The 557914-nt window shown below is 39.7% G+C and overlaps 1 protein-coding gene and 1 long non-coding RNA gene across 6 annotated transcripts; one reads left to right on the top strand and one right to left on the bottom strand.

Moving 5' to 3' along the window:
- The first annotated feature begins 140340 nt into the window (after positions 1–140340).
- On the top strand, positions 140341–496599 carry DTNA (dystrobrevin alpha). Of its 5 annotated transcripts, XM_032595372.1 has the most exons (25): positions 238789–239080; positions 240557–240622; positions 307882–308012; positions 369046–369113; positions 378800–378880; positions 399315–399528; positions 411476–411561; positions 418978–419132; positions 424415–424520; positions 425769–425935; positions 428332–428456; positions 431100–431108; positions 433226–433309; positions 435030–435119; positions 442767–442844; positions 443406–443498; positions 455609–455696; positions 457719–457816; positions 462243–462356; positions 470328–470424; positions 480157–480316; positions 482998–483087; positions 484603–484771; positions 487528–487660; positions 492841–493735. In XM_032595372.1, exons 4-25 carry the CDS (start codon positions 369047–369049, stop codon positions 492982–492984), a joined length of 2448 nt encoding a protein of 815 aa, XP_032451263.1. In that variant the 5' UTR covers positions 238789–239080; positions 240557–240622; positions 307882–308012; position 369046; the 3' UTR covers positions 492985–493735. The 5 variants fall into 5 exon arrangements, with proteins under 5 accessions (XP_032451260.1, XP_032451263.1, XP_032451262.1 ...); XM_032595369.1 differs by lacking the exons at positions 238789–239080; positions 240557–240622; positions 442767–442844; positions 443406–443498; positions 492841–493735 and adding exons at positions 140341–140546; positions 495495–496599; XM_032595370.1 differs by lacking the exons at positions 238789–239080; positions 240557–240622; positions 307882–308012; ... (1 more) ...; positions 443406–443498; positions 492841–493735 and adding exons at positions 332450–332595; positions 495495–496599.
- LOC115528330 lies at positions 472398–476121 on the bottom strand. Its single transcript, XR_003973220.1, has 2 exons — positions 475925–476121; positions 472398–474437 (listed from the first exon to the last, which is right to left on the bottom strand). It is a non-coding gene; the product is annotated as an uncharacterized LOC115528330 (long non-coding RNA).
- Positions 496600–557914: the final 61315 nt, after the last annotated feature.

Genomic DNA, 557914 nt, shown 5'->3' with positions numbered 1-557914 from the left:
TCAGAATAGAACAAACTTAAAAGAAGAGAGAAAGAGAGAGAATGGAACAAATGCCAGGGGATCCACTGTCACACCGACTCCGCCCAGGTGAGTGGATTTTAGCCATGTCATTTCACCTTATTAAGCCTCAGTTTCCACATCTGTGATTGAAGAGTTTAGTGAGATGATCCCTCCAGCTCCAACACGCTCGAGCTTCAGCAACATCACGACTCCCTGCATGACCTCATATACACCCACCAGAAATGTAGTTCTAGGAGCTTAACAGTGTGACTCAGGTCCCCACACAATTCAGGGCAACCGTCACTCTGATAGGAGACCTGAAGTCCGATCTCCCTGAGTCCTCTCTCCCGTTTTCCTGCTTGCTTGAACCTGAACAGTCTTATTCCCATTTTCCCTGAATGTTCTATTCCCTCCCAGGCTCCCTATTTATAATTCACCTCTAACTATACATCAACACCCACTTAAGGAATATTTCATCCAGCCTGGGCTGCCATGAATTGCCCACAGATTTGTTGATGGTCAATAATTTTCAATGACTCATTCCACCCCTGCCTTTGTGCTAGCTTCCTTACTGTGAAAGTCAGTCACACCAGCTTGTAGTCCTTTGATTACCTTTTTGAAGTTGAACTTGCTCCTCTCTTCATGCTTGCCTACACAAAAGTTCCCTACACCATTTTCTGCAAAAGCTTCTTCTGACCATCAGAGCCCTCTTGACCTCGACTCTTCCCTCTACCTCTCAGCTAGGCCCTCGGTGAGATTCTAATGGCCTATTCATCGGAGCCCCTTGTCCTCAAGCACATGCTGCCACTCTCCAGCTCTGTCCTGGTTGGCCCAGATACTTCTGTGCTGCACACCGAGTTAATCTTTAATACCCGTGTATTGTGGACTTCGCCAGGGACAAATTGTAGCTGTTAGTACCCCGGGGGTGCAGAGATATTTCGCATCTCTCCCTTTTCCAGTGCATTGATTTTTACCACGGTATAGGGTACATGCTCCAAGACTCGAAGCTACTTTAAATGTGCCCCATGGCAAAGGTTGAGTGAATGCAGGAGGCGCTTGGTACTCTTTCTGATTAGCGGGTTCTTGGAGTTACCGATTAATTAGCTAAGAGAGGCACTTCTTACCCCAAAAGCTGGATCACTCCACGGCAGCCACTGCCACAGCCTGGGCCTGTGTGCAGTTGCCGTGGGGCTTCGGGAAGGCTCGTCGCAGCTGTATATACAAAAGATGGCCTTCCGAGAACCAGAGGGGTTTCAAAAACCAGACATTCAAAGCTTGGTAATTTCTGACTTCAGATTTACAGTGAGCATTTTTGTTTTTAATCAGGTGGAAATGAAGGATGAGAGGCACTGCTTGCTTTGCAATACAACATCACATTAATCGGCGCAGATGAAAATAAACTCTTAATCTTAACAAACAAATACGTTGCATTCTAGGTCTGGAATTGCACAATTATCAAACCAGCCACGGAAATACAACATTTTGGTTTTGGATGAAAGAGAAAGGACTAAAATCGGCTTCAGAAGTAAATATAAAATCCACGTTTTAGCAGAAGCCCACTGAATAGAAATCATACACCACAGAGAAAGACAACAGATCCTTACAGCTCTATGTGTATAACGAACACAAATAGTCATAATTATCCCTGCCCCAGGGACTTAACCCCTTCGGGGAAAGGCCAGGCTTCCAGCCTCCTTAGCAAACTAAAATCATTTTGAAATCTATTTATCATGTCCTCCAGCTCTGTTTAAAAATGTTTGTAGATGGATACTGTTTGTGGTCGTGGTTTTTTTTTTTTTCTCCCTTCATTTTGTTTTCACTATTCATAAAGAGAATTAAAACCCTGGCTGTAATAAGGCATCTGTTGTAAACAAGTTCAGACAAAGGAAGCAATTTCTCTGGCAAGTAGGGGGCAGGAAGAGGTGCAGAAGACTGCATTATAGGAAAGCATAGATAATAACAGAAAATAAACCCCTTTTTATCTCCACACCACACCTTCATATACCTTGCCGATCTTGGGGTCGATAAGCTTCGTAAGTTGTTTGGGGAATTATTAGACATCAAGAATATCGTGAATCTAAAAAATTCACACTGCTTCTAATCTTATGGGTTCTAGCCACATCTATTCATAGATTTTCCACATCTATGTGGAAAATAGCCACATCTATCCATTCTCGACTGAAAGCAAACAGGCATCTGCCTGTAGCATCAATGGAAATATATCCCGCTCAATTCCTTTCCAGGGTGCATGTGCACCCACTCAAAATCACACGTGTGCACAGGCACGCGCACACAACACACATGAACACAGTGTACAAATGTGCATGGAGATATATGTACACAGACATGCGTGCCTTCTCACACATGCAAACATACACATATAAGTCACACCTGCATAAACACGCACATGTACACAGACATGCACACGGAGAGACACGCTCACACCTGTGCATGCACACACACACACACACACACACACATCCCTGGCTGGTCCCTGAGAAACAGTATCTGTCTTGCCCTGCTCTGATTTAGGCCTCTGGGTTTCTGAGCTGCTCGTTTTCATCACTGAAAATAATCATCTTCAGCCAAACTCTCCTCAGTGCCTCGGGGAAAGTTCTTTCCTATTGCTTGCTCTATATCCCCTTCCCATATTAGGCCCCAAAGCTAAATCCTTCCATTTCGAAGAAAAATCACTGTCCCCAAACTAGGCAGCATTTACACGGAGCCCAGTTTCAGGACCCTGCTTTGCACATTTTTCACTGGGATACAGGAAAGGGACACAGAGCTCTCAGAGCTTCCTTTTCAGGAGACTGCTACGTGGTAACCCCCGCCTTTGTCCCACTCACCCCCAAGCCTGTGGAGCAGCTATTGCAAAACTAGGTTGGTTTCCTCCCTGCCTCTGGGCAGGGGCTGTGCCTTATTCACCCTTACATCTACAGTGCCTAACACAGTGCCTGTCACAGAACAATCCAATAAAGATCTGAATAAATGAACCCCCAGTATAAGATCCTTTTCCCTCACTATACATACTCAGAAGTATGCACCTGTGTGCCCGGGGAGCATAAGTCACAGGACAAACATAGCACATCTTCCTGGAAAGTCCATTTTATTTCTATTAAGTCGTGTTTAAAAGATTAGTTTTCTATTAAAGCAAACACCGGATAAGGAGAATCTAATAAACGTCATGTCCGTAGTTGTGATAAAGATCTTGGATTTTGAAGACAGTTTTAAAATATTTTTTTTTCAACGTTTATTTTTATTTTTGGGACAGAGAGAGACAGAGCATGAATGGGGGAGGGGCAGAGAGAGAGGGAGACACAGAATCGGAAACAGGCTCCAGGCTCCGAGCCATCAGCCCAGAGCCTGACGCGGGGCTCGAACTCACGGACCGCGAGATCGTGACCTGGCTGAAGTCGGACGCTTAACCGACTGCGCCACCCAGGCGCCCCTGAAGACAGTTTTAAATGTTATGCCTACCATAGATTAGTAAGGCGACCTCTAATAAAGTTTTTATATTTCTCCAAACATTTTAATTCTCAGTTGTAAAATGGAGGTACTAATAACCGTCTCATAGAGATTTCAGAATTCAAGGAGGAGAATGTGTGCAATGGAAGTTAGCAGTCGCTATAGCAGTATAGTCATGCTGCTCAGAGGCACCCTCATGCTGAAATTAGCAGGGGCAGTTGAAACAGACACAGAAATAAACAGCAGAAGCCCAGAGGGAGGGAGGAAGTCACTGAAGAAACAAACAAATGAAGACAAGTTAACCCAAATGTAAAGGGGTCCGCCATTCAGGGCAGCAGCCACCGGTGGGAATCACTTGATCCTGTCACTTTGTCTTACAGACAAGGAAACTGAGGCTCAAAGCAGTTAACGAAGTCTAAACCCCATTCCCAATTCCAGAGCTAGGGCTCCTAGGCTGCGGTATAATCTCTCATCTCTGAAAATAATCATTATTCTTAGGTCCTGGTCAAAAGATATACCCGTGCTCAGGAGTGCTTTGACGGTCACACCTGCCAGAGCAGAGTGAACCTTGACTACGGAGTCCTAAATTCGAATTACATCTCTACCATTTCCCAGATTTCTGGCTGTGGCCAAGTTACTTCATCTCTCTGAATTGCTATCCACATGCGGAGTGGAGAGGATTATATCTACCTTGCAGGTTGATGAGTGAATGAGAGAAAACGTATCAGAGTGTTTGGGGCACATACTAGCAGTCACTAAATGATAGCTTTTATGTATTTATACATTTTCTTTATCCTGTTACTAATTCGTAATAACGCCTACAAATACACTTACCGATCCAGTAGGAAAAATAATTATCATGCCTATAATATATTCTGAACATGTCAGAAAGTAGGATGATCGAATAGATTAGAATTTCAGGGGCTTTGTGGCTTCATCCTGACAGTCACTGGAATATCAATGACCATAATAATGATAATTGATTCTTCTATGCCTACATCTCTTCACCACGGCAGGGTATGTTGTATGCTTGTAATATGACTGGAACATTTAAAAGGCAATGAACTTTCTAAAGAACAACAGCAAATAATAGCTGAAGGGCAGACTAAGTGCTTGAAACGTTGGGCCATAGTATTTTCATTTTTGATGTGGTTTTCTTTTTTCTCCTTTTAAAGGATCTGTCTGACACTCTGAAGAGCATGATGTCAGTTTTATGTCCTGATCTAGAAATCAAAAGCCTTATACTGTATTCGTGGCTAAAAAGTGAATTACGGAAGAACCATAAAAATAATTTCTCTGCACGTCAACTAGCTCACCCCTCAACACCACTAAAAAAAGAAAAAGGAAAAATATGCAGTATAATCTCATAATAAAGGATAGCTATTTAAATTTAAAAAAAAAATATTTATAAAAATATTTAGTATTATTAAAAACTTACTAAATTGTTATTTTCCTCACCTCTCTCAGCCAGGGGGAAACCCCACCATGGAGCGGCACTGGCTGGTTGGAGGAAGCTACAGGTGAGGACTGGAAATTAGAAGGCATTGGGCTGAGCCAGATTGGCTACCCTCTGGGTGACCCTGGGTGGTTTCTGACTATATCTCTCCTGGTTTCGGGTCGACTGGACTCCATCTCTAACGTCTTTTCCAGCTCTAACTTTTATATCTCTGACTCAGCCCAGGAGGGTGCAGAAGGATTAAAACTGTAAGTCTTCCTCAGGCAGAGGACATTAGGGAGAACCCCCCAAGCCTTGCTGTATGCTGATATCAAGACAGGGAGCGGAGTTATGAGATAGATTGAGACAGTACACCAACCCCTGGTATACACATCGTTCCCAGATAGCCAAACACTAATCTAGATCCTGCTGTGAAAATATTTTGCAGATGTCACATCAGTCAATCTTAAGAAAAGCAGATGAACTGGGTGGGTGTGAGCTAATCAATCACATGAGCCCTTTAAAAATAGAGTTTTTTGTTTTTTTCCTTCTGGTTAGTCTTAGCGGAAGAAGTCAGAAAGACATGTTGTTCTTCCTGGCCTGGAAGAAGCAAAAAGCATGTTGTGAATTGCCCCTGGGGGCCGTATAGCAAGGAGTTAAGAGTGGCCCTGGCTGACAGCTAACAGGAGAATGTGGACCTCAGTCATACAATGAACCACTAGGAAATGGGTCCTGCCAGCAATCACTGAGCTTGGAAATAGATTTCTTTCTCCTGAGTCTCCAGAAGAGAACCCAATCCGGTCAGTGTACTGATTTCAACTTTGTGATACTCTTGAGCACAGAACCCAGCCCTGCCATGGCCAGATTTTTGACCTACAGAATTGTGGACTGATAAATGGGTGCTTTTTAAGCCACTTGGTTCATAGAAGTTCGTCACACAGCAATGGAAATCTAATATACCTGTACGACTAGAGAAAATAACATGCAATTTAATAGCTTTTTCTTTTATCAAAAATTACTTCTGGGGCGCCTGGGTGGCGCAGTCAGTTAAGCGTCCGACTTCAGCCAGGTCACGATCTTGCGGTCCGTGAGTTCGAGCCCCGCGTCGGGCTCTGGGCTGATGGCTCGGAGCCTGGAGCCTGTTTCCGATTCTGTGTCTCCCTCTCTCTCTGCCCCTCCCCCGTTCATGCTCTGTCTCTCTCTGTCCCAAAAATAAATAAAAAACGTTGAAAAAAAAATTAAAAAAAAAATTACTTCTAACAATCAACCTATAATTTCCTTTTCACATAGCTCAGCTGAAATGCTATTCTGCTTCTTGTGAATTTTCTATCAGGAATCACCTGCGACAGGCTTTCTTCAGGTGTGCAGAACTGGACCTTCCTCTCCCTTAAGGCAACTTTCTTTCAGGAAGAAAACGCAGGCTCCAGGGAGGCAAAAGATACTGCTATTCCAGAGCATCCCCTACCCTAGGAAAATGCTCTTTGGGCACATTTGAAGTTTAAATTTGAGTGACTTCATCCCGGGACTCCATCCATTAGACCTTGTTTTTCGTTATCTCATTAGTGCATTTTATTTCTGGTCGGCTAGAACGAATGAGCAAGCGGTTGGTCAGGAAGCTGGGATGTGCTGGAAATTTCCCGGTGATTCATTTATGGAGAGGATGGCAGGGGCTCTGAATGGGCCGAGAGGAACAGACATGAGGAAGGATTAAGGGTATCTTTAAGCCAGCCTCCTATTGTTTACAATCAGGCAGCTTCCGCCAGGTCCTCACTTTTGGGTCCCAGGTGGCTGCAATTGCAGGAGAAAAGTCAAGGGCACGTGCGATCCTCTACAACAGCAGGATGACCCAGGGAGGATGTAGAGAAAACACCAAAAAGAACATTTTTTTCCTAAGACAATCGGAAGCTGCGGCGTGGATAGGTTTTATTTGTTTTGTTTTGTTTTACTTCATGTTTTGATCAAACCTTTCCCTAAAAAGAAAACGCCAGCAATTTCACTAAAGGCACAACCAGAGCGCCACCATGTGGTAGAGCCTTTTTGAACTGACAAGGTCTTGTCGTGCGTTTGCAGACTGAGGGAGAACCTCAAGAGAAGAAAACTTGTGACAAAGTTTGGTCTTCGAAAGCTTGGTGATTGGCTTGCGTTTTTAAATCATCATGTTCCTAGAAGGCGTGACAACGACTCTTTCATAGCTAACACTGCAAACTTATCATCGATGCGATTGCAAAGTGAAGTTTTATTTCACTGCCTCGATTACTTTCTAAAAGAAAGAATGAGACTAGCACTCGTGTCCATCACTGGACAGAACAGCATTTGTTCTGGTTCAAGAATAATCACATTTATGCAAATTCCTCATGACTATCAGCTGACACTTGAGTGCTGTCGATGATGGCGGAATTGGTGAATTGTGAGTTATTTGTCTGGTTGGGGGGTGGTGGTTCTTGCTGAGCAGATAGAAAAAACATCACCCACCTCAATCTGAATGATCAGTTCCAATTATTTTGTGTCCTTATATCACCCTGCCCTAGATTTAAATTCTGGAAGAGAGTGTCTGATTAGCTTTGCTTGATCACCTGATCAATTTTATCTGGGGATCTTGACTTATGGTCTGACCAGGACTATGTGCAATGAAGGAGCAGTTCCCAAAAGGAAAACTGGGCTCACAGTAGCAAGGGAACAGGCCAAAAAACAGCAGATGACAAACACAGTTGGTGTCATTTCAAGTGCTAGTCTACCACTGGACATTGACACAGACTAAAGGCGTGGCGTGTGCTCCACTAAGTCCAGTGTGTACCTACTGCCCTCATTGCTGAAGAGTTCAGAGCTCCTTGTCGTCTGTCTGAGGTCTTCTGGCCAATGAGCATTCTGCCAGTACGGCCTCTCCGGTCCAGTCTCATCATCCAAGTCCCTGAGGTCACCTGCCGCTTGATTATAATCCCCCCAGGGAAGACGACATACCTGAGGGCTATCGCTGACCTGAAGGCATTTCTGTTTTGTTTTTCAATGCATATGGACTAAGTCTCAATTTTCTCCTACTTCAACGGGAAACATCAGGAAAATACTCGAGAAGGACCTGAGAGACCCACTTGACACCTCCAAGAGATGATCTTTTCCCTTCTATGAGAAGAGTAAGGCACCAATAATACTGTTATTATTGTTTTTGTGTAAAGGGTGCTGATGTCTTTGTGCCCCTTCCGAGAAAGAACTTGCTCGTGATGACAGAGACTCATGTCGGATCCTTTATTACAAGTTTTTCTTTGATATTTATACTATGTTTAAATGCACTTTGCTAAAATCTCTCCCTTTCTTTGAGGACTCATGATGCTTACTCTTCAGATATGTAATCTATATATAGATTAGGGAGCACTCTTAGGATCAGTGTCCCAAATCAAGAGGGAGAAGGTTGTTATAAATTGTCACTTTGGTCCCTTTATTTATCACCGGGATGCAATTATGGAAGCAGTCAGAACATTCCTGCCCTCATCTCTCTGCTTCCCTCCCCGAGTCAGTCAGTTGTACCTGGACAGGTTCATTGACAGGCCTCTGCAATCCCGGATGCTTTGACCTCCATGGGAGTTTCTTGGTATTTCATGATTCCTAGTTCATTGCAATCAAAGAATCAGTATGTTCTGTTCTCAGAGAGATGGCTCAGACTTGCAGGCCCTCAGCCAGAACCAGACTTTTCATCTTCTGACTCGGGCCACAGCCCTCTCCCTAGACACTCTGTTTCCCTGTGATCTCTTCTCTTACTGATGTCTGCATGGCATTACTTTCATATTAGAAAATCATGGAAATAAAGATTATTAAAATCATGGAATAAAAAATTTTTTAAGCAAGTTAATATTGTAGAATATAGTTATTAAATATTATTTATCAAAATAATATTAAAACATTAAGAGTAAAGGACATATTTAAGCATCCTTATATACACACACAGTTGACCTTTGAACAACACAGGTTTGAACTGTGTGGATCCACTTCTACACGGATTTTCTTCCTCTTTTTTTTTTTTTAATTTTTTTTTCAACGTTTTATTTATTTATTTTTGGGACAGAGAGAGACAGAGCATGAACGGGGGAGGGGCAGAGAGAGAGGGAGACACAGAATCGGAAACAGGCTCCAGGCTCTGAGCCATCAGCCCAGAGCCTGACGCGGGGCTCGAACTCCCGGACCGCGAGATCATGACCTGGCTGAAGTCGGACGCTTAACCGACTGCGCCACCCAGGCGCCCCCTTTTTTTTTTTTTTTTTTTAATAAAAAACAGTACAGTGCTGCGAATGTATTTTCCTTATGATTTTCTTAGTAAAGTTTTGGGGGAATTGAAAGTCATATGTGGGTTTTTGATAGCACAGGGGTTCAATACCCCTAACCCCTGAAATTTTCAAGGGTCAACTGTCTATATATATATATATATATATATATATATATATATATATATAGTTTGTTTTATTTATATATTATATATTTATTTCTTCATGCTATCAAATAGGTTTAAAATTGCTTTACAAACTGTTGCTGTTAAGTTCAGCCAATGTCTGGGCAGAAAGAGATTCCAAGGTTCCCTCAGTAACACAAATTTGAATAGTTGATTTCAGGGATATTCCTTGTCTTGGAGAATTATTTTTTAAACAAGACAAATCATCGTATTGTAAAGTCCCTAGGCTACTGAGCAGTTGTCCATCCCCGTAGTTGACTCATGGTAGCATTTCATCTCAATGCTGCTCTCTTTGGTGACTTTTTTTCTAATTTCTATAGGAAAGTCATTAGAGGGAGCAATTTTCTCCAAATGTCCCATCATGTCTAAGTGAAGAGCAAAAACAAGTTGCTGGTTGAAGACAGAACTGGTTGAGGGGATATATCATTGGCATGGATGTGTGCTGCCTCTGTTAAATTCTTGGTAATTGCTGTGTAGGAAAAATAGGACACAATTGAAGAGAAAAGATTATGATAGGCCTAATAATCCAGCCACTGCTAATGATAAAAATGTTAAAAGCAAGAATTTGTACTCAGCTTGTGCTTTTCCTTCTACAAGACTTTGCATCCCTGACTTCAGAAAATGAACAAGTTGATTTATACCAGTTTTACAGGAAGAGAAGCTCATTTTGTGACTCCCCTCAGGGTAAAATCCAACTCTTTAAATTGATATGTGATGCATTTGGCAACATAGCCTTAGCCACTCTTGCTCAGCTTATTCCCAGCAGTTTTTTATTCTGCCTATCTTCATGTTGCTATCACCTAGGGATACATGGGCTTTCTTGCTTCGGATCTTTTATCATGCTGTTTTCAGTACCCAAAACATCTTTGCCTTACTCATCCCTGATAACCTAGATCAGAGGTCAATTAACCATGGCTCGTGGGCCACATTTTGTCTGCTGTTCTGCCTGGTTTTGTAAATAAAGCTTTATCAGAACACAGCCGTTTACACATGGTCTATGACTGCTTTCACACTACAACTGCCTAATAAAGTAGTTAGAACAAAGGTCGTCTGGCCACAAAGCCGACGATATTTACTATCTAGACCTTTACAGAAAACAACTTGCCAACCACTGACCTAGATCGGTGCCACTTTTCTTGTGAAGTAATCACTCCACCTTAGTCACCTAGTCAGTAGATCATTTCTATAATTTTAGAGCATTCTTGACAAGACGCTAAAGAGAACCGACCACTACTTGCAAATTTATTTATGTGTCCATCCTTCTCAGAGCAACTATTTCTTCCTAGTACCCAGGGATTATTTCATTGCTTTGTGGCCGGTTCCTAGCACAGCGCCTGAAATAGAGAAAGTGCTCGGGCAAGGTTGGTGACATAATGAATAAAGTATTTGAGGAAACGACTAAAACCTAGAAAGCAGAAAATGAGAAGGAAAGTAAGATGTTTTCTACTTCATTTCTTTGAGTATGTTACTCAAAATTGCTTTATGAGGGTTTGAGATTTCTGGGGGTGAGGAGGAGGGTGGGAATTGTTTTCCAGCTTAGATGTCTTCCCTAAATTAAATCAAATGGTGCCATAAGCAACATAGACCTAAGACCACACTATTTCCAAAAAGTTCAATGTAAAAAGGGTGGTTATAAACTATTGTCACTGATTTTTAAAAACATCATCAAACATATCAACTACATGTCAACATAATCCCTTTTAAACCATTCATCATAGGAGAACATATACTTCCTCTAAAAATCCCACCATTAATTGAAACTTGTTCAAACTACCCATTTGAGAAATTCTTTCCCAGGCTATAGCATGTGCATTTAACAATATCCAATGGTGGTCAGTCCTGTGCCTTGGGGTAAAGGTGTACTTATTTTTTTTAATGTTCCATTGTTATCTAGTGACATGTGTTATGAACAAAGTAGCTTCTAAAAGTTAGGGAATGCTTTTTTGAATCTAAGAAGAAGTATTTTTATAGATCAACAAGATTGAGTTTCCTATACATATTTGTAATTGACTCATTCAACAAACACCAACGGAGTTCTTGCTGTATAAGGCATTGTGGTCAGAAGGCAATTTGAAATGCTTCAAAAGTGTTCCAACAATGGCAGCATCATAAGAATATATGTGAGGCCCTGAAAACATATAATGAATATTTACAAAAGAAATCTAGCCACACAGACTCAGATATGACTGGAGGAAGGATGTAAACTCTTACTTAGACCATCAGCCAAAACTGGGCTGGAAAGCATCAACCCTTAGCACTGGTGGGGGAGGGGAGGGTGTCTTCCTCCTTTTCAAGTCATAAGAGCACAGTGAACACTAGGCTGGTATGGGGGAGCCAGAAACAGAGCAGAGAGGATGAGAGGGGGCAAAACTGAGGCTAAGAGCAGACTTCAGGGTCAAGTTGGAAAAGCTAAGTCTAGAATTAGAGCTCAGGGCCAAGTGTTAGCTTATCAACAGGAAAGCCATCGGTCAGGAGCTGAGTGAGCAGAGAAGCAAGACAGGGATCAAGAATGGGTATGAAGGAGGCGCCTGGGTGGCTCAGTCGGTTAAGCGTCCAACTTCGGCTCAGGGCATGATCTCACGGTCCGTGAGTTCGAGCCCCACATCGGGCTCTGTGCTGACAGCTCAGAGCCTGGAGCCTGCTTCAGATTCTGTGTCTCCCTCTCTCTCTGACCCTCCCCCGTTCATGCTCTGTCTCTGTCTCAAAAATAAAGAAACATTTAAAAAATTAAAAAAAAAAAAAAGAATGGGTATGAAGGAAGATGGTCTAAAACTTCATGAACAGTTGGGCTCCTAGGATCCCCCTTTACTGGATGTTGACAAGGCGGAAGGTACGTGGGTCAGCATGGGCTAAAGGCACAAGGTCAGAGCAGAAATTAGACTCCTGTTCAGATAGGAGGAAACAAGTAATAGAAAATATTAAAGCAGTCACTCTTAGTAGCAACCCCCTACTTCCATCTTTTCATGGGAAAAAAAGTACTTAGAAATATAAATTTAGGCCCCTCCCTAGGCTATAGTCTTTAAAAACTAGTAAACATAAAATGCGTCCACAAGGAAACTTCCTGTCTGATATTTTCTTCTCTGCCGTCCTCCCTCTTCCCAGCCCTCAGAAAAGCTGTGTATGGCAGATACAGATGAGAAGTCTGTCAGGAGGCACTCTCTTTATGACCCATATATTTATAGTCTCAAGCACTGTAAGACATATAATTCCTCCAATAACCCACAGAAGGATTTATAGTGAGGCCTCTCTCAAAAAGAAAATGCCTCAGAGGCACAAATCATTATCCCATTTTTATTTTGTAGTACGAATGGAGGTTATATTCACCTGCAAGTCAAGTGCAAAGAACATTGCAATTCAGAATCAAAGATCTGTGCTTACTAGTTACTTTTTACACTGACAAGGAGCTTCACACAAAAAGAACTGTAGTAATGTTTATTTTCCTGGCAGCCAAAATTGTAATGCTCTTACTGATATTCAACTGTCTGTAGCGTACTTGAAGATAAATTGAGAGAGAGGAAGAAAAAAAAAAAAAAAGACTAAAGCCACCAACAAAGCAAGAAAAACATTCTGGACTTTATATAAAAGGAGACACTGTAAGTACCTGGTTTTTTAAGCACCAGGGGCCATCTTGAACTCAGACTGACTTAAAAGCAAGGAGGAATATGCCACGTGAGTTAACTGTTAGAAGGCATGCCCACTTTGGAAACTGGAAACCTTTTCTATCTAAGCGGGGACTTCCAGTCTCTCTGTGGGAAACGATTACACTCTACTCCTATACCAAACTAATTAATCTTTAAAAAATAATCGGGAAGAAGGAAACCTGAGAGGCCATCTGGAGGTAGATTTCCAAGCTAGGCTAATTACCAGACTCCCCTGGGAGCTATCAAAGGCTATGGAAATAAAGGGAACAGGTCTCTGGGCTCCACCAGCAAAGAATATGGTTCATAAACCTAAGGTGTGGCTCACACTTTTGTCTATCGAAGGACTGCCCAGGTGATCCTGAAGATCAGCCAGGTTTAGGAACTACTAATCCATTCCATTCTCCCCACACAGGAAAGGTCACCGTGAAACACTCCAAAGGAGATTGAAAAAACATTTTTTAAAGAAAGAGGAAATTCCACGGGGCGCCTGGGTGGCGCAGTCGGTTAAGCGTCCGACTTCAGCCAGGTCACGATCTCGCGGTCCGTGAGTTCGAGCCCCGCCTCGGGCTCTGGGCTGATGGCTCAGAGCCTGGAGCCTGTTTCCGATTCTGTGTCTCCCTCTCTCTCTGCCCCTCCCCCGTTCATGCTCTGTCTCTCTCTGTCCCAAAAATAAATAAACGTTGAAAAAAAAAATTTTTTTTTAAAAAAAAAAGAAAGAGGAAATTCCTTACTTTTTTTCAGCATAATACATATTTACACTTCAAAGCCCACCTAGAGATAACCTACATATCTAGATTCTATTCAAATAGTTACATTTGGATTAAGATTTTACTTTGCAAAGTAATTCATCAGTAAAATTACACACACGTTTTCTTCTACTGTTACTCATTTTTAAGAAAGTACAAAAGTGAAAAACCTATTATCCCCCAAACAGTTATGTTGGTTTATTTTAATTCTTTTTAAGATTTATTCATTTTTAAGAGACAGAGAGAGACAGAGCATGAGGTGGGGAGGGGCAGAGAGAGAGGGAGACACAGAATCTGAAGCAGCACAGAGCCTGACTCGGGGCTCAAACCCATGAACTTGAGATCATGACCTTGAGCCAAAGTCGGATGCTTAACTGACTGAGCCATCCGGGTTCCCCTCTGTTGATTTCTTTTTATGTTTGCCTCAGATCTTTTTTGTGATTGTCAGTTTGTTTTGAGAAATAAACCTTGGGAGAAAAAGTTAAGTTTCCTCTATTTCTCTCACTGCTTCTGCTGTTTATGCCATCTTTCCTTCTCTCCAGCAAGGCAACCACCGTGGCAAATTTGCAATATACACAGTTAATGATTTTACACTTTCTCCTCACATCTGAATCCATTAACAATATATGTGTTGATTTTTTTTAATTTACATAGATGATGCCACACCGTATTTAACATTCTGAAACTTGCGTTTTTCTTTCAACATTTTTTTCCAGATCTACATTGATATATATTGAATTTATTCATTTGAAATACTATATGAACATTCTGTCATACAAATATACCACCATAATATATCTACCCATTCTCTTACTGGTAGATACTTGAACTTTTAAATATATTTTTTTTCAACGTTTATTTATTTTTGGGGGGACAGAGAGAGACAGAGCATGAACGGGGGAGGGGCAGAGAGAGAGGGAGACACAGAATCGGAAACAGGCTCCAGGCTCCGAGCCATCAGCCCAGAGCCCGACGCGGGGCTCGAACTCACGGACCGCGAGATCGTGACCTGGCTGAAGTCGGACGCTTAACCGACTGCGCCACCCAGGCGCCCCGATACTTGAACTTTTAAAGAATTGTTGCCTTCACAAAAGATGCTGCTGGAGCATCCACATTTTCCCCTCTTAACGTAATTGTACAGGAACTTCTCTAGGTATTTGAGTTTAACTGCAAAGTTGTAGGGTATATGCATTTTCACAGGTATTAGTGTCAAATTGTTCTCCAAAGTACTGATTAAAACTTTAATCAGCACTGTATGATGGTATCCAATTTCCCACATCTTTACCAACATTGACATTATCAGTTCTTTACCAATTGGGCAGATCTCTACTTATCTCAGTGTTCTTTTAATGGGCATCTCCCCATTACTTGTGACATTGAGCATATTTTTATAATTTTTATTGTACATTCAACATTCCTTAACACATGTATCTCTTGAGCAAAGCATTCCTTTAGATAAATGTCTTGACTTAAACATTTCTCTACCTCTCTTCCCCTTTTGACTACCCATTCACCCCGTTGTTTACACTTAATAATAATGGGTCCACTCAGGGTAGGAATTTATCAAATGAGAGGATTCTAAAAACAACTCAATGAAAGTAGCAAATCACCTCAAAATATCCGGTAACACTCTTACTAAGCACCCCCTAAACGACCACGTAGCATCATGGAACAGTGTGACATCTTTGGTGACAGACTATGGGGTTTGAATCCTGCCTCTGCCACTTGACAACTAGTGGCCAAGGAAAACTTCTTAACCCCTCTGAGCCACACTAACCACATATACAACATGGAGGTGATAATAATAGCTCAGTGTTGAAAGTTCAATTCGATGATAAACATAAAGCATTTAGCACAGTGTTTGGCACATGCGAAATATTAAAATACTCGTCATTACTACTATTGTTATTGGTGGGAGGACAGCAGTGGTGACTGTAATGTGTCGCATTCCCCGGCATGTAGACTGGATGGAGACGACATGCAGGAGACTCATTAGAGAGTGCTCTTGGGATTACCACACGGAACGGAGGGGAGGCAAGGAGGGAGGGCCCAACACATGACACCAGTACCAATGCACGTTTTGCAGTGATTCAAGATCCATCCTTACAACTTACCAGAAATAGCCAAGTGACGCCCTTGAACCACACTAATTGCAAGAAGGAGGAGAAGGAAGGGAAAGAGAAGGGGGAAAGAATGAGAAAGAGGCAGAAGAGAATAGTCTCTGGAACTATTCTAAACATTCTACACGGGTTAACTAATGTAAATCTCAGAACAGAATCTATAGAACAATCTCGGGCTAATAAATGACCCACATGAGAGAATTTAAATAACTAGCCCATGGTCCCATAGCTAGGAAGTAGGATAGCTAGGACTCGAACGCGGGCAAGGCTGTTTCAGAACTGATGTTCTTAACCACTGTGCAATACTCAAAATTGCATTCTGCCAGAATGCATGTCATTCCCATACATTAGAGTGTATGTCAATGCCAGAATGCTGTATTGATTTATTATCATTTCCATTATAGCTCTCAACTAGACACTTTTCTAGGTGCTTTACTTACATCATATAATTTAATCTAATCATTATAATAACTAATCAAGGATTGCATTTTTATCCACATTTCCAGCTGAAGAAAGTAGAGGATGTTCGGTTACTCTCCAAAGTCACACAAATTAATAGTAGAGCCAGGATTATACTCCAGGCTTATTTGGCGCTGAAATTCAGGGATCTTTCCCATTATAATGTGGTTTTATTTTTGACAAAGGACCTCCTTTTCCAGCAAATTGATGACTATATCATACCTCTTATGTCATGTCTTGCCTCAGATAAATAATATCAATTTGTCAACTTCCTTCTTGTTTACATTGTCTTGCATTGGCATCCTTTGAATATTCTCCACGTACATTGTCTTATTTAATTACAGAATCAGAATTGAGCAGGTAGAGGCTTTGACAATTTTGAGTACCTAATGGGAAAGGTGCCAAGTGTTTCCTACATTCTGAATTCTTATTTAGCATTTCAATGCCATAATTACCTTTTCAAGAACAGAACCGCTGTACTGACTCATGTTTAATATGCTTTCTGAAGTGACCAATAGACCCCTTTATATAGTGCTCTTAGTTCAGACTTCCTACATGTTCTATTTATATAACTTGCTTTCAAAGTATCCTAAGAATAGTTTGTGCAGCCATTACCTATACCTAATTATCCTATTTTAGATTTAAAGCATTTAACTGATATGCGATTAAGAAAAAATTTTAAAATCTTTCCTTACTAGATTTATCCAAGATAATTTTTAATATAGATAAAATATAAAATAAGGGGATTTTTACATAAATTCTAATATTATTTCTCTATCCCTGCCAATGGGTACAACTTAAAAGTTGCACTCTTTTTTCTATCTTGGTTGCAATCTTAATTCTGATGAGGTACCTTAAATACTTCTTAGAAGTACATGTGCGTATCTATGTTTATTTACTCTCATGTGTACAAATTAATGTAGTGAAACTCTAAGAAGCTGGAACAGTCTACACAACTTGCCAACTTCAGCCTCCTATGAATATCTTTAATGTATCTATTTGATAAACTGTCTTATTTTGTTGGAAAACAGCCTCCATGGGCTTTTTAGTTTTGGAACAATGAAGCAAGAGCTACACATTTTTCTTGAGGAAGATCCTCAATGTGGTGTAATCTAAACGTGATTGTTTTAGTCTGAGACAATATTCTGGGTAGTCCTACAAATTAGGTCTCTACAGGCATTGATACCATGTTAGAAAAAGGCTGTTTTTCTCTCTATGGATTTAGACTGTCCTCTACTTGTACTTAGATGCTATTTTTATTCAAATAGTGAGCATCACAGAAATCATAAGCAGAGACTTAAGGTTCTACATAGACCTATAGGTATATTCCTGGGCTTTCACTGGAAGAAGTATGGAACAAGCCAGAGGACAGATCTATGCTTAATGCAGCTCCACACTGACAGATCTGCTGGTGACCTGCAATTCCCATGGGATTATGGGAAAGAGTCCAAGGCCAGATCAGTTTATTCTGATAAGTTTTGGAGATTCCAGAGCAAGGCCATACTTATGTGGGTAGGGGTAAAATTTACTTTTAAGGGGATGAATTTACCTATCAACCTACCAATCATGTCTTTTCCATCTACATCCACCCCCACCGATGCCATCCAGTCTCATGGTATTAAGTAAAATACACACTGAAAACTTCTAAGTTTTTATCTTCGGTTCCAATCCCTTCCTTAAACTCTAGGTTCATAAATCCAATTGCCTACTCAAGATATCCACTTGGATATTCAGCATATCTCACATTCAACCTATGTTCAAAACCAAGCTCTTTGTTTACCCAAGCACACTTATTCCTTCTTCAGTTTTATACTTCTCAGTTCCAGATAATTCTGTTCCTCCAGTTGTAAGTCAAAACTCTTGGACACACCTTCGATTCCTCTTTGTCTCATCCTTCACATCTGACACATCTCTCAATGCTAGGTTCAAAATATATCTTTCATCTGACGAATACTTAACACCCTGAATGCTACCACCCAAACCAATATACCAAAATCTCTCCTCTGGCTTATCACCATGGCCTCCTAACTGATCTCTCTGTTCTTTTGCCCTACTTCCCTGCAGGCAGTTCTCAACCCTGAAGCCTGATGAACCCCATTCAGATCGTGTTATTCTGTTCCATGCCCTTCGCTCTCACTCAGAGCACCTTACAATTGCCTACAAGGTCCCTTATGATCTGATTCCCCTCACATCCCCGATGCCTGCCTCCAACCTGATCCAGCTGCATTTCTGACTCCATCCCCTACTATTTCCCCATGCTTCATGTCACAGTAGACATACTGGCTTCCTTGCTGTTCCTCACACATAGCAGAAATTCTCCCAGCTCGGGGCCTTTGCACCTGTTGGTCTTTGCACCAGGAATGCTCTTCCTCCTGACACCCACCTAGCTTGTTCTCTCAGATCTTTTTCCAGATCTTCCATCAACACCTCCTTCTCAGTGAGGCCTTCTCCAACCACCCTACTTTAAATCCTAATTTAAAATAAATTACATCAAAGGCTTCATCCCTTTCCAAAGGGCATATTACCATATAATAGCATCTGTATCTTTCCTTAAATATTTGTTCATTGTCCAACTTTTCCCACCAGAATATATAAGCACTATAAGGGCAGGAATTTGTAATTTTCCTTTTTCAACCACTGGCTTCCTTCAGACATAGTACATAATTGTTCAACACATATTTGTTGAACAGATCATTGAAGAGAAACAGATTTGTTGAACAGATCATTGAAAAGAAAAATCTGGGATAGGAGATAGGTATTTCCTAGGTCATTTGGGGTGGGGGTGTGTGTGGGGCTGGTACCACTTTCATTGGTATTCCCACAGCAGTCCCAGTGTAGTGATAGGGCTGGGTGTGGGAGTGGGGTAAGGTAAGTCCTGAGAACATGCCAAGGGACACTTAGTGCTTTGAAGGGTGACCAGCTCTCTATGTGAAATTTCTGATCACACTGAGATGGAAAAGGAAAAGGCCTCTGTGCATCTGTTCTAACCAAAGAGTCTTCTGCCACAAACCATTGCAGAGAATTGGAAATTTTAGGCTTAGGTGAAACAACTTACTATGGGCACATTTTATTGGGGAAGCACTCACTTCAGAGAGACTCAGAGGGCCTCCAGATTTTTTTTTATTGGTGAGAAGAGATTCTGAGAAATCAAGTGCGTGCAGGGGCTGGGCTTGGTCTCTGAGCACCGGGGAAAGGGAATAGCACAAGCAGGCATGGGATAGATGTCAGTGGTCACCAAAGCTAAGTTACTCATACTTCACAGGAACCGCAAAGTTTCCCCAAACTCTGGGCTCTGGAGAGAGAAACCAGGAGAGAGAAAGAAAGATGGAGATAAAAGGTAAATAAACACTTTCTGACCTTTCATCCCCAGCCTTTCCCCAAGCAGGTGTTGTCTTCCTTACCTCCTGCCACACAATGTCGGCTCTGGGAGCAATGGAAGGTCCTAAAAAGCTACATAGAGACTCCTCGTCCCATTACATCCTCAAAGGCCTGCCCCCTGAGGTCCTCTCTCTTTCGATGCTTGTCACCACTTCTCTACCCTTCCTCCCAGCTGATTCATCTTCAATCTAAGCAACTTCTCACCTAAACATCCCATTAAGTAATTTTGAACTTTTACAAAATAGAGCTGACAACACCAATCTGAGAGAATCAGACTCAGCTGGTTTGGGAAGTGCTCAGACATGGGTGATTTTTAAAAGCCCTGAGGATGATTAATGTAGGCAGGTGAGAATCATCACCCTCCAGCCTCCTCACCTCCTAGCCTTACCTTAAACTTGATTTCCCCCTCCAAATACTGCTATCCTTTGAACTTCAAGTTCAGACTCTTTCTCAGAAATCCCAAATGCCTCAAGACAAGGGGTGTTACTTGCCTTATAACTGCTATATGTTGGATGAACTGTCTGCCATAACCCCTCCTCTGTGGAGATCCGGTTTCCGAGCCACTACAGCCTTTGCACTTCCTCATTAATATAATGTACCCATCCTTCCACTTATTTTTCATGCCACCTTCTGCCATCATCATGGGTACTTCTGTGAACGTGTAAACCATTCATCCGTCACCCTGGCTTCTTGATTCTTTGACCTTCACAAATTCCAGATAACCCCTCCTTCCCTTCTCTTCAGCATGACTACACCTTGGGCTTTGTCATTATCTGCAAATGCTCCAACTCAGAAAGCATATGCACCAGTTCTCAACCTGGTCAGCATAATCTTCTGTCCTCCCAGCTCTCACCTACCATACTTCCAATCTCCACCTCATTTCGGAGCCAGCCCTTGAACTTCTCCAATTTTTCCTGTATTTCACCCTTGTAAATGTTTCACTTCCTTCCACATTCAGCCTAGTCTACTAGGCACATTATTAGTGACTTCACCATCCTTCTGAATCCCTTTCTGCTTGTTTGTGTTGCAGATTTTTTACCTCAATACCCTGGATTCATTGTCTTGCCACTTGAAAGAATGAAGGGGTAGACACAGAATGAGTAGCAAACACAAGTTTGTTAAAGATTATAAAATAAGGAGGGAAGCTCTCTTTACAGAGAGGAGGCATTTGACGGTGAATACCCACCAACTATAGGCATGGGCCCTTGTTTTATAAAGTTCTGGTCACCCTCCCCTTCCTTCCTTCCCCCCCTTGTTCTTTCTCAGGTTTTACCCTCATTGGTTGGGTACTGGGTTGTCCGTTCCTGATTGGTTCATTTCCATTGTATGAGGGGTGGTCTGTGGCCATACCATTCCTTGTGGGTCATATGTTTTATGGTCTACCACCTATTTTTAGTCAGGTCTTTTGTGACATTCCTGAGGGAAACCAGAGGGGGAGTAGGTGTCGTCTGTCACATTCTTAAGAGGAACCTTAAGCCTAAGGGGGTTTGTTGTGGTCAGCCGCTCCCTGCATTGTTCCAAAATATGTGTTTTTCCCTACCCAGGGACCTCAGGTCCTAATCTTTCTGTCTCTGCCTACTGAAGCCTATATTTTCCTATCCTATTTGGATGCAACTGCCAACTCCCAAACATGAATCAAGCCACCCATATGACTACTCCATTCCCACCTCCAATGACATACACATAGAATAGGATGTATCTGATTTTGTCACAAAAAGAATAAATATATCCCCAATACTTGCCAGTAGTATGTTCCATTAACTACACAATGTGAATATAATGTAATAAAAGCTAAAATAGAATGTGGACTGTCATTCAATTTTCGCGTCAACTTTGAGAAGAAGTTGCAGTTGTTATTCCCATTTTACACATGAGGAAAATGAAGCTTAGAGAGTTGAATAACGCCTGGGGTTACATAGGTGTCAAATGATGGAGCCTACATTCAAACCACCATCCGTTTGACTTTTGAGTCTTAGTTCCTAAGCTATTTCACAATGTCTTTCTCTATGCTATAGAGAGTTCTCAAAGAAGTCCAAATGAGACTGACATTTAAATGTCTTTTCCTAATTCAAGCATTTGTTTAAAACTATGAATTGGTTAGATGTTATATTTCTCATGAGGTAAGCTAATCAATATTTTCTATTTAAATGAAATCTACAATATTAGTAAAGGTAACTTATACTCTTCTAGCTTTGTGCCTTTCCCTATCTGATTGATCTCTGTCTGTAGACTCTAACTCGCCTACCTGAAGATCTCTCATTTAAATGCTTGCTTTTTTCAGAACTAGATAACAGTGTTTTGGAGTCTAAAGAAACCAGCCTTCCACAGCAAAGCCACATAGGTAGTAAATTCAGGTACAAGTAAAGAACAGAGAATGGCTTACATGTTTACAAAATGAGTTCAGTGACCACTGCAATGAGTTCTATTCCCATGAGAATAGAAACATGTCTCTAGAATTACTCACGTATTAGAATGGACAACTCCCCTTCTATGGGCTCCATCCATTTCTCAATGAGCTTCCCCACCATCTACCCTTACTCTTATGTCCATAGTCACTCTTTTCTGTACCTCTGAAGTGGCAGATGTGACAGTAATCACTGTGTCAGGCTGTGAGAAACTAGGAAACAAAGACAAGCTATGTAAAAAAGTATTTTGCTATTCTCCCCCTTTCCTTAGTGTTTAAAGCGTGGGGATGTGTGGAAAGAATCTGGATTCTCAGCCCCATCCCATCATATCGGTGACTTATGGCCTTGCCATTTCAGCTCTCTGAATTTTAATAGTCTTTCCTCTTCAAAATGGAAATAGAAGTATTCTACCTATGAGACTTTGGCCAGATTTTTTCCCTGAAATATCTTTAAGAGGTATGATTAGGTATAAGTAACAGAATACCATTCATACCTCAGAAAGAAGCCAATAAAAGTCCTGTAAACATTTCCACCTACAAAAAATAGTATTTTTTATAGCCTAACTACCATCTAATCCAAGTTGGTTTATTTATGAATTTTTGAGAAATTGAATTGGATTCAAAACTTCCAACTCACTCTCACCATATTCATTTACTTCTTCCTACTTTGACATAATTTTAAAATATTTTCTAAGGCAGTGAAAGATAAATGGTGATAACTCCTTTGGAGGTTAAATAATTGGTAAGAAAAACCAAGAGGACATAAAACAAAACCTTCAACCTTCAAATGAAGTGTTCTTTATAGTTACACGAGCTTGATTGTGCAGACGTATTCCTCAGATTTTACGTGTTATCAGTGCCAGCGACATATGGGTAGTCAGTAATTTCTGCCCACACCTTGTGAGCAGCTTCCTTCATAAATCCCCAAAGTTAATCATGACAAAAAGCAGTCTTGTCTATTCCCTTTAAAAGCCTGAAGCAATTTGTTCAGCAACCACACTGCTAATGTAGTGATAAAGGAAAGGAGCATTGAGGGCAACAAAAAAGGATCAAAAATGTGGAAGCATGTGTACAGAATTAAAGAGACTATGGTAAGGAATGACTGCTCATGGGTCATTTTATCTTATTACTCTGGAAATACGTTGCTAGTTACAAGGAACTGAGATTTTAGGGGAACAAATCCTGATTCATTCCACTGTGATGAGTAATTTCTGACTCCAAATTCCCTCTTCGTTATTCACTCAATAATTGCAAAATGAATGAATTTAAGGCCTATATTCAGCAAAGTGCACACTGAATGAATGGTTAAAAACAATCAAGAAAAAGTGTCCGGGGTTCCTACATTCCAGACATATTTCTCCTTACCCCTGTTGTATAGGAGCAACCAATTTTCCCTCGATAGTCAGGAAAATTTGCCCCACCCAGGTCAGGAATCCCCTTCTTTATCTGTTGGTTCAATGTCATGAGATGCCCAAAGTAGTCAGATGACCATCTCAATTTCTAATTCAATGGAATTAAATCCCCTGGTGGAAGTTCCTCCCTTTGGAATTATAAACTCTAGCAAGCAGAGCCCAAAGTTCTATTGCATGGTTTCTGGATCCTGGCTATGGGAATCCCATATGGGAGAAATAATACCAAATCCTGGATGCTGATTTAGAACAGATGCCACATCCTGGAGGAGACTGCCACAGCCCCACAAGATATTGTGCCCTAGCCGGTGCCATAATTAAATCCTTAAAAGGCCATCCCACCATTCTACCAAGTTAGTTGTTCCAGGGCAATGATGGATATGGTGAATTCCATGAGCAGGAATCATTGCTGCATTTCATTTGCGGTAAAGTGATTTCCCTGGCATAAGAAATGATGTGTGAATGCCATGATGATGGATAAAGTGTCCTGTAAGTTCATACATGGTAGTTTTGGCAGAAGCATGGCCAGCAGCGAAAGCAATTTGGGAGGCAGTTTGAGTACTCAGCAAGGGTGATAATCAGGTTGGCCTTGGGGATAACCTCCCTTCCTGCCACCATGGCCTCTTTTCCCTGAGCTCAGTGGTAAGTGACAGGAATGGCTAGGAAAGGAAGTTCACCAACAACCCCCAAATCATGTTATCCTATCTACCTGGTAATTAAAAGCCCCTTCTGCTGGAATCGCCCTTTGGTGAGCATAACGGGGCACAAATATCTTCATGCTGGATCTGTCTAGATACCTTTTCCCCTGAGCTCCTTGTCACCAATTTTCTAAACATGCACTTCCTCAGTCCCTGACTATCTAGCCACAGTCTTGAGGACTGTGACATTAGCTACAGTCCAGAAATAGGTGTATACCCATAACGGTGACCATCTCTCCTTTTTTGAAAAATGAATAATTTTAATGTCTGCCCTTTATTGCTGTCTTTCAGGGCCATCCTGGAGTAGGACTCGCATGCTGCAGCTATACTGATGATACCTGCGTTTTTGCAAAACACACTCATAAAATCAGATCGAATTTTTTTCTTTAACAGTCAATTGGTCAACGAGAATGCCCTACAAGACCATACGTTGGAAAGGTTAAGAGAGAGGAAGGCAACGCACTCTGAATAGAGTCCACGGACATCTTTCCCACTTCCTTATGCACCTTAAGCTTTCAGGAACTACGTGAGCCTAATCTAGGACATGTCCCTACCATTTGATAAAGAGTGCTGCTGTATGTCTCCTAATTTATAGGTCGGTGGGTCAAATAACACCAGTTCGTGATGGGCACCTCAAGTTACTTGGTAACTTGGTGGCCTGTGGTCCAGTGTTCAGTCTCTGCGAAAGCCTGGTAGCAAAGCAAAAGATGTTTCATGATAGGAGAGACTTTTCTCTCACGGAAAATGGCAACGCTTTGTTCCCACATTATAATCATCTCTGTAATTCCCTGAAGGATCCTGCCACAGATTCCACAGAGCATTCCTACCTACCACTGGCATTTTGAGTTGCATCTAATCTGCTGGAGGGCCTGCTGAGCTGGAGGATTCCCTTGTAAGACAGCTCACTCACTTCCGTTCTTCACCGATTGGACCTCTGGAGACGGCTGCTTGAGAGGCTTCCCTGAGAGCAAATAAATCAAGAGAGCGAGCAAGGATGAAACAGTGATGCATTTTAATTTTTCTTAATGTTTATTTTTAAGAGAAAGAGAGACAGAGCGTGACAGGGGAGGGGCAGAGAGAGAGGGAGACACAGAATCCAAAGCAGGCTCCAGGCTCCCAGCCATCAGCACCGAGGCCAACGCGGGATTCGAAGTCACAAACCTGGAGATCATGACCTGAATCGAAGTTGGACGCTCACCCGACTGAGCCACCCAGGAGCCCCAGCAGTGATGCATTTTATGACTTAGTTGTGTAGTTACACAACATCATTTCCAGCATTGTCTACTCAGCACCAAGGCACTAAGACTTGCCCTCACTCAAGGGAAGGTGAATTGGGCTTCACCTTTTGTCGGGAGGAGTTGAAAAGTGCGTGAACTTGTTTTAAAACCACCACCACACCTTATTTATAATATTGAAAAATAAAAATCAGCAACCTTATACAGAAATCTTTCTATATTGTCTCTCATAATTTGCTTAGATAAAATTCCTGGAAATTAATTATGGATCAAATCATAACAATTTCTTTGAAGGTTCCTAATACACATTACCAAACATTCCTCCAATGAGTCTTCATTAAGCTGGATTTGTCCACACGAAATGAATGTGTCTGATTACTTCAATGCACATCAGCCAATGTCAACTTGGTAGTAAAAAAACAAACAAACAAACAAACAAAAACTCGGGGCGCCTGGGTGGCTCTGTCGGTTAAGCGTCAGACTTCAGCTCCGGTCATGATCTCCCAGTCTGTGAGTTGGAGCTCCGTGTCGGGCTCTGTGCTGACTGGTCAGAGCCTGGAGCCTGCTTCGGATTCTGGGTCTCCCTCTCTCTCTCTCTACCCCTCCTCCGCTCATGCTCTGTCTGTCTCTGTCTCAAAAGTAAATAAACATTAAAAAAAATTATTTAAAAAACCTAATTTAAACGTTTTTTTACTCTTTTATTATCCGTAAAAGTGTATTTTTTCCTATGGTGATTCATATTTTATATTCTTCTTGTATAAATTTTGTGTTGATAAGTGTTGCCAATTTGTCTATTAGGATGCTTTATATGTTGATTTGGAAAGTCTTGTTATATATAAGTTATTAATTCCTTACCTGTCATTTTTACAAGTAATTTACCAACTTATCATTAATTTTATATTTTTCTTTAGGTACAGAAGTTTTTGATTTTGAATTATCAAATAAATCTATCACAGTCTTTGTAATTTCTTGCACAGCTTCTCTGTTGCCAAATAAAGTCATAATTTCAGCAAATGTTTTAAGGAAATCACCATTTCAATACAACTAACTTCTTTGTTGTTTATATTTAATACCTTTTCTTCAAGAGTTCAGATCTGGTTACATCATTTGCAGGGCCGTGTGCAAAATAAAAATGTGGAGCCCTTGGATAAAAAGAAGAAACGCATGTGATTAAAGGTACTAAAATATAAAGCCAAAGCCTTTTCCTTTCTTTCATGGTGTTGCTCTTGTTAAGGTGCTTTCTATTTCCTGGCTAGTGTTATGCTAATTAAAGAACATTTAAAAATTATAAATATTAACACAAATTTGTCTTTATATGGTTCAATAGCAGTTTTAAATGCAAACATAAGGGCATTTAATTTGCACATTAAGTCACTTAAATTGCACAATTCATATCTATAGCTCACACAAGTATGTGTCTTTTATTCTTATCAAAATGTCAGAGGTGATGATACCCAAGGCTAACTTAACTGTTTTTATTTTGCTTCTTTAATATATACACATTCCACAGACATTCTCTACCTTTGGCTTATTGATGAGTTAAAGAAGGACCGAAAGGTAAAGGAACAATGGTTTGCCCGGTGCTTGCCTTTTCCTCTGTGTTATCATTTCTTTTTAAGTGGTTGGCTCATACAAGGGATAACACGAGTAAGAAAAGTTATGATGGGTGGGTGGGGGGGGGTTCTTGATTATTTGTTTTTAAAATACCACTGCATTCTTTCTATTTGAAGTAAGATCCTGTTCCAAAGGAAAACATGGCCTTCCTGGCCCATTGTTATCCCTGCCTACTCTATGTAACATGCTTAACTTGTATTCCCTTCCAGTCTTGCTAAAACTCTGCACATTGTGGTGCTACCAAGATGCTGTGCTCGCAGGGCATCCTGAAGGCTGCAGGCAATGAAGTAGCAGGGAAAGGCAGATGTGCATATGGTACCTGCCTCCCCTACTCATGAACATGCTTCATTGTCCTGGGTGACTTCACTTACAAATCACAAGTTCAGAGATAAAATTATTACGAATTTAAAGACAGGACCAATGAGTGTTAAACCAAATATGAAGCCTTCAGAACATGGGACACAGAATACCAAAACTCATACAAGGAGAAATAGATAATCTTGACAGACCTATAGAGACTAAGAAAATAAAAATCAAACCAATAAGTAACAAACTTCCAAAACAGAAAACAGGTCCAGATGGTTTCACTGGCAAATTCTATCAAATATTTAAGGGGAAAATGAGACCACTACTCCAAAATTTCTTCCAGAAAACAGAAGAGGAAATACTTGCAAACTCATTCTATGAGGCCAGCATTAGCTTAATACCAAAATCAGTCAAAGACATTACAAGAAAGGAAAACCAGAGACCCACATCTCTCTTAAACATAGATGCCAACATTCTCAAAAAAAGTATTAGCAAATCAACCCAACAGTGTATAAAAAGAATTAAACAACAAAACCAAGTGGTATTTCTTCTAGCATGCGAGGCTTATTCAACATTCAGGGTGAAAAAAAAAATCAATTATTAATGTAATCAAGGCACTGAAGAAAAAAAATGTCATATGATCATATCAATAGCTTTTTTTAAAGCATTTGGAAAAATCCAACACCCATTCATAATAAAAACTCAGCAGAGTAGGAATAGAAAGGAACTTCCTCAACTTGACAAAGAACCTCTACAAAAAACCTGCAGGTAACATCAAACTTAGTGAGAAACTAGATGATTTTCCCCTAAGATTGGGAACCAGGCGAGGATATTCCTTCTTACCACTCATATTTAACATTGTATGGAATTCCTAGCTAATGATATACAACAAGAAAAATAATAAATGACATACAGATTGGGCAAAAGGAAATAAAGTTTTGTTCACAGATGAAATGATGGTTTTTCTAGGAAATACCCAAAAATCAACAACAAAAAATCCTGGGACTAATCAGAGATTATAGCCAGGTTGCAGGACAGAAGATAATATACCAAAGCCAATCTATTTGCCCTAAATCAAAAATGAACAAATGGAATTGGAATTACAAACACCCCACCATTTACCTTAATACACAAAAATAAAATACTTAGGTATAAATCTAACATAATATGCATAAGAAGACTCTAAAACACTGATGAAACAAATTAAAAATAGAGAGATTTCATATTCATATATAAGAATACTCAATATTGTTAAGATGTCGGTTTTCCCCAACTTTATCTATAGATTCAATGCAATCTAAATCAAAATCCCATCAAGTTATTTTGTGGATATCAATAAAATAATTCTAAAATATATATGGAAAGGGAAAAGACACAGAAAGCCAACACAACTCTAAACTGGAACAAAGTCAGAGAACTGACAACTTCAAGACTTCTATAGTAAACAAGAGAGTATAGTATTAGCAAAAGAATAAGCAAATAGATCAATGGAAAAAAACAGAGAACCCAGAACTAAGTCCACATGAATATAGTTGAATCATTTTGACAAAAGAGCCAAGGCAATTCAATGGAGAAAGAATAGTCTTTTCAAAAACTGATGCTCAAATAACTAGACATCTACATGCCAAAAAGGTTTCTTTTTCATATAAACAGACTTTATACCCTTCACAAAAATTAACTCAATGTGTATCATAGATGTAAATGTAAATGCAAAACTGTAAAACTTCTAGATGATAACACAGGACACAGAAGAAAATCTAGATGACCTTGGGCATGGACATGATTTTTTTAAGGCTCAATCCATAAAATAAATAATTAATAAGTTGAACATCATTAAAATTTAAGACTTCTGCTTTGTGAAAGACACTGTTAACAGAATGAAAAGACAAGCCATAAGCTGGGAGAAAATATTTGCAAACCACATATCTGATACAAGAATCTGTCCAAAATATATAGAGAACGTTTAAAGCTCAATAATAAGAAAACAAGCCACCCAATTAAAAAATAGCAAAAGGTCTGAACACAAACTTCAGCAAAGAAGTTCTAGAAGTGGGAAATAAGCATATGAAAAGATGTTCCACAGAATATGTCATCAAAACAACTTATTGAATGCTGTTCTACATACTTATTAGAATGGCTGAAATCCAAAACACTAATACCAAGTGCTGGTGAGAATATGAAGCCACAGGAGCTCTCATTCACTGCTGGAGGGAATGCAAAATGGTAGAGCCACTTTGAAAGATAATTTGGCAGTTTCCTACAAAGCTAAACATAGGTTTACCACATAATCTAGCAATCATGCTCCTAGGTATTTACCCCAGTGAGTTGAAAGCTTATGTAACACAAAACCCTGCACAGTTATGTTTATAAAAGCCCTATTCTATTCATAATTGCCAAGATATTTCAAGTAACCAAGAAATCATTCAAAAGGTGAATGGATTAACTGTGGGACTCCATACAATGGAATATTATTCAGTGATAAGAAGATGAGGGAAACCTGGGTGGCTCAGTTGGTTGAGCCTCTGACTCTTGATTTTGGCTCAGGTCATTATCCCGAGGTCATGGGATTAAGCCCTGCATCAGGCTCCATGCTAAGCATGGATTACGATTCTCTCTCTCTCTCTCTCTCTCTCTCTCTCTCTGTCTCTCTCTCTCCCTCTGCCCCTCCCCCCACTCACAGTCTCTCTCTAACAAAAATTAAAAAATAAAAAATAAATAAAAGAAGATAAAAGAAGAAACAACCTTAAATACATATTGCTAAGTAAAAGGTGCCAGTTCCTAAAGGCTAGTACTGTACAATTCCAACTACGTGACATTCTAGAAAAGGCAAAACTATAGTCGGTTAAAAGATCAACAGTTACCAGGGACTTTGAAGGAAGAAGGAAGGGAGGGATGAATAAGTGGAGCATAGAAAATTTTTAGGGCAGCAAAAGTACTCTGCACAAGGTTGTAATGGTGAATATATGGCATTATACATTTGTCAAAATCTATAGAACTATTCAAGATAAAGAGTGAGCCTTTGGTATATGCACACAATGGAATATTACTCAGCCATCAAAAAGAATGAAACCATGCCATTTGCCACGACATGGATGCAACTAGAGTGTATTATGCTAAGCAAAATAACTCAATCAGAGAAAGATTTCATATGATTTAACTCATGTGGAATTTAAGAAACAAAACAGATGAACATATGGGAAGGGAGGAAAAAAGAGGAGAGAAGGAAGCAAACCACAAGAGACTCTTAACTATAGACAACAAACTGAGGGTTGAAGAAGGGAGGTGCTAAGAGGTCATTTGTTGTGATGAGCACTGGGTGTTGTATGTAAGTGATGAAATGTTGAATTCTACTCCCAAAACCAATATTGCACTGTATATTAACTAAAATTTAAATTAAAAAAAAAGAGTGAACCTTAACGTACCCTATGGACCTTAATTGATAATAACCTGCCAATATTAGTTAATCACTATACCAAATGTACCACACCAACGTGTGTTCTAATAGGGGAAACTGTAGATGCAAAAGGCCTATAGGGGGCACATGGGAAATCTCTGCATACTTTTTCAGTAAACTTAAAAGTACTATAACAATAAAATCTATTAATAAAAAATAAAAAATACTCTATAAAGATGGTTCCTACTACTTATTTAGAACCCACAGAATTGCCAGGAGTATTATAGTTCATAATCATTGAAAGTTATCATTTAATCATTGTGTCTGAGAATTGGAATGTGTTTTCAGAGATCATCTTGTTTAGCCTCCTTACTCAGTAAATGTCTTCTCCCAGAACATATTACAAAATATAGAGAAAAATGCAATGCATAATAATAACAAAAAACCCTAAACAACAAAACAATGCAACAGATAAGTCAGTGTAAACAGACCAGCATTGACATATAAATCAGAAACATATTTGGGTAGGTGTGCCTACGTTTGTATGGGGAAAAGGCAGAAATCATTTAGCTGAGGGCTAATGAGAAGTATTTGAGAATTTTGGTACCAATCCTTCTAACCTATTTTCATGACTCTGAGAGCAGTCCACAGAACTTCATAAACAAAAAGATCGCTAACGGTAGTAATCCTGGCCCTGGAATAAAAACTTGGCTCAAATTTCTCGGAGGCTTTCATTAAAGGAAGAATTCTACATAGCACTCCCAATCACTTTTTTTTTTTTTTTTTAACACAGGCAGATCTTACATTGCGTATGCTCACATGGGATTCATATCTGGTATTTGTCCAAGGAGCCACGAGAAGAATCTAGGAAATTTGCCACCGTCTACAATATGGGATCAAATGAATTTTCTTTACCATCAAAGTTCCAAGAGACAATACAATTGAAAATATATACTGAAAATATAACAAAAATTGCTTCGCCAAGATCCGTGTCTGCCTAAACATCATCTAAAGATGTTAAAATGGAGATTCCGCTGTTGATCCCAGAGTTTCACATTCAATAAATTTAGAAGAAATCCTGATCATGTGAAATAAAACCTAAAACAAAACTACTCTATCCTATCTGGAAAGCAATAAAAATCCTTCGGGGCCAGAGGGGACAACAGTAGTCACTGGCTGATATTCAAATTAGATCCCTCTCTGATCTCCCTCAACCTTTCCTTACCTCCCCAGCTTCAGATCCGCCTTGACAAGACTGAGATGTAGGCAGAACGAGGTTATTTCCCACTTGACTTCTTGGTAAATATTCTCCCACAAACATGTCAGGTGAAAGGACTCCTAGGGAATTTGAAAATTTCCATTCCTTTGTCACCATTAAGGTAGCTCACTGCTTCTTCTGATTTCAAAAGAAGCAAGCCAGGGGTGCTTGGGTGGCTCAGTTGGTTAAGCGTCCGACCTCAGCTCAGGTCATGATCTCACGGTTTGTGAGTTCGAGCCTCGTGTTGGGCTCTGTGCTGACAGCTCAGAGCCTGGAGCCTGCTTCAGATTCTGTGTCTCCCTCTCTGTCTGCCCCTCCCCCACTCAAGCTTTCTCTCTCTCTCTCTCTCTCTCTCTCTCTCTCTCTCTCAAAAATAAATAAGCATTAAAGAAAATTAAAAAAAGAAGCGAGCCAAACAGAAATATTAATACTTTGTATTTTATTTTGCTCTCACTTTGTAAATCATCTACAGATCTTTAACCACGGGATTTGATTCTCACGTCGATGGTTTGCAGATCACACATCCTTATATGCTCTGACAGCAATGTAACACGGGCAAGATGATGCAGGTGGTGTTATCTACACCCCTCTCCACCAGCCCAACATGTTTCCTCTTCTCTCCCAGCATGTGTGCACACTCGATGATGATGGTTTAAAATGTTCTTGTTCCCTGGAACCTTTGAGAATATATACGGACCTCAACCCTACCTATATTGAGCTTCATGATTCACAGTTTTGGTTCATAATAAAGTGCCTAAAACAGGGATGGTAGTATTTCTCTTCAATTGTTTATTTATAACCCTTATCCTCTGTTGGCATTCATTTCATATTAACTCTTCCCACTTAAGAGAAAGGGAAGCCAAGAATTCAGATGAGCTGGTTCTGCCTCAGCAAAATCCTCGTTCAAACAAATTTCAACTAGAGATAATATTTGCTCATCGGACGACAAACACCTAAAAGAATATTTTATCTCCTGTGGAGGCGTACAGACAGGGCAGCCTCTATCTTGTTTTCATTTTCCTCTGGGCAGTTCACAATATTCAGTAAACAAAATGTCTGCCAGGGGGCAGCAGAATGTAATACTTTCATTCCCTGGAGATTGTAGAGGGTTTTCATGAATGCTACAAGCATATTATGATAATTAACTTGAAATTAAAGCCTCATGATTACCATGTTACACTACATTTAGAAGTAAAGGTCTGCCTGTGGATTTCTTATTAAATCATATTAAGGACTTGAGTAAACTAAAACTATATGTTCAGTCATAAGAATGAAAGGGAAATCCTAAGAGATGGATGTTGCTTAAATCATTTGCTGCCTAATTCTGTCCTTCATAACTTCCCCAAGCTTCCTTGCTCTCTTGAGCCATTTGTGGACAGTCATATTGCTTTTTATAAGCAAAGTATGATAGTTCTAAAATTTAAAAGTACCTGGCTATGCTCTCAAAAAAATGTGACTCATCTTGAAAGAAGTTCGGAGTTATTATTTTTGTTACTTATGACAGGAAAAGGAAATATTTCCATAATGAGCTGTAACAAAATTATTATCGCAAATTACTTCTGAGTATGACTTATATATGAATTACAGAACTATACTGCAGAAGAACAGTTCAGGGGAAGAGAGAGGCATTGAGGGAAAGAGGGGCCATATTGAATCCCTCTGAAATCTTACTATAATTTCAAGTAATAGTTATTCAAAGTCCCTAGCAGGATGCTTTTAAGCCTGTCTGTGTATTGTCTCTTTTAAGAATGGACTTAAAGAAGGTACCTGGGCTAGTCCTTCAGGGAGCCCCAGTAGTTGAAGGTGATGTCCCAAATTTTATAAAGTGGGCCTTCAAACTTACCTCTTTTTAAGTAATTAGTGTTAATCTGTTTGAAATCCCTATTCATTTTGTTTACAGTGTTCTGCTTTGAGTAATGCCCTTTAGTAAAGTGGCTTCTAGGGACTTTTGATTAGAGAGCCTCCATCAAAATAAAGTAATCTTTAAAAGCCATAAAACCACAAAGACAGAAAGAAAAGGAGAACAACCTAAACAGAACTCTGGAGGCACAAAAGCAGACAGATATGGGGTAGCTGCTTAGAAAACTTGAGAAACATGAATTCTAAGCTTCCGTGGTAGAAACTGTGCAGTAATTTACCTGAAATAACTACAGAACGTCCAAACGGTTCAGAAATTGATGGCTGTGAAGGTAATGGTGTGGTAGAGAAGCAGGAGATCGTTCATTCAGTGAATAGATTCAAATACCATTTTAAGGAGCAGCTAGACTCTCAGGTCCCCACCCTTATGCTGCATATCTAGGTGACCTGCTCTGCCTCACCTCAACAGAAAATTGGAGACGGAATCTTTGGAGAGACATGACACAGAGGTCCCATTAAACGAGAGATGTTTCTGTATTCTATTGGCACATAACAAATCTCTTCCCCAAATGTAGTGACGTGAAATAATCATCTAGTATTATACCTATCATTCTACATATGGGCTGACTAGCCTCAGTTGGACAATTCTCACTGGGGCTCCCCAATATAGTTATGGACAGATGGTGGCTGGGCTGGAGTCTCCAAAGGCTTGAATGAGTTGGCTGTCCAAGATGAAGTGTTCATTCACATGCCTGGCTCTTCAGCTGGGATGACCGGAACAGCCAGCAAATGACCAGATGCTATTCTTTACACATAGCCTTTCCATGTAGCCAGCTTGTCTTCATCACAGCTTGGCAGTCTCCATTTAGTTGAAATTCATCCACGGAGGTTGGCTTCTTCTAAAACAAGCCTTATGAGAAACCCAAGGGGAGGTACAAAGACTCCATGACATAGAGTTGGAAGTCATGCAGCATCACTTCTGCCACATGATGTTGGTCATAATCACAAGGCCTGTCCAGAATCAGGACAAGTGTACTATCTAAAAATGTGAGTACCAGGGGGTATCGTTCACCGGGGGGCAGAGGCATCTTTAGGTACTAGATGACACAAGAGAACAGACACTAGATACAGCTGAGCTGTGCAAGACACTAAAACAGAGAAACGAAATGAAATCTTAAACTTCTGCTCCCTTTCTTCACTGAACCCTCAGAATGTCTCAGACCACCTGAGACTGAAGTGCACCAATTAACAAGCCCAGAACACACACACAGGGCATCAGTTCAGCTTTTTGGTCCCTAATCCTAAATATGAGGAAATGGTCAAGGAGTAACGAAAAGAGAATATACCAAGACAAAGAAAGAGCTGAAAAGAAAGTGAATAAACAAACAACGTGTGTAAAGTAAACTCCAAATCATATGTTTAATATTATCAGAGAGAATAGGAAATACATTACAATCTTGACAAAAAAGCAGTATAATATTAAAAAGTAATATTCAGAGAATTAAAAAGGACTCTTGGAAATCATACACAAAGAAGTAGACAATGCGGGGATGGACAGGGCATTGTGAGTATGTATATGATAGAAAAATATACACAAATAAAAAGGAAGATACGGACTAGGATACAGAAAAGAGGAGAAAAGTTAATATAATTAGAGGATCATTTCACAAGTTCTATGATCCAAATAACAAATATTCCAGAGAGAACAGAACAAAAGACAGATAGGAAAATTTTCCAAGAAAAAAACTCGAGAAAATTTCCTAGAACTGAAAGAATTGAATTTCTAGTTCAAAGGAGCTGTTATGGGCTGAATGGTGTCCCTCTAAAAAAACATCGAAGTCCTACCCCTCAGAATGTGACCTTATTTAGAAATCTAGTTTTGACAGATGTAATCACATTAAGATGACATCACTAGGGTGGGCCCTCGTCCATTGTGACTGGTGTCTTTACAGAAAGGAGAAATCTGGACACAAAAATAGATGCACACAGGGAGAAGGCCATTTCAAGATGAAGACAGAAATTTGGATGAATCATCTACAAGCCGAGGAATGCCAAAGACTGCCAATAAACCTCCAGACGCTGAGAGACATGGAAGAGATTCTCCCCCACAGCCCTCAGAAGGAACCCACCTTGCCAACATCTTGATCTCAGACTTTTAGCCTCCGAAGCTGTGAAACAACAAATTTCTGTTGTTTAAGCCCCACACTTTGTAGTGCTTTGTTATGGCAGACCTACAAAATGAATACAGGGCCCCACTGAGTATATAGATAAAGCTAGATCCACAGCAAAGCATATGGCTGGGTTCGTGGGAACTTGAGTGAGGACAGAAAGAAGATTCTAAAAGCTTCTGGGCAGAGGGACGTAGGAGACTAAACTGTCAATGAAGTGTTAGGGTAGAATAAAGACATGAAATTTCAAACATGCCAAGCATCTATCGGGTGACAAAGACCACCGAGATGATGGTGCAGAAAAATGAAAGGGAGATGTGGTGTTTGGGAAAAAAGAACCCAGGGTAAGAGACAAATGGAGGGTGTTCCTAAGATGGTTGTAAGAGGATTTTCAGGCTGAGGACGGTGTAGTGGCTTCAGAGAGCCACCAGATTGGTTTAGAGCATGTCAGGTGACGCTAAACAAGGAAAGAGACAGAGAATATCTGATTTCTTTGAGAAATTTTATATTTAGGACAGAGGGTAGTGAACGCATGAATAATCATTTGTGGAAAAACAAAACTCCGACGACATAGCAAAAAGTCGTGTAAGAAAGAAAATGAAATCATCCTAAATCATCATGGGATTTTCATAGTCAGGTCGATATAAACACCGAATATTAATTTAAATAAAAATTATAACTCTAATTAGAGAGGGGAATTTTTCATTGTGGGGTGAAAGGTAGAGGTGAAAGAATACTAAATATTCATCTTTTGTAGTGAAAAGTCGGTAGATAAAGCCTAACATGAAAAAATAGAACTATAAACATAGTATTCATAGGTATGAAGTAATTACCCTCCAAAAGTGGAAAACAGTTGCCTTTAGGGAATGAGAATGGAGGAGTAGGTGGGATACTGCTATTTTTTTTTTTTTTTTGAAGGAGAGAGAGAGACACACACAGCATGAGTGGGAGAGGGGCAGAGACAGAGAGGGAGACACAGAGTCCAACGCATGTGCAGATGTGCAGGCTCTGGGCTGTCAGCACAGAGCCTGAAGTGGGGCTTGAACTCATGGACCACGAGATCATGACCTGAGCTAAAGTCGGAAGCTTAACCGACTGAGCCACACAGGTGCCCCACCTTGCAGAACTATTCTACCATTTAAATATCTTGCATACACAACTTTGAAGGAACTAAAACTTAGTGAGAGAGAACCACTTCTGAACAATTCTATATGTGAAGCGTAAAAGTAAATCTATGGGCACTTACTCTAGATTCTCAAAGTGTAATGTGCCCAGGAATCATCTGGTATCTTGTTTAGAACACAGGGCTGGACATGAAAAAAGAGTGAGGTCATGCCATTTGCAACAACGTGGATGGAACTAGAAGGTATCATGCTAGGCGAAATGAGTCAGTCAGAGAAAGACAAATACCACATGATTTCCCTCATATACAGCATTTACGAAACAAAACAAATGAACGAAGTAAAAAGAGAGAGAAACCAAAAAACGAACTCTTAACGGTAGAAAACAGACGGTTACCAGAGGGGATATGGGTTGGGGGATGGGTAAATTAGGTGGAGGGGTTAACAGTTATACGAATAGTGATGAGCACTGAGTAATGTATAGAATTGTTGAATCACTATTCTGTACACCTGAAACTAACATAACACTGTACATGAATTACACTTGAATTGCAAACAACAACAGCCAACACAGGGCTGGAGTAGGACCTGCCGTGCACTGACCAGAAGCTCTCAGGCAGTTTCAATCCTGCTGGTCCACAGACCACATTTTGAGTAGCAGGGTTCTGAGGCAGTATTTCCAACGCGGGTTACGTATTCTATTCACCCAAATGGCTTTAAAAAGATATATATTTTTTTTAATGTTTGTTTTTGAGAGAGAGACAGGGCACGAGTAGGGGAGGGGCAAGGAGAGCGAGACACAGCATCCAATGCAGGCTCCCGGCTCTGAGCTCAGCACAGCGCTGGATGGGGCCTTGAACTCACAGACCTCGAGATGGCACCCGGAGCTGAAGTTTGACACTTCAGCTCCCTGACGGAGCCACCCAAGCGCTCCAATACACAAAGGGCTTTTTAAACAGTGCAGATGGCTAGAGACTATTAAATTATCTCACTGACCCCCAATTGCTTTCAGCCTAGAGTTCAGCTCTCTTAGAATGACACACTGGCTCCCTGGTACGTATGTCGTGCCCTGCTCTGCTGCCCTTGCCCCATCTCTACCCACAACCCCAGTGCCTGCGTCACCCAGGCAGCCCAGAGAGCCTGCTCTATAAATGAGCCGAAGGGGCCTCTGTGTGCTCCTAGGTTGTTTACTTTCTTCCCGGCAGACTGGGATCTGTTAGCTCAGAAGCCGGCTGGTGCCAAACTCGAATTTTTTATACATCCATTTATTTTAAAAATAGCCCAAACAAGCAGATTTTGAGCCATTTACAGCCTGCCTGCTTTGCATACCTCCAAACCTCACCTCAGGTCTGCTGGCAATAAATAAGATGCGCCCTGGGCCATCAAGATCCCCTGCTGCCAATGCGCTCTGGAGCTTTCTGCCCTGCTCTCCCTCTCCAGCCCCTCCCCCACAGCAAGTCGCCTTGCCCTTCTCTTGCCCATCGGCCTAGCGCCCCCCCCCTCCCCCCACTGCTGAAGCCTTCAGACAGACTTCTGCTGTGAAGGATTTTGTCCTGAATGTGACTCTGTCATTGTTTTGCCCATAAAGTTGTATGCACTACTGCGACCTCATGGTCATATCTTTTCCCTTAATGAGCCCCCAAATCTCTCACTCACCCAACCGTAAGACTTTAAACACCCTGTAATCCATTCGGTTTTAATTGGCTAATTCTTCTTCACCCTTTTAAACTCCTGTTAGGGGCCACATCTTCCAGGAAGCAGTCTTTGGCCTACAAGATGGAGAATGAATTCGTGCCCTGCCTTCCAACCCTCCACATGGAACCTGATCACAAGTCAGAAGTTCCAAGAGTTATATTTACCTTTGCTGACCTCTAAAATACGGGGAAAACCTCCCTTTCCCTACAGAAAAAAATGGGTTCTGGGTTTTTACTCAGTTGGCCAATGTTAATGGAACAACAAAGATGCACCAACTATACAGTCTTGGGAAGAGATTTTCAATGGTGAGAAAACGACGTGGTATCTCCTCTTGTGATGTTAAAAGTCTACTGAAGGAGGCAGGCATTCACGAGTCACATGAACAAGTGCAATCGGGAGAAACACTCTGGAAGGAGGTGCTCAGAAGAGATTATAGATCAGTTTCCGGCCAGCAGTACAAAACAACACAGCCAAAAAAATTCTAATTTCAGCCGTTCTTGAAGTTAGGATCCCCTCAGACTGCTCCTCTCTTTCCAGACTATGCCTTTGGCTGTCCAAGCAAAATCCTTACTCCTGGCCTGTGCCTTACAGGGAAGTGCTCCAGGGCTTTGAATTTCTTTATAAATTGTATCGAACTCAGAGGGACTTGGAAAGAGAGCTCTCACCACTGCAGGTGCTGTCTTGGTCAAACCCAGTAGGGGGATAAAGTTACCATGTATCAGGCACACATCCTGGTAAAGATTGCGAGCTTTCTTTCCTTCATTTCAATTTTTTTTTTCCTGCCTATAAATATTACACATTATAGAATATTTTGAAAATACCATTAAATTTCAAGAAAATAACATGACCATTGACACAGGAGCGTGACTGACATTTTGCTGTTATTTCCTCCCCTTCCTTGTTTCTATGCTCTGTGTCGGGAGAGAATATACAGCTGTTGTCCCAGCTCGAAGTCTATTCCAGCCATCATCTTCTCCCTGGACATCTAAATCCCCTACAGGTTTCCAGATTTCCCATCCGTTAGGGAACTCTCTGCAGGTAGCAGTTGTATGGAGGCAGATGCCCAGAGGCACGAAGCCGGTAGTGGTGAAATTCCTGAATTAGCAACAACAGGACTATTTGGCTTGGAGTCTGTGTCTACACTTGCCTGGTACTTGCAAACGAAAGCTCTATTTTCCTCCCCAGGGATGGAGGTCTTTCAGTTCCTTCCTCCCATCTGCTTGTTCTCTCAGGCTGCCTCTTCCTCTTTGCAGCTCGAAGTCTTTCAGGGAGTAGACAAACCTGGTCCTCAAACAAGCCTCTGAATATTTTTATGCAGCACGTCATTAGCTTGCAACTTCTGTCTTTGAGATTTACAGTCTTTAGAGCTGTTTCTGATGTGGGTGATCTATGCCTACCATGCAAACGGGCTCGGAGAAAGGCCTCCTGGCCTGAGAATGAGAGAATTCTAGGATCGAGGAAGGAGAGGAAGATGCAAAAGAATTACAGCCTAATGCAGATTAATAATCCCACCACACTCATACGCACCTTCTATCGTCTGTAATCATAAAGCATACGTAGTCAGTTTTGTGTCTTGATTTCTTTTGCTAAATACTACATTATAAACATTCTATCCAAGTCATGAAATATTCTTCGAGGACTCCGTGCTACAATATTCACCGTAGAATTGCCCATCTTCTGGTCTGCCAGCTGCTCAGCTGCTTGCCAGGTGGTAATTTCACGTAGTGATAGAAAGCTCTGGGTCTGGATCCACACTGCCTAGGCAGGAGCCCCAGGTCTCCCACCCACCACCTCTGTGACCTTGGAAAATTGACTTAACCCCTCAGGGTTTTCTCTATAAATTGGAATATCGATATTATCTATCTCCAAAAATTAGAAGGCAGTTTCAAAGTTAATATATGAGAATAGCTAAAAATAACAGACGACACATGTGGCTGTTGTTGCTGAAGTTATTTGACCTTTGAATTGTTTCTAATGTTTCATTTTTATAAACAACTATGACGGTGCATGTGTATATCTCTCCCTTTTTTTTTTTTTAACTTTTTAGACATAATTGTAGAAGTTGTATTAACAGACTATGAATTTTTAAAGGCTCTGGATTTATTTTGCCAAATCATTTATCGGTAAGATTATATAATTTCACACCCACAGAGCAGTTAAATGTTCTCCCTTCAATAAGTTCTCCCATCAAGGAGAGTAGTCTTTTTAAAAACAGAGTGGATCAAGTCACTCCCTGAATCTTTAGCCTGGCTTTGGTGGGGGGGGGGGTCTATATGGAGTTCCGCACCTCCCTCTCCCCTTCCCCTGCAGCTACTCTCCTGCTGGTCCACTGTAGGCCAGCCACACAGACTTCCTTTCCATTTCTAAACAAGCCAACTCTCTTCTAATTTCTAGACCACAGATCCTTTAAACATTCCATCCCCTCTGCCTGGAATGTCTTCCTGCCCCCGTTATTCTCCCAACCTTGTCTAGTTAACTGTTGGTCCTACATACACACTCCAACATCAGAACATGGTATTCCTCCATTTATATACTCTCATGGCATTGTCTTTTGCGTCAACGCACTTAATGCACTTAATGTACTTAGTTGACTGATTATGTAAGGATATCTAGAATGTTCTGGCTTGTCTCTAAGCTCATGAAACAGGAGTTGTGACTGGCTTCACGACGATCGATGGTCGCTGTATTCAGGTTGTCTCTTACAAGAACAAAGTAAATACCAAAAAAAATACTTGTTGAATGAATGAAAGAGGAGAGGGAAGGAGACCCATATGGCTGGATCCTGTTTTCCTTCTTGTAATACTTGTCTTTAAAATTTCCACGCACTTACTAAAGCGTATTTTGTACCTTTCTCCCCTACCTGAATACCCCATCAGAAACACCAGTTCTTCACTCATTAACTCGAGTCATATCCTCCCCACTGTCCAAGCTAAAGGCTCCTCTGAGAAGCTCTAGCCTGAGACCTAGAGGCAGACTTGAGGTGAGCTGTAACACCATGATAAAACAGTGGGGTTAACCTAGAGAGATTAACCTAGCCCTTTCCCCTGCTTCTTTCCCCCCTACTCAGCTCAGTGGTCACTGTGGCCAGCCCAGAAAGCATTTATCATGAGAGAGAACAAAACAAACAAACAGGAATGTGGATGAAACAAGAATGGCAACTTCTATAATAAAACAAAGTTAACATTATAAAATAAGTAAGAGAACAAGGAAGTAGTACCATTTTTTGAAGGAACATTTGAAAATCAAGAGAGGTGCATCTGGATGGCTCAGTCAGTTAAGTGTCTGACTCTTGATTTCAGCTCAGGTCATGATCTAACGGTTCGTGAGATGGAGCCTTGTGTGGGGCTATGAGCCAACAGCACAGACCCTATTTGGGATTCCCTCTCTCTCTCTCCTTCAAAATAAATAAACATTTTTTTTTAAAAAAAAGATAAGTTTAAGAAAATCTATTTGAAAACAGAAATACAGACAAAATGTAGAAAAATAGGAAACAAGAAAAATTGGGGATCAATCTAGAATGAGCAGCATTTAAATGATAAATGTTCCTTAAAAATATAAAGAATATTTTTTTAAAAAAGGCAACCCAGAGAAAATTACTACTGCTGCTAATAATAATAATAATAACTCTTATTATGATAAAGTCAGGCTAAAATATTTTCTAGGAATTCAGGAGCTGAAGAGTGAGCTCTCCCATATGGGGGAATAACCCAAGAAAGGAGATATGAGATCCCAGAAATAGGGAATTTAATACAGGAGAGAAGAAAGTTCCACAATAACAGCTGGGCAGAGAGATTCAGAGAACAACCAGACCAGACTAGAATGGGGAGAAATGCCAGTGTATACAACCTGATATTGTGCCCGGCAATACCAAAAGGAATCTCATATGTCCTTCAGAGAGACTTAGAATAAATAAATGGCAGTATATTTCATCAAATCTAAGATATCCCAGACTCTAAAATGTACCATCATTTCATATAGTACTAAGAAGGAAATGGTTGACCAATTAAGTATGACTGTGTTTTATTTTATATGTATCAAAATTTAGACTTAGGTAGACATGAATTTATAGCACACTGATTATATATAAAGAAGAAATACAAAGCAAATTGAGCAAGGTATTTCTAAACTTTCCTTTTTGGAGTTCTGATTTTAGATATGTAGATATATAAGACAAAAAGGGCAGGTCTTAGATTCTATAAACTATAGTAGGAGCAAAATAACAAAGCAAATGCAAGAACAATGAAAATAATATTTTCAAGATAGGAAATGCAATAATAGAACATCATGCAGCTCTAATGTAATATTTATATGGTGATTGTCATTTAGAATGACAATGAAACATGAGAAGTATATAAAATAAAACTGGGTGGGGTGAAATAGGTGAAGGGGATTAAGTGGTACAAAGTCCTCACAGGGATGAAAAGTACAGCATAGGGAATAGAGTCAATAATATTGTAAAAATGTTCTATGGTGACAGATGTGGTGGTGACTACGTTTATCGTGGTGAGCACTTGGCAATATACAGGATTATGGAATCACTATATTGCACACCTGAAACTACTATAACATTATATGTCAGCTATCCTTCACTAATCAAAATTAAAAGAAAAAAAAATAACTAAATAAAACTGGATGCTGTTTAAACATCTGTGATATTGTGTGATCTTACCAAACTTGAAGAATAATAAAATGACTTATAATATTATGCAACAGAATGACGCAATCAAGCAAATGAAATGACCTGAATGTAGGGGCATGGAGGGACAAGGATTCAGACCCAGATTAAACTTAAAAATTTAAGTAATGAGTTACAGGAATCCCGGCTCATGGACCAGAAAATCAACTCTTTTTTTTAAGGGCTTACTTAAAAAAAATACTAACTGTAGGCCATTGCCCTGGGTCACCATGATCCACTGAGATGGGAAAGAAGTAATTGTCTCCTTAGTGTAAACCAACTTTAACTCTTGGAAGCTTAGGGTAAAGTGTAAAATATTAAATTTAGCCCATAGCAATATGTCAGTACCTTTGGTTTAATTTGGTATTTAAGAATTTGACATTCCGAGATTAGTGAATCCAATGGATGAATACTAACATTCTGGAATATTTGATTGTGTCTTTTTTAGATGGAAAGTACAAGAAAATTTTAGAAAATATATCAGCCATGCTGAATGCTTATGATAACTGGGGAACCGCCATATTTATAAATTTTCTTTGCTAGATTTATTAGGATTAAATTCTTCATTTCGGGTATTAGTTGGCAAAATACAATACTTAAAAATATTAAATAGGAAATAAAGTTTGAAGCTCTTTACAGCATTTTATTGAACTAAATTTGTAAAAGGGACCAAACATTAATAAAAGTCTCCTTATAGGGGTGCCTGGGTGGCTCTGTCGGTTAAACATACCACTTTGGTTTAGGTCACAATCTCATGGTTGGAGCCCCGTGTAAGGCTCTGTGCTGACAACTCAGAGCCTGGAGCCTCCTTCAGATTCTGTCTCCCTCTCTCTCTGCCCCTCCCCTGCTTACACTCTTTCTCTCTTTCTGTCTCTCTCTCAAAAATAAATAAAACATTAAAAAAAATAAATAATAAATAAAAGTTCCCTTATAAATGACTACTAATACCAATAGGCTAATAAAAATGTATAAGTTTTATTTAAAAACTTAAAGTAAAAACATTAAAACATTATAACATTAGGGAGTTAGATCAGTGTTTGAAACCCCAGATAAATAAAAATATTGTTTTAAGTATACACAGAATGCCCACTCATAGTCTCGATAACGTAAACATTGCAATATTGACTTAACCTCAAATTGCAAAATGACTATATTTGGAAAATGGGAAAAAGCAAAGTTATGTGTAGGTGGGAACATGGTGTTAAGAGGGCTAATTGTTTCTTTTTCAGGCGGATTCAATAAAACGCCTGAGGTTGGAAAATAAATAACAACATGAGCATATTAATTAGAAATACAGCACAAAGAAGCAGTTCAAAGAGTCGGAAGTGGTAGCCTCCAGAAAGGCTGACTTCTGGGTGGGCAGAAACAAGGCAGGCAAACCACTGTTTTTCATAAACTTGTTTTTTTAAAAAGAACAACTATGAATATGTATTACTTTGGTAAAAATACAAGCTAAGTTTTACAAAGAAACACGAGAAAGTCACTTAGTTTTGAATTCTAAGTACATTGCAATTTTCATCTATTTTGGTCATCCTCTAACACCCAAATCCAGTTCTCTTGAAGTCTTCATTCTCTTTCCTATTGCCTCACCCAGGATTGTTCCTGCCCTCCCCCTTCTGTGTAACTCTAACCAAACGCCCAAAGCTCACACAGGCATCTATCAAGGGGACAAATACCAGGAAGGACTTCGCTAGTGAAGAGTCCATAAACATTTGATGCATCCCGAGGTGGTTTCTCCATCCACAGGGCTTCAGGATTCACCATCCAGCCATTCGTGCCCTGAAGCCTTCACATAATCGCAACTACACTTCCCAAGCTAACGCGAGATTTTGACAAATTAATAGAAAAGTTGATTTGCCTTGGTACTCAAATCAATACACCCTTGGGAATCAACATGCTTAAGCCTTCTGCTTGGGCTGCTTAACTCCTCTCTCAGAACCTATTTACCTGTTAATTCAAGTAAACATTTTTTTTTTTTAATTTAAAAAATCAGTACTTATTCACATCCCCATATGTTTTTGGTTTTTTTTTTTTTTTTCTCAATATAGTTACTAAAACATTCATTAAGCAGTTAGCTGGGATCATAGATTTAAGGTATTACCCAGTTATCATGGGTTGTGTTTTTCTTTAACATCAGTCAGTTCCGCAGGTGAAGGACAGTGGAGGCAAGACTGAATTTAACTGGAATTCGATTGAGCTAAGGAAGTAGGATACAGTGAGAGACAAGGAGGGCATGTGCAAGGAACAATGAACAGTAATAAGATCAATATCATTTTTCACCTTCTATCTGTGCAAAAACATGATTTGCTAAATGTAATAAATATAGAATTTCAGAAATAAAATTTTTTCAAAACATGTTTTTGTAACCAAATTCATTAGTCCTATAATTTGAGATATAAAATTGCTTATAATAAAAAGTGAAACGAAGGACAAATAAACAGATTTGTTTATTTCCTGCATTCAGTCCACAAATGTTTGCTAATTAACTCTCATGTGACAGACACTGCTACCTCTAAGGGTACAATGGAGGCCAACAGTAGACTGGTTCCTTCCTTCATGGATGTGACAGTCCAGTAGAAGATATACATATTAAAATAAATCACAAATTAAACAAAACAAACAAATTCATACTAATTAATTACAAACTACAATGAATTCTATGAAGGACAAAATTCAGTATTTTACTCGAGTACTTAACACAAAAATGCAATTAAATAATGGAAACAAGAGAGTACTGGAATCTTCCTAAAGAAGTGATACCTGTTCTAAGATCTGCATTAGAAGGAGTTAACCAGGAAACTGGAGGAAAGGAGGAGGAAAGAAAGGAAGACAGCATGCTAGGCAAAGGAACTTTCTAGAACAGAAGATTTTCAATGCCTTAGGTATCATTTTCAACCCCCTTCCACTGGTAAAAATACCCAGTTAGATGGAGTCTTGCAAAACAGTAAGTTTCATATACAGCCTGGCACAAGGTCATCTTTGTAAGGATTGTGGGGACACATTTTTGGCTTTGTTCTTTGAAGCAATGCTATTGATGGTAAAAGCACAGAGTTGAAGCCAGACTAGCTGGATTCAAATCCCAGATTGCTACTATTAACAAGGGGAGGTCAACTAGCCTCCTGTGCCTTAATTTCTTTTTTGGTGAAATGGGACTAGGAACAGAAGACCCTCGTACAGATTAAATCAGTTAAAGTATGTAAAGGCACTTAGAAGAGTGTTAGGTATATCAGAGATACAGTAAGTACTATAGGAATGTTAGGTTATTATCAGGAATAGTTGTCCTTCTGCTAAGAATTTAATGTTCTTGGGGTGCCTGGGTGGCTCAGTTGGTTCGGCTCAGGTCATGATCTCATTGTTTGTGGGTTCAAGCCCCACGTCAGGCTCTGTGCTGACAGCCCAGAGCCTGGAGCCTGCTTTGGATTCTCTCTCTCTCCCTCCCCCTTCCCCATTCACACTCTAACTCTCTCTCTCTCCCTCTCTCAAATAAAAATTTAAAAAAAGAATTTAATGTTCTTATCCTATATACACTACGGATTGTGTTATAGGTCAGATGTATCTTGTATTTAAAGACAGAGAGCTCAGAACTGGTGTGCTTTGACCTTTTGGCATAGCATGGGTGTGTACCCATATTTTTGCCAGCATTTAGACTTTTTTTGTTGTTATTATGTCGGGTATACCTACTGTCATGGAAATTTTTATCAAATGTAATGTTGTTCTGAGCAATTTTTTTAATAATGCGCAAAGTAGGATTCATCTGCTGCAATAAGATGAGAGCGGCATAAAGAAAAAGTAAGCTGGAACCAAAAGGAAGATATTCACAGAATAGGCAAGACCTGTGCCTCATGATTTCATGGGAGAATAAGGCATAAGCAGCAAGCAGCTCTATTTAAACAATGACTGTGCTTAAGGGCAGTCAAGTTCTCTATGATTGTTCTAATAAAAATGGGAGATACAATTATACTGGGGCAGTGTTTGTGATATAATTATTGGTGACATAATTAGTCTTGTTTTGATTCTTTTAATCCCCTCCAGAATGGCACCAAAGTTAGAGCATTCAAAAGTATGATTTAAACCCAGAATTTAAGAATCACTGACTTGGAACTCAAAGTATGGTGTATAGGACCTCATTAGCGTGCATTTTTCTGTTGGCTTAATTTCTCAATACACTTTATGCCCCTATCAATTTATGTCTTTCTTGTATTAGTCTCAGTTTCAGCTTAGTTATTTTGCTATTTTTATGTAGTTTTATAAATCATCTTGTGGTAGGTATAATAAGGGTCCCCAAAGATGCCCACGTTCTAATTCCTGGAATCCATGAATATGTTATGTTCCATGGCAAGGCGGGTTTAAGGTTGTAGATAGAATTAAGCAGCTTATTCCCCGAATAATTATCCCTGAGATACTCCTACTGCCCATCCAGGCACTGACATTTTCCTATTCCATTATTCAAACTAGAAATGATCTCTAACTTGGAACAATGAAAACCATATTTTGCTTTCATTGCTTCAGCGTATTCTTCTGTATGTACGTGCCTGAAGAACTCATTGCTTCCTTCAGTATTAATAGACACTTGCTTAACGCCTTTAACACACTCTGCCATCTGCGTGGCTTCCTGTTCATTGTCTTAAGAATGAGAAAAAAAAATTATGCCAAAACTAAGGAAAATATAAAGAAATCAGATTTGACCTTCAAACTGATGCACTTTCAAAGATGTTTTTATTCAGGAAGGTAAAGAGTATGCACAGGCATTTGCTTGGAGCCTACATTCTGGTATGGTTCTGGAGTGTGGGTGGCATTAGCTCTCATGAGCCAAACTTATTCTCTAGGAAACAGAGATCCTCTGATTTGAGAAGCCCTGAGCTGGCATATTTCACCGGCTTTAAATTCAGCATAAAAACGCAGCAAGAAAAATGTTAAAGGACACCTCTATGGAAAATGCTAGAATCAAACTCATGGGACAGAACACTATGTTCATCTGAGTCTCTGATAAGACGCATCCTCCTGGGTGTTTCAAACACTTTTAGGCATAAGAAGAGAGGTTTGCCACCTAGTTCAGGTCTGCTTAATATAGTTTGCCATGTCAAAGACAGATTTTGGAGACATTTTTCCATAATTTCAAGCAAATTTAAAAAAACCCAAAAAACACAGTAGGGCATTGTTCTTTGCACACCCTCACATACACAAATTAGTGCTGATCACATGCCCACGTCTACACAGCAACCAGGCCAAAAATAAAATTGGGCAGGTTGGAAAATACAGAGATAATCACATTCCCTTCGATCAGAATTTCAGATAACAGTAATAAGGTGAACATCTTTCATATAAATCTTTCATGAGCCATCATGTTTGGATAAACACATAACCATTCATCAGTTTGTTCACTTGCACATTGCCAGATATTTACTGGGCACCCATTACATCCAGCCTCTGCAATGAACCCTGAGGATGCTCAGCTGAACGTACGTGGTCCTGGATCTTGTGAGCCTACCCAAGGGACTAGTTAGACAAATACTACTTTACAGAGATATTAGTGTTATTACATAAACGTGCATAAAGAGCTGTTACTGAAGCAGAGAAATGCATGCTTCTATCACAAGGAGAGGCACATTTTGGTTTTGGTTTTGGTTTTTGGCCTTTTGGCTCTTTGGCATCTATCTTAGTTTGAGTTCCTTCAGAAGCTGACCCTGAGAAAAGATTCAAGTACAAGGTGATTATTTGGGAAATAAAGGAATCATTACTAGGGGAGAGGAGCTGGATCAGAAAAGGGAAGGCAGTCAATAATGGGTGTGTTATCAAGTCAACGGCCACCGTGAGAGATTAGAGGTTACTTTCACTTGGCAGTTTCAGGAAATGGTATAAAACACACATCTTATAGTTATCCTACCAAAGGAGGGAGGGAAGAGGATTGTAGCTCCTATCAGTCATTTGCTGAGGCCTTCTCCTTGGGTACTTCATCCCCACCCCACCCCACCCAGTACTTCTGGATAGCCCCATGAATGAGCAGAGCCTCCTTTCACTAGCTTTGGAAATAGCCTTTAAGGCACTGGCAACTGGATGTCAAAGTCATCCGGGGCATACCAAAAGTGGTAAGGTTCAAAGAATATGATTAAGGCACCTACAGTTTCTGCTATAGCATCTGAACTTCCTCCTAGGTTTAGACAAGTCCCAACTTTATGACCCAGAGTATGAAACAGAGACTTCATAACACTATGAAAACATAAACTGTGAAATGCATGCCCTCCCAGGCTCCCTTGCAGCTAAGGCACAGGCACATGAACTAGGTTCTCCCAGTCAGACACACCTGACTAACTTAAGCAAGAGGTTTGGCAAAACTCTCTCCTTTCATCAAAGGTGATGGCAGCTAACTTACCAAAATCAAATTTAGCACATCAAACACGTGCTTTCCCCAACTCTCCTCTGTCTCCAACTGTTCTCTCTGTGCTAAACATACACACACAAGGTCAGTGACAATATTTGCAGGACCCAGTACAAAATGAAAATACGGCCTTTTGTCCAAAGAGTAGAGGAGAAGTACACTTAAAGGTACATGTAAAGCACTTTTCATGTCTTCTGTGCTCTCAACTTATGCTGTTTTTTATTTGCTATTTAATGGCATTCTAAATATAGTAAAATTAAAATGTTAAATTTTTAGCATATATTTTCCCATTCATCTTTATATTGGGAATGCCAGTTTCAAATGCAAGTATTAGAGTATTTTAAGTTGTTTGTGATATCACCAAAATTATAAAATTCATATTTTCTGGCTCATCCCCAGAGGGAGACTTTAGCTGGCCAGAAGAGACAAAAAGAAGCCAGAACCAGGAAAGCTGAAGGAACCAGGAGAAAGAGAGGATCCCTCCAGCCACAGAGTCTTGCAGTGGAGACCATCACAGACACTCAGGTGCCCCACCTCACCACGTGGGGCGTTTGTGCTCCCTCCAGTCTCCTGACTGTCAAGATCCCCTTGTACCTGCCCCCCACCCAGGCTCTCTACTCCAGGGAGGGGCAGGGTCTGGGAGAGTCTTTCCAGCCATCCCCCTCTCCCTCTCCCACAGGTCTGTCACTCCAGGCCACACAAGTGGGTGAATAAAACCCTCCACACTGAGGAGCGCAAGATGTTGGATCTGAGGTGAACCATAGGCTAGTCCTCACTGACATATGGCCTCTGGTTGGCCACAGGAACCACTCCACGATGCTGCCAACCCCAGGGGGGACCTCTGTCACCATGCCCAGTCCCCAGTCATGGCAGGATGTACACACCCAACCCCGACCCTTCTTGTGCTCATGCCCAGGCTCCTAACAGAGGTGGAGGGCAACAGTGGTGGCAGGGTGGTGGCAGGAATGCTGAGGCCAAGTGGATCTGGAGCACCAGACGGTTGGGGAGCAAGTAGCAGAGAACATTTCTTCAGGAGAAGGGTCGCGGGGAGGCAGGCCTGCAGGAGAGCCAATGCCCCGGACACAGTGCATGTTTCACTGTCTGATCAGCCCTCACAAAACATCAATTAAAAGATAGGTTTCAAGAATCTCAAGACATCCATGGAAGAGCATTAAATCCCAAGTGTGGGGTCCTTCTGAGTGGGGGGCCTTGTGTTAATGTATTGGTCACACACCCATGAAGCCAGCGCTGTGTATGCACAACTCCACTGACCCCAGCCAAGTTTCTTGAAAGAATGGCTCATGCTCACCAGTTCATCGTCTCCTCTCTCAGTCACATCCCGACACTGTATCAGGATTCCATCTCTAAAATCAGGAATAGATCAGAGTTTGTAGGGCCTAAAACTTACACAATTTTGAAATCTATTTTAAGAAGACAGATTCGAAAATATGAACCTGAGATTAAGTATATGAAGGGGAACATGCATTTGAGTGGTCTCATGCTTAAACTCCATTAGCTTCACAGTAAGCCCTCCTCTGCCCACAATTTCTCTCTACTGCTCTCCCCATTTTCCCTTCAATTGTCAAATCTAATGGACAGATTTCAGTCTGAGTCTCACTTGATTTCCTCCCTGTAATTGGTAGGAAGATCATTGACCACTGGCTTCTTGAAATCTTCCAAGATGGCTTCTAATACATCATCCATCTTAGGGACTAATTCATTTCATCATCTTTCATTGGATTTCTCTTTTCATTGGCTTTTCTCTTCCACCTGTGCCACGTGGGTAACTTTTAGTATATGTATTTGTTTTTAAAGGAAAGATATTACTTAAAACCATGATAAATATCATATATGAAAGTGCTTTGTAAATTGTAAAGCACTGTATAAATATAAAATATTATTATTACTAGGTGATTGATTCTAATATTTGTTCAGCAAAGACTTTATCTTAATTTTCCAAATGCTCTTATTATATCCTAAAAGAGATATATATACAAGGGATTCATGCAAGGTACAGAAATGACTTTATGATTTATACAGTATTTTTATGTGTTTTACATATTTTGTATTCCCCATTACAAAATAAATAACACTGAAATATTAAAGAAATCATGTTTATTATGTGTATATCTCTGTTTCTCCCATTATATGAGTGAAATTTTGACTTTTATGGAAACTAGTTGCATGAAACTCAAGCAAAAATATCTAAATGTGGCATATATATTTCCCTAAACATAAATTAATCTGTCCAAAAGAAAAACCAACCAAAACACAGATTTCTTTTCCTTATCAGAGTCTCTCCACTTTTGCCACTCAAAATAATGACTTCATTTTGCTTGAAATTATTTTTCTGCTGAATTATTTGAGTAGTTTTGTCTCTGCTTTAATAGGAATCAACATATCTGAAGGCAGAGATAACATAAATTATTATTTCCTTGTTTCAAGGTTAATCACAGCTTCAAAAACTATCTCCACCACCACAAAAAAAAAAAAGTCCACTTAGGATTGTGAAAGACTTAGTATGCAATAAAAACATACTTCACGGCTAAGATATTAATTACCAAAAGGAAAATGATAGTTTCTTATTCATAACAGTGATTTATTTGTCCTCTAAAGAGTGGAATAGGCATCCATGATCTTCATATTTGTAAATCCATCATTATAATTGAGAAGACAAGTTTTCATGGCAAAACGCTCTTTTTTAAAAATTTATTTATTTAAATTCGAGTTAGTTAACATACAATGTAGTATTGGTTTCAGGAGTAGAACCCAGTGATTCATCACTTACATACAATACCCAGTGCTCAACCCAACAAGTGCTCTGCTTACCGCCCATCACCTTCTTAGCCTGTCCCCCCACCCTCAGTTTGTTCTCTGTATTTAAGTGTCTCTTATGGTTTGCTCCCTCTGTTTTTAACTTATTTTTCCTTCCATTTCCCTATGTTCATTTGTTGTGTTTCTTAAATTCCACATATGAGAGAAATCATATGATATCTGTCTTTCTCTGACTGACTTATTTCACTTAGCATAACACACTCTAGTTCCATCCACATTGTTGCAAATAGCAAGATTTTATTCTTTTTCATTGCTGAGTAGTATTCCTGTGTGTGTGTGTATGTATGTGCATATACACACATACATAGGTATGTATGTATGTATGTATATGCACACACACACACACACACACACCACATCTTCTTTATCCATTTATCATTTGATGGACATTTGGGCTATCCATAATTTGACTATTGTTGATAGCACTACTATAAACATTGGGGTACATGTGCCCCTTGGAATCAGCATTTTTGTATCCTATGAATAAATACCTAGTAGTGCAATTTCTGGGTTATAGGGTAGTTCTATTTTTAATTTTTTGAGGAATATTCATACTGTTCTCCACAGTGGCTGCATCAGTTTACATTCCCACCAACAGCACAAAACAGTTCCTCTTTCTCCACATACTTGCCACTATCTGTTGTTGCCTGAGTTGTTAATTTTAGCCATTCTGTCAGGTATGAGGTGGTATCTCATTGTGGTTTTCATTTGTATTCCTCTGATGATGAGTGATGTTGAGCATCCTTTCATGTGTCTGTTAGCCATCTGGATGTCATCTTTGGAAAAGTGTCTATTCGTGTCTTCTGCCCATCTGTTCACTGGATTATTTGTTTCTGAGTGTTGAGTTTGATAAATTCTTTATAGATGTTGGATACTAACCCTTTATCCAATATGTCATTTGCAAATATCTTCTCCCATTCTCTCAGTTGCCTTTTAGTTTTTTGGGTTTTTTAACAAAAAATTTTTTTAATGTTTATTTATCTTTGAGAGAGAAACACAGAACACAAGCAGGGGAGGGGCAGACAGAGAGGGAGACACAGAATCCAAAGCAGGCTTCTGGCTCTGAGCTGTCAGCACAGAGCCTGACACGGGACTTGAACCCACAAACTGTCACACACTCAACTGACTGAGCCACCCAGGTGCCCCGCTTGCCTTTTAGTTTTGATGATTGTTTCCTTCGCTGTGCAGAAGCTTTTTATCTTGATGAGGTCCCAATAGCTCATTTTTGCTTTTATATTCCTTGCCCCCAGAGACATGTCTAGTAAGAAGTTGCTGCAGCCAAGGTCAAAGAGGTTGCTGCTTGTTTTCTCCTATAGGATTTTTATGGTTTCCTGTCTCACATGTAGGTCTTTCATGATCAAATGGGATTTATTCCAGGACTGCAGGGCTAGTTCAATATTCACAAATCAATTAATGTGATATACCACATTAATAAAAGAAAGTATAAGAACCATATGATCCTTTCAATAGATGCAGAAAAAGCATTTGACAAAATACAGCATCCTTTCTTGATAAAAACCCTCAAGAAAGTAAGGATACAAGGAACCTATCTCAATATCATAAAAGCCATATATGAAAGGCCCACTGCTAATACCATCCTCAATGGGGAAAAACTTCAAGCTTTCCCCCTAAGGTCAGGAACACGACAGGGGTGTCCACTCTCACCACTGTTGTTCAACATAGTATTGGAAGTCTTAGCGTCAGCAATCAGACAACAAAAAGAAATAAAAGGCATTCAAAATGGCAAGGAAGAAGTCAAACGTTCACTCTTTGCAGATGACATGATACTCTATATGGAAAACCTGACAGACTCCACTAAAAATTGCTAGAACTGATATGTGAATTCACCAAAGTTGCAGGATATAAAATCAGCATACAGAAATCAGTTGCATTTCTATACATCAATAATAAAGTAGCAGAAAGAGAAATCAAAGAATCAATCCCATTTATAATTGCACCAAAAACCATACGATAACTGGGAATAAACTTAACCGAAGAGGTAAAAGACCTGTATGCTGAAAACTATAGACGTCTTATGAAAGAAATTGAAGACGCAAAGAAATTGAAGACTCAAACACTCCACGTTCATGGATCGGAAGAACAAATATTCTTAAAATGTCAATACTACCCAAAGAAATCTACATATTCAATTCAATCTCCATCAAAATAACACCAGCATTCTTCACAGAGCTAGAACAAACAATCCTAAAATTTATATGGAACCAGAAAAAAACCCTGAATAGCCAAAGTAATGCTGAAAAAGAAAACCAAAGCTGGAGGCATCACAATTCTGGACTTTAAGCTGTATTACAAAGCTGTTATCATTAAGACAATATGGTCTTGGCACAAAAACACACAGAGCAATGGAACAGAATAATGAACCCAGAAATGGACCCACAAATGTATGGTCAACTAATCTTTGACAAAGCAGGAAAAGAGTATCTAATGGAAAAAAGGCAAAACATTCTTTTTAAAATTATCAGTAGAGGGGCGCCTGGGTGGCTCAGTGGGTTAAGCGCCCGACTTCGGCTCAGGTCATGATCTCGCAGTTCACGAGTTCCAGCCCCGCAAGGGGCTCTGTGCTGACACCTGGGAGCCTGGAGTCTGCTTGGATTCTGTGACTCCCTCTCTCTGCCCCTTCCACTCATGCTCGCTCTCTCTCCTTCTCTCTCAGAAATAAAAAACATTAAAAAATAATAATAATAAAATAAAATTATCATCAACCTACTAAAAAAATCTTCATTTTAACCATTTTTTCAGATTTTGTTTCTGATTTTACATCAGGGAGGGAAAAAAGGCCATTGGTTTCCCCAACAATAAGTTTCCAGTCCTATTTGGCTTCACTGCCAGTCTTGTTTATCTCTTGCCCATAATATAATAAAGTTTCCTTAATGACCAGATTGGGATGATCACTTCCCTAATAAACTCAATGAGTTTGGAAACTCTATCTCAGAATAATAACAAAGAGACATTAATAGCTTAGTAGCTATTGAGATTTCGTAGTATGTTTCTGGACTTCTTAACAAGCCTAGTCTCGGTAAAGGCACCACGCCAACTGTATTGCATTGGATTCTAAGAAAGTCAGATTTTTCAAGCACAATTAATTTAACAAGTGTCAATCTGGTACCTTTTGATGGGCATGGACATCATTAAAAAATTGCAAAGATATAACTTTTTCCCATAAGGCGGGGATAATCTATGGAGTTTTACCAGAATAATTATGTGCATTTAGTGGTCCCTCAACTGTAAAGCTGCCAGCAGAACTGAGGTCATATCTGTAGCTATTATTAACAGTTATACCTCAAGAGGACGGTAGCTCTTAGTTTTCATGAGTTGCAGAATAACACCTTGGCTTCCAAACAAATACTGCAACCCTTTTTAAAAAGAGCATGAACTGACCTTGTAAATAAATACTCCTGTACTAGAGAGAAAGCTGACAAAATTATAGAGATTTTTGTTTTTTATGTCATCTGCTAGAAAAAGTAATATTTTATCTTGCTCAATCAATCAATTATTCAGCAAACATTCATTGACTAGAGAAATTCAGTTCTGAACAATGAACATTAAATATCCTGATAGCACAGAAACATATATCCTGATAGCACAGAAACATGCATTCTAGGGGTTTCAATTTGGCCCCTAAAATGCAAACAAAGTACTTCATTTGTTCCAAAGCTGTAGGAAAAACTAGCTGTGCCAGAATTATTGAAAGATGCTATATCTGCCTTCTGTTTTTTGTTAGTCGTATATTAAGAGCATTTCACAGGTTCAGTGTTTGCTTTATGTGCAAATTTGAGAACACAGACTCTCACACCCAACAGGTTGCCAACCCAGCTTTTACAATGAGATTTTGTTCTACTATGTTAGATATTTGGTTAAGAGAGGAAGGGATTTTTTTAAAAAAAATTTTTAATGTTTATTCATTTCTGAGAGACAGGGAGAGACAGAGCGTGAGCAGGGGAGGGGCAGACAGAAAGGGAGACACAGAATCTGAAGCAGGCGCCAGGCTCTGAGCTGTCAGCACAGAGCCCAATGTGGGGCTTGAACCCACGAACTATGAGATCGTGACCTGAGCGGAAGGTGGACCCTCAACTAACTGAGCCACCCAGGTGCCCCCAGGAGAAGGGATTTTAAAAAGACCCACCCTTTGCCCTCTAGGAACTTGTAAATTAGAAGGAGGAATACATTTTGTAGGTTAGTTCTCTATTTGAGGCAGTATCAATATGATGATACCTGCAACACAAAACAAAGTCACTGTGATCTTAATCCCCACCCTCAGCAGTTCCCACCCTCAGCCAAAATCCCTTTTCTAAAACCCTCTTCCGCTAAAATATTGGGGGTAAAAACACCTCTAATTATAAATAAGAAAATGTAACGATCACATCACACATGTAGTTAATAAAAAAATTTCTCAGATGTTTTGCCTGTCTATAAAGAATTTAATGGAGTTGACCCTCATTCATTCACGGCCCTCTGCTTGCTAGTGTAACAGGTATCCACCTTGAGCATCCATATTTTTACAAACAAACCATTGTGTAGCAGTCTGCCTGACAGGCTGCATTTCCATACATAATTACACATATTATACTCCAAATTATATACTGAGAAACATCTCCATTAAAAAGTAACATAGAAAGCCTCTGGACTTTTGTCTCCCTTGTCAACTTCTTGAAAATAAACTCTATTTATAAAATGAGAAATGACTTTTCTAAATTGTTAACATGAAAATTTACCTCTAGGCCAAAGGGGCTGAATTTACTTTCTTACTTCCATTTACTTATGTAAATTTCAAAAGCTGACCATGAGTTTTTGATGGAATATAAAATGCAAGAAAAGACACAAAAAGCCACAACCTGATTAATTTTGCACAATTGAAGAGAACTTTTGCTTTTATTTTAACTTCCAAAGAGTTTCTTCTGCTATCATTTAAAAGGAATGTACATTCTAATGCACATCCTAGTCAATTACATTTTAGATAACACTCACCCAGTCACTAAATTTATCTCTCGCTTGGATTATTTTCAATTCCCAACCACAACGCTTCTCTCACGGCACATATTGAAATTTTTCTGCTCATGGCATGATTTTCTGCAAAACAGGACTTTGTCTCTCAGCTTGATGACCCCATAGAACAAAAGTGCCAAGGGACCAGAAATCAAAAGATAGATGAAACATAAACCATTACCCTCAGTGAAAGGTGGAGACACATGATTAAAGAAACAGCTGCAATAAAGTATGCAAAGTACTGTAGTAGAAGGTACTTGGAGATCTTGTATCAAGATACTTGGAGATACTTGGAGAACATAAAAGGAGATACGATCAACCTTTTCCTGGTTGGGGGTATAAGAATTAGGGAACTCTTCACAGGAGATAATGATGAAGTTTAACTTCTATTTAAGCTCCTCTCAGGTTAAAGCTCTCTAGCCTAAACAACAGGGTCATGTCAGGCGAAAACAAAAACAAAAACCCAAAAAGCATGTGTGTGATACCTCACCACGTTTAGTCCTCTAAGAGTGGCTTAGTGCAAGGGTCAGCAAACCACAGCCCATGGCCCAAATCTGACTCACTGCCTGTTTTCATGCAGTCTGTGAGCCTAAAATGCTTTTTTTAGACTTTTAAATGGTTTGGGGGAAAATCAAAAGAATAGTGTTTGATAGCATGTGATGATTATATGAATTCAAATTTCAGTGTTCATAAAGTTTTATGGAAATACATCCATGCCCATTCCTTTATATTATTGTCTACAGCTGTTTTTGTGTCACAGTGGCAGAACTGAATGGTCGTGACAAAAACTTTTTGTCCACAAAGCCTAAATACTCACCATCTGGCTCTTTACAGAAAGTGTGTTGTGTTCTCTTTAGTGTAACTAGAGCAGAGAGTCTTGTAGTAATATACAAGGTGAGTAAAAAGAAATAAGGGGTAACAAATTAGCAGAAAGAGATTAAGGAAAACAATTCTATTTATAACAGCACCAAAAAGAATAAAATACCTAGAAATAAACAACCAAGGAGCCGAAAGACCTGTACTCTGAAAACTAAAAATAGTGATGAAAAGAGTTGACAGTGATACAAACAAATGTAAATCTATCCCAGGCTCATGGACTGGAAGAATTAATATTCCAAAACATTTTAAAATTTGCATACTATCGAAAGCAATCTACAAATTCAATGCAATCCCTACCAAAATACCAACAGCATTTTTCATAGGAGTAGAATAATTCTAAAATTTGTATGAAACTTGAAAAAAAAAAAACAAAATAGCCAAAGCAATCTTAAGAAAGAAAATCAAAGTTGGAGGTATCAATCCCAGGTTTCAAGATATACTATAAAATTTTGACAAAACTATAAAAATCAAAACAGCATGGTACTGGCACACACACACACACACACACACACACACACACACAAGACACACAGATCAATGAAACAGAATAGAGGACCCAGAAATAAACCCACACTTATATGATCAGTTAACCTACAGCAAAGGAGGCAGGAATATACAAGGGGGAAAGGACAGTCTCTTCAATAAATGGTGCTGGGAAAATTGGACAGCTACGTATAAAAGAATGAAACTGGAACACTTTCTTATACCATACACAAAAATAAACTCAATCTGGATAAAAGACCGAAATGTGAGACCTAAAACCATAAAAATCCTAGAAGAAAACACAGGCAGTAATCGCTTTAACATCAGCCTTAGCAACATTTTTCTGGATATGCCTCTTTGGGCAAGAAAAACAAAAGCAAAAATGAATGATTGGGACTACAGCAAAATAGAAAACTTTTGCACAGTGAAGGAAAACCATCAACAAAACAAAAAGGTCACCAACTGAGTAGGAGAAGATATTTACAAATGATATATCCAATAAGGGATTAATATCCAAAATATATAAGGAACTTATACAACACACACACACACACACACACAGAAAACAACAACAACAAAACGAATAATCCTTACACCAGGTCAGAATAGCTAGTATCAAAAAGATAAGAAATGACAAGTGTCAGCATGGATGTGGAGAAAAAAGTAACCTTTATCCACTATTGGTGGGAGTGTAGATAGGTGCAGCCATTGTGGAAAATAGTATGGAGTTTCCTCAAAAAAATTAAAAATAGAAATAGTATATGATCTAGTAATTCCACTACTGGCTATTTACCCCCCAAAAATGAAAACACCAAGTCAGAAAGATATATGCACTTTTATGTTTATTGAAGCATTATGTATAATAGGAAAGATGTGGAAGCAACCAACTGTCCATCAATAGATGGATAAAAAAAGCTATGGTATATAATACAATAGAGTATTGTTTAGCCATAAAAAAAAGGATGCAATCTTGCCATTTGTAACAACACGAATGGACCTAGAGGCTATTATGCTAAATGAAACAAGTCAGACAAAAAAAGACAAATACTATAGGATTTTGCTGCTAAACAGACCCATAAATACAGAGAACAAAGTGGTGGTTGCCAGAGGGAAGGATAGGGAAAATGGGCGATGAGAAGTAGGAGATACAGGCTTCCAGTCATGGAATAAACAATAACAGGGATAAAAGTCACACTGTAGGGAATGAAAGAAGAAGAAGGAGGAGGAGGAGGAGGAGGAGGAGAGGAAAAAAAGAAAGAAAGACAGACTTTCAACCTAGATGTCATGCGTGTAGACTATGGGTGATAAAGAACTAGTTAAGCAGGAAAGTTTTAAATAGTAGAGCATTAATGCTAGGTTTCCATTTTGGGTCATTTGAAGAGCAAAGCTAGAAACAAAGGAAACTTAAATGGTCAATGCTATGATAGGGTATTTCTGAGCTGCAACAGTGATAGTGGGATCAAAAGGGAATATTTGGGAAATGGAATTAATAAAACTTCATGATGAACTCAACATAAAGGGTAGAAGAAAAACAATACCTTAGTTTCTGATTCATTTGCAGGATGACTGGTGGTGCCATTAACCAAGACAAAGGCTAATCTTTTCCCCTTTTTTCTATCATTTAGGAAAATACATATATAAATATGTCCCAGACTCCATCCTGAGGATATTTTTTCCAACTGATGTGTGAAAATGAAGAAGGACAAAATGCAAAAATTAAGTGGAACAAAAAAAAATCATATGAAAAAGAAAAGAAAGGAAAAATCTGCACAAGATCATCAAACAAGACTCGGAGATGAGAATCTGCAGCACTTATTGTGAACATGGGGAAGGGTGGTCAGGGCAATGTTTCAGGTAATTTAAATAGCATGTGCAAAAAAAAAACAAAACCCCAACAACACAAGGGATTCTGGAACTAAAAGATATTAACACACGTAGAGCTAACAGTTTAATGGTGAGTAGTAAAATAAGAATGCAAAGTTAGCACCATATCACACACAGACTTGCTTATCAAGATAAAGAGTTTAAAGTCTGTCATGAGAAAAACGTTGTTGAAAATAGAAAATGTTTAAGTCACAAGTAACTTAATTAGAATTGAATTAAATTTGCAAAATACCATTCTGACTGTGTTTTAGGGAATATTGGGGGGAAAATCAAGGATTAAATCAAGAAAGCCAATTAGACTGTTTTGAATCTTACATCTGGTTTGAAATGAGTTAGTGGTAACAGGGATGGACAAGAGGGAAGCATTTGAGAGTGTTAAGAGTAGTAACTGCTTGGTTGACAATGGAGTGAGAGGATATAATGCAAGAGGTCTGAATACCTAGCTAGAACGCTATGTCATTCACTGAAATGAAGATATTTAGAGGCAAAGAAGAGTTCCTTTTGGACAAGTTACAGGTAACATGGGATTTAAATTTAAAGGAGCTGTCTTGTCTAGAGAGAGAGAGAGCTTGACGTCCTTACTGCAGGAATCGTGCCAGTGCAGGATAGAACCACCTGTGACCACCCAGGAGTTTATACGTAAGGAGACAAAGGTTGTTCTGAACCTGCTAAGTACCTTCTTTTAAGGAAAGTATCTTATGAAGGAGACTTTAGGTTTAAGAACGCTTCTAGAATTTTCAGCCATCACCTTTTTCTTTTTCTTGTCACCAGAGTGAAATATGGCTTCTTCAAATTTAGAAAGGAACATCTGGTCCCAGTGTCATCCTCTATTGCTAGCCTCTGCTGATGGGAGGATTGTCTCTCCTTGTCTTGGTGGTTGTCCTTAGCTTGCTCTGCTGATGATCTATCTACTCTAAGCACTTCATCCTCAGCTGTCTTCTGCACTCTCCTTGGGCACATTGGAACATTTTGATCTCCCTTATATCTCACAGGAGCTGAGAGACTTGAGAGGGCACTCTGTCTGTCATCCTCACCCCCTCCCTTCTATTGGTAATAGGGCAGGCTGCCATATTGCCTCTCCCTTGAATTAGATCTCCAAACCTATCTAGCACTTCCATTGCCCCTCCTCTCCAAGATTCCCCTTGGAAGAGGCCAGAGGATGGTAGCAGAATTTCTAAACTGATCTAAATGTTCTTCATATTCTGACCAGTGTTCTTCAGACTCCTCCCCAATTCAGAAGAATCTTAATCCACTCTCTGAATAATGGAAAACTATTTTTTGTCATTCTACATTTTTCTTTTTTCTGTGACTTAAAATATGGAACTCAACGCCCTGATACAGCCAGGCTTTATATTTGACATGCAAAAGAAAAGTCCTTAAAATTCCAAAGCATTTTTCCTTCTCAAGTGCTTGCTTCTTGTAATTCAGAATTGCTTTTAAGATACTTCATGCTATGGACTTATCAAAAAATACATAATGAAACTCAAACTTAAAAAATAATTGATTCTTCATTCTTTTTGAGATCTTTTCCTCCCTTTCCTAGGTAATAAACTTGAAAGTCTTTTCTAAGAATACATATTTGATTTATTCTAACTGTCTAAAGCACAATGCATTAGAATTCATTTTACAGTCCATATAATTTTAAGATTTACATACATACAAGCATAAGAACAAATGTTACTTTTTAGGTATAGATTTAATGAATTACAGATATGTATTGGTTTTGACACCCACATACTTATGGCAATAAATAATTATAACTTTAGACTTTCAGTAAGAACTTCTTTACAGTGATAGAAAATGTACAGAATATGGACAACATTTGGGGCACCTGGGTGGCTCAGTGGGTTAAGAGTCCGACTTCAACTCAGGTCATGATCTCGCAGTTCATGAGTTCGAGCCCCATGTCAGGCTTTGTGCTGACAGCTCAGAGCCTGGAGCCTGTGTCTCCCTCTCTCTCTGCCCCTCCTTTGCCCCTCCCCTGCCCTTCCCCTGCTCGTGCTGTCTCTCTCTCTGTGTCTCAACAATAAACAAATGTTAAAACAAACAAACAAACAAACAAAAAGAATTTAGAGAACATAGTAAAACAAATTTATCTTTCTTATACAATCACACCATGAATGATATGGCATAATAAATTGTATCACTGCCCAGCCTGGTCTGAAGTGATGAAATTAGCTGAATAATTCCTAAATCTTTCTTTATTTTGTACTTTATAAGCAAATGCTTATTTTTTCTTCCTTCTACATATCTTAAAAACAGAATAGGACACTAATGCTTTTCCTTAAAGTAATTCAACTTTGATCCTAATAAGTTAGCAAAGCCCATTTGTAACATGAATTTTATGAACATTAACACATGAAGATTTTAATTACTTTGAAATCTTATTTTAATGTTAGAAAGCCTTCAGGGGAAAATGAGTCACAGACGCCGAAACACATACTAGATAATATTTCAAACTCTTAACCCTGTATACTCTTTCACATGGAAAATATCTTATTCCTCTCATCCTCCAACCTGGTTAATTTTAATTGCTCCTTCTGTGCTCCACAAAGTAAAGACTTCATGAGGATATTCATCTTTACCTCCCCAGCTGTACCAGATGCTTTGTCTTTCCTACATGTACCTATGGCATCCAGTATATACTTCCAGTATGACATTGACCACCCTACATTATAATTGCTTCTTTATAGCTTTGTCTTCTCAGCAAGCGTGCAATCTCCTTGAGCATAGAAAGTGTCTTATTTCTTATTCTTGATCAACAATAACCAGCACGGTATCTAGTATAGTCGAAACTCAATACCTAGTTGCTAAATAATGAAGGAATGAGTGCTGTCACCACTTTACAGATAAATGAACTGATGGTAAAGATGTATTCTTATAAATCATGCCTGCTACAAATCCAAGCTCAGAACAATAAATATATAATCTGCAAATTTTACAAAAAATATTGTGTCACCAGAGTGGAAGCAAACATTCATTTTTCCTTTATTTGAACATTCACTAAAAACTATAGTCAAAGTCAAAAACTAACTTACTGATTATAACTAGATACTTCATTTAGACTGACATGAAACTTACTCAAAATAATTATGCTAATACAGTGTTAAACCTTTGGGCTTGTGCAGAAGTATAGGTTTAAATTCTAACTTTTTTGACTTGCATGATTTATCTTGGCTGAGCCTAGATCCTCTTTACTCTTGATTTCTTTAACTTGCCCTTCCCCTGAAAAATTGTAAGCAGTAAATTGGCCCTTACTTATAAAGGCCCTTAAAATTAATTTTTTTTAAATCCTTAAAAACATAAAATAAAATAAAAATAAATGTGTACCTAATTGGTGGCATAATCGCACAGAAAGAAACTATTCCAAGTGACATTAAAAACAGTAATTTTTTAATTACTGCCTATTGGAATATAATTTAAGGATGAAAACAACCGTTAAAAGTTGTTTTAAGATAAGATTTTATTTTAAGATAAGGTTTTGAAAACAAAATCTTAAACTCTTCATTAATCATGTTGTTGGCAGTTAGCAAGTTGGTGTTGTTATCCTGAAACACTTATATGTGGATTGTAGAATGAACTAATTGAGTAGTTCAGCAATATTTTAGTTATATTCCTGGTGTGGCTGTAAATCAGGATTCCTTATTCTTACCGTGGTGGGCGAAAGAGACGCAGACAGAAGATGTTAGGCAAAAACAACAACGACAAAACACTATTGCCCTGAATTTGAATTAAATGTAACAGATAGAATTCATGATGACATGTACATAGATTTTTCTATTAATATCTATTTATACCTATCTATTTTGGGGTGTACGTATTTCCCCACCTTATCCTCTGAAAGATACTTGAAAACAATGAGGAACCCAGCACCCAGATTGTGATCTCTAAGTACATTTCCCTCTAAACGGAAACAGAGATCCTTAGAGAAATTCCAGACCTGTAGTAGGCAATGTAGAAAATAAATCTAAAACATCTGGCCATATCAGATAGCAAGGAAGCTACCAGTGACTACTAAGAGCACGTCAATAGGACTTGAGCGTCAGCTTAAAGAGGCCCGAAGTGAGCTACGTTTAACTTCAAAAATGATTAAAATTACTGTGGATTGAGAAACCAAGTATGGTTAAATTCATGAGTTCGTAAGAGTAGTAAAAAAAATTTTAATTGATTAATTTAAAAAGGCTAGCTGGTCACCTCTGGAGAATGATGAAGAATCAATTCATTATCTGGAAGACTTGAAAGATAAAGGGAACATCCCAAGCATTTATCCGGTTTCCTACATGAACTATACCACTGGTAAAACAATATGAGATGAAGAGAACGCTTTTTAAAGTATCCCAGATAAAAAATGACGAGAATAAAAAGATAATTTGATAGTTTGGGAAGTCACCATTTTTGAAACCCCCAATTGGATTCAGCTATTAAGTATTAATGGTTACTGACACCACCAAAAGAGAAATAGCCCAACATTGACTGTCTCCTGATAGGAGAATCCACCATTTGCCAAGGCAATCAAACCTGAATCTGATCAGGTCTCTAGAGCTAACTTCAATTTACAGGAAATTTAGAACACAAAGTAACATGTTAAACGATTTCACAAAGATGCAGTCTGCACAATCCAGACAATGGGAAAGTCTAGAGAGGCATATCAGCCAATCACAAAATATGACTTATTTGAATCCTGATTCAAATAAATGGAAAGAGAAAAAATGTATGTTATTATGATGGTTATAAATAATTAAGTAATGGGTTAGGTCAATGACCTTGAAAATTTCTGTTTTCCTCGGTTAAAAAAAAATATATGCCCATCCAAGGAAAATTTGGTCAGGATAGTAATTAGCATGGTCAGTATGAACCACACTCCCATAGAAATACAAGTTTTTCTCTTATATTGCCTATAAAAGCATTTTATTAGTTATGATAATTTATGTTTTTAATCTTTTCGGTTAATATACCCAGAGGCAATGGAAATGGAGCAGTAAGAAGGCAGAAATGAATACAATATTATGCATAAATCCAAAAGCATTAAAAAGCAACTCTCTGCTTTGGTTTCCAAAATCAAGTAGGTTGAAATGTTTAAAGAAAGCTATAAACCCTTTATTTTCCTTTTTGGTCACTGATTTTTGTTGTAACAGTTATGAAAATTAAGAAAATCATTTTTTGATTATGAAAAATTATGATTTTAGTAAGCTAAATCTATTATTTATAAAAATGGGAATATTGAACATCAGATTAACAACTCTCACTTAAAACCAATTTATTTCAGTGTCAATTATCTATTTAGAAATAACGGTCTATTTTCTTACACTTCTGGAAAATTATTTTCCTGAATATGGTACTCACAAATCTTAAGACTTGGAACTTGAAAGTAGTTTTACTTTTCTTAATAAATATTTAATGAAATATAGATATTCCACACAATGTGTGACTTACACAGTTTCTTTCACCTGTCTGTAACAAGGAATGCCATTAGATGTCTCCCCTTGCATTAAGGCTCAGATGCCTCCAGGGTGACCACATAGTGCTGGCCCAGGAGTTTACAGGTTTCCAATTCTGAGGCTCTGGGTATTTCAGGCAAAGGTAATCCTTTTTTATTCTGAGTTACCAAACCAATTTTCACCTCTTTACTTTAAGTCTGTCCTTTCTCACTAGGAGAAAAAAAACAAAACAAAACATTATTTTCCTACCAGACCTCTCCTTTGATGCAATAAATAACTGTAGACATGAGAAAGATACCAGACTCCTTTTTATTTTGTTCTATAAGGAAATAACATAGACATACTTGTACACTATCTTCTCCATCTGATTTGAAGTCATCCTTAATTCTGTTTGTATCAAATATTTTCATGCAGAGAGCATGGTGAATCATAATCTTTATCAGTAAATGAAATAATGTAAACATTTCTCCTGGTACCAAACTAGCTAACTCTTCTAAAGTTCATTGCAATAATACCTGATTTAAACAAGTAAACCAGGTTTTTCACATTTCAAAGGATCCACATAGAACTAAAACCTTTTTCTTTTTCTAGGACTCATATGCAACGCTATTTCAGTCCCCTTTTAAAGAGTGGAACTGGGGGCGCCTGGGTGGCTTGGTCGGTTAAGCATCTGACTTCGGCTCAGGTCATGATCTCATGATCTGTGAGTTCGAGCCCCACGTTGGGCTCTGTGCTGACAGCTCAGAGCCTGGAGCCTGTTTCAGATTCTGTGTCTCCCTCTCTCTCTGCTCCTCCCCTGTTCATGCTCTGTCTCTGTCTCAAAAATAAATAAACGTTAAAAAAAAAAATTAAAAAAAAAAGAGAATTGAATAATCCTTCCAGGATACATTTTCTGCCTTACAGAATGTATGAAGAGCTAAAATTTCTCTTAATGAAATATTACTCATCGCTCAAACTCATTATTACTTATTTACTAAAACTTCATCATTTCAGTGAATTTTTTTTATTAATTTTGAAGCTATTAATAGGAAGGAATGAAGAGATTTAACAGAGATGACTAATCAAATATTTAAAAACCATATGACTTCTAAGAGTCACGGTTCATTAATATCACAACAGTGTCTGGCACATCACAGAAGCTCAAACAATATATTCTAAATGAATATGTGTATAAATACTGTGGCAACTATCATATAATAAGTTACACACACCCACACCCCACTTAGCCAACCACATTGTGAACTCCCAGAGGGCAAGAAAAGTGCTCGATTGCTAGAAAAACATTTGGAATGTAGCAGATAATAAGTAAATATTGAAGGAAGAAAAGTAGTGAGCAAGCCTCACTTAAGAGAAAATTATCCATTAGTGTTATTTAAACACCATCTTATAGTTTGACTTTATAACTAACTTGTATAGGATGACCTGTAGTGGTTATTTTGTAAAAAACACCCAATTCTTTATCGAAAAACACCGTGACTTTTAAGTTACCTTTGAATATTTCAAAACCTGGTGTGAATCTTCACTACCATTAGAAAGTAAAGAGAAATTATATAACCTTACATAGAATAGTCTCTGGACGCTTCAGGGGGATGCAAATGTCTGTTTATTTCAGAGTCCAGTAGTGACATTCAACTGGCCAGCTACCCTAAGGCCTTCAGTACTGGGGCTACTCTGCGACCATTAGAGAGAGCGTGCCCAGAAGAAATCGATACAAAAAACGCCCCTTCAGGTGAGCCTCTGCTACAGGTCTGGTAGTAGGCAATTGATGCATTAGTCTTAATTGAGCTAAATGAATATGATGATATAGAGAGTTAATAATATGATGATATAGAGAATCATCAGCAACAAGGCAAGCAAAGAAACACAGTTATTAGGGAGTTTGAGAAGGTAGTAGTCCATGTGTCCAAGAAGCAAAGATGGGAGGTAGGTTACAGGAGTATAGATATAAAATGTCACATGTGGGGGGCTACTTGGATATGTGACAAGAAAATACAAGTTACAGATGATGACATTAGGGAAACAGACATTCAATTCATATCTTCCAACATTCAAGACATATTGACTAAATGTCAATAAGGACATTGGGAATATAGGACCAATAAATGGTGGTCTAAATTGTCAAAAGGCTAGTGATCTAGAAGTCAAATTCTGAAACACGTAAATAAATAATCACCATGTTACAGGTGCTATGGTAGATTCATGTATGAAATAGAGGATACAGCAGAAAGGAGGGGATGTGAAAGATTTTTACGTTAGGGGGAGATTGAAAAGAAAGACTTCCTATGTAAAACCCAGTAGGATAAATGAATATGTAAGAAATTAAGATACAATGTCGGTAAGTGCTATGATAGAAGTATGCCCAGGATGCGTACTCTGATTACTATGATTACTAAATCCGCCTGGGAGATTAGGTTACAAAGCAGGAGGCAGAGATGCAATTATAAACGTCTAACGTCATAGGCATTTTATAATCTAAACTTTTTACATTAAATTTTTACCTTTTCAAAATTATCCAACAACATATGCCATTGACTCTTTCACCATATCCTTGAACTTCATCCTATGTCCAAATGTCACCCTATCCCTGAGCCCTAATCTGAGATATGGAAATATGAAAATAGATTGAATATGTGACTGATACAGATGAGGTACAATGCCTTGGATTATAGGATCTTTGGTGTCATTAAAAGAAGTTTAGTCTTTGTCCCTGGTTCCTGGCACAGAGCTCCTAAAACCTTTGGAATTTCCTGAATAAAGGTGATAAAAGCATCCTTTTTTTTCTGGCAGGCCCCTAGATAGCTCACTGGGTGGCCAGAAAGACCAAGTCCTGATTAGAAACTTGAAACCCTCAGCCCCAACCTCTGGGGAGGAGAAAGGTACTAGAGATTGGGGCGATCATCCGTCAATGGCCAATAAGTTAATCAATAATGCCTATGTAATGAAACCTTCATAAAAAGTCCTAAACAGTGGCGTTCAGAGAGCTTCAGATTTGGTGAACATATCAATGTGTAGGGAAGTTGGTGTCCCTCAACTCCACAGAGACAGAAGTGCCTGTGCTTCTTCCAGACATAGCCCTGTACACCTCTTCATCTAGTAGTTCATTTGCATCTTCTACAACAAGCCAGGAAACAGAAGTTCGGGGCCTTTGTGAGTTCTGTGGCTTGTTTTAGCAAATTATCAAAACTGATGAGTGAATTGTGGGAAGCCCCAATGTATAGCTGGTAGGTCAGGACAGGTTGCCCAGGATTTGTGATTGACACCTGAAGTGTGGGCAGTGTTGTGGAACCTGACTCCTTTAACTCACGGAATCTCATACTAACCCCAGCTAGTTAGGGTCAGAACACCCAACTGGCATCCAGAGAATCAGAGAATTGGTTGTTGGTGTTGGAAAACACCCCAAGGTCACAAGTACTTGGAATGTCCACAAGTCAACATAGCTGCAAAATCAACATGTTAGACACCAGGAAAGACTTTCGACGGGCATGGGCTGAGTCCTCAAGGGTGACTCACAGTTTGGCCAGTGGAGGAGGTCCAGAGAGGTGGAAGAAAGCTGTCAGAAGCAGAAGGACAGGAGAGGTAATGATGGAGGAATGCAAGAGAATGTGGCCTGTCCTGCTCTGGGAGGCTGGCTGGAATGTGGAAAATCAGGGCAGAAACCCACAAGAGCTGAGACTGGAAAGATAATCAGGGCTGGAATGGTCAGCTAAGGGCTTTCTGTTCCCAGTTAAGGATGATTATCATCTCAAACGTTCCTGGAGGACTGTGGGTGGAATGACTTAATTTTTTTTTTTATAAATATTGATAGAAGACCAAACATTCCTCCCATTTTTGGTGAGGTCTGTACTAATTGTCCACATTTATTGCAGACCACTGGCTACTAATGTCATCACAGTTTCCCAAGGTTTTACGGCAGCAACATTTCAAATGGAAACACGCTGCTGTGATTTGAGATCCCTGAAAGATTTGGCAGTGGTCTCTGGGAAAACCAGCATCCCTAAGTTTGCCAGTACGAGATCCTTGCTGAAGTCTCTCCCCCCATGGCGGATGCTGTGCTCTCTCTACATGGAATTTGGTCCACAAGAAAAAGGAGGTATACTTTCTCTTGTTCGGGCTTGGCCCAAGGCAAACACATCCCTCTCAGGCTTCTCTTGGTTCAGGATTTTGCTCAGAGCACTTGACTCTGCCCAGCTTTTGCAACTGAAGATGAAGAGCACAAACACACTCTTTTACCCTGACAAACTGTCAGATATTAGAGATGGAAGATTAGCTAAGATCCTGATTTCCCAGACTTCAAAACTTCCATCAGTTTCTGTAACACCATCATGCTAGGCTACCATGGGGGAGGTCATGCGGCTCAGAGACTATACTCACACAGAGGGTCTCAAAGGGTGGTGTGGCTCCTTGGGAGACCCTGAAACGTTTTCGGGGGGTCCTCGAGGTCAAAACCATTCTCACAATAATGCTGAAGTGTTGTGTGCCTTTCAGTGTGTTGATATTTGCACTGATGATAAGGGAAGCAATGGTTGGTAAAACTGATGCCTTAGAAGAAATCAAGGCAGTGGCCGCAACCTGTTGCAGTGGTCATAGTAAGTCTACTGCCATGCACTGACCATGAAAAAAAAAAAAGGCCAGGTTCACTTAAGAATGTCCTTGGTTGCCTAGTAAAATATATTACAATAGTATTCAACTCAACCTGTACAGCCTGCAAGTACATGCCTTTTATCATTCTCTATGACGAAACAGGAAGCACACATCGAGTACTCTTGCTACATCCCCAAGTATTATAGTTGTTGGCAAGGAAATGCCCTCTGGACTCCAGAGCTCAGTTGAGCTGGGAGAGAAAACGGAGCTGTTTGTCACGTGTCAGAACAGCTCGCTGAAGGAACAAGCCAAAAAGGAAAAGAGTTAAGCCTTTACTTACTGCGATGGGATAAGCAAGAGGCTAAACCAGGAGAAAATGCCGACTCCCGTTTCCTTCTTCCCCCCTGGATGGGCACACCAGTCGAGGGTCAGGTGGATCATCTCACCGTTGATGGAGCCGCCCAAACAAAAGGTTCTGGTGGTTTTGTGGACTCTGGGCTCAGGAGGAAGAGTTCAGGGTCAGGCTTGGAGTGCAAAAGTACTTGTGCTGGGTCAGAGTCGGGGAAAAGAGTTTCCCCTCCTCCCCCATAAGCAGAGGCACCTAAGGAAGACCTCTGCCCGAGGCTTCTAATCAAGAGACCTAGAAAGGAAGGTGCCCAGGTGAGGAAGGTAAGTATTATGCAAAGAGCATGACAGATCAGGGGAGTCTGAGTTCTCCAGGGAAACTCTACTCAGAGGCTGTGATAGGCCGGCTGTGTGCCAGGTATAGTGTGGGGAGGGCAGCTCTCCCCCGGAAGGCCTACCAGGTGAAGCTTTTGTAATGGCCGCAGGTCACACCTGAAAAATCACACGCAGGCTTTTTAACCAGCAGCCCGACTCCTCATTAAGAAAGTCACACGGAAAAAGTGAGTGCGTAGCATGCTGCCCTGGTAACATGTTTAGAGAGCACTGTTTTTATCTGAAGAAACAACCGACAAACTGTGGTTATTGAAACCTAGGCATTTGGCAGACATTTTCTTAAAAATGAACAAAGTGAGCCTGTCACTTCAAGGGAAACACCGGAAAGTTTGTTGCCAGTGATAAAATGCAAGCTGCCAAGCAAAAATTGGAATTTGGGGAGACTTGTATCCACCACTATAAGCTTCATAATAATTGCAGACTTTTTGGAATGAGTTCAGTGGTGACGTTAATGATTGCAAGTGTTGTAGCTTGAATTGTGTCCCTCAAAAAAAAAAAAAAAAAAAAAAGTTCAAGTCCTAACATCCAGGACCTCAGATTGTGGCTTTATTTGGAAATAGGGCCTTTACAAATATAGTTGAGTTAACATGAGGTCATTAAGTGTCAGCTCAAATCCAATATGACAGGTGTCCTTAAAAAGGGGGGACATTTGTACACGGAGACAGACATGCACAGAGGAAGACAATGTGACGACACATGGGGAGGGCACCATGTGATGATGGAGGACTCCGGTGATGTGCCACGAGGCAAGGAACACCAAAGATCGTTGGCAAACCTCCAGAGGTAGAAAGAGGCAAGAAGGGATTCCCCTACAGGTTTGAGGGAGTATGGCCCTGCCCACACCTTGGTTTCTGACTTCTAGCCTCCAGACCCAGAAGACAGGACATTTCTGTTTTCTCACCATCACCCAGGTTGTTGTATTTTTGCCAATACAGCAATGTTTTCCATATTGTAAAATGAAATGTGTCAGTATTTAGAAGATCTGTGGACTAAGGTGAACTGGTATTTTCTGAATATCAATGGGTAAAGGTATAAAATCCTACATGGGTACAATATCCATTCAAAGTTTTCATGGGTTTTCATGTAGCAGAGAACGAAGAGTTCATTGATAGGGTTGGATTGAACATACTACAACCAAGCTTTAAAAAACTACCAGTTATTGGGGCGCCTGGGTGGCGCAGTCGGTTAAGCGTCCGACTTCAGCCAGGTCACGATCTCGCGGTCCGGGAGTTCGAGCCCCGCGTCAGGCTCTGGGCTGATGGCTCAGAGCCTGGAGCCTGTTTCCGATTCTGTGTCTCCCTCTCTCTCTGCCCCTCCCCCGTTCATGCTCTGTCTCTCTCTGTCCCATAAATAAATAAACATTGAAAAAAAATTAAAAAAAAAAAACAAAAACAAAAACTACCAGTTATTAACTTTGGGCATCTCATCAAACAGGAATATCCACAATTATCTGAAAAGGCTACTGAAATACTCCTTCCATTTTGAACTACATGTCTATGTCTATATGAGACCACATTTTCTTCATATACCTCAAACAAGACAACATATTGCCACAAATCAATTGTAAAAGCAGATATAAGAACTGTCTTACATTAAGGCAGATATTAACAGTATTTGTAAAAGTATAAAATAATACCTCTCTTCGGGGCCCCTGGGTGGTTCAGTCGGTTAAGTGTCCGACTTCGACTCAGGTCATGATCTCACAGTTGGTGGGTTGGAGCCCCACACTGGAGTCTGCTGACAGCTCAGAGCCCACAGCCTGCTTGGGATTCTGTGTCTCCCTCTCTGTCTTCCCCTCCCCCTCTCGCACTCTGTCTTTCTCTCTCTCAAAAACAAACATTAAAAAAAATTTTTTTTAAATAATGTCTCTCTTCTCACTGTTTGATTTTGAGAAAATTAGAGTTTCTTCAAATAAAAACATGCAATTATGTTAACGTCTAATGAGTTTGTCATTTTTTAAAATACTTTTAATTTATTTTGCGGGAGGGATAGAGAGCAAATGGGGGAGGGGCAGAGAGAGGGAGAGACAGAATCCCAGGCAGGTTCCCCACTGTCAGCACAGAGTCTGATATGGGGTTTGAACTCCCAGAACCATGAGACCACGACATGAACCAAAATCAAGGGTTGGACGCTTAACCGATTGAGCCACCCAGGCACCCCATGAGTTTGTTATTTTTGAGGAATTAATGTTTTCAAGCATCTTCAGTTCTAATGGCTAACACAGCAAACGTTGACAGCTTGAACATAAGCAAAAGAATTCTGGGATCCTCAACTATTTTTTAAGACTGTAAGTGGTATGGAGATGAAAAGTTTGACAACTGCTTTTCTAGCAAATGCTCATTTCTGACTTGCTGAAGTTTAGAGCTCTATTCCCTAATTCCCACCCCTATGAATGGATTAGGCTGGTTGTAAACCCAGGGATTTCCATCTTTCCTGTTTCTTAGACCCACTTGTGTCTTCTGATTCTTCTGCTTGATGAGTGGGGAGGGACATGTGGGCGCATTTACTTGGGAGATGGATGTTTAGAGAGAGTGCCAAGCCTAGGTGGCAAGTGCACCGTGCTTACCTCACAAAAACCCCCATGCCCAGCACACAGTGGGCTCCCAGGGAGTTTCGTAGCTCCTGTTGGCCATAGATGGAGTGAAGGATCCTATGAGCCTTCCCATCACCACCGCCACCCACAGTGGATGCTATACAGATTCCTAGGGCCCATCCCAAGAGACTCAAAAGGTCTGAATTGAGTTGCAGAATCCATATTTTCAGTAAGCAGCTCAAATGATTCCGGAGCAAGTGGACCACATATGAGAAACGGTACCAATGGGTAGGGTGTGCTTGTAACCAGGACCACATATGAGAAAGGTGCTGGTCAGCTCCTGGCTAAAGTCTAGGTAATTATCAAGACTACCTGGTCCATTGACTACAGAACGAACACTTGCCTCATGATTTTACGTGGGTCAAGGGATACGTGTGCTATTGCCGGCAGGACACCATAATTGATCTGGTTAACTCTGAGAGGAGGAAGAAATGGATTTGTCAATCTGAGACCCTCGCTGGAAGAGTGGGCCCTTGACACAGACTCACCTGGGAAACAAAGCTGATACAAAATGAACGTCAGTTACCCAGTTCCAGGGGCTGGTATATCTTCACTTCTTTTTGATGTATCATTTGCTAAGTTATGCTTACATAAAGTGCCCAAGACAGTAATACCTGAGTGCCCTTTCGACTCCTAAGAAATGCACAATTTATTTAAGTGCTGAGTAAAACATAATCCTTGTTTGTCTTCACAGGGAGACAGAATGACAGTGCAATTGTGGGTAGAGCCTACGTGGGATGATCACTAACACTATAATGTATCTCCGTATCATTTGTGTGAATGATTTTTAGAAAAGGTTGAGACTATCAATATCACATGTATTGAACCTAAATATTATGCTTAGTTTATTCCAAATAAGCAAATAGCATTTTGCTTTATAAACCAGCCTTTCGTGTGAGGTTATTGGCCTAGACTTCCAGGGTCTATCAGAAAATTGTTTCTGCTTCTAGGATTTACCCTCTACCCCCAGCCTACCCTCTACTTTGTTTATCAGACTTACCTTTCTAAAATAAAAGCCTCTTTCGGGGGATGCCTGGGTGGCTCAGTTGGCTAAGAGGCCAACTTTGGCTCAGGTCACGATCTCACCGCTCGTGGGTTCGAGCCCTGCGTCCGGCTCTGTGCTGACAGCTCAGAACCTGGAGCCTGCTTCAGATTCGGTGTCTCCCTCTCTCTCTGCCCCTCCCCTGCTCATGCTCTGTCTGTCTGTCTGTCTCTCTCTCTCTCTCAAAAATAAATCAACATTTTAAAAAAATGTTAATAAAAGAAGTCTACTTCAGATCTCTTTACATTGTGTCATGCTACCACATCGTCCTTTATCCAGCACCTTCAATGTGGTGGACCTTCATTCAAATGGTTTTCACCTATTATCACTTTTTCTCACCCATAGTGTTCACCCTATCTTCTCTATGCCACACTTAGAAAACGAAACTCAAAGAGCTTAAGCACATTTATCTAAGTTAGGAAATTATTATCTGCCTAAGCTAGAACCCTTGCCCAGTTAGAAGACTCTGGTCCCCAAGCCATATTTTAGCCTGAGGATGCTTGGATACATTGACTGTATCAGGTTTCTAAACTTTAAAAACAATTTTTTTTTATTTTAGAGAGAGAGAACACAAGTGTGGGGAGAGGGGCAGAAAGAGATGGAGAATCTGAAGCAGGCTTCAAACTCAGCGCAGAACCCAAGGCGGGGCTCTATCCCACAACCCTGGGATCAGGACCTGAGCTGGAATCCAGAGTTAGATGTTCAACTAGCTAAGCCACCCAGACACTCCAGACAGTATCAGGTTTCTAAATCAAACAGGCTGAGGTCACTTCCCTGGTAAGCCCTAAAACCACAGTTGGCTGTGCCTACTTCATACAGTAATACAAAGGGATTCTGCTGGAAAGCAAACTATATAGCGGGACTAGTTAATTTGGCTTAGGGAGCATCCCATCAGACCACTGAGTAGAGTCAAAACTCTTCAAATGGTGCCAAAGATAGCTTTGTGTCAAGCCACTGAGTCACACAGCAGCACAATAAAAATAAGAATGACTCATACTTTTTGGTCTCTGTCACGTACTCTGCCAAATAGCAAAATATAGAAAGATGTTCCTCAAATGTCACATTAGGAATAGTTCAGGAATAATTCCCACACTGTACGTATAAATATTCCTTCAGAGCCCGGAGACTGCTGCTCACACCAGGTTGTACCTGAAAATCTTACTGTGTTCAAGTCTTTAAAATTCTGGACCCTTTTCAATAATCTAACGTGCTGTGTTTTTTGGAAACAAACGCAAGCATTAAGCTTGAGGAATTTAAATTATTAGAACAAAATGTATTTTCAATGTATTTTCTAGTGCTGCATTGGACTTTCAAAAAGAAATTGAAAATGCTGGTGTTTGTTTACTTGCTTCTTTTTTTTGAAGAATGCAGCAAAAGCAAATAAACAACCAAACAGAATACACATATCCTTTAGAGGCGGGCTCCTAGAATTTCTCAAAGTCTCTTCGGAATTGTCTCCTGTTAACATTCTCCAAATCAGAATACTCAAGAGTAATGAGTCTCTTTATATATACTACCTAATCAATAAGAAATAAAACTTCCAGCACAAACAAATTGCCATTTCAGCAAAAAGAGATTTATTCTGCTTGGCTTGTATTTCCTCGTTTGTAAAATAAATGCAAGAAAGTCTGATTTATCTGGATTTTTTCCCCACTGAACAAAAAGTAATTTGGTGAAACTAGAGTTTTATTTTTCACCGTATTGTATTTTTTAATTAAAACTGGCCAGTGGAACCTCTCTATCCCCAAATCATGGTGGGTATTAAATTTCAAGGAATCCTAAAGCAAGTCGAGAGAATTTCATTTTTAGCAAACTGCAAGGCATTAACATTAATAAATGGGCTGATGGTGCAATTAATACGCTAGAGGCCTTGAATAGAAAAAAAGGAAGATTTCGTGTTAGCAACCATTACTTCTCCCAGTGGAAGAAATTTCTAAGGCTGTGTTTTACTAAGTAAACTATATAATCAGGACCATTGAACAGTAGTTGTGTTTTCATTATAGTTACTGTAATTAGTCTGTTTATTTTTGGCGTGATTATCATTAATGTAGAGATTTGGATGCTGTACTCTGTATAGCTTCAATATATAATTCGTAACCAAGAATGCATACACTGGAGAGGCAAAGCACTCCAAGAAGAGTTTTCATTCACAGGATTTACTCGGTAGCTAATACTGGATCAGTTTATCCAGGATCTTGCCAGAGATCAGATTCCCCAGGATGACCCCCATTAACTCCTCTATTGCTTTTCCACACAAATGGTAAGTATAGAGGCCTTTGAAAAATACTTTAACATTTCTTTTGTATTCTAAAGACAGTCAGTTATTTTAATGATTACAAATCAAAATATACTAGGCTTAAAGCTACGTGTGAAACATTGTAAAGCCAGCTGGGGATGCTGAGCCTACTTCAACTTGAACCCTGCAATGAAGGAGTTTACAGGCACCTGGAGGTGATAAAATTTCTACCCAAATGCCCAGAGGTCATAGTGATTCTGAAATGAAACTCTGGAGTGGGAGCCGGCCTACATCTGTATACATCCCAAGTCAGAAACTCATAGTTAGAGGAATTTGGGCAAATTACTCTGTGTCTCGAAGTCTCAAATTCCCTATCTAAAGAATGGAAATAATAACTAACGTGCAACATTGTTTTGACAATTAAATGAGATAATGTACAAAAAAATCGAGTGTAGCACCTTATGTATAATAGGTGTTAGAGGAGAAACCTAGGCTCCCCTTCCTTACTAGGTTCACGTCACTGCAAAGTTCAAACACGTTCCACTGTAGAGCATGTGTTAGGGTCAGCTCCTTTATTCTCAAAGGAATTCCGTGAACTTGCATGTGACCAAAGCACTTTGCGTTTTCACTAATTAATTTCAATTGGAGAACCAAAATTCAGCATTTCCGTCAATGGGGACTGGTGGGCAACAAGCCATGCGTAGTGGTAGGTGTAGTGCCTATGACTTCATCATTAATATAAAAAAACATGTATTTTCTTATCACATTTTCCTGCTGCTAAGATCTTAAAATATCATTTATGTTTATCATTGCTTTGAAATTAGTTATTGGACTCAGCGTATAACTTTTTATTTAATGCATTAATCAAAAAACACATATGTAGGGGTGCATGGGTGGCTCAGTCAGTTAAGCCTCTGACTCTTGGTTTTGGTTCACATCATGATCTCATAGGTTTCATGAGTTCAAGCCCCAAGTCGGGCTCTGTGCAGGCAGTCGGGCTCTATGCCTGGGATTCTGTCTCTTTCCCTCTCACTCTCTCCCACTCCCCTGCTCATGCTCTGTCTCTCTCAAAATAAGTAAATAAACTAAACACACACACACACACACACACATACACACACACATATAACTACGGACACAAATTTTAAACATTTCTTGATGACTGTTTTTTAATATTATTTTTTTAAGCATATGTACTTTATTTTATGCATTTAAAAGCATTATTCTGAGATGAGACCCCTCCCCCGCCCCCAGCCTACACCAGACTTCACAAAAGGATCCACAGTGGAAAAATAGTTAAGACTTGCCTGCCACACAGGAGCCAATATCTGTAAACAGACACGTGCTCGCTGAGACCAAAATAGAGAATCCCCAGGGTAAGTAATTGGGAAATAACCTTTAAAGAAAGGAACTGATACACCAAGTGATGGATCTGGAGGATGAGAACAACAGGAGGGAGCTTGAAAGACTGACAGCATTCGTGGGGGTTGGGGGGGGGTGGTTAGGTGCTCCTTGTTGGTAGCCACTCCTCTCTTCCAGGGCTGAGGCCAAAAGCATCAGATTCTTTGTAACTGTTCCCGTTCCTTCCACACCACACGGGCAACCACTCATCAAATCCAGGCTGCTCTCCTTCAAAACACATCTACATTCCAGTCATCTCACTCACCTCCACCACTGACACCAGGATTCATGCCACTATCATCTCTCACTTGATAATAAATAGATGCCCTGCTACTCTTGCTATTTCAGGCGAGGCCTGAAACATTCATAAAATTTTAGAAGCACATGATAGAGGCGTGGGACTAAAAATACCCCTTGCGAAAGTCTGGAGAAGTCCTCTTAGCACATATCCCTGTGGCTCCCAGGAGAAATGGAAATTGAAGGGTCCTGAAGGTGATGCATAAAAAATACTCCTCAAAATACACCCCTGCCCAATGGCAGCCAAAATTGCAAAATTTTTTTTTATGTTGAAAAAAGTTACCATGTCTCAAATGCCACTTACATGTTGAGAGAGGACAACATGTATAGGTAAATTGCCAGCCCCCAGATACAATGAATCTCTCACACAGGGAGACTTCTAATTGTTTGTTTACAGTTCACGAACTCCAGACAGCTGGTTTAGACTGAGTGGGATTATGGAGAAGCAGAAATCAGGGTTTTTCCTGTCCACCCACCCTCCCTCCCTCAGGTATCACTGTATCTCTGCTTAGCCAATATAAAGTAATGAGTTCTGGCAACATATTTTCCCCACACTACCTCTTTAGGCCTTGGCAATGTGTGTTTCATTTCTAATGGCATGAATGAGAGTCAGCGTTGTGATAGGTGTGTGTAACCTGGAAACTCAGCCCCAGAAGTAGCAACCGAGTTCTGACTCGTCAGGAGGAAAACACAGCTGGACATAATTCGGGATGGGGAACAGAACAGGGAGTGAGGTTTCGGTTTTGGCTACAGAGTAGCCTTGGGATCTTTTAAGGTAACGAACTGTTTTGGCCTATTTCTGGGTCTTCTCAGAAAAAAATATTCACCCAACAGCATTCCCAAGGAGTCCATAAAGGTGTGAAATACAGGGAGCAGCCTGAGGAAGGGAGGAGCGGGACTTCCCAATAGGCTGCTAACACCTTTCCAAACACTTCTGGGTGACAAGAGGCTTAATGATGAAGCCCAAGGGGTTACAGAGCCAAAAATCTAAGCAGCATTAGGTATGTATTTAAATATACATCGTGTCGGTTTCGTGAGGTGGGACCGTCACTAAATACTCCTTGTCTCTTGCCTCATTCCCTAGCCTTTCCCGCAAAACTGAAATAAGTTACCTGACAGTTGAGTGTGAGAGAGAAAAGCCCAGTTCCTCCCCTACCCCTTGGAAGTCAGCTGCCTCCAGAAAGCCAGAACAATGTCTTCCTCTACGCCAGAAGTCTTACAGGGGCAGCGTTGTTGGTGACAAGGTGGTTAAGAAGTACCAGAAAGCACATTTTGGCTTTATAAATAAGGGGCTGTGTGATTCCCATCTACTGGATTCCTATTTCTCATTTGGCTCAAACCTCAGGTGAAAAGAAGGATTTGCTATGTACTAGGCCCCCTCAAACAGCACGCATTAGCCATTTGATAAATAGTTCCTTCAAATGATCCAAGAAAGAAAGTAACATGTGTCCTAAGAAAACTTGACATAGGTAAAGAGCTGGGATGGCTGAGAGAGAAAGAGGTCCTCCTGGTTGCTTGGTGGATGGAAAATTTCATGAGGTGGTCCTAGGGGCATCTGGGTGGCTCAGTCGGTCAAGCGTCCAACTTCAGCTCAGGTCATGATCTCATGGTTCGTGAGTTCAAGCCCTGCCTCGGGCTCTGTGCTGACAACTTGGAGCCTGGAGCCTGCCTCAGATTCTCTGTCTCCCCCCACCCTTCTCTCTCTCTCTCTCTCTCTGCCCCTCCCCTGCTCACACTCTGTCTTTCTGTCTCAAAAATAAGGAAACATTAAAAAAAAAAAAAAAAAGACATGAGGTGGTCCTCGAAGAGAGGAAAAATTTATACTTGAGGAATTGGAAAAAAAAAAAACAAAACCAAACATAAGCAGTCAGATCTAAGCACTTGAACAAAAACGTGAAGGCATGAGAATGTGGGGCATCCACTCACTGTTTCAGTCAGTCTTATGAACTGCCATAATCTGTTCCACAAGACCATCCCTCCCTGGCCACTGCAGATGAAACAGAATGATTACCTTACTCAAGATTCTCAAGATACTCAAGAACCCACAGATTCTACAATGGTTTATTATGTGGCCAGTACAAGAAATCTGCCCACTAAGGGTTAGGGTAATTAAAAATCAACCATAATACACAAAATTCTATCTTAAAAGTCTGATGATGAAATAGATATTAAAATACACCCTGGAAAAGCAGTGTCCAGATGCTGTAAATTTGTAAGCAGCAAGAAATCAGTAAGCAAAACCCATGCAACCATGGGGAAAATGATAGATATGAACTGATAATGCCAAAATCACCAGAAGGGAAAGAGAAAAGATCAGTGCTCTCCATGAAGTTTTTGTCACACAGACTGTCGTACTCCCCTAATTACAGATCAGATAGATAGTTGTCTCTAATCGTATAGTTTTGTGGTGATATCAACTAAGATCCAGACCAGATTGGGGATGAGTGGCGGTGGCAAGGAGAGGACAGAGAGCAGAGATTTTAACACGTTACCAAATGGTGCTAATTTCATTTTTCCCAAGCTACAGTTAGGAAAAAATGAAAAATGAATCCGATAATGAGATGTCATATTCCCATTACCAACGGTACTTTAAGAATTTCTCAGCTCCAGTGGATGTTCACATGGTGGACAACAATGACAACGTTGTAATACATTGCATGTGACCGTTGTTTGCTTTTACTTTCTCACAAACTGGGACAGATTGTTTAGGGCTGCATGTTAGGTGTCCTTTTGTCCCATCACAGTGAAAGTTCAAATAAACTTTTAACTGAAGTATACCCTTGGATATTATTAAAGATGGTTATTATGCCTATATTTTCTTTTTTTTTTTTTTTTTTCAACGTTTATTTATTCTTGGGACAGAGAGAGACAGAGCATGAACGGGGGAGGGGCAGAGAGAGAGGGAGACACAGAATCGGGAACAGGCTCCAGGCTCTGAGCCATCAGCCCAGAGCCCGACGCGGGGCTCGAACTCACGGACCGCGAGATCGTGACCTGGCTGAAGTCGGACGCCCAACCGACTGCGCCACCCAGGCGCCCCGCCTATATTTTCTATGGTATTAGTTGTAGAAGCAAAAGGTAATTGCCAATAAGATAGGCATGAAATTTACCTTTTGGTATATGTCTCCTTTATGATTCATTAAATGCAAAAGCCATTGTTATTCTGAGTTTTCTTTGTAGTTTGTGAAAATAAAAACCAACGGTTCTCAAATTTTTGTATTTTGTTATACCAGAAAGTATTTAAAGGATAAAAGAGACCATAGATTATTACTGTAACTTCATAAAAGAAATTTATTTTATTTTTTAAGTTTATTTATTTATTAAAGTTTATTTATTTTTGAGAGAGAGAGGGAGAACACGAGTGGGGGAGGGGCAGAGAAAGAGGAGACAATCCCAAGCAGACTCCCTGCTGTCAGAGTAGAGCCCGATGCTGGCCCAAACTCATGAACTGAGATAACGTGACTTGAACCTAAGTCAAGAGTTGGACACTTAACCAACTGAGCCACCAGGTGCCCCATAAAGTTTATTTATTTATCTTGAGACAGAAAAAGAGAAAGAGCATGAGCGCGCATTAGTGGGGGAGGGGCAGAGAGACGAGGAGACAGAATCCCAAGCAGGCTCTTCACTGACAGTGTAGAGCCCTGTGTGGACTCCAACTCATGAACCCTGAGATCATGACCAGAGCCAAAATCAAGGGTACCTAACCGATTGAGGCACCCAGGAGCCCCAAAGAAGTTGATTTTAAAAGTATAATTTGGAATTAGTAATTGAATTAATTCAGTTATTGGAGAAATTTCCTTAAGTATCCTTACTTCATCCATATCATTATGGATCAACAAAACATTTTCAACTTCTAATGGTCTGTGACAGTATTTGGGATCACCAATGACAGTCTTTCTTTTGAGATTCAGAGAGTAATTGTGAGGAAAATTAATAACTTTAAAAAATCCACCTAAAAGTGTCCTATAATAAACACTTTAAGTATTCATTGAGAAATTTTAGAAATTTGGTAAGCTGAGATAGGACGCTGATTTAGAAAACCTGTAAATGCCAACCTAAACATATGTGCCCTTTGCTCTGTGGTTAAAAGAAACATTCAAAATCTGAATCATTAAAATAAGAAGATACTATCTTTTAGATCCCTAAAAGATAGATACTATCTTTTTTATTGAAGGAACATAACTGGTTATAACCTTTGGAATTCCCATATGCATGTTTTAAGCAGATAGTAGTGATACATAGTCTTACAAAAAGTATTGTGTCCTATTGGATGTACCAATTAGTCTTTCTATCTCTAATTAAAAGGAAAAGATTTTATTTATGCCCAGACACCCCAAAGCTTAAAGGTAATTATATGATGCCAAACACTGAACTGAAAATTACAAAATTCAATTATCAAGATGCCTGCCAATATCCATAGTAGTTGTGCTAAACACCTGAATGTTTGATAGATTTTCTTTATTTTTTCCCTATTTTGTCTGAATCAGTACCAATAAAATTCAGTTTATTTATGATACGTTTTCATTAATAGTGCTCTAATATGTTATTTTCTGGTTTAAGAAAAAAAATTCAATACTCTTCATTTTTGAAAAATCACTATTATGGATATAAGTTTTGTGGTGATAGAAGTAGTTTTTACCTTCAGTGCTTTGACTGTCACCTGACTTCTTTCTGACATTTATTGTTTCTGATGAGGAAAGTAAGGAAAACTTAACGAGTTTCCTTAAATATGATGAGTTGTTTTTCTCCTACTACTTTCAAGGTTTTCTGTGTATTGTTGGCTTTTAACATTTTGTCTTCATTTTCCCATAGTAGAACACCCAGAGAAGAGAGTTTCCATTAAGATGGGGACAGAGGCAGAGGACCAGGTTGTGGCTTAAATGCCACACTCTGTTGTTAACAGTGATTTAGTATATTTTCTTGACTATTTTTCCATTTGCTGGATGTCCTTATGATAATTTCCAGAGATTTTAAATGACTCTTTACTTTAATAATTGTATCTAGTCTAAATGGCTGCCTTTGGGGGGAGGGAGGTGTGCCAAGCTCATCACTCTACCATTCTGTACGTCCTGCCTTCTATGATATGGCCTCCCACTTGTGAAGAAAAAACCAAACCATAAACTCTAGCTTATCATGTCATTGACTTTGCATTGAGTTTTTTCCAAGCCATGATGTGTTATCTCATTAGGCCTTGCTTTATTTTAATTAATGTTAATAGCTTTCATTCTTGGAAATTTTTTTTTTTCTATGAGGTATATCCAGAATCTATTACTGGCATAACTTCTGTTTTCCTTTTATCAGCATTGTAACCAATATGCGTCCCTAGGCAGTTTCTGCTAAACTGTTTCTGATAGAGACGTTAGGCTTCTCTCGGAGAGTATACAGTGGTGCTTAATCACACTTCAGGTCTTCAAAACTCTACCTTACTGCATAAAACAGTGTGGCTCTTGCAAGTCTGTTAGTCTCTCTAAAAACAAATGTCTCCATCTGTAAAATGGGGTTGATCTTGGTAACTATTTACAAGGACTATTACAAGGATTAAATGAGGTAAAGAAAGTGTTTAAACCAGTGTCTTGCATATAGGAAGTATCGATAAGTGTAAGCCCTTAGTAGATCAGGCTTGATTACTGAAGTGGGTACGAATACGATACGTCATTCACTCTTTGGGGTTTAATTTCCCATAAAAATAAGTAATTTAGTCACAGAAGTACTTATGCATCAAATACACCAATTAATATTCACAATTATATATGATGAGAAAAAGGTAAGACCAAGAAATAATACTTAAATTATCAAGATAGTAAATCAAATGGTTTTTAGACCGATATATATAAAACGTTGCTACTTTGGGCACTTGGGTGGGTCAGTCCTTAGGCATGTAACTTCAGCTCAGGTCATGATCTCACAGTTTGTGAGTTCGAGCCCTGCTTTGGGTAAACTTGAGCTCTGCCTCAGGTGAGCTCAAGCTCCACTTAGGGTGAGCCCCACTTCTCTCTCTCTCTTTCTCTCTGCCCCTTCTGGGATTCTCTCTCTCTCTGCCCCTTGCTCACTTGCTCTCTCTTTCTCTCAAAAATAAGTAAGTAAATAAATAAATAGTTGCTACTTTTTAATCTTCTCTCACCTTGAAATACCTCAAGTTTGTACACAAGTTTGCCCTCAATTTGTTAGCGGCCTATTCTTAACTGGTGTTAAACAATCTTGAATCTATTCCTTTCAGCATATATCAGAAGAATAAACTACTGATTTCTTCAAGAAAAGTTGTATTTACCCTTCCCAGGTCTGAACCCCTAGTATTACTGTCAACTACTTGATGTAAGTATACGATGTATTTGTTGGATTTGCCAGGCATTAAGTACTTGTACCTATGCCTAAAGAATGCACATATTCAATCTGGGTAGATAATTACTTCAAATAAATGGGGTTAGGTTCACTTTTCCCTCTATATACTCAAACGACTAACTCTTACGATATAGATAATGGCAGACATCTGTCCCTTGGGGATCCATTAGGATTGACAAGGTACGACTTTTGTCTGTTATCCTTAAGAATAGTAAAATTTTGGTGCCTCTCTCTAACAATAAAATGAATAACATGTAAGGTTTGCAAATTTCTTGCGATAAACAAGAAATTATTCTTTCTTGTTCCTTTAATGTGTCCATGAACAAAAATAGAAGAATATGACTCAGGGTCTGAGAGGGCTCAATAAATTTCATCCCTTAACCTTCCTCCCACATTCTGAACCAACTATGTAAGAAGAAAAAGAAGATGGAAAATAAACACATTTTGTTTAGTTTTGATAGGACTCATATGGAGCATATGACTTACATCCTTGAATAAGACATGTAGGACACATTTGAGCCTGCAAATACTAAATCTGAGTGTTGGACCAAAGTGGGTGTAGCCCTGGAAAATTGAAAGCTTCCTCATAGGGGAACCAACTCAGTACAACTCACTGAAGAGACAGACCAGAAGTAAGGCCTGGCCCAAAACCAGAATTATGCCTGATTCTCTCCTAGTTCCTAAAACAAACCCAGATTCATGTGAGCGAGACACGGATGTCTAGATCAGTTGAATTCACCCTGGTGATCAACACAGTGACTGATTCCTGAGCCAGGCCACTTTGTCATGGCCACCTATATTCCTCACAAAGATCTGTTTCTTTACCTCATTCATCTCCCTTCCATTTGCTAGCACTCTGTATTTCTTAAAGAGGTTAGCCTTTTTAAAAATAAAACATATACTGTATTTAAACACACAGATGACAATAGCAAATACTTTTATAGTGTTTACTCTATGCCAAAGACTTTTTAAAGCATTTTCCATATACAGTTGACCCTTGAACAACGTATCATTTAAAATTCAGATATAACTTTTGACTCCCCCCAAATTCAACTACTAATAGCCTACTGTTGACCAGAAATCTTATTGATAACACAACTAAAACATATTTGACATATTAAATGTATTATATACTCTATTCTTACAATAAAGTAGTCTAGAGAGAAGAAAATGTTATTAAGAAAATCATGAGGAAGAGAAAATACACTCCCAATACCATACTATAAAAAAATCTGCGTACAAGTGGAGTCTTGTAGTTCAAATCCTTGCTGTTCAAGGGTCAACTGTATTAATATAGTTAGTTAATCCCCAGGGGAAAAAAAGGCCTAGGCAAAAGTACAGTATTATCCCCATTTTATAGAGGAGGAAACTGAGGTACAGAATGGATAAGGACCTTGCACTAGGTTGCTCGGCTAGTAAGTGGGTGGGGCTCAAATTCAAACCATATTCTCAGAATTTATTTTCTTAACCATTATCTGCTACCACATCCCAAGAGACAGACTAATAGAAATAAATAGCCAATAGATGCAGATATAAAGATATTAATTTCTTTAGAGCATCAAATCACAGTACATACCTTTTTCTTTTGACATCTCAATGATAGTAGATAAATCATTGCATTGATAAAAAAAATAAAAGTCTGAAATAAATTGTGAAATATTCAGGTATAGAGGACTAAAATAGTAGGGAAGGGGGCGCTATTACTTGACAATTTGACACGAAGGGATCTTCCCAGGAATAGGCACTCCTGATCTTTTCTGTGATTTTATTTTCTGACTTAATAGGATATTTCTGATATCTGATAATAGGATATTTTACATTCCTACAGAACAAAACCACGATTTGTATTTTATAATTTGCATAGCTGTTTTCATGTAGTTTTAACAGTTATAATTTTTTTTTAATTTATAGCCCATGGAAAGGAAGAGTTTGAAGGGCGTAGAGGAAGTTCGTGGTGCTAAGCAACACTTCTACTCACGTACGCCCTCCTGTTCTAAGATTTTGCTCATGAACCTATTATATCTTGGTACTTATGTATAAATTTTAATAGCATAGTTAGAGAACAGCTTAATCTTATTTACACAGTCCTCTTTATTTCATTGCTTCTTTGCTATCTAAAAGTATAATACAATTCAGCAGAAAAATGTGTGCAGTCAGGAATAAATTTCTTGATTACTCAGGGTAACAAATGCAAAAAAAAAAAAAAGTAACAGTTTTACTTAAATCCTTTGACTTCATCCTGTCCCTTTTTTTTTTCATTGAAATCATCAGTAATCTTCAAAAAGTTACATTTATTTTCCCAACTTCCATATTTTTAAGCAGATTAGGCAGGTTTTCATCTGTTCCTTTTAAATGAATCTTGCAAAATGCAATCCTAAACAGCTCTGAGAAGTTGGTTTAGTTTTAGACCATTAATTAGAAACTAATAATAAACCTAGTTATTAGATTTTTTGAAAAGTTACTATAGCTACTTACTCTAATTTCAGTCTTCAGCATTTCTGAATTGTGTATTGTAAGAATTGATGAACTTAATTGCCTCCTAAAAGCTCCCACAGGCAGTATATATCTTTTATGAAGAATCAATAAATCACAGAGAACAAATAATTTACCATCTCTCTGTTTAGGAAAACATGAGCATGAAAAGTCTTTCCCTCTAGTGTATGAGTATTTTTAACAAGAATATTCTGTTAATAGATGAGGTTAATTGTTGTTGTTGTTGTTGTTGTTGTTGTTAGATCACAATGAATTCAGTCGTTCAGGTTTTTTACCATCAACGAACAAGCCCACTTAGGTCTTTCTTCACATTGGCAGAAACTGTATATTTGTGACTAAATGAAATTAGCTGTTAAGAATGGTTATACCCTCCTAATCACTAAATATAAAACACAATATTTACCTATCTGCTTTGGGGCCAAATAAAAATTCCAGATCCACCAAAGCTTCAGATAAATGAAGTCAGAGAAAAGATGGCAAGTTTCTCTGGCCACTTGTGAAAAAAAGTGTTCCTACCCAATCTGTAAACAAATAGAAATCCATTACTAGATAACTTGAAAAAGATAAATTACCCAGAATTTATGGGAGAGTAATTTCTTTCCTTTAGGTCATGATAATGAATCTCCATTAATCCCACATTTTTAGTTTACCCTCAGTTCTCAGAAATTGGAACAATGATTTTAGGCTGCAGTGAAAAACAGCTCCCATATTCTTCCTTTGATTCTCTTATATCCTAGGAAATGGGATTCTCTTTGCACTTACCTTTGCTGAGTACAGGTTTTTAGAATGTTAACATTTTGTCTCAAGGCTAGTTCCTGTTACTATATTATTACTAAATTCTGGAGTAAGAAATTAAAAAGATAAAGCAGTTCTCAACTTGAAAACACATTATGGTCCAAAACCTGTCCTTTAATGTAGTTTTGTTTAAAATTTCAGTTATTCTTTCCCATAAAAGTAATATTACAAATAGACACCTGGTTCTTGGGAAGATCAAGTTCCCATTGCCCGATGGAAACACTAAGAAGCACATCTTTCAAATTCACACACACAGGATGACACTGGTGGGTGATGTAACCAGAGGCGACTTGATCATGTCTAAAGATGACCTCTCTGGTGCCAACATCAGGGCAATCTGTGAAGAAAGATGGCCCTGAGAGAACACAGAATGGGAATAACAAATGAAGACTTCAAAACATCTGAAGACAATGTTCTTTATATTTATATATATATGTATATATATATATATATTAAAAAAAACCAACAACAAGAAGGCACCCCTGAGAGGTTAAGCTTTTCCAAACCACAGTTGCCTCCAAGAAAATGGCTGGTATTGTTTGGGTAGTTCAGAAGAATCCATATTTCAGTTGATCTTTATTAGCAAAAACATCTTGTCTATCTTCCTGCACATGAAGTGTATGAAGCCCACTGGGATGGCTTCGTCTGTTAGTCACATGCAATGCTCTCTCTTTTGCTCTTTCTCAAAAGCAAAAGACTAAAACCACAAAGCTTGCTCCATAACATAGCCAACCAGCAAATGTATAAACTTTAAAATATCAAAACTATAGGTTAAGTTCACCATCTTATCTTACATTCTCTTTGTAATCTGTGAATACAGCCCAGGACTTCTTTTCTCAAATCTGTACAAGAGGAGGTATGTATGTGAGCATTAAATTCAGCATACTTTGTGATACAAAAAACTTGGAAATCACACAAGTGTCTACTGATAGGTGAATGGAACTAGACACGTATTACACGTATATTTATTTATACACAGTCACAAATTAGAATATGTATATAATGGAATATTGTACAAACTTTAACATAAATGACATGTGCCAACACGGATAAACCTCAAGACATTGTTGACAGGAAAAAAGGAGGTTACATAAGGATATATATGATATCATAAATATAATTTAAGTAATGTTTGAAACCACTTTAAATGGCATATATTTGTTGGCCAATATGTGTATATATAGTAAAAGTAAGTAAGCACAATTGTAAGAATGTCACATCTGCTTGAGAATAATAGTCATCTCAAGAAAGAAAGAGTGGCAAGTAAGTTTTAGATCGGAAGAGATAGACTTTGAAATATATCTGCAATTTTTTAAAAATCTCACCCTTTCAGTTAGTTCACGAGGTCAAAGTTCTTTTCCTAATAAATTTTCTTGCAATTATATATTCATAAAAGCAATGAACTAAAAAAAGGTTGTACCAATTTATATGATCACCAAAAGTAGTATATGAGAGTCCCTATTCAACTGCAGCACCCCCAGTGATAGGTATTATTTTTCTTAATCTTTCCTCATTTGATCTGTGAAAAATAATATCTATTATGTAGTTATTTTTATTTGCATATTTTAGTTGGAATTGGGGCTTAATATTTTTTATGCATTTATTAGTCGTTGGATTTATTAATCTATGCATAATGTACTTAAGTCATTTGTCCATTTTCTTTGGGACGTTTCTTGCCAACTTATATGAATTTTTCATATATAAAAGATATTATTCAGGGCACCTGGGTGACTCAGTTGGTTAAGAGTTAGACTTCAAAAAACAAATAACCCAGTGAAGAAATGGGCAGAAAACATGAATAGACACTTCTCTAAAGAAGACATCCAGATGGCCAACAGGCACATGAAAAGATGTTCAGTGTCGCTCCTTATCAGGGAAATACAAATCAAAACCACACTCAGGTATCACCTCACGCCAGTCAGAGTGGCCAAAATGAACAAATCAGGAGACTATAGATGCTGGAGAGGATGTGGAGAAACGGGAACCCTCTTGCACTGTTGGTGGGAATGCAAATTGGTGCAGCCGCTCTGGAAAGCAGTGTGGAGGTTCCTCAGAAAATTAAAAATAGACCTACCCTATGACCCAGCAATAGCACTGCTAGGAATTTATCCAAGGGATACAGGAGTACTGATGCATAGGGGCACTTGTACCCCAATGTTCATAGCAGCACTCTCAACAATAGCCAAATTATGGAAAGAGCCTAAATGTCCATCAACTGATGAATGGATAAAGAAATTGTGGTTTATATACACAATGGAATACTATGTGGCAATGAGAAAAAATGAAATATGGCCCTTTGTAGCAACGTGGATGGAACTGGAGAGTGTAATGCTAAGTGAAATAAGCCATACAGAGAAAGACAGATACCATATGGTTTCACTCTTATGTGGATCCTGAGAAACTTAACAGGAACCCATGGGGGAGGGGAAGGAGAAAAAAAAAAAAAAAGAGGTTAGAGTGGGAGAGAGCCAAAGCATAAGAGACTGTTAAAAACTGAGAACAGACTGAGGGTTGATGGGGGGTGGGAGGGAGGGGAGGGTGGGTGATGGGTATTGAGGAGGGCACCTTTTGGGATGAGCACTGGGTGTTGTATGGAAACCAAGTTGTCAATAAATTTCATAAAAAAAAAAAAAAAAAAAGAGTTAGACTTCAGCTCAGGTCATGATCTCGCGGTTTGTGGGTTCAAGCCCCATGTCGGGCTCTGTGCTGACAGCTCAGAGACTGGAGCCTGCTTCGGATTCTGTGTCTCCCTCTCTCTCTGCCCCTCCCCTGTTCATGCTCTGTCTGTCTCTCTCTCAAAAGTAAATAAACATTAAAAAATTGTAACAAAAAGATATGGAAGCATCCTAAGTGTCCATTGATAGATAAATGGATAAAGATGTGGTATACATATGTGTATATATAATGCAATGTGACTCGGCCATAAGAAAGAATGAGATCTTGACATTTGTGACAGCATAGATGGATCTAGAGGGTATCATGGTAGGTGAAAGAAGTCAGGCAGAGAAAGACAAATACCATATGATTTCACTTACATGTGGAATCTAAAAAACAAAACAAGAGAATAAACAAGGAAGAAACAGACCCATAAATACAGAGAACAAACTGATGGCTGCCAGAGAGGTATGGACAAAATGGGTGAAGAGGAGTAGGAGACATAGGCTTCCAGTTATGGAATGAATACGTCACAGGGATGAAAGGCAAGCATAGGGAACGTAGTCAATGATACTGTAACAGTGTTGTATGGTGACAGATAGTAGCTACACTGTGGTGAGCACAGCATTATGTACAGACTTATCCAATCACTATATACCCTTGAAACTAACATTCTGTGTCAATTAAATAAAATAAAATATTATTCCCTGTTCTGTCATCCTTATTATAAATATATTACCTCAAATCAGTGTGTTTCAAAAGCAATTCTTGGGGTACCTGGGTGGTTCAGTCAGTTAAGCAACGGACTCTTGATTTCAGCTCAGATTGTGGTCTCACGGTTCTTGAATTCAAGCCCTGTATCAGGCTCTGCGCTGACAGGGCAGAGCCTGCTTGGGATTCTCTCTCTCCCTCTCTCTCTCCCTCCCCTGCTCACATGGTCTCTCTTTCTCTCTCAAAATAAATAAATAAACTTTTTTTTTAAAAAGCAATTCTTTAAATTATCAAACAACTAAACACATAGTAGTTGGATGTTCAGTATTTAAGTTCTAAGATAGTACTGTGCATGATCCATTTTGAAGTTCAGAGCTAGGTCAATTTAAGAATGATATACTTTCAGGGGTCCCTGGGTGGCTCAGGCGGTTGAGCACCTAAGTCTTAATTTCTGCTCAACTCATGGTCCCAGAGTCGTGGGACCAAGCCAATCATCCAGCTCTGTGCTGAGCATGGAGCCTGCTTAAGATTCTCTCTGTCTCCTTCTGTCCCTCTCCCCCATTTGCACGCTCTCTCTCTCTCTCTCTCTCTAAAATAAAAAAAAAAAAAATTTAATGATATACTTTTAAGCTATTTTTATTTACATCCAAGCCAATTGAACTTTATGCTGTATTTTTCCAATTCACCTAAATTCCAATATCCTTTTCTGATGTGAAGAAAAAAGAATGGAGCTAGTCGCCTTGATGATAATTGAACATAACCTTGACTATTGTCCAAATAAGGGGTGCCTCACTGGGGATATCAGCTGTCGGGGGCTAATGGCAGGAAAATACTTGAAAACTGCTGCTTTAACTAACAGAACTAACTAGTTGAAAGCCCACATGATACATGGTGAGCCTTCATCATACTTTGTGGTTATCAGTTATGTAATTGTCTGTCTTCTCTCTACTAGACTGTAAGCTCAATGAGAACAGATGTGGCTGTCTTGCTCATCCTTGTATTCTGGTACATAATTGTCAAATGAATGGATGGAGGAATAGTAAGAATAAAACAATCATGTGGTATATTCACTTCATGCTACCTTAATAGTTAAAATAAGAGTAGTAGAAATTTACATTTCTGTTTGCCTGTAAATGACTTTGGTCATGAAGCTTTACCATGACTGCTTAAAAAAATGAATCAAATATTAAGAATCAATCTCCCAAACTCCTAAAACAATATCATTTCTTTCTTTGCTATTTGTTTCTCTCCACCTAATTTGAAATACACATTGAGTAGAAGTAACCTTGCTGAACATGGTGGTGATTTTCCTCGTTGTCACAAAAAATGTGTATTTCTGTCAAATTAACACAAAATCTTGAGTTTAGACTTAAAATTAATTACATATACACCTTCCAGGGAAAGACCTATTATAAGTAAGGACCCTGATAAACGTGTTATAGTTACACTGTTTTTATTTACCCAGTTCTAGTGAAACGTCTTGACTAGGGATCCTGAAGACTGTCTGAACTTGTTTATGCCATGTTATTTCCTTCTTCGGTTTTCTTTACCGAGTGACAACTGTCTTTCCCCTCATGTTGCACTTCCTTACTTCAATGATCCCAGTCCATGCACCTAAAGGAGGCAGCAGGGGATTCAGATTATTCCTTTCGGGTGAGCCGCACCATGGAGCAGCCACCATGGTACCGTGTTCGGACCCACGTGGACTCCGCACCGGGAATGCAGTTTTGTCAGCTCTTCCCAAATGGATAAGATTCACATGTGTCAAACTTACAGGGCACTGTTTAGAAAACCAGAATGCCAGTTTATTAATTTAAATTAGAACGCACATCAATACTTTTGCCCGCTAGCCAAGACAAATATTTTCTGATAAATTAGACATTTAGAAAATTAATTAGGAAAGAAATCTACTGGGTGAACATAAAATAATAGATCATTGGATGTTCTTGAGAAGTATTTCACTCGGGTTAAAGGGCGATCTATCAATTCTTTACAACAGAGAAACCCTCTTTAGAGACAAGAGTGCTCAAGACTGCCACATAAACGGTTCTTCTAGAAGGTTCTGCGTTTGCATACGCATTCTGCCTGTTTACTTCTTTTTAACAGATATGAAAAGGGCAACTATATATAATAAAACATAAATCAATGCATGTTTCGGTAGCATACAGCATCCTGTGCACCACTGACATTCAAGTTATGTTTTTTGTGTTTGTACCTTGTACATATGTGTAAGTCATCAGTGATAGTCAGGGGCTATCATTGTACTCTTGCATATTGATGGTTCTAATGGATCAAGATAATGATCTACTGAAATCTTCATTTATTTATTTTTTTAATGTTTATTTATTTTTGAAGGAGAGAGAGACAGAACGTGAGCGGGGGAGGGGCAGAGAGAGAGGGAGACACAGAAGCCAAAGCAGGCTCCAGGCTCTGAGTTGTCAGCATAGAGCCAGACGCAGGGCTCGAACCCACGAGCGGTAAGATCATGATCTGAACCGGTCGGATGCTTAACCGACTGAGACACTGGGCACCCCTCTACTAATATCCTTATATAAACCAAAAATTTCCAAGGTTCAGACCTGGGTCAGATAATCTCTATTTAAAAAATAGTTTAAATTTCTTTTTAAAATATCACTATTATGTAGTTCATCGTCATGTATATACAGAACATGTAAACAATGTTTTACTTCTTAGTTTTATCAATATTTTTATACCCCCTTAACGCCAGGGCTTTTTTTAAAGTTCAATTTTGGTGACAAAATTATGTTTATGAATCATTTGAAGAATGTCTGTTAAAATTTGCGGCTGATTTCTATGATGACAATGACTATAACTATTAATAATTTATCTCCTGCTAGGTTCATGATTTAATGCTGGGTAGGCTAGGAGAGGCATATAAACATTAGGAACAAAAACCATGTTATCGTATTCTTCATATCATATGGGAAATACAATAGGAACATACAGTTTAATTCAGGCATTCTAAAACGAAGTCTAGAACACTGACTTCTGTCCAAATACTTTCATTCATTTTGAAGCCAATTCTGATAATCACCTAGTTGATTTTGTTACGCAAAATCTCTCATAATTAAAGCTAAATATTTTCAACCTTAGGAGATCTTATTGTGCTCAATGGCACAATAAACTGTTAGGAATAAACTGGTTGCCAGCCTGGCATCCATTGCTTCTCTTTTTCATCAACAGTACTCTGATTTTCCTTGGAGAGTTTATTCCTCGCAAATCCTTAGCCACGCGGCTGGGACGGGATTGACCCCTATGTCCAGCCTTTGAATTAAAGGCTGCAATTGGTTCACGAATGGAAATAAAGAGAACAAATCTCATGACGTGCGCAAGCTACAATAATCGATCTCTTTTTAGATGGTATGCTTTAAAGGGATGAGGCTTGCCTCGGGCATTTTGTAAGCAGAAGGGGAGCCATATAGAGCCTGCGGATAAAGCTATCCCAAGTAGAAGCAGAGCAGAGACAAAGAGAAGCCAGATCTTGGTGATATTGTTTAAACAGGTGGCTGGACCCGTCCTCACCCACAGCTAGCTGTACCACTGGACTTTGAAGATAAAGCCCGTGTATAACTCTTCTGTTCATTTGTTTCTTTTAGCTGTTTGAATTTTGTTTTCCGTTGCATGTAAGTAAAAGATTTTTAACTGACATAGAAACTGACAGACCTGACTTCAGAATTATATGGAGTTATGATATGTACACATTTAGAGGTAACACAACAGATCAGTTCATTTCTGATTAAGATTCTCTCTTAATATAATATATATATAAAATATATATAATATATAAAGTATATATATAAATATATATAAAAATATATATAATATATAAAAATATATATATATAAAATATTTATTGAGGGGCACCTGAGTGGCTCAGTTGGTTAAGCATCTGACTGAGGCTCAGGTCATGTTTTTGCGGTTCGTGGGTTTGAGCCCCTTGTTGGGATCTGTGCTGACTACTCAGAACCTGGAGCCTGCTTTGTATTCTGGGTCTCCCTCTCTGTCTGCCCCTCCCCCACTTGCACTCTGTGTCTCTCTTTCTCTCAAAAATAAATAAACATTAAACATTTTTTAAATATTTATTATCAATTTATTCCAGGCAATACAGCAGTGCTGAGGTTACAGGAATACATAGAATACCCATGGTCACTTCCCTCAGAATGCCCCGCTTTTTTAAAAAAAAAGAAAAATGTCCTGCTTATATTCTGGCAGGCGAGAATTTAAAACCAACTACACATTAATTCGTTCATTTAAATTGTGAAAGGGCTTTGAGGGGCGCCTGGGTGGCTCAGTCAGTTGGGTGTCCGACTTCGGATCAGGTCGTGATGACACGGCTCTTGGGTTCAAGCCCCACATCAGGCTCTGTGTTGACAGAGCCTGGAGCCTGCTTTGGGTTCTCTCTCTCCCTCTCTCTCTGCCACTCCCTTGTTCATGTTCTGTCCCTCTCCCTCAAAAGTAAATAAAATTAAAAAAAAAAAAAGGGCTTTGAGGAAGAAGAACAGAAGCTCAAGGAGGCTTCTCACGGGAATAGACCTACTCTGGGTGGTGTTAGTTCCCTAAAGCCGTCCTCCCTGATAACCACAAATTGGGTGACTCGAAACAAGACAGCTATTCTGTCACAGTTCTGAAGGCCAGAATTCTGAAACCAAGGTGTTGGCAGGGACCCTTGAAGGCTCTACGGAGGAATCTTTCACTGCCTCTTCCGAGCTGCTGGTAGTTGCCAGCAATGCCTGGCTTTCCTCGGCTGGCAGCCTTGTCATTCCGGTCTCTGCCTCCGGCGTCATATGGGCTTCTTCCCTGTGCCTCTGTGTCCCCAAATCTTTCTTTCCTTGGGGGATTAAGGCTCCAACACATCTTTTTGGCGGACACAGTTATCCACAACGGGGGGTTAGGGGAGACTTCCTTCTCTGAGGTGATCATCCTGGGCAGACATCCAAGAATGAGAAAGGAACGACAGGGCCGTGTATTCTGGTACACGTTCCATTTGCTGCTGTTCCATTATTTCTGCCTCCACCCACCGTCACTCTATATTTTCTTCCAGTCTTTCGCCTACAATCCCAACCTTTTAAAGAGAATGGAATGGTGGAAGGACAACCCCTAATGATCCTAATGATAACAGAACCTCTTGGGCAGTCACTGAGCCACATGATAAATGAATCCTGTTTGGGCATTTCCTCCTTAAAACATTTTTTTTTCTAAAGCTTTTTTTAGATTAGGTGGTACGGCAATGAATTTCTGTCTCTTTTCCCCGCCTTGAACATAACACTGTATTTCGTAGTTGTTTTTATCCTGGAAGAAATAAGCACATAATCTGTTTTTTACCTTTAATTTTCACTGCTAATGTTAAACTCTTAGCACATGAATTTTGTTAACTGCAGAAATCACTTGAAAATTTTCTCAACTAAATGTTCTCAAAATGAAAGTTAGACACATTGCTATTAACATTTCCAAGGAAACCCTAGGTTTAGTCATCTCAGATCAGTGAGTTCCCTCCCTAAGAGTTTTTCTTCAGAACATCAACAGCCGCATCCCATGTGAATTTCCCTCCTTGCCAATCCACTGGTGGTGGACTTTACGGTCTTTTCTTCTACAGATGACTGGTTCTTGAGCTTTATTCAATACTTTGTTACTTACTGGCCATAGGAACCAGAAGTTAAACTAAATTTGGGGGGAAAAACCGACAATTTGGTTGTATGTTACTTTGTAATCAGCTAAAAATACATCTATTTTTTTTTTCTATTATTTGAACAAATGTCACCATGAAGGTATAACATTTTGTTAAGGTTGTGAAATAAAAATATTTACTATTATGCATATACAGAATCTCACTATTATTTATTGCATCAGGTACTTTACTATATGCATTTTGCTGTCTACTTTTCAGAACCACTTTATGAATAAACTATTATTACCTTTGCTTCATAGATGAAGAGAGATGAGACCCAAGGCCTCATATAGCAAGTAGAAAATAAAAACTTAGGTCTGTCTAACTTTAAGGTCAGTGTTTTCCCCATTAAGGTCACCCTTATTCTTTCCCAAAGTCTCACAGAGAAAGTTACATGCCTGTTTTTTAAAGTATGTACTACATTCTCTTTTTCTTTTTCTTCTTCTTTCTTTTTTCTTTTTCCTTTTTTTCCAAGCAGGGATGAGAGGCAGACGTGGAGGGAGGGAGGGAGGGAGAGAGAGAGAGAGAGAGAGAGAAAATCCTAAGCAGGCTCCACAGTCAGTGTGGAACCAGATGCGGGGCTCCATCCCACAACCCTGAGATCATGACTTGAGCCAAAATCAAAAGTCCAATGCTCAATCAACTGAGCCACCAAGGTGCTCCCATTCCCTTTTAACCTAAAATCCAGTAGCTTTTAGGGGACTTTTAGTCATGTGTTCTCATGAAGCTAATTTTCTAGAAGCAAGTCTTCCTCATCATCATTAGTGAGCATATATTTTAGCACCTGCTTTGTGCACAGTTCTAGACAAAATGCTGGTATCATTCAAAGCATGGGAAAAATGGACCCTACCATCAAGAGATTTATAATCTATAAAGGAAATCAAGACACATAAGGTTTTTATCTGACCTAGATTTCTTAACTGATTGTTTTTCCTTAGAGAAGATCTAAATTCGTTAACAAAACTGCATGATCTAATTTAACCTCCACTCTTTAGCTTTAATCTTTTCCACTCTTGTCCCCACCCCAAATTCTAATGTATAGTCATACTGAAATTCAAGCTCCTAAACCCCTACTCCTACCCTTGCTAGTATCTCTCTACCTCTGGCAATCATTTGGCCAGGATTACTCTTATCATCCTTGACTAAACTATAAATCCATCTGAATAGTGCTTGGAACATAGAAATGCTCAACTGTCACAGACTTGCAAAGACATTAATAATGCCTTTCATTGTCTGACTATTGGTTGGTTAGTTGATTGGTTGATGTTTTAAAGGGATTAATTTACTGAGGAACAAATTTACTATAAGCAAGTACAATGAATCTTTGACCATGCCTACATCAAGGAGAAGTTCACAACGTCTCTTCATGGCGTAGCCTCTCACAGCAAACAAAAAAGGCTTTTGAATGTTTTTGTAGAGAATTGGTTTTTAAAATAATCTTATTTAATAAAAGAGAAATGCTTCTGTGCCATTAAAAAAATCTATGGACTGATCATACAACTTTAAACTGTACTACTGACTGAAGAAAATCATATTTATTCATCCCTTCTAATTCTGTCTCCATGCAAATATTCTTTCACAAACACACAAAAAATTTCACTGATCTACTAATTATACCCTCTCATAACTGTTAACAATGTTAGTAATAATATGATAGCATAATTAATGCAATGTAATTTCAAGTTTGGAATTTTTAAGTGAGACCAAAATTGTAAAATTTTAAATTATAGTTTAATGTTTTTTTTCCTCTTTTCTGGATGTTGGCATTGCATTTCTTTTAAGTAAAGAATGGTGCTCATAAAAATTAACTTTAAATGAATTAAAGCCTTACATGTAAGACCTGAAACCATGAGAGAAACCTAAAACCTAACAGAAGACATAGGAAAAAAGCTCCTTGACATGGGTCTTGGTGGTGTTTTGGAAATCACACCTAATGCACAAGCAACAAAATTAAAAATAAACAAGTGAGACTACATTAAGTTAAAGAGCAAAAGTAGACATCAATAAAATGAAAAGAACCTACAGAATGAGAAAAAACATTTGCAAACCATATATCTGATGAGGAGTTAATGTCCAAATGTTATGAAGACCTCCTACAACTCAAAGCAAAAAAAAAAAAAAAAGGAAAAAGAAAAAATCCAGTTTTAAAAATGGGCAAAGGACCTGAATAGACATTTTCCCAAAGAAGAAATACAAATGGCCAACAGATAAAGAAAAGATGCTCAATATCACTAGTCATTCAGGAAAGGCAAATTAAAACCACAATAAAATATCACCTCACATCTGTTACCATGGCCATCAACAAAAAGACAAGAGATGACCAAGGCTGGTGAGGAAGTGGAAAAAAAGGAGATGCCTGCGCACTGCTGGTGGAAACATAAATTGCTACAGCCACTGTGGAAAACAATATGGAGGCTCCTCAAAAAATTAAAAATAGAACAACCATAAGATCCAGTAATTCCACTTTGGGGAATATAGACAAAGGAAACAAAAATACTAATGTGAACATGTACCTGTACCACCACATTCATGTTCACAGCAGCTTTATTTACAATAGCCAAGACATGGAAATATCTAAGTGTCCATCAGTGGATGAATTGATAAATAGGTGAATTACACACACACACACACACACACACACACACACACAGGTACATACACACACTGGAATCTTATTCAGATAAATAATCATATGATCTCACTTATACGTGGAATCTTGACAACAACAACAAAAAATAAAAACCAAAGCCCCAAATATCAAACTCATAGAAAATAAGATCAGATGGGGGGAGGGGGTAGGAGGAGGAGGAATTGGAAAGTGTTCAATAGGTATAAATTTACTTCCACTTATAAATAAGTACTAGGGATGTGATGTACAACATGGTGCCTATAGGTAACACTGCTGTATGATGTACTAGAAAGTTGTTAAGAGAGTAGACCCCAAGAGTTCTCATCACAAGTTTTTTTTCTTCTTATTGTATCTACCTAAGATGATCCTGGAGATCAACTAAACCTCTTGTACAGTCATCTCACAATATGTGTAAATCAAATCATTATGCTGTACACCTTAAACTTATATAGTGATGTATGTCAATCATTTCTCAGTAAACCGGGGGCGGGGGGGGGGGGGATGGACAGTACTTGACTAGTAACCCAACTGTTAATTCTTCTTTTTCTCAATAAAATTAATCTAATTGTTCTTACAGCAGGAAAAAAGAAAAAAAAAAAAAAAGAATGGTGCTGTATCTGGGCATGAGGCAACCAACTTTAATTTGAGTTGCAATATTCAATATTTCTAACAAAATTCTAAAATGGAATTACTCTGTCTTAGGCTGAGCCTCAAAATCTGAGAACAATAGAATAGGCGCCAAATATTTTTCAGATCTTAAAGTGACTGACTATAAGCAAAACATGCTTCTGCTTTGTGAAACTGACTTTATTAACTTTAGATAGACTCCTTCCAATCCTGTATTAGAAGGAAGAAGAAAATTCTGAATATAGTCTTTGAAGTGTTAAAGGCTTCCCTCTCAAGGCAAGCTAAGGGAAGAATTGCAAATTAAAATGAGAAAGTGAGTTTGGGGGTAGTTGTTGATGGGCTACATGTATCTTCTACCCCCACGGATCCCCTGCAGGGGAGGATGAGTTTAGTTGCCCGAGGGCTTCCAAGGGGATCATTCTGAGAGTCTGCTGAGCACCATGGAATTTTAACTTGAAAAAGGAAGGGTGGAGGGGAGAGACAGTATTGGGAATGCACCGTGTTTCAACAAAATGTGGGGCAAGGAAGCATGGATTTTCCCTTGGGCCAAGGTAAACTTGGCTAATCTTTGGAAAAACACAAGCTTGAGGTCATTTTAGAAAGGATTCTTCTCAAGAGGATTACTTCTCTGAAGAACAGAGGAATCTCAAAGGAGATAATATGTGAAACTAGGTGGAAGCCAGAACACCAGCAGGTAAAGGGACAGTGGAAAATGGCCGGCCATAAGAAAGGCAATTATGTGAACAAGGGATGCCCTGGTGGGATCTCTAAAAAACACAGAAAGTGCATTCATGAGAGAAAGAATTAACAACTGTGTATCAGCCCCCAAAGAAACAGTCACGCAACCCAGGAATTTCTCCTAATGTCTTCTTCCCCTGGGCTCTATAAGCCTGGGCTACCTGACAGAGGACAGCTAATAATGCAGGAGGGATGGGGGAAGGAAAGGAAGCAGGAGGGGAACATCAGTCCTGCTCCTGTCCTCCTCTGTAGGCTTCCCACTCTGAACTGGGAAAAAGGGAGAAACTTTGAGTGATTTTAAAATTTTGCTTATTATCCCAGAGAGATATTTACATGGCTCAGATGAAATTTATTCTTCTGACTAAAAAGGATGAAAAAAGCTATGGGACATGTCCGAGATCCAATGCAGGAAAGAGAAAGAATGAATTCACTGATGGGCAGTGGTAATTTTAGAGGTATAATGCTCTCTTTCCTTACCAAATTCAGTAAAGCAATTACATGTTTATCAATCATTAACTATATGCCAGGCACAGGTATGTATTCCTTTCGACCCCCTAGGAAGATGGTATTGTTATCCACTTTGATAGGTGAGGAAGTAGAGGGCTAAACATATTCCTTGAAGTCATCCAGATATTAGTACGCTGCTCTGCAGAGGTGATATTCCTACAGATGCTGCCTCCATGCTCCATCTGAAGCTCAGAATATATGAAGTGATGAGATAGATATTCATCATGCTGTTTCTAGCTCTGCTATGTTCTCCTGAAGCACAGAGGAAAGAAGATTATGCATCTAAAAATAAGTGCACCTATATTAAGTATATATACTACAGAGTGGGTACATTATATATTAACTCTAACACCCAAAACGCCAAAAGAAGTTACTGATCATATGTTACAGATTAACTCAGAAGGGCTGAGTAAACTGCCTGAGATTTCACAGCTAGCAAATGGTGGAACTTGGATTCCAATGTAGGCCTGCCTGATTCTAAGGAAGGTGCTTTTTCCTCTATTCTCTACTTGCTCATGTTAAGATACAAATCCATGACAGGACAGAGAGGCTAAAGATTTCATCAAAGGTAAATGGCCCATTTAATGATATATTTACGTAGACTAAATAATTTTCACATGTTTAATATCTACGATATATGGGAGAATTATTATTATTTACATTTTACTGATAAAGTAAATGAGACCACCCCCCCCCCACCAAGATGAAATGTCCGTGGATACAAAATAAGTATGTGACACAGGCAAAACTAGTTTGTATGTCCTGACTTGCATGCCTTCTCTACTTCACAGAATTATCCACAAACATGGTGGCTATTGGTTGTAGGTGGACAGACACCCAAATGGTGGTTGTCAGGATTAAAATGCTGACAGAGAGAACACTTTCTTTATATTTACTTTCCTAAAATAATAGGAAACACAGCACAGGTGCAGTTTACCCACTCCTTAGAACATGTACAGTCAATTTCTGAATATGAAAAATTATAGTAAAACACTCCAGGCTATTCATTAGTTGTAAAGCAGGAATTAGGGCACAATTTCTTCATAGTGTTTAAGGCATAAAGTATTTAAAGCAATTGCACTTACCCCTTTGTCAAGCCAACATTTTCCTGACTGTTCACAATAAAATTCCAAGATAGAAAATGCTTGGTGTCAAAATATACAATGTGATATCCAAACTCACAACAATTACATTATTTCCATTAGAACTTGTTCGAACAGAATTTGTATGAAGCCAGTCTGAGAATTGAGGTTGAAAAGCCAGAAATCACCTCTGTGAGTGGTCACTACCTGTATCTACTCATTGTTCCACTGTAATTTTATGCAATCTATGTTTAAAACCTGAATTATGAGTCACACAGCCATGATTATGTTTATATTTCTTCTCTTTCTTGATAAAATAAATAAAATATAAAGAATATGGCAGTTATATTCTATCTTCTGGATTTTGAATCACTTATATACTAAAACTAATGCTTAAATTCTGTGGATAACTCTGAGGGAAGAAAATAAGTACCACACTCGTTCTTTCCAGATGTGCTTTTCCCCATACTTCATTGATCAGGCTATTTTCAAAGATTAGTTGTGGCACTTCCATGACTGTTTGACTTTGCATGATAATATGTTTTATATCCACTGTTACTGTGATGCTATTTGGTTTGTAAAGAATATGGTTCAAACATTTGTATTATTCTCTCCAATGAAATCAGTTCTCTCCGCACTGCAGTTTGTCTTTATAAACAAACAAACAAACAAACATTGTAGCTTCAACCCACTTATTAATAGCAAAATAGGTAGAAGTGGTAAAAATATGATATAATTCATTTCTACCCGCCACTCCCAAATTTTATTGGCTTTTTTAAGGTTATAAAAATAACACCATAACTGAAAATAAAGACAGCTTTACTTCTTTGACAATGCATTCTCCTTTTATATATTTTTCTCGCTGTATTTCACTGGCCAGGACCTCCAGTACAATGTTCAATAGAAATGGTGAGAACAGATAGCCATATATTGTTCTTGATCTTGGGAAGAAACATTCAGTTTTCCACCATCAACAATAGTTTTAGATATAGGTTTTTCATAGATGCCCTTTATCAGGTTGAGGAAGTTCTCTTGTAAGTTTTCCTAAGAGCTTCTATCATGAATGGATATTGAAGTTTGTCAAATGTTTTTTCTCTATGGAGATAATCATATGATCTGCAATACAGTGAATTGCATTGATCAATTGTTTAATGTTAAGCCAATCTGGCATTATCCTGGGATAAATATCACTTGATCAGTGATATTTATTGCTGTGTTCAATTAACTAAACTCAGATTAAAGGATTTTTTCATTTATTCTCATGAGGAATATTGATCTGGAGGTTCTTTTCCAGGGTAATGCTGGCCTCACAAAGTTAGTTGGAAATAATACCCATTTATTCTACTTCTTAGATAGAGTTTGTCAGTTTGTATTTTCTCCTAACAGTTTGGTAGAATTCACAGCAAAGCCATCTGGGTCTGGATTTCTTTGTGGGAAGGTTTTAGATAAGTAATTAAATTTCTTTAATAGATATGTACTTATTCAGGCTAAATATCTCTTCATGAGTGAGCTTTGGTAGCATATGTGTTTCAAGAATTGTTCCATTACATCATCTTGTTGACTTTATCAGCATACATCATTCAGATTATTTTCTTATTATCCTTTGAATGCTTCTCAGATTTGCAGTGATGCTTCCTTTTTCACTCCTGATACTGGTATCCTCTCTCTCTCTCTGTCTTTATTTTTTCTTGACTAGGTAGATTAAAAGTTGATCAAGTTTATTGATATTTTCAAAGCTTTTTGTTTTGTTGATTTGCTTTTATTGTTTTTTATGTTTTCTATTTCATTAGGTTTTGCTGCTTATTATTTCTTTCCTCTGAATACTTTGGGTTTCATTTGCATTTTGCCTAGTGTCTTTAAGTAGAATATTACATCATTGATTTTAGACCTGTCTTCTTTTATAACTTAAGTGTATAATGCGAAGATTTTCCCCTAAGCATGGCTTTATCTGCATACCACAAATTTTGATAAGTCATTGTATCACCTCAGGTTCCCCAAAAGCATATTTTAAAATTAAATTACATGTGCAAGAGATTTATCAAGGAAAGGGGAAAGTTCAGAGAAAACAGAAGACCTCAAGAACCTTCAGACTGAAATGCTATGATGATTCCTGAGAAAGGAGAGAAGAAAGGAGGAATATTGTAGAAAAAGAATGGGAGACTGAGGTAGAACTCTGAAAATCTTGGCAAGTCTGAAGGGAGCCTCAGTATAAAATATTGCCTGTTGGAGGAATCTTTCAATGAGCAAGATGGCTTGGCTCTGTATCCTCACCATGTTCAGTCATTGCCTAGGACCACCCCCAACAAGAGCAAGACAGTGGCAAGAGTTCTGCAGCAGATCCTGAAGGTATCAGCTAACTGTACTCCTCATGGGAGGTTTTCTCTCTTAGGAGAATCTGACTGGCAAGCTCCAAAGGGTGCCACAGCCCACCCCTTCTGCCACAAAAATCAATTTCTTCATTGATTTTTCAGAGAGCAGCTTCTCCACTATGTTTGTGACTCTCTCCATCTAAGAGGGACAAACTACAATTTCCATCACCATATTTGGTCTCTGGGACACCAGACGTCCATTATCTTTCCCCGCTATTCATTTAAAGTTCCCATCACCCTTAGTTATCACTCTGAAAATCTTGGTAGCTTCCCCAACCCAGCTTCTAAAGATTTTAGCAGCTAATGCAACATGGGACCCCAACTACCTGACAGTAACTTAACCCAACTCTCCATGCTGAGGGATGTGACTCACTGGGTAATTACACCCTTCTTTTGGTGGACTTATTGCAGTGTCCACTCACACTTAGAACTGGTCAGGAAGGACCAAGAGGTACTCAAGTTGATCACCTTGGTTCCACATATATTCATCCCTGCCTCCACTGTAAAAGCAGTCTTGCTTCCTCCTGTTGATCAGGGTCAATTACCTGTACCAGTATATTGACTCCTTGCCTTTTAGTTCCTAGGAACAAAAAGTCAAAAGATCCAAGGTAGTGTCTATAGCTTATAGTTCAGACATGCTCATTCCATGTCTCCTGTCAGGAATACAACCCTTTGAAGATCAGGACATTTCAACATGCCACTCTGAGAGTTACAAGAATGGGAGGTACAATGCCTTCTAGTGGATGCTTGGGATTGATAAGTGGGACCACTATTGCTTAATCCATTGGCTACTAGACCCAGGAACTCTTCCTGTTGGAAACAGAGCTATATAGAGGTCTCTGATTAGTACATATACAGTGACTTGAAGAATGGCACCCAATAATTACAGAGTGTTACCTTGAAATTGGTGCCTCAGTTGTGCCTCCCATAGGCCATTCTATGTTCTATCAGACTAGCTTCTTCTAGATGATGTTGTATGTTATACGAAAAACGGATCTGAATCTCACACTTCTTTCACTATAAAATGAATTCCCTATTTGGATGTTATGATATTTGGGATTCCTTGCATAGGGATCAAACATTCCATAAGTTACCAGATAGTGGTGTTTGTTGAGGCTCTGCAAATGGGGGAAGTTAAACCCTTCCCAGTATAAATATTAGATATTGTGAAGATGAACTACTCATCCTTCCTAGATGGTAGGAGCCTGATGTAGCTGACTATCAGCACTGGTCAGCTGAGAAGAGTCACCACTGAACTTAGAAATGCTGGCACCCCTCTCATCAGTGGGTTCTTGATGCCCTCAGTAAATAGAATGTCTCCTACACCCTCTTTTAGAACACAGTCTTCATGTGTGTCTTCTAAATTCACATAATATTCTAAATTCACACAATAAACATAATATTCACAACTCTTTGCTTTTCTATGTCATCCCCTAGGATCTACCATGACAACTCACCTATTTCCACTTCATTAAGCCCAGTGCTTTCTCCAGGATTTCAAGCAAGAACTTCTCTAGCAGTAAGTTTGCTCTATTCTCTGGTTCTCTGCCATGGTGCTAAAGTCCTATGCCTTGAGAAAGTGTTCAAAATCAAAGAATTATTGAATTTTCCAGTCTTATGTTAAGGCCCTCATGTTTTATCATTCAAAATCCAATCCTAAGCATATCCCTCCAGTTCCTGCTAATATTCCCCTGGCTCCTACCAATTTCGGCAGCTTCTTTGAAGTGGAATCACTTTTCCACCGTACCATTCCAGCTTCCCCCCAGCCAGGTTATGTTGGGCTTTCATCCTAGTTATCAGCCTAACAACCAGGAAAGTAGTTAGGAGTAGCTCCTGAAGGAGAATCTGTTGACTTAAGAGAAACTGTCTTCCCCTGGAAAGAAGTTTGAACACTTAAAAGGGTGTGGAGTGGGCCACCTCGGCAACTCTGGGAGTTCAAGATCATCTGCAGAGCCCTAATCCTTGAAAATATCCATTCCACACATTAGGGTAAAAATTTCTAAACTAGAGCAAGTACAGAAGTTACCTTAGCATTTCAATGTCTCTGGGGCTCCATGACTGTAATATTTAAGTCCTATGTTGTTCCTCCTTGTATCAGAGCTTCTACTACAAGAAGTAAGTGTCTGGTAGCTTACACAGAAGCACACTGTCTCTCACACCTGACTTTTAATTATTGTTTAACTGTCTTCAGTCTCTCATTATCCCTCTGCATGTCATCAATACAACTTATTAATAAGCAACCAACCCCACTGTCTTTGGAAGGATTATTCTCTCAATACGTTTCAAATCACACTGGGCAAGGCATTCCCCTGTACTGGAATATTTTCCAGGGTCACCACCAGCGAGTTCTTAAGCAAATAATTCATCATCTTGTTTCATCTTTTACCAGGGATTATTTATGTACCACATTCCAGCTAAAGAGTGAGTGATCCAATCCCAAACCCCAGTCTTACTGTCTTTTTTCTCAGGCCACCCTTAGTACCTACAATGTCAGTTCACATTCTCTAAGCAAATGTCAGTACACAATTAGATACACAAGCATTTTACTGGGGAAAACACCTGTGAAAGGAAAAAGGGAGGGGGAACAGGAATAGATGTGGAGAGCCTTCAGATTATGACGGGGATATGACACCTGTGAAAGAAGTGAAAGGAGGATTGGGTAGAAAAAGCCTCATACTGAATTACAATTTTGAGAAAATTACAACAAAGCTGAAGGGGAGCCTCAGAGTAAATATTAGTCATTAGAGTAATTGAAATTGAAAGTAATTGAAAGTAATATGGAAAGAGAGTTCCATTGAGTAGGAAAGGTCCAGTCTGCTCCCTGCTGTGCTTGCTAATTGGTGGGGAGCAGCTCAGGAAACCCAGGAAGAGCACAGCCTTGGTATGAATGGTGCAACAAATTTCAAAGGTGGGACAAATTAAAGGGTTTCATCTCACCACACTCCTCATGGTAGGTGAGGAGATGATTCTCCATGGGTCTCTCACATTTCTGCAAATCGAAGCAAGGCACTGATGGCATATTTTTGTGAAGAATAGCAAGCAATCTTGGAAACAGAGAAAATGTCTTCATCTAAAGCAAAGCAGTCATACTTACTACCTATCATAAAAGATTCTGGTTCCCTAAGCTCAGGCTTATTTTTCTGCCACGCAACCTCTGGCATTCATTTGGTTCCGCTCCTCCATTTTGACCCCCTGGGAATGGGGGTCAAGAGGAACTGATGCAAATATACTGATGCTCATGCTGCTTGAAGTGCCATGGGTAACGACGACCTCCATCTCTAACCCAGCATTTTAGAAACTGTACTGAAGCTAATTTGTTAACTTGCAAGCGGGATAAAAACTCAGATCCTTCATGCTTCTTGGTAGTTCTGTCTTGAAGGCTGTTCCATTTTTTTCTGCGATCCATTGATTATTAAGAAGTAAGTTGCTGGAAACAACTTAAGTGCCTATCAATGGATAATGGATTTTAAAAATGTGATACACACACACACACACACACACAATGAAGTAGTATTCATCCTTTTAAAAAAGGAGGAAATCCTGCTATTTGTGACAACATAAATAAAACTTAAGGATATTAGCACAGTCGTATAGCCATAACAGATATAACATGCACAGGTTTGCATACATACAGAACCACTAATACAATATGGTCCACTTAAAAAGTCAACTTCATGTGTGCTATCCAAATAACAAGTCAAAATAATTGTGAGTAGAAAAATTCAAGCATGTGATAAAGGAGAAATTGATTCCCATTCTTAAAAATCTTGTTTCTATAATGACATGTAACTGCTTCATATTTAGGTATGTGTTTCATAATATATTCCTTTCCTTTTGTAGAATATGTTATTTTACCAGATATATTCACCTTAATATATTCCTTTCATTTTAATAGTACTTGTGCTATATCTTCACTTTTTATCTTCGACTGCTATATATAAACCTGATTTCCCACCTTACATGCATAACTAATTCCTTCATTAAGCCAACCAGAGTTCAAGGCTTGAAGACTGAGCTGAATTAAAGCCATGCTAAATCAATTCTTACTAGTGTCCTAGTAATATTTGGAGAGAGACACAGAGAGAGAAAGAGAAAAAGTATGCCAACGTCTGGTATTTCAAGGTCAGAAAGAGAGAGTAAGAAGACAAAACATGACACTGGTGTTTCATGAAAGTTACTATGAATTGTCTCATTGTCAGCTAGGATACCTCTGCCTCATGCTCAAGGTGACCAAAGGGGAACATACTTAGAAAATTACCATCACAATGATCTCTTCTGATGTAAAAAAAATTGATTATGGAGTACTTACTATAAAAATAATCCACTTAGATATTAGAACTTCATTTCTGCAATCTCAAATGTTTTTCAAAATACCTTTAGGACTTATAAAAAGAATTAATATTTGTGTATCTGAAACATTCATTCACTTAAGATGTATTTATTGAATATCTGTGACATTATCCAGACACTATTCCAAGCACCAGTCAGATATAGCAGTCAACCAAACATGCAAAAATCCCAGTCCTCATTAAGCAATTAAGCTTTCCCTCTAATGGAGGGAGACTGACACCAAAATAATGATAATAATAATAATAAACAAGGATATTGCATGTTATTTGTGGTAGGCCGCATTGTAAGATATCCTCCAGTGACTCTTGTTCTTATGTAATCCCCTGGTGGTGGGTTGAGGTAGAAATGCGAAATCACTCCCGTGACTATGTTATCTTATAAGGCAAAAGTGATTTTGTAGATGTAGTTAAGGTCCCAAATTGGTTGAATTTAAGATAAGGAGATTATCTGGATGGGCCTGACTTAATAACATAAACCTTTTATCTGCATGCGGAGGTCAGACACAGGAAAGTCAGAGATTTCAAGTGTGGCAGAACTTGATGTGAGTAACATTCTCTGATGCTGATGATGAAGGAGGCCATGTGGCAAGGGCATGAGAGCGTCCTCCAGGAGCAGAGAGAAGCCTCTGGCTGACAGCCAGCCAAAACACTAAGACCCACTTCTACAACTGCAATGAACTGATTTCTGCCAAGAGCCTGAATGAGCCCAGATTTTCTCCAGAGTCTCCTGAAGAAAATTCAGCCCTGCTCATACCGTGATTTCAAACCTAAGCAGAGCATTCAACCACACCATGCTGAACTTGGGACCTACAAAATGTTTGCTAATAAATGAATACCCTTTTAAGTTGCTAAATTTGTGGTACATTGTTATGTAGCAATAGAAAACTAATGCAGTGTTTTAGGAGCCAATTGATGCTATGTAAGAAATAGGAGGAAGATGTGACAGTGCATGCTGGGAAAGGGAATGGGGTGGGTGGAATCAAAAGTCTAAGAGTTGCCGTACTGGAGTAGAATGTAGAATAAAGTGAGGGAGGCTGACTTGTGGATATCTAGGGGCTGGAGTTTCCATCAGTGAGAACCTCTACAAAGACTCTAAGTATGTCTTGGCTGTTATTATTCAATTAACATAAGAGTGTGTAACTCAAATGAAGTATAAGTTATCGATACTGCCTGCTTTAAAGACTTCATAGTTTAGATGAGAGAGCAATCTTTCCCTCCCTCTCCCACTTACCTTTCTTTCACCCTTTTCTCCATTCTTTCCATTTATTTATTTCCATTAATTTATTTCAATAATTATTTTCCATTAATTTATTTTTCCATTAATTTATTTCAATTTCCATTAATTTATGGAAATAAATTTCCCCTTTTTCCATTAATTTATTTCAATAATTATTTACTATATGTCTATCTTTTTTGCCTAGAACTGTGATGAGCAGTGGGAATATAATACTGGATAAGACAGACACAGCCATTACTTCTAATACATCTACTATCTGGTGGCAGTAAAGGAACAATGATAAGCAGTATGGTAAGTTGTATGAAAAGAATCATAAACTGTGATATAGAAGAATAAAACTGGGGTGACCAGCCCTAATTTGGTGATTCAGAAAATCTTTTTCTAAGTACGTGATATCTAGGCTGAGACTGGAAAGAACAGCATTAACCAGGAGAAGGGAGCCAGACGGGAAGCAGTGTTTCCTAGCAGAGGGAGACTAACAGGTCCAAAGCCCCTGGGCAAGGATAGAGTATGCTCGCAGAGGAACTACAAGGAGTTCAAAGTGCGTGGAGCATGCAGAACAAAGGACACGGGATGGGGTGGTGAAACCTTAAAAGTAAACTTGGGGAAGTAGGCTGAGGCCAGAATATACGGGTCTTTTGAGATAATTGAATGACTTCAGATTTTGCCCTAAGAGCAAAAGAAGGAGAATTTGCCTTTTAGAAAGATTGCTCTGGTGGTTACATGGAGTATAGGTGCTTATGAGTTAAGACTGAAGAGAGGAAGGCCAGTTAGGAGGGAGGTTCAGCTAATCAAGAGAGAAATGAGGAATACTTTAACAGGAGAAGAACACATAGAGAGAAAGAGATGAATTCAGGACAGATTTGGGGAGAACAACTGATAAGTATATGATATGGAAGGACTGGAGAAAGTTCTAGAATGACTGCCAGGTTTCTGATTGGGCTCTGCGGACATCATTAACTGAACTGTGTCTAATATATTTTAATTAGCTACATAATCAAGTACACTATCAAAGTAAGTGGTATTGTTTAAAAAGCTGTAGGAGTTGAGAAGAAAAGAAGAATCGAGACAGGGCAATGTTAGAGAAGACTTCTGAGAAAGATGGAACTTGATTGGGACTCAAGAAAAGGTGGTATTTGATTGCAGGAGGGGAGAACGGAAGACGCTTCCTCTGAGTGAAAGAGTCCAAGCAATGGCAGAACGAAAAGAAAGAATATAACTGGTTAAGAAGCTAGTGTAGACGAGCCTGAGGGAGTTCACCCTTCAGGGTGCATCTGGGAGTAAGATCATTTGTCTAAAGAGGGTCAGGTTACAGAGAAACTTCCAATACAGGCTTTGGAATATTGGACATCATCTAACAGGGAAGCATGGACCATCGGTGAGTAAGGAGTAAAAAGAATCAAGAGCTGTGTGCTTTGAAGGTTAGTCCAGCTTCAGTCAGCTGGATACTTTGAGAACAGCAAAGGATATCTGGGTACAAGGAGAGCAAATAAGTTGTTTCACAACTCCAAGGACAAGGTAATGATGTTACATAGCAGGGCACATCTTGCTAATTAGGAAGAAAGGACAGATGAAGACAGTCATATTTTTGAACCAGAGCTACATGTTTGGAAGGACCAGACACTGGGCAGATAAACCCAATGGCACATCTGGAGTGGATTCTTGACACGGCAAGCAGAAATTTCACAAGGCAGATAGCATCAAGGCAATCCAACATGGGCCAAATAGGGTTTGTAAATGAATTAGTGAGGAATCCAGGATTATGTGATACTTAGAGACCGGAGCATGCATATAATCAGCATTGGTGGTTCATATCAGGAAACCCTGCCGACGGCTGGCAAAGCAAGGATTGAGAAGACTCAGCCCTTAGAAGAGATACTGGCAAGAGCAAAGCAGGTATCTTAGTCAGGAAGGACAGGGTCAGTAAGCAGATTATTAAGGCAGGGACAGGAGGACAGACAGTAAAACCAAGATCCATTCATTGTAACCAGGGACAATTCGAAAAGCAGGGTTAGGGAAAGATATGAAAGATCACTTTGGATTTGGGGCACATAACCAAAGGAGAGAGGAGAGAGTGTGGAACGGACTACTTGGTGGCTAAATTTCTTTATATCCACCCTGAATAAGGGAAAATGGACACTCTGAGTTCTTGGAACCAGGTCATGCCTATTAGTTAAGTGCTAAGAGTTGTTAAAAGAGGAAAAAAAGAGTATTTACCTCCACATCTACTTCGTGTCAGGCACAGTGCTCTTGTCAGAACCTTTTATTATTGTTCGGTCTCACACCAGCCTCATGAGGAATTAATGTTACCTCGGTTTCTGATGAAGAAATGCAATGGCAGAGAGATTAATTCATTAATAAAATTATACCAATTATAGGTGGCAGAGCCAGAATTTGAACCAAGGCCTCTGCGGTTTCAAAACCTAGTCTATTCCAGGGATAAATACAACATGGCTTTGCTGTTAAAAATGCTGCATACTCCTGAGTATAGTGGGGAAAACTAGAGATTAAGGGGTGAATCCAAGAAGTCTTCCCAAGGGAGATATCACAGATTGAATATAGAAGACATAAGAAAGGGGAGAGAGGAATCACAGATGATGCCAAAGTTTTGGGCTGGTGGATTCTAAGAATGGACCAGATGGAACTGAGAAATGTGGAGGGGAATTGTTTTGGGCAATATTTTGGTATGTGTGTGGTTTGCTGATGAGAGAAGGAAGTGGTGAAGGAGGAAAGCTGGACTCAATTTGAGGTATAATTCATCTAAGCGAAAATATTTTAGAGGCATTTGTAAATAACGAACAACATTTAAGAGTGTATGTGTATATATATATATATATATATATATATATATATATATATATATGGAAGCACATTTTAATTTGATTATTAGCATAGTGTTTTTCTAATTTTATTTTTATTTTGAGAGAGAGGCCGGGAAAGCAAACAGGGGAGGGGCAGAGAGAGAGGGAGACAGAATCCCAAGCAGGCTCCACGCTATCAAAGCAGAGTCGATGCAGGGCTCAAACTCACAAACCATGAGATCATGACCTGAGCTGAAATCAAGAGTCAGATGCTTAACCAAATGAGCCACCTAGGTGCCCCCACTGTGTCTTTACTGGGAGAAATTAAAAATATGGTCTCTTTGGAACCTGTGACATTTCTATGATTGAGTCTGTGAGAAAACCACTATAGATGTGTGTGTGTGTGTGTACGTTCTGCCTTTAGGTGATACACCATTAGGAATGTACAGTCAATACATAAAAATAATTAGGTACTATATATGTGTGTATGTGTGTTTATGCATTTATAATTAGCCTATAAAACATTTTTTTCACTTAAGTTTATTATACTCAAATCTGAGTCTGTCTTCCCTCCTCACCTCTTCTCCTGTGAGCAACTCCTCACAACATACATATATGATATATACTGTTTTATATAGGACTGTAAATCACTAATTATACATACTATATGCTCTATATATTATAGACTTTGCATAAATTAAAATTTAGCCCTTTAAAATATACTTAAAAAATTTCAAGTTGATGTAAAAATTTACTAGATTTTAGTATTTTTGAGGACATGCGCAGAATTAAGGACATATATATGCAGGTTCAATGAGAATATAAGAAGACAGATGTGAGAATTAGAAAGAACTGCTACGACTCCTGCCAGGGAAGTCCCTGGTTAGCAAAATACAGCTTGTTAGCACGCATCAGGGATGTGCCATTTGTATACAGAAAGAGGCCATTTTCAGGGTTCTATTCTCTAAGGGGTACTGTTCAGTACTAAGGATTAGGATAAAATGCTAGATAATCACTTTTTACTATAAAAGTCATGAAGTTTTATGAACATCCAGGAATTTAAGAAATGAGGACTTTCCTGAGAAATCTATTAGAAAGTGAGCTTCAAGTAACCAAAAGCACTGAAGAGATAGCAACACAATTGTTAACTGCATTCTGGATTTGTTAAATATGCATTTTTGGGCTACAAAACAAATTTATATAACACTTTAATTCTTATTCCCAGTGAACTTCAGACCAATATTCTGCACAAAAGAAAAGTGATTCAAATGTAGATCTAAATTTGAATTGAAGGTAAAAGAATTCATAATACACTTTATTTTTCCCCCTGCATTCTGTCGTTGGAAAGGCCTGGAAACAAAGAGAAAACCAATGGCAAAAAACACGCCTAATGTTCAGATCCCTATCATGAAAAATCATTTCCCAATTAAAAAAAAAAAAAAAAAGTAAAGGAAAAAACAGGGATCCTGGGAGAAGGGGATGCTGATTCCAGATCTGGGGCCATAAATGTAAAAGATGAGTTTGGAATACTAGATAGTGAGAAAGCTATCAAAGACTACAAGGACTGTGTCAGTAAGACTTACAGCCAATTTAAAGAAGCTCCCATTGGCCAAAGATGGGACAATGTGATTCTCATTAAGGATAACTACTGAAAGAAATTAATGTATTTAAATTCATGAATTCATAATTATATTAAAATAAACTAGTACCACTGGAGGACACAGAAACCAACTATCAATATTTTAAAAATAACAAAAAATGTTTAAAAATTGAACACTTCTCCTGCCTTCCCTCTATAAACTACACCACTGGATGAACAAATAGCGGATGAGGGAACATTTTGCTTTTAGATAAAAATGTGTATTTATTTTTGAGAGAGAGAGAGCACAAGCAGGGAAGGGGCAGAGCGAGGCAGGGGGAGGATCCCAAACAGGCCTCGTGCTGCCAGCAGAGAGCCAGATGCAGGGCTTGAACTTGCAAATTGCTAGATCATGACCTGAGCCAAATTTGGAAGCTTGACTACTAAGACACCCAGGCGCCCCTGCTCTTGGAATTTGTTTTAACATAAATATTCCAGATAATAAATGAAGGAATAATAGAAGGTAGTTACTACCATTATGCCACTCCAAGTGGACCTAGGCTTGGAGAATCAATGGCTATTCCCATCGTTAAAAGAAAGGCAACTTGAGATTGGAAGTTTCTTGATGAAAGAATACAGTACCATTTTTTCAATGGGCTTTATTTTTTATTTTTTATTTTTTTATTTTTGGGACAGAGAGAGACAGAGCATGAATTGGGGAGGGGCAGAGAGAGAGGGAGACACAGAATCGGAAACAGGCTCCAGGCTCTGAGCCATCAGCCCAGAGCCTGACGCGGGGCTCGAACTCACGGACCGCGAGATCGTGACCTGGCTGAAGTCGGGCGCTTAACCGACTGCGCCACCCAGGCGCCCCTCAATGGGCTTTAAAAAGCACACACAACTAACTTGAATCTGATGAAACCCTACTCACTCTCCAACTACTAATTTACAGGAAAGACACAGTTCAGAGAGGTTACAAAACATTACAGGGTGCAAAGAGCAAATTTCAAATCATGGTAAATTCTCCAAGACAACTGACTCTGTGTCTTCAACAAACAAATTGCAAGGGAAAAAAAGAAATGGATGAGAAACCAATGGATTAAAGGAGAATTACAAGACATGATAATCAACTGAAATGTGGAATCTTAATTTAAACCATTAAAAATATAAGACAAATGGACATTTGAACATACATACTTGATATCAAGGATAGCAGGAGGAAGTGATACAATCTCTAAGATTTCTTCAAAATAATATGAGAAGAAATATGGATGCAGGTATGGATGAAATAAGATTGGGTATGTGATGATAGTTATTGAAATTGAGTTTGGGGCACATGTGGGTGCATTACATTATTCTATCTACTTCTATGTTTCTGAAATTTTCCAAAGTAAAAAAATACATATGTTATTTGGGGCCCAAGTTTAACCTGCACAAAACAATTGGTGATACTATCCAAACATCAGCTTGAACTTGAGATTTTACTCTTGCTGGAAAGCATCACGGCTATGACAAAAGCAAACACTCAGTACAGTGCTGATTGGCACGGATCTACTGGATGTGGAATAAATAAGTAGATTATGTGGAATCTGATTTTCTGAAGAAGAGGATTTGGACAAAAATCAGGAAAGAGATTTTCCTAGCTACTCTTAGATTAAGATGTCATTACACTCTAATTAGAAGTTGTGCCCAACAGTGTCCCGGCAAAAAACAAATGAGCTACGCAAGATCACACAGCCAAGATTTTACCAGAAGGACTACTTGCAGAACAGTGGGCAGAGTAACAGGGCCAGACAAGGGGTAGGGCATCCCGGGAGCAGAACAGTGGGAAGCTTAGACAAGCCCTGGGCAGTAAAGGGAAGGGGAGAAAATCTTACAACCTGAATCCCGTCAGATGTGGAGCGCTGTCCAATAAGAGCTGTGGCCCAGGCTAGGCGACTACAGTCGCCTCCACAGTGAGACCGCAGTGGAGACAGAGAAGAGTTGAATACCGAGCTTGTTTCCCCTGCTGCTCTCTGATCACCTACAGGCCCTTACGTGCGCCGAACACAACCAGAGGCCAAAGGGCACGGGAGCCAGTGTGATCCTTCCAGGCCAGGGCACGGAAAGAGTGAATCTACATGGGGACCAGCTAACAATGACTGGCACGCAATGTAACACCCATTAACGCCAAGGCCACCGTATAAGTCTATAAATCATTTGTATTATATGTGTGCAAATACTGTATGCAAATAGGTTAATATGTTACAGGTATTTATGTTTAAACATATAGAAACATGAATCAACTTTTCCGTGTGTGAGTGTGTATGAGGAACGAGAGCGATATCCACAGTATGGATTCATTTTACCTTTACACCTAAACCTTCAGTTTTCAGACACATATTTTAATGTTTTTTTAACCCTATGTGAGAGCTTGTTTGGAGGTTCTAGCACTGGGGCACAGCTACTGGTATACCCTTGATTGAAGAACAGTCCTCCCCTTTCGGGGATGGTTGCCCTCTTTGACCCAACAAACACACAGCTTCATGAGGGACTCCTAGGAAGTGGTGAAGGAGGACAGGGACACTGGCCCAGCCAGCCAGATCAGCGGAAGCATGAACCCTGGTGATCAGTGGGGTGACGGACGTCACAGCCAGATCGCTCTTACATCCCACCTTTCAGAGATATTAAAATAAATTTCAGAAAAGGAAATACAAATGACTGATAAACTATAAGAAGATGTTCAACATTGCCAGAAATCTGGGAAATGCAAATTAAAATAATAAAATACTATTTTTTTGCCATCAGATTGTCAAATATTGAAACACTTTGTAATATCAAGTATTGGTGAAGCTGAGGGGTAATGGGAACTCACACATACTACAGGGAGAGTGCAAATCTGTCTATTCAGTTACTTGCTCACTTTGGTGGTATATATTCTTTTTTTTTTTTTTTTTTTTTTTTTTTTTTTTAATTTTTTTTCAACGTTTATTTATTTTTGGGACAGAGAGAGACAGAGCATGAACGGGGGAGGGGCAGAGAGAGAGGGAGACACAGAATCGGAAACAGGCTCCAGGCTCCGAGCCATCAGCCCAGAGCCTGACGCGGGGCTCGAACTCACGGACCGCGAGATCGTGACCTGGCTGAAGTCGGACGCTTAACCGACTGCGCCACCCAGGCGCCCGTGGTGGTATATATTCTAGAGACAGAGTGGCAACATGGTGAAGAGCTCAGACATACTCTGGGTGCAGATCCCTAACTGCCACTTAATCCCCATTTTCTTATTAAAAATACTTACTCTCCTTAGGCCTCAGTTTCTTCATCCAGAAAATGGGGAAAGAGTTCCAGGCACATCAGTGCTCAATAAACGCAAAACATGTCCATACACCATAAATCAGTGATGTTACTCCTCCCCTATTCGCATGAAGAAGCTGATGCAAGGATATTTATTTCACTACTATGTGCGCTGTTTTTCGTAACAAATAAATGGAAACAATCGTTGGTATTCATTGCTAGCTATGGAAAAATCCCTGACCTATAATGTTGACTGAATAAAATATCAGTAAAACAGGGGCGCCTGGGTGGCTCAGTCGGTCGGGCGTCCGACTTCGGCTCAGGTCATGATCTCGCGGTCCGTGAGTTCGAGCCCCACATCGGGCTCTGGGCTGACAGCTCAGAGCCTGGAGCCTGTTTCGGATTCTGTGTCTCCCTCTCTCTCTGACCCTCCCCTGCTCATGCTCTGTCTCTCTCTGTCTCAAAAATAAATAAAACATTAAAAAAAATTTTTAAAAAAGTATCAGTAAAACACGTTTCCTATGGAGGTATTTTTATATCTGCTAACAACAATATATTTATATTTACAAATATATTTATATTTATATCTGCATACGTTTTAGAATATTTCTGGGGGGGAATATATCCAAACTGACAACAATAATTATTTCTCTAAAGGGACTACGATCAGGGGTGAGGAAAGATAGTCAAAGGAGCCTCATATTTATCTGCTGTGTTGGAATTCTTATCAGGAAAATTTATTCATGAGGCGCTTGTGTGATTAAAAATTAATACAGTTTTGAAAAATAATTCTAGTTCACCTGAATCGAAAACCAATGCATGAAGTTGCTACATAATAGGAAAACCTTTCGGTTTACTGGGAAACCCTTTTCTCTGTGGCTACTTCTTTATTCAAACCATAAAAACTGTATTCATGTCTAAAATTGCTTTTACTTGCTACCTGCTGCAGTTTTTATGTTAATCGTTTATTTCCCACTAAATGTGAGTCATATCAAAGTGCATGAATGGTAGCAATGATCTGTATCCCTTCTGATGATCTCTATTACTTCTATCCGCTACTTTCAAACATCATTTCTTCTTTGAAAAAAAGAAAGGAATGACAATAACTAACACTAGTAACACAACTACAGTTTATGGTTACCTAACATTTGCACATAAAAAATACGAGCTCGGGTAAGGCAACTTAACAATTTTTCCCTGAAGAGTTATAAATAAGTTTTAAAATATGAGCTATGGAGTTAAAAATCAGAGATGGAGACAGAATAATTTTGACTAATTCAAAGTTCAGAGTGAGTGATTATATAAACTTTCAGATGAAACCTGAAGAAAAAAAAAGAGCAAGATAGGGAACAGATGAAGTTTGGTGAGGAAAATACAAAACTGTACTTAGATGTTTGAATTTGTTTAACAAGTTTTCTGAATCATATAATTATTAAAATATGTATGCAAATGTGAGAAAGTAGAAAGTTGTTAACTATTATTATTTTAATAATGATATTTTTAAATGATATTTTAAGCCAAAAATAATTCAATTTCATATTTATCAACTTTTTCCCTCTGGGAGTCTACAAATCAGTGAAAGTGTAATTTTTGCAAACAACCCCAAGCTTAAATTTCATCTGGGGCAACAACTGGGTTCCTAGGGTTTACAAGGAAATTGCCTCATATACAATCAAGGAAGCCAAACAACAAACCCATAAATCAGATATCACCAAAATGTTCAATCAGTTCAATTCATCCCTTGGATATTGATGTGCTTGATAATCTATTATTAAAATAACTATCTGAAAAATATAAATAATATTATTTACTATCCATTGAACTTATCACTTTTATTCTACTATTCAATTATTTTTACACAACACAAATGCAATACTATTATTTTATAGAATTAATAATGATATGGAATAAAAATTCAAGCTCTATATAACTCCTTGATTCTGTTTTTTCATTCACTATAGTTCTTTTATATTTGTCAACAATAATACCATAAAAATTGCAGGTCTCCTATGGATTATCCTCCTGCCCCCGGATAGTTTTCCCCTACAAAAAAAAAAAGCATGGGTGTTAGGACTAATACTTTCAAATTGATTTTACTTTAAAAATATGGTGCCATCATTTAACTATATTTTAAAAACATAATTAGTGAATTTTAGTAGTTCATAAGCACCATATTCTTCAAAACAACTGATTTCATTAAGGATGAAATATATTAAAAGTAGATTTTTGACTTAGTTTAACATATGTTTAATCTGCTGAAAGGCATTGAACAAATTCCAAGTAGCTAATGTAAGTAAACTTCAAAAGAATTGATTCCATTTTGCTCTAAAACGTAAAAACCAGAGAAGCAGATTATATGGCAGTTTCCTTGGGAGAAGTCAAGAAGTGCCATCCTAGACTTATCATCTCCTTCTCTTCCTTTCTTCTACTCTACCTCTCAAATACAGCACTTCATTTTCTCTTTTGAGAGACAGAGAGAGCAGGAGAGGGGCAGAGAGAGGGAGAGAGAGAATTCCAAGCAGGCTCTGCACTGCCAGAGAGGAACCCAACACGGGGCTCAAACTCACAAACCCCAAGGTATGTCCTGAGCTGAAATCAAGAACCAGACACCAGGGGGCCTGGCGTCTTCTAAGCCATGTTGATAAGACGGATGTTTAAGGAGGCGGGAAAGCCTTCTCTGGGAACCTATGACTTAGAAATATTTCTGGAAGAATTTTGTTTTTAGTCAACCCATTCTGGTTTTCTGTTTCCCTCTCTCCATCTTTCTTTCTTATCTTCACTCCAGATATGACAATCCCTTTTTCCTATCGAAGCCCCAGATACTATTTAGTACCACTCATTATTAGCAACAGGTGATATTGAAAACATAGCACAAATTATTGAGACTAGCTGTACCATTTTGTTTTTTAAATTTCAAATAGATTATTTCTTTTTTAAATATGCAGATAACAAAATAATTCAAAGAAAGCAAAAATAACTTTTAATCTCATTGCTTCGAGGCACCCACAGTTAACATTTTGGTGCACGTCTTTCCAGAGAGTGTCCTCTACATGTTTACTTTTTAAACAGAGAAGCGTATTTTGTATAATCTTGTCATTTACTCAATATATTGCAATTTTCTTTACATGTGAGTAAACACTGATTTGCAAGTATCATTTTAATGGCATCATAGTATTACTTATATAATATATAATATGAAACACGTATAATATATAACATGCAATATATAATATATAAATAAAAATTTTTGATATACATAGGTTTTAAAATTTGTAAATATAACTTTAATTTAAAAAAATGTTTCCCAACCTTAATGTTAGCTATTATAGAACTCGTTAAGTTTTCCTTAAGTTTCCCCAGTTACTCAGATACGCAAATAGGCTTTCAAAGAATTATGCAGCTTCTGGTAACAGCTACCTTCTCCTGTTTCTGTTAGTTGAGGAACAGAATTTACTTTGGATTCTATTCCTACAAATTTATCCTCATCATTGAGAAAATGTAGTATTTCTCCCTTTGTTCATTCACTACAGCAAATATTTATTAATCCCCTAAAATACAATAGTATTGACATCATATTGCTTCTTGAAAATTGGTGTAACATTTACCTACTTACTCCAGTTCCTTTGGGAATACTCTGGTAAGCCTAAAAGCACATAAACACTGGTGGTGGTTTACAAAGAGGGATGAAAAGGCATACTGATAATGCCCAACAGGCTAAGGAAGAGTGAAAAAACTTAACCACTAGAAAACAGAAACCAATTAAGAGGAGGTAGAGAAATACACATTTATGTTGTCAACCGTCCAACCAATATCCCTTGACTATTTGGTATGTGCCTGGCCCTGTGCTAATTCTAGTGAGAAGAACCATTTCGAGTCAGATGATAAGTACTTAACAGAGGTAAACTCAGAGTCCTATGAAACTCTTAGGAAAGGCAACCTCCGATAATGGGGGTAAAAAGTGGTCAGAGAAGCAGTCCAACTAAGAACTAAGATTAGGCACTCGAAGTAATAAATTAAGTAAACACAGAGGTCACTGGACTGCCAGGCAGCCTACCTAAGCAAACTACAATCTAAGCCTTTAAATGTCTCAAGGTTACAAAATTGAACTCTAAGGACAACCAATCGCAAACAGCCAAGCGGGCTTCAAGCTGTAGCCGATCAATAGTTTCCTTATTTTGCTTCTGCCTTTTCTCTATAAAAGTCTCTCACTGAGCCTGTCAGGGGAGTGCTGGTAACCACTTCTGGTTTGGTGCTGCCCCATTCTAATCGATTTTTGCTCAAATAAACTCTTAAAATTTTTAATATGTCTCAGTTTATCTTTTAACAGGAGTTAGAGACTTTGGTATCTTCTATCGCCTTATCGGACCCACAGGTCTTAAACTGCAAATGCAGCCACTACAGAGATGATCCAGCTCAGAGTAAGGAAGTCCTACTACAGTGTGGTGCATGTCGTTAATAACGCGTAATGTCTGGGGGATTATCAAATGAAGTAAGCACCAGGAATGGGTGAGGACTTGAGTCCAGGCACTGCCATTCACCATCTCTGCTGGGTGGACACTCAGTTCAATCTACTTTGCAGGATTATCAGGGGGAAATAAATTAAAAACCATCACATATGTGCCAGTATCTCATAAACTGTTAAGGTTACCTGTGTAAAATCTGCTACGGTAAACATCCGGGGAGCAGCTTGAATGCCGACACCATCTAAGCAATGACAGTATGAAAACTACATTTAACACCATGTATTTTGTTCTGACAAAATAATGGGGAAGATATGACAGGCTAATCTGTTAATCCAATATTTTATAGCCCTTATCATTAATTAAAAATTCTCTGCTTCCTTATATTCTTCTGTTCTCCTCAGAGACTTGCCTTTAGACCTGTTAATATAAGCCTAGTCTTCTTTCCAACTTAGTTCATTTCTAGTTAAAAAAATAAATATGGTAGAATAACATGAGTTAGACAGCAATAAACAGACATAATACTTTATTGTTCGAAGATATATATATATATATAGCTATTCAATTAGTGAAGAGATGACATGTTGTTCTGCCCTGTGTTGGCACTTGCTGAGATAGACAATTTTCTAAAGATGTCTTTACATCATTTGTGCTCTTTCTTTCCTTTTTTAAAAAGTACGCTTCATGCCCAGTGTGGAACCCAACACTTCAACTCGCGACCCTGACTGAGATCAAGAGCTGAGATGATATCAAGAGTCGGACACTTAATTGACTGAGCCACCCAGGTGTCCCCAAGTTCTTTCTTTTTGAAAACGTACACACACTATTATACTTTGTCACCTGAAAATATTAACTGCATAAGCTATAGTAAGTTATTATCAAATATCTGCAATTATTTTGTATTTAAAATTCAAATCATAGTACACAGGTTATCTGGAAAATTGTATCCCTTATAGCCTCAGTTATAGCAAATCACCATGAATACCTACAGCTGATTCACGTTCTAGTTATGCCATGTGCCCAACAAAATATTGTACAACCAATAAAATCATCTGGGATAGATTATTTCAAGGTCACTACAGAATGTGTTTTAATTCTTAATCTTAAGAATGTTAACTTGTATGGGGCAGATTCCATTTATCCTCAGTACAGAGAATAATTCTCCTCTCTCACTGTCATCCCTTATTAAGGGCTATTCTCACTAAATATTAGTTGACTTACTTTTTATACTAAGCTAATCTGCCTCCACTCCATACACATACACGCTAATAAAACTTGAGAGATTTAAAAATGCTGCTTAAAGCCCAGCCGGGGAACTTTTACCAGATTCATCATGATATTAGCAAGGCATAAAGTGTGAATATTTCTTTCTGGGGCCAGAAAAATCTTAGATTCAATGAAAAGTCAGTTTAGAACTTGTCATTAGCCAGTCCGCACAAAATGTAGGAAACTGGGTTTCATTTGAACTTCCTTGATACAAGTTTTTGATGGTCAAATTTAGAAGATTTTTTATTTTTACAAAAATATATCATAAACCTTGTTAATATGGTGGATAGGAAATGAAACACATAATTTTCAAAATAACTAGCTTTAGGCAATGATTGGCATCCTGCTCATTAGATATTAGTAAGTGTGAAACTACACTTTTGTGGTTCTTAATTTCCTAAAAGGGTGGAAGAGGTGAGACGCTGAACTCCATTAACTCTTAACACTTCTTATCACTCAAAAATGCAGTTCTTACTTAAGTTTATGTCCATGGGAACAGAGAAGGAATGCCTACTAGCCTAGGGCAACAGCCAAAGACATTGGGCTACAAAGAACATGGCATGTTTGGGAGACAGAAAGTCAAGCAATTTGACCACAGTAGAGGGTTTGTGTTGGGATTAGTATAAAATAAAACCTGAAAGGTAGGTTGGGGCTGGATTTTAAAGAGCCTTGAATACTGGGTAAAGAGTTTGTATTTTACCCTATAGATAGGAGAGAGCAATTGTAAGGTTTCAGGTCAAGGTGAGCATAATAATGGTTACAAAAGGAATGGTCTGCTGTTAACAATTAGGTGTGGATTAAAGGGGAGGGAGGCTGGAAGAAGAAAAATCAATAGAGGGGATGTTTTCTTTTTTTTTTTTTTTTTTTTTTTTTTTAAATTTTTTTTTTCAACGTTTATTTATTTTTTGGGACAGAGAGAGACAGAGCATGAATGGGGGAGGGGCAGAGAGAGAGAGAGACACAGAATCGGAAACAGGCTCCAGGCTCTGAGCCATCAGCCCAGAGCCTGACGCGGGGCTCGAACTCACGGACCGCAAGATCGTGACCTGGCTGAAGTCGGACGCTTAACCGACTGCGCCACCCAGGCGCCCCAGAGGGGATGTTTTCTAAAATAGGTGTGAGTTAACGATGGCTTGAGCAAGGGTGATGTCAGCAAGATTTTGAACAAGGGTGATTCGTGGAGTAACAAAGGCATTTGGAAGAAAGAATTGGTAAACCTGGCTGATATGATATCAGGAGCTAACGAGAAGAAAGATGCAAAGACAATTCCAATTTAATGTTGGGAAAATTATATTTCCACTTAGTTCAACATGGAAAGCATTCAGAGAAAATAGAACATGTGAGTTCAGTTTTAGAGACTTAGGAAGCATAAGTAGATATATAAGAAGAAATGTGCTGTGCAGTGGAATCTGTAGGACTGGCTGAGACAGCAGGGATGCATCCATTTTAATTTTAAATAAAACTTCACTGAGAAAAATAGGCAGATGAAATAAAGTTTCCACTTGAACTTTGCATTTGAAAACTGAAGGGACCTAGTCCTTCATATTACCATCACATTTTAAATCTAGACTCAAACATACAGTTAGATTCTGCATTTAATCTTTTGTGTGTATGTTTTGCTAGAACATTACAGGCGATGACTTCTGATTTGGCAGGAATTAGCTTAATAAACTAAATGTTTATTATCAAAGGATAATTTTTACCATGTAAGTGAATGTTCCCATTTAATACCTCTAATAAAATGTGAACTTTTAGTTTTCCTGACAAAAGAGATCTCTGGATATACTAAGTCTATATATAACATCAAAGTAACTAAGTGGTTCAAGGTAGTGAAAAAATAATTCTAACTATTTTATGAAACTTATTGGTTAAATCACAATCAAAGCAGTTATTTAATAATTTTTGTAAGTAAAACCACAACACGGTCTGTTTCCAAATCAACAAACAGTAATTTTTTTGCATGTTAAAGAGATTCAAAAATGTCAGCAGTGACGTCACAATTAATCTAGCCAGTTTCCTCACCTGTGAAGTGAGAAACTGAAATGATAGCTAAGCTCCTTTCTAGTCACTACACTTTATTATATGTAAATACTAAGTCTTGAGAAAACAACACAACAAAATCTTATTATGGAACATGTCAGGTATACCAAAAAATACACCAGAAAGAACAATTAATTGCCAAGAAAATCTAAAATCATGGGATGTAGTGATCAATATTAAGTGAAACTCATTTTACACCAAGCTTTTTATCCAAGAAGCTTTCAAGAATTCTGTGACTGCAGTAATCACAATCTTAAGAAGGAGGAATAAAAGCAAATACTCTAAACCCCATTTCATTTGACATAGCCAGTCAGTGGTAAAATGTAGCAGGTCAAAGTGTGGTCCTCAGTTCAGCAGTACAGGCATCATCTGGGATCTTGTTAGAAATTCAGGATCTCAGGGGCGCCTTGGGGGCTCAGTTGGTTAAGTGTCCGACTTCAGCTCAGGTCATGATCTTGTGGTTTGTGAATTCAAGCCCCGCCTCAGGCTCTGTGCTGATAGCTTGGAGCCCGGCACCTGCTTTGGATTCTGTGTCCTCCCTCTTTCTCTCTGCCTCTCCCCTGCTCACACTCTGTCTCTCCGTCTCTCAAGAATAAATAAAACATTAAAAAAAATTTAAATTAAAAAAAAAAAAAAAAGAAATGTAGGATCTCAGACTCCACTCCAAACCTACTGAGCCAGAGTCCACATTTTAACAAGATCCCCGGGTGATTCCTACGCACATCACAGTAGAAGAAGCACTGATATACAACCCTACTGGATCTATATCTAGAGTGAGCAAATTCATACCATCCACCTATGGAGATCCCACCTCTGTCTTACTTGTCTTCAGTTAATCAGATTTTATGATGTCACGTGCCCTAATGTCAGACACTTAGTAAAAGATATGTGACCCTAAAGAGATTCTTCATGAAAGAAATAGCTTGAATTAAACTTCATATAAGAGTGGTACAGACCATTTATGGGAACTTCCTCTACTCTAGCCCAGGAGAGCCCAGAGACATTTCGTTTAAAATCTGAACGGAGGTCCTTCATTATCTGCTGCTTCATTCACCAGGGCAAGAACAAAGTGAATCTGGAGATCTGTACAGAAGAGAAGAACACATGTTCTTGCTTATTTTCCAATAGACGTTCCGTTCTTTCACAGGCTTGCTGTAGAAACTGCTTAAAGTCATACACAAGAGACTATTTCTTACCTAAGCTTCATTAAGCTTTTTTGTATTTTTTTTATTTAAAAAATTTTTCTTTTAATGTTTATGGTTTTTGAGAGAGAGAGAGAGAGAGAGAGCGCAGAGGAGGGGCAGAGAGAGAGGAGACACAGAATTGGAAGCAGGCTCCAGGCTCTGAGCTGTCAGCACAGAGCCCTACGCAGGGCATGAACTCACAGACCATGAGATCATGACCTGAGCTAAAGTTGGCTGCTTAATCAACTGTGTCACACAAAGGCCACTCATTAAGCTTTTTTAAAATATAGGCTTGCAACAATGCTTGGAAACCAGCAAACTCAACTGACTGAAAGGGATACTTGTTTTAGTTGCTCTAGAGAAGAAAAGGGTCAGGTAAAAGGAAAGTAAATAAAGTAACATTTCTTGAGCGTCTACTTTGTGCTAAGTACTACACTGGGTGTTTTATATAAAGAACCAGGGTCTCTAAAATGTTAAACTTGAGGCCCACTCTCTAACCATGTAAATGTGGTGTTATTGTGATCGGTCGCAACTATAATAACCATAAAAACACAGCTTTTAAAATAACTTATAAAAATCCAGGTGTCTAAAACTTTGCTTTATTCTAAACTATTAATACTTCCAGGCCTTTCCCCTCCCTCCAGTTACACATTGTTAAGAAAACAGCCTATAATAGTAGAAGTCAGATGATCTTGTTATTACAACGTTCAAAGTGCCTGTCTTAGATTCTAAACACACATAGAGACCTTATCTGATGATACTGTTTGTCTGATTGTGGCCCCTGAAAAGTATCTCGGGGCTATAATTGAAAGCATTTTGCAACTGGTTTCAGTTAACATGCTACTGTATACACAAGCACTGCCTGGGTAACAAAAGCGCCCTGTGAAGGTACCATAAGGTGAAAAGAAGGAGGTGGATATTGGGGGAGCTCAGTACCTGTGGTACCTGTATAAAGAGACTTTATCTTTTTTACAGCTTAGTCTAATCAATGTGTAGTCTAAAAGAAGTCACCACACACAGGGTAGACAAAATGTTCGCTGAAAATCTGCAGACTTTCTGACTCACAGAAACAGAAGACAGACCTCAAGGGAACCACAACTTCTGGAAAATGAGGCAACAACCCCCACAAAGAAGAGAGACAGAGAAAAAGACCCCCAAATCGGTACACTAACTGCTCTCAACTGTGCAGCAGAACCCTAAATCACACATGTGGGGAGCAGACCACAGAAGTCAGCTAAGTATGGAAGAACCAAAACGAGATTTGAGCCGTGGCAGAAGAGACGAGGTTTGGAGTTTGAGTCCCGTTAATTGCCAACTCAAACAAATGAAAAACATCAACACTCTTTGGAAGGATTTAAAAGAAAATATGTTCTTCAGACTCACATTCACAGTGTCCAGATACTCTAAAATTACTTCACATTTCAGAGAACAAAGAATATAGTGATGCATTCTCAAGAGAAAAGACATGGAAACCAACCCCAAAATGACCCAGGCATTGGGATTAGCAGACAAGAATGTTTAAGCAGCTTTTCTACCCATGCTCAACGACATAAGGAAAATATTCTCACAGTGAATAAAAGATAGGAAATCTCAGCAAAGAAGGAAAAAACTATCAAAAAGAACTGAAAATTCTAGAACTTAAAAAAATACAATACGTGAAATAAAAACTCACAGGATAAGTTTACCAGCAGAAGGGAGACGACAGGGGAGTGAGAAAGTAAACTGGAACGTGGACGAATATAAACAAACCAATCTGAAGAACAGGTTGCAAAAGTGACAAGTCTCAGGGTCCCATGGGAAAATATCAAAGGATTTAATATGCATGCAATCAAAGTTAAGAAGGAGAGGAGTAAGAGAATGGGGCAGGACTAATATTTGACTACATAATGGTTGACTATTTCCAAAATTTGATAAAACATATATTTACAGTTCCCAGATTCTCAGAAAACCAAAAATAGGAAAGACATGAAGGAAAATACTCATCTGTGCGTCATAGACAAACTGCCAAAAACCAAAGATTCAGAGAAGATTTTGAAGCCAACCAGAAACTCAGAGATAATAACTATGTGTTGTCATTTTAAGCCACTAAATATGGGGGTAAATTGCTATGGAGTAATAGACAACTAACACAACTATTATAGTTGGAGGTATTAATACCGCTCTCTCAATAATTGACAGAGCAAATAGATAGGAAATCAGGATATAGAAGACTCAAAATATCATCAACACATTTGCCCTAAGTGTAATTTATAGAACACGTTGGTCAATAACAGAAGAAAATGAATTATTTTCAAGCGAACACAGATTATTTATTAGGATGGATCATATTCTGGACCATAAAATAAACCTTAATAAATTTAATGGGATTGAAATCATTCCAAATATGTTTTCTGTCCACAATGGGATTGAATGAGAAATTAAACAGAACAATGTCTGGAAACACACATTATAGACATTAAAATCACACTGATAAATAAAATGGATCAAAAAAAGACAATACTGGGAAAATTAGGGGAAAAAGTTAACTAACTATAAATGAAAAGCAGGACATCAAACTATGTGAATGCACCTAAAGCAGTGCTTAGAGACAAAATTATTGCATTAAATTCTAACATAAGAAAAGGGTCTCAATTATTTAAGTTTCTATCATAAGAAACTAGAAAAAAGAAGAGTGTATTAAACCTGGGATAAACACAAAGAAAGAATAAAGAGTGAAATCAATAAAAAAAGAAAACAAAATAACCCCAAAGAGACACTGAATAAAACCAAAAGCTGAAGGACGCCTGGGCGGCTCAGTAGGTTGGGCATCCACCTTCGGCTCAGGTCATAATCTCCCAGTTCATGGGTTCGAGCCCCACATTGGGCTCTGTGCTGACAGCTCAGAGCCTGGAGCCTGCTTTGGATTCTCTGTCTCCTTCTCTCTCTGCCCCTCCTCTGCTCTCTCTCCCTCAAAAATAAATAAACATTAAAAAAAAACCCAAAAGCTGATTGTTTTGAATGGGTAAATTAAATGGATAACCTCTGTAAGACTTACCAAGTATTTACCAAACAGAAATGAAAATATAGATCCCCAAAATAAAACCAATCACGCATATTTACTCGAGAGATAAAAATATAGGCCCTCGAAAATTCTTGTGCAAAAATATTTATAAGTATCAAACACTATATACAACCCAGATGTCTATCAATAGGGGAATGGATAAACAAGTTGTGATATATTTATTCAATGGACTAGAACTATGCCATAAGAGAACCCACTCTGGATACAATGACATTGGTTCTGATGAACCTCACAGTCTCATGACGCTGAGGTAAAAGAGAGACACAAAAATGTATACACTCTATGATTCCATTTATTCAAAGTTCTAAAACAGACAAATCAAAAATATAGTGCTAGATATCAAAAGAGTGATTATCTCTGGGTGGAGGGGGCAGGCAAGTAAAGGTGCACAGGGGAGTATCCTTGGTGCCCTGTGTCTTGATCCCCGTGGGTGGGTTACAAAGTTGTATACATCTCTCTGAGTAGTCAGACTCTTCACTTAATGATCAGAGAGGGAGCAGACTGAGAGAGAGAGAGAGAGAGAATATGAAAGGATAAAACAAAGAAAAAAAAGAAAGAAAGAAAAAAGCTGGCCAGGACCTTGAGGGAAGAAATTAATCTGGACCACCTGTCGAAGCATAGAAGACTTGCAAGGCAAGACTGATTTGGAAAACACAGAAGCAAACACTAAGGTAAGAAGCAGCAGTCTCCAGAGAATGCACAAGGAGCCTCCAGGGATGAACAGTTTTAAAGTTATTTACTCTATGTCTCAACACTTGACCTTGTAATTGTTTGCCTACGTATAATGTCTATCTTATAAATAATCACACTGGCTTTAAGTATGTATGTGTGCAATGAGAGCCAAGTTAAGATTTGTAAAGCCCTTAAACACAGAAAATATTATGATATTCTGGCTTATCTACCCCCATGATGTAATTCTAAATTAAAATTGTATAACCACAGACTGAAATATTTATGGATGAATATATATGATATCTAGGATGTGCTTCAAAATAATCTGGGTGGAGGGATTCATGGGTATGTGGAACAGTTTTGTTATGAGTTAATAAATACTACTGCTGAGGGGTGCCTGGGTGGCCCAGTTGTTTAAGCATTCAACTCTTGGCACCAGACCCAGGTCCTGATCTCAAGGTTGTGAGATTGAGCCCTGCATTGGGCTCTGAGCACTGACAGGGAAGGGAGGTGCTTGCTTGGGATTCTCTCTCTCTGCCCCTCCCCAACTCACTTATGTACGCATGCTCTCTCTCTCTCTCAAAATAAATAAATGAACTTGAAAAAAATAATGACCATAGTTGGGTAATGGGTACCATCATGCATATTTAAAAGAAAGTTAAAGAAAACTGCAGTCACCGTAAAATTAGAGTGCTGAGGCCAGCAAAGTTTTTATTTTTTACGATAACTACTTTGAAGCTTGAAAAAAATCTTTCAACTCTTTCAGTGCCCCTGTTAAAAGCCCACACATACTTTGCCTACTGGGGATCCTGTTCTGGCTGGACTGAGGATTGCTGCTCGGGATTGTCTTATCTCAGGAGGGTTTCACAGGTTAAAGATGCCCCAGGGGCAGTGCAAATAAAAACTAAGAGAAGGAGCCAATCCTTTGTCACTGCCTAGTAAGAAGCATCCCAGCTGACAGGAAAAAGGACCAGCAATGTTTTCAACATCAAATGAGGGGGATATAGCAATGGATCAGGCCCTAGTGTATTTAGTTTTTCTATTTAGGATATGAAGAAAATTGTAATTGAGACTTATATTTTAAAACCTGAGGTAGTACATTTGAATTTCCTAAAAACTATTGATTGTACAGTGTAGCCCTTTGATCTATTGTGAAATGTGTTTGATATATATTAGGCATTTAATAAGTATTTTCAGTTGTTGAAATATTTGTTCATTTTCTTTGAACAAATGTGAGCCATTCTGCAGCATGATGAACATGAGTTGAAAAAATGAATTAGCTTAAATTTTTAGATTATCTAAAATCTACAACACTGGGAACACTGAACCTCCACATTCGTTTTTTTTATGGCTTCCTAAAGTAAGAAATAAAATTATAGTACCCTAAATAAATGACACTACCATAATCCTATCTGGCTAAAGTAGAAACTTAAGATATCATAGGTAGTAATTACTCTTCACAACTAAACAACAAATTGATTCAGATTTAATTGTTATTTATTTATGTATGCATATAGAAGGAAGATTTGTGTTATCAAACTCTAGGTCAATATCATTACAAAAAAAAATGAATGCTCTATTGGGACCATATATTTAACGATTTGGGAATGCACACAGATTAATAACAAATACAAAGAGAAGACATTAAATGTTTCATATTTGGGGCAACATCATGTCAAAACAGTAACCTATTTTCAGTTGATCAACAAAGCAATCAGCAAGTATTTTCCGAATAACCACAAGAGGATGTGAAACATACAAGAGATTGATATGAATTCACAATCCTGATGAAAGAGGAGACAATCCTAGTGTCTGATATACATGAGATGACTAGCTAACAACTTAACACATTATGTGAATAGGTTTCAAGGTGGTGTTTCCAAGAGTTAAGTCTTTCACAGGAGTTCAAGAAAGATGGGTAACACTGACCTGGAGAATGTACTTTAACGATGGTAACAAAAAGACAGAGAGCATGCAGAGAAGTACATACTTTACTTATGTACTACATACAGTCCTGGAAGGATTCACTCTACTTCTATTAAATAAGTTGTTTCAATTTTCTTTGAAATCAAACACAGAAGATCTGAAAATACCCACTTTCTCCTTTAATGCAAACTATAAAATATGTTTTGAATGCTCAGTCTCTTCTAGATATTTAAGACACAGATATAGACAGCCAAGTGGAGTTAAATTGAAAACATACTGTAACAGAGAGAAGTATACTGTACTGATAGTGATTACAAGGCTTAAACCAGTATCTTCACATATTTGCAATTCCGTAACCCCCCCCCCCCTTTTCTTTGGTTTGTTTTAAACACACAAAGAAAAAGTTCTATGTATCCCAGGAGTGAAAGCAAGCCATACAGGGTAGCCATTTCAACCTGTTCATGTAAAACGTACAAAAACATGCGCCGTCAAAGGTATTTACAAGCCTACAAGAATTATTTCTACATGCTGCATAATGCCAGAAATAAAACTGACTTTTCCTCACCATCATCCTTATCTTATTTTCCAAGCACTTCCTATATGAAAGAAGCATGTTTGATTCTCTAGAGAGGGGGAAAAAAGGGATGTTTTTACCATGGCCCTTGTCCTTGAGAACCTTAAAATGCTTTACAAGAAATGTACAAATAAAAAAGGGACAATTTCAAAATCAGACATTTTTCACGTACGTCTACTGGACATCACAGACAATGCTGACTACAGATTAGGAACTGGGTCCGAAATAAGACTTTGGTTATGATAAAACAGGTAAAACGTCCTCTATTCCTGTTTCTTTCAGTCTAGCTGATTGACATAAAAAAGAAGAAAGTAAGACCAATATGTAAACGAAAACACATCCACACCACGTAGGATGTTCAAGCTGATCCGATGATGCAGTTCAGGGACAAAGAAAGAGAAAGAAAAGCAGAATCAGACATGGTATTTATGACACAAATAAAAGATTAGCATCTAAATTAACAAAGACAATTTGTATATTAGGAGTATATATTATCACCTTATAGGAATGCACTTTGAACTATCTCAAAATGTATCCCTTAAGAGGCAAAATATCATTATTTCCAATAATAAATCTTAATTAGGGGTCTACCCAAATATTTCTTATACATTATTAAAGATTACAATTGGATTAGTTTACTTTCATCCTCCAACCCCTTTTTTTCATTTAGTTTTTCATAAAATACAAGGCTTTGCCGCATCAAATAAACTACATGGTATTTACCGTAGGGATTAACTTTTAAATTAAAACATGTGCTTGTTAACATGGTTCCTGATGGTCTACAGGAGATTTGGGCTGTGTCTAAATGATACATAAAGAATCATTTTAGTGGGAAATAATTAAGTTAGGCAAACTAATTTCACATAAATAAAATTGTTTTGATTAAGCTGTTCACTTTGTAACAGGCTTCTTTGGTATTATAAAAAACATTAGGCTTTATTTAGAAATCACCAAGGAAAAATTTGACATTTCCCTGAGATAATGTGGATAGCTATTCATATAGGTCATCTTCAATAAGCAGTTTTTTTCTCCTTAGTTATTTGGATTGATCATATACATTGACCAAATATATTTGCTATTGATGTTCTGATTTATTCAATATTACTCTTGGTTGCATGTATCAGGATATTTTGAATTCTTGAACAAAATAAAAACAAAAACATTCAGCTTCAAAGCAATTAAAAACAGGGAAAACATTTCCAGCAGCAAACTGAATAGATTATAAGCACCTTCTAAAAGGCTGAGCTCTCTGGCTGGCTTTTTTCCACTCTCTCCGCTGTGACAGTACACTTAAGTTTCATCTAAAATATTTGTGTTTTGTTTATGGTCCATTGAGAAAATAAATTCCCCCAGGAGTAAAGGGTGCACTAGTGTGGTGCCATTGGGAGACCTGAACAGCCATAATATGTGTTTAATGAATTGCCATTACAAACTGGAATCACAGCTACTTAAAATGGCAACAGATTTGTTCATTCTAACACGAGGAAATAAAATATACTTGACCACTTACACCTGGTCTTTAACACGAGGAAACAAAATACACTTGACCACTTACACCTGGTCTTTAGGCTACGTTCTCCCCTTCGGTCTGAGGAGCACATGGAAAATGCAAACAGCGTTTCACCTGAGGATGTTGGACCAGCAGAGGAGACACTGGCTGAGCACCAGAAGCAGCTGAGTTACCGGACACTGCCCTGGGTGCAGGAGGCTTCAGTATAGCTAAGCGGGCAGGGAGCAGAGGCATGATGGAAGGAAGAATACCTCTGCTTTCCTGGATTTGCAATTACTCCCTAACAGCTGACAGGACCATGCCTCAGTGCAGAATTTCTTAGGCAGATGGATACTAACTTTAACTATATAAATATGCATCTAGAAGTGATGCATAAGGAGACTGAATGAACATTCTTGGAGTGTATTAATACACATACTTACATCCCCTCAATTTTCATGAATGCTTAGGACACAATTGGCACATTTCAGTGGAGGTCAGAAGATGATGTTCTGTTTGAGGCTGGTTAGCTGCAAAATGGGACTATCTTGAAAAGTCAGAGAACAGCAAAGGGTTCTGACTATCTTTGTGAGCCAGAGAAAAAGCAGGGCTTCTAAAAGAAAGGGGGACATTGAAAACAAAATGGGCAGGAATGAAATTCACCTACTTCATAATTCTATCCAGGGTCCACCTTTACCTCAAAATTTGGTAACTCTCACACCAAAACAAAACAAAACAAAACAAAACACACATACACACAAACACAAAACAACAACAAACCCAAAAAGTATCAATTTCCCAAGTCACGGCTCAGTTGATCCATCTTCTTGACCTGTGCTGTACTGCTAATGTACTCTTCATTCTTGAAAGCTCATCAGTTCCTTAGAGGGAACATATTTTACGCATATTTCATGTTTTTCAAGCCCCCCTCCATATCATTCTACAGTCCACATCCCTATCAGTCCACACCCACGGGTATAAGAGTTTCTAATTGGTAAAACAGTGGCGTCTTTACTTCAATTATTTTCAATCCATCTTCTTTTATACTCTTGTCATTCACGTCCCTTAAATACTCCAAAATTATTAATTCCTCCTGCCCCCAAACTATTACCAGCTAATCATGCTGACTTGACCTATAACACATACACATTCTATATATCACTATTCCTATAGAACACATACATACACAGTTTTACCATAACATAGTGAACACTGTGATTTTTACCTATGGCCATTCTCACATTAACTATGATCTAGTTTAAAAATCAAGATTTCAAATTTAAGAAGGGGGGCACCTGGGTGGCTCATTCGGTTACGAGTCTGACTCTTGGTTTCGACTCAGGTCATGATCTCACTGTGGGTTTCACCCCCACGTCGAGCTCCGCACTGACAGCGTGGAGCCTGCTTGAGATTCTCTCTCTCCCTCTCTCTGCCCCTCCCCTGCTCATGTGCTCTGTCTCTCTCTCTCTCTCTCAGAATAAAATAAAATAAAAAATAAAATAAAAAATCAAGACATCATAAGGGCAAAATAAAAAATCTCAGAAATTTATTTTCCTAAGGACTGTAAATTGGTACGAACCACAAATCCACGTGTCCGGCCATATTAAAAATATTTTTCCCTAACTGGAGGTTCTCTGGAACAACCTGCTAGTGATTGTTGAGCCGAGCCGCTGAAGTTGTAATACATTTCTGAGACACGTGTTATAATCATCAAACCTAAATATATCTCTAATTAAAACAAATCCTGCCATGAGTATGAAGATCAAAAGGAAAGTGCTCTTGATATACTGCTGTTCAATTTAGGCCTCCACCTCTTGTGCAGAAATCTCCCAGAGATACTGCAAATCCATTAGAGTCTGTTACATGCTAAAGCTTCTAGTTTAACTCCAATCACCTGTGTAAAATCCTGGATTATAAATCACTGCTGAGGATCTATGCCCAGGAACCACCTAGCTGTGTTGTTTATGAGAGGGCTTGGAAGAGGGTGTACTGAGCAACATCTTGAGTGTTGACTGATCAGAAGATATAAATGACATTTCCCAAACAATGAGTGACTATTTTCAGCACTTCTCATTCGATGTGCAGAAAATGAGGGAGAATCATATTCCCTTTAAAATAAAGCCGACAAAATGCCTTTCTCTAATTATTGCTTTGCTCAGTAAAGACTGTATGAAAAGCTTTATGAAAAATCTGAAGTACTTTAAAAATATACTATTACTACTATTATTTTGCTTTAAATATTGCATGCATAACTTGTCATTGCCCACTTCAATATACCTGTGCCTTTGGTTTTCTATATAGCTCCCTGAATTTCAGTGTTAATTTCTTCTTAAAAAATGTCACATCCCACTGTCATTTTTCTTGTTACATTACACTGATCAGTCTATTTATTTCTTCTAGTGGATCCCGTAGTTAAATCCACTTTTTAAAAAATCCATTTTAAAATCCACTCAATTTTTAACATTGAGATCATTCGGGACAGCTTCTACAGGACTGACACCTGGTGTCTCTCCCATTGAATCCTGTAGGCTTATCAAAAGGTCATGTCTGGTAACAATAAGAAAGTCTATGATTTCCTAAATTTGATTTCCATGCAGCAAAATTTGGAAAATGTTAGCTTTCATTTGAAAGTTGATCCTCTGGGGCGCCTGGGTGGCTCAGTCAGTTAGGTGGCCGACTTCGGCTCAGGTCATGATCTCATGGTTTGTGGGTTCGAGCCCCGCGTCGGGCTCTGTGCTGACAGCTCGGAGCCTGGAGCCTGCTTCTGATTCTGTGTCTTCCTCTCTCTCTGCCCCTCCCCTGCTCGTGTTCTGTCTCTCAAAAATAAATAAATATTAAAAAAAAGATTTATGAAAGTTGATCTTCTGTTTCTTTTGTGTTTTTTCTTCTTCTCTCCTTCTTCTTGTAATTTCTTAATTCCCTTTACTCTTCCCTCTCCACCCACCTTCCCTGCTTACTCTTCTGCCTTCTCCTCGTCCCATTTTAGAAGGCTGCTTAGCTGCTGCATTTTCTTCCGAACAAAAGCTACCCAAGAGCGTTCTTGGTGAGAACTTTCACAATATTAAAAAAAAAATCCCCATTTAGTATTTATGTAGGATGCACATGAAAGAGAAGGGCAAAGTCAGCATATTACCTTGGCCATTTAGATTACTGTGGGGGTCAAAGACTGAACTATGGGGCACAGAGACAATGAAATCATTTAAACATGGAACACAAATTAAGTCAGTAAAAAGGAGTGTCTCTTATATTTTCTTTGTGGCAATTCACCAAATAACACCACAAATAATAGAGTGTTTCATCTGTAGATCATTTAGTGTAGCTGTCTATCTATCTGTCCATCCATCCATCCATCGATAGATGTATATATCTTGTCTGAACAACTAGATGTAAACTAATGAAGGATAGGTTCCGTGTCTCAAACTTCTCTATATCCTTCAAAACAGCACAGTTCTCATATACATCAGGCTCTTAGAAAGGGTGAGTGATATATAACAAATCATTATGAAATCGGTGACTACCCCAAAAACATTGACTATAATTGCTTCATATTACTATGAAACAATTAGTTGAAACAATACAAACGAATAGGAATTTACACATGAATACACAGACATATAACAAATACACATACCCCCCCAAAAGAAAGAAAATTATATGAAATCATAAAACTGAAAACATATGCAAATATACAAGAGAAAAATTATATTAAAACATATCCTTGTAGAAAAACCAATTAATTAATTAGCTTGCAAGGTAGTTGGTAACTTTAAAATAATCAAGAATATCTTCATATTTTCAGTAACCTTAAAGTTTCCAGCGATTGATGATAGTGAATTAGCAACTTGTGAGTAGCTGTACAATTAATATTTATACTGAGATTTTTGACTTACGTGTACTTGGGTAAGTCATGTTATCTGACTTATGCTTCATGCTTCGGTATCTCTGAGGTGAAAATACTATTTGCCTTCTCATCCACCTCCTCCTCTGCAAATAAATGAGGTAATGTTTGGGAAATGTTTGCAGCTTGGGAAGGAAACCCACTGCATACATCTCAGGTGTTAGCACTATTCCACATTCAAGCCTGGTATATTATCCCCTCTGTTTCAAATTGAAATTATACTGTTTGAGTTCTTGGGTTCTCACCAAAATCTGGGTCAACATAAGAAGATGATTATTTTTTATTTTAATTCTGAGGCTCTGTTCGCATCCCTTGCACGTGTGAGGGAAAACTGTAGCAAATAAACAAAGCACATAAATCAAGCTTTGAAAGAGAACAATCTCTATCCAGGAGGATTTTTTTTTTTTTTTTTCCAATAAAGAGCATGAACACTGTATTTCCCTGGAGGAATATTTCGGTCAAGGAAGGAGGATAGTGCATGCAGTGTGAGTGCGTGTGTGCGCGTGTGTGCATGTGTGTGTATGTGTGTGTGTGCTGTGCGTGCGCGCCCGCGGAGAGAGGGGCGGGGGAGGCGGATGAGGAGGATGAGATCATAGTTTCAGGATCCTCAGGAAACCCTGGTACTGGCAGCAGCCAGCCTCTGCTGTGCCCACATGACCCACAACTCTGGCAGCGGACCCGGCACTTCCAACATTATTAAATAATAAGAAAGCGGCTCCTACTCCATGCCCAAACCTCCCTACAGACCAATGGACACCTTCTAAGAGTTTGGCGAGTCGGTGACTGAGGCGCCCGTCCATTCCAAGGTGTGTGTAAGGCGTTTTCCTCCTTGACAGCTCCGGGATGGGGGAGGGCGCGGGGGTGGAGGGGGTCCGTGTGCCGGGCGGGGAGTGGGCGCCGGCCGGCCGGGCCGCCGAGCGCTGCCCCCCGGGCCGCCCGGTGCCGCGGAGCGAGCGGCGAGGCGGGAGATGCACATGACGCGCAGCCCGAGCTGCGCAGGGACCGCAGCCGCCCACGGCGCCGGGGCGCGGGCACAGGCGGCTCGGCTGCCGGAGCAAGGGCAGGCGCCGCGCACCGGCAAAGTCAAGAGTGGAAGCGGGCGGCGAGCGCCGGCTGGGGAAGGGAATCGCCCCAACGCCCACTCGCGGGGTTCCCACCTGTGCGCGGGCGCCGGCCGCCGCGAGCGCCAACCATGTGCCGGGCGCCGCAGCCAGGACTGCGGCGCGGCGCCTCCCCGGGCGGCGGGCGGCGCCTCGGGCCCGCGGGGCGGCGGTAGCGGCTGCTGCAGGATGGCCGGCCCGGGGGCGCGGGGCCGCGCAGGTAAATCTCGGCCGCCCGCGGAGGCCCGGCCGCGTGTGCCGCAGCCCCCGCTGTCGCCGCCGCGCCGCGCCGCTCCCGGGCTGGCGATGGCAGCCGGCCCCGTCGCGGCGCGGCTCGAGTTGTTTTTGTGGTCGGCGCTGCGCTCCCGGTCGTCCTCGCGGGCCGAGCCGTTGGGAGGTGGCGTGGCCACCTCCATTAGGGATGGCACTCGCGTTGGGGAGCGGTCTGGGGAGGGGGGGGGGATGCTTAGCGACCGGGAAGGCTGCGATGGGTCCCTTGCAGCCGGCGGCGTCTGCGCGTGTTGCAAGGCACTGCGGTTCCCCGGGCGGATGCCGTGTGGGAGTGGGCGCTCGGCGCTGGGGGGTGGCGGGCAGCGGATGTGGGTCCGGGGCGGCGGTGAGTGGCCCCAGCTGTTATAGCCTGTTGCCCATTTTGGAGTTTTCCGCTGGGCAGAGGGCGGACGGAGGGTTCTTCTTGACGCCTGGAGTGGGAGACAGAGAGGTGTCTGCCGAGAGACCAAAGCCAAGGAGAGGAGAGGGGTGGCCCGACGGCGGTGCCGGGCTCAACGGTACCATTCCTGGGACTCGGTAGTGAAACTTTCCTCTTCAGCAGGCTAGGGGCATGGCTTTGAGAAGATAAGTGTGGAGCCTGGAGGGGGTGGGGGGATCCTGGATGTACACTTGCAGTGAAGCTTACCACCATTAGGTTCATTCTTGCTTTGAAAAAAAATCGGTCTTTTGAGTTGATGTTTACGTTCGAGTGTTCTTGTTCTCTATTAGGATCACTTGGTATTAACGTGTTTGTGTTTACTTTTGAACATAACAGAAGCCTATATTGTTACTAATTTCTTTTACAAAAAAAAAATAGACTTCTCTTGATTATAACAAAGGTAGAAACTTTAGGAAAAAACACTCTCCATCCGTTCCAGGTACAGTTCTGTATGCTTTCATTCATTTAATCCCTACAGCAACATAAGGGGTAGTTAATAATATTATCCACCTTTTACAGTTGAGTCAATCTAGACACAGAGAGGAGAGATAACTTACCCAAAGTTGTACAGTTATTAAATGTTAGAGCCCAGTTGGGCTCTCAGTGCACTCTTAAGCATTATATACAGATATCTATCTATCTATCTATCTATCTATCTATCTAGGCATATATATGGTACCCCATTGTGCCTAACGTCGTCTCTGTTTCATATATTGACTACATTTCTCTACCAAGATGAACATCTTAACTATGCGCTAGACATTGGACACAATGTTTTCTGATTTTTAATACCATTATTAAAAGTGGATTATAAATGTAAATTATAGCAAATATCCTTTGAGTACTTTTGTCACAATTAACCAAATTACCTACAACAATTATAGACTAAAGTAGCATTTATCAGCAAAGTTAAGATGTTCAGTTAAGATTATCGGCCAAGTAAATTATTACAAAGCAGATGGCTGAATTGATACTTTTGTTTGCACTTAATTTTAAACTTCCTAAGGTATTAGTCTGTTCTTTGCTCAAAACACAGCCATCATTTTCTTCAGAGCACCGTTATCTTTGAACAAGTTAATCATCTTTAATCCAATCACTCTGACAAGAGGTTAGGCAGTTTTAAAAGAATTATGCAATTCTTTTTCAACTATCAGTGACTAAAAGCAGGTTATATTTTGAGGGTGTTCATGTATGTCTATACCTTTTAGCCAATTGTATGTGCTTTGTACAAAGTTATGTAGCAGTGAAGGTTGAAATCAAAATTTCTCATTAGTTCTAAGTTGAAATACTTTAAAAATCTCCACTTGTTTTACATGAACCATGATGTGAAGAAGGGTATCAACGGGGCAGACTCCCAACTGCACACATTTAGGCAATTACCTTCTTTGAGCTTATCATTGAGCTTTCATGATATTCATTTTATTGGACGGATGTCTCTCTTAAGTCTTCATCTATTATTTTTTTTCAAGTAAATGTAATTGCTCCTTCACATTACCAGTTTCAAATTATTTTGACATTCATCGCTTTCCTTAATTCTTGTCTCTCAGTTTAATTAAATTCAGTATACATATTTCAAACCCATAATTATTCAACATTATAAGTGAAAAGACTAGGATCCAACGGAACTACATGGAAACGTGTTCTTTGGACATGAAAAAAAAATCATCCCATCCTTCGGTGGTTAACATCCTCCACACCCCAAACTATGGCTTCCATTTTATTTTGGGATACCAGAGTGCAGAGCTGTGGTCAAAACAGTTGCCTGCCATCAGACACAGTGCTTTTGATATTGAAACTTGAATTTGAAGTTTTCAAGTCTATTTATACAAAATGTTATTGTTATTAAGGCATAAATATTATAATACATAAGTATAACCTTTCTTATCTGACTCAGAACTGTCCCGATTTTCTGGCCTCTGTTACTTATTTTAGAAAAAGCATTCCTTTGCTACTTGTACTTCGTCTGGTAGATTTGGCATGACTTTTTCCTTTCAAGTCCCATACCTTCAGTTTGGGGAAAGCTGTCTCTGCTTCCTGAGGGTCCCTCTGTTTTAGGTGCTTGATGGGGAACTGGGGACCAGCATTAAGCAGAAAGATGAGTGAGCCCTGCCAACATGGAGGGTGTGAGGCTTTAGTAAACTAATTCTACAAATAAATGTTTATTTGCAAATTGAGGTAAGTTCTCTGAAAGAAAGAATTCTATAGGAATTGTAATAGAGGATTCTGCACCAGACAGAACAAGATGTCCAAGCAGTCACAGGAATGTGGAGGAATGACACATGAGGAGCTGTTGACTAAGTCAATTGTCTTCTTAAATGCTTTCATAAATCTTTTCTGAATTATTTTCTGAATCAGAGACCTTTGTCCCACTCTGGTTATCACTAGACTTCTTTATTCACCAGGAGCAATACTATTTACCCTCGTTATCCATCTTGGGACATGGTGGGGTTTACAAAACTATCAATAACTTTTAAAGCATATAGAGCATGTGGTACCCTTACGTGGTTATTATTATATGTGTAGAAAGATATTTAAGTTTAGTGAAACATAATCCTTTTCTTTCTTTGCCTCAACAATTTATTTTGAATTTTAAAAAGTAGTTGTGTGTGCGTGTGTGTGTGTGTGTGTGTGTGTGTGTGTGTCGGGTAGTTGTTAAAGTGGCAGAATGTCTCAAAACAGAAATGCAATTGATTCTTCACACAGTCCCTAACATGCCCTAAAGTGTCCAAGAGAACAGAAGAGGCCCCAGAGTAAGGGAGGTGATATTAACTGATGAATATGCTGGGGACGTATGAACAATCAAAGTTTTATTTTATTTATTTGGAGAGAGAGAGAGGGAGAGGGAGAGATTAGGTGAGAGGGAGAGAGAGAGTCCCAAGCAGGCTCCACACTGTCAGCACGGAGCCGGATGTGGGGTTTCAACTCAGGAACTGTGAGATCATGACCTGACCCAAAATCAAGAGTCAGATGCTAAGTCAACTAAGCCACCCAGGCACCCCTGTATTACAATTTAAATCCATTTAAATGTATTGAATATTTACTATGTGCTGGTTATTCTATTGGCTATGTAAAAATTAACTTGTGTATGCTTCACAATGGCCTGGAGGTCTGCATGTATTACCCCACACACACACTTTACAGAATGGGAAATTGAAGCCCAAAGAGAACAATAATCATGACCACTGGCATAGAAGTAGAGATGAACCCTAAATTCAAGTATTCTAATACTGTACTTCACACTGTTAACTATCAATGTGTAACATCTAGTTCATAGTTTTACTAGTGCGTTAAATTCCCGTCGTCTTTGGAAATAACACCTCCCAACTTGATCTTTTGGTTACTTTTCCCTTAATGAAAATGAGTGGAAAAAAAAATAGAACTTCTTTTATGGCAGTGCTTTTGCCCCATATTTTATAGGCAAAATATACATAAACAAGAAGAGATACATGAATTCCTAGCCACCTGTGACTGCTAGATTATGAGAAATTTGTCATTATATGTTACATAATTTTAAATTCAAAAATAGTTATTTGAGCAGCACTTGAAACTATTGAAATTTAAAGAAAAAAATTTTAATGTTTATTTTTGAAAGAGACGCACACAGAGTGTGAGCAGGGGAGGGGCAGAGAGAGAGAGAGAGAGAGAGAGAGAGAGAATATGAAGCAGGCTCCAGGCTCTAAACTGTCAGCACCGAGCCCGGTGAGGGGCTCAAACTCACAAACCATGAGATCATGACCTGAGCCGAAGTCAGACGCTTAATTGACTGAGCCACCAGGCACCCCTAAACTAATGAAATTTTTAACATCGAGGAGATGTACTTAAGCATCTCAAATAATTTGGGGAATATCTTTAATAGCTGGAAGTTCTGGGACCATCAATACACTTAAGAATTTTAAGTTACCTGTTTCACCTACCCCCAATGTGTGTCCAGAGTATGCACTACAAAGAGGATATAAAGTATGACATAGAAACACCTGTTGAATTGTCTTGGTAAAATTTAGAAGCCCTGTTAATTTTTACATTGGGATCTTCTGACATGACTCATAGCAATTGTTATGATTAAAAAAAAAACTTAGTAATTTTAAATATTATCTGGGTAATGCTAACCTGAGACACATGGGATAGGTTATGAGCAAAGTGAAGTACTAATTAGTTAAATATGTGCTAATGCATATAAAGATCTTTGCACAGGGTCTGAAAATGTTGGTCAGTGTTTTCTCCCTGAAAATGATGGGTAACATGCAGATGATCATGATGAATGTTCATAGTAATCCCACTTTGTACATAGAGCACACATACAAGTTCATGATTCTTTCCTTTGAAACCATTGAAAATGCTTAAGGCAGTGCATGCATTTTCTGTGACTTAGGTATCCCTATCAAGAATGTGATGCATCACTTCTGTATATGCTCAGTTTCATACAAACCTTGATATCATGGAATCATTAGTCAACTATTGCTCTAATTCATACCAAAGTCTTGATCTGACTTTGTGGGGTGTGTGTGTGTGGGGAGGGGATTATCAGAGTGGGGGATGACATCAAGTATACTGATGAACAATTCATGAACTGGAGTTTACAATTTGATATCATTGTATATATAGGGTCCTACTGCAGAGGATTGTGTGTGTTTGATGTAAATATAAAATATGTTAATCAGTTATAATAGTTTAGGTTATGCAGTTAAACAACTTTCAAGTCTCAGTGACTGAAAAGTACAAAGGTGTATTTCTTGCTAATGCCATGTGCCCATGTCTATCAGTAAAAGACTCTATTCTATATCCTCTTCTCTTAGAGATTCATGCTAATAAGACCCCTATCATCCAAACATTCTCATCTCTCATCAGGCACATGGGAACATGTTGAATCACCCACAAGTTGTAAAAGGCTTCTACCAGTAATCAAGACTTGCCACTTTCACTCATATTTTATTGGCCAAAGCAAATTATATAACCATTCCTAACCAGAAGATAGAAAAGAAGGGCAATCCAATCCTATGCCCACGTGGAAGAACAGTACAATAGTAGTGAACAAATTAATGATTTCCACATAAAATTAGCCAGTTCCCTTCAATAGCTTTATTACCTAAAAATGGCTTATGATTTAATGTAAAAGTAGAATCAACAAGGGGCGACTGGATGGCTCGGTCGGTTGGGCATCCGACTTCAGCTCACGTCACCATCTCATGGCTCATGAGTTGGAGCCCCGCATCGGGCTCTGTGCTGACAGCTCACAGCCTGGAGCCTGCTTCCAATTATGTCTCTCTCTCTCTCTCTCTCTCTCTCTCTGTCTCTCTCTCTCTCTGCCCCTGCACTGCTCGTGCTCTGTCTCTCCCTCAAAATTCAATAAACATTTAAAAAATTTAGGAAACAAAAAGAATCAACAATAACCATGTTTTAGAACTTCAGCATGGGAAGGTAATCCCCACATAAAATCACCAGCAAAGTAGAGACTAAACTGAAAAAATGGATGATATCTCTCTTTTTCATTGGGGATGTATAGTCCAGGAATGAACATAAAGCTCTGGTTTATTTTAAGCGAATGCATGATGTAGCCTATTTGACAATACACACAAGCCAAGAACAGTGCCAAGACCTGCATATACCACGCAAGCTGTTTTCTGAACAGAGTTGATACTATTGACATGGTAGAGAAAAGAGCACAGCTTTGTTTGTATCTTCTTTTGTCACCTGTACCAACATGGGCAAAAGTAACATGTGTACTATTACATATTATTGTAAAAAGTAATACAGATAAACATAAAAGTCATACCATATGTTTATTTTAAATGGCCAAACATAATTTGAAAAGTTAGAATAGATCCAATCCACATTTGTTAAGTAAGCCTTTTATTTTGCAATAATTGGAGATTCACCTTCCATTGTAAGACATAATACGGGGAGATCCCATCGTCCCTTTTACCCAGTTCCCCCAACACAAACGAACAAACAATTAGAAAATGGGCAAAAGACATTAAAAAGACATTTCACTAAAGATATACAAATGGCAAATATTCACGTGAAAAGATGTTCCACATTATTAGCCATTAAGGAATGCAAATTAAAGCCACAGTGAGCTATATCACCACACCTATTGGAATATTCATCACAAGTATATAGGAATTTATTGTGTTTTTTTTTTTTTTATGTTTACCTGTATCCTGGGAACTTGCTGAATTCTTAGCTCTAAATGTCTTTTGTAGTTTCTTAGAGTGGTCTATGTAGGCCATCACGTCATCTCCAAGTAAGGACAGTTTTATTTTTTTCTTTCTAATCTGTATGCCTTTTGTTTTCTTGTCTTATTGCACTACTGGAGCTTCCGGTATTATGTTAGAGGGCTGAGAGTGGACATTCTTACCATGTTGCTGGTCGTCAGGGGAAAGGATTGTCTTTCACCGTAATGTATTATATCGGCAGTAAATTTTTTGTAGATGTTCTTTATTAAATTGAAAAATTTCACCTCAGGTCCAGTTTTTTCTGAGTGTGTTTATCACGAGTAGGTATTAATTTTTATCAAATGCTTTTTTTCCCACCAAATGAGATACTCATTTAATTTTCCTTCTCTAGCCTATTATTGTGGTAGAGTACATTGATTTTTGACTATTGAACCAGCTTTGCATCCCTGCAATAAACCACATTTAGCCATTGTGTATCATTTCTTGTATAATCTATTTGCCAATATTTTGTTAAAGATTTTTACATTTATATTCATAAGAGATATTGGTCTATAGTTTTCTTTTTTGGTACTGTCCTTGTTATTGGTATCAGAGTAATACGAGCTCCATAAAATGAGTTACAATTCCCTCCTCTCCTGTTTTCTGGAAGAGATTGTGTAGAATTGGTATTGAATTGGTATTAATTCTTCTTTAAATATTTGGTAGAATTCCTCAGTGAAAGCAACTAGTCTGGAAGATTTCTTTTTTAGTGTTTTTGTTTTGTTTTTTATTTTTTAGTGATGAACTCAATTTCTTCAATGCTTGTACTAGTTTCCTTGGGCGGGCATTACAAAATACCACAGACTAGTGGCTTAAACAACAGAAATGTATTTTCTCACAGTTCTGGAGGCTGGGAGTCCAAGATCAAGGTGTCAGCAGGTTTGTTTTCTTCTCACGCTCTTCCTTGGCTTGCAGATGGCTGACCTCTTGCTGTGTCCTCACATGGTCTCTCCTCTGTGTGTGCATCCTTGGTGTCTCTGTGTCCAGATTTCCACTTCCTATAAAGACACCAGTCAAATTGGATTAGGACCCATCCTAACTGTCACATTTAAACTTAATCATCCTTTTAAAGGCCCTATCTCCAAATGTGATCATATTCCGGACTAGGGAGTTAGGACTTCAACATATTAATTTTGGGAGGACACAGTTCAGCCCATAACAATATTTTATAGGCTTTTCAAATGATCTGTTTCATATTATGTGAGTTGTGGTAATTTAAGTTTATTGAGGAATCGGTTCATTTCATCTAAGTTGTCAAATCTATTTGTATAGAGTTGCACATATTTATTTTTGTTCTTTTGATGTCTGCAGTGTCTCTAGTGATATCCCCTGCTTCATTATTTTTTTTAAATGTTTATTTATTGTTGAGGGGGGAGGGCAGAGAGACAGAGTGGGAGGGAGAAAATCTCAAGCAGGCTTTGCACTTTCACCTCAGAGCTGGATGCGGAGTTTGATCCCACCAACATGAGATCATGACCTGAGCTGAAATCAAGAGTCAGACACTGAACCAGCTGGGCCTCCTAGGCGCCCCTCTGCCAATATCAATTAATTGATGTATTTAGACCATTTGTATTTTCTACAATTATTAATATGTTAGGCTTATTTCTGCCAGTACAGTTTTTGGTTTCTCTCTCTCTCTCTCTCTCTCTCTCTCTCTTTCTCTTTTTTTTTTTTTTTTTTACTTTCTCTATGGGTTTTCCCTTGCCTTTCTGTCAGTTACCTGAGCTTTTGTACAATTCTATTTTTATTTGTCTATACATATAATTTTTCACTATCTATTTCAGTTAACATTTTATCAATTCTAGTGAACCATAGAAACTTTACTTCTTTTGCATCCTTTTATTCTCTGCCATTTATAGTATAATTGTCAAATATTTCCTCTGCATACATCACACCGTGCTAACATTTTTGCTTCAAATGTCAAAGACCACGTAGAAAACTTGAGAGGAGCAAGAAAGTCCATTGTATTTATCCATATTTTTCTTCTTTCTTGATGTTCTGACATGCCTTCATTTATTGCTTCCTTTTTATTTTGAAAGTTCCTTAGCCATTCTTTTAGAGCAGACAGGTCTCCTGGTGAAAAATATCTTTGTTTTCCTTCACCTGAGAATGTCTTGATTTCCCCTTCATTCCTTAAGGATATTTTAACCGGATATGGAATTCTAGGTTGACAATTCTTTTCTTTCAGCACTTGAAAAAAACGTGCCACTTCCTTTTGGCCTTCATGGTTTCTGTTGAAACATCTATGAATCATCTTGGTTTTCTCTTATACGTAAGTGTCATTTCTTGTCCTTTTTAAGATTTTTTTTACCTTTAGTTTTCATAAATATAACTATGTTTTGTCTTAGCATGGATCTTTGAGTTTATTCTCTTTGGCATTCAAATTTATTCAGCTTCTTGAATCTGTAGATTTATGTCTTCTCTCCAACTTGGGAAGTTTTCAGGCATTATTTCTTTGAGTACTTTTTCAGCTTTCTCCATTTTCTCCTCTCCTCTCCTTCCAGGTCTCTAAGACATGAATGTTAGATCTTTTATTATAGTACCATAGTACCAATGTAAGATCTTTGTTATAGTATCATTTTCCTATGGCTGCTGTAACGAATTTCCATAAGTTTATTTTATAACACATATTTATTTGTTTACAGTTCTGGAGGCTGGAAGTCAGAAATGAGTTTCATTGGGTTAGTCAGGGTGTTGACAGGGCTGGTTTATTCTGAAGGTGTAACAGGACAATTCATTTTCTTGCCTTTTCTAGCTAGTGGAAGCTACCAATATTCTTTGACTCACAATTCCTTTTCACACCAATCTATTCTCTTCTGTATTCACATCTCCTCCTTTCTTCTCTGTGGTTAAATCTCCTTTTACTCCCTCTTTTAAGGGCACTGTGATTATATGTAAGGCCCCCCTGGATAGTCATTGTTTTTTCCATATCTCAAGCTCTTTAATCACATCTACAGTATCCCCTTTTGCCACATAAGCTTCCAGGAATTAGGACCAGGCTGAATATCTTTGGGAGCCATCATTCAGCCTACCACACACATGTCTCTGAGGCTCTGTTGTTATTTCAGTCTGTTCTCTCTGTTGTTCAGACTGGGTAATTTTTTTTTAGCATTTATTTATTTTTGAGACAGAGAGAGGCAGAGCATGAGCAGGGAAGGGGCAGAGAGAGAGGGAGACACAGAATGTGAAGCAGGCTCCAGGCTCTGAGCTGTCAGCACAGAGCCCAACGCGGGGCTCGAACTCACAAACTGTGAGATCATGACCTGAGCCGAAGTCGGACGCCCAACCGACTGAGCCACCCAGGTGCCCCTGGACTGGGTAATTTGCGCAAAGATTCTTTCTTCTGTCACTTCCATTCTGTTATTGGGCCTACCCACAATATTTTATATCTGATCATTGGGGTTTTTTTTAGTTCTAAAATTTCTATTTAGTTTTTTCTTGAATCTTTTTTTTTAATGTTTATTTATTTTTGAGAGAGACAGAGACAGAATGTGAGTGGGTTAGGGGCAGAGAGAGAGGGAGACACAGAAGCAGAAGCAGGCTCCAGGCTCTGAGCTGTCAGCACAGAGCCCGACGTGGGGCTTGAACTCACGAGCTGCAAGATCATGACCTGAGCCGAAGTCAGACGCTCAACTGACTGAGCCACCCAGGCGCCCCACTATTTAGTTTTTTCTCATGTATTATTTTTTTTTTTCTAGCTGATACTTTCTACTTTTTTCTTTCAAGTATATTCATAAATTGCTCATTGGAGTATTTTTTTTTATTATGGCTGCTTTAAAAACTTTGTTAGATAATTCTAACATTTCTCTGTTATCTCATTGTTAGCAGCTATAGATTGCCTTTTTTTTATTTAAAAATTTTGTTTTAATGTTTATTTTTGGGGGAGAGAGAGAGAGAGAGAGAGAAGGGCAGGGGCAGAAAGAGAAGGAGACACAGAATCCAAAGCAGGCTCCAGACCCTGAGCTGCCAGCATACAGCCCAATGCAGGGCTTCAACCCACAAAGTGTGAAATCATGACCTGAGCTGAAGTCAGATGCTCAACCGACGGAGCCACCCAGGTGCCCCTAGATTGTCTTTTTTCATTCAGTTTCTGATTTTCCTGGTTCTTGGTGCGATGAATAGTTTTCTATTGAAACCTGGCCATATTCTTATTATGTTAAGAGACTCTGGATCTTATTTAAACATTCTGTTTTAGTTGTCTTCCACTAATATCACCCCAGTGGGCAAAATGGGGATGGTGTCACCTCATCCCTGCAAGGTGGGGGGAGAAGTGCAGGCTCCTCACTCAGTCTCCCTTGTCACCCAAGGGGGCTCCGCATTACTGTGGGGATTATGAATTCAAGTTCCTCACTAGGTCTTCACTGATTCCTCCCTTGTTGAGAATGGTGGAAGTGCTACTTTCTGTTCCCCAAGTGGAATCCATACACAACATAGGGACAAGAAAGGGATCTGATTATTCCTGGGCCCTGATGACAGTCCTGACTCTCCAGTAGGCCTCCCATGACACCACTCAATAGAGATAGGGAGGGGAGACTTGATTTTGCCAGGTGGAGGGGTAAAAGTTCAGTCTCCCCACATAGTCTCCATTGACAACCTAGTAGGGGTGGATGATAGGAAGTCTCATTACCACTTGATGGGACTGAAAGTACCAGCTCTGTCCTTGGCCTTCTGGGCCATTACATTAGTGGGGATGAGGAAATATGGGGCTCCTTGGTACAGCCTTTTGAAGATGGAGGTCTTAGGGCTACGTTTTTTTTTCTGTCTCCTATAGCTGGAATAAAGCCATTATTGTCTAAATATTTTTTTTTATTTGTTATGTTGCTCCTTTCCTCGTCCTTTGGCTAGACAAAGCATGCTTTTTGTTGGCCTCCCTTTTCTCATCTGTGTCTATTGGCCTTTCTGGGTTTCCGGTTTCTTCAGTTCCACATCTGGGATATATGAAGCAATGCAAAAACCCAAGAAAGTCACCACTATGTCATTCCTTGGGCCCTAAGGCCCCTAGCTGGTTTGCCTTCTCTCCAACCTTCAGAGTCTTTTATGCTTATTTTATGTATAATGTCAAGGGTTTTAGTTGTACTTAGTGGAAGGAAGAGGGAAAATGACTTCTGCTTCATCTTCATAGAAGCCCAATCCACATTTTTCATGCAAGTGTAAACCGAAAAATAACACTCAACGTTGACTCTCAGAGGATGACAGGGGATTACTGCTGCTCTGTTTCTGAATAATAAACACTTTACAAGTCAGTGGGATGAGTGAGTACTTGGACAATGATGCGGAGGGGAACACAGAACGTTCCATCGGTGTTAAGGCTCAGGGACCACATGGAGGTGTTCTTATTCCTCCAAATCAATGCTTTTTCCTCTCCTGGGAAACCATTGCTGCAGGCCACGACAAGGTTGGAAACTTTTGCAATTCTCATAGACTGTCTTTTCTGGCAGCATTCTGAAACTTCACCATCCCAGCCCCTACCATATTCTCACTAAGTGTTCTTTATTCCCAGGAACATTATCCATCTGAAAAGCAGTTTTGAACCAGAACGTGTCTGGGAAAATGTTACTCAGCTAAAAAGGAAATAGTGAACACAAAATCCATGTTTAAATTCTGGGGGGTACTGAGGCGCCTGGGTGGCGCAGTCAGTTAAACATCCAACTGCGGCTCAGGTCATGATCTCACAGTTTGTGAGTTCAAGCCCCGCGTTGGGCTCTGTGCTGACAGCTCAGAGCCTGGAGCCTGCCTTGGATTCTGTGTCTTCCTCCCCTCCCCTGCTCGCTCTCTCTCAAAAATAAATAAACATAAAAATTAAAAAAAAAATTCTGGGGAGCATCTACCAGCAAGCATTCATGTTAATTTCTTTTGATGTGAAATTAGACATTAAAAATAAATGTATTAGTTTTGTCAAGCTGTTTGATCACTGCTCAGTAGGTTAAGTACAAGAGATGGGGATAAGAATTTTCTGCTTGAAACCAATATTCTGAAGAGTAACAGTTGACACAGAAGCAATCACAAAGAACAACAGTCCAGGGAGACTCTTCCAAAGAACAAATCAAGTTATTGACTCTGTAGTTAACCCTGAAGTTCTCACCGTACTAGAGCAATGTTCCTCAAAGTGTGGTCTTCAGACAGGAAGCATTAGCACACCCTTGGAACTCTTTGTGAAATCAAATTCCCAAGAAACTCTGGGGATGGAGCCCAACAATCTCTTGTAACAAGCCCTCCAGGTTCTTCTGATGCACGTGAAGCTAGAAGCCACTGCACTATGGTAACCATTGCAGAATCCACTAAAGTTATGCTTTCCGTGATTCTTGACTCAATAGTTGAGGTTTTTGGAAATTTTATTTATGATGTTTAACATTTTGTTGTACATTAACCATAAATGTTTTTAAAGTAAATATAGCAAAGAAACTAAAAATGTATTACCCAAAGCAGTCTCTTCAGTTAAATAGGCCTTAATGATTTCCAGATAATGATTATTTTGTATCCTTAACTCAAATAGTCAAAACTGCTCCATGCCTCATCTTTTTTGGTTGAAACCATAAACGAAGCCGTGCCTACACTTCCCTGCCTTTGTTCCTCATAGCGGCCAAGTCATACATTAATGCATTTTCCTGGCTGTCTTTATGTTCTTTTCTAGAGCTGACACAAGTCACGAAGATATTTGGAGGCAAGGGTGGGGGCGTCTCTGCATCATTTGAAGAAGATGCATTTTAGGAGATCTTGTCACACAGTATTGTTAGAGACAGATGCATATGCAGATGTCCAGACTCATCACTGTCATTACCACATCAGCTCTACCATGGGGGATTCACTGTGTACTCCAGGCTGGCATTTTTCTCTGGGGTCATGTGAGATTAAGGAAACTCTTGGCTACAGGGCCATCCTGAGGAAAGAGAAGCTGCATTTCTGATTAGAGATTTTATAATTGGGGTACAGTCACAAACCCCAGAATGGGGTAAGACAAAGTCAATAAGAAGTAAAAGATTAGAAGGTTTAAGAAATATCTTGTGATTGTAATAAAATACAGATAGATGCAGATTTGAGAGGTAGCCTGTGGCTTGTAGCCCTAAATATGGTTCAGTTCTATTTTACTGTAAGGACAGTATTATATTATTTTACGCTTTTAACTAGCAATTGCCTAAACTTGTAGAACATAGATTTGAGTTCATAGGTTTGAGTCCACTTAGTATCCACCACTTCTGGTTGCCAGTATTTCATTTTTTTTTCGATTAGTGACTACCTCTTACTCTGTGTAATTTTTAAGGTGAATTTTTAACTTCCATAAATCATGTAAGTTCAATACCATATACCCTTTACTCCATCCATCTTTTTAAAGGTGTCCTTGTTCTTGAGTAAACTAGGGACATGGCTCAGGAACAATTCATCTGCTTTTAGTGTACAATGAGACATGTTCTTGGTTCGGAAAAATATTGTTCTCCCATCCTTTTAGTAGCCCCACTACTAGTTCTATTATGTTTTGCATCCCTTCTGTTCCCTTTGTGCATTCAATCTGATGATATTTCTCATTTACTCATTTTGCTTGGGTGTTTAAATGGTTGTGCCTCTGCGGTATTTTGGGGATAAGGCTTCTCCAAACCTTCATTATGTCCTGTTTGTTAAATAACGCCATTTGGACAGGTTGGAGGAGCCACTCCTTTAAAAACACATTTTTAAATGATGCGGCAGATGTTCCCTCTCACACACTCATCCTTTACGAAACTAAGGGCCCCCAGCCCTGGAAATACCAGTCACATGTCTTGTTTCTTAAAGGAACCACTTGGGTGGCTTTTTTTAGATGTGGTAATTAAATCATCACCAAAATGCTTAGGTAAGGTTTAAATAGGAAGAAAAACAGCTCTTTCAGAATAAACGGGGGCAAAAAAGGGGGGTTCCGAAAGGTAAGAAGTGCACATCATGCCTTGTGTGGGCGGTAGTCCAGATTTTCCCCTACAGTGTTAGCTTCTATTTATAAACACAAAATGTGTCAGGTGATTTTTTTTTCCATATGCAGATAAATTCTGCCTCTTCCTTTTAACCTAAACACTGTATAATATTTACCATTAGAATGTATATCAAATACTACTTTCTGCATTATAGTATTTAAATCCCTTTTGTCTATTGTTGGTGGGTTTTTTCTTTTTCTTTTTTCTTTATTGGCTTAAGAATTTTTTTTCTCTTGTGCCTTATTTTCTGGGAGCATGTGACGTAACAGCTGGAAGTTAAAAGTTCTTTAATTATCTCTAACACTTTCAATATAATATTGAGAGTTGCTCCGTATTCATATAGTTTGAATCTTTGGGTTAGACCAGGAAGAAAAACAACTGAAGTGAACCCAAGGAAAGTGGGTTCACCACTTCTGCAGTGGACTGGTAATAAAGGCAAAATAATCCACTGTCACCAGCCACAGTAGTTTAAGGGAAAACAATGGCCCTGACAGGAGTGAGCATGTGGGATAGTTTGTGGCGTGGGTTTTAGGGTTGAGGTTGGTCATTAAGGTGGGAGAGAGTAACAGATACCAGTGTCCCTCCTCTTTCTCAGCTGTAATCCTTCTGCCTGGCTGTGTGGACAGATGATCATCTATGCCAACTGTCTTTTGTTTTCCCCACCACTTTATGCTCTTCATCTCTTTTGTTTTGCGTTCGTTTGTTTGTGTTGTTTTATTTTTTCTTAGCTTTCTTCTTTCCATACCCCCAGCCAGCATGTAGCACTGTTGAATGGTCATGCAAGGAGACTCGTCGCTGGAATCGTAAAACTGGAGACACGTTGGGCCCCGGACCATGCTTTTCAAAGCTCTCGCCAAGCCTGTGACAAGACTGCATTTGTTGGTTTCCACTCTCTGTTCCACCAGTCATTCCACATTACCTGTGACTCCCTCGGATTCAGTATTTTATGATAGTCTGTGAGAGAACTAGCCCTTGTCATAATTCATACTCAGCGTACCTTCGATTTGCCCCTCTGGCTCAACATGGTTAGGAAAGTGGCCATTCATTTTTTAAGAAGTGTTTCTCAAAATATGTTTCAAGGACCACCTGCATTAGAATCTTGTGGGGGTTTTGTTAAAAGGATAGGTATCAAAACTCCATCCTAGACCCACTGAATCTGAATCTCTTTTTCTGACCTTAGAAATCTGGGGGGTTAGTCCAGATCTGGACTAACAACCTAGGGTAGCCTTTGGAAAATCAGAATGAATGGATACCATCCCCAAGTTTGTAATTTGAACAGCCTGATGTGATTCTAACATGCAGCCTATGTGAGCAACCAGAAAATGAGCTGTAGAAATCGGAAGGATGGGACAGAGGTTGGTGTTGACAAAGAAGCATTACTTCAGTGCATTCATCAAAGTCCAAGGATTGATTCTCATTTATAAAGTCAGACACTGGATTTTTCTCTCAAGGACATAGTCACATTAACCAAGCTTATAGAGACTGAGCTATAAATAGGGATGCCATTTTTAGAATTATCATTGTCACTAGGGCCTGCATGACCAGAGCATTCTTGTCCTCTAGACAAGAGAGAGGGAAAAAATTATCATCATAAGTTCACTCCTTGAACCTGGAGTCAGGTTAAGGAAAATTAGTTGAATTAAAGTGGTAAAAATACTAAAAAATTACTGTGCTCAGGAAATCTCCTAAACATTTCATGTGTATGATCGGATATGATCTCTCTCAATATCCCTTTGCAGTAGGATTATTAGCTCTGTGCTCTGGGTGAAAAAAAAAATAGGGGAAAAGAGGCTACATAACTTGATCAATAGGATGGAATTCCCAAGTGCTAGAACTGAAACTGCCAGGCTCTGTGACTAAGATATGAGGGAAAGAGAAAGAAATTACCAGATACCTCTGGAGTTGCTTGGGGCCTTGCATCTAAGTAAGCCATCAAGTGGGGGCAGAATAGCTTCCAGTTGGTGGAGAAGAAAGGAACATGTGAACCACTGTTTGTATGGAGAGGATGCTTTCAAGCCACAAGTCATTAGGATGAGCAGCCCCTGGGTGGATGAAAAAGAATGCCTTTGTCAGACTTTGTGGTTTATTTAACCAACTTCTCTATAGTTGTGATTAAGTGACAGATCTACACAATCAGGTTCTGCTCTCAAATCGCCTTTTTTAAAAGATGTATCACAGCCATATAGAAATAGCTAGCCATAAATATTAATAAGTGGTAATATAGGCGTGTTTAAATATAGCAGACAAGTTTGCATATATCAGCCTCGTGGGTGTCCCCAAGTCCTGAGGTAAACTTGTCTCGGAAAAGATGAGTGAAATCGGCTTGCGTTTCTACTAGCTCCAACTCAAGCATATTTCCCGGCCTTTTGGGAGGTTTTCATGGAGCTTTACAGTTTCCCCGTGCCTCTGTGTCTGCACGTGTTGAATGCCTGATTACCGCTCCGAGTTTTGTCTCCGTAGCACGATGCCAGCTTGCATACAAGGTCACCCTGCTGCATACCACCCTTGGTCCTTTACTCCCCCAAATATCCCTGGCTCCAGGCTGTGTGTTTAGCAGACTCTGCTGCAGGATTTGGACAATAGAGTTGAGTAATGGGACAGAAATCTTAGATACCCCTCATATTAAAACTCCTTCAACCATTTTTGGGAAAAAAAAAAGTCATAGTTTGTGTTTTCAAGTTATGCTTCAGCATTTCACCAGGTGAGAAATGGGGTTATTTCTAAGTGTACGTACTCACTTCCAAGTGGCAGATACACTGTAGTAAATCATATTCCTGGCTCTCTGTTTTCTGCAGCTTATCTGCTAGGAACTATCTATCAGATCTTAGCTACTATTGAAATGTAACCCTGACTCACTCCGACAGGAAAAGCGGATGGCCCTCTCGTCTATGAAACAAATGTCGGCCACCAGCGGTCCCTGAAAACCCCTCAGCACATACAAACGTTCCGTTCCCCAGTGGTGAATCCCGCAAACAGCATAACCTCCACGTATGGTCTTGGGGCTAATACTTTGAGACCATTTTAAGTCACAGTGGAACCTTAACTCCACACTGGTGGTGGTCTTACCGTTCGCTGAGAGGTACCGGTGAGAAGTATCTCAGCTGCCGAGAGTGGAAAACTTTAGGGCTCTAGGGTAAGGAAAACACGGTCTCCTTGAATGGACACCTTTCAAAGACAAAACTAAGCTAGAACAATTCTTTCCACTCTTGGAGATGACTAGAACTGGTGCTTAACCATGATTTGCACTTGCAGGTTATGGTTACCTGGTTTTGCATAGATAGTGGGGAAAAAACAAATTTTCTTCTGTGATGAAAATTACGGGATATAATAACAACTGCATTATGGGATATAATCTAGAAAGCCAGCATAGGAGAAGGACACTTGTTTCACATGGGATGGGACCACTTCTATAATTAGGATGACTATGGTGAATGAGGTTTACTTTCATGATCTAATGATTCATGGAGAACTTCAGAAGTTGCTTAAGATTGGTGGCAAAAGTGACAGGCACCTGGTTTTAGATTGTCATGCCTTTGACAGACATAGCTTTCAGAGCTCAGTTTATTTCCAAGAAAGCTTTTGCCTCCTATCTCTTACAACTGCCAAGATGTATATTATTGTGGGCTAGATCTGATACACTAATCTCCTTGTGCACGACTCCAGAAAACACTGGTTGAGGCTGGTGTAAACTCATAAGATGAACACAAAGCCTCACAACAATATATGCTAATAGTACATTTGACATTGAATTGTTGCAAAACTTAAGCCTTTGTATGGTCAAAGCGTGTGTCAGTCTTTACCTAGTGATAGACTAGGAGGAAAATGTGGCAGATCTCAGATGCAAAAGTACTATTTTACTGCTCACATCCTTTTCTTTAGCAATACCTGAAATGCTACTGTGGGTCTGCCAGATGCTAAGCTGACAGCTGAATGATTTGCTCAAAGTTCTCATTAGAGAATCCGTCAGTCTGTTACAAGGACACATCCCGCTACGTAGGTAACTCAGCGTGGGACTGGAGGCTGGTGAAGCTGGGCCACACAGAACAGGTGCAGAAGCACCATCCCCTTGTCTTCAGGGAGCTTACACTCTTCCTGAGAGATGCAATTAAGAAGAAAAACAGGGGCTCAGGTCATGATCTCACGGCTCTTGAGTTCAAGTCCCGCATCAGGCTCTGTGCTGACAGCTCAGAGCCCAGAGCCTGCTTTGGATTCTGTGTCTCCCTCTCTCTCTGCCCCTCCCCTGCTCAATCTCTCTCTCTCTCTCTCTCTCTCTCTCTCTCTCTCTCTCTCTCTCTCTCTCTCTCTCAAAAATAAATAAGCATTAATAAAAATTAAAATAAGAGAAACAATCAGTGAAACAACATCAAGGTAACTTTGTTTTGTGTGAAATGAGAGATAGGAGAAAGCATGTAGACATTCTGAGAAGCAGGAAGTTATCAGGAAGTGTCTCGGTACCTTTCTGGGGTTGGAGATCAACAGCTGCATGAACAAGTGGGGATTGCCAATGACCACTGCCTGCAGCCCACCTCAAATCCCGGCAAGGCAAACCTAAACAGGCCTCCCAAGTCTCTGGACTCATGTGCAGTGAAAGGGAACAGCACGCAGCCATGGAAAAGTAGTAGACATAAGGTCCTGGGGCCTGGTGCAAGAGTTCACGTGTTGTGCTTACTTACCTCTGTTTCTGTAAAGGAACTAGTAAAGAGGAAGGAATACTATTTTTAACTTAATACATGTGCAGTGAAATCCAGCTTGCAAAGCAATTTTCCCTCATGGTTTCTCATTTCTTCCTCACACTAATGCTGTGAATTAGTGATTCCTTAACTCCAGATAATGCTCAGAATTGTGATTTGTCAAAGATCACACAGCTAGTAAATGGCCAAGCAGGGTGTTGAGTCCTACCTGGCTGCGCCCAAATTCTGAATTCTTTGTCCACACTGCAGTGTTTGAGTTACAACTGCCGACAGGAGAGATTCTTTTGCCTGTAGAGCACTGGGGGAATAGAACAAGAAAATGAAATCTGGCCCATGGCCCATATTATGCAAAGAGATTCTAATCGGTCAGAACTCCCTTCACCATGGATATTTAAGGGCCTTAAAGTTTGCTCTCAGCTTTCACAGGATTTTATCAGGATTTTATTAGAATAAAGGATCAGTTGCCATTTTCAAGGAAATCCGTGAGCCTGTGATCATTGTTCTATTCCGACATCAACTCAGAGAGGAGTTTGGGGACCAGAAATTATATATATACATATACATATATATGTGTATACATATATACATGTACATATATGCATACATATATACATACATATATACATATATATACATATATACATATACATATATACATACATACATACGTATATATGTATATACATATACATATATACACATATACCTATACATATATACATACATATATACATATACATATATACACATACATATATACATATACAACATATATACATATTCATCATATATAACGTATTAAACATATAACACGTATATATTCCTTATGTATGACAGCAGCTCAAGGTTTTAGCATGCATCACTTGAAGGGCTTTGGAAAACAGATTGCTAGACCCTACTCCTGGTTTCTGATTCAGTAGATCTGGGGTAGGAACAGAAAATTTGCATTTGAACAAGTTCCCAGTGTTGCTGCTGCTGCCGATCTAGGAACCCAACCACACTTTTGAGAGCCATCAACATAGCATGTAAGGTCCACCGTGAACCACACTGATTTTATTTAAAAAGTAATCATTTAAATATAATACCTAAGGTAGCCTTAAAAAAGAAAAGAGGTGCCAAAGTGTGGTCAAAGAGGATATGTTTTAGTAGCCCCTGGCATGTACCCTGTGTTGTGCATTGATAATGTGAAGTGTGGGGGTTAGGGGGTGGCAGTGGTGTTCATGGGTTGATTACCCTGGAGTACATACATATAAACTTTGGGGTGTTTGTTTAATAATTCTGCCAGTAGAGGGGCACCTGGGTGGCTCAGTTGGTTGTGTCCGACTTCAGCTCAGGTCATGATCTTGCAGTTTGTGGGTTCGAGACCCACGATGGGCTCTGTGCTGACAGTTCAGAGCCTGGAGCCTGCTTTAGATTCTGTCTCCCTCTCTCTCTACCCCTCCCCCGCTCAACCTCTGTCTGTCTCTGTCTGTCTGTCTCTCTCTCAAAAATAAACACTAAAATTTTTTTTAATTAAAAAATAAAAACAAAAGAAACCCAGCACAATTTCTTTGAGATTCATACAAGTTGTTGCACACATCAGTAAATTGCTCTTTGTTAGAGCTGAGTGCTAGTCCTTCGTATGGCTGTATCATTGTTAGTTTAACTATTAACCTATTGGAAGACATCTGAGGGCCTTGGTTTTTTTTTCAGTTTTGGGATGTTCCAGTTTTGAACTATGAGCATTCATGTAAAGATGTATGTGTACCTGTAAGCTTTCATTTCTCTAGAACAAATGTGCAAGAACGCAATTGTTAGATGTTTAGTTTTATACGAAACTGCCCAGCTGTTTTCTAGAATTGGATTTTACATTGTCACCTACATTTTGAGACAAATTTCTCTGTTTCCTCACTAGCATTTGACATTATCCCTATGTTTTATTTTAGCCATTCTGATAGGCTTGCAAGTGTTTTTATCTCATTGTGGTTTTAAATTGCATTTCCTGGATGACTAGTGATGCTGAACATCTTTCCATGGCTTATTTGCCATCTGTATACCCTCTTTGGTGACAAGTCTCTTCATGCCTTTTGCCCATTTTCTAATTGTACTGTCTTCTAATTTACTGTTAAGTTTTGAGAGTTCGTTATGTTTTCTGTATGTTGGATATGTAGCTTGCAAACATTTTCCTTTCGTCTGAATCTTGTCTTTTCGTCTTCTTAACTGGGTCTTTCATGGATGGGGAAAACAGCTTTAATTTTGATAAAGTCCAGTTTATCAATTTTCCTTTTTATGGATTGTCCTTTTGGTATCAAGTTTAAGAGATTTTTTTCCTATCCCAAGATCCTGAAGATTTTTTTCCTCTGTTTTTCTCCCAGAAGTTTTAGAATTTTACATTGTACTTTTAATACCATGATGCATTTTTGTATAACATGAGGCATATAGGAGTTAGAGTAAGTGTGAGCTACTGGTGTAGTTTAAAGAGAGAGAATGAAAGCAGGGATGTAAAGACCCAACAGAGAGAATGCATGTGAGAGGTATTTATTAGGGTTTATCAGAGCCCAGCAGAAAGGTGGTTTAGGGAGGAGAAGTCAGATATTGTCTGTGTGGATGGTGGTATGTACAAAAAGAGGGGAAAAGGAGCAGGTTTGGGTAGAAGAAATGAATCGGGCTTAAACTTCTTGAGTTTGAGATAGCCATTAAATGTTTGGGTGAAACTGGCCTGATTATTATGGTTTTCACATATGAAACTAGCATTTGTGGATGAATTTCATGGTGGGTAATTTTTGAAAATTGCCAAAAATTGTTTAGAGCTACGCTGCCATAAATTTAGGTTATGCCATTTTAAGTGAAACACAGAAATCATAGAATTATAAAAAGGAAACATTATACTTAATGTAAAGGCCAAGGGCTTTGGTGCGTTTTAGGCTAGAATCAGAAATAGAGTGGTTCTGACTACAGACTGTGTTAGCCAAAGAAGTTCTGTGGGGTTTTTTAAATTAATTAATTTATTTTAAAATTTACATCCAAGTTAATTAGCATATAGTGCAATGATTTCAGGAGTAAGATTCCAGTGATTCATCCCCTATGTATAACACCCAGTGCTCATCCCAACAAGTGTCTTTTTTAATGTTACTTACCCATTTAGCCCTTCCCCCCACCCACAACCCCTCCAGCAACCCTCAGTTCTCTGTATTTAAGAGGCTCTTATATTTTGTTCCCCTCCTTGTTTTTATACTATTTTTGTTCCCCTTCCCTTATGTTCATCTGTTTTGTGTCTTAGATTCCTCATATGAGTGAAGTCATATGATATTTGTCTTTCTCTGACTAATTTCGCTTAGCATAACACCCTCTAGTTCCATCCACGTAGCTGCAAATGGCAAGATTTCTTTCTTTTTGATTGCCAAGTAATACTCCATTGTATATATATACCACATCTTCTTTATCCATTCATCCATTGATGGACATTTGGGCTCTTTCCATACTTTGGCTATTGTCGATGGCATTGCTATAAACATTGGGGTGCATGTGCCCCTTTGAAACAGCAGTCCTGTATCCCTTGGATAAATACCTAGTAGTGCAATTGCTGGGTTGTAGGGTAGTTCTACTTTTAATTTTTGAGGAACCTCCATCCTGTATTCCAGAGTGGCTGCACCAGTTTGCATTCCAAGCAGCAGTCAAAAGAGATACTCTTTCTCCTCATCCTCGCCAACATCTGTTGTTCCCTGAGTTGTTAATGTTAGCCATTCTGACAGGTGTGAGGTGGTATCTCAGTGTGGTTTTGATTTGTATTTCCCTGATGATAAGTGATGTTGAGCATTTTTTCATGTGTCGGTTGGCCATCTGGATGTCTTCTTTGGAGAAGTGTCTATTCATGTCTTTTGCCCATTTCTTCACTGGATTATTTGTTTTTTGGGTGTTGAGTTTAATAAATTCTTTATAGATTTTAGATACTAACCCTTTATCTAATATGTCATTTGCAAATATCTTCTCCCTTTCCATCAGTTGCCTTTTAGTTTTGCTGATTGTTTCCTTTGCTTGTGTTTTTTTTTTTTTTTTAACGAGTCTGAGCCTCAGTCTTCTAATCTATGACATGGGTGTTTTCGTAAGTCTGAAGCTTACAGGATTGCAGTGAGGACCAAACAAGATGGCAAGCCTGACATGCTTTATCTATAATTAAAATTTAGCACATATTAGTTCTTTTTTTACTACAAGGTACTTTTCAGATCACTTAGAGTGTTTTCCAAATTATTTTTTAAGAAGGGGAGCTCTTTTTTCAAATGAAGTCTTATATAGACCTAGAAAACAGATCAAAGCAAAGATGTCGCCTCTTCATCCAAGTTCTCAATTGCAGCAACAATGTGGAAACTTAAGGCCCTTTGAAAATCACCGGTATAGTAAGATACTCGATTCAAAGATGAGAAACCTGGTCTGAAGAGGTAAAGAACGTTTACTCAAGTCACGTGATGAAAGCAGACCCCACTGTAGTCTCCAGTTACCAGCTTCCTATTTCATATGCTTCCCCAAATGCCATAGGGTCTGTGACTCAAATAGCATTGACTTACATGTGTGGCTATGGTTACAGTTCCAAAAGAAGATGGTGCCTTAAATGTTCTGTGAAGTACAGTGGCATTCCTGTCACTTGTGGCCTCCAAAGCACACTTCTGCAAAGCAAGCCTCTTTTTAAGAGGTATGTTTGGATGTATTTAAGACATGGGCTTTATGCACTCACTTTATATGAGACATGGCCACGATGCTCTTCTGTCCTTCTCTCTTAATTGCCAGTATTGGTAAACATTTCATATCATAGAGGACTTAGAAAATGTGTCCTTGAGCACTGGTTTCAAACATGGAGTAACCCAGGGAACATTTTTTTTTTTTTAGAGAGAGAATATGTTTGTGCATGTGCGCCAGTGGGGAAGAGGGGCAGAGGGTGAGAGAGAGAGAGAGAGAGAGAGAGAGAGAGAGAGAGAGGGAGAGAGGATCTTAAGCAGGCTCCATGCTCTGTGTGGAGCCCGACACGGGGTTTGACCCCAGGGGCTCGATTTCCCTGACCCAAAATCAAGAGTGGGATGCTCAGCCAACTGAGCCACCCAGGCGCCCACCCAGGGAACGTTTTTAAATGGTATATTCTGGGACTCAAGAATTCTGGAAGATTCTGAGTCAGAAGGCCTGAGGTAGATCTTTATAATCTCATTATTTGAAGCTTTCCAGGTGAGGCTGGAATTTGAGGACCACTGCTCTGTGGGTTAGCCCAGGACCCCTGGAGTTGCCCATGCTGTTCCCCTGACATTTCCTTTCTAGATAACGATTGCTTTTGAGCACTCAATAACATTGCTGAGATTTTCCCTCTAGTTCAGAACTAGAGCATGGTCTGCCCTACCTGAGTCAGCCTATTCCCATTCATCAAACCTTCTCCTTAAGTAACAGCTTAGAGGCAAAAATGGTGTCAGCTTGGCAGTGACAACAGTAACCACAATGTAAAAGCCATCACGTTTTGAGCATTCACTATGTGACAGATGAGTTTTTAGTGTTTTGTCTGTATTTTCTGATGACAGAAGTCTGAACTTTAGACTTTCATTTACAACTGCCTACTCAATATTTCAAACAGAACTCTTGAAGACTCCCTTCCCTGGTAGATGCTCCTATCCCAGTCTTCCCTCGGTACATTCCCAGCAGTCAGCCAGTGGCTCATGCCCAGATCTAGGTGTTATTCTTGCCTCCATTTCCCCTCAGAGACCACAACCAGTTCAGCAGGACATTCTGTCAGCCGTGCCCTCAAAATATACACCAGTCGAACTGCTCTGCTCCACCAAGAGCTGTTCAGTCCCAATCACTGTTATTTCTTTTTTTTAATTTTTTTTTCAACATTTATTTATTTTTGGGACAGAGAGAGACAGAGCATGAACGGGGGAGGGGCAGAGAGAGAGGGAGACACAGAATCGGAAACAGGCTCCAGGCTCTGAGCCATCAGCCCAGAGCCTGACGTGGGGCTCGAACTCCGGGACCGCGAGATCGTGACCTGGCTGAGGTCGGACGCTTAACCGACTGCGCCACCCAGGCGCCCCTCTTTTTTTTAATTTTTTAATGTTTATTTTTGAGAGAGAGACAGAGAGACAGAGCATGAGTGGGGGAGGGGCAGAGAGAAGAGGGAGACACAGAATCCGAAGCAGGCTCCAGGTTCTGAGCTGTCAGCACAGAGCCCTTCTGAGCTGTCAGCACAGAGCCCGACGCAGGGCTTGAACTCACAAACCGTGAGATCGTGACCTTAGCTGAAGTCAGACGCCCAACTAACTGAGCCACCCAGGCACCCCTCAATCACTATTATTTCTTGTCTGTATTATTATGGTACTTAAGTGACTGAACTACTTTTGCTTCCTATGGCTGGTCCTTCAGAGATGAAACAAGAATAATCATATAAAAGTGAAAGTCAGAGATGTCGTTCACTCATGAGCCTAAAACCTTCAGTTACTTCCTATAACACTTAGGTTAAAAGTCAACGTCCTTAACCAAGTATCACCTATAAGTCCTACATGGTCTGGCTTAGTCTGTCTCCCAAAATTCCTTTTGTATCACTCCATTCCTGGTCCTCCTCGCCTCTGCTTTCCTACTATTCCCTAAATAAGCCACATTTTTGCCCACCTCAGGACCTTTGCATTTGGTATTACCCCCACCTGGACCACTCTTGCCCTGGAGCTTCCCATGGCAGAGTCTATCATTTCATACAGGTCTCTGTTTAAATAACATCCTTGGTAAGTCCTTCCCTGCACATTCTTCCTAAAATAGCACTCCTACCTCTCTCTATTCCTTTTCCTGCTTCATTTTTTTTCGTAGCTTTCGTCACTACCTAATAAATAACATGGTGCCATAGATTTACTTGGTTAGTTGGTTGTTTGTCTCCCCAGCTAGAGTGTCAGCTCTGTGAGGGAAGGGATCCTGTCTGTGTCTTGTTCATCTTTGTATCCCTGGCACCTGGCACATAATCAGTGCTTGTACAGTATTTGTTGAATGAATGAATGAATAAATGAATGAATATAGAGAGTGTTACCCTCTGGGTTCTCGCATAGCAATGCCTTTGATTCTTATCCCTCAGATGGACATGGAATTTCTATAAACCTTAGATGACTTATGTCCTGATCTCTGTCAGTCATTTTAAAACTCATGGTCTTATTTGCCTTTTGTTACTACTCTTTAATATTTATAAAGAACAGAGACATTCCTAGAATAGTCCTTAAAATACTTCATTATTATTCCTGAAACTAAAGCCACTAGGCTTTGTCTCCTTTCCTTTGTTTCAGTACTTTCAGACTTAGGTTGAAAGAGAGCTATAAAGAGGGCATGCTGCATTGGGTCAGCAGTGTCCCCGCGGACAGGAAAATACTCCATGTACCCTTACTGTCTCTCCCGAACCTTTATAGAGCCGTATGAGTGAGGGAAACATACTTTTAGGTGGACGATAAAAATGCTCACTCTGAGACCCTCAGGCTAATATTCCTCCTTACTTCTCACACTAAAAACGTATAGATGGATGAGTTTCCTCCCCTTTCGTGCCAGGCTTCCTTGTCCACTATGAACCATTTGCTGCAGGAAGTTTTGCATGCGCGCTATGCTCAGTGATGCCTGAATTACTAGTGCAACTCTGCCTTCTTCTTATTCACACGAGGAGCATTTGTTTTATGACACATGAGAGCCAACAAGTGTGGTCAAGTGCAAACAGACCCATATGCAGGTTGGGTGGTAGGGTTCCTTGGGGAAAGCTAGCTCTCACCACAGTGCGCCCACACACAGAGCCTTGAAAGGCTGGCAGCTTTTCTGAAATAGAGTGAGTGGGCCAGCCTGCTAGTGGGCACCTTGCTATCGGAGCAGATGGGCCCAAGCAGGGGCAGGCAGCCGAGCACGCATGTCCGTTCCGGCTACATGTATATTTATCATTTGGGTCTTTTATTTACAGGAGACAGAAATTCTTGAACCAGAAAGGCCAGGCATACAAAATAAGAGTCAGGAGGGATGAGCTTTCAGCCTTAATTAAAATAGTCAAGGAAAGAAATCAACGTTGTGGTCTCCTTTTGTAAAGCTTATCCATTAACCTGGTACGCACCCTCCTGGATCCCAAATCAGTCCTCACAGAAGGGGACGCCCTGTCTTGCTTCAGCAGTTTTTCCCTTGGAAACTCACTAGGTCGCTTAATCTTTTTCAAAAAAGACCAGAGACGTAAGGAGACTGGCTCCACGCGGTGAAATTAATTTTACCAGCATACACTATCTGAGAATACTATTAGAATTATTTTCCCAAACTAGCTTTCTCTCTTTAGCTGTCCCATTTGCATGGAACATTCCTTTTCCTGCTAACTTCAGAAGATGACTGTAAGGTGTGAGGACTTAAACTGCAGCGTAAACAAAAATGTCTCCGTGTCGAAAGTCTTCTTTAATATTACCTGTGTAATTTCCCATTTGCCCAAGTGGAAAACTTGAAAGAGAGAAGAAGAATTATGACTACTAAAAAAAAAAAAAAAAAAAAAAGAAATCACCTTACATAATTTATAAACATTGTATCCATTCAAATAGAAGACAAAAACAAAAACAAAAAGAAAGAGACCTCTCACAGACCCCTACATATAATTCATGGGCATATTATAATAATATTTCACATGTATTTAGCTCCTTATACTTCCCAGATATTTTCACATATGTTATCTCGCTTGAGCCTCACAGTGACCTTGGGAGGTAAGTAAGGCCTGTTTGTCTCACTTTGCACTTGAGGAAACTGAGGACTGTGGAGGTACAATGATATAAGTTCCAATCTCGAGATCATTTGTCTTTTATGACTGCAACTTTAGTTTGGGGGCTGTTGCGTAATGAGAAGTTACCTAGTGATGGCCTCTCAGTTCTCATAGTCTTTATAATCTTGCTTTCAACTTTTGATTTTATTAATGAAATCTGGCAGTGGAGATAAAGAAAGAACACGGGTTTCAAGTATCTTGGCCACTGATGCACAATCAGCATTTGATGGCTGCTGGTTTACTTCTACTTATGTTTTTGACAACAGTCTAGGCTTCCTGAGCTTTGAGTAGACGACTGAGTTGCCTAGCGTGTGTTGAATTTTTGAATAATCATGCTGATGGTTGTGATCTTTGCTCTGCTGTGTTCTCTATCAGTTTCTCTTACAGACATTAAAACAATGTCACTGCTCTAGGGAACTGTGGGTTGTGCCATATGGTGCTCTTGTTTCACAGACTCAAATGGTGACCTTTATCCAAAATAACAGCAATAAGTAGAACTCTGGGGTAAATTGCTGTGCTCTGTGGATTCATTGTATGAAAATATGCTGGAAAAAAATATAAATTTTAATTTTGTACTACTGTACCTTACTTTGAGATTTCCTTCCTCTCCCAACTGGAAATTCCATGTTCTTATTTTGACGTGCTACAAACAACATGCCATGATTACTGTTTACACGTGCCATGAAAATTTACGGATGTTTGCTTTTGAACCTGAAGCCGATAATGTAATTTTCCAGTCTTGAGAACCAATCAAAAATCTTCTGAAAGGCAGCTCGCTTAAAGAAACCTGAAAACCACTCTCCTCATGAAGCTTGGAATATCATGTGACTCCTATTATAAATAGCCTGTTTGAAAGATAGCAGTAAGTTAAATTACTAACTGTTTCCCAGTAATTGATATCCATTGCTGGGTTTGGACAGAGCAGAATCCTTTTTTTTTTTTAAATTTTTTTTTTTTTATGGTGGCTGGTGTTCCGGTATGCAAAGATAGAGTGCCCTTTCTAGTGTCAGAGGCTTGCAGACAAATTATCATTTTTTAAAGAATTTCCAGAGACATGAAAGAATTTTTTCAAAGGTTTATGCATTTCTCAGGCTGTAAAAGAAAAAAATATTCCAGGAAGCTGTGACAGCCAGGCCGTTTGTGTTTGATAAAGAACTAAACTCAACCACTTGTGCCGAGAGCCTAGCACGCGAGAGCAAGTGAGTTCGGGGGGCACACAGGAGGTGTACACGCTAGATGAAGTACAGACTGGATTGTATGACGGCTAAATTTCTAAAACCCGCCAATTCCTTAGTTCAGCCTTGAGATCGTCAAATAAATCCAACACATAGCCAAGGTGACAAATTTTTAAAAGAAATCAGATTTCATACCAGCCTTGTAGTACCTGCGAAAGTAAAAATTCTCATGGGTACTCAGGTCGATCCTCAACGCCTGTGTGAATCCCCAAAGAACAAGCACTCCCTCATGAATCAGGTGCCCAGTGGTGCAAGAAGATCTATAGCATTTGCTTCCCCTCTCCCCGCCCCCAAACCCCAAATCTGCTGAACAACCAGGGCAGAAATGCCATAGCTCTGCTCTCAATCCTTTCTCTCCTGAGCTCTCTCTCTTTCTCTCCCATCTCTTCCTCCACCTCGTCTGGCTCTCTGTCATTTCTCCAGCTTCAGTTTTTCTCTTTGCCCTCTGTTGCTCTTGCGGCACTCCCATCTGACCCCCAGAGGTCATTAATACCTACCTTATGCTTTTCTGAGTATTACTCCCTTATTCACATTTGAAGGAGTGTTCAGACTCTTGGTTCATAAAAACCATAAAAGCATGGTGAGGCCGGAGGATCTTCTTCATCCTTCAGACCTTCTGTTAAAGGAAAACATAGTCCGCGATCACACTGTTCACTGGAGGCCGCTCCGCTATTCAAAGAACGCCACTCCTCTGACACACAGTGGTAGAACTAGAAAATAAATAATCCATCAACATACTTTCCATTGATCTAGAAAGAGCCGATAGGTTTTAGTAGAAACCAAAGAGAATGAGATATATGATCATTCCTATGGAATTATATTTGTACATAATGAAAGCCAAAAGGCAATAGATTGAGCAGGCAGGGTGCTTCCAAGAATCCTAAATGATCCATGCATCTGACTTCTCATTAATGTAGTGACCCTTCCTGTGATTAGGTTGATATCACTTCCACGTATAGTACTGAAGCTGGACTCCAGTCCCTATGGTGTAGCTCAGGGCTCTTTTGGGTAACTTTCTGGATGTTATGGGATTATAATGGTTGGCACTTCCTTGAACCCAGCACTCCTTTGGAACACTGAGCCATGCTCCTTAGAAGAATGTTTGCTAATACCAAAGTGTAGTTGGTGATAGATGATAAAAGAACATGGCCACACGTATTCTGGTTAAAAACCAAAGATCCCTCATTACCGGGGCTTGTTGTTGTTAGGATTCTTGAGAGATTGGCAACTTTTCATAAAATTTTGTTTCACACAAAAGAAGTGGGGGATTTAAAGAGAACTCATTGTGATTTAATGGCTCTTGTCTTTTGTCTTCTTGAATATGCTGTCCTTCTGCTCTTTAGGCTAAGACTGATTTATTAAAAAATACAGTGAACATAAAACTCTTAGCTGGTAGTACAGTGTCATGGTTAGGAGCAAGGACTATAGACCCACATAGACCGGGCTCAGTCCTAATATCTAACTCTTAACTGTTTGTGTGCTCTTGGGAGCTTTGCTTTGAAATTTTCACTTGGGGAAAATGAGGATAATAATGGTACCCACATCATAGGATTGTGGGGAGTACATGTATACTGAATGCAAAATACCGAAAACAGTGCCTGGCACGTATTAAGCATTCTACAAGTATTAACTGTTGTTATTACAATTAATCAATAAAAGAAGACTGCTGTATTCCTATATTCAAATCATCACAGAAATATTTAATATTGGAATAGGTATAATTATAATTTTGTGGCACTGGATTGCACAGAATTGACCCAATATTGTGCAAACAATATCTGACTATCCCCAGCATCTGAAGAGAGCCCTTCTATTTATTTCAGGATACACAATTTGTATTTTTACCCATTCTTGAAGTGTCAGTATTTTCTCAATGAACCAGAGAAGAGACTCCCGTTTCTGTAGAGGCTGATTCTTTTCCTTAGTCTACTTTTTAAATTTAAAGTTGAAATAGGTTGTCTTGCAAGTATATGTGGCTTTCATCTGCAAGGGGCACTGGGATGATCTATTGGTCCCACTACAAAGGAAGAGGCACTGAAATTAAGGGCAGGATTTCATGGAAGAGTCTGCATGCTTCTCCTGCTATTTTTCTCAGGCTTACTGCTTTTAAGGCATTTGACCACCATTTTTTTCCTTTCTCTTCCTTCTCTACACCTGGCCTATCTGTAACCCCTCCGCTAATTGTAAACACATGGATACACGCATACATGGAAATGTGGCGTGTATGTGTGGGTGCCTGTTGCCATACTTGGATGTAATAGGCTCTTTCTGTTAACGAGCAGCAGCAGTAAGACCCATCAGGCAGGAACTCAAAAGGTCATTTAGTCAGACTCTATTATGTCAAGTAGTACTTTCCACAAACCAGGGAGAATTGTCTACTCATCAAGAAATAGATTTCTTATCTTCCTTTAGTCTGGTACAAAAGAGTTTTTTAGGGGTTCACCCGATGCTGCCAACAGTTAATAAAGAATGGCATTTTAATAGTAGACATTCTAGATACAGACAGAAACCTCAGTGAAAAAAAGACAGTGTGTCATTTTCTTTTTATTCAAGGCCCTCTGCTTCCTACAAAAAAAGGTGAAATCATTTAAGTGGCAAAACAAGTCTATATTTAGAAGGAAGACACATTGTTACTAGTTTCATTTCTCCCATTTCATGACTTCTATATTTGATCTATCACTTTTTAGAGTTATTTTTACTCTACAAAACAAAAATAAGAGCCTGGAAAAGTAATTCTGTACAGTCAAATGCTTTGGCCAAGGTTAGAGAAAAACACCGGTAAGATAGAGATTGGAGCACCGAATCAAACTGTTATTTAAACTACTAAGCCATAATTTATAAATGAGTCCAGATACTTCAGTTAAACAAAATTCTAAACTTTGCTTGAGCTTGTGTCAAGCTCAAAACGTCATAAATTTGGAGAGTTTCAAATTTGTGAATTCCTTCTTGAAGTTATTTAGACAGCTGTTGCCCAGTGAAAGTGCTTTTATGCCCCCCTTTAGCAGAGGACTTATGAGTGTCTTCTCATTTTGAAGCACCCAAGAATGTTAATATACCAGCTATTGTGATGGATTTGTTATTTAATTATATTTTTATTTCCTCTGCTTAAAGTGTCTCCATGCTTATGTTTCTAATACATGGTTGCTCTGAAATCATGCCCTTGAAACTTGGATTTCCTATACAGCTAATATGTGTTGGAGAAGACCTTGAAATTAGACAATGGACTGAGTTCAGAGAACTTCTGCCAAATCCATTAGAATTGATTGTCAAAGCTACCTGGAACTGAAGAAGAATGGTAACTTCATAGCTTAGAGTCGGTTACATTTCAGATTTTATAATTGCCAACCCAGCTGTTAGTTCCTACTCCAAACAGATGAACACTCATGGCTTATTCATATCAACTTCTACAACAAGGTGCGGCTACAGGATAGAACGTGAGAGTTGTACTAAAAACATAAGGAACACCAAATACAGTCATATATCCTTAATGATTTAAATACAACTAATTAAACGATTATTTATACTCTAGGTAACTGAAAGAGTTTTAGGCTGAATGCTTTTCTGAGAGAAAAAGCAGTACCAGAACTAATGCATTGGTACCACGTTCCATAATGAGATCAGTCTTACAGGGTGCAGGGCCTGCTAAGTTGTCTGGAAAAATTCTTTCTCCATCATCAAGCTGTACTGTACCCCTTAACCACCAGTTATGTAAGTGCTTCTGTATTTTAAATATGAGTCTATATTTTCCTTGGAAAGTTAGAAAATAGAGAGCTGTTGGGACTCACACTCGAACTGATGTGGACCGTTTAGAGTCATTTTAATAAAGTGTTACATTTCCATGGTTATTGTCCGTGCAGAGATTATGTTGACACATCCAGGACCTAATCCCAACCCTACTCACTCTCCTTCTTCTGTTTTATGGGTTGAAAATGTGATAGGTTGTCTTTTCTAGTCTCCCTTGTAAGTGGAGGTGACCGTGTGATACGGTTCTATTCACTGAGATGCAGGTGGTTGTCCGCTGGCCTCACCTGCTCCTGTTCCTTTCATCCTGCTTTGATCAACAGAATGAGTGCAGTTGCAGCAGCCATCCTGTCACTATGAGGAAAACACCTAAAGAATCTGAAAGACATTAAGTCCAACATGTTTGAGCAATTGAACCCATGCTAGTGACTGTCTAGTTCTAGGTCCTTGCTACGTGAAATTTTAGAACTCTACATATTTGTATACATTGATATGCCCTTTGTTCTTTGACCTATTAAACATCATGGTATAACTTCATCGTCAGAAGTACCTATTGACTCATACATTCATTCATGATTTACCAAGTTACAACACGACTGAAGTCAGCATACAGTATGGCAAGGTAAAATAAAATGTTAAGGATGAGAAATGAAAGGCAAAGACGATATAATGGTAGAAAAGTGAAATAACTCCCAAAAGAACGCAAAAATATATCTAAAAGTTTTAGAGATTAAAGAAAAATTTGGTTCAGATGTCCCAGAATCCAGTGCAAAGGGGTACACGTGATGAATTATACAATTGAGTGTCCCTAAGAGAAAAACAAACCGGTTGCTTAGCAGAAGGCCTACTGCTACTGACTAGGAAATGATAGACATTTCCCCTGTGGATAGTCACAAAGTGGTCATTGTGTACTGTAAAGAACAAAATCTGCAACTATTTTCATACAGTTACATGTTTTAGAGATTTTTTTTTCCCCTTGGGCTCTCTCTTAATGTATGCTGATGTTATGGTGCCAACTTGCAGTTTAACAAAAACAACTTTATAAGTCACAAACAACTTTATACATTACCATAATGCAACATAAATTTATGATCCTCTCAGACTTGGGTTTAATCCAGGGAAGAGCTAAGAGTATTTAGAAAACTGGGATGGAAGACTGTGCTTCAGAAAGTCCTTCTTTGCTAGTTTCTCTCCACCAAGTTTTGGTAGCTAGTAAGAGACATCGAGTCACAAAATGTTTTTCATAAACATGACCGTGAGGGCTTTCCTTGATTCCCTGAGTAGGTAGGCATGAGAGCATGTTCCTTTCACTCTGTGAGATTCTGAATGGTGGCAGGAGCTGTGGAGATCCCTCTGAGCCATGTTAACCTTGAGAAAGTACTCGATGGTGCTGATTGGTACCCTTGCTCATGGAGAGTGGAGAGTCCACTGGTCTGCCAGCCCACAGTCTTCTAAGGCGGGACACACTCCCACAGTGGCCAAAGCCTGATGCTCAGAGTGAGGATGTACACATTTGCATCGAGACTAATCTGTGCTAATTCGGGATTTAAAGAATCCTGACACTTGAAGAAAAATGTTAAGTCTTGCAGATGGACCATGTACTCTTAGTACTCTGGTGTTCTTGGGCCAGCAGTCCTGCATACCTGTGACCTTCACTCCAGTTCTTTTTCTGTCTCCTTCAAGAAAAATGAAATGATTCTGAAATCATGAGGAAACTGTGGTGCATCTGTCATTTGGGACTCTGTCTCCAATGTCACTTGCAGTTTCTTCTCACCAGTACCCTTCCTTTTCTTCAGTCGTGCTATCTCCATTCCCACCCCACCCCCATCTCTGCTTTCTATTATGTTATCATACGTGGAAAAGCAAAATTCATGATTCTGTGCTACCACAAGTAATCATGGCAGCTAAATTACTGGGGAGTTTTTAAGTGTGGGATTTACAAAGTACTAAGTACTTTGGCACATGTCATGTCATTTAAACCGTGTAACAACACGAGGAAGAAGATGACTATTTTTACTCCCCATTTTACTGGTAGAGGAGATTGAAGTCACACTAAACAGTAGAGTCAGAGTTCAAACTCAAGCTATCTGATCCAGTGCCCCCACTCTTAACTACTCTGCTGTCCTCCTTCTAGAAACCCAGCTGACAGTGAAAGTATAGAACAAAAGATCTTTGTCCTGGTTACCCAGGAATCAGCAGGGAATGCCTTCTCCTCATCTACCAGCAGCCCCTGGTCTCCTCCGCTCTGCCCCCACCCCCACTTCCAGAACACAGTCTATAGCATGTTTCAAACGTCCAGTTAGACATTTCTGTGCCATCATTCAGTAGCTAGAACCTGGGGGATTTATTTTTCTAATGCTCTAAAATTATAGTGGCTTCTGGAAACCACTGATGTGAGGTAGAGGTGATTACACAGTCACTTAGGTCAAGAGATTAGTCTGAATGGGAACATGGTATTGAAAGTGAAGGACACATAAGAAACATGGTTTTGCTGGAAATCTCTTCCTCAGCTTATAAATTATGTGTTCAACTCGTGAGTGTAATTTATGATGCTTTATTAGAGGCATCCGTACCTAACACCAGTGAGACAAGCAGAGGACTGATGGCCAAGAGGTGAGGATTCTAGTCTAGCTCTCACTAGCTGTGTGAGTTTAAGTGGGGCTTTGGCAATTTACTCAGAAGCATTCACGACCCTCCTAGGACTCCCCGTTGCACTAGCATTACGAAGACATGATTAAATTAACTATTTTTTCCTTTGAAAATTTAAAACTATGCTATATGCAAGTGATAACAAACGTATTTCCCCTCCTTTTGCCTTTTATTTGTACCGCCATTATGTGGCGTATAACTTTCTGCTCTCGTTTTTATTATCACTTCATTCATTAGACTCTAAGTAAATTATTCAGCTCTGCAAATGCAAACAGAAAATGCTCAATAATTAAGATGTTGCATTCAGAAAGTACAAAGCGGTTTGAATACCTCAGTTAGTTTAAGTGCAGTTTTTCGAATTAATCTAAAATTCATTCATTGTTCTCTGTCCAATCAGGTAAGAAGTCTAAACCATTTCTGATTTCAGGTTTATAAAATTTTTCAAAAGCATCTGAAAAGCCCTGAAACAAAGTAAGATAGTGCTTTGCTTCCATGTGATTTTTAAATAGCCAAGTGAAAGGTTTTTTTTTTTTAATTTTTTTTAATGTTTATTTATTTTTGAGACAGAGAGAGAGCATGAATGGGGGAGGGTCAGAGAGAGAGAGAGAGAGGGAGACACAGAATCTGAAGTAGGCTCCAGGCTCCGAGCTGTCAGCACAGAGCCCGATGCGGGGCTTGAACTCACAAACCGGGAGATCATGACCTGAGCCGAAGTCAGACGTTTAACCGACTGAGCCACCCAGGCACCCCAGCCAAGTGAAAGTATTTCCTCTGACTGTTCAAGATCCTTTTCCTCAGGGTTGGAAAAGAAATATGAAAATCTTCAGCCAAAAGGTTAAATCCTTTGACTAGAGGGCCTTTCAGGGACGTGCCCGAAGATCACGAAGAATAAAAAGGCCTTCTCAACCGTTTAATTTAATTTAATTCAGCAAGCATTTACTGAGCAACTCCTAGGTGTCGGTTATTGTAAAAGCCCCTCTGGGGAGCGAAAGATGAATGAGACGCTTCTCCTGCCTTCTGTAGTGCACAGTCCAGGGGGAAGTAAATGGTGTGTGCATACTTGACTGGAAAACAGGGCAGACTGGGATAAGCCCTAAATGGAAGCGTGAAGCGATGTGAGGGCGGAGGGGGAAAAATAGGTTCATTCTGACTAGGGCTTCCCTTTAGCAGGCTTCACCGAGGAGGTGGGATCATTTAAGCTGTTCTTTGGAAAATTATAAAGGGAGAGAAGGCCACTCTAGGCGAAAAGAACTAAATAAAGAAATGAAAACAAAGGTGCTGGTAGTTGGGCTCCTTTGAGGAACTGAAAAAAGACAAGTTGGATTGTAGAGGGTGGGAAGCTGCTGGAAGGCTCACTTGAGGACGCTTTATGGAGGTCATGAGTGCCAGACTGTAACTGCAGAATTTGGGATCTGCTGTATACAATAGGAAGCAATTGAAGATGATGATGGTGGTGATGATGGTGATGGTTTTAGCATCTTAAAAGAAGCATTTTTCAAGTTTATCTATTTATTTTGAGAGAGAGATTGAGAGAGAACAAGCAGTTGAGGAGCAGAGAGAAGGAGAGACAGATCCCCAGAGGCTCCATGCGGGGCTCGAACTCACGAACCATGAGATCACGACCTGAGCTGAACCCAAGAGTTGAACACTTAACAACTGAGCCACCGGGGCGCCCCTGAAGCCTCTTTTTATACCTCTCTCCCTAGTCCACGTTACGCCCTTTCCCTAATGTCATAGAACCTTATGCATACTGACAAAAACATTGAGACGGTATCACACCGCATCAAAATTGCCTACTCACTTATCTGTTGCCCTGCTGGGTTGGAAGCCCTTTGAGAGCAGGATCCATCTGTTTGTGTACCATCAGCATGTAGCTAGTACAATAGGAAGCAAGTGAGTTTTACTTTATATATATTCACAGAATGAACACATGAGAAAAATAGGAGCCGTGCGGTCAGGGCTGTGTTTTAGAAAGAAAAGTTTGGCGATCGTGCATAAGATGGATTGGAAAAAGGAGAGTAGTTGGAGCTTTTGTAGCTCTCTTGGAAGGAAGAAAGAAGTTCCTGAAGCAGGATATTGCGGATGCAATTTGGACAAGGTGTGGCGACTTCTTGAGCTTGAGATTAAAGGAGAGGGAATAAAGTGAATGAAGGGGTCTTTGAGTTTTCTAGCTTGTATAACAAGGGATTGGCTATTCCATTAGCCGGATAGGAGGCAGAATAGAAGGAGCAGGTTTGGGGGACATACACAGGAGAGGGAGATGATGATATCTGTTTTAGATATGGTGAACCTGAGGGTTATCACATCAATGGTTACTGCAGTGTTAAGTCTCTGTCACTTATAGAAAGCGAAATCAGGGGTGCTTGGGTAGCTCAGTTGAGTGTCCAACTTTTGATTTCTGCTCAGGTCATGATCCCAGGGTCGTGGAATTGAACCCTGCGTCAGGCTCTGCGCTGAGTGTGGAGCCTGCTTAAGATTCTCTCTCTCTCCTTCTGCCCCTTTCCCCTGCTTGCTCGTTCTCTCTCTGTCTCTCTGTCTCTCTCTCTCAAGTAAATTTTAAAAAAAAAAAGAAAGTGAAATCAAAGATAAGCAATGGAATTCAATCATTAAAAGAATTGTTTATTTGCCTGTAATGTGCCAGATGCTGTTCTAGGTACTTTATACATGTATAAACTCATTAACACCTTAAATAATCCAATAAATAGAGTATTATTATTAACTAACTTACAGATGAGGAAATGGAGGCCAGTGCGTGTTTGAAGGTTATATAGTTTGCCCACGTTCATGCAGCAGCTAAATGTTAGAGCCAAGATTAAAGTCCATCCAGACTAACTCAAGTGGTTGAGCTCTTCACCACTCTGTAATACTGTAATGCAGGAATACAGGACATTTTTATTCATTAAATAATGCAGAAGACTTTGGGAGATGAGCAAAATAATAGGCTTTTGTTCTCCCCAAATCTGGCTTTTGAAAATCGACGTGCCTTCTCATTGATCAAATGGCACAGTGCAGACCGTGATGACGCCTGCCAAATAGAGTGGGCTCCGTGTCTACCATCTTCTACACTGATTAAGTGTCAGCACTTAACCTCTGCTGGGTCTCGATAGGAGCTCTCGAATGTGTGTAACTGGGTCAGAGGACAGCCACTCACTAATAAGAACGGCTACAACCACCTTTTAGTACACCCCTCCACAGGAAGATCTTCAAAGGCTTGAGTTGTGTTGTAATTTAGTGAGTCGCTTGCAGACCATGTTTTCTGAAAACTCAGTCCTTTTCTCAAGGGAAAAAGACACAAATCATTCTAGTGAGAGAGAAAGGGAAATCTGAAAAATGTATGTAGTGTATGCCTAAGCCATACAAGAAACAAAATATATGTTCAATATGTAAATATATGACACTCTGCTGGATATTATATTAAAAGATCTTGATGGAGGCACTTGATGCCGATGAAAATCTGCTGACAGTTGTTCTAAAAATAAGTCTGGGCTTTAACGGTTCCATGTTCCTTAAATTTGGTGAGATATTTTTGCTTGGATTCTGCAGGAGCAGTTTAAATGGCTTTAAGAAATGAATGAATTTTAAAGAGAATATAGATTTGCTTGGTTATCAGTCTTCTAAGACCTTACCCATTTGAAATTCTGTTTCCTTAGCTCAGAATGGGAACAAAAGGGACTTCAAAAGCACATCCTTATCAGAGAATTAATTAAATAGCGCATGAAGAGAATATTTTTGTTCTGGAGAAAAGCTTCAACTATAAGGCCTTGTGGTGTCACAACAATGTACGCCCTAGGTAAACAAGCAAACAAGGTGGAGACCACACCAGATCAACACTTTCCATGCCGTTAACAGCCAGAACACTAAGATCTGTTCAATAGTATCACACAGAAGTGCTGGAAAAAAATATATTATCCCTTCTAAAAGTATTTGAATATTAGAAGATGCCCAAGAATGGATTAATCCCTTCCCTCTTCCCACCTCCTTACACTCCCTCCTCCTTATGAGTATTTGAGTACCTCTTTGTCTGAAATATTGGGGTTGGTACTGGGGATACTGCAATGATCCAATCAGTGTTGTTGCAACCCCTTTATCTCTTTCCCCATTCCACTAAAATTTGCATTCTTGCTGGCATGCTCAGGAAGTAGAACCATACCCATTAAGAGCTGCTTTGATGGAGGTTTTCAGTAATAGCATTCACATTTTAACTGAAAATTAGCAGCAGATGTTTCATATTAGACATTATGCAAAACATTGGCCTTCTTTGTAATCTTATGTATCCAATAGGTGAAAACTCTCCCAAGATATGTTTCACGAATTGACCGTCTGTAATTAAAGGAGAAAATAACGGTAACTGATTCTCCTATCAGTTACAGCAAAATAATTTGTATGGTTGTATATGTCAGTGTTTCCAGAACTGACCTTTCCGTTTTTTTCTGATGTCCTTTTACTGTTAAACTTCCTTCATCACTTACCTCTTGGCTACAAGCAAACCTTAAAGGCTAAGAATTAAATATTACTGGTTAACAAATCAATCACCAAAAGAACTTCCAACTTCAGAATTGCTTGCTTGCCCGCCTGTTTTGTTTTCTCCATTACACTGACTCTGATTCCCTTTCTCTGTTACTGAGGACAGTGTAGTGCTCTAAAAGGACTGCCCAAAGATTTGTCACTGGTCTTGACCCACTAACTAGTAGTTGATATATGTCAGATCGCCTGGTTCTCAGTTTCTTCATGTGTTAAGTGAAGAAGTTGCATTACGTAACTCTGAATTTGTTTCCAGTTTTAAATTCCTCATTCTTTGTTTCTCTGGAGTAAGGCAAAAACTAATCCCACAGAACTATCCCTTGTCTTTACAGGTAAGTGGCTAGTCTGACCTCAGATGTGAGTCACTTCAATTCTTTGTCTTACCCAAAGCCTCTCTTTAAAACAAGTGTCTTTGTCATGCCTTACATTCTTCTGAAATGAAATTCACAGGTAATACGAACTTATTTACACATAACTAAAATAAAATATCAATTTAATCCTCTAAGTAAAACATGAAAGGGAAATTACAGGAAAATAATTTCGAATGAAATAAAATGTGTTTCAACATGTAAGTGCTCCAACCTCACTACGTAAAAAGCATGTTGAAATATTAAGATGCTTGCACCAGGTCATAAATTCACCATGGATGTGACAGGTACCAGTACAGATCGTGATACATCTGTATTGATACGGACATATTTGAATGATGACTCAAATAGTGTTAGTGGCATTATTGTTGGTAGGGTGATATGATTTTCCACCATGCTGAAGAAGACGTATTATATTTCCCCAAAAAGTACAATGTTCCCTCAAATCCTATGATGACTATATAAAAATAATTTGTGGGTTTTTTTTTAGCTAATAGGCCCAGGAAATGATAAACAGGTTTTTCACTTAGATGAGCGTCTAAGGTCTTGCAAGTTTCAAGGGAACTCTTGGGAAGTGAGCCAAGTGTATTGCAGGACGTCAAGCATCCTTGGCCTCTGCTTGCCACGTAATAAGAGGAGCCACCACCTTCTCTGGAGTAGATGAATAGACTTACCATTTCCCTCAGATGAGAGTAAAATCTCAGTGGTTGAAAGTACTTTTCATGACATCGAGCTGCATCATTACTCTACTTGAGCTTTGGCATTAGTTTGCATTGAGCCATCTAAGCTGACAGGAATCTGGTCTGTCTTTTGAGCTCTTATGTCCTCAGTGTCTAACATATTAGAAAATAAAAAATACTTGAGGATTAAAAAAAAAAGAAGAAGAAGGCGGGTTGCGCCTGAGTGGCTCCATCAGTTCAGCATCTGACTCTTGATTTCAGCTCAGGTCATGGTCTCAAAGTTCATGAGTTCGAGCCCCACATTGGGCCTCCTCGGCCTTCCCTCTCTCTCTCTCTGCCCCTCCCCACTTTCTCTCCCAAAATAAAGAAATAAACCTAAAAAAAAAAAAAGAGAAGGAAACAAGGGAATACATCTTCCAGCCTTTGTATATATGAAGACCAACACCAACAACAGCAAGAAAGTTTTTGAGTTACAGTTGAATGGATTGAAATGCTATCATTTATAAACAAAAGGGAATATAGAAAGGAAAATATGTGGTAATATAGAATTAAGAAAGACGTGTTGAGAATGGTTGAGCCAAAATGCACATTTTATGCAAAAGGAAAAGAAAACCTAATTTTTGTCTTAATGGAAGAGTAAAGTAGAATATTCTGCAGCTACGTGCCTTCAGCATTAACAAGAACTACTAGCACTCACATCTTGTTTATTATGTGCCAGACACTGTTCTAAGTGCTTTACACATGTTAAATCATTGCACCTTCAGAACAATTCCCATTTTACAGGTGAAAGGTCGTAGGTCATACGAGTAGAGTCAGATTTGAACCTAGGTGGTCTGTTTCCACACCTGTTCTGTGGTATGAAAGCCTATATGCCAATCACTTAAAATAGTATTTTATTTATTTATTTTTTAAACGTTTATTTATTTTTGAGACAGAGAGAGACAGCATGAACGGGGGAGGGTCAGAGAAAGAGGGAGACACAGAATCTGAAACAGGCTCCAGGCTCCAAGATGTCAGCACAGAGTCTGACGCGGGGCTCGAACTCACAGACCGCGAGATCATGACCTGAGCCGAAGTCGGACGCCTGCCCAACTGAGCCACCCAGGTGCCCCTAAAATAGTATTTTAAAATAACATTTTTGCTCAGTGAATTACTTTCACTAAGGTAATGCTATGGAAGGTTTATGAAAATAACGTGATTAAGAGCATGAAAGGTCAGAACAATTCTTAGTTGTTAGACAGTGTCCCACACACATGGGCAGGAAATCAGGCATTTCTAATTCCTGCCCATGAAAGACCAGAATTTTATATTCTAGTTATACAAACAGAACCCGGATACATTCTCATGATAAACATTTTAAATACAGGAGTTTACAGCATAAAATCATCTTCCTTTACTTCTCTAACAATTCCTCTCTCTTCCTCAAAACAACACACAGACACACACACACACACTTTTCTAACATAAAATGGATTGTGAAGTATGTACTTTTTTTATTTTTGCTTCATTTATCCTGGCAGTATTTTCATTCCTGAACATATGGACCTTTCTTTTTCTTTTTCTTTTCCTTTTCCTTTTCCTTTTCCTTTTCCTTTTCCTTTTCCTTTTCCTTTTCCTTTTTCTTTTCCTTTTTCTTTTTCTTTTTCTTTTCCTTTTTTTTTAAGTAGGCTCCACACCCAGTGTGAAGCCAAACGTCGGGCTTCAACTTTCCACCCTCAGATCAAGACTTGAGCTGAGATCAAGAGTTGGATGCTTAACCGACTGAGCCACACAGGCACCCCTGGACCTTTCTTATTTTTAAGAGTTGCCTAAACAAACAATAAATGGATTCTGACAATTTCTAAAACCATTCCCCTACTGATTGATGTATTACTTGAGTTTAACCTTTTAAACAAACGAAAATAAAAAAACATGAATTTGACTTCCGTGGACAACCTTCTTCAACGTTCACGGCCCACTTTTTTTTTTTAATGGATAATGGATTCCTGGAAGTGGAATTTTACTGATACTATTAACCATTCCTCTAAAACAGTTTCCCCAAGTAAAGTTACATTAAGTGATGAGTGTGCTATGTTCTTATCCCTCTGACCATCAATGCATATTATTGATTTTTTTTAATGTTTCACCAGTCTGATCTGTAAAAAGTGATAACTCATTGTTTGAAATTGCATTTACTAGTGACATTAATATCTTTTCATTTCTTTTTGGTATTTGTATTTCCTTTTTACAAGTATTCCTTTTGTGCAGTTGAATTTTTTTTTTCTCTCTGTGGTATTTATTTCTTTTCTTTAGTCTCTCTTTTGGTGCAGAAATTTAACTTTCTAAATAAGCAAATTTGTCAGTCTTTTCCTTTATGAACTCTGGGTTTGGTTTTTTTTAAGGAAGGTCTTCCCTACCCAAGACTATAATAATACAGTTATGTATTATCTTATGATGCTCATATTCTTAATGAGCAATTGAGTTCTCCAAACACACCTCTAGGAATAGTTCATCCTTTCTTAACTCATCTGAAATGCCACCACTCTCCGTGAGCCAATGTTCCACATGTATATGGATCTCTTTATCAATGCTCTTCTCCTGCTTTAATGCATTTGTCTATTTTTAAACCAGGACCACGCTGTCTTAATCACTGTATCTTTATAGTACATCAGTATTGATACCTGACGTGCCAACTCTGCTCTACAGATGGAGGTTATTCTAGTCTATTTTATCCTTCCGATAATCTAGAGAATTATCTTCTTGAATTCCATCATATGGGAATTTAATTGGGATTGCATCACATTCTCAAATGTGCACTGACATCTTTTCAATATGGTGTCTCCATGTATTCTGGTCTTCTTTTATTTCTGTCAAAAGAACTTGAGGGTCTACTTCATAGAAGTTTTTAACATTTCACGTATGGTTTGTTTGTAGGCGTTTTACACACTTCGTGAACTAATGAAGGGATTTATTTTATTTTTACATTTTAATTGGTTATTTCTGGTATAAAGCTATTGAATTGTTAAATACTGTTTTTTACTTTCTTATTAGTCCTAGTTGTTTCAGAGTTGATAATATCTTGGTTTTTATTATCAACTATTTTATCTGCAAACGTTTTTTTAAAATGTTTCCTCCCTTTTTCTAATTGTCTTATATAGAATTTCCACTTTAATTTTGAATAGTGGTAATAGTAATGGGCATCTTTTACATTGTCTTGATTTCAGTGGGAATTTTTCTAATATTTCATCAGTAAATATAATGTTTACTATTGATTTTTTATAGGTATACCTTTTCACAGGAAGTTTCTTCTGTTCGTAAGCTAAAGAAAGTTTATGTCGGAGATTAGTGTTATAGTTCATCAAATGGTTTTTCAACAGCTGAAAAATTATTACCATTATTACCATTGAGAGGTTTCTTCTTTTAATTTATTAATACCATTTCAGGGGTGCCTGGGTTGAGGCAGTCAGTCGGTTGAGTGTCTGACTTAAGCTCAGGTCATGATCTCACGGTTCATGGGGGGGTTCAAGCCCCGCATCGGGCTCTGTGCTGACAGCTCAGAGGCTGGAGCGTGCTTTGCATTCTGTGTCTCCCTCTCTCTCTCTGCCCCTCCCCTGTTCACACTTGTCTCTCTCTGCTTCTCAAAAGATAAAAATAAAACATTAAAAAATTTAAATATCAAAATTCAATATTCATTTCAATCTCCTACTGTATATACTGTTGTTAAACATTCTGTTAACTATACTGTTACGGTATTCTTGGAAAAAAATGTGCTTCACAGTATGTTTGCTCCCCTAATGTATAACTGAACTTTATAAACTAATATGGCATTTAGGATTCTTACAATTATTTATATAATTTATATTATGCTACTGTTTTCCTCACCGCTCTTCATCTGTTTTCAAAACTGCTGTCATGCTAAGACACTATCTTTTTCAGTGATTTGCAACAGTTTATGTCATATAGAGAGTGTTTGTTCCTAGATGAACCTCACCTTGAAAACTGTTTGGATTTGTAAATTTTTAGGTGTAGATTTTTGCCTGATTTCCAGCTGCTTCTGAGGGTATTGAACTCTTTTTTTTTTTTAATTTTTTTTTTAATTTTTTTTTTCAACGTTTATTTATTTTTGGGACAGAGAGAGACAGAGCATGAACGGGGGAGGGTCAGAGAGAGAGGGAGACACAGAATCGGAAACAGGCTCCAGGCTCTGAGCCATCAGCCCAGAGCCTGACGCGGGGCTCGAACTCCCGGACCGCGAGATCGTGACCTGGCTGAAGTCGGACGCTTAACCGACTGCGCCACCCAGGCGCCCCTAGGGTATTGAACTCTTAACGTTTTCCCCTTAAACACTGCTTTAATCCCATTCTGTAGATTTGAACAGGTACCCTTCCCATAATGATTAATCTCAACAGCTAATATAGTTACGTTTTTTCAACTGAGCAGCTTTGGGTACCAGGCACTTAAAATACAGCGTGAAGAAAAGTTATCAGGGCCGTTGGTCTGCTGGAGCTTACATTCTAGTAGGAGGAGGTAAGGTTAAAGAAGTGAACACATACGTAAATAGGATGATATCCGATGATGATGAATGCTCTGAGGGAAATGCGACAGGGATGTGATTGGGGACAAGTAATGGCAGTGGCTACTTTAGATCAGTGCTCCGAGAAGAGAATAATGAAACTATAAACTGAATGAGGAAAAGGAGCCTTTATACAAGGATCTAAGAGAACAGGGCTGCAGACAGATGGACCAACATGATGGTTGTTGATGGTGACGTAATCAAGAGAGAGAGAGGAAGACAGGAATAAGTATATTGATTGTGTTACTGAAGTCCACTCTATCCTTAATTAATAATAATTTATGTCCAAAGTGGAACATCTGAGTAGGAAAAGAGATGCTATTGATAATTACTTAGGAAGACAGTCCTAAAGTGGAACCATCAGACAAATCAGGACATACGAACATTCTCGTAATTATTTTCCTCTCAACCTGATCGGTCAGTTGTTGAAAGAAGAGTATAAAATCAAACATCCCATTTATGGTTACTCCATTTCTCCTTGCTTTTCTGTAAAACTGTTCAATTTGTTTGCTCTAATGGTCTTTCTCTTTTATTTGATTTAATTTGATCTTTAGGTTGCCAAAACTGCTTTCTTTTTATTAGCACTCACCTGGTGAACTTTATTTATCCCTTTGTTTTCAACTTTTATTTGCCATTTTGCTGAGCATAGCTCTTGCAGACAGTGTAGAGATACTTACCCAGACTGAGAAATTCATGTAACTTATTTTGTCTATTCACATGTATTGTGATTGTGGACACTTTGGATTCAATCCTTGCATTTATTATTTATATTTATCATACTTTTTGTTGCCTTTTTGCCTCTTTAATGCCTTTTAAAAAATTGAACAATTTATCTTTATTCTGGTTTCCCCCCCAATGATTCTGAAGTCATATATCTTACTTATAATCTTCTAATAGTTGCTTATAAATTTACAACACAACTTTTAAAGTTTGAAATCTTCCATCGAAGTCGAGAGTTAATCTCGCTTGCTCTCCCCTTGCCCATAAAAGTCTTAGCACACTTTCTTATCATTTTCCATTGCTGCCCCCTTTCCTGGATCTCAACAGCGTGCTGAAGGCATCTGCGTTATAGTTCCAGGTTATTGTTAATTTTACAGCAGACCTTCCTCTGTGTGCTATACTACCACCATTCTTATTTTAATGCATTAATCATATTTGAAGTGCCTAAAATTTCAGAATTTAAATATATCGAGGTAAATCTCTGAGAATTATAACTTGGATTGTAGGGGATATGATATCGAAACATGCTTAAGTTTTTTCTTTGCGTGTCATATTTTTAATAAGCATTGCATTCTAACATATTGATATAGTAGAACTTTCTTAGGTTTCTTTTTCTTAAAATACTTTTAAGTGGTGTTTATGAGACTTCATTGTGATACTCATATGCTTATCTTCAGCATTACAGATTTTCTCTCTATAGATTGTCATACCTGCTATGTTAGCAAGAAAGAATAAGATAGTTAACAGAAAATTACAAGTAGATGTCATTACCTTAAAAACACATCAGATATTCATCTTTTGAGTTAATAGTAACATTAGCATGATATGAAAATTTGTCTAGATCCCTTACCCATGGGGTTTAAGATCCAAAATTCAAAACTGTAAAAGGACATGGTTTTGCACTAATAGCAGTGTGGATTTAAGCAGGTGTAGCTGGGAATCAGCAAGTTGTTCTGATAGTTCATAGAACAGTTTGACTTAAGGGAGCAAAGGAGAGAATATCTTTTATTATCCCTGCATTTTTTTCTCCATTTGTCCATGTCAATCTGCTATTATACAAGCAGGTGGCTGACTTACATTATCTCTGTACCTGAGACTCAACAAAGGCACCTATACCCTCTTTCTTCCTTCGCCTCACATATCATTTGCTGTTCAACAAAAGAGAACGTTTTAGCTCTGACATATTTGAATGCTTTTATACAAGCATTAGAGATATCATTGTTGTAGTATAGAAAAGAGAGTAAATCGGTATATGGGTTTTTATTTATTTTAGTACATGGGTAGTGCATAGTTCCTTTATGCAATTGAAAACGAAACCCAAATTAGATAATAGCCATACTTTGTTATATGATAGAAAATTGAATTGTTTCCTGGATATAAGCTAAGAATACATACGGAGGATGTGTTACAGTAAAGACTTGGATCTGAGAGAAAATGGTTTCTTTTAGTATTATGAGTCCAAAGTAAATTTGAAGAAAATATGTACATAAAACTCCTTATTACTCAGGAATATTTTATTTGGTGATATTTATAACCACAATAAAAGTTCTCTCTGGATCAGTAATGGAAGGCATTTGACCAATCTTCTTGCTTGTGACTATGACAGACTTCACCCATGCCATTTTATAACCCTCTTGTGCGAGGATGCAACCTCAGAATCATTCTCAACATGCTATAACCACTATCAATTGAACAGATGCTATATAGGGTAAAAAGCTTTTTGCTCTTAATTGATGTTGATTGATATAATTAATGAGCAGCATTAGGAAAAGAGAATTTGATGGGACTAAGATTGAATGATGAAACTATTCAATACCTGAGATTGAATGAGGTAAAAAATGAAAATCATTAGCAGAATCAATGCCTGAAAATAATTTTCTATCACTGCAAGCTGTTTCTTAGGTTTTTTTGTTTGTTTGTTTGTTGTTTTTTTGTTTTTGTTTTTGTTTTTGTTTTTTTTTTTTAAAGTAGGCTTCATACTCAGCATGGAGCCCAATGCGGGGCATGAACTCACCACCCTGAGATTAAGACCTGAACTGAGATCAAGAGTTGGACGCTTAAGCAACTGAGCCACCCAGGTGCCCCTTGGGATTTTGTGATATAGAAGCAAGGGAAAGAGGTGAAATGGATAGGACTTACGATGAAAATATGAACAATTTGCGTTGGAAATATCCAGTTTTTACTTTAGAATAAGAACATGAGTGGAAAGAAAAGAAGTAAATGAGAGAGAAGAGCATGGGTTTGGTTTTTCAAGGAGAGCTCAGGCTGGAATAGAGAGAGAGAGAGGGTGTTCGGGGGGATTTGGGGAAGTAACTGCCCTCCATGTAAAGAAAATTGAGAGCGGCAGCTAAACTGTTTCCTGTGTGTTTTAAACCCGTAAAACATAATGCTGTATGACATTCTGTCCTTAAGAGATTGATAGGAATTATTCTTAATTACTTCTTTAATTGCCGGATTTTATTTATTTAGACTGAACTACAGGAAACCATAGTTATGTGTGGGTTTACCCTACGAGATTGCTCCTGACCCCAGTAGATCTTTTAATTTCCTTAGACATCCTCATTTTACTTATACGTCAGAGATTCAAAAGTAAAAAATTAGAAGTAGGTGCTTTGTTGACTGAAGTTAGGAGGTTAGCAGTGTATTTGCCACTAAAAGATGTGGGCGGAAACTTCAGCACAGGTGCCCCTCTCCTCCCCATGCATAGTTGGTACGGAAAACACTAGTGCGGAGAAGTCATGGATATTACTGTGTCATATAATTTCTTAGAGATTATACAAATAATAATTTTTCTTGTAAATTGGGAAGCACAGGACAAGTGTTAAAGATATAGAGGTAAAAGCACCTATGATCCTAATTCTAGAGATAACTCGAGGACTATTCTGGCATATTTCCCTCCAGGCACTTTTTCAAAGCACTTTCATATACCTCAGATCATTCCATGTCCTAAATAGTTGCACTAACCTGCTATGTAATTATTTTTGCCATTCCATTAAACTATGTATCAATGCAATGTTAAGTTAACATTTGGTATGACCTTAAATGAATATAGTGTATTCTGGTAATATATTCTATTGTTCTGTGTTCCTTCTGTGCGAAGTATTGATATCAAACTTTCCAAATTAGCCAACAGACTTAGCTACTGTAACAAAGAGACCCCAATGTTCAGTGAAGCAAATATGGTGTGTGTTTTTTTTCTCTGCCTCCTGTCACAGTCTCGTGGTAGCTAAACTCTCTTGGGCTGGTAGGTTGTCCTGCCATCCCCAACATGTGGTGTCCACTTGTGGGCTAAAGATGTTCTGGAAGTCTCTCAGCTTGGAGGAGGGAGAGGGGGCTAGAGAAGCCCTCACAATTATTTTAAGGGCAAGATTCAGAATGGCACACATCACTTCTGCCCACATCACATTAGTAGAACTTAGTGGGTCACAGTCGGCTCTAAGAAAAGCTGAATTTTGTGCTAAGCACCCATATGCTCACATAAGTTCTATTAGTGTGAAAGGAGGGAAGAAGGATGTTGAAATACAAGTAGCAGTTAATTGCATTTTCAAGTTGGCTGTTGTGGGAATATCAATAAATTCAGGAAATAGAAGCCAAATGTAAATTGATGTTGGGTTATTTTGAATATTCTCCTACAATGAAATCACTAAAATTACTGTAATTTCTAAAATGGATTCTATTTTATGCCTCGGTAAATTACTTAAAACTGGTATTGATTTTTGCCTTAATTAATTACAGGATTATTGCCTCTTTGGATTGACTTCCAAATTTGATTCTGTTTTCCTAAGTTAAACTGAAAAAAAAAATGACTACTCTTAGATGTCCATTGAAAATTTTATGAGCTATGAAGGCAATCGTGGTTCACTGACTTGTTAATTTAGAAAAATTGGGGGCAGTCTACATTTACAAGTTCCTTTCAAGTAATCTAATGAAAGGTCGAGAATAAGAGGCTCCAGACAGCCCAGTTCAGCGTGATTACTGCTGTCTTCATGCTTGGGATTTCACTTCTGTTAACATAGCTACTGTTGTTTTTGGCCCTTGGAAGCACTCTTATTTACCCAATCAATCTTGACTTGTTAGCTGTTAGCAATAGTTGTATCGTTGTCCATAAGCACATGCCTTTTTCTTTCAGGGCAGTCTCTTAAAGGTATAAACCTCTGACACAAGAGATTTAAGAATGCCATGAATTCGAATGTGCTGCCTTAACATGAAGTTAACAATATATCAATCACAAAAAAAAGTTACATCGTCTTTATGTTGCCTTCAAAAAACTTTTTTTTTCCATTTGAATTACTTTTTTGTCTAGTAAAATTAATTCTTGCGACATGCTTTCAGAACTCCTTACCAATATAGTCATCATATTTTATGAATCCTAAATCAAGTGACAAATCTGGTCAATATCACTCTGATTTTTGAATGGTTAATTGTGAAAGTCCTGTGTATTAATATTAAATCACTTTGACTTTACATTTAGTGAATCATCTTTGTTGGAAATAATAATACATAAAATTGAGGATATCCAAGAAAATGTGGAGTATCTAATTGCTATATTTTTACTTAGTTATTTCTCACTTTATAAACAAATTATATAACAGAATTCATATAATAAAAATAATTTTTAAAAAATAATGAACAGAAAAACATAAAAGTTGAGGAAAAGGAATAGAGCACAAAGATGCAAGCCATGAGATTCTAAATTTTTTTTTTCAATGTTTATTTATTTTTGGGACAGAGAGAGACAGAGCATGAACGGGGGAGGGGCAGAGAGAGAGAGGGAGACACAGAATCGGAAACAGGCTCCAGGCTCTGAGCCATCAGCCCAGAGCCTGACGCGGGGCTCGAACTCACGGACCATGAGATCGTGACCTGGCTGAAGTAGGACGCTTAACCGACTGTGCCACCCAGGCGCCCCAAGCCATGAGATTCTAGATTCCTATTGAGAAGGGTGAAAAAAATTATCATTTATATGATTTTCATTGTATAAAACATAAAAAATATACTGAATCTCCAAGAAAAGAGAATTTTTTTTCCTGGAAGATAGACTTAATGGGGACTTTGAACTCTCAGACATAGTGGATGGACAGCAATTTTATTAATAACCCTACAACATAGGCATTATCAAATCCCATAAAGCAATATCTGGTATTATCTTTCAATAACATTTAAGGTTATGCCACCAAAGTTTATAAACAAAAGAAGGTCTGTGGGAAGCCAAGATGATATGGCCCAAGGAGATCCCCTTCTGATAGGCTACTTAATCCGCAGAGAAAATCTAGATCATTTAGTCCAAAAATCTAAACTCTCCAGGAAACAAAAAATAGACTTCATATAAAAAAAAATATAGACTTCATATCCTTCCAATTACGCTCCATAAATACTACTTCTCTAAACCAGGCTTATGAACTGTTGGTCAACTAAGAGTCTGAGGTTTAATTACGGTCATTGTACATATTTGACATATTAGTTTAATTAGCCAGATTGTTCCTTGAAGGCAGGGTGTTCCATCTTGCACAGAAACTCGTCTGCTGAATACCTGCTAAGCCAGCTCAGGAGTATGACTGGATTCAATGAAATGAACATTCCTGTGTGTTGTGAAAAATAGATTATTCACTAAGACATAATGTCCACCGGTGCTGGTGCTGAGAACTGAATGAGACTTTAAAAGCATTATAAAACGGTAATCTTTTTTCTGTCCCCAGACACCATAAAAATACCTTTATAAAAAAGTTTAGTTTTTAAAACAAAATTTTATATATGTCAGACAACAGTTTTATAAGTCAAGTAATGATATCAGTGTGACAAACATTACTTTGACTTTACTTTAAGTGCTTTCATTTTATGACTTTTTATCATGCTACTCCAATTCAAATCCTATAAAGAAAAAGAACATATTTATAAGGACCATGTGTTATATTAACTAGCAAGATTTCATAGAGTATAATGACATCAGCATTCAGAATACAGATATTACAAAATATCTTTAAATACCTATTCATTTATTCACTCACCAAATGTATTCTGAGCAACTATCTATCATGATACCACAGTAAACAAAACAGATAAAGTCTGGTCTCACTTTGTCGTATTGGAGTCTTGGAAATTTTGTTCTAGTGAAGTCGAAATCAGACAAGTAAACAAAACATGTGAACACACACACACACACACACACACACACACACTTGGGAACTGATAGATTTTTTTAAAGGGGCAGGTGCAGATGCAGGTAATTGGGTGGAGTTTGACCACAGGCACCATCTAGGAAGTAGTTAGGAAGAACCTTGCAGAGCAGGGACCTGAATAAAAAGTGGGAACAAATCACCTGAATTTATGGGAAAAGGGAATTCACAAGGGATCCGTATTCGCAAGAGTTCTTAAAACAAGAAAATGCTTGAGAATTTTTCAAGAAACAGAAAGGCCTGTGTCAATAGAGGAGAGTGAACAAGGAGAAAAGGGTAAAAGGACATGAACAATGAGCAAAGACAGGGAGCAAGTTTAGGTGGACCTCACAGCCATGGTAAGACATTGGGATATTTTCCTGAAAGTGATGGGACACCATTGAAGAATTGGAGCAGATAATTGACATGATCTGATTTATATTTTTTAAAGTTCACTCAGGCTGTTGTGTGAGAATGGACTTTAGGTTAGGGACTTCAGGGGTGGGGGCAGGAGTTAGGGAAAGGGCAAAAGTAGAGACAAAGAGAACAATTAAAAGTCTTCTTAAAGGTTCAAGTGAAAGATGATAGTGGCATGGCCTAGAGTTGTAGTAGCAGAAGCTGTGAGAAGTGGTTAAATTCTAAGTACATTTTGCATATAAAACAACGTGATTTGCTGGTGGATAAGGCACAGGATATGTAAGAAAGAGAAAAGGTAAATGTTTCTTCAAGGTCTAAGCAACCAGGTGATTTTCTGAGCTGAAAAAAACTTTGGAATGAAGAAACTTAAATGCATATTACTAAGTGAACGAAGCCAGTCTTAAAAGACTACATATTATATGATTTCAACTATATGACATTTTGGAAAAGACAAAATTGTTGAGACAGAAAAAAAAGATCAGTGGTTGCCAGGGGTTGGGGGTGGGGAAGGACAAACAGGCAGAGCACAGAAAATGTTTGGGTCAGTGAAAATACTTGGTATAATATTATAATGAGGGGTATATGTCATTAGACCTTTGTCCAGTCCCACAGAATGCACACCACCAAGAGTGAACCATAGTTTAAATTGTAGACTTGGAGTAGCTATGTTGTGTCAATGTAGACTCATCAATGTAACAAATGTCCCACTCTGCTGGAGGGTGTTGACAACGGGGAGGCTATGCCTGTTCGGGGGGCAGGAGGTATGTGAGAAGTCCCTGTATGTCCCTTAATATTTGCTTTGAACCTAAAACTGCTATTAAAAAATAAAGTCTTAGTTAAAAATTCTTAAGTAAATATGGATTAACCAACAGACATCTCATTCAATAGATCTACCTCAAACTTAAAAAAGAAACAAACAGCAACAACAACAAAACTGTTGGAAAAGCTGGATGGCTAGGGAGTAGGGGGATGCTACTCTGAGTGTGCTCAGAGAAGGAAGCTGATCACAGGGTTCCTGAACATTCCACACATACCTATCATGACCAGGAGCTCCAGCAGAATCTGAGAAGCCAAGAAAAGTGAGGTGGGAGGATACTGAGCTGAAGCGTGTGTTTCAGCAATGAGGATGTGTGCCAAGTGCTATTGAAAGGTCGGGTATGGTGAAGACTGAAACTCGACCCTTGGATTTGGGACTATGGAGTTTACTGACAGGAGTTGTTTCAGTAGAGTGGTGGTGTGGAAGTATAATTACAGTGACTTAAATGGGAAAGGAAAAGGAAAGAGCAAATGTGAGGTTCTGCTATAAAGTGGAACTAGAAAAATGTCGGGGTAGCCGTGGGGGGATATACTGTTATGGATGTTTGCTTTTCTTTTTTTTTATCTTATAAGGTAGAAATATTATTTCTTTGTAAGCTGATAGGAGTGATCCTATAGAAGGAAATTAATGGGAAAGGTAATAATTGCAAGAACAAAATCCTAGAGGCAAGAAGGTATGAGAACCTGTGGCTGTGTGGATGGCTCCAGCTTGGGATAGCAATTCTGATAAGTTAGCCACTATAATGGGAAAGAAAGCAAATTTCATAGCTACAGATGCAGCTAGGTTGGTAGAGTTGGTGATGGAAGAATGAGAATGATCTTTTCTTCTGGTCTGTATTCTTTCAATGGAATGAAAAGCAAATCACTAACTGAGAGAGGACTGGGGAGAATGTGTAGATTTGAGGAGAAAGGAGGTGGTATTAAATAGCCTTCATACATGGAGGGACCAAGATTGCCAGGCAGTGTGGAAAGCCAACTCATAGTTATAACTATAGAGAGAGAATAAGACAAGACTAAAATCTTTAGCAAATGAGGGAAGCAGACCAGTAGATAATTATACCGGGAAAGGTGTTAAGTGCTATAATCTGATGGAAGGTGCTCCAAAGGAACTGGGTTTGTTTGCTTGTAAGTTTTTAAGGAGAGAAGTTAAAAGGCCTGGAAGAAATAGTAAATTGGATATTTACTAAAGACTGGGCGCAGGATGGAGAGATATTTTCTCATAGGATAAGCATTTTAGTTTAGGAAATGAACTAACTTTTAAGAAAGTGATCAGAATATTAATGAAAGAAGTTGATAATATAGAAGATTTTGCTGATGATGGACGCAAAGGAAAGGTCTAGGACTCATTGAGTACTAAGAGGTCAGACTAGAAGATGTCCAGAAAAATGGGGGGAAATTTGTCCTGGAGAAGAGAGGTGATGGGAGCTATGGACATCTGGTGGTGATGGAAGTAAAGAGCTGCAAAGTGTGGGGGACATAATCCTGGCAGCCAATTAGGGAAAAGGGGGTAAGCAATACTAATTAATGGCTCCTTCTTGGTAATAAGCAAATCATAGGAAGTTTGTGGCATGGGGATAAGGAGAATCCAGGGGCAGTGGTGAGGGAGCCGAGAAGGGTGTTGGTCTTATAGGAACACACAGAAATCTGTGGCCTTTCTTCGTTCCAGCTGTGAACAGTGTCTTGTTTAGGCTGGAGGACATGAAGGGGAAGAGAACTTACCAGGAATGTTGAGTAAATTATTCCATTTTTTGCTTCCATTGATTTCTACTCATTCCTCTGCCTTATATTTTAGAAAAGGTCTTTTGATCATACAAATCTAAAATGCTACAAATTCACTTTTATCATTGTAATCTACCATTGAGAACCCACCATATAGGACAACAGTCCAATTTCAAATTGCTTCAGTGATTTATTGTTAACGATTCCTAGCTCCCTGAATTGAATCTCATGAAATTCATGAACATTGGATAGACATGCATCTCTATAGTAGTGATACATTCCCTCCCATGGACTATTTTTCTTCCTTCTGACTGGAATGCTTCTTTGGTTTTATGCCCGCTCAGTAATGTCTGGGTAATAACACCCTTCCAATAATGTCCAATCTACATTGCAAAGATTTTGCAAAGTGTTTGTTTAACAGACCTACTCGTTGAGACAGAGGTAGAATCTAAGGTGTTCATAATATGAATCCTTACTTGATTCAAGTTACTGATTCATTCCTGTTGCTGAAGAAATGTTCAGAGACTCTGGAAATTCTGCTTCTCTTCTGTAAAAAGTGCAAACTTAAGAATTAAAGTTGGGGTGGGGCGCCTGGGTGGCGCAGTCGGTTAAGCGTCAGACTTCAGCCAGGTCACGATCTCGCGGTCCGTGAGTTCGAGCCCCGCGTCGGGCTCTGGGCTGATGGCTCAGAGCCTGGAGCCTGTTTCTAATTCTGTGTCTCCCTCTCTCTCTGCCCCTCCCCCGTTCATGCTCTGTCTCTCTCTGTCCCAAAAATAAATAAACGTTAAAAAAAATTATAAAAAAAAAAAAAAAGAATTAAAGTTGGGGAGATACTGTCACTGATATGAGTATTAGACTTTGGGGGTTCATATACTGTATCATTTTTAAAAATGAAAAATGAAAAATGGACACAGGATCACCAACTAACTAAAAGAAAAAAAAAACAACTAACATCTATCTTCATAAGCATTTCACTGAAGAATTGGTATTTTCACAATTTAAAAAATGAGTACAGGGGCGCCTGAGCCTGCATGGCTCAGTCGATTAAATCTCCGACTTCCGCTCAGGTCACGATCTCACAGTTCCTGAGTTCGAGCCCTGCATCAGGCTCCATGCTGACAGCGCAGAGCCTGGAGCCTGCCTTGGATTCTGTGTCTCCCTCTCTCTGCCCCTCCGCTGCTCATGCTCTGTCTCTGTCTCTGTCTCTGTCTCTCTCTCTCTCTCAAAAATAAATATTAAAAATTTTTTTTAATTTAAAAAATGACTACATTGCACATTATGAGAAACATAACACAGTGCCCTCATTTTCTTTCTTCTTTCAGTAATGTATTAATGAAAACCTTAGGATGAATCTACAATAAGCTGCAGACCAGAGTTAAAGAAACTGCCTTTGCTGACCTCTGAGCCCTTACAAACATGATATTCCATAATGATACTATTTAGTGGTATGCAAAATTGTGCATTGGTTCTCTATCACTCAGTCTGCTTCATTAAGCCTACTTAGAGCTTCAGTAAAATTTCAAGAAATGATATTAGGATTGATATCTCGATGTCTCTCTATATATGTGCTTGGCTGTCGTGTCTTCAGCTATTGCTACCAGATCTCATAGCTGAAGGCTGTTCAGACTTTTCAATATAAATATATATCTTTTAAATGTAATAATTTGGTTAAAAAAGCTGTAGTGATAATATTGAAAGAAAATGACAAAAAATCATGCATAATTTCTTACGTTAAGTTTAATATTTTCCCCTTAGCATATTTACTAGTGTTTTTGTGAATAGGTTTACATTTTTGTATGTTGTAACCTTAATTAATGCACATGAGCATACCTATTAGCATAAAGTATATGTATAATGAGATAGAAAGTATATGTATAATGAGATAGGAAATCTATGACCCGAGTCATAGATTCTCATGTCTATACAATATATAAAATGTCACCAATTTTAACCCCATCAGATGAACACTTGAGTTTTCTTCTAGTTTTTTTCCTTTTTTCTTTCTTTCTTTCTTTCTTTCTTTCTTTCTTTCTTTCTTTCTTTCTTTCTTTTTAACAGTAGTATTTTATTTTATTTTTGGGGTTTTTTTCAAATATATAACTACTCATACATTTTACACTGTTTTTTAAGTACACTTCTTATTCATTCACTTTTAAAAATTTATTTATTTAAATTAGGTTATGGGGGCACCTGGGTGGCTTAGTCGGTTAAGTGTCCAACTTTGGCTCGGTTCATGATCTCGCAGTTCGTGAGTTTGAGCCCCGCATTGGGCTCTGTGTTGACAGCTCAAAGCCTGGAGCCTGCTTGGGATTCTGTGTCTCCCTCTCTCTCTGCCCCTCCCACGCTCGTGCTCTGAGCTTGTGCTCTGTCATAAAAATACATACACATTAAAATTAAATAATTAATTAATTAATTGAGGAATCACTGGTTTCCTCTCCTGAAACCAATACTACACTTTATGTTAACCAACTTGAATTGAGTTTTCTTTATAGCCTTATCTCTAGAATGCCTAGTGATGAGAAATTCATTATTTCTCCATGAAACCCATTTTATCAACTACCATCTCTAAAATTAATTTTACTTTTCATAAATATAGCTTCCTATAATTTCCACACATTTATCCTTTTTCTGGACTTGCTCCGGATAGATAAACTCATTGCTTTTTCACATGATGGCTTTTCAACCTCTTACATCATTCCTCTTCCTCTTCCCAGGTTGTCTCCAGGCTCAGTATCTTCAGTTTTCACGCTTATCATTCCCGTAGGTTTTCAAGCCCACTCATTAGTCTGTGTTCTTTCCATGAAATGTCTTCCAACTTCTTGATTGACACTGACTCAACACTCCAGCACCGAACACAACAGAATTAACACTTTACTAATTCTCTTTCGTTTTTTCCCAAGCACATCACACTGTGGCTTATGTTGATTTTATGGTCAACTAATCTCTTCGTGTATTTTTCTATTTTTCTATTGTTCTGGATGGTGTATTTAAGGAAAACTTCACTTGGTTCAATTTCCCCTTTTCCAACCTGTAAATACTTTAGATTTCCCTTCTGTAGGTCTATAGTTCTCCCCGGTTTTTTTCCCTCTACTAATTGGGGGTAGTTGTCTTTCGTGTCCTACTCAGTCATGGATGAACTGACCATGACAGGGTTGAGACAGAAGGAATGTGGCATGCCACAAGTAGTAGTTCAGTTACCTCCACGTTGCCAGAGATTTGTTCATCAGTTCCGTCTAGATAAAAATCCTCCAAACTCTTTTCTTCCTTTCCACATTACTCTTGTTATTTTACAATTTTCTGTAATTAACTGTGTACGCAAAGAACTGTGTTAGGTGCTAGGGGCTATTAAAGTAATTTGTGATTAGATTATTAGAGCCCACTAAACACTATAGTAAACCCATTTTTCTACCAATAATCTATGCCACAGTTACACAAAACTACGGATTTTTATTTTCACTTATTTCATATATAAAGACTTAAGAGTCAAAATCCATTGTCCCTTTATTGACTATATTAATATTTATAAATAGTTCCCATTTAGATTTTACATATGTATGCACATACAAGGATGAAGAAAGTTCTATTTTTGCCTTGGAGCTCACAGAGGCTGTATCAGGCCTTGGCAAGTTCAAATTAATTTAATCCATTGTGTTTTCCCACCTAGTGACATTAAGAAATGAAGCCAGTTTGCATTGATTTTGTTTTCCTTAGACCACCCTCCCTGCTCCTCCTCCTCATCTCTTCCTTGATGAGGTCTCGTAAAATATCAACTTGATTATGAGATTGTAATATGTTTCCTATAGTCAAGAGTGATCTATTGACCACTTGTGTCTGACATAACAAAAATAATCATCTGTGTTATTGATTACATTGGCCACATTTATTGACTGCTTATGTTGTAAGCAGTTTTCATGCATTATCTCACTTGTACCATATGATACCACTTTATCATTACCCCCATGTTATAGATAATAAAAGTGAAACTCAGAATGGTCAAGTATGCCCAGGGCGATATAGCGTCTGAGTGACAGAGCTAGAATTCAAAGCCAGGTTGAATCCAAATTCTAAATATATAAAAGTATGTCTCCCTGCCAATGCAAAGTCCCATATATGGCCCAGGAGTAGCTCAAGAAGTCCAGAGCCACAAGTCATTTCATGGGCAATATATAATTGCCTTGCAACATTATAATGATAATAAAGGATTCTCTGAGAAAGTTGTCTTTGGAAAACAGTAGCCCCACTATGTGTAAGAGAGCATGAAGTTCTAATGGCAGCTGGAAGTCCATAGAGTATTGTTAGCACCTCACATCTGTTCTTGGCTAGGAAAGCTATCTTGAACCAAGTACAATATGCACTTGGTAGAATAATTATACCTGCACCTGTAACTAATTCTTAAGGAAGTTAAACAGCATGGCAAAATCATCCAAAAGAATAACCAGAACACTGCTTCTGTCCCATGCTATGCTACTGCTCACCACAGTAAAATACAGTATGTGAAAGCATGTAGCACAATGTCTGGAACTGAACAAGCCCTGAAGGGAAGTTTATTAATTCAGCCATAGTATTGGTGCATTGGACTTGGAAAGTACGGGCCATAGAGGACAACAGAATACCCCACAAAGTGGAAACACAGAAATACTCTGCATGCACACACATGCACACACCACAGAAACTTGGAAAGTAGTACTTGATTCACCGAAAATGTTCTTCAGCATTGTGGCAGAGCCAGTAGACATCTGGGAAACCAGAAAGGTGAGAAAAAGTAGCCTGAGCTACAATCATCAGGATGGATGGATGTGAGGGAAGCAGGGCTTTTTTTTGTACAGAATTTCAGGACCAGCTGTTAACTTCAAGAGGTGGTTGCAAAGAATGACAAGTGTGAAAGTGATAGATTCCCCGACATAAAAAGCCAGCTGGTTTTGTGAGTACAGGAAAATATTAACTGTGCAAAGTGGAAATGAGAATACTTCCTTAGATTGTATAGCTTGGTATTTTCTAGCCACTAAACCACATGGAAGCCATCATCAGGGACCTCATTTGTAGGTATAAGGAATAGCAGAAGTGGGGCAAGACTGGGAGTTTTTCATGTAAATGATACTATACTCCAGTTTCCATTAATTTAAAAATACATAGCATACTATAATGTTGTCATATATTTCCTGTTACAACTTTATGGTTAAATTGAAGTTTTGTTACATGACCACAGAAACCCTTGCTATAACCAAAGTCTATGGACCTAACTGAGTAGTACTAAGAGGGTTTCAACAGGCACTATCCCTTGAAAGGATATCACACAATTTTCAGCCAACTAAACAAAGTCCTATGTGGAAACTTCCTTTGGTCTTAGAACTAGAGAGGAAAGTCAAGGAATGCAGTCTCAATGAAATTTTCCATGTAATTGTGAACCTTTTATGGAGAGTTCAAAAGCTTAGTTAATATGTCAGAATTTTAAATTAGAAGATGTATATATTTCTAATCACATCAACATTAATGTTTTATTCTGGAAAATTAACAGCCATTTTTCATAGCATGTTCACAATGTAGTTGGGTGAAATTTTAGGTATCAACCAGTGCATTCATGAGGATGTGTCTTGTAGTTGAGTGATTGGCCACAGTAATTACTCTAACTCCACCAGGCAGAAAGAGTATTGGGTCTTCAGTGTTGAGAAGGATGCCCAAGACTTGAAGTGGGTAAAACATATTGGCAATAAATTCCCAATGCCTAAAAGAACCTTTAGGATAGTGTCAGAAGCACTCAGTACCTACTGGGTTATCCAGACTTACAGTTGATGCCTCAGGAAAATATGCTGTTATTGAGCACACTGATTCTGGCAGGTGGCAGGTACAGTTCAAGAAGAGCCATCCTTCTCCAGCAAGATTCCCTGCAAAGTAAGTGGAAGGCATAGGTGCAGAGTCCTTCCACAGGAAGGGAAAAGGTAAGTCCCTGGCAAGATACTAAATTGGTGATAGAGCTTGTTGAGGAGTAATAGAAAGGGAACACAGTTCACGGGACAGAGCGGCCAGTCAGGACAGGGTATCTGATTAGCAGTAGGGTGATGGTAGATGGAAATCCCAATGGATCTTGAGTCCCTTTTGTGTGGAAGAGAAGAACCACTGCACAACGTTGCAATGGAGGACAAGGATAGCTATGAACTCAAATTTGTATTCCTGCTAGAATATTTACTCCATAGATAATTGTTAGCTGTTTTGAATGTCTTAGTTATGTTTTTCTTATATATTTCCTAATGGATGATAAACTCAACCAGGTACCACAATAGTTAACAGCCCCTCCCCCCAAATTCGCCAGTTGACTTTAAAATGTAGAATATATACCCTAAAAATAGATCTAACAATTTAGTTTCACAGTAGCGTGTAAAACTTTGGCATGGCTAGGAGAGTGCCTTTATCCTAACCCCCTTGTTTAAGCAATGTCTGTAACAAAATGTCAGATACACCAGTTGAAATACCATAGCTTTCTGCTGTCTGGTAAACTCAGTCTCCAACCCAACTCTAAGATTTCCTGAATTACATTTAATAATATAAGGTTTTAAAAATATTCTTGTTTTAAGTGGCAATAAGTAGTGTTTAGTGCAGTTTATTTAAGTCAGTATCTGTTTTTTCTTTTGTATAGTAAGAAAGATAAAAAATAATCTTACTAATTTCTCATACAACAGGATGTAGAATAAGGTTAAGAGCTCATGGGGTCAGTTTCTTCTCTGTCAACACTATTAGCAAGACTTCAGGCTCCCAAATGTGCATAGCTTTCTCAAAGCAGTACATGCAATACATTTATTCAGAGATCATTAATTAAGAATTTACAGATGCTCAGCTATGTACTACATATTGTAGGAAAAATTTTCAAAGTACAACTTTACTGTAAATTGTCCACAAGAGCATAAGAAATGCCAAAATGCTTTCAAAAGTGATTGTGAATGACCAGTGAGCAATACGTGGGTCTCCTCTGTCGCCAGCAGTGGGAACGTATTTCGTCTCAGGTTCTCATGTTTCCTCCTTCTGGCCTCTGTCTAACCAAAGGCATGACATTCAGTTCATCCTAAGTGAAGATTTGGGCTTACTCTGTTAACCATGTATCAATGATACTAGCTAATTCACATGGAGATTTGCCCTATATTTAATTTATTTGGAGAGCTATCCTATAAACTGAGTCAAGTTAATCTAATAGTCTAACTATATTCACTCCAAACCATTCATGGTTTATTCCATCCAGCATTCTGCTTCAGTGATACCACAAGCAGTCTCCTAATATACCCTATTTCACTTAACCAGGGAATAGCCACCATTTTTCCCATTTTGAGACATCTCATGCCAGCCCTTATGTACCCATCTCAACATCCTACTAGATAAGGGTCACCCCTATGAAGCTTAAGATTTCAGTAAACATTATCAGTTAACTCTGTTTTGTAATTCTAAATTAATCATGCTCCCTTAATAGGTTAGAGGAAGAGTCTCAAAGACTATTCAGATGAGCAGAAAGATCTAGGATCCTGCATGACTTCTTGCCCCAACAATTCTATGCTAACAAATATGCTAGTGACACATTAGCTACATAGGCTCCATTTTCTAAGAAACTTCAAAACCCAAGACATAGTTGATGCATCCAACATCATCTCACAAACATCAAGTCAGCCCTGAACCTTTGAAGAAAGTTAAAGTGACTTTTTGAAGGCAAATTGAGTCATTTAGGGAAGGACAATGGAGGAAGGGAAGCTCAGTAATTACCCACCCTTTTTTCATTGTAATTTTCATAGGATTATAAATTGGCTATTATGATATTATCTAAAATGATATAGAAGGAATAATTATAACACAAATTACCATATACTGGCAAGTTACTACAAATATAGACAGTTTTACAAAGATTAGAGTTTTATAGTAATATTTTGAGAGACATTGCTTTCTGCCTTTTGATCATCAGGACTTGTCACTCATCAGCAAAAGAAAAAATATATATTTCAAAAACATAAGTGGACCTATTTTTATTTTATAATGACAATTTTTAAATTATTAAATTTCTAACACTTTATGCCAGGGTGCCTCGGTCAACCTGTCATCTTCTTTCCTTTACTTTCCCTATGTTCCTATCAAAAAGAGAGTTATAAGCAGCAAAAATTGATCTTGCTATGGATTTTGCTCTGAGATGCAACCAGCCAAGGAATTAGTCTATTGTATGTGTCACTGGAGTCATCCTGGGGGAGGTCTTACAGGAGGTGAGAATTACTCTGAGAGCTGAGCTGTATGCTTAAGGCCTGACTCCCATGAAAATTGCAGGCTGCCTTCATGCAGAGGAGTTTATGAAAGACATCTATTTGTTTTGCAAACTACATTGAGAGAGGGAGACACAGAATCAGAAGCAGGTTCCAGGCTCCGAGCTGTCAGCACAGAGCCCGACATGGGGCTCAAACTCATGAACCGTGAGATCATGACCTGAGCCGAAGTCAGAAACTTAACCGACTGAGCCACCCAGGCACTCCAAGAATATGAATTTTAATATATCCCAGGTACAATATGTGTTACATGTATCAGCTCAGTTGTGTTCACAGCAACCAAACTGTTAACCCAGCCAGAACCTTTCTGGGATGGTTTTGAGATAAATCTAAAAGAAATTAAACTAAATACAATTTGATGAAAGGTTAAAAGAGTATCGTATAAAAACAGTTGAATTTTAATGATGGAAGAGTGAATATTTTTGGACATTGGGGCAGCCTTTAACCTCCTTTTTCCTTGAGGCTTGAGGGATTGATGTTTGGGTTACAATTCCGTGGAGACTTTGATTTTCCTCTTTTAAAGAATGGTCTCCTTGCCTTCCACTCTGCCTTAGATGTATTTCTCTGCTATGAATTTATTGATTGGACATTTCATTGAGAGGGTATGGCCTACTTTGCCTGAACAAGCAGGGCTGTGACCTCTCTACCTGCAGGCTTGCCTGAGTTGGTGTGCTTTGGTTATCCATACATGTTAGACAAATTCCCCAGACAGGGAACCAGCCAGAGCTGTGAAGGGAAAGCATCACTGTGTTATTGACTTGGGTCCTTGGGGCTCTCAAAACAATAGAAATTGACTGGGGCCGAGAGGAAATTCCAGGCAAGACTTTTTTGAGGGTTTATGCTCCAGCACGGGGAGACAGCACAAAGGAAAGGGTTCTTCATGATGGCTTTCTGAACAAAAGCCAGGGAAAGTTTTTTTTTTTTAATTTTTTTTTCAACGTTTATTTATTTTTGGGACAGAGAGAGACAGAGCATGAACGGGGGAGGGGCAGAGAGAGAGGGAGACACAGAATCGGAAACAGGGTCCAGGCTCTGAGCCATCAGCCCAGAGCCCGACGCGGGGCTCAAACTCACGGACCGCGAGATCGTGACCTGGCTGAAGTCGGACGCTTAACCGACTGCGCCACCCAGGCGCCCCTGGGGAAAGTTTTTAAAGAGGCTAAGGCAGGAAAAGAGTGAAGTCTAAGCATATAGAGGTGGGGATAGAAACAGAAAGTTGGATTTGCAGGTGCAGTGGACAGAACATACTTTCTTGTCCATCGCTTGTCTCATTGGTGATGAGGGAGCATAAGGTAAGCTGAGGGCAAAGTACAAGCTATCATACCTCCTGCCCCCCCAAGTGGGATATGTGTGATATTCCTCAGGCACTCCTGGCCACCCAAGAACAAAGGAAAGGAACGGAAACAAATGGTTAACTGATAGAGATCACAGTCATACAGGACTTGAGTCTCTGTCAGTTTACAAATATTTTAGTAAATTACAAGAAAAAAGGCAATTTATCAACAGCCTAATCTCCAGAAAACCATAGACTCAGTTTCCTAGAGCCCCTAATATCACCTTCCCTTCCATAGTGATGCGGAGAACAAGGGCAAGAAGGAAATGGCAGGTAAAATAAAATTTCTTTGTAACCTGCAGCCCATTGATGAATACTTGAGGCAAATACAGAGTATAACATTTTTCCAGGAATCCCCCATCATCCTAATACCTTACTAGAGGAAAAACAACATTAGCTTGACAATAGCAAGGCCTCAGGTGTCTTAGGAGTCCTCATTAGCATATCAAAGTCCTTCAGGAGGCCTCCCTTTTGCCTTACCTCTCCCAACTCCATAATATATAACCAGTTATCCCAGTGCAGCTCTTTCTGCCCATGGGTCCTGTCCCCGTGCTTTAATAAAATCACCTTTTTGCACCAAAGACGTCTTCAAAAATTCTTTCTTGGCCTTCAGCTCTGAACCCCACCATCACCCCAAAACCTCATCACTAGAAACCGGTCACAGTGTACCTTGCTTATTAGAAGGAGTGACTTACACCTTCATTAACACTAGACCCTTTTAGGGTGTCATCCAACGAGTATTTGTCAATTTTTAATAATGTACAAGTTACTCTATGTGGTGTCTCTCCCCATCGGATGGTGGAAGCCAATGGCTGGGGAGGTGATAGGTTTCACCTGAAGCAGAACAAAGGCAATAGAAGTTTACTGAACATATTACAAGAGGGGCTGGGGTGCAGGCTGGCAGAGGAGAGACGGTCAGCAGAGAGGCAGTGGGTGCCAGCTGTTTTTAAAGGGGGAGGGGGAGGAGGTATGGGAGCACATGGAATTTTCCCTTTTTTTGGTAAACTGTGCCTGGTTGTAAGTGACTCATTGGTTAGTTAGGGCCTAGGGATATTTTGAGGAGGGTCCCCAGATGAGCCTGTCTATATTCAGCCAGGGGGTCACTATGGACCCTTTGTACATTCCATCCCTCAACTAAAAGTGACTAAAAGTGGCCTCTACTCTCTATTCTGTGTTTTTTGGGGTCTTTTTTTCTGGATTTTTTTTGTTTCTTTTCCTGTTAGCTTTCATTATCATTATTTCCTTGCCTTTTGCTGACTTCTCTTTACTTGCTTCTGTGGCGTTATTTTAGAACCAGATTAGATAAATCCTTTATTATCTGCTGCAGCCTTTTATTACTAGTGATAATGACTGTAGTTACTTTGAAAGTTAGTTCTTAAAAGGGGTCTCTCAAAGGGTAAGGTTGAAACTTGTTTGGTGATTGGTATATTTGGCAGATGAATCATAATTTGAAATTGAATGAATGAATTTGCCTCCATGGACTTTGGCCACTAAAAAAAATGATTTAGAGAAAGTATTATCTGATTTCAAATGCTGCTTTTTGCAACTTAGGTATGTTAAGAAAAGCAAAAAACAAGCCCAAATTGGAGTCATTTACCCCTCAGGACAGCAGACCAAGACTTAATTACAAATTTAACTTGTCCCAAGAATGTGACCTTGTAAAAGTCAATCTGAAATTTCAAATCAGTACCAGTGAGGTAATCTGCCTGATAAAAATCCTGACTTTCCCTTTCCGAAAAAGAAGAGGTCCTAGCCTGAAACAATTCTTTCCTTTCTTTTGCTAATAACTTCCTTGCCCCAAGCTCCTTTCTCTAAAATAAACCCTTCCATTTTGCACAGCTCCTCAGAGCTGTACTTGCTTTATAGATGGGATGCTGTCAGATTCGTGAATCACTTAATAAAGCCAATTAGATCTTCAGATTTACTCAATTAAATTTTTTAACAGGTGTGTTATTAAAGGATTGGTTCCACTTCAACCTCTCCTCCTTAAAAATCTAAGTGTTCTCTAGGAAGATGGGTGAACAACCAGAAACCTTTTAATAGTGTATTTCTGTTATACAAGAATGCCATCTTAGTTGATTGAGGCTTCTGTCTGAAATTCAAAAAAAAAAAAAAAAAGAAAGAAAGAAAGAAACTTGCTGCCTTCATTGCTATCAAAAATTACAAGGTTATATGAATAGGTGGGGTGAGGGTGGAGTTTCCTCAGAAATTCTGCAGCCAGCATTTCCCATATACTGTTTTCCAAGAGTCTAGTGAGCAGAGTGTTGCCGTAGCTATTGGAAGGGATATGGGGTTAGGGGGTTGCTTTAATGTTTTATGGCTTGGGGATCTTACACGCAGTGCTAACATGGATCTTTCTGACTCACCCACATAAAGTTACAACTCTATGTGAAAAGAGTCAGATGTCAATTTAGTATTTGTATCACAGAAGGACATATGATCCATCAGGAGAGCAGATGGATGAGCACATTTTGGAACAGATTTGCCAAAATTATCTAAATTCTTAGGTGCCCTTTAAGTCTGAGAATTGCCTTTGGGATCCGTATATGTTTTAATATTTAATCCAAATTGATTGCATTGCTGAAAGAATAAGCAAATGAGCTAGTTTTGTTCTAGTTGTGTTTACCTAACATTTATTAAAATGTCAAGTCGTTTCAGTTCTTTGGGTTCACTGCATTGTCCTCCAGGATCTTTAGATTTCTTTCGTTACTTTCAAGGTGCAGTAGCGGCCAGTGTAACTGTGAATGTGTCATTCCCAACCAAAAATAGATGCAACCCTCTAAACGAAAGTATTTCCATTTTGCTACTATGTTATGTTTTATCCTCACTTCACCAGGCCACCTGTATTTATTTTTACGACTTTTCAGTTAATTGCACAGCTTTCTTTGCTGACTTTGCTTGTATTCTGTATTATTCAATAGAGCCCCTTCTTGGGCACTTCTTTGAGTCCCCATATTAACTCAATTTTTTTTTAAATCCACACTGCAATGGATCTTTTATTTCCTTTGCTGTGAAATATAAGGCCATCTGTTGAGGCTGGGATGTTATTATTTTTATCATCGCTGAGACTAGACTGGACTCCATTCATGTCTCTTGATGGATCTAGCCTGTCAGCCCTCAGAACAAAAGAGTTTTGTTTTCACTCTCCTCTCTTAATGCACAGTGATTGATCATTGCTCACTCAAAATCTTACAGTTGTGAGTCTTTCATGTGAGGGCTCTCCCTCGCTCGCCGCCTCCCCCCCCCCCCGCCCATGTGTAGGCCAACAGCAAGCCAAGCAGTTCTGCCTCCAAACTGTATCCCACAGGTGTTCACCTCTGCACAGCCATATCCACAGCCTTCAGTCAAATGCAAGTCACTGTCTCTTACCTGAACTACTGCAGTATCTTCTCCACTGGTCTTACTGCTAAATGAGTACACTTTTCATACAGCAGCCGGAACACCTTCTTATTTTCGCTTTCATTGGAGCTTTTTTAGTCTGTGCTTGTTGGCCATCAGTGCCCAATCTTGGATGTTTGAGGTAGAAAGAAAACACAAGGAACTCTCTGCCATGTTGTTTCTCAGGCTCCAAGATCCCGACCCAGTCTGTCGTCTTCTCTCCAGCATCTTGTGTTTGTTTTGTATATAACACCTAGGATTTTAAGCCAGATTTAGCAGGAAGAAGAGGGAAAAGTGTATGCACCTCATCTGTTCCGGACCTGGAAAGTCCAGAATGCCATTTTAAAACCAAATCACGTTGTGTCACCGTCCCAAGTTTAAGCCTTTCGTTGGCTTTCATCGCTTTAGTGTGCAATGCAAAAACAGGTCCATCTATAATAACGTGATGTTGGCCTGTCTCTTCAATAGTTACCTTGTGGCAGCTGGCTCTCATTCCATTCAGTTGGCCTTCTGTTCCCTTGAATGTACAAAGGCTCTTTTTTCTCACTCAGAATCTTACGCCACTTGTTGTCTTTGTCTCAACCATTTGTCATCAGTGCTACTCTGCTTGGTTCCGTCTCAGCCTTCAGTTTAAATGCCTTTTCCTTTATATTGTCCTTTCCTAGCCACCTTACCTAATACTATTCTCTTACTCTCCTTATGTTCAAATGTTCTTCTGGAATTAATATAGATCAGATTTCTCAGTTCTTACTTTTCATAGTCTATGTGAGCAAGTTTCCAACACTGACCTTTTGAATAACATTTTAACAAACAGTTCATTTGGAGGATGTTAGTGTATTAGCATCAACCATTTTATAAACAAACACAAGACAACTCCCTAAGTTGTAGATCAATATGGCATCATAGGAACGGCTGGTAATTCTACTTTGCTTCTTTTTGATTCATTGATTAATATAACTAATATTTACTAACTGCCTATTATGTATTGGGCACTAGTCTAGCTCCAGTTCTTATGGAGCATACATTCTAATAGAGGGGGAAAACAATAAGTAAATATGAAAGAAATATATAATATACCATGGGATGAGTATAAAAAGTGAAACAGTGTAAGGGAAGAGAAAGTGGCTGAAGCATGCAAGGAACGGGAGAAGTATTTTACATAGAGTAGTCATGAAAGATCTCTTTGCAGTAGGTGACATTTGAGCAGGGAACTGAATGAAATTGGAGACCAACCCATACAGATGCCATACAGGAAGCAGAGGGAAGAGTAAGGACAAATTTTTTGAACCTAAAATTCATGTGCCATTATTGAAGGGTAGCAAGAGACAGGTGTGATAAGAGCTTAGCGAGGGAAGAGAAATACTAGATGAGGTCAGAGGAGTAAAAGACCATTGATGGAGGTCACTGACAGACCTTGACCATGAAAGACTGCATGTGCTTCTTACCCATGGCCACCCTTAGTGCTGGCTAAGTGTACCACCCATTGGAACATGGCAACTTGTCACCAATAGAAGCAAGCTGATGGTGAGATTTATTTCAAAGCATTATTTGATAGCTTAAAGTTCTAGTAAGAGTAATAGATACATGACACCTGTAAAGCCTGAGTTACCCAGTTGACTATGAAGGCAGAGAGAATGAAGAGAAAGTAAAGATAATTATGGCAAATTATAAAAAAGTAATTAGAAATAGTTCTAAAAGGAAATGAGCTAATTGTTTCAACGTTATTTAAGATTCCAAACTCACAGTTGTCTAATTGCTTTCCTATGTTGCAGGGTAACCAGTCTAAGCAACTAAGTCAAGTTCTCTGGATAAGTGTCGGGGTAGGGGTGCGGGGAGGGGGGAGAAGAAAATGAAAATATCCCAGAAATACCAAATGGAGATTAAATGTGTACACTCTTATATTTTTTTTAATTGAAGCTTAAAAACTGTTTTGGAAATATGGGATAAGAACTGAATGTCATACCTAATACCATGAAGACAGTAGGTTGGTGTCCTGTATAGGAGATGCAAAAGGAAAGATGTGGCCAGTTCCCTCTTTGGTGGATGGATGAATTTCACTCATCCATCCAGGCTCATATAATGAAGGCCTTTAAATCTTATCTTGACTATGTCTGACTGAAATAGAAAATAAAGATTTCATCCTCACTTTTCCTTATTGCACTTCCTCCTAAAATGAAAAGCTGCCTTCTAGAGGTCTTTATTCTATGCATAGTTGTTCTCAGAGCTGAACTACTTCCTTTTTCTCCTTTGCCATCTGTTTCTTCCCTAATAACTTGAGATTAATGTTGCATCATCTTTAGCATTACAAGCACCGACCCACAAAATGTGGACAGAGAAACACAAATTGTACAGTGCTTGAAAATATCACCTACCATTTTATAATTCTTATAATCGTGTACCGGACCATGCTCACGTTAATAAACCACAAGAGATTCTTTCATTTCACCCTGCTCTTTTTCACTCTTCAGCGTTTTGCAGAGATGGTTCCCTTTATTTGAACGCCTTCCTTCCCCACCCAAATGCCACTTTGCCTGACTGTCTCTGATTTATCTTTCTGGCCTGAGGTTTTAAGTGACCTCTTCCTGTAAACCTTCCTTAATCATCCCTTTGTTAGATACTCTTTGCACATTAGTGCTCTGTATGACTCTATTATAGAGGAATTTAATACACCAATGATTTTTGTCTTAGATATGTCTTCTTTAGGAGACAACAAACTCCTTGAGAGCAGGGATTAAATGCTAATTTTTCTTATATCCACAGTACATAACACCATGCCAGGAACATAGCTAGGCACTCCAAATATTTGTTGAGTGATTGAATGAACATAATCCCCAAACAAACATTATGCTATTTAACTAAACATAGTAATGAAAAAGTTATAGTAAGTTCTAAAGTCATGAAGATATTTACTACTTTGAATTCCTTTTAAATGAATGATAAATACATAAATGCACGATAATGTTACCATAAGCATTTGAAATAAGCCACATTTGTATTTTACTCAGTTATTTTCGTGGTCGTTTAGATGAGTCTTGATAACACTGAACATCTTGAATAGATAATTCATCTTACTCTTTCATGGTAGTCATTGAGAATCTATAGGAATTTAAAATGTGAGTAAAATTTCTTGACAATTTTTTTTCATTAAACATTGGCAGTGAATAAAAACACTATAAAATTATTTGGTTTAACGTATTAAGTTCTTCATTTTCAGTTTTTATCTATTTGAGTTGAATCCTAGTTAGAAACTTCATAATAACTTTGATAGTTACAAGATATATCATTTGATTTTGAAGAGGATGGTTATACCAGAAAAGCAAAAAATATATATATTTTTCTTCCTCTCTTCAAGATGTAGCAACAATTTCGCAAGCACATTCTACAGCACATATGACAATAATAACAGATTTTAGCATCACTTTCAGAGATAAAAAGGTGCTCCTAAGACTACTATTTTACTAACATCTTTAAAAAGAAATTGAAATAAAGTTTAAAATCCTATCATTGGGATCTTTAAGAACATTACACACAGACTTAGTTCTGGAACCACTGCCCTCTAAGGATATATTTGTATGTTGTTTAGAACATATACTATAGCAAAAGATTAAACTATTTAGTGTTTTGAAATATTGACAAAGGAACTTGTTTTCTCTTCTAAATTTGATATTTGCTGCCTTCCCAATATTATGGGTGAGGCTATCAGAGTAATGGCTTTCTTACAATGCTCCTGAAATCTGAAAATGCTTTGATTTCTTCACAAATCAGTAATTTAACTGCATAGAAAAGAATCCATTCTTGTTGTACCTCATAACTGATAGAAAAATATTAAAATTTTGCCACACATGCTTATTATGTTAGAGGAAAAGGTTGTAAATGAGTGCTTGTAGCAACATCATGACTTATTATCCTTGTATTGCAAATTTTGTGCATATTTTGATTTTTATTTAGCAATAAATTTTATTTTTGCAACTGCTTTTCTCTACTTATAGTTGTTCAGGAAAAATTTTTAAATGCTATATCATGGCAACTATTCACTTATAGCAAATTCAAATTAAAAGTTAATTGCATGTATTTTTTTCTTTCTATTCTCTAGATTATCATTATTTGTATTCTAAGTTGTTAATATTACTTCTTTATTTTCCCATACATTAGGGCTTATTGTAAAGCTATATGGCTATATTTATGGTGTTTTCTGTAAAATCAATTTGAAGCCATTAATTGCTGTGCCATAGCTATAGGACACTGATTTATTTAACAACCATTTCTTCAAATAAAACCTTTTACAGCAATAGTCTTGCTAAAAACTTCTTTAAAAGTGTACACACAAGTAAACACACACACACACACACACACACACACACACACACCCCAGACACCTATAATTGAATTAAAAAAAAATACCCATGTCCGTAATTTCACATTCATTACTCTCCACTGAAGTTGCCTTAAATCTCCCAAAATTTAGACACCCTAACCTACATTCAGAAAATATGAAGAAAAAAAAACACCTTGTAATTCTTCAGGAACCCCAAACTAGCCAAAGGTTGGTGTAATCATTCCACCTCATTCTATTCTTAAACTTTGTCATCAGTCAGAAGTTAATAATAGACATATTATGCCAGCATCTTCCTCCTTGTCTTTTTTTCACTATTGTACCCTATTTCTATTGACTTTTAGTAAAAATAATAGGAGGGAGCTGAATAATAAAGGAAAAGACTTCCTTCCTGAGAGTAATAGGGACTCTTACCTGATGATCAGTTAGGGCAGTGAATCTCAAAGTGTGGTCCCTGTGCGTCAGGATCAGTATCACCAGGGACTTGTTAAAAATACAAATGTCTAACTTGGAGGGTGGGGTCCAGCAAATCTGTATTTTAACAAGCCTCTGGGTGATAGTGAGGCACAGTTAACATTCAGAACCACTGATTGAGAGAAGAGTTACCATGACAATCATGCATGTGAGAGTATACAGATAATTCTACAGTATCTTTGAAGATCTCCCCCAGATTTATTGCTTAAATGCTGGAAAAATTGATAATAGTGAGATACTGTGGCCTTGGACGTATCGCACACTAAGAAACTGTATCATCAAACAATTGTGACCATGGGGCATTTACGTCATGAATTACAACATAAAGTATGAAAACTCCAAAGACTGAGGGGTTACACCGGATTGAACAGTACCCCCCCAAATTCACACGCTCCTGGAACTCAGAATGTGACCTTATTTAGAAATAGGGTCTTTGCAGATGTAATAATTAAGATGAGGTCACTGTGAATTACCGTGGGCCCTCCTGCACTTCCTGGTGTCACAATAATAAGGGCGTGTAGAGAGACACCAGGGAAGAAGACTCTAAAGATGAAGGCAGAGATTGGAGTTTTGCTGCCACAAACCAACGAACAGCAAGGATTGGTGGCGATACCTTTGCTAGGAGAGAGACATGGGTGGACGCCCCCAGAGCCTCCAGTAGGAGCCAACTCTGCTGACCTTGATTTAGGACTTTAGGCCTCCTGAGCTACGGTAGAATAAATGTCTGTTTCAAGCCGACCAGCTTTTGCTAAGTTGTCGTGGCAGCCGTGCAGGGACTAATGCAGTGGACCGCATGGAGTTTATATTTTGTGTGTATCCTTTGACTTGTTTTTGGTCCATAAAGATCTTCTCACAAATATGCTCTGTAAAGAAGGCTGTCCTGTCCCTCTTACCCCTCCTCCTCTACCCATCAACCCACCCTTTCAAAGGATCTTTAAAGAGTCTAGTTTTAGCTGTGAAAGTCATGTTCTTATTTACCATTGGAGAAAAAAAAAATTCCCCTAGAAGAATATTAAATGTAAAACCCTTTCATTTTGTGTATTTTTAGTTAGAAATTATGCTCATTATCTCTCATCCATCTGTCTTTCAGGAAAATTTTCGATTGACATGGATTATGCTTTTTAAGCTGCTTTATACTCATTTGTTCAGATACATACCAAGCCTTTTAATTGGACCATTTTATATGCAAATAACTAATACCATTAAGTGTATCTGAGCCTCCTTCTGTTGCTGTTTAGCTGTGTCATAAATGCACTGACCCTCGGCAAGCAGGGTTAATCAGAGTCGCGTGCGAGTGCAGTGTGCATGCGTGTGGTGACTGCCCGCTGTAGATCTGAGATAAAGAATAGAGATTTACCACGCAGAGCTCTTTTGTGTCTTAAAAACAAAACACACATAATTATGAATGATGTATTTAGGGAAGCCTGCCTTAAGGAAATGGATTTGCATTCACTGTACCTGATGTGAATAGCTGCGTATGAGCTCCTCTGGTGTGTTTTTTTCACCCAAATGACTTAGCAGAGCATCTATATTTTAACGTGCAAATATATATTTTAAAAAGTCATAAAAGTTAAAAGGAATATTTAACAACAAGACAAGGGGCACCTGGGTGGAGCAGTTGCTTAAGTGTCCGACTTGGGCCCAGGCCATGATCTCACAGTTCCCGAGTTCCAGCCCCACACAGGGCTCTGCGCTGCCAGCTCAGAGCCTGGAGCCTGCTTCGGATTCTGTCTCCTTCTCTCTCTGCCCCTCCCCCACTCGGCCTCTCTCTGTCTCTCAAAAATAAATAAACATTAAAAAATATTTTTTAACAACTTTGATGTAGTAACTTAAATGACTTAAAAGATCTATCTTAAAAAAAAAAACACACAACTTTACATGTAATATTTTTAAAACCACAAAATGCTTCAGAGCACGATTTTTCCTGGGCTTTCTTCCATGTTTTATTTCTACAGCTTTCATTTCTGAACCTGTTAATTTTCAAGTTTCCCCGAAAACTTTTAATATTCTTAGTCCATTTATCAACATGGTTTTCTAGTATTCTTAATTACAGTTTTTGAGCCAGCATAGAGATCTCAGAGATATTTATGAGACAGTTACTCTCCTCACAATAAGATTAATTCCACGTTTTAACACAACGGTGGTACTGCGGTTTGAATTCCACGCTAAGGAGCCTGGAATTTACTTTTAAAAATCAGTGTAGGTGAGGGGCGCCTGGGTGGCTTAGTTGGTTAAGAGTTCAACTCTTGGTTTGGGCTCAGGTAATGATCTCATGGTTTGTGAGTTCGAGCCCTCCATCGGGCTCTGCACTGGCACTATGGAGCCTGCTTGAGATTCTCAATCTCTCTCTCTCTCTCTCTCTCTCTCTCTCTCAATCTCTCTCTCTCTCTCAAAATAAACTTTAAAAAAATAAAAATTAGTGTAGGTGATAAATATTGTTGTGTAAAGGAATAGCATAATAAATGTTACACAGATCTGAAGGTATTCAGCAAGACTACTTAGAGAAAAAGATCTATCTTTTTTCTTTTTTAAGTTTCACTTATCTATTTGGAGGGAAAGAGAAAGAGAGAGCAAGAGCAGAGGAGGGGCAGAGAGAAGGAGAGAGAGAAAATCCCAAGCAGGCTCCACACTGTCAGCACAGAGCCTGATGCGGGGCTTGAACTCATGAACTGTGAAATCATGACCTGAGCCGAAATCAGGAGTCGGCTGCTTAACCGACTGAGCCACCCAGACGCCCCAAGATCTATCTTATCACGTGTAGATTGATGCTATTTCTATAGTAACTACTCAAACAAAAAATCCTTTGCTTCATTCTTGCAACATATCTACTATGTGTTAAGATAGAGGGATAGAGAAGAAATTCAGCCCTACTTTCAAGGAGTAGTAATCTAACAGGGAAGAGGGACAATAACCACGCAATTATAAATCAGCCTACATATACCGCATTGGGTCACTTGGGCTGGGGGGAATTAAGAAAGGTACTATATCGGTTTCCTAGGGCTGCTGTTACAAATTACCACAAACTTGGTGGCTTGAAACAAGAGAAATGTATTCTCTCATAGTTCTGGAGGCTAGAAGTCCAAAATCAAGGCCTCCTGCAGGGCCATACTCCCTCTGAAGGCTATAGGAGTGGATCTTTCCTTGCTTTTCCAGCTTCTGGTGGCTCCAGGCATTCCTTGGCTCATGGCTGTGTCACTGCAGTCTGCCTCCATCTTCTCATGTGTCTGTCCCCTCCTCTCTTGTCTCTTATAAGGACATGTGTCACTGGATTTCAGACCCTTCCTAATTCAGGATGATCTCGTCTCAAAATCCTTAACTGAATTACATCTACAAATACCCTATTTCCAAATAACATTACATTCACAGGTTCTAAGTAGACATATCTTTGCTGGGGGGGGGGGAGGGGGGCACCATTCAACTCACTGCAGCTACCCAGAGGCGGTGACACCTCCCTAGCAGAGCAGGTTTGAGGAGAGAGGAGAGAGGAGAGACACATGTGAGTTCTCTTTTAGGCATGGAGGTATGTCTTTTCTCCTTTAAGTTAGCACAATGCCTAGCATGTAGCAAGAACTCCATGACTGTGAGATTATTAGCGAAATACTCTCAGGAAACTGTTCATTGGCAAGTGGACATACACTTCTGGAGATCAGAAGAAAGGTCTGGGTTGGACAAAGGAATGGATAAGATTACCAAGAGAAGCTGTGCGAGAACAGAGAAGAATAAAGCAAGGACTAAGAGTCCATCGTCGAGAAACTGGGTTTGGAAAAGACTGAAAAGGAATTGCTGGAAAAACAAGAGGGAAGCCAGGATAGAGGGGTGGCATAGGAGACAAGAAAGGAAGGAATCTTGGAGGAGGAGGAGGAGGAGGAGGAGGAGGAGGAGGAGGAGGAGGAGGAAAGCAAAGGGTGTCAGGTGACACTAAGTTGATTAAGTAGTATAAAGCCTGAATTTGGGAACTTTGATTTAAGCGATTTCAGAAGTTAGGAAGCCAGTTTTCAGTGGATTAAAAATAGTAGAAGGTTTGACAGACATTTTGTTTTTAATTTCCTAATGGACAATGAAACTAAACCAATAGATAGGCTTCCCTCCACAACTCACTATGTACATATTTCAGAGAAAGCATTGTGAAAAACTTCTATGAGAGGACACATGTCTGTGACCTCTCTCCTTTGATCCCAGAGACAGACCATGCAAGTTGTTATGGATCATTAGAGCCGCTGTGCTGGTGTCTTCCATTCGTAACCTCTCTGCTCGTCGCTGGACATCTTATCACATTCACAGTGGGAGAATGCAGATTCCAAACTGCGATTCTGACTCTGATCTTCCATGTAAAAGAATGTTCTTCAGGCATCCCACTGAATCCACTATAAAACATCAGTCGGGCATACAGAACATCAACTTAGAGACCTTCCTGATGAGTAGTGTGAAATATATTTACAATAAAAGGACCCTGCAGTTTTATATGCTAGAGATTTAAAAACACCTTACCATCATCAGCTTTTTCCTTTACAACGACATCTGCTGTTAAATGAATTTAGTTTAGGTTTTTTTTTTAAGTTAGTAACTGAAATATCCTGATGGCTATCATCTCATCTATTGGAAGGAGACTGAGCAAGCCCTTCCATGGCATATTGTCAATATTCCACAAATTTGGCCTTTTCAGTTCCATTGAAAATTAAAATTATTCCGTTGAAATTAAGGAATAGTTGAACACTGTGGTTTCTCTGTGTAACTTAGCATCCCCACAACCCTCTTGAAGTAATAATGATAGAAACTATATTCCAGTTCATTTGTGTTAACTAATTAAAAACAATTTTTGGAAGGAGAGTAGGTTTGGACTTTTGGATATTGTTATTTTAGATGGTAACTGTCATTAGAAGGCCTTGAATCATTTTCTCTGCTTTATGAACTGAGATTATGTCAGGGGTGTTCACTTCAAAAACTAAAAATGAACTTGCCATTCCCTAGCTTCACAAACAGAACTTTAAAATCAGGCAAAATATGGGGCACCTGGGTGGCTCAGTCAGTTAAGTGTCCGACTTTGGCTCAGGTTATGATCTCATGGTTCGTGGGTTTGAGCCCCACATCGGGCTCCGTGCTGACAGCTCGGAGCCTGGAGCCTGCTTCACATTCTGTGTCTCCTTCTCTCTCTGACCTTCCCCCGCTAGCACTCTGCCTCCCTCTCTCTCAAAAAATAAATAAACATTAAAAAAATTTTTTGAATGAATAAAATCAGGCAAAACAAAAGAACTTAACTTAAAATGAACTATTTAACTGTTACATATTTTCAGATTGAATATATAAGAATTTGGATGTGATTCTTAAGGGAATTATTTAAAATTTTGTTTTATAAAGATTTCATGTTAGGCTTTGTAATACAGAATTACAAAGTATATAGGTCAATGAGAAATTATTAAGCTGGAATATGTGCAAAGTCTGCTTATGCTATTTTATTACACCATTCTGTAATAACTGATAGATATTAAAACCTTAAATTTGGGATTTATATCAACGGGTCAGTAGATAAACATAGCCTTAATCTTAGCCTTTATTATGCCTATCTGCTATTTCAATACAAAATTCAATTAAGATATGATTCTAAGGATTCTTCAGCATAGCATAGAAATATCCAGCAATATATTTTCTACTCCTTTAGAATTTATATTCACAAACTACATACATGTGTCTAATTAGAATTTAATAAGCTTTTCACCCAAGAGAGAATTCCGATCTCTATAAAGCTTTTATCCTTGCCCTACTTACAATGTCACTATCAAGTTCTTTATTCTGCAGGTTTATTTTTTGAGAAGATACAATTATATGTTATTTTCCTGCATGTTACAGTTATGCAGTTTTCTTTACATGAATGCTGCTTTCTGAAGAAAATGCTCTTTGAAATGTTAGGAAAGTAAAAACTATTGTTTCTATAGAAATAGGAATATTCTGTGTGAGTAATAGATTGCAAAGTGAGGTGCCTTCACCATGAGTCTCTCTTTGTTGTTCACGCTAAATGAAGGGTAATTTTACAAAAATAAGGCCAAGAAAAATGAAATATGGGATTTCATAGTTTACGAGAAGTCAAAGATTTTTACTGCCAATAATTCAGCACAGTGTAGCCTCAAGCCATACTCTACGCTGTGGTGTGTGTGCTCGTGTGCGTGCACGCACACGCGCACGCACGCACGCACGCACACAGTGCTACAATTTGTCGAGGCAATCTGTCATTACAAATTTGAGAAAGACAAGAGAATTCCTTTGGAATTTGGTTGTAAGTGATGTTGTTTTATGAAGAAAAGGACATTCCAGGTTTTAGGTTAAATAACCTTTTAGTGCTTCTGTTGAAGGCTCATTTCACTTCCCCACCCCCACCCAAGCTTCCTACGTGCCACTTGTCTTCCCTTTGTCTCCAGATCTTTCCTCTTCTCTTTTGTCCTTTCATTTTCCCTGCTTCTTTCTGTAACCCTACATTGCTCCATGCATGATCATAAAGGGTTCCATTTATTATTCCTTTTCAGAGTTCATCTCCAAAACAATGCTTTATCATTTATCAAATGCTGATTCATTACTCAAAGATGTCCGTAACTGTCAATCAAGCCTCCTGACAGGCCTGAGAAAACTCCTGTTACTATTCTGAGTCCACGTCCCCTCCACTACAAAACTTTGACCCTGAATATTAATTCCAGCCATGAAAAGCAACGTATGATGCACTGCCTTCTTGGGAAATAGCTTGGCAGGCTCTTAACCTCATCGGATCTAGCCTGCTGGGAGGTTATGCCACTACGTGAACGTTCACACACACACACCTTCATGTGTGTAGACATGTGTTAGTTTGTGAAGGTATGAGAACAACTCAAGAGAAAGCAGAGAAGAAGCTGCATCTGTGAGAGAGGAGATGATTATTGGACTACACTCCCATAGAATGCTCGTGAAGGAGCTGGAGCACAAGTGAAAGATTAGCCGTAGGAAGGAAATGGAATACTTGTCCTTTGAAAACGAAAAGGAGTGACCCAATAAAGAAAAGGGGAATCTTTTAGGCAACTGGAAAGAGAAGTTAAATCATGTTGGACCGCATCTATTTTTTAATGAAACAGTGAGAAGTCAAGGGTGGGACTTCAGTCTTGAGCAGAAGAGGAAAAAGTTTCATCTGTCTCAAGTGCATACCTTATTTGTCAGGGTTCTGCAGAGACACGGAACCAATATAGCATGTGTATATGTATATATAGAATTTTTTTTTTTAAGGAATCAGCTCACAGGGTTAGATGCTGGCAAATCCAGGGTAGGCTTGCAGGCTGGAGACTCGGGAAGAACTGATATTAAAGTTCAAGTCCAAAGGTTACCTACTGTTCATAGAAAGTCAGTCTTTATTCCATAAAGGCCTTCAACCGATTGACTGAGGTTCACCCACATTCTCAAGGACAATCTGCTGTATTCAAAGTCCACCAATTTAAATGTAAGTCTTGTTCACAAAAAGCACGCTCATAGAAACATCTAAAATGAAATTTCGCTAAATAGCTGCACACCCATGGCCCAGTCAAGTTGACAAATAAAATTAACCATCACACATATGTTACCTTTGCTGCCTGCCTAACTCCATGTTCTTCAAGAATCAGTTCTCCCGTCTCCTCAGAAAGCCTTCCCCATGTGCATCCTCAGGTGTTTGCAACCCCAAACTAAATTCCCAGACCACATCTGTTTGATTTCCCCCACTAGAATCTAGTCCCTGAGGATATGGATTTCTTTTTCACTTCTGTATCTTCAGCACCTCAGATATCCCTAGCTATATCCTAAGCACTCGATAAAAAGTCGACGAATGTCTTTCAGTTTTACTACATTGCATACTTATTGAAAACAGAGACAGTCTTAAAATACTTTTTTATAACAACACCTAGCACAAGTTAAGAGCCCAATAAATGGTTTCCTGGAAGGAATAAATGGATAAGTTACTTACCAAGTGCTTACTGTGTATGTTTCCTTATCCCTGATTACTTTGATTTTATTCCAATATTGAAAAAAAAGTTTTTCAAGGAATTTGCACAGATTTGCATTGCTGTACATGTGGAGAAATTATACTAGCAACTGTGGTTACAGGTCAAAAAATGCTGGTGGCAGGAATCAGACATCAGCAATTTTTAAAGTCCTGCAGGTGATCCTCGTGGTTGGGAATCCCTGTACCAGATACAGTTAAAGTAGGAAGGAAGTTCAGGAAGGTTAAGAATAGCGAGCATCTCTGTGGAGGGCAAGGCCATATGGGGACACCAGGAAAGAGGCTTTGAGCAGGCTCCAGAGGAAGAGTAAAGGACACCTATAGACAAGAGAGGAGTACTAAAGAGAAAGGTATGGTATGTTTCAGAACCCTCTTTGAGAGGCGCTGGTAGCTCAGTTGGATAAGCGTCTGACTCGATTTTGGCTCAGATCGTAATCTCACAGCTTGTGGGATCGAGCCCCGCATCGGGTTCTGTGCTCTCAGTGCAGAGGCTGCTGGGCTTCTCTCTCTCCCTCTCTCTCTGCCCCTCCCTATCTCTCTCAAAATAAATAAATAAAAACTTTTTTAAAAAACCAGTCTTCGAGTATTTACCAAGTACCAGGCACCGTGCGAAGTACTTTACGTGGATTGCCCCTTGTCTTCATAACAGCCCCGCAAGGATACTATGTTATGTTCTTTTTCCAGATGAGGAAATTGAGGTTTATATAGTTTAACTGAGTGCCCCAATACGCCATATCAAGTGAACAGAACAGCAACATTTCAAGCCTGTGACTGTCTGCAAAGTTTATGTTCTTTCCACCACACCAGTGGTTCTCAACCCTAACTGCACAGTAGAAGCACCCAAATTTATGCTCCACTTAAGATCTGTTATACGAGGATCTCTTGGTAAGAGGCCCCAGCACCTGTATTTTATATGAAATCCCACTATGTTTCTAAAGTACCGCCACGGTTGAAAACCACTACCACAAACACCATAGATTCTCCTTTGTTTTGCCAACCTTCACACTGTGGGCTCAAAAGTGCTTTCATCCAGAAGGAGACTTGACTCAATCAGTTTATAAATGGTCTGCCCCCAATTCAGATAAGGGAGCCTGAATGGTTACACATTTGCCAGGTAATTCGAGATGCTCTTAATAGGTGTCCACTTTGATGTTAGCAAGAGTTTTATCCCATTGTTACTTTGAATTAATAAAAGGATTACACCATGCCGAGGCTCTGACTTTCAACAAAGGTTCCTGCTCAGTGCCGCTCTGCCTTTGTGGGTTTTATAACACAGCTGATGCTTTATACATCCTACCTCATTCCAAAAATAGTTAGGTAATGCTGGGCCACACACACACACACACACACACACACACACACACCCCACAAATGAATCAGGCCATGGTAGATGTCACGAAGCAATTGTTGAGTTTAATATCAGATTTTCTTCTATTAATTTTGGATACACCCAACTCATTTTTCTTTTTATTATAAAAGCTTGCAGCTAATGTCCATGATCGCTAACTTCATGTGAAATGAAGTGCATTTGTGCAAACTCCTGAAGACATGTGAAAATTCAGTCAGGTACGCATTTAAAGACTAACCTGATAAATTTAATATCAATCCCAATAAGAAAGATTAGAGGAGAAAAACCAAAAATAGATAATATAGAGCAGGAGTTTTCCACCCTGGCTGCACATGAAAATCTGGGAGGACTTTTTAAGCAAATAGATGATCAGAACCCACCCCAGAGATTGATTAGACTGATAAAACTGGTCCACTTTGGCCTGGACCTTGTTACTATAAAAACTCTCTAGGTGATTCAAATCTACTGTTTTTCTTACCTTCCCCCAGACCTTCCACTGTTGTAAAAGATGAGTATAAAATGAGAATATTCTGATTCACATATTTACTGTCAAGGATGGTGATGATGGTGATGATGATGATTAAAGGAGCTCTAATTGAATTTGCTATGTGCTAGGCCACTTTTCCAAGTGTTTTACATATAACTCATTCAGTGCTCACAAGAGCTATTTTATGAGAGAAATATTATATTATTATCATCTTTTTGCAGATGAAAACCGGGTGTAGAGAGATTAAGTTAACTCAGTGCCGGACTTGGCAGGGGTGGAATGTGGGTCTAGAGTGTGCCCTGGCACCCCGTGGTCTTACAGCCTCAAGTGAGATTATGAAATAACTAGATTCTGTCACCCCAGCTCTCCCTCCCATCAGGTTCCCTTTCCTTCTTCTAGATGTTTTCAGGGTCTAACCTGGTACAGGCTCGCCCATTATTAGGTGACAAGGAAAAGGAGATTCCTCCTCTCTGCCATCTAGCTTCCATACCTATAGTATTTGCCTTGCAATACAACAGGTCCAAGTCTTCAAGATCCAAGGAAATACTTCTAGGTGGTCAATCTGTGTTGGAAAGGAAACCTCTTAATTTCTCAGTACAAGGGAAAAATTTAGGGCTTCACAATCAGGCAGATATTAAGATCAGATTTATGGACCCTTATTTATTAACCCCAATAATCTGAGTAATTTAATCTGACAGTTTCTTAATCTGTTAGTGGAAATAATAATGCCTAAACCATTATTATGGTTTATCTTTTTGTACACTTACTTTGAATAAATCTGTTTTTTTTTTATATTTAAAGCATATTTCTTTTAGAAAACATGTAGTTTGGTAGTGCTTTTTTATTAAGTTTGATAATCGAGTAGTTATTATATTACATTTAATATAATGTAGGTTAATGTTAGGTTAAGTCTTCCATCTTGTTATTTGTTTTCAGTTTGGTTCATCTGTTTCTTGTTCTTGTGTTCCTTATTTTTTGCCTTCTGAGTTAATTAAATATCTTAGTATTCCCTTTTATCCCCTCTATTGCTCGTTTTCACAGTACCTTAATGGAATGATTTTTCGTCCCAGTGATTGTATCTTGAGATCACACAATATACACCTTTAACTTATCATTGTCTCCTTCAAAAAAACATTACCAAAAGAACAATCTTAAGAAACTTAGAAAATTGTAATTCCATGTATTCACTTGCTCTTCTTTGTTTCCTTTTTGTCTTGCATTTTATTCACTCATAGGCAAATGAATAAGTACTCATAGGTAAATAAATTACAGTAAAACCTTGGATTGTGAGTAACTTGTTCTGCGAGTGTTCCACAAGACGAGCAAACATTTCTAATAAATTTTAACTTGATAAACAAGTGGTGTCTTGCAGTACGAGTAGTATATGATGCCGAATGTCACGTGATCACAAGTGAGCCAATGGTTCTTGAAATGCACTTTGATACACAAACACTTTGGATTACAAGCATGTTTCTGGAATGAATTATGCTTCCAAACCAAGGTTTTACTGCATTATTTTTGCTTTAAATAGTCATTAACTGGGGCGCCTGGGTGGCTCAGTCAGTTGAGTGTCAAACCGGCTCAGGTCGTGATCTCACAGTCTGTGAGTTCGAGCCCCGCATCGGGCTCTGTGCTGATGGCTCAGAGCCTGGAGCCTGCTTCCGATTCTGTGTCTCCCTCTCTCTCTGCCCCTTCCCTGCTCATGCTCTGTCTCTCTCTGTCTCAAAAATAAATAAAAACATTAAGAAAAAAATTTTTAAAAATAGTCATTAACTTTTGTATGTAGATAGATAGATAGATAGATAGATAGATAAAGTATTTAAAAAGTCTTTAATACGTATCCAAATGTTTATCCACTTATCCATTCTACTGCTTTTCATTCCTGTGTGTGGATCCAGGCTTTCATCAGGAATAATTTCCCTTCACCTTGAAAAAGCTCCTTTCTCATCTCTTTTAGTGCATATCTGCTGCAAATGAATTCTCTCAACTTTTGCCTGTCTTACTTCACTCTCACATTGAAAGATATTTTTACCGAATAGTGAAGGCCATGCTAACAGGCACTTTCCTTCAGCACTTTGCAGATAACTACACTGTCTTATGGCAATCCAGTGTTTTAGATGAAAAGTCAGACATTCTCAAAACTATTCTATCAAAATACAGTTATTCGCTGTATATGTCTTTTTTCTTCGGCTGCTTTCAAGTTTTACTCTTTATCTTTGTTTTTAAGCAGTTTAGTTATAAAATGCCTCACTATATTGTTGTTATGATTGGTTGTTTTGTTTGTTTCTTTCTTTGTTGTTACATTTTTCCTATTTGAGTTTCAGTTAGCTTTTCTCACACATGGATTGAAATCCTTCGATTCTGGAAAATACTCACCTCTTCAAATATTTCTTCTGCCCCGTTCTCTCTTTCATGGCCTTCTGGGGCTCCAATTACACATGTTAGACCATTGATACTGTGTTACAATCACAGATTATCTGTTCTATTTTCTTCACTCTTTTTTTCTCTTGTGCTTCAATTTGGATGATTTTATTGACCTAGCTTAAATTTTACTGATACTTTCTTCTGCTTGGTTCAGTCTGCTGTTCAGCCCACTGGATGAATCCTGTATTTGTGGTACCATAATTTTCATTTTTGTCATTTTCATTGGGTTCTTTCTGATTGTACCTATGTCTCTACTGAAATTCCCCAACTGTTACATGCTCCCTGCGTTTTCCATGACATATTTTCAACATATTTAGCATAGCTTTCTTTTTAATCTTTGTCTGCTAAGCTCAACATCTGTACCATCTGTAGGTCTGCTTCTGTTGTTTGCTTTTTTTTAAATTTTTTTTTAACGTTTATTTATTTTTGAGACAGAGAGAGACAGAGCAAGAACAGGGGAGGGGCAGAGAGAGAGGGAGACACAGAATCTGAAACAGGCTGCAGGCTGTGAGCTGTCAGCACAGAGCCCAACGCAGGGCTCGAACTTACAGACCGTGAGATCATGACCTGAGCCGAAGTCGGACACTTAACCGACCAAGCCACCCATGCGCCCCTGCTTTTTTATTTTTTCGGGGGGGGGCACATTTTCTGCCTCTTCACATGTTCTATAATTTTTTATTGTGTATCAGCCTTCATGGTTTACATAGCAGTAAACAGTAAACATTCTGAGAAAAGGGCCCACTTCTTCCTCAGTCAGACTGTTAATATGTGGAGAAGGAGGTGGAAAAGGGGATTGAAATAATCTAATATGTTCTAGATCTGAACCCAGCTTTGCTACTGCTCTAGTTAAATTCAGCTCACCATTGACTTTATTTATTTATTTAATTATTTAATTATTTACTTATTTATTATTTTTTAGAGTGAGAGAGCGGGAGCCAGGGAGAAGGGCAGAGGAGAAAGAGACAGAATCTTAAGCAGGCTCCACACTCAGCATGGAGCCCAATGCAGGGCTTGATCCCATGACCCTAGGATCATGTCTTGAGCCGAAATCAAGAGTTGGGCACTCAACAAACTGAGCCACCCAGGTGCCACTCACCATTGACTTTAGACGTATTGAGGGAGGAAATATAACTTTCCTTAGAGCTAGACTGAACTTGGCAATGCCATCGAGATGTCTTCATGCCTAGCCTAACAGCCAACATATATGAACCACAGGAAATCTCTCTCCCTCTTTCACACTCCAGTCCCCAGATGTCCAGGCCTAAAAACATCTCTCTCCACCATGTTACCCTGACCTCCAGCCATTGCAGAGCTGCTGCAGTGAATGGAATGAAGATCTTTTGCACCTTCAGGAGATTGTTGTCAGCTCTCCCGCCTTGTCCTGGCCTGTCTCAGCTACCCCCAAACAGTCAGCGAAAGCCCGCAGGAAAGAGTTGGCAGGCAAGTACAGATTCTGTCTATGGTTGGGTTGCCTCCAAATTCAAATCTATGATACTGGCCCACTTGCAGTGGTTAAAAGTTTGTTAACAGTTGGGATGGTTGTTCACACTATCCCCAGCTTCCCCCATGTGCTGAGGGGGCTCCTTTTCTCACTGTGGCCCTGGGAGTGATAAAAGCTATAGAATTCTTCTCTCTCCAAGGAATGGTTAATCCCATTTTTGATATCAATCTATCCAGGTTTCTGTGGGTCTTCAGCTCTGTAGTGGGTTATTTCAGATTCACTGCATCCGCCTCCCTACACAAAAGAATTATCCTTCACCCACTCCTAGTCTTCGAGGTGTGCATACCAGAGACTGTTCCACCTTGGGAAGGCAGACATGGAAGCAGTCTCAGGGCCTTGTGGCAGAGAACTCCAGGGCCCAAACCATGCTGTAGAGGGGGAATCACTCATTCTGCTTCTAACTCATAGATCTGTAGGGAAAGACACAGACAGAGGAGGACCTGAGCAGCAAGGCGCTCTGACGTGTGAGGCCCAGGGCAGGGCCTTCCCCCATCTCTTGGCTAAATCTAAAGGCAGTACTGATGATAACACAGTATTTTGGACATAGGTGGGAAAACTTCATAGAGAGAGGGCAAATGTGGAAGGAAATTAAAGGATGCTAAGGACGACCTTTGACTCTTTTCCCAGAGCCAACTCTTTTAGCTGTAGAGATAATAGAATGTATGCATCTCCTCTCCAAGAATAGAAGGTAGCTTCAATATTGATGGGATACTCTGGAAGCAATAGGGTAAAATATGTCTTCTAGAAAGCCGGTGTCTCTAGTGGACATAGTATAAGCAGAACAAGTACATAAAATGACTCAAGACAAAGGCGGCCTCAAGTAACAAAATACCCAAATTAGGCCCATATAAGAATAACTGTGACATCTTAACAGGGAAATGACATCACTGTCAGATTCTACATTGCCTTCCAACCAAAAGCAAACACACAATGACTGCTGAGATCATTTTAAGACAATTTTCTTGTCTTGGCTGAGTTATGGTTTAATGGATAGTTTAGGCAGAACTTCAGTTCCAAAAGAAATGCATTTTCACTTTTTAGGATGCATAGATTTTGCATACGGAGGAATTGTTTATAATTGTGTATGTTCCTGTATTTAATTTCACAGATATATAATGAAAGTATTAATGTAATGGACTACACCCTAGTTTAGACCCTATGAAAGAGATAACTTTATTTCAATTACATGTTACACTTCAGTGGATCTGATCTAGATACTTGTATACTTTGCTGGAATTTAGCTTTCATTTCAGCAATGTGTTCTTTCATTTAGCAATGTTCCCTACCCCCCCCCCCCCACATACACACACAAATGAAAATTTGTTACGATCATTTTGGAGAGGTTGGAGAATTTGATCCCTTTTTAAAGCAGTAAAGACATAATTACTGTTGAAATGCTGGGTGGAACACATACTTAATTTCACCCTCTCCCTCCCAAAGCTACCCGATACTGGCAGTAAACACAAAACACTAACTGGAATCAAGAAAATGGGAGAGCATAGAACAGCAGAGAGCTGCTGACCTATTTTTTTTTGGAAAATGGAAAGGGAATTGATTAAGTGGTGCTTGATTTAGCCGAGCAGAGGCGTGGAAACCCAGGTACCTGCAGAGATGCCAACAGGATGCAAATGGAGAGTCCCTAGAGAAGCCCGGAAAAGCATGAGGAGTGAAGGCAAAGGGGATCGCTGAAGCTAGGGGCGAGATGTGGAGCTGAAAATAGGAAGTGGTTGAGATTCTTAACAGTTGGACTCCCAAATCCTGTCTGCAACCTGTGCAGCTTGGCAACTGCCTGCCCCTCACCCTGCAGGAGACAGGAGGTCGCTTGCGTTATTCTCTGGAGTGACTTAACCAGAGAGGCTATAAACCCAGCAGGCTTGGAAACAGTGGCAGGTGGGCATCAGGTGTAATACTCAAATCTGTTGGATTAAGTGGAAATCCGCATGGTCAATAGTAATAAACTCACCTCTCTTTCAAACCTTCTTACCTAGCTTTGCTCCAGGACACTGGCAACAGAGCTTATCCCGCCTAGATAGCACATTGGAGGTGGGCTTCTCTGGAAGATCTGACTACCCTGGTGGGGAGAAACCTAGTTACCCTTGAGGGTATTTCAGTGAAGGTTCAGTTCTAATCACCTTTCAGTAACACCCTAACAACCATGATATACTGCGAAAACAGATAAGTAAGGAATACCAGATATGGCAGAAAGTCTCTGTAAAAGAAACCAAAGCAAACAAACAAGAAATTGAAGGAAACAATGACTGAAGGGAAGAGATGAAAACTTTAAAAAATGTTATCTTCTCATAGAGATTAGAAAAGAAATTATTTCCATGAAACAAAACATGGTACTTTTAAAAAGGAACGATTAGAGAAAATAGAAATCTTAGAAATTAAACTAAGAATTAAACTCTTCCAACAGAAGAGAGGTGAGGAACTACTCCAGAGAGGAAGTGACAGAAAGATGATTGGGAGAGAAAAGATAAAAAATTAGAGGCTTCACTTAAGGGGTCCGACATCCCACTAAAAGGAGTTTACTTTCAGAGTAAAATAACAGAGCGGGGCGCCCCGTGGCTCAGTTGGTTAAGCGTCTGACTCTTGATCTCAGGGTTGTGAGTTCAAGCCCTACATTGGGCTCTGCATTAGGCATGAAGCCTACTTTAAAAATAATAATAATAATAATAATAATAATAATTAATAGTAATAAATAAAATAACAGGGGAAATAGAACTCAGAAATTGTTTAAAAAATATAATAAAATTTGCCCAGAATTGGAATATATGAGCAAAAGTCCCTTGAGCTGCAAACAATCTGTAGGGAGAAAAGGGGGATCCACACCAGAGTGTACTGTCAGGAGATATTCTAACACCGGGGATAAAGAAGAAATAATAAGTGGAGCAGGAACAGAATGACCCCTCAAAAACAACACTAGAAACTAAAGACAGTGAAGACATTACTTGAAATTTCTGAGGGATAAGAATTTCTAAACAATGAATTATCTAGTCAAGTTAGCAAGTCCAAAACAAGGACAACTATATTTTCAAGCGTTCAAGTTCTCCAAAAGTTGGTTTGTTCTAAGTATCTTTCTCAGAAAGCCACAAAGCACAGTCCCAGGATGACAGCTCAGTAACACTATTGACACCCCAAGGACCTCGAGGTTGCGGGGGTGGGGCGTGCTGAAAAAATAGCTGACATGATTGTTTATTTTAAGAGGAACGCTACGTCTCTAATGAGTCTGAAAAAATGTAATGGTGGGCAAATAGAAGTTGAGCAAGCAAAAATGTGACACGATACTAGTGTCAGAGGAAAAAAACACAATTGTGTAAAAGAAAAGAAATAGAGTCATAAATCCCGTGTGGTTTACATGTGAACAATATATGCATAGCCAATATAACATAAACACTGATGAGTGCTTCACCTAAAATTGTTGTGTATCTAAACTGGGAGGATTAAGGGAAGGAAAGTGTGTGTGTGTGTGTGTGTGTGTGTGTGTGTGTGTGTGTGTGTGTCTGCGTGTAGATGAGAGAGAGAAGGAGATACTGAGAGCATACTTGCGGGAGATAGTGTCCATAAGAACTAAAGATAAGGATTTAGTAAGAGACCAATAGATAATAGCTACACTGGGAAAATAAAAAAGAAGAGGCATATAAGAGTATCATTTAGGAAGATGGAGTGAGTGTCATAATTAATAGTTAAGAGTTGAAAGCGGTTGCCTCTGGGATTTAAGGATGAGGAGGGGTAGGGTTGGGTTAGGACATTCTTTAAAGCTCTACATTCTGCATGGCTTTTAAAAATATGTGCATGATTTTGTTAAATATATGAAAGTTACATTTTAAAAAACTGAATGCAGCGAGTACCGGAGCTCAGTGACTTTCACGCTATGCTTCCCAGGTTTCTGGAAGTTTCCACAGAGACTGCCTTATAGAAGAGGGAGCTCCGTAGGCCTCCCACATGAGTTTCTGCGAAAGGAGCCATGCCTTGTCATTGTTAAGTTCCAGTGAACTAACTTCTTTGAACAAAGGGTTCTATAGAAAACACCACCACCACCAAAGAAGTTTGGAAAGCACTGATTAGCCCTGTGCGTATCTGGAGAAAAACTGCTCCCAATCGAATAAGCTGAATATGATAACTATCAGACTTGATCCAGTGCGGCTTTTACATGTTATTTTCTTTTACCCCACAAAACATATTGTCCCATTTCTAACTCAAGAAGCTTGGAGTAGAACCGGTTTGTTTGGGTTTCAAAAATGGATTGGATTTACGATTATGAAAATTTGCATAGATTTCAAATGATGACATTAAGTAATGCTAGTCTCGCTCCCAAACCAAACTGTACTCTCACTTCTTAAGAGGCATCAAGTGGGGCGCCTGGGTGGCTCAGTCGGTTGGGCGTCCGACTTCGGCTCAAGTCATGATCTCGCGGTCCGTGAGTTCGAGCCCCGCATCAGGCTCTGGGCTGACAGCTCAGAGCCTGGAGCCTGTTTTGGATTCTGTGTCTCCCTCTCTCTGACCCTCCCCTGCTCATGCTCTGTCTCTCTCTGTCTCAAAAATAAATAAATGTTAAAAAAAAAATAAAAAAAAAAGAGGCATCAAGTATGGCATGTGCCCCCAGCGTTCAAATAAATGGTACAGCAGGGGGTGGCTTTCTATCCCAAGGATGACTTTGGGCATTCTAGTTTTGTCTAGGGATGGATATGTTAATGATTTCATTCTAATTTGGGTTGATTTTGGTCCCACCATAGAAAAACGCTCCTACCCCAGGTGGAAGGAAAAGATACAGAATAAATCTTTATTTTTAACGCAGACGATTACCTGTATCTTTTGTCAACACGGAGTACTGATTGTTTCCTTGGCTATAGAGCCTCTCAAAAACAAAACATCCTTATCTTGGTGAGTTTAATCTAGGGAAAAATCATATGTTGAAACAGATGCTACTGAGAAAGCTCTTCCCTCAGTCCACCAATATCTATCTCTCCCTGCCCCACATACGCAGTAGGAAGTGGACTCATCTGTGGACTTCTATTATTTCTCAACCTAACATAACTAAAAGGTTCTCTGAAAAATAACTACATATAATTTTATATGAAATAAAATCTAAAATGTGGATTTATTCATTTTATGTCTTTTACATATTCTACATGTTTTACATGCGTATCTCATTTGAGGTTGACAACATCTCTGAAATATATACTATTATTCTCAGTATAAAGATGAAGACGTGGTCGCCCTTGGAGTTTGACCTGTCCCATGCTGCATGGCTGCCAGGGGTAAAGGCAAAAGAAATCTTTTTTTTTTTGGAATGTCTTTCTACTTGGGCCAAATACCTCAAAATTAAAAAAAAAAAAGACTAATTTTTATCAAAAGCATACATATAACATAAACAGTGCTGGATTACATATGGAGAATGATCTACTCATTCTGGTTTGCCTAGGACATTCCAGGTTTTAGGACTCAAAATCCTGCACACTGGGAAAACCCTCAGTTCCAGTAAAATTGGAATGGTTGGTCATTTTACATATACAGCTCGTCCCAAGAGACTGTAATAGATACCCATCTTGGGAACAGAGAGAGATACAGGAAACAAAATACAAGTGGAGGAAAGTGATCAAGAGAGTTTATTTAGACAAGGGTGTAGATGATTTCCTAGCCATACCAAAGAAAACCAATTTTAGCAACCACAATAACAAGACAAAGCAATTAGCATTGACTTTTCAAAAATGTTTCTGTAACCAAATGTATCTATTCGTTTAAGATCGATGTCAATATCATGCGGTATCCAAAAGACACAGAAAGGTGACACTACCAGATCTTGAAAAGTAAAGGCCTATCTTAAGTGTTTCATGAGAAGAGATAACAAACTACGCAGCCAGATATCCTAGGGCCAGACATCTTAAACTTCCCCTCTAAACTTTGCTCTCTTCCAAGTCTACTTCATCAAAGATTCTTCTCCCTAGTCTGGCTTACACCCTGGCGCCTGCTTCTCCTGCCACATTTTGTTCCCTGTTCTCTTCCTTCGTTCTCACTGGTTCCTTTAAGTCACTCCTGTTCTTGGGTATTTTCCCTCCATGACCTTCTGACAATTAACATAAGCCCCCTTTGGCTTCTGCCCTGTCTCTTTCCACATTGGAGAGCCTCCTCATGCCCCTCCCACTCCCCTGCCAACAATCCACCTACCATCTGACAGACCCAGAGAAGAGAAATAGAGATGCCTTTTCAAAGACCAGAAGGAGAATGAGGAAGGTCTGCAACCGTTCTTGTTTGAATATTTTTGGGGTATGAGTGTGTGTACTCATAAATCATTTTGATAGGATTCCTGCTAGCTTTTGCCTTTCCTCCTAATGCCCACAGAAGTTCCAGCATAGTGAAAAATCATGGTGCATGTGCATCTATATGCTTTGATTTTTAACCTAAGCATTAGCCCATGTCTTTCTGTTGTCGTCAAAAGTATCATTGTTCCCAGTTATTCTACCAAATATGATGTTATAATTAGTATATTTAACATATGGCCCTTTCCATAATTAGGGCTATTTTCACCCCCTAGACATTCAAAACGAGTGCCCATTTCATCCAATTTTTAAATTGTTTGGAATTTAATAAGATTATACATAACATGCTGCTGTTTTGAATGTCTTCCATATCTGCTGTTAGAGCCTCTATTTTTTAGTGGGTTTTTTAATGTATAGTTTTCTAAATTTTCTTGGGGAGTGTCTATTGTAATTACTTTCAAACAACTGCAGCTTGGATTTATTAATTTTTCCTTAGGAAAAAAATAACTACTCACCACTCACCCTCCCCAAAAAAACCCCCCATTTTTGTATAGTGTCTTAGTCCATTGAGGCTGCCATAACAATATACCATTCACTAGATGGCTAATAAACAACAGGAATTTATTTCTTACAGTCTGAAAGCTGGAAGTCCAAAATCAAGACGTTCAAAAATTCAGTGTCTGGTGAGGGCCTGCTTCCTGCTTCACAGACGGCCATCTTTTTGCTATGTTCTCACATGGTATAAGGGACAAAGAAGCTCTCTGGAGGTCTCTCTGGAAGGCACTAATCCCATTAATGAGGGCAGCACCCTCATGACCTAATCAACTTCCAAAGGCTCCAATTCCTAATGCCATCACATTGCAGATTGTGTTTCAATATGTGGGTTTTGGGAGAACACAAATATAATGTATTGCAAGTAGTATATATTAAAAAAATAAATTACATGCAAAAGACCAAAAAATCATCTGCAAAACCATTATCCTGAGAATATTACTTATGCTAGTCTTTTAAGGATACCAGCAAGAAAAAAATAATGGGGACCATTTGCTTTCCGTTAATCTGATTCTTTGTATGCCTGGATGCCTTACCGATCAACTGAGATCTGAGTTTGAACAGCTTACTCACCCCTGCAAAGAGCCTGCTACCAGCATTTGCCATCCACAGAAGTGTGCTGATATGTCTATTTCTGGAGAATGGAGCAGAGATTAACTGCTTGTTCATGATAAATCAAGGGTATTTGATTTGCCTGTTACATGCCCAGTTTTCTTTGGAAGCCAGCCCTGGAAGCTGTTTTTCTGATCAAATCCTAACTCTCACGTTAGTGCTTATGACAGAGAAAAATAACATTTACTCATGATAAAGACTAAATTCTAGCAATTATAAATCTTATCAATTGCCTTGTGAAGGTTAGGTGGAAAAAAAAGAAGAAAAAAAATTCCCATTGTGTTCACTCGACCTTGGAGTTGGACTAATGCAAAAGCTGTTCTAAAATTTCCATGATTTGGGGAGCCTGACTTCAGCTCACTCAGGCAATGATCTCACGGTTCACGAGTTCGAGCCCCACATCAGGCTCTGTGCTGACAGCTCGGAGCCTGGAGCCTGCTTCAGATTCTGTGCTTCCTTCTCTCTCTTCCCCTCCCCCACTTGCTCTCTGTCTCTCTGAAAACTAAATAAAAACATTAAAAAATTTTTTTAAATAAAATTTCCATGATTGGCATAGATGAAAATATAAGGGGAGATAAAGTTGGGAACCCAAGAAGATACCTGGTTGATAAATGTTGCACTGTAAGGAATAGCCAGTAGCGATTCAATAAAGAAAACTATTCCAATTCACTAGCTAATATGAAATATTTGAAGGACCTAACATTTCCTGTTCTCTCTATTTTTCTTAGAAGCCAGTAAGCTCAACAGAAATGATCTTAGCAATATTTGCCATGTTGGTTTTGAGAACTAATCACACAGATACAACATTTATGATTTTTTTTTCTTCAGTAAAGGTACTCAGTACCTAATATAGCTTTCATAAAATCTTTTGGTTAATGGCTTGAAAAGAGATATTTTTCCCCAGACCATTAAGATAAATGCAAAATATATAACTATATCTGCAGTGAGCCAACATGTAATCATTTTCCGTAAGTTAGAACATATACTTTCACAAAAGCAGTTAGTTCTTCAGTTTCAAAAAACATTTCTTGAGCGTCAGTTACAGCTAACGTTCAGTCAAGAGATACAGAAGCGAGTAGTGTGGCTGAATGTGAACCAGATGGCCTGCCTCCAACCCTGTCCTCTCATCCTAGTTCACATGTGTTTTGACACCATCCATTAGCCTTGAGGATGAGTGTTTTTGATAGAGGGAAGAAGACACACAGGAATGGGACATGTGCTCTCTGGGTGAGTGATTGTTCTTTCCTATTTATTTCTGAATGCGCCTATCAGCCTTGCACATAGCTTGAAATTTCCCTAAGACAATCAACTTTGGGAATAAAAAAAGGAAAGTTTCTTCCTCCTCTCCCAACATCTTATAGTTTTTTTTAATAAATTCTTTTTAAAGTTTATCTATTTATTTTTGAGACAGAGACAGAGTGTGAGCAGAGGAGGGGCAGAGAGTGAGGGAGACAGAATCCGAAGCAGGCTCCAGGCTCTGAGCTGTCAGCACAGAGCCTGACTCAGGGCTCAAACTCAACGACTGCAAGATCATGACCTGAGCCAAAGTCAGACACTTAAACGACTGAGCCACCCAGGTGCCCCTCTTATAGTTTTTTTTTTTTAAGAATATCTAGTAACAGGTTAAGGAGTGAACAATCTGGTAGGACACCCATCTATATGGGAATAAACTATCACCAGAGGAAACTGGTAACGTGATGCCAGTTAATCAGATTTCACTCATGGTTCCCTAACATGGTCTTGTTCAGATATGGTACCAGACCACCGAGATCAGAGACCAACCACAAACAAAGTGAAAGCTTTCTTTTTGGACGCAACCCTTTGCCGTTGAATATTTCTGAGAGGTCTGTACAAGTTACAAGGAGCAGCTGTAACCACACCACTACCCGTGAGTCCAGCCAGCTGACACTTGCCTGGACTTAGCAGCCACAGCCAGATGAGATTTGGAAAGGCAAAATGCATAGGTTGTGGTTTGTCTGATTGCTGAAATTATAAATCCTTTATCAGAGCTTTCAAGAAGCTGTCTCGTCCATAAAATGGCATACAATAAATTCACTGTTTTGAACATGAGAGGTAAGTTATTTCCAGCAGCAGCAGCAAATCTTTTGGCCCCGGTGACCAGTAAATAAGTATTAAACACAAGTTTATTAGTAGTTCTTTGAAGGGACTGTCCATTATTAATCCTTATCTGATTGTATTTGAGGAAACATATCTTTGTCTCATTTCCAGTCACTCAGTTTTTTTTGTTCACGTGTGTGTGTGTGTGTGTGTGCGCGCGTATAGTCCTCACCAGTCTTCACCAAAGTTTGCAAGACAGTCCTGGAAAAGAAGACTCAATGGGGAGAGTCTTTGGCGCTCTCTTCTCCCGCTGTTTGCGATATAAAATATAGGATAATTGAAATCAGTTTTTCCACAGTTCTTATGAGGAAGGTTTTCTCTCATGGAAAAGCCACAGAGTGAACAGCTGCGTTCCAGAATATTGTCAAGCAGGAAGCGTGACTGCTTCTTCTGCTGAAGGGTCCCAACCCATTTACTAATAAGGAAATTCAACTTTTAACACAACATTTGCCATTTTGCTTTGTTTTGTTTTGTTTTGTTTTTTCTGCATGCGTAGCCATTGTAGGTAAAATTATATGTGGATATTAAAACTTAAATGCTATATGACATCAAAAATATTTGTCATGCCCCCAAATACTCACTCCATTCTCCTCAAAGTGAAGAAAAAAAAAAAATCCAGGAAACTTACTTGTTTGTGTTATGTGTACCTGGGGAAGTTTTGCACACAGAGGGAGCCACAGAACAAAACTTGAGCTGCCTCCCTTTCTGCTTCCAGGAATGCCAATCAGAGAACATTCTTTTTCAGACAGCCAAGTTTGGAAGTCAGTTGGTTTCTGGCAGTAACAAGGGGGAGGGGATGGCAGGAGGGAAAGCACAGTGAGTCCTCGGGCTGCCTTAAGCTTCCAAGTGTTTCCGTGATAGCCATCAATGAAAGCGTCTCCTTTTACCCACGCAGAGACAGGTAAAAAGACAGCTGAGTAAATGGGCATTAGATGTATCAGCGGAAGCTCGGTCGGAGGAAGGAGGGGGTGGAGGGAGGGCATTTGAAAGCCTGCCATTGGTGAGCTTACCAAAGGCATCTGCCAGTGGGACTTCAATGGAATGTGAAACCAAATCATTTTCAAGTTAAAGATAGACACAGTATACACCAGGATCCAGAAGCTGGATTTCAAACTCCTATCTCTCCCTGGAATTTCAGAGAGTTCTGTTACGATCTCTGTAGTAATTAACAATTTGGTCGGGGCTTGTTTTTGAAGTCAGTGGGCTCAGAATTCACGTATGTTCTGGATGTCCTGGAATTAAAAGGATTTAGGAGCTCATGATGTGCATACTCTAGGGTAAGTGAAAAAGATTGGCTTTTAAGGTGCCTCGCTTCTCTGGGAAGGTTCACGTGGAATTTTTCTTTTTATTCGTGGAAATGAAAAAGTGATCATGAAGGCTTTCCGGGACTGGAACTCTCTTACCTTCCTTGAGCTATTTGGCCCTTTTTAAGTTATGCAGCAGAAATAACTAGAGCATTTCAGCTTGGTTTTGAAATGTACCTTGCATGTCTATAATTTTAGTTTTGCTTTATGACCCTTACTTACATTTTTCTCTGTTAACTCCTTAAACACCCTGCAGTTATTGAATTACAATGTCAGTGGTTGTGTGTCACAACACCCACTGAATGTTGCCGTGTTTATGATACCACTGGATGTAACTGTTTTTACTGTGCGATGGGGTTACTTCCCTCGCCTGGCGCAACGGTGCTTCCTAGTTTAAGAAGTGAAAAAGGAAAACTAAATAAAAGGAGGGAAAAAGAGGTGGTCTAAAGGTGGGATGAAGTGAATAGGAGCCTTAGAAGATAATCTAGCTTAAAAGAAAATTAGAAAAAAAGGCAGTTTTCCATTGAAGAGAACAATTTTTTAATAGAAGTTATTTTTTGATGTTGCCTCATTAATTCCAAGCAGCTTCTCTTCCTCCAAAAAAGCTGATATTTGCTAAGTGAATGGAGGCGTACTGATTATATGGAACTTGAGGGTGGAGGAGGGAGAGTTGTCTAATTTGCTATTACCACGCTGTGTTTTAAGGATTTCAGAACTTTCTTCTTTAAAAGAGAGAATGACAAACCTCAGTTCTCTTCATGTTTTGACCATGTATAGGTTTTGTTTCTTATTTTGTCGAATGACCTCTCGGCTCTGCTCTTGGAGACAGCTTTCCCAAACTTGCACAGCATTCCTTCTGAATAAATACTGTCCATAATAGTCACAGAGGACATGGTGTGAATTGGAAATTCTACTTTATATGGGGAAAATAAATCTGCTGACGTTCTTATTGCAGTGTGGGACTGAACAGTTGTTAGATGTAACTGGCTGAGTTTTGCTATGTCAAATAGACCCGACTCTAATGAACTAAGTTGGCTAAGCTAAGTACAAACAATGAATGACTTCACGTGGGTCTTTCAGTTTTGATAAGAATAACTAATATGCTGCGTAACTCTTCTAAAATGAAAAGTGAGCCATTTGTTGATAGAATCACTTGATTTTACAACTATCGAACAATCTAGCAAGACCAAAACAAAATGTGAAGTTAGCAGGGCTCAGTTTTGATGCCCCCACCCCCCTTTCTCTGCCCACTCTCCGTCTCCGCTTCCAGTCCTCCTTCTCTTTCTGGACCCCTGATGAGTATCACTGCAATACCCTCCTTTTCATGCTGTTAAGACCTATCTTCCAAGAAAGTTGCCGTGAATTTTCATTTCGCGTCTCCACAAGTGGATGGTACCTTTGTAAATTCTCCCTGGTGACATTGACTCCTATGCACCTTGATTTATCCAGCTTGGTCCTGACCTGTTGACAGTAGGAGTGAGCCTGGCAGAAATCAGAAGTGTTTCCAAGAAATCTGTGAGTGCAAGTATGTGTGTGCTTACCATATACACATGCACACACACAAACGCTTCCGGGTAGACTTACATTTTACTCAACTAAATATTTCTGATTGAATTATACATATAGCTAAAATTGTATCAGGCTTTTCAGTATGGGGCTTGGTTTTTGTTTTAAGTGTGTCAAAAGAAATCCAAAAAAAGAGCACAAAAAAATTTTAATTCTAAAATGTAAGAATTTTAAACCACGAGACCAAATAGTGTTGACAGGGAAGGGGGAGGACAAATATTTCTCTGCTATCAATGTCACTCAAGTTTCCCTGATGAAATTTGTCAAGCTTGCACTTTATCTCCTTGAATATGCTATGTGTAGCTTTATAATCTATGTCTGCTAATTCTAGTATCTCAAGTGTTACTGGATTCGTTTCTATTATTATTGTTCCTGCCAGTTCTCACTCATGGTGTCTTATTTTCTTGGTTGCTTGGATATCTTTGACTATCTGTTGGAACTGTATTTTAAAAATCACTTGTAAGAATAAATTGAGACCTAGTGGTGATGAGGTTTCTCCCCCAGAAAGGACTTTGCTTCTGCCAGGCACCCGGGGGCAATATCAGACCAGAATTATCTTTGTCAAAGTGCAGCAGCTAAGATCTCCTGAATCACCCCTGTGTGAGAAGCAAGGCTGCAAATCTGTGTGAAGAATCGTGTATTTGGGGTTCACTCCTACCATAAAGGAAGCTATGGCCTTTTGAGATCCCAAGTTGAAGTTGTGTTCATTTATTAATGCCCTCACCTGAGGACCACAGGCTTTGCCCTTCTCACAAAACCTGTGAGGTTGCTCAAAGCACGGCTGCTTTCACAGATCTTTTCTCCCCCATACTCCTATGCCCAAGGGCAAAAGCTGTCAAAGATAAGCTTCCTCTCTTGAGCTGTGGCCTTCCAAATTTCTGTGTGTGAAAACCTCGCCATCATATTAAGCTCTTTGCTGTTTTTATATTTTAAATATCTTCAGTTACCTCAGTGGGAGTGTCAGTCGAAATTATTTCACTACTGTTACCAGAAAGGGAAGTTCACTGTACTGCTTTTATAGTCATTTTATGTATTTATAAATATATACACATGCTAGAGAAGGTATCAAGCGGTCTGCTAACATCACTGATGATTTCGGGTAGTTTTTCTGATTTTTAGTTTCGCTGTGGGCTTTTGGAGAAATTTGCAAACGCACGGAGGATTCGTGTTTCCCAGCCTTACTGGAGCTGTCAACGATACTTAGCAGTCCTTTTATGTGTCCCTGGCTGGCCCCTTTCCTTAGTCATCTCTTCAGTCTCTCTAATCCACCCCACCACCATCGCTGTCAGCTGTTGACCTTGACTCCTCCTGCCTTCTCTTGGCCTTTATCCAGTATCACCACGTTTAAGACATTGTCTTAAATAAATTCCTTCCTTTCCGTTCCCTTTGCAGCCCCTCCACTTCAGTTCTTCAGCATCTCACTTGGGCATTACGATGGTCTCCCAGTTGTTCTCCTGCTCCTAGGGTCTGCACCCCAACACCTCTCCCATCCTGGGACCAACATACTTGTCTTCTCAAAATCATAGTCATGAGTGGATTGCTCCTTTACTTAAAAATCCCTAGTGACTCACCATTCCCCCCAAAATGAAGCCCTTAGTATGTCTTAAAGGCCTGTCACAAAGCCTCAACCTGTTTGTCCAACACCACGTCTACTACCTCACTGGCTTTTTCACTAACACTTGAATCGCGCATAATTTCTGCCTCCAGAATATTCCATAGGACATCATACCTCTGTGCTAGTCTACCTACATTTCCCCCCAGAATACCCACTGTTCATCTCCTTTGTGGTTAAATCCGACTTCTTCAAGGTTGACCTCGTAAGTCACCTACACTGTACATCCTTTACGTGTACAGCTCACCCACTATTCTTGTCTTGTGCATTTTTGAATTCTCAGTAATGGGCACATAGAAACCAAGTTACATTTAAGGAATGAACAAACAACTATTATGAGGAAGTTTTTTCACAACAATTCCTTTTTTGCTTTATTGTTTTTCATTCTAAACATCATTATTTTGACCTTAGACTCTTTGTCTAGAATAGTGATCATTAATTCTCCTCTATGTCAAGGAGAGTCAGTTAAAAATGAGTGTGTGTTTTTGGTTATTTTTTGGGGGAGAGGGGAGGCCATCCACTTCCATTTTTGCCAAGTGAGATTCTATAATATCATTGTGATAACAAGACAAATCATAGAAGTTTAAGTAGGATAAATTACCCGTATATTGTCAGAGACATTCACAATAAAAAGGAAAGTCATAGAATTGAAAAACTGACATGTTTCAACAGATCTAGCCCATAATCGTGGGTAACACCAATGGAAAAAAGTAATGGGGCACAACTAGATCAAAATAATCTCACTGCGTATAGCCTGAATCTGAACCATTGGAAAACACTGGATGGTTTTTCAGATCACAATGTGATGCTAGAAGGAAAGCAGTTGGTTGCTTATGTGATAGGACATTGTGATCGTAAATCTTAAAGGTGGCTGAAAATTTTCATTAGAAAACTTCAGCGATGTAAATGTTAGTCTCATTTTGCTATGCTGAATTAAAAAAAAAACAGCGCTGCCTTTAATTATTAAAAATTGAATATTGTTGGTGGGAACCAGAGAAAGAGGAAATATAGCTTATTAATTCTCAGAGTGTTTAACTAATGTCATATTCCTCAGATCATTTATAAATTTATCATACATTATGATATGCTGACACCTCATTTTTAGAAAAATAAGAAACATGGTTTGTATTTTTTCTCATATGGGGCTTTCCTACCTCATCCCTAATATGGATGAGGTCAAATTTATTTTAAATAAAAGTAAATAAATATTTTAAATAAAAATCTTTGAATCCAATCAAATGTTTAAAGTCGGTGTCTAGGGGCACCTGGGTGGCTCAGTCAGTTAAGCGTCCGACTTTGGCTCAGGTCATGATCTGGCAGTTCATGGGTTCAAGCCCCGCATCGGGCTCTGTGCTGACAGCTCAGAGCCTGGAGCTTGCTTCAGGTTCTGTGTCTCCCTCTCTCTCTGCCCCTCCCTTGCTCACACTCTGTCTCTCTCTCTCTCAAAAATGAGTAAGCTTAAATATAATTTTTTTAGGTCAGTGTCTAGATGAGAACCCAGATTTCTCTAACACAAAATATGAAAATAGTATTATAGGCCTTTTCTTTTTTACTTCATCTGTAAAAAAAAATAAGACTAATTCTTAAAAATTGGCTGATTTTAAATCATAGCTTTCAAGTAGCTGAGCTAATTTGTCTTATTAATTCAGTAAATCTCGATCAAGCTCCTACCTTGTATCTAGAGTAAGAAATTATTTATTCAGTCCCCTTCACTGGACACTGACACTGGAGCATGTCATGTTAAAACAATGGATGTAAGTAACAAATTGCTTTATTCTATTCTTTAATTTCTATTCTTAATTTATGTATGCTAATCTCCATACTTGTTACAAAAAATCACTTTACCTTTCTTTAGCAATTAGTATTTTCCTGTCAAAAAGCTAAGTTTTTTTTTTAATATGAAATTTATTGTCAAATTGGTTTCCATACAACACCTAGGGCTCATCCTAACAGGTGCCCTCCTCAATGCCCATCACCCACTTTCCCCTCCCTCCCACCCCCATCAACCCTCCGTTTATTCTGTCTTTAAGAGTCTCTTACCTTTTTTTCCCCCTTCCCCTCCCCCATGGTCTTCTGTCAAATTTCTCAGGATCCACATAAGAGTGAAAACATATGGTATCTGTCTTTTCTCTGTATGACTTATTTCACTTAGCATAACACTCTCCAGTTCCATCCACGTTGCTACGAAAGGCCATATTTCATTCTTTCTCATTGCCAAGTAGTATTCCATTGTATATATAAACCACAATTTCTTTATCCATTCATCAGTTGATGGACATTTAGGCTCTTCCATAATTTGGCTATTGTTGAGAGTGCTGCTATAAACATTGGGGTATAAGTGCCCCTGTGCATGAGCACTCCTGTATACCTTGGGTAAATTTTTAGAAGTTCAAAAAGCTAAGTTTTAGGGGTCTTGGGAATACTTTAATTTTTTTAATCTCTATTTAGCAGATTTTTTTATAGAATAGATTAAAGAGACCTAAACGGATTATTTTTTAAAAAGTTGAACATGTATTTTTATCACATAGGAAACTGTGTTGTATCTTAATATAAAATATAAACACATTTATTTTCATAAATAGAGTTGAACTTTGCAATCTTGCAAAATAAATATGGCATAAAGGTGACTCAGAGATGCCCTGAGTCATGAAAACTTTCTAAAGCTCTGTGTATTTTAAAGAGGGCAATAGTTATTTTTACTAATTTTATTTCTCAGTCTCACTTTACTTTTTGTACCCCATTCCTAGGTGATGTAGTAGCACACAGATTTATGAGTGCTGAAGGGATGAATTCACTGAATTAATCATAGTTCAAGACTATAGATGTCTTTACTAATTGTATTAAGAGATGTAGATTAATTGAACGAAATCTATCTTCTAATGCATGTGAACTTCCTAGTTTTAGACTGTTCATTGCCACACATTTGTAGCAACATATTTACTCATTTAAAGATGTTGTTTTTAACACTTCAGAGAAGTGTAACACTTCTGTTCTAAACCTCATCCAATGTTTTATACTATTTTGTAGGTAAGAGACATATGTTATTTTCTTTTATCCATGATCAAACCAAGATACAGACATAGGAAGTGCTCCAGATAGATATTACTATGCTTGATTTCCGGAGGTAACAACCCCCAAATCTCCATGGCTTATAAAAGCCAAGGTTTCCTTACCATTCATGCGAATTATCTATGGAGGGTTGGCCTGACCGCAGGCCCTTCCCCACGTTGTTACTTTCACCTGGAAGTGACCTGTGTTCCCTGTGCTCACATTTCCTTGGCCAAAGCATGCCATGCGATCACACCTAACTTCAGCTGGGTGAGGAATACAATCCTATCACATGCCTGAAAAGAGAAAGAGCTGGAATGTTCCTGAGGACCTCTAATAAATTCCACGCTAATGAATGATAGGTGGGCCCAAGAAGAACAAAGCCCCCAGAAGAACAGGGATCTGGACTTTGGTCTTATGCAGTATTCCCTCCTTATCCACGGCTTACTTTCCATGATTTTAATTACCGGTGGTCAACCGGGATCCAGAGCAGTTGGTCCTCCTTCTGACGAATGGTTAGAAGGTCAGCAGTAGCCTGTCTCTGTGTTTCTTACCTCCCTTCATCTCCTCATGCGGGCGTTTTATCCTCTCACATCATCACAAAAAGAAGCATGACTCCAGTGCAATAAATTACTTTGAGAGACAAAAAGAGACCACATTTATATAACTCTTATTACAGTAGATTATTATAATTGTTCTATTTTATTATTATTGTTAATCTCTTACTGTGCCTAATTTCTAAGCTAAACTTTATCATAGGTATGTACCTAAAGGAAAAATCCTAGTAGATAGAGGGTTCGGTACTGTCTGCAGTTCGAGCCTTCCAGTAAGGGTCTTAGACCGTATTTCCGTGGATAAGGGGCACTACTGGATAACTCTGAATATGTACCTGGGCAATATGTAGGCAATTATCTGTAATCAGATGCTATTGGGGTTTTTTTCTCTTTTTTCATCCTTCGATGCTGATCCCCGCTAAGGCTTTTGGATCTCTAAATCTTTGCTGTCTCCCAGGTGCCTGTGACCTTTCCCATCACTGCTTTTCCAACCCATTGGAATCCTAACATTTTACCTGTCTTTACGCTTTTTGTCTCAGGAAGTCCTGTCCATAAACAGCCTTGGGAAGAGAAAAGAGCCTCTGATAGGGCAATTCCTCTAGATTGTAGAGAGCAAAAGTGAAACATTACTTTCATACTTTCCCATCTGTAAGAGCTGATCATCTGTAGCAGAAAAATGGAGAAAAAGGCAATGGAGTATAATCCATTACAGTCCTAGCCCCCAGCATTTCCAAAAGGCAAAATAAAAGTACTACGCTTAGGGAAAATGCCTCCAGGGGAATGATGATGTATGTTACATGTTAGAAATGTATCATTTTGAGTAGGATTTATACCACTCCGATACTCTACTTTTTGTTTTGCGTTTACATTTAAGCACTAACAAGGCAAAACTGAAGAATTCAAAGATTAATGAGATGGTTGAAAATTGGAAAATTATTAAGCAAGTGTTCTAAGGCCTTCCAGATAATAATTTAAATCAGCAAATCCAATTTATGTTCTTAGAAAGGACAATTCCAGGAAATGCTATATACAAAAAGGAAAAAAAAGATGAATATCCTGAGTCAAATGAATTTGGAAAATGCTGGATACCATATCCCTCTCTCAGAGATTTAGGTGATCCTTAGCATTAAGTTTCTTTTATAAAATTTTCTTAATGTTTATTTGTTTTTGAGAGAGAATGCGAGAGAGGGTGGGGGAGGGGTAGAGAGAGAGGGAAGCAGAGGATCCAAAGCAGGCTCTTTGCTGACAGCAGAGAGCCTGACGTGAGTGTCACACTCACAAACCTGAGATCATGATCATAAGTCAGATGCTTAACCGACTGAGCCACCCAGATGCCTCAGCATTAAGGGTTCTTAAAGTTTGATTTTATTCAACCCAGTGTTTCTCAAACTAACTTGTAATACCAATATATACGTATATATATATAATATTTTAACATACTTTTTAATACACATTTTAACACCCTTGGTAAATTCTCGTTTAAGTCACCCATTGTTCACTGTATTAATAATTAAAAGTGATAATGTGGCAGCTCATGTAATATTTTGGGAATATAAAGCTAAGAATTTTAAAGGACTTCAAAAATTATCTTTGCTGTTGGCTACTTTCTATTCTCTTGATAAATGGCATTGGTTTTAAGCACCAACAGAAATTAATCGGGCATCCAGTAATATTTGTTTGGCTTCACTCGGGCATATAATTTGTGATGCAGCCGCAAATCAGAAGATTGACTACATTCATCAGAATCGAGAACTCCACAGGGATATGTACTATTTTACCCATTTCATTCAAACATCTAAAACTGTTATTCCACTTTAGAATATGATTACACATTATTCACTTATACGATTTAGTTATCATTTCTTTACGAAGACCTCACGAAGAGAACTCTTCAACATCTGTTTCTTGATTTTTTTTGTTCACCTCCTTTAAGTTCAAAAACTTTAAAGCTTAAAAAGGAAAAATAAGTTGTGGGTTTCAAAAGATTCTCTACTAAAGTTACCATCTATCGGAATTTTTCAGGGCAAGAAGAAGAGTAATAGACTAACATGAACAAAATGTCCACTTTTTTTTTTTTTTTTAGAGTGTGTGTTATATTCAGTTAAGTGCTGTGACCATGTAAAATCAACCAATTGCTCCATGAACTTTTATACCATCAGCAACTGTACTCACAGAAAATTCTAGATATTAGGTTCACCAATAAGTATCAGGATGCTCGGGTGTGACAGGGTGTGACAGGGAGCGTGTATCCTTTCGTCGGCTCATCCACTCTTGCAGTATTATTTTGCTTTTCATTTACCAACATTTCGGTGCTCCTCCTTCCATTTTATTTTATTTTTTTTTCAACGTTTATTTATTTTTGGGACAGAGAGAGACAGAGCATGAACAGGGGAGGGGCAGAGAGAGAGGGAGACACAGAATCGGAAACAGGCTCCAGGCTCTGAGCCATCAGCCCAGAGCCTGACGCGGGGCTCGAACTCACAGACCGCGAGATCGTGACCTGGCTGAAGTCGGACGCTTAACCGACTGCGCCACCCAGGCGCCCCGTCCTTCCATTTTAAAAGTAAGAGATGACTTCTTTGTCAGTACATTTTTTAAAAAAAGAAAATTATTTGGGAAATATACCTTTTTTCTGTATCATAGAGAAATCATTTGTTCCATCAAAAGTGTAGGTAGCATAAATTCTTAGCACAGATTTCTCCCCTGGTTTATTTTTGTTTATTTTTCCCCTGGGGTTCTAATAAGGTTCAGAAGCCGTAATGTCAGCAACACCTCTAAAACTCCATTGCAGGGGGCTGTGAAGGTCTCTTCTCAGCTCTGCTGGGCTGTCCCTTTGCAACTCTCTGAATAGCCACACAGAACACTCTATTGTTTGCCAAATTACAAAGTCAATTATATCTACATTCTGAAACTGCCTAGCACCTAAAACATTTGGAATGCTGAAAAATATCCTGTGTAACCATTTGCCAGACGCCAGAACATAAATCTAAATTACTTAGATTTACAGTATTATAATCTCTCCTTTAAAATGACATGAGGGAAGTGTTTAACTTAATGAGGCAAAGGATCCTGGTGTGCAAGTTACATTACATTTTTCATTGCACAAGGGTAAATTATTGCTTCAGTCTCCTAAATAGTACCCCAGTGGCTTCAAAGACACAATGTAGCTTCCAGAAATGCCCACTTTTGTCTTAGGCAATAACTTACTCCATGAGAGTATGCTTTCTGAGAATTGCTCATAACATTTCTTGCAGTAGGCTGAATTTCTTGAAGGTCATTCACAGATACTAGCTGAACTTGACTTTTTCTTTTAACTTAGGAACATTGAAGTGATAGGTCTTTAGACATTACCATACAAAAGGGAAACTGATGAACACTTGCTTTCCATCTGAAACATTTAAAAAACAAGCAAAAAAATCTGAGTAATAAATTAAAGGACGTAATATTTTCTTAGCATTTCTCCATTGATGTTGCTAACTTTTTGAAATAAATAAGCATAGGTCTATTGGGCCGGTGGTCCATAAAGATTTTGGAGTACAATAATTAAATATATTGTTCTATGTTTCCAAAAAATAAAAATCTTCATCCTATATCGAACACCATATATATGAATCTAAATGTGGGGCGGGGGGGAGGGAGTTTTTAAAGCAAGCTTTACTTTGTAATAAGGTAATATAGGAATTTAATTAAAACAAAACCAAACAAAATACCCTCACCAATCAGTGCTGCAGCATTTGGGTAAATGTTAGAGCTTGACAATTTTCAAGGCAGAGACGTTACTCCCGGCTTTCTGCCAAACCATTACTGGTAATCTGATGACAGGAGATGAAGCAAAGGAAAGTACTGCTGTCTGGCTTAGTTAGATATGCATTTGCTAAAAGAGAAGCCAACACATTTCTTATGTAAACCATCAAAATTACAATTTAGAAACACACACACACACACACTATGCTTTTACAAGTCTAGGAATATACACATTAAAATACAATTCTGTGCTTAAGGGGAGCATGGAACTGGCACACACAGAGAGGGTTGACTGCATCCTTTCTTTATCTTGAGTGGTTTTAATGTACAGCCACATTTCTCTCAATGGCTTCAATGGAAGGAATTGAATTACTCCTATCTGGACAAGATTCAGGATTGCCCTTACATGGTTGCATTCTAGCAACTACTCAAAATCTCTCATTGATAAGTGAGTGGATTGGGCCGCTATTTTCTGTGGTTTATTTAAATGATTCTGGATAAACATCTGTTTTCCTATACCGCTAAAAAGCAATTTAATGTAATAGTGATGTCAAAGTAATCAAAGCATGCATTTTTATAGCAGCAAGACTGTTGGAAATGTTTTAAGTTCTTTGGAAGGAGGGATGTTGAGTAAATGGTTGTATTTGCATGTATTATTTTGACCACTGGAGGGCTCTCAGATTTATTTTTACTTTAATTCCTTAGAAATCTTTTTGATATATAGCTAAAACTTCAGTAGAATGAATTTAAATCTTGGCATCAAAAAGTCTATACTGCCTCCTAGCCCCTAATTTGGTATATATTTGCATAGTACAAGGTGAAAGAAAAATCAGATTTAGTTTACCATATTCTTTCACTCTTTCACAACAATAAAAATTCACAACAAATAAGAGAGAAGAACAATGTCCTTTTTTATTATCATGTCATAACCAAGACTTATGTCAAAGTTATATGATCCACAACCTGTATATTAGAGTAAAACATTCCTAAATCTCAGCGTTAGACCCTGTATTTGACATTTTAAATGACCAAACCTTGCCAAGTCTTTGTCTTTGAAGAGTTCCCTGGGAAGACAGGTACATTTGGTGATAATTTACTCATAGTGCAGGAAATGATAATGTGTTAAGGTGCCCAGAGAGGTCCTGAAGTTGACAGCTATATTGGATCTAGACAGGTGAGTGGGAGTTACCTAGATAAAAAAAAAAAAAAAAGGGAGGGCATTCAAGATTGAAAAACCAGCATGGACCCACACAGGAAACAGCATGGTGTGTTTGGTGTTCTAGAATTTGAGGGTACAGTGAAAGGAGATAACTTTGGTCAGTAGGTACTGAGAAGGCCTTTTCTATCATCCCAAGGGTTTTTTTTTTCTCCATTCCTTAGAGCATTTAGTGTTTCTGAAATCCAAACCTCTTCCCCAAAGTAAACAAAACAAAAATAAATAAATAAACATGAAATATAAAAGAATAAATGCATATTCATAATAAATGCACAGAGAGCCAGGGTTCAAAATGGTCTGTCCTGTATGTCAAGCTCTTTGAATCCTCATGTATTTTCATCTTGCTCCATGCTGAACCTTTCTTTCCTTCAGCATCAAAGTCTTTTTCTCCAAGTTTCCAGAACGATGCACCATGTCCATCCAATAGTTTTGCATTGTCCCAACTCGTTGATGGCATCCTTTAGAGCTTTCGTTGACTACAAATCGCCTTTGAGAAGCACAACTGTAGGTACCAAGTGTTATAAGAAATTGATCACTCTGGATGATGATTTTCAATAAAGCAAGAATGGAGGCTGAGAAGAGAGAGAATATTACAATAGTCTGCTCATAAAACATTAGAAGATTTGACTGGTTCCGCAATGCCTAGTCAGATGGAAAATTGTTTTCACCACTGGGGAGGAGGGGTTTCCCATATTTTTTTTAGTTTAATTCTTTATAAGCTAAATACTCTTTAACCTAGTGCCAAAATGGACATTCTGAGCAAAGCTTGTATAAAAAGGAAACCACACTTCTTCATCTTCCCATAGTTTCAGCTCCTCTGAAATATAGTGAATGTCTGTTAAGAGAGATGGGAGGCATGTTTGCCATGGTGAGCAGCACTCTTAGCACAGAAGTGTTTGTCCTAAAGGGTCCGTCCTCTCTCTTCTCATGGCCTCATGGCATCTTGTGGCAATCTTCCGTAAGCATTCCAACTTTGGAGTTTTTTGGACATTTCTTCACCAACTCACACAATCCACCTTATCCAGCATCAGTAAGTCAGAAAATATAGAATTGCATAGATCAACGTGTAAAAAGGCAAAAGAGGTACCATTTTGATACTCAGTGAGGAAGATTATTTTCAGGTGGCCCTGTGTAATAAATAGTGAAATGCAAGATGGAGTATTACAGTAGTGTAAATCTGAAAGCGTCTACGGCTCTAGATTTGAATCATAAGTGGCTCTGAGCCAATTAGGGGGAACCCAGAAGGCATCCCTAATCTGTGATGAAGCTACCCAAGCGTGCTCTTTTGACAGATTCAATTACAACTTTCAGTCTTATAAAAAGAGCTGTGCCATGCCCTCCTCCATTGTTAGATCTAAATAACTGGATTGGTATTTAGGTGAACTGGAGACATGCTCATGTGCCCAACCCTACAGAAATATAGGCAGCCTGAGCTATGATGATGGTATGATTTTTTTCCTCTCACCATAAGGACTGGCCTTAGTAAGTAGCTACGCCTTTTACAAATTGCTGCGACTTTACATTAACAGTGCTAAAAATAAAACACACACCCTCTAATATTCAAATGAAGAATAATAAGTAACCCTACTAGGTCAGTTGAAACACTTACACCCTGGAGGACCCATCAGTACGTCTTTCTAGTCAAATATTCGGATATTTGACAAAAGTATTTCTTGTATTATTTTGTGGATTCAGGTAGTGTAATGGTGAGAACTCATAAAAATTTCTAGGCCCAAATTGTTACTTTCATGCTTTAAGGGACTTGTACAACCACAAGGTTGGATGCAGAACTTCTTTTTTCTTTTGTGAGAAAGAGTTTATCCATCTCATTGTGTATTACAATGACCCATCTCTGGGTGAGAATATGTCAGGCTTCTTAAATTTTCCAAGAGAATGTCAACTCTGCTGCCTTTTCACCTGCTGTTTAAACATATAGATCTTTCTTCAGTCTTCCACACAGAATATTGGCACTTTGAGCAGCTGCCCAAAGATTTAACCTTGAATTGACTGTATACAGTCAAGGGTATACACCAAGACGTTTCTAACTGCTAGTAAGTTGGATCACATACACGGAGCTCATTGTCTTAATTCCTTCCTTCCCCTGCCATACACGTACAACATTATTACTGAGTTCCTGTTTAATTTTGTGCCCTTGGCCACTACTAAAATTTAGCATAATACATGGCAGTTTGGGAAAGGAAGGAAAAAATGGCTTTGAACGACTGCAGTAATATTGTGCTAAATATTGCTTGATAGCTTCAGAATAAGGAGCTGTAACACACAGTTCTCACAAGAATTTGTGCCAGGAAAAAAGCTTATCTCTGAAGATAAACTTGTAAGCTTTCTTTTTCTGCAAGGAAAACTATACAAGCTCTCAATTTTCTTTGTGTGTGTGTGTGTGTGTGACCATCTAAATTCTTAGAGCTAAAGCGAATGCTCAGTTGTATTAATGATCTAATTTTCAGTGCTTGATGTAAGTATTGTCTAGAAAATTTGTTTCTAATTGTACCTTAGCAAAGCTCAGTTTACTTCGTCTTTCATAACAACATTCATCTCTGTCATTAGGGTATAATTCATGCTTTCCCCACTTGTGATCTCTGAGTTTCATGACACTGCCTAATGCTTCAATGTTTCTCATCATGGAGCAGACAATAGTGTTTGTTGAATTAGCATTACTTTGCACTGTTTTGTATGTTTTTAATAATGAAATACTTGGCAGTAAAATTTTAAACCAGCAGGAATGACTAACAAGACCATTGAGAATAATGAATAAATAAAAATAGTAACACTTCTTAGGGGTATTTGAAATCCATGTTCTCCAAAAAGCTTAGTGACAAACTTTTATCCCCATTCCAGTTTTGCACAGAGTCTATATTTATTGTTATCAGTCAGGTCACATTTTATTTTATTGAGTTTTATTTTCAGCGAGTTTTAACTTTCTTGGAGTCTTGCATCAGAGGGCTCTTGACAGAATAGTTAAGCAATAAGGTCATGCTTGATTACAATGTGTTTATGTCATCAGTTTGTCCCATTCTAGCAACCAAGGCTATTAGTCAAATACGTGAGGAGACTTCTATAGGCTGAGGAAATTCACATCAGTGAAGCTGTCTTTTAGAGAACTGCAATGAGTTGACTGACCATCACTCTTACTGGCTGGTGTTTCCATCATGGAAGTCTTTGACATCTAGGAGACTGAGCTGGAGTCAAGAAGTAAAAGACCAAAGACCAAAACCAATCCAGTCTAATTGGTAGTCTGAAACCCAGGTCTCCTCATTTATAATCCAGACCTCTTTTGGATACTTCTCAGATGTGCCTCATAAATTCTCGAAACAGTGTGTTGAGAAAAAAAGGGTAGCCCCAGCATTTCCTCATTGTCAAGATAACCACACAGAGCACTATTTGGGGGTGTGGGGTGTAGTCGTTTTTCTCTCTTGCACCAGTGGAATAGCGTGCTTTGAGGTACATGTAAAAAAGGGATAGATCCAAAGGACTGGACATGGTGGGAGGGCATCATGGATGGTAGTGCACACTCAAAAGGGAAATAGTTAAGAAACTATGGTAAATCTGCCCAATAAAATGTCATGTGGTCTTCTGTGCATTTAAGCTTGTACATTTCTTTCATGAGCTAAATCAAAGATCTTCCTGTAAAATGTGTGATGTTGGTTTAACTTCTTCAATTTTTTTATTCTCCTCTGTTAAATGAAGAGAATAACAGGACTAGGATTTTTGAGAGGATTCCATGAGATAATCTACGTAAAAAAAAAAAAAAAAAAACAATGGGCTCAGTGTATTGCACATAGTAGAATTATATCTATGAAAAGTATTAATGATTGGGAAAATGCTGATGTCATAATGTAACAATAAAAAAGAGGACACAAAATTGTGCAGTTAGCACAATTATGTAGATATATTGATAGAAAAAGCCTAGAAGAAAAAATTAATTGAAGATATTTTTAAATCTTGAGATATAGGAGATTATTTTCTTCTTTGTAATCTCCTGTATTATATAAATTTTCTACAAAGCACATACAAAATATGCTTAGGAAAATATAAAATTCACAGAAGTAAATGTCAGCCTGCTAAAATTCCTTCTTTTGGATCTTAACAGTTAGATTCTTGGAGGGAACTGGCATGTCTTTATTTGCTAACAAACATTTACTTACTAATGTACATCTCATATGCACTAAGGAAATAATACTGTTTGATTCTAGCCCAAATCCCTTCTAGCCTTATAAACCAATTCATTCACCTGTAATGAAAATTTAGCAGGTAGCCAGTGATGTGATCCTGTTCTCTGAAATCTCCTCCAGCCTCAGGTGTTGAGACCTATAAATCTTGATTCTTAGGTGCTCATTTCTTTCCCCAGAACCTGTGTCATTCTTTTAGCAGAGAAAAAGCTCAACAGAATCATATATTCTTGAGAGATGTGGGGGTGTGTAACTGTAGTAATGTGGCACTCCAGACTCCTACCATATTCTACAGCACCTTGTCACTATAGAAATAAAAAGAACCGGGGAGAATCTTCTTTGCTTGTGCTCTGATTAGCTATATCGAGGAGCAATAAACCAGGAAAGACTGTTGTCATTAATTTGCAGCGCTTACACTCATCAGCAAACGTTATTACACTTTGACATTTTCAGTGGTGCTCAGGTTACCGGTAAACATTTCCCCGCCAGTATGCCTTGCTCTTACCTTAAAATTATGAAACGCTATATGTATTAATCTGAATGAAGATATTATACCCAGGAGAATTAATCATGACTGGAAGAGTTCTCAGTGCATCAATCAATTATAATGAGTCAGCCTTCATGCTATATTCTTATTGCTTTTAAAAACAAATATGCATAATTTTATGAGAACTTACTCCTGTACATACTTCCCCTGCCTCTTTGATAATACAGTTTTCTAATATTATACTGGATTTGGAGAAGCTTATCTCTGGACTGAATCACCAAATTCTAGAGCTGGGAGAGGCTTAGACACCAGCTAGTGACTAGTTAAATCTTCTACTTTTATAGAAGAGAGTTTTATGGCCTAGAGAGATTAATTTTGTCCAAGAATGCAAGGGTCAAGAGTAGAACGCAGTCCAATTCTGTTCCATTACATCTTGGAGGCTTTGAAAAATCCATCGTAACCATGCTTTGGCCCTTATAATAATAATTTGCCAGCCTAAGCCACTTTCTTCTATGAAGTTCATCCTGTTTTGGCTTATTTGTAGGCAATATCATGAAAACATTTTTGATGAGGAAAAACCAGGGAAGAAGGATTAAAAACTAATTTGTAAAGCATTTTAAATCAATGGTGACTGTAAGTCACTGTTTTATTCAAACAGTATAATTCTCTGTACATAGAGCAGACAAATGGAAGCATGTCCTTCAAAGGCTGGAGCAGACAGATGATCATTCTGTGAGTAGCAGTAAAATCCTCTCAGTTTCTTAGTAACTTTTTTTATTATTTCTTTCTGCCTGTGCCACTTTTGGAGGCTTAGACCAAACCATTCATTGTTAGAAAGTTGTAGCTGTGATGTTTCAAGGGCTTTGTGCTGTGAATAAAGAGAGAACGTCAAACTAATGCCATGTTGAAACATAAAAAAATAATTACTTGCAATCTGTACTTATCATTTTTCATTTTCACAAAATCATTGGTAAAATGAATGATCCTTGATAATGAGGAAAATCTGTATTTTTTTCAAACCCCCTTTTGCATTCATTCACCATCTACTTTGGTCATCAGCCATATGACAATTACTGTATGAGGTCTGTGGATACAATCTCTGTCCTCAGGGAGCTCACAGAGTGTAGAGGAAAAACATACACACAAGCAAATTGTCATGATTTCATGTGACAGATGCCATAGCATAAGCCCCAAAGGCACAGTAGAGAGGGCAGAGGATTAATAAGGGGAAAGATAAATGAGCTGAAATTTGAAAGATGACTCCAAGTTTGACGGGCAGATTTGGGGAGAGGGGGCGCACAATATGAATGCAAAAATACTATTCCAGAAGGAGTAAACATCATTTAAAAAGTACTAGAGGAGCAAGAAAGTGTGATATTTGTAGGTAACTGAAAATGGTTTAGTATTGCTGAAACATAAAATGTGTTGTAATAAGTGGCACACTTATTACAGACAGGGAGATATATCATAAAAGGTCTTTCACTCTGTGTTAAAGAGGTTAAATTTTATACGGAGGCAATGAGAAACCATTAAAGAATTAAGATCAGGCAATGGCATAGTCGATCTGAATGTTAGAAAAATCACTAACCCTGGTCTGTAAGAAAGGTTGGAGGGCAAGCATCCCCTAACCAGGAAGAACAGCAAAGAGGCAATATACTCCAAATCCCAAGCAAGAAACATTGAAGCCCAATGATCTAAGGAAGTCACAGTGATAGTAGCAGTGAGAAAGAAAGGGAGGATAAATCCAAGAGATATTTCATAAATAGATTCACCATGATTTAGACATTGGGCAGGAGGCCAGGAGGAAAAGCAAGATATCAAGGGGAGAGGTTGACATATGGAAAGGATAAATACAGTGGCTTTGGACATTTTAATGGGAAGCTCTCATGGGATATCCATGTAAAGATTCCACTAGGCAGTTGGATAAATAGGAAATGTCTTGTGTAGAGACATTGATTTAAAAGTCATTTTTATATAGGCAGTTAAAGCTATGAAAAATGTGAGTTATCCCAAGGAGATGTATGCCAAAAGAAAAAGAAAGCTGAGGAAGAGCCCAGTGAACATGTTAGTTGGGTTGAGGAAGAGGAAGAGCATTTTCAAGAGACACTGGGAAGCATAAGCCAGAATGACATCAACAAAATGGTGGCCATCAATCCCCCCACAAAGAGCAACAATTACTCCGCAATCCCTAAAGAAAACCAGCCCTGGAAGACCTCTAGGGTCCACTTAAGAAACTTAAGCAACACAGTGGGACAGAAAACCTGAGAATAACCACACAGAAAGGGATATCTGCATCATCCCATCCCCAACCCAGCCTTGCTCAGCACCGAGAAGGAACATCCCCGCTGGAATGAGGCCCCTCACTGGGAATAGAAGCGTGGGTAAAGTAGCCACCTTTGTGAGAAGGTGGCCAGATGGGAACCCAAATTGAAGGTCATTTTTAAAAAATCACTTTTACATAGGACAGATTTGAAAATACTTGAACTGCTTATATGAAAAAAATGTTCATGGAAATGGGTAATTTGAAGACTCAGGAAAGAAAGGGGGAATTGATAAAGTAAGGTTCCAGAACAGACTTAAGAGGGGAAGCCATAGAACAGGTAGTTAGTTGTGTGCAATGCAAGTCACATATTATAAACCAAGATGAGCATTGTTGTGTGTTTGGCCTACGATTGTTTAAAAATTATGATTAAAAAGTAAAACTGATATGGAATGACTGAATTGCTTTGGGGACTATTTTCATGAAAGTATCATTTAAAAAACTTCACCTATGTATTATAAATTTTAGGTGCTGTTTTTTTTTTTTTCTTGATCAAGGAAAGATTGGTAGATACAATGCTAGCCTCTGGCCAGAAAAAGTTCCCGCTCTCACTTCTGCAAATGATCACATTGTGTTTGAAACAAGATTTCTTAAAGATCATTATGTATCATGACAAGATGTATTTAGTAGAAAACATTTTTAGGAAGAACTAAATTATATGGGAAATGGCATTGCATCCTTAATAAAGGAATTGAACTGGCCTACAAAAACATTGCAGCTAACTCATGTTTTCAAGGACTGTATTCTATCATCAAAAGAACAACTTGAATTATTATCAACAAGCCACGCTGGTTTAATCCAAAATGCCAGTTTGATATATATGACAGGGGTAACATCAGACTCTCTTGAAAATATGAAAGATTTTTCTTCTGAAAAACATACCATGGGATAAAAAACGTGGCCATGTGTTCAGACCCATGACAGGACCACCATGGGCCAGAACTCCTAGGGGCACCATTTATACAGAATACAATGGAGCTGTATAACACAATAACCCTGCTAGCATAGGGTCAGGCACGAAAAGATTCAGGCCTCACCCAAACAGGGAACAAAAATCTGCTTCAGACACCAGAATCTGAGCCTCAAGCAAGACCAGACAGACAGACAGACTTTGTAGGACTTTCATTTGGGCTTTGCAGAAGCTGCAATAACATCAGAAACAAATCAAAGGGAACTCCGTCCATACTGGATATTACTTAGTGTTGGATTTTTTTAGAGATGGAGGTGCCTTTTCTAACAAAACGTGTATTATCACTGTTTTTTCTTGTTGGCACAAAGGCCATTACTTTGTCTTTTTGGATCCTCTGCTTCTCTAGTTGTTACTAATTGGTCAAAGGAGTTGGAGGGCATCATCGTTTTAGGGTGACATTCCAGTCTAGAACAAGTTAACTACAGTTAGTACAGGTAAGAGAACACAAAGGGACTAAGGCAAGGTCTTTATATCCTTCATTTAGCTAATTCATTCATTTAATCAACAAACACTTTTGAGCCCCTGTTATGTGGCAAGCAGTGTGCTTACGTACTGGCCAGAGGCCGGGCCAGGAGACTAGGAGAAGGCTAACAGTTCAAGGGCTAAAGCGCATGCCGGGAGAAGGCATTATGTGTGGCAAGAAATGCAGGCACATCACTGAAGGAGGCATCAGTGTGTTTTCTGAAAGTTGCATTTTTAAAGCCATAATTCTTCCAAATGTGTTGAAAATTGTCCTCAGCAGCTATTTTAACTTTACACGGATGCAGCGCTTTTATAACAGGAAAATGTTCATATTTTCAGCTCAAGTTCTTAAGTGGGGAAAACATGACAGATGCTTTTGCTAAGCCTAAGAGATTGATTTGAACTGAATTTTAATTAAAATTATTCAAAGAGCTGGTGAAGAGTTTTCTCATGACCGCCTGAGTCCTTCAAAAGTTCTGCCCTCTCTCACGGAAGACAGTGTCATACCTAAATCAAGATAGCAAGAAAAAAAAAAAGAAACTAATCAGTTATTGATTGGTTAAGCCATGAGGTTTTACTGCATGTTGTAGTGGAGAGATAATTTTAATTTTACTTTTGCCAATTACAGAGATATTAACTTACAAAGATATTAAAGTCAAGAAATTAGCAATGGTGGAAAATCTTACGGCAAGAACAGCATTACCACATTGAACATTTCTATAAAAATTGCCTCCTGTGTTCAATATCTATTTTTGCATTTTTGATACAGCAAATGCCTCTTAAATAATGGTGGTCTGACAACACACTGATTAATTTATGTTTATATTTAGACCTTAACATTATTTTTGAATAAACGAGTTAGGAAAGCATCCAACTGTTACTTTCTTCTCACATGCCAGATGTCAATATAATTTCTTCAAGTATAATCATTTCCAACCATGGTCATGTTTGTTCCTCAAAAAGAGGGCTATAGGGAATGGTGCCATGTTAAACAAAGTTGAAATTTAATAGAAACTTAATTAGCAACGCTGGTAAATTCTTTTTATAAACAGTGCTGTCTTAGGTATTTGGAGAGATAAAAAGATGAATTGGGTTTGCAACTCATCCGCAGCTCACAATATACAGTGGGAAGCAGCTGCGATCAGTACTGTGATAACCGAAGCAACAACATCCAGGCCCAAGGTACTGCAGGGAGCAGAGAAATTAATCTCAGTTGGGGAAACCTTTTAAGAGATGTGCACCAAGTACAGCACTAGGTACAATGGGGACAAACAGCGCAAATATATGGCACGGCCCTTTACTCCTCTTGGGGAGATAAGACTTAGACATAAAATAGTTAGAGGGCTCTATAATAGAGACAATATAATGCAATGTGCAACTATGTACAAAAGAACAAAACGTCTCTGCTCTGCAAGTAAAGGCTGTGAGCATTCAGAAGCGGGAGAAATTGGTATTGCCAATCAAATGGTACCTTGGAGAAGATGGACCGTGAGATGGGCTGGAAAGTGCTGGAAGTATTTGCAGAAGCTGCAGAAGAAAAAAACCTTAAATGATGCAAACAGGGAACATGCAAGACTGACCACAGCCTGTTCCATGACCTGTAGAGGCCGACCAGGCTGAAGCAAGTGGCTCTCTTTGGGGAGCATTGGAAAAACAGGGTGGGTATCTAAGGGCCGGATGGGGTTACACCATGAATGCCGAGATGAAGAATCTGGGCTTGATCTGCTAGGAACAGGAAATTTTTGTAATTTGTCCAGCAGCTGAGTGACACATGGAAAGTGACACATGGAAAGCAGCTAGAAAGACACACTAGAAAGATTGGTCTGGTAGTTATTGCTTTTCTGAAGAATTGCTTTATATAAAGTTCCTCGAGTCAGTTTGAAATCTGTAAAACATTAGATAGATGTGCAAGATTATTATTACTTTAGATGCATACAGAAAACTAATGAGTGTGTATATAATCCTAACACTTGTAGAAAGCGTTCTCCAGAATCTTGTAACTGAAACTTAGAAGAAAGCATTTAGTCAACCTGCTCTACTGTAAAGGAGCAGATGAAAAACAGATATAATGGATTAGCATTTGTTAAAACAACACGAGAGAAAACAGAAGGGAAATGTTATATGAAAAGGAAGATTGATGTCCAAAAAGACCTATCTCATATTTCAGGGACCTGCAGAAGGTGTCCTGAGGTTGAAAACAAAACAAAACAAAACAAAACAAAAAAAACCAGAAACAAACAAAACAAACAAACAAAAAAAACACCTTCCTTTCATAAAAAAATTTTAAGGGAGAAATATCTTTGGGAATTATAAACTGGTTGTCTCAACTCTAATACCTGAGCATAGATAGGCTCCACAGGCTTCCAGCATTTACCGTAGGTAGTAATCAAGACCTTAGGGGGAGAAAATCAGGGCGGATCCATTCAATTTCCACTCAGGACACAGAAATAGATCTTAGTGATAAGGAGGTTATAATGTGGCCGATTTTCATAAGAGTTTGGCAACTGCTATACTTGGGATGATTTTTAGTAAGCTGCATAGATACAGTCTGGGGCTCTTGCATGTGGGCTTAGCTGATGAGGGTTCATATCCAGATATTACTTATTGATTAAGGATCTCACCATTAAAATGAAAACATTTTTCTGTGGCTGATAAAGTCAGTGGTCAAAAGTTGGTGCTGATGGCGTTGAAGTAACGGAATTGCCCCTCCAAGCGCTCTCGCTTTTTCCTGGAGTCACTTACCAGCTGGGCTCCCTGCTTCTCACTGAATCACAGTGCGTGTTGTCACTAGAGGAACGGGACATGAGTGGTGGAAGAAAATAAACCCATCATCATTTCTAGAAGAAAAAACTCCCCTTAAATCCTGCTTAGGCCCAAGTCTATAAAGCACAGTTGAGTCTAACAATCAAAAAACCTATTGGTTCACTTGAAATACCTAGTACGTTAAGCAAGCTGATTGGTTTTTCTTTTCCTTTTCCACTCAGTCAAAAATTAATTTACCGTTGAGACCAAGAATATTTGTGTGCCACATATGACAGCTGGGGAACCAACAATCATACCAGGTGGTACCTGAGCCAATCGTATTCGCTTTCTCTTACCCCGCTGCTGAAATTTTCACTGCTCTCTTCCATCCAGGAGAGCCCATTCTTCCCAGCTTCTGACAGCTCCTCCTTAATCCACTCCTCCCAGGTCCCTGGTTTCTAGAGCATATTATGCCCTGATGCCTCCTCCTAGCTAGTGCCCACGTACCATTCAAGATCCTAAATTTAGGTCTACAAACACCAATTTGGCGGAGAGGTCAGAAAGGGGCATGGCATCTGAACAAGACTCTTCAGTATCTGCAAATGACTCTCAGGCCTTGTGTCATGCCCTGTCCTGTGCTCTCTGCACCTTGTGTCTCGGGAACATGGTGCCTCACCTGGGCTTCCTGTGTCTGGGAAGGAAGGATGCTGAACTTGATCTGTACCGGCGCAGCTGTGCTTATTGAAAATTCCACCCACAGCCCAGCCTTTCTTTTAGATGTGTGCTCAGCCTGGGGGAAATATGAAAGGTTTTCCTTAAATTCTTCTTTCTGTTGCTGTATCACCAATGGCTTTCCAATGTTGCTAGTATTTCTTTTAACATTAGTTACTTTTAGGAATTTCTTTGTACATCTTCTGTCTGGCCATATCTTATTTCTAAAACCATGAATTGTAATATTTAAGAATAATCGAGTGTTCTAAGGTAGCTGTTAAATGCTCAGGTGTTTCTTTAGGTCATTTCTCCAGCTATAATAAAGGGCATATAAAATTTTTCTTATGTATTCCTTCTCTGCTAACCATAATCTTATTTTTCATAAAAAGGTAAGTTAAAAGATATAAAAGAGCTATGTGCCAAATGAATTCTGCTGAAATGTTTTCAGGTGTTTTGGTAAAGGATTCACATATTCCTGTGACACAGGGTGTTCTTTTGATCCTCTTTTGTCGTAAGGATCTTTAGACAGGACATCCAATTTTATAAAGCCAGCTAGCCATCAGGTTAGTGATCCATTTATGAAGAAAGGTTCGTTTCCCTTGGCCCCTACTTATAAAATGTTCAAATTGCATTATGTTCTTTGAGATTTTTTTTTCCCATTGATCCAGATAAATCTTGCTCGATGCCTTTCCAAAGAACAGCATATCAGAGAATTTCGAGTAACCTTCTGGCATTTCAAAATTGCATATTCCCTGGATAACAGTTTTATTTGTTGTAATTATAAAGCGTCCAAGTTCCTAAAGATGTAGCTAATGTAGAAAGACAGCTGTGTGAAGTACTTTTGGCTGCCTTGATTTCTTCCAGGCTCTGTACTTTTCCTTTTTTTTTCAATACATGAACCTGCTTGTCTCACTTGGTAAGTTTATATTTGTAAGCCGGGTTAAGACACTTTATACCTACTATATTCATAATCTATCAATTATTTAAAATGTATAATATTCATAATACAGTGTTTCTTCAGTGCAATAATGCTTATAATTCCATCTAACACCTTTCTTTTTAGTAGCATAAATAATTTCATGTTTTATTGCTAATACGATGTCTTATTAAGTTATGAAATGGCAGATCATATTTTAACAATGAAACAGTTCTTTCCTATGTTTCCACAAGCTTTTTTAGTTTCTCAATTAATAAAAAAGGAAGCAGTTCAGTTCTCTTTATAACTCAATTTCAGTTTCAACTAAAACTCAAAAATCTTACCACATTGTCTGTGTTAAGAAATAACTCCTATTTTCTCTGGTGCTTGGACAATTTTCTTATTGTAAATTGCTTCAGAAGCTCCTTCAACTAAAGCAATACTTCACACGTGTAATCTGTCGGACTTGATGGAATTTTCATAAGTACATGAGCTAAGTGTCAGGAAGTAGGTTTGGGACTTAGGAGTTCAGAACTGGTTTTATTTTGATGCCTTTATTCTACCCTTATTTTATCTTAATACTATTGTTTAGGTTCTTGATGAGTGTGACCCTGTCAGTTATAACTCAGAGGGTCTCTAGTGTTGGTCCTGGAAATCCTTTCAACGTGCTGCTTGTCCTCCTGGGCTAGGATTTCTTCAGAAAAATAGTAAAGTGAGGTCTCAGTGAAATAATTCCAAGGAAACCTATGATGCTCCATCCACCTGGGCTTCTGAGACCAGTGCCATTGAAAACCTGCCACCTTCTCAGTCTTCCATGTCACTGATCCTTGTTACCTTTGGTCAACCACAGTCCAGCCTATGAACCCCTTTAGCCCTTCTCTCTCCTGACTTCCGTCACCAGAGACAGCTATTTCCCTCCTAACTCTTTTCATTTTGGACTAACTCCTATTTCCTACAACCCTCACTTTCTTCACTGAGCATTCCTCCATCTCCTGGCCTTGAGAGAAGCCTGCCTGACTGTAAGGATTCCCCAGCAGCCCTCTCCGGGGAAAGCTGCTCATTCTACCTCACCCTCCGTGTCACGGGATTAAATGATTACATGCTGGGGCTGGCATTTTCCTCCCTTCTCAGTGTGGTTTCTTGATCTTTCTCTATGATGCTGGATAAAGACCTTCTTTCGGGTTTTGTGAAGTCCCACCTTTACTTCTCTCTCCTTCCATTGACCGCCGTACCTACATATTGAAGAGTTTAGAAGCTGTCCATGGTAACCTTTACAACCCATAAGCTGCCATCTTCTGAAGTCATTTCACGTCTAGGCTGGTGATTCGTGAAAACTATAGCCTCCTAGAACCTTGGCGTGCTTAACTCCTGCTGTCTTCTGTCCTTATTTCAGGTGCCCCAATGCCTCAGTTGCCAGCCATATGCAATATGTAATAATATTACCCTGTAATAACCATCTGTCACAGAACTGCTGTGTAGGTTAGTCACAGGTAAGAAAAGTGAGAGCTCACTGAAGTGGAATTCACATTAAAGAATTTAAGAGGAAGTGGTAGCAGCAAAGAAACTAGTGAAAAGTCCATTTCATTTGCAGCAAAGTTCCCAGGAACCTGGATTGAGGCAGTAGCGTAGGGGGTGAACAACGTCAGTTTTCAGAGACATTGAGTGAGATAAGAATGTGGTGTTGAGATGAGAAGTAGAATTTAGTAACCCCTTGGATTTGGAGAGAAGCAGGGAGTAGAGGCTAACTCCAGGGTATCTACCATGGGAGACTAATTCGATTGTAGCTCTTTTAATGGAGACTGACGATTGGAGCAGGAGATGGTTAATTTTAGGGATTTCCAAGTCAGTCAATCCGTAAAAAAATAAGGAGTATGTATGTGTTTGGAGTTCAGAAGAGGGTCAGAGTAAAAGATAAAGCTTGTGAAATCACCCACATACAAACATAATTGAAGTTATGAGAATAGATGAAACTACCCAGGGAGAATATATGGAATTGTGAAAACAATAGGGTCCTGAAGAATCCCATCATTGTATGAGTGGCTAGGTGACTGAGTCAATCACAGGGCCAGAGAAGAAAGGAATGGTTACAAATTAACAATGATGAAAACAGTAATAATTGCTAACCTGTACTGAGTACTGATTATTCCAGGCAATTTTGCCAAGTATTTTACGTACATTTATACCACGGTGGTTTAGAGCACAGACAGTGCTTGGGTTCAAATCATAACTCTATAACATAGTAGCTGTGGCCATTGACATGTCTCTTAAGCTCTCTGTGCCTCTGTAGCTTGAGGAAAGTAATAGCACAAACCTTATAGGGTTGGTATGAAGGCTAAAAGGGATAACACTATGTACAGCAGTCTCAGATTCAGAAAGCCCTAGTAAGGGTTAACAGTTACTTTTATTGTTACAATTTTTAAAAATTGTTTTTGATGTTTATTTATTTGAGAGACAGAGAGAGAGAGAGAGAGAGAGAGAGAGAGAGAGAGAGGGAGGGAGAGAGGGCATGAGCAGGGGAGGGACGGGAGGTGGGGACAGAGGATCCAAAGCGGGCTCTGCGCGGAGAGCAGAGAACCAGATGCGGGGCTCAAACTCACAAACGTGATATCATGACCTGAGCCAAAGTCCGACGTTTAACCAACTGAGCCACCCAGGCTCCCCTTACAATTTTATTTAGCCTTCAGGTTAATTTTATTTAACCTCCTCTATGAGGAGATATGATTATCCCCATTTTTTCAATATTGAGGAAATTGAGATTCAGAAGGTTACGTTAGTTACCGCAAGTTAGTATTGGAGCTGGTTTTTGAAGGAGGTTTGCCTGACGAGGGAGCCCATCCATTTAACTGACAAGATGAGATGTTGCAGAAAACAAAAAAAAAAGGAAACAATTTTAAGAAGCAGAGAATGACTAATGGTGTCAGATGCAACAGAGTTGTGATGAAGTGGATCCATAGGCCCGGTGTCTTTGACTCATCTGGGCATACGACAGCAACAGAGACTTTGATAAGGATGCCATGATTTCAAGGCTGGACACTAACATGCAACCCCTACCACCTGGGAGATGAGCTACCAGGAGCTAATTTATGTTCCTAACCTGAGCTCTGTACCAGAACCTCCCATGCGCCAACTTGGTCATCACCCAAGAGTGACTGTGCCTGGAAGGGCTCACAGGCACGACTTCCTATGACGTCAGTGCAGTGGGCACGTGGGCTATCCTCACATTTAGTCAGCCGTACTCCTACTGGGAGCTTCACAGTTCTGCACATGTTATTTCTTTTAACATCTGACTCATCTGAGTTTGAAATCCATCCTCTCTGACCACTGCATTGCCTTCTTTTTCATTGCATTTCATGGATCTATTGAATTGCAGTCTTCTGCTTACTGCTTTGTGTCATCATAACAAACTTTATTTAATCAACATCATCTTGTATGTCTCATAACATTTTCAATCTAGTATGCTTTTAATTAAAGAAAATAGAATTTATGTAAACTTCACAGTAAGGATTTATAAATCTCTTGGCATCAGAAGAGATTACTTGGCATTATGCATTTCCTTTTTGCTCATGTTGTGGCACAGACGTATATGGCTTCTACATTTGGGACATGGTGCATCAACTTTTCTTTACTGGTCCATGAATCTCACTTTCCCTTTGTTAATGATGATTTAAGGGGAGGATCATTTAGAAAGCAAGCCAAACGGTTCCTAATGTATCTTTGCTCTTTCTAGCAGGACAGCTACGAACTATAAGGCTATGCTTCATTGTAGATTTCCACATAACTCTGGGCATGGTGCCTTATTTAACAGTTCCCTACTGTTATTTTGGAAAAGTCCTCTGCAGAAAATGCCAGAACTCAGCTTGAACTCTTGTCCCCTGTCAGGGAGAATCTTTCTATCAGCGGGATTTCTCAGCTGTTTCAAAATCATTCAGCGCTTTACTAGTAAGTTTTGTTCCTGTGGAATATGCCAACTGTAGCTTACCCTAATTGTTCATCCTAAGAGCTTTATTTTTTTATTTATTTATTTTTAATTTTTTAAAAATGTTTTTATTTATTTTTGAGACAGAGAGAGACAGAGCATGAGCAGGGAAGGGGCAGAGAGAGAGGGAGACACAGCATCTGAAGCAGGCTCCAGGCTCTGCATCCTAAGAGCTTTAGAAGCAAAATGTGTTATCAGGGAATCTCAGCCTTTGCTACATTTTTACATAGAAATCTTAATATTAATTCATGCAAGATTTTCCATTGTTTTTCAACTCCTCAGTTCGAGCACGTGAATGCTTACTTTCAAGACGCAAGAAAAGTCTCGAGGACACAACCTAACCTTACAGCTAAAGGAACTGGAAAAGGAACAGCAAATAAAGCTTACTTTCATTTGAATCCATCAAATGAGACTTTCTTTTTCCTTTAAGATAGTCTCACCTGTAACTAATAACAATCTTCAAACCCAAATAGTTGCACTCCGGAGCCTGGCCGTGTAAGCACTGTGCCGTATTTGATGACTGAGGAATATCCAGAATATAGTCATGTACCACAATTGTGATAAAGCAGTAGTAACTATTCTGATATCTGGATTCAGACAATTCTCTACATGCTTGAGTTCAAGGTAACTTAAACTGCAAGCTGATTATTTAGAGTTCGGAACATAATGCTAGAAAGGGCTGGTGCTCTGACCAGCCTACAAAAATCCTATTTAAACTCTAAAATAGTTGAAATCCTGTGGACCTATATTAACCAATGTGGAAGATATAATATTGCAATACCAGAAACCCAGGAAACTATGAAACAGTAAGAAAAAAAGTTTTTTTGAAATCTTGAATACTAGTGCTTGGATAGATGTTAAATTTAATTAGAAAATGGAGAGGTATAAAGCTCTTTTGTAGAAAGAAAGGGACTGAATCAAGTACATTACAAGGCATAATATTTGATGAAGTGGAAAAATTGTAAACTGAGAAACAGTAAAGGAGGCAGGTGGGATGGGAGAGGCGAGAGATGATATGCAGAAACATTTTTGAATACGTGCAATAAACAGGTCATTAACTGAACGGGCTCCATAAATGCTAAACAGAACATGTTTTGTGGAGAAACACACACACACATTCTCTCTCCCCCCCCCCCTTTTTCTACTTCCCTCTCTCTCCCCACGTTTCTACTTCCCTGTCTGACTACCCATCATTATTTTAATAAAAGAATTGGACTGGCCCCAAAGACACACCTGAAGGTCAGTAGAGCACTACCAGTTTCCTGAGTTTCCAGCTTAGGAGAAAAAGAGAATAAATGGGAAAACAGAGCCTGCCTTTCTTTTTTTTTTTTTTCTTTTAAGCATTTTATTTTATTTTTTTAATATATGAAATTTATTGTCAAATTGGTTTCCGTACAACACCCAGTGCTCATCCCAAAAGATGCCCTCTTCAATGCCCATCACCTACCCTTCCTCCCCCCCCCCCCCCCCCCCCCCCATCAACCCTCAGTTTGTTCTCAGTTTTTAAGAGTCTCTTATGCTTTGGCTGTCTCCCACTCTAACCTCATTTTTTTTTCCTTCCCCTCCCCCATGGGTTTCTGTTAAGTTTCTCAGGATCCACCTAAGAGTGAACACATATGGTATCGGTCTTTCTCTGTATGGCTTATTTCACTTAGCATCACACTCTCCAGTTCCATCCACGTTGCTACAAAGGGCCATATTTCATTCTTTCTCATTGCCATGTAGTACTCCATTGTGTATATAAACCACAACTTCTTTATCCATTCATCAGTTGAAGGACATTTAGGCTGTTTCCATGATTTGGCTATTGTTCAAAGTGCCGCTATAAACATTGGTGTACAAATGCCCCTATGCATCAGGACTCCTGTATCCCTTGGGTAAATTCCTAGCAGTGCTACTGTTGGGTCATAAGGTAGGTCTATTTTTAATTTTTTGAGGAACCTCCACACTGCTTTCCAGAGTGAGCCTGCCTTTCTTAAAAACGCAACCAAATATGGGGCATCTGGATGGCTTAGTTGGTTATGTGTCCAACCCTTGGTTTTGGCTCAGGTCATGATCTCACGGTTCATACGTTCGAGCCCCAGGTCGGGCCCTGTGGTGACAGCACCAAACCCGCTTAGGATCCTCTCTCTCTCCCTCTCTCTCTGCCCCTCTCCTGCTCACGCTCGCTCTCTCTCTCTCTCTCTCTCTCAAAATAAATAAATAAACTTAAAAAAAAAATCGAGCAAATATTTGGGCACCACCAAAACTGGTTTTGTGAGCTTAAATGAAGAGTAGTGTTAATTCAATTGCTTGTGATAACTTACGCAAATGCCGTAATAGATTGTGCAGCACATAGCAGATGTCCAATAGATTGTAGTTGATAGTCTTACTGGGGAAAACTAACATCAAACGAAAAGGAAAAGAAAAGATAGTGCCTATCTATTTAGTGTATTTCAAACCACTTTTCAGATTTCAGGCTGAGATTTAAACAACCTACCCTCCAGAGATTTTACCTTTCATTCTTTGTGGTTGTTATTTTTCATCACCTTTTTCTAAAATATTTACTTCCTTTGCCCAGTTCATTTCAGTACATTAGCTATTCTTGAACTTTTGAGTCTCAGAGTCTCTTCATGCTCTTAAAAATTATTGAGAACTCCAAAGAGCTTTTGTTTGTGCAGGTAACATCTAATATTGTATGAATTTGAAATTAAAGCTAAGAAATTTTAAATGTCTTATTTATTAATTCAATCCAAAATAACAAACTATTTAATTAACATAAACAATATATTTTTAAAAAATGGCTAATTTATCAACAAAAATTAATAAGAAAAGTTGGATGGTTTTACATTTTTGCAAATCTCTTTAATGTCTGTCTTAATAAAGGACAGTTGAATTCTAATATCTGCCTTTGCGTTTAATCTATTATAATATATTGTTTCGGTTGAACTGTATGAAGAAAATCAAGACTCACTGAGATGGGTGGTTAGAAAAGGCAGGAGTATTTTCATAGCTTTTTCAGATAAATGTGGTGTGGATAGTCTTTGATATGACATCTAAACTCAACAACTAGTGAGTTGCAGTGTGGAGTCTTTTTTTAAAGTTTATTTATTTATTTTGAGAGAGAGAGATAGTGGAAGAACACATGGGAGGGGCAGAGAGAGAGAGAGAAAGAATTCCAAGCAGACCCTGCGATGTCAGTGCAGAGCCCAGTGTGGGTGGGGCTTGAACTCATGAACCACGAGATCATGACCTGAGCCGAAATCAAGAGTCAGACACTCAACTGACCGAGCCAGCTAGGTGCCCCTAAGTTGCAGTGTGGAATCTTAAATCATATCAATGAACTTTGCATAATCCATTACATTAAAATCCATTATCCATCTCATCCTTTATATAGACTTTTTGTGTTTATATCATATTACAACACGATGCATTGGTAATTTGGAAAATATTGGCTAGGTTACGCAGATCTTCCAAATATTGACATATTCACTTTACAATAACAAAAGGAAAATCACTTCTGTTAATATCACCATGGTTCCCATCAGAAAAATCTTCTAGGTGTTGGGAAGCCATCGTACTCCTGGTGGTAGATGTTAGCTTTCCAAAATTCTAACGCTTGCTTGAAAGTTCCAGTTTTATCATTCGAAACACATACTGTCATTTGTTTTACTTGAAGGGATGGCTCGCTTTGTTCATTTTTGAAAAGATATTTGTGAAATACCCAAGCCTGAATAACTGTCATTTGCCCATCAGTGTTTCTTTCACTTAAAATTGTGTTCCATGAAATAGCTGCTCGTCCAGCTGCTAGACAGTTGCACGAGTGCTTTACACACACACACACACACACACACACACACACACACACATACACCCTTTGGTGTGCAGCAGAAGCACTTTATATGTATTTCTTATTTCATCACACAAAATTTTCAAGACACATGTCGTTGAGGGTTGACATTTCATAAAATCAATAATTAATAATTTTCACTGTGGCATCAAAGACAAACGAAGCAAATGCTTTTTTTTTCACTGCATTTAAAACCTACTAGTGCAGTCTGATGTCACTCCCTTGATTCTTGCTGGGGTGAAGCAAGTTTTAAAGAGAGAGAGCAAGCAGGGGAGAGGAGCAGAGGGAGAAAGAGAGGGGGGGGAGAAAGAGAGAGAGAGAGAGAGAGAGAGAGAGAGAGAGAGAGAGAATATCTTAGCAGTGTCCACACTCCGTGCGGAGCCTGATGAAGGGCTCAGTCCCACAACCCTGGGATCATAACTTGAGCCAAAATCGAGAGTTGGACGCTCATCTGACCAAACCAGCCACACGCCCCGCCACAAGTTTTATTCATTGTTGCTCTTGTACCAACTCTGCAAATGACATGATGAGGAAGGCGTGTAACGTATTTGTATTATTACGAACATTATACTGATCTTGTGTATGCCCCAAAAAAGTCTTGCAACCCCCCCCCTCCCAGGGCCCGTGGACCACATTTAGAGGGATGCTGTTGTGCAAAACCTCTTTCTAAGCTTCTCTTGTGTTGTCTTATTTTAATTTTTTTTTATTTAAAAAAATTTTTTTTCAACGTTTATTCATTTTTGGGACAGAGAGAGACAGAGCATGAACGGGGGAGGGGCAGAGAGAGAGGGAGACACAGAATCGGAAACAGGCTCCAGGCTCTGAGCCATCAGCCCAGAGCCCGACGCGGGTCTCGAACTCGCGGACCGCGAGATCGTGACCTGGCTGAAGTCGGACGCCTAACCGACTGCGCCACCCAGGCGCCCCTTGTGTTGTCTTATTTTAAAGCATCTCCTCTTCTCCCACAGCTCTTAAGTCAAGTTACAGAATCCGAAGTCATGACTGTGTCGTCAGAATATGCAATTGTCAGCTAAACTGCAGAAGACTGGTATGGATAAAATGACTTTAGTAATCTGTTTGGTGATAGCTTTGAAATGCTGTAGAAGAGATTGATGTCCAATGGATACATAATAGGAGATGTTGCCGTTGATCCCAACTTCCAGATCACCTGTTCTGAATTCAGCCCAGAAAAGAGGGTTGAAAATGGTTGGCTCCTGCTGGCTACTTAGTAGCCTCCAAGAAGACTGGGGCTTCTAAATAAATAAATTCCATACTTACATATGCAATGCCCTGTTTACTTAATTACTGATATTCCCCCCTAAATTGTTCCAAAAGAAAGGGAATGGAGGGAATTGCATCCTAATATTGTGCCAAGAGTAAGGAAAGTAGGCATGTCTTCAACCCCAAGCCTACTTGTCTCTCAGCTTGTCACCATTGCTATCTTCTATTCTTCTATTTCCTTTTAACAACCAGGATTTCATCAAGTGCAGCTCACTGCCCCCCTTCAGCAGCTCTTATCAGGTCCGTCGGAAGTGTAAAGCCACCAGTTGCCTAAAAAATGCTGCCCGTTAAGGTTAAAATTAATAATAATAATAATACATTTCCACCCCAGAACTGGAAAGAAAAGAAAGTACCACCGAAGGAGAACATATACAAAGAGGTGAAATTCTTATATGTGTAAATATTGTAAATTAGTTCATGAAAATGGCATTCCATTTGGCTCGCAGATACCACTAGGCCAAAGATTTGTGTACATCGGGGTCTACGCTTCACAAAGCCTCTGTCCAGCAGCTGGTGTTGTCTCCTCTGAACATTACAGTGTGGGGGCTACACCACCCATTGTTTACAGGTGCCGACAGAGTTCTCCATGAGAGGTAGACTCCTATTATCCAGAATCACAGAGACGAACTTACGAAACCACAAAGCAGTGTATTACATTTTATACTGATAGATGTAAATGCTACAAGGATACGCGCGTGGGCTAAATGCCTGTTCCTTACCTGTAGGCACATATAGGAAGGGAAATAGAATCAGAGTGACCTAATAAGATTAAATCAGTTTAAGGGAAATTAGTTGGGTCATTCAAATATTTGAGAGCATTGAGCTAAGCATACATTTCCACGGCAAAGGTAAATTTGCCATTAGAATCTTCTCCACGTGGATTGGTCATTGTCATTTTTGACTGGGCAGCTCCTCATGATGCAGTGGAAAGAGCAGGGATGGCCCATTGTCAGACAGCTCCCAGACATCTCAACACCACTTGTCACTGCTATGTGTCCTTTGATTAGTGACTTAGCCTCCTTTAGCTAAGGATTAGCCCTGGAAATAAAATGAGGTAATGGATGTGGAACACAATAACATGTCTCGCATCTGATAGGACGGCCGTAAAAATAAATTCCCTCTCTGACTCTTGCTTTTCAATGCTTCCATTGCTGACTCCCCCTGCAGTTCTCTTTAACACTTTATTCCTTTCCATCTGTTCACATGCTAAGTGAAGTTATAGTTTGGTCATGTGAACAACAGCTCGTTGTTTACTGAGGGCTCATTATGTCCTAGGCATTGCATTTACTAAACCATTTTTAATGTATTATCTCATTTATTCCTATAGCAACTCTCTGAGAAGTGCTATAATTATTGCCGTGTTACAGATGAGGAAACAGAGACACAAGGCTCAGCTAATTTACCTGCCTGGATGTGGTGAAACTGAGATTGGGATGTAGGGAGTCTGACTCCATAAGTCATGTTTTTCAGTGCAATTCTACACTGATACTCAAGTTGGCTTTGCCTGGGCACTATTTTCTATCTCCACGAGGACATCACACACCCTGGCTCAGTTCATTGTGTTGATTTGTAGTTTAATTCTCAGAGGACATCTTCGTTCCTACCTTTCTGTTCTTGGTCGGGGTCTGCCACCATCACCTTAATTTGTAAGCTTTTTGTTCACTTAATTTGCGAGCATATGAAAATCTGGTACTTGTGCCCACAGTGAAGACAAAAAGTTTATCCTCCTATGAGAAATAATTGGTTTGAGCAATTTTCCCCGACACTCATATTTGTAGTAAGTATTTATCGATCACCTACCACTTTCCAGGCATTGTTCTAGGAACTGGAAATACAACCTAGACCAGAGATTCTCAACGGGGGCATACTGACATTTTTGACAAATACTTCCTCGTTGAGCAGCCTGTCCTGTGCATTGTAGGATGTTTAGCAGCAGGCCTATCATCTACCCCAAGACACCTGTAGCATCAACCCTACCCAGTGGTGACAACCAAAAATGGCTCCAGACATTGGCAAATGTCCCCTAGAGTAAGGCAGCAAAATCACTGCTGCTTAAGACTCACTGGCCTCATCCTTGCTTTCACGAAGCTTCAAAGATTGAGCTAAAACAAGCAGAAAAAGAGATAAAATAGTACAGTTTCAGAAAATATCAAAGTAGAGTGATAGAGAAGGATAGAGCAGGGGCCTATTTAAACAGGGTAGTCTGGGACCTCACCCTCAAGCTTTCCTCACGCCCTGAAGCTCTGCTAAAACAGAACTCCCTCTGATGTGTACATGACCTACTAGTGCGAAAACTCCTTCCAGCAGAGGCCTTTATGGGCCTACTTGGGTTGCAGTAATTCATGCTCAAGCTATAAACATGGGTCCCCTTGACCTACCCCAGCTTTCAGAAGTGAGGAAATACGAAGTCAGAATAGGTGGAGGCATTCGAGATCTCCTTGTTCCCACCTGGCTACCCTGTAGCCTTGACATTTCGCTCCACTTGGAGATGACCAAGGTGTGCTGACAGGCCAGCAAATACCAACAGAATAGCTTGTGACAGCGCCGGCCCCACTCCCCCAGCTTCTGAACCATGCTACCCTGTGCAGACTTGAAAACAAACTGCCTTTGGAGGTATATAAATGATGCTTTTTTTTTTTTTTTTTTAAAGTTCTACAATAAGCTTTTGGTGCAAATTTCTGCTGCTCTGAGTTTCAAAATCTTTCCGAAACTGCTGTTAACTGCAGTCGGGGGACAGTCAGAGATAAAAGACCTTTTTTATATTTTCAGATTATCGGCACCATTTTGTGAGCAGTTCCTTTCTATTTGCACCTTGCAGACCGTTTTGTTAGCTCCCAACAGCAACAGCTCCCTGCTTGCGTGTCCCTCAGCTTGGCGGTATCTACTGTTCCCAACACTGTCAGAAATACAAGCATATACAGATTTAGTACGCAGGCAATTGTCCTGGTTTTATTCTGTGTCAGTGTCCCAGATCCAGTAACTTCCCACCCTCTGTCTCTGTTCCCTTGGGGCCTGCAGTCTCACCCCGAGAGCCAGTCCCCATGATGAAGATCCCCTCTGCCGGTTTGCAGACGTTCATTCGTTTGCTCATTCATCCTATAAACATTTCTCAAGTGCTGCTATAATCCAGGTCACATGCTCAGTGCAAGCACCTATCCCTTCATACTCCTACCAGTCTTTCTAGACCTCTTGCTTATTGCCAGATTCCCTGGACACCATGCCTTGTCCAGCTGCCGAGAATATCTCCCTAAGCCCAGCCTGCCTGTCTGCTTCATCTATATACATCAGGACAGAGTTTAGATTTCCTTCCAGCCCTCACCTAGTCTCCCCCACAACTGACTACTATCTATTTTCATACTAACATTTCAGAATTGGGGTGCCTGGGTGGCTCAGTTGGTTAAACGTCTGACTTCGGCTCAGGTCATGATCTCACAGTTCGTGAGTTCGAGCCCCGCGTCGGGCTCTGTGCTGACAGCTCAGAGCCTGGAGCCTGCTTCACATTCTGTGTCTCCCTCTCTCTGCCCCTCCCCCACTCATGCTCTGTCTCTGTCTCTCAAAAATGAATAAATGTTAAAAAAGAATTTTAAATCAAATAACTGACGAGGTCATGTCTACTAAATGTTGCTGCTAGTTTAAATAAATATAAAAATCAAACCTCCTCGAAGATTTCCAGAACCCAGAGTAGATAATATGTGGGCCTAAGGCAGTGATTGGACTTTAACTGCCTATCAAATCAGAGGATCTCAGACATCTACAGAAACGTATTAGTTGTTTATCAATTCCATGCCTAAAAACAAATATAATTATTAACCATGTGGTAATTCACATTTATTGAATAATTTGTGTACCCTGCTATGAGTGAAGCATCTGATTAATGTAATTGAGTCCTGGAAAAATTATCCTCACCAAGGCTGGGAACTCGCCACTGACCTGGGCAGCCCCGGGTGTTTCATTGCAACTCGGGATGAGTTCTCCAGTTTGTTATGTCCAGATCTTCCTTCCACCCTCTGCCTTGCTGCTCCCTCATGTATCTCTTGAGTCTTCCTTTCTCCAGGTGGAACATTACCAATAATGCATTTAACCGGTCCAGCCTTTGATAGCATGAGACACAACTCTCTCCCTCCCATCAGATATCAGTGCTTCTAAAAGTGTGGCCCCAGAGGTGCCTGGGTGGTCCAGTCAGTTAAACGTCCAACTTCGACTCAGGTTCAGGGTTCAGGAGTTTGAGCTGCGAATCTGGCTTCGTGCTGACAGCTCAGAGCCTGGAGCCTGCTTCAGATTCTGTGTCTCCCTCCCTCCCTGCCCCTCCCTTCTCATGCCCTTTCTCTCTCTTAAATAAACAAACAGACAAACAAAAAATATACATTTAATAAATAAACATGCATTCAATAAATAAACAAATAAATAATAATAAATAAATAAATAAATAAATAAATAAATAAATGTGTGGCCCCAGATAACCAAATACTGTATTTCAGGTATGCGCAGAGCTGAGGAATTCTGTCTTTGGCTCTGTAGTTTGTTTTAATGTACATAAGTTGACATGAGGGCCTGTAGCTTAGAGTTGAGGGATGTAGAGAAGAGGCAGAAAGCCCGGACAGAAAGCATTGGGTACCCAGGAACTAAGTTGAATAAGTTACATGGCATAGTTTCAGGTATGCTGAGAGTTACTTAGTAATCCCTGAAAAGTCACACAGAGCAAAGTCCTGGCAAACCCACCAAGTAGGCATTAATACTGTCCCCAGCACCATTATTATAAAGGGGTTGTACTGTATCCAAAACCCTGATTTTATTACTTCATTACTCAATAGCTGCCTTTCAAATAATATATGTTGATTATCCACCCGGTATGAGGTACTACTACAGTGAACAGAAGCTTTCCAACGAAGGTCTCTCGACATTCTGTCCACAACCACAAAGTCTGTGAGGAGCTAATGAGGCATTCTGGGAATCCTCCGGGGCATTCTACAGCGGAATCAAAAATAGCTCCAGGACACAAAGGACAAAGCCACTCGGAGCAGCACTGAGGTCCCCTTCAGTGGTTGCCCAAGTAGAAGCTGGGTGTCTCTCAGCAAACCCACCCTCCCTGTTGATATCCCCTGGGGCTCTGAGAGAGCCTACTGATTTGAGAATGAGCACCTTTCTTCGCTATTTGAAACTCTTGAATGCCATTCAAGTACACAACCTTGCCACCTTAGAGGGAGTGCAGTCTCCTGACAGGAAAACAGCTTGCGCGTTCCACATTACTTGAGGTTCGGCTTTCCTGGGGAGTCATGTTGCCTTGGCTCCAGTGCGAGTCTTTCTGCTTCATACCCTCCCAGAAATGTCACAGCGGTGCTGTCCTGCCCCACGCCTGTTGAGCACTAACCTGGAATCCGTGCCAGTGACTAACATGCCATAACTCAGCAACAGGCTGTCACAAACATCTCTGGATATTAGGTTGGGCTGCAGCCTGTGACTAGGGGGAAAAAAGTGGTGGTGGTTGGGGGGGGGGGGAAGTTGGTGACTATTTCTGGTAACATTCTTTTAACCTGGAGGCATTGCCAGCATTTCGTGGGTAGAATGAATGTGTAACTTAAAAGCAGAGTGGCGAGATGTGTCATGCTGCTTAGCCTCTCTGGGCCTCTCTAATGTTTACCTCTGGTGTTTTTAACCACAATCAGAACTCATAGTTTCTCATCATGGTGGTAAACATGCGTCCCAAACATTTTGGAGTATCAGTATCAGAAGAATGCATGATGCTAGTTTTCATTTTCAAAATTAACACTGGGGATTAAGAGGTACAAAAAAAGTGTATGATTTGCATTAGCACCTTCTTATTTTGTGACAAGAATCATTCTTAAATGACAGGAGCCTATTCCCAGCTCCTGAGTTTGAATACAGTATGACAAAAGACCTATCAATAATTTGCTAATTAGCTCAGTTGTGATTTACTTTCATCTCCACACATTTCATGTCTTTAATGAGATCTATTTATTCTTTATTATTCTCTGCAGAAGTTTCAAGGATATATTCGCCGAGTGAAACAGACATGTGGGCAACAATGTCACCAAGAGCCTCTGTTTCCTTATCTAGACCGTTGGCCAGAAATAGCTGACCATTATCCCAAGTTTTTCCTTAAACATATTTTAGATTAAATGATAGAAGCAGTCCTTTTTAAAAACTTGAATTATATTTTCTGCTGCACATTTTAGGGTTAGTTGCCATTATGAAATCTTAATAAAATTATTATCATTACATGATTCCCAGCAATCAGATTGTGTCTTCCCAATGTACGCGATCTGTCATATCCCCAACATCATTATGCATCATCTTTATATACCTATAAAAATTGTGACCTTCTGTAACCCAAACCTAAATTTGTAGAACAAAACTCTACAATTCCCCAAATAGTACATCCTTTTTCCACTGCAGGTTGTTTTCTGTAAATTATCTATCACTCTTATAATGGCCAATATGATTATGGGGGTAGCAAGTAATAGGAATAACACAGATATCTGAAGTCCACAAATAAGCCAAACCCCATTTGAGTAAATTGCTTCTGCCTTTCCTTGATAGATCTTAGTCCACTTATATCCATTTATTGTCCTATTCACCCTCTAGTGGAGTTCTTAATAATCAGTGGAAATATAGAGAGAGAGAGTGAAACGATAGAAAAATAAAGGAGACAGAGGGTCCAAATAGCCACAGAGCTGAATGATTCATGGGGTATGTAGGAGTTGACTGTATTATTATCAAGATGATATCTTTGTGGATGTGAATTATGTAGGACTATTTATAATCTTTGTGTTAATTGAGATATATAGAGAATACAATTACAATGGCAGCTAATAAAAGAACTTTTTAAAGATTCCAGCTTAAACACAGTTGTCATTTTAAAAGACTTTGTGGAAAGACAGACTTTGAAATAGATCTTAAATTCTACAGGGGAGCTAAAATCTCTCCCGGGGTGTGAAGTCAAACACCTCTAACTGTAGTTTCAAGTTACTGGTTTGATGCAATCACTGTTGATTTGTGTGCTTGTAATCATCAGGAATGCTCTAGAAGTACAAAATTTGGCACCTCACTTTAGAATCTGAAGAGAACATTACTGATGTTTTACAAAAATTTTGAGCAAAAGAAAACCCTAATTTGCAGCTCACGTCAACCCGTCTTTTTTCTTCAGCCTAATATGGATATAAAATGTATCTGGCATTAGTGTTTCCTACGGTTGCTACAGCTTGCCAGAATGTTCAGACCTTTCCACAATAAATCCTTTATTACAATAAATATAAAAAGACATAGGACTCTAAACAGCTCATCACATTCCTTCTAATGTTCTTGTCCTCGAGAACATATTTTAATATATATTAAGTATTTGTATTTATTTTCACAATGATAAATTCATTCCTATAGCTATTGCCCTGTAAGGGTTTTTAGTGCACATGTGTGAGGTGGTAAACTGGATGCATTCATTCTGATCACTTTCACCCTGGAAGAAAATTCAATCTTTCCCTAAGTTTCTCGGCTTATTTATTACATAGCTTTTTGACATAACGTAGTTGTCATCTTCTTAGAAAGACAGATTAACATAAAGCCAGGCTGTACTTTGTAGATTCTGATTCTGGAAGACCTCTGGATATCTTTAAATTATGTGAAGGATTTAATTAAATGAATGATGTGGTTTTAAATGTGTTTATTACCCTCATTGTTAACCACTTACAGTAAACCCTGGATATACCTGCTAAGATATTGCTCTTTGCGGTTAATGAAACTTGCATATAGTTTTTTGAGCCTGTTCATAAAGCTGGCGAAGGTTGAGAGTGTTATTACTTCTACCCTGTGGTGTGATCAGGTAATTGAGAATTATACCGACTGAGGGAAGAGGAGGATTACTTTAGGCTTTGTTAAAGGAATATTAACTTTAGTAATACATCCAGCCCTCTCCTTCCAGATATCCGTGTTCATAGAGTAGTCGGCAAATATGTGTCTCTGTATGTGGAAGGTAAGGAACAGACCTTAATAAGAGATCAGATTTATAGAGGGGATGTGTCTATAGTACCTTCAAGTGCAAGGAGGGGTCACATCCACACCAGCGAAGGAGAGATCCTAGACCAGGACTTTGAGCAAGCACATACAATAAATGTTATGGGAGCAAACGCAGAATCCCTTCATTTTCCCGCAGCATCTTTCCCGGGAGGCTGGAAGAGAGGAAAAAAAAAAATAATAATAATTTGGATGCTTCCTTAGCTGTGTTGACTTTAGAAGCTGGCTGACATCATTTTCTATTCATTAATTCATTTCATAGTCTTCTGTTTTGTGTAATACTGCATCTCATTTATTAATATTTCCTCTGGGCACATTTTCATGTATTCCCTTAGTCTAAAGCAGAGGTCAAGAAACAGAGGTAGAGACATACATCCCAGAAATCCCGCCCCTTCCTAATTATGTCTTAACTGGGTAGGTTAGGATAATTTTAAATGCATTGACTGGATATGTACATGCTTAGTTGGCTTTTGATTTTGTTGTTGAATATTTTGAGGAATGTCTGATTGTGCTTCCTGATTTGTCAGCAATCCTCACCCTTTAATACAACATCTTAAAAGGTCGTTGTATTAGTCACTTTAGAATGACCCGAATAGCAATAAAACATTCCTCATTAGATGATGAAAAAATCACAGTGAAACATCAGGCATATTCCTCATATTCCTATCTTATTTGTCTATATCAAACTCAAAATGTATTTATGCTTAAGATTAGTAATAAACTTGTGTTTTAGATTTAAGCATTTTTGGCTCAATATAAAATGAAAAGGATACGGCTCACACAAACTGCAAAAAACTGTACCTACCATATTTTGTGCTTTATTATGAAAAAAGTATATTTTATGTCCAACGTTGCTTATATTTACATAATACCCAAAAGTCAGTTTGAGCTATTAAGCAAATTAATTTACTAGAGTAACAATCACTGGTTTTAATTTTTAACCCCTTGATTCCCCAAAAGTCAATGTCTTTTATCTTGGGATAAAATAGCAATTTTGGATTGCTTTTATTTTATAAACAATATGACATCAGAAATACCAAATTTCATGCTAAAATTTTTTAAAGCATAGACCACATATTTAAATTATTGTTCTTTATGTTTGACATTGATTTGACATTGATAATATTTATGCTCGAGAGGTTCACAGAATTGTGAGAGGAATTAAGATGGACCTATGATCTTCACTTGACTTGAATGTGAACAGAAGGGGAACTGTCCAATGGCCTTCTTTAGGAAATATGCCAGGATTCAAAATGGGATAATGCACAGTAGCCTCTTTGGTTAATGTCCTTAAATGCCAATATTTGTAGAAAAGCCAAATATATAACAAATAACAAGTAATAATGCTTTCTATTATTATAGCTAAATCCCAAATTTTCTCTTTCATGTATATCTCAGGTAGTCTTTCTTGGTCAATAAGTGGCTTTCCTCCACAGTGAGATTCAGAGAATCAGGTCCATTTCATCCTCTTAGACTACGGAGTCCTCTGTTTCTGCCAACAGTAGAGAAAAAAGCGTAGATGAGAACTCAAGAAAGCTTTATAGAGACAGGCCTGAAAGTGGCTCACATATCATTGGCTGAAAGTGAATCACATGACTTAACTACAGGGAAATCTGGGAAATGTAGTATAGCTGTGTTCCTAGGGTAAAAAGAGAACACTAATTGTCTCTGCCACACCTACTATTTCATACGTTCCTAAAAATGAGGAAAAGCACTATTAGGGACTGGCTTCTGGGGCTAGCTTTGTCACTGAGAAAGTATAGAAAATTTAACAGGTTCTAGACTCTTCTTGTATTATTTGGTCTCATAGAGCTCACAATCTAAAAGAAAAGACAAACATACAGTTACACATTAATGTAGGCTTCATGAGAACATGGACCATGGCTCTCTAACACTTAAACAGTGCTTGGTGCATAGTTGGTGCTCAATGATAATTACTGAATAATGCACGCCTGAAGGCATGAATGAATGAATGAATGAATGAAAATATATGATGGAAAAAGAATCGCTGCTATGAAAAAAAAAGCAGTAGGGAAATCTAAATTCATTTGGGCGATCAAGGTCTTTCTGAGGAAGCACTATTGACTTTGAAACCTGAAGGATGAGTAAGTTAGCCGAGTTGGGTGACAGAATTTTGCAAGCAGAGGGAACACCACATTCCAAAGATCTGAGCTGGGAAGAGATGGGTATGTCGAAGAGCTGCAGCAAGGCTATGGCAGGAACCCAGAGGGGCTGGGTGGTCATGTGGAAGTCAGACTCGAGAAGTAGGCAAGGGCTGTCCCAGGGAAGTGTTCTATAATGTGTTCAGCCTTTTTGTCTTTCCTGCAGGCATAATGGAAGGAGAGTGGAAAGGATAAAGAAGGGTAAGAGGTGATGTGATCCTATTTTCATGTTAAAAGATCGTTCCAGCTTTCTGTGAAGAATGGGTTGAGGTGGGGTCAGGGTAGGAGCAGAGAGACTAATTAGGAGGCTACACAGCAAATCATCCAAATAAGATGACTAAACCAGGGCAGTGGTTTAGAACAAGATGGAGGCACAGGAGATGGAGGGACTCGAAATACACGTTGTATGTAAAGGAAATTGGAGCAGATGGACTTCTACAGCAATAGAATCTGTAACTGTGTTATTTTATTTTATTTTTTTTGGAATGTCGTTACAATGACTGTGCTGCCACCAGACAGGAGACATTTAGTGTTGCTTCCTTCAGATTTCTGTAGCACCTTTGTCCCACCTCTGAAGATTTACTCAAAGATCAGTCAAATAACAAGCATTTAAATTTAGGCTAGACTCTTGGGGTTCTCAAAATTTGCTCCAGATGATGTTGTGTTTCTGGGCTTCTTTGTGTTCAAGAATTTATTTGGATAAATTGCGTAATTACAGTGGACGGTTTGGGTTTATGTTAACGTGCTGATGGGTAAATGGGTCTTTACCTTTAGTGTCTAAATATTTTACCCATAAAACTTTTTTTAAAAAAGATAAATTTTGGACCATCTTTTTTATCTTCTTAATGTGGTACTGCTCTTTATGTTTTAATTTTTCAGCTTAATGTTTTAAGAAGTAATTCAAATATTGAAATGGTGTTAAAACTTTATCCTTGAAGCCAGTGTTCTACTATTTCAGAGTTAGTTGTCATGGTTCAGGCCTTTATTAAAATTTCTTTGGAGATAAGAACACTCTGTACAGAGGGCTGGGAATTTGATGCTCTCGAATTCCATTCTGCTCACCTCCCTTTCCCCATTTGTTCTTGGCTTGGAAATTTATCTCTGTCTGTATTTCTCATCTTGAAAAAGGACATTATCGTGATTTCCCAGAGGTGTTTGGAGGGCTATCCTAGTGTTTATCAATCAGCTTTTAAGGTGATATGGATAAAGGGATATTATGATCTTGGGAATTGATATGTCTGTAAAATTGCTGCTACGCGCAAGTAAGAATTCTGGGAAGCCTTGGCAGATTTCCTACAGGGACGATATACCCACAATCAGTGAAATACATCCAGGAGATTCCCTCCCTCATTCTAAAGATACAGCCTCCTTTCTGGGGCCCTTCTGGGAATGGCATTAATATGTGTTGAATGTTGTTTCCATTTTAAAAGTGTATTTGGATAATTTTCATCCAAAATGTGTTATTTTGAGTGGTAAAATTCTTTGATGGCTTTTGATCTCTGGAGAGAAAACGGGGGATGGGGAGTGAGGGGTATGATTTTTCCAAAGAGATTTTTGGTTGTTTCTGCCGAGCACACTGATGCTGATAACCTTATTTTTTCATTTCATGTCCCGTGTGGTATTGCTCACTTTCTCTTTGACGTGGGCCCCGTTCTGTTTAAAAACATTCTTTCCAAAATTCGTTAAAGTTATTTCTTTGTTTCGCCCTGTTCTTTCCTGTCATGTAGCCACCTTAGTGCAAGATTATGCTATACGTGATCCAAACCAGTCACAGGAAATTGAGAGAATCTTGTAAATTCACTTTGTTGTTCTGATTTTAGTTTGTATGTGGAAGTAGGATAGGAATATAAAAATAGCATAAAGTATGCTTTCAAATTCCATGGTGTTACTTGTAATTCCAGGCAGGTATCTGCAGATTTCACTTATTTCAAAACTGGTACTTCCCCCCATCCAAAAGAAAAACAAACAAAAACAAAAACAAAAAACCCCTCAGGACTAAAGTTAATTACACAGGGGCACCTAAGTGGCTCACTTGGTTGAGCCTCTGACCCTTTGATTTTCGCTTAGGTCATGATCTCACAGTTCATGAGTTACAGCCCTGCATGAACAGCACTGAGCCTGCTTAGGATTCTTCCTCTCTCTCTACCCCTCCCCTGCTTCACTCTCCCTGTCTCTCAAAATAAATAAACTTTAAAAAAAAGTCAATTACACAGGAGAACTTGACAGTCCAAGGAGTCTTACTTTTTTTTTTTTTTTAACTTTAAGAGATCAGCCAAGCAGATCTCTGGCTACATTGCTTTCTGGCATCTGGTACAGAAAATGAAAACCTTCATGTTCTAAAAGCAAAGTGTTTAAAAAGAAAAAGTTGACCTTCCAAGCATTTGGATTTACTGCCAAAACACTAAAAATGAACCATAAAGCAGAAAAACTATGAGTCAGGTGAACTCTCCATTCTATTTCAAGGGCAAAGTTCTAGTTATGTGAATCAACTAAAAACAGTGAAAAAAAGGAAGGGGTGTGTGTGTGTGTGTGTGTGTGTGTGTGTGTTGTTTTCCCCACTTGTACATACCTGCTTTACTCCTATTCTCCCCTTGGGACACAGTCTTTTTATAGTAATGGTGGTAATTAGACCCCTTCCTTTTTAGATGCTCTTAATCATCTTTTGGATTTGAAGCCAATGTCTCTACCTCAAAATAGAATGAAAATTCAGGTTCTTAGCTTGTGGCAACCCTGGTCACTCTTAGTGCTCAACGAAGGTTTATTGACCTTAAAAACAGGCACTATGCTAGGTGCATATGAACAAGTTGCTACAAATGAGTACTTGTGAATAACTTCCCTAATGTCAGTAAAGAACATAACATTCGTGCATTCAGTTAGACTCCTGATCCTGTGGAAAACGTGTGTATTTTCTATTACAGTGGCACCAGGAGATGTGTTATGGAAGAAGACAGCTATTCTTCTTACTGTCAAATTAAGAATTTGCCTCTAAATCATAATGTCCATTAGTAATTCATTACAGCTCTATGATTCATGAGTCATTTGAAAGTTTAAACATTATTTTCTATTTTCAACCTAGTCTTAGTAACATCCTTTTATGGATCTTCACCTACCTCTTTGACGTTTTAGTGAATTTCCTGTGGATAAGTCTGTTGTCATCTTTTCCAGACCATTCAAAGCTTAATAGACTTCACATCTTCTTTTTAATGCCCCGTATTTTTTAGTCTGTCTTTATAACAACTACTTCCCTATTCCCTTCGGACACCTCATATATATCTCATGAGCTATAGTAGTCGAAACTACAAAAGTCATTTAAGGTGCAGACACAAAATGTTTGTAAAGAAGGTAGATTTTATTTATATGTAATTGTATTTATGATTTCATTTTCTTACAAGCAATGCCTTCCTCATAATATTACTGTGAGGGTTGAGTGACATGATGTTTGGAAAGTAATCAGCACAGAACTTGGCATGGTAGGCGCTCAATAAATGTCAACAATCGTTGTTACTTGATCTTTATAACATTTTAATGACCACACACCATTACCAACCACTTTGATTTTTTTTAAGTTTATTTATTTATTTTGAGAGAGAAAGAGAGCACAAGCTGAAGAGGGGAAGAGAAGAGTAGGAGAAAGAGAGAATCTCGAGCAGGCTCCACACAGTCTGCACAGAGCCCGATGCAGGGCTCCTACTCACAAACCGTGAGATCGTGACCTGTGCTGAAGTCAAGAGCCATACACTTAACCGACTGATCCACTCAGGCGCCCGCCATTTTGATTTTTTAAATCCTTATTTACTAATAGAGGGTATGATCAACATTCCTAACACCATCTCTGGTCTTGTCTGAGTCACTCAGTCAACAAACACATTGACTAAGTATTCTAGGAATTGATACTAGGTATTAGGAATGTAGCCACCAAAAAGACAAGGTCTCTGCATTCAGAGAGCCTACCACAAACAGGGAAACTAGTGATTACAGGGTATCACAGGGAATTACAGTAAGGTGCAGTGAGAAGTATAGGATCAGTGGGAGAGCATAGAAGGGGGAGCTAACCAGTACAGGGGGCTGGTAGGCTTCCTGGAAGAAGTGATGTTAAAGCTGACACCTGGAGGTAAGTAGGAGTCAGCCAGACAGATGGGGAAAATGAAGGACAAACATGGAGTGATTGCCAGAGGACTAGTGTGTGTGATGCTTGAAGGTGAGAGAAAATGCCGTGTATTGAGGAACGGGAAGAAATCCAGCATGAATGGAGAGGGGAATAACAGAAAGAGAAGGCTGGAGATGTGGGCAGGCACCAGACCTCAGAAAGCCTTGGGATTTATGTCAAGGAATATGGACTGTATCCTGCAGTGGCTGCAAAATGAGCGGTCGGTCAGTCCTCTTCATCCACCTGATACAATCCAGGCTGCTTAATCCCTCCACCTTTTCAAGCGCCCTTCCCATTATGACTCCACATGAGTTTGCGTATTTCCTCGCCTGGAATGCCCTTCCTCAAAGTCTGTAGTTCAATCGAGGAAGCATGTCTTGAGTAACGGGCGTGTGCCAGGCATTATGAGCCTTCATCCCTCCAATACCTTTCACTCACTCAGGCTATAAAATATTTTTTAAGCACCAACATGTAGAGGGAGCTGTGCTACTTTTAAATGACATTTCTTCTGTGAAGGCCCCCAGGTGCTCCAATTGGAATAATCTCTTCCATTTTTCTTCATCCTTTAAAATCCTAATATTCTAAATAAATCTCTCGTCTGGCTCTTGCCACTTTGGATACTGCGTTCCAGCTAATTCCGTCATGAGTCTGAAACCTCTACAAGATTTCTGTGTTGTCGGGGACAGAGTCCAGGTCCAATGTACCATTGCCTGAGTCCAGGAGCGGCAATGACCCACGTTGCCAAGCACAGCAACTAAATTATTTGTTTCAAAGTGATTAAACCCGAATCCAGTTCAATTTCTCAAAAAAAAAAATCACTGCTTATTACAAGATCCCAAGATTTACATAAAAACCCCATGAGGGAATAACATGTTATGAAGGATTACACGCCTAAAGTACTTGAAACTGTATCGCCACCTCTACCTTTAGCTCTGTACTATGCATTTACTCTTGCTTTTTGTACATTCTTACTATCATGGTAAATCAGAAATGAAGAAAAATGAGTAGACTTCTACCTGTGGATTGCTAAAAATAAAATTCTGCCTCACCTTTAGCTTTTCCATTTTATAGCTCTCTACATGAATTTATAGCTAGCGTTTTTCATGGTTACTTCTGTATTTCCTAGGCACACCAGTGGTACTTCTAGCAGGTTCTGTGATTCACAGTGGCTACTAAAGTTGAATCCTGATTGTCTCCACAGTGAATACTATAGTTGAGGCTTAATTCTCTCCCATGTGTTAGTGGTCTATTTGAGTAAAAGGACAAGGAAAAACCACTCAGCCCTAGGGAATTTTTATTTTTTTAATGTTTATTTATTTATTTTCAGAGACACAGAGAGGGGTGGGGGAGAGGGAGAGAGAGAGAATCCCAAGCAGGCTCAGCGCTGTCAGCTGAGAGCCTAACATGGGGCTCCATCCCACGAACCGTGAGATCATGACCTGAGCCAAAATCAAAAGTCAGATGCTTAATCAACTGAGCCACCCAGGCACCCCAACCCTAGGGAATTTTTAAATACCAATGACAAAATTTTGCTGAGATAGCAGACAGTTTTGTATGGGAGACCCACAGTACATGTCTTCAGATATATTGCCCACTTCAGCCTGCTTGCCCCCACCCATTTGAGCTTTATTTGAAATTGCATGAAACGTTTTGAGGACTTTCCTTGTGGGCTCTCAGAAGGCCATTTCAGATAACCTCCTATAGCTAACATTCAGAGTATCCTTCCCAGGGGAAGTTCTGGGTAGGGTGGAGCCTTACCAAGGAACTGGATTTAGTTATAGGCTTGTGGAGACTCAGTCTTTAACCTGGTCACCGTACTCAATTTTCTTTTCTATGATCGGACAACAATCTTTCAGCTGGATTGGTGATACTCTTAAATAGCTGATATAATAGAGCTGCTGCTGATTGACAGGGAGGAGATTTTCACTTAAGAAATGACACTCTGGAGGGGCGCCTGGGTGGCTCAGTTGGTTAAGTGTCTGATTTCGGCTCAGGTCATGATCTCCTGGGTTTGGGAGAAAGCCCCCTGCATCTGACTCTGTGCTGACAGCTCGGACGGAGCCTGGAGGCTGCTTCGGATTCTATGCCTCCCTTTCTCTCCGCTCCTCCCCTGCTCATGCTCTATCTCTCTCTCTCAAAAAATAAACATTAAAAAAAATTTTTTTAATGAAATGAAATGACACTTTGGAAATGTCCCATGCCCAGCTTTTATTTAGTTACTTCTCTTTCCTTATCCTGTTTATAATAATCCTAGAGCAGTTACTAGTCATTGAGTGAGAGCTATGTGCCGGGTACATACAATACATTATCGAAGTCGATCTTCCAGATTACTCTAGGGCAGCACTATTGTTTTCCTTACAATCAAGATGAGGAGATACCTGTAGAGAAAAATAAGTCATAGCTGTAATTCTCTGCTCTTGGTCACTAAGCTGTACTTCTTTCTGGCTCTTGCTATTATAGATTCAGAGCACACACATTAACTTCACTATCGGCTAGAACAAAGCTGAGTTGTGGAAGTTAATTTCCTGGACACGTTCTGAAAACAAACCTCACACTCTGAACCCAAAATTCAGATTTTCGAGCTTACCTTTCCACGTAGGATAATTTTCCACCATGTATGTATTTTCAAACTTAACTGTAAAACTTCGAAAGAAGAAAAAATACACAGCAATAACAATGTTGAGAAATTCTTTTGCTAATCTATATGTACTTTTTTCTTCAGAACCCTGTAGCCTACTGACAGCATAAGATACTCTATAATTCAGCCAGGCAGAAGAGAAAATCTGTGTCCAATCTCAGTAGACAGGCAAATAAAAGTATGGGCTTAAAGGTGGCCTTGCCACCTTGGACACACCCACACACAGTCTTTTCTGGGTCAGTTATCGGAAATCATTGCCTCCTTCTGTGTTACACAATTGGTGGTACTTTGGAGTAAGAGGAAGATGACCATCACCCTATCATAATACAGATCATTCCCACCCACCAGCACCTCCCCTCCCCTCCCCACACCACCATTCCCCTGCCTGAAGATGCTCAGAATCGTCCTTGCTTGACTTTAGTAAAGGCAAATGCGGTTACAGCCATAGCTATGCAGACAAGTGGTTTTGAGTATTATGTTCATCTTTATTAACTATTATCAAATGAGAAGGAAGAGCTCTTAGATATATTAGCAGACTGTTGCACACTTGGCCCATTCAGCTGTCAATTTCCTTATGTGTTTCCATTTTTCATCACAGAAATGTTAGCTACTCAGGTTAAATTATGTTCTCTTTTCTATAGGTACTTAGGTTTACTATTAAAAATAATAATAGATAAATTTTTCTGGAAGTCAGATTGCCTGAGTATTTTCCTAATCAAAGAACTTGATGCATTTGAGTACAATAAAACTCATTTTGTTGAAGTGTGAATGGGCTGGTCTTTCTAGGAGTCTTACAGTCTTGCCATAGAGTAGGCAGACTATTTGAGAAAAAAAGCCAATATTCATACATACACAGAAATTGAATCATCATTTTAACTCATTCTCAAACCTATCAGCTTTCACATGCTACCTTTAAATGAGCAAATGAGAGCAGTGTTACACATATATGCACATACACACATACCTGTATATTAATACACACATGCAGAGTAATATTTAACTGTCAACTATTTCTCTTACTGTTGATGAAAAGAATCGAATTTTAGGAATGGATTTATGTTCTCGGCAGTAATTCTGTGGTTTGGGAAATCCCACTAGAGGACAGCTTATCTCATTACTGAACTTTAACAATTTATAAGTTCTTTTTATGAAGTTTTAGTTATAAGTTCTTCTTATTTCTTTATTTAAACATATCCCAGCCATGATTTTATTGTCAGACTTTAATGTTGCAAAACACCAGCAGTAAGCACAGACTGTCAATCCTAGAGAAGGTGATGTAAGCCGTTCATTAACGCAATTTATCTTAGGTAAGCCAATGAAGATCGTATGGTTTGGATTTTATCTTCTGCACATTGCCCTGCTAGAAATCATGTTTGGGGGCTCTTACTTTAAACGTCTGAGAATTGTACCCTTTTACTTCTTTGGTTAATGGGATGGGGTGCTAGAAGGACTTGAGATGAGCCTCCAGTCGCCACTAAGCCCTTTCTTCCTAAACTTCCAGGTCAGCGAGCAATCTCAAGGTGCTTTTTTCTCTCATGTCCAAATGTCCCAAACCTGTCAAGTTCTCCAAATCACGTTTTACAGATGTCAGGACCTTCGGTGGTGTGTGTGGTTTTTCTTTGTTTGGCTTCTCTGAAGGAGTTTCATTAACAACCATAAAATCTTAGAATTTATAGGATTCCTTATTTCTATACTTCTTAGTAATAAAATCTAAAGTAAAGAGAAGAGAAAAATTGACTTTTAGATGTTGAAATGTTTTGTTCAATTACTGTAATACAGTCATCTAAAACTTGAGTGGCATTAAGTCAGTCTATTTTATATAATCTTTCATATTTGCAAATTTTTACTCAACATCTTTTTCGTCCCAACCGTTGGAATGAGACAATATAAGAGAGCTGTTCTGCAAATGCGATAAGCCTGTCCTAGTGTACCTAAACTTTTCTTGCTTTTGTGTACTCCCCAAATAGAGGCACTTTTTCATTGCTCAGAAATGCTTGTCACGAATTTAGATTAAAAAAAACAAACTTGTCAAGAGGTAAAATGTGATGGGGCGCCTGGGTGCCTCAGTTGGTTAAGTGACCAACTCTTGGTTTTGGCTCGGGTCATGATCGCAGGGTCCGTGAATTCAAGCCCAAGATGAGCTCCGTGCTGACAACGCGAAACCTGCTTGGGATTCTCTCTCTCCCTCTCTCTCTGCCCCTTCCCCACTCATGCTCTTTTTCACACAATAAATAAAAACTTAAAAAGAAAAAAGGAAGATGTGGTATCAATCAAATTCATGTCATTGTCTAAACTGAAAAGATTTTTTAAAAACCAGTTACCTTAAAGAGTATAAAAGTGTTTATCTAGTTTTCATCCCTTATGGAAATGTTCATGTTGTGACACTCAATGCAACACTCATTCTTTTTTAGATGAGAAATCATATATATGAAAAACGATTAAAATACAAACCTTTCATTTTTCTTTAAAATAGTCCATAACTTTAAATGAATATACTCCATTTTACATATATCCATTTAGAAATGGAAGAATTCTAGAAAGAGATTTTAGGGGAGCATGATGAGCCACTCTCCAATAAAAGTCCCCCCAGAGACCCATGTTTCTGAATTGGAAGGACAAAATCAGCTTATTTATTTAGGAAGGAGTAAAGACACTACATAGTTCTAATGAAGAAGCATATGAGGAACCTCACCTTTTCTTCCAGCTAGTTTAGGAGCCAGGAACACCTTTTTATTGTGTTGTATTAATTATTTTGTTTTATTATTGGGGACAGAATACTTAGTGTTCAGAATACACCATTCATCGGGCAGCCATTCAGAATGGCCCAGCCACCGTGCATGGAATCTCTGCTCAGCTGTTTTCCAGCTCTGTTCATAAAAATTCAAGTTAATAGTTAAAGTTAAAACAGATAAAAGAGAGTTTTAAGGATAAGACACGGGTAAGTTTAGAACCCCAACATTTGTTCGACTCCAGGACGCCAAAGTCCTCTAAGGAGTTGAGGCTAAGAAGAAGATGAAATAAGCCAGGGATGGAATGGATTCAAGGACTGAAGCTCAAAAAAGATAGAGCAGCAGGTACAGGAGAAATGTTGCCAAGAGCCTCTCAATACTGCTGGAATAAGGGGGGAGGATAGTCCAGGAACAGTGCCAAAACGTAAGAAACACGTCCAGACCAATCAAGCTAGTACCATTTTTCACTGATTGACTTAAATAGCCAAACTGGCATCTAGATTTTGCTTTTATCAAAATTCTTATTAAATAAAAGCTGTAGCTCAGTGTGTTACAGTACAATTTGACCATCACAGTCATTCTTGACAGCATGCAAGTCTCAAACAGATTGAAAGTTCAAGAAGCATTACCAATTCATTTTTCCGGAGCTCATGTTGTTCTTCCCTAAACAGTGATAAAGCAAAGACAATTCTCGGCATCTTCAGCTGTGCCCTTTCATTCTTAGCAAGGAGGCCAGAATTAAATGAACTATGACAAATTCCCTTTCACCCCTGGACCCAAAGTTGCAGCCAATTGGCAATTCAGGGTGAGACATCTTTCAGTGCTATGGACTGTCTTGTACCTATTCTTTGGCATAGAGAACTGGGATCTCCAATATCAGCACCGTAAATGCAATTATGAAGACTGTTTTTCAGATGCATCACTACTGTGGCCCCTCTTTCTCTCCCTTCGTGTGTGTGTGTGTGTGTGTGTGTGTGCGCGCGCGCGCGTGTGCATGTGTGTGTGTATGAGAGAGATACTGGAAGGAGATGAATATCAGATTTCTTCTAAAGCACTTGCCAATTGAAATATAATGCCAGCCACATATATAATTTAAAATTTTCTAGTCGCCACATTAAAAAATAAAAACAGGTAAATAATTTAAATCCATTCTACTTAACCCAATACACCAAAAGTATTATCATTTTGACATGTAATCAATATAAGAAGTTGTTACTAAGATATTATTCATTCATGTTTTATAGGTTATATTTGAAATCCGTGGTCTGTTTTATGTTTAACATCATATCTCAGTTTGGATTAGGCACATTTCAACTGAAAAAGCTACATGTGGCCAGTAGCTACTCCACTGGACAGCCCTGATCTAAAACATGACTCCCTCTTAACCAACAATATCCCATTTGAAATGCCTCGCTTCTGATATCTTAGCTATTTGAATATGTTTTCCTTCACAGAAGAAATCCATCCGTACAAATATTTTAATCTAGATTCTAACACACACACACACACACACACAAACATCTGAGTTTTAATGACCTATCCCAAGTATGAAAAAATAAAATATTTCCTCTCCCCGGTGCTTTCTGAGGGAGCATGTGTACCTATTATCTTGCACATTAATGGGTTACCGTATTTTGTGTTGTCACAGCTGCTGACTCATTGCCCATGAATGGCTCGGCTGCCCATGGTGATTGTTTGACAGAATGCCAATAACGCCTGCCTACAGCTTCTGAAAAGCTGACCTTGTAACAACATCCACATTCTTTTGGTTGCTTTTGCTGACATACTCTCAATTCAAAAACTGTTTTTAAAACAAAAGTATAATAAAGTATTGAGCTTCTAAAAGCAATTGTATTTCAGGTCATTAAATTATCTGAGTGTGTCAAGGAGGGCAAAACAGCAAGGAAATGAGTATTCAGAGGGATCCATCCTTGAAAGTTGACATTTGAGTTGCAGGCACATAATACTTGGGGACAGTGTTCTAAGACAACATGGGTATCCAGATGAAACAAGGCTATCATGGGATATGTTTTTCAACTTTATCAAGAATCTTTATTAGCCCTGTAATAATAGTTACTGACTTATTTAGCATTCTACTTAATTTTTTGCAAAATTGCAAAATTGATCCCATCTCCCAGCCTAAAATGCTCTCCTCAAGTTTAGCTTCTAAGCAAAGGGGTATAATAAGATGTTCTCCATTAATTAATAAGTGCTAAGCTGCTGTTAAATACTTAAAACTGGGATCAAATTAACCAGTGACTAATAGATACTGCTCTAGCTAGTGGGTAAGATGATCCTTCACACTGTAGTCATCTATATATGTCTATACAACCTTATCTGCACTAGCATTAAAATTACCATATGATTCACATCTCACACAGAATAGCAAAGTCGGCTTTGCTGATTTTAGTGAGTTTCGCATACTTGGGAGCTGAACTATGTGTGTTCAGCTAGTTGTTTTTGGCACTTTCTGACCACTAGGGGGAGATCGAGGCTCCTCTCTACCCTCTATTACCACCCTTGAACCCCCAGTGAATGGTGATGGAGGTGAGTCAAATGCCAAGTTTATTGGCACCTGAGATGGGAGGGAAATGCAATCATTACCTTTGGAGAAACCCAAAATTTGGCAACCTGCAAACCGTGCAGACATGTTTCGTGTGTCCTGTCCAGTTGGAGGCAACGTTTATAAATTTGAAGAGTTCATGTAAAAATCTGGATTTCCATCCTGAACATGAAAATAAGATGTGGCCGTCCTGAGCCCCTGCTTCTACGTAGCACAGCCAGAGGGAGGTGCTGTCCTTAAACAGGGCACACACTCTTCATTTCAGCTCCATGACTACCATTCTCTTATTTTTCCCAACACTGAAACCAAATATCATATGCCACGTATAAATAAGCCTGCATTGTTGTTTTCTTATTATAAAAAGCTTGGGTTTTTTTTACTCCGGTCACTACCAAAAGTGACAAAAATAAAAAGAGACCAAGAAAATCTCTTATAATTTCAAGGAAAGTAAGAGAGCGTATTTCTTTGGGGGTAGTAAAACATATGCATAGAGGTAAACTATGCAGGCACAGGGTGCCTTGACTTATACGAACCTATTTCCCCATTTATATCACTTATATGGGCCTATGAACTTAGAGTTTTACAGCACTTAGTCTCTGCCAAAGTACTGTTTGTTCGAGTACAACATCCATGCACACATGTGTGCACATGTGCACACGCACACACATACACACACTTTGCCCTTTGTTGAAGTAAATCCCCTCCTTTTCCCTTTTCTCCTTACCATCCATTTCCTTGAATTCAGTTTTCTCCACGAAACGGTAAAATCTAGAGGACTGAGACTAGGGCAAGCGTAAGCATTCTAGGAAAGACATATCTCAAGTGCTTGTTCTATAGGGTCTTTGGCAAAAGGGGTCCTTTTGACCTAGCTTTCTGATCGTAGTGCAAACCACTGGTATTATCTGCTTCCCACACATGATAAGGGATTGGGAGATCATGGGTCCCAGTCGAAATACCATCTTTCATTTGTCACCACCAACTCTAGCTGCCAAGAAATAGCTCCCATGATTGACTACACAAGGATTTGTAAAATCAGCATATGAAGGGCAAATCTTTGCCTTAACGTAGTGGGAAGAAAGAACATATCTGCCTGCAGTTTGTACTCACAGAGGAAATGTAGAAATAAAGTTGGATTGCTGTAGCATAAACAAATTCCAACAAGTACAGCTTATGTAAGGATTTACTCACTTCATTGCTTCTTGATCTTCAAACCAAGAGGTAATATGGGGCGCCTGACCGGCTCAGTCGGTTGAGCGTCCGACTTCAGCTCAGATCATGATCTCATGGCTCGTGAGTTCGAGCCCTGCATCAGGCTCTGTGCTGACAGCTCACAGCCTGGAGCCTGCTTCAGATTCTATGACGCCCTCTCTCTCTGCCCCTCCCCCACTCACGCGTGGCCTCTCTCTCTCTCAAAAATAAATAAAAACATCAAAAAAAAACCCCACAAGAGGTAATATAAATATTAGCAATAATAGTTAACATCTGTCGTGTTTGCTGTGTGTCAGGTGCTGTACTAAGTGATCTCCTTTAATCTTTGAAAGAACCCTATGAGGTAAGATCTGTTATTCCAGTTTTGTAAGCGTGGCACATGAGGCTTCGAGTGGCTATATAACTTGCCCAATATCACAGAGATTGAGTCTGTCCAATCACAGAGGCTTCGCTCAGCCTCCTTACTATATTCCCTTTCTTTTAGGGCAATGGTTCTCAGAGCGAAGTCCCCAAGACACTTCAGGGGATCCTTGAGGTCAAACTATTTAATAGTAACTCTAACATACTATTTGCAATTTTCACTATGTGGACATTCGCACTGATGACACAGAAGCAATGGGGGGGGGGGGTTAAAACTTACTGTAACCTTATTACAATCAAGGCAGCAGCCACAGCGTGTCCTGGTAGTAATTATATTCTTCGGTGCCACGCACTTACAGTAAAAAAAGCAAAGCAAGCATCAGCTACAGCAACAAAATCTAATTAAATCTTGAAACTCAAGTACACCTCTTTTTAATATTCTGTGTGAGGAACGGGGAAGTGTACATAAAAAGCTCTTGAAATATATTAAGAGACAATGGCTGCCTCCAAGTAAAATCGTGTGGCGTGCAAACTGAACTAGCCGCTCCTTTTATAGAACAACATGTTTACTTGAAAGAACAACGGGCAGACAGACTATGGTTATCCAGACATGGTACTTGGCACGGATTTCCTTGAAAATGAATGAAGTGAGCCCGTCACTTCAGAGAAAACTAAGAGTGTTTTCTGATAATGATAAAATTCAAACTTTAAAGTAAAACTTAGAATTTTGGGAGGGGCGCCTGGGTGTCTCAGTCGGTTAAGCGTCCAACTTCAGCTGAGGTCGTGATCTCACGGTCCATGAGTTCGAGCCCCGCGTCGCGCTCTGTGCTGACAGCTCAGAGCCTGGAGCCTGCTTTGGACTCTGTGTCTCCCTCTCTCTCTCTCTCTCTCTCTCTCTCTGCCCCTCCCCCACTCAAATTCTGTGTGTGTGTGTGTGTGTGTGTGCATGTGTGTGTCTCTGAAACATAAATAAACATTAAAAAAAAAAAGAATTTTAGAAAGCTCGCACTTGCCCCTGTATGCTTGACAGCTTCCCAAAACCTAAAAGACTTTCCTGATGAGATTGATGGCAGTATTAACAAATAGGACTTTTTGTCATTAAAACTGAAAAGCATCAACATTTGGAAGATGTGTATAACTCAGTGAGCCAATACTTCCCTACTAATCGATGTTATAAAATCATACAAGAGTAAAAAGCTCTATACAAAATACGAGACCGATAATGAATTTTAGTGTAATGGACTATGCAAAGTTCATCGATATGGCTCAGTTTCCACACTGCAACTCACCTTTAAGAAGCAATTGCTGGGGCGCCTGGGTGGCGCAGTCGGTTAAGCGTCCGACTTCAGCCAGGTCACGATCTCGCGGTCCGTGAGTTCGAGCCCCGCGTCGGGCTCTGGGCTGATGGCTCAGAGCCTGGAGCCTGTTTCCGATTCTGTGTCTCCCTCTCTCTCTGCCCCTCGCCCATTCATGCTCTGTCTCTCTCTGTCCCAAAAATAAATAAACGTTGAAAAAAAAAAAAAAAAGAAGCAATTGCTTATTGAGTTTCCGTGTCTTTTGAAGAAAACTATCCAGTCATCTGAAAGACTATCAAATACTACCTTTTCAAACTGCACACCTTTAGGGGCGCCTGGGTGGCTCAGTCAGTTAAGCATGTGACTTTGGCTCACGTTATGATCTCATGGCTCATGAGTTCAAGCCCTGTGTCAGGCTCTGTGCTGACAGCTCAGAGCCTGGAGCCTGCCTCGGATTCTGGGTCTCCTTCTCTCTCTGTCCCTCTACCACGTGTGCTCTCTCTCTCTCTCTCTCTCAAAAATGAATAAACATTAAAGAAATTATTGTAAAAAACTTCAGACTTTTGTAAGTTTGGAATTTCTTCATATTCTTCAGCTGAAACAACATATTGCGATAGGTTAAATGCAGAAGCAGATATGAAAATCCAGTGATCTTCTTTCTATTAAGCCAAACATTAGATTTCCAAACGCGTGAAAACCACACCATACTTCTCACTGTATTTTTGGTTTTGGAAAAATATTGCTATTTTATTAGCAATAGATATTATTTATGTTAGATCTAATGGATTTATCATTGTTGTACAAATAAGTTTATAAATGTTTCTAAAATTTTAAGCCAATTTCTAATAGGTAAATATCGATAGATATAACACACATAAACAAAAGCTCTTTGGGGTTTTCAGAACAAAAAGTCTGAGAACCTATTATGTAGCATATGGTTATCTCTCTTTTTAACTTCCAAGTGTCATAGCACCTTACTGATACCAAATTAAATGCTGTGTCTTTTATCTTCATTTTCATAAAAGATACTTATCCCCTGTAAGTCAGATGTGAATGGCAAGTGAGGTTCTCAGTAGCCCTCAGGTGGCTACTAAGACATTTGGCACATTCAAAGCCATCAATCACGGTAGAAATACAGCACTGAAGGGCAAACCCCGAACATCCATTCCCAGAATTAGATCCTTCTTTCTCCTTATGATTTCCAGGAAAAGTATTTCTTTGTCTAAGAAAAGACCCGTCCATATGACTCACATACTCCTCTATTCACCCATGTCCTTTTTTTTTTTTTTTTTTTAAATTTTTTTTTTCCAACGTTTTTATTTATTTTTGGGACAGAGAGAGACAGAGCATGAACAGGGGAGGGGCAGAGAGAGAGGGAGACACAGAATCGGAAACAGGCTCCAGGCTCCGAGCCATCAGCCCAAAGCCTGACGCGGGGCTCGAACTCCCAGACTGCGAGATCGTGACCTGGCTGAAGTCGGACGCTTAACCGACTGCGCCACCCAGGCGCCCCACCCATGTCCTTTTTTAATGTCACTAATGTAACTGGTTTAAGGTCCTAGGAAATCTTTTTTTAATTTTGGTTTTTTCCCCCTATATCCAGTTTCATGGCCTACTTCTTTCCCTCCTTCCTGGACTCCTTCCTTCCTTTCTTCTTTTTTATTTGTCTTGATCTTTACATCACGGTCAAATCAAACAAACACATTTCACGTCAAACACTTCGTATCATTAATCTCTTAGAACTGTGCAGCACTTTAGCAAATGAATGAACAGAAAATATGAGCAAGGTACCGATGGTCACGTATTCCCAGGGAGATTTCAGTAGAATCTATGATATACCTGCATGTGGCTAATTAAAAGTTCGTCTTCTTAAAAATTAATTGAATGAAACTTTGGCACATTTTGATTTAACCTTCCAAGTTCAATTTAATTCTCTTTTTGACCAAACTGGCAGGTATACTGTGACACAAGAGACAACAGACTGATCTTGGGTAAATAATTTTTTCCTGGGCAGCAAAAGTATGTTCATCTTTATGCCCTACTTGGAATTAATTCCAACATGGAGAATTTAAAGTTTTAATGAGGTCTTCACTATGGAGGGCTCGTTGACTATACTGTTTTATTTGCGTGTTGTTCTACTTTATTCGTGAAAGGAGATTTTTATCTAAGAAAACCTGAGGTGCTGAAGTTTAGTGATTGTTTTTGTAAGCACATGAGACACTCATTAGTTTGCAATTTTATTATTTTTTTAATTTTTTAATGTTGATTTATTATTGAGAGACAGAGAGACACAGAGCGTGAGCGGGGGAGGGGCCGAGAGATGGAGAGACAGAATCCGAAGCAGGCACCAGGCTCTGAGCTGTGAGCACAGAGCCTGATGCAGGGCTCGAACTTACAAGCAGTGAGATCATGACCTGAGCCGAAGTCAGACGCTCAACCAACTGAGCCACCCAAGTGCCCCTGCCATTTTATTTTTTAAAAAGATACAGTATGAGATAATCGCTCTTTTCAAATGTGAATTCTGGGAAAATGACTCCTCTTTATCTGATATTTTGGGATGCATGGCTTTTGTGCAATAGAGATTTCCAGAACAAAATAAGTTCTACTAATGATGTAGGACTTATAAGAACTTGTAAGTTCTGCCTTACCTGAAATGTAGCAGAATGTGAGTGTGTTACAGTACTGGAAGAAACTAAAGAATCATTTAGTGAGTACAGATGTCCCATTATCGTCATATATGTCATATCCTTTCGGTAATAAGTTTGATAAAATAATCTCATAGCCAAAAAGGGAGAAGTATTTATGCTGAATATGTTTGGATCACTAATGATAGGATACAAAAAATAAAACAAACAAAAACTTGAAACAAAATCATATATAGTTTATAATCCATTAATTTCATTAAAAACTCTGTGTCTGTATATGTGTGTGCAAATACATATATGCATATATGTAATTGGAAGCAAATCTATAAAATCGTTGCAGGGATTGCCTCTGGGTAGTGTAGTGTGGGTAACATTAGCTTTCTTTCTAATTTATTACATATTCCACATTGTCTAAAAAGAAAGTTACTTTATCAAAATGACTTTGTAAGTTTCCAGCCATCTCTTGATTCATTTATATTAAACTTGTTTATTCATACATACTAGCATTTGGCTAATTATTTTTAAATGTCTTCTTTTTAAAGAGAAAACAGTTATGGCACTCAAGTGAATTCTTAGAGATTGAACTCCTCTTTGAGCAGCACAGGCCAGGTGCAGTGCAAGTCCTTAAACATACAGGGTGAGGGACATCTTTTTAAAATGCAAATGTCAGGGCACCTGGCTGGCTCAGTTGGTTAAGCGGCCAATGGCTCAGGTCATGATTTCAAGGTTGATGGGTTCAAGCCCCACGTCAGGCTCTGTGCTGACAGCTCAGAGCCTGGAGCCTGCTTTGGATTCTGTGTGTGTGTGTCTCTCTCTCTCTCTGCCCCTCCCTCACTCATGCTCTGTGTCTCTCTCTCTCTCTCTCAAAAATAAATGAACATTTTAATAATCAAGAAAAAAATAAAAGGCAAGTGTCATCTGGGTAAGTACCTGCCTTATCCTCAGAGTAAAATACAACAGAAAAAAGAAACACAAAGGCAGTTCCTCTGAAAAAACTGCTGTGCACAAAACAGAACTGAGAAATTCTTTATAAACCACTTTCTTCCTTCTCAGCACCTTTAAAACAGTGGACTGAATACCCAGCTGAACTGATGTTGACAGGCAAGTCACCATAGTTTTTATTTAAGAGGCTCTGAATGTCAGCAGGCCTCTGGCTTCACGGTGTAAAGTCATTCTACATTCACTGCTGAATGCATATGTCCATTCCTTCTGAGAGCTGTTTTGTCCAAATGTTGTTGTTCTTTCCATTTTATCTTACTTTAGCCTAAGTGAGGAAGAATGATTGCTTAACCTTGTCTATTGGTGAAATGTCAGGAGTGAAGCTGAATACCGTGCCGTTCTCTTACACCTTCTGGAATCTCCTCTTGCCGTCTTGTTATGTGTTCTAGGGAGTGTTAAAGCAGGTGACTGAGAGGGACAGCATGGCGGGAACTCTACTTTCCCTGGATACATACCTATATTTCTTAAGTCGTGACGTACAGCCCATGTGTCTGCCACCATTAGGCTGTAATTTGAGGGAAAGAAATGACAGGTGCACACCCCCCCTCTGAAATTAGATTAATTGCTTTGATTATTTGGACAGACGTAAAAACTTCAGAGAGACAGATGCAGCCAGTCTCAGTAGGGCTTCCCATGGGACCTAGAATCCCCTGTGGGAAGAGTCCACCAGGCTGTGTGATCTTGCCCTTCTATGACGGGGCCACGCTGGAGCTGAACAGTTAGACTGTCCCACAGCTACAGCCTCTTGATCCTAGGAGCTTGAAGTAACAGTCTATGCCCTTAATAGGAAATATGTACAAACAGCCAAGACCTGCCTAGTTCTCAAACTAAACTCTCTGTCAATGCGAACAAATCCTTGGAACAGAGAGGGTGCCCAAAAGTGTCCCTGAGGACTATGTCTCCAGCTTTAAAGCGTCCAGAAAGGCAGGGGTGCCTGGGTGGCTCAGTTGGTTAAAAGTCTGACTTCAGCTCGGGTCACGATCTGAGTCCCACATCAGGCTTTTGCTGCTGTCAGCACGGAGCTGCTTCAAATCCTCTGTGCCCCTCTCTCCCTGCCGTCCCGTGCTCATGTGTGCTTTCTCCCTCTCTCTCTCAAAAATAAAACAATAAACATAAAAAAAAGACATCCAGAAAGGCCTCTTTCCAAGCAGTCTTCTCCCTGACTCTGACCTAATATCATTGTGTCTGGGGGATTCTCAGTTCAGTCCAAGGACCACTATCCCACATCCATTTTACTGTAGCTTTCCAAGGCACTTTGACATTCTTGGGCCAATAGATCAAAATCTGGTGAGATGATCAGACTAAGTTTACACCACAACCTCCTGTAGGAACCAAGTGAGAAAATGCTGAGCTTCATGTTTGCTGATTGTTCCACCACCAGTCATTTACTCAAACATTTTTTTTTTGAGTTTATTTACTTTTGAGAGAGAGGAAGAGAGCGCATCAGCATGAGTGGGGGAGGGACAGAGAGAGAGGAAGAGAGTCCCAAGCAGGCTCTTGGGACAGAGCCCAAGATAGGGCTCCATCCCACAAACGGTGAGATCATGACCGGAGCCCAAATCAAGAGTCAAATGCTTAACTGACTGAGCCACCCAGGTGTCGCGTTCAAACAAATAGGAGGATTAGTATTCATCAGGATAGATGACGTGCTAAAGATGATGAAGAAATAAGCAAGACAGTCTCTGCCCTCAAGTTGCACATGCTCTTACAGACAGAAAAAGCAATCCCTGGTAATTTTACATGATCACATGTGCTATGAGGAAGGAACTCAAAGGCTGGTGTGGAAACATCAAGGTCTGGTGGCGGAGGGCATCTAAGAATAGAGCTGGGAGGTATAGGAAGGAGATCGATGTCATATACAGAATTGAAGGAAGCTTCAGAAGGGGAATTAGGATTAACTTGTGCAACTTCAGAGGTCTAGATGGGACCAGTGGTAGAATTATAAAATGATGTTAGGAACTGAGAGGGACTTGAGACATCCAGACCAGGGTTTGGATGGTTCTAAATGGCACTCCACTGTCATTTTGGACTGGATCATTATTTTTTGTTGGGGACTATCCTGTACATTATAGGGTGTTCAACAGCATCCCTGGCCTCTATCTGCTAGATATCAGTAGCACCTACCTTCCCTCCACCACTAAAACTTTCTCCAGACATTACCAAATATCCCTGCGGTGGTATAAAATCACCCCTGGTTGAGGACCATTGCTGTCTGTTTACCATGAGAAAACTGAAACTCACTTAACAGTAAATGACTTGCCCAACTAGTTAGTATAGAGACAAAAATAAAACCCCAACTTCTAATCATAGTTCAGTCCCCTTTCTACAGCACTAGAAGATGCTGCAGGTGCCTTTCGGAATTATTTTTCTTCCCCTTCCAGCTTCTTTGTTGTTGAGAATATGGCCGATGCTGTGTTTGCAGAAGAGGGGTAGCCAGAACCCTGAGCTCCGCCTCAGCCCTGGCATGAGACCCTAGCAGGCCGTTTGTGACTATGACAACAAAGAGTCCCTCATAAAAACAACAGGACCTATTTCAGTTGTTGAGAAATTATTTGGGCAAGTAGTTGATGTTTCGCAAGTGACTTTAATCATTCTTAGCCAATATCCTTTGACAGACAATGTCAAACACAGAAAAGACCAGGTTTCTTATGTTTCTGAATGCAGTGTGGCTCTCCATGTGCACATTTCTCTGGAGCGCCATTTGTAAGTCTGTGGTCTTCGTCTGTAGCTGCTGCTCAGAACACAGAACCTGCCCCCTGTGACTACAGTGATCTGACTGTGGGGTCCATACCTCTGAAATCCAGTCAACTAGACTCATGGCACTGTAGTCTCCCGAGCATAACTGAAGAAGAAGAAAAGGCTACAGAATAACTGCTGGAGGCCACCATCTCCAGTCCTCCATTTAACATGCAGGCGATCTTTTCCCTACACAGCAATGAAAGATAAAATGCCCGCTTGGATTCTTTGTCTTTTCAGTGTGAATAAAAGCCTTTAATGCATCCAACTGACTCATTTTCAGAACGGTGCCGACTGATAGGGGTAAGAACGAGGAAATTGGATCAAATGTTGATAAGAAAAGAGAAGTCTCCATTTATGTATATTATTCATGCAATAAATAGTGCTGCAGGCCTACTATGGGACAGGCCGTGTTCGAAGCATCAGAGATAGAGCAGTGAACAAAACTCCTGCCCTTGGGGAGCTTATACTTTAATGTGAAGTGACAAACAATGAATAAATAATAACAGTACAAGTGCTACGCAGGAGAATGTATCAGAGTAAACAGTAGAGAAGGAGGAAGGGGTGCTGTTTTGGGTGGGAAGATCAGTAAAGGCATAAATAGGAATAAAAAATGTGATTAACTCCACTCCGGTCTAATATTCATCCGGCTCCCACATAATCTCTGTTGGCACTGACCAGTTACACCATTCTTGTGTGATAAATGCGTGTGCTTTACCAAATCCCACCGTCGTTAAGTGATTATCAAGACTTAAGTTGATACCGTTAGTTTGAAAGTTACTTTTTTCAGATGGCCCATTCTATTTTTATGTGCTCTGAGTTGAGGGGTTTATTTTATTAATCAAAAATCTGCTTCCTGCCACTCCCACCCAACCTATATGTCTAAAATAAGGCATCCCATTGGGGCGCCTGGGTGGTGCAGTCGGTTAAGCGTCCGACTTCAGCCAGGTCACGATTTCGCGGTCCGTGAGTTCTAGCCCCGCGTCGGGCTCTGGACTGATGGCTCAGAGCCTGGAGCCTGTTTCCGATTCTGTGTCTCCTTCTCTCTCTGCCCCTCCCCCGTTCATGCTCTGTCTCTCTCTGTCCCAAAAATAAATAAACGTTGAAAAAAAAATTAAAATAAGGCATCCCAATTGGACAAAATACTCCTTTCTCTTGTGGCAAGGTATCGACTTCTACCTTCAATCCAGGCGGTGACTGAAGGCTTTTCGGGGAGCTAGAAGATGGAGACGGTATTTTATTTTATTTCTGGGCACTAAATGTTAATTTCTAGCCACAAGTTACTGAAACTAGAATTTGGTAGCTGACATAGAATTTAAGGAAGAATTTGAAGACAGAAAGGTACTGGTTTTTATTCCCACCCAGTGTTCACGTGAGACTTTTGCTTTGCAAGTGTCCAGGGGGCCGCAGCAAGAGGAGAGAGAAGGATGGATGCCTTTAATTCAGTGGCACTTTGGGAGACTGCCACCCTCAGGCTCAGAGTAGAAAGAATTATAGATACTCAGCTCTGTGTACTCTGAAGTAGTCGCGGGGGGGATAGAAGCCAAGGGGGGTAAGGAGAGGGCTGCCTCCAGACTCGACGTCTGCTTTTGATCACTGCCCGGGTGAGACATAGAAGCTGAAACAGGGCCATTTCTAGCGGAGGAGGAAGAGCAAACACGAATGCCAGCTTCCAATCAAGGTATCATTCAAGTTGCAACTTTTATTGGAGTCATAGATCTCAATGAAGGCGTGCAACCTGAGCTGCCCTGTAGGGTACTTTACCACGGCATCTCCCTCTGAGCATAGTCTCGTCTCCCTCCTAGTCTCTTGCAGTCTGGAATAATCCAGAGACGTGGACAAAAACCAAAAATGCAAAACATCTTTTCCCCAGATTGCCAGGTGGTGGTGCAAAAACCAGCAGCATGATCCCAAGAAGTCCCCAGGCCAATACAATACCAAGGGATTTCTTGAGTGACTCTGTATTGCCAGATATAGCTAGATGTAAGTTCATCTAAGTGTATAAACTTTATTATACACATATATGTAATACATATATATACACACATTATATAGTCTTACAAAAAAGTGTTTAAGATTGTGCAAGGTTTCCATTTATTTCCGGATCCTGGTGCTTGGAGAGCTGCATTCATGAGGTTGAGAGGACATTTGTAATATGTAACTTATTCCCAGATGCATTGGTCTAATTCACCAAAAACCCCAATTAAAAAAAAAAAAGTAGCATGTACTTTAAGAAAACAAACAAACAAAAATGTTTGAAAGCACTACTGTTGTAATAATACATTTAATTCAAAGAATGCCAAGTATGTACCAAGAATCCAAGTATAGGGAAAGATGACTGGGGTCTAATATGACACAGAACAAGGGTTAATTGGATAGTGAACATGTCTTTATCTCCTGTGAAATAAATCTCATGCAATAATGAATATATCTGAAAACTTAGATTACAGCAAGGGGGAGTTATTGTATAGAATTTTCTCTAGGAGCCTAGAATCATAGCATCCTAGAAACCATGAGAGCTAAAATAATTACTGTAATCCTTTTTGATAACTGGGTTTGAAGAAGTTACTTGGGAGGGAAAGTGTAAGCGTGGAACTGGAGACAGAGGGTACCTTTCTTTCTCCCATCTGGGGTGCGAAGGTAGGCTCCTGTCCCTTCCTTTTCTACCCCACTGTCATCAGACGCCTTCTCCCCTTTATTTTCTACCATCTCCACCCTCCCCACTGCTTTCCTTCATCTTAACATGGGCTTTCCTGAGCTTCAGCTTCCTGCCGCTTCAAGCTGTCCAGCACCTGGGGTGGTAACATCCAGCCTGTAAGTTGGTAAGGAGATGGAGAAAGGGAAGAAGAAAGATTGGTGAGAGAGACTAGCTGATGGCAGATGGTGAGAGAGTGCCTGAGTCACCACCGGGGACTCTTCTGGGGAGTGCCATCTAGAACCTCTCTCTTTTCAGTTCTTTTCTGTGAGTTTTCCCAGAAGGCACAAGACTAGAAAATCATTCAGCTTTGTGAAGAAATATTAACAGGCAATTTTATGAACTATTTGTTATTTATGTTATCACTACATAACCTGATAAATCATACGGATCATTAAATAACGTCAGGTTGCCCTTGCGGTAGTCTTCTCTTGTAGACATTCTACTTGTGATTGCTCAGGCTTAAACCACTCGAGGAAATGCTCATCTGAGGACTCTGACCTCAGCTCTAATTTCCTTGGCTTTGGTAGAAATTATGGTGACACAATATTCCAGAAAATTACCTACTTGGAAAACACAGAAGATTCCATGTTTTCGCATTTCTGGGTTTTTAATCAACTAACAACAGAGAAGTATGTCAGGAGCGCAAGGTTCAAAGCCACTCTCTGTTACTAACCAGCTTCTTAATCTTGGACGGTCGCTTCACCCTCCTGGGCCTCACCCTCCTCATCTGTAAAGTGTCTTCTGTCACCAACGTCCATTTTTCTAAATATTTCTTAGAGTAAATGAAAACCAAGATTCTGAGTTTGAGTATTACAAAGCATTACTAGTGTATGAGGGGATTTGAAAAATACCGTATGTTGTAGATCTGCCCATTCCGGCTTCTTGTTTGTAGGAAACGTGCAAGTGTAAGTTACCTAGCTAAACAAAAGCATGTTTTCTCATTGCAGATAAATGAAGATTTACCGATCCCTGGATGAAGTGCTCGGAAAGTCTTTAAATGCCATAGTCAACTGCCATTTCAAAGAAGAGAAAATAGATGGTTTTGGAAAGTTCATGCTGTTTCTTCATTGAATTTTAGGTGAGTGCATCTGAAACCAAGACTTTAAGATGGACATTGAACTATTTCCCCTTAAAGTGCTTCTCTCCTTTGCGTGAAAAGAAAACGGCGTTAAATGTTGTCAATGTTCTGTACTGTTAGTGAGGTGCCACACAGTCAAAGACTTGGTTTCTGTGCTTTTTGTGGCTTTGTTACTGTTAGAAATCACCTGAAGTGTGAGGTGTGAGGTACAGATGCCCTAACATTCTTCCTGGTTCCTATGAAGCAAATGCCTCATATACGCCATTCTACTCTAAAGGTCATAATTTTTTAAATATACAAAAGTACTTAGTTTCAGAGTAATAAGCCAGAATAAGACAAAACTGTGTTCTAAAGGCATAAACTGGGGGAAATTTTCATGATGGTAGTGACAGTTTGATCATTAACAAGTCTGTGTGTGAGAGACAAGGCTAACATTTCACAGGCTGCCCTGGGGAGATTTTATACTGCTTAAATTAAAGTAGGACATGGTTTAGGTTAGGTGCAGTTTCTGAACTGCTGTGTATGATTAAGCACACACACGTGCTCACACACATTAAGCTTTGTTTTGCTTGGCCATAAAATGGATGGATACAAATATTTTTTACATCATCATTCATAACTACCCTTCCATGCTATGAAAGACAAAGGCTTGCAAATCGGTGCTTTACTATTAGTCTGCAATATGCCATTGTCGTTTATCAGCAGAATGGAAAGGAATGGACGAATTGAGAGGTGGTCTTATGGAGGAAATTGTGTGGCTTTCCACCTCCTCCTGAGTCCAGCTTTCAAAGTGTGGTTTTATTATCTACTTTGAAGAGTGGCGATTTCCGGAACAGCAGAATAAACCTCTGTTCACAGTTCTGAATAAAACAATGCAACTGACAGAGCAATGACCACTTTCTAAATCTAATCCTAAAGACACCCATGCTTGCTTCCTTTATCCTTTTTATGAACGTCAAAGCGAAGGGGCTCATTCTCTCACAATCTTCAGGGTGTGCAAATGTGGTTTATTGAGATTGCGTGTGGAACTAAAATGGTGATTTCGTTTATTTACAAGATGTTTGCTGAAGGCGGTTCCCAGGAGCTAAACTTAGAGCCCTTTGAAAATATCAGTAAATCAACTTGTCTGGTGTAACATTCTGGAGGATAAAATGAAAATGAGAAACGTCTTTACTTAACTCTATTTTCCAGTTTTGCTGGTCTGTGCCTGTTTTTGCCTTCTAGTCCGTTCCTTCCCTGCTCCTACTCTACTGGTTCCATGGCAGCTGACCCCTATGGGCTGTATTTTCTGCCCTGAGACTCACCCCGTTGTCTCCAGCTTCCCCAGTGACCTTGAACTCTGAGCTCCAGTAATATCACCTCTTCCCTTTCTCCCTTGAGACCTCGTGGGTGGTAATGCCTTTGGCTTCCTGCTGCTGATCTCCAAGTTCATTCACTATCCCCTGTCTAGCGCTCAGTTCTTCCATCATCCAGGTAACCATTTCTCTAGGTTAAATTCCATCTTTTTAAAATATTTAGAGTGTTTTCTCATTTCTGGTTAGATTGAAATTGACCAACAAATCCTTCATTAATATCTCCCAAAATTTTGGGGAAAACAGAGAACAGGGATTCCTTGCTTCTCCCAAGGAAAATGATTCTTAGGAAATGCATTTCAAGTTAAATGTAAATTTGGGTGGTTTTTCTACACTGAAAAAAATTTAACTTAATTTATTGAAGCCATGTTCTAAGCTGTACAACGTTGTAGCGTTAATTCGCTGCTACTGAGGAAATCATTGTCAGATTCTTATTTTACATATCAAATTAATGGGAAGATTTTTAAATTCTCAGGTATGCACCAAATATGATTGTTACTTTTTAAATACTCACATTGCACAGACTTCTCTACAGATGAGAACTGCTCCTTAGGGCCTCTGTCCCATTCCTGCGTTCACATTTAAGTCTAGACTTAATCTATTTGATTATGGATGTGACCTTTCTCTTTCAGTAATGATAGTTTGCTACTTAAAGATGCCCTATGATCTGATCATTTCACATCTCCTATATTAAATACTGGCTATATTGGAATGCTAAGTGATCAGATGCCACATTGTGTCTTTTTTTTTTTTTTTTTTGGCAGGCAAACAATTTACCACTGTCTCAACCATGCTACTCTAAAGGGCTTCCTTGATATTACAGTAGCTTTTCACAAAATCACTTCACTTGGTTATTTTAAATGCAAGTACCTTGCCTTTTTCATTTCCTTCTCACTTATTTATGGAGGCATTTTCCTTTTCAGTCTTTTCTCCGAGGTTATCGTGACTGTTAATCTGTCCATTTTAATGTTTTGTGGGTACATTCAAAAGGACATGGTGTTCCTCCTACCAACAATTTTCATCTATTCAAACAATGTTAATGGTAAACCTGCAATGCCTAATTGAGGATCCTTTCAGACAATGTGAAAATGCCATTACAAGAAGAATGACTTGGATCCCTTGATAACCTAAAATTGAGAGACACAGGGGTGAATAGCTTTGTGATGTGGTTTAAGCAGTGAATAACTGATGTTCTCAAAACAAACCTTCCTTAGTTTAGTGCAGCACTGAAAGTTCTAATCATTAACATTTCTCTCCAGCTTATGGAAATGAGGCTTTATAAAGCCATATTTAAAAAAAAAAAAAACTCTCAGGGAAAGAAATGCATCCATTAATAATGCATACTACATCACACAAAAGTCTAATGAGTTAGCAAGCCAGAGACTCCTGAGGGAGTGATGCAGAAACTCAGCTTCTGGAGGTTTGGTTCACATAAGTAGGAGGGGACCTATTGAAATAACCTCAGTAACTTCATAACGTTGCCTGGTGGGTCAGGGGACACATGTCATAAAAGATAGCTCAGGCTGAACCCCTCCTCATGTTGGAGGAAGGGTAGGAGGAGTGGAGGTGTGAGTCCTTACACTAATGAGCAACATTGTCAATGGAGATTTTAAATTACTGCTGCCCAAATAGTTCAGGAAAGTGCTTTAAACAAGATGTAGTCAGTAGTATTTCTGCTGAGCCACAAAGTAGGATATTGGAAAAAATCAAATGTGTTTAAAGGCAGAAATCATCTGTAATCCATCTTGGTATTCCTGGAAGCTGGCCCAGCCCTTGGCTCACTGTAGATAACTTGTAAATAAATGGTTGGTGAAGAAAGACTAAGGCCCAAAGCGATGATACCTAATGCTTACTTGTTCTTACTTTATGCCAAACAATATTCTATGTACACGTATATTTCATTTCATGCTTAAACAATCCTATGACATAAGTAATATTATATTTCCTTATTTAAAGATAAGGAAACTAGGGCCCAGGGAGTTTAAATAAACTGCCTGTGGTTAAGTTGGGAGGTAAAAATTCAAATCTGGACAGTCTGGCTTCAGACCCTGAGTACTTAATTATGATGTTCACTGTCTCTCATGTAATATAATCATCAATTAACTTTAAAACACAGAGCAACATTTTTTATTATTAAAAACCTTACGTCATTTCAAAACATGCCCGTGTTAAGAGATCTCGCCCTAATCGTGAATGGCCTCACTTGCAACACAAATTCTCCCTTTTCAACGTTCCTATTCTCCCTTTTCTTTTAAAACGTGACTGTCTAAATCAACTTCCTGATTTATATTCAAATCTCATTATTTCCATTCTTTAAAGGTTTTATCTGAAATGAGTACTTTAGGGGCGCCTGGGTGGCGCAGTCGGTTAAGCGTCCGACTTCAGCCAGGTCACGATCTCGCGGTCCGTGAGTTCGAGCCCCGCGTCGGGCTCTGGGCTGATGGCTCAGAGCCTGGAGCCTGTTTCCGATTCTGTGTCTCCCTCTCTCTCTGCCCCTCCCCCGTTCATGCTCTGTCTCTCTGTGTCCCAAAAATAAATAAACGTTGAAATGAGTACTTTAAAAATCCTATTTCTCCTTTTATTTCATTTGCTTCATTGAAGAACATGTAACCTTGAGCAGCAAGTTCCTTGACCTCTCTGAGCCTCGGATCCTTAACCTCAAAAGTTATGTATAAGTTGTGAAGACTAGAAAATAATATCCATAAACAACAAAGCACAGTTCCTGGTACATGGTAGGAGCCCAAGAAACAGTAGCCAATATGATCTAAATACACTAGGGCCACTCCAGTATCACAGCTGGTGCTGGGGGCACCATCAACAAAATCTATTTCGTATATTCCTTAGCAAGTTATAATATTTATAATATAAATATAATATATAATAAATATAGTAATATTTCGTGTATTCCTTAGCAAGCAGACCTCTTGAGTCTCAAGGCCTACTGTTGTCCCTCATCGGTTGGTCTTTGCCAGCATAGGAATCACGTGATCTGCCCTCTCTAAGCCATGCTCTCTGAGCCTTTACTTTTGCTCATGCTGGTTTTTCTGCCTGGACTCTCCCGTCACCCACACTCCTCTCCAAATCCCCCTCACCCACATGCACACATGCACTCTCCAGTGACTTGCAACACCCCAGTCATCTTTGGAGACACATCACAGCTGTTGCTGTCACCATTTCAGTTAAGTCATTGATGACCTCCTCCTGGGTCAACAGATCATCGTCAGTCCTTCTCAGAATTCATGTAGCCCTTTGAGCCATTACCAGGAGATCAGCTCCAATTGTAGACGGTAGAGAGAACAGCGATCTCATTCAGTCACTCACAGCCTCTTGTCATTTCTCACGTTACCTGTCTGTTTTCCCTCCAAAATTTTCTTCAGGGACAAATGCCAAGTTTTTTCTTTATCTTTGATTTGCCTATACCAAGCTCACAGTAGTTTCATTTCTGGTTTTGAATGAAGTCTGGAGGGTCGTTGTTTTGAGATATGCTTCAGTGCTTCCAGTGTGGTAAAGATCGTAACACTTCATCCAGCATTACAAGCAAAGGGTGAGCTCCCTTAGGGGAAAGGGGACCTTACAGAGGTGTGCCAAGCACCAACCCAGAGACTCCATGAACGTTATCTTACCTAACTTCATATTATCCTCTCAAATTAGCTATTGTTTCCCTTCTTATTCAGATAAGAATAGTAGGGTTCCAAGAGTGTAGGTAACTTGCCGATGTCACATTTCTGCTAAGTGGCAGAATGAGAATGTTAAGCCGTATCTTTCCACTGGAGCACACTACCTCACTAAAAAAGCTTTGCAATTTAATCCTATAAGAATATATATATAAGATAATGCTAGAATTTTCCATTTAAAGTACTTCCTGAGGAATAAGCTATTTTTAAGTCTCCAGATCTTTTTCTCATTGGCAAATAAGTTTATGTTTAGGTTGATGCCAAAATTAGCAATATTTCTGTTCAACAAGAGTTTCAAAGATACAGCACCTTGTGGTTCTGAGACTGTGCAAAAACCTCATGTATTGATGTGAGCGTAAGCTTGGAGATGATGTCTAGTGCTGTCGACTGATAGAATTTTAGGGCTATGCATTATATAGAATCATCACCAGTGCTGGGGGCTTTTTAAGGCAAGGATTTCTGTCTCTCTTTTTTCTCTTTAAAAATATTTATGAGGGGCGCCTGGGTGGCGCAGTCGGTTAAGCGTCCGACTTCAGCCAGGTCACGATCTCGCGGTCCGTGAGTTCGAGCCCCGCGTCAGGCTCTGGGCTGATGGCTCGGAGCCTGGAGCCTGTTTCCGATTCTGTGTCTCCCTCTCTCTCTGCCCCTCCCCCGTTCATGCTCTGTCTCTCTCTGTCCCAAAAATAAATAAACGTTAAAAAAAAAAATTTTTTTAAAAATAAAAAAAAAAAAATATTTATGAAATGAATATTTGTAATTAATTATAAAAAATTTGTTTTGGATACAAAGTTAATCATTCTGTAGACATAATGACATGCTTAGCACTTCTTAAGAGGGTACATAAACGTGTTCTGAATTTTTCTAAAAATCACACTATTCAATTATCATGTATAAGAAAAATAATTGGTATGAATAAAACTCTAAATTGGCAAACAGCAATCTTCTGACTTCATTTTAATTGCAAATATCGGTATCCATAGAGGAGGGTTTCTTCCATTGGTGAAAAATTTTGACGATGCTTAGGCCACATTTATACCTATAATGATCATTCGCTCATTTGCTCTTTAAGAATATATTACACATCTCTTAATGTTTCCTGGCTCTGTGCTAGGCACCTGGGAGCCTGAGATAAATAAGGCATAATTATTTCAGGTAATATCCTACTTTGATTTGCCATCGATTATGTCTTAGGATCATAGAATTTAAGCATCAGAAAGGATATTTCTGATTATTTCACCTAGACCCCTCTCTTAGTCCATTCAAGCCTCTATAACAAAATGCCAAAGACTGGGTAGCTTATAAAGAATGAAATTTCTCACAATTCTGCGGGCTGGGAAGTACATTAGGGCACCGGCATGGTCTCATTCTGATGAGGGCCCATTTCCTGGTTCAAAGCAGGCACTTGCCGTCTGTGTCCTTACATGCAGAAGGGGCTAGGGAGCTCTGTCAGGCCTTCTTTATAATCCCACTCATGACAGCTCCACCCTCATGACCCAATCAACCCCACAGTCCCCTCCCACATTCTGATACCATCACATTGGGCATTAGGATTTCAACATATGAATTTCAGGGCCACGTAGCAACTCCTAATTTTACATTTGAGGAAGTTGAGGCCGAGAGGTTAAGTAGTACCCCCCAAATGAGCAGCAAAGTTGCAACGAGGACCTATTTGAGTCTCCTACCACCAAACTCCTGCCCATCATACAACAAATGAGCCAGTATTTCTATACTCTTGATCTTATTTTCCTCCAGGAGAAGTTTCTAGATGTAAGAAAAGACTCAGAAAACAAGGTTGATTTGGTTTTATACACAAAACAAAGAAGTAGATTTACCATTCATCAAGTATTTATTGAGAACTATCAGGAGCTTTGCTAGGTGTTGGACATATGGCTGAGCAAAACCAGAAATGTCTTCCTGGCTCACATCCTGCGTATTGTCTGGTGTGCACATGTGTGAAGCCGGAGCACAAAAGCCATAAACGGCCCTTTAACGGGAATACCAAAATAGTCCAGGTGCTGACAGGCATAATGTGATGCTAAAAATGGCAACTAAAGTGATTGCAACGTACTCGTTTCTTAGAAAAATGTAAAATAGTGCGATCTATAAATACCCCGTATATTAAAACAAAAAGAGACAGGCCTGTGTCTTTGGTCTACTACTGTTATGTGGATAACTTGTTAATATTCCAGAGTGAGAAAGAATTTTTTTTTAATATGAGTAGCATATGTACCCTGCAGTGTCTATTTCTGAGTAAAATAAATAAATATATATATTTATATATAAATACATATATAAAAATATATATAAATATATATTTATATAAATATATAAATACATATATAAATATATATAAATATATATATATTTATATATATATAAATAAAATATCTTAGAAAAACTAAGACTTCTATTCACAGCTCCCGGTTATGGCCCTGCCTGTTGAGTTCTCTCTTTTGTGTGCTGATTTCCCCTTTAATTTCCCAGAAGAGTTTGCAGAATGCTATTTACCTTTACGTAAGCAGGATTTTTAAAACCATGATCATCACAAAAATGGACGGAACAACGCTTTCCTATCAAAAACTAAGGGTTATGGTGTGTTTACAAAAGTTCATCGTAATGTGCTTTAATGTTAGTGCATTCGTGTGAGTGACAGCTTATGGTTTGCGCTTGTATTTTAACCATCAGTTGATTTTTGTAACTTTCAGAACCTGACTTTTAAATCTGTACAGTTTATTTCAGGAAAATATTACACAGGGAATCTGATAGTTTCAAATGATCAAAGATAGATGAATAATGTAGCTCTCTTTTCTGTCATTCCTTACAATTCTATAACAGTAGGCTGGAATTTTTTCTGTGTTTATGTGTGCGTATCATACTATTCTTCCAATTCTAGTTGCATAGATAAGTAGGGTGGCTGTCTTTTTCTAAGAGCATGTTTTTATTATTACACCACCTTTTCCTAATATATATGAACAACTGTAGTATCACATGGTTTCCCTTCCGAAGTTGAATTTCTTCCCAGAGTAGTAGCATCCACGAAAGGCACATTTGAAGATAAAAAAGCCTCATCACCAGATAAGACTACATTCTTCCCAATTCAGCCACTGCAAAGGAGCCTCTCATGACCTCAATTCAGTAGAGTTCTGTTTTATCCGGCACGGATACAGCCCCGCTCAGTTCACACACCTCCTACGTGGCCAACAGTGCCACCGTGAGTAACACAAAGCACGCCCCCACCTGAGTCGCTGGCACGTCCCCACGGCACTTTGAATTCTCCTTGGGCAGGGAACATTGGCAGACCTTAAGTACAGTGGTAAAATTATCCCGATATAAAACCCTTCCCCTTCTCTCCTAGATTCTCCCTTCCCACCGTACAAGGAGTGAAAGGGCCTAAGAAGCAGGGTTTACAGATTCCTGTCCTAAACACAGTTCTTAACAGGGATTTCTCCATCTCCTAAAGAGGACTCCTTTGAGGTTTTCCATATCCGCCAGCTCTGAGGCTATTGTGTGTACGGGTGCACCTGTAAGCATGAAAGCTTTTCGGTAAGATATTATTAATCCACTTTCTGACAAATAGTGAAGTTCCCCACATTTTGTCTTACCTAATAACAAAGATAATAGTCCGGTGCAGCTCATGATTGCCTTCTCATTCGAATATTCAGATCCTTTCCATACTCACGCATAGAGTTCATGCTTAATGTATACTAACTGCAGGAAGCCGTGGTTGCCTAGTAACCAGTGGAGGTGTGTCCGAGGGGCTAAAGAACATAAATGAATAACGGAAACACTGACATTACTTTCAGCCGGGTGACCTAAGGCTTAATTCAGCACTCGCCATTCCAGACATTTCTAATGGGCTGGCGAAACAGTAGCTTTCTCAGAAGTAGCTCATTAAATCATAAAAATGAAAATTAGCATTTAATATGATGTTCTTCTAGATGGTCTGATAGGGGAAAGGAGAATGACTGGAAAAGCAACAAGACCAGAGCCTAACGTCTTTGATACACTTTTTACAGAATACAGAATGAAATGTCTGCTAGGACCCACTTTCTCAAACAGCTTTTTCTAAATGTTTAGATTCTGTTTGATCAGTTTTGGGAGGAAAATATTTCAGTGTTTATTCAATTCTTTGGTAGTATTACCTTTTTCAAGTTGAAGTTTTTAAGGATTCTGAAACAGGGATTCTTTCCCTTTTATTTTATTTTTTTTTTCAATTTATTTATTTTGAGAGGGGGAGGCAGGGGCAGAGAAAGAGGGAGAGAAAGAATCCCAAGTAGGCTCCATAATGCAGAGCCCAGTGCAGGGCTCGAACCCATGAACCATGAGATCACAAACCTGAGCCTTAGTCAGATGCTTGATTGACTGAGCCACCCAAGCACCCCTGAAAGGCCAATGTTTTAAAAAGCAACGTAGAAGTGGGGCACCTGGGTGGCTCAGTGTGTTGGGCATCCGACTTCAGCTCAGGTCATGATCTCATGGTTCTTGGGTTTGAACCTCGCATTGGGCTCTGTGCTGACAGCTCTCTGTGCGTCTCTCTCGGCCCATCCCCTGCTCATTCTCTCTCTCTCTCAAAAAATAAATAAACATTTATAAAAATTTTTTTTAAAGAAATGTAGAAGCAAAGGGAAACTGGGTAGACTTAAGAGCACGTTTAGCTGGATGATGAAATCAACCCACAAAATAAAAAATTCCTGCCTGATGCCTTCTGAAGAAAACACAACCAGCAAATCAAAGTGCATCCTTACAATGCCATTCTGTTCTAACTGGGTTACTTGGTTGTAAGCCTGGGATTCCAAACACCCAGGATGAAATGTTGCCCCTTCATTAAGTATTTTACTCAAGAAAAGGAGGAGGGGGACATTACATTTTTCATGAAAATAGTAATGACCATCCTACTGAGTTGGAAGCGAGATGGGTATGAGTGTTTAAGGAGGAAAATAAGATAACCAAGGAATGCCAGTGTTGGAAAGTGATTCCACTGTCAGATCCCACCCTCACAACGTGTTTCAACCTCCCTTGCCCATAGAGAGGAAAATTTGAAGAAGCACACCAGACAAGACACACAGGCTTCAGTGCTCGGAAAAAAATAGTTTTTTACTGAAGTAGGAAAAATGTTATTACTCATAACCAAATCATTTGTGTGGCCTCTACCCCACATCGAGGCAAGGCAGAAAATCATCACCCACTGTTATTAAGAGGTGTGCAAAGACCTGCCATTTGACTCTGAAGCAGTGGTTCTCAATCGTGGGCAATTTTGCCCCCCACGGAACATTTGGTGATATTGGTAGACATCTGTATTGTCATGTCTCAGGGATGGAGGAGGTGTGGAATGCTTTTAGCCTCTAGTGAGTAGAAGTCACGATTCTGCTTAACATCCTACAGTGCTCAGAATAGTCTCCTAAAGGAGAGAATTTACCTGTCCCAAAGTGTCCGTAGCATCCAGGTTGAGAACCCCTGCTCTGAAATATTAAGAACCACAGTGATTCATAGCAGGCTCCACATTAGGTTGTCTTTATACGTTAGCTACTTATTCTTCACGGCCGCTTTGTTAGGTAGGTGTGACTCTTACCCTTATTTTTAGACGATGAAATTGAGGTTTGGGGGGTTAAGTAACTTGCTCAAGGCCATGCAGTCAGCAGGTAGTGGATTTTGAATTCAAAGTAGATGAGGCTCCAAAGATCAGCTCCTGTCAGGTCCCTATGCTCCTCGATCCAAAACTACCTGCATCAGCTGCCTCCTGTGTTGTCTGAAACTCTGCATCTCCAGAGGGTCCCCGTTAGAATGCATATGTGTCATCGGAGCAGGCTGACAGGGTAGTTCGTCACAGCCCGTTTGTCCCCTGTCAACGTCCAGAGTGAGTGACTGGGTTCTAGGAACTTGTGTTGGCTAAGAGATGACAGTGTTTGAAGGGGACAGAGTCTTCCTGAAAAAGGAAATTTCACTTTAAAACGTCCCTCTTTGGAAGGTGACCTTAGTGGGGAAGATGGGATTTCAGGTCAGGGCATAGAGTGTAAAAAGGACCAAATTGTGCACCAAACGTTTGATTGTATGAAACAGAGATGCCCGAGTAGCAAGCAGTCTCCTCACACTGAGGGCGATGGGGTGACAAGCTGATTTCTCCTGTCAGAGAAGCCCTCTCTCCCGCTCATTGCCTGCCCCTCGGGGAGTCTGAACTACCCCAAGAGCAAGGGCAGCAGTTGGGCGTAGGCAGTGCAGAATCCCCAGGGAATGTGGACAATCACAAAACAGGAAGCAGACAATTCACTTTAGCCAACACATGCAGAAAAAGAAGGCCATCGTCTGTAGCATGTAAAAAGAAAACAAAGACCTGTTTTCAGAGAATGGTTTTGCTTCTCCACTCATAATTCCCTTGACCTGGTCCTTCACACAGTCTAGCATCTGCTGCTTTTCTATGCTTCCGGTGATAGCACGCTGAGCCCGGATACCTCTTCAGGCTCTTCTTGGGAGTTGACTCACCACTCAACCTGTGCCCCAGCCACATGGAACCTTTTGCCATTTCCTTGTCCATCAACTTTTTCTCTTCTCCCCATGAGCCTCTTGTTTGAGTAAAGAGACTTTTCCCGGAAACTCCCTGTATTCATTTCCTACGGACATTATAACAAATGATTGCAAACTTGGTGGCTTGAAGTAATAGAAATTTATTCTCTCATAGTTTCTAAAATAGAGAATTCTGAAATCAAGATGTTGGCAGGGCCATGCTCCCTCTAAAGATTCTAGGGAAGAGTCCTTCCTTGCCTCTTCCTAACTTCTGGTGGCTCCAGCGATTGTTGACTTCCTTAGCTTGTATCTGCATCACTCAAATCTCTGTCCCAATCTCCCCATGGCTTTCTCTGGGTGTGTCTTTCTCCTTGTCCTCTCCTCTTATCAGGGCCCACGCTAACCAGTAGGATCTCCTCTTGCTCCTTAGTTAATTACATCTGCAAAGACTATTTCCAAATAAGGTCACATTCTGAGTTTCTTGGTGACCATGAAGTTTTTAGGGCCACTACTTGAATTAGGAGCTATAATAGGATATATAGAGAAGGAGATTTTTTTATAAGGGATTGGTTCACACAATTATGGAGTCTGGGAACCCCCTGTGTCTGCAACCCAAAGGCCTGAGAAGCCGGAGAGCTAATGAAGTAAGTTCCAGTCTGAGTCTGAAGGCAGGAGAAGACCAGTGTCCCAGCCCCAAGACCATCAGGCAGAGAGCACATTCTCTCTTGCTCAGCATTTTGTTCTTTTCAAACATTCAACGTTGGAAAGGGCAATCCACTTTACTAAATCTACCCATTCAAATGTTAACCTCATCCAGAAACACCCTCATAGACACATCCAGAATAATGTTTAATGAAATATCTGGGCAACCATGACCCAGTCAAATTGACACGTAAAATGAACCCTCGCACTACTCAATCCACTACACCCCCCCAGCAGCTTTTCCTTTATGTTTTACTGGCACCGCTGACAAGGTGATTGCAATAGCAGTGATTGACTTTGACCCTTCCTCGTGACCTATGGTGGAAGTACAGATAACAATTCCACCAGCAAAGAAAAATGGATATTAGATAAGCAACAAATCCATTATATTTCCATGTATTTCTCTTTTGTGAAATAGACACTTTTGTATTAGTTTATGCCTTGTATTTGCAAGTGACAAAAAAAATTAAAAATCACTCAGGCCAGCTTAACAAAATAGGAATGGTCAGGCTGCAAATAAGGGCAGTTCAGAGGCTCAAAGGATCTTGTGGTCAGGAGCTTGTTTCTTTCCGCCTTTCTCGGCTGTTTTCCTCTGGTGTTGAATTAATACTTAAGGAAGCTCTATCAATGCAGTGATGAAGAAAGCCACCAGCACCTCCCACCATACAAAATCTAGATCACAGGATTAGAGCTTAGATCTGTTTCCTACAGAACTTTCATTGGTGCTGCTTAGGTGCTCTATTCTTTATAACTTCAGTATACCGTGGATGATCCAATCAATACCTTCCTCATATCCAGAAATAAATCCCTCCATTTGTCCTCAGCCATCTACTTCTTTGAACCACTTGCACCATCAAAAAGAAAGCAAGATATCTCACTCTCCAAACACCATATCCTCCCCCTCCAGCTTGTCCTGATCTCCACACTTGCAACTCTTTGTGTTAGTTACAAAGTCTTTTTGTCCTTATTCTTTCTCACTATCAAACAACCACCTTCTGTTTTTACTTCCCTCCTTGCCTGGTTAGACTCCATGGTCCTTTTCCTTTTATGTACCTTCACCTCCCTGCATGTCTTTCCTACCATCTATTCGCCAGGCAACAGCCAAGCCAAGTAGATGAACCCACTTACCTGCCTTTCCTGTACTTTCACCTATTTGGCTGAGCTTTGTCAAAGAAAGCCACGCGACTGAACATCCTAGAGTCATGATCACGACGTCAGATGTGCTCGCAACATTCCGTGGCAGCCCTACTATTTCAGTAGTCCGCTCACTCTACTCTCCACAATGACTAGCTCATTATTTCTCCCCTTGCGTCAAAGCCTTCTCCCCATTCCTCATTCTGAGCTAGCAGCCTTGCTTTTGACTTCATTGAGATGACAGAAGCCACTAGAAAGGAACTCCCTCTTTCCATGCCCAATTGTACACACATACCCTCATCTGCATCCTTCTCCCTTCACATCACAGAAGAATTAATTTCTGTACTTTTACTCTGTATCTGGTCCCCCTTTACCCTCTTAGGACTGTGCACATGCAGTCAGCCATTTTCTGTCCCATGTCATCAGTCTGTCTGCCCTTAGTGGACCGCTGTTTTCTGCATGTAAATATTTTCTAGAGTCTCCTGTATTTGAAACATCCCCTTGATTTCATGTTTCCTTTCATTTGCTGCCCTACTTCTTGCTCCCCTACAGATCCAGCTTTCTCAAAAACAAAAACTGGTTTACCCAGTCTGAGTCCACATCCTCACCTCCCATTCTTCTGTCCCTCACCCTTTCATGAAAAGGGGTTTTATTGAGGTCTTCATTATCTCCCTATTCTAAAGCTAATGAATGCTTTTCCCATTCTCATCTTACTCAGCCTCTCAGTAGCTTTCAACTCAAAGACCACCCCTTCATTCCTGAAGAACTCCCCTTCAGCTTCCATAGAAACACACTCACAAGGATTTCCTCTTACCTCCCCGAACCTCTGTCTTGGAGAGGATTCTTGGGCACGTTTCTCCATGGATGTTTTCCCCTGGCTTTACAAAAGTCTCTTGCACCTACAGCTGTCACATGTACATCTCCATTCGGGCCCTGTCTTTAGGGCTTCAAGCAGATATAGACACAGCTTATGTGACATTACTGAGGCAGTGCCTCAGAAACATTTCAAATTCAGCACTTTGCCTTGCTTACCCATTGTCGCATTCCCGCAATAAGCTCCTGCAGCCAACTTCTGCATTGTCGTAAATGGCACCTCCATTTATTTCTGAATGCTGGGAGTTTTTCTTTCCACTTTTTTTTTTTAATGTTTATTTATCTTTGAGAGAGAGAGAGCAGGAGCACAAGAGCGTGCAGAGGAGGGTCAGAGAGAGAGAAAGACATAGTATCCAAAGCAGACTTCCCCCTCCCACGCCCCACCCCCCACCCCTCTGCCATCAGCAAAAAGCCCAACATGGGGCTCTGTCTCAGGAACCATGAGATCATGAGCTGAAATCAAGAGTAATTCACTTAACCCACCCAGCCACCCAAGCACCTCTTCTTTCCATTCTATTCTCACTCGTCCTCCCTCATTCAGTCTGTACTGGGGTCCTGTCAATTCTGTCTCCATAATCTATTTCAAACATGTACACTTCTCAGTGTCTCCACTGGTGGCATTTTGGTTCAGAATCCACAGTTGGCCCTCAGACTGGCTGCTCTTTAAATACTCTTGCCCCTCTCCTGTCCGTTCTCCACCCCATAGCCAGGACACTCTTGTAAAAAATAAAAGTTGGATTATGTTCCTCTCATGTTTTAAATCCTTCAAACCTCCCCACTGCACTTAGAATAAATTTTAGAATCCCTCAAATCCTTGGTCTGCCAACGTCTGCATGCCATGACCCTCTGCCCTTTATGCATAGCGCTCCAAACACACTGGTCTCCTTGTGTTCCTTGAGCACACTGGGCTCTCTCCCCTCTCAGAGACCTCACACATGCTCGCCCCTTTGCTTCAAAGACTCCTCCCCATTCTTCTCAGGTGTCATCTCAAATACCACTTTCTCAGGGAGCCTATTCTTTCTTTAGACCCCATTCCAAGCATGGACACAGACTTAATTACTCACTGTGAAGCTAAGGGCAATTCTCAAAGCTTTCCTAAAATCTTGATGATAACAGAGCTATTATAACTCAGAATATTTAAAATTAGTCATCAGCATCATTATTCCTTAGACCATAGTCATACCGTTCAAAAGGGATCCCATATTGGCTGTTTCCTCCTGGGCCACCATGTTTTAGAACCTGGTTCCCCTACACGTAGGAATTCCCTCTGACCTGGACCTTGCTCCCCGTGTCCAGAACTTCAACACCCATCCTCCCTGGATCTAGTCCCCAAACCCTTCTTATTCCGGTTAACAACTCACAGTCTTTCAGCTATACAACTCATAGTGAAGGGAGCATTTTCCTCTGTCTCACAGGAGGACCTAATTTCTCTTCCTTCATCCCTCTCTTGTAGACTAGTTTATATATAAATGATAAGCCCCTTAAAGTTTATTCCAAAAAAAAAAAAGAGCATTCTTCCTCAAAGGTAGTCATGAGGCCTGTAGCCTCCTTTAGAATATGGAAAATGTTGCAGTTTTAAAACTAACAATCTAGGGGTTCCTGGGTGGCTCAACTGTCCCACTCTTTGTTTCAGCTCAGGTCATTGTCCCGGGGTTGTGGGACTGAGCCTCGCACTGGGCTCCTTGCTGAGCATGGAGCCTGCTTGAGATTTCTTTCTCTCTCTTCCTCTGCCCTTCTCCCCCACTCATATGCTCTCTCTCTCAAAAAACAGAAAAAAAGAAAAAAGGTAGCAATCCGTTTTATTCTCTCTTGTTTTGCATTTTTGTTTTTTGCCATTCTCAAAGTGTGTTTCTGTGTATTTTTAATTTTTAAGTTTTTTATTTTAATTCCAGTCTAGTTCACATACAGCATTACATTAGAGTCAGGTGTACAATGTAGCGATTCAATAATTCTATACATGGCTCCGTGCTCACCGTGATAAGTGTCCTCTTTAATCCCCACCACCCATTTCACCCATCCGGCAATCCATTTTAAAATGAAGCTACAGGGGCGCCTGGGTGGCGCAGTTGGTTAAGCGTCCGACTTCAACCAGGTCACGATCTCACAGTCTGGGCTGATGGCTCGGAGCCTGGAGCCTGTTTCCGATTCTGTGTCTCCCTCTCTCTCTGCCCCTCCCCCGTTCATGCTCTGTCTCTGTCCCAAAAATAAATAAAAACGTTGAAAAAAAAAATTAAAATGAAGCTACATAGGTACTTAGAAACAGATATGAATAGATCAATTCAAAACTATTACTTGTGGCCAGTGGGGTTATAGTGATTAGAAAATATTTTTGATTACTCTCATTTTTTTAATCGGCCTACAATGTTTATCAAAGATATCATAGAGCCTGAATAGATGAAACAAATAGAGTTGTTCTTACACTTTGCATATTAAGTGCCACAAGTGTGATCGTATGGGTGGGCAATCCAAGCCACAGAATCAGATGTATGACTGAAGGTTTCTGTCTTCTCAATGTGTGTGTATAGGAACATATGAACACAGAATTGTGTCTCCACTGGGAGGTCAAGTGTCGTTACCTGTATAATGAACGTGAGTGGCGATTCATCTGTGATGAACAAAGTAGGAGCTGAGGCCTCTCGGCCTTGTGTTACTTACACGCCCTGGTTTTGTTATTATGTCAGGGGTCCTTTCTGATGTCTCACCTGGCGAACACATAGCGTGGTGCCTTCCGTAAACAAATGAAGACCCCCTGCTCACCATTACTTATGCGCAGATAGCCTTTCACATGCGTAAGTGCCTCCCTGGCCGGCTTTTATGCGACTTCCCTTCCTGCTCATTGTCCCCCCCCCCCCCCCCCCCCCCCCCGTTGTATGATGGTTTCTCCAGTTTCTCCATTTCACATGTCACTGAGAGGCTCTAAACAGAATGCAGTGGCCTGATGGAGAATTAACCAGTGTGAAGTATGGAGAAGGATAATGCCTCCCAGGTTGACTCCAGTGAACTCCCTGGTGTCACGTACCAGAACCTCGGAGATGTTAGGTGATCTCTACTGATGGAGTGTTTACCACCACAGACACCCAGGAGGGTCCAAAGCGCCCAATATCTTTATAGTGTGGGTCAATTTATATAAGGCGTGCTTAGCTATCAAATGAAACTTTATCATTCATTCCGATCATGAAACTCATGTAGGTATATACAATGACATTTCAGACACTGCTTTGTCAACTTGTCTTCAGTTATTCAGACAACTTTCTCAATTGTGTATTTCTTCAGTATTCTTTTATAAAAAAAAAAACAAAACTATTTATTTTGAGAGAGAGCCCATGAGCAGGGGAGGGGCAGAAAGAGAGGGAGAGAGACAGAGTCCCAAGCAGCCTCCATGCTGTCAGCTCAGAGCCGAATATGGGGCTTGATCTCAGGAACCGTGAGATGATGACGTGAGCAGAAATCAAGAGTCAAGACACTTAATGGACCGAGCCGCTCAGGCGCTCCTCGTCAGTATTCTTTTTCTCTTACCCCCTGGATAATTGTGCTATATGTTCTCTTTAACCACATATACTTTTATGTCTCCCCCTAAGTCACCTTGTATCCTTTTCCAACTGTTTAATCTGTTTTTCCTTAATAATTTCTTCTCCTATAGTCTTGCCTTTAATTATTCTCCTAACTTGCTTCATGTTATAATACCCTTTATTTTCATCAAAGTTGGCATCGATAATGAACTTTGATTGAGTGCCCACAAGGTGCATGGCATGGCATTTGCTTCCCAGTCTCTCCATCTCATTACCTACGATTTATACACACATATGACTGTAGAGACAGCTACTACCCCCACCCCCGCACCCCTCACCTTGCCACCAACTAATTACTTATCCTTTCTGAGGAGCACGTAACAAAGGAAGGGAGAAACTCAGTAACTTATCACTCCTATATCTAATCTTGGTCACTGAATATGCTCTTAGGTACATCAGGCATCCGTCCATGGAGCTTTTAGCGTGTACACCGCGCAGATGTAGCCCTAGTACCCAAGCACAAAGCAAAAGCATCTGGGAAAATACACCTAATATCCCAACAGCAACCACTTTCCAAGCTTGGGGCACACTGAATGGATGATTTCCCCCCCTAAATGTTCTGCCTAAACGGACCTAATTAAATTATCTCTCTACTCTCAAGTCAGTTAATTATATTTTTTTCATATATTGTATCTACGGCTATATTTTCTTTATCCATATTCTTATCTCCCCTTCTAGGCTGTAGGCTATTTATATTTCTCCCGCCTACATCTATACAATATGGGCTTTTAGAAGACACTTAATTAAAATTTATTGAATTAGAATAAGTCATCTTATTTTAGAATAAGTCAGGCGGAAGAGACCAAGAAGTAATAATTTTGTGTAACTGTGTATTCAGATTAGGAAAATGAATTCTTTCAAGAGTGACTTCTCGGGAATATGCCTGTTTCTTTGACTTCATGAGTAGACCTGATTTTCAGAAATGTCCTCCTCTTTTCCCTCGAACTGAGAAAGAATATATTCTGTCAAACGAAGACGTCATCGTGGCTCTGCAAACACGCCTGGCTTTACAGGATATGGGATTGTCACAGAGGGTGACCAGACAAGTACTTAGTCCCCTGCTCCTACAAGTTCCCTGACAGTCTGCCACTCAAACCCCACAGATCTGGTTTCCCAACCGGATACAAGGACAGAAAAGAACTCGGAGTCTATCAAAGACCTCTGCCTGATTTTATATCAACTCAAACTCAGAGCATCCTGACCTCACAACTCTCTTGGAACCTTTTTCCATTTTGTTCTCCTCAGGACAGATTTTGACCTGAGAGAATATTTGCTTCTTCTCAGTATCCACTCTGTTTTGCTGTCAGTGGAAGGGGGCTGTAGAGATGTTGCCACGCTGATTGCCTCTGACCAAACAACAACAACGGCAACAGCAACAAAACTGTGTTACCTGCCTCCAAGTAACTCCTGGTCCTGCCTTGGACCCTGGAGCACATTTGTGGAGTTTCACAGAGGATGCCAAACTGGAACTGGGAAGGGGCCCCTCAGACATGAATTTAGAGTCAGCAGGGTGATATTACAAACAGCAAAGTCAGGGCACCTGGGTGGCTCAGTCGGTTGAGCCTCCAACTTCAGCTTAGGTCATGATCTTGTGGTTCATGAGTTCGAGCTCGCATTGAGCTCTGGGCTGACAGTGCAGAGCCTGGAGCCTGCTTTGGATTCTGTGTCTCCCCCCCGCCCCTCTCTGCCCCTCCCCTGCTCATGCTCTCTCTTTGTCAAAAATATATAATAAATAAACATTTTTTTAATCTTAAAAGAAAAGCACAGTGAACACATGGCAGGACTTTGAGACCGTTATTTCACCTGTTTCCTCATCAATAAAGTCAGTATTACACTGAATTATAGGTATGAGTCCTCTAATTCTAACATTCTATGCTTAGATTTTCTAATTTAAACTCAATAATTCCCACTCCCACACAGGAATCTGTTCTAAGGAAATAACCCAAGGTATAATCAAAAACGTACATACAAAGATGTATCACTTATAAAAAGAGACCGGGAAAAGACTAAATATTTATTTCACAATGAGGGATGGCTAAGTGAATTCTGACACATCCAAATAGTAGAATTTTATGCAACTATTAAAAAATATTTTCAAATAATGTATAATAGCACAGTATGTTTATTTTACATGTCTTTCTTTAGGTGAAAGAAAGCTATAGTCAAAATCATCCAAGATTGTTAGTATATAAAAATTAAGAAATACATCAAAATGTCAATATCAGTTACCTCGGATAAATAAATTATATGTGCTTTTGATGTTATTTCATAAATCTATATTCCTCAACTTCTCTACATTGGACTTGTAATATTACCTTTCAGTGAGAAAATGGGCACGTCATGTCAGGTTTTATTATTTATTATTTTATTCTTAGGTTTAAAAACCAAGTATGTTTTTCACTAAGGAAGAATCCAGATATATTCTTGAATTTTGAAAAGATTAAAAATACAAAAACAGAAATTTGGGAATAAATTTCCATATGTGAATAGGGCAAAATGATTCAGGGCTCACAATTAGTTATCTGTGGGATCTGTAGCCATCAATTTCACAGTGCTATTTAAAACCAGATACTTATTTATAGCACCGTTAATACAATTCAAAAGAGGAGTGCATGTTTTGAAAACATCTTCAGGGTAAAATAGAATATCTTGATATTGAGTTATATAAACTGAGATGCCTTGCAATAGCCTTGTTCTTTCATAAGAAATTTTCATGAGTAGAATAGATACTAATCCGATTAATATTTTTTAGGTCAGCTGCTCAAAGCAGCTGGAGAAACTATGTGCCTGCAAAAATTGTTCAATAGATTGCAATCTTTTTTGTTGTTGCTGTGAACGAGTTTTCTTATTTGATTTAAACCAGCGCCCTAACAATAAAGCTCTTTGTGGTATTCTAAACTAAATAACAATTTGAAAATGTGACCTGAAAAAATGGACTTTGCAGGGGTTCAAATTGTTTTGTCTTGTTTTGATTTTATTGACATTAGCAGCCAGTTGTTTTTTGGGTTTTTTTTTTGGGGGGGGGGTTTCTTTTCTTTTTTTTTTTTGGTAGCCATCCTGTTGAATTCAAGCATGTGACCTCTGAGCCCATGTTGCTACCTCGAGTTTGTGGGAAATTAAGTGCCCTCATGTCTGAAGAGACAGCAGTGAGGCAAACAACCCTTTAAGCTCTCTCCCAGGCCTGTGCATCCAAGGCTTGGCTCATCTTTCTTATAATTCTGAAGCATTATGTCTCGAAACTGTTTCCCCCGGCTGTTAAGATTCTTCATATGAAATTAGGTGGGTCATCCCAGCACATTATGTTACAAATTTTGTTCACACTGAACAAGAGGTTAATCTTAACATTGGCAAAAGGGGATTTCAAACTTTGTGAAACCAAATATATTGGCATCATATTTCCTGAATGCTTAAGAGAGAGAATCAAACAAGTTGCTTGACATCTGACAAAGGATGTGTGCTCATCATAGTTAATCCCTAGGAGGGGTCTACATTGACTAGATAAATGATACGCTCTTCAATTGACAAAATGAAGAATGGTGGGATGCATAAGCAATCTGTAGGAGGGAAAAAGACACAAGGTAAAGACTCACCAAGAAATGAGTACAAGCAGTGAACGCGTTTCTATTGAGCCAGCCACGCATGAGAATAATTATGAATTATTCAGATTGCGGTTCTGAGTCTTTCCTTCATCAGCTGCCCTGACAAGGATTAAGGGGCTCTGACTTTCCAGTGGATATGCCTCTTGCCTTTTCGTCTATTCTGCCTCACTTCCACGCTTTGTAGGACTGTGTCATGACGAGTCACCACCCTGAAGGATTTTTCAGAGTTGCAGCAGTGCTGGAGCTGTTTTAATAATCTCTGCTGATTTGCTGTAGGTCTTTCTTTTAATGATAGAGAAATCTTGTGATGTGCAGCATGCATTTTATTCTTTATAGCAACTTCCTGCCATGGAAGTTTTTTCTCTGCCACAGGTTTTGTTTTTCTTGTTGTCGTTTTCTTTTTCTTTTCTTTTTTTTTTTTTTTTTAAACCCCTGGTGGCTTCTTTGCACTAGAAGGCTTCAAAGGGATTTTAATGCTACTTTTCCTATGCAATTGGCTTTGGTGCCTGGCAATTTCCTGAGTTAGATGACTGTGGAGAAAAGCAACTAAAAGTCTGTAGTGGCAAGCAGTTTACAGCCCTTGTTACTGATCAAGCTGACCTTTTAAAGGCTGTTAAGCTAACATTGGTACATTTGTTAAAAACGTGGTCTCTGTATATAATTTCTATTCTGAGGCTCTTTCTGATGACAGTTCTTTTTAAAAAGTTTTAGGGGCGCCTGGGTGGCTCAGTCGGTTAAGCGTCCGACTTCGGCTCAGGTCATGATCTCACGGTCTGTGAGTTCGAGCCCCGTGTTGGACTCTGTGCTGACAGCTCAGAGCCTGGAGCCTGCCTTGGATTCTGTGTCTCCCTCTCTCTCTCTGCCCCTCCCCTGCTCATGCTCTGTCTCTCTCTGTCTCAAAAATAAATAAAAACACTAAAAAAATAAATAAAATTTTAAAAAATTAAAAAGTTTTTTTTTTTTTAATCAACTACCAACTTTAATACTCTTTCCACAGTTACTTCACATTGGGAATATGTAAAACCTTTTGGCTGGTCATCATCTCCTCTAGATAGTTTGTAAGTGGGAGCAGGCAATCCTGGCTAGTTACCTGAAATGGTCTCTGTATTATGCTGTGTCACTACTCATATTATAAAGCATATCATTGAAAATGTGTATCTGGTTGAAAATGACAGTTTTATCATCAAGGGAAAGTCAGGTGTGAATGAGCTTTCTTGTCCCTTTTGTTCAAAACTCATAAACATTTTTGCTAAATAACTCTAGCGATAATGTATTGAGCACTTAACTGTGTTTCAAACTCAGTGCTTGGTAATTTCCTTGGACCATCTCATTTAATCCTTTTTCATAACTTTTGAAAGTAGAAATTTTACATAAGAGTAACCAAGGTTTAGAGAGGTTAAATAATCTATCCAAGATCACAAAGCCAGTCTGGGTAAGAACCGATTTTAAAACCACATCTGAGTAACTCGGTGGTTGCTACTCTTGCCTCCCTCCCTGTGCAGCGTGGGATAGTAAGGAAAAGCCTGAGCAAACCCCCCCCTCAGGGGCTTAACCACAGCAGAGAATGCTGTGAACACAGTCCTGGAGGAGTTGAGGTTTCCTCCACTGTGCTGACATAAAGCATTCATTCCCTGCTTTATTCATTCAAGAAATAGCCACCGAGCCCGACATTATGCCAAACCCTTTGCTGGTTCCATGGTATGAAAAGATAAATAGGGCAACATTCCCCTTCTTAGGAGAGTCCATGTCTAAAGAGAGAGAATAGATATGTAAACAAATTATTATGGAATTTGAGCTAAATCTGGAAAGTAAGCAAAGCTGTGGAAGCAGGGGATTGGCCATGCATGACCCGAGGGACAGAATAGCTGCTCGCCTGATGGTGGAGAGAGCACCAGCTGTGAAGGATGTCCATGGTGGGAGGGAGGGACCACAGCTGTGGCCAGGTGAAGCCTGTCACCCAGGCCTCCCATCAGGCGTCCTTAAAGCACATGTGAATAAACTGAAGGTGGTTCCTTAAATATTAATTGCATAGCCATGGGCTTGGGGGTCCCAGGATTCTTCAGAGTTGCAACTGTCCCAACTCCAAACTTCTCTTAATATGGAACCCCCAAGTATGCTTTGGTTGATTCTATCAGGCTGCGTCACCACAGATCCAAATCTGTGATCATTTAAAATAGGAGGGGCGCCTGGGTTGCTCAGTATGTTAAGCATCCAACTTTTTATTTTGGCTCAGGTCATGATCTCACAGTTCATGGGCTCAAGCCCCCCCCCCACCGCCACCCCCCATCGGGCTCTGCACTGACAGTTGCTTGGGATTCTCTCACTCTCCTCTCTCTGCCCCTCCCCCACTTGTGCTGTCTCTGTCTCTCTCAAAATAAATAAATAAATAAATAAACTTAAATAAATAAATAAAACAGAACTGGGACTTAATCTGTTTAAATAATGGCTAACCACAGGGTTTGATGAAAAGAAGTTGAAGAATTTTGCCTCCCACCTCTGAACTGTGATTAGAAGTTTGCTCTAGGAAAATCCTTTGAGACTAGCCCTTCCTATACTGATGCAGTGTTTTCAACATCCATGTTTATTGAATTACTTAACTTTTATATCTATATTTAAAGGAGCTATGAGACTATTGCTCCTTTTTTTTTTTTTTGAGTTAGTAACTGGCGTTTAAAAATACTTGGTTGGAAGAAGTAGTAGATAATGATCAGTATTTTGAGGGATTAGTGGCAACTTAAAAAAATGCATATAGTTATTTCATTTGTTTCAGGGCTGTGGGGGCCCTTTTATTCTTATACCTCTGCTATTTGTTTCTTTTTTTTCCTTGCTCACGAGGTTGAGTCAGCAACAGAAACATATTCAAATTAGACTTGTCATACAGAAAAAAAAAATCTGACTTTGTCAGGGTGGGTGGAGGGGAAAAAGGCAACTTTTTGTCAGTCTTTTGTATTTCAGCAGCTGGATTCATTGCTACCATGGTAACGGACCACATGATGAGGTGTATTAGATTGCTGTGCGTTGAGCACAAGGGGAAGAATGAACACAGCGTTTTATTGAAGTTAAAGGTTGCTTTGGAGTTTCTTCTGTGGAAATGTGTAAGGTCAAATACTATAGCTTTCAGCATATGTAGTACCTTAGAGGAAGAATTAGGGGCATGTTGGTGTCTTTAACTGCAAAACCAGGTAAGGTACAACTCAATCTATGAAACTGAACTCTTCTTCTGTTGCAGGAGCAGGACTTGCTGGGTGGAATTTCACTGTCGCCCCCACCCCCAGCCCTCCGTGGGCACAGGACAAATTTCTCCCTTCCCCTGCTTCCAGCTCCCTCGCCCCCACCCCCGTTTTCACCCTTTATTAATTTGAAAGTCTAAAACACTGTGACTTTTTTCTGGCACTTTGGTAGTATGTGTGTGAGGCTGTGTGTGCAAGTAGAAGTAAGAAACCTGGAAAGAAGTAATAAGAATGCAATAATCCCTGTCTTCAGGTCAATGTAAAACAGGGCAAAATGTTTCCTTGTTTTGAACTTTAAAAATGGTCCGCTTTTCCTAGAGGACACCTTGTTCGTGGTGTCGGTCCTAAGCTGCTTGTCTCTTATACTAAATTAACAGTAGGGCAAAATTCTCCCGCGTGTTACATAGTGTTTTTGTTGTATTTGGGCATTTATTCCTCTTTCATCCTATTCCTGCCAGCCCCATCTAACATGAGTAGTTCGGTTTTATCTACAATTTTTACAACATATTTTATTTCCGTTTCGTATTATGTTCTTTCAGGCATTGTGTTCTATATGCTTCAGAGGATTTGAAAATAGAAGTAGATACAATACGGGTCAGTATAAAAGGAACTCTTGCTTAGAGGCTGGAGAGAGCCGAATGTAAACAATGCGGTGCGTGGGGAACCTTCCATTCTCAGAGCACAGAAGCCTCTCCCTGCGTTGTTTACACATCGCCCTAGCAGCTTGTTTCAAAAGAGGTGCCTTTGATATGCGCAGGGCAAGTTAAAGGAGAAAATTTCTTTGCTAATAACTTCTGTTGCTTCCTTCGTCGCGGTTTCTATTGATGTCTGTTGTTGGTCTTTCTCATCAGATGTTAGGATTGACTTTAATTTTTTAGTCAAGGGCTAACTTAGCCAACTTCTCTAGGCTTGGGAGAAACTTGTCCCGGCAGCGTTAGAGACAAAGCCGAACTAAAACAGGAGCAGAGCCCCGCTGTTACTCAAGCGGATTCACTCTCCACCTGGAGTGTTTTCATACACGAAAGTCTTTCAAAAAATACTTTCCTAGCTAAAGTCGAGTATTTGCCACTAATTGGCACTGACTTGGATAAAAGCCAAGAAATGATCCCAAGTTTGATCATATACCTCTCTTTCTTCAAAAAGGGAAACAGCTTTTGTTATATCCATTTATGCTCTGTGATTTTCATTGCTATTTCCTTAGTCTCTCTAATTTTCATACATCTGGGTCATCTTCTAACTTTGAGCAAGGAATTATAATCATTTTTTCAAAATATTTTTTTTGCCATAGCTTCAAATAAAGAGCACTGTTTCCATGATAGCAAATATCAAAAGTATTGTAACAACACTGAACAGGTGTAAAATGCCCATGCGTGTATCTGAAATCATTCTTTCCTTTTACCCTTTGTTGTTTTGAACATGGAACAAGCTATGAGCATCAACTCTGGAACATAAAATATGCTCACGAGCATAAGTTGTTATTAGCTAAGAACAGGAAGTTCCCAAGAAGCAGTGAAAGATGGTACCTGGGAAGATATTTTAAAGTGTGAAATTCTCAATATTGACAATACCTGAGGTAGAAAGTGGTCTGTTTTTATTAAAGGAAAAATAAGGAAGGGAAGGAGGCCAAAGGAAGGGAGGGAGAGTCAGAGACAGAAGGAGAGGACACAAGAAAGAGAGATGAAAGGCAAAGATAAAAGTGTAAATGATCTCTTAACCAAGCTTTCTTCTTTCCCAGCAGTACTGTAACGGGTTAAATATCTATATATAAAGAAGAGAGATGGAGTAGTGTGGATGAAGTGAAATTACTGAAAAGTACGAGCATTCCACTATTCCATGTTCGAAGTACTTGATCAGGCTTCAGTCCATTCTGTAATTGGAATGAAAACAAATTCCTCTTGTTTCAGTTCCTATAGTTTCTATAGTCTCAGTCTTTGGGCTAAGATATCAGCCAGCTTAGCCATTAGAGCTAGATGTATATAAAAAACAATATATATCCAAATTTCTATGATTTTTATACACCTGACACCAGGCCATACGTACGTGTCCATTTCTCAGGTCATCATACCTGAGATTTCTATAAGACAGAAGCTCCTATTCAATTTTATTTTTTATAATAACTGTATGTATTTAAGGTATACAACATGATTTGATTCACACATTTCACTATGATAGTGAAATAATTACTGCAGTCAAGCTAATTAACATACGTTTCCTCACATACTTGCTACTTTTTGGTGTGTGGTAAGAGTGCATGGAATTTGCAAACTTCCAGTATGCAATATACAGTATTATTACCTATGGTCATTATGCTGTACATTAGATCTCTAGACTTGTTCTTCCTACATAACTGCAACTTCGTACACGCTGACCAACATCTCATTTCCCCCACCTCCCCATCTGATGTGAGTGAGAACATGCAGTATTTTTCTTTCTGTGTCTGGCTTACTGCACTTAGTAGAGTGTCTTCTAGGTTCATTCATGTTGTTGCAAATGGCAGGATCTTCTTTGTAAATATTCCATTGTATGTATATATCACAAAGTCTTTATCCATTCATACGTTGATGGACACTTAGGTCATTTTGTATCTTGGGTATTCTGAATAATGCTGCGGTGAACATGGGAGCACAGATATCTCTTCCATGTGCTGATTTAATTTCCTTTGTGGATATACTCAGAAAAGAGATTGTTGGATCTCTGGTAGTTCTATTTTTAGTTCTTTGAGAAACCTGTTGTCCATAATGGCTATATGGAAGTTTCTTTTCTAGTTGTTTTGATATTTACATTCTTAAGGTACAAAATGATTTTTGATGTGCCTGTTTTAAATTAGAAATGTTGCCAAAGTGTTTTAATCGAATCATATTTTTGTCAACCTTTCTTTAAATCAGGCTTTATTTTTCATTTTGAATGATCGGCAGTGTTTCTTAACATTTTAGCTTTAATTTCTAGAGCTCCCTAGCCTCTCAAATAGCTAATTATCTGCGTTTACCTCTATTAAGGAGATAAATGTTCAACAGAGCCATGATGAAGAAGAATCATATTGACTCTTATAGCTTTTTCAATAAAATTAATGATAACTGTTGAACCCCAAGACAAAATTTCTAAAGATTGATGACTCTATCAGCTAGATATTCCATTTTTAGGAATTGTTATTTTTAAATCTATGACTTCATTAAAGTGGGTTTTATTATTGACAACTATGTAATTTTTTTGTATGAAAAGAATTGGACTTTTTAAAAATATTCTTAAGTGTTTCAAATGAAAGAAAAGTAATGGCACCGTGATCACGATCATGATGATGACAATGGCAATAATGATTAATTCGGAGAATAAGATAGACTTTATTAGAAAGCTCTAAGCTCTGTATGTAGTAAAAGGCCAATGTTTTTAAAAAGAAAGTAGAAATTTCTAATGGGTGATATGATTTTCAGATATTTACTTTCAAATTTAATTAATTCCATTAATAACATTTAGAACTCACTAACAACAGGTGTTTCTGTTATGTTATCAGAACTTATTATAAAGGATGTTGACTTTGTTCAATAAGCATTGGAAACTTTCATTAATAATGATTAAACTTATCAATAATTGTGCAATATGTAGTCCAATATCTGATAGGAAAAAAGTAAACTCATTGCTAGGAATGAACAATTTGTTACCTTTTTAATATACAAAAAGAAACAATCAACTGGTTCCACTTTCATGATAACATTAGCCTGATCCGTTTTAGAGTGATATTATTATAAGAATTTCCCTCTACCTGGTATGTATATTATGAAATATTCACTATTGACACCATTTCAATTTTTTAATCATCTTTTTAAATTTTAAATTATTTTTTAAATAAATAACAGTATTTTATGTCTCAAACCTATTAACTTGTGTTTGTTTGGGGAATATTATACCCAGAAATATCACTTGCCTCTACCTACCCTCACATGAAAGAAAATACCATATGGATTGACAATTCCAATATATAATGTGGCTCCACCAAAGTAGTAGAAGAAAATACAAAACTTGAGATAGAAAAGTATGCTTTCAGTGGCAGAAACCACAAAGTAATGGTTATATGAAGTTATTACACACCTGCATAGCTTCCACTATTATCAAGATGACTCCCTAGAATTGTCCATTTTTTTTTTTACCAAGGATGAACCTAAACTGATACATCATAATCACCCAAAGATCAGAGTTTACCTTATGGTTCTCTCTTGGCATTGTCCATTCTATGGGTTTGGACAGATGTATAATGGTAGCTGTCCATTATTATAATATTACACAGGGTGTTTTCACTGTCCTAAAAATCCTCCGTGCTCTGCCCTTTTATCTCTCCCTTCTCCTCCACCCTCTTTCCTGGAAATCACTGATTTTTCTTATCGTCTCTCTGGCTTTGCCTTTTCCAGAATATCATATAGTTGGAATAATATGTTATATAGCCTTCTCACATTGGCTTCTTCTACTTAGTAATATGCATTTAAGGTTCCTTCATGTCTTTTCATATCTTGATAACTCATTTCTCTTTAGCTCTGAATAATACTACATTGTCTGGATGTATCACAGTTTATTCACTCACCTACTGAAGGATATCTTGGTTGTTTCCAAGTTTGAGCAGTTATGAATAAAGCTAAAACATCCATGTGCAGGGTTTTGTGTAGACATAAGTTTTCAACTCCTTTAGGAAATAACATGGAGTAGGATGACTGGATCATATGGTAAGAGTATGTTCAGTTTTGTAAGAAACTTCCACACTGTCTTCCTAAGTAGTGGTATCATTTTGAATTCCCACCAATAATGAATGCGAGTTCCTGTTAGTCCACATCTCATTAGCATTTGGTGTTGTTGCTGTTCTGGATTTTGAGCAGAGTTGCCTAATGGTATCTCGTTGTTTTAATTTGCCTTTCCTTAATAACATATGATGTGGACATCTTTTCATATGCCTCTTTGCCATCTGTATATCTTCTTTAGTAAGGTATTTGTTTAGGTCATTGGTCTGTATTTTAATTGCTTTTTTTTTGTTGTTGAGTTTAAGAGTTCTTTGTATATTTTGATAACAGTCCTTTATCAGATGTGTCTTTTGCAAATACATAATCTCAGTCTGTGGCTTGTCTTCTCATTCTCTTGATATTGTCTTTCACAGAGCAAAAATCTTTAATTTTAATGAAGCCCAGCTTATCAATTATTTCTTTCATGGATTGTGCCTTTGGTGTTGTATTCACTAACTATTTTTAAATACCTACAAATTAAACAAATATCATTTTAATCCTTAGCAAATATGTTTAAAAGAGAGATGCAGGGGGAGGAGAGGGAAATAATACCCGATGTTAAGAAAAGTGTGGAAAATGGGAACTCACATCCATTGTTTTTCAGAGTATAAATTGATATTTTTGGAGCAGGGTAGGGTCAACATAGCAATGCATAGTAAAGGCTTTAAAAATTATATACCCTTGGACCCAACAATTCTACTATAAGGAAAATATCCTAACAAAATAGTCAAACATATACAGATATAGATGATATGGATATAGATATAGATATAGATATAGATATAGATATAGATATAGATAGATATAGACACAGGGTTTTTCATTGTCGTGGTGTTTATGTGTAAACAAGAGCAGCCATTCTGAAGAAAAAGAATCTGAGAAATGTAACAAACACACCAGCTTATATTTCTGCTCTGATAGCTGTAAAGTCGTAATAGGTCACAGACATGGCTATATGTTTATCTAACTGTTCCACTTCTCTACTCTATAGATAGAACATGATTAGGCAGCATCATATAGAGAAAAGGGTCTTGGCTAAAGATTCAGAATGCCAGGGTGCTGCAATGGACTAACTGAATTAATATAAATATAGGAACATAAAGGATCATTAAAATCCTAATGTTAGAGAGTAGAAAATAAAAACCTGTGGATCTCTTTATCCATTTAGGTGCATTTGTCTTCACAACTGGTGTTGCAAATAAAAAGCCCCCATATCAAGTGGAAGAGGGAGGGTTCATTTTTATAATTTCACTGAAAGAATGTGCCAAATGGTAAAATATGGAATGCTTTGACTTTAGTAGAAAAACGGTAAATATTTTGGATAGGATATACTTCCCAAGTATTATTGTTTGAAATTTACTCAAAATAAATTTCTTCTCATATAAGGATGGGCAGAGGATAATTGGTCTTGACGGTAAACTCACCTTTAGGTGTAGTGAAGAGGGCAGAGATCTAGAGCAGTGTTGTTCAGTAGAACCTTCCATGGTGCTAAACATTCTATGTCTGTGCCGTCCAATGTGGTAACTACTAACCACCTATAGCTGTTGAGCTCTCAAAATATGACTAGTGTGACTGAGGAACTGTATTTCTGATTTTATTTAATGCCAAGTAATTTAAGTTTAAATGGCCATCTATGACTAGCACTTTCTTATTGAACGCTGTGGCTCTAGAATTAAGCACAACAAATCGGGTCGTTTATTGAATGTGGGCATTCATTTCAAGCATTTCTGATGAATAAGGGTGATATAGGATAAGAAGGTGAATATTCTTAGTGAAATTTCCCTTTCATTCAAGGAAATACTTAACAGGGAGATTGTTTGATTCTATGACTGTAAGTCCAAGATTGTTCAGAGAAATCTTGGTCCCAAATATTCTTTTGCCTTGCTCACTAGAGACTATGAGAAAGGATAACAGTGAACAGCCAGATGAAGAGATACACAGGGTGAGTTCCAAAAGAGTGCTGAGCGCAGGCATTTCTGTCCCAGTGGAGTTGGGGTGCACCACCTGTCCTGTCACAATGGATGTGTTCACCAACACATCCAAACCCCATACTTTTGGTATTTCTGGAGGTTTCATCAGTTTGGGACAATCCATCATTAATCACTCCCCCTAGAGAACGGGGATGGAGTTGAAAGTTCCAAGCTTCAAGTCATGGCTTGATCTTTCGAGTGACTGGCCCCCATCCCAAAGCTATGCAGTTGCCCACTGATAGTCATCTCATTAGAACAAAGACACTCACTCCTATCATTTAGAAAATCCCAAAGTGTTTAGGAGCTCTGTGTCAGGAGCCAGGGACAAGACCAAATATTAGAACAAAACATGGTCCTAATGTTCTTATCACTTAGGAAATGACAAGGGTGTTAGAGCTCTATGCCAGGACTCAGGGGCAGAGACCAATATATATTTTCTATTATTTCACAATCAGACACTGTACTCGACATTGAAAACAGAGTGACAGTCCAGAGTCCCTAGATTCAAAGTTTCCTTGAAATATGATTAGGAATCATAAGACACAGACCAGATGTTACAGAGGAGGGGTGAGAAAAATGTTTTGTGCAGAAGGAAGCATTGGGATAAACTTTAAAAATAGTGAGCATTAAATGGGAGATTGGGGAAAGGAAGATCTATAGAGAGGGAACAGTTGGGAAAAATCAGGGAAAGGTGAGAATCAGAAATTTCTGAAAACGTAAGTGAGTCATGAAGACGTAACAAGAATAGAACTCAGAAGGTGTTCAGGACCAGATCGCCATCACCACTACCATCACCACCATCATCATCACCACCACCATCATCACGTATTTGTCTCCACCACTGTCACCACCACCATCACCACCACCATCGTTACACCGTCTTCACCACCATCATCATCATCACCACTGCCAGCACCATCATCATTATCACATCGTCACCACCGCTGTCACCACCACCACCATCATCATCATCATATCGTCTGTCACCACCACCATGACCACCACCACCGACTGGGGGGGAAGCCATACCGGATGGACAGAAATAAGTGAAGAAGTTAATGGTACAGCTCAGAGCAAGGATGAGGGAAGGAGGTTGTAAGCTCAGGGCATGAAAGCAGAAGTTGAAAAAGAGTCAATTTGAGATGTGTTTTGCCGGTTATCTGTCTTACAGTAAGTCAGGGAGAGAACATCTGGCTTATTTTTTAAGCCTCCTTGAAAATCGTCAATTACTGCATGCATCACTGCAGCAAGATTATTGTGGCCAAGGAAACAGAGCATATCTAAGATAATGCAAGTTTTCCTAACAAGACCAACTTTCGTAAATCATCCTGTTGGAAGCAAGTGCCACTTACTATCATCTATGTTCTTGAAGCATGTGGCACATCACAGTATTATTTGGAGATGTGGTAGAACTGAGGTTATAAAGAAATGTAACTTTATATTTATAAATTTTTCCCTTTTGTTAAAACCTTAATGTGCTTTGATATGGACATATAGTGTTGTCTTTTTTCTTTCTAACACACACGGAATTTTAAAGTCTATACTAAGAACTCATTGAGAAAGGTCAGAACACAGTTCCCTTTATCATTGTAGAAGTAGTCTCGTAAATGAACTTCTGATTTGGGTATATTATTGTTCTCCTGCCTTTGCCCATTGAGGTGGCTTTTTTTTTTTCCTCTTCACGGTATATCCTGGTTCATTCACAGACTGGAAGATAATAGAAGATGTTACTTCCAGCATTAGGGCCTCTACTGTTTTCCAAGAAGTTATTTTCAATTTCTTCCAAACTTGTATGGTCACTGTGGTTGGAGAGGAATATTGGGAAATGGGGGAGGGGGGGAAGTGGAGGAGATGGAATGTTGTCTTGATAACAAAGAGCAGGAAGGAGGAGAGGGGTATTGCCCAAGGGGATCCACAGTAGTCTATCAGGAGGACAAACCAAATAGGGTGAGGAGGGAATAGCAATGTGCTGGCCATATAGTTCTTTCCAGTATGTGGGACGGCAGTGGAAAACCCAAACATACAGGAGGACGTACAGAGCACATCAAATGAGAGTTCTGTACATTTTCTGATAAAAAAGCAGAACACTTTCTGAGTGCCAGGTACAGTTCTAAACGTGCTTAGTTTACTCATTTGTTTTTAAGTTGAGGAACCCTCATTTAGAGAACAATACCTAGAACACAGAACTCATTGAATACATGTAGTTATTATCCCTGTTAATCATCACAACAACCCCATGAGCCTTTTATCATAGATCATCTTTAGTTTATGCATAAAGAAACCAAGGCTAGAGAGGTTAAGTAATCTCCCCAAGGGCTTACAGTTAATAAGAGAGAGAGAGAGACAGAGAGAGAGCGCGCGCTCTAGTTAATGGACTCAACCATTATGCCATCTTGCCTGCTCCTGATCTATGTAAAGTCTATTATATGTAAGGGGATGATACTTACAAAGTGCTTTCAGAGTATCTGACAGATAGTAAATTCTTAAAGATGTTAGCAATTATTATTGTGTAATAAGATTTAGAAGATGTTCTGATATTTATGTCATTCTACATAACACTGCTCAAAAATAGTAAGATTTTTAGGGCAGCTTTGGCTTTTTTCTCGTGTAGGTGTGAGTAAAGCTTTGTTTACGAGCATGCCCATTATAAAGTGGAGGAAGCTTCTTTCCACCCACACATTATCAGTCAGTTGCACTGGCACAGTTGACGTTTTCACCTCAAAAAAATGTGCCTTATAGAACTGTTCCATATACACATCTACACAACTCTGACCTTTTGACAGAGAATGACTACTGCGACCTGTATGGTACTGATGTGAACAAGTGAGATTCCCTTCCGTGCTTGGTATTTGAAGAACATGTCAATTTGCTCATTGCAGTCTGACATTTGCATAACCTAAGGGAATACGTGAGAGGCTGGCAGCCAGGAAAAGGAATCAGGCCAGAGGATGGAAAGGCATAGTCATAAGGGACTGGATTGGTAATAGAGTCTTCAAGGTCATGAGGGTGGTTCCAGGCAAAACCCAGCTAGACCCTCGTACACAGTCAGACACAAACTTGGATTCTGATCTGTTTTGCCTATAACATGGGTTAGTTGGGGGTAGGTGGATTGTCATCCTCTGTACAGAAGTGATTTCATGGAAAATGAGGTGGCTTGCAATCTAACTGAAGTAAGAATGTCAACAGACGCAGAATTAAAGATACTTAGAATTACAGATGCAGACAATGAAAGAGCCCCTCTGAGGCTGGACTTCTGGACAGAATGGCACTACTGTGGGTTGTGCGTGAGAAATGAGCAAAGGAGGGTTGAGGACACCATGGCTCAGGCTGGCAGAAATGTGAGGACTGTGGAAGGAGTCAGGGGACGGCAAAAGAGAGCAAGGCAAAGCCTCAGGATGGGTGATCAGCGGTTGCCTTGTCTTCTGGTTCGGTCACTTCTATCGCTCCCATTGTCTTTATCTGTGACATCAGTGGTTTGGCTGATGATGTCACTGGGAAAGTGTACCAGGCACTACTCCAGTAAGAGGATGAGGAAGGAGACCAGCTGTCCTCCCTCCACTCTGCTACTTAGGGAAGGGCAGGCTGGGGGAATGAGGTGGGAAAATCTATCTTTAGATATTTATCCTCTGCTATGCAACCCTCATCTCAGATGGCTACTTGCCCATGAGCTTAAATGGCCATAGTTTCTTTGAACTATTAGGGAGTATGATAATCATGTTATGATTCATGGGGTCTCCAGAGTAATCTCTGCAAATGTTATGTGTCATTTATTATCTGGAGAAGTAACAAGCTTTTATTAACCATAATAGCTAACATGTGTATTGTGGTTTGCTGTTTGCAAAGTATTTAGGTTGCATTATATTTGAACCTCCTAATATTCCTACAAGGGAGATGACATCATTATCCGCTTTTTAAAGATGAATGGATGAATTTCTTGGAGGCACTGAGCCAGCAAAGCATGGATTTTAATGTGCTGATTTACTAAGACATGCTGCTTCCCTCGAAGTCCCTCTCACCTTTAAAAGTAAAAATCTCCTTAGTGATAGCAATTTGCCTTTAGAAGACTTCTGTTACAAATAAAGAGCTCTTGCATTTATTCAGATTTATTCAGATTGAATCCTCTTTTTTCTTCATACTTCAAGGCAGTTTATGTACACAGTAGGTATTTAATAAGTGTCACCTGCCTGGTTATTGTCCCTTTGTAGTAATCACTGTGATTCACATACACCTGATGAAAAAATAATTTTGCGGTAAAGGGAATAGTCAGAGATTGTAATTACAAATGTGGGAAACTAATGTGAATAAAAATGAGAAACAATTCTTTTTAGTTTAAGAAAAAGGTGTCACATCCAACATCTAAACAAGTGGATTTAAAATAATTCAAATGGCCGAAAACAAAAGGCAACAAGGCAGATGCTTTATGCCTATGTAAAGCCAATAAAAGGAAATTATTCTGAGCCTCCAAACAACTCTCTCCCATCTTCATGCAACAACCAAACAATATTCAATTTAATCCTACCGATAGGATTTATCGGAACAATGTCCCGTTCCATTCCTAGGTATGCATTTTGCTCTTGTATTATCCAATCTTCTTTACAACTGTCTTCTTACCCAACACTGCTCATGAGTTTAGCTGTCTTTCTTGTCTCCCAGAGATATCAAAAATACTCTTCCCTCTGGCTAGTTCCGTGTGAGCATCGGGGTTGAAGTCTCAGCAGGAGAAACAAAGCCAGTGGCAAGGCTTGCCAGCAACAAGTGTTTCCAATTTGGCTTTGCTGAAGTTCCTTTACTTCAGCTAGTGCTGCTGTCATTGAGGCTTCCTTCTGATCACACTTGGCCTTAAAATGTAAAAAAGTTGTTCTGCATTGCAACATTTATTACCTTTGGTGTTTAACATTGTATCAAAATAATCCTTTGGGTTTAAATGTTCTCTTCTGACAGTAATGCTAAGATCTGAGACTCCTGTTTAGGATTAGGGTTGGGCAAGAAGAGAATTAAGATGAAGGGCAGCTTTGCTTACTAGCTATTAAATATATTATAAAGCTGTAATTATAATTAAGTTGAACTACAACTAAAGAGAGTGTTGATACAGAGAAAACCCTGGGGTATAAACAAATACTAGCATATGTATTAGTATATGCTAAACAAGGCAGTGCGTATCAATAGGGAAAATTATTACTATTATTATTATTATTATACAATAAGTTTTATGGGAAAGGAAAAGGTCTTCATTTGTACTACAAAATAAATTCCAACTAGATTAGATTTAAATAGTTACAATAAATCAGACTTTAAGTATTAGGGGAAAAAATAGAAGAATTTTTAAAACAGCTTTATTGAGATATAAGTGACAGCATACCATTATTTACAGTGTACAAATTAATATGTTTTGATCTTTAAACCATCTCTAGAATCCAGATAGCATTTCTGTCACCCCCAAAAGTTTTCTCATGGCCCTTGGTTATGCCGCCCTCTTACCCCTTCTCCATATCCCCAAGCAACCACAGACCCACTTTTGCTCACCATAAATCAGTCTGCATTTTCTAGGGTTTTGTATATGGCATCATATGGTGCATACTCATTTTATCTAGTTTCTTTCACTCAGCATAGTTATTTTCAGATTCAACCATGTCATTGCATGAATCAATAATATGTTCATTTTTATTGCTGTTTGTTTATTGTTTATCCATTAATCTGTTGATAGACATTGAGATTTTTTTTCCAGTTTTTGACTATTACAAATAAAGCCACTGTGAACATTCATGTTAAAATATTTAAATATATGTATATTTTTTCTTTCCTTTTGAGTAAATATCTGGAGGATTTTTGAGTGATCTGCAAAAGAAAAGGGTCTTATAAGTATAAAAATGGAGGTTCATAGTGGGAAAAAGTTTTATTTGACATTAACATTTTTAATTTCTTGACATCAAAAAATGTCATTAACAAAATTCTAGGTGAATGATAGTCAAGGAAAATATATAAGGAAGAGCTAACAGTGGTAAGAACTTGCTATAGACAGGGCATCAAAAACTGTCTGTTTGCTATATCAGTTACTCTACACAACAGTCATAAAAAGGAGACACTGTTATCCCAGTTTAAGGCACCCTACATCTTAACCAATGTTCTGTGCTGTGTCCTTGTGTAGACAGGGCATATGTTACATACAGATGGTATACTTGTCAGAGAAGTCCAGCGTCGTAGTGCTGAAAAGTGTATGTGAAAAAGAAATAATTCATGAAATGCACCTCTCGTCCACATAGGTGAGATAATAGGTCAATAGCCTTAATATAAAGAACTTTTGCAAGCCACAGAGGAAAATGCTAAGAGTCGCGATGAGAAAGGGGCATAAATATGTAGCTCACAACCAAGTGAAAGTAAAAAGGCATGAAAAAAATATTAAACTTCACTTTTAATCAAAGAAATAAAACCTTGCTGTAACACCTTTCAAAGTAGCAAATATTTTTAGATATTTTGTTGTTGAGTTGTTTGGCTCTGATAGTGGCAACATGTCATGCTAGTGAGTTTGGAAGCCATTCTCACACTTTATTGGTGGAAGTGTAAATTAATACAATAATTCTGGAAAGCAGTTTGACAGATATCAGTATGTATCGATGACTTTGAAAATAACTACACCCTTTAATAACAATTTCCTTTTTGAAATCACCTGGAGAAATAATGTGAGATGGATACAAATATTTATGTACAGGCATCTTTCTTTTTAGCATTATTTATAGCAGTGAAAAAATTGGATATATCTTGTAACAGAAAAATGAACAGTGAAGGTCATTCTATATAGCTAAGAAATCCTATGTGGCCACCAAAGGGGTGTTTATCAAGCTATTTCATAAATTATCAGTAGGAATGGAACTTACTACAAATTTTCTGGTGAGCAGTTTGATAATATTTTTAATTGACTTAAAATGCTGATGAGCATTGACTTAGTAATTCTGCTTTTAGGGCTATCTAAAATGGAAATACTTTTACACAAAAATTTGCAGGCATGGAATGAATCACAGTGTTATTTAAAATAATCATTTTTTAGGGGCGCCTGGGTGGCGCAGTCGGTTAAGCGTCCGACTTCAGCCAGGTCACGATCTCGCGGTCCGTGAGTTCGAGCCCCGCGTCGGGCTCTGGGCTGATGGCTCAGAGCCTGGAGCCTGTTTCCGACTCTGTGTCTCCCTCTCTCTCTGCCCCTCCCCCGTTCATGCTCTGTCTCTCTCTGTCCCAAAAATAAATAAACGTTGAAAAAAAAAAATTTTTTTTAAATAATCATTTTTTAAACAACTAAATCCCAGCAAGGGATAAATTAAGTAATTTAATAAATTTAGTAGATTATTTAATAGATTAAATTATGGTACAGTCGTATGATGAAAACCATCTAAAATGTCTTATGATAAAGTGTTTAGTGAGAGATACTATACTTTATGATAAAATATCATCTGTCATCGAATCCTGATATTGAAATTGAAAAGTAGAGAAAAATAGAAGAAAACAAAATGTTAGTAATGATTAATGTATGGTAATACATTAATTTTTCTATCTTTACTTTCCTGTGTTTTCTAAGCTTTTGTCAGTGAATATGTGCTACTTTTCGCAATGCTGTGATATAAATTAGATTATAGAGGCAGAATTTGAGATTAAATGCTCAATGTGAACGTGTGGAAAAGAGGCAAGAAGGATATCAACCAAAACATTAATAGCAGGGTTTTGATTTTTCTTTTCTATAATCTTTGACATTTTTCTAAATAGTAAGGACTCAGGGCAAAAACGGTTTTGAGAAAGAAAGGGAAAAAACAAGGCCCTTTCGTTAATTTGAGAAAAAATAATGCATGAGGACAGAAGGGAATTAGAATAAGCTCTTCCTACTACAGGAACAAGAAATACCTCTCCAAGGAGTTTAAAAGGAGGAAGTGGTTTATGTAAATAAAAGAGCCCAGGTACCCTTGGCTTCATGGTTGTTTAGACTCCAGAGACCCAGAGGACATCCCCAAAGTGCTATCTTTTCTTGTTACCGGGCTCTGCTCGTTTCTGCTTAACTGTATTCCCGTGAGTCCTACCCAAACAGCATAACCAGATCTGTGTCTCCCACTCACCCACAGACAGGGGCTTTCCAGCTGGCAGGTAGGATGGCCACCAGCAGCCCCTAATCACATACCACCCCCCTTCGCGTCCCCAGCGGGGAATTCTTCTTAGTACCTCAAACAAGATCCCAGCAAGTAAGCGGCAAAGGCTGGCTTGGGTTGGATGCACAGCGCTGAATGGTCACCGTGGTGGGGTGGGGGTGTGGGCATTCTACTGTGTCTGAAGGGAAACAAAGTCAGCCCCACAGCAAACACTGGAATAGATGACAAGAGGGGTTAGAGGTGAAAAGGAGGAAAGGGAATATTGGGAGGACGGTGTGACAGATGTCAGTGACAGATACTAGAAGGTACCAGGGCCAGGCATTCGACAAAATTCCCTCACTCAGTCCTCACAGAATTGCATAAGGTAAATGTCCTTCTTGAAATTTCAAAGGAGGAAATTGAGGGTAAGAGAAACTTAAGTTATTTGCCCCAAAATGTGCAGGTAGAATGTGGACGTGAGGGGATTCGAACTAGGGTATGTTTAAAGCCATAGCCAAACCCCCTCTCCCAAATGTTTGTCTTTCTTACGCTCTACGGCTGCTTCATCTGCAGTCAAGGAGCACAGAGACATTTTATGTTTCCTCATGTGAGAAAAGGCAAGGGGGCCAACGAAAGCTTTCACCTTCCAAAAGGAAACATTTAGGTGACTGTCAGTCTGTCTCCCTTCTGCGAACACGGCTCTGAGCAGGACTAACACAGAGAACAATATACCAGAGCAGGTGTGGTAGGTAAAATGTTGGATATTTTCCATACGCTAAAATCAGATGCGGGCTTCCAATGTGTTGAACGAATTCCACACTCAAGTTTTTAAACTTTTTCCCAGAAAATTGGGTCTCTTCTGTATTTGACACTCAAAGAGTATTTTCAACAGCATGCTAAGTACTCTTCAGAAATATAAAAGTCAACATCATCTGGGGTACCTGGGTGGCACAGTTGAGCGTCCAACTTCGGCTCAGGTCATGATCTCACCATCGTGAGTTCGAGCCCCACATCGGGCTCTGTGCTAACAGCTCAGAGCCTGGACCCTGCTTTGTACTCTGTGTCTCCCTCTCTCTCTCGGCCCCTTCCCCACTCGTGCTCTGTCTCACTGTCTCTGAAAAATAAATAAACAGTAAAAATACATACATACAAGTAAACATCATCTAAAGGAGGATGCAAAGACAAGAGATGGGAAATGCAAGGTGGAGAGACATAAATGGCCACCTAGAATAAATGGCCCTTGTAGGTCTGGCAGTTCCCCAATCAAAACAGATGATCTAAAAGGAACCTAAGTTTATTTATACCTGCTGAGGATTTACTCTACCTAGTGATTAAACCTCCAGCACACACCAGCTAAGTTTAGTAGAGCTTTAAGAACCCAGGATTTGTGTTCCCTTAACCTTCTTGTTTCCTGCCCTTGGTTCTGCATGAAAAAACTCATCTCCTTACAGTTCCAAGAAATAATTCCCAAAATAAACGTAGGCATTTGCTTTAACCAGGACAGTATGTCCCCAGTTTTCTTTCCAAAGCCTACAGGATGTACACGTCGCTCTTGATGTCTGTCCACAAGTATAGCAAATTCAAGTTCTACATTTGCTCCCCAGCTGAGTGTCTGTGCTTTGGCAAAGCTGCATATAGTGGATAATACCCATGAAGGAACAGCTGGATGAGTGATTTGTAGTAAAAAAGCACTCGCAAACTCTTGGGATTTATTTAGCACAATCTATTTAGTTCTTCATTCAGAAGAAGGAAAATTCCATCCATTAGGTAAAAGTACTTGGAATGTTAAGCATTAAAGAACCACATGAGTGCTGGGGATTCCGACGTGTGAGAATAGCCAGCCATTACTTTGGTTGGTCTGGGGCTAAGTCCCTAGAGTCATAGGGGGTGAGAAATATGACCTTATGGCCCCTTGTGCCTTTCTTGACAAAACTGAGGAAGCCTGACAAAATAGGAAGAGTACAGACCTTAAGGCAGATTTAGGTTCAAATGTAATTTTCACACAATAACTAGCTTTGGGACCCCTCTGAGTCCCTATGTCCTCATTTGGATAACTCAGTTATCAGCTGGAACTTCCTACCCCCCCCCCCCCCTTAAGGGAGTCAGATAAAGTTGGTGTGAACCAATTTGAAAGTGTAAGCCCTTCCCATAACCTTTGGGAATTCTCGGGGATTACTGTCCCTTAACCTATTATGTGTCTGGCTGTAAGAGTATGCAAGCTGTGTTCTCTTTGCCCCCTTTATCAGATTACAAGTGAAACCCTGCCTCTTTGCCAGTGTCCACAAACAATCCACTCAAACTGACACATCTACTAACTTCACTGAAGGTATGGGTTTGGCAAGGACTGGGGGAGGTGGGAGGTGGGGCATCCAGTCCTTTTCATCTTTCTAACGTCATTCTTACGTTTCCTCTTCTTTTTTACTCCTCACACATGACTCCAGATTGTTTCTTAGGAACTGCAAATATTTTCCCTCCTGCTAGGCAGAGAAATCTAGCTCTCTTCTGTTCTTATTCCAAACATTCATACTCAAAATTCATCAAGATGCTTGCAGAACAAAAGGTTTTCCAATGGCATCTTCAAAAAATAGTCAAGGTTATAAATAGAAAAAAAAAGAAGTTTTCCGTTATCCTTTTTAAAAAGTAATAATAATCAGGGGCGCCTGAGTGGCTCAATCAGTTAAGCTTCTAACTCAGCTCAGGTCACGATCTCACGGTTCATGAGTTCGAGCCCCACATTGGGCTCTGCGCTGACAGTGTGGAGCCTGCTTGGGATTCTCCCTTTCTCTCTCTCTCTGTCCCTCTCCCACTCATGCTCTCTCTCTCTCTCTCTCTCAAAATAAATAAAAATAAAACTTAAAAAAATAAAAATAAAAAGTAATAGGGGCGCCTGGGTGGCTCAGTCGGTTGGTTGAGCGACTGACTTCGGCTCAGGTCATGATCTCACGGTTTTTGAGTTCGAGCCCCATGTCGGGCTCTATGCTGACAGCTCAGAGCCTGGAGCTTGCTTCAGATTCTGTGTCTCCCTCTCTCTCTCTGCCCCTCCCCCTCTCATGCTCTGTCTCTGTCTCAGAAATGAATAAACATTCAAAAAAATTTTTTTAATAAAATAAAAAGTAATAATAATTATAATACATACCTTGATATTTCCCAAGATTTGTATGAATTTTAGATATGAAGACATAAAAATCCTTTATGCATAGTAAATGCATAATAAATGCTGCTGCTGCTAATGATGATTCTGTATTAGGTAGCCAGTGTTGGCAGTAATTGTATTCTCTGGGTCTCACTTACCACAATGATAATTAATTATTTTTGCAGTCATATTCTCATGTCTGTCTTCCCCATAAACTGTAAGTTTCCTGAGGGCAGAAACTATTTCTGTCTTATCACTGTGTCACCAATGACTCATACAGTGCCTGGCCTGCATATTTAACTCTTCGTTGCATTAATAAATAGATGAATGAATAAGTGGAAAGATACTAGGTATGGAGGATTTTTCTCTTTCTTTAGAGCTAGTGACTTTATAGGAAGAAGTGACAGGGCAGGTGACGGATGGTGAAGTCACGTAAGATGTTCTCCAAGTGTTGTGAGCTCTTGAAGAGTTTGGGAAGGATGAGCAGATCCACGGCTTGTCCGTTCATCCCTTATTACTCTGAATTTTCAGCTCTCCCCACCAGATTCATCTCCTACCTATTCCAATGCGTTTATCAGCCTCCCTAAAGCTTAAAAAAAGGATGAGAGAATCTTTGTTTGCCTACCTCTACCTTGTTTCACTGACACAAACCATGATCAATAGGCTTTCGGACTAGTTCAGGAAAACCCATCTTACCCGTAATCTATGTGAAATAGCTAGCTTTTTTTCCCTAGTATTTTCCCATGGCAGATATTTCACTTCGTAGCTACCTTGCTGGATCACCTAATAATCTAACTTTCACATGATAGCATTTTCTGAAGAGGAAAATGTGCTGTAATGAGACTTGTAAATTAACTTTAGGAGTGTAACTCATTCCTGTACTGCGAAGTTGCCTTTATGTGCAGGGATTGTATCTTGCAAAACAAAGACACTGGATCTACAGTCACCCTCTTCTGTGGGCCTCCTCATCTAACAGTGCAGATTCTGAGCTCAATAAATGGATTTTCAACAGTGGTGCCGGATGGGAGCCTGAGTGGGCTGGGCTCAGCCCTCCTTCCCCTCTTTTCCCTCCAGAGCAACTGTTGTTTTTTTCAGATGCTTGGCTCCAGTTAAGGAAGTGATTTGAAGAAAAGATCCCATGGCAAAATTAAAATCAGCGGCCTGGAAGAGACTCTTCTATAATCCAAAGGAAAGATAATTAAATCACCTAACAAATATTTTTCTGAGTCTAGGGCACTCTTTCAGTAGGACTGTCAGATAAAATACAGGATGTGAAATTAAATTTGAATTTCAGGAGCAATTAATAATCTTGCAGTGTAAGGATGTCCTATGCAATATTCGAGTCATACTCAATCTGGCAACCTTATAATATGCCGGGCATTTCATAAATGCAAGGCAAGCATCATACGCCAAAAAGAGCACAGAGATACCATAAAATGAGTTGAATTTTTTTTGCTGTTAACTTTATTATTATTATTATTATTATTATTGTTATTATTATTATTATCATTACTATTATTATTGCACCACAGAGTGTTCACCCCACCCAATCCCCAAATACTACTTCCTATGACCTTACGATTTCTGTTCATACTATTATTTATTACTCATTTATAAATTGAAATCAATGGAAAAATAGTGTTCAATATACAGAATTTAACCTTACAACAAATATACACAGAAGGCATCTATGCCAGGGAGTTAGAAATTATGCTTCAATACCCTGCATTAAAAATAACCTATCTTGTGACTGGCGGGAGGGTGGCTCAGTCCTTAAGCATCTGATTTAGGCTCAGGTTGTTAGGCTCGCGGCAGTTCATGAGTTCAAGCCCCTCATGAGGCTCTGTGCTGACAGCTCAGAGCCTGGAGCATTTTTCAGATTCTGTGTCTCCCTCTCTTTCTGCCCCTCCCCCACTCATATTCATGCCCTCTTGCCCTCTCTCTCAAAAATAAATAACCATTAAAAATTAAAAAAAAAAAACCTATCTGGGGGGCGCCTTGGTGGCTCACTCGGTTAAGCATTCGACTCTTGGTTCCAGCTCAGGTCATGATCTGTCGGTTTTGTGAGTTTAAGACCCACATCAGGCTCTGTGTTGGCAGGGTGGAGCCTGCTTGGGATTCTCTCTCTCCTCCTCTCTCTGCACCTCCCCCACTCACACTGTCTCTGTCTCTCTCAAAATAAACAAAGAAACTTAAAAAATTAAAAAAAAATAACCTATCTAGTTCTAGACATGACAGAATCTGGGGAATAATCCTCTATTTGTTGCTCATATAATTCGTTCTTCCTACTGTACTGCATTCCCCAGTCTTGTCCAGAAGGGCATGAGATGCCATGAGAAGATGAGGCAACTTCTCATCTTCTTTGGCTCAGAAAGATGTTAAAACTGGGGAGTAGTAAAAATTCATTTGTATTCATTTTCAAACCGCTGGACAGTGAAAGTGTCAGTATTTGAAGGATATTTGGTGTCTTTGGAAATATTCACAGTTATCTAAAATTAACCATTCGGGGCTTACCTGAAACAGACTATTTGTTTTTGATGTATATAGAGTATCTTAATCATCAAAGAAAGAGCTAGCTAATAATCAGGAGGGAGAGGGGAGTCAAATTGTACCTACGAAGGTTGTTGTTAGGTATCTAAGTTCTACAGACAGCCTATGGTTTAAAAGTTAAAATGGTATATAAGTGCGCAAAATTATTCTGTGCAATGATCGTGAAACTTCACTTATTTAGGTGAAATCTTACTTATTCCTCCTGAGATTGTCTGTTCTCCTTTACCCTATCTCCTCATTTCTTAAAAATATATTTGAAGCCATAAGAGTAAAAGTGAACGATTTCTCTCATTTTATTTCTGAGTAGTTTCTCTTAGCAACAACTGAGCCATCTACGGAATGGTCCTCCCTCTTAACAGGATATACAATCAGCGGCTGTTCTGAGAGAGGAAAAGCTCTCTACCTCTGAGTGCGACCACCAGCCTTTCCAAGTCTGATCTTCCAAATCGTTTTCATCTCCTTGCTTCTCCAGTTCATCCTGTCAGATGAATATTCTGTCATTACTGCTTGCATTTTTAAACTCTTGTGCGCAGAAATCTTCCAATGGCTCCGCTTTTCCTCCTCTGTACAGTGGAAACCACCTGAATGGCCTGCAGCCAGTATAATCATCCTCCTTGACTTCATTCATTCCTTCTAGGCACGAGTGGTGCTAATGAACATCATTGAGACGCTGCATGCCTTTCGTGAAACGGACAGTCTTCTGAGTGATACAGACCCCAAAAACCAATTCCATAAAGTGTTTTATGACTGTAATTGTGATAACTGTTATAAAAGTAAATGACGAAGGCATTAGGAAAGCATACAGCTTGAGTGTATTAGGGAAATTAGGAAAGGCTGCCCTCGGGTAGTGATGCTAATGGGAGCTAGCCAGGTTTGGGGCTCATGGGGGTTTGGGATTTACGCAGGGAAAGGAAAAGGTAATATTCCAGGCTAAGGAAGAGAAGGCCCCGAGGCACGTGGAACTGCAGTGCAGTGAATGAACAGAGTAATGTGGACCAAGGATTAACCCAGGAGCCAGATTGCTCAGGACCTACAAATCCATTGTAAGGATCTGGACTTTAAATTAAAGGTGGTGGGAAGTCCATCCTGCATGTACTTACTGTTCTTCAAAATGCATCTTAGTTTACTGTGAAGGCCATTAGACACAATAGGTATGGCTATTAAATGAGCTCATGTAATCACAATGATACGTTGTGATACACAACCATAATAAAGCATGACATCTAACCCAAGAAAGGAACCCACAAAAAAGCCTCTGCTAGTGAGAGGATCCCAGGGACTTCAGAAATTCAACAACGTAGTAGGTCTACTTCTTTCAAAACAAAGGTGTCCACATGGGTTGTTTGCCATTCATGTGGTTTACTAACAATGCAGATTGCCGAGGAAACCAAGCCCAGCCTGGACACCTCACCCTCCTTAGCTCCTCTGCCTCCTGTTCCCTTTTCCTGCACCTTGACCTCTTATTCTCTCCTATCTGCTGTCCTGGTCTGATGCACCCCTTCCCTCTACTATAAGGAGTCTACTGTGTCTGTAAGAGGAGAGCATTTGACGATAAGAAATGCCAGTCTAATAGGAATGCCTCTTTCCCTCACCCCGTATATCTAGAATCTCATGCAGAGTTCACAGTTCTTGGAGGGTCCTGGTTCTGAGAGCCCAGAGCCGTGAACACCACGTTAATGGAGGATTAGCACTGAATGTTACGCTAGAGAAAGTTTCCAAAAGCATATTGCAAATGACTCTTGACAACTTCGGCAGAGAAAAAAACCACATAATTAGCTTGAACTTTTTAAACTAAAAAACACCTGACTCTGACTCTGTGTGATTAGGATATAAGCAGGCTCTATATTAAAAATAAGCACACCGGTCATACTGTTAAGGGACATATTTAAAAACTAAAAATGACCATCATTTTTTTTTCTTTTTGCTTGGAGGTGAGAGGTTTAGTCTGTTTCTATTTTGACTATCACAACTAGTCTTCCCCCTAACACCTCCATGAAACATTGGCATAATGCTAGAGTTTGGATGAACAAAGGCACTCCAAACTTTAAAAAACTGTCATTTCAAGGTCTCATTAGCTTGGCTGCTTTGCAGACTATTAATGGACCTTGGAGAACAATAACTCAAGTTTAAAACATTTTCAGGCATATGGGTCCACAGGGCAATGACTTGCTCTCTTGAAAAGACTCCTGCAGGCCCTTATGATTATAACAATCACTTGTGAACTCCAAGGTTCTCATTCTTTAGCCCCCCACACCCATCCCTAACACCCCATACTCATTTCTTGATAAAAGTTCTCCAGAGCGTTTGACACGAGAGGCACTGGCTCCAAGAAATAGATCTGTAAATCAGAAAAGAGGAAAAGTGTCATTGACTCAGGAAGGCAGTATTATACAATGTTATATACTGAAAAGCATCTCGAACCAGGACCCAAGAATTTAAAATTTTTGATTTTGCTACTTCATTGTGCAGCCCTAAACCTATCACTTGATTTCTGAGTGTCTTTGTTCTCACCAAGTGACACCATGGAGTTCGAAAACAGTATTACAGACATATTACAAATGGGGAGATAATGATGAGGAGCTTCTTGGTCTGACTCCTTTATTGATAAACCTTTTTTTATTGCCTCTGAAATGTTATGCCGGCTCTGTATTTTATTTGAAATGCCTTGACTTGATGTAACTGTGTAAGAGACAAGACTGATTCATGTTCAAGCCTGATAATACGACAGCTCACGGCTGGAAAGGAGCCTCTCTGATGGATGTCTCCACTATGCGAGCTCAAAGGATACTCTTGGTCACGTACAGCAAACCGCCGAAGTCCCAGAATCCCTTTCGACAGTTTTTTGGAGCTTTTAGAGAACAGTTTTTCAGTAGTTATTTCTCTCAGTACCTAATCATTTCCAGGTAGTAGTTTAGACTCATTAAGTCTTTGAAGTCACTAACGTGCTATTAAATGCATCACTGCTCCGGTGCATTAAATGACAGTGAAATGGTGGGCGCTTAGTCTGTGTGGCCAGCAGCGGCAGGAAATGGCTTGAGTGTCCCTCTGCAAAAGCCTGTATTTAAAAAGGAACTGCTCGTTCAGTCTGGGTGCTGAGTCTTAATACCCTTTGTTATGTTCTCACGATGTCCAGGGACACTTGTTTCCATAAATGCAGACACTGAAGCGTGAATCTGGAACACTTGCTTTCAGTATTCACAGATTCCCAGAGCAGACACAGAGTGATGCATGAAAAGGATGACTTTTACAATCTCAAAAGCATGTCCGCATTGGCTAAAAATGTTGTGTCCAGGTGCTACAGCTCTTACTTTGCATCCCTGTGAGTTTCTAGAGGCGTGTCTGTGGAAGTGGGGTAGTTTGAAGTGTGGGGACCACTGAATCAGAGAAACACGTTGTGTGTGCGTGTGTATGTTTTATTTGTTCCATTTACCAGTTAACTTGGGAGATTATGATTCAATAATTAGCTTTGTTTTCTGGTTCTCTAGGCAGATCCGTTTTCTACATAATCGTATTGTGTATCACTTTGTCCTTTATATTATGGTAAAAGTAACATAACATAATAAAAGGATGTGATCTTTTAATTGAGTTAATGTAGTTGATCATGGGAAAGGCTTTTGGAGATCATAAAGTTCCCTGCAGCAGGCACCTCATTTCCAGACCCTTTGGTTAGCTAGCAACTTCTATGTTTCAGAATATTGTATCTATTAGAAACAGTGTATTCTTCCATCCAGATGATTTTTGGTATGTGGTAGATTGGGGTTCCAAATGATTCATCTATTGTGATAGTCAGATGTGTGATCTCATATCTGAATAATCTGAAAATATTCTTTACTAGATTTACCTCTATTAAATTTGGCTGTATTAATTAATCAGTCAGAGCTAATTAAATGTGTTGATATAGATAGGATCAGAGTGTAGCCTAATTAATTCTAATCATTAAGCTGCTGAGATTGAAAGGGCTTGTGTCAGTGATAACTTTGTGTCCAAAGATTCTGCCACCTGCCCTCTGGGGTGGAATATTCCTAGATCGTAGTTGATATATTTACTCCTATAGAACCATCTAGATTCGTTCAAAAATTACTGAGGGACACAGTGCTCAAAGTCAAGTTTATGTTTCATGCTGGTGTTTAACAGATGCCAACTAAATGTTGGTCAAATGTATATGGCAGTTGGGTGAAGAAGCTAAAACACCTGGGATGAAAGTCCGGTAGACTGACCTAGGTGTACATTTTAGCTCTTAAGAAATCTTGCAGCCTCACTTTTCTCATCTGTAAAATAGAAATGATAACACCTCCAGATCTGAGGATTAGATAAACTCATGGACATTAAGAAGTGACACAGGAGGTCTCCATAAGTGAATGAATGGTATTTGGGAGCTTGCAGAGCCTAAGGAGGCATAGCTTGGTCGCGCAGCATAATTGGTTACGTAGAGAGCCTCTGGAGAGACTTGTAAAGTGCCAGTCCTGGTTCTGTGGCTACCAACAATGTGATTTGGAGGGAGTTCCTTAATCTTTCAAGCTGTATGAGTGTCCTATTGCTGCTGTAACAAATTATCACACATTTAGGGGTTTAAAACAACACCAATGTATTACCTTTCAGTTCTGGAGGCCCAGAAGTCCAGCATGGGTCTGACTGTGCTAAAATCAGGGTATTGGCAAGGTTGCTTTCATTCTGTAAGTTCTAGAGGAGAGTTCATTTTCTTTCCTTTTCCAGCTTCCAGGGGCCACCTGCATTCCTTGGCTTGTGGGTCCTACCTCCATTCTCAACGTATCTCTTTCCTTCAGAAGGACTCATAATTACATTGGACCCACCCACCTAAGCCAGGATACTCTCCCCATCTCAAAATGCTTAATGTAATCACATCTGCAAAAGTCCTTTTTGCCGTGTCAGGAAACATAATCACAAATCCTGGAGATTCGGATGTGTGCATTCTTGGGAGGCCATTATTCTGTCTACCTCTTCAGCCTTGGTTTTCTCCTCCACAAAACAGGGTAGTATAATATGAGCTATCTCAGAATTAGAGTAAGAAATACATAGGATAATGCGTGTGAAATGCTTATAATTCAGAGCCTACCACGCATCGTAAGCATTTAATACATGTTAACTATTATTGTTATCATTCTCAGTGAATGAATCTCCTAGTCCCTTCCTGCTACATAACCCAGGCATTCATGCCTCTACCTCAACAGAATGATCCAGAGGGCCTGTGTGATTCAGGACTGAAAAAGAAGGCGCCTTCCCACCAGCTATTCCTCCCCACTAGAATTCTTGGCAGCCACCAACTTAGAGCCATGGTTCTCTCAAAAAACAGAGATTTCTTCCAGTCATTCCTTAATCTCAGACAAGTTCTCTTCAAAGGAAGGGACGTAACTAAGAGGCTCATAATTCATAGAAACAGACCCAGAGGCAAGAAATAAGGGCTGCCTCTGTTTCTTCTCTTTCCATTCTGCACTCCTGTCATGCCAGTCAGCCTTCGTCTCAGGGAAAGGACCTTGGTGTGCAGAATGCCATTGTTTACTGCTGGGGATCTTACAGCACATAACTTCTGGCAGCGCATCCAGTCGGCCTGTTTCTTTTCTTTGTGGCCTATTTAATTTTGGCATGTGCATATATTAACCCCATATACTTGGCTGTGATTTTCTGGATAGCCATCATCAGAGTCCCTACAATGTCAATGCCATTTTCTGGGCTGTTTTATATTGTATCAGCCTGAGATATTCTCTACTGAGAGAATTTGAGGAGACAAAGGAAAGAATATCATGATACGAATTTATTTAATATTTAACTATGGGTTGGCCTCCATTCTCCTTTTTACGGACACTAATTTTACTAGACTGAAAATTTGTTAAATGTAAGATTTGCCCTTTAAAAATTATTTGTTCTGGCACAGATAAATTTTGAGAGACGTACAGAAGAATTAGTAAGGAGGAAGGGGGTTTAAAAATAACTTAGCAGACACTCTCATCTTTTCATATCCTTCGTGGACTGTAATCGGAACCCTGTGTTCTTTTCACGCTTTGTTACTGGTTCTGAATCTGTAAAAAGATAGTAATGGCCACACTGACATCCTCCCACCTGCCTATCTTAGCCCTCTCCTTCCATTTGCCCTCCCATCATCTTTATCTCAAAAGACAATTTCCTCATGTGGCTTCTGGAGCATATCATTCAAACCTGACCTTCCCAGAAAGCACCCGAGAGTTGTTATTTCCTTTTCCCGGTCAATCAAAAGTGCTGTGTCCTCAGTGAGTTTGTTTCAGCCAGATATTAGGGGAAACCAACCAAATTAATTACACTAAGGTGAACTTCCTGATTCTCCCAGGGAAATTTGCATTTTAAGGGCATAAACTTAATTTCCCCAGCTTTATTGAGGTGTAATTGACAAATAAAACTGTAATATATGTGAAGTGTACAACATGATTTGATATGTCTGTACATTTTGAAATGACTCCCACAAGCAAGTTAATTAACACACGCATCATGTCAAGTAGTTACTTTTTATTTTTTATGAGAAAGCTTAAGATTTACCCTCTTAGCAAAGTCCAAGCCTAAAATACATCATTACTTACCACGGTCACCATGCTGCACATCAGATCCGCAGAACTTACCCACCATATAACATTCTTTTTTCTCTTTTCCCACTATACTTGCTTGGTCTTTCTTTCTCAAACTTCTCTACTTTGTTGGTTTGAGTCAGATCCCCTAAGATACATAGAAATGAAGGAAGTGGATAAAGGAACAGAGTTAAGGAAAGGAAAAGAAAAGGGCAAGACGAGGAGGCTAGATCCAAGAAAGAGGGAATAGAGGAGAAGTAGAAGGACATGAAAGGGAATGCAGAAAACCCACGAGCTTTATGACTTGTAGGTCTGTTTCCTTCACGAAATCGTGGTATTGAGCAGCCCCTTAACTCCATGCTGCCCAGCTCCCCTTGGCATCCGCTCATGTGCGTCTTCAGTGATGCTTCAGCCTAGTTCAGTGTGTGTATGTGTGGGAATGTCCCATCAACACCATCCCCAGGAAAAAAGGAGAAGTTCGCTTGAGTCTTACTTCATACAATGCCATTTTGGTCTTTCTTAAGAAGCCTGGTGGGCTCTGTAGTCAGACATATCTGGTTTGGACAATTAGACAATTACTTAGTTTCTCTGAAGTTCAGTGTCCACGTCGGTAAATGGGGAATAACAATATCAATGCTGTTTTTTTAAGAGCATAATGAGGAAAGACCTACATAATGCTGGGACAGGGCAAGCCTTTTTGTAAGATGGTAATGATTTTAAGTAGTGTTGTGGCAATTATTCTTATTACTACCATTTCTTCTCCCAGAGAAAGTTTGATTTTCTTGTCCTGTTGCAGAAAACAATTTCCTTATCTGGCTCTGTCTTTTCTACCTCTCCTCCACACGTAACACTCCCTAACCCCAAAAAATCTAAAAAAGGCCATTTTAAAGCACACAAGTCTCCCTGGCCTATATCTCCATGCTCAATGCCATGTCCTACTCTTATTCTCACTTCGCTTCTCCCAGTTCTTCTCCTGGAAGTGAGTCCTAGAAATCCAGATAACAACTGACCCATCGTCAGTAGGTGCTTCAGTTTTTCCCCCCTAGCGCATTAGAATTGGACAAGGGGGGACCTATCAACTTTCTACTACTCGTTTATAATTTCTTTCGAGACAAAGGTGAGTTAGAATCCTTTTAAGCACCAAGAGTCACGCCATAATGTCCTAAAGCACTTTGGGTTTCTCGGATGCGAGTTTCTGCCTGACACGTGAATATTAAGTGTGTACACCCAGGCGTGCAGGCTGCTACCACGTGAGAAGCCCATCACTGCCTTGTGCTCGATGTCTTTCCTGTTTGCCTGACCTCAAGAGGCCCCCCACGAGCCTTCTTGCCCTCTCTCTGGGCAGTTGCTTTGCAGATCGCCTACTGTGACTGGCTTCTCCCTTTCACTAACAGTTGGTACTCCCTATAAAACAAAGCTACCTTTGATCCTCACCAACTCCTGGCCTTCTTCCTCTAAACCTGCCCACGTAAGCAACTATTAATTCCTTTATTTGTATATTCGTGTACATACATAACATTTTGGTGGGGCAAGGGTCCTTTTATCAAATCATTAAAAGGATCTAAACCTTAAACTAGGGACTGGACAACATTGCACTCCTTAATCAGCTAATACATTCTGTCATTTTGGAGCCTCTTTATTGAGATGGTGAAGTTAACTCAGTCACTTGAACAAAACTTGGAATTACAATCTTAAAGTTTTTCAAAAGATTTCACTTTTATAAGTGTCTATGTATATATACAGTGTAATCTCACTATAATAAGTGGGGCACAAAATGTAGTTATAAAATAGGGTTTTCCTATTACAAGATTAACGAAAAATAGTCTTCTACTTCTGGGGGGGAACTTTTCATTGATTTGTTTTCGTATATTAGATATGTAGGAAAAAGAAACGGGCCTGTGTTCATGAACAATGACATCTTACACTGAATTGAGAAGTTCCAAAATGAGTAGAAGGTAGTCATTTCCTAAAACCCATCCCCCAGAAGTTAAGAATTCAGCAGTCCCAGTAGGGGGACAAAGAAACCTCTCTCTCCAGGGTCAGAGACAACCATAGCTCCACCCTGACCAAGTGGCCTATACACATAACATACCTCCTGAGAAGTATAGATGCACACACGCACACACACACATGCATGCACACACAATTGTCTCAAAGTCACATCATATTGAATAAAAAAGGTGGTTCTCTGAAAAATCTTAGGTCCTCATGCAGTGTTGGAAGCATCAGTATAGACAGCCCCCCTCGTATAGTCTTTTTCCCTTTGGAGAGGTCCTTTCTTTTTTAATGTTTATTTACTTTTGAGAGGGAGAGAGAATGTGCCCAAGTGGGGATGAGAGTAGGGGAGACAGAGGATCCAAAGTGGGCTCCTCACTGACATCAGAGAGCCCGACACAAGGCTCAAACTCATGAACCACAAGATCGTGACCTGAGCCTAAGTCGGCTGCTTAACTGACTGAGCCACCCAGACACCCCAGGAGAGGTCCTTTTAAATGAAGAGAGGTCCTATTAATGGAGCTCCTAGACGGGGCTCTCCAGTCCTTCAGAAGCATCCTAATAACTTCGATCCCCACATTACAGAGTTCATATTTTGATCATCATCCTTCCAAAAGGCTCCTCTTTACCCTTTCCAGGTTGCTCCCAGCTTTGCTCTGCAATCTTCAAGCCCTTGCTAATAAGAAGGGGGAGGTGCGGGTGATCGCGGCTGCTAATGAGCAGGAGTCCTAGACTCTTCCCAAGCCAAACGAAAGCAAACAAAACCAAACAAAACCAAATGTCCTTAAACGTCTGGTACACGCTTCCCCCAGAACAGCAGGTCCCTTCCTGACTTGACAGTACTGCTGAGAGTAGTTCTTTCCAGAATAAAAATGGTTTTCTCTACTTTTTAATGGCATTCTTCTATTTCTTAAAGTTTGCCTCATTAGGTACCCATATCATTGTACGTAAATGTTCATGTATATTTACATTCCCCAAAGAATTAATTCTCTTCTCCCTGGGCTCAAAGTACAGTTTAAAGTGAGTCTTACAAACAGGAGAAACATATTACAAAGCAACGGAAGAACTCCAACCTAATGTTATGCAAATAGCATAACATTATTTTTATTTATTTATTTATTTTATTTACTTCTTTAACATTATTTATTTAACATAAATTTATTTTTTATTGATTTTTATTTATTGATTGATTTTTATTTTATTTATTGATTTATTTTACTTATTTTTTTAATTTATTTATTTATTTTGAGAGAGAGAGCATGAGCAGGGGGGAGGAGCAGAGAGAGAGAGGGAAAATCCCAAGCAGGCTCCATATGGTCAGCGCATAGCCGGATGCGGGACTCGATGTCACAAAACCCCCGAGATCTCCACCTGAGCTGAAACCCAAGAGTCGGACACTCAACCGACTGAGCCACCCAGGCACCCCTCAACTGTTATGCTATTTCTAGCTCAAACCTGGCTGTGTATCAGGAGCACCTATAGTGCTTTTAAAAACATAAACACTGGGCTCCAACCCCAGATTTTTGGTAGGTCTGGGTATTTGCATTTTTACAAGGTCCCCAGGCTAATGTGATGGGCAGCCACAGCTGAGAACTCTGAAAGTGGGTAATTTTGAAGAGAGATCAAATACCTGATAACGCATCCAGCTGGTGCTTATACTAAAATAGTGAGCTCATACCTATCACCCCGCAAACACAAAACCCAAGTTCCAAAAGATGACATTCAAAGTAAAAGAAATCTGAAACCCATTATAGCCATTTATTTTAGTAACAGCATTTCCCTACTTTCAGGGGCTCATCTTGATAAAGGACTGGGAAGTAAAAGCAAGTGCAATTATACTTTGCCTCAGGAAGGAGCTCTGAATACTTTTTTTATTATATTGCCAAAGATTAGGACGAGAATGTAAATCTGCGAAAGTCCTATCAGAGGCCTCTTTCATTAACAGAAATGGAAACAGGCATTTATATGCCACCAATAAATCAATTAGAGGAGGAAAGGAGCTTGAAATGGCCTTCACTGCAGTTATTAACTTCAGGGATTGCAGCGGGTGGTGATTGCTGAACCCAGCGCCCTTCTGCCATCCACCTGGAGCAAAGCAGAGGAAAATAAAGCATGGAAACAGTCTCGTCATACTAAACACAAGGTCTGCACGTCTTCAGTGTTTGCTCTAGTGGAGCAGAGACAAAGCAGAGCCAGACGTTTCTAAAAACATCATCGGCCTTTGTGGGTTTAAAACGTGAGAGTGTGAACCTGTGGGTGACGTGGTGCATTTATATGTGTCTGGGTTTACATCAATCTGGACGCTGGGATTCATTTCCATCTCCATGATTATTTCCGGTATGACGATGTTTTAGAATAGGAGGATTCCGTTAGGGAGTAGCACACAAAGGCATGAATTTCTCCTGAAGTTCGAGAGAGCCGTGGGCCTCTCCCCTCCATCTCCTTTTGGCCTCTTAATCCCCAAGTTCTATCAACGTATTTTCAGTTTACCAGTGTCAGGAAGTCTTAATTTGTATTGAACAGTGGCAGCTGGAGAAAGAGTACTGGTGATTGGAATTCATACTAGGTTAGGGATTTAAAACTTAAAAGCAAGAAAAAATGGGTTAGTTTTCTTCCCCTGCCAGAAAAAAAAATGTGTTTTGGGGTAATGCTTTTTACCTGCCTGGGTCTCAAGTTCTTCAGCTGTAACTTGGGAATAATAATATATCCCCAAGCTCCGCACAAGGTTATAGGGAGAAACATTTTATAATCTTTAGAAAGTTATACAAATGTAAGACACCACCAGTTTAAGATTTTACATTTGAAACTTCTGTCATGTGTAATAGTGTGTTTGGTATGGGTGATGTTGGATTAAAGAAGTGTCATGAAGGAAGCAACCCAAGAATGTGATACTTCAATGTGAACTTATTCTCACGATGCCAAGATGTAACTCACGTGTCTTCTAACACTGTGCCCTGTATTGTGATTTATTCTTTGCTTCTTGCTGGCTCCCACCTCTTCTACTGTTATTTCATCCCTCCCCCAGAAAGAGGGGCAGAGAGCAGGAGCCCTCCCTGTCTGGTTTTGTAGCCCCCTTTTGTTGGCAATGCTGGAAGAGGGTGAGTTGGCGAACTCCCTTTCTGTGAAGTCATTGCTGTTGCAGATTGTTTCCTCGACTGTGTGAAGTGGGGTGGGAGAGCAAAGGCTGAGCTCCTGTCCTCCACTGTTCTTCATGTGGACTGCAAATCACTAAGCCCCATCGCATCTGCCCTGACGCTCAAATCAGTCCTTGAGCGTAAGACGTCATATCCTTGCTTCCGAATCACGCAAGTATCCGGTGAACTGGACTCTTCCCTTAATCATGCGCTCCCATTCCTTAGCCCCCCTACCTAACTGATCTCTCCTCCGCTCAGTACGCTGGAGTCATCTTGCCACAATCTAAATGTGTACACATCAGTTCCCTACTTAACCTTGGGTAGCATCCAGTCTTCTACAGGAAAGCCCTGCTCTGTCTCGACATGAAGAATAGACCTTGTAATCTGATGCCCGTTCTGGCATCTCTGCTCACACTTGCACTCACCAATACTGAATTATTCCCAGTTCTCACACACTGTACTCTTGTTAAAGCTCCGTGGTTTTTTTTTTTTTTTCCCGGATTGCCTCTAACTCTGATTACCCTTTCTCCACTTATTTCTATCTGGAAAATTCTTGATTTTCCTTTAAAACTCTGTTCCAGAGTCACCCTTTGATGCTTCCTTCAGAGTTCCCAGAAATAAACTACTATCTTTAGTAATACATATTTTCATTATTTTACATATTACACCAAATTACAATTATCATTTGGAATAATCTGTTTCTTCTTCTAAACCGTGAGCTTCTTAAAAGCGAGGATCATGTCTTATTCATCTTTGGATCTTGAGAAACGAGCAGAGTATCTGACAAATTATAGCTACCTTATAAATATTTCTTAAGTAAATGAAATGGATAGCTTCTCAGAAGTGAAAACAACACATACTCTGTATAATTCATGGGACCGAACCTTAGTAAAGGAAATGTCTTAATGGGGCTCATCACTTATTCATCACCTGTTAGTTCCTTTTGCTGTTTTGACATTTATGTAATCTGGTAAATTCTAAGGTTGCAAGCATCTTGTCTACATGCAGGAGTAACAGAAACTCACCAAATTAGGCGTGTTGGTGAGCCACACACCTTGTGACATTTGTATTGTCACAGATGGGTTCTTTTCCCCTTCATCTCCTCCATATGACTTTGGGCAGCTGTTGATACACTAAATTCATGAAAAGCCGAGCTTCCTGACAATTGCAGAAGCAAGATAGCTCTCTGTAAAAACACCTCCTCTTGCCCCCACCGAAAGTTTTGCTTTTCTTTCTTTCTAAAGTCAAGCATTGTGTATCTCAAGGCCCACTGATCGGAGTTAAATTGGAAACTAAGGAGCACGGTGGTGGTCCTTGCCTATTTGATTCATAAGCTGACTGTCCATAAGTCCCTCTGTGGCATCCCTGTAAGCTATAAACTAGCAGGCCTCCCCTTGTTCCCGTGATGACTGTGGTCAATGGGTAGGAAGCGTGTATTCTCAATTTGATCTAATGGTGCTGCTTCCCAGGAAACTTTAGGGGTCAATTGAGAGATGTGTTACTTTCTTTTTACATTTTTAATTATATTCCACGCTTTCCGTTATTTCACACTACTGAGTTTCTGCTTCTTGTCCTCATAGGGTAAGCATTTTACTTCCAAGTGAGAATTAATTCCTATTATGTAACTAATGATGGTTCTTTTACGAGTTAATTAATCACAGAATGATGATGAACAGACCAAAAGGTGACACCAGTGTAGTCTACATCTATTTGCAACTTCTATTTCCTCAGATAAGATTTTGCTTTACAGTGTATGGCCCTAGGTCCTAATAGATGCAAATTAATTTCTCTCATTTCAAATAATTTCTGAAACCAGAGTAATCTGAACTGAACTCTTCTGTGAGTCGCTTTTGGGAAATATAGGTGAAGGTCTGTTTCATGGAGAGCAAACTTAGCTCTTACTGTTTTTCCTCTATTTTTGTTCCATTCTTTTTTTTTTTTTTTCAAAAATACTAACTGGACCTATCATTTACTGGTTGGATTTTGCTAAGCACTGTGAAGGATTTAGAATTTTTGAAGTTACTGCCTTCAAAGGCCTTACAGAGAGACACAAAAAGCTAATTAGGAAAGAGATGTCGCAAACAGTACCGATGGCGGGATTCAGGAAGTAAGCACTGTGAGTTTGGTGCCTAGTCTTCCTTTCCCCCATATTTTCCATCAGAACTTTCCAGCCTGCCATTCTTTGTGATTTATTTTTAAAGGTTCTTTTCATCTCATTTCAACATACAGACAGATGCAGGAACGTATCGTTGGTTCTATCCCCTGTCTCTCTATTGCTCCGGTTCGGCTTCTAAGCTCTTGAAATAAAGATTGGAAGCTGTATCCAGACTATTTTGTGAGTGTAAGATTATTATCTACCCACTTCCTCTGGAGTAAAGGAGATGGGGTTATATGAATCAGGAAGGGTGTGTCTTTCTCCAGATCTCTATATATCCACCATACTTGCATATTTAAAATCATCAAAAGAAAGTGCCTGTGTTCAGCAGTGAATTTTTACCAAATTGAAGACACTTCATTAATAACTCCACTCTTTTCCAATTAGTATTTAGGCCAGACCCCGGTTACATCATCACCCATCACGAATGGGAGCACGCTCCTCCCTTAACTCTGTAAACCAAGGCTGTTCCATGTCCTTCTTTCCCTTCCTGGCAGTAGGCAAATAACCCTTCCGTCATAGAAACAGCTGGTGAGGCTGTTTGACCAGTTTGACTGACATCACTTTGGTTGTCACCACTAATATTTTCTTTTACTCTCGGGTGAGTTATTTGTGCACAGCCCCATTATCTTTTGAGCCATCTTCTACAACCTAGTTCTGTTAAATTTACCCTCAGGTAGTCAGTGGCTCTCACACTCACCTATCTATCCACTTCTATGCCTATAATTACTTCTTTGTGGTTTCATTGCCTCTATGCTTTTGTATCCCCGCCCCCCCACTAGAGTGTAAACACTTGAGGGACAGGAACTCTGTCTGACTTGATCACTGTATACCCAGAACTTAATGTGATTCCTGAAGTACAGAAGGCACTCAATAAAGATTTATCAAGTGAATTTTCAGCATTGAGAAAAAAGGGATAGCAAGCAGGCTGTGGAGGTTCAGAGGAAAGGCACCAAACCCAGCCAATCATAGAGAGTTAGGAAGAATTTCAGAGCAAGACCCACCTAAACCAAGAGCTGATGGGTTATTGCAGATTAGCTAGGCACAGAGAGAGAGAAATCCAGACCAAAAAATAGCATAGACAGAGAAAGAGCAGGGTCCATTAAAGGGAGGCAAAAAGATCAGCTGTGCCTTCTGTTTACCATGCCTGAGAATCAAAACATGTTAGTATATGTGTATATTCATTGAGTGTATGAGAGAGGAAACTTTAGTTTTTAAAAGTTTCAGTATAATAAAAAATCAACTCCACCAACCTATAAAACCTTTACTATTTAGCCCAAAGTCCTCTAAAGTCTATTGGGCTAAACAACATTTCCATTAACTTTTCTCATTATCTTCTTTTTCCTCAAGTCAAATTTTAATTTTTAAATATTTTTTTATTGTGTGTCTTAACTGTTGGCATTTTCCTAGTACTTTTTAAATGGTTACTGCAGACAGTGGTATGGTTAAGTAGAGAGATGTGAACCTAACCACCTTGCATGAAATTATTATGTACAGAAAAACTGTTGCAGGTTCCAAACACTCAAATGGGAGATCAATATTTGGAAAATGACCTCCTTGTAAACTGAGATTTGAGGTGCATGGGGACAACCTCCTGCAGAATATGGCGGAAGGCAAACTGGTCTGGAGTCCAAATGTCTACGCCATTCACTTTGAGACTCTCAATCTCATCATTTGTCGAATGGAATCCATAATATCTGTTCTATATTCTTCGTAGGGATTCCCAAAACTGAAAGAGAAACTATATGTGAAATGAGTCACCTAACAGATGGCAGATGGTTGTATTCAGTTTTGCACAAGGTCATCTGCTATTGTGGTTATTTTTATGTTAGCAAATAAACATTTTATACCCCTCCAACAATTACAACAACATCGCGTATGGAAAAATATGCGTGGCAATTTAAATTGGTGAAAGTAAAGCTATACTTTTTAAATACACAGTTTTAAATAGTTTGTGTGTGTGGCATAACTATAGCAAGTGTGTTTACATAGAAATGGTTGTTTGCCTCATTAACAGGAGGGTAATAACGTTATAACCATTTTGTCTCATAGAATGATTGAAGATAGTGGGAAAAGAGGAAATACCATGGCAGAAAGAAGACAGCTGTTTGCAGAGATGAGTAAGTATGGAATTTTTAAGGAACACCACGTAGTTTCCATTGAATCCTCACAGAAAGACTGGAAATAACCATTTAATCCTTATGGCACTTGTGCTTGTCCTTAAAACCCTAAATTCTTTGTATAAAATGTACATTTAGGCATTTTTGCTTCCTATCAGGTAAGAGTTAAACTAGTCAGTGAATCATCATAATGTATTACTGGAGTGTATGTTTTCTATGAAGGAGAAAGTTTCGTTGAGCCGAACGCGTGTATACCCACACACAGACACGTGATAACCACTATTTAGTGTTGGCATTAATACAGTCCACAAAATTTTAAAGTCTGTGTTCATGCCCCCTCATTATCACAGCATCTGGCATATTGTAGGCACTAGATATAATTCGTGAGACGAATTATTGAACGTCTTAACTGCAATATGATAGCACATGTCCATGTTGGAAAAAAGAGAACTTGACATGGTGGGGGCACCCACCTCAAATTACATTTTATAAAGAAAAAAGTACAATTCCCTTATTGTCTTTTTATCTCTCCTTCCCTGCACAGGGAATAAGGATGAGCAGACATGAGTTGTAAGCCTTTCTCTCTGAGAAGGCTCTAGACAAAATTAGGTTTCCACTGAAGATTGGAACTGATTTGGCAAGAATGAGGGTCGGGAGCAGATAAAGGAAAGTCCCAGATAATAAGATTCATATTTTCCTTTATCATTTCCCAATAATCTGGAGGCACTGAGACCGCATCAGAACTAACAAAAAGGAAAGAAAATTAAAATTGATGTGAGAAATCTCAATCATGCTCCTTGCTTTTTTCCACTTTCAGAGACACGTCTGAAGTGCCTGAGAGAATTGCAGCCATGACCTTCCAATTTCCTAGGCCATATTTGGTCCTGTATATTCACTTCTGGCATGGCCGGTCACCTGGAGTTGTGACCTTTGTTGATGCAAATCTAACAGAGGAAGGAACCTAATTATTGCTGCTCATCTACACAAAATGCAAAGCAACACAGGTGTCCTTCCACACCATAGATTCTTAGACTGAAAGTCAGGAGCCACATACATTATGGGCCAGTGGTTTGTCAGAAAAAGAAAACTATATTAAAATTTAACATAACGAACCGCTAAAGCCTTGGAGGAAAGCTTTGAATATCCTTGTTACCAGCCAACACACTGCAAGAATTCTAAAAATGTGCTTATTTGATGCTTTTGTAAATACTCATGTAAGTTTAAGTCCCCTGTCACAGTTCCTCCTGGGGCAATTCTACCTGGGGCAATTCCTGGCACAAATACATATGTCACAAATGTCTTCCGTGTTAAAGTTGTCTGAATCAAAGGATGATGGACATAAGTTTTGCAGCCACAGAAACAGAAAAGCTCTAAGTTTTTCAAGTGAGAGAGACAGGAAAACTGCATTCGTTCCCAAATTGTAACTTTATCTTTTCATAGAAACTTCTCAAGGTTGTCATGCATCGTGCACTTTATTAAATCATTTTTTTTTATTTTTTAAGCTTATTTATTTATTCTGAGAGAGACAGTGTGAGTGGGGCACGGACAGAGAGAGAGAGAGGGAGAAAGAGAACGCCAAGCAGACTCCTCACTGTCAGCGCAGAGCTCAACGCATGACCTGAGCCAAAACCAAGAGTCAGGTGCTTCACTGACTGAGCCACCCAGGCACCCCTTAAATCATTTTATGAGTTCTCCTGATAAGTGATCAGAATTGTTAAGCAAGCCACACAAAGATGTATCTTTTTTCCTTGAGTATGCTAAATAATAGACTCAGATGTTGGCCAAAAACAGGTAAACATATCTGACCTTAACAATGCTTTCGTGAGCATTATATTTAGACCAACACTAAGTAGGACATGTCCACAGCAAGATTCTGCCAGATAAGACAACTGGCTGATTTCAAAGGGAAGAATTGATTTCGATAGATAGATTGTCATACAAAAGAGAAAGGTGATCTCACTGAGAATGTGTGAAATAGTTGAAAAATAATATGGGTTACCCCAGCAACTCTCTCTGAGGGACTGCAAACAAAGACAAGGAAGCTATTAACAGGGAAGACTGACCTCAGGCCTTGGAAAGTAAGTTCCTCCAAGAATCCGTGAGGGAGCTAAAAAAGAAGGAGGAAATTGTAAATCTGGTCAGCTGAATATTTTCTAGAAATAATTATTTTTTAAACAGCAAAAGAAAGTGCCAAAGAGATTTTTGTTTCGGAAATTACAAATGCCAAAGAAAAATTGCATGTGAAGGTGTTAAGGCAGGGAAGACTTAATTCAAGACTATTGCAATGCAGTCAAGACTATCACACGAGAGAAGGGAGATTGAACTCAACTCCCTGGAAGGCAGGAGGGTTTTTAAATGCCAGAGTGAGCTAGTAGCGAGCTACTGCTAAAGTCCTAAAGATTATTCGTGGGGAAGGTGATCAGTTGTGTTTGCCAGTTGTCCCAACCAGGAGGTTAAGCTTCTACCCTCCACAGAGACTGGGAGATCTGCTCCAATGATTGCATTTCAAAGGTTTGGTTCCCAGGTCCTTAAGAAAGATATTTCTGGGATGTAAACCTGTCGAGAGGCTAGGAGATTACTTCTCAAAGGGGCAGACAGAGAATTTACAATGAAAAGTTTTCTAAAGTAAATGCTCTAAGAAAAGGAGCTCAGAGGCTTAGAGTCAGGAAGAAGCCTGTCTGAAATTTAGTCAGGCTCAGGGAAATGTTAAGGCATCTTAGCCTTACAAAGGCCAGAGAACAAAGGACATAGCGAACAGAGAACAATAATTGATAAGAACAACTGGTAAGAAATTTAGGCAAATTCAGGTGATTACAGCACGTATGCATTAAACATCTACTCTGAGCTCATAACCACAGGCCTCAGAAGCAAAAAGAAATGGCAAAGAAATGAAATTAAGGATAGCGTGGACTCACATATAAGCAAAAAAAGACTAGCCTTGTCTTAAAAAAAAAAAAAAGCAAAACGAAACACTGACTCTGTGGCCACCAACTTCAATTAAAGAAATTCTAGACAGGTTGCCCTTAACCAAAAATTCCCTTCAGTATAATGCCCTAATTATCAGTTTATTTGGTACCTTAGATTAAAACTAAAAAGACTAGTTAAATGTAAATGTCATCCTCACCTTGGCTTTTCAGCCATCAAATAAGTTTATCAGATTGGCTTTTAGCAGAATAAATTGTTCTTGGAATTAAATCACCTTCTCTTTTTCTGCTCTCAGAGGATATCACTCGGCCTTATATGACACTTACTTATGAACTTGTCAGTCATTGTTGTGAATGCTTCCTAAGGTAGCTTAAGGAAGGTAAACCATAGACTTTTACCTTCAAATCCATTCTCTTTAGATGCTGAATAAATGTTGGTTTAAAAGCCTACAGGGCACAGGATAGGTAGGTTTTAATGAGAGGAGAGTGATTGGAAGACATTCCTTCAGAATAAGGAAGGCTATCTAACAGGATAAGGAAGGGCCTGAGGAGAAATCACAATGATACCACTGGCCTCTGCTCAGAGGAGCGATGGAAAATCAAAGGGAGGCAAGTGTAGGTACTTGGAAAGCACCCGAATCCTTCAAAGGCAGATAGTTCTTCAGGAAGTAGACTACAAGTCAGCACGTGGCTAATGGGAATGGAACCTACAGCATGATTTTGCAATGCACACTGTGACTTTTAGGAAAATTGATTTCAAAAATTGAAAACAACGACACGAATGAGCCCACTGCTATGAGCCCACCATACACACCACTATAGGCCATGGTGGACTATTTCCACTTGCTTCTTCATTTCTCTTGCTATTCAGCCTCTTTAAGATGTTAATACCATGGGTCACCATCCTGGAAATACTCTCTGATGTCACCACCCAAGTCTGGTCTCCTGCTGATTTTGACCACTGCCGTTCTCTTTTTCTGTCTCTTAGCAGATCCCAGACACCCTGAAGCCAGATCATACCAAAGCTTTGTTCTTGAACAAGTCCCTCCATATACAATTTTACTTTCTCTCAAGGCTTCACCTTTATTGTCATGGCTCCCAAGTTTCAAGGAGTCCTTCAAAACCACATCCATGTTCTCCTGAACCATCTTATCCAGAATAGTCAGCATATAAAGTCAGTGTCCCTCCAGCCTTGCTTCCTCACTGTCAAGCCTTCTACTGATGAAACAACTTGAGGTGGGCTCACCATTTATTCCACTAACAGTGCCCATGGCTGTATGCAGAGTCTTCTCTTGGAAGAATATTCCCAGTCTTGGCCCAGTTAAGACAAATTGCTACATTTTATGTTTGTTGGTAATTCTGAGAATGTATTCCATAGTCAGGAGTTCCATATCTGTATCTCCAACTGCCGCTGATACCTCCACTTGGACATCCACAAGCATCTCAATCCATGTAAGCCCAAAACTGAACTCTTCATTCACGCACCTACAAACCTATGCCTCCTGTTTGTACCTTGGCTCAGAGAGGGCCTCCCCACCCCACTAAGTGTCCTAAGAGAGAAATTTGACCATTATCCTTGACCCCCTAGCTCCTTTACCTCTCTCTCACTCTCTCTCTACTTCACATACACACACACACACACACACACACACACACAATCAGCAAGCATGGAAGAGTTCAGACATGGAATCTTCATAGGTTTCATCTTTATTCTGTAAATATTTGTTGAGCAAATTTGAAAAATGAATGAGATATTTAATTATCTTAATGACTTTATAAAAGGCTTTATAATGAGCTATCAAAACATGAAAGGCAAAATATACTTTAATTGTGTGAAACTATTTAGAATGTAATAAAACTAGGGGCACCTGGCTGGCTCAGTCGATTAAGTGTCGGACTTCAGCTCAGGTCATGATCTCATGGTTCATGGGTTCAAGCCCCACGTCAGGCTCTTGCCGACAGCTCAGAGCCTAGAGTCTGCTTCGGATTCTGTCTCCCTCACTCTCTGCCCTTCCCCCACTCACACTGTGTCTGTCTCTCAAAACAAATAATTACAAAAATTTTAAAAATTATTAGAATGTAATAAAACTAAAGCCAAGAAGTAGGTAAGATAGGTTGGTTGGTTGGTTGGTTGGTTGGTTGGTTGGTTGGTTGGATAAATAGATAGATGGACGAATGGAGGGAAAGAATGTAAGAGGTAGGAGGAAGGAAGAGAGGGAGAGAAGGAGGAAAGGAAGGACAGAGAGGAAGAGCAGAGAAAAATCTTGAAAGGAAGAACAAAAAAAGGAAAAACAGGATTTGTAGGAGATAACAGTGTGATCAATCAGAATTTCTTAACTGCATCTTTGTTTTTGTCTTTATCACCTTCTTCCAAGTATGACGTGGATATGAGAGATTGGAAGACAAGATACAAGAGCATCAAATTGCCTTAAGTGGATTAGCTTTAAATGTTCATTATGAAAAGTGTCAAAAATATAAAGAAGTGGAGACAGTAATATTCATCTCTGCCCTTAATTATTTAGCCCCAGTCCCTTCTGTATAATTATGAAGCAAATCTAAGGTATTATTTAAATGAGTTGAATCTGCATGTTTTAAAGAATTATATCCCAGTGATACAATAATACAGGGAAAAATATCATCCATTTTTTTCAGAAATAATGAGACCATTGCAAAAAAATTAAAAATAGGGAAATGCTATACTCATTTTTTATTAAGAAGGAAGAATATGGCTTCTTGAGAGTCTAGGGTATGAACTTGTAGGTTTTATGATAAGATGGATTCATTTTCAGGTCATGGAAAAAATATAGTGCTAATCCTAGACATTTCAACATGCTAAGAACAAGGATTGCTCTATTGACTTCTTTATGCATTTATTCAAATTCTATCTTTTTTATAAAGGAATTAAGTCAGCTAATTTCCCTTTTTAATAAGGCTCCTAGACTGCTAGCTCAGGAAAATACTATAGCATAAAAATGAACCTTAATTCAACAAGATACTGACAAAGTCTCTTATGTTGTGCATGTGTTGGAGATGTGAGTCAGTTTGCCATACAATTAGGTTGATTTATAGGTCGTGTTGTGACCGTATCTGCAGGAATAAGCAATGGGTCAATCAACTTGGAAGGCAGCCTCTAGTAGCATACTAGAAGAGTCTATGTGTGGCCCTGTTCAGGTGCTTGGTTTTAACCAATAACTTGGACACAGAAGACCTGCAACTACTCCCAAGGCAAACTACAAACTTATAGACTTTCAAGAAGAGACTACCCATGTAAAACTGAATTAAGTTTCTGGTTTATTGGGGGTGGGACAAATAAATATTTTAAACAAGGGGGATAAGCAGAGCAAGAGCCTGTGCAGCATGTCTCAGCTCAGCGTTTGTGGGTCCCAGAATCCAGATGGATCCTGTGGTTGCCACTTACATGGTCTGTGTAAGGTGCATCCCCTTTGAACTTCAGCCAGGAAGAACTTCTACAAATAGGAAACATCTAGAGACCCTCAGACCCCTTCCTGATTCTTGAACAAAAAGAGGGTCAGTTAAGTCCACATCATGATAGGGCAGGGGAGAACAGTCAGTGCACTCCCATCCCTAAGCATCATCATTACTACATGTAGGAGAGGTGCACCTTTGCCAAATTGCCCCTAGAGCCTCTATGAGAGGGAGGTGCAGAGGAGCTAGTATTTCTGTCCTCAGAGGATAAAGTTTTGCTGGAACTAAGACATTTAATTGTCTGCTGCATCACAGCCCTTTTATACCTGCGGATTATCATTATTCTTAAAGAATTCACGCAACTCATCTATGTCCCTAATGTCTTCTTTTAAAGGATTATTTTCAGATACTGAGACTCTCTTGACTGTTGAGCCAAGCTCAGCATCAGTAAAAGTACATCCTCATCAGGGGAAAAGGCAGATTTAGTGTTCAGGTATTTCTGATAGTCTCTCTGTCTCTGGTTATCCAGAACCCTAGAGAATTAAGTTTCTAAATGAGCCTCTCAGATTTACAGAAGACACAAAACTGGGAAGGCCCTTGGAAATGCCAGTGGCAAAATCAAAATTTTTAAAACTATCAGAACAATTACAAGCATGAGATAAAAATTAAAAGAAACTAACCAGATAAATATGAAGTCCTATCTTCAGCCTCCAAATAAGCATTTAAGTAGAAAATAGAAAAGATGTGATCATATGTAAATACATACGATTTTTTTCAGCTTTTTAATGAAAAGAACTAGAGGAACGAGCCATTTATTTTTTAAAATTGCATTCGTGGGGTGCCTGGGTGGCTCAGTCAGTTGAGCGTCCCAGCTCTTGATTTTGGCTCAGGTCATGAACCTGAGGTCTTGGGATCGAGCCCAACATCAGGCTCCGTGTTGAGCATGGAGCCTGCTTAAAATTCTCTCTCTCTCTGTCTGTCTCTCTCTCTCTCCTTCTGCCCCTCTCTCCCATTTTCTCTCTCTCTCTCTGTAAAATAAAAAAAAAAATTAATTGCATTCATAATTGTCCCTATCAAAACTGGTCATGATTGCTTTCTATATATTCTATACAGAGGAGGCAAATTTGGGTTAATTTTGTATATCTCACTTCAATGAGATATGAGCCATCCATAGAGCAGAAGGACCAGAATGGATGAAGGTCTCAAAACTGTCTGATGATAATAGAGAATAATGATAGCAACATCCACGTATTGAAGCCCTATTGTAGGCCTCACTCTGTGATAGACATTGTGCATGCAATGGTTATGGAGTTGAACGGCTCCAATGTCAAAAGGTCAAGAGGTTATGTCCCCCGCCAAACTTTAAACTCCACAAGGGCAGGGGCTTTTCTACATAACCTTCAGATGGTAATGAAGATGCTAATCAAGGTGCTTCCCAATGTGTAAATTATCAAGTGGCTAGAAGCAAACCTTCTGTGTCTCTAGAAGGGAAATCACATCAAGTGGATTGAACTTATCAGAAGGCAAATTAAAGCTCAAATATAAAAAAGAAATTTCTATCACTTATTGTTGCTAAGGAAATGTACAGGAAACCTTTTTAGGAGTCCCACCTGCTAGTAGGTGCTCACTATATACAAGCTTCAGAGGTTACCAGCTGGTAAAGCTGATGCTGTTATCTCCATATACATGAAGAAATCAGAGACCAAGTAAAAACTTGTCAAAGTTCACATAACTGGGAAATGACAGATTAAGGTTTACTCTAAAGCTCATTTATTTTCACAAGTGATAATCATTCCTGTCATTGGAAATAATCTTCTATGGCCATTGTCTACCTGTCCCGCTCTTGAGAACATTCTCCGTTTAGGAGAATTCCTGCACTGGGTGAGGGTTAAGCCCTCTCTCTTTGGTTCTTCAGGAACTCAGTATCAATGAGCCTGTTTGTCAAGTAATCAACTCTCATAAGAATGAATGTTTAATGATCTGCCTCATAAAACTATAAAGCAATAGGAGTATTGGTATCATTTGTGAATGAATCTAAAGAGATCAGTTTGATTCAAGGGAATGTTGATGCTCTCAGTGCAGGACACGTGCTAATTCATCCCGAGTTTGATTAGAAAAGCACTTAATTGGCCTCCCAATATAATTACTTCTAGGCCAGCTCATTTACTTGCTGCCCTATTATATTTTGAAGCATTCATGTAGCACTTTTACTGGTGAAGTTCAATATATGTCAAAAATAGCTCTCTGCCTTTATATCTGTTATGAACCATAAACAGGGCTTAACGAATGCCAAATATTGAGAAGCAGAAAAGAACAGACATTTGTTGAAAGTCTGCTTTGTCTTAGACACAGTCTAGAGATGAGCCCATTCAGAGAAGGGTGGGAGGACCACCAGGATCTCTGGTGTGAATGGGACAAAGAGCCCATCTGCAGGGCATTGTGTGGAGACTCGCCCAAGCCGGGCAGAGGTCCTGGGTAGAGGGTGGTGGGAAATACCGTTGGGTAGGTGGCATGGGAAGAGCTTGGATTGGATTCTGAGCAGAACATTCAGACCTGGTGCTGTGAGCATCAGAAACCATGCTGGATTCTTGAGAGGAAGAGTAGAATGAGGAAAGTAGTTGAAGAATATGGGGAACACGTACTTCTATGTTAGAGAGGAAACGGAAGCTCCGGTATAAAAAAGAGTAGTGGTTGTTTTTAGAAAGTCTCCTGTGAGGTTGACAGGCAGGTTTGCAGGATAGACCCTAGTAATACTAATGAATACTTACACAGCTCGAACTACATGCCAGGCAGTGCCCTCTGTGCTTAATTATAGTCACTCATGTATCCTCATAATTCTGTAAAATAATTAGTAGTAGTATCATCACCCCCATCTTCCAGATGAGAAAACTGAGGTTTCTAAAAGCAATTAGTCACACAGCAAAGAGGCCCAGCTTTCAGCGAGTACTCCTCTCACAGCCGTATTCTGATGACCAATCACCGCGCATCTAAAATGGTTATTGGATGATAGTGCTGTCATCTTGCTGGTTAAGTCACAGCTTGACTAGATTGTTCTCAGAGGCGGCAGACACCGCAGGGCTGAGGCTGTGTTCCTTGGCCCACAAACATGGTTGACAACCTCATCTCCCGTGTTGGATACTTGTGTTCTTTTCCCCTAGTGTTTGAGGGGTATGAGGCCAGACCTTTTCAAGTCTTAAAGTTGTGTTTGTGTTCTAATAAAGGTAAAAATCAAATTAAGTGAATGGGTTGTATCTGTAGTTGCTTTCTTTGTAAATATTATAAATCCCTTTCCACACACATGGCATACCATATGTGTACGTTTCTCCCCCCCACCAGGGGCTCAAGATCTGGATCGTATCCGACTCTCCACCTACAGAACAGCATGCAAGCTTAGGTTTGTGCAGAAGAAATGCAACTGTAAGTATGCCAGTTGTTTGGACTAATTACCCTCACGAATCCTATCGTTTACATTTGTTACAGTTTATTAAAACTGTTTTTCTCCTAAGTGTTGATAAAAAAATATGTTTACACAACAATAAGAAGAGGACTATGATATGCAAAAGGTAGAGAGACTATTCGTAAGTGATTCTGAAGGCTGAATTGCTGCTCTCAACGGCTGAAGTATTGAAATGGATAAGCCTCGAGATGTGTCCAACTTCCTGTCCTTGGAATGGTTTAAATCTGGGTGGATATTTTTCTTCTCTTCTGTAGCCTTGGTAGTGTCGATGCTGTGCCATCAAAATGGCTTCCAAGAACTTTATAAAATATCGAGTATGAAGTCCTCTTTGTATTTGCGTGTCCTTTGCAAGTATAGGAGACTGTTTACAAGCTCCTGGAAAACATAGGATTTTCTTTCTGAAGCTACAAAATTAGCACTTTGTTTCAGAGTATTGACTGCATTTGCCTACATCAGACAACAGGAAGAGAAGAGGCAGTAATATTTTAAGAAACAAAGGGACTTGCTTCATCTTTTTCCCAAATTTTAAAATGTCAGCGGCCAGCTAGATCACTAATCACAGCAAGCCCTTTACATCTTCTACTGCACCGTCGCTTCCATCATATCACACCCCATCCATTTTCTGTTGGAGAGAAAAATCGCCTCATATTTCCTGTACATGAACTTACTCTTTTCTTTTTGTAAACTGTCTGCTGGAAAAATTAATAACTGTTCTTATTTTCTAATTAGTATTGAATGGATTAGAAAAATGAAAACCATAATGTTCCCCTGAGTACATACACAGTTTTGAATAAGTGGCCTAGGGATTACGAACATTGAATGTAGAAACCAGCCGTTTCCACACCTCTATCCTCCCCGAGTCTCCAGCAGGTGTTTCTTGGGGGCCCTGGGCAGGCCAGCCCCAGCCCCAGGCTTCCTGGCTTACAGCAAATCGTTACTAATGGCGTGGGCAATGTATATTTGGTCTTCGAGTTGCTCATCTACAGCTTATTCCTCAGCCTCAGTGGCTGGACACGGGGCTGAAGTTTGGGGCAGGATGACAAAGGAGTAAAAACAGATCAGCAAAATATCAAAGACATGTTTGACTCCTTTCAGGAAGCTAAACCAATAAAAAAAAAAAAGAAAGTGGGGAGGCAATGAGAAGAACACTGCACACTACAGATGGAGGAAGGAATTTGTGGATGTCCTTGCAGCCCTGGGCACTGATGAGTCTATAAAAGGTCTTTTGAGGACAAGGAAGAGGCTCACATTAAAGAAAAGCTTTTCTCCCCCCACCTCCCCAACCCCACCACCCATATTAAAACACAAGGAAAAATCTCCATGTTTTCGGCAATGAAAAAGTGATAGAATCCTCCCACGTGATTTCCTCATTACCACTCAATGGTCCTTAAAATAGAAGGGTGAGGAGAAGGAGCAGGGACAAGAATTCTGTCCTCAGAGCTTTGCCAAGCAGAGTTTCCTCAGGTCTTTCAGCAGAGACGGGAAATTGCAAAAAGGTATTACAAAATCATAGGGGTGAACTAAAAAGTAAATAATAAAGAGAAGGAAGGAAGGAAGGAAGGAAGGAAGGAAGGAAGGAAGGAAGGAAGGAAGGTAGGTGGGGGAGGGAAAGAGGGAGGGAGAGGGGGATGGGAGGGAGGGAGAGAGAGAAGAAAAAAAGAATCAGTGATTTGACAACCACCCCTGCAGCCAACATCACAAAGGCCCTAACTGGCTCCTGCCACCCTGGGGTGACATTGCTTTCCTGCTGCTCTCAGGTCATGGCCCTTTCTCATTCCAGGGGCATCTCCTTTTCCTCTTCCTATTCTTTTCCGGTCTTCATCCTTATCCTGCATCCAGCATCATGTCATTGTCACATTGATCTCGGGGAAAACAGTGCTAGTCCATCCCTGGGTGGAAATAGAACTTTCATACCTGCCCAGTTGACTCTCAGTGCGCCCATTCATTTACCTTTTAATTTAGAAAGCTTATAACGAGCTCCTCCTGTGTGTTCAGCACCATGCTTAGGTGCCCGGGATGAAGCAATGTGAGTAAGACACGCTCTCTGCCTTAAAGTTGCCCCAAGTCTAACTGGGTGGATGGAATTTTAAACAGACTCCTAACGCAGTGTGGAAGTGTAATGGTAGGGGTATGTGTGCAGTGTTGTGGGAGCACCAGGGAAGCAGTGCCCTACCTGGGTGTGAGGGCCAGTAAGAGGAGTTTCCTGCAGAGGGAGACATCTAGCCTGGTTCTTAAAGAGTTAGTGGACATTACATGGGGAAGCGTTATGCCTGACAAACTTCATCTATTTTAAGATGAGGAAAAAATTACGTTCTATACAAACTATACAAAACTAAGGCTTAAGGAAGAGAAATGAACAGGTTTTGGATGCTAAATGAAGCTGCTTTATAAAATCATTTCCACCTTGAGCAGAAGCATTGCATGCACGTACAATATGTGTTTGCTGAGTTTTCCTTCCTGACAATAAATATAACAGTTGTGATCTGGAGGGGCTTGCAAAATGCTAACACAGCTGAGTCTGTTTTATCTTAAAGGTAGAGCCTTCTTTTTAAGATAACCAGGACCTGATGTTTATGTGACATAATATCAGTCAACATTGAACCTACCCCCCTTAGAGGAAGGTCATTTTCGTCTGCAATGAAACATAATCCACCATAAATAATTGTACTTTGTAATGGAGTTTTACTCTACAATGAAAGCAATAAGAACAAAAAGTCCAGGTAGTGTGTTTGTAAGTACATTGCTTTATTGGAAATTCTTACATAGCATTTACTTCGTAGAAATCAATGGACTTTGATGGAGAACAGGTTGTTTTTCAGTCCAGACCTTATTTAGAGGTAAAATTGATTTTGTATATTAACAAAACTAAACTTATAAACTACATGATAGAGGTGAAAAGCATAAAAACTGACCCTTGTGAAGTCATCGCCTACAAAAAAATATTGTCTGGATATAGACTTTTAAGAGATTTGTTTTCTATCTGATCTCAGATATCAGAAGGGTTAGTTAATTCCCTGTATTTCTGTCCCCACAGCCCTTGCCTACGCTCTTTATGGTTTCCCATATAGAACACTGATTCCTATCACCGCCATTCATGTTCATTCCCTTTAATACAATTCCTGATGGATGCTGAGAATAACTGGTTCCCAGGATTCTAAAAAGCCTCCATTACAAAAGGCTAGAAAACTGTAGCCTGTGCACTAAATGCAGCCCTAACTTTTGTAGAGACTGTGAAATAGGAGTTTTTACAGATGAATATTTTTAATAATTTTAGAATAGGGAATGCTACTTATACTCCCTGTTAAGCAAAATGTTATCCCTCCCCACAAAAATTCCAGTCTTCTCGTTGGCAGACAAGCATTAAAAAAAAAATCGCACTCCATTATTGTATTTTTAATTTCATCACTGTATAAATTTTTCTCTTTTTATATATATGCCATAATATTACTATGTAATACAGTAGTGCCCCATTGTCCACACACACAAAAAAGATATTTACCAACCTCTGTTATAAAAGGAAAATTGTGGGGCACCTGGGTGACTCAGTCGGTTGAGCAGCCGACTTTGGCTCAGATCATAATCTCACAGTTGATGAGTTCAAGCCCCACATCGGGCTCTGTGCTGACAGCTCAGAGCCTGGAGCCTGCTTCAGAGTCTGTGTCTCCCTCTCTCTCTGCCCCTCCACTGTTCGTGCTGTGTGTGTGTGTGTGTGCGTGGCTGTGTGTGTGTGTGTCTCAAAAAAAAAAAAACATTAAAAAGAAAAGAAAACAAAAATTGTGAGAAACCATCTTTTCTGTTTTCTTTTTCTCCTTTTTCAAGTTTATTTATTTTTGAGAGAGACAGAGACAGCGCGAGCAGGGGAGGGGCAGAGAGAAAGGGAGAGAGAGAGAATCCTAAGCAGGCTCCACGCTAGCACAGAGCCCAGTGCAGGGCTCAAACTCACAAACCATGAGATCATGACCTGAGCCAAAACCGAGAGCTGGACACTTAACTGACTGAGCCACCCAGGCGCCCCCATCTTTTCTTTTTTCAAGCAGAAGATTCTTTATTCCTTCAACTTTCCTCCATGGGATCTATTTTTAAGTCAGCTTCTTTCCCTTACCCTTCATCTTTGCACACTGTCATACCCTCCCTCCCCGTGCCATGACTAGCACATTCCCTAATGGAACAAAGCAATTTGTACCCCTAAAAATTAGGGGGCAGCAAGTTGGCAATCTTATTTTCTAGGAGGAATAGGACTGAATGGAGAATATGCATATTCTATTCCTAATACTGCTATTATATACTATTCCTAATACTGCTATACTATATACTATTCCTAATACTATACTATTCCTAATACTGCTTTCTAATCAACAGCCTTCTCTTTAACTTCTGGGTTTCCTAAGAACTTTCCACAAAAATAAATACCCTATATGCCATGTAGGCATAAGGATGTGTGAAATGGCAACGTTCTCAGCCTTTGTTTTAAACAAATAACTATTTTCTGCCAGAACATTATTTCCTCGGTCAGCGCTGACATGGTTAATGATCCAGATACCCTGTAATGTCAGCAGATCATTTTTCAGAAATTACTTTGGAGTCAATGGAACGCAGCCTTAAGTTCATGAACAATAAAAGAGAATGAGAGAAATAAATCAGAAATCTCAAATCCCTCCTGTTTAATAGTAGAAACAAAAGTACGAAGGCACTTTCCTTTAGTTCTTCTGGTCACAGTCTGAATTTTCCTTTTGTCCCTCATATCAGCTAAAATTTAATTAAAATTTCACTTAAAAGGAAAAGAGGAAAGGTATATATTAGTATCTGAGCTTTCAGAGCTTCTCAAATGTCTTCCCTCTAATAAAAGAAACATTTTTATAAGTATTCTTCATCCGGTTATAATTTAAAGTTAGAACACATGCTTTGCCTTTAGTAGCTCTAAATTTCTTTCAGGGTTTCTAGAACAACAACAACAAAAAAAAATGCAGACACCGGTTTACCTAATGGCTTCTCTGTCACTGTGAAATTAACCCATGTGAGTGCTATATATGTGGTGGGTCCTGAATAAATATTCTTCTATGAGTGAATGAGTATGCTTCACCAGATTCACTTTTCACCAGCCAACTGACTAGTCTTATGCTTCAGGAGTAGGCTTTACATATGTTTTTAGAAATAAATACTAATACCCCATTCGTTTTTCTCTGATTTGGTATAGTAGCATATTCTTCCTCCCTGCCATATTCTTAAGTATGTGGGATTTTGGTGGCCTGTACCAGTTTTCTATTGTTACATAACAAATTACCCATACTTAGCAACTTAATACAACACACATTTACTATCTTACTCTTTCCACTTTCCGTAGGTCAGAAATCAAACACAGCCTAGGGTCTCACAAGGTCTGTGGCTCTCTTCTGAGTGAACTGGCTGTTGGCAGAATTCATTTCCTTATGGTTGAAGGATTGAGGTCCCCACTCCTGTGGACAGTCAGCTGGGGACCATTCCCAGTTCCTACAAGCTCCCTGCCTTCCTTGCCACGTGGCCCCATAGATGTTTGCTTCTACTTCAATGCCAGGTAGAGTGGGTCTCTCTGACTTCCTTCTCTGGGATCAGCCAGAGAAAACACTCCTCTTTTAAAAGACTTATGGGTGCGCCTGAGTGGCTCAGTCCATTAAGCGTCCGACTCGATTTCAGTTCAGGTGTTGATCTCCTGGTTCATGAGTTTGAGCCCCGCTTCGGGCTCTGCACTGACAACACAGAGCCTCTTTCAGATCCTGTGTCTCCCTCTCTCTATGCCCAAATCACACGCTCTCATCTCTCTCTCTCTTCTCTTCTCTCTCTCTCTCTCTCTCTCTCTCTCTCTCTCTCTCTCAAAAATAAACATTAAAAATAATAATAAAAAAATAAAAGACTCAAGTGATTAGGTCAGGCTCACCCAGAAGATCTCCCTATCTTAAGGTCAACTGATTTGAGACCTTAATTACATCTGCGAAATCCCTTCACAGCAGTACCTGAATTAGCATTTGCTTAAACAGTGGAGAAGGTATATCAACACTGAGGACCAAGAATCTTGTCCAGGGAGGTATGAAGAGGAAGGGGGCATCTTAGGGTTCTGCCTACCACACTGCCCAAGATCATGGACTTTTCTGCTTTCCAGGTAATGACATAGACAGCCTTGGGTGAAAAACCAAAGTTCAAAGTAAAATCTCAAGCAATAGGAACAGATCCCGAAAGAGGTATGTCTGAAGGCGAGAGATAGGACTCTTTCCTCTCAAAGAGTCACAAGGAAGAGCAGGAATGTTCAATTAGGGAAACAAGTGGCAGATGGCAAAACCTTGGAGCATAATTATCTGTGTTCCAAGTGATTTGGATACATATTTTCATTCTTGATGAAATTCTTTCTAGACACTTGTTTAGAATAAAGAGAAGGACATCGCGCTAGAATACTACATTCCTAAAAGTTCCCTGGGGCGAAGCTGGTGGGGACAGCAGGACCTAAAACCATTCAAGATGCCTGTGTGATATGGCAGTGGAGAACCAGCCCCTCTCCAGGCACCCTGCATGGAGGAACCTGCCCCTTTCCAGGCACCCTGGTTGAAGACCCAGCTTCTTTCCGGGCACCCTGGACCTATGGCAAAGTCATTTCCTCTTAACTAGAGCACACTTCTGGTAGACACAAAGCTATGCCTTTAAGGTTCTGGTGCATGTGATATGGGTTTAATTAAAGCAGCTTCTTCCCTTTCTCCCGCTTCTGCATTATACCAGGAAATCAGGACAACCGAACACTTTTGCACTAGCAGTTTAGGAAAGAACCTCATCTTTAAATGCCCCAGCCCGTTGGGAAAGAGTGATGCGTGCACAGGAATGCCTTTCAAGCTTTCCAGGCCCATCCAGCAAGTAAGACTCAATGGCCTTCCCTTATGGTCGGCCAAGCTGTGTTCATGGGCACCTACTGGATCAGCCCAGAGCCAGTGAGCAATGAAGGGCCCCCCAGAGGGTGCTGTCCCACAGCCTGGCTCCCAGGACCTTGGGGGCTCTGGTAAACACTAAGATGAAACCAAAGACAGTCAGGAGGACAAGGATAGAATAGTGGCCACTCCCACATAACCACACCTGTGATCCATGACAACTAAACCAAGGAGGTTGTGTTCACATTTTGTTGGTGTCACCAGCAGTCACTCATTTATTTACTCACCCAACAAATGTGGACTGAGGTGTACTGCATGCCAAGCATTATTCTAGACCATGGGGGGGGGGGGACGTATGATAATATTCCCTAGTGTATAAATTAGTATTAGAAGAGTATTAGAAGAACCTCAAGTTTAGAATCTAATGATATGGTCTGTTTTTAAGAAATCTTCAGATTTTGTGAGTATCAAATAGTAGATACGCTGTAAAACTTCGCTATGTAAGCTTATATCTAGCCTGTCAGCCCCCTGAGCAAACTGTCATTTTCTGAGGGAAAAAAATTTACTTATAAGTGTGGTGGTTAAAGAAATCAAGTATATCTGTAGCTCTTGAAATAAATTGTCTAGCTATTTTTGATCATTCATGGTGTTGGGCTACGAATTCCACTTGACCTCCTTTTTAATCAGGAACGGTAAGGTTCTGTTCATTCCGGATGAGGAGAGCATAGCATAAGAGATGTTAGGTGGATTCCCCTGAATAAACACCAGGTAAAATCATCTGAGAACTCAGCTTCTAACTTCCAAGTATTAGCCAAATGCCATGGTAAACAGAGAGCCTGTCCTGCAATGTTGGTCAAGCATATGGACCACTGAGCCTGCTACAAAGCTAATAATGCATCAGCCCTGAGCAGCTTAGTTTCTCAAGAATAATAAACCTCACTGTAAGATCAAGTATAATGCATTTTAATTCCCAAATCCAACACTGCTGAATAAGAAAGTGATGTCATATTGTGGGAAAGGATAAGTTGACAAAAAGTTATGTTGACCACACAGAATCAGAATCTGTTTTTGAACATGGTCAGAATCACCATTTTCTTCTCATTTATTTTCTGAAAGGGTTCAACCAGTTATAGGGACTTGGCTAGAATCAGCGCATTAGCCCGTGTTTTCCGGAAAGCAGACTCCACAACAAGGCTTCTGTGGAAGCCTGCTCATTTGCCATTCCAGAGCAGAAGTGGAACGAGGGAGGAAAGCCAACAGACAATGCAGGAATTTCTAAGGAACCTTTTGAAAGGCCGCAGAACTCTCCAGCCAGGGGATACAAGGAGGAAGTACTAACGTAGCTGCTCTGTCCTGCATTGGTCAAGGGGGGCCTACAAGTGTTAATACCCCCGTGCTTCTGGGTTACACTTGTGTGAGTGCTAGGCAGGTTCCAGGTGTTCCATTGAAGGTATGGAGCAAGGGCCTGAGGCCAGGTGCTGTCTGGTTGCAGCTGCCCTGAGCTGATCAAAGTCTGTGCCATGATGGTTCCTTCTGCAGGGGCTGGAGAAAAGGTGAGCTAAGGTTTTGAAAAGATACAAGAGAGGGGTCTGAAACATTGCCCCCTGTGTATCTTGGTTTTCTGTGTTGGACATTTCCTCATTAGTGTTTTCTACTGCCTTTTAAAGATTTTTTTCAAAAGATACATTTCTCGGGGCACTTGGGTGGCTCAGTCGGTTAAGCGTCCGCCTTCGGCTCAAGTCATGATCTCGCAGTCCATGATTTCGAGCCCCACATCAGTCTCTGTGCTGACAGTTCAGAGCCTAGAGCCTGCTTCAGATCCTGTCTCCCTCTCTCTCTGCCCCTCCCAATCTCTTTCTCTCTCTCTCTCTCAAAAGTAAATAAACATTAGGGGTGCCTGCGTGGCTCAGTCGGTTAAGCATCTGACCTCGGCTCAGATTGTGATCTCGTGGTTCATGAGTTCAAGCCCCGCATCGGGCTCTGTGCTCACAGCTTGGAGCCTGGAGCCTGCTTTGGATTCTGTGTGTGTCTCTCTCTCTCTGCTCCTCCCCTGCTTGCACTCTGTCTCTGTCTTTCTCTCAAAAATAAATAAACATTAAAAAAAAAAACTTTAAAAATAAATAAACATTAAAATATTTTTAAAAAATAAAATTAAATAAAAATTTTAAAAGGATACATTTCTCATGTTAACTTCACTCAAGATACCTGCAGACAATCTGTACTGCTGATTAGCCATCTAGAGATCTCTTCACCCCAAATGCTAACGTATCTCCCAAACAATTTTCCAAGCACTAGGAAACTGAATCATAACTATTTTCTGAATGGGTGAATCGAATGCATTTTCAATTTCTGTCCCATTTTTTACTCCTATTGCACAAAGACAATTAATTATATACTTAAATGGTACAGAGTGAGTGCAGAAAAAAGTGACACTTCCCTGCCGATTGCCCCTTACCTGCTCTTCTGTGTCCCTGTGTACTTTGTTAGTGTTCATCATGGCCGCATTGGCACATGATGCAGGGTCACTGAGAGCAACTGAGAGCTATAAAGAAGAAGACTGTTCCTCATGGTTGCCAGCCTTGTGGATGCTCTTTCTCTTGAAACGTGGCCTCTGGCATCTGAGATTCTGGCCATCTGTTCAAGTCATAGTGTGTAAGGAATAATGAAAGTCCTGTGGGAAGTCATGCTCAATGAGTCTCATTGAGCTTTCCTGACACACTGCGGTAAAGGGAAAGCTTCTAGAGGTTATATGTAGGGTCTGGCAAACGGAGTAGACACTCTACCCCATTCCATTCGCTAAGCATTAGTGAGCACCCAGTTTGAACAAGGCATTATGCAGGTAGCTCTGAGGAATACAAAGATGAACAAGACAGAGTACATGTCTTCAAGTTAGTATAATTTAGTGCTGTGGTTCTTAAACTTTTCTCCTCATGTATCTTTGGGAGAATTGATGAAAGCCACAGATCCTTTCCCCCAAAAGCATACATGACCCTAACCATAAAATTTAGTTCATCATTTCAGAGACCCTCCTCTCTTCCAAAGTTCAGTCAAAGCCTTATCAAAAAAAGGTGGAGATGGACACCTGGGTGGCTCAGTCAATTGAGTGTCCGACTCTTGATTTCAGCTCAGGTCATGATCTCACAGTTCGTAGGTTCAAGCCCTGCATCAGGGCTTGTGTCTGACAGCGTGGAGCCTGCTTGGAATTCTTGCTCTCCCTCTCTCTCCCTTTTAAAATAAATAAATAAATATTTTTAAAAAGTGGAGGGAACAGCCTGTCCATTAATAACTGTGGGAAATTTAGAGTGTCATGAATGATCTGATATATGACGTTATCCAGGAGCAACAAATGGGAGAGCATAGTTCCACATAAAGGTATTGGGGCCTCCTCGGGCACACATGTATGTAATGCTTTGAAAGACAGCCAAATGAAGAGTGCACCTGATGAGGAGTATAAAGCCAGTGCAAGAAAGCCAATGGCATATTCTGGAATTATAAGGAGCCCAACATGTCTGGGTCATAAGACTCTTGGAAAAAGCTGGAAATGAGTAGGAAATGAGGTTAAAGATTGGGAGACTGGAGTTCAAACATTGGTTTTCAAGCCTAGAAGCTTGGATTTTACTCGATAGGCAATGGAGCCTGGCATAGCCAGAGCTGGGACTTACACCATTTCTTAGGACAGATGGAAAAGGGCATACACTGGTGATGACTAAGTCTTACTGTAAAAATCTAAGTAGAAGGTAGTAAAAGCCCAAACTGGGCCACTACAATGTAGGGAATGCTAAAGGGACATCGAAGAAACAAACCGTGTAGTGAAGGCTAAAATGACTACCCAGAGAGGAGATAAGATACTAAATCTTCTTGCTTCTAAAGTTATTAAATATATTCCGAACAAAGTTAAACGCTGGCAGTGAGAAATTAGTTATTGTTCAGATCTTTTTTTTCATTTACTTTCTCTTATTATTTTTACAATCATTGGTACAATACTTTGGAAAATAATAGGCTTAATAAGTGCTTGCTCAATTGAATTTAGTTAAATTTAATTTACAGTATGACAGCTATTGAGCCAACAATTATTATACCTCATTTTGAATAATGATGCTGGTCTACAAACACAATTTAAGGAAAAACTAAATACTTTTTCCTAATAGGCAGTAGATGTACTCCCAGGGCCTTTCAGGATTGGCATGATATCCTATTTGATTTTACACCAAAAATATGTTGTAGGCCTTTTCTTGAAGCCCTTTCTATTCTATCATGCACCTTACCCAGGAAACTAAAAGTAAAACTAAAATGCGATCTTTGTGGGCTATGATGATTCTCTCCAAGGATCCTTAGCAAAGAGAACCATCTTGGTGATAAAGGTATACTGTGGGAGCAAGGAAGATGTTGACTTTGGAAGCATAAAATAATTTGGTGAGCTACTCAAATGCTGTTCAGATTCATATTTTAGAAAGATGCAGCTCATGGCTCATGAATGGAAATCAAATACAAAACTTGTCTTTTATTAACATTTTCTTTCCCAACTGCATGTTTGGTCAAGGTGGCTAATATCTTCAGTGTAATCACATGAAAATGCATTTGTTGACCCTGGTGAAGCATGCAACTGAACTGAATTTCTCTTCCCTACTAGCTTTTTAAACACTGTTTTGTCATGATCAAAGACCTGATAGGACATAAAAATAAATTATTTCTTTGAGAAAATCTTAACGACCGGCTAATTTGCACAAGGCTTTCTTGACCACAATTTTCCCGGGATTCTTGTGATACCTTTTATATGAATTCCCCTGGCTCAAGACATCCATTTCCTCTTCTTCCTGTCTCTTGTCTCGTTAAGTCATGCTCACTAGCAGTGGTCCAAACACCCTTGCTCTTCAAAATCACCTAAGGAACAGCCAAAACCTGGGGATACCCTGGCCAAACTCCAGACCTGTGGAATCGGGGGCCACAGTTCGAGACGCACTCGCTGCTCCAAAGAGCACTTCTGATTTTCACCACTGGACTTGTTGGCTGTAGACAGGGATGGGAATTAGCTCACATTAGGTATTTTGAAAATGAAACTTAGTATGAAACTTCACGGGATGCAAATTCTCGATCTGTTTGCTCACTGAAAAATTAGACAAGTGTCAAATAATGGACAATAGGAAAGGTTACAAAGTGACAGACCCTGCTTCCCAGTACACTCAGCATGTAAACTGTGCTGGCCCAGTCAGGTCAGTGCAAGACCTGGTTGCGCCTTCTTCCTTCATTGTTCTCTGCTCTCGGTCGCTAGATCATCTTCTTCCCGGAGTATCCTCCCCAACTCATCTTTATGTGTCAGATCCTGCTGTGATTCAGAAACCAACTCGAGCCCTACCTCTTCCTCCTCTACACCTTTCCAAAGTTTCCAGCCTGCATAGCATCACTGTATTTTGAACTCCAGTAGTGTTTTGTTTTGTTTTGTTTTTTAATCTGTTCTATGGATGTGGCCCTTTGATGACAGAGTGTCTCATCCTGATGTTCGGTTAGGCCATCTGAACATGTCTCTCCCCGTGGGAATTACAATCCCAGGCTCTCGTATTTTGTTTAGTCCCCTCTAACATCAAGCATAATGTATCGTAGAATCTTTCAAATTACTGGTTGGATTTCATTTCTTTTCAAAATGTGATGAAATCTCATTTCTTGCTTCCTTTCCCAGCTCTGGATGTATAAGCATATGGCCGTCTCCCTCTGTATGTTAATGCCTGTATGTGCAATAGATGTATGATAAGTTAGTGACACGTTGACATATTCTTTTCTTCTCATGAGCTGAGGCTTTCTGAATTTCAAGATGAGTAGTTGATCTGGAAGTCAACTAAACTAGTCATCACTCTGGTACAGTCTCTTACAGATTTCTATCATCACACCCGTTAAGAGGAAAACAAACCTGAGGGACACCTGGGTGGCTCAGTTAAGTGTCCAGCTTCCGCTCAAGTCATGATCTCACGGCTCAGGAGTTTGAGCCCCACATTGGGCTCTGCGCTGACAGTTCAGAGCCTGGAGCCTGCTTCAGGTTCTGTGTCTCCCTCTTTCTCTGCCTTTTTCCCACTAGCACACTCTCTCTCTCTCTCAAAAACAAAGGAAACACTTTTAAAAAGAGAAAAACAAACCTGAAATTATAGAAGAAATCTTATATTAAGGGACAAACATCTTTATCACTGACAGAGTGGAGCGAAGAATTGAAAGAATTGGGAGGTTATAGTTTTATCGGAATATGAAAGTAAATGTTAATGCCTGTTTTCTCTCAAAAATAAGAATAATGCCTAAACTGTAGATGGTGCTTCAGAGTTTACTCTTTTCCATGTAGTTTCTGTTGTGCCCCAGAACACCTGTAAGAAAGTTTGATGTTATTATTCCTGTTGTGCATGAAGAAACACTTGAATCCAAGTCCACGATCTCTAAGCCCATTTTTCTCTGTAAGAGAAACTAGATTGTTGTTGCCTACGCCATGCTCCTTGCTGGGTCCCTCTGTTCTCCACCACCTGTAAGTTCTGTGTGCTCAGGGACCTGCCTGTCTTCTTCACTCTAATTCTAGAACGCAGAAGAATACTGAAACATAATAAGGGCTGAATAAATACTTATGAATGAAGTTGTTAGTCTCTCTAATGGAAGGCTAAGATAGAAGGCTGGTTTTCGCCTGGCTGAGACAATGAGTTTGAAGAGGAACCTGAAGTTGTTCCTGACACTCACAAGGGGACATGTTCTTCTCTCCACCTCCTCACGCCCTGCCCATGTGGCAGTCTGACCCACATGGGAGGCTCCTTGAAAGCATTCTTACTTAAATCTAGTTGGCATTTCGAATACTGACTGAGACTTGGCATGTGAGAGCTGTCCTAGGAAAAACTCAATACTTCCATGTGTGCTCCTCTTAGTGCTAAGGGCATCAGAATTTTATTGGAAAACTAAATGAATGAATCTCCATAATGAACTCTCCTATAAGCCTACAAACATATTTTAATAATCCACTATGTGAATGAACACAGTTCGACACTTCAAACCTGCAGTATAACCTAATCGGAAAAAGCACCTGAACTCGGTTCTCCTAATCTACAGAGTGGTCACAATGGGAAATTCCTGCTGGGGAATTTTCCTGAAAGTCAGGAAACTTAGATCTGGGGAGGAAAGAATTGGTTTCAGGAGAAAGAACCTACCCCCTTTGCTATGGGATTTGATGAGTAAGTCAACATCAGAATTCTCCCTGCTTGCACCTGCTTGTCTCAGAGATTGGAAACCGAATCCTAACAAAGCCTCAGACAACAGTTACCGTCACTTTAAGCAAGGTGGGTGGGGGTTGAGAGGGTATGTGCATGAGCGTACACATACACACATACACACCCCTGTCTACACACTAGAGGGTGTGTGTGTGTGTGTGTGTGTATACATATATATATACACATATATATATATCCCCAGTGGTATATCAACAGGTTATATCAATTCCCAGCGTAACTGCAATTTACTTTTCTCCCAGGCAAGAAAGCACATCATGATGCAATGAGTGACCTTCTTACAGAAGTGAATCACAACCCCTCTAAAACAATGTATATATACATGACTATAGAAATCATTCTTTTTTGAGAGAGAGAGAGAGAGAGAGAGAGAGAGAGAGTGTGTGTGTGTGTGTGTGTGTGTGTGTGTGTGTGTGTGTGTGTGTGTGTGAACCAGGGAGAGGGGTGGACGGAGAGAGAGAATCCCAAGCAGGCTCCATGCTCAGCGCAGTGCCCAGCATGGGACTCTCTCCCACGACCCCGGGATCATGACCTGAGCCAAAATCAAGACTCAGACATTCAAGTAACTGAGCCACCCAGGCACCCCATAAATCATTCTTAAACTGCGTAAGTTAACTTATAGTTATCAGCTCCTTGTAACACACTTCACAACCTATGAGAACATAGCAGGCTGTCTTAATGCCAAACGACAGAGAACCACTGACTGCCAGCATGCCTGTCATACTTAAACTGCCTGGGGATGTTAAAATGCAGTTTCTGGTTCTGGGGTGGGGGCCTAAGATTCTGCATTTCTTTTTTTTTTTTTTAACGTTTATTTATTTTTGAGACAGAGAGAGGCAGAGCATGAACGGGGGAGGGTCAGAGAGAGAGGGAGACACAGAATCGGAAGCAGGCTCCAGGCTCTGGGCCATCATCAGCCCAGAGCCCGACGCGGGGCTCGAACTCACGGACCATGAGATCGTGACCTGAGCTGAAGTCGGACGCTTAACTGACTGAGCCACCCAGGCGCCCCTAAGATTCTGCATTTCTAATAAGCCTAATTCCTTGTGACTCCAAGTATGGTCCTGGACCAGCTGAGGCAGCACCAGGGAGCTATTTTACAACCTTGTAGGTGATTCCAGTGTGTAGCCATTGTTGAAAGCCACTACACCAAAAGGACCGGAGTTAAGTCGCTATGATTGTTGACCTTCCCCAGCTGGAAGCCCTTTGAAAGCCGCCTAAAGGTTTCTAAATCTGTGATTATCAGAATCACCTGGAGAGCTTTAGGAAACGCTTTCCCCACCTTCCTAAATTTTGAAATCAGTAAGTGGTATAATGTGGGCTTGGGAATTTTGAGATCGCTACATGCTTTAAAAAAAAAAAAAAAAGGTGTCGTGCTTAGATTCACTGACCTGGACCCAATCTCTGTGATGTGGTCCAGGTAAGGCCAGCCCTGGACTAAATAATGAAACAGACTACATCCTAAAGTTGTTTTTTTTTTTTTTTATATTCCTACCCTTTCTGTACCCTCTCTTCCATCTTTTACCCTATTTATATGATTCTCCTACTTCTAATAAAGTTTATGACATCAGTCATTTCTACCTAGATATAAATGAGTTTGGTATTTTTGCACTTTTCCCAGAGATACTTGGATTTAAGTCATTGCTAACAGTGAGCTAAAGAGTTCATTTCTGGGGCGCCTGGGTGGCTCGGTCAGTTAGGCCTCCAACTTCAGCTCAGGTCATGATCTCACGGCTAGTGAATTCGAGCCCTGCATTGGGCTCTGTGCTGACTGCTCAGAGCCTGGAGCCTGCTTCAGATTCTGTGACTCCCTCTCTCTCTCTACCCCTCCCCTGCTTATGCTCTCTGTCTCCAAAAAATAAATAAGTGTTTAAAAAAAAGTTCATTTCCTAAAAAAAAAAATAGTGTAACATCAGCAAACAGATAAGAAACATCACTTGAGAATAGCAAACTCCTCTCTAGCCACATACAAACACTTCCCCCCACACCCCTGCCTCTGACCAAGCCCTTTTCTACTTAAGATTGCCTGAATTTAAAACAAACTGCTGAAGCTTTGTATATTTCCATTTATTTATGAATACAAACTTTTAGGTATTAATAATGTCCAAAATTAACATTAATATTATTTGTAAGATTCTATGAAGTGCTAAATACTACCGTTAAGAACACGTTTATTTTTGATATGGTTAATGTTAACCAAATAATTTTATTATACAAACTGTTGCCTTATCTAGTATATTAGTATAAAAATGGATGCAGTTTTATAGATGAGGAAACCCCACTTCGTCTCGTCTGTGCCTAATAGCAGGTGCTCTATGACGGACAGTTAAAGCTTGATGGCTATTTAGCAAAGTGTGCACAGTGCCATCTAGTGGTATTCAGTCATCACTGCAAAACCTAAATGTCCATTTTCCAAAGTGATTTTGATGGCTCAAGAGTAAACAAACATCTTTATACAACTGTCAGACTTTTAAAACAGACTTCCTAATAGCTTCCTTATGACTCTAAACTTAGCACATTTCTTATTGCTCCTACTTCATTAAGCAGAAGGCTTGTGATACCTTTTAATAATAATTAATAGGTATTAAATACTTCTATGCACTGAGCACTGAGTTAAGTGCTTTCTATGGATTGTCTCATTTGATCCCCCCAATAACCCTGCAGTGGAGCAACTCTTGTTGTCCCCATCTTACAGATGTGGAAACTGAAACTTAAGGACATTAAGTGATTTGCTCAAGGTCACATGGATAGTCGATAGGAGAAGCCAGTCGAAACCCAACCTACCGTCCAGGAACCTGCACTATTCTGCACTGTAATCTGCACCTCCCAAAGCAGTTACCAATGGAATAAAATTTCTGATAAGTCTTTATGAAAGAGGGCCTTCCTCACCAGGTCTCTAATTATCAAACACGGTAAAACCGATTCAAACTCCACTAACTGAGAACGTAACGACAGTTAAACTAAATATTATCTGTCTTTGGGGCTGAGATGTAGTTTGGCCTTCTTTTGTATGGCCAACACGATATATGCTCAAAATTACATGTTAATTAACTTATCGAATTTGGGGGCACTGGGCTGAAAGTTGGGTTTGGATTCACAGACCTTGTAAGTTGATAATGGCGTAGCATGGCTATAGATGAGAAGGTGTTTAATTATCTTAACACTAGTAGTTATCATTTGTTGAGCACCTATGTGCCAAGCTCTGTGACCAGCACCTGTGTATACATTTTCTCTTTTCTCCTTGCTATAACTGTCTCTGGATGGTATTCTCCTCATTTCTAGAAAGGAAACCGTAAAGTATATAGAGGAGGAGTAACTTGCCCACAGTTTTATAATTATTAGTAGAGCCAGGGGTGAAACTTCAATCTTTGTGACTGCAAAATGTGTGTCTTTTGCCACTCTTGGAAAATAAGTATTATAGTGTGCATGATTACAGTTTTCTGTGTACCGCCATCCCTATGCAAAAAGACCATCATCTCTGCTGGGATGACGGTAACAGGCTCCAGCCACTTCCCCCGTGCATGCCTGCCCACCTCCATTGCTTTCTGCCCTTACTGTCCGAAATGATAGTTTTCAGCTGCATTTCTGAGCGTGTCACTCTGTTTAACACCTGTGTCTTCATACTTTTAGTGTAAAGGCCAAAAGATTTGCCGTAGCCACAGTACTCCTCCAGCCTTATCTTATTCCTCTGGGCCCTTCACGACCATCTCGTAATCCCATTTTGTATGTAGCACCCTGTCCACCACAACAGGTCACCATTTCTGATTATCTGTGTAATTGTGAGTCATGTCCAAATCCCCACCTGTTAGTTCCTTGAGGCAGGAACAACATCTTTGCATCCTGCACCCAGACGTATCCCCAAGGACTAGATCCAGAGGATCTGTACATCAAACATAAAGGGAATAATTATAGGAACCCAGTTCCTGCAGAAATTAATTTAATTCCTCAAGAAGTTAATTAAACAAACAAACAAACAAACAAACAAACAAAAACTTATAGATGCCGTCTACCTGGAAGTACCTTGGATGCTGACTTGAAAAATTGGATAAATAGCATTAAGAAATACAAATAATTTCCTTGTAGGACATACAGAGAAGGTTATAAATTTGGAATCCCATAAGTCTGAGTTTATCCAAATCTAATAGATATGTAAGTATTTCAGTTAGAAAGTGATTTGTATTCTTCTGTCCCAAATAAGAGATATGCTGGAAAGTTGTTTTATTCTGTTTTTTTTTTTTTTTTTTTTTTTTTTAGTTTTACATGATTCACATTGTACCTTTGTTCAAGTGCAACATATTGTCCTGTGTGTCAGGCATTACCACTTTTGAATTCATGATTTTTCCCATGTAAGGAGCACTGTCCTCACTCTGTAGATGGGGACAATGAAGCTCTATGTCTTCAAGGCTATGAGGGCATGCACTTGAAGTAGAAGGGCCGTATTTAGACCTCGGTCTTTGGACTTCAAGTCCAGTGCTCATTTGGACTCCCAAGTCCAGAAGTTCAATACATGTTAGTGTTTTTTTAATATAGTGTCAGAAATGAGTAAAGAAGCAGGAAACTAAAACTTACGAGTAAGTAGAAACGCATACGTGGAGGGCACATTTTTCAGGAACTGAAACCTAAGTGTGTATTTCATTGAGAAAGACAACATACTTAGTTTCAAGAGCAAAAACATGATGAAAAGTGAACCTTAAATATGGCGAAGTTGTGGGGACACTGGAATTCTCATATGTTGTTGATGTAGATGTGAAATACCACAACTATATTGGAACACACCTGGGGAGTTTCTCAAACATTCAACATATACCAACCATACAACCTAGCCCATTTCATTTCCAAGTATTTACCAAGAGAAATGGAGCTTATGTCTATACAAACATTTGTACGTGGCTGTTCATAGCAACTTCATTCATAATAACCCCAAACTGAAACAACTCAAGTGTCTATCAACAGGTGAGTTGAAAACCAAATTGTGATCTATCCACGAACAGAATGCTATTCAACAATATTAAGGAACAAACTATTAATACATGCAACAACGCGGATGACTCTCAAAGTAATTATACCAAGTAAAAGGATCCAGACAAAATAAAAGTACGTACCGCATGATTCCAGCTATCTAGAATCCTGGAAAACCATTTTGGAAAGTATATCTGTGGTTGCCTGGGGTGAGGAGTGGGCTGGATTAAAAGGAACCAGAGGAAACCTTTGGGATGGAGACGATCACTGTCCTGATTGTGGCAATGCTTTCTGGGGTGTTATAACAAGGCTTGAGCATGACCAGGGAAGAAATAGAAATGGAATTCTTGACACTAGTGAAAGTAACCATGACTTAAGTTCTATGAGTTAGTCAATAGTGTAGCCAAGAAGCTGTTCTTGACCAGGTTAAATAAGTGGTCCGTGACTTAATTCTGCTGATAACTTTTCCTTTTTCCCCTGCCTGTCTTCCCACCTTCCTTAACTTTCTCTTTTTTTTATTTCAAACCTTATACTATGAAAAATATATAAATAAATTAAAATATTTTAAATAAACGCAGGTTTGATATCTTTTCGAATGCTAGAATTTAAGTGCTGGCTTTGTGTCTCTTTCTTTCAAGGGGTCGGTGTGTACAGTGGGAAAATGCTTTAAAGCCAGAGAGACTTGTTAATTTTAATCACAAGTGCCATACACTTCAAAGTTGCTAAGAAACTAGATCTTAAATGTTCTCACCACAAAAAAAGAAATTATAATTCTGGGACATGATGTGTTAGCTAATGCTAGGGTGATAATCACATTGCAATATATAAATCTATCAAATCAATATGTTGTATACCTTGAAGTTACACATACACGATGTTGTATGTCAACAGTTTTTATTTCAGCGTTTTTTGAAAATGACGTGGATAGACGTGGATTTGAATACCAGTTTTGCCATTGACTGGCCTTGGACCCTTGCATTTGTCAGTTAACTTCCCTGGTCCTCAGTTTCTCATATGTAATGTAAAGATAGTAGCTGCATTTCAAGGGTCACGTTGAAGATTAGAAGTAACTATTTACTGTGGTTTTCAGGAAATAATTTTCTTGGTATTATACACGGTACATCAAGTCTTTGAGATCATGCACTGTCTATGTACATTTGCTTATGTCAACCCCTACAAGAGTTGAACTCATATTGAGGACTTTGAGGTGCCTTGACAAAATAGGACAGATGGTACGTGTAAAATAATGAGTTTACCTTTCCCTGCATTTTGGGCTGATGTGTCCCCTCTGCTTTAATTGTATGTAGTGCACCTGGTGGACATTTGGAACGTCATAGAAGCGTTGCGGGAAAATGCTCTGAACAACCTGGACCCTAACATAGAACTCAGTGTGGCCCGCTTGGAGGCTGTGCTTTCCACCATTTTCTACCAGCTCAACAAACGGATGCCGACCACTCACCAAATCCAGGTGGAACAGTCCATCAGCCTCCTGCTTAACTTCCTGCTGGCAGCCTTTGATCCGTAAGCTCCCTCTGAATAGCTGTTCCTCTCTGCATGTTTGGTCTCTCCCTCCTCTTGTCCTTCTTGGTCTCTTCCAAATGATTTTCTAGAGTAGCTAGCTGCCTCTTTTTCTTGATCAGAAACTTATCTCAATAAAATCTGTCTGTGTTTAACATAAATTTTAAATGCCATGGGGGAAAAAAACAGTAAAAAAGTGCCATAGGAAATTGAGGACAATTGTATTTTGTATGCTGACCTTTGTTGAACTCATCCCATGCTTCCTAAAAGCTACAGAGGCTTGAAAGTGTCGCACGATGGCATGCCTGTGGAGCAGTTTAATGAAGCGTGCAGTGGAAGGACGTTTTCAACTCTCTTTGCAGATTGCCTAAGACAGTGTTTCTGAGGTGTCATAACAAGATCCTAGAGCAAACAGAGAGATCGAAGAGGGTTTCTTGATCAGCCTAGTGAAAGGAGCCATGGCTTGCGTTAAATGGATCACTCAATAATGTGCCACGTAAAACAGTGTAATGCCTTCCGCACATGATAATTAAATCTCAGCCTCGTTATCTTATAATTTTGTCTCATAGAATGAGAGAATTTCAGAGCTGGCTGAAATATTAAAGACTGTTCTTCCAATTCTCTCATTTTACAGATGAAGGACCTGAAGCACAAAGAGGCTGTCCCTTGACCAGTGTCTCTCAGCGTGTTAGTGGCAGAGTAGGGATTTAGGTATTCAGCTAAGATTTCTTTTCCAAGGCATATGTGGCAGCCTTGTGAAGTGTAAAAACTCCCCTGAATTACTTTATCAGCCTAAGATTTCAAAAGGTCTTTGGCTGATTGCCTTTAGTCTAGATATGGTATCAGCATCCCCACTTTCACTACTGGTTTTGAATATTAAAACGGAAAATTGCTAACTTGACCTTTCAGCAATCACATTTTAAGACTCTCAAAAGATTTTGCTTAGTCTCATTGTCTGGCCAATGCTTGGGAATATCTAAGCCTGGCACTGGAGATGTTCCAGCCAGGCTAATGTTATTATGCCGCTCACGAAAGCTACCAGCTGTCACTTTACAACCTAGAGTGGTAACAGAATTATCCGTGCTTGGTTTGACCTGTGTAGAGTATTGTCTCATGATGTTTAAATTTTGAGTAATTCTCGACTTGAAATAAACAGTTCTGAAACAAGCAGTCCGGCTTGATAGATCCCATGCTTAGCCTGTGCAGAATTCAGAACTGATGTACTGCTTTGGCCTAATCACTATGGTAACCAAGTGGCAGGCAGGTAGAGAAGGCTATGGTTCCACATGACAGGTGACAGAATGGAGCCAGGCTATGGAATTTCTGTAATGGCATTTCCATCCTCCCCCCTTGACAAGAGCACAGAAGCTTTCAGACTTCCCACTAGTCTTCAGGGGGCTTATTTGTTATAAGTGGAACAACGGAGAATGTAAAAAGAGAAATAGAATTCTTGCCAGATCTTAGAGTATTGCTGGAGGATTCATAAGGAATCAAAGATAAAAAAATAATTTGTATCCACTCCATAAATATAGAAACTGGGCCAGATTAATATTAAGGAAGGAGGACCTTGTGAAATATGTTAGAGTTATAATATATACATGTCTCATATTTTATATGACATATCATATCTCAGTATTTCTCATAACATGAGAAATATACAATAGAGTTAGATTTTTCACTTCTGTTTAGAAATATTGGGAAGATCACTTTTAAAAAATAGGGCTGTAGATGTTCTCTAAGTAGCTACTGATAATCATTTCAAGGTTGATGAATGCTAAGCTTAAAGACTATCCCAAGGTCAGGAGCCATCAATGTGAACGTTCACATGGAATATCTGTTTGGTTCTTACTCTTCTTACAGATAAAAAGGGCCCTGATGTATACTTTCAGTAATCTCATTATAGTAGATTTTTTAAAACATCCACATAGAGAAATCTCATTTTACAGATTTACAGACACATCCATATAGAGACCCCAGTCTACAGATGCTTCTGCCTTCTCTGTTTTGGCATTGCAAATGAGTATAGGCAGTTCTGCTGATTCTCAAACTTCCATCTGATGGCTTTTGAAAATCTAGACGATGTGGGATGTGAGCCATAAGGAAGTATCAGTAGCTGGAAAGAGACTATAACCGGAAATATTCACTTAAAAGTGAATGTAAGAAGCGAAACTTAAGAATAAAATGAATGTTCAATTCAATTTCTTATAATAGTAAACTCCTGTTTCTCCAAATGAGATCCAGTATGGAAATCTGATGTTGCTTCCTACCACCTATCCCACGACAGAACCCAAGCATTTAAGGGAGCCTTCTGCATTTTGGTAGACGTGAATGAGCCTAGTACATCAAGGATATGCTGTTGCTCTTATAGAATCACTGAAACATTTGGGAGATTTTCTCATTTGCTGTAATTTGAATGAACATTTAAAAAAAACCAAAAAAGTCTAAAATAAAAATTTAAACTTGCATTCTAAAGAGATTATATATATGTGTATATTTTTTTTTGAAGGAAGGACAGTATAGCAATTTAAATTCATGAAGACTGAAAATAAGAACTTGCATTCAGAGAAACTTGGTCATTATTTTGGCAATGCCTTCAAATTCACCAGACCCAGCTGGTGGAGTCTTCCATGAATATGGTAACCTGAAATGAGGTTCAAAGCCCACTGCACTTGCCTGTATCCTTGAGAACCAGACTTGCCTTCTCGCAACCATACCTCCCCCAAAATATCACTCTTTCACTTCTCTCCCCAGAGAAACACCTGCGTCTCAGTCCTCCCCCAGACATGCTCACTGCAGACCACAGCTAGCGTCCTGGTTGCAAGGTTTCTCCACCAACTCAGCCTCTTAGAAGATAGAGGGCATTGCTACAGATGTAGGATGATTTCTCGAATGTTAGGAGCTAGGATTCATGCCCAGAGACTATGCTTATGTTTGCCATTCTGTCTCTGAATATCAGTCCCTTGAGTCTAGAAGATGTTTTTCCTGACTTTCCTCCTAAAAATGGCTATATCCTAGCAAGAGTCAACCAGTGGTCGATGACCAATCAACTTCTAAGCAGACCTTTCCATCCCAGACACTGTCTCCTCCAGAGTCCCTAGGAAAATGACAGGTGTACCTGGGAAGGGTGGGAAAGGTGTCAGAATCGGGGATGAGGGACTGAGAGTGAAGAATTAGAAAACAGCCAGAGCCAGTCTCTGTATCTCATCTCTTTTCTTCTGCACACCCCAGGAATTAGCCTGCCTCTTTCCCTTATTTGCTAACAACCTGGAGGCAGCTTTTCTTCCCACTGTTAACTATTATTTTTTAGGAAAACTGAGAGTAACAAAAGAAAAACAACATGGCAGAAAGTTACAAGATGACAATCATTTTTTTCAACAGCTTTATTGAGGTATAATTGTGACCTTGACACTACTTCTTAAAAGTCTATATTGACCTTTCAAAGAGATGGGGTCACAAACTGATCCGCTGTGAAGCTCTTCACCTCTCATGGCTGAGTTGACCCCCCTCCTCCCCAGGTCCTACTGTTCCTTTCAAATGATTTTGTTATTCTTTTATGGTGCATGTCTTCCTATTTATATGACTGCCTCCCACAAGCTACTATACAGTGGGACCATGGCTTACTCTTTGTATCCACAGCACCTGAGACAATGTCCAGCTCATAATGAATCTACGAATGAATGAATGAATGAATGAATGAATGAATACAGATCAAAGATGGACTTTTCTTAGCTCAACACACTAATTTCTTTTCATTCTTTTTCTGAAACTAAGTCCTCCTTAATCTCTAATATATTACCAAGACTAGGGAGTCCAGGTTTGCTCTGTCACCTAGATTCATACCCTCTATTTTTACTTCTGTTCCACAAGAGAAGAAAACAGACGGCTGTGACTACTAGTGTGGGAGTATCCTATTTTCACAAAAGACTTCCCTGTAGTTCTCGTACTCCCTTCTTCATTTCTTGGGAAACATGAACAACAACTTTAGTCTGTTGACTTAATCTCATTTCAATTCACTAGAATCTTCTTTCTTAGGGAAGTTCTTCCTAAGGTAGATTAGGTGACGGTGGCCTTGTTTTTAGCAAATGTTATTTTCACATATATTCAGCCATGCAAATCTCATAGGAGGACAAGGGTAAAGATGAAAAAGAATGGTGGTGTTCCTCTTCTCAGGTGTCATGCTATATTCTTAAAGCCAGTTCTCCAATGACAGTAATAATGTACTAATGTAATCAGTAATTATATATACTAATAGTGATTATGTACTAATGTAATTAGTAATCCTATTACTCATTGTGGTAATAGCTAATACCATTTATTGTTTGCCCACAGTCCTACTGGTTGGGCACTAAGGGATTATAACTTTTCAGGTTGAGTAAGCGATACGGCTGGGACATGTGGAGGTTACATAGTGTGTAGGTAATACAGTGTCACACTAGGTGAGGTCAGTGGGGAAGAAGAATCATTTGTTTCAGGCATCAGTGTAAGTTCAGCTGTATTCATGCTTTCTATTACATTTTTAAATGAGAAATTAAGGTACTTTTCCCCCCAAACTTACCCAGCTTTTACAGGATATTTTTATGATGCCCACATTCCTAACCTTTCCAGTTTGTGGTACTCAGACATGTCTGACAGAGTGTATGTGAAGGAAATATTTGGACTTAACACATATTACATTGTAGATTTAGAGTCAGTTTTATGACAGCCGTCCAGAATTCCAAATCTATCATATAATAGTCTTTCACAGAGAATACAGAATCCTCTGTTTGACATATTGCACCTTGCTGAGCCATTTGAACATCCATTCCCACTCCTGAGCTTCCCCACACACCCCCTCCAATGCTATGAAAGGTACCACAGCACTATTTCAGACTCGTGGATATAAAATATTCTGGAACTCTGCCCAAATCCGTCTGCCTTTTGAGTTTAAAAAATAATTTTGATGTTTAATGCAAGATGTAGTACAAAGTACACAGCCCTTTCTCTGCGCACCAGTGAGATGGATGGTTCACATTTGAGGCTATGTGGTTGTGTGAGAGCAAAGGAAAAAGAGACGAGGTCTATAAAACCAAATGTTCTTTTTTCTTTTTATTGTCTATACGGCTAGAACTAGATATTTAACCTAGTGTTTGCTTGGTGATTTTCTTTCGTACCACGTCTTAAACTCAAGACTTCCACGGAACATTCTCCTCTAATCGCTAAAATTTTGTTCTAGTAGAAAATACTTTGTTTCAAGGTTCCTGCTTGTCACGAAAATAGACTCTCTCTGAAGAATTTCCACAATTGTAGATAAAATGAACATTCTTAATGTCACTTGCCTTTATGTCAGACTTCCACTTTGCGTGAGTGGCAAAAAGAGTTTCATAGGGGTAAAGGAGATATGTCCACAGTATTGCCTCCTTCCATGCTGGAGAAACTCCTGGCAAACTCGCGTGGCCAGGTGTTATGACGAATTCTTTCCCCAAATGTTTTGCTAACACGATGGGAAGGCCAGAGAGATGCCGCAGCCAATTAAGGGATTTCTATCTGTGCACATGTTAACTTCATCATCCCCCAAATAAGAGTAATTATGTATGTGCTTACTTCCAAATTCAAGGTGTCACATGACCGCACAACCTAATATTATGGACCGTAAGGCCAATCTTCATGATTTTTCTCAAGCATTTTAGTATTTCTCAATAGAAAACTTAAGTGGTAAATCGAAAAAAAAAAATCCTTTTCACGTGTGCATCCATTAACTTAACTAACGTATATTAAGAGCTTGCTTTGCACTGGGTGCCATGATAGGCTGGGGATGAAAGATGAGTGGGGTGAGGTCCCTACCCTCTGAAAAACATGCTGTATTAAAACTAACCGGTGTCGGGGTGCCTGAGAGCTCTGTCGTTAGGTGTCTGACTTCAGCTCAGGTCACAGTCTCACAGTTCATGAGTTCAAGCCCCTCACTGGGCTTTGTACTGACAGTACGGAGCCTGCTTGGGCTTCTCTCTCTCTTCCTCTCTATTTGACCCTCTCCCACTGTCTCTCTCTCTTTCAAAATAAATAAACTCTAAAAAAAATATGAATGAGTTTTGATTCTTTTTCTCCGATAAACTATGAGCAAACTGAGGGTGGGAGCCATACCTTATTCATCTTTAGATCCCCAACCTGTGAGACATGGTCAATAAATAATTGCTGAGTTATGAAATGAGTGATCCCTATGAACAAAATGACTCCCAGATAAAGAAATGAGTTATGATAGAGGCATGTTTTGGAAGAAAGAGGAGGAAACAATTTTCTCAGTTAATTAAGCTACCAAAATGTGCGAGAAAGAGAAATTTGAGTTCTGTGCTCATCAAAATGCTTACCAAATGTTTTTGTGAAATATGTTGGTAAAAGAAGAGCTTCTGGTTTCAGTGCTCTCAAATAGAAAAATAATTCCATCAGCCTGTTCCAAATAGAGTCAGAATCCAAATCTCACTTTCAAGGACTTAAAATTTATCATGAGATTCTCTAATTTCAAACAGGAAACTCACTTGGCAACTTGGAGAAAATTTACATTCTGTTCTGAATTCAGCCTAGCATCTCAGACCTATCAATATCTATTTGTTGTTTTTCCTTCTTGTCAAAAGCAGATTTTCCCTCCCAGACAAATTTTCCCTAAAACTAATACCTTCTTAGTTAAAAGAAATCAGTTTCTCTCTTTTTGAGGTCATGAAAAAAGCCCAGTGTAATAGTTACTCACTTTTTACTATGATGAATGAGTCAAACCTTAAAGTAATGTATGTTTTTAAGACAGACACTCTACAAATCTCTGTATATATTTTAACTAAAGGGTGTTTTCTTATTTCCATTTTTTAATATTTTTAAAATGTTTATTTATTTATTTTGAAGAGGGGAGGGTAGGAGGGTGAGAGAGAGAGAGAGAGAGAGAGAGAGAGAGAGAGAGAGAGAATCCCAAGCAGGCTCCATCCTGCCAGCACAGACCCCAACATGGAGCTCAATCTCATGAACCGTGAGATCGTGACCTGAGCTGAAAACAAGAGTCAGATGCTTAAATAACTGAGCCACCCAGGCGCCCCTCGTGTTTCCATTTTGATTGGTTACCTCTTAGGAAAATTTGGAAGTTTTCAGAGTGAAAAAACAAAGTATAAGGGAAATAAAAGATTTAAGGAAACCTTGATTTATAAAGCAATTTCGGTTTGCACTTTTGCTAATTTTCTGATTGTCTTAAATACCTTTCAAGGTGTTAATTACGCACCAGCATAGCAATTTAATTGGGTAGTTTTTGACCTCAAGCTAAATAGGAAAGTAGAGTTTGTATTGGCAAAAGCTTCCGGCTGATTGGCCTAAAAAAATAGAATATATTCCATTCTGCTAAAAACCAAATAGTGGGAAAAAAAGAGGAAAGCATGTATTATGCGTTGTGTTCCTGCTCTACATTAAAAGGGAAAATATTAAAATAAAATTTTTACTTAAAAAAAATTTTTTTTAACGTTTATTTATTTTTGGGACAGAGAGAGACAGAGCATGAACGGGGGAGGGGCAGAGAGAGGGAGAGACACAGAATCTGAAACAGGCTCCAGGCTCTGAGCCATCAGCCCAGAGCCCGACGCGGGGCTCGAACTCACGGATCCCGAGATCGTGACCTGAGCTGAAGTCGGACGCTCAACCGACTGAGCCACCCAGGCGGCCCTAAAATTTTTACTTTAAAAGTACAATTTTTTAAACAAAAAATGATAGGCCAGTAGTACATTTCACTTTAAAGTTTTTGCTGTACCTTCTATACTACCAATCAGTCAACTGCGCTAGCAACTTTTCTCCACCAAGAATGGCTCATTGTCAGTCTTGTCATTGATTCGAAGGCCCAGCCCACCCATCAAATGGACGGTTCTGATAGATACACTGTATACTGCATGCAGTATTCGCAAACATACCTGGCTCTGCTCTTTCTTTAGATGGCAATTAGAACTGCACGTGGGGAAACGTGGGTGGCTCAGTCCGTTAAGCGTCTGACTTCAGCTCAAGTCATGATCTCAAGGTCCTTGAGTTCTGTGCTGACAGCTCAGAGCCTGGAGCCTGCTTTGGATTCTGTATCTCCCTCTCTCTCTGCCCCTCCCCGGCTCATGCTCTTTCTTTCAAAAATAAGTAAACATATATTTTTTTTTTTTTTAAAAGGCACACATGAAGTTGGAGATGTGCTGCCATAGCTCTTAGTACAAACAGAAGCATAGACTTTTTCTAGCACTCTTCCTAGTGTTGCCGTTCCAAGGCTGTTTGGCCTGCAGCATTAGGGACAATCTACGTTTTTCATCCTCAGTACACTTTGGCAGGTCTTCTTCCGGAATTGTGGCCGACGGCCAACATTCCATATGGGCAGTTTTACTGCTTTACTCCTAGAGGCATTGCGTGTGCAGACTCACTTTGGAACAATATGCTGCTTTCCTGCTGGTTTGCACTAGACTCCTGGGAGTTTTCTGTTATCCATCCTCCTGAGCTTGACTTTCCACTTCCTAGATACTTAAGGGATTTCCCGATCTGTTTGTGAATCACACGGCCCCGTTAGGGATGATACCTGATGAGCACAACTCTTGTACTTCTCCCCTCGGGGTGCACCGATGTCTCCCTACTCCTTACTTGCATTGTTAATGCCACTTTCTCTCTCTCTCTCTCTCTCTCTCTCTCTCTCTCTCACACACACACACACACACACACACACACACACACACACACAGGACCCTGATCCCAAGATGAGTTTAAGTAATGGCCCTCGGTGTGGAATCTTGTCAAACGTCTTTAGAAAATCTCTCTCCCCAACCTTTTCTTCATCCTGTTTTATCTACTGAAAATGTTCTTTAAAAAGATCCATTTGTATTTAAGTCCTTGGTGTGTCCCCCTTTTCCATTGTGACATCATTCGTCTCCACTCACTCCTTAAATTCCTTCAAGATTTATCCACTGCTAGGGCTGAGCAAGGTCTAAATTCACCCACTATTGGTGTGCTTATGGAGATCTACATTCCTGCATACCCCCTGAATCCTTCTTTGTGACCAGGGTCACCTTTGCAATATGGCACAGTGGCTTGCATAACAATACATTCCAGTGGCCTAATTTCACCCTTGAGTTCCTGCAAAACTCTCATTGAACTGCCCTCCACTTGGTGATTTATCTAGATTTATTGTGTCAATTTGGCAGAATAGCTCTGATACAACCACTCCTGGATGTAATAGCATTAATCTTGCATTTCCAAGAACAATACAGAACTGGCGATCTCCCTAGGATCTTCTTCATTAAAAGCTAAGGCTTAAGAATTCATCTGTGAGCTATCATCATTTCATCCTGTGGAGAACTCTCTGTTCCATCATTATCTGTGGTCTATCCTCTTTTCTTGAGTTAAATTGTTCTCTCTGATTCATTGAAAGAAACTTGTATTGCTCTTGAAATCTCACATATAATGCTCCTCAATTTCTCTGCATTTTGAAGGAAACCTTATCATTGGCATTTCTCCTGTTCTTCCACATTTTGTAGATTTCCCTGTTCTCATAATTTGAACCACGTTTCAGCTTAGGAAAGGGAACTAATGATTTCCTAGAATAAATTTTTGATACTTCAAGTTATCCATGCAGTTGGGAATACAATGCACATGGAATAATTCTGAATGAGGTGTTTTTTTTTGACAAAAGCATCGCGTTTTTATTACAGCTTACCTGCTCCCAAATTAGCAAACAACTAAATGAGTGGCCATTTGCAATTCTAGGGGCACCTATTATAAAGATTAATAGTCATTAATTAATATAAGAAATATATTGTTCACTAATTATGGGGGAGACGAAGTACAAGGCTGTAGGAATTCAACTAATTGAGAAGACATATATGGCCTCTGCCCCCAGGAATCTCACAGTGTGGGGTCAAATTACATGCAGAGATGTAAATAAACAAAGGTCGCTCAGTGTGATAGGTGCCAAATAGTAAGTAGAAGTGGAGGGAAGAGCATTTGCCTGCACGTCCAGGGGAAAAGCTGTTTTCAGAGCAAATGGAGTGATGATATATGGAGCTGAGTCTTTGATGAACAGGTGACAGAGTCCTGGGCAAAAGGTGGTAGGAAGGGCAGGGGCATTGAACATGGGACTATGGAGTGAGGTTCAACAGAAATGGTAGCAGGGAAGACTGGAGAACACAGATAAACTTGTAATCATAGCCTGTAGGCAAATGGAAGCAATTAGAGTTTTAAATAATGAAATAATATCATCAGGGTGCCTGGGTGGCTCAGTTGATTGAGCATCCGACTTCGGCTCAGGTCACGATCTCTCCGTCTGTGGGTTCGAGCCCCACGTTGGACTCTGTGCTGCCAGCTCAGAGCCTGGAGCCTGCTTCGGATTCCATGATTCCCTCTCTCTCAGCACTGCCCACCCCCCCTTGCATACTGTCTCTCTCTCTTTTCTCTCTCAAAAGTAAACATAAAAAAAAAAATAATATGGTCGATTTTGTGATGTGAGTGTGCAAGCAGAGAGATCATTTAAGAAATTATTACAGTGTTTAAGCAAGAGCTGATAAAGCAATGACAGTTGGAATGCAAAGCAGGGAATGGCCTTAATGTACAGTTCAGACATATATTTGAGTCCCTCACACATTTGAGGTGGTGGTGAATTAAGGAAGAGAACAAAGTCAAGGTTAACCCCTTCCCCAGAGTTCATTTTTGGGTAACTAGGTGCACGGTGAGTCTGACAACCAGAAGAGGGACTAACAACCAGAGGCAGATAGTAGTGGGTTGGTCTGAGTATTATGGGAGGGCTTTGTAAGGATAACGAGCTCTACTTTGAACACACTTAGTTTGACATGAGGTATCCAATAACTAATTACATACATCTGGTGCTTAGGCTTAGAAATATAAATGGGAGAGCAAACAGCATAGGGCTCAGTCACTTTCACATTCTGGCTGGCTGTATTTGAGGTACTATGCTAAGAATGACAGCAGCAAGGGTGAATAACATCATCTATCTCTGGAGTCTAATAAGGAACAAAGACACAATTGTTTATTGCACCTTATTCTTCTAAAATGTCATATATACGGATCTTAGTCATATAAATGATTTATTCTGTGTATTAAACCCTTGTCAGTACTGACTTTACTTACGTTTAAGCCACATTATTATTTAAAATAACTCTGTTGATCATTCTTAAGAGTAGCAACTATCAGAGAAATGAGTTACTAATGTGATACACTTTCTGATTCCAAGGATACAAGAACGAACAGTTTATCCCAGCTGCAAAATCATTTAGCTGAAATATTATACTTCTTACAGTGTGCCCTTTATATCACATTTTGTGAAGGACAAGTCAGTTACACTTCCTGAATCGATGAAGATTTGGCAGCTCTAATGTCAATTTGGTAGAAGGAGCTCAAACAGAGCTCTTACTTTTGCCCCTTTAAAATATCAACTCTCTTTGGAAAGTAAATGTATCACACAAACACAGTCAGCTTGTGGGTAGGAAATGATGGGTGAAGAAAAAAAAGGTGTGATGGAAAAATCCTCATGGTTACTCTAATAAAATTCAGGAATTCTCCTACCAAAAATTTTTTTTTCCTGAAACCATGTTTAATTAAATTATGGAGACTGTGGAATCATCATGCATAAAATTATTTTATGAAACCCCAAGTGAAAATCATGTTCTGTAATTGTAATCCATGGCTAAATAGTACATATCCCTCTAGCGGCCAGCTCATGCTTTGAACAAGTGACATAGACAAAGAATAACTTGAAGATGCTGCTATCTCTTGAAAAAATGAAACATTGAATAGTCAGCTTTTCAGAAACTTGTGTTCAGTTGTATTCATGGTCTTTTCTAAAATGGATATGTTCACATAATGTATGCAGCTACAGTGTCCTATGATTTCTACAGAACAGAAAATGTCAAATCGCATTACTGGAAGTTCTCCAAATGACATCTTTCTTTTTTTTTTTTCTGTTATTAAACAGGGAAGGCCATGGTAAAATTTCAGTATTTGCTGTCAAAATGGCTTTAGCCACGTTGTGTGGAGGGAAGATCATGGACAAATTAAGATGTAAGTTATTCTTTGTGTCTCTCTTTGCCGATCCCTCCCGTATACCATTCTCCTTTCCCCATGTCCTCTGTGTCCTGCCGCCCACTTTGACTTTCCTCATTCTATGAGAGCTACTTGAGATACAATCTTCATGGATCTTTGCATTGTGTCAAAGAAATATTTTCATATTAGGTAAATGTTAATGATATTAATATTTTCCTTCTACTTATGGATTATTATGTTACAACCTGTTGAGTATCACCCACTGGGTTTTTTGTAATACTAAAGTAAGATATATACTCTTTCAAGTTGATTGTACTGTACTGCCTCACAGGTATCAGTCCATCATCACAGGGACATGAAGGCCATGTCGGGAAGCCTTCTTTTTTTAGGTAATCCAAAGCCAAAACTCCTGGCACATTTCCTCATTATTCTCAGCCGGTGCTGTTCAAGTCACTGGGAATTCCGAAGGTTTCAAAATAGACATTGCCAGGGTTACAGGCATAAGAATCACACAGAGATGCTATAGACTGAGAATTAACTGGATTCCAATAAAAACGTGATAGCTAGGGTGCATCGAGTGATTGTGGGCCTTTTATGTACATTTTGTCACTAAATGTGGTAGTTTTTTTTTTTTTAATTTTTTTTCAACGTTTATTTATTTTTGGGACAGAGAGAGACAGAGCATGAACGGGGGAGGGGCAGAGAGAGAGGGAGACACAGAATCGGAAACAGGCTCCAGGCTCCGAGCCATCAGCCCAGAGCCCGACGTGGGGCTCGAACTCACAGACCGCGAGATCGTGACCTGGCTGAAGTCGGACGCTTAACCGACTGCGCCACCCAGGCGCCCCAAAATGTGGTAGTTTTTTAACCAGGAAAACACAGGCATTTGGTTTGCTTTCGGTAAAGAAGCTGAGACTCGGGTAGAATGAAGTCATTAGAGCTAAGATGGTACCAGGATTTGAACGTGACTTTTTTTTTTTTTTCTCTAGTGGTTCTGAAATTTTCGGATCTATAGAATCATCTGGAGAGCTTTTTAAACTATAGATTTCTGGGTACCACTCCCAGAGTTTTTGATTCAGAAGACCGAAGGTGGGACTCGGGGACAAGAATTTTCATTTCTAACTATTTCTAAGTGATGCAGTGTTTAAAAGAAAAATTTCCACTTAACCCTTTCCCTTACCTGAAATACTATGGGTTTGGGCTATAATGCTGTGTGGGAAAGGAGCACTGTCATGGAACCGGGAACCCCAGCTTGCAAGCCCAGCCGTGTGACTAATTTGCTGAGTTATTCTGCGGACATTACCTCACTTCTTTAGTCCTCAGCTCCCATCTCTGTCCCAAACTTGGGGATTTTGTTAGACGCCCGGAGGTTCCCTCCCAGCTCTAATCATCTGTGATTCGCCGCCTCCAGGCTCTTTTCTCACCTGCTGCCTGTCAGCTTTTGAGTGTGATCTCTTGCTTCTTGATGCACCAAGACTGAAAAATGAAGGAAGATACAGAAAGAAAAAAAAAAAAAAAAAAACCTCTGGAATTTCCCCAGACATGCTGCACAGCAGAGTTCTGTCATTGGGCCAGTAGATAAGTGGTGGAAGGCACATGGAAACCCCACAACCACACATCTCCCCTCACCCTGGGAACCTCCTTTCATGGACTAGCTAAGTGAAGTAAGGATTCAGAGAAGCCCAAGCAGACCTGACAAGGGAGAGTTTAGTTTCTCTTTAGTTACCCGAAAGAGATTTTGAAAATTAAAAACTATCTGCCTCAGTGCTTAATTGAGGATAGTAGTGAAATGAGAAGGTGATGGGACCAATGTCCTTTTTAAAAAAAAAAAAAAATTTTTTTTTTAATGTTTATTCATTTTTGAGACAGAGAGAGACACAGCATGAGCAGGGAAGGGGCAGAGAGAGAGGGAGACACAGAATCCGAAACAGGCTCCAGGCTCTGAGCTGTCAGCACAGAGCCCGACGCGGGGCTCGAACTCACTAACTGTGAGATCACGACCTGAGCCGAAGTGGGACACTTAACCAACTGAGCCACCCAGGCGCCCCCCAATGTCCTTTTTTGAAATATAGCTCCAGAGTAATCCAGGAAGCATTTCCTTTGGGGTTCGGCTGAGAGGAGAAAGTTTAGCGAAATGAACCAGGGCAGAGGAAAAAATCTTGAGGGCCTTGCCTGATGATCTCATGTCATGATTGGCCACTTACGCTGAGGACATCAGATACTTTTTTTTTTTTAAGTCTTGAGAAACATTTCCAAATACTTACTCAATGTTATATTAATAGGCACATAGACAAAAGGATTCCATATTAAAATACGTTTGAGGAACACTAAGAGAACCAGTTTTCTGACCTTCCTTGGGGTCCTTGGGGCCTTGCATGAACCAGGCTAATTAATGCTGTGCCAGCAAGGTTCACAGTGCTGTGCATCCCTCCATTCAGGCTTCCTCAGTGTCAGATTTTGTCCCTCTGCTGGGGGAAAAAGGATACTGCAATCTCAAGAGTCCCATCTCACTCCAGAGGTCCCCAGCCCCCAGTGTGGCATCAGAAACCAGTTGCTACACCAGTTACTGGTAACAAGAAAGGGGTGCCCATGATGGTGAGGGAGGAGCCCACCTCTGCCCCCTGGGCTGGGAAAGGCCTCTGCTTTCCCTTCTTAGCCCAGGAAGAAACTTGGGGTCAATAAAGACAAAGGGAATGGTTGTTAGGTAAACAAGCAACCTGTGTCTGCAGAGTTAAGCTCAAGGTAACTAAGTTTCTGAGCAGACCTTCACCAAGTGTCAAAACCCGGCACATCCAGGAATTCAAAGCAAACAATGTAATTGCAAGGGTGCTTTCTCCTCACCCCACCATCAGAGAGCAAAGCATGCATGCTATCTGTGGCCAAAGTAAATCCTTTTCAGCACAGTGAAAGAAGTTAAACGCATGAGTCTCACTGGGAGTAAACTATGTTCTCCAGTCTGCGGAAATAAGTTTCGGTGTCACGACTTCTGTAGAACCACAAAAACAGAGAGTGCGATCTTGAGATATATCACATTGCCCTCTCCCAGAGCAGTGGACCTGAATCACAGCCTAATATGCCCCCAGCTCTGGGGCTCAGGAGTCACTCTTTGTGTACTTAATCCCAGGAAGGTTTTAGTGGTATTCTGGTTAATCGATTGAGAGCACTTTGATAAAAACAATTTAACTGAAAGCAGTTTGGTTGGAAGAATCTCTCCAAAATGTTAATAGTCAAAAATGCATATCTTGAGTCACCAATATTTTTAATTTCAGTGGTAACTATTAACTAAATACGCAAATACAGGCAAATCTGCCCGTAGACCACAGTGGCTGACTCTTGCCGAGCAGGATTCTGTTTTCTCTGGTCTTCTTTTGCCGGCTTCGGCTGCACTTAATGATAAAACAGGCGAAGTAATGATTTTCTGCATTGCTTTTGTCAAAAAGAAAAAATCAAATGAAAGGATATGGAATTTCTCAGGATTTGAGGGTTTTTGTTTTCCCTTCTTTAAGTTCTAATTCGCTTCAGCCAATAGGCCAGCTGTGCTTGTCTGGCAATTTTTCTGTTTTTGTGCATAGGGATGAAGGATATTTAGTTTGTTCCAACTAGCCCCTTCCTGTGAGTGTGGGGCAAGAGTAATTGCTGAAAACAAATTAGGAATTTGAGAAAGCAAAAAGCAGAAAACAGAAAATTTTCAACTGAATTTTTCAAAGTGCTTTAAAATGCATTAGAAAGGACAACAACTCCATGGTGCATCACCATTTCCAGTGCTGAGGGCCACCAGGAACCAATTGTGCAGGGTGTCCACCGCGTGCCTTCCAGCTGCCTAGAGTGTGAGGGCGCCCCCTGCAGCCATAGCACACACACGGACCTAAACATAAACTTGACGGAATAAAATACCTGTTTCTGTCAAATTGTTCTTGGTCCATGAGTTGGAGCACCTGTTTATGCTTCTTTCTCGGGGCTCCCAGATAGTCCTAAGAACCATAAAGAATTCTGAATTTAATGCCATTAGCCTAGAAAATCAGGTGCTGTTCTAAAGCTTCTGAGGAGGGCTCGTTTGGTTTTGTTTAAAAGACCAGCATTATAGCAAACACCGTGGATTTGTTGAGTTTCTATAATGGAACTGGTTGTTTTGCCTCCACACCTACCTCCACGGTAATATTTCTGACTCACTGGCCTGCCTTAAGTCTTTAGTATCTCCCCAACATCTCCTGGACACCACCTAAATTCCTTAGAAGAGGCTAGAAGCTCTTCATATCTCTGCCTCATCTCCCACCGAGCCCTTATGTGCACCCAAGGCCCCTTGACAATGAACTACTTGAAGAGCTTGAGTGCATCATGCTTGAGCATGCCTGTGCACATCCTGGTGCTATTTCCTAAAGCTTCACTGGCCCCTGATTGTCCTTTATACTTGGCCTAGAAGCCACCTCTATCACCTAAGAAGACCTAAAAGTCACCTGTGAAAGGAAGTCTTCCCTGACCCACTCCTCACTCTGGAAACCCTCTTTGAACCCTTGCTGCCTCCTGTTCTGGTATTCACGCCACCGTGTTACAATTTATGATGTCATATGATGCACTATGTAAGCATGTCTCTGTATCCTCAGGGGACTGGGACCTCCCAGAGGTCAAAATCTATGCCCTGTTACTGACCAATTCACAAAATTGGAATATGGCCAGTAGGCTAGATAATATTAGATAAGATTAGCGTATCAATGTTACATATACTGAAGTGGATAACTACACTGTAATCCAGGGTCAACAAGCTATGGCCCATCAGCTAAGAATAGTCTTCCCATTTTTAAAGGGTTGTATAAAGTACAAAGAGGAATGTGTGACAGAGACCATGTGTGGTCCACAAAACCTAAAATATTATCTGGCCCTTTACCAAAAAAGTTTGCTAACCCTTGCTGTAGTCTCATAAAAGGACATACCCTTATTCTTAGGGAGGACCCACGGCCGTGTTCAGAGGTAAAGGCCATGATATATGCAAATGAGTCTCAATTCAGAAAATATGTTTGTGCATACATATATACACACGGACAAGTAGATGTAGACAGATGGTAGATGGATAGATAGATGATAGGATGATAAAATAAATGGAATAAAGTGTTAATAGATGAATCTGGATAAAGGGTATGTGAGTGTCCTTTGTAGTACTCTTATTCTTGCAATTTGTTGTTAAGTTTGAAACCATTTAAAAATAAAATTTTGTTTTAATTCACTAAAAAAATAAATATAAAAAAAGAACTATGTCCTGATTTTTCTGTACCTTCATTGCTTAGCACAATTTTACACATTTAGTATGTGCTAAGTGAATTTTAGTTGAATGAATCAATGAATGTAAATTCTTCTAATCTATTATTGTATGTATCTAAATCACAGTGGTGATTTAGAGTATGATTGGGAACATTACAGAGCAATCCCATTGGGGAGGCAGTGTCTAAGCATATGAAGTAAATGACAGAAAAAAACGTGAAAAGAAATCAATAGTAAAAGTAGCTAACATTTCTGTACTGTGTACTAGGGGCCAAGCACTATTCTGTGTCTTTTACATCTGCATGCTTTTCATCCATTAACTAATTTAATCTTTGAAGTAGCCTTATATTTTATTACATACACATATATTACATATTATCAGCATATTGCATAGTATATATGGCTATATACATATGTGTGTGTGTGTGTGTATATATATAGTCATATAACAATATATATATAAAACAAAGAGTCCAGGACTCAGGTACAAACATATCATTTTGATAGCTTCCTCAGAGTTCCCTCGTTTATTGTTAAAAACCAGAGTGGCCATTAACAGCCACATCCCATTAATCCCAGTGACCTAGCCCTAGTTCGGCTATTGCTTAGCAAAACTTCATCAACACAAAGGAGTTTCATATGAGCTTCAAGTTTGTGAAAGGTCAGTGTTGGTACTCCTTCTGCCTTTGCTCTAGTTAGACATGTTGTCTAAATTTTTTCAGCAGGAGATTTGAAAGGCCTAGGCTACTTTTCAAAACTGTGTCCTGCCCTAGAAATAAAGCCCAAGAGATGGTCAGGATGTCCCAATCGTAGTTAACCAACCTGTCTAAAAACACACAAGGTGTCAGCTCCTACGCTCCTACAAGAAAGTCCATTTACTTTTCCTGGGTTTCCTTTTCCCTCTTTTTATTGGAATTCTTGAGTTTCTATATATGGGATTACATAAGAGTGTTTTGCTTTGGGCAACTTTTTTTCTTTTCTTTCTTTCTTTTTCTTTTTTTTTTTTTTTTTTAACCAGTTAAAATGAAACATAAGAGAGAAAATTCACCAAGTTAACAGTTGTGAAGGCAAATGAAAACAACATTCATTTTGTTGCTTGGGTGAATTTTCTTTAGCCTTATAATTGATAAACTATTTGAAACAGTAGAAATCCTTTAGAACTGGAGTATTTGAAGGAAATGAGCGCCAATTCACAGCCTCAAAACATAATCCAGCTAAAGCCTGTAATGTGCTTAACATCTGACTGCAGTGTAAAAACCATGTCCCCACACTGCATTTTGACCTTGAGACATTAAGCCCAAACTGAACAGAGGCAGCATGTTGAATTTACAACAGTTTGTCCCAACAGCTGTACCCTCCTAGTCACAGTCTCGCACAGTGACAAACTACGATAGCAGACGCTTTCATTCCCATAGTGACTTCCACAGAGGAATTATAAAGTACCTTGAGAAATTATGCCATTAATATCACTAAGTGCCCATAGTGGCAGAAACGGAAGAACAGAGGTTCAATGAAGACACAGGCTCTGTCTGGGACTCTGACTTTACCTCATTGATCTTCCCCAAGGCCAGGCTTCCCCTCCACTGCGTGAGTCGAAAGACCCTTCCCTGTAAATCAAGTACCTTCCACCTAGAACACTGTGATTTATAGAAAGTTTTCTGCTTCTGTGGGAAGTTAATCAAGTGTTTTCATTATGTTCTTATCCCCATTGCATCTTTCATTTTTCAGTACCTTAAACCAAAACTCAAAGGTTTTTGTGATAATATAGATGAGCAAATAGCTAGCTAGATACATACATACATACTCCATTGTTGCAGAAAATGTTCATTGTGTGTTTCAGTGAGGTCAGCATATTCCTCACATATACAAAAATTCCTTCCATTGAGTGATGTATGAGTTGATAATTGACCTTAAAATAAAAATGAGATATTCTCTGTCTTATCAAAATATGCTAATTTTATCCAACACAATGCTGTGTTCCAGAATCAGCTACCTAAAAGACACCAAAGGAAACACAATGCCAGGAATACTTCAGCATAACAATTAACCTTTATGTTACTCTTTCATAAAAAAATTACTTATTCTGCTACATTTTCGGTTATTTGCAGCAGATACGGTGCACTGAAACAGTGGAGAATATTTAAGTGATGAATAAATATCATTCCTTTTCCCTTCTGTCAGATATTTTCTCAATGATTTCTGACTCCAGTGGGGTGATGGTTTATGGACGATATGATCAGTTCCTGCGGGAAGTTCTCAAACTACCCACGGCGGTCTTTGAAGGTCCTTCATTTGGCTACACAGAACAGTCAGCTAGATCCTGTTTCTCTCAACAGGTAGGTGGGGGGCGGGGAGGGGTCAGGGGTCAGGATGTGTTAAAGGAAATATCTCTCAAACAGTAGTTTTTCTTCGGTATATTCCTCCAAGTCACTACTTAGACAAATTCTTCATGATAAACTGTAGCGCATCTTCCAGTCTCTGACAACTGACCTCTGAACCAGGAACTGAACTCAGCATACCTGGGAAATAATAATTGGTGGCTCCTGACCGTGAGCCAGGCACCATGCTAAGTTCTTTACTCGAATTGTCCAATGCAATCTTTAAGACAATCCTATACCCTCGGCGTCATGCCTGCGATTATCACTGTAGGATCAAAAGGGCCGAATTGTCACTCAGCCTCGTATGAAACGTAAGTCTGGGCCAGCACCAAGCTTCTCCAATGTCTAGCAGAGGAAACAAGAAAGGAATCACATACCACGTGTAACACACCATCAGGGAGGCCCAAAATATGACAGACACGGATGCCTGCATCCCCCACAACGTGATGCGTTAGGGGTTCAGAGTTACATGTTTTAACTGAGGGTGGTACAAATTAGCCCAGAGAAGCTATTTAGTGCTTGAGGGTTTCTGTGTTTATACCTGTCCAGTCACGTAGAAAGTCTTCATGTCTGGCACCATTCTCTGGAGTGATGCAATGGTAGTTTACAAAGCCATAAACTGAAGGTTTGTTTAAAATTTTTAAAAAATCCAAACTAACCAAGAATGTCCTCTAAAAGGATCCTTTAAATAAGAAATCGGTGCAGAGCCGCTAGTGAGAAGCTGCATTTAACTGCCTGGCTAGTAAACTTCATGCATCTGTTTGCTTGTGACCTAGGAGGTCGAAAGTGCCTCAGATCCCTGCAGGTCATGGATTTATGTAGAATCGCAACTGTACACAACAACCAATGAGAGATGGGATGGTTTGATACGCTAAGTGCTAACTCTGCTCCCGTGTTGAGTCATCCAGACAGCCTTTCTGACCTCTCCCACTCCCCCACCCCCAGGCCAGCTTAGGTCCCTCATCTCTGCCTCCAGATGAAGCATGCTCCCCTTTCGATTTCCCTTTGAGTTGGTAATATCAGAACGGTTCCATCGCCTAAGCCTCCTTCTACACAACTTCCTCACCCAGCAGCTCTCATCAGTCCACAAGTCCTGCTCATTTCACCTTCTAAACGTGTCTCCAGTCACTTTCCTCATCAGCACCTGTTGCCTGCCCTATTGTATTATTCTCCACCCTGGCCCCCGGCCCCTGGATTTGTTTATTTGGTGCACGCCCCATTGCATTCCAAACTATTTCCGAATGCCATCCTCAAGAGGCATCTTCAGAGGTTCTCAAAATGCATACAGTAGTACAACAGGGTAAAACTGCACAGAGAGAACATGAAGGAGGCTTCGTCTCTTCTCATCTATCCCTCACAACACCCCATCTAACCATGCCACTCACCTGCTGAGCAGCCTAATCGCCTGCAGGATGAATCTCCCTTTCTTCCAGACTCTGAGAGCCCTTCCATCCTTCTCCAGCTCACCCCTCTGCCTCCAGATGCAGCCTTCTATCTCTGTTCCTGCTCCAACCACTCCGTTTTCTGAATCTGTGCTTCTCTGTCTCCAATGTCCTCCCATTTCTTGCCTCCAACTCCTTTTTCTTGCCCAAACATTGCTTTCCCCAAGAAGCCTTTCACAAAAAACATTAAGCCTCCTACCTTAACCATCTTCATATCATAAACAGGTTGTTTCCCTATCTCATAAAAGGCACATGACAAATGCTTACCATACTGAATTTTACTGATTTAAGAGTTAGTGAGTCTTGGGGCACGTGGGTGGTTCAGTCAGTTAAGTGACTACCTCTTGATTTCTGCTCAGGTCATGATCTCACAGTTTGTGAGACATCAAGCCCCATGTCGGTCTCTGTGCTTACAGCAAGGAGCCTTCTTGGGATTCTCTCTGTCTCTCTGATGGGCCCTCTCTTGCTCATGCTTGCTCTCTCTCACTCTCTCTCTCTCAAAATAAATAAATTTAAAAAAAGAGTGAGTCTTACCTTTTAACTGAAATTAACTGTTAAAATACTGTGAATTAATTCAAAACACAAGTTTATTAACCTAATTTTTTTCAGCTTCTTTACCCATTCCTCTATGGATGGACCCTTGGACTGCTTCCATATCTTGGCTATTGTAAATAATGCTGCAGTAAACACAATGGTGCATATATCTTTTTGAATTCATATTGTCATTTTCTTTGGGTAAATCCCACTAGTGGGATTACTGAGTCATATGGTAGTTCTATTTTTAATAGAACTTTTAATCCATACTGTTTTTCACAGTGGCTGCACCAACTTAATTCCCATCAACAGTGCCTGAGGTTCCATTTTCTCCACATCCTCGCCAACATTTGTTATTTCTTGTCTTTTTGATTCTAACCATTTTGATAGGTGTGGGGTGAAATTTCACTGTGGTTTTGATTTGCATTTCTCTCATGATTAGTGACGTTGAGCATCTTTTCATGTGTCTCTTGGCCATATGTATATCTTCTTTGGAAAAAATATCTATTCAGGTCCTCTGCCCATTTTTAATTGGATTATTTGGTTTTTTGGTGTTGAGTTGTGTAATTGTCTATATATTCTGGGTGTTAACGCCTTATCAGATGTATTATTTGCAAATATCTTCACCCATTCAGTAGGTTGTCTGTTTGTTTTGTTGATGGTTTCCTTTGCTCTGCAGAAGTTTTTTTATTTTGGTGTAGTTCCAATAGTTCATTTTGTTTCGTTTCTCTAGATGACTTTTTTTAAGTTTATCTATTTTGTGAGAGAGAGAGAGAGAAAGAAAACTCAAGCATGCACATGTTGGGGAGGGGTAGAACGGGAGGGAGAAAAGGGGGCGGGGAGGGAGAGAGAGATAATCCCAAGCAGGCTCCACACTGTCAGTGCGGAGCCCTATGTGAGGCTCAAACTCACCAACCATTGATATTGACCTGAGCCAAAATCAAGAGTTGGATGTTCAACTGACTAAGCCACACAGGCACCCCTTGATAACTGTCTTTTATTTTAATACAACCTACATGTTCAATAAGATTTATATATGATGTTACCACAGCACAAAGTTCCTTTTGAAATATCTTATAGACTGTCTTATTCCATAATTCTTTTTATATATCCTCAATGATGAAAAATTTATATGTGTTGAAATCATAATAGCATTTTTGGAGACTTCCAGGAGTGATTTTCAGCCAGTCTGATGATCAAAATGGATAAGATTTTTTTAAGTATAAGAAGAAGCAACACAAATATAAATAAATAATAAGACCAGTTTATATTTGTGCTTCATAAACTGGCTATAACAGCAGTTTGAATGATGAAATTCTAAAATTGTTTGCATTGCTTCATTGGAGAAAGTACAAGCCATTCCAAGTAATTGTTTTGAAAGACAGGATTATTTCAGATACTACAAATTGTGGTAACTTCTTAAAAAATGTTGTCTCATTACTTATACTTTACATAAATAGCTTTTTTTTAATGTTTATTCATTTTTGAGAGGGGGAGGAGGGGCAGAGAGAGAGGGAGACACAGAATCCAAAGCAGTTCCAGGCTCCAAGCTGTCAGCACAGAGTCCAATGAGGGGCTCAGACTCACAGACCATGAGATCATGACCTGAGCCAAAGTCGGACACAACCTACTGAGCCACCCAGGCGCCCCTACATAAATATCTTTTAATAATAATGTTACCACCCTATAATACTTAAGCTATCTAGTATTTTGAGGGAAAGCTACCATTGTAACTATCTGCTGATAAAAAAGATTAATTAAAGAGTACCAAAATATTTTGTGTGTGAAATTACAAGGACTAGTATCAGATAGGTGCCTTGAAAAGGTATGATAGCTCTTCACAACTGATTTCTTATCTAAAGATATAAATCTATCCCTGGGCTGTCTGTTCTGTTCCATTGATCTAAGTATCTATTTTTGTGCCAGCAATACTGTTTTGATTACTATGTCTTTGTAGTATATCTTGAAATCTAGAATTGTGACACCTCCAGCTTTGTTTTTCTTTTTCAAGATTTTTCAAGATTGCTTTCTTTTTGGGGGGGGGTCTTAAACAAACAGATGGTGACCAGAGGGGAGGTGGGTGGGGGGATGAGTGAAATAGGTGATGGGGATTAAGAGTACCATCATGTTGTTTTTTAATGTTTATTTATTATTGAGAGACAGAGAGACACAGAGCGTGAGCAGGGGAGGGGTAGAGAGAGGGGAGACCCAGAATCTGAAGTAGGCTCCAGGCTGTGAGCTATCAGCAGAGAGCCTGACGCAGGGCTCGAACTCACAAACTGTGAGATCATGACCTTCGCCCAACCAACTGAGCTACCCAGGAGCCCCAAGAGTACCATTCATCTTGATGAGCACTGAGTAACATGTAGAATTGTTGAATCACTATATTGTACACCTGCAACTAATGTAACACTGTGTGTTAACTATACTGGAATTAAAATAAAATTAAAAAAAAAAAAAACAAGCAAGCAAACCAAAAACTACCCCATCCACCTGATATTACAATTCAAAATTTCAAATAAAATAGTGATTTTTGCATATAAACCTGTTATTTTTTTGTTATTCATCCTGCTATAATATAATATATTCATATAACTTCTTATTTTTGTCATTTTGAAGGAAATTTAAAATCCATTCCTTTTCTATATCAGAAAGGACCAGGATAATGCAGACAGATGCAAACTGAGTTAAGAGGAAAGATATATCAAGAAGGGAAAAAGAATTTTTGGAACTATAGACTGTTCTAACAGCGAAGGGTCGCTCCCTCCTCACAGGATTTCCTCCTAATCTTGTATGGCAAGAACCATGCACATTAACCATGAAGTATTTAGTACTTACAGAAGTGGAGAAAGTTTAGAAGGGAAGTTGTCCTACAAATGTAGAAGACCGAGCGACTGCTATGGGAATTGTGGCTTTACCACGACTGGGTAAAGTTGTAGAGAGCAAGTCTACTGTTTGTCTTTCCTTACCGTTTTCATACTGCCCCTCATACACAAAAGCGACCCTCTCAGAATTGTCGCTCTCCCTATGACAATATTGACTCAGCCTCGATGGAGATAATCCAGTCCTATGTGTGTTTAAGTGTTAAAGCAACCAATGGTTTAAATTCAGAACTAGCTCTTTAGGTATTAGACTGTATTCTCGTTCTTCATGTATTAGAGGTTAATGGAATGTCCTCTTTCTTTAATCGCAAAGGGCATGTACGCAGCAGGTAAATTCACATTATTCTCTGTTCTAAATTTTTGTGGGGTTTTTTTGATGCAGAAAAAGGTCACCTTAAACGGTTTCTTGGACACACTCATGTCCGACCCTCCCCCGCAGTGTCTGGTCTGGCTGCCCCTTCTGCATCGGCTGGCAAATGTAGAAAATGGTGAGTAGTTACTACTGAGCTACGGCAGCTTTTAAAATTATTGAAATTGTTCTCTCAAGTCTACAGTTATTAAGCCAAGGTCGCTTAGTCGTTTTGAGTTTCGAAAGACCCTTTCTCCCTGATCCGTAAGGCATTAGAGGCTCACTGCAAAATTAGGAGAGTCAATTCCATAGACTCATTAAATCTCGCTGTGTGCCTCTCACTTACAAGTGGAGTGTGGCTGTAGACTGGCTCTAGCCGCAGAAGAATTTCAATAATGAATATAACATTTTTTAGTATGATAGCGTTATGTTTAGGCATGAACTTCCAATACTGGTATTCATGGCATTGACTGTTCCTGGGCACTTGGCCAAGAATAGGTGGAGGAGATGGAAAGAAATTAGGTTATGGTACCTTGCTCATCTGTAGTTATACGCTTCAAATGGAAGCTTTCGGTGATTGTGGTTACATAAATAACTTGACCAAAGGCCATTGCTTAGTAGCATGTAGACAATTACTTGGATCTGATTATTTGTTAGCTTCAAATCTCAAGTATTTTAGCTCACCTGCTTTATAATTCAAATTGTCTGCCAATGAGAGTGAAGTGTCTCTCGAACTACCTGAATTAGAACTGTATTCAGATAATTTACACATCTCTTTGGGCATCTGCCTGTCCATCTGCCTCTCAGGAAAGAAAAAAAAATTGTTAAATGGAGGCAATGTCACTCATGAAATAAGCCCATTAGCCACTCCATTATTAAAAAAAAAAATCCATTCTCATCCAGTGTTTCTACTCTCCCTCATATCCCTTTCTTTTTTCTCCCTTTCATTTTCCATTTCTCTAACATTTGCTCTCTACCCATGGGACAGTCCGTTGTGTTCATCATTGTACTTCTGAGTCTTCCAGCGAGCTGTGCTAGTCTCCTAGAGACAGAGAGCAGTTTGGGGGAAAGACGGGTCAGCTTGGGGAATTTATATTCTTGTAGTGTAAGAGATGGGAGTAAAAGAGCAAATGGCATTGCATAAATCTGGTATTAAAAGAAGACCTATCTTCTATCCCATTTCATTTCCTCCACCTTCCACACACATGCTTGAAAAGGACAGCGAGAGTCCAGGGATAAACATGATGCTTCTCTCAGCCAAAATTGGCTATCATCTGAAATCATGGCACACAGCAAAACAATGCAATTCCCATTCGACTGTACTTTTCCTTATTCTGGCTCATACTCTGATTTGCTCATTTTTTTCTTCATTTACTACCCCCCTTAGTCTTCCATCCGGTGGAATGTTCTTACTGCCACAGCGAGAGTATGATGGGATTCCGCTACCGATGCCAACAGTGTCACAATTACCAGCTCTGTCAGGACTGCTTCTGGAGGGGACATGCCGGTGGTTCCCATAGCAACCAACACCAAATGAAAGAGTACACATCATGGGTAAGGCCAGGTCCAGTCAACACACACTTGGCTGCATGAGTGTCGCTTAGAATGCAAGGGAACATCAAGGATGGGGAGAGAATTAAAGAGCAAACCTACCTTCTCTAACAGTCCTTCCTTTCCTTTCCGTCCCACCCCCCACCTCCCTGGGATGTCTTAATTGTTGTATCTGAATCCAGGGTAGCTTCCTAAGACTTAAGCTATAGGAAGACTCAAAAACTATGTTACTTCTTGGAATACAGACAACTCAGTACTGGGTTAGATAATAACTGACCAAGCACCTTCTGGAACATAATTTCTTTTTCACAGTAGGTTAAGGCTCTTTCCAAGTTTTGTCTTCTTTTGTTTGTGGGAATCGCCTAAAAATTATTGTTTGTTTCTTTTTTTGGTTTCCGAAGTTCTGTTAAGTGCGCGACTAGAGCATAAAGGAAAGACGTGTGAGCCACGCGTCTTTTTTTTTTTTTTTTTTTTACTTTTTTGGAGGAGGGGAGATTGTGTCTATATGAGCAAATCATCTTTTTGTAAATAGTGTGAGTGACCAACTTGCCAAAAATGACTTGTCAGTGTCTGTCCATGTGATGGATGTGTGGGAGGAATTTGACCCATGAGCTTGCTGTTCATGCAGTTTAGTTGGCTGACCTGTGTCTCAGTTACACTCCAAGATCAGTTCCCCGATGTTGTTCTTTGTACTTCTGTGAAAGTATTGCTCTATATATGGGTTGTTTTTTGTTGCATGAACCATCAGACCTGTCAACCCCTCTTGGAACAGTTCTGCGTTAAAAGAAAATGCAAACTTCTTTTGAGTTTTTTTCTACATTTTCTGTATTTCACTTAACCTATAGTCTTTATTAAAGAGGAACTTATTGTTCTTTTTTTATAAAGGAGGTCTTCAGAAAATGCATTTTAAGTCAGAATGTTCTCTCTAGGAATTATTATTGGGAACCAAGATTCAGTGTAAATAAATTACTTTTTTTCTAGCATCTGTCAGGTTGTGAATTCAAGGCATCACAGTGATTCACTAAGGCATCGTCTGCTGAGGGCTTTATGCCAGTTCAGATGCCACCTCCCACTGTTGGTTAAGTCACATGCTGAGGATCGATATACTAACACAGATCATGAAATACAATTTAGTACAGAAGATAGGAAAAAACACTTTCTATTTTCTTATGGTCAGCATCCTGCCAATTTTCCAACTTGCTCTATCTCAGATCCTGGAGGGCTAGTGTTCAAAGACTAAGCATTTTTTCATTGTTGTTTTATATAAATACCAAAGTCAGTTTAGGAGTCTCTTTCTTAGGGATTGTGGGCTCTTAAAATTATATGGCAGGGCAATGTCTTTACAAAGTAGAATCAGTCTCCTCAAGAGGATAAAGAGGCTCCAGTGTTTATGGGGGCGAAGGGCTGTTGCTGCGGCTGTGTTTTAAATGTTCTAAGAATTACATCTCCTAGCAAAAGCCAAAGAGGGACTTCTTAAATGCCCCTATCACTTAGCTTTTAAATAATGAAGACAAAAGTCACTTCATTGTATTGCCACTTATGGGCTCTGTGTGTAAAAGAAAGCGACAAAGTTGTAAGTGGCTTCTCATGGAAAGGAAAAGTTGGCGTAAAGATTTATTAAGTGTGATAGATTATTTTTGATAGATTTGGCTGGAAGATTTTAAGATAAACATCCTACTGGTCTAAATGAAAAAGAGCAATCATGATGCTCTGGAAAGAACATGAATTTTAAACCCTAAAGCCTCAAATTGAAGCTCCACTTTTCCTTTTTACTGGATGTATCCAGCCACACCTGAAACATTTTGCACCTGGATGCCTGTGAAACCTTCTGCTCATCTTCTCACGTCCACTCCTATCTCCTCCCAAATCATTTTCTGTTCTTAAGCAGGAGCAATCCTTCTAGAATCACCTCTGATCCTGTCACCTCTATGATTTAAGTTCTTCATTGTCTCCCTCTGCATCTGAGATAAAGACCACAGTCCTTGATGTGGCATAGAAGGACTTCAATGATCTGCCTTCTGCTTTCCTCTCCAGAGTGGGGTCTCTTCTTCCTCCATCTGGAATTACTTTCTCAATCCCTTGAGTTTTGATCAGAAGGACTCCTGCTGGTCCCTTGAGTCCCAGCTCAGATGTCCTATGCACAATGACTGCTTCCACTTATCACAGCATTTGCTAACACTAAGCAGCAGGAAGCAGGTACTCTGGTGGCTTGTCCCGGCACTTTAGTCCCAGCATTGAGCCAACTCTCTGACTTAGGGTAGACACTCACAGAAGACTTCATGCATAAACCAGTGAATGAATGAGTGAGTGAACGAGCATCTATTGTGAGAGCAAATCATCTCATAAAATACTACGTAAATATTAGTTATTGTCACTTCTACCTTTCTTCTCCTTTCCAGAAATCACCTGCTAAGAAGCTAACTAATGCATTAAGCAAGTCTCTGAGCTGTGCTTCCAGCCGTGAACCCTTGCACCCCATGTTCCCTGACCAGCCTGAGAAGCCACTCAACTTGGCGCACATCGTGTGAGTATCTCTGCCCTCCAGATGAAAAGATGTCTTTCGTCATTGACACACGTCCACATACATACAAGGCAAATTCATGTTTGTTGTCAGGGACCACATTTTACATTTTAATTTTAAAAGAAAGGAAGTGAAAATAACGTGATTATAGTTTTTACTCTAGGGTATACAGTACTTCTGTCTTGATGTGCAAGTAAAGTATGCAACACTAATGTAAATCACCTGTAGGTGGAAAATATTCAAAAAGCATCATTATAAAATATAGATGTGAGAGAGTTTTTACAATTGAACATTAACAATCAATGGAATTAATTTTAAGAAAATTTTAAGGCGCACTAAGCCTTAATATCATGTGTGCTTCGGGTCCCCAAAATAAAAACTCTTTTTTTTTTTTTTTTAAATTTTTTTTTAACATTTATTTATTTTTGAGACAGAGCGAGACAGAGCATGAACGGGGGAGGGGCAGAGAGAGAGGGAGACACAGAATCAGAAACAGGCTCCAGGCTCTGAGCCATCAGCCCAGAGCCTGACGCGGGGCTCGAACTCACGGACCGCGAGATCGTGACCTGGCTGAAGTCGGACGCTTAACCGACTGCGCCACCCAGGCGCCCCAAAATAAAAACTCTTTGCTGCATTTACCTGCAGAGCCAGTCGTCTTAAAGATGTCAACAAATCTGGAAATTGTCATTGTCTTATCCTAAACTACACAACTTTAGAAGAATCATGACCTGTGCGTGGGAAGGTTGAAGAGGGAGAGTTGGGTGGTAAAATTCATCAGAACATCCAAAAATAGACTAAAAAATTCTTTCTCCAAAGTATTTGCGAGTTTGGTGGGTAGAAAGTGGGCTAGGAAAGAGTGCTACCACCCATTCTTTCCACCCCCCAGAAGCCTCATGCCTGGGAGCCTCTCTCAGGCCTGCATGGCCAGATTACAGGGGAGGCTAAAGTAGAAAATATTTATTCCTTGGTGTTATCTTGGGCTGAAAAGAAGAAACAAGCATATCATCTGCATCTGTGCCCAGTTAGTCAAAGGTATGTCAGAAAGGCTCTAGAAAAGGTGGTCTCCCCTCTATACAAACTCCTTTTTGTTTTGCACCGTTCAGCAGGACCCCCTGCACCGCAGGGCCTATGTTTGCTTGTTGACATCCAGAGCTGAGCTGATCAGACCTATCAAGATTAGGAATCCACCAGGGCAAAGCCCATGCTTCAGGCAGTTCAGAATATGACCCATTAAAGATGCCGTGATGGATGCGACCTTTATGAAAGTAGTTACTCTTTCCTCTGATGGACCTAAGCAAATACCATCAAATGATTTGTGCTGTGACATGTCTATGGCTTTATGTAAATACTACAAGGCTCTGTCTGGTTTGCTCCCAAGTGTGTTTTGAGGGTTCACTGCCTTCAGCAATACACACAGCCTGGAGGCTTTTGTTGCGGGCATGGGCTAAGCATCCAAAAAACTAATGTAAGCCAATTAGGTAGAATGTGGTTAACTTATTTTTGGAAATTTTTATCCTGAAAACAAGCCTGAAAATAAGCCAGGGGTAAATAAATCTGGGGAGTATCCCAAAGGGCCAATCACCTGCAGAAAACGACCTCGTACGAGCTGTTCTTATTAAGATCTCAACTGTTCTTCCCATAGCCAGAGACAATCACTAAATTTTTAATAAATGAATAAAACTAAGTGAGAAAAAGTCTATGCTGTCTGACCTCTGCCATGGAGTCATTTCCTATCAGCCTGGCTAAGAGTTTCACCCCAGAGAACAACGTTCAATCAGAGCTGATGGGTGTAAGGAAAATAGAGAGTGGATGTGAACAGCCTGACTCTAAGAGCTTTGCAGTGGAACAGAATTAGGATGCTTCCTCCCACTTGGAGACAAAATTAGGAAGTGAGGCAGAGTGAAATAAATTTCATGGTCAGTCACACTGCAGTATTACCTAGCACAAAGCCTGTACCCCATCATGCTCCGGCCTGGTGTGTGTGTGTGTGTGTGTGTGTGTGTGTGTTATTTAATTGGCTAATGAGTAAACAAACTTTTAACTTTAATTTCTGATGTGTTATTCAGTGAACTAACTGAGGGCAATCTCTGCACAGTTTGAGTTCCTTGAAGAGTTTCAGGATTCTCTTAAAATTCTCCACTAATACGCCTTTTTCTGGAAAAAGTTCCATATATTTAACCAGATTCTCCAAATAGTCCTCGAATCAAAGTAGTGATCTATACTCACTGATAATATATTTTTCCAGGGTGAATTTAAAGTCTCAACTTTAAAATGCAAATTGTAGAAAATATTTCATTATTGAAATAACATACAAGAAATTCTGCACGCAGAATGCCCAATCTATATTAGACCAGAATTTTTTTTCTGTTTTTAACTTTAGACGTTTTTCTCTCATTTACTATTCAAATGTCTTTTTCCTAAATAGATACCCATGTCTTTTTCTTTTTGTTTTTTGGATAGGGGTATCTAAGACTTCTAATTTTAAAATATGCTGTTCATTTAGCTATTCTAAATTATCATAGATACATAAGGCTGCTTAAGTGGCGACATTTTGGTATTTTGGCATTTGTTCTTAGCTATCGTATTTCTTGTCAATTTTACCATGATTAACAGTCTCTATTCTATTCAATTCCTTGCTGCCAAAAGTGATACTTGGTAAGTAGTTCAATAGTCCCCTGTGTGCTTATAAAGACTTATAATCATAAGTGGTTATGAGACACAAAACAAGTGAGTAACATGAGGCCACTTTAAAGGTAATTCTGCCTTCAGCTGAACACTTTCCATTCACAAGACAAATGCCAATTTTATAAAAACGTCCTCTGTGAAGGTCTCGTCCACAGGGAAAATTTTGCACTAGATCCCTGTGACTTTATCTTGTGGAACTATTTCTTGTTCATAAGAACAAATCTGTTTAAAATTCCCAGCGTGACCTACTTATTAGGTAAAGTAACTTCTCATTTGATTATGGAGAAAACAGGAACCTCAGTTCCTTTGACAGCCACCATTTGGTGCCAAGGTTAGTTATAGTTGTGTCCCAAGTTCAACATTTCCATGATGAACCTGAAACATGAAGCCATTCACTAAGAAACTGCAGTTTCAGCTTTGCGGTGGCCAGGTTCCATGGAGTAAATTTACTAGGCTCGGTAAAAAGCATTCCAACTCTACTTGTTTTCTCATTTCCTGGAGCTAGAGCACAAAGGGAAAATTAAAAAAGACAAAAGAAAACCAGAAACGTGGGTCAAGTTGATAGTTTCAAACTTCTTGCAAAGTTAAAAATGCAGGTATTTCATTCTTCTTACTGTTTTAAAATCTGATTTACCTAACTTTTCAAAAATGACATAGGACATTTGCATAAGATTAACATCCTTCTTACGAAATGAAAGTGTTGTGCTCAAGGTAGAATTAGTTTTAAACTAGCCTCATGTGGGCCAAGACACATCCTAGATAAATAATGCAAAACGCTAAGATAGTCTTCAAAACTCCAGCTAATATATTTACAGTAGATGAAATAGTTAAGCGCTATTTTGACCTCATCCAACAGATAATGTCTTTTAAAATCTTAGAATACTGTTTAGCACCGAGTACCGGGAACCACAATTTCAGTGAATTTTTGCAAATAGTGCTGTCAAAATTATAGCATCGCGTCCACTCCCATAAATGCACTGAGACAAACAAGTCTACCTTTTCCCCAGGGTCTCTGCATTGTGGAATCCAACACCAGCTGGTTCCCTAAGGTAGAAACTAAACCATTGCAAATGTGTCTCTTGATCAAGCCAACACAACTAGATTCTGTAGGCTCCTGTGATTAATATCTAGTGTTCAAGAATCCTGCACCGTCAAACTCAAATATGGAACTACCCTGAGATCAAATGTCCTCTGACTCAAAATGATGCCCTGCCTCATTATCCATATTCTGAACTCTCAATTCCATCTCATAGAGCATATTCCAGCGAACCTAACATAAGACTAAAAACCACTTGGAGATGAGACAGGCATCTCAGCTCTACCATTTTGCCTGAACCAAGACCTTAGCGATAGGGACAGAATGCCAGGCGATAATGAAAAATAGCGTTGGAATGGCAGACCCCGTGTTGTCGGAGCTTGAGGCCGTGTACAATTCTGAGAAATACTGAACCTATTTCCTTTCTCTCATCATATGAGAAGAACTGAAGTTTATGGGATGCCTTGCACTATGTGCCCTATTATACGGAACATCCAGATAATAGAAACTCACTAAACCGTGTGGTGTTTGACAGCATCTTCACATAGAATAAATAAGGCATGGTATGCTTTTGCAACTGAGTCGCTCCAGACCAGGTGTATTGAGAAAGGGCCATTGTCATGCGGAGCATAGGAAAAGCTTCTGAAGCCCCAGGAATCCTCTGCTTCCAAGAGGATGTAGATTCTGCTTATCATTAATTTTTCAGAGCTTCTCCTTTTAGAACACAGTGGACCTGAAGCTTCCCCAGAGTCCTTGCTCCATTCAAGAATGTGACTCAGTGAAACAGCAAGGCTCAAAGCCCACGGATAAATATTCCTATGGCATCCAGAGGTCTTCCTCCTAATTGTTAATGGACATTCCACGTTTTCAAGGAAATGTACCTTCCCAGAACACTTAAATAATTTCAGTGCAAAATACAAAATTTTGTGTTGATCCTGGGTATGATAGATCTCTGATCTTTGCAGCCCTTTTCCTGGAGAGATGGTGGATAGTTTTTAACCTGTGACTTTTATTTGTTTTAACTTTCCACCCACACTGTACTTTGTTTTAGGCCACCCAGACCTGTAACCAGCATGAATGACACCCTCTTCTCCCACTCTGTCCCCTCCTCAGGAAGTCCTTTCATTACCAGGAGGTAAGTTCCCATCTTATTATGAAATAAGCCCTCTCTTTCGTAATGACCCCTAATTCTGGGTTAAGAAAAATTTTCTAATGTAAGCCAAGTGTGGAAGATGACTGTTTGAAACTAGTTTGTAAATATCTGTCACAAGTTTTCACTTTTGCTCATTTGGATGCCTTCGAAGATGGCTGGGATGGCTTTTGGGATTAATGTCACTTCTGGAAACTTGCATTTACGATTCACCCACAGTAGGAATGTGGGATATGTTTAAGTTTTATGATCAACACACATGTATTCCATCTCGTTGAGAAAGTCACCTTTGTATCACTTGGAATGGCCCATTTAAGCCGGGGAATTGGAATTTCAAGATGCAATGGGAAATTTCTTATGTACGTTCTGAAACATTGTATAATCTCATCTCAAAGTTTGGTGAACTCTGGAGTTCCTGGGGCTAAAAGCTGGAGATCAAACTTGGAAGTATAGTTTCCACATAAGTGATTTCAGGGATTATAACAAGAACTTTTTTAAAAGGGTCTCCTGTTTTTTATACAAAGATTCACTCCCATGTGAGCAAAGAACAGGTGAAGCAAATACTTCTCTTAGAGCTAGCTTGATAAATACGCAGGGTCAAGAGATACTCCAAATCATTTGATCAAATCTCACCAGTAAAGTACCAGGAACTTATTTTATCAGTACGTGGAGAAGGCTCACAGGAAAGCAGAAACAAAGGTAAGGAAAAGTGGAGTGAGTAATGAACCTAAGATTTCAAATGCCTTTCAGCAGGAAAAAAAAAAAGAAAAAAACAACCTCATGTTTCATAAAGCGAACATAATCAGCCTTTTCCCCTGGTGAGGTTTCTGAAGTACCAGTTTCACTGTAATATCCTGGTACATTCAAGTGAGGGTTTGCAGACAATGAGACTCAGAACACTGCTGATTTTTTTCCCTGAGTTCCTGTATTTGCCCATCAGCAGGAACGGGAGATGAAGATGTTCCCCATAATTGTAATTAGCGTAATAAATAGAATGTTGTAGTTGGCGGTATTGCCCCCCCCCTCTAAATTAAGCAGGTCTGTAACAAGGGGAAATGAGGACGCACTTGAACCGCAGAACACCCACAGTGAAATAACATGGTTTAGGCGCTGTGCGTTCCTTTAAGCGCTCCTTTTCAAAGCCACAAGCATATTCAACCATCTTTTCCAAAACAAAATCATAAACTGTAAAATCTGTAAGAGACACGGGCCTGTACATCTATCTAGGGAAGATCTGCCATGATGTTAAGAAAGGTGTGCTTTTATTAGGAAACCCTGCATTCTGCAAATGTCAAGCAGAGGTAGACCCCATCCTTACTGAAGGTCGTTTTATATCATTTCAGCTCGGACGGTGCTTATGGTGGATGCGTCTAGATGGATAACATGGCTTCCTCTCCTCTAAAATATCCCTATAATATACTTTGAGCTGTTCTGGTTCCTCCAGGGTGCGTGGTACCCGTTAACCCAAACTATGATCATTTCCCCTTTTTCCCATTTTCAGTCCTGTTGGAATGTTCTCTGTGAACCACAGATAACGTTGTTTAAAGACTGCGGTTCTTTCTGTCACCACGGAGGTTAGCCTCTGGTTTCTGTTTTGAGGGTGCTGTTCAATAAAGCTGTGTACACTGAATGCCTTTCCTCTCTGAGTGGGCCTTGCTCTGTCCGTGGAAGGTTTTAATGAGGTCTCATTGTTTGCACCCCTCAGGTCACCTGAGGGGATAAGTGCATCCAGCCCTGTGGCTGAAGAGCATTCGCTCATAAAGCTGTATGTAAATCAGCTTGACCACGGCTCACGGTCAGTATCCCGGCGCTCAATCACTAATCGTAGTTAGTAGTTCCATAGCTAGACTGCTAGTCATTCTCCCCCATCACTAAAATCCTCTTCTCGTATGTCTTAGTAGAGATATAGAAGTCTTCCGGGATTTCATGAGATTCCGTGGAGAATTTTCAACTCGAACTGGGCTTCTCAGCTCTTTCCTCTCTTTTCTGCTTATGTTAATTGATTTCACAGCCTCATACCCGTATACATGAGATGCATATATATGAAGAGTACCAAGCCGATCTTCTTCTTTGGATGAAACTCTGCTTTTGTATAGTTTGCAAGACCCCAGTTGGTGATTTCTTAGATTCTTGAATCAAAGAGCCTCTTGGAATGATCTTGAGCACTAAAGGCATAAGACCAGGACAATGCCACATGGCTGGACCATATTGTAGTAAAAAACTTGAGAATTTGTATCCACTATCCTACTAAGTCTGGACCACTCTTCCCCCAGGTCAGGCAGTCTGATTCCTATTTTTTTATATGTATATTTTTTAATGTTTATTCATTTTTGAGAGAGAGAGAGAGCACAAGCAGTGGAGGGACAGCGAGAGAGGGAGGCACAGAATCTGAAGCAGGCTCCAGGTTCCGAGCTGTCAGCATAGAGCCCGATGCAGGGCTCAAACCCATAAACCACAAGATCATGACCTGAGCCGAAGTCAGCTGCTCAACCGACTGAGCTACCCAGGTGCCCCTGATTCCTATTAAAGTAGCAATTTAAAAACGACCTTCATGCTCTCAATGCTTAATTTCTATCACTTGATAATGCTGGTTGGTGACCCACTGTTTATTTCTTAGCCACGTCCGTACACGAAGGTCGATGGAAACCCATCATGCCAAATGTAGGCATAAATTATAGGTCCTGTTCTTCCTACAACTGGAACTGAACCAAACAGATATGACCTAGAGCTCTGCCCTCACTCCTGCCCAAACCCAACCGCCCTTTTTAAAATCTAATAAAACCTAAAACTTAAGCAAGCAAGGATGGCACTGGTCAGTGTTAAGGCAGCATTAAGAAATTAGGGAGCTTTAGCACACAGATATTTTATTTAGCCTGAGCTTTTGGCCTTTCGTATTGTGACAGATTGGGGAAAGATAAAGCAGGACAAGGATGAATTGAAATCACCACTCCAGAATCCTCTCTACAAACTCCTGGCATTACTCACCTAGAGTCCTTTACAAGCATACCACTTTGATCTTCAAAAGGCAGTAGGGTATACCTTTGAAGTCTTTTGACACCCTAGCAATACACCTCACACAGATTTATGAGTGTGTGTAGCTCTGGTTACCACCACCATCTGCCACAGCCCCCCCCCCCCCCCGTTCTTATTTCCCTTTCTAGCTGTGCACTTGATTCACTTTTCCCTTACGTAAAAGAAAAGAGGAAATTCTCAAAGGCGCTCTCCCTTAAATGTTTGATGTCTTCGTGTGTGTGTGTGTGTGTGTGTGTGTGTGTGTGTGTGTGCAGTTAGGTACAATGTGGGTCAAAGGACCCAATTCATGGGCTAATTCACCTCATGCATTTTTGTGATCATAACTATATCCCTAAACCTAGATTATTTTCTCATAAATGTGTCAATTTAAGGGAAAAAATGTTGGATCAGTGGAGGTCTATCATCACCACTAGGAAAAGGCTCCAGTAGCCATGTATGGTGTGGCAGCAACATTTTCTAAGCTTACGAAACATAGACTGTCATTATTGTAAGTAGTATTGCCAGGCCCAAAGGGTCCCTTCTCCCCTTCACCACCTTCAGCCCCTGCATATCTACTATCTTTGCTGGCATCATGCCCCCTTTGTAAAGTCCCAATCACCTTGTCAAAATCCTTGCCTCGTTTATGGGAGAAAGTTAACCAGGCCTTTCCTATGTAAAATAAGTTTCTTTACTTATGGCCATCTTTTTCATTAGCCACAACAACATAGTAAAAGTTTGAATGGCTACGTTCTTTTACCTCCAATTTTAGAACCATTTCTTAAAGGTTTCACATATATTTTCACAAATGCAACCTCTAAATTAATAACTGCTCACAAATCACTTTGTCCGTTATATATATATATATATGGCCAGATCTTGTCGCTCTCCCAAATACCAGAAAATTGCTTGTGATTCATAGAGTGTGTCAAACACAATCTAATATGCTGGTTTCTGGTTTGTCACAATGACATTTGGCTAACAACTGATACCATATTAGACTCAGTTACGTGCATGGGGAAGGCACACCATCCACCCCAACCACTCCGCAAATCTGGATTCTTCCCAGTGGAGCAGCATTTGTGAGATTTGTGTTGGTCGACTGATTGGTCAGTTGGTGGATTGGTTTGGGTTTTCAACCACAGAAAGGCTAATCCACTGTGTTCTTTTCAGTTTTTTTCAAACACTTTGCTTATCCTAAGATGCTTTGCCTCACAACCCAGATTCGTTCATCAGACTTAAAACAGTCACACCTAAATTCTAAGCATTTGTGCTTTGGTAATCAGAAGCGAATTGAAATAAAATCGAGGCATTGAATTGGCTTCTGAAAATCAACGTTTTCTCCATGGTTCATTTTTTTCTAAGATTAAAGCCCATCCTTTCCAGTCAGGAAAATAGATACACGTATAAATCAGCATCGTAAAATAGACAAACTTATAAGCCGACCACCCTGAAGGTTTCTTCACTCTTTTTCACTCTTTATGTTGTCTGAAATTTCATGAAATTTGAAATAATTACTCGTTGAAGTTAATTCTTTATTCCTGTAGCCCCAGAGCTCCACTAATGTGCTAGTTTTATTTTCAAATTGGAAGTACACTGGTCTTTACACTCCACTCTGTTTCCGTACAAAACTATTAGCGCGTGATTACACCTGCAGCCACCTCCCTTCCGCCCTTCCATGACCTTTATTCTCTTCCTGCGGCTGCTTTAGTTCTTCTCTGTGAGTGCCTTGCACCCAGCAAACTTTTCTAGATGCTCTTTTGGCTAAAATGCAATTGACACAGCTTGATGGTATCTGGGGGGACGACATAGTAAATGTAGTGAATCACCTATGGCCTAAGAACTCTTATTATTTCCTCCACAGTACCTGCTTAAAAGGTGGTCTGGCTTTCATGCCAGCCTGAGTTGATAACAACTAATTTTCCTGCCGAAACACTGAGCTAGTTTTTATGCTTGTTTGCTGATTTGTAGGGGGCAGATGGTTTGTCTCAGATCTCAGATATGGAAAGCTAGAGAAGGAAAGGAAAACAGAATTTGTCCAGAAATTATCTCGACAAAACTGACTTGTGGACACTTTTTTATGGTTTTTAACTTAGTTTGATGCCCTTGTTGCTAGTCTGGGTTAATTATAGTGAGAGAAATTAAATAAAAAACAGCTTTTTTGAGATATAATTGACGTACAATTCAATGAATATATTTAAAATAAGTGCACAATTCAGTAAGTTTTGACATATATAAACAATGCCGTGTGTGCATATACACGTATGTGAATATGCACATTAAATGTTCATATATATTATGAACATATATGTTTATAAGTGTGCATGTACACACGTAGAAGTATGGCTATACGCGTATATGTGTGCATGTGTTTACATACATACATGAGAAGCAAAATTTTGTTCACGATTAACAGTTACTTCCGAAGGGACCAACTTCCATGCTTCACCTGTCTGAACACCACGCAAGGTTATCAGTTATTTAAAATCAATAAAAATGAATATATCTGTTTTTAATTTGCCATTATTCACATATCATTTTCCATTTAACCATTGTGATAAGAATTATTTTACCTTACATAATGTGTTTATGTAATACTGCTGCTCTGTGAGACTACATCCAGGACTTTTATTTAAATTCTTTTATTTTCATGTTTAATAAAAGAAAAAAAATGTTTGACCAGGGCTAATATAGTAACACAGCATAAACAAAAGTGGCTTTTAAAACCATATTTCAGGTGTAAGCAAGACTCCGGGGAACATTTCTGTGTGATCATGTTACCTTAGACCACCCCAAAAATGTTTGCGCTTCAGCAAAAATGCTGACACCTGTTGTCACCCTTCAAAACCGAAGGTGAATTTTAAATAAATAAATATGAGACATTTTGAACTTGCTCTATTGTTCCAGAACTCATTTTATCATTGTATGTGTGCATATGAAAAAATTTGGGAAAAGGCCATTTATCTTTATAGTTGCTGTTTTCCAGAAGTCTGAAAAGGAATTAGTAAGAACATACAAAATTTTTTAGAAACAAAAAAACCTAAAGGAATATTTCCTGCCTTTTTTTCTTCCAGCAGAGCACATAAACTTCAGATTTACCTTGTCATACCCTCCAGGGTACGATGGTCACCACAGCCGTTAATGTTAGTGTGTGCACAGAGGAATGAACTTATACAATGCCAGGGACCTGGTGGGGGGAAAAAAGAGACAGTGAGAAAAAGAGATATGTGTACAGAGTTTTAGAGATGGTGACCCTGCTTTTCCTCGGGACTCAGATTAGAAAAGATTTATCGTACATGGTCAAGAGGAGCTCCAACTAGTTCCCACCTTCAGAAATTAAAAGGAAGGACACATTTTGATTTGAGAACAAGGCATGCAGAAGAAGGAGAGGCTTTTACAGATAGAGTTGTGTGCAAGCCATTGTTGCATTTTTGCACACTGACATGCCGAAAGCATTATTTCAGGGGAAGAATGTAGGTTTTAATGTGCCTGATCCCAAAGCCCACAATGAATTGGAAATACGACCTAACTTCTCCACACAAACAGCCAAGCTACAAAATGAAAGTTTAAAAATCTAGTATAGTCTGTAAAACATGGTGAGTGTATATTGCTTTGAAGAAATGATAATAAACTATATATTGTTAGTCTCCTCACAACTCAGGAGAAAAGTTTTTCACTCTGCTTTCCTTCCTCGGGCTCTTTGGGAGCCACAAAAGAAATTCTGGTGAAGATACTTCACATGAAAAGTCTTTATAGACCCAAGCCTTAGGTGAAATCTGCCTCTCCTGTCAACTCTGTAAGTTCTTGATCCATTTCATTTAGAAAGAGTGGCTTTTTTTTTTTCTTGTCTTCATCATGAACTTGGCTTCCTCTATACATGGTTATATTTTTGGCTTCCCAGAATTTGAGAATTTGAGACTAGTTCTAGGAAGTACAGAAACTATGTGGACAATGAGTACCAAAAGTCAGAAATGCTCTTGGCCCTAGATACTAAGAGCTGTAGCAAAATGAAGTAAATGGTATATTTCCACAAACTCATAAATGCAGAGAGTGTAATTTCCATATTTTCCAAGAACTGGTTTTCCCAAGAAGTCATGTGGGAGGCAGAAAAAACATAAAAGAATTTTAATGATTTCTTCAAACCCACACTGCCAAGGGCCAGTGCAAAGAAAATGACAACAAAATGAAAAGAGATGTATGCAGATAAAATGTCTGCTCCTCCTCCCTTTGAAGGAGGAAAGGATTTGGGAAGAAGAAGAAAGGAAGAAAAGGAAGAGAAGAGGGGAGACAGGCAAATGGAGTAGGGGAAGGAGAGAGGGGCTCAAAGAATTAGGAGGAAAAGAATAAGGCCACCGAAGGACAATCGGGGCCACTGCTCGTTTCCTGAAATCAGCAGACTTCCTCCTGTGCTAGTGCCTGGCAATGACCAAGTGGCTGGATGCACTCCTGGGGCTCTGCCCACACATCACCTTCTTCCTGTGAGACTTCACTGGAGTAATTGGTGGCAAACGCATCCTCACAGTTGATCCTCTTGTGTTTCTTTTCTTTAGTGGTCCTTTCTTTCTTCTTGTGCATTCAGCACCAGAAGTTGTACCTGTGTAGTTATTAGGCTTTTGATTTAAGGAAATACCATCACAATTTCTGGGATTCGAGGGACAAAAAGAATAACAGGGCAGAAGTAGTTAAGTTTGGAAGGAAGAATTACTGATGTTTCACGCCATGTTTTTAGTGGTCTTGCAGGGATTGGAAACCAATTATATAATAGCTACATCTATCTTGAGTTCTAAAACAAAAAGTTGGGGAGGGTGGTAATTGGGCAGCAGAGAGACTGTAGTTACTGGATAACGAATACAGAGGGATATGCTTCAGGAGACAAGGTTTGGAATGCTGTTTTGGTGGGATGATGGGAAAATACCAACAATGATGGTGGCATAAGGTGGCTATTTTGTCCTAATGGACAGTTTCATCACCTTAGAAGGGGAAGATCAAAATGCTGGAAAAAAAAAATCATTATGTTCATCAAGAAATTAAATTCTCCTAGAACATTAATCATTTCATTCTTAAAGTCAATTCCATTTGTGTGCAGTTTTAAGTAATAGGTGCATTCCTGAAAAGCTAAGTGAGATCACACATTCAACAAACATGAGTGCCTACTCTCTCCTAGACATTTGCTTTATAAATCAAATTTTATTTTTAAGTTTTCCAGCGACCTTATAGTACATACAATACTAAAACAAGAATTCTAATCACAATATGCATAATCCTAATGTGATATTTACTTGCACATTTGTATTTTTGTGTGTGTGTGCTTCATGGTCTGAAAGAGTGATACTTTGTAATAAATCCTTAAAACTCATAAAGTTTTTAAGATTGTAACTACTTTACAAGCCATCTTAATACGTACATACATTTTAGAACTTGTTGAAAAGTTGGGCAAGTTTTTGATAAGACCTCGTAATTTCAATCCAAGAAATTAACAACTTGCCAGCAAACAAATCAGACAGTTAATTTTTGTATTCACCATGAAAGGGGTGGGTGGATAGTTTTAGGTCCACCAGTGTTACAGGGAAAAAAATTCTTAACCTGCAAAGGAGCAAGTTCCCTTTAAGCGCATTACAAGTTCAATTGTAATACTAACAATCAATACCATTTTCCCAGTGAAACATGACCAGTAGATCTTGGGTCACTTTGGCATGGCCACACTTTATGAATTATTATTTCTATTTCTATTTATCCCTCAATAAAGCTACACTTTAAACTTTTCAAACTGGCATTTAAATTACTAAATAAAATGAGTATTCCTCATAATGAACCTAAAATGTTAAGAATTTGCTATAATGATGGGATTCTAGTCACCAGTTACAGACACAGGGAAGATGAATATATATTTATAAGGAGCAAAGGTCTATTTCTCTGTTTCTCTGAAAGTTTTCTTTGCAGCTTCTCAGCAAGGGTCAGGTGACTTGTGCCTGGAGTGGTAAAGCACTTCTAATATGACAGCAATCTTCTAACTAGGTAATTTTCAAGTGTGTATTCAACTCAGAAAGTTGGACAAAATAAGGAAGGCTGGAGAAGTGGGATCTAAAGGCTGGCAGGATTCCGTGAACTATTCGACTGTTGACATGATAGTCTGTAATGAATGTTGAATGGATTTTCATGATGTCCAGGCAATGCAATCTATTTGTTAAACAAATTGCAGAGGTCAACCCGTGGATCATGGATGGTTGTGTAATTGCAATTATGGTTCTCGGGCCGGGTTTCTACTCCTAGTTCAACTCTGTGGAAATCTGCAAACATCTTGAACATTTCAAAATACCAAGAGAGCTGTCCAAATGGAGCTTGGATCTAGACTTGGGAGTGTCTGTAGCCAGTTCTATTCTTGAATGCATTGCTGTGTTTACCCTCTTCTTGGCTTTCCCATCTTATTAACTAGCTCTCCTCCCAAGGACAGTGAAGTAGAGCAGAACAAACTGCTGGCTAGGGCTGCTCCAGCTTTTCTGAAGGGCAAAGGGTAAGTTAAAGCCAGAGTGTCCTGAAACCCTGAATTAACTCAACTAAAAGTGGAGATTCCTTGTGTCAAAAATGCTTTGTGTTTGAAAGACCGTCTTTGATTTAGCAAAAGCAGCTCTATTATAACCCAACTAACGGCACCAAGTAGTTCTTTTGAGTAGACACATCTGTGTAATTCACTTTCCCTGATTTCCTTTTTTTTTAAAATGACTAAACTTCAGATTTGATTTTCCAAAGGATACTTACTCTTTGCTTGCAACCCAATCAATGTGTTTACCGTACAGATGAATTTCTTGGCTTTACTGGCTTGAAGAATGCAATTCTGTTTTCTTAAAAGTTACTTTACCTAATTGGAAATCTTTATTTTTAAACTTAGTGAAATGAAATTGTGTATTTCATTGCTTGGATTTTGCTTGGATTTTTCATAGAACATCACTTATTTTTCCTCTACCTGCTTGCTTTTCCAAATGCCTTTTCTATCACGAACCCACTCCCACCTGCTTTGCCTATTTCTGTGCGCCTCTCCTCCCAACACCCTTTCTTTCCTCCTGCCCTGTTTCAGGATACAGTACAGCCTGAATGTGGCAGACAGGCTGGCTGATGAACATGTTCTCATCGGGTTGTATGTCAACAGGCTCCGGAACAACCCACCATGGTTAGTGCAGGTTTGGCTGCTTGACTGTCCTTAGACAGGGTAACAGTCTGCTCCCTTGACAAGAAGTCTCAGCAAGGGGCAAGTGGATGCCCTTAGTGACCTAAGGGTCACTAAGTCATCTTTGAATTGATTCAAATCAGACGTCCTTCATGACGTTAGTTTGAACACTTCCCACTCATATACCATGGAATTCATATCCTTGTTTAAACATAGCGAAAGGCAAAATTTGTGTAAATGGATGCCATGCTAAATATTAGCCTTCAGTGGATGCCGGACTCTGGGTCTCCCCAGTCGATTGTATTATATGTGCCACGTCAAATGCCCGCAAAATAGTGAGGCAAGAATTTTCTTATTCCAAGGACATGGATACCTCCACTGATTTGGAAGACAATGCTCCATTAATTTAAGATTGAAGTAAAAGAGAGGAAAAGTGACAGGATGGGATCATACCATGGAAATCATTTCCCTAATCATAACAGTGGGAGAAATGGTCTTTCATCTCTTCTCTGGCTTACAAATGTTTATGGGTAGCCATCCTGATAAAGTCTGCTTTCAAGTCCCAGAATATGCAAAGCTTTCTTCCAAATGTGTTAAAATGTACGAATTCAGATAGCCCCTGTGTATTCAGATAAAGGCATTCTTAAAGATTTTCTCTTCCTATTTTAATTGCGACGTAGGAGATTCCTCTCATTGGTTAAAGTTACTTGGTTGTGATAATATACATTGAGTAAAAATGAAAATAAGTGGACAGACTATGTATTTATCATGTTTCAGCCTAGTTTAGACTCCTGCTTTACAAATGTGTTTACCAGTTTCTTAGAAATATGTGAATTTTGCTTAGTAACTCTAACTTTCTCTGAACTAAAGGCCAATGGACTTCTTTTTTTTTTGTAATTATTAACTATTAAGTGAACCAGGGGATTAAATTGCCTTTAAAGTAGCTGGCCTCCTTTCCATTACAATTTCACAAAAAGCATCCCTGAAACACATGATGGCCATTACTCAGTCCTCATCACCTTCGCCACTTGGTATTGTTAGCCACTTCTTTGTTTCTAGAACTCTCCTTCCTGGACTGTTTCCTGTTCCCGATGCCTGTAACTGTTCTTACGAAATTAGTACATGAGATGTTATAGGAGATAATGATGTACATCTATTAGAAGTTACATATTTACCTTAATTTGTATCTTAAAAATATATAAGCAGCACCCTAGTTTCATTTTATACCATGTCCTAGTTTCACGAAGATAAAATTAAAGAGCACTCTTCGGTTATCCCCACTTTTGTTCAAAGTTGCCGAGCTTGTAGGTCACACAGTTCCTCTTCTTTATTATATCTCAGCCTCTCAAAAGTATGAGCGAGAAGAGTGACAGCTTTAATCTTACTCCCAGTGAATTTGGTTCCCCAATGTTATATGGTATCTGAAACAATAGAACTAAATATGGAATTACCAAAAAAAAAAAAAATGTATTGACAGTCCTCAAAGAAGAAGTCAATACAGATTCAATCGTGTCTGAAGGCAAAGCTGTGGTCTCACACTGTGTCCTCTCCCCCGTAATTCTGAGCACATTCCAGCTACTTCCAGCACTCTTCTTTGACCTTTTCTTAATTAAATTTGTGAGAAAGAAATCTCCAAAGAGGAAATCTCACAGTTTGTCACCACCAGCCCTTTTCCCTACTCAAGTGATTGATCACAATGACTTGATGGTCACTTAAGACAGTAAAACTGTCTCAGCAGAGATACCTCACATCTGCTTGATGAACGCAGGAGGCCATATCTATTTGGAAAACAAAGCAGAATTTAAGACTGACCAACGAAGCCGACTCCTTGTGAATAGCTGTTGCCCTCCGTATTTCTCAATGCTTTCTCCTATTCTTAAAAATTCCCAACTCTCTTTTGAATTTCTCATTTTTCCTGTATTTCCTTTTTGTTGAATTAGATCCTCACCATTCCCCACACTTGCCGTGATTATATAAGTGATGGGGTGATGTCTCACCTTCTCTGTCATAATAGTTATAATGCTTCACCATCATTCAACTCTGGTGAGATATGTCAGGGTAATAATCCTAACAGCTACTGTTTTTTTAAAACGCATGCTTCCTGCTAAGCACTGTGTCAAAACCTTATTTACATAATTTCTCCTAGCCCTTAATGTAAGCCTGTAGAGTAAATACATTCATCCCCATTTTGTAGATCAGTAAAGGTATCAGTTTACAGAGTTCACGTGACTCTCCCACAGTCATACAGCTACAAAACAGTGGATCTAGGATTTAACCTACCTCATCCCAAACACCTAACTACTCTGCTACATTGCCTCTTATAAAACCTACATAAACAGAAAGCCCTCCAGAAAGCTTTTCGTGACACTGCTCCCCACTGCATCTACCCTATATCTATTTCCTGAAGTTGCAAATCCTACTACGTTATTTTTCTTTCATTTTGACAGATATTTTGAGCACATACTAGTAATAGGAATGGTGATTGTGTTACCATTTTTGTATTTAGTCTATGCATTGTTGTTTCCCATTGTAATTACAATCTTCAAAAGAGTAAGAATTTTGTCTTCAGTCTCTTGTATCTCATCGTGGCAACCTGGATATGAATAATACATTTTACATTACTGGAGTACTTTGAAAATTACAGAACCCTTTCTTACACATTATTTGCTCATCAAAGCTCTATAAGTTTGGATATTATCAATTCTATTTCACTGAGAAGTAAATGCTAGCTCTGACACATTAAGAGACTTACCCAAGGTCACATGCTAGCAAGGGCTTGTGCAGAGGTCTTCTGACACTGGATCCCATCTATTTTCCACCCCATTCTTCAGGCTCCTTATTTGCACATCCTTCATGAGATGGTCTACAGATAGGAACCTTACCGCTGTTCTTGATTAAAATATTTGTTTTGTCATTATTCTGTATGCTCCTGCTTAACTCTGGGGGACTTTTCCCCATATTAAGGACTTAATACAATGGGAAACTGACTCATTTATAAATAGTCTGCTGCTAAATTAGAGAAACCCTTGTGTTCTTGCTGGTTCTGATGTCAGATAAGCCAAATAAATGAACTGTGGCTCAAGGGAGAATTCCTGCTGTCTTCCTAATTCAGTGAAGTCTTAAAAGCTTTAACGGTTTTCAGCCACCTTTTCCAATGGGGGAGAAGGGATATCAAAATGTAATGAGTTGAGGGCTTTTTCTGCCCTTCCCTAAAGCTTATCAAGTGCTGGTCTTGCTAGTGGTTTATTGGGACCAACTGATGGGCAGACTAAGAAGATGGGAAACCAGCCCAGAACTTCCAACTCTACCCAACTCTACCCAACTCTAATTATATCCTTGATACCATATGCGTAAGCTTCTGACATAGTATTCTCAGCTCTGAAAAGACCTCCCTCTGTAAGGGAGAGAGTGCAGTTAAAGGCTACAGTCTATCCTTTGATGTCATGATCAATTACTGTCACCTAATTAGACCCCTGATTGCACATAAACAGGTTAAAATTTTTTCTGCTTATGTTTTTCTCTTAAGAAAATTTATTTAAATAATTTTTATATTGTATAAATATCCATACCAATAAATTATATATTTGATTCCATTTCTGGATTTCATAGATGGGGTCTAAATTATTATCGACTTGCCTGCTTAAAACCTTTTAATAGGTTTCTACTGCACTTGGTTTGCACCCCAGCCCTGACCATGGCCTACAGGCCTGTGCATGACCCAGCCCTTGCCTAGCCCCATCCCAGCCTCAGTGTCATGGGCTTCTCCCAACTCAGTCACAATACTTAGCAGCATCCACTTTGATCAGTCCTACAAACAGTTCCTAAAACTGCCTCAAGACCATGTTACTAGTTCTACCCTATGCCAAGAACATTCTTCCCATTTGACCCTTGACATCTCCTGCCATACACCCATGCTCTGGCTTCCCTTACGTGTATGTAAAGGCTGCTTCTCTGGCTTCAAACTCAGATTAAAGGCATCTCCTCAAGTAGGTCTCCCATACTAGTCTCTATCATGGCCTACCATTTATTTCATTCTTTCCAGAACTGCAATCATTGGTTGATAAGTTGGTTGGTTGATTAGTTTACCAGCTATCTTCGCCGTGAAGCAGGGAGTTTCTCTGACTTGTTCATTGCCATATCTCTGGCACCTAACACAGAGCCTGGTGCACAGTAGGTGCACAATAAATATCTGTTAATGTCATGGGATATTGATAGTGCTATCGGTATAAAATTCCCTCTCACCCTAAACAAAATTATTAGTAGTTCTTGGAAAATCTTTTTTACTAGTAAAATAAAGATTTCTACTTTTAAAATAAATCACCTATTATAAATTAGCCCTTTAGTTGAACATTTTGTGTAAGAGTATAAAGTAGGTGAAAAAGCAAAGTATTCAGCTTTGCCTATGGAGCAGTGGTAAACCTGGGTAACCCAAGTATCAACAATTCACTGACATGGGGAAAATGACTGATGGGGGGCAAAGAAAAAAGAAAAACTAAAAGTGATATTGGGAAAGAATCTATTTGTCACTTTAACGTTCTCTGATTTCTTTGTATTCGTTTTCTAGAGCTACTATAACAGAATACCACAGACTTTGTATCTTTGACAACAGAAATTTATTTTCTCACAGTTCTGGAGGCTGGAGGTCCAAGACCAAGGTGCCGCCAGGGCTGGTTTCTCCTGAGGTCCCTCTCCTTGGCCTCAGATGGCTGCCATCTTGCCGTGTTCTTACATGGCCTTTTTTCTGTGCAGAAACATCTCTAGCTCTCTTCCTCTTCTTATAAGGACACCAATCATATTGGCTTAGGGCCCCACCCCTACGACCTCATTTTACCTTAGTTAACCTCTTTAAAAGACCTACTCCAAATACGGTCACATTCTGAGGCACTGGGGGTTGGGGCTTCAACACATGAATTTTGGGGAAGACACAATTCAATCCATGACAACATCAACACTAAATCCGCTGAAGTGTATGCCTTTAATATTTTTAATATGTAAGCTAAAATATGACCCTTTTTAGTAAAGGTTGATTTTGAAAAATATAAATGTGTTGCAGTCTGTTGAAAGAAAAAAATTATTATCTGCACTCACTGATAGTATCTCTTTTATATGAGTTTTCATTTCCGTATTAATACTATTTTTTTCTTCCATAAGATGTTTAGGAGTTTCAGGTATAAAACAAGACTCCTGAGAAAGGTATTCTCTTAGAATTCTAGAAATATCAATCTGAAGAATATCATACCACCAGCGTGCATATCTGCATTGACTACATTGTACACAGAAGTTTTCTCAGAATACTCAGATGGGAAATTGATTTTAAGATGAGCTCATTTCTCGGGGCCCCTGGGTGGCTCAGTCAGTTGAGTGTTTGACTTCAGCTCAGGTCATGGTCTCACAGCTTGTGAGTTCAAGCCCCGTGTTGGGCTCTGTGCTGACAGCCTGGAGCCTGCTTCAGATTCTGTGTCTCCCTCTCTCTCTGCCCCTACCCTACTCGCACTCTGTCTCTCTCTGTCAAAAATAAATAAACATTTTTTTAACTTTATAAAAAAAAAGATGAGTTCATTTCTCTGATTCTAATACATTTTCAGTTTCCATGGAAAACAAGAGAGACACTACCAATCCGATGAGGTCATTGATGCAAATTAGCTAGTGTAGAACTAGGCACATGGGGGAATGACTCAATAGTGATTCCTTATTTAATTTTGAATAGGATTAAAGGCATACAATAAAGTAGATTTAAAATCTATTGTAAAACCTGTCCATTATAATATGGTAGAAAAAAATGATAGCTCATGGGTATTCATCAATATTGTTAACTGGATGGCCTTCAGAGTATGTTTTCTCCAAATGCGCTCAAATAAAGAACTTGGCATGGGACCTGGTCTCATATGTTGCTTGATAAATTGTATAAAAGGGACATTTGATTACAAATAAATGGCAGTGTTGCCACTTTGGGGAAACAAGAGAAAGCTGTCACTGTTCAGCTAACTCGTCCCTCTGTTTAGGAAATCAGAAATGTAAAGTCCACCTAGTGCTTCCGTAAAATCTTTCATTGATTCAACTCAATGGTCTTACTTCTTTTTTGGTATACCCTAGAATACTGGCCAGTAACCAACCAAACGTTCGAGAGCAAAAAGCTAAGTTATAGGTAAGGAGATGATCATGCAAAAATGATTATACTGAGACAGTGTTACCTGCTTTGTAGAGGTAAAAGTAAAAGGAATACTCCCATAGAGTCTCACCGTGTGCCCTGGAACTGCTCTAAACGGTACATAATAATCCTCCCAGCACACCAGGAGGTATATTATCACTATATCCCTGTATTATAGATGAAAGAACTGAAGCACAGAAAGGTTAAGTGATTTGCCCAAGGTCACACAGCTTGTAACTAAGAGGGCTGAGGTTTGAATTCAGAAATGATCCAGTCCCACCTCGTACCCACTCTTATATATCATTCCTATCCGTATTCACCCCTAAGAGTAAGCATTTCTTCTGAGTGGGAGCTTACCTTTTTCAGATACCATCATCTGCTTTCCTAATCTTTAAAACAACAACAGAATTTGAACCAAAGAGAATTTGCCATGACTGCAGGTGGGGAAGATCTGATGTTGATAAATATGAAAGAGTGTAATGACATTTCTGTGAACCTTAACACCTATAAAGAGCAGATAAGGAATCTGCATCCGGCAACTGAGTGTATCTTGATTCCAATTCCGCCAAATGTGAATACTTCACAGTTCAATTTTAGACGGCATGGTTAGTGTTAAAGTACTGTGTTTTATCTTTACCCTTCTGATTTTCCCAGTGTTGAGAATGCACGCAGAGCCAAGAAGGACATAGAAACGTGGACCAAAGTCCATGACGCTGCAAGCCAGAGAGCTAACCTGTATTTGTTCTTTTGTCCAACTAACGCTTAGGCACTTCCTGCTGTGTTCCAAGTGCTGTGCTAAACATTCAAGGTCTAATGGTGACAAAATGGAACCATTCTTTCCTCAAAAAAGCTACAGTTTAGTAAAGGATAAAGACAAGTGAAAAAGCAATGAGAACGCAAAGGGTAACAGGTACAATAAGGGCAGTGAGATGCCGTGGGATATGTGAGGAGCAAAATCCCGAATTTAGAGGTTGGAAGTGAGGGTAGGAAATGGCAGCTGAAGCCAACAGCAGGATGATGAGGAATCAGCCAAGTGGAAGCGGGTGGAGGAGGCAGAGAGATCGTTCAGAGCAGAGAAAATGTGGAACTTCTTGAGGAACTTGACCCGGTAAGGCTGCTAGAGTACCAGGGGTAAAGGATGAAGCTAGATTATGCAGGACCTTCTGAGTCTTATGGAGGAGTTTGAAAACTGAGAACCCATTGAAAGATTTTATGCATAGGAATGTTACAGCCAAATTCATTTTTAAAAGATCACCGACCACAGGATGCAAAATGAATTGGAGGGAAGACTAAGTCTAAAATGGGAAGAACCTATTGAGAGGGCTTCATGACAATTCTGGATGACAGTGGCCTGGAACACACCCGTGATCATTGGAACAGAAGGAAATGGAGAGTTTGAAGAGGGTAGAATGCAAGGCCTTGGTGTTACAACAGTGAGCTGGTAAAGTCAGGGTCTCGATAAAGGAGTTTGAAGGCATCCCTATAAGGATGCCATTATCCTGGTAAGTTTTATCATTATTATCCAGGAAGATTGCCATTTCATGATTTCCTATCTTTTCCTTTTAAGCCAGTCGTTAAAGAGACCAGTTGAAGCTTTGAGAATTAGTTCATTTCCCTCCGCGTTCGTTAGTCCCCTAAAACCACTTCTTGGGCCCCAGAATCACTTTGCTCCTTTCCGCCCCACCTCTCTTCTGCTCACTGTTCTCCCGAAGGCCTGAACGGGCTCTATTCCCATAGCATGTTGCTCTCAACCAACTGCGAAACAACCTGATCAAGTAAACCTCCACTTCAGGGAGACTAGGAATGCCTTCTCAAGCGGTAATCCTCCTCTCAGCTGTTTGCATTTTAATAGAAGAGTAGTGCCTGAGGCCCAGTGGCCTTAAAAAATTAATCTCTGGTGATAAAATTCCTTTCACCCATTCAGGAAGATAGAAAAATATTAAGAGAAAACTTAGAAGTATTTCCGCTGCCCTTTAGACCACATTAGTATTTGGTTGACTGTCCTGCCTGGGAAGTCAGTACAGGCTTGTAGAGAAACCAAACAAATGTGAACAAACCCTAGATTCCCAGAAACCTTTGCTAAATCACAGTTTAGTAGGCCCTACCTCAGCCGAGGCCACTTACGTTTCTTAGGATTCCATTTTTGATCACTAGCAACACACAATGGCCATGCATTTAAGGTAGAAAGTGGAGAGCTTTCAAAATAATAGATTTTTCTGCTCTGAAATACAGTCTACACAGCAGCCACTTTTCAATTCATCATGGTCTTGTAGCAAGATTACTGATTATAAAGTCTTGAAATGAATAGCCAGGGATGGAGAAAGTGTTGGAATCGGTATTTCTCTAACGATTTGGGGATTATTGGCCATTCATTTTCAACTATTTGTAATTGGAGTCTTGAAATAATGGAATTTATCAGAGGAATGCCTCATTCACCCTTGTATAATTTGAACATACTAAAATGGCACATGTGGACTCATAAATCGTTTGTGTGCACAAAGGGGTAATATATCACTCCACCCCTCATTCACTCAGGGCTGGGGGAGGGAAGGCATGGAAGTATGAGTTATAGCTTACTAGACAGGATCCCATAACTTCACGTCTTACATCTCCAAGAGGCTTTTTTAATGTAGCCTTTATATTATTTATACTTGCTGGTCATTCATGATAAAAGGCACTTTTATCATGAGGTTTTTTATCAGTTTTTTTTATTATTTATTTATCAAAACACACGCAAATGTTTTTGACAAAGTCACTTTCAGGCAAACAGATCATTGCTCCGGGCTAAGAGCAGCGTCCCTGTTGTCTACACAGACTGCTGAAATTAGGCATATTATTTCTAATACCAGCCAGAAATGATAAACATGTTAAAATCAAATTAAATTGTTTTCTTTGTGGGGTAGTTTTTTGTTAAAAGTGAACACACTGTGACTTTTTTATTAAAGCGATGACAAGAAATTCAGTTATTATTTTTAACCACTACAGAGTGCAGACATTGTGTTATAGAGACAAACATCTGCTTTATGGCATCAGTTCTCCAGAACTAACACCTTTTGCTGTTAGAATCATTTCTTACTCCAAGTCTTTGTTATGCTGATTGAAATCTCAATCTCTGGGGATTGGTACCGCACATATGTGAGCCTGGAACCTAGAATTTTCTGTGTTAAGGAGTGTTTATAAAATATCGTAGATGCTGTATGGATATCAAATACTCATAAAAAATTATTTCTTTTATATGGTTTACATTTGGGGTTTATTTCATGTGTTTAGATTTTCCATTTTATTCTCAAGATCTTCTAGATCCTTGCCACTGAAAGTTTTGTCCTTAGACCAGCAGTATCAGTGTATCTTGGAAGCTTCCTTAGGAATGCAGATTCTCAGGTTCTACCCCACGCAACCTACCCTATCACCCCCAGCTACAGAACGAGAAACTACATTTTTTACAAGATCTCCGAGTCATACGTATGTACGCTAATACTTGAAAAGCCCTACTCTGCATGGTTGTTGGATGGGAGTATTTTGAAGGAGACATGAATCATGAATGAATCTGAACAGGTTACTTAAGAAGCAGAATAATGTGTTCTAGGCATCGTATTAGCTTGATGTGTTTTACATGCATTATCTCCTATGGACAAAAGGAAAAGAGAAGAGTTTTTATTGAGGGTAGAGAAGTGACTTAGTAAATGTAGATATTCAGGAATATTCTACATGGTTATTGTAGCCCAGAGAAAAGGGCTAAATCTAAAGTGGAAGTATTCAGGATAACAACAGGTATAGTTTATATGTGTGAGGAGTATAGACTGGTACAGATATGGATATCTGTGAGGAGTATAGACTGGATACAGGAATGTTTTCTGAATGATAAGAGACAATGTTACAGGAATGGATTCAGCCAGCCAGGGAAGAGCGATTTGGAAGTGACACAGCTAATATTCTGGAAGCACATCATGATTTTCACTCACCTTCTCACTTTTGAACAAAAATTAAAAGACTGGGTTGCATATTTACTTTATGTGTGAACATACATGTAAATAATATAAGTGCATGTTGCTTTTTGTGGATTCAAGTCTTTGCAGTGGATGATTCTTACAACCTTACCATTGGCATAGAAGTGTGTTACTTTCAGTGTATACTCATGAGTATTGACCTTTTTTCTTTAAGAATCATGGGCGGGGAATATAAATGGAGGAGAATATATTTAAGGATGAGAGAAACTAGTTTCTATTCTTGATTCTGAGCTGGTACTCACCATGATAACTGATAAGCCAAACTGTAACCATCTAGCCTGTTAACAGTATTGGCATTACTGGTATGTTTCATAGAAACTTTTTTTTTTTAATTTTTTTTTTTAACGTTTTATTTATTTTTGAGACAGAGAGAGAGACAGAGCATGAACGGGGGAGGCGCAGACAGAGAGGGAGACACAGAATCGGAAGCAGGCTCCAGGCTCCGAGCCATCCACCCAGAGCCCGACGCGGGGCTCGAACTCACGGACCGCGAGATCGTGACCTGAGCTGAAGTCGGACGCTTAACCGACTGAGCCACCCAGGCGCCCCCATAGAAACTTTTTAATGGCATGCAAAACTTACTCTTAAGTGAAGGGCCTTCTCAAATACGGGAGAGTTGATAATGCGTCTATTTGCTTTAGTTTTTTTAGGGACTCAGATCATCCTTATTCTAGTATTAACAATCTACAATTATAAGAGACGATAAACAATTCCCATTAATGTCATTAGAAGCCACTCCTATAATTCCACTGCTCTAGAAGTAAATAGAAAATGGCAAGTTACCTGGGTAGTAATATTATAGTCAACAGTTTGTATTAGTTATCTATTGCCTCATAACTAATTGTCCAAAAACTTAGCAGCTTAATGGAACAAACATTTACTATCCCACAGTGGGTCAGGAATCCGGCATGGTGCCCGTGACTCAAGGCTTGTCATGTAGTTGCAATCAAGCTGTTAGCTGGGGCTGCTATCTTATCTAAAGGGTCTATGTGTGGGATTTCATTCAAAAGGTTATTATTGGCTAGCTTTGGTTCTTTATCACATGGGCCTTTCCATGGGCTGCTTTATGACATGGCAGCTAGCTTCCCACAGAGCAAGCCATGCAATGAGCTCAAGAGAGAGAAATCATACTCAGGATGGAAACCATGGTCTTTTTATAACCTAATCTTGAAAGTGACATTCCATTACTTCTCTCCATGAAACTGAATAGAAACTGACTGTTTCTATTCATTAAAAGCAAGCCAGTAAGTCCAGCCCATACTAAAGGAGGAGGATTACACACAAGAGTGAATATCAGGAGGTAGGTATCACTGCAGGCTGACCACAACTGGGTTTTTTGGGTTTTTTTTTTTGTGCTTCCATATTTTCTGACATGTCCATTGTGGACATGTATTTCTTATGTAATAAGGAAATAATGTTAAAGGCAATAAAACTGAAGAGAAAATATTACTTTTTAAAGTTTTATTTATTTATTTGAGAGAGAGAGAGCATACAGGAGGAACAGAGAGAGAGAAAGAGAGAGGAAAAGAGAAAGAGAGAATCCCAAGCAGGCTCCTTGCTGTCAGCACAGAACCCGACACGGGGCTCAAACTCACAAACTGTGAGATCATGACCTGAGCCGAAACCTAGAGTCAGATGTTTAACTGACTGAGCCACTCAGGGACCCCAAGAGAAAATATTCTTTTATCAGAAATGTTGATGAGAAAAGTAACTCTTGTTTGGAGTTTTCTTAGTAAGACATTTAATTGACTGAAGACAGGATTTATTAGTGCAACTTCCTGGTCACGTGTTAGATCGTGCCATGAATCCACGTCTGAGATCGTGAACCTAACAGGGTTTCATATAGCTTTCAAATTTTTACACCGAAAAATTGAAATAGCAAGCGCCTCTGGTGGTAATATACATCCATCCGTCTTTCTCACTGCCTCACAGTCTTCTTCTTGCTCTGTTCTCAATAGCATGCTTGAGAGTTCGAACCGGCTCGATGAAGAACACAGACTGATCGCCAGGTACGCGGCAAGACTGGCAGCAGAGTCCGCTTCGTCTGTAAGTAGTTTGAGTGAGAGTCTGTCATGTTCACTGTTATCCTTACAGTTGGTGCGACGACAGCAAAGCTGAGAACTTGTTACTGTGTGACCTGCAGGACCTAAACACGAGCCTTCTACTTCTATTTTTCACCGTCCGGCTACGGGTCTGGTGTGGCATAAATCGTAGCTTTAGGTATTCTGTTACAATACTGCTGAACCAGCCCAACACTGGGTGTGTCTGGACAATTCCTGATCAGTTAAGAGAAAGAGGAATGACTCAGATCCACAACTGGCTCAGATAAGTTTCCACTTTTATCGATATGTAGTATATACAAGAAACAGAAAACTATGTACTGAAATCAGAGGAAAAACCTGGATCACAGCTCGAAGCTGCCGTTCGCTAGGCTTAGCTACGGGAAGTCATTTAGGATATAAAACAGAGGACCCCGAATCCTTTGTTAGCAACACAAATCACTTCTTTGTTAAAAGAAATGCCAATTAAAAAAATCATAGAAAAGCTTTATGAGAGCCAGACATTTACCAAGCTTAATCTTGCTATAGTCAGGTGTCTGGACATTAAAAAGCAGGCTGAGTTTTTTCATTTCTGGGGGTGTAGGCAATTGATGCCATTTTTAAAAGCTTGGCATTCTTTAGTGGAAAGATTAATTGTGATTTTTTTTTTAAATTTGTTTAAAAACCAATTGAGGAACTTCTAAAATGTACTGTAGAGCAAAGAAAGCAAAGCGCAGGGAACTATACATAATCTGACTCTGTTTTTATAAAAAATGACAAATTAAACCTTCACTAAATGCACACATACATGTACGTATATAAATACAGTATGTGATTACATGTATATACATATGTAAATGTACATACATATGTAAAAGTTGACTTTTATTTGGAAATATGAAAATCAATCTATCCTTGCTGTAAAAAATCTTCTTGGGGTACCTGGGTGGCTCAGTCGGTTAAATGTCCAACTTCAGCTCAAGTCATGATCTCACAGTTCATGAGTTTGAGTCCCGAGTCAGGCTTTGGAATCTGTGACTCCCTCTTTCTCTGCCCTCTCCTACTCACACTATGTCTCTCTCTGTCTCTCAAAAAATAAATAAATGTTAAAAAAATTTTTTTTAAATCCTCTTGTAATTATTATCAATGTATTGTGTAAAAGAACTCATTTGATACAATAATACTTTGATTTTACAACAAAAAATACGTCTATAAATATACATATGTATATATGTATTTACATATAATCATAGGCCGTATTTATATATATGTATATATGTATGTGTATTTAGTCAGGGAAATTTGCATATATATATAATTTGTTAAGATTAATTTCTGTGTATGTGTATATATATACGTATATATATATATATATATATATATATAGAGAGAGAGAGAGAGAGAGAGAGAGAGAGAGAATGGAGAAAGCTGTGACTGCATATACACTAGTTGTTAAAACATGACCAGGAGTGATGAGTGTTATGCCATCAATGTGGAGGAAGGATGTATATATCCATTAATGTAAAATTACATACATGAATAAAGAAATGCTAATAAGTATGTTGACCAAAAGAAGAAAAGAAAATCCTATTAACTGTGATTTTCAAACATGAAATTTTTTTATTGTGCGTTACAGTGATTGAACAGTAATTCTAGAGAGGTATCTCAACAGGGAAGTATTTTTTACACCCACCTACACTGAGAGAACTGTCACAGTGGGGACAGCACAGCAAGAATGAAATCGCTCCCAAAGACTTCAAGTCAGAAAGCTACAAGACTATGTCTTCTACGTTTTGTGTGTTTGCCTGCCAGAGAATTCTGTTCTGCTTCTGCTCGCAGAGGCATCCCCCCAGATTCATAGAGAAGTCGGTCCTTAGGAGATGAATGGCAATTTCATGTACTTGCTTTTCCTGTTTTGATAGAAATAGTTTTTTTCTTTCCTGTCTGCATATCTCGTGATTCCTGTCTCCTCACACACATGTGGGTTTCCATTCCCAATGTTAAACAGCATAAACCACATGTTTTACAGCAGCCGACGCAGCAGAGAAGTGCTCCTGACATCTCCTTCACCATTGATGCGAATAAGCAACAGAGGCAGCTGATCGCAGAGCTAGAAAACAAGAACAGGTAAGGCTTTTTAGACATGCTGGCTTTTTTGATCAGAGTGTGTGTTCACTGAAAACTTATAGTTATGCTTTAAAATATCCAGGTTTTTCAGCTGTATGCATATTTAAAGGACGATGTCTTTAGTCAGTGATATTGGCGTCTGAGAAGCTCGTCTTTAGATTTTAGATCTTCAAAAGCTTCATGAGAAAACATACATACAGTTCTGAGATATCAGTGCAATTAATGTTTCCTCTCTAGACAGTATCATTTCCCTTTTACTGACGTGCTTGTTTTTGTTGAAAGTTTATTTATTGTGAGAGAAAGAGAGGGAGTGGGAGCAGAGGGTGGGGCAGAGGGAGAGGGGAGAGAGAAAACCAAGCAGCCCCAACTTGGGGCTCTACCTCACCAACTGTGAGATCATGACCTGAGCCAAAATCAAGAGTAGGACGCTTAACTCGCTGAGCCACCCAGAGTTTTTGTTAAGGAGCTGTCTCATTCAGAAGGGCCCTCCTGAGTGCCACCCAGAGACAAACAGAAGGCTCTTCTAAAAGAGGCATTTGGAAGTCGCCCGGGTGACTCAGTCGGTTAGCGTCCGACTCGTGGTTTTGGCTCAGCTCATGATCTCACGGTTTGTGAGTTCTAGCCCCACGTCGGGCTCCGCGCTGGCAGAGTAGAGCCTGCTTAGGATCCTCTCTCCCTCTCTCTCTGCCCCTACCCTGCTTGTGCTCTCTCTTCCTCTCTCTCAAGATAAATAAACTTTTAAATAAGCAAATCAGGCATTTGGGCTGACACCACTGTCCCCCAGTTGTTGGAGCCAAACACCTCCATGCCCAAGTCCATCAGCAGGACTCTGTCTATTCGACACAGACTGATTCTCAGCCGACCCCCACAACATATCCCAGACTGTCCACTCCGTTTCCACCATTAGCAGCAGCCCAACCTGTCACTGTGTGAAACACAAGTCATATCATGTTATTTTATGTTCAAAACCCTCTGATGGGTTTCTGTCACACTTCGACTGAAACCTACCCTTCTTACCGTGGTCTGCAAGGTCTAACCTGGGCTGATGCCTGCCTACCTTGCCAGCCTCCGCAAATCCTGCTCAGTGTGCTCCTGCTCACCTCTTTCCTTGCAGCCTGTGTACTAGCTGTTCTCTCAGTTTAGGGCGCTCTTCCTTAGGGTCGCTGCATGGGCAGGCCCTTCTCATCATTCAGGTCTTACCTCACAAGTCCTCCCGTCGAATCGTTCCCACTACCTCCTGCACCAGGAACCGCTCTCTATCACAGCTCCTGGTATGCGTGTGAGACATCATTATCTGAAATAATTGCATCTATGTGTCTGTTTCCTTCTTCCCTGACTGAAATGGAAGTTCTTTGAGAACAGAGGCCATGCCAAAGGGCCTCTGGGTTCTAGGCCCATGGTTAGGATGTTGCAGAAGCTCAGTAAATATATACTGAGTGAGAAAAATAATTAATTGCAGAGTTAGATCTCAAACTCAATACTGAGTAGGTCCAACATGGGAGCAATGTGTACATTCTAGATCTCTTAGAAGAGCACCAAACTGTCTTAACACTGAATCCCAATCTTTTTTTAATTTTTTTTAATGTTTATGTTTGAGAGAGACAGAGAAACAGAGCATGAGTAGGGGAGGGGCAGAGAGAAAGAGGGAGACATAGAATCCAAAGCAGTCTCCAGGCTCTGAGCTGTCAGCACAGAGCCCGACGTGGGGCTTGAACTCATGAGCCATGAGATCATGACCCGAGCGGAAGTCGGATGCTTAACCAACCGAGGCACCCAGGCGCCCCCACTGAATCCCATCCTTAAACACTGATGTCACTTCTGAGATCAAACTGAATAAAGGAGGAGGTCCTGATCCTTGTTTCATGCCTATAGAGTTTGACATGAGAATTTAGGGATAAATGGTCAAAGTGTTTTTTAACGTTCTATGATAAAAATTAAAAAGAAGGTGCAGACTTGGTTGGCATATTTTCCTGTTCTGAGAAAGAGAAAAAGACTACAGTGAAAACTCTCAAGCCCACAAATACCTTACCTTGGTTGCAGTGTTTACCTGCTCTCCTACCTCTCCAAAGCACTTTATTTTCCCTTCAAATCCTCTGCTTCCACTCAGCATGAGGTGAAATCAGGACCTCCTTTAAGGAAATACCCCAGTGACATCGGCCCCCATGCAGAATTCCAGAATCAGCTAGGAGCACCATGGATGTTCCAATGGCCCCAGCTATGCTGTGCTACCAGTCTTACTTCTTGTTTCCAAGACGTTTCTGGATGTTGTACTCTGAATGCGTGTTTGTAGGACCAGAGAGAGAATAAAGAAATGGGAATGAGAAGAGATGGCGGAAAGAGAAGTTTGTCCTGTCTCTTAGTCCTTTCGTGGCCCACAGAGTTCCCCACACCATGCCTGAAGAGCATCTAGTCCATTCTGAACTCATTTGTCTAAACCGGTGGCTTCATGCCCTCCAAGGACCCCAGAACCACGTCCCAGAAGCTTATCCAGGTCAACTTCTGCACTGTAGGAATTCGCCCTAGGAATCCCGTGGTCTCCAAGGTGACAATGAACCCACTAATCAGATCTCTGAGCTTCAGGGGAGGTTAGAGTTCCTCACTTCACTCCATGACTACTCTGGGTGATTCATGGACTTTTCAGCCATGATCGTTAGAAGATAATGCTTCCTTATAGCACACTTGGAAGAACTAATTGGGATTGGTATTAGGAGTAGCAGTACTCTTTACATTATATGACATAAATCACAGCCTGCATAGGCTAAACCTGTCAGAGCAAACACCAAAGACAGAGGGAGTCAGATATCCATGGCCTCTGGAGCTAACCGCCTGGGTTCAAATCACCGCTACCACCTACTTGTTATTGAACTTGGGCAAGTCTTTTAACTGGCCTGTGTTTTGATTTCCTTATTCATGAAACAGATAATAGCAGGACCTGTATACAATTTTTATGAGGATTCAATAAAAGAAGATTAAAGAGGAGAGCATAGTTCCTGGGGAGAGGCTAAGAACTCAGTACTCTTTACAGATCTTACCATAATTTTTCTTATCAGAGCTGCTTCTCTCTTTTCCTTCCTTAAGCTAAATGCTGCATCATGGTTCTGTCCTTGGAACTGACAAGGAGAACAAGTGGGAGTCATAGAATGTCAGGATGTTAGTCCTGGCGGAGAACTTCGAAATCTCAGCTTTACTGATTTTCAGGCCCTGTGGGACCTGGGGTCTCTATAGAGGTCTGAAGAAGGGGAAGAAGGGCTTGCGGCACAGGGCTTTCTTTCACCAGAATAGGCTCCCTTTTAACCATTTGACGTATTGAGTTTCCATAGAAAATTTGTCTTAAAGTTTTCCACCAGGGAATGCCAAAGGGGGACAGAAAAAGGTGGAAAACCCCTGAATTATAGTTCAGTCTCCTCACTATACCCATGAGAGAGGTAGTAACTAATAATGAGCTTCTTAATGCTGGTGTGTTTATGAAGCAGGCAGTTGTAAATCAGCCTTTCGGATGGAAAGCCATCGCCCTTGCTCACCAAGTTCACCTTCCATTCCTTATTCCTTAGTGCTTTGTTCTTATTATCTGTCTCTTGTGCGTTTTGCTGGATGGAAGACTGACCCCTCCCCCAAGAATATGTGTCTTGTAACCTTGCTTAATGGCTTCAAACTCACTTAGGGATAATTTGCCTTGCATAGGTCACCTATCCTTTATGGCAGCCTAATGTTCACCTCAGTGCGGGGCAGCCCAGACTCCGACATCAATAATAGACTGACACATCTCACCCCTGACAGGGGTCACGCCAATAGCACTCTTATGTCACACACTCAATTACAGTGAATCCTTTTAAAAGCACTTTCCTTCCAAGGCTACCCTCATTGAGATCCATTGTTGAGGCTGAAAATGGTAAGAATAAGAAAAAAATTTTTGGCCTAACCGGGGGCTTCTCCGATAAATTCAGTGAGGGGAATGTCATTCCCGGTGAGAGAATGGGGTTATCTAGTTTTGTGAAATGAGCACCATTTATCCTGTTTTCCCTCCAAGCACCTCTTAGCCGGTAGCTGCAATGACTTGATGGTGTCAGGCTGTGATCAGAAATAATCGGAAGATATATTTTTGCTCCTAAGCAGCACACTTTTCAAAGTTGAACACGTTACCACAGTATTATGTTACTTAGTAGAGCAATTATCAGGTCCTGGTGAGAACACTCAGCTTGAAGTCTCCAACAACATACTGTAGAGTTTGAATGTGCTGGGGCTGAGGTCAGCCTTCCGCTGTCCGTAGCACCCATCTAGCTACAGCCAGTCCCTCATAAACACTGTTGGTTAGTGAGACTTTCTTCTGCTCCCAAACATAGGGTGACCGCCCCCCTCGGATGTTAGCATCCTGGATATCCTGAAAGTTAACTGACCCTAGTTTCTTACCTTCTTCCTCTCTCCCAAGAGAAATCTTACAGGAGATCCAGAGGCTGCGGCTAGAGCATGAACAAGCTTCTCAGCCCACTCCAGAGAAGGCACAGCAAAACCCCACTCTGCTGGCAGAACTCCGGCTCCTCAGGTAAGAGAGGAGCCCAAGGCCTCTTGGGAAATGCAAGTGACTGGGATCTTCCAAAAGTCTAACGGCGTCCAGCCAGAAAACAGCCCTTAGCCACCATAGCTGCTGACATGCTTGCTGTTTCTTTAAAAAAAAAAAAAAAAAATGTAATGTTTATTTATTTTTGAGGGAGAGAGAGTGGGGGGGGTGCAGAGAGAGAGGGGGAGACACAGAATCTAAAGCAGGCTCTAGGCTCTGAGCTGTGAGCACAGAGCCCGCCATGGGGCTCAAACTCACAAACTATGAGATCATGACCTGAGCTGAAGTCAGACACTTAACTGACCGAGCCCCCCAGACACCTCTGTTTCTTTTTTAATAGCACAGGCCTATTCACTGAGATTTGGGGGTTTTAAGGAGACGCTGTGTATATTTTATTCTTTCATTTGACACAGTGAAGGGGAAACAGCATTCTTTACAAACAAAATCTCTCACTGAAAAAAATTTGAACTCAGCTCTTTCTAGTTATTTGCACTATCGACAATGTGTTTATGATACAAGTGATCAACGCAACAAACACAGAAACAGCTAAATAAACATCACAGGCTTTTACATTTAAAAATTTACCTGTAACCCACAAAAAAGGAGTCTGATTTTCTCTCAATCTTGGTCCGTAAAAGCTTCACATGCAGACCTTAAAAAATAGACCTCATACCTTCTTGTTCTGCTAATGAATTAAAACACCTGCTGTTGTCTAGTCCGACACCATAAGACATTTGAGTCTGAAAGGCCCTTAGAAGGTTCCACCCTTGAATTTCAGTGCACTTTTCAGAGTCAGGAAGGTAGAGAATAGCACATGCTGTGCTCATGTGCAAAAGGCTGGGGGGTGGTTGTGGGCTTCACCTCAGACCGGCTTAGCACCATGCCTTGAAATATGACACATACTCAAACCTATGTGTGTAGCAAACAGCACAAACATAAATTCAAAGGCATTGCTTCATAGGAATGTCCTATTTCACAAGGCACTTTTAGTTGTTAGCAGATATGACATTCTTTCCATCTTCCAGTTTCGGTGCCAGATTCCAGGTATATCTTACTCTGAGGGACGCTTTTTATAGCAAGTACAGATGCCTCTTCTCAGAAACCCTTGTCATCATTAGAGTGCCATTAACTTCTTCCAGACAAAATGACTAAATTAAGCAGGTTCTGGATGGTTATGTTTGGATTTTACCAAGTTCCTATTGATTGTAGTCATGGATGTTTCCGGGGGTTCCATCCCAGCCCTGCTCTTCAGACACACGCATGACGAGGCACCACAGCACATCTGGCCCAGGCTGCAGGCCCTGCCTGCTCTCAGGGAGGCCCCATTCTCCCTCTCTCCAGGCCTGTGCACCTGCCTAGACGGCAGAGCCACCAAAGGCATGAGTTATGGAAAGGAGATCTATGGAACCGGCAACTTGTAGGGACTGCTTGATGTGAAAGGATCATGTCATACTTTCGAATAACTAAAGAATTTAGTGGAAGAAACAGAAATCCTTCCTTTTCAAACTATATAATCTCTGGTCCTTTCTTCAGGGAGATGTATTAGAAGTCCTTGCATGTTCTACTACACGTCACCCAGGTGGGATGAAAGTGGAAAGAAGGAAAAGGTGACATTCTATATCATTATCCTCAAAGGCATATAAAAGTAAATGCCTGCTCGAAAGAAAATTTGCCTACTAGGACTATGTAGGCCCTCCCAGCTCACAAGCTGTGAGTCGAACTTACACAGAAACATAACTGAATAAACCAATTTGGAAATGGAGTAATCATTCATCTCCACATCTAGGTACCTTGTCTCCTGAAATGTTCTTTATGCCTCTTCCGTTGAGTGTCCCATTCTCTGTTGGAGGGATGATGACTAGGAATTTTTCATAAACATTTTCATCAGATCACCTGTTAGCATTTGCTTTCGAAAGTATTTGGTTCCATTTGGGTGATGCCGTCCAGGAAGGCTTCTTGATGTGCCTGGGTCACTGATGATAGTTCTCCAACTGATATGTCTTCCCTCCTTGGCATTGCTATCTTGGAACAGACTGATAGTTCTAACCACCCTCCTGGCCCTGACTTGTGGGCATTCCCATATCCCCAGCTGAGCCCAAACCCATGCTAAGGAGTCTGTCTCTGTGAAAAACTTCAGTGTTTTGGGTGCTCCCTGTCAGCCGGTGGCCCACGCCTGAAGCTAGAGGCCTGAGGCCTGAGACACCTAAATCCCAACTGCCTCCATATTCTACACATTTCTTCTACCTTGAAGAAGAAGGAATGCCCTCCCTTAAAGGCTATTTCTCTAGATCCTTATAAGCCATTAATTCTCTGGTAAGCATTTCCATGAGTTGGAGATTTCACAGATACCCTGACATCCTAGGTCAAGAAACTTGCTTTGGGTATTCTAACTTTTATCCTTTAGTCATTTCAGACTCCAAAACAATGGCTTCTTGCACACTTTGGCCTTTGTTCACACTGAGGAGTGGCCACATGCAGCAGCCACAGGAACTCCTTGGACAGAGATCTTCTCCGTCCATTACAACCTTCTGGTGCCTCTTATTGAGAAACCAACAGGAGAAATTTCTTTCAGCTGCGGAATGGACGAGGGGAGACAGGAGCAGAGCTCAGCTTTTCATTAATGCAGTTCATTTTTATCTTAAGAGCACTATGACCTTTCTAAATAATCACATTTTCCTTTTTACATCAGCCACAAGAAAGCTGAAAGCCAAGTTTGCAACCCAGATCTGACAACCAAGTGGGGTTATATGATAGGCATTTCCGTGTGCTAATCTGACGCTCCCTAGGCACTAAACTCTATAATACACTGTCCCGGGTAATTGCTGTAACAAACCCGGGAGATAGACTATTATTGTACTCTTTTTATAGATATGGAAACTGAGATTCACAGAAGTTAAATAATTTGCCCAAGATCCCACACAATGAGTAGCACATGTGGATTCCATCTCCTTTTCTTGGGTCTTAGTTATCTCCTGCTGGACTGTTATTACTCACTTAATTGATTCCTGGCCCCTGACCCATCTACACTACTATCAGATCTTTCATCCCTCATTTTATTATTCATTTAGTTCATTCAGCAAATATTTCTAAAACGCAGGATGCCCACAGTTGAATTGAAAAAGATACTGTCCTGGTCCCACAGAATGTGTGGTCCAGTAGGAAAATGACATACATCAAATAAACACACAAATGAGAATATAGTTACAAACTGAGATAAGGACTATTAGGAGTCTTGCTTTTAAATAAAGACATTATAATAATAAAGATCAGAGCAGAAATAAACAATATAGAATCTAAAAAAACTGTAGAGCAGATCAATGAAACCAAGAGTTGGTTTTTTGAAAAAATAGAGACATTATAATCCAACCTGCCCTTCACTGTGGTCAAAGAAGGTTACCATGAAGAGGGATTGTTTGAGTTGAAGGATGAAGGATGAATGGGAACAGGGATTAAGGGTGGCAGAGGGGCTAAAACAGCAGTAAAAGGGTCTCCTGGAAGATAGAGGCCATAGGTCCGAAAACCAAATGGCAGGAGCAAATGTGGCACTTTTTTAGGAAATGAAAGGTCTATAGACCTAGAATGCAGTGAATGAAAGGGTGTATGGAAAGAGACAGAGCTGACGATGTAGGTAGGGGTAGACGGTGACACTGTGTGGCCTTACAGACCTTCTCAAGGATATTGCTGTTAATCCGACAATAGAAGCCATAGAAGGGGGAAGAACTGCATGTCCAGTCCACACAGCAGATTACAATGTAAAGTCAGGTTCACACGAATCAGAGATCTTACTCCAGCATGGAGATTTACTAGTAACTTCAAGAATGCAGGCAACCAAGAGGCACCGATAAAGCAGAGAAAGGTCTGGGACATTCCACATAGTTCCTGAGGTCTTTCCTTTTCTACATTGGGTGGAGTTTTGGAGGGAGTTTTGCAAGGTTATCTAGCAAGCCTTTCTTAAATTTTTACCACCATATGGAACTGGACGTCTTCTTCAGAGTTACCACTGAAGTGCAGCAATTTGTTCATATTTTTATTGTACACTCACCATCGTCGTCTTGAACTTCTTTCTCCTCCTCTTTCGCTCAAGGACAAAAACTGTATCCTACTCATTATTTTATTTACAGTGTCTTAAAAGTGCCAAATGGATGGCATGAATGGATAAGCTGCAAAACGATTAAGAGATAGCTAAAGAACTGTGTTTGCAAAGACAATACCATCTTCTAGGATAAAACATTTATTAAAACTGTGAAGGAACTAACTTCACACTACAAATCTCAAAGAGGAAAAAAAGTATAATTTCCATATCTATACCTTGCAAAAAAAATAAACACTTTATTTTATACCCCCGAAATTACATTCTTATCAATGTGTATAAAATTATTTTTCAAGAAAACTTGCGGGGCGCCTGGGTGGCTCAGTCGGTTAAGCATCCGACTTCAGCTCAGGTCATGATCTCACGGTTTGTGAGTTCAGGCCCCGCGTTGGGCTCTGTACTGACAGCTCAGAGCCTGGAGCCTGCTTCGGATTCTGTGTCTCCGTCTCTCTCTGCCCCTCCCCCACTTGTGCTCTGTCTCTCTCTATCAAAAATAAATAAAATGTAAAACAACAACAACAACAACAACTTGCTAATTAAGGTAACTTCGTGTTCTATTAATGAAAAATGAAAGTGTAACCTCTGGTGTAAGTCTGGTTTCCGGAGTTGAATTTAATAGACCAGCTTAATTTTTAAATTATTTTTGGGAAATAACACAAAGCTGAATACTTTTTGTTTTACCATATGATGATACATTTTTTTTAAGTTTATTTATTTATTTTGAGAGAGAGAGCAGGGGTGGGGCAGAGAGAGAGGGCAGGGGAGGGAGCAGAAAGAGAGGGAGAGAGAGAATCCCAAGCAGGCTCTGCACTGTCAGCATGGAGCCCGACGCAGGGCTCCGAGTCACGAACTGTGAGATCATGACCTGAGCCAAACCGATAGCTGGATGCTCAGTTGACTAAGTCACCCCTATGGGGATATATTTTTAAAATTACTATCATCTCTTATCACAACAGTTTCATGAATGACAGTATGTTTTTTTCACTTTTTATTTTGAAAAAATTTAAGAGTTGTAAGAAAATCACAATGGATGTCCTTATATACTTCACCTAGAGATAACAAACGTATTACTACACCCTTCTCTATCTCCCTATAGAAGCTTATATATATATATGTATATATGTATATATATGTATATATGTATATGTATAGCATACGTATTTTTGATGAGTCATTTTGAGAGTAAGTTGCAGACATCATAACCCTTTACCACTAAGTATTTCTGTGTATATGTCCTATGTAAAAATGTATTGTCTTACATAACCATGGCACCATCATCAAATTCAGAAAAGTTGATATTATTGTCTCATATATGATCTATATTAAAATTTTGCCTGTTGTCCCAACATTGTCCTAAGAGAAAATGGGTTTTAAAGTACACTCAAGGGGCACCTGGGGGTTTCCGTCAGTCGGTCAAGCATTCAACTTCAGCACAGGTCATATCTCACGGCTGGTGAGTTTAAGCCCCACATCAGTCTCTGTGCTGACAGCTCGGAGCCTGGAACCTGCTTCAGATTCTGTGTCTCCCTTGCTCTCTGCCCCTCCCCCACTCACACTCCATCTATCTCTCTCAAAAATAAACATTAAAATATATATATATCATATATATTATTTTAAAAACACACGCAAAATTAGAAATTATCAGGCAGAATCTCAAAATAAAAGACATTCCTTTTACATAGGTATACATTTAGCTCTATGAAAATAAAATCACTACTTAGTCCTTGTTTTCTTGTTCCCACTTGGAACCATGGAAGCTACACCACAAATTTGTTAATCAGACCCACATTTGGTAGCCACTTATAGAGAAGATTAAATAAAGACATTATTACATGAAATTCTTTTTTTTTTTAATTTTTTTTTAATGTTTATTCATTCCTGAGAGAGACAGAGACAGAGTACGAGCAGGGGAGGGGCAGAGAGAGAGGGAGACACAGAATCCGGAGCAGGCTCCAGGCTCTGAGCTGTCAGCACAGAGCCTGATGAGGGGCCCAAACTCACAAACCGCGAGATCATGACCTGAGCCCAAGTTGGACGCTCAACCAACTAGGCCACCCAGGCGCCCCGTGAAATTATTTTAATTGAATTTAATCAATGCATGAAAGAGTAGATGTCATGTTTTGAAAAATTACTACTTATAAGAAAACTGTACAAGTTTTTTTAATTGTTGATTAATTCTAAATTAATACCAGTTAACTTTTCCGCATAGTTTTTAGATGCCTACCTTAGTATTTTTTACCTACAATATTAGAATTTACTGTAACCCTCTTCGCAAAGTGCTCCTATGACCAAAAGTCCAAAAATTACAAAACAGTATCTAGAAGAACACTGGAAATACGTCAGAAACATTATCTATCCTTCTACCAACCCCTACCATGGATATATTTGGGACACCATGTGCAGACAAGGTCAAAGATAAAACAGCTAGTGGATTTGTCATTGACAAATATTTTTGAATGGAGTAAGACTTTCAAAATTAGAATGTTGCAGCCCAGGAAGACAAAGACTAAAATAAGATACCATTAAAATCTATAAAATCATGATGTTCCTTGTCCTTCAGGATTCAGAAAAGAGGCAATTGTAAAAGAAAAAGGAAGGAATGTTCTGGGAGTAAGTAAGCCTTGAATGGCAATAAAAGCCAAAAATATAAATATATTCAAAAAGAGCTGAGGTATGTTTATAAATTTTAAATTCATAATTCATTAGAGAAACCTGAATCAAAGCAAATTAGGAATGTTTCATTTATATCCATAACCTGTGCTCCCCCCAAAATATCTTTCAATTGGATGAGTCATTGACCTAAGTCAGTATGACATTTTCATACTGTCAGTTTTTCATTTCAGAGTCTCTGCTACAGTGTGACTTAATCTTTTGCCTGTGCCATTGAGACTAGGCACATCCATTCATACGTTAACACATGGTTAAAGCAGTCACACATTTTTAAAATATAAGTTCCAATATCTCAAACTCAGGCAGAAGCCTTTGGGGCACGGGGGAAAAATTGTGTATATTATTCACTAATGATCATGAAATAATAGATTTGAAATTGACTTGAAAAGTACACACATACATCAGAAATACGAACCATTAATATTCTTCTCCATACTGTTTCATTTCTTTTCCCTCTTTTAAAGATATTCTTGGTACCTCTCAGTGTCAATATAAATGATGGAGTATAGATTGTCCTTTGTGGTTTCCATTCTTGCTGACAGTTTAATAGAAGTTCTGCAAAACAAACAAAATTAAACAAACACAAATCTTATAGGTTATTTTCAGTTGGAACAATTCTGTAGGAACTCCTATAAAGTCAAACCCAAACCAGAAAACTTCAGTTGACTATAAAAACTCTGTACTATGAATATTTCACCCCTGAAAGTTACCATATTGCATACTAAGAATGGAAGAAATGAAAAATAAACTTTCAAACTCCAATTTCCAAATACTAGGGTAATCAGTATGCCCTTTGAGATTTACAGAAGCGTCCTTGGTTTTGGAAGATCTGTGGGATTGACCTTTTTCGGTGCCAGTTTGGTTTCTGTTTGTTGTCTTAAGGGGCCCAATGGCATCACACAAGGCCCAGGACATACTAAGCATTCAGAAAAGATTTCACTGACTGGTTAATTCAGGGTAGAAGGGGGAGTATATCCAAGAGGATTTTAATTCATCTGTGTTTTGGTATGACTTCTAACAAACAAATGTATACCTCAAGCTATAACTGTTCGTTCATTTGACATTTCCCTGCCTGGAAACCACATCAGAGATCAGAGATGCCCTTTTTCTGGCGGTCTACTAGTGTCACAAGACTTGGAAGTGTGATCAGCTCAGTGGGTTGAATGCTGTTCTGATGATGACTACTTCTTTCTTAGACAGCGCAAGGACGAGCTGGAACAGAGAATGTCTGCTCTCCAGGAGAGCCGGAGAGAGCTAATGGTCCAGTTAGAAGGTCTCATGAAGCTACTAAAGGTAAGACATTTCAAATAAACATTTCCTAGACCTGTGACTATGGCATTTATAAAAATCGTTCACACATAATGTGCAATGATTTCTCCAATTACTATATGTGATTTTCCCCAAAATACGGCTTCAGTCCCAGATGTAGGATCTTTTCTTAGATATGTCCAATGATAGCAGTCAGTTATCAGGCTCATTCTTATCCATTTCCTGGAACCAGACTACTGAGGACCCTCATAGGACAACTTCTTGGCTTATTTCCAGTTCCTATGTGCTTGAAAGTACTAAAACTGGATTTATTCAGGAATATTGTACATTTAATAGCTTCGGAAGTTCTGAATAAAGTGAGCAGAAGCTAATGCTTCTGCAAGATGAAGATATAGCCATAATTTTGGAGATTATAGTTTTATTAAGAGGAGTAACTAACTGATCATTTCAGTGAAGTATTTTCTCTCATCTGTGAGGCTTTAGCAGCAAGTCACGTAACTTCCATGACTCTCAAGTACGAACTGTAAACAGGAATACCCCCTTAGCTCTCTGCGGGTAGAGTGTTTAATAAGATGATCTAGGGAAGTCCTCTGCAGAGCGCTGTAACCTGTTAGTCTCACTGGGAAGTGGCCTTCTCCGTTTCATAAACCCCTACCCCCTTCTTCAGTATATACTAAATCACGTGTCAAGTCACAAGTAGGCTAATTATGGTCACGTGGCCACAGTCGGCCCAGGAGAGGTGTCAGTGCTAGGTGGTCATCCCGCCTGAGGTAGACAAGCAGAAACCACTGCGGATTGGAACTGTGATATGCCAAAGGCGGGAACTGATACTGAAACTTGCCCGGTCCCTGGGGCAGCTCATCTGTGAGACAGACGTCCATCCTTTCAGTCCCCGGATCCCTCGCATCCCCGACACACCATCATTTACTGTTTCGCCCTTCCTCTTTTTCTGTCTTTCCTTTTTTTTCTTTTCTTTTTTCATTGCTTTCTTTCTCTCTTCCTTCCTCCTTCCTATCTTTCTTTCATGTATTTAACAAATATTTGTTGAAACCTACTGTGTCCTAGCACTGGGCACACACTTACATATAAGTGCAACACTTCCTTCTTTGGTTTCCTTTGGTCTTTTTTTTTTTTTCCCCCTTAGACAACCTTTCCTGCCATCAGTGTTGGGAATGCTTTATCTTCACTAAACAAAATTTACTTTTTAGTATACTAGCCATGTAAAGTGTAGAACTCAGTTTTTGTTGTACTATATATATTGAGACAGGACTGGATAATGGATAGCCTCTCACTGTTTCTGCCCTGTTGTCTCATTTGATGATCCAGAAAAGCTCTTTCAGCTTTCCTTTTCAAATATACCAAATGAAGAGGGTCGATCTCATCTTTCCCTTCACTGAATGACAGGAAACCTTGAAAATAGCCCACTGCTTATATTCCTATAGCTTCTGTCACCACAGCAATGGGGCGGGGGTGGGGGTGGGGGTGGGGGGTTCTATTTACTGTCAGCCATCTTGGCATCGACCTGGCCTAACCCAGCATAGTCTGTTCTATCGGGATGTATAAACAGCAGGCTAGAGGGATAGATCGTGTGGAAAGGTGGATGGACATAGGAAGGAATGAGATGGTCTGTAGTCTCACATACCTAAATAGACCTGGGACTAAAGTCACTGAGGTAGGAGAGGCCACCACCGAAGCCGTGTTGATGTTTCCCCCATCTTGCATTCCCTCACACTGTGTACGCATTCTGCCTGGAACCCTGGGTAACCTAACTGTTATTGATTCAATCTTTCTGTAGGAAGAAGAACTGAAGCAGGGAGTAAGTTATGTTCCCTACTGCAGGTCTTAACTAACTATGGAGGGGCCTGCCATCCTGCCGTTTTTCCCATTGCTTTTGCCTCTAATGTCTGTTCACGCTTCAGTTTGGAAAGAGAACAAAAATCATACTAATTTGCTTCCTTTTCAATGTAGTGCTTGAATTGAGACATATAAAATTTAGCTTTTTTTTTTTTTTTTAATAACTGTTACTACTGTGGGCATCAAAAGAAGAGCCATTACACCTTTTAGAAGAGGGGGAAAAAATCATAATGTGTTGGAGACTTTTTACAGCTCCAGGGGTCTAAGTTTCCAACCAGTCTCATGCTTTTCTGGGTTATTGATCAGACCCTTCTCTGAACAGAGACACCCACTCTGGCCACTAAAGCTACATACAGCACTCAAGCTAACCTCTCTGCATCCTCTCATTTAGTTCAGTTTCCATTTTACTGGAAAGGCGTGTGACCTCTTTGTACAAGCCAGTTACATCTCTTTTCATTGCATAATTACTAAGCCCTGTTCCCCCCTGGTCACCAAAATGGGTTCAGTCCAGGAGAAACACTGTCCTCAGTATCTGCTCATTTCCCATTGTTTAGTTCTTGAGAACGGAATCCCTACCACTGGTTCGTAATAATCTCAAAAGAATGGGTAACTTTCAGCCCTTCTCTTATCACCAAGAACCTCTCCGCTCTGGGAGTTCACAAGGCCCTTGCATACATCTTCTCTGGAAGCAGGAACACTGTGATTCTCTAACTGTAGTCGCTCAACTGGAACCCTGTGTCTGACCCTGTGGTCCGGTTCAGAGCCATGAGAGGGAGTAGCCTACTCGAAACATAACAATAACAAAACAGAAGCAAAAGAACAGCAACTTTAATTTCAGGTGCACGTACCAAACCGTGTATGACGCTATATCCCATTTGCTGGTATCACCAGGAAGTTTCACATCATTTCCATGGATCGATTAGAACCACAGCCTGTCCAATTTCAACGTACCTTTTATTCTTCTGTATTCTCTTTCCTGTTATTCATTGTGTGTGTTTGTGTGTAACAACGAACGTTTGCAAAATGCTGGACACAGTTTTACCCTTCCTTCCCACGGTCTGTAAAAAAGGAAAGTGTAAAACTAATCTGTAATGTCAGACAATAAAGACAATGTATTACACTATTTTGTATTTTGTGAAAAAAGTTGCTTTACTAAAGTCAAATTTTAATGAGAGACAGTCCCCCTTGGTGAAGGACGCACATTTATAGCCTGTCTAATTGCCCATAAAGGCGTACACGGGGCATTGCTATTGTAGTTCCAGCGCACTTAGATCATGGTAGAGAAAAATGCCTTGCTGTGCTGCTTCTCTGTGCAAACAGCCTTTTTCCTTTCCTGTCTCTTACTTAGCATGTGCACAGAAAAAAGGGGAAAAAAGCTCAAATATAACCTCACACCTAGTGGAGAGAGGGCAATCATCCTATAGTCCATCAGCCTTGCTGAGCCATCTCCCTCAGGGGCCCATTTCCCACCATTCCCCAGGCCACACATTCTTGAAAGGCTGTGTGGACCAGGAAGTTCCTAAACCCATGGCTGCAAACAGCCAAACCATGGCAGCACCCATAGAGCATTACTGCCTCCTTTCCTTCCAGCTCCTCCCACGGAGCCCTCAACAGTGGCTGCATCTCTGAAAGTCAGCCCTCAGCTGGGTACCGCTGCCTGGGTTCTAAAGGGCCATCATTGGGAACGCTCAGATGTCAGCAATGCAATGTCTGGGTGGGGAGAGAATTTGCTTGTCTTACTCATTTATTGATGTGCTTGTGTAGTCAAGCCTCTTTTCCAAAAGGACCCAAGGCAGCTCCCAACAAAAGACATCAGCAATGACTTCATAAAATAAATATAGAAAGATCAGAAACTAACGAAGAGAAAATGCAAATATGCTAATCATAAGAGACAAGGGTGTTCCTCTGAGCTTTTTGGCAATGAGGCAAAAAGAAAAAAAAAAAAAAAAAAGGAAAACATAATTGGTGGTTTTATCGGAACAGAAATACCAGTTCTCAGGGGACCAAAATTTCTGTTGGCATAAAATATGAAAAAGAAGTCTTTACTCGGAGCTTTAGAGAATTTGTGCTGAATAATAAACGGGACAAATGCAGCAGCAGATGTTAAGTGGCTGATTATTATACTGACCTTCAGTTAAAATTACAGACAGAACCCTGTATGTCCCAATCCTGAGCAGGCAGATCTACAAGGAAAGAAACATATGCCATTCAAATATATAGACTTGGTATAACATGATCTAAGGAGAGAATTTAGAGGTTTTAGTCTGCCGTCTGCTTCTAAATTCTATTTTTATTTATGAGCCTTACCCCTTTGGGGACATTCTCTTTGTAAAATCAGATTTAAGACACTGCACACAACAAATTGTGCTTGATTTAATAACCTCTACTTGCTTTATCATAAGTCTCTGTGGTTCAATGTATTTTATGATACTGGTATATATAATTCCTACTTCTGTTTCTTGTTAGAGATAATGCATGAATTTATCCCCCTTGAGGAGAGAACATGAATTTAAAAAAAAAATAGTGCCTGTAATATAATATGATGATTATGGTATCATAAGCAATAAATTTTTTTTTACAAAACTTGCATCAAAATTATCCTACCCTCTTTCTTCTTTGTGTATTTTTAAGATTTATTGGAGGAACCATAAAAAGAACACTCATAAAAAGTGTAATAATGAAGGCAGCTGGGGTATAATTGCAATGACAGTATGTTTCAGAGTTTCTGGTAGACTTCCAGTTTCCAGTATCATGTCCCAATCTAAAACCAGATATCCTGACTTTGAGTTCAGGATGTAAGGTCTCAAAAAATTTTTGCAGAAAGGTGACTGGTGTTAGACCGGACGGTAGGGTCCCTGTTCTTCTCTCATACCTGTAAGATCTTGAGTTAGTCAGTTAACTTCCTGGTAATTTATCTCAAGCAGATTGCTAATACATGGCCCACAGGATTTGGGGGGAGATTTTGAAAGCTAATGGATGTGAAAGCACTTTGTAAAATACTATATGCATGTCAGATATTAGTATAAAAGTGTGTATATGTTTATACACATACATCCAACAATATGTAAACTTTTGTGATTTGACCCCTATTTTACACACACACGTGCATGTACACACACACTCACTTCTCTTCCTTCCAGTTAACTAAGAGTGTCTCAGTCAGAGGAGGAAAGTGAAACATCATTTCAAATTCCATCTCCTGCCCCCATTCTCTTCTCTATTAATAACTGGAGGCCCAGTTAACTTGGGAAATCATGGTCTCTCAGGTTTCTGTTTCTCCCAAACACATTGGGAATATGAGCGGGCCAGAAGTAACGAGTTTTATCAGCATCAGTTCACCTTCTTTTATCTCCCTCACCCATCTTCTCTGGTGGGTATTCTGTGGAGTGGTGAAGCAATCAGAAATGGGATGGGGTTGGCAGGGTGGGGGTGGGGGGACAATTCACATCATAAATAATCAACTACAATATTAGGACTGGCATCCAGTGTTCAAAGCATACCCTCTCAGGCTCTCTCTCACACAAACTTTTTTAAAATTAGGGATTTAGTCAATTCATTCTAGGAAAGTAAAAATTATTTTTTTTACTTGAAAACCTTAGGAGATGACCTTCTGGTTCAGATTAAACCACCCCCTGACCAGCCTCAGCCCTCTTCACTCCCCACAGCAAACCTGGAGCATCCTTGCGCTCTCTGCGATACCCCTCCTCTTCTCTTCCCTCGCTCATGACACTCTAAGACCTGGAATATTCTTCTCTCCTGGCAATACGACCTTTCTTCTGCCCGGAAATCTCCACTATTAAGACTCAAGTTAAGTGACGCCTCCTGCCTGACCAGTTAGGATTAGTCACCTCATCCCTACCCCCACAGCCCTTTGTACACAGCAATCCCTATGATGATAGTCAGTGAACATGAACTGGAAGAGAGGGTGAAAAGAGGGTTGGACATAGCTAAACGCTACTCTGCTGTACCTTCTCCGGCTGCTGAGTCAAACCTGGCTGACAGGGCTGCATTCCCAGCCAAACCTGAGAGGTAGGCTTTTCAGTCAGGGGGAGGGTTGTGCACTCGTGTCCCCTGGTCATCTGCTCAGCCGTGTCTCCAGGCAGTGCTGGTTCAGCAATTACACATTTGGTCCCTTCCCTGAAGCCTCCCTCCTTTCTGGTGCCGAGTGGAAACCAAAATACTTCCTGGAAAAAATCAGAAAATGTATGGATCTTGTCAGGCTTCTTAAAAATTGATACAACAGCAGGTTGAGTGGGCTCAGAGGATGGAGTGCAGAAATGAATTTTTCATCTATTCACTAGGAAGCAAGCTATTTTAAATTTGCCAAGTATGATGTATGTTTTCCTTCCTCCATAAATCAACTCTCCTCTCAGGAATTTTAGATCTATATATTGATCTGCATGGACCGTTGTCCCTTAAGTATTCACTCCATTAATCATCAAGTAATTTCCAGGAAAGGATGTTCGCAGAGATCACTCACTCTAACTCTTCTGAAGTTGTTAGCAGACAACTATATATACTTCGTGAACAGGCCAGAGGCCACCATTCCGCAGTGGTCACTACCCGAAAATGAAACTCCACTGATCAACCCCAATACCAAGAGGCAACTGTCCTTTCCTAGTGAGTCTACAGAAAGAACAGAAAGGAAGGCCAGAGATGGCATTTCCAACAGTAGGTCCCAGGAAGCTACTGTGCATCCAACTGGACAGTGTCCGGACAAAGAGACAGGGCCATCGTCACCCAGGGAGCCAGGGGCCTCCCCGCCAGAGTCTGGACATTCCTTGGGGGTTGGGAGTTGCAGGGAAGATGCCACTGGATCTTGTCTCCAGCACAGAATCTCTACCTGAATTCTTCACGTAATCAGACTGCTTGAAATTGCACCAATTAGATACTCATTTAGGAGATGGTGCCTATCAGTCATTTACACATTGGTGTTATTTACATTCAGGCCATTGTTTTTCCCTTAACACATCACCATAGTCAATTATTTTTCTCTTCACACAGACCATGAAGAGGGGTTTTGAAGGAAAGAAGCAGGAGGGAAGCAGTGGGCAAAGTTGACTTTGGAGACCAGGCATTATTAAGCAGGGAGAGTTAGGTCTGGGAATGCCTCAAACGCAGCAGGAGAGAGCCCAGGGCACAAGGAGAAGGGAAGAGTGTTGCCAGAGGTAAGAGACTCACCGACTGGAAGGTTAGAAGGGCCAGGTGAAGGCCCAAAGGGAGAGGACGGCGCCATGGGCACCCTGCAAGGGAGACCCTGATGGAACAAGGTGCCAGTGGTGCTGGTGTGCGTGCAGCCCCAGTACAGCCATTAAGATACTGAAACGCAAACTCACAGCCCCACATCTGAAATCACCGGGTCCGGGTGTGTCCCAGGATTCAGAATCTTTCTGGGTTTTAGAAAGGCAGTACAGTGCAGACGCCATAGAAATAGCCTCATGTCAGTAATGAAACGACAAATGTTGCTTCTTGGATTTCAAATTTGCAGATAAGAGATTTGCACCGGTGTATCTGTACTGATTGATAATCGGCCCACAGTCTCTTCCACCACCAGGGCCCTCACACTGCACCCCGCCATCCGGCGATTGAAAGCTATTGCACAGCCCAGCCAGAAGCCTGGGGCCCCTACTCCAACACCCCTCACCGGTGGGTCCAGATACTGTGTTTTCTCAGCCTTCAGGCTGCTAAACCTTTCTCCATGAGTGAAGTGTGTGGTGATTGGTCACAGGGCCCCCGATCCTCAGAAGCGGCTGTGGTGCAGTGGGAAAGCCCTGGGCTTGTAGGCGAAAGGCTGGGGATCTCATTTATTTCTGCCACTCTCTCACTGGGTAACCCAATTAGCACCTCTGAGCCTCAGTGTGCTAACCTGGAAAATGGGAATAGAATACTTCACATGGTGGCTAGCAGGATTAAGTGAAATGGTTGGGGTTAAAGTGCTTCATAGACTGCGAATTGCTATTCACATATAAGCTACTATCATTCCTAGCACCAATAATGAGGAGAATGAAACCAAACAATGTACGGAAAAGTGCTTTGTCCACTGTAACACATACACAAGTGGAGTTGTATTGTTATTATCGTGAACCCGCTACCCCAGAAGAGGGTCTGGCTCCCCAGAGCTGAGGTATCCCTGCCATTAACCTCCTCCCTTCAGCCCCTCTGTCCACCTTCCCATCCCAGTCCTTCCTCCATCCGGTGCCGTGACTGGTCCTGGGTAAAGAGGACAGGTAAGAAAGGGCAGGGAGCCCTGCTGAGGGCCCTGCCTGGAGAATGGCACACAAGAGGGCTTGCCAGGGGGAGGCAGCCCTCAAGGCAGCGAAATGCCTTTGATGGGCCCTCAGCAGGCAAAACCCAGCCAGGTCCCTGCAGCCAAGGGCAGACAGAGCATCCATGCTCAGAGGCCAGCCCAAGCTCTCCCGCTCTGCCTCCTGGGCAAACCTTTTTACCTCTCTGAGCACTGGGGTCCACAATCGCATCTTGAGAGTAATGATGCCCTACTTCAGGGGGTCATGGAGAGAAATGCACATGAAGATCCTTCTACACGGCAACGCATGACTCAAATGTGGTCATGTATTATTGGCGTGGGAAGGCGGGGGGTGCCACGGTAGCTCAGAAGCAGAGGTTTCGTGGCTATTGAGATGAACCAGCAAGGTTTGCTGGGGAAAACCAGACCTGTCCTTGAGCGGGCTGGGGCCACAGGCTGCAAAGCATCGCGAGGGGGCAAGCTTCCGTTCCCTGGGCCCGGACAGACCATTCAAGGTACTGTTGAGAATGAAAAGAGTGGAATCCCCAGCCCACTGGATCACATGAGTTATTTCCTGTGCTCTGCTCTGTTTTGCTTTGTGTTTAATTCTAGATTTTTCTCAATTCATAGATGTGACTTGTATGTGTGATGCCAAGCCCTGGAAAGCTAACAGCATGGCATTTGACAGGATTGATGTTGTGTGTTTTAACTGCAAGCAGCCCAACCCTCAGCAAAGTCTAAATCGAACACTCCAGAGCAGTGCTCCCAGGGTGCACGTCCCTGGGTGTGAATGGGTTGGTGCTGCATCTCTGGGCCTTGCTATGGAAGAGTCCTCACTCTCCCTGGCGGGACCCAGCAATCTGGACTGGAGTCTATGTGAGCACCTGAACACCTCACCTTTGAGTATGCACCAGAGGGTCTCATTGCATCCTCTTATTCATGACTGGCTTCCTTTGTAAACTAATTATTATAACACAGAAAGTGTTTCCAAGAAACCTCATTGTGTGGAGACATAGCTGTGAAATTCAAGGTGTGAACAGTTTCATGCCGAGGACTGTGGTATAGAGGGAAATGGCTTTTAGTTGCTTTCTCCTTTTTTTCTTTACTCCCTCTTAAACCCCACTGTTCTGATTGCTGAAATTAACTGCTTTTTCATCGATGAAGAGAAGGACATTTCCTGCGGGACGCCAGTATTGCTTGACAGGATCTGGCCTATAAATTATCCTCAAAGATGATGCCAGGACAGACAGACTGAATATTTAGGAAGGTATAAACCACATCCATCCCAAATAGTCTCTTCGTTTATATTGCAAACTTTGTCCTTAATAAACGTCTTTTTATCCTACGTGGAACTTCCTTCAAGGAGGAAACAGACACACCTTGTAAATTTCACCGCTTAACAGTAGCCTCATTACATGGGCGCACATATCGTGTATTATAGAACGATGCTGTACTAATATTCTTAACTTTCAACAAGTAACCAAAACTCCAGATTATACAGAATAAGGTCCTAAATTATCTGCACCTGCAACTCAGGTTAAGGATTACCATCTCAACTACCTAGGATGCCCTCCTGCTTGGGAACCTCACCGTGACTGTTTTTAACCTTTGAAGGAGGCTTTGGGAAAACAAATTAACGACTTGCATTGTCTCTCCAGACCCAGGGGGCAGGCTCTCCTCGCTCCTCCCCCAGCCACACCATCAGCAGGCCCATCCCCATGCCTGTGCGGTCCGCCTCTGCCTGCTCCAGCCCGTCCCACACGCCTCAGGACTCCCTCACGGGGGTAGGGGGTGATGTTCAGGAGGCGTTTGCACAAAGTAAGTGGGGTCACGTTTTGTTGTTGTGTTCTGCTTTTTCACGTGGCACATAAGTCACCACGGTCTGTTGAGCGTTTAGAATCTTCGGAGCCACAGTGTGGAAATGCCAGGGTATTCCTTGGCCCCTGGCCCCAGAGCTGTTTCAGAAACTCCTTAGGCTAGCCTGTTACTCACTTCACCATCTTACCTTCTTTCAGCTTCTATCGCCGTGCTCCATTTTTTATGAGTCTTTGCTCATTAAGGGAAGGGAAAACCTTTCACCAATATCCCAGGAAACTTTATAAATGTAACCCATTTTAACGTTCTGAAAGATCTTATTTCCTTTATGTTAAAGCAAACTCAAGTGGAGGTTAAACAGTCCCAGCTGAGGTGGGATGCAGCCCTGCAATGAACAAGCAGATAATTTAATCATTTTACAGCTGCCCTAAAGAGTTGACCATTGCCTCTGTAATACAGGGCCAAAGGGTCGGAGGTTCAGCCTCCATAGTTAACAGGAGCACAAAGGCTGATAAATATAACAGTATTCTCCCACCTGCTGCCTTTTCCATTCACACACCAGGGGTAGGGGTAAGGTCTTTCAAGACAAGTGATTGTATTCATTTGGAAATATTTTAAGACTTTTAAGACTTTTTCTTGCCATCACTTTTTACATTTACAGAAAGTTCGGGGGGAAAAATGCTTCTGCAGACCCTCACTCTGCCAATCTCATTCCCAGAAGTAAACACTATTAAACAGTTTGGCCCTTCTCAGTTCTTCATGTACATATAATTACGTATGTTTCAGTGTGTTTTTATAAACATCTACCCTTCTTTTTCACACAAACAAGACCATCCATTGCATTTTGGTCGGCAAGTTGCTTTAAATTAGCAATATATCATGAACGTCCTTCCAGATCCTCACATATAGATCTAAGGAAAAGAGATAGTTGACTACTAGTTTTAAGGCAAAAAGAAACATAAATGAAGTCAAAAGACAAAAAATAGGCTTGAGGAAAACGTTTCCAGCATTAAGTGGCAATCAAGTTGCATAATTTGAGCTACTCATAAAGCATATAGAAATCAGTAAGAAAAAGACATCCCCGAAACAAAAATAAGTGAGGGATATGGAAAGAAGAACTATAAATTGCCAATAAAGATATAAAGAGGTGTCCAATCTCACAAACTATTGTAGAATTACAAGTATCACCTCTTGCCTAGCAGATTTTTAAAAAAATTAACATTAGTAATATCCACAAATAGCAAGAGTGTGAGGAAAGAGACATTCTCATCCATTTTGTATAGGGGATAAAATCTTACATTTTAAAGGAAGAGAATGACGTACTCTCTGCTATGAGGGAAAAGGAAGGATCCATAATATGGCTTTTTTTTCTGAAAAAGAAAATAAGTTATACAAAAAATTTTTAAGCTATTCAAAATAACTTTCTTTTTTTCATCTTTAGAAGAAAAAATGTCCTTTCTCTAAATCTGATCTTAAGGAAATTTACAGTATCTTAAATCTATGAGCTTTCTATATTTTTTTAATGTTTATTTTTGAGAGAGAGACAGAGAGAGAGTTCTAGCAGGGGAGAGGCAGAGAGAGAAAGAGAGGGAGACACAGAATCCGAAGCAGGCTCTAGGCTCCAAGCTTTCAGCACAGAGCCCGACATGGGGCTTGAACTCACAAACCAAGAGATCATGACCTGAGCTGAAGTCCGCCACTTAACTGACTGAGCCACCAGGCGCCCCTAAGAGCTTTATATTGTAACTGTTTTCTCTGATCCCCTTGATTTTTTAATTTACATGTATTTATTATTTTACTAAGTTTGACTTTCTGAGAAAGTACAGGATGAAATGTGGCCTATAGGCAGCTCCTAGCTCATAAAGAGCTCTTGCTGCCTAAGTTCATCTGCAGGTCAGCTGTTTGGAATCTTGAGCCTTTTTTTCCAAAGATATTATGTTCCATCTCTACCTCACACCCAAGCCAGCCGACAAATACCCATTTAACCCTTCGTGTGCCTGAAACATCATCGTAATCTTTGTCTACCATGGAGAAACCTAGTCTAAGTTGCAATTCAGGGTATTAGACATACACCTTCTGCCCAGGTCTTAGCGCAGGAGAAGAATCTCCCCCCGTCTTGTATGCTCTGGGGCCTTCAGGGGTTCCCATTCCCCAGAGATACCTATCATGATAGGGAGAACTCTGAGGGCCCTAATGAGAGATAGAGACTGTGGTGATGGAGATGGCAATCCCATGTGCTGAGCCACCAGGTCACGGCTGAAACGGTAGCAGCAGCTGGCAAGGTGCAAGTCTCCGGGCAAAACCAGACTTTGCATCTGTGTGAGTTTTCCTAAGAAAGGCGACAATAGATACTGGTTTACCTGGGACCATCCCAGGTTGTGCCACATCACAGTCTTATTATCATACCACCCCCTTTCACTTGCAAAACTCTCCCAATTTGTACAATCAATTAAATGAGCCCCTCCCTCATCCGTGACCATGTCTTCTTAACATCGAAGCCATTACCCTAAGGACAATGTATTTTTTCAGAAAATGAACCAAAACACCTTTGAAAAGGAGAGGTCTTGGAAGTTTTTCTTGCTTCGGGATATTGATGTAGATGATAAACCGCACAAAAAGTGGGGGGAAGAAAGGAAAAGCTGTGTGATTTTTTTTTATTAACGATCATTTCTTCTTCACTCAAGGTTCAAGAAGAAATTTAAGAAATGACTTACTGGTAGCAGCAGATTCCATCACTAACACCATGTCCTCTCTTGTGAAAGAGCTGAATTCCGGTGAGTCCCCAGTCCCCTCTCGTGTGTCTGCTCTTTGCAGAGGGATCCATAAGTGCCAGGGGCCTGTGTTAGAGATCTCCTCATTGTCAAATATAAAAAGGATTTTTTTTAAGATCTATATGATATTTTTGGTATATTCAGATATTTCAGCACTGTTGCTATTTTGCTGACAAGACGGTTAATTACATGCTTAATGCAGAGAGTTTGAAACATGCCGATAGGAATAAAGAAAAATACTAAAATTGACTTGTAATTCTAGTATTTGTAATACCTATTATTTGTAACTTGTAATATCATGATCCAATGTGACATGAAGCTAAAGTTATTTTAGAAGGTCAAATGTTTTATTTACTAATTTAAACTCTGTTAATTTGAAACGTGTGGCTATTTGAATGAGGCTAAATTGAAATTTACCTTTGCGATATGTCTAAAGAGAGATCTCCCCAGAAAATAAAGAGCATAACGTTGAGTGAGACTCTTTATGCTAATAATACTACATGGAGTTTTTAAAACTTTAACAGCATGAATATGCAAATAAATATCTTACCAGTTACTAATACATCTCATCTGTTCCATAAGCCCACTTGGCAAGATATTTGTCTGGCACGACTCTGGTCCCATAGTTTGAGATTACAAAAATTATAAGAAATAAAACTTCAATATTAAAAAAATTCCGGATTTAAGTTTCTTAAAGCCGCTATAATAAGAACTGAAGTAATGAAAATTGTTTCTGCTAGTCTGGATTAAGATTAGCAACTAGGATAAAAATGGCAGTAGTTAATACACCATGATTAATGGCACGTACCCACTGCCCTAGCAAATGATGACTAAAAATGTTACTCTTATGTGGACACTTCATATACTATTAGTTTATATTTATAATACATTGAAATATTAAGTGAATGTAGTATTTTAAGGTTTGTATTTCCTAAATTAAAATAATATTAAGCAAAATTAAGAACAGTTTTAATGAAGACTTTTGTAGAAAGGGTAAAAGAGAAGTATTAAGAAACTAAGCCAGTTAAAACACAAAAATTCTGGGGCGCCTGGGTGGCGCAGTCGGTTAAGCGTCCGACTTCAGCCAGGTCACGATCTCGCGGTCCGTGAGTTCGAGCCCCGCCTCGGGCTCTGGGCTGATGGCTCAGAGCCTGGAGCCTGTTTCCGGTTCTGTGTCTCCCTCTCTCTCTGCCCCTCCCCCGTTCATGCTCTGTCTCTCTCTGTCCCAAAAATAAATAAACGTTGAAAAAAAAAATAAAAAAAAAAATTCCTCATAATATTGAGATTAAAAAAAAGACAATACCATATACCAAATAATTTTCTAGAAATTCATGTATCAAATGTCATTTTGAAAAAAAAAAATAATAAACTCCACTGACTTATGTACAATAACTGGTTGATGTTTTATACAGCACAGGTTGTATAAACGTAAGGTTGACTTATGTTAAATCTAGCCCTTTATTGGCCAATCATAAAATAACCTAAGCCATTCTTCATTTCTTCCATCGTCCCTAATAGAGGTGGGGAGTGAAACTGAGAGTAATGTGGATTCTGAGTTTGCACGGACTCAGTTTGAGGATCTGGTTCCATCACCAACCACTGAAAAGGCTTTTCTAGCACAAATCCACGCCCGAAAACCTGGGTACCTCCACGGTGGCGCTACCCCCAGCACCATGCGTAGTGACGTGTGAGTATCTTCTGCTCCAGAACATTCCTCAGTAACAGAATACTCAGTAGGGAACATAAGAAAATAAAAACATGGCTGTTTAGTCCTTTATTTTGGAAAGGTACGACGCAGAAGAGGTAGAAAAGTGCTACATTAAATTTGGTATTGGAACTTTGCCCTCTCACTATATAGTGAGAATAGCGATAACTAAAAGCAAGCAGTGCTCATTTGAGAGCCTCCCTCACCCAAGGCACAGTGCTCGTTGTATGCAAAATAGTATTTAAAACTCCCTCCCAGCCTTCCAGGACTCACAGACTACTTCAGGGGATAAATCATTCTATCTTCTAAACTTACTGTATTCGCCCTTAGAGGACCAGGTGATGCTGGAGAAGCCTCTATTCAGAATGAATGTAAACACCATGAAAGCACTTGGAATTGAAATAAGTAAATATATAAAATCTCATTATAAAGAAATCCAATCTGGTCAACTTGATGAGTGTGTATAAATCTGACCTTTGAAAGACATTTTACAAAGATTTTCTTCCAATTAGGCTTCTGTAGCTTGACAGAAACCAGCAGAATCAGTGACGTCCCCTCTAGACTTTCTGTGCCCCTGGATCAGTTCAAACTCAAAGTAGACAGGAAAGCAAAGCTGAGAAACAAAGGGGGAGCTAGGACAGATGTACAGAGCCCATTTGGGAGGTAAGGAAGGCAGGGAAGCAAGGGAACCTTGAAGAGAGGCTCATGCAGCTGCGAGAGACATGGGCAGGCGCTCGCCAGAAGGGCAAAGGGGATCACTGAGCATTTAAATTACGGAAGCAGGGCTGCTGAGAACGTCTGACTCTTGATTTCGGCTCAGGTCATGATCCCAGAGTCATGGGATCAAGCCCCAAGCTCTACAGTGAGCATGCAGCCTGCTTAAGACCCTCTCTATCCCTCTGCCCCTCTCTTCTCCCCCACTTGCACTCTCTCCCTCTAAAAAATAAAAAATAAAGTTAAAACTTTAATTAAAAACATACTGCAGAAGGGTGATGATGTTTAATGCGAAAAGTTCTGCCGACTAGTCTTCAAAAATAAACTGGCCAGTTTCAGGACCCAAAGAAGAAACTAACCAGAAGGCTTTCTGGCATTTTGGATCTCAATCCAAGTAGCGAGTAGACCAGTAATAATGGGGAATTATAAATGTGGTTTGAAAGCTGGTTGTGAAAAGGCAGGCCTTAAGATCAAAACAAAACAGTTATAACATGATTTCAAATAGTGATAGGCTGCTGCTTTTAATTTTAGTTTGTTGTCCTTTCCTCTGTAATTTAGAATTATTTGATTTGTTATTCAGAATGGTGAATTAATGGCCATCAGGTTAGTCTGGTAAATAACATATCTGTTTGACTTTTTATAATGAAGCATTTACATGTGGTCACCTAAAGTCTTCTTGTCCTGCTCCCAAGATCCAAGCCTGTAGCTAAGTCTACCCCAGTCCACTGTCCCTGGTAGGCTGGTGCCAGAACCAGCCACCAACACGGCTGCGGGAATTAGGGAGGGACAGTTCATAGAGGCCTCACAGACCTATTTAGCCTGGCCCCAAACCTCTAAATATAATGAGAACATGTCATACAGACATTAATAAATGTAAACAATGGTATTTAAGTTCCAACCCAGAAACTTCTACTTGACCACTCTTTTCACTTTAGGGGATGTTTTAATATCTGCACTACCTAAACACGTACTGTGTTTTACCCTGAGAATATTTTAGTCCTATGATTTAGGTCGTGAATTTATGTTCAGTCTCAGGAAGGGTTTTTATAAACTGGGTGAATACATGGAAATAGAGTCACACATTAGTGAATGAGATCATTGCTAGCTATTTATTTCATGGTAGAACTGAATAATTTAAGTAGATTTCTTAGATTCAGAGCTAGTATAAATTTTTAAGATCCAGAGCTATGAGTTCAAGTATTACCTTCCAGACACCGAGGAGCTGATATTCTAAGACTTATTCTACTATAAAAATAAAGCACATGGGTGCATGTGCCTACATATGTACATAACACAAAGAGGGTTAAATTATGAACAAATGTCCTTAATCGTTATTTCACTAGAGGGCTCACTTTCCTTATAGAAAGTGATCTTGGTTTCCATTAAAAAAGAAAAGAAAGAAAAGAAAAGAAAAGAAAAGAAAAGAAAAGAAAAGAAAAGAAAAGAAGTCCTCAGATTAAGAAGACTATATCCTCCCAAAAGATAAGGCTGCCCTTTTTAAGATTGACAAACACTTTAAAGGCAACCCATTCCTGTAAGTCAGAGGAAAACACAGATGGCCAGTGATCATCAGAGTGCCATAGAAAAACTGCATATGAGAATACTTTGATCATGTCTTTCTCCAAACCTCCAAAGTTTATAAAAAATTTTTCTGTTAGGTAACAGAGGACACTGAATTGAAATTAATTGAAACAAAGAAGTGAACTGGGGGTCTAAGTAAATGGGCCCCAAACTACAGCTAACACTGGAGTTCCACTCGTACTTTTAAGATTTGCTCCCAGGGGCACCTGGGGGGCTCAGCTAAGTGTCTGACTTCACCTCAGGTCATGATCTCATGGTTCGTGAGTTAAAGCCCTTCATCAGGCTCTGATGTTGGCCCAGAGCCCACTTTGGATCCTCTGTCTCCCTTTCTCTCTGCCCTTCCTGACTCGTTCTCTCTCTCTCTCTCTCTCTCAAAATAAACAAATAAATAAACTGTAAAAAAAAAGATTTGCTCCCAAACACCCCTTGTGGTGTATTCCCAGGGTCACAGAAGATGGGGACCCCTACGTGCAGCCAGAGGATGAGGACTATGAAAATGACTCTGTCCGGCAGCTGGAGAACGAGCTCAAAATGGAAGAGTACCTGAAGCAGAAGCTGCAGGATGAAACCTACCAGGTATGGGGAGCCAGGCCCAGCCCCCAACCCCCCGACCCTCACCCCTCGGTGGCTGGGTCTTTGACATGACTCAGAAAATCCCCACCCACTCCTTTCTTCCACCTTCCCTCTCCAGAATATTCTGCGTGCATTTCTTACTCCACATATTCCAAACAGTAAGAACTGTAAATGCTTCTGAGAGCTACAGCTCACCATTAATTCTTAGAAATTCTGACCCGAAAAGTGAAAAAGACCTCGTTGCCTTAGTGGAAATGCATGGGGATGGATGGAAACAATCCATCTTCCTCCAAGATCGCTGGGAAAGATGTTTTCTCTCATGGATTAAAAAAAAAAAAAAAAGATACAGGGCACCCAGAAACTGAATAAGCATAAATATATCTCCTCCCTTGAATCATTTGCCCTCAGCTTCCCCCACTGCCCGCCTCATGTCAAAATAAATATGTGGGAGAATATCAAATCTCATGGAGAAATGGGGAACCGGTGAACTGTAGGCCCCATGTTCAGCAGGGTGTGGATGGACAGATTTTCATATATACTGGGGTATACTATTAATCCACCTGAGAATTTACTGGACATAACACATGCAATTGGGAATAAGTGTTAATTAGTAAGTCATCCTAAAAGGGATGTGTTTTCCCCATGGAGTAGTTCTACTGCAGTGTTTGTCTTGCTTGAATGTTTCTCTTCCCTGTAATTCACAGGTGTTTCCTTGAGGCTGTGGGAGTTCAGGGATGTTTGCGTGGTTGAGACCTACTGCCTCCCCCCAGGTCCCCTTGGGATAGTTCTTCATGTCAGGCTTTCTGTCCATTAAGCAGACAAACCTCTTCCACACTCTTAGATGAGCAGCGTCCCCCTCTTAGTCTGTTAGTGAAGGAAAGAGAAGCAGAGAGGGGGAGCCTGGGTGGCTCAGTCGGTTGGGCGTCCGGCTTTGGCTCAGGTCATGATCTCACGGTCTGTGGGTTCGAGCCCCACGTCGGGCTCTGTGCTGACAGCTTGGAGCCTGGAGCCTGCTTCAGATTCTGTGTCTCCCTCTCTCTCTCTGCCCTACCCCTACTCATGCTCTGTCTCTTTCTGTCTCAAAAATAAAAATAAACATTAAAAATTTTTTAAAAAGAGAGAGGCAGAAAGAACAGATTACCTCTACTTCTCGTATGTTTATGGATTGTTTTGAAATATTTTCCCAAGAAGAATGTAGCAAGAGAAAAACTGGAGCCTACCAACCCCACCCCAATAGTATCAAATAAAGTTTGGCGCCTTTGGAATGTTCCATTAGCCTTTTCAGTTTAACAACGTTTTAGAAGCAACTAAAATGTAGGCTTAGTCATAAAAAGAAAAAAAAAAAGAAAAAAAAAATCAATGATTGTATGTAAAGCCATGAGTCAATGCTACAGAAACGGAAACGGTCAAATTTGCCTGAAGGGGAGACCCAGGGAGAATGCTCTCACTTTGCCACTTCTATGACCCGTCCACGGAGGGAAATTAGCCTGGATGAAGAAGCTGCCAGGGTGTCTCTGGGAACTCTGAAGGATGGCATTCCTACACGTATTTCATTTGGCTCTGCTGCACAGAGGAAGAGAGGGATGTGGTTAAATAGTCAATGTTCTGGTTCATGCTGTTCAAGGTGCCTGTTAGGCCTCCCTCTTTGAGCCCATATCAGTTTCTGGATTGGGGTGACAACGGTAACTGAAATTCTAGATTTTTTTAAAAGGGAGACAGTCATTTCATATAAAATATTAGATTTTTATTTACATGAATGAATTAGGAACTTAACCTTGTAGGAGTAAAATGAAGGGAAATTCTATTAATGGCTTAAGATCCAACTGGAGTTTTCGCCGGTTAATCTTAAGCTCTTTCTCTCCTTTCCTTTCCATGCCCAGTGGCTTCCAGGGAAAGGCAAAGAAAAGGTGTAGGAGGACATAGTAGGCCCGTGGGTTCCCACTCAAGACACATGCCCTAGAGAACGTTGAAGTGGTTTTCCTTGACTACTCTGTAAGCACATGCTTGCTTGATGGGTCGGAATGCTGTTTTCGTTCGTTGGACTCTGTCTGTCTTTCTGCATGGCTTCCAACCAAATAATTCACCAGCTTGACCGCGTCACAGACTTGACATGTCACCTTTCTTGTTTGTGTCCTTTGTCACCCGCAGGTCAGCTTGCAAGGTTGAATACAATATCCTTTTATCACTCTCCTCTCAAGTAAGTACCGTCTTATTTAGGAAGAAACGTGGCCACTGTATACTGAACTCCAATGACTTGTAACCTAAATGCACAATCACTCTCTCTTAGGTGTTTCTGTGTTCTGTGTGATAAAATATCCTCCTTCCCTGCTGATGTCAAAGAATCATCCCGGCCTGTGGAGCATTACATTATAATCCAGTGGAGATTTGGCAGACAATCTTGGGAATTGACTTTTTACTCTATTAATTAGGAAAATTGGCACAGAGGCTTCTGTAACACCAGAGATGCCCCCGAAATCTTCTATGGCTATGAAGCCTCATCACCAATCCACTAACAGCATCTGAGTTTGCAGCCTCTCTGTCCCTTGAGAAGGAAAAGTCCAGGCTTGCTCATCACGTCCAGAGATGGGTCAGCTTCTTATCATGCTGTATTCAAGACCCAAAGATCAAATGTGTGTGCTTTAACAAGTAAAGTCAAAACCATGTATTATTTAAAAAAAAAAAAAAAAAAAAAAAGCAAAACAGAGAGGAGAAATTCTGCAGCCTTATATTTTTGGAATAGTTGATTCAGATTCAGTGTGGAATTTAGCAAGATACAGCTTAATTTAAAATATCATTTACATGGCATGTGGTTCCCCACCCCCGAGGACCTACCTACCTACATGGGAAATCCTCAGTAATGTGTTTAATGTAGAGAGAATAGCACTGGATTGGCAGGACCACTTGAGTGTAGCCATCTGAAGCTTAGACTCTGGACCCTAATAGACCTGATTTCAAACACGGATTCCACCAAATCACAGCAGCATAACCTTGACAGATTATTAAACCTCTGTGAACCTCTGTTCCCTCTGCACAACATATATCGTGATACTCACCTCACAGTGGAGTTGTCTTCACCGAGGTGTAGTTTTTAAACAGTTTAACATGGTGCCAGACACACCATAATTTATTATGAGCACACACATACGTGCCTGGAACCATGCTTAGTGCTTTACAAGCAGTTTCATCCTGGGGAGCTGCTGTAGTTATTTTTTAAGTGTATGGGAATCTCCGGGACTCAGAACCAGCTTGCTCTCTGTATTTTTATAAACAAAGCTAGGACTCAGCTATGTGCAAATAATTTTATACACCTTTGGCCACACTGTCTCATAAGTCGAGCTCCTTTGTCTGGCTCCAGCCAATGGCCCTTTAGCTGTACCCCATACGGTTCAGAGTAAATGCACCTCTCACAGTCTCTGGCTGGCAGGGCCCCGGGACTTGTGTCTACCTGAGTGATGTAGTCTTTCCCACCCATAGATTTCATAAGTCTATCCAACAGATGGTAGTAAAGTCCACTCTGGCTGCTAAATTTAAAAAGGAATATATAGCTCTTAAGTGACAAATCAACTTGAAAAGAATACATCCTAACTCACGCATTACTGACTGACCCGTCTCAGTCCTCAGGTTAGGATTAAGCAAGTAGAAATCGTGACATAACTGCTGTTAAGGAATATACTTTAGGAGCTTTGAGGCCTTTTTAGTGTGAAAAGAAGGATCTGACTGTCTGCATTTTAGTCTACCTCCCTTGGATTTGAGAACGCCACAGCACATGCTCTCCTGATTCCTTATGACCACGGTGAAAAAATTCCCAGGAGCTGTTTCTGAAAATATCTATTCCGGTTATAACAAATCTAGTCCCAAAGGAGCAAGCCTCTCCTTTAACAGCATTTTCTTTCTCTTAGTACCAGCGATTGGATCGTTTTTACTCTGCACATTATTTAAACATCAGTAACTAGTTCTTAGAAAAATATTTTTCCTAAAAACTAATGAAATGTCTTGACATAAACTCAGATAAGAAGTGGCATTTGGGTCTTCTACCTAAAAGCCAAAGATCTCAGTTCGCTAAAAGTTCTCAGGCCATTTTTTTTTTTTCATCTTTTGTTGTCAATCTGGCGGTGAAAAATTGAAACAGTCGTGGCCTCTGCCATTTCCTACCTCCCCAGCGGGCATTCCACAGGACTCTAAACATGAACTAGCCTGTCACTAAATCAGCTCCTTAGGCCAAATTTACTTAAAATCTTCTGGATCAGTCCAGAAGCCAGTGACTTTTCATCTTTGTGGCTAGTTCTATCCTAGTATAATTTTTCTTGAGGCAGCCAAGAAATACAGCTGAAATCTTGGAACCGTTTATGCTATTGAAATCGATTTGTCTGGGCTTTCTGATTGTGCTGCAAGACCAGAAATTATCCCAAAGCCGTGCCTTTCTTACCCAAGAGTCCTAAAGCCAGCTTCGTTGCTGAAAGTTCATTAGGGGTCCACCAAGGCACAGCCCTACGTGGGTACGGGGCAGAGGGTGGGACGCCAAAGAAATAAACGACCCATCCTCTGCTCAAAAAGAGCTTCAGTCCTGTTTGAGGATAAGAATGTACTCATCAATACTAACAGGGGTGAATAGAGCAAACCTTGCTTTCCAACGAGCCTCTTTGGAAGAAACAGTGTATGTAACGTCTAACACTAAATTTAAGAATCCACCAAAACACCATTTGGGCAGACTCAGATCTTGGATTGGGCCCTTTTGCCTCCCTCTGGCCACATGATACCCCGCTCTCCTTGGCCAGCCACATCCTAACTTCAGAAACCGGGGGCTTGGACAATCGAAAGTGGGTATTTTTTTCTAATTATGATGTCATTCTGATGGTAGGTTAGGGGTCGCATCTGCTGGTCGGCTGAGGACAACACAAATATTCCTGTTTGTGTGGCTTCAACCCTCCAGATGCCTCCAGCTCCCGTGAAGCAAGAGACTCAACACAGAGGATTCCTGTCCTCGCTGCAGCAATAGCAGTAGCCCATAGTGTCCCCGGACGTTGGTTTCGGGTTGTCAGAGGAAGGGAGGACAGAGAGAGAGTGTGTGAATACGTGTGTGTTGGGGGAGGCGGGTGGGGGGAATCCTAAGCTTCATAACCCTGATTTAGAGGACAGTTTTCGTCTTAAAAAAAGAAAAAAAATCACACGTTCCTTATTCCCAGGCAAGCTATAGTCAGACAGATGATGAAGGTAACAGGAAAGCTGGTGGTGAAGGAGAGCCCCGCACCCACCCACACAGAGGAGAAGACCCGGCCTGGCAGCAGCCTCATTGGAGAGAGAGGAGCCGCCCGCACAGCAGCTCCTGACAGACCCCCCCACCCCTAGAGACGCGTTCTGCCAACCGGAGCGCAGCGAACTTTTCGTTCTAAGATTCCTAGTTCTTAGGTGTGTGTTTTGAGAAGGGAAAAAAAAAAAAAAAAGACTTCTGACGTCTGTTCGAAGCTAACTTTTCAACCACATCTTCTGTAACATGGCTCACCCCTGGTTAACAACAAACAAAACAAACCAACCACCGCAAGGACAACAAAAAAACAGAACTACAGCCACACACGCGCACAGATGTATCCCACAGGCTGAAAACCCACGCTGCTGTTACTCACGATGGCAGTGTTAACAAGCATTTTCAACCTTTGCACATGATATTGAACCTGTTCCGTTTACAATGACAATATTAATACTGTGTACAGCTGGAAGTTTGATTTCTGAATTCTTTGAGATTTTAGCGAAACAGTTTATTATACACTGTACATTTTTTTTCCACCACGGTTGGGAAAAAAACAACCACTTGCAATCATTCACTAACCCCGAAGGATTTGGTACCTGAGTGTCCAGACTCAGAGCCCGGAAGCCAAGAAGGGTCCTTGGCCCGCACGATCCGCATTTGTCTCTAAGTCTCTGTGAGCAGTGACTTGAACCAATCACACCAGGATAATCCAGTCTTCGGGGCTTCTTTCCAGCTTGGGGTTGTTTTCTTTCAAGATACTCTAACAAATCAGCCATAGAATTTAGTGTAAATATTTTTTTTCCAAATAGTTATCATACTCAAAAAAAAAAAAAAAGGCAACATTCAAATGATATAGAATCTAGTTTTTAAAATCAGCACAGATCTTCTTAAAAACTGTGAACTATGTTTTGAAATACTCGTTACTAAAGCTGTTTATAAACCACAGGTGCCATAGGATCCCCAAACGGACTAAAGTCCTCTCTACTCTTCCACGGGCTCGTTCCTCTTGTTTTAGCTTTAGGGAGCATGTCTAACCGCACCGCTCATCCACAGGTTCCCCTGTCAGGCCGTTTGGAGCCCTTCAGCTTTAAATGTACAGGCTTAAAGTGCGCTTCCAAATGCTCACTCTCCTTTTATTTCTGAATGTTTATTGCCTTAGCTGGCTTACCTGGTGTTCTGCATGCAGCCTTCTGTGGTCATGTGCGAGGAAACAGGCTCTTCTAAGCCGACTTGGGATTTTGCACTCAGTGAAAAGCCAGTGTGCAAAAGAACTGTCGAAGAAGGAAGAATGAAAGCCTCTGTTGACGGTCCTTTATGAGGGCCCTCGTTGGGGAGCGCTTAACGACCTCCCTTAGGGGTTCTGGGGAAATGAAAAAATAATCCACTTGTTTCAAGATTTGATGAGAGGAAAATCCTGCTACATATTGAATATGTTACACTTAAGTTGGCAACTTCTCTGGCATTCCTGTCTCCTTTAAAAGAAGGAAGAGAACATCCGTTTAGAGCAGTGGCTCTCAAAGTGTGTTCCCTGGACCAGCAGCATCAGCATCACTTGGGAATTTATTTAGAAATGCAAATTCTTAAACTCCAACCCAGGCCTGCTGAATCACAAACTCTGCATATTGGGCCCAACCAGATGTGTTCTAATAAGCCGTCCAGGTGATCCCTGTTGCACGCTAACGTTTGAGAACCACTGCTTTAGGGTAAAGTTGCATAACAAAATCTCTAACAAGGCCTTATTCAGAATAAGCGAGAAAGGCTCTGAGTCAACCTCAAAGCTTCAGCAATTCCATCTTGCTTCCGGGGCTGGCAAAAACCTTCTCCCCCACCCCAGGTAGTCGATAGTTGGTCTGTGCCCAGCTGAGAAGAGACATCAGGACACCTTCCAGGTCCCCCTCCAGAGGGCTCTCAGCTGTTCCCGTCCCTGCGTTTGGTCACAAACCATCTCCTTGGCTGCCCTTTGGAACAAAATCGCTTGCCTTGGGGACCGTAAAGCTCTCCGCCGGCATTACTAAGAAGCCCGTTCTGCCCGTTGATGTACTTCATCATACTTTCCCCAGAGAACCAGCCTGACAAATGTCCCTGAAAACAGGCTGACACCAAAGTGGCCCAACTGCACGGTTGTCAGATTTCTTTGCACAGATGGGTTTTGTTCTGGGTTTCGTTGGTTTATCATAACGTTCATCTCCTTTCCACTGCCCATCGTCTGTGAAACCGTACCTCTCTAGATGGAGCAGGTGGCCCCTCGTGCCTCATACTCGGTACTTAAAACCACTACATCCCAGCTACCTACATTGCTGTCAGCTCTCAATCATAGCCAGGTAGTTCTTGAACTCGGAACTCTGATCCTGCAAGTGGCGCTCAGCCACCGACTGGACCGAGCTGACCTCTGTTGTCACTTTGTGTTTCTCCATCAAAATATTTGTCTAAGGTATGAACTATTGGGCTGATAGCCTTCCCCCTTGTCATAGCTTTCATTGCCAACTCCATCACACGGTTGTCGATAGCGTCGTACAAAGCCATTGCAAGGACTCTGCAAACTGCCACCAATGACCAGTTCCTGACTAACCAGCCACCTTTTCTTTCTCTTAGCGCCACGTCAGCACTGAGACCAGACTCAAGCACCCCTGTCCTGTAACCGAGACAAAATGGCGTGTATTGTTTTGGGTTTTTGTGTTTCTTGGCGGGTTTCTTTCCCTGGCTCTCCAGATTTACCTTTGGGACCTGTTCTAAGTGCAAACCCAGCAGGTTTCGCCTGTCCTGTCCATTAGCTACAATTATATCTCGCAGGGGTTGTTTCTTTCTTGTTCCATAACAAATTGCACATCCATCGTCATCGGGGATGATGGCCTGTTAATGAGCACTGGTCTAACACAGCCAACCACCCTCCTCCACTGCACCATGTGAATGGAGGGAGGGAGGATGGAGGGCAGAATCTACTGTATGAGATTCAGGAATCAGTTGTGGTTGGTCAGGACGCAAGTCGGGGTAAGTTCGGTTGGTCAGAGGGAGATGTGCTGGAGATTGGGAAAAATGGATTCTCGAATGATCTCTATAAGGCAGGGAAGGTTCATCTGTAAGTAGTAATGTGAACTGAATTGCATAAGAGTGTGGCCTTTGTTGTGATATACTATGTATTTTCTTATATGCATGAGCCAAACTGTTGCATCATAATTTAGCACTGATGTCTGCTTTTATTTTGGTCATCCTTGTCCACCCTTATTAGTTCTGGGCTGTTAACTGTAGATAGACCTTGGAAATACGGCAACCTTTGGTTGCTGCAATCACCTTGGTTTGATTCCGCCCAAGGAGCCACAAACAAGAACTCCACTGTGTCCTCAGAAGCAAGGGCATTTTTACTTTTGAACCAAAAAGAGGGGGAAAAAATCAGAAACGTTACATCTGGAGGCTAATTAACTGCAAGACATTTTTAATTATGACTACTGTAATTTGACACCATTTGAAATAACCAATTCAGAGACACTAAAGCTTTCACACTATTCATTGGTATTGTAACAAAACTACTACTGTATGGGTTTTTTTGTATTGCTGTTAAGTATTGTTTTGTGTGTGTGCGTGTGTGTGTTGGAACCTCCTGGGGACATGTTATATTTTGAAGTGATTAAACTATTTAATTGTGTGTCTATATTTTGGAATGGAATTATTTCTTCATTAAAAAACGTTTTTAAAAACACTATATCTGTGTATTTTATACCTTTGTTTCAATGAAAACTTTCTGGAGTGTCTGTTGACAGAAGAAAGACAAGTCAGCACTTGCAGCAGAAAGCGGGACCTGTCAGTTGAGTATTAAGCAACTAGAGCAAAATTTCTCGCCTTTCCCTGCCTTTGGAGACACAATTTTTTTTGAAGAGGGAAAGCCTTGCTGTACTCCATAGGGGATGAGTGTGAGAATAGGAATAGCTAACATAAAGCTTGCTTTCTATCTGACACGGTTACAAGCAGTTTATGTTACTTGACCCGATCCTTTGAATCACAGCATCTAGCCAGGTACTTGGCAATTATAAGCTCCCCACTTATTTGTTGAATGAATGAATAAGTGAATTTGTGGCTTTTGTTTGGTGTGTGCTAGAGCTGGTGAGGAAGGAGAATCGGCACCTCCCGGAGGTCAGTGTGCTGAGAGCAACAGGAATCAAATGAAGAGTTCCAAAGAGCGGACAGAAACTCAGGGTCCGCAGCGGTAATCACCCCCTACATTCTCGCCTCTCTCCGGGGAACCTCTGGATTCCCATGCAATGTTGGGTTGTGTGTTTTGTTTGCTCAAGGAGCCGATTCCTTTGCAGAGCCAATAGCAGAATCTGTGAGTCTGGCTCCAACACTTCATGAATGGCATTTTTGGGAACTCTGAGCTGGAATGTTGCTGAAAGTCTGTGCTCACAGAGTCTGGGGTTGATTTACAGTTCATGAAAATGCTATAAACACTCCAGAGGCACTAGAGAAAGAAACCAAGAGGCTCTGCTCTACATCAAGTGCCGGGGCAAACCCTGACCTGATACGACCACTAGTGGGAGCTCAGACACCCCATCCCATTTGGAGGTGAGAGACCAAGGCAGGTCCATGGGTGTCTTTCCAAGTCTCTTTCAGCTGCATCTCAATGTCTCATCCTCTCATCTCCTAGGAGCCACATGTAGCTCTGATCCCTACCTCAGCATTTCCTAAATTTATCTAATTGCCAAAGTCACCTGAAGAATCCATTAACCAGACTTAGCAGGTCTAGCCGGGGCCAGGGAATCTGTATTTTTTAACAAGTGCCTCTGGTAATATAGTCTGACAGATTTTAAGAACGACTCTCCTCTTGCTACTCAAAATGTGGTCCAACGACCAAAAGCATTGGCATCACCTGAGAGCTAGTTTCAAATGCAGAAGCCCGGGCTCCAAACCGGACCTACTGAATTAGAGTCAGCATTTCCTCAAGAGCCCCAGGGAATCTGTGTGCACTTTAACATTTAGGAGGCACTTGACCTGGAGATCAGCTTTAATCCTAGACTTCTAGGATTAGGTTCAGTTGGGTCCTTGGGGCATAGAATGACAAGCCAGGAGTCCTCCTTAAACTAAGTGTCATGCTTCTTGAATGTACAGTGTTTTGATTTAGTAAGTCTGGGATGGGGACTGAGATCTGCATTTCAAATAATTTCTCAGGTGATGCTGATACAGGTCTGAGGGCCACACTTTGAGGTGAAAGGCTATGGGTTTCTTCTTTTTTTTTTTTTTATTTGTTTTTTTTTTTTTTTTAATTTACATCCAAATTAGTTAGCATATAGTGCAACAATGATTTCAGGAGTAGATTCCTTAGTGCCCCTTACCCATTTAGTCCATCCCCCCTCCCACAACCCCTCCAGTAACCCTCAGTTTGTTCTCTGTATTTGTGAGTCTCTTATGTTTTGTCCGCCTCCCTGTTTTTATATTATTTTTGTTTCCCTTCCCTTATGTTCATCTGTTTTGTCTCTTAAAGTCCTCATATGAGTGAAGTCATATGATTTTTGTCTTTCTCTGACTGACTAATTTCACCTAGCATAATACCCTCCAGTTCCATCCCCATAGTTGCAAATGGCAAGATTTCATTATTTTTGATTGCCGAGTAATACTCCATTGTATAAATATGTATATATACCACATCTTCTTTATCCATTCATCCATCAATGGACGTTTGGGCTCTTTCCATACTTTTGCTATTGTTGATAGTGCTGCTATAAACATGGGGGGGCATGTGTCCCTTCAAAACAGCACACCTGTATCCCTTGGATAAATGCCTAGTAGTGCAATTGCTGGGTCATGGGGTAGTTCTACTTTTAGTTTTTTGAGGAACCTCCATACTGTTTTCCAGAGTGGCTGTACCAGCTTGCATTCCCACCAATGCAAAAGAGATCCTCTTTATCCGCATCCTCGCCAACATCTGTTGTTGCCAGAGTTGTTAATTTTAGCCATTCTGATAGGTGTGAGGTCGTATCTCATTGTGGTTTTGATTTCTATTTCCCTGATGATGAGTGATGTTAAGCATCTTTTCATGTGTGGGTTGGCCATCTGGATGTCTTCCTTGGAGAAGTGTCTGTTCATGTCTTTTGCCCATTTCTTCACTGGATTCTTTTTTTGGATGTTGAGTTTGGTAAGTTCTTTATAGATTTTGGATACTAATCCTTTATCTGATATGTCATTTGCAAATATCTTCTCCCATCCTGTCGGTTGCCTTTTAGTTTTGCTGATTGTTTCCTTCGCTGTGGAGAAGCTTTTTATTTTGATGAGGTCCCAGTAGTTCGTGTTTGCTTTTGTTTCCCTTGCCTCAGGAGAAGTGTTGACTAAGAAGTTGCTGCGGCCAAGATCAAAGAGGTTTTTGCCTGCTTTCTCCTCAAGGATTTTGATGGGTTCCTGTCTTACATTGAGGTCTTTCATCCATTTTGAGTTTATTTTTGTGTATGGTGTAAGAAAGTGGTCCAGGTTCATTCTTCTGCATGTCACTGTCCAGTTTTCCCAGCACCACTTGCTGCAGAGACTGTGTTTATTCTGTAGATATTCTTTCCTGCTTTGTCAAAGATTAGTTGGCCATAGGTTTGTGGGTCCATTTCTGGGTTCTCTATTCTGTTCCATTGATCTGAATGTCTGTTCTTGTGCCAGTACCATCCTGTCTTGATGATTACAGCTTTGTAGAATAGCTTGAAGTCTGGGATTGTGATGCCTCCTGCTTTGGTTTTCTTTTTCAGGGTTGCTTTGGCTATTCGGGGTCTTTTCTGGTTCCATACAAATTTTAGGATTGTTTGTTCTAGCTCTGTGAAGATTGCTGGTGTTATTTTGATAGGGATTGCATTGAATGTGTAGATTGCTTTGGGTAGAATCGACATTTTAACAATATTTGTTCTTCCTATCCAGGAGCATGGAATCTTTTTCCATTTTTTTTTTTTTTTGTGTCTTCTTCAATTTCTTTCATAAGCTTTGTATAGTTTTCAGTGTATACATTTTTCACCTCTTTGGTTAGATTTATTCCTAGGTACTTTATGGGTTTTGGTGCATATGGGTTTCTTTTAAGGTAAATTCTAGGGATCTTGTTACTGGTAAGTCAGATTTGTGTATTTCTATACATAGCAGGAAAGATACTCAAGTCTAAGGACATGAACATAATGGAACCTCAGTTGGTTGGATCCCCATGGGTAACACCGCAGCAGTTAAACTATACAGTGAGTACTGGAAGCAGCTGCATTTAAGTATTCTGTCAAAGAAGAATCTTTTGCTCCAAGAATTGAGGCCTTTGTCTCCATGATACAAAGAATCACCAGGGAGTAGGACTCCATGGTCCTAGTGGTCCCAGAAGGGCGGATTTGCAAAGGTGGGATAGGGCCACGTGTGGTGAGAAGAAGCTGGCAAAGTTTCAGATTCATTATTCCACCAGAGCACATCAGCTACTGAGACACGCAACACCCAGGAAGAGGTTCTCTGGGCACCTTGGAAACCTAGACTGGGACTCTGATGCCATGGACTATGCTGGGGCACTATGTTGTGATGGAGCCACCTCTGCTTTTGAGAACTCAAAGATACATAAACAAGTATGTTCATGCAGCCTTATCTATAATATTAGAAGATAATAGACACTAACAGAGGAACACTTAAACTACTTATGGCAAAATATGGTAGGCTGGAATACTAAGAAGCCATAAAAACTGATGATGAAGATACATATTTATCACCAAGGAAGATGTTTACATAAGTCCGGCCAAAAGCCAGGTTATAAAATAGTGTAAGAATGATCCTGGTTTGATAAATATTTGAGCGCTGGTGCACGGAAAAATATACATCAAAATGTTGATGGTCTAAATCATGGGACTGTGGGTGATATTTTTATTTCCTTCATCAGGCTATTCTATCTTTTCCAGGTTTCATGCCATAAATAGAGTAAATGGGAGAATGGCTGAATGGATAAGAAACACCAGGGTTGGACAGTTTCTTCAATTCAGTAACAAGGCTACTTGAGTTAGCCAACATCTTTGAAGGGCATGTCTAACAATGAGAATTTTTCTATGCCTTCAGTAAACAGAGGATTCTCTTTTTGCCTGAAGAGATGCTCAATAACATTAGTATGCCACAGACCATTGGAAAATAGGTGTATGCTTGCTTTAAAGAAAACCTAATAAAAATATCAGAGGCTTATGAGTCAAGTTAAATAATGACAATTCATCCTCTTCCCAGTGCTAATCGGTTCAGTAATAGGTAGAAACAAAGCAAGTGAACCAGTAATGTTCCCCATGTCTGGTTCTCCTGTCTCATGTGTAAAATGGGGCTAAATCACACTGGTGGTTGTCTCCTTTGCTTTCCAGTCTCCTAATTGTGCTCCTGAGGAGGAGGGCTGCTAAGGATAAGTCTTGGGCAAGAACATCTGTTGGAACACAGATGGCAGTAGGTAAATGGTTTCTCTGGCATTCCATTTTTCTGGAAGTCTCTTTGTAGCTGCTCTTTCTTGAGAACAGATACTCTCTGAAAATATCTGGGAAGGGCCAATTAGACCAGCTCTCCAGCTTGAGGTGGCTCAATCAAGTGGCTCATTGCATGTGTGTCAAATTGAATTAATCATATTCAAAGAATCTCTTTGCTGGTTCTCGACTCCTGTGTTCTCAGTGAAATCTTGAGAAACACTGAGTGGAAACTCGTGTTTGTTTTTCCTCTCAGGGCCTTAGGGGATTAGTTTTGTGGCATAATAAATGGACAGTTTGACTATGATTTCCATCTCCACACTCCCTTATGGTCAGCTCCCTACCTTCTCTCACTTGGGGAGATCAATCCACAAAGACAACACTGAAAACTTAGAGACTGTGTTAGGCACTCGATAACAACCAAGTTAAGATAGAAAGCATTTCCTCATTGACCCTTCAAAATGGCTTTTTTTTTAATTGTTATTTTTGGAAAAGGACCATTTTATTGATTTTAGGACTTTGCCTCAGTTATATTTCTGAGAAAGAAAGGCTAAATTATAAAACTCTTCTCCTGGTCTCTGGATGTGTAAAAATAAAGTTTAAAAAATGGCTCTCCCATTTTATGGCACTATGTATCTATTTGACACTATCTATTGGTAGCTTTGAGCACCAAATTTAAGGAAACAATACATGTAAAGCACCCAGCCCGATTCCTGAGCATGCTGGAAGGTCAGCTTACATCAGTTCCTTTCCCTTTGTCCCTTGTGAAGTTTACAATTCTCATTGTAAATGGGGGTGGTAGTTTTAGTTTTCAGAACACTCACGCAAAAATAAATTTAGCTTAAAAACAAATATAAGGAAATCTAAGGCTAGAAATTAAAATATTGTTATACTAGAGGGATTTAGTGATCCTATAAACACTAAATTCTGAGGCCCTCCAGCTGGCTTTCCCCACTCAACACACAGAACACTGGCAGCCAGGAATTTACTCTTCAGATAAAAGATGAAAGAGCCCTCTCTGGGAAATCTGACTAACCCCACTCCTGCCCCCAAAAAAGCCCTAACAATACTGACATGGGGCCAACCAGAGTACCCTACAGAAAAGGTCATATGCTAAGACTACCAATTAGCTCCTTATGAGCAGATAACCAAGTATAACCAGACACTTGAGAAAAAGCCTTTACCATGAGTGATAGAGACCAAAACAGGAAAAAATAGCACCTTAGAGGAAGAATGGACTATCATAAGGAAATTAAATAATGTCATGCTAACTGCTAAAACAATCAAACCCATATAGAATGATGATTATGTATAGCAAAATGCCCAAAAGGGAAATTCCTGATACGTGGGTGGCTTTCCTCTAAATACTGATTTAGGGATCCTGGCTCCTTCCAACCTTTTGAAAATTTGTAATTTGTATTCTATTTTGTAGTGGGTTTCCAATACTGTATAATGTCCATGCTGACAAAACCTGGATCTATTCATTTATACCTAGAAAATAAATAAGAAAATCAGGAAGATTATTAATTACCAAGTTGTTCAAAAAAAGGAAAAGCAATCACAGTATACCACATAGTTCAACTTTCAATCTCACCTTTAAATAGCATACATACAATAATAATGTAAGCACAAAATAACAATCAGCTAAAATCACACATAATCATTTTGGGAAGATGTGTACATGTGCGTTGTGGAGGGGGAGAGCTAACTTCTCATTTTCCATAGTGGGGAAGTCATAGATGATCCCTAAAACATAACAAGAATATATACAAACATATTATTTAGAGGTAAATACCAAAAGAATAAAAAAATATGAAATTAGTTGTTTCCAAGAAAAGGAATTTAGAAAGTGACAAACTTTTAGACCAAGTGAGCATAATTTTGATTTCTTAAAAGAAAAAATGGTAAGCAATACTTTAAGGTGTTAACAGTGATTGTCCTTGGATGATGGATTTTTGGACAAACTTTTAAAATATTTTTCTTCCATCTGTATTTCCTGCATAATCTAAAATAAGCATGGGCTACTTTTATGGGTGAAATATTAGATAAAGTTTAAAAGTAATATGTTTTTCTATCTGAAAAGGAGTTTTCATGGCATTAATTTGCTCTTCTAATTGATGGAAAACTTGCATACATTTGACCCTTTTGTAAACATACCAGATATGACCCTCTTCCACTTACTTTCTTAACTACTTTGTTGTTTTCTTTTTCTTAACAACAAAATAAATGTCTCTCTAGGAAGGGTTGCAATTTTCAGGACCATTTCAAGGCAAATTTGACCAGTAGTAAGAATACACAGAGAGAGAGAGAACAAGACTGCATGCACAAGCGGGGGAGGGGTAGAGAGAGGGAGAGAAAGAATCCCAGGCAAGGCTCAATCCCACCAACCATGATATCAAGACCTGAGCCAAAATCAAGGGTCTGAGGCTTAACTGATTGAGCCACCCAGATGCCCCTCTTTGCCACAATTTTATAAGAATCTCAAGGTCAAAAATCTATATACTTTCTCTCCTTCCCTTCCTCTTAGCCTTTTTTTCTCCCAAATTCCATATATTGGGGGAAAATAACTAACATTTGTATAATCCTTTACACCTTTCAAAAAGCCTGTGTCATCTACATTTAATTCCCACAATACCCATTTCAGGAGTGCTTAGTCATCCAGAAGTATAACCTAGAGAGTTGTCTTTGTTGTGAAAACATCTGCAGCCAAGGTCAATATGGGGGAGAAGACTGGGCATTCCATCAAACAAAAAACAGAAGGGACACACAAGAAATTTCCTACTATGATAAGATGATATGCTTCTCAGAAGAGTTTCAGAAAGCAGGCTTCTCCCTTGATCCAGGGCTAAGTAGACTGCAACTCACCTCTGCTAGATCTGGCACCAGCCAAGACTAAGAATCACCCAAGGAGTTGTGCTCAGTTCCTTGGCTTTGTTTTAATTCCTGCAGCTCTCTCTGGTTACCCTAGCAACACATATTAAGCCTGGAGATTTTTTTGTTTAAAATATTATTTGAGGTAGTAAAGCAGAACTGGGAGGGTAGGAAAGGTGAAAGGAGATTTTAGGACCAAATTTTTCTAAGACATCAGACTGAAGTAAGGCTATAAAATACACCAAGAACCACTCCCCACCCGTGAAACATTTCCCCAAGACTTCACCGGCCAAAGTCAGGAGTAATGGGGCAGGTCTGGTTGTAGAATATTGAAGAAGCCTAGGGCAAGAATCTTTTCCCTGGTTCACAGCCAATTTGGTAACAATGGTCCTCTGAAACACAAAATCCTTTCGAGTCTTTTCAAAAATACTGCCTTCAGAGGGGTTAGTATATGAGAAAAGAGCAGTATTTCCCCTGTATTGTAAAGAGAGCCAGGAAGCCTCCTTGATGGAGAGAGATCCAAATATTTTAACAGGATAATAAGAACAGTATAATTTTACCAGAAAACCTAAACCAAGGCTAGAACAGATACTGAAAACTGCCTGTAAAACTTAGCTTCCTAGCTCCCACTGTCCACCACAAGCATCATACTTGTTCAACAGCAGAGACATGTTTTTCCAGCCATTGTAAAAGTCTCTGTATTACGAACACTGGGCGGTGCTGGGGACAGTCTTCCCTTTTTTTCCGAAAAAGCACAAAGTCATTCTTCACGTGACCAATTCGCATAATGCTAAATTGCAAGTCTGTGATGGTGAGGAGTGTAAAGCTAACAGGATTTATTCCAAGACCATAGCTCCGTCCTGGCCTGGCCTGATGAAGGAGCAAAGCTTTGTAAAAAATTGCACATATACTTATTTGCCTTACCGGACTCTATGCCTGTGGTGAACAGGGTCCACCCTCACTTACATCACTTACCCCAATGCCTGGTGCTAAGGGGTTGAGCAATAAATATAGAAGAAATAAAGAAAGCAGGGAGAACACACCATTCCTCAGGCTACTCTTCTAAATATCAGTAGTCATGGCCAGGATTTTTCATGGAAGCTTTGGAAGAGATGAAAATCTATCTGGAATAGACTCTGGTAAGCAGGAGGTTGAGGAGATTCCCCCGGGTGCCGTGCCGCAAAGCTAGGAAGTGGTGTTGCTTATTCTCAGATGTGGAGATGCTGACTTGTGCCCCAGAAAGCATGTGAAGAGACACTCAAGCACCCAGGCAGGTAACAGATCTCAGGTGAATTCTGCATCAGAAAGCAAGATATCACTCTACAGTGGGACATTTGGAGAACAGAAAATGCTTAATCTAACATGAACGTGTCTTTTCAGTCAAAAGTTTAACTTTTTGCAGGACTATATTCTGATGTCCTGCCAAGACCATATTAGCTGCAGAATTCCCTTGGGGTAACTAAAATGACTTGCGGGTTCACTGTGGGGTTATCTGAGATAGCCTATAGATAAGAATTGTTTACACATCTAGATGCTAAAGAGAGTTTGCAAAAATTAAGAGACCCTAAAGAGAGTCTGCCATCGTGAATTTTGGCATAATATTGAGCTTTAAAAAAAGTGACTGACTATATTAAGCAATTTGTTCTTGAGGCTACCTCAGAGGTTTTGAGTAGGTCATTAATTTCCACTCCCATTTTTTTTGAAGAGAGGACATTATTTTGTTCATCTAAGAGCAAATCAAATTTGTTAGACCTGAGCTCAGAGAGAGTAGCTAAGACTCAGCCCTATGTTCTCCATTTTGTTCTTCCACCCAGTGCTCATTCTCTCCAATATGTCAATGGGGTGTTGGAACAGAGTCTGGAAATAAACATATAAGCTTGGACTCTACAGACGGAACATCTATACAGACCTTTCCATTTATTAAATAAGATACATGCTATAAAGGTTTGTGTTCTCAATTAAGAAAAAAAAAAAGCCAGCTTGATATTTCTGGAATAGTTACTAACATTTAGTGGGATTTATATATGGCATGATAGAATTGCCCCTATCCTGCAATTTCTGGAGGAAGCTTGTTCTGACATATTTTCTTTTTTGTGCTCTAAATATTTCGAGGTTTAAAATACGTAACAAGCAAATTTGACAACCCAGAAAAACTACAGAACACGCCACAAATTACACAAAAGGTCCCCAAGATTTCCTGGGTAAGATGCTTCAGCAGTTGCCGAAAGAGTTCACCTCTGGATGAACTTGCATCTCTACCAGTAGTTGATTACTCATTCAGTTGAATAGTAACTGCCAATGAAGAAACAGTAACTGCCAAAAAAATACGTACTAACTGCTAGAGATTTAGACAAGTACAAACTGGTCATACATTAGTTTTACTCAGTTTGTTGTTCCAAATTGCATGTATTCCTTGAAAGCAAAAAAAAAAAAAAAAAAAAAAAAAATTAAAAATCTTGAATATTTTTATACTAGACGTAATATTCTCCTAATGTTGTCAGTACACACCCATTGTAGCAACCAAAGGCCATTGTAATCAGTGTTGACATGGAACACACTGTATTCTTTGTTTATAAGTTATCAACAAACTTGGCCCTTTTGGAGTTTTGTGTTTTAATTCCACTTTTTTTTTTTTTCCTAAAAGAGACAATATACAAGTGCAAGGAAGAGGGTTTGAAGTTTATATTTGGATGCTAGACTAGTGATTGGAAAATTACTAGGATCCATAAATTACATACATATGGACATGGGAGCTATTGCAATGGGGAGGGGGCAAATATATGACAACTCCTCCCTGACTATACAGAGGTAGGAAAGCATGAATTAAAACACGAGAAATGCCGGGAGAGAGCAAAAAAATGTTTTGGAGTAATCATGTTTATTCTCTCTGAAAAGGTACATCTCTAGTGAGTTGTTTATAACCATAACCTAAATCCTCGTATTTCCCATGAATCAGCTTTTACTGAACAAATGTAAGAGGATAAATGATTACCATTCCCCTTCCAGGAACATCTGCTTCCAAAGGAATTTTGGCAGAGTTTACAAGTGATGTCAGACTGCCAGGCACAAAGATTACAATCTGGTTAATTCTTGCCCTGGCATTCCTACCTCCAGGGGAGCCTTGTTTAAATCCATGCAAACCAGAGTTTGAAAATGGATTACTATACATTCTCACTGGAAAACAAACAAAAGCTTGGAAACAGGAAGTGCTTAGAATTTCAGTTTTACTGAGTCTCTTAAATATTTATATTCAGCATTCCACAAAATATCATTTTATAAAGATGTTTGGGAAAATAAAATCCCAATGAGAAATACTTCCAGTCCTGTTGTTCACCATCAACGAGTATTTATTGAATAACTAACTCCTTCAAGATCTAAGGAGTCACCAGGTCCTTTCTTTATAGACCGAGGCTGTTATTCACAGAATAACTATACTTTAGCCATCTAGTGAGCTGATCCGAATTTCATAGGATCCTACAGTTACTTTCTTCAGCTTTCACTGGGTCTTCTGAAATGTGGTTAAAAAAGGATTTTGACTAGTTTCTCTAGGCCAGGAGCTCCAACACCACTTTGGCTGAGATGATTCATTATTGTGAACATTTTTAATGGGGATGAAAGGAAATGACTTTTGGGTTTAGTTGTAATCTACAAAACAAAGGAAAGGCAACTCCTTTGAATGTAAGCTTTGACGATAAGAAAGATACCCTAAATTAATTCAAGACAGGATTATGTGAAAATATCCACTGAAGTCAAGTGACAATCAGATTTTATTTTTTTTTTAATTTTTTTTTTCAACATTTATTTATTTTTGGGACAGAGAGAGACAGAGCATGAACAGGGGAGGGGCAGAGAGAGAGGGAGACACAGAATCGGAAACAGGCTCCAGGCTCTGAGCCATCAGCCCAGAGCCCGACGCGGGGCTCTAACTCCCGGACCGCGAGATCGTGACCTGGCTGAAGTCGGAGGCTTAACCGACTGCGCCACCCAGGCGCCCCGACAATCAGATTTTAACAGCCAAAATAAAGTGGCTGGGTGTGGGGATGGTGGGGGAGGGGGGAGGGGGAGGGATGTAGGGGTGGGGGCAGGCAGGTAGAGAGGAATGTACTCTGTGAGGCGCACAGGAAGCAGCAATGACTCTTGCCAGCATTCGTTCAGGTCAGAACTGAGTGGAAGAACCAGAATGTGCCTTATAGATTTTTCAAAAGATGGCACGTTATCATTTTATTGTATTTCAATGATTGAATCATTTTTTTAATATTTATTTTTGAGAGAGAGAGAAAGAGAGAGAGGGGCAGAGAGAGAAAGTGAGAGAGCATCCCAAGCAGCCTCCGCAGTGTCAGTGCAGAGCCCAATGCAAGGTTCAAACTCACGAACTCAGATCATGATCTGAGCCAAAATCAGGAGTCAGACACTTAACCGACTGAGCCACCCAGGTGCCCCTCAACTGTTGAATTATTATGTTTGGGCTCTCTGTCAACATTTCATGAAGTCAGTTGATACAATGAAAAATAATGTGGCTTTAGTAATCAGGAGATTGGGTCAGTAGACTGGCTCATTAGACCCCAGGCTAATCTCTTAACTTCTCATTCTCAACATTGAGAGTGCAGATACCTATTTTAAGTTCTTTACAGATTTATTGTGATGATCAAATAAAGTAATATAATAAAATATGAATGTAGCTATGTAGTAATTTGAAGTAATATGAATGAAGAGCATTGTGAAAAACCATAATTCACCATTCGAAAAGAAAGTATTATTATCCCACACATCAGTTCTAGCAGTTTATCTTAGTTAACTTTTACATTCAGAGAACTCCCTGTCATCAATTCCCTTCACCTCTTCTATGAAGTCAGCAGCACTGGATTATTTTAACGAATGAGGATATTCTTACATTGATCACCGTAGAAAAATGGGTCTGCTCTGTAGACACCAATCAACAGGGAAGTGACCCTTGCCTGTTGCCAGGTTACCAGAAGCTCTCAGTCACCCTGCCTTCAAGTTCTCATTCACTCTAGCAGTTAAAGGTTACAGGACGCCATCAGTTTCCTCTGATGTTCAAGATTAGCTTAACTTTGTTTCCCCTAGACCAGAGGCCTGATGGTACTCTTAACCAAGAAGCTGAAACGAACTATGCAATGATTATACTCCCCCTTCTCCTGCAACTTGACAGGAACTGCCCAACTAGAACCACAAAGAGTGCGAGCACGAGCACAGGAAAATCTGACCCAATGGCAAAGGAATGTCGTCCCCCTCCTCCAAGTAAATACAAATGTGTATCTAGTTATCAAAGAACTGTCCAGGAGGGTTAGCAGGCTCTGGTGTTAAGGAGCCCGCTGACTTGTCACTCAGCAGCCCCAACGGTTCAGACAGGAACTCCAAGGACATATGAATAGAAATGATAGCCGGATTTGGGGGTTTGTTTTTTTTAAGAGTGAGATATTGGAAGCTGGCTCCCATTCCGTGGCTATGGGCCTTCCTTTAAATACAAACAGCAGCGAGAGCCGAGAATGACTGCCATACGTGAATGCCAAATAAACACAAAATGACAAGCACAGATTTTTGGCTTTATATTAAAGCTTGGTTTTTCAACAACCCCTTTTGTTGCCTCTAAAGACAATGGTCGCAGTGTTTCTGAGCCAGATCCTGGGCTTCCGAGCATAGCCTTCCTTGCCGCACCCGAACCCAGTTCACTCCACAAGCAGGGCGCGTGTCCCCTTTGGGTTTGAAAACAAGCCATCTCTCCCCTCCTGGCTGGCTGTTCTCAAAGTACTTGTTTATTGAAACTACCGAGGAGTGGTATATGAAACTGGGAATTTGCAGGCCAAGCCCAGGGTAGTTGACGAGGGACGTGCTGGTGATTTCTACTGGGTTGGGAAACAGTAGCTTAAATTGGGAGCTCTACAATGTGAGTCCCCTGACAGAGTAGCTGGAGAGAGTTGAGGATTCACCCATTTGGTTCATTCATTATAGGTTTAGTGTTTTCTTTTCTTTTTTTTTTTTATGTTTATTTATTTTTGAAGGAGAGAGAAAGAGGGAGAGAGAATGAGTGGGGGAGGGGCAGAGAGAAAGGGAGACACAGAATCCAAAGCAGGCTCCAGGCTCTGAGCTGTCAGCACAGAGCCCGACGCAGGGCTTGAACTCACAAGCCATGAGGTCACGACCTGAGCCAAAGTCGGACACTTCACTGACTGAGCCACCTAGGCTCCCCTAGGTTTAGTGTTTTCTAATCAGTGTTTATCATTTGTCTTTATGTCACTGAGGGGTAACAATAATTGACTTAACTGGGTAGAACTGGTGGGCTTCCTACTCTCCTTCTCACGTAGCAGTTAAAACAGTTCCAGAATTCTCTTACGTGGCTGAATAAATATCTCAGATGCTTACGCAGGTACGTATCTAAGTGCAGACTTGTGACCCACCCCAGTAAGCCCCCATCTGGTCGTGTATGTCAATTCCTCCCCAGACATTGCCTTTTTGAGGCTTCACAAGTTCTGCTGTACGAGCATTTCAGCACTGGAATACATATTTTTTTACTCTTTCCCATAATCTCACAAAGGGTTTTTTATATTTTGTTTTGCTTTGCTCTTTGCTGATTTTTTAACCCCCAAGGAGAAGAGTTGGATTCAAAATTGTGCACTGATATTTTTAATGATTATTTCCATAACGTAAGTAATTTCTCCTTCTAATCCTTTGCTCCGATAAGCTTAGTAAGTTCTGAAGAGGAATGATTTAAGCATAAATACGGTGGCACTCACTACCAGTTTTCTGTCGCCTCCAAGTCTGTGACAAAAATGACTTACCGGACTCCACGCCAAATGTGGCACCTTCACATTTTGTCTTTGTGAAAAAGTGATGGTTACAGCCCCTGGCAGTTCCTCCCATCTCCATAGTTCTTTGCCTTTCACAGTACCCTCCAATAACCATTATCAGGCTTGGTCACCAGAGCCATCCTTATGAGGGGATTGTCATCATCTCCATGTTATACAGGAGAACACTGAATCTTAGAAAAACGAGGTTTACCAACAGCCATGCTATCTATACACAGGGCAGAATTGTGATCCAAGCCCGCGTCTCCTTATTACGAAGTCAATGATCACTTAGGTGGCGAATGCTATATGAGTAACAGGAAAAAGAAATAGTACAATGTTTGTAAACCACCTAGTAGAGCTGGACATATTATTGCTTATGGAGGCTCAGGTAGGAACGCATTTCTTCTTCAAACAGCCACGTTCTGCCGAACTATAGCTTCTTACCCATTCACGGTATGAGACTTGAATCACTCTGAGAATTATCTGAAGAGGTCATGCTCAGTGTACCTTCTATTTATTTATTCATGCTTTTACTCGCTCACTCACTTTTCTACTCATTTGCTTATTTCTTCATCTACTTATTTATATTGGGAAAATGTTGCTTTCTCTCTTACTTGCACTATCGGCCTCGGTAAACTTGGTAAAATAGTCTAACATTTAAAGAATAAGAAACAAGAATTGCAGGCCACTTCTCAAGCATGTTGTGAAGGATAACTAACGAAAATTAACGTGATGCTTAGCAGTACATTGTTCTAAGCAGTTTTACGGACATCTATAGCTGGTTTCAATGAAACGTGTTTGTCCCTTTCATATTAACCCATTTCCAACACAAATCTCAATAGGTCTAAAGAAGCTAAACGCACTCTAAAGAAGACGTTGTTTATAATTCTACTACTTTCAACATTTGTGGTAGAATCAAAATAATTCATTTCACAAATGCAAAGAATCATATTCATCAAAAATACATTGAAATTTTAAAAATGGTACTTCTATATAACTAGAAGTCAGTTTACTACATCCTTAAATGAAGGCTTTCATGATGGAGATCGTTTACTATCAGAAGTTTTGAATATTCATACATTAAGTTCATGAAGACCAAGAGAAAACAGAAGCTGATATTAATAAAAGGTATTTATTCTTTGCCGACACATTCTCTGCTTTTGTTGTTTGCACACAAACTAAATTCTGAATCTGGTGGAATTCAATGAAAGCTGAAGTTTCTACATGAGTCCAATGAACTCTGGACCAGAAGCTTCATTGAAGGCCAAATTCTTCTTCTGTGTACATTTAAAAAGTACTCTATTCATTGTTCCCTAGACAGTGTTTTCTGAACAAAATAGAACAGCAGGCCCCAAACCACAGCCATGAGCTAGGATTCCTCAGATTTAATTTGTTCAAAGGCCTGAGCGGGGTCAAGTAATCATCTGTAGATAAACTTCACATTGGATAAAATGCCAATTTTCAAAACAAAATACCAAGAGAGGATGAGAGAAAAAAATCTGAATGCTGGCTAGACTTGTCATCATCGATGGTATAGATTTAATACATCTTTGGGCCTAGAAAACTTCAGTGAGTCAACATTTTCCTTAGTTGTGGCTTATAATTAACAAGGTGAGGTGACAATTTAGGATTCAAGCAATCACACCAGTAATCTGAAGAAGGAAGGAACTGATGAGGCCATTACTTTCATTTGTATTAAAATTCTTCTTTTCCTAAATGCATTCTTTCAGACTAAGCCTAATTTTGTTTACTTCTAGGACTCTCCATTTTGCACTTATTAAAGAAAATTTATTATAAAAGTGCAACCAAAGAATAAAGGATAATCTTAAGGAGAACAGCATTCATTTAGGAGATGCTAGGAATATCACTTAAGTATCATTTTGAGGAGAAAAAAAAAAAACCCCAGAGAATCAACATGTGTCTCTTCCAAAATTGTTCTCACAGATCTAATACGTAAATCCAGGCTTTTTGTGTCTTTTGTATTAATAATATTCACTCCAAAAAGTAAAAATAGACCCCCATGTAACTAACTTCTTCTTTTCCCCACAGTAACCTAAATCCTAGTAAAATTGAATTAAACTTTTCTGTAAATAGTTTGAAAAAACAAGGGAGGGGCCGGTGGTCAGCTATGAGGCAAACTTCCCGATGTTCCCTACCGGGCACTTGTATTTGAACCTGTGCCTCCAGCAGTTTCCTATTATCTTTCTTTCTTTTCTTAGAAATTCTCTTCAGAAATCCCTTCAGATTCCCTCCCCTCCCTGCCCAACCTGTCAGCCTCTGCTGGTGCTCTGAGCTGCTCAGTCAAGTCCTATTGGTTCATGAGTTTTTTAAGCAAAATACTGGGAGAAACTGTTAGAGGTTTTGTTGTTTTCCTTTAAGCTAAATAAGACAAAAAAATTTTTCTCCCAGTAGCCATATAGAAATAAGAGAATTAAACTGATTTTTTAAAAAAGGAAGAAAACTATGATCTTTTCATTGTATTTCCTTTCCTGGATACCACTCCCAGCAAAAGAATCTCAAATCTTAATCTCAAAATCTCTTGTGCTACCTCACCGAGGGTTTTGTAGTCCTTCTGTCACAGAGCTTCTTCCACTGGTTTCCTGGAGCTTCTTCAACGGCAGAAAGCATTCCTTTGATCAGAATTTGGGCTCAACTACCAGCTGGATGCACATTCCCAAATCCCCAGTGCTTTGCTTTACAGCCCAAACTGACCCCACTGCCCAAAGAAGGAAGCAAGGATGTCAGAGCAAGTCCTGGCTCTGTTTGCAGCACAGAGAGTGCTTTCTGGCATCTCACACTAGAACCCTGAAAGATCTCCCCAGAGGGAAATATATCTACACACACGCATGTGCACATGCGCACACACACGCGCGCACACACACACACGAATGACTAAGACTAGAATAGCTTAAAGAGAATTAGGAACTCTAAGAAATTATGTTAAGGAAGTATCATTCCAAAAAAGCATAAGCAAGAGCTAACTTTGGTTAAGTGAGTGACTTAAATCTTGATCCTACTCTGTTTTTACTGTATCCTCCTTCTGAGTGTAGCTGGCGTGCAGGGGTGCAAGGTCATTTGGTTCCAGGAGTCCCAAACAGACCAGGCTCCGCCACTCGCCTCCTCTGACAAAATCCAAAGGCAGAGAAGGGGGTGGTGGTGACCCAAGAAAGGAACTTGTTTCAGCGAGGCCAACGTGGGGAAGACAGCAGACTAGCGTCTCAAAGACCGTCTCCAAAGTGCCAAAAATACTTACAGGTTTATATAAGGAAAATGTGGGGCAAGGGTGAGTGGGCAGTGAAGGTCAAGTCCATCATGGTCTTTGGACCCCATCATGGGCAGGGTCTTGCTGGGCTCCTGGCAGTCCTTATGCCTGGAGGGGGCATTGCTGGTTCCCAGAAGGGGGTGCTTTCCCCTCAGGGTCTTCCACCTCAGTCAAGAGACAAGCTGGAAAGACCCAACTAGAAAGTTTGAAGTCAAAATGGAGGCAGGCAGAGTCCTCTTTCATGAGCACTTGACTCCACACAGTTAACTTCATGGGCATGTTTTTTAATGTTTATTTTTGAGGGAGAGAGAGAAAGAGAGAGCTGGGGAGGGTCAGAGAGAGAGAGAAAGGGAGGATCCAAAGCAGGCTCTGATATCAGAGCAGAGCCCAATGCAGGGCTCTAACTCACGAACCATGAGATATGACCTGAGCTGAAGACAGAAGCTTAATTGAATGAGCCACCCAGGCACCCCTCCATACAGTTAACTTCAATGCCCATCTTTGATCTTAGCTTCATTTTAACTCTTTTCAGGTTTTTGGCCCTAAGTTTGCCTAGACCCTCTCTGACTTGGCCTGCACTTCTGTCCCAACAAACTCCCTGCACTCCATGCTTCCATTTCTAACCTTACAGACACCCCACACACCAGGGCCCAACAGGCTCTGCCTCAGTCTCCCCATCCTTTTGGGGATGCCCATCACCCATGACCCTTCTGGATGCAAAGGGAAAACTTGGCCTCATACAACAAAGAGAAGATGTGGCTTCGCACTTAAAAGAACCTATAAGGGGCACCTGGGTGGTTCAGTTGGTTGAGCGTCTTGCTTCAGCTCAGGTCATGATCTCACAGTTCGTGAGTTTGAGCCCCGCATCGGGCTTGCTGCTGGAGGGAGCACAGAGCCCACTTTAGATCCTCTGTCCCCGTCTCTCTCTGTCTTACCCTGCTTACTCTCTAAATAAATAAATAAATAAATAAAAGAACCTATAGCCGCAGAAGAATGAGGAGGCAAGGAGTAACTACTAACATGTCTCTGTATAGGAATGGACAGGGTATTTCTTGAAGTTGCCCCAGGGCACCACATTTGCTCTCTCTGCTGTACTCTGCATTCCCATCCATCCTCTATGCTGTTAAGATGTCCCCAAGTCACCAAATCTACCACGTAAAACCCATTGCCAAGTATTTCAAGTTAAAAGGAAAACCTCCAACTTCGTTTTCTGGTATCTGGTTGAAGACAGCACACTTTCTCTGCTGTGTGCAAGAGAGAGCTGCAAACTGCTGATATGGACACCGAGTGGCCAACAGGGAAACCATTTTTTAAAATGACAAGCCACTTGTGGGAGTTTTGGCATCATTTCCTCCAATGACTGGTAATTATTTAAGGAAAAAACATTAGAAATAGTACTAACCAAAAACCTGGTAACAATGAATTCTTGATCATTACTCATGAATGGGGTCATCAGCCCCCGGATAATGAAATCTAACACTTTCGTTAGAATGGGGACTTTTTTCTTTCTTTTTCTTTCTTTTTTCTTAGAAAAGACTAATTAGACTTTAGAATGGGTCTATCCTTACAATGCAGCCGTCTTCTTAGAGAAAAACACATGAGTGTGTTGTTACAGGAGGAGAACTTTGACCTGGGAAGGGTGTTTAGGCATTCTCCCAGACAAGCTGTTGACTTCCACATAAAATTGGCAAAGGAGAGAGCCATCTGGGATAAAATGTTATGCACATTATTGGTGTCTCACTCTTAGAAGTGCATTTCAGTCTTGTACCACAAAAAAAACACATGATATTATGCAGCTAATAGAGGCCATTTCTTATTAAATCACAGATGGATAAGGAGCCCAGGACAAGTAAATTAGTTTTACCTATTTCAAAAATCTGAAGCATTACTTTAAATTTTTTTTTGATGTTTATTTTTTTGAGAGAGAGAGAGACAGAGCATGAGCAGGGGAGGGGCAAAGAGAGAGGGAGACACAAAATCTGAAGCAGCCTCCAGGCTCCGAGCTGTCAGCAAAGAGCCTGATGTGGGGCTCAAACGCACGAACCACAAAATCATGACCTGAGCTGAAGTCGGATGCTTACCGACTGAGCCACCCAGGCGCCCCAGAAACATTATTTTTTAAATGAGCATTTGGTGCAACTATCTGCTTACTTAGTTTTAGAGTTTCCTATAAAATGCATCCTCTGCTCCTAGATCCCATGGTGCCTTGTGCAATGGGGACCATCAGTACACTTAGCAAGGGGTTATCTGGGTTCTACTCATCTCACTATGGGATACTGTGCAAGACACTTCATATTCCCAGATGTATTAGTTAAGATAAGACTAGCTGTGTCACAAACACCAAAATGTCATTGGTAGTAAAATATGGTTACTTGCTCATGATGGTTCAATGTAGATATTACTAGTAAGCTAGTAATAATCACTAGGAATCCTTCCCATGGTGATTGAGGGATCCAGTCTCTTCCTGCTTTAAAACTACTCCTCTCATGAGGGCATCAAAGTCCTCAGCTTCTTGGCTGATGGAAAGGGAAAGAGAATATGGGAAAGTCCTACCCACTTCGTGATAGCCTGGCCCAAAAGGGACACATCCTCACTTCCCCTCTTATCCAACATCAAGAATGGGTCATACAGCCATGCAGACTTAAGGACAGGAACCAGGGACTGAGAAATACCATTCAGCCTCAGAGGGCATGAATTTGGGGTGCATAGCTATAAACATTTTTGCCATACCAAACCTCCCCTTTTTCATGTGTGAAATGGTAATAACAATTTCTAACCCGGCACCTGACAGAGACGCTGTGGGAAAAACAATAATAAATGTTAGCATGCAAGGCGGCTGGGTGGCTCAGTTGGTTAAGCGTTAGACTCTTGATTTCAGCTCAGATCATAATCTTGCAGTTTGTGGGATCCAGCCCCTTATGGGGCCACAAGTTGAGCTCTGTGCTGTCAGCTTGGAGCCTGCTTGGGATTCTTTCTCTCCCTCTCTCTTCCCCTCCCCTGCACTCTCTCTCTCCCTTTCTCTCTCTCTCTCAAAATAAATAAATGAAAACTTACAAAAAAAATGTTAACAAGCTTTGAAAATAGTTCCAGAGAATCATAGCCCCACAAAAGATTATTTTACCTACTATCTGTGAACTTATTTGTGCTTTCCAGTATTTCAAGATTCAAGTCTACCTTCAACGGATAGAGTTATAAAAGCGCACGCTTTTGTCTCCGCGTCCATTGCCCTCGCCCTCACCCTCTGGCAGCTTTTGACATAGTCCACCCCTGAATCCACGAGACAATGTGCTTTCTTGGCGTCCATATCCTGGCATTCTCCTGCTCTCCCCACTTCTTCACTGCCCCTTCCCAGTCCAGCCTGCTGAGTTCTCAACCTTCACCCAAACGCTTCTCATCGAAACACCTCGAGATTCTGCCCTGGCCCTTACTATGTTTTATTCCTTCCTTTCTCTCACTTGCTGTTGGTAAATCTTACTGGCCTTACCACACCTTCCCCAAAAATGAAAGGTCTTCTCTCTGTCCACTTCTATCTATGTGCTGTCTCCCTAATTCCAGCCACCATCGTATCTCACCCCGATTGCTACAGAAATTTCTTAACTTGTTCAAGTAATCCCACACTTGCACCTTATAATCCATTTGCCCCAGAGCAGCAAGAGTAATCTTTTTAGGACATGCATACACAGGAAAGCAGAGGTGTGAGGTGGAGAGCGGGACCAAATCCTGAGTCAGTTGAGCCTTTGACTCTGGCCTTGCCCGAAATGTGATCTGCCCCTGGACTGGCTGCTCAGAAGAGCCCAAACTCCCTCTGTTTTTGCTAGTTTGAGTTAGAGTTAGACTGTGTTCTTTCCTCTGCCCGGGATGCCCCCCTCCTCTCTTTTCCCAAGATTAAGCCCTGTCCCCACTAGGTCTCAGTTTAAATGTCACCTCCTCTTAGATACCTTTCCCAAACATCCTGCTTGAAGATCTTCTCTTAAAATCTACTTTTCCATTTCTTAGTCCATTGTTGGTTTTTGTGGGGGTTTTTTAGGGGTGGGGGGTACGAGGCATCTTTACTGCCTCATCACACGTAATATAACTTGTACCATTTCACTTTTTTTATGTTTACTTCTTTTTTTTTTAAGTTTATTTATTTACTTTGAGAGAGAGCGTGCACAAGCTGGGGAGAGGCAGAGAAAGAGAGAGAGAGACAGAAGGAGAGAGTCCCAAGCAGGGTCCACGCTGGGAGCCTAATGCGGGGCTCGAACTCATGACCCATGAGATCATGACCTGAGCTGAAATCTAGAGTAGGACGCTTAACCGACTGAGCCACCCAGGCACCCTATCCCCCCATTTGAGAGAAGCAAGGGATAAGGTAGTCTCTGGCTCCATTGCACCCACAGGGCCTGAGATATGGCCTGATCACATAGCACCCACCCACTATTTATTAAATAAATGAATATGCCTCTTTTCCTAATCGCACTATGTCTTTGAATAGTGAATAATCTATGCTGCTTAAGAGAGGAAAAAATAGGAGTTGGCATATGACTTTTAGGCCTAGAAATGACTTTACTAGATTAAAAACTCCTTAAGGAATGTTTTGCTTGTTGTCATTTTCTGTGCACCCCAAATATCTTGCACAATGCCTTACTTATAACATGTGTACGATAATGTGAATTTTTGCTCCCAATTATAGTGCCAATTAAAGCAGCAAAGAAGCCAGGCAGTGCTGAACTGACAGTAAGTAACACACCCAAAGCTGTCATCCTTCCTTTCACAACTTACTCTGAGAATGAATGGGGCTGGGCTGGCATGAGGGGAAGAAATATCCCAGGCAAGTGGGTGAGAGCACTGTAAATATTTATTGAGTGTATCATATGTTGCTGTAGTAAACAAATTCCAGAAATAGAGACAGAAAATCTAAAACCCTCCGTCAGTGAGCCAGATGAGTAGAACCCACAGCACCTGAATCAAAATCTGTGAAGTCAGTTACGAGTCCCACACTTAAAGTTCCCAGGTGTCGAAAGTAAACTTCCAATAATTTATGACAGTGTTACCCAGCCCTCTTCTCCTCTTCTTCTGATTGTCCTCTGTCTCCCCACGAGGCCAGTCACAGAGCTGGGTCTCAGCAGGGGAGGAGGGTCAAGGGCTGTAACACAGGAACTATGAGATTTGAGTCAGAACATAAAATGTGAGTGTCCAGCTGTCTTGGTCAAGTCATGTAATCTCACGAGATTACCTCGTCTGTTTCCTCATCTATAATATAGGAATTAACAACACTCATTCTCCGTGCCTCGCAAACCGTTTCTATAATATACTAATAAAAGTACATTGCGAGTAACTTGTTCTGCAAATGTCCCGCAAGATGAGCAAACATTTCTAATAAATTTTAACTTGGTAAGTGAGCGAGGTCTGGCAATGCGAGTAGTACGTGATGCCGAACGTCACATGATCACAAGTGAGCCAATGGTTATTCTCTCTCTCTCTCTCCCTCGCTCTCTGCGGGATTGTGGGTGATCAGCTCCCATACCCGGATGCTCTGTCTCAGGCCACCGTGTTTGGCAGAAATCAGTGATTCCTCTGCTGCCTTATCTCCAGTTACATTAAATACAGTATATGACAAGAGTTTAATACCGCACTGTAGTCAACATCCGTGAGAGCATATACAGTGGCCTCCATGCAGAAAATGATTCCACTGAGACAATAGATAGCAGTGATTCCGTTAGTGATAGTGAAAGTCATCCTACACAACCCTCCTCTCCCATCTGCCTCACACCAGCCATGAAGATTTTCAAAGGTAAGTGCATATTAATTTATGTCTTTATATTTTGTATTTTCTTTATTATTTTGTCTTATATTACAGTATTGTGATCATTTTTATATGAATATTTTGGGGTCTGTGGAATGAATCATCTGAGTGTCCATTATTTTTTAGGGGGAAATCTGCTTTGATATTTAAGTGCTTTGGATTACAAGCATGTTTCTGGAACAAATTATGCTCGCAAACGAAGGTTTTATTATGCTTTGTAAATTGTGCAAATATTATCGAAATTCAGTTGCTACACATAATCTGTTATTTTTATTATCTTTTATTAAGTTTTTATCTTAATTGCAAATAGTTAGCATGCTGTGTGATATTAGTTTCAGGTAGAGAGTATAGTGATTCAGCACATCCATACATCACCTGGTACTTGTCAAGACAAGTGCACTGCTTAATCCCCATCACCTAATTCACCCATCCCCCACCCACCTCCCCTCTGATAATCATCGGTTTGTTCTCTGCAGTGAAGAGTCTGTTTCTTGGTTTCTTTCTCTCTCTCTCTCTCTTTTTTCCTTTGCTCGTTTGTTTTGTTTCTTCAATTCCACATATGAGTGAAATCATAGGATATTTGTCTTTCGCTGATTGAGTTGTTTCCCTTAGCCTTATACCCTCTAGCTCCAGCCATGTCGTTGCAAATGGCAAGATTTCGTCCATTTTAATGGCTAAATAATATTGCATATAGGTGTGCCACATCTTCTTTATTCATTCATCTGTCAAAGGACACTCAGGCTGCTTCCATAATTTGACTATAGTAAATAATGCTGCAAAAAACATAGGAGGGCATGTATCCCTTTGAATTAGTGTTTTTGTATTTGGGGGGGTAGATACCCAGTAGTGTGATTACTGGATCCTAGAGTAGTTCTATTTTTAACTTTTTGAGGAACCCCCATACTGTTTTCCACAGTGGCTGCACCAGTATGCATTCCCACCAACAGCACACAAGCGTTCCTTTTTTCTCCACATCTTTGCCAATGCTGCTGTTTCTTGTTTTTTTGATTTTCACCACTCTGACCGGTGTGGGATGATACCTCCTAGATTTTATTTGCATTTCTCTGACGATTAGTGATGCTGAGCATCTTTTCATATGTCTGTTGGTCATCTGTCTTCTTTGGAGAAATGTCTCTTTATGTCTTCTGCCCATTTTTAATTGGATTATTTGTCATTTTTATTGTTATTCATACAAATCCATACTCAGTTACAGAGCTCCCTAATTACTTACATTCACTACAAAGATAAAATTGACATAATTATAGAGTTCTTTATAGACACTTAAGGGCTATTGAAAAAAGATACACGATCCAACCACTTGTGCTAAAAGCACTTTCAGAAAAGAATTCCAGATATTCACTAAACCTACCTAGAAATCCAGACTCTGTTTTTTTGTTGGTTTTTTTTTTAACGTTTGCCTGAAAACATGCAGTCTCTTTAAAACTGTTATCACACAGAGACTCATGAAAAAATTGATAGATATCTGGACAATGCAGCCCATACTCCCCCTCTGAATAGTAGGGACAGTAGGTAGCTTATGTAAAGTCCTCATTCTCCAACCTCAAGCCAAAACCAAAATTCAAGTTGTGGGTAGTAAAGGATCCTCAGAAAAAGGTGTTCCCTCCAGCCTCCCAACCAATCATAGTAGATCAAGGAGTGAAAGACTTTCTGACAAAAAAAAGTGCTCAGAGAAATGAGCCCTGCACTAGCCCAGCTTGTCCTCTAGCCTAGGACACTGTGAAAAGAGTAGAGGACCACATCTCCATTCAAGAGAAGCCTGTGTGTATTCAGGTTAAGTATAGGGCTCTAGAGCCAACTAGTAACCATGCAGCATTGTGACATGGGCAATTGACTTAACCTCTCTGTGCCTTAGTTTCCTTGTCTGTAAAATGGAGATAGTGGAAGAACTCTCAAAAGGACATTGAGATGAATTAATAAGGTAAAATTTGTACAGAGTTAACAGCATTCCTGGTACACAGCAGAGGCTCAGTAAATGCCCATTTCCACTAATATTACCAAATGGAGGGATAAAGATGTGTTTTTTTATTTCCCTCTTAGAACTTAGGGTCACAAAACTTTAATGCTACTCAAGTTGACATTACAATAAGAAATGTTGAGAAGTTATTTCCTGAGATAATCCTTTTGCCTGAAAGGATCCATCAGTGACCCTGAATTTAACCTGTTGCAATAAAAATAAGTCAAAGTTTCAACGGATTCAATTATCTGAAGGCTCTAACTTACAAAGAAAACCTTCAGTTGCATTATTTATTTCTATCTGATTAAACAGTATATAATCCTAATGTAAACTATTAATCCTAGTGAAGCACCAATGAGCACTTTTGTTTTGCTATTAGGTTTTAAGCTTCTACAGCATTGCCCTTAAGTTACATAAAGAGGTCTAATGTCTCCTTATCATGAAAAAATTAGATCCTTAGACCCTTGCTAAGATCCCTAGGCCATTTCTGTCCATGTCCCCAATGGTCTGAAATAGCGTTTTCTAGGCACCAAGGGGAATTTTCCTTGAAAAAAAAAATCCTTTAATGCTCTTGTATTGCTTTCCCCCTTGGGTCACATCTGAATATTCAGGCCAAAGGAAACATCTGATTAAAACTTGCTTTGAAGATGAAGCCTAGAAATTTTAAATAAATTTTCAGAGTCATTCTCAAGCTTAAAAATCTTTTATGTTTTGGGGCGCCTGGGTGGCGCAGTCGGTTAAGCGTCCAACTTCAGCCAGGTCACGATCTCGCGGTCTGTGAGTTCGAGCCCCGCGTCGGGCTCTGGGCTGATGGCTCAGAGCCTGGAGCCTGCTTCCGATTCTGTGTCTCCCTCTCTCTCTGCCCCTCCCCCGTTCATGCTCTGTCTCTCTCTGTCCCAAAAATAAATAAACGTTGAAAAAAAAAAATTAAAAAAAAAATCTTTTATGTTTTAACTGTAAAAAATTTTTTTTTCTAATTTCTTATTTAGCAGTTCTCTCTCAATCATAAGAAACAAAAAAACCTCATATAATTTTAGTCATTTATTCACTGATTTGTTCATTCAATTATTCAACCATTCATCATACATGTATTGATGTTACAGACAATGTACAAGCTTGGGGAATATAAAACTGAACAAGACACAGCCCTTGTAACATATGTGACGATCCAGACGCAACAAATACTTACAGTATCGTGTTATAACTTTTTAGCTAAAGATATGTACCAAGTGATAAGGAAGCTCAGAAGAAGGAATGACCATTTGTTTCTCTAGGAGCTGGGAAAGGTATCACAAAGTAGGGAGATGAGGTGGGTATTCACAATGAGTAGAAGTCAGAAAGGTAGAAATTAGGGAGAAAGTCATCAGTTACAAGTGAGTTACAAGTGGAGTAATTACATGAGTTAACATCTAGAAAGGGTTTAGACCATTGCTTGGTACACAGCAAGTGCCATTGTGATGTTAGCTGGTATTAGTATTATCATCGCCACCATCATCATCTAGACAATAGGAGTCATTGGAGTGCTTATCAGCTCCAGTCTGGGATAGTTGGTGACTGCCTGGGCTGACATCACGTTGCCCTCGACACGCTCATATTTAATAAATATGACCTACTGCAGTCTAGCACACTTTCTTTGTCCAGATAAAATATTGGGCCCTAAGTAAAGTCTTTGTAATATGGGGAGGGTTTAGATAGAAGAGATTATGATGAAAACCTATATTTAATGCACAAGCAAAGGAATTGAAGAATGGAGGTCAATGTGCTTGGGAGTTTTGTCCCAGGAAATCTGATGGCAATAGCAATGAAATGTCAGATTTTGGCTGTTTCGTAGTCAGCATAGAATTAGCTGTGCTGTAAAACCAACAGCAATGAGCTCTCCGTGGGTTAACACAGAGCAAGTCTGACATGAGTTTACAGGCTCTCAGGGCAGCTCCCTTCACAGTGGCAGTTTGGGGACTCAGTCTAACTCCCCATTACAACTATTCCATCCAGAACACACGGCTTCCGGGTCACCACAATAGGGGAGAGAGACTTGGAGAGTCACACACCTGTTAATAAGTGCTTTGACTTAGAAGTGCCCCACATCAATTCTACTTCTACTCCCAACTCATTGACCATAACTAGTCATATGACCTTATTTAACTAGTATGAGGTATTAGGGAATTTGTGGGAGTACATAGGTGTTTGGAGAACAGAGACTCTGCACAATTAACCACAATGACTTGGCTATATTATAATTTTTTTATTTTTTTAATTTTTAATTTTTTTTTTGCAGAGGTGGAGATTGGGGAGAACATTGCTGTTTTTTCCCTTATGAATGCTTTCTGTTTGATTCACTCTTCTCAGTAAGCTAAAAAATCATTTATTTTTTTTAATTGTGCACTTTAAAGTTTAGTACTTAGGTATTGAATTAAAAAATGAATGGATCGATGGACCCATTAGACAGAGCCAGTACAGATTATCCATGCTTTTGCAAAACAGCTCAGAAGTCTACCAGCACTTTCTTCTGGTGATGAAACTGATTTCATTATTAGATAGGTAGGTAAATTCATTTCATTATTTGAGGAATTACCTGAGGGAACAATCAAACTGACTCATTCTTTCATTCTTTACAAAAACAGGTCGGTACTATATGTCTCTACACTGTACGTTAAACTACCTAACACATCACTTACCATTTTATCTACACACGTATTTTCTTTTGTCTTTATTTCTGTCTCATTAAAAGTCTTACTTTTGCCCTAAGGATGTTTTATAATAAGGAAAAAAGAAATAAAGCTTACATTATTTCTTCTATATATTATTACCTTGATTTATCATTCCTGCTTCTGTAAAAGCTGAATTCATCTTAAAATATTTAATTCAGCTATTTTTAAGGCAAAAATAACACTCTTCCACTTTAAATGTTTTCTTAAAGTATCTTCAAATATTTTTGTTGTTGTTCAATTATTTCTCTGCTGAAAAAAAAAAAAAAACACTTGAGAAATGCTCTTCTCCTTGTCTTCACTGTCTCCATTTTGCTGATATTGTGATCATGTCATTGCATGTGATCATGTCTTTATAACCTTTATACAGCATCTCAGTTGACAAAGAAAAACAACCTTTCTCTTAATTCTAACAAAGACATATATAGCACGATTCCTGACATATAGTATTTATTCAAATATGTCCAAGTTCTAATTCTCCAGACTCTCCAGTAATGATACCCAATCAGAGATTCTGAAAAATCCTGATTGATGTAAATGAAGTACATTCCATTATTCTTATCCATAATTCATCAAATTATATGCCCAGATGGGTCACCATCACCTCCATAAAAATGACAAATGATTTCAAGTCCTAATGGAAATAGATGTATTGATTTCAAAATTCCATCAAAGCATTTTTCTTAGAAACATAATCAATAGTGCTGTTGGTGAACAGCTCACTCCAATAAAAACAGTATGTTGCGATTAATTCAGGCCTTGAATTCCACTTTTCAACAATAATAGTGAAATCAGGATAATTCATGATGTTCTCCCTAGCCAAAGTCCTCTAGGCCAACAGTCATCAAACATGCTATCAGAGCAGATTGGTGTGCAACGATCAAGCATGAGGCACGCTGCAATGTATTTGCTGCAAACAATAAAGTATCAACGTTTTTAAATTATTTTCTTTTTTTAGATATGATACAGAGTAAATTCAAGCATGTCCTTATGTCTTTCTTCTTCATTTCCTTTGCATATGTGAGAACTGTGTATAACCACGGCTTATCCTGAATAGCAATCCAGTTTACTGTGATGCCAGTAAATGTTAATAGTTGTAGCAATTAGTCAAGTGAAAAAATACTGAGAATTTCTTCAATATCTGGGTATTTCCATGGGAATCTATCACACATGTGAGTGTCACGGATATCACAAGAGAGAAGGGGTTTGGAATCATTGCTCTGGGCAAGCCTTGGTGAATATTCCTGAAACTCATTTTCTGCTACATTTGTTCTAAAGCAAATACAAATTTTCTCTTGGCTGTAATTCTGTGGTATAAACTTTCCATATTCAGCCACTTAATAATTCATATCTAAGATACCAAGAATAAGTTGGTAGTTTTTCTGTCACCTTTACTGAAACCATTTTTTTAAAAAATAATTCAAGTTCCTTTACTAATATACATCCCATTCACCCCCTTGAAGCAAAGCAACTCAATGCCCTCTACCAACAACTCAAACATTTGTATCCACTTCAAATAGCAAACAGAAAAAGAGACAGAATTTTAATTCAAATGTATCAATTGAATGAGTTCAAGAAACATTATCCCAAATGCTCATTTATGACCATTATGTCATCAAACTGAAACCACAGGGGCATTGTGAAAACGCAGTGACATAAATAACAGTGCTTATGAACTACAGCACTCTTCTGCAGAAGTTCTAGGAATTCAGAGTTCCCCTAAAAACAAACAAACAAAACTCACGATGATATTTCTTAAACCAATAATAAACTCTGGCATCTAATATTATGCAATATCCCTTAGCAAGCTCCTGTAACTGGCAAATGTAGTTTGACCATATATTTAAAATACTGTTCTCCATTTTGTTCACCCTTCCAGTCCACAAGTCAGAGAAAATGGCTAATTTAATATGAAATACATGACCATGTAATTCATATGCAGTTCTCTAAAGAGCCCCCAACTGCTTTCAAACAATGAGTATGTGTGTGGAAAAACTAAACAAGCAAACAAAAACAAACAAACAAAAAACATTTAGGCAGTTTTAAACTGTCTTAAAGCAAACAAGTCTCTAGTTACAAATAAGTATTCTCTAGATGGTGTTTAAATAAATGTTGAAGAATAAAAAGAATTCCCAACACATCTGAAACCACTTATATCTCCTATTTCATAAACGAAGCACTGATAAACCAATATGAAATTTATTTGAGTTAAAATAAAGAACACTCCCAAGAAGAGTATTCATCCAGAGTGAATATTTATAGAAAAGCTCCATTCCTCAAAAAATCTATGTGTTTATAATGTCAAGTGTTGCCAGAATCCATAAGTTTAAGGCTATCACATGAAAGTTTTTAACAACTTGGGAGAATACTGGCTTACAAAAAAATGCCCAAGGACTATAAAAAAATACTTTAGAAAAGCTAATAAATAAGGATGTTAAAAATTCACCCCAAATTCTTTCCTTCTGACAAATTGTGTTCTTAAATGATCCTTGTGAGATTTCTAAAATACTTTAATAATAGCAAAGATCTCTTTTTTTTCTACCTAACACATTTATAAATTATAACCACTTACTTATTATGTTTTATGACCATTCAAACTTTAAATAGATTCTAATTATAATCAAAAGTACGAGGATGTGTAATAATTTAAATGAATGAATAACAAATGCAACTTCTAGAAATATTGATATTACAATTTTAATGACAATTATGCTAATTATGATATAAAACTTTATACAGGACAAATATAAGAGCAATCGTCCCAACTGCTGGTCTTAAAAACGTAAGGCGACATAGAATAGAGTAGCTATTTTCATACTGGTTTTGGCGAGCAATTGTATATGATTTGTGTCTCTGGCCCTTGGCACCATAGGGATTCCCCTCCCAGCCAGCTGTTCCTAGCCACGTTGCCTCAGCCAAGCTCTTTTCTCTATGAAACATCCAGGATTGGGTGTGAAGCTTCCTCAAGGCTCCCAGGCCCCCTAGGCTTATCCTACCGGACCACTCATCACACTGAAACGTAATTTCTTCTTCACTTATTAGTATGTTCCACTGACTGAAAGATTCTTGATGGCAATGGCCATGTTTCATTTACTATGTGTCTCATGTTCCTACCACCTAAGAGATGCTTGGTAAATAATTGTCAATTACTGCTAAGTGGATGACCCCCAAAATACAATATAGGGAGAGGTACTTGAAAATTACATAAACAGTGTTTTGGTATCAAGAGCACGTACTTTTCACCTAAAAATGATACTTCTGCCACCACACATCCAATTTAGATGTTGGGCTGAGGGCTTCGAGTAAACAACATTATTTTGAGAATATTCTGCCTTTTTAAACAAGCTACATAATAGTTCCCACAAAATCTGCTTATGAACCCCCATGTTGGCTTAGTTGAAAATAATCACAAACTAGGGATGCCTGAGTGGCTCAGTCGATTAAACATCTGACTCTTGATATCAGCTCAGGTCTTGATCTCAGGGTCATGAGTTCAAGCCCCATGATGGGCTCCACACCGAGCACAGAGCCTACTTAAAAAATGTTTAAATAAGTAATTAATAAAGAAAAATTTTTTTAAAAAGAAGCTATCAATCCATGAACAGACATGAAGGAAATTCAAATGCGTATTACTAAGCAAAAGAAGCCAATCTGAAAAGGCTGCATATTTGTATGATTCCAACTATATGACATTCCAGAAAGGTAAACCTCTGGGGACAGTGAAAAGATCAGTGGTTGCCAGGGGTTAAGTGGGCTGGGGGGAGAGAGATGAATAGACAGAGCACAGGGAATTTTTAGAGCAATGAAAATATTTTGTATAGTACTATAATAATGCATACATGTCATTTGTCCAAATGGACACATTTGTCCAAACCCACAGAATGTATAACACCAGGAGTGAACCCTAATGTAAGCTAAGGACTTTGGGTGACTATGATGTGTCAATGTAGTTTTATCAATTGCAATAAATGTACACTGTGATGGGGGATGTTGATAGAGGGGGAGGCTATGCATGTGTGGGGGGCAGGGGAAATCTGTACATTCTACATAATTTTTCTGTGAACCTAAAACTGCTTTTAAAAAATCTATTTTTTTAAAGAAGGGAGGGGGACTCATAGGGGTTTTTATTTAAAAACATGAAGATGAAAGGTAGCTTAAGGTTCATAAAGTCCAAACCCCACATTCTATAGCCAAGCAGAGGGAGATCCAGAGAGAGTAGGGGCTTGTGCAAAGTGAGACAAGACTCTAATGTGGGGAAAATGTTCCAAGCTTTGCTCTCATTTTCCCAAAAGGGGGAAAAGTGTATGTGTAAAACTGTGCGTTGGGGTGCAGGCAAACAAGTCCAGCTTGCACATGTCTGTACATGTGCATGTCTATACAAGATGAAGCAGTATCTGCATATTTTATACCAAAAATAGATTTGGCCTGAACTGTCCAGGTAATTAAAGCCTTGTAATTTTTTTTTTCTTGAATCATCTAGACAATTGCCCCAATTCTCTGCTTCACTTTAACACGTGGACACCACTAGAAAGTACACATTTAAAATGCTATGCCTTTTAGACAGACATGTCCTTCTTTAGAACCTATTAATATTTATGCTTCGATATTAAATCTCCAGAGTCTAATTAGGTGGCAGATGGAAGCCATGTCTGAAAAAGGAACATATTAAAATATAACCGACCCATCAGCAAACCAAACATAGAAAATCTTCTCTAAAATTTGTGAGTTGACTCTGAAGGGCAATTCTGACCTGCTGAGTTAATAGCTGCCACTCAACTCCCTTGCCCACCCTTTTTATCTTAACACATGTGGAAATTTCCCATATTTGCCATACGGTCATTTATTCATTCTGTCACCTATACCAAAGACTAGCATGCCTATAAAAAGGCGGACAGAAAATACCTCGTCCATCTCCCATCCATCACCTACCCAAACATCCAGGACAGATTATACTCTCTCCAATTTTTCATGTCATTTAATAAAAGCACTGGTCCATCTCAAATAGCAAAGAGCATCATTCAACCATCTCTGGGATGATGGTGATACCCTGCCTCTAACCTCCCAACTCAGTATAATTTAATAATAGAGATCATGAATGCTTTGTGTCCCTTCATCGGAAAGTAAACACCTTGAGGGCTTTTATTCATTTTATTTCTGAAACATTTCAAGCCTGCAGATGAAACTAGAAAAATATAGACTCCCGTGTCCCTACCATCAAGATGAAACACGTTAACTTTTTGCTATATTAGTTTCAACGTCTATATCCAGCCATCTGCCTGAGCCCCTCTCATGTTTCCTCTTCTTCCACGGAAGTAGAAAGTAATGTTCATGTTCCCAGAAGTGAGGAGAAGGTGGAAGAGGAGGAGGAGAAGAGGAGGAGGAGGAGGAGGAGGAAGAAGAGGAGGAGAGAATGTTTTCCTATTTTCCAGATTTATTATAATTAGCTTACACTACTTTTGTGATAGGAAAAAAAATCATTTTTAAAATAAAAAATTTAAACTACAATATTACTTTTCATTTCAAGGAGTACAGATGGCAAACATTCTTGAGAAAATTGTTTTCCGTCACAGTGTGGAAAAGTCTGGGCAGACAGACCTGGTTCCCACCACCTGAACAGGGAGTGTGCAGACCCTGGGCTGTTCCTGCCATCCCTGAACATGCTTCCCTCCTCCAGTGGGTGGTGGCCGAGGCCCAGGAACCTTCTCCAGCCTCTTACCCGCCAGGTGCATGAAGCTGGTAGGAAGCATGCACTCCACACCAACACATATGGGCCATTGTTCCTTTGATCAGGAAAACAGGCCATTGGCAACCTTGGTGAGAACCACTTTAAAAAACTGAGAGGAGGAAAAGTAATCTTGTCAACAAACGGTACTGGAATAATTGGACAATCACAGGAAAAAAAAAAAAAAAAAGACTTTAACCTAAACTTCACATCTTATAACATTTCACTCAAAATAAACTATAGATCTAAAAACAAAACGTAAAACCCTCAAATGTTTAGATGAAAACATAGAGAAAAACTTCATGACCTGAAGGTAGGCGAAGAGTTTTTTGACATGTCACCTAGGTCATGTGGTCCCTATGATTACAAAATCAATAGGGGCGTCTGGGTGGCTCAGGCAGTTGAGTGTCTTAATTTCGGCTCAGGTCATGATCTCGCGGTTTGTAAGATCAAACCCCAGGTGAAGCTCTGTACTGACAGTGAGAGCCTGCTTGGGATTTTCTCTTTCTCCCTCTCTCTGCCCCTCTCCTGCCCGTGCTAAAATAAATGAATAAATGAATGTCCCCCTCAAAATAAATGAATAAGCTTTAAAAAAAAATCAATAAATTGGATTTATCAAAGTTAAAAATGCTTGTTCTGAGAAAACCCTGTGAGGAGAATGAAAAGACAAGCCACAGACTGGGAGAATATATTTGCAAATCATATGCCTACCAAAAGACTTGTATCTGAAATGTGTAAAGAAGTGTCTAAACTCAACAGAAAATAAGCAAACAATCCAACTGGAAAACAGACCAAAGATTTGAGCAGAGATTTTATCAGATGCTATAATAAATGTCAAGTAAGCGCATGAAAAGATCTTCAATATTTTTAGCCATTAGGGAAATGCAAACAAAAGCTATAAGGAGATACCTACTAGGTATCTAATACCTAATTAGGACAGCTGAATTTTTTTTTTTTAATGATAATACCAAGTGCTGGGGAGGATACAGACAACTCTGTACTATTTTTGCTACTTCTTGTGAGTCTTAAACTATTTCAAAATTAAAAAAAAATTTATAAAAGGTGGTGAGAGATGAAGCCTGATTGCAGAATTGACCACAGAAAGGGAGGGGAGGCAGTGTAATAAATGAGTGACGATCACTCTGGAAAATTATCTGACTGATTGTCTTCATAGAACATGGTCCTGAACAGTGGAATTTGTCTGGGCAGGCAAATCCCCAGGCAGGGAAACAGCAGCCTGTGTGGGCTTAGCACAGTGCTAAAAGGCGTGAACTCTGGGGCCAACTTCTCAATTGTGATACTGACTAGAACATTTACAAATTGTTTGACCTTAAGAAACAAATGCGTGCCTCCATTTGTTCCTCATCTGAAAACAGGAAAATCCATTTTGAGTGTCATTTTGAAGATTAAATAGAAAACATTGCACACGTAGCATTATAAATGTCTCATCCTTGTTTACCTTTGTAATTGTGATTATTCTAATTCACCTATATTTTGCCTAGGATTGGCAACTATCAGAGATCCTCATTCATTTGTTTCTTCCCATCTACTCCCCATTTTCAAATCCTCTCTCATTACATCGCAATCCCTATCCCCACCTGCCTTTACATACACTGCTGCTATTCTATATGATTTACACTTTTTAGTGTTTTTTAAATTTTTTATTCTAAACTCAAATGCATTGGATTTTTTCAAATGTAATGGTCTAAAACTGACCTTTTAAAAATATTTGATTTTAAAATCCATTTTAAGCCAATTATATTACATCATTATATACCTGTGGGTGAATCCACATCAAATTGGTAGAATTAAAAACACGTTATAAATATAATGAAAGAAAAAATGTTTGCCTGAGATGATTACACTATGAGAAAACAGATTATATGATTGTGTGCTGACCTTTTCTGTAAGAGGTGAAATTATTTTCTTGGTCCATCAAGGACTTACTTTTCTTATTAACAAAAAGCATTCCTTTTTTTCCTCCAAGGCCCCAAACCCTCAGGACCCGTTAAGCATGATTTAAGTTGTCAGCAGATTAATTCAAACTTTCACCAATAAATTATTCATATTTTTTCCTCCAATAATGACTAATGGAATACGTAGGAAATGTGGAGTGTGTTCACATTTTGACAGTCATTTTTATTAGAACACTGAAAGCACATATTCTTAAACATTTATCACTAGGCTACATTAAAATTGGTAGCAGACAGAAGAAATGAGAGGACACTCATTATCTAAATTCCTGAAGAACAGAATGATGTGGTTGTGACCTTTAATTAATATCATGCTCCACACATGGGAAAATCTGACAGATATGCCTTATATTGTATAAGCTGCAGCTAAGTGTTTATTAAATCAACAGTAAAAACCTAAGTACATAAGGTGCTCGATCACATGTATTTAAACTTTTTGATCTTTGACCGAGGGAAAACTACATTCTGAAGGACAGATACACTGAAGTATGCATAGAATAAGAAATGTTGTACTTTTCCTCACACTTTGTAGAATTTCTTCATTACTACCTTCTCTGAAGTAAAAATAACTAGCTGTTCCCAAACATGGGCTGGTTTTGTGAAGTGATCTTTCATCATTTCAAGGCAGATGGCCCATGATCTCAACTGACCTAAAGCAGGTTACCACTGAGCTATCAAACATGGGGGCCAACCGTTCAAGTAGAGCAACTCCGGGGAATATTAAAAGATATCTGGACAAAGTCTTTATTTTTCCCCTTAGATGAATCTACCATATTTCAAGGTTCGAGTGGGGGGAGGGGGGTGGAGGAATAAGTCAAAGGACTGCTCCTATGTCTGGCAAGCAAGCACCATATGTTAACGAATGTCTAACTATCAGGTTATCTTGCAAATTAGATCCCTTTCCAATCTAAACATGTGGTATTGAACAAGAAAGGGCTAGCTGGTAGAGACTCGTGTTTAAGTAAAAGTTTTTCCTTAAAGAAAAACTCATTTGGGACACCTCTGGATGATTCAGTCGGTTGAGTATCTGATTCTTGATTTCAGCTCAGGTTATGATCCCAGGGTCATGGGATCGAGTCCTGAGTCAGGCTTCTTTGTCAGCATGGAGCCTGCTCAAGATTATTTTCTCTCTCTCCCTCTGCCCCTCTCCCCTGCTCACATGCTCTCTCTCTCTCTCTAAAATAAAATAAAAATAAAGAAATAAATTTTGATGAACTTTGAGTTCTCAAAGTACACACCAACATGTAAGTACTAAACAGTTTACATTGCAATACATAGGGGGAAGATACTTTATCAAGGAGAATCTCAAAAGAAAAGTATCGTCCAAATATTTTGTTAGCAGGGACACTTTACGTTTTATTTATATGTGTTAAATCTATCCATATTTACCGTATTAGAATTCAAAACAGAAATGTTCTTAAGCGTTTATTTAAAATAACAACAGTAAATCCATTACATGTTAACATAAATAATGTGTTTTTATGAAAAATAACTATATTTTCCAAGACAAAAAATATTTAGAGAGAAGAGTAGCATTGTTTCATCACTTTGCAAATCTCCTTAAGATTTGACTTCTAATAGAAAACATCTGGATTCTTAAAACTGCTCTTCATTCTATCTTTGGCAATATGTTGTTTTAGTCGAAGTATGGAAGAAAATTCTGCATCTCACAGATACGCATTTTAAAGGATTAATTTCAAAATCTTTTCAGATAATTATGGATATTTTTCTCTGATATTATGCCCAAATTTAGCAAGTGCTAGTTTCTTAAACACTAGTTGCCAGGTGGAATATGAAACCATGTCAGTGAACATTTCTGCTGTTAAGATTAAAATCCGTTGGTCTATCTTGCCCTTTGAATATATAACATAATTTTGTAATATCATGCACTGCTCATTTGGAAAATATTATTAGCTGAATTATGCAGATCTTCCAAATATTGACACATTTTATTTTGTGACATTTATGAAAATCAGATTTGTTAATATTACCACTGATCTCGTCAAAAAAGTATTGGAAAGTTGTCGTGCTGTTAGTAGCAGATTCCAGTTTCCCAAAATTCTAATTTGCACTTGAAAGACTGGGTTTTTGCATTGTCAACAATGACAAAGGTCCACTATTTTTCTTAAGGTGACAGATTCACTCATTCATTTTTGAGAAACACGTATGCCAAGTTACCCAAATCTAAATATACTTGTCCAAGAGTCATTGTCTAAAGTAAAAGGGTATACCATCGAAAATGAAGAAGTATAGTTCAGTTCACAACTCAATCACAGGAGTGCCTTTCCTCAGGACAAACACAATTCTTCAATATGCAACAGAAATATTTTTTGTGTTTCCCAGCTGACCACATAAATGTGTTCTCAAGGGTCTCAATTTAATAAAAGGAATCATTTTACTTCATTATTGATTGAGTGAAATCGATCATTCTTTTACTGGGAGTGTCCTTTGCACCATTGAAGCAAATGCCTACACATTGATAAAGGCAAACAATGCCTTGGTGTTGTTAGGGAAATGATTTTATCAGAGTGTTATGTTGTACGCTTGAAACTAATACGGTGTTATACCCCAATTTAAAAAAATGGTTTTGACCTCACAGACTGAAAGGGTCTCGGGGACCCACAGTGGTCAGCAGACCACATTTGGAGAATCGTGAACAGATGGAGAGTTTAAACTGATGGAATTGATGTGCGCAGATCTGTGCCTTGGAAAAACTCACAGGATAGACGGGCAAGGACTGGAAGACAGAAAATAAGGTAGGACTCAGGATTTGGTGTCCTGACTGACTGTCCACTATTGTCCTTGTACTCAAACCCAGGCCTGAAGTCTCTGATCTGCGTGATCCACGTCTTCTAGTTCTTTGTTGCCAGGTGTTTCTTTTGGACAGCCATGGTAGTTGTAAAGGGCATGAACTTTCTAGGCAAACAGACTTGTGTTGGCATCCCACCCCTACCCTTAGGTGTGAACTCCCATTATAGGCTTCTGCTTTCCCATCCATGATACAAAGATAATACTAGGACTGAGATGATTGTGAAAATGAAATAAATTAAGATTCATAAAATGCTTAGCATAGTGCCCAGAATATCATAAGCATTCAGTAAAAGTTAAATATTATTATTACTGTAGCAGTTCTTTATGAGTGGTAAGTTAATGGCATGTATGGATCTGCTCTCTTCCCTGAAGCCCTGAAAATAGCCAGCTTCCCTCTTTAGTCACATCTCGTATTCTGGATCTCACCATCTGGCCAACAATGCTGAACTGCTATATTGTAGTTTCCGCTGTGAACCAAACCTCTCTCTCCACTGTGCCTCCACTCTGTCTCCTCTGCTTGTGTGATACCAACTTCTCTAAGAAGCTTTTCCTCACCAGTCTCTGGTCCACGCTGAACAGGTATCACCTTCTTCTCACTCCCAATGTATATATTCCTATGGCTGCAGTGCCACATTGCTGTAACTAACTGTTCATTTACCACTTAGAAGGATGTGCTTGTAACCCCAGGACCAGTGACAGTGTATGTGTATAACAGTCACTCAATAAATGTGCGTGGAATGAGGGAATGAATCAATTACCTATCAGCCAGGTTTAGAAATTGCTACTAGTATCTCGCATGAGAGGCAAAGCCCCCTGTGTATTCTCATCCCAAGTGTATTTGTAAGGTGAGCAGGCCACCTGCCACCATCCTTCTCTCTACATCTTCTCCTACCCTCCCATCCCCCAAACCTAGAAGAACGTCCTCCTACATCGGATTGCGGTGTTTGGACCATCAAACCCACACTCGCTACTGTGTCTACTGCCTCCAACCTTGCTCTGTCTCCCCTGTGACTGACAGGGGAGCTACTTCCCACCCGACTCCAGCCCACCCCATTTTACAAGAGCTGAGCTCTTCTCTCCTTCACCCCTACCTTGCTTCAAACAAGATCCTTGGCATAGACCTCGACCTGAGCTCTCTCGCTCTTTCATCTCTTTACTTCCAAAGCTGAGTGTTCAGCCCCATGTTCTTTCTGATCAAATGTTCCACCATTCTGGACAACAGACCACAACACGTTATGGTCCTAGTTGGCATGGCATTTCCTTTGAGTGTTGGTAACTTTGTTCTCAGCTCCCAGAGTCGTTGCTAGCTTCACTTCCTATGTACATAGTTGGGGGTCCTTGACTCACAACACCTATCAAGGTGGCCCAGATAGCCTAACCTCCTGCTGAAGCCAAAGCCTTGCACTTGTCAACGGTGATAGAGCACAAGGCATCTGTTTAGCCCGATATGTACCAGCTTGTGGCAAACACACATCAATAATATCAGTGCAATATGAAGCTTAAGAGTATTTGGAGAGCACCTATCTCAAACTGGGGTGTGGTGTACCCACATCAGGTGATTTGAAGATGTAAGTAGCGTCCAGAGTTTGATTCCTAGTGAAAACTGAAATACAGTGGTACTGCTTTTCACACCAACCAATGTACTCTAGTCTGAATAACAGATTCCTCAGATTAATAGTTTGGCTCGCTCCTGCCCCGAATGTGCTGATTGGCCCACTGCTTTTCACACCAACCAATGTACTCTAGTCTGAATAACAGATTCCTCAGATTAATAGTTTGGCTCGCTCCTGCCCCGAATGTGCTGATTGGCCCACTTTCATCTGATCATTCGTCAAGGCACAAATACAGATTATGGTCTGGGTTTTGTTTTGCCTCTTAACAAAAAGTCATACCAGAAAGGTAACTGAAAGAAATGTTAGCTTTGCCTTCGAATTAGATTGAGCTTTGTTTATTGTTCTTTTGAAGGCATATTAACCATGACTCATTTGTTCTCTGCTTTCTAAGCGGTTCTATGGGTGATAACAGAGAGGATGAGCCTCAGACCTGGATTGTGTTCAGGAGACAGTTTGGGGGAAGTTGTCGTGACAGTGCAGAGAAGTTCCTCCAGGCTTGCTATGATGACACAGAGGGCTGGCAGGACTACTGACTCCCCAGTGATCTTTCTGATCTGAGAAAGTGGGTAATGAAGCAGATCTGTCCACTGACCACCATGCAACCGGACCAGGACAGTCAACTTTAACCACAGCTAATGGCTCATATAAATTGGCTTCACGCTAACCAAGGATCTAGAAGAGATTCAGTTCATTTCATAGAGTTTATATTTGCCAAAGTATACTCAGTGCTCCTGAGTATTTGTAGGGATCTCCATCCCACATCTGTAGCCACTTAGAGACACTGTGAAGGGGAGGCTAGCTTCTTTCCACATGAGAAGCATGGCCTGCCTAAGAGATTTACATTTGGGATGAATCTATGTAGCAGCCTTCATGTTTTAAAGGACTAGTCAAAAACCCTTCTCAGGGGTTCCCATTCACTTTTCTAACCAAGCACAGCCAGCCATTTCTTTCAGCAGCTGGTGAAGTTTTGTTCAGCATCTAATTTTACGGTGGAGTCACTAGCCCCTCCTTTGAAGTCAGATGACCCTTGTTCTCTATAAGCATCTGAAGGATCCCCATTGTATTATAACTCACTGACTTGGGGTCTTCTCTCCTACTCTCACAAGCAACATGCAGGCAAAAACTGTGGAACTTGACTTCGTATTACCCACAGTGCCCAGCCGAATGCTTCACTCATAAAAGATACCAATAATAGATCCACATAACTGATGAATAGACAGACTTCAAGCAATGGAAAACCTAATGCTTGATGGGTGGTAGTGAAAACTGCCAATTTTAGAAATCAAAAGAAAGGATTCTCCTTTTCCTACACACACACACACACACACACACACACACACACACACACATACACACACATCACGCACATACACACATTTTCTATTGTTATTGCTATTGTTTAGTCAGAATATCTTACCGCAATTGTGTGCCTGTACTATATCGTCAGAATACGTATGTAATTCGAAAGTGGTTCAGACAAAAAATTTTGTTTTAAGAAGTTTTCTGGACAATTGATGTCATGCTCCTCACTTTAGACTTTGGTGTTTATAAAATTTCAGATAACCAGAAGTTTCAACATGGTTATCACATTAACACAAGACCTTGCTCATGTATTATCAGCAATAATTTCCTTGAATCTCTACAAAATGTGTTCTTTATTTTAATGTTTTTTAATTTTTGAGAGAGAGAATGGTGCAGAAAGTGTGTGCTCATGCACAGGAGGGGGAGGGGCAAAAAGAAAGGGGGACAGAGGATCCAAAGCGGGCTCTGTGTTGTCAGCAGAGAGCCCGATGCAGAACTCAGGAACCTTGAGATCATGACCTGAGTGAAATCAGATGCTTAACCAACTGAGCCATCCAGGCGCCCCTACCAAATGTATTCTTTAAAAAGGAAGGAAGGGAGGAAGGAAGGAAAGAAGGAAGGAAAGGAGAGAGGGAGGAGAGGGGAAGGAGGGAGGAAAAATGAAAGAAGGAGAAAAGAAAACTTATTCATGCTAAGTATTAAAATAAAACTTGTCTATTTCTATTGTTACAACCTCATCGTACCAGAAGGATCCCAACCTTCAAAGCTAGCTTGTTTACTTATTCTAAAATAAGTATATTAATGCCCAGCACTGCTAATTCTTCTCTAAACAAATCCCTGTCTGGCTATATGCACATGACTCATATTCTTTCCTTCCTCTAGTGATCCAAGAAACATGTTTATTCTATTCCTTCACATCTACATCTGGGAGTCTTATTAGCAAAAGTAAAAAATAAATAATTTAGCTCAAATAGCTCAGCTTAGCAAATCTGTCTTCCCTTATAAATTCACACTTACTCTCCAGCCCTCTGAAAATGCTTCATAGTTGTTTAAAAGGCTTTGGCAATTTTGGACATTCTAATTTGTTCAATAATCTTTAAATATTCTCATTTTATATAAACACCTAACATCAAATTGGAACAAAAACCTTAAGGGGTACCTTGGTGACTCAGTTGGAAAAGCATGCAACTCTTGATCTCAGGGTCATGAGTTTGAGCCCCACATTGAGTGTAGAGAATACTTAAATAAATACAACTTTAAAAAAAAAAGTCTTAAGAAGTGGGAAACAATGGTATAAGGGATACCACGAGTGCCCCATAAATATCCCCTTGATCTTACCACCTTGGTACATGCAGGCCAGACTTCAACACCCACCACCCAGCACCTGCGTTACCTTCCTTGGGGGCTTTTTCTAGCCACTTTGCAGCAGATCAAAAATGCCAGGGAATTAGCATGCTTCAGTAGGAACTGTCCACCAGTGCGGAAGGGAGGTAGTAAGTAAAACCCCAGACTCCTTAGCCAAGAAGGGGTGAGATAATACTGAAAGGTGTGTTCTACATAGGCTCCCAGAGATCCCCCAGTGGATTAAGCCCAGCAGCCCACACTGGTGTCTGGCCAAACATACATTTTATGGACTGGCTTCCCTCCCTGTCTTACTGCCCAACTCTCCTATTTATATTTGCTTCACCTTCCCAAACAAACTTTTTGCACTCCAATCTGTTTCTCAGAGTCTACCTCTGTGAGAACCCAAATTAAGACACTCAGTGAGATAAGAAGTCCTGAAAAGAAGATCCTCAGGCTGGGACTCTAGAGTTGAGTGAGACCAACCAAAAGACCTCAAAGGCTCCATTACTGGTAGTAAGTAGAGTGGTAACAATCCCAGGCATGCTGTGGTAACCCCATTACTAAGACTCTCACCCGTGATAAACTGGAGCACAGTGCGTGTGAAAGAGGATGTCTTGGATTATGCAGTATCTCCAGCATTTGGGAGACTTGAAGGTAACAGTAATCAAGTGTGATGAAATCAGCATGTTGGTGGTAAGTGCAACTGAAGCTCTAAGGAAAGAAAATGACCCGCACACTCACGCTCCTACCAATTCAGCCCCTATATTCCTTTTCCTGACGGCATTCTCTGACCACTGAAGCCACTTTGCCCTTCTGAGTAGTAGGCAGAAAGTGCTGGGAATTAATTACCTCCAGAAACGGCATGCAACATATGAGCAACAGGAATTGGCATATAAATACCCCAGCTCCCTTACTTCTTGGATGACATGACTCTGAGACACATGTTTCATGCTGGCTCCCAGCACTTCCTCATTCACCTTAAGCTCCAGTAGCCCGTAGTGATGACTGGCTTGATAATATACTTCTCATCGGTTGGCTTCCATCCCCGTCTCACTTCCCAGTGTTTGTTTTATGTCCTACTGAAACTCTTGTTCTTGTCTCAAGGTCTACTTTGGGAGACACCCAAACTAAATCAAATGGTTTTATCCATTGTTAAGGTGACTTCAGTGTTGTAGCTGAAGAACCAGGTAAAGCCATGAGGAATGTGCAGAATCCAATCAGATAGCATTTAAATATTTATAAGAGTTTAGGTCCTGTCAGGTTAGAGAAATATTAAATAAATTCAAAACAGCATCAAGAGATGAGATTAGTTGGATCCTGTCAAGTGGTAAAGCTATTGCAAGGAAGAAGAATCAGATTTTGTACAAACTGAATCTTAGGGACTTGAGTGGGCTAAGAGTCTACTTTTTGTCAGGACCTAGTAAAGCCACTATACAGAGAACTCATGCTGCTCCAAGGCCTTGGCAGTGTCTTAGGACAATAAACCTCCTTTGATCCAAATAAAATTACCAGCAGATATGCAACCTATCCATCTGAGGAGGTATTAAAAGAGTAACCCCAATTTACTAGGTAGAAATTTCCCCCTTTGTTCCCCCCTCCCCCCTCGGGAAAAAATTTAGATTCAAGGAGAGAGATGAAAAAGAAAATTAAATATATAATATTCTTGTATTAAATGTTAGAAAAGCATATGCATAATTGGCATTAAGAGTATACTCATTAAGAGAATAAAAGATCAATTGAGTTCCAAATGGCAGTGTAGAAAGATCCTGAACTCACCTCCTCTCACGGACACAGTAAATCTATAGCTACATATGGAGCAATTCCCTCTGAAAAAGACATGAAAATTAGCTGGACAACTCCTCCACAGCAAAGGTTAAAAGGGTCACATCAAGACTGGTAGGAGAGGCAGAGATACAGTCTCAGCAAACCACCACCCCCCCCCCTTTTGGCATGGCTACACAATTGGGAGGGATCTCACACATAGAGAACTTCTTCCTGAGGAACAAGGGATTGGTATCCCACAACAGGCCCCACAACTTTTGGGACCTGAACAAGAGACACAAGTCTCCCAAATATCTGTCTTCAAAAACCAGCAAGGCTTACCTCTACAAGAACTAAAGGGGTATAGGGAACTGAGATTCTGCTCGTCAAGGACTCATGCACAGATTTACTTGCCCCAGGACCCAGTGCAAAAGCAGCAGTTTCAAAAGCACCTAGACTATATGTGAAGGAGATTCACTTGTTAATCTTAAAGAATCTGCTGGAGGAATGGGGCAATTAGGACTCTGTCCAGGGGCAGAGGAGATAGTGGACACCATTTTTGTGCTCTCCCTCTATCTTGTTGGTGCTGAATTGCACTCTCCTACTGCTCCACTAAAGCCAGCAGGCATGCCCCATCCCTGCACTCCTATTTCCTTGCTAAAACCAACCAACATGCCTCTGTCCTGCACTCTTCTACTGACTCTCTAAAGCTAGCAGGCATGTGAAGTACACACAGGGGGTGCACCTTGATTGCCTGGCTCTGGTGGCATGGAGGGCTTATGTTTCTGGGCCTCACAGAACTGAAGGAATCAGAGAAACAGTTCTTGGCAGGTTACCACCCCCTTCTTCCCCCCGGGAATAGACAGCAGGCTGAACCACACCCCATCCTTCCTATGAAAAAGGCCTCTTTACTTGTCCTGGAGCTGCAGCTTCAGGAATAGGCTTCAAATTTTTCACACATCTAGAACTACAGAGGTACTCTCAGGAAACATAGGCCAGGAGATGCCATCTTTGTGCTCTCCTTTGGCCTCACTACAACTTACTGGTACCTCCCAGAAAGGAGCTTTTGCACTCATCTGGAGACCCAATGGTTTCAACTGTCACCCACATTTCCTAGTCTGGAGACCAGCAGGGTTTAGGGCTGTGGTCCCACAGGACTATATATATGCAGACTTTAAAAGATGCTGCCTGAGGGTCTGGCTTTCAATCAGCCTGAATCTAGGTACTGACTGAGATCCAACCCTTCCCTTTGGAACACTAAAAGGTCTTGACACACCCTCAACAACAGGGAGCTATCAAGAATAAATCAGGCTGCTTAGACAATCACAAAGTTTCAGGAGACAACCAAGAGCTAGAACAAGGTTGAATGGTAAGTTTCATCTCCTATCCAGGGCCACTCCCTTAAGACTGGGAGAGGTAACTGTTTTACCTAATATATAGGAACAACAGAGTCAAGCAAAGTGAAGAAACATGAATATGCTCCAAATGAAAGAAAAAGATAAAAAACTCAACAACAACAATAAAACTTGAAAGAAACTGAGGTAAGTTCCTTACCTGATAAAGAATTCAAACTGATAGTCATAAAGATGCCCACCAAACTTGGGAGGAGAATGGATGAACACAGTGAGAATTTCAACAGAGATAGAAATCATCAGAAAGTAACAGAAGTCACAGAGCTGAAGAATACAATAATGGAATTGAAAAATACACTGTAAGTGTTCACCAGCAGACTAGATGAAGTAGAAGAAAGGATCAGTGGGGTGCCTGAGTGGCTCGGTCAGTTAAGCATCTGACTTTGGCTCAGGTCATGATCTCACGAAATCATGAAGCCTGAGCACAGGCTCTGTGCTGACAGCTGGGAGCCTGGAGCCTCCTTCAGATTCTGTGCCTCTCTCTCTCTCTCTCTCTCTCTGCTCCTCCCCAGCTGACATTCTGTCTCCCTCTCTCTCTCTCAGAAATAAATAAAACATTAAAAAAAAAATTTTTTTTAAAGAAGAAAGGATCAGCAATCTAGAGGACAGGGCAGTGAAACTCACCCAATCAGAGCAGCCAAAGAAGAAAGGAATTTTTAAAAATGAATGTAGCTTATGTGGAATCTGAAACACACACACACACACACACAAACAAAACTCATAGACACAGAGAATAGATTGGTGGTTCCCAGAGCAGAAAGGCGTCTGGGGTGGGTGAAATGGGTAGAGGGTGTCAAGAGATACAAAATATGTATAAAATACATAAGTCATGGAGATGTAATGTATAGCATGATGACTATAGTCAATAATATTGTATTGCATATTTGAAAGTTGCTAAGAGAGTAAATCTTAAAACTTCTCATCATAAGAAAAAAAAAAAGTTTTGTCCTATGGTGATGAGTCATAACGAGACTGATTGTGGTGATCATTTTACAATGTATACAATATTGAGCCATTACATTTTACACTAAAACTAATATAATGTTACATGTTGATTATATGTCAATTAAAAAATATTTAAAAAATAAATTTAAAAAAGGAAAAGTCTGATGAATCTTGTGATTCCTATTTGAAATGTATGATTAGGTAATTCACTTAGACTTGTAATTTCAAAGGGAAATACAAAAGAATTATGGGCTTATGAGCAATACTGAGATATTTAGAATAATATATATAAATTATTCATGTTTATAAATATGATTTAATACATTTTAAAAATAATTTGAATGCCTGGGAGGGTATCTGTTCTGATACTTTAACTGCTTTTTTAAAAATCAAATATATTAAATTTATATCTATTCCTTGAAATTAATTTTCAAAATAGAGATTTGTAAATAGAATAATTAGACTTACAAGTTTAAATTTTTTTAAGTTTATTTCTTTATTTTGAGAAAGAGAATGCACGCACAAGTGTGAGCACGAGCTGGGGAGGGGAAAAGAGACAGGGAGAGAGAGAATCCCAAGAAGGCTCCATGCTGTCAGCACAGAGTCTAATGTGAGGCTTGATTCCACAAAGCGTGAGACCATGACCTGAGCCGAGATCAAGAGTCAGATGCTTAACCGACTGAGAAACCCAGGAGTCCCATGTTTAAATTTAAATCTTAAGGCAAAACTAGATTTGGATTCACAACTTGAATAAATTAAGTATTCGTTTCTAAAAATCAAAGCAAGTACAAATAGTCTTTTCCAGAAACAAAAGCTGCCTCCAAGGACAACCAAAAGACTCACCTTTTAAAAGGCTAGAATGCAGTAAGCCTATGTTTAAAACCACCACGTTACTTCTTATCTTAAAAGGGGACAGTCTGATGGCCACAAGCCCTCTGGATTACCAGTTCTTCACCATGATTTGTGTTTTCAACCTTTTCACCCTCTTATCTGAATTGTATCTGTGTACTGCCTGGTTCTTTCTGAAATTATTTTCATCTTCTTCCTGTCAGAGCCAGAACTCTCAGAGATAGTAAAATGACCTTCAGTTGGATTTCACAACTGTCTGTTCAACCACGGTAAGTAGTCATGCTGATGACCTTTATACCTCAACCATTCACAAGGTAAAGAGAATGGAGAACTTTGGATCTCCATTGCTTCTTTTCCCACCCCCTTTAAAATAATCAGAATCATGTCCTTGGTCTATCTTTCCATTATTACGATTGACTGAATAGTCACAATTATATGAGGTAAAAGTATCAATTTCTTTAAATAAATAAAGACTACTTTATGTTCAGGATTTGAGGTATATGCCAAGATTTTCTCTTTGTTCTACTTTACTGACTTACCTAAAACATCGTCTTACCTTATTAAATGGAATCTTTCCTTTGGTGAATTTCCTAGAAATTTACAGGGCATATTCCAGCTAAATAAAATAAGTCACTACATTGTCCTATCTTACTAGGTAGTACTAAATAGCCATAGTTGTGTTCACATAAATGATCTTCTCGAAGAAAGTAAGAAAAATGCTTAGGCTTAAAATATGTTGGTTACGGGGGCACCTGGGTGGCTCAGTCAGCTAAGCATTCAACTCTTGATTTCAGCTCAGGTCATGGTCTCACGGTTTGTGGGTTCAGGCCCTGCATCAGGCTCTGTGCTGACAGCACAGAGCCTGCTTGGGATTCTCTCTCACCCTCTCTCTCCGCCCCTCCCCTGCTCCCGCTCTCTCACTCTCTGTCTCACAGTAAGTAAATAAACTTAAAAAAATTTTTGCTGTTTACTGCCATGAATCAGTGAGGAAACTGAGATCACAAGACCCAAATATCCCATCTACCTGAGTCACTGCTGTTCTGTTATATAAAATGGAAGCAGCAAGCTGTTGATAATCCCCCATCTGCCCAAATCGGGGGGCTGCCAACCTCACCTGCAATCTCCCATCCCCAGAAATCCTATGACTTAAACTCAGAAATCTCGCTTTCACACTTTCAGGTCCCCAAACCAGATCCTACTCCTTAATTTTCAACACATGGGCCCACCGACTTCTCCAGGAAATTAAAGACCACCCCTGCTCTCCTCCTGCTCTTCTCCTGCACAGCCATGCAGCCAACATGTTTTGAGCACCTGCTATGTGCCAGGTGGTATGCTAGAAAGAATATGCCCGAGAGAAAAGTAAGACGTAGTCCCTGCCTTCCAGAAATGCGTCGTATAGTGCAGAGGAGGATGTGGGAAAAAAATAACCAGAACAAAATATAGTAAGTGTAGCTGGATAAAATGGGACCATAATTCACAACAAGCAGAGATTTCTATAAACGGGAGTAGAAGGGTAAGTTTTCCCTGAATTCATTCTACTTCTTGTATTCTAACTTGTCATTATTTCCCTGTTCATTGTCTATAACTTCTGCCTGATCCAGTTTAGGAAAATGTAAATGCAATATACAATCCAATCCATCTTAAAAATTCAAATTAATCTAATAAATTATAATAGTGCTTAAAACCTTAGTTCTTGGGATGGTTCGTTGCTCAATTATTTACAGTACAGTGTGAGTTAGGACAAAGTAAATAGGATCTTTTCAAGATAGGGGAATCACATGGCCTCAGTTAAACAATGATCATTTTTAGTGAGGAATATACATGAGAACAGAAAGACAGTCATGAATTGATGACCTTAACCTTGAACCAGCGTTTGAAAAAACTCTAAAATTGTATTCTATCTTTGCTAATGACACAGATCATAACTTCAGGCAATAAAACTTCATTTATCAGCCTTTCCTTTCTAGTCCATTCGAAGTCCCACCTCTACCAACTACTCTGTGACACCAAGCAAGCCTCTTAAATATTAAAAAGATCACAATAACCTGCATAACTCACAGAAATATTACTGGAATCAAATCACATAATATATCTAAATTTTTTTCAAGTTTTAAAAATACTATATATAGGCAACATATGATATTATTATTGTTATTATTAATGTATTAGTCGTATGTTGGGATGCCTGTGTGGCTCAATTGGTTAAGCACCTGACTTCAGCTCAGATCATGATCTCCAGTTTGTGAGTTCGAGCCCCACATCAGGCTCGCTGCTGTCCACTTGGGCCTGCTTCAGATCCTCTGTCATCTTCTCTCTCTGCCCCTCCCCCACTCACATCCTCCCTCTCTCTCAAAAATAAATAAACATTTAAAACAATTTTAATGTATTAGTCATATGTACAAGAGCCTGAAATAGCATGATTGAGGGAATTGATTTTGAAACCATTTGAAACCAAAAGTAATACCAAACCGTAGAGTCCAAGAAAAAGAAAATAGACATTGCTGGGGCGCTTAGGTGGCTCAGTCAGTTGAGCGTCCGACTTCAGCTTAGGTCATGGATCTCACGGTTCATGAGTTTGAGCCCCGCATCAGGCTCTGTGATGAGAGCTCAAAGCCTGGGGCCTGCTTCCAATTCTGTGTCTCCCTCTTTCTCTCTCCCTCTCCCCCTCACATTGTCTCTTTCTCTCAAAAATAAATAAACATTAAAAAAAATTTTTTTTAAATAGACATTGAAAATGTATCAGAGTCTTTGAAAGGAAAAGATTTGCTCCTATTTTCATTATGGAGAACCAAGTGTTCTCTATCAGTCAAGTTTGTATCAGTCTTTAAATATTTAGTACAGCAGGGCCAGGTTCTAGGTTATTGATTTCTTCTTGGACCCTTCCAGAAATGTACAGGCATCCAGGTCACCATATGATCCCAGGGGTATATGGCACATCCCTCCAAGTATCCTGGTCAGTTGCATTCCATCTCTCTTAAAAATAACTTTTATCCAGTCGAAAACATCGTATTTTTTTATCAAGTCTAAAACATTACTGAACATAAGACACATCATTGTTTGTTTTTTATTTTTTTAATGTTTTATTTATTTTTGAGAGACAGAGAGTGAGTAGGGGAGGGGCAGAGAGAGAGGGAGACACAGAATCCGAAGCAGGCTCCAGGCTCTGAGCTGTCAGCATAGAGCCCGATGTGGGGCTCAAACCCACGAACCATGAGATCATGACCTGAGCAGAAGTCCAACACTTAACTAACTGAGCCACCCATGTGCCCCAGACATCACTGTTTTTTATATATGCTACAAAAGAAAGCTCTATTAAGTTATGACATGCCGTGACACATCCCAATTTCAGAGGTTTTAAAATGCAAAAAAGTTTTCCTTAGAATCAATGAATAGAGTAAATTGCTTCCTTATAAAAGTAATCCATATTTGTTGAAAAACTGGAAAAGACAACAGATTCACAGAAACATGGTTGTACCTAACAGAAGAATGAGATGAAATAAATAGTTTGTGTAACTGAAAATCCAGAGGAAGGATGGAAGTTAGAGTTGGTTTAATTCAGGGACTGAAGGCCATCTCTGTTCTGCCTTCCATGGGGTCCATCTTGCAGTTTCCCAGCTGTACTCCCACTCCACCCTGGAGTTATAGCTGCTGTCCTAGCATTCCGAGCAAGAATTCCAAAATTCACCTGCACTCCTGGGGCACTGAGGCCACCTCACCCCCCTGAACAGTGGTTGTTGGGAAGACGAAAACGTACATGAAAAGCTCATGGCCAGCCTGGGAAAGGATGTAACACCTACCTGGAAAATCTGCCTATTTCTAGAAAGAAAGAGGGCTGGGAATTGCTTGAAAGCTGTGATGGGTAATCTGATGTGTCCTCTTGTCTAGGCTATGATGCTCAGTTGTTTGGCCAAACACTAGTCTAGATGTTCCCATGAGAGTATTTTTCAGATGGGATTTAGATGGGATTAACCCTCCATAATGTGGGTGGGCTTCTTCCAACGAGTTGAAGGCTTCAAGAGAAATGACTGAGGTTTCCCAGAGAAGGAATTCCTCTCAAGACTGCAACATCAACTTTTACTTGAATATTCAGCCTACGGGCTAGCCCTCTAGATTTCTGACTTGCCAGCCTCCACAACCATCCTACAATTGTGGGAGCCAATTCCATAAAATCTCTCTCTCTGTCTCCTCTCTGTCTCCCTGGCTGTCTCTATATCTATATATGGATATAGATCAAACTGAAAACTACGAAAATAGAAATTCCCTGTAATCCAGAAATACCGCCACTTTAAAATATTTCCTCCAATTTTATTTTCTTATTTACTTCCCTATGCATAGAAACATATGGAAACATTTTACTCAAATGACATCATACTGGATATACAAGAATCAGACTTTTGAATCTTGTTTTTTGTCCCTTAAGATATTAAAGTATGATTTTTTCCATGCTCTTAAATATTTGAACATTTTTTTAGCAGTTACCAAATAATCCATCAAATAACTGAACTATAAGATGTTGTATAATATGTTAACTATTTGACATATCTGGGCTTTTTGATGAGTTCATTATATTCACAGCACTTTCTCCCCACATGTAAAGCCATCTAGGTGCTGTCTCTGGGATCTGAGGTCTCTAGAAGTCAGGATCAAAAGTGTTGCATTTAATGGCAGATGTACACTTATTTCCAAACTCATCAAATTGTATACATTAAATATGTACAGTTTTTTGCATGTCAAAAAAAAGTGTTGCACTTGGTTCCATTTGGTGCTGGCTAGAGTTTGTCACGAATAAAGAGCTTATTCCCAATTCAGAATTTAGCCAGAGTGAGTCTGACCTGGCGTCAAAAAAATACCACAATTCTGTAGATAACCACGAAAATCTATACCCACCATAAAGGTCCTTGTGGCAGTGATGTGGGCTCCTGGTCCCTGTTTCTGTATCATCATCACTATGGAGAGCATGCATCTGTTTGCAATTAACATAGCAATGTTTTTGACTTGTCCAAAATTTGTTTAATCCTCTAAGGTCCTCAAAAGAATGAAAATAAAGAAAATAAGAGGAGGAAGAAGACTTGTGAACGGGCCTTATGGAATCTCAAGGGGAGCATATTCTGCCCTCTGCGTCTACTCATTTACACTACGAATTATGAGATAAAACTAAACGTGCACTCATGAGTGGTGAACAGAATGGACGTTCTTGGAGAACAAAGAGACACATGGTAGCATGGCAAAACACATTAGTGTTTCTCAAAGCACAATTGACTGGGGAGTTTCAGGGCCTGACTCTCCTCCCACCGCAGATCTCACTCCTCATCATTATCCTCACTGACAGGGGGCCTTGTCCGAGTCCCCAGAGCCAATGACAGCTCCCAGCAGCTGGATTTCTCGGAGACAGTTAAGTGGCATTTTTTCCCAATTACTCTTCTCAGACTTTAGATGAGGAGAAAAAACGTTTTGTGAAATGGTTATGGTAATGGCAAGAATGAGTTTGTGGATGTGGTTAAATGCAATTTTAGCAACGCCTTGAAATGTACCATATGCTGAGAGCTTCTCTGGTACAGGCAGCTATTATCTTTAAGAAATTGATTTCTTGGTCTCATGTTCTATTATTTCAATATATTTTATAGATTTCTCTTTTATTTATTTCCTTTTTGCCATATTCTGGAAATAACTGTTCCTTATGAATGCTAGCTTTTAATTTTAAGACTAAACTTAAACCTTCCTACCTAAATATTGCTGGGGGACTCCGTAAGATGTATTTTCAGTCTTAAGAAAACCTATCAGCTGAAAGAAGATTAAAAGATTTTTTTCTCCTAGAGGCTGAAAAATTAAAATTTGTTGTGTATGAAAGTCACTGTCTCCTAATAAACTTATATTAAGCTGAATTTTTAATAAAATTAATGGAGTTGCTAAATTACAGAGAAATAATATAATATAATATAATATAATATAATATAATATAATATAATATAATATAATAATACAGATTTTAAAAATGGAAAGATAATTCAATTGAGACATCTCTGATTCCATTCTGCTTATTTATGTATTCATTTGATTATTCAAAAATATTTCTTTATCATCTGTCATGTCCCAAACACAGTTCTACACACTAAAAATAGAAATGTGACACAAAATGGACAAAAATTCTTGCCCTCATGGGGCTTGCATTCTAGTGGGCAGAGACATGTCTTTGCACTAAAATTAATTCCATTTTCATAAAGGAGACAATGCATAAGTGCTTGAGATATTAAATAAGGAGCTCCACAAGACCATGCTGTAAGAAATTTCAAATTTTAAATAAATACTTATTTGGTATTAATTACAAAATCTTATTCATGAGATAAATGGTTAGAAATAGAATCGTACGGGTGCATCTGGGTGGCTCACCCAGTTAAGCGTCCGACTCTTGATTTCAGCTCAGGTCATGATCTCATGGTTGTGAGATCGAGACCTGAGTCAGACTCCGCACTGAGTGTGGAGCTTGCTTGAGACTCTCTCTCCTCTACCTCTCTTCCCGTTTCTGTTCTCCCTCTTTCAAAAACTAAAAAACTAAAACTAAAATTAAAAACAAATAGAATTATAAGGAGTCTGAAAATTAAACAGGTAAATTATCTGTAATTCTTAGTAAGTGCAAGGTAAGGAATTGGGGGAAATGGCATGGTATGAAAGGCATCCTTATAACTTAGCAAGAATATGCTTTGACAGGTCGCTCAATAAACAACTCAGAGAGGACGGTGGCCATGGTTTCACAATGCTTGTGATTCCCAAAGAAGGGACACGTGTACAACAGAATCAGAAACGTTCCCAATTGCTCTGGTACAATAAGAAAAAATAGATGTCTGGCTTGAACAACAAGGTTTCCAGTGTGAAAAGATAGAATGTAGTATGAAAAAGAGTGACTATCTTATAACAAACTATAGTCTAGATAACATTTGAAAAAGAACCAAAACAGTACGCATAGAAAACCAGCAAAGGACAAGACACTTCTGGAGAGGTCCAGCAGAATGTAAAATTCATCTAAATGCCAATTAAAATCCTAAGAGCGTCTGCTGAGGGATGCCTTCCCATTATGCATTGGTAAGCTGATTCTTAATTTTTTTTTCATTTTATTATAAATAATTATAAATGGTAAGCTGTTGTGTTAATTTGTCTTAGACGAAGGGGTGTATTTTAAGACCAGCACTTGTAGGAAGGGCTGCAGATGGAGAAATTAAAGCTATTATAAACTCTGTATCTCTCAGCTCTCCTGAGCTTCAGAATTATATTTAAAACACCCTCTAGTCATCGCCGTGGAATCCCTTGGGCACCTCTGACTTAATGTGTCCTAAACTGAACTCTGTATCTTGTTCAATATCCCATTTCTTCATCTCAAGCAATGGTTTCTCCTTCTACCCAGACTGGCAAGCTGCAGACTTGCAAACCCTTCCCCGCCCCCAACGTTGTTCCCTCCCTCCCCTCCCCCACCATACACATCCCTTCCTACTGAAGACTGAAGGTTTTGGTGATCTCTCCGCTCCAGGTCCTCACCAGCTTTCCTCCAGATCAGGATACTAACCTTCTGAGTGAATTTCCAGAACAGTCTCCATGCCCCAGTGGTACCAACAAACCTGATCATTGGCACCTTTGCTCTGACACCTTTTCTGGCTTGTTTCTGCCTCCGCACTCCTCTAAGTACATTTCTTATCTCACACATGCATATTCATTTGTAAACAGTATAGATATACAACTGCTGCATTAATATATTGTACACATTAGAAAACATAAAACTGACGTTTTAAAGGGTGAGGTAAAGATGAAATATACACTATTTTATATTCCATGTATTAATGATAGGCAAAATATTCTGTTATCACTAAAATGTTTAGTGTGAATAATGTGGTTGAAAACACTTCATCATTTTTAGACAGTTTTACTGCCTTGTGATAAAGCAACTTGAAACCTGGTCCCAAGTGCACTTTATTTCCATGTTTGCTTTGATGGCTGGCTGTGCCACACAGCACATCTCACAGAGAACCACATGTACAAACACAGGAAGTAGATCATTGGATGAGCTTATGAAATTACGATACTCGTTTTTCAAAATCACCTACCAATTAGGGCTTTTGTGAAAACCCACTAATGTTTGTATCATTCATGTTGTCTTTAATCCTTTTAAGTCATTTATCCATCTTTTGAGTCTTAGATTAGTCAAACGAGACAATACACATAAATGCACTTACGCAAGCACACACAAACTACTACCAAATTGCAGTTTGCTTTGAGAACGAGTAAGGAGCTTAGGGACACCCCCTCAGTGTGGTGGATCCCAACCCTTCCCTCACAATTCCTTGCACCTGGTAAGTCCCTCTGTCTGTCTGACTTGCAGATCAAGCAAGAGCACCAATGTCAACCCATATGCCACTAAGTCCCTTCTCAGATTATAGATAGACATCCGAGTTTTCGCCCTTCCTTCTCACACCCAGCATATCACCTCACACAACTCTAGAGTGTTCTCACCCCACACGGAGGCCGCTGGCCAATATCTTACATCTAAACATCTCAGCTGGACACACCAGGCCTTCTCTTGTCTACCCCACTGACCTTTCCATTCCACACACCCTATTCTTCGGCCACATTAAACTCGTCATTTGCTTCCACATTCCTTCTCTGGAATATATGCCCACAGACTCTGCCTTACCCCAAACCATCCTCACCTGGTACACTCTTCTTCATCCTTCTAGACCCAACATAAATGAGAGCCCTTGTCTGACTTTCTTCCTGACTGTCCAGTGTTCTCTTAGCATTTTATTTATACCTTTTATTTTTTTTTAAGTTTATTTATTTATTTTAAAGAGAGTAGGGGAGGAGTACAGAGAAAGGGAGAGAGAATTCCAAGCAGGCTCAGTGCTGTCAGCACAGAGCCCACTGAAGGGCTCAAATCCATGAACCATGAGATCATGACCTGAGCTGAAATCAAGAGTCAGACACTTAACTGACTGAGCCACCCAGGTGCCATATTCATAACTTTTAATGTGCCTCAAGCCACACTATACACACGTCCATCGTTCCCTATACTCTAAGGCCCTTAAGACCAAAGACCATTTGGGGAAACATAGCACCTAACAGAGTGACTGCCCAGAGGAAGGCATCACAAAACTGTTGAATAAATTACAACTTAAAAAGGTTGAAGCAATTTTAAAATTAGAAAGGCCAAAGATGAGCAAATTTCTGCTGATGAATCAAAGACCATTAGAAATAAGATTCTAGGGGCGCCTGGGTGGCGCAGTCGGTTAAGCGTCCGACTTCAGCCAGGTCACGATCTCGCGGTCCGTGAGTTCGAGCCCCGCGTCAGGCTCTGGGCTGATGGCTCGGAGCCTGGAGCCTGTTTCCGATTCTGTGTCTCCCTCTCTCTCTGCCCCTCCCCCGTTCATGCTCTACCTCTCTCTGTCCCAAAATAAATAAAAAACATTGAAAAAAAATTAAAAAAAAAAAAGAAATAAGATTCTAAAGAAATGCAAGGAATCAATTTCCTGATATTGTCACACTGGCTGACCAACTCACTGGCAGGACATAGGGAAATGGCAAAGAAAATAAAATTGGCATGCTAATGTTTAATAACCAAGGAATTCATTAAAAAAAACAGCTATACTGTGTCCTAGGGGGGGTCCCAAAGTGAGTTGGCAGTGATCCCCTTGGTCTCTTAGGGGATCAAAGCATTTGGGGCTTCATGGAGCTACAACAGGAAACTTTAACAGATTTCATCTCTTGGTCTCAGAGACCAAACAGGTAAGTTTGAAGATAACTCCACCACTTAAGAGATAATTACTAATCAACAAATTAATTTTATCTGCTGCCTTTTGTTGAAAATACTGAATCCAGAAAGAGTTGATCCTTCTACAAATGGTCTACATCTGTTCTAAACAGCATATAAAAATATTCATGTCCAACTTATTTTATTTTATATGAGGGATTTTTTCTTTTTCTTTTTTTAAAATTTTTGTAATTACGTTTGTTTTTGTTTGTTTGTTTGTTTGTGACACAGAGTGAGACAGAGCACGAGCAGGGGAGGGGCAGAGAGAGAAGGAGACACAGAATCCAAAGCAGCCTCCAGGCTCTGAGCAAGAGTTCAGCACAGAGCCTGACACGGGCCTCAAACCCACAAACCATGAGATCATGACCTGAGCCGAAGTCCAACACTTAACCGACTGAGCCACCCAGGCACCCCTTCTATGAAGGATTTTTTTTCCATCTGCTATAAAATCACGGACACCTCTAACACACAGTGTTGTACGAATCAGGGTAACATTTTGTTCCTTTTGATCTACATTAAACATAGCCTATGATGTATACACCAATATATATTATATAATGAGTGTATTTTTCCTTCTGGCATTTTTTGTATTATGCTATGGAGACACAGTTTTTGCTAGTGGACATAACTAGAAATTGGGACTTGGGTGAGTCATTTAAGCTCCTTCCTTAACTTTACCTACAGAATACTTTCTAGCCAACTCACCAATATTTACTCAAAGCTCATGCAGTGCCTCGAAGGTGGCATTGTTTCTTATTTCAACATTTACTCTGTAACTAAACACTAGGGTCCTCACAAGGCAGCGATCCCTGCCAAGCTGTCATCTTGTGCCACCTTCACTACTCATCTTGATAAATGCCATCACATCTCAGTAATGAACACCTCCATCTCAGTCTTACATGGTCTAACTGATACATTTATAAGTGGTTCACTGTAGCATATCTCTTGAGGTTAAGATTTATACTTAAAGAGGTATTACAGTTCAGCAAGGACTCCGAGCTAAAAATAAATCAGATAAAATGAGAAAGATTTGAGCAAACGGTTTAAAATATTCACTGATAAGCTGTGCTTCTCCTTTCTAATTCCTCATTTTCAACATTTGTGGAAACGTGTGATTGAAGCTCTCAGAATATTAGCTTTAGGAAGATGCTGACGTTATGTAAAAATACTTATTTGGGAACAGTTTTATGAGAGGCAAACGTTTTAAAGGGAGTGCCACTAATAGATGTGAGCAGAGACAACACACAATTGTTGCGATCCAAAGCACTGCTCAGTGCTCAGCAACACGTTATGATAACCTGTGTGTGTAGAGCATTTTTAGAGCTTATAGCATTCATCAATGCTTTATCTCTTTTATGCATGTGAAGTGTGGGGAGATGAACGAAGCAAGTTGAGCTGATGTAAACTCTGCTCTCTGGAGAAAGAAGCCCCAAAGCTTATTGAAAGCCATGATTTTATTTTTCTCACACTGATTTTTACTCACTAGGCTGCATTTCAACATTCCTTTGAATATGTCAAAGGAATGATTCAGGCAATCATAGGAGAAACATGGGACAATTTGATCCTGCTGAAATATTCCATTCTTCACACACACGTATTCAACCCTCAAGCAGAGAGTGACCATCAAGGTCAGCAAAATTAGCAAATTTGCTTGTGTTGATGTAACCTTACTTATTTAATGGTTGATGTGCCACCTAGGATATAATCAACATGGACAATAACTCCGAGCCCCTGTGTCACAGAAGACTTTGGATGATCAATGCCTGGAGTAGACTGACCTTGGTTAAATGATAAGGTGACCCTGACAGGCAGAGACACAAGTTTTTACTTTTAAGTGTCTCCCTATATAATTATATTGTATGATAACAAGAACAATAATGCTTTTCCAAAGACTCCTCACAGAACTTGGTACCTTCCTCAAACTGGTAATCTCTGCTCATCCTCTATTGTCACTACCCTATTTTCCATTTAATTTTATCCCCAGCCCCCTGTGTTAAATGGATCCCTATGGTAGATATTACTGCTGTTCACCAAGATTTCTACATTTCCATCTATTTCTAAGTACACACCCCTAAGTCACAGGAAGGAAGCGGGCTAGAGAGATGAGTCACCCTGAGAGCTGCCTGGACATTTTGTGTGAGCAGGAAATTAACTTCCGTTGTATTAAACCACTGAGATTTTGGTGGTGTTTGTTACAGCAACATAATTTAGCCTACCCTGACTGATGCACTTTCTCACCAGCTCAAGTCACATTGATCACCATTTATGCAGCAACCCATAGCTGTTTATGTGGCTGTTACACCAGTAAGCTGTGTTTATAGGATGAATCTGCCTCAGTCACTATTGAAGGCCAAGTCTCTGAGAAATAGCTGGGGGCAAGAGGAAGGTACTGGGATGGTCCCACAGCATGTCCCACACCCTTGCCAGGTCCCTGAATTAACACTGAGGGCTTCTCAATGCAAATTACTATCTTGATTTATTCCTCAGGAGGTATCAATTTTATGAGAAGAAGGAGTTTAATTTAGAACACACTGAAACTTCTAGGCTGGTGGGATAGTCAGTTGGAAATGCCTCGCAGGTGATTGGTAATGCAGAAACGGGGCTGGGAAACAGGCTAAAATGTGGGTACATACACTTGAAAGTTGAACATTAAGCATGAATAAAATTTCCAAAGGAAATGACAGAAAAAGTGAGAAAAATAAAAAGCAAACGCACACACACACACACGAGTCTTAGGAAACATTCATATTTAGGGCTAGAGAGAGAAGCAGCAAGCAAGAGAGAGATGAGAACTCTGATGACAATACCCATTCATTTCGAGAGCTAAGAATACCGTATCTTCATTAATAAATTCATTTAAATTTAAATTTCAAGGTTTTTAATGAGGATAAAAAATGCACTACTCCTTTACAATCCATTTACTCTCTCAGATATTAAAATAGATTACCCATGTGACAGGCAGCTGGACATTATCTGTAATAAAAAGCAAATGATTTTTTAATTCAATGTCCCAGAACTAATTTATCAAGATTTAAAGTTTTACAGAAGAAACAGAACTTTTAAACATGTATGACTTGCTCTGCATTACAGTCCTCCATTTATTCAACAGGATTGTTCTTCTACACATCTGTCCGGGGCTCCACACTATGGGATGCTGCGGTCATTCTAGGCTGGCTGCCTCCACTCCCACTGTACCTGCTGTTCCCCCTGTATGTTCAGCTTTATGCCAGCTTTGCTCCTTCAAGGATGACCCCAAGAGTTAATTAGCTAACATTTTCTGAACCCTGGGTGCGTGTGCCAGGCACAAGGTACTTTTTTTGTTTTACAAGTTTTTTTTTTTTTTTTTTTTTTCATTTAATCTTAAACCCTAGGAGGTGGATATTAGGAGTATTTCCATTTTACAGCTTGGGGAGCTCAAATTGTTAAGAAAACTTGCCTAAGGTCACAGAGCTATTAAGTGATGCGTCAGGACTCAAACTAGGCGGGCCAATGCCAAAGTGAGTGTTCTAAGCCTTGCTAGAGCAAGCGTGTGATCCTCAAACCAGCAGCACTAACTTTACCTCGGGGTTTGCCAGGCATTCAGAGTATCAGTCCCAATTCCAGACCCAATCCATCAGAATGTGGTTTGAACAAGGCCCCGGGGTGATCTCTCTGCACATTAACGTTTGGGACTCA

Source organism: Lynx canadensis, chromosome D3, assembly GCF_007474595.2.
Source record: "Lynx canadensis isolate LIC74 chromosome D3, mLynCan4.pri.v2, whole genome shotgun sequence".
Lineage (NCBI taxonomy): Eukaryota > Metazoa > Chordata > Mammalia > Carnivora > Felidae > Lynx > Lynx canadensis.
This window is presented reverse-complemented; position numbering and strand designations above follow the sequence as displayed.

What these genes read in the sequence shown, in the direction of transcription:
- DTNA (XM_032595372.1), top strand. Translation starts at nt 369,047, where the DNA reads ATGATTGAAGATAGTGGGAAAAGAGGAAATACCATGGCAGAAAGAAGA. An exon ending in CAGCAGAGTCCGCTTCGTCT is followed by an intron (nt 455,697 to 457,718) that starts GTAAGTAGTTTG and finishes CATGTTTTACAG; the next exon opens with CAGCCGACGCAGCAGAGAAG. An exon ending in GAGCTAGAAAACAAGAACAG is followed by an intron (nt 457,817 to 462,242) that starts GTAAGGCTTTTT and finishes CTCTCTCCCAAG; the next exon opens with AGAAATCTTACAGGAGATCC.